At 38.0% G+C, this 493,542-nt stretch overlaps 1 protein-coding gene across 1 annotated transcript; it reads right to left on the bottom strand.

The window, feature by feature from the left end:
• Positions 1–192,180: 192,180 nt before the first annotated feature.
• Positions 192,181–485,279, bottom strand: CNTNAP5 (contactin associated protein family member 5). Its single transcript, XM_084523263.1, has 25 exons — positions 485,151–485,279; positions 484,527–485,021; positions 411,106–411,216; positions 404,384–404,577; positions 354,915–355,062; positions 345,636–345,839; positions 342,694–342,878; positions 338,842–338,985; positions 325,680–325,944; positions 322,843–322,992; positions 321,629–321,800; positions 304,826–304,932; positions 293,058–293,177; positions 279,826–280,026; positions 253,005–253,161; positions 243,703–243,830; positions 243,337–243,507; positions 241,068–241,286; positions 232,868–233,107; positions 231,024–231,248; positions 217,466–217,596; positions 216,027–216,111; positions 205,628–205,846; positions 200,598–200,669; positions 192,181–199,686 (listed from the first exon to the last, which is right to left on the bottom strand). The coding sequence occupies exons 2-25, from the start codon at positions 484,600–484,602 to the stop codon at positions 199,490–199,492; spliced, it is 3,921 nt and encodes a 1,306-aa protein (XP_084379389.1). The 5' UTR covers positions 484,603–485,021; positions 485,151–485,279; the 3' UTR covers positions 192,181–199,489.
• Positions 485,280–493,542: the final 8,263 nt, after the last annotated feature.

Below are 493,542 nucleotides of genomic sequence, written 5' to 3'. Positions count from 1 at the left end.
CTTCTATACAATTCATTTTTAAAACATATAATTATATAGTCTATGAAGTACTTAAAAATAGCATTACTAAAGTAATTCAAGGCTTGTCATGATTCATAATTTATCTGATTTTGAAGACTTAGAGCTCTTTTTAGCTTTCCCAGAAGAATAGGAAAAAAAGGTGCATGGGGTGGGATGACAAGAAAACAACCACTGTTCTAAGATTGATTTATAAAATAAGTCCTAGTTCTTGCACGTTACTGTTTGTTATCACTTTTATTAGTGGATTGAATGCTGTTGTTTGATGTGTTATTTTAGAAACAGGTATTAAATACAGGAAAAAGTCATTTCCCTAATCAAATTGAATCCAGCAAGGTGATGGGATACCCAACTGGAACCAGCTGTTCTGATCATCAGTTCTCTGTCCTTTGGGCAAGCTGTTTCCTATCTGTGATGTTTGCATATTGCCTTATATTAAGCTCTGTGGAAAGATTTTTCAGTCACTTTATTTATTTATTCATTTATTCATTTATTTATTTATTTATTTATTTATTTATTTTTACTCTGGTGTGTTAAACAAAAAGGTCTTCTTGCCAATTTGCCTACTTTTCCAATGATTTTTGAAGCTATTGGTCAACTGCCACTAGATCTTGATTGGTGGAAGTCAGAAGTACATGAAGCTTTGTAGTATGGCAGGATCTACATTTCACAGTTGCATGGCATTCCTCTTACTAAGTGACCATTTTCTACTTTGCAATGAGTGAGTACATGAATAGGGATTATGGTTACTTAAATCTGAACATATAAATCAAGATTAAGCTGGAGAGTATAAGTAAAAGGTGAATCACAAACAGCTCTATGGATGACTATTAATTGATTGGAAGACCTGCAGAATACCTACTCAGATCTGAAGCAGCTGAACCCCTCTCTGGAGGTACTTGTCATTTACTATATAGAGATGAGGAAAACTGTGTTGCTAACTAAATTTGGGTGGAATTGATCAGTCGTGGGCCTTAGCATAAGTTTGTCTCAAACCTCTTCAGACATGAGATACTCTCCAAGGTGTTCTCCAAGTCATCTGCATGATGACTTTGTCATTATGCAGAGTGTAGGAAAGGGGTGTGGGAAGACTCCTGTATCCAAGTAGAAAAGCTAAAAAATAAAATAAATAATTAGACAAAAGCACACACTCTTCTGTGGTCACCAATGAAATAATGAAATGGTCTTTTTTTTTTTTTTTTCTGATGAAATGTAACTGCTAGTGGACGTCAAAGTGCTTTCAATTGCATTCGATTTTAGCATTTGTTGAGCTTTCCCTGACTGTTCATTAATATAATTGTGAGGCAAATGCCAACTTCAAACTAAAGGTGACCTAAATGTCGCACCACCCTGTAAGAATTAAAACAAAGTGTGTTCAGGAATTAATGAATGTAGTGGCCACATTTCTTATGCATAGCAACTGGTATATCTCATCCCTTGCCACCTAGACACAATATCCTCCCCAGTCAGCTATGCATTGCCTCATCAAGTCACTGTTCTTGCAATTGTCAGCTGCTTTTTATCAGTTTCTAACAAACCACAAAGGATGTGGATCACGAAAGTTAGGGAGTTTTGTGTTAGGACTCTTTACAACTTCAGAAGTCGTCTTTCCTTCAACAAGATCTATTCATTGTCCCTTCTAACGCTTTCTCCAAAATCATAAGATACACTTGACTTTCCTCTGATATACTTAAGAACAGCTATCTGGCTTCTTTTACTTTACAGGTATAGTATTTCTACTTTCTTTCCTCTTTCATACTGCTTTTTATCCTTGGTGAAGTGGCAAAAGACAGTGCTGTGACTGACAGGATAGCAAGAAAAGAGGAGGAAAAGACTTCGAATAGTAATCAGAAGTATGCAATTTACAGGTCACAAATTTAGCAAGATTTATTTTAAAATAAAATATCTTAACCATTTTAATGTGTTCATGGTATACCTGAGAACAACAAATTTGGACTGTGACTTTATTTGGAGGACATTGACTTTGAATGTAGTAATTCACAGGAGGATGCATTGTTTATCTTTGATTATGTGATAGCAGAAAAAGGCTAATGGAGTCCTTTACAGTTAAAAGGTATACTTGATCTCAGCCCATGGAGGAGCCCCTGGTGGAGCAGGTGAATGTGGCCTGGAGGAGGCTGCAGCCCATGGAGAGCCCCTGCAGGAGCAGGCCCCACACCAGAGCTGCAGCCCATGGAGAGGAGCCTACACAGGACCAGGGGAACTGGGGGGACCTGCCACCTGTGGGGGTCCCATGTAAGAGCAGTTTGGTTCTGATGGATGGATCCTATAATATGGAACCATACCGGAGTAGTTCCTGAAGAACTGCCCATAGGAAGCCCGCACAGGATCTGTTCAGGAAGGATGGCATGTTGGAGTAGGGGCAGAGAGTGACTGTGAAGGAGTGGTGGAGACAGCACTAGGGACTGACTGCAGCCCACGTTCCTCATTCCCCTGTGCCACCTGGAGGGAGGAGGTAGAAGAAGGTAGATGTAGGGGGGAGGTTTTTTCTGTTTGCTTTTAGTTTCTCCTTACTCTAGTTTGTTAGTAACAGGCAAAAAAATTACATTAATCTCCCTATGCTGAGTCTGTTTTACCTGTGGTGACAGTGATCTCTGACTTTATCTCAACCCCTGAGCCCTTTTCATCGTATTTTCTCTCACTTTCCCTTTGAGGAGGGGGAGTGAAAATGATTGTGGTGGAGTTCAGCTGCCCAGATGGGTAAAACTGCCACATGTTCTAATAGACACTGAATTTCATCTGCAACTTTATGGTGTAATCATAAGGCCCTTCAGCTCTTCACTTCACAGCCTTGAAGAAAGAACAGTTGAACTCTTGGGGCTTATTAAGGGCATTTTCCGACTGAAATTCTGTATGCAGTGTAGCTGGCTGTTCCTGCTTTAGAGGAAACTGATGGGCAGACATATTTGATAGATGCATGGCTTAATGTGGATAATGTTCTTAACAACCGACTTTAAAAAAAAAAAAAAAAAAAAAAGCTTAAGACTGCCAAACGATGTCAAATAAGAAAACAATTTTTAACTTGTGATGCTGAATAATTTTTGACATTGTGCTACTATTTCTTACACCCAGCCTTGCAGTGAAGAACTGTGGAGAATTCTAGATATCTCATTTTAATGTTACTATAAATAATTATTTTCTATCAAAGGCATTTTACATTATTTTTCAGTTGTTAAAGTAGTCATATCATTGCAATACTAAGATTGGGATTTAAATTTTTTGTTCATGTGATCTCTTTTGAAGGAGAAGGTTGATGGTTAATCATAACAATCCAGTGAAGAGTTGGTCTAAGAAACATTCTTCTTCAATCTAAGTCTTTTCCAAATTTGAGGTTTTTCTAATATTGAACACATAAAATAAATGTTAAAACATTTAATAGACATCTAGGAGTGCTATCTCTCAATTGCACAGAACCCATATAAAGTGAAAAATTTCTATAAATATATCAAGAAATACAGTCTCATCAGTCTCCAGTCATTTGAAGTGACACACTTTAACATTGAAATTTAGGGGAATCTGACAAGGTCTCATGCTTTCATAAAATTTGGATACTACTTCCTTCCTGCAAGTGCTTATCTTAATAATTACCATATCATTACTGAAATGTCTGCCCTTTCAAGGACTTTTTTTAATTAAGGTGCTTTTCTAGTAGCTGGCCATTTAAATTCAGCAGGGATGAGCTGTCATGCAGTGTGGTGAGTGGTTACCACAGATTTCTCCCTCCCATCTATGAGATACTTTCCACTTAAAGTTCACATGAGATAGAAAGGGATGCCTCAGCAATGACAAATGAAATAATAGTGACAGAAGGGTTTTCAATTTATCAGAAAAAGACATGATGAAATCCAGTAGCTGGAAGAGAAGGCAGAGACAGTCTTATTAGAAATAGGGTGTGCAGTTTTCACAATGAGGGATAGCTGTCTATTGGAAAAGCATATCTAAAAATGTAGTGAGATCTATGTTATCTGGAATCTTTGTATATAAAATGAATAGCTTTCTGAAATATATGTTCTAACTTCAGGAGAAAATATGAGCTGCTTGTAGATTTTTTTTCAATGACATTCCCTGTTCTGTTCAGTAGATCAAAAAAAAAAAAAGTCATTGCAATAGTCATTTTCTCATTTCGCAGTTGATGACTATATGTTCTACTGGTCCTCAAAATATTGAGTTTGGACTAAAATGAAGAAGGGGAGAGAAAGAAAACATAGCTGCAAAGTGATTCACCTTTAAATCTTCCTCACTTTTTAAAATCCTATCTCTCTTTGACTCTTATCTTTCTTGCTAAGATGATGATAGAGAACCCCTATAGGTACCTTTCACTCAGAAGCATTTTTTCAAAATATTTTTTATTTTTCAAAATATATACTTTCATAATATATATATTATATATACATATTTATATATGTAATTTATATATATAAACATTCATAAAGTACATGTAAACTACTTTTTAAAATTTAAAATTAAAACATGTAAAAAGAATGAAAAACAGTAACCCAATCTAGAATTTTAACCATTCTTTTTATGGTAAGATAATGAATAAACCAACACAATCTAATCTTCATGTGTGGTGTGTGGTTGACTGTGACCTCTTAAGTATTTAGTCCAGAAGTTTCAAAGACTGAAACTTTCAACTGTATCTACAGTAGGTCAGAAGAAAGGTGATCAGTATATATTCTATCACCTTTTAAAGAAGAATGTAGATAGGCTTCATCTTCCTCCACAGATAGCTGTTTTGTTGTTATAGAAGTAGTTTTGGAAGGAAGGGGTAATAAGGAGAGAGGATTGTTTCTATGGGTGGAAATTGACTGATTTATTTTTTTTTAATAGCATTGTTCTTATGGCCCTTTGAAGAATTGCTTTATGTATAAAATTAATAACATAGTTTGTGCTACTATCTACTTTAGTGCCTAGGGATCTAATCATGTGTACCATGTTTAAAGTGTCTTCCCACTGTGATCCACAACCCTTGGAGGGATGGAGGGTTGTAGTTCTCTTGAAGACTTTTCAATACAATAACTTTCATAATAAATGTGGAATTTGCTTCCTACAACATATGTGTCCTATCACTATAGCTGAATGGGCACAATCTTAACCCTAGAAACCTTTGATATGTAAGGTCATCCATTAGATGGATTAGAGAGTCTAGCATTGCAAATATACAGATATATCTTCTACGCATGACTTACTACTTAATGGTTTTGTGTCTTGGGCAGATGAGGATTTTTTTGTTGTTCTCTGTCCTGGTTATGTATAGTATCCTCTAATATGTGTGTATGCTCCCATAAAACATCATTTCTGTGTGAAAATTATATTTATTGATATAAATGTTAAAGACTGATAGAAGATTCACATGCACACACACACCTCTTGACGTGCTAATATAAAATTTACAAAGTGGTTTAGTGTTTTGAAATTTGGAGTGGTGCTTCATGCCCTTCTCTCGCATAAAGAGACTGCAGTTAAAGGACATCTTTTTAACTGCAGTTTGGGATAACTCTCCAAGTGCTAGGTACAGGGCAGCCAGGCTAACACAGAGCTATTAGCAGGTGGCTGGACCAGCTGGAGTAGAACTGCCACCTGCTACAACATTCACCATTAATTAACTAACTCATCATTAATTTCATGGCCTTCCAATGAAGATTATCTGTATACTATAATAAAATCTTTGCCTCAGAATGATAAATCTGAACTCTCAGGGAGACTGTTTGTGGCCTAATGCTAGACACCAGAGACATATCTGGGCATCTCATGAGGACATCTCCTTCTCCAGAGAAGGAAGCAAACACCCAGGAAATGCTGAGAGGGTAGAGCTAGATCACAACTAGTGCTGTGTGTGGTCACAGCACTAAGTCAACTGTCCTTTGGGGTCAATGGGGTCAGTTTTCTCTTGCTGAGAATCCTGTTCTGCACAGCTATCTTGAGTGCAGTAGCAATACAAGAGCTTCTGCTCTTTTGCCTTCTGTCAGACGGTCATGTTTCTTTTGTTGTTGTTTTTTGTTTTTCCCCACCAGCGACCTGCAGGTTAGATACTTAGCATTCACCTCCTTTTGTAAGGAGTGCCAGTCATTTTGCAGAACGTGACTTGAAGCAGGATTTGAAGTATGAACAACAATTTCAACATGTAATGATTACGTTGCCAAAAAGGAATGCTTTTTTGAACTTCAGCTTTAATGAGAAAGCCATCCATAAGGTAGCAGTGTCTGTGCAGTGCCCCTGAAAGAGAAACCTGAGGAAAGGTGATTCTCTCATTTGTACCTATACGGCTATTGATATTTTTATTTTTTACAGGCACTGTTAAAGTTGGATATCTATATTTAAACAAAACATCAGGGTAATCCAGTATGGTGTTTTTTTTTTTTTTTTTTGGCATTGTGTCTATGGGATATAAACTCAACATTTTCAGGTCCAGTTCTATTGGACCTGCATGTATAAATCAAGCTCAGTTGCAACTTTTTAATTGGGGTACTTCATGCATGTTTTCAGCCTGGTTTCTCCTGGATATTTTTAGCTTGGTACTTTCTAAGACTTTGTCTAACTATCAGAAGATGACATGCCGTTTAGCTAGAATAAGTAATATAACAAGCCTGAAAATCTCAGAGAAATAGCAGATTTTTGCATTTCAGATGAATATATGTAATCAAAATATATTCATTTTAATTCTTAACTGCTTCTCTTGCTATAATGACCAATAACAATTCTTAGACTGTAGATATATAGTGTGTATATTTAGTATGTACTCAAATAGTAGTGTGTCCTCCTGAAAACTGATTTCTTTTTTCTTTAGCTTTAATAACGATAACATGTTAAAATTTATATGGGAAATTTCACATCTTATTTTTGGATTGAAGAATAACTAATAGATTTTTAATATGATATAAAAATACTGCGTACTTTGAAATCTAAAAATCACGGTTGCTCTGAGATGGAATGATGTGTTCTTCAGTTTTGGAATGGGAACTACTGTGAATATGAAAATAATTTGAGAATGCAATGAATTTAGTTTCAGTTTTGTGTCAACAAAAGAAAGAAAAAAGTTAAGCACAAAAATTAAAATGATTTAAAGTAACAGACACTTATAAAAAGCACAAATTGAGTAACCCTCACAAACTAGGAAAGAATCCCTACATTAGTGAACTAGTTTAAAGAGACTAGGAAAACAATTGTTTTGACTAGAACTTCAATGTACATTTCTATAATTTTGCTTTTGATGTTGGTTTGTCTTGCAATCTCTTGAGGTGATTCCAAGTCTCTGAGTACAGAAACAAAGTAACATGATAGTTATTCTGATTAGAAAATGGAATAGCTCAGATGGAAAGTTTTGTTTTATAAAATATTGGCTTTTTTGATGAAAAATGAGGGCTTTTTTTCCTTTCTTTAGAATGCACAGTTTTCATTGGAACAGCAGCAATAGCAATACAAATAACATGTTTAACAGTTAGGAAGCCTGACAGCTGGCATATGGGTGTAGGTTTGTTGTTTTGCTGGATGTTTGTTGGTATTAAAACAAAACAAAACAAAACAAAACAAAAAAACAAAAAACAAAAAACCTGAATGTGTGGAATTGCATTAGATTTTTATTTTCTGTTATTTTGTTGTAAACTTTCCATATATTATTCTTTTTTTGCTATAGCTGGCATTCACGATCCAGTCATGAATTTATCCTATGTTGTGACATCACACTTTTCATAGGGAAATAATTTATTTCAATGAAAATTAAGTGTTTTCAGCTATCCTAGTGAGAAAATCTTGACCCTGATAATTTCTAAAATGGAGGAGTAAATATTTTGGACATGATTTGAACATCTTCTTGTGGCCGAGGTTTTCCCAATTGCAAAGAACCTTCTCTCCTCCAAGATTTACGTAGCACCTGGGAAGTAGTACATTGTACATACGTCCATTTGTTGTAAACAGGCATGTTATGTGTGTGAAAAGGGCACAATATATTTCCTTGTAAAAATAAAACAGTGCACTGAACCAATAAAGAAGGCGTCCTCGTATCATCATTCAGACTTGAAGATTCCTATTCTGTTAACACTATTTCAGTTTTTTACTTCTCCTCAGCAATATGATTAAGCTTATGAATTACAAAACAAAATGCTAATAGAAAAATAAAGGTTGTATAGACAACATAGGACTAATTTATTCCAGTAATTAGAGCGATATTTTATGCAGTTATTCAAAATAAGTAGACATGCAAGTTATTCTATCACTTAGTAAATTACCATAAAGTCTACTCTAAATCTAATACCTTTCAATTCCTCTTAGATGATGAATATTCTGTTATCAGTGACTTAATCTTCTAATAATTTCCACACAGCAAACTCTATTTTGGCATAAACACAAACAGTAATAGAGTTAATAGGAAATGTTTTTCTATACCAATTAAATTTAACCTTGAGGACCAGACAGTCAACTGATATAAGGTGAGGTATACTTTTTTAGGCTCTTGTATAGGATTCAATTCTATGACTGTGTAAGCGGAGTCCAAGGAGAAATAACACTATCTTTTTAAAACGAGGCTGATATAGGATTATTTCCATGAACACTTCATAAAATTAATTGTGAAATTTCTGTTCAAGACCTTTGTTTTGGCAGAAAGAGGTACTGCAGGTTATTTTGATTAGATAATATTTATCAAATTATTTTCTATTTATTATGAAAACTTCATTTTCAATCTTCAATAAATCTCTGCAATCGTGACTTTTTTTTCAGGAAAATAATTTGTTTCATTGCTACAGAAATGTTTTACATTGATCTGTAAATTAGAAAAAAAGTTTAATTTTGCTATATGCAGAAGCCTGTTTAATAGTTTTATGTACAGTACAAGAAGGCTTTGACTATTGTAATCTTAAAATATCTATTACTGTATCATGTCTTGAAATGGTATGTCAATAGTATATAACAAGTTATAAAATAAAGGGGAAATTAATTCTGCATAGCAGGCATTTTAAAATAAATTCCTTTTTGAGATGTCATTTTAGTAGAAAGGTTTTATCAAACATTTATTATTTATTTTTTTTTTCCCCAGTTTTCTGGTATACTATTTGCTTTCTTACTAATTTGGCACAAAAATATAACTTTGGAACATTAGGATTTTCAGAAGGCAGACTTTTTTTTTTTTTTTTTTTTTTTAGGTGTGTTTTGTTGGTTTTTTTTTGTGCTTGGATGACAACTGTTTACCTAAAGTTTTCCGTCAATTCTGAAAGCAGTGGATTTAGGTACTACTTCCAATTTACTTTATAAGTCAATGCAACAAGCTTTCTGAGACACAAGCTACCTACTCTAAAAAGAGGTTGAACACCTGAAGAGTAGTTAAGAGAAGATGCTCTGTATGAAAGGGAAGATGAGAACAAAATGTATGTGATGGGGGAAGGTGGCCAGTTGGGAAAGGGTGATAGATAAGGAATGGAAACAGATAAGAAGCAGAAGAGCTCTGCATGTTCTTACTGGCTAGGATGAGTATCTTGAGAGCTGTATGTTGAGGGTGGTCAGAGGAGATTCAGAGATAAAAATACTGAGTGATAACCAGTACTGCACCACCAACAGCCCTGAAACAGCAGGAGAAATTTCAAAGGGTCTTAGAGCTAAAGCCAAAAGATTGTTAACTTTTTTTTTTTTCCATGTTTGTATAATTTATTTACGTAAACATTTTCTTCTGGCAGTTCTAAGTTGATCTCAAACAGGCATATCATATCTTCACTATGGTTGTTTTCTCTCAGCCTTCCTTCCCCACTATTTTTTCTCAGGGGGGAAAAAATAAGGAGGAGCAAGGTACTGGAACTATGTGGCATGAAGAAGAAAAGGGAATCCTTCTTGTCCCAATATAATTTTTAAAAGCTAAAGAAAAAAAAATGCAAATAGTGGTGGAGTTTGATGTTTATTCTAGAAAATAAACCAATAGGAACAGCAGGGCATTAATTCCGGTCCAATTCAAATAACAATACAGAAGCACATAAGTCACAATGACAGAGATCTAGCTATTGGAAGAAACTACCAGAAAAAAATACAGATTTTGCTGATTTGGTGTCCATAGATGGGGTTTATTAATGTGATTTTTGATCATCTGTTCAATAAACTTTGTTTTAAAATAATTGAGTGTTGCATTTATCTGAAAATGGAAAAGAACCAGTTAGCTGCAACCAAAAGCATTCTGGAGAAAGAAGGCAGCAAATAGCAATGTTGCAGTCCACGTAGTGTCTGACACCAGTCTCCTCCCACAGATTTCTTGGGCAGAAAAGTAAAAATAGATGGACATGAATAAGGGTAAATGCAGGGCAAGGATGAGAGAGTAGTAGCAGGCTGGAGTTTCTGCAGAGAACAGCTACAAGGGGAAAAAGTTGGTGTGAGCATATGCATAGAAATTAAGCAGGGAAGCAAGCAGCATGGAAATGATGCAGGAGGTCTGGAGTATTATGTATGGCATGTTCTGAAAATTCCTTTTCAAACGTCTTGTTTTGTTTCTTAGTAAAGCCAGCAACCCTCATTCAACTGAAGACTAGACTTCTCTTGGTAAAAATGTGTTTTAGTTGAACAATAGTCTTTTTTTTTTTTTTTTTGGCTGAGTATAGAGTGAAAGGTGACATTCTCTGACTTGTTCTATGGGAAGGCAAACTTGAACTAATGATCCCTCCTACCATCAAATCTATGGATCTATTACTGGCTCAGTTTACCCAGATTAAATGTTTGTCTTCCTCTTTTCTGGCACAGCAAGAATAACAAGTGGAATACTCATGTTCAGGCTGCTGAAAGAAACATATAGAACTGCAGGGTTAATTATCTTTTGATTGCTTTCATCCCAGCTTTTCTGGAGCAGTGTCTTTAATGTTATTACAGTTAATGCTGTCCTGCATAAAAGATGCAGAGCTGTAACTAGAATTCAGGAAACTATAACAGCAAAAGCCTGGCAAGTGATTAATGCATGCATGGCATTTAGACTAACACATTTTTATAACCTAAATGGCATTGACACTAGTGGATAGCAAGCTCTCAAAGAGTCATAGAAGATGATTATAGATAGTCGCTACTGGTTACAGTGATGGAAGTAACTGATTAATGACTTGTAACAGTAGAGAAAGACCAGAGGTTAAAGCTGGCAAGGTAGTCAGCCTGTGCTGATAGAAGACAGATTTCCTGGTTCAGAAGAGGAGATATTTTCATAACCTCAAGAAATATTTAAGTGGATATGTGTAATAGCAAAACTAGACAGAATTAGGTTTTCAGTGTTATTGAATGGTCTGTATCACCTCTATGGATCTAATGAAAGATCAATGAAGATACTATAAAAATATGTGGTTTTTTTTTGTGTGTGTTTGTTTGGTTGGTTTTTTGTTGTTGTTTTTTTTTTTTTTTTTTTTTGCTTGTTTGTTTTTAAGAAATTGCACTTTTTGAAAGTTCAGCTGGTACCCTGTATGAATCAAATGCTCAGTTGGTGGAAATCAGTATAGTTCAATGGAATAACGTTAATTCATAGCATTGAAAAATTTGGTTTTAAAACTTTATGACTTCTTGTACATTTGCAACCTGTTTTGTTACCTTCCAATCGAAATCATCGATCTGTGAGCAATGGAGGCTGCTCTCTGAGGGAACTGTAAAGCATGAATAACATAATAGCAAACCGTCGGTTGCCTAGTGTATGATTTTATCATCAGCAAGTGCGATATTCACAATATTAACTTGGCATCCACTGTATGTGAGCAAACTTCTGTCTGCTTGTTCCTCTCAGGAAGACTCAAGTTATGAGTTGCATGCTAGCAAATTCTTATGTGCTTCCCTTCCCTGAGGTTTCTAATTGCTTATGAATAATAAGTTTCTTAAACTAATTGTATTTATAATTGTCATGATATCTAGCTGGAAATATGTCATTAGAAAGCAATTGTGCAAATGCTGCTCTGCTTCAAGTTTTCTAACAGTATTCTTGCTAATCTGATCCCTACAAATTTGGGGGAAGTGATAGTTAAGTCATATTCATCTTTGAAAAGGTAGCTTTTGTGCATTTTAATAAAATGATTGCTTTGTTAGGAAAGTAGAGTGTCAGTGGCAATCTTGTCAATTATCATATAGTCTTTAGTATCTCAATATTAAAAGAAATTATTGAGAAAGTGATTAAACTCGAGCACCCCAGGAGTTCTTCAGCTCTACTAGATCTGACTTTAGCCAAGGTGAATTACTGACCATGTGCTAGATTTGCCTTCTGGTAATGGCAAAAGATGAAAGTCAAGCCTGTGTTTGGCCCCTTGTGCCTCCATTCCTTTGCAGTGGTACCAAAGCTATTTATGTCATTGGGATATGTAAAGCAATTCAATTTTGTCTATGAATCCTGAAATCCCTAGAAGCCCATTTAGTTAGGAAACAAAGATCAGCATGATAAAGAAGTCATCTAAATTCAGAATGAGCATGAGTTTTGATATATGCTTTTTCTTTTATAAAATATTACTACTTGCTCTGTGGGATCACAGTTATTTTGCTATGCCTAAGGAGTTTGATATATCAGACATTAACTGATATTAACTCTGGTCATCTCCCACTGAATGTGTACATGTTTAATATCTGTTTATAACCTGTGGTATTTGAATAAGGGTTATTTGGTATTCTGTAAGACCTAAGAATTTATTGCTTTTCCAAATGCCTTTTGCTTATATAGACAGAAATAGTTAACCAATAAAGTTTATATTGGCATTTCAATAAAGGAAGGTCCTTGGAGGAGGAAAAAAAAAAAAAAACAAAACATAGGCTGTAAAAGTAGTGACAATTCTAAGACTGAACCCTGGAGTTTACACCTGAAGGATGATATCACACCATCTGTTTTCTGTGCTTCAGATACTGCATTGCTCATCAGTCCATGAACTTTTCTATTTACTAGAGTCCACACACCACCTTGACAGCAAAACTGTGGCTGAATGGATAAAGGGTTGGAGAATAGCTAGAAGTGCAAAGAGTTTTACCTGTCTCCAAGTGATAGACATAAAATTACAGTAAGTGCTCATGTAAGACTGATTTTCTTTTGGGGATTGAAAATGGGATGCAGTGCAGGAGAGAGTGGTGACAGTAGAATAATTTTCAATGTTAAATTGTGTGGATTTGATTTACCTAGAGAACAAGTTAAAGAAGAAATACATTTGACACATTTTAAAAGAAGTGGTCACATTCTAATTCTGAAAACTGTTATGCTTAGAGCAAAACTAAGGCTGTACTGTTAGCATTCTCTATGATATTGGTTCACATGCTCCATAACAGGTTTTTAGTAGATAAACCTCACAAAGACTCAACATTGAAGCCCAAGCAGTGTAAGTGTTGCATCCCTCAGGGACAGTGCAGACCATCATGGATATAGGCTTGGGCACACTAAATTAAGTGCACAGTCTTTCTGGTACTGTGTGGTGCATTTTAGCAGGAAGGGAGACAGGCAGGAGGATTCAAGTGCAGAAGAACTGAGAAAATTATGAGATCAGGATTTAAGGTTTAAAGCATAGGGTTCTCTTCTTCAGGATATTGCATGTCTAAGATTTGTTTCCCTTGTTTTCCTCTCTGGAGTCTTAGCTAAGATACAGTTTTCCATTTGAAAAATATATGCCTGGATACCTGTCAGTGCATTGTCTGCATCTAGTATGTCTGTTGTATGCTGACACTTCTCCAAGCACAGCAAATTAGTTGCAAGTCTGACAATTCATGAAAGCATGAGAGAGTGCCTTCACATGAGTTCTTCTGCTGATTTTCATAGGCATTTTACATCTGCTGTGTCCTAAAGGCACTAACATTACTGTGTATGCGTGTAAATTGTATTCCTATCTGGGAAATTCAGAGAATTTATCACTTCTGAGGAAGACAGCGTTTCACTGTTCATCTGATCCTAACCTTTTTAAGAGTGTTCAGGCTCTAACAAACATCTTGCTCAAAAAACAATCCATAGATGACAGGTCTACTACACCATAAATCACGAAAGCAATGAAGCCACTACTTTCTGACTGAAAGGACCTTACATGATCTGCCAGCAGAATTTCCTTTCATTGAGCTGTGCTTCAGATGGGAATGATTTCTTTGATCCAATTCTGCGATCCTCCTAGCAATGATTTTGCAGGGCTCCTCCAACCAATGAAACCGATGAGACATCAAAACCAGTGATTTCTGAAAGAATTGCAAATGCACCAGTTGCATGTAGTACAGAATTTAATGTTTGTAATACCTTGTAGTTTTTGACTTTTAGAGGTTCTTTCTTCATCTGAACGTCTGACGTGAGGTGTACATACTGCTCCAGTTCAGGTCATTTTGTGGTGGTTGCAATTTTGTCAGCAGTTTGTGTTAAAGCTTTTAGGGAAATGCTTGTTCAGATTCCTTTCTTGTCTCTAAGATTGATTAACAAGGTTGGGTGTTTTGGTTTTGTTTCTAAGACCACTGCATATCAGGCAGAATTATCTAAATAAAACAATGTTAAAAGTTAGTGGATAAGAACTTGCAGAGGAATTATTTGAAAACTGTCTGCATATATGTCTGTCTTTTAAGTCTGCTTCCTCACTTGATGGATTTTCAAGATGGTACTGTGCAATATGTAGCAAAAAACAATTTTGCTCTGATTAGAATATTGGGCTGAGTTAAGGTGAAAGGTAGACCTCTGTCCTGCTAAGTCTTGAAACAATTGAAAGAATGTGTCCAGTTCAACCTGTCTTTTTTTCTTTTCTAATGGCATTACTTCATCTTTTCAAAATCATTGTACTCATTGACTCTAGCACCTACCTCTGAAAACTCCAGCTAGCAGAATTTACAGTCTACCAGACAGAGATAAGCACAGCTATCATTGCAATCTTTAGATGTATGCTTTTAGCTGTTACAAATTCAAGGTTGTTGATCCTTTGCCAGCCAACAGATTAGCAACAACTGTATGCATTAGGTGCTGGTAGAAAAACAATTCAAACTTGAAATGTATAGATCTTACAAGAGGGAGTTTATTTGTTATTTATGTAACTAACCTTTGCAGTTTTGCTTTGTTGTTTGGGATAATGTAGTATCCATAAATAGAACAGAAGTTCTAGGTTTGTGATCAGTCAGCTGTTATTTAAAGAATATGAAAAGTGCTTGTTTCAAATTCAGAACTGAAATAAGTTTCAATGTCTGACAGAGCTTCTAGGTGTCTCTGGAAGTGAGATTTATTGCCTTCCTTTAAGGTAGGAAGTTCTGGAAAACTCTAAATGCAACTGAACTTAAGGCTAAGTCAATGAGTTGTAGGAAGTTCTGGAAAACTCTAAATGCAACTGAACTTAAGGCTAAGTCAATGAGTTGCAATATTCTGAACTTGCCTGGTTCTCTTCTGACCAATAGAACGCATGTCTATTGGGTCATATCTACAGCAACTTTAATAGAGTATCTTTGACTCGGTATAAGTGCTGATTTGATCTTTTATTTTATTAAAAAGTATTAATGAGTTATAATACAAGGAAAAAACAAATAAGCTCTTATAGTTTGATACAGACTTGTACAGCTGGAATGACAGCTGAGGCCAATATGAAGCATTTCGGAGAGCTTATCACAGAAAACCTTACTGTTAGAATGCAGAAATACATCATTTCTGGTTACTCAAATCAGACCTGACCAACTTCACTCCCCCCTTTTTTGAAGCAGCTAGAGACAGAAGCATTCCTAATCAGACAGTGATGACCCCGACACTCTCCTTTCTTTAGGTCCTTTCCTGCTTCTTTCTCTGCCTCTGGCTCACACTGCTCTGCCAGAGCTCTTGCTCATATCCTTGAGTGCTAGCAGTAGTGATAGCAACAGCAAAGCTGGCTGGGCTTGAGTATATTTATCAGGAAAAAGTTTGCCCCTCAGCAAGCTGCCTGAAGTAGGTTCTTCTTTTTCCACATCTTTGCCATGGCACAGGCCAGTAATGCTTTGTCTCTGAATGGTACTTTTGATTTTGGGTGAATCTAGTTAATGTGTTTCTACAGGGAGATGGGGACATGTGGCATGCATCTAATACAAGAGAAAAAGAAAAAAAAAAAAAAGCTATGCTGTTTCATCCATAATATTTCTTGATACAACTGTTAAGTAAAAGCAAATTGCTAGAAATTCAGACTTTTTGACTCCACTGTAATAACAACCGGGAAAATATGCAGATGCTGAATTCATAAGGAGTTTTATTATGGAATAATTTAAGTGGGAGGGTACCTGTGTAAGTCACTTCGTTCATCCTACTTCAGCTCAAATTATGTCCGCTCAGGGCTTTGTCTATTTGAGTTTTGAACATCTCAGAGAATAAGAACTCCTCAAACTGTGTTTAACTACAGACAAATACTTTGTTCATGGTTCCTTTTTTTTTTTTTTTTTTTTTTTTTTTTTTTTTTAAATGACATTTCACGCTATATCTGAAGATATGCTGCTGCAGCATCACAGTTTCTTCTGTCTTAGATGTTTGCATGAATCTTTTCCCTGGTTCTTATTATTGGTCCATATATAAGATGTGGTCTAAAGTTGTGGATTAGAGGGACTGAGCATGGGCTACTGCCTGCTCTGTGTAGGGTACTGTCTGCTCCTCTACATACCTCCTCCAAACTGGTTTATGGTAGACCTGATGTCAGTTCTTTATAGGTTTATTGTTTTGCTATAAATTAGTATTTCACAGTTTCACCTGCATTACTGATCCTGAAAGGAATGTCAGGGAGGTGAAATATGTATTTTAAAGCAACAGGAACCAGAGGGGGTTTTCCAAGTTTTCAGAGAAAGAGAGGGACAACACTTACTGGATAGGTTTCATTTATTTCCTTTAATTACATATATCTAAGTGGGAGGGAAACTTGACCACAAAATGAATGTGTCCTGCTGAGAGAATCCTGGAGCTTTTAAGATCCAAGTTTACTCTTTTATCTGTAACTGGAAGTCCAACCCCATCTGACAGCACTGCTGCTCTAAGAGATTGGCTCAGTGTAGCCCTGGAGGGGAGAGGGCTACAGACAGCTCCCACTGTCAGCAAAACCTTATGTTCCTAGGTTGTTTCTCCTCCATGTACTCAGACATGGCCGCCCTTACTTAGTAAACATAATATTGCAAGTCATGGGGATAATGTTGCAGACTGAAAAGTAAACATGCACAGTATGTCATCCTGTCATTTTGTATAATCTCAGATGTCAGGTTAGTCTCCATTACATATAAGACCAACTGTATACTTCCTTCCCTCCCTTTGTGGCAAATTCTAATCTTAGTTCCTCTATGTTCTACATTTCTCGTTTTTCCCACCTCATCAGCAGCTCTCAACCTGATTCATGTGGTGGTATGTCCCCCCATTTTATGTGGTTTTGCCAGACAAATGTCTGATCCACAACTCCCAGATGTAGTAAAACACAGGTGTGCCCCAAGGCTGAGCTTTCTGCTGTAGACACTGAAGTTTATATCTGAATCTGAACTTTGCAGAAGTTGAGGAGTAGAAATACACACCCCATAAAAATTAATAGAAGTCCTTGTTTTTGTGGGAGTCAGGATTTCACCTCAGGAGCAGAAAAAGTTTGGAATTTAGATTCTGAGATTCTGTGAGATAGACCATAGTTTGCTAAAGCTTGAGGTACGAGGGGTGGGTGTGCTGGTATCCTTCCCTATAAACTGTTCCCAAATTTTAAGACTTAAACTGTGAAGGAGAAGATTTGAAGATCAAATTTTTCAACAAAATGCAAGTGACCAGTATTGTTTTAATGTAGTGTTAACTCTTAGTGAAGTACTGTTAAAAGTTAGCAATAAAAATATTTCTGTACCAAAGGAGTGAACAAAAATGTCCTAGGATCTTTGTGGGTGGAGTGGACCCTCTTAGTTTTGCCAGCTTGTGTGCTTTCTCTTATGTATTCATTAGATTAATTGGGTTTTATTGTGCTTTAAACTTTTCCTGCATTGCAGCACAGAGTCTAGAATTTCTAAGGTTATCTCTAGTAAGATGAATCAAACAGAAATTTTCTTCACTTCTTCCAGATTTTCCCTCCTCTGATGACTCGCTCTAAATAGGTACAAGGGATGCATATCCCTTCAGCAGTTTCCTTATATTGATTTTTCAAGATATTGGATCCTATATTTCAGTAATTATTTCTCCCAGTTTATTCTCCTGTATTTTATTGGTATCTCCGGTCTTTTGAGCACTTTGAGATGCATAAAACAATTTACAAATGCAATTAGACAGAGATAAAACATGCACAATGAAATAAAGACATCATAAAATGTTAAAGAAAATCTTAATGGTCTAGTGACTGGGGCCATGGGACAGCACTAGGAGCTTGTTTCTTCTTCAAAAACTAGCCTGGACAGATTGATACAGAACCAGTTCAGTTAATGTAAGTGCTTCTCTTCTAAAATGCTAAACTGGGGACAGTGGGGTTCACTTCCCAGCTTTACTAAGTATTAAGGACATAAAATTCCACATATCCGCTGATTTCCCCACTTAGGCTCCCAGCTGAACAAGGGGAAGAACACTCCCTCTCCCACCCCAAAAGCCTTTTCATTCAAGCCACAAAGATTCATTTGGAAGAAGGTTTTATTCTCACTAATAGAAAGGAGAAGATGTGAGTAGCTAGGGTCACCATGTGAGTAAAACAGCTCAAGGAGATGTTTTTTGGTAATAAGGTCTCCTACACAGCCCTATGACAATGATGTCTCTTGCTGTCTCCTTGGGCATGCCATAGGTTTTGTCTTGAAGTTATGCTGTTTCATAACAAATTGAGGAGAGAGGAATTTGTATTTGCTATGATTACATATGGGTGTCTTATTTTGCCAGTTCCTAATGTGGGATTTATATTTCTAGGACATGTTTAGACACCTCCCTGCCCAGGCTGAGAGGACAATTTATTCACTTGTGCCTCTTAGTACATGCCTCCTACAAGCCTCTCAGTCCCTCTTCTGCCACTTCACTGGAAGCCCATCCAATTAAATACAGGAGGTGACTATGGTCTTGTCAAATGTTGATTAAACTTCAGCTTCCAAGATAAGGACTATTGTTCTTCCAGGTCTTAGTGTGAAGGAATCTTGCCCTAATATATGGTTTTATTATTCAGGACTTTCATTGAAACAAATCTAGTCTGAAAATATAATTAATTCCCTTTAATTGCTTGGTGTTTCAAATTCATGCTTAAAGGATGGAGAATCCAAAGCAATCAATTCTCAGCGTCAGTGGACATTGCCATTTATTGTTTGGATAGAGGAAATTCTTATGATTTCCTAGTCAGGAATATGGACGTGATTCCATTCACAAAGCTGTGTAGTTATGTCCTTTAGTTAATGTGCCGAATTCATGTTTCTCATGCTATGTTATACAAGAAAGCCAAGGAGTGGGAAGAAAAACAAAAACAAACAAACAAAAAACGTATCAGTAAAAGATATTTTTTAAAGTTTAAACATTTATGAGGAGCAGGGAGGCTAGTTATTTTCCTATCCCTGATCATTTTTTCTGTAGTCCAGTCCAGCTAGATACCATCTGAAAATGGATTACATCAACAATTATAAATGGAAGTTTTTAAGTTTGTATTGATTTACTGAAATCATGCTATCATGACAGTCTACTTACAGATTGTATCTACTGTGAAGTTTTGTTGTTTTGTGTTTTTTTTTTTTTTTTTTTTAAAGTAGAAAAAAAGTTTACTCACTGGATACTTAAGTAAAAGCAAAATTTAAGAGACACTTAACTAATAGCAGCACTATGACTAAATCTTAAATTCTGTTAGTTTTCAAGTTCTGCATGGTTACTGATTCAAGTTTTCATTGTGTATCATCATTCCACATATAGAGTTCTCATCCAAGAAAGCACTTATATCTACTGAGCATTCATTGGTTGTTACTTTTTTGACACCCAGTTTCCATATTCTGTTTAAGTTCTGATACCACCTCCTTATCATAACATGGTGCTCATGCATATATTGACATGTTCTGGTTGACTGGAACAAAACATTAATCTGTGTTAGCAACCAGATTTATAATAAGTTTTATCAATTACTATGGGGCCTAACATCATGACACATCCCAAAGAAATGAGAACCAGGTGCAGACATTGACACCGAAAGTCTGGGAGCAGTGCCACTGTTCACTGTCTTCCCTCTTGCTCACCATCTCTAATTAAGTTGCAAGCTGTATCTTAGTAATGTGAATCCCCAATTCATCAGCTAATAATAGGTGATGGAAAAGTGAATAGGAAAGCTGAAAAAGGAAAAAACAAACCAAAAAAAAATCAGGGGGGATGGACAAAAGACTGATCAGCTGGGAAAAAGTAGCAAAATGAAATAACGAGGTAAGCTTTTATTCTAAAATTTTGAAAATGATTCTTCAGAGAATTTTACCTTTTACCTTTTTCATTTATTAAATATATTAAATATATATTAATATTTTATATTTTATATATAATATATAATCATATGTAATCAAATATTAATATATAATGTATATTTATATACGATTATAAATATTTAAATATTATATTTTATATTTATATCAATGTATGTAATTATATATTTATATATATTAATATATATATGTATTTATTTACCTGTGAAAAAAATAGGTCATCCTGAAGTTTTTGGAATGAAAAACTGAAGTTTAAGGATCCTTTAGGATATGCCTTATTAAAGTTTATTATTGAAGCTTATGTACTTATCACTGCCTTTGGCTCAGAATATTTTAACCTTCGTAATCATAGCCTTATAATAGAATTTTTTAGGTAAATTACTGAATGGAAAGCATTGAAGAAAGATAAAATCAATCTCCGTATGTAGGTTCTGTCAAATGTATATGTGTATTACCAATAAAAGTGCAATAGGTCTGAGAATGTAGCTTTTCTGTTTGTTGCACTGATTGCCATTAGCTGATTTAGGTGGTTAATCTGGGCTCTAGGAACACCAGAACATTTTCCTAGTGCATAATTCAGTTATGGTGAGATACTGAAATATTAGTGGTCAATAGCTGGAATTGAGATACTTGCAACTAGAGATCACTCAGTTGTTATCAAATTTTGCTAGTAAAGATAATCTCACTGTACTCCAGAATTAGTCTTTGAAATCTCATTGTCTTCACAGGGCTGAGTTAAGGAGGAAAAACTGTAGCAAGAAAGCTAAAAGCAATCTAGATATGGACAAGCCTGTGAGGAAAAGCATATTTTAAATATGAGAATCTTTGGAGAATTCATTCTTCTCCTTTTGCACAAAAATCCTTCAAACTGGTACACTTTCAGATAGCCACAATATTGCCAATTGTTTCATAAAGATAATGAGTGTTGTGTGCTACATATCCTAGCACATCCTTACAGCATGGGTTTCAGCACCATTAAACAGCTGAAGCTTGTATTTAGTGTTTGTAAATCATGGGGCTTTTACCTAAGGATGCCAGTAATTAATCGCTGCTTGCTAAAGAACTGTATCAGGAGGTCAACTGTTCTGAAATAGAATAAAGGGGTGGCCTCTGCTCAACCAGCTGCTGGAGCATTTTGGAGGTGCTACTCAATTTAACTGACCATTGTGATCCAGGATGTAGAGGAAGTCTATTGAACTATTTTTGACCCCTCTCTAGGCTCTCTCCTTGCAGTTCAATATTGCAAAAGAAAAGACAGCTCTAAACTTTGAGTCTCTTCTCTTGAGCACACTATGTATCATGATTAAATTCCTGATTTTGGTATGCCTATAGTCTTCTGGGGGTGAAAAATCTGCCCCACTGTCATCCTATTTTAGAAGTACTTCATCATGGCCTCATCCTGGGTAAGAGGGCACACCCAGTGTGAGCTGTATCTGGGGATATGCAGTGTGACTGTAGGGGCACTTACAGTGCACAATATGGCTTTTCTTTGAAATTTTAATGCAAATGTAATAATTGAGAATGGAGAATTGTTTGGTAAATCTTTGTTGTTCACCTGTGTACAATGGATGCTTTCTGCCACTAGTATAATAAGAGCTGAGGGCACAATGATTATTTTTGTTATGCTGCTCTTTATTTTCATAGTGAAACAAGGCTGACCCTAACAAAATAAATGTCATTTTCCTGAGTTTCAGGAATAAAATTCTCTGTTTAAAGCAACTAATTGCCACCCTGTCATTTAGAGTTGAAGACTGAAGACCAATACTGGAAGTTGAGGTTGGAGGCTCAGGGTGGTCAGGGAGTGGGGACTGGTGGGAGAGCTGCAAGGGGTGTAAAGTGTGGAAGGGGCATGGGGAGAGTAGTGCCAAGGATTACAGGAAGATAGTGTGCTGCAGGGGACAGTAATGGAAAAGAAAGCAGCCAGTGAGTAGTACATGGCAGTAGAGCTTTTAGGTTTTGATTTTGTTCCTTTATAAGGGTGGGAGATACAGGACAATTTTAGGCAGTTGCTCTCTACTGCTTCAAATACCAAACAGTAAATATCATTCCCTTTTTGCCTCTGTGCAGAGGTGTAATGCTTAAGCCCCTACTAAATGTGAAAATGGAGCTTGAAGAGAGAGATTCTGACTCCTATATTTTATGTATATATGGTTGGCAATGTTTTTTCCAAAGACCTCAGGTGGAAGTGATGCTCCTGAGGTGCCATTCAGCTGAGGTGGTGGCTTCTGGAATTTTGTACTGATCTCATAAATTTTCTGAGAATTTGATGTGTCTCTATTATGAATCTCCAAACCTTCTGTGATTTGTCCATAGCTAGAGTAATTTCTTTGCTGTTGTGCACAATTGTTAGGCAGCATACTGAGAAGTGCTTTAATAAAGACATCACTTTAAAGTAAGCTACTACCATCTGTTCTACCCTCTAATTACAAATAGGTGAAAAAGGGGGGGAGAGAAAGTAATTCACGAATGCATCATAATGGCAGATATGAAAAGAAGTGGCATAAAACTATGCATGTTTCAGAACATGGTCTGCATCACTTATGTTGCTTTTGTGATTCATACACAAATCGAAGATGAAACTGCTCCCTTGAGAGAGGAAATACCCCAAGGTAGTGATTTGTTTTCAGGATATTGGAAATTTAATCTGGAATGGCATGTTTGTAAATAGGTATGCCAGAGCCTTCTCTTTTGGTGTCAGTTACTTAGCAGACAGTCTGGAGAAAACCATGGATGTCCTCAGTAGTTTGTGTTTGATATAAAAGACATGTTCAGAAAAATGATCTGGTAGGCAGTGGGTTGGAACTCAGAAGACTAGTTCATTTCCAGTTTCCATTCAATTCAACCAAAATAAACAACAATTGGGTATCGAATTCCCAGCGTAACTCTGGATTTGATGCTCTGTGTGACTCACATAGTACTTGCTTATACTTGTAAAATAGGAATAGCAACGCCATATTTCATAGGAGTGTTGTGAGGATTCAGTCAATTTAGTGTTTGTGAGATGCAGGCTCCTGTCTGACAGGAAGCGTATACGATGCACTGAGATATGAGGGCTTTGATTTGATTCCCTGCAGCCTTTTCTGACATGCTTATTTCACCAGTATATGCTGCTTTCTCTGTTGTACTTAAATCTTTGTAACAAATACAGAGTAGGTTGATACTGAAGGATGCTCTGTAATCCCTCTGTTGCTGTGAAACTACATATCCTCATTCCCAAAGGTGTTGCCCACTGTGGTTCATGCTGCTGCAGTGGAACCTGAAAAGAACTCCTGTGGTTGTAATGCTAATTATAATCCTCAGCCATGGGACAAGTGGCCAAGCAATGAAACAACAGCTGCTTGAAGAGACTTTCTTCAGCCTGGTTATCTGGGAGGCATATGCAAGCTCTGAGCCTCTCTCATAGCAGCTGTGTTGCTGCTTTTGGTTGGCAATTATGCACTACTTTAAGCTGGGGAAACCCTGACCTCCTGAAGCAAATCCCTGCACATCTTGCAATATGTTTATGCATTTACTTAAATTATTAGAGGAATTATCTGAAAACATCTGAGTGCACTGCACAAACTGAGCAAGAAACAAACTCTAAGCATATGACAAAAAAGAAACTTGGATAACAGTTACTGAATCCTTTGTCAGGCAGAATCAGCTGGTATCTGATCAGCATGGATTAACAAATTATTGTGTATTCACAGAGCTTGTCCTAAAAACTTTTCAGTACTTTAGTATCAAATATGGTATTCAAAAGGAGAAGCAGCAGCTATATAGATTTCCTCCCCCCCCTCCCCCCCCCCCCCCCCCAGTTTCTCCAGTTGGGATTCTGAAGACTTTGGAATATAAGTCTGTTTTCTTGTCTGTGAGTAGGTCTATTATCTCCTGTTCTGTTTATATTCTTGTGAAATAAGAAACGGAGCAGAAGTCTCCTTCTTCCCTTCCCCCTCAAATACTGGGGGTCTAAGATGTAAGTTTTTCCAAGACAACGCTATCCAACAGCTGCAATCAAGGTATTTTCTGTGCTGAGGACTGCCAAAATCCCGCCTATGCTTTTGAATGAAAGGAATAATACACAATCCTGCCCCATCTTGCAATAATTTTCTGCAGTCACATGATATAAGGGGATTTTAGCCATGGTGAATGCTCTCACATGCTTGTTTCAGTTAATGTCTTAAGCTCAAAAGGGATTGCAGGCATAGATTTAATCTTGTCCCTAAAACTGCTTGAATCCTTAGGCACTACAGGAATATAAATTGCTATTAAGTTTGAATCCCTAACATAAAGCTAAGAAGGCTTTGTGTCTGTCTTTCGATGCATTTTGTTATATGTAATTGTTGCAGACAAAAGATGGTCCGTAAAACCCTCTCAAGCAAGACATGAATGTGTAACTTTTAGTCTTTCCTTTAAACAAAGCAAAATAATCTCAATCAGGAACTGATTGCAGCTGGCAATTCTTTAAGGATGCCTTTCTTATAGTGCAAGAGCTCTCCATCCCCATGTGTAATAAAACAATCAGCGAAGGCAGGAAAGTAGCATGGCTGAGCTGCTGGTCAAACTGAGGTGCAATAAGGAAATGCACAGGTAGTGGAAGCAGAGGCATGTGGCCTGGGAAGAGTACAGAGATGCCATCTGGGTGTGTAGAATAGGATCAGGAAAGTCAAGGCTCAGATGGAACTGAGCTTGCAAGACATGCAAAGAATAACAAGAAGGGATACTATAGGTACATTTCTCAGAAAAGAAGGACAAGGAGAGTGTACCTCCTCTGATAAATGAGAAGGGAGAACTGGTAACAATAGACATGAAGAAGGCTAAGGTACTCAGGTTCTTTGCCTCAGTCTGCAATGGCAGTCAGACTTTCCACCTGTCTCGAGTCCCTGAACCTTTTGGCAGGGGCTGGGGAAGCACAGTCCCTTCCACTGTAAGCAAAGAGCCGTTTTGAGCCCACCAGATGAAACTGCACAAGTACAAATCTATAGTGCCCAGTTACATATATCCTAGGGTCCTGAGGGAACTTTTGCTAATATACTTTTAGAATCATGAGAATTATTTCCAATAAATTATTTCAAAACTCTTTGTGTACTCGAGTTTGCTCAGAAAAATGCCTGCAATTTTGAGATGGCCTATGGCAATAAAATTATTTCTATTCCTTTATAAGGAACGTAACCTAACTTTTTTATTTTGATGTATTTACATGTGTATTGCTTGCTGAATATTTCTTAGCATGGGAGAAATATTATTTCAAGGACAAAGGCTAAGGAAACTTTATTTTTGTTGAATAAGCATAAATGCTAATACAAGCAACATGCTTGCTTGTGGATTGGTTATTCAAACTGATATTATTAGCATGAAAGTCATTGCAGGGAAAAGATGCCGCCTTATTACTTAGCAGATCTATGTGTGTATTCAAAGTCATAACATTTTCTCTAGGGAGACAAATAACATTTCATTTATTTATTTTTCTATTAGCTCTGCAGTACTAGATTATTTTATATAAACTAAGTTGTCTTATATTTCTCTGTGCAACAGCAAAATAATCCCTCAAATATTATATTAAAGCAAGGAAAGAACCATAACTGATTGGTATTGCCCAGTCTGAGCAGATGCATAGCAGAGGTTTGATGTTTCATCAAGGTGTTGGAGGGAACTGAAAGTGGAGATCTTGGCCTCAGGTGCTCTGGCACCTGAATTTTTGTCCTAAAAAGTGGTGGTCCCACTACCATTCTTTCTATTCTTCTGCTTGATCTGGTAGAGAAGAATGATTTTTTTTTTTTTTTCTCAGATATTGTTTCCTTTTTAATTAAGGACTCTGCATTCTTGATAAAGATCCATGATTATTAATCACACATGGAAGGAGGCATGTAGGCTTTGAACAGGGGGTAAAGATCAATATTTAGAGAGCTTTCTCCCAGCTCCCCTTCCCAGACTCCTAACTCCTCCTATGTATCTATGTATCTGTGGGCATCACTGCAACCTGGGTTCTGAGGTATTGTCATTTTTTTTTTTTTTTTTTTTTTTTAAATACAGCCCGAGAGTATTTTTTTCAGAGCTGACAGACATCTCACCATGGTAATGAGAACCTCTTCTGTTTCATTTGAGAATGTCCAAGGAACTGAGGCATCAAACAAATAAGAGAATCTTGCATGTTTGCAAAGTCAACTGTTCTAACACTTTCACTCTTTTTCTTGGGGAGGAAGTAGTAGTTGTCTTTACAAGAGGGTTAATTATATAAATGAAGCGCTTTCTAATCTGAGATAAAGGCTTAATGAAGTGGAATCTTGGGACCTTTTAAAGTTTGATGCATGGGGAAATAAATCCAAACACTACTTGGGCCAATTGGTTAAGCATGTTAGGTAACAGAAGAAAAGAGAGAGACCATATACACAAGTTTGAAGGGAGAATTAAAAATAATTTAAAAAATAATTTAAATAAAAATAATTTAAAAAAATAAATAAAAGAAGGGAACAAAAAAAAAAAACTACCTACAAGGCAGACTGAATTTGCTAGGGTGATCCCAAAGCAGAATGCAGCCATTATTTGGAGAGGAAGGAGTTTGTAAAGAGGTGACAGGCTGAATTGATTTAAGGAGCTGAAAAAGAAACAATTATTTAGGAAAAGAAAAGCATAAAGATGGGTAAAGGTTTTCTTAAGTCTGGAACAAAAACCAACACAATCTCTTTTCTGAGGTGACGTAAATGTGTTTTTTTGTCAGTGTTGCAGGGAAGTGTTATACAGAGTTCATTACTGGGCATCCTGTGCTCAGACATTTCCCATACATCCATCATTCTTGTTCAAAGGCTGCATAGTGGCAATTGCTCTGAGTGTTTGTTTGGATCTTTCCTCCTAGGTGAGGATGGGGTGAGCAGGGAACAGACATTTTTCTATTAGAGAAATCTATGGCCATAACAAAGGCATTCTGGGGCAGAAGAAAAGTCCTGCAGATTCATCCTGAGTCCCACTGGACCCATCTTAAATACCCTTAAAGAAATCATTCAAATTCATGGGTGTTTTACATAGCTTCAGTTACGAAGTTATATGTGTACCCGGAATATCTGCTGTCAATTTAGAATAGATATCTTGTGAATATTGTGTTTGCAGATGCGTTAGAAAAGGCGAATACTAAAGGTAAGTAAACCAGGGGAGAGGGGTATAAGGAGAATGTTATGTACATTTCGTATCTTTCAAGGTCTAACTGATGCTTTTGAAACCTTTGTGTTGTATTTCATGAGGGCCTGATCCTGCTAGTGTGCGTTAAGCATGTGTGATCAAGATCAGAGCAGAGCATTACCCTACCTACACTACTGAGATCTTGGGGGATGTAGGCCAAGAAATCTCTGGGTATCTTCAGTGGTTTGGAGCTGCTCTGCCGCAGTCTGTGAAAGCTGTCCGTGTCTGTGCCTGTGCTGAGGAAGAAGGTTCGCCCAAGGGGATAGCTCCTGAGCTGCAGCCACCCAGAATCAGGAATATTCTGAAATTTAAATTTCAATTGGAGGACCTCATGTCCTTGTTATTACCCCTTTGTATCCATCTCAAGTTCTCTAGTATGAACTTGGACAAAATTTCCCTTTTGGGAGTCTGACTCCTGCCATTTTTGAACTCTCACTGTGCTTTCCCTCCATTGAAGAATAGTTTAGGTAAACTGGGCTTTTTTTTTTTTTTTTTTCTTCCACTTCTTTCTCTTTGTTGTTGTCATTGTTTCTTTCTTCAGAAAAAAACAATGATGAAAACAGGAGAATTCTTTAGTGTTCTTAATTGCATAGTCAACATCTTACCTAAATAAAGAATGCTTTTCAGGATGTGATTTTTATTTGGTTATTCTTTTGGCTAAGTTTGGCTATTACTACTACACTCACCAGTTCTTCACTTAAAAAAAAAAAAAACTTTTTTTTTTTTTCTTTTCTTTCTGAAGTCTCTTGAAAGCACTGGCACAAAATGAGGAGTCAGCATCCTCTCCCTGCCCACAGAGAAACATCCAGTGCCTCTCTTTCCTCTGAGAGCAGGTCAGGATAAGTGTCTCCAGCTGGCTGAATGCTGCAGAGGAGTTTTCACCCTCTGCTATGATTGGCAGCACATTTCAGCCTGTTTTATGTGAACAAAGCCAGAGAGCGAGAAGCAATAGGGCAAGGATCCGCTGAGGCTTCAAAGCCAAGCTTTTCCCACTTAAATGTCAGTCGACTACTGCTTGTCAGCAGCACGGAAAGCCCTGACAGGAGGAAATTGAGTCTTTCCTGCTCATTTAATACCCACATAGCAGCGGGCCATGTGCAGTGCTGTGTGGGGAAACAAAGCATGTCCAGAATGAGCAGGAGGAGACAAGGCTCCCGCCTGCAGGCCATCCCGCCTGCAGACACTACAGCAGGCCCTGGCCCCACCAACTTCCTGTTTTAAGAACCTACCTTGGAGCAGGGCATTTCCTGATCTGCCTGCTGTTGGACTAGAAAACTTTTAGGCAGCCCAAAAACAACCTGTTCTGGCTATTTTTATGTTTCCCAGAACGTGCAATCATGCATATGGAGCCAGGATGCATTGTGTCTTCCAGGACAGACCCTGGCCCCATTTATGAGATTGGCCTCTGGGACAACATTGAGTTTGGCAATCTTGAAACACCAGCAAGACTCTGCATGGGACCTGGGGGATGAAATGTGGGGTCTTCCCTTGCAATGGGGCTGCATGGCCAGGATTTTAAGAAAGAAAACTTATATTCCTTGCAGGTGTTGCAGACTTTGGAGGGGATTCTTTGGAAATCAAGGATACACCTCTTTTTGAAGTGTTTGGGAGGAAAAGGGCCCTGACTCTGCTTGCTTACAACTGTTCTGAAATCAGGTTGAGCGCTTCTTATCATAAAAATAAAGATTGTAGTCAGGGTTACTCTGATGGGAGCTAATATTTCATCTAGTTGCTCTTATGCCAAGTGCTGCAGATGATTCACCATGGGCTGAAGTTCACAGTGCAGGTATTACTGCCTGAGCAAATAATGCTATTAATTGTTTAGTTTAGTTTTGTTTGTTAATCTCTCTTTGATATGTTATTTGCTGTTGTCATCAAGATTAATTTACACCCTACCAAACTGCAAACAAGGACTGCTACCCCCACCATTTTAATCACACCAGTGCTTTCAATTAGCTTAACTCTGATTTACATGCATCTTAGGAAGAAGAGTGCCATACCTAACAAGCCATTTTTACTCTGTGTCAAAATAGCAATATCACAATGAAGATCTGATCACAGTGACTGGAATAGAACTATGAATAATAGTATCTAATCAAGATATTAATTAAAATTTTTAACATCATCTTAATGGAAACATGTTGCAAAGTTAAACTGGATTTTTTTTTTCCTTTTAAATTAGCACAGTCAATTAACAGGTGTTTTCCGTATGCAATTACTTTCAGTGGAAAGAAAAGCTGAGCAAAACAATAAACCTGTATAGGGTTAGATTACAGTTAGGTGCTTTAAGAGGATGAAGAGAGAGAGCAGAATGGAAATGCAGACCAGGATGCTCTGGATTAAGTTCCAGTTTACACCCCATTTAGTCAAAGCTGTCTGGTAGTTTCAATTAGTTGCTGTGCTCCTCTCATATTTCCTTGGAGGGCTGGGTGCTTTGCTATATGAAATTGGAAAACTGCTTCCCCCTACGTGTGCCTGGCTTTAACTCTCAAGTGACACTAATCTAAAGTAAAAGATCTATTTCAACTTCATTTTTTCTGTGCTAGCAAGGCTTTTCATTTTTCTCTCTCTCTAAGAATGTAGATAAATATGTATGTTTTCTTTAAAGGATACCTACATACTGAGTCTTCCTTTGGGTAAAACAGTGCCTTTTGCTTTCATTATGGAACATTCCTGAATAAAAAATCGTCATATATTTTTTGCTGAAAAATCTGTTTGTATATTTTCCAGCTCTGATTGCATAACTGATGTCCTCAGTAGGTTTATTCAGCTCATTACTCAGACTGATTTTGAATGTTTTGATAATGATGTTCTAGTATTGAGTTTCCTCAGCAAGAAGACTTTATAATCAGCCCCTTTTGATGGGCTGGTGATGACAAGGGTTAAAAGAGAGAGATTTCTGTCTAAAGGTATGGGATAAAAGAGAAAGCTGTGTTTGTCCAGACCAAAACATATTTTTTGTTATCTTAGCATTTGCCATGTAGGCCATAGCAGTTTTAGTTACTCATACAGTGTGGCTTGATTGTGAGATTTAGATCCTGTAATGCTAAAGGGATGGATCAACTCTTCAAAAGGGGACTTCAGAAATTAACTATCTTCACCCAATTTCAAAATGGATATTCATCACTAAAGTGAATTAATACTGTTTCATTTAAAATCCAAAGACTGCCAAAAACAGTGGAAGACTTTCTGTGGACTTCAGTGAATTCTAGTTATAAGTGGAAAGAATTTTGCAGGAATGAGAATGACAGAGCAGTCTTCACAATTGGATAGGAAATCATAGGAACAGTTTGCATTTACATAGAACTCTTACCCTAAGGATTTTGTTCTACTTTGCAAATAGAGTCCTTGAACAAGCTTTAACTCCATTTAAACACACATGCATATAGAAAGAGATTGTTTGTTTTATTTAAGATGTGGTTTGTTGTTTTCCTCATTGATCATAACTTCTTAATTGTGCACTTTTTTCCTTCCTTGTGTTTTTTCAGTATTTTTCAGTGCCTCTAGCCAGGCATTAGATTTCCTAAGGCAGCCAGATCCCTGTCTTGACAGGTTATTAATTATCACAGCTGGAGGTGGGGTGTTGTGGCTGTTCCTTGCTGTTTGTCATTTGACAGTAAAACTGGATGAAAACTAAGGCTTTGGAAGAAAATAGGAATAAACTCCAACATTTGTATACAGTGCACATTGGCTGAACAGCTGCTGGGTTGTTTTTCAGACCATCTCTGATGTCTCTTATCCTTCTTTCTTGAACTTCTCTTTTCTGAGCTCAGATACTTTAAAATAGTGAATAATGTGATAGCAGCCCAATACAGAAGGTAATGAATTGTTGTTGAGTATCTCCTGCCATACTTAGAGATATTTCCTAGAATTCTGCTGAGTGAGGCTAAGGTGGGGCAGTGATGACAAGATACATTCAAAACAATCAGAAGACCTCTTCCGACAAGAAGTCTGGTTACCAGGAATTGCTGGGGAATCTTATATTTCCGATGTTAAGCTGTTGACTAAAGTCATTCTTTTGGTCAGTGATTCGTTTTGTTTAGAGTGTTGACTCAGTGATTGATTTCATGAATGTTTGCAGTGCTGAGTGTGAGTGACTGGGATAAGGTGGGTGTTTGCAGAAGGATGTTCTTTGGGTTGACTGGAAGCTTTATGCCAACATCTACACCATTTGCACAGTAAGACAAAGCAAGGCTCTCTCAGGTGTGCTCCATTGTATGAAATGCGCTCCATGTCAGAAAACTCAGCACAGAGCCTTTAGAAATTGTCATCTCATTAAGTTCTTCAGGTGCCAGTTCTGATCTTTGAGCAGGGACATAGAGAAGTATTTGGGGCAGTTTGTGCAACCCACACCATCACAAATGATACCTTGCTGTTTCATTTCTCTTCTTAGTTAGAATGGGATCTTAGAGGAGGGAAAGGGAAGGCTGGTGATGCTAAGTGGAAGTTTAGAATATTGCTAAAATGGAAAGACTTTATCACCCAAGGAACACTGAAATGCTTGCTGAAGGTGAGCAAGCTCTTTTTCTTTTCCCCTTTCTCTAGTAGTTTTGCAGTGCCTAGATCCTTCAGCCACGGTATCCATCACCCTTAATTGACTCACAGACTGTGCCAGGCTTCCTCATTGATTTCATCCCAAAGGGCCCCAGCAGTCTCAACTACACCCAAATGTAGTCTCTAAATCTGTTTTGTTCTGATCTTCTCAGTGCTTTGTGGCATGATACCAAAACCTTACATTGGTACTGAAAGGAGGTGGAGATTGGGATGATAACAAAGCAGTGGCCTGAAATATGGAAGAGATAGACTGTGGGTTTGAACTAGCTGGAGCCATAAGTGACAAATGCCCTGCTCATCCTGGCCTCCATACGGAAAGAAAGGGAGAATGACAAATGTGCTTTGGCTCCCTGGGAAAGACATACGAGTCTATATGAATTGAAGTGTCCCTGGAGCCACAGGAAGGGTCTGGCACTCCATGCTGCCAAGGGAGGTGTTTGATGCCCAGCAAGATGATAGAGTGGGATATCAGACTGTGTCTGGGTAAAGGCTTTTTGCAGCACCTGCTATTTATCTCTTCTGTACTTGTTTTCAAAAATAGCTACCTTTCTATCTGAGTTTCTTTTGTGGAAATGGAGTCCCTCATGGTTGGCTCCTGCCTCCCACCTCACCGCTGCTCACTCAGTATCCCAGGGCTGTCCACCACACAACAGCCTCCCTCCTGCTCCTGAGACAGTTACAGCTGTGAGCATCACCCCCATTGTTTTGGGCATGTGTATATGCTTATGACCATCACTCAACCTACTATGTGAAGATTAAATTTAATGGTTCAAGTAACTTGAAAGGGCTGGAGAAGCCAAATTTTCCATGGGCAGTATTTTAATATCTCTTCTTGTAGTACCAACCCCCAGAATTCATCTTGCTCTTGCATAGCTTTGTCACATAACCAAAGATAGATTTCCATGAGGAACAGACACAAGGGAGAAAGGGAGCAAGGAGTGGTAAATGAAAAGAGTGAAGGCCACATTCAGAACAAACAGGGTATGATTTCTCATGCAAGGGGTAGTTAAGTTTTGAAAATACTTGAAGGATGTTGTGGAAATCATTGATTTGTCTGGCTTTGAGGGAAAACTGAAAAAAAATATTGAAAAAGAAACCTGTATCTTCTTCACTTCTTACTGCAAATACTGTATTTAGAAACAAAACACAGCTTGGGAAGTGATGCTATGAGCAATCTCCATTTACCAGCCTTTGAAAGTATCCTATTATCTGAGGAAAAAAAAAAAAAATGGAAAAAGTTGCCAACTAGATGAATTTTTGTCTTTACATTACCCAAACCTGTAGTGGTAATCTGTCATGTTACATATTAACATCAACATTCAGAGGAAAGTTCTTTGCAAATTTGTTTTTAGGACAGCCTAGAGAACATGCTCAGTGAATGACTTTTTTTTTCAATTCACCTCCTCCCTGCAGACATTTTAGAGTCACAATAAGCCTGAAGCCATGCTACTTGAATAATGATCTTAGATTTTGCAAACTAGGCAGGGTCAGGACCAAGGTTTATATGACTGGAGAAACCTTCAAGCCTAATCCAGCAGCCCTCAGGAGGTGACATGAGAATTTCACGGCTGAATCAGTGCCACTGGATGATGGGTGTTACTGATCTACCGCTTTTTTTACAGAACTTCTCCCTTAGGTAATACACTTACCTACATATGAGGATATTCAGTGATGTATTTGTAATTGGGGCGGGCTCCACCTAATGAGAAGGCTTTCAGACTTTTCTTTGGTCATTAGTCAGAAAGATCCCATCAAACCCAGCAAGGGGACCAGATAATTTAAATGTTAATGTGGGGAGAGGTGAACATAAAAGAGCTATTCACAGCCAATACATTCTATTTGCTCGACGTCTGCTGCAGGGTCTGAAGTGAAATTATCCCCAAACATATCTGAGTGCAAATAGCTGGGACAGAAAATGGCAAAGTATTTCTTAAGCCAGTGACAGACCCTTTCAAAAAAATGACTTACTGGGGGCTTTGTCATCATACTGTTTCATACTTTGAGAGAGAGACAGTCATTTGGGGATTACTGAATTGTTGTTATTTTGAAAACTTCGGAAGAGTGAAAGCTGATATCTGAGCAGTCATCATCTGATTATACCAGTTCCTCCTGAAATCTTAAGTGTTTGTAATAATGCCTTTTCCTTATGGAGCCTAAACTGATGATAGTCATGCTGTTAAAGTGCTGCCATATTGTGCAAGGGAAGAAGCAGATGCTTTCTGCTGGGTGGTGTAATTTTTGTCAGTTAAATTTCTGTAAAGGTGATGGGCTTTTTGAAATGTTATATCCAGGAAACTATCTCGAGTTTGAATATTTGCTATTGGGATCCAAGTACGCAACAGTTGTATGGTAGGGAATAACTACCCACCAGCACCACCTCCTTGTTATCTTACTGATCCAGTTATCTCTGATGGATACATGTCACTGCCAGCCTCCAATTTACCATAAGTAAGTCATCAGTACCCTACCAGTTTCCATTCTTCCCCGATAATTGCTTGTCACGTTGAAAGAATTGTTTTTGTTTGTGTTTTTGTTGTTGTTTTCTGTTGTTGTTGTTTTTGTTTGTTGTTGTTGTTTGTTTGTTTTTAATTACTCTCTGCCATTGTGTGTTTACTACATAGCTCATGTAATGGATTTATTTTCTCTGCTAGCTTGCTGGCATGTCCACTTCTTAGTTCATCATCTGTTTCTTTCTACAAGGAAAGGCTTCCTAAGTGTGTGTGTGTGTGTATAGAAGGGATGCAGACTTCCATTTGACAGTCATTCCTTGCTACTGTCCCCTCCAGTTCAGCTACTTAAGTCTCAAAACTGTGCTGCAGTTGGGTTCATGTGAAAGACATAAGGCATATAGTTTATTTAGCCGCAACATACATTTATTTCAGTTGTTTGTATTTGCTCCTTTATAGTCTTGCATGAATAAAATAAGCTTGCAAAAATTCCCTCAGAAAGGAATAATCTGGGAAAAGTGATTGAAATTTTGTTACTCTTCATTTTTCCAAATTGAAAGCAGTTCTTCAGTCAGAAATCAATATACTACTAATACTACTAATAATAAAGTTCTTTAAAAAATCAGCTAGATTTTCTGGAAAAATGTTAATGAAAATATTGTTTGTGTATAATAGGAAGGTCCAGTAGTGTATTAAATGAGAAAGAACATTTTTACATGGTTAAAATCTGTGGACTGTAATCTCAGTGCAGCATTTTAACTCTAACAAAGGTAGTACTTTTAAAGATTGAGCTATACAATGAGTCTGCATGGGGCAGAGTTAAGGCTTCTCAGGCAACCTTTACTGCTGCACTCTGCTTTTTATTTTATCATGCACACTGCACAAAGTATGACCTAATATACAGCAACTATTCATGTGGAGCTTGCACACCACGTCAAGGTAGCTTCCTGTGCTGTTAGAATAGGTACAGAGTCAAAAGAGGCTTAAAAATGTACTTTTGTCTTTACATCAAGCTGGACCATCTTGATCTGCAAAAAATCTGTCTCTTATATCTCTGGTTTCTGTGCACTGAAACAAAGTGATGCAGTGCTGACCTTGTGCTCAGTGCCCTCCCACTCTCAGCTGGCAAAAGCACCCCAAAAATTTGAAAGCTTCTTATTGACTTATTGGCTTCGCCATCCTGGTTCTCAGCACTGAAACTCAGTAGAAAAATCTGAATTCATTATTTTTTCCTAGTTATCCTTCTATAACTATTGTAACAGATATACATTTAGTTAATGCATCAGTAATTTATTCCACCATTCCCAGCATTGAAATCCCTTGCTGACATGTTGATGAAACTCAGCTCAGTTGGAGAGTCTAATTAAGTGCACAGCAGTTTATAAAGCTGGCTAAGTTCAGATAAGATCCACTGTGAAACAGAAAAGACTGACCAACATAGAAAGCCAGGCTTTCTGTAAGTCAGACACAAAAAAAAAAAAAAAAAAAAAATTTGATCAAAAAAAAGGACCAGTTAAGTGTGTGTCTGTGTATACACACACACACACACACACATATATATATATATAAATGAACAAAACTGGAGTGGAGTGATTATCAAATGGGGTAATAGCAAAACCCTCGATGTTTTGTTAAGTAACAAAAATAAAGTAGCGCAGTGGTTTTCCAGAAAGTCAAGTCTTGTTTGGCACATTAAACTACAATAGAATACTTTTGAGCCTTGGCCAAATCCTTTCTCTGCTGAGTTCACTGAGATCTCTTAATCTGAATCACTGCATAACATTACCATGTGTGTTTATGGTAACAGCTCTACAGCCCCTCTTGGCTGAAAAATTAGTGAAACCGTCCATGTATTTGATTAATTGATGAGTAATCAAATATTATCTAATACCCAGTTGCTTCAGCCAGACTGCTCATTAGGACTGAATTACAGAGCTGAGAGATATTTAGTTTTCATAGCTATCACTGAGCTGATATTTTACTGTTGGCCATATTTGTTTTCCTGCTGCCTTTGTATTGTTTGTTTTGTTAATTGGGGGGCAGACACAATAGCTGCAGTTTTGCATTGGATTTAATGCAGTTTAAATGCAGCTGCTCTAGAAAAGGGTGCTGCTGCTTTTCATTTCATCAAAGGCTATTTGTTCCCCCATCTTCCTTTTGCCAGACCCAATGCTGGTGTAGGTGTCTGATGAGTCACATCAGAAAAGACAGCAACAACAAAAACACCTGTGTTCTCCTGAGTGCCCTGATCCCTCTCATGGCACAGCAAGGGCTGGACCAAAGAATGGGCAGGAATTCACTACCAGGTGCAGTGAAATTATTTCTTTCAGCAGCTCTGATGATTTAGATTAGGCTTCAAAGTTATTTTAAGCCATCCTATCACTTACTAGAAATGTATGCTGAAACCTGACACAGGTCTATGGCGGTCTTGAAAACACTGTCATAACATAAACAGGAAAGATGAAGTATTCTCTGCTACACAGAGCATAGTTTTAAAGAGTCCTCTGTATCCGAAACCCATACTGATAAAGGGATGACTCACTTCTGTAGCCTCAATATAAAAATGTTGTGTTAGATGTAACTTTAATGGGAATCAGTGCTCAGAAATACTTTATGAACAGAGTAAGTTGCATGAGCTGGAGATGACACTGGTACTTCCCCTGAAAATCGTGATTCTGTATAATTAAATCTCACCTGTCAGTTTTGCAAATGCTCCAGAGATGAGTAAAATTATTTGCTATTAAATCTTAATAAATTAATTAGGCTATTTTGTTGGACTAAATTTGGTTCATTTCAGAAGTAGTGCTTCAGTCTCTGTAAAGTCATGTTATCATTCTGGGGGTATAATACTGTCTTTGATAACATATGTTCCTTTCATGCAGATTTCTAGCCTAAATCTAGACCTAAGAGAAAAAGAGAGTTTTTACCTTTTTTTTTTTTTTTTTGAGATTTTTTTTTTTTTCAAGTTTCAAGGGGATTTTTTAATTATTTTTTTTTTTAGCATAAACTACATCTAATTTTTGCATTATGCTTTGTGTAAGCAAGCTGGAATGAATGATTGACAGTATAATCATTTGGTAATACTTATTACAGAACAATAAAGATTTTGCCTTCTTTTTAGTTTTCCATCTGCAAAGTGAGGATACAGTTTCTCAGAGGAGCATTATGAAGATTTGTTCATCAATGCTTGCACTGAAGTTTGTCTGTACTAAGTACTATATAATTATTTAATGTCCCAGTTATGGACAGTTGACACAGTGCCACATCCTCAGAATACTACTCATTTTTATTTTTATTTTTATTTTTATTTTTATTTTTATTTTTATTTTTATTTTTATTTTTATTTTTATTTTTATTTTTATTTTTATTTTTATTTTTATTTTTATTTTATTTTTATTTTTATTTTTAGATTCTGAAAAAATGAATGACACACTCAGTGTAATGCATTAAATATCAAAGCACAAATGTTATATTCTGCTAATACTAAGAATAATACTCTAGTGCATGCCATGTTTTATTTGTTTACTCCTAATGCACAATAGAAACACTATCATTTTGTACAAACAAAACTGAAAAAAATACCTAGCCAACTGAAAATATCCTGCTATAGTTGTCTGGAATCTCAAGGAGACCCTTGGATGTTCACTATTCTTCCAGTGGTCTTCGTGTTGTAAAGACTGTGAATTGTGATCATGGTATGGATAAATTCACCTTTAGAGGATGGAGTTATATATATGATTAAATTTCAGGTGTGCTTAAAAACATGTCTGTAGTATCGAAAAGTCTAACGAAAGATCATCGTTTATTAATTGGAAAGTAGTTTCAGCATGTTCACTCAAGCACAGAAAATAGGAAAACTGAGTCATTAAATGTTCTAGCAGGAGAAACACTGCTTTTTGTAACAATTCAGTGGCTTCAGGACCCAGCACTCCATGCTCTCTGGTTTTAGCAACTACTTGTAATGAGCACTGTCATTTTGAATGGGTTACATTTATTTGAATCACTTGCCTGGGTCTCTGAGCAAAATAGGCACCAACCCAGCACCAAACAGCCCTATAGCCCAGTGAACAGAGAGAAAAGCAAGGAAGAGCATAACTCAGTGGTCTAGAAATCATGAATGCACTTTACATTAAATTTTGTTGGATATATATATAAATGAGATATAAATAAACAGAAAATGTCCATATGACTCAGTTGCCTCCAATACCTCCTCCTATATACTGATGCACTGCAGAGTCATGTTCTTCCTTGAGTACACTGATGCTTTGACCTTCTTTGTCCTGTTGAATTTGCCCCAGGAAGGTGTCTTTCTGTGCATCCCTCAAAGCACAATGGTGGGAAAAAAAGCGTCACGGACTGACCGTAGCCCCCATTCCGCTGTGCTGCTCGGGGGAGGAGGTAGAAGAGGGTGGATGGGGTAAGGAGGTATTTTTAGTTTGTTTTTAGTTTCTCACTGCTCTAGTCTATTATTAGCAATAAGCAATACGTTACATTAATCTCCCTATGTGGAGTCTATTTTGATTGTGATTATAATTGGTGAGAGATCTCCCTGTCCTTATCTCAATCCATGAGACTTTTTTCATCATATTTTCTCCTCCGGTTCTTTTGAGGAAGGGAAATGAGGGAGCAGCATGGTGAAGCTTAGCTGGCCATCAGTGGTGGCAAAACCACCACATGGGCTTTGCTTGGAGATCTTTGAAGGGTGTCTTTGCACATGTCCTTTGTTTTCCTTGCACAAAGAGTGGGCAGCACACAAACATTCTGAGTGGTCATAGCTTGTTAAAAACCCACCCTGGGAATTTTTAGATCAAAAATACAAGTGCCTAACGAGATCAGATGCTGCCAAACTAGATTGCTTAATTAGTGTTATTTCACAGCTTAACATTGAAATGAAGAAAGCTTTCAAGTCCTATTTTAGGTGTGCAGGTTTTTCTTTAGACCTATATGATTGGAAGAGATCTGTCTCCTTCAGCAGTTCAGTTCTGATTGTATCTGCATTATCATGGCTTTCTGTAGTCACTCCTTGGACTTTCTATCTCTAAACCATGGTTGACTGTCAGAAATACAGCCTAAAAACATTGATCCAATAGTTCACTAAAAGAAAAGATTAATGAAAGATCATTAAGATGTAAGATTTACTTGCCATGGCTTACCAAGAGTCTCAGTTTCATGAATTGTATGACTTCCACCTCTCCAAAACATACCCCTACCTACTTTTGCCTCTACATTTTTTTTTTTTTATTATTATTATTTTTTTTTCCTCTTAGAAAATGTGATTGTTTCTGGATGTCTGCAATCTCACCTAGCTTCTTGATTTTCTGCTACCCACCTTGGAGGGCTGCCCATCATTCTAGTATGTTGGCCACTGGCTTGGCAGTTTATTTTGTGAGACACTGCATGCTGTACAGCAGGAGAGCTGCAAGTGAAAAGCTTTTCCCTCCTCTGGAAGTGAGTTACCTGAGAACAGCTGCCTCACAGTGTCTTGCTCCTGCTTGAGGCAGTGACTCTTAGCTCCTGAACTTTTCATTTCATTTCCATACATATTGCTGTCCAAAATTAATGCCTTTCACATTTCAGTATATGAAAATATGCAGTCAGAAAATCAGCACATTTGATAAGCAAGCAGATCATGAACTACCCGTGAGCTGCATCTTGGCCATGACTATTATAGTCAATAAAGAGAAGCTACAGAAAAATTACCCATAACATCTAAATATGAAAGTTTTGAAAAAGGTATTAATGTTTTATTTATCTCTTGAAAAAACAAAGAGATGTCTTTGTCTCTCCTGAAATCCTACCAGAGGTACAGCAAGGACGAATCTGCTCCATAAAAACAAAATTACACAAAAGAAAATTAAACTAATAAAAAGAGAGAAAGAGATTACAATATCAATAAAAAACAATAGGCAAAAGAGAAAATAACTCCCCCTCCTTATTGTTATGCATCCAGAATCAGTGTCTTACTCATTTGTTAAACTTTTATGGCACTAGGAATCTCAAATACTAATTTTGTTCAGCATGAAAGTGGCCTTTTTAGCAGGATGAATATGATGCTCCCAGTTCAGCCAAGAGCAGGCATCTGGGGAGATGCTAATGTTACATTCTAGTCTCCTGGAGGTTGGTGGGCAACGTACAATGCCTTAATGTTTCTCCTACCCTTTCTCTGCCATAACCTGCTGACGCTGCAAGAACATCTGGTCAAAAATCATCTGTTGAAAACAGCTGTAACAGAATTTTAATGTTGACATTTTCTGACTTTCATTGGCAGTGAAGCTAACAATTCACTTTCCCCAAAGGTAAAATATTTTGCCTCAAAAATGAGTTGGTGTGCAAGTGGAAATGAGGTGTACATACTTTGTGAGAAGGGCTGTTGTGTGGTAAGTTGTCATGGCTTTCCATGTGCCACCAGACTGCACTTCCAAGGGGACACTTTGATGGGGCACCCCTCTCATCCTACTAAAAGAGGATTAGATGAATCACAGGGTTATCCTAGGGACAAGGAGAGAAGCAGGCAATGCAACAGCATTATTTATTTGCAATGGTGGGAATTCCTGTTGGAAAAAGAATATCCATCATCATTCCATGAAAAATAGGGAATTAAAGTTATACAAGTGACAAATTGAAAAACCTGTTGTGGTGTATGGGCTGCTGCAGGGAAAGTTAACATTCCAGCCAGACCCAGTACACCTGTGTACAGTGATGAAAGACTTTGCTTCAAGGTCTTCATATGGGTAAGTATACAGCTGAGCCCAATATCACTGGAATTGCAGCACCCATAATAGAAATAATTAGCTATACTGGTTTGTTTGCAGAGGTTTTTGTTACTTGCTGAGCTCTATTTAGTGCCGCTGTGTGTATACTAACAATGCACACCGTTCTCCAGACCTTTTGAAAAAGTATGTCATTTAAACAGGCAAACATTACAGGGTAACCTTAACTATTGGTAAGAAGATGGACTAGAAATTATGTTCATGGCCATACTTGCAAGACTCTCTGATGATAATAATAATAATAATAAAAGAAGATATCATGCCGTTGATAAATAGAAACAATTTTATATCTAATAGGATTTAAGTAATAAAGGCTGAAGGGCTGCAACAGCTGCAAAGAGATTAGATACATTATGTTTTCTCAGTGTAATAAAACTTGTCAAATAAAGCTGAATAAAATCTTCTTATCTGTGTCTCTGCCTTATTTTTCCTGCAGCCTCTTTCCTTTCAGCTGATTGTGGGAATCACCATTTCTCTGGAATGGTTACATGTACGACAGTTCAATTAGAGTCAAGTTAGTGAAAGTTATTGCTGGATTTGCTTTTGGTTGGGGCTTTCTTAAGCAAAGGACATCTGCAGCATTTGGAAAGAATGAAGCAGATCAAAAAACACACTCTGCCAATCTGTTATCAATCTCTGCTGATACTTACTGGACAACTGGGCTGGACTGTGTATAGCACTTAGTACAATTTAGTTTAGCCATGATTTACACCAGATCCGGATGTGATTTAAAGATATCAAAATAAGAAGACAGCCTTCTCCAGTAGCACTTCACTCTGCCTTGGCTACTCCAATGTTTTCCTCTGTGAGGTCTACCTTTTCTCCACTCTCTGCTCTCATCTCTGATACATCTCCAGGCACCGTCTGGAGTTCTCCTTTCTTTCTTCTCCTTCTGCCCTGGTTCTCCCTAGGTAAAAAGTAAAGCATTGTCTTTCCAGGGCTGGTATGCTAATGTTTGCTGAGATCTTTAAGATCCACAGATGGCATTTGCGTTTGAAAATGTAAGTTGTTATTATTACTGTTAATAAGATGTGACAGGCTGACATTTTGGTAACCTTTCTATGAAATCTAAAGCCAAAACTTATCTAGGTTACACACACACTTGGATTTTCCATGTGGTCCATCCTTCCTTCCAGGCCTTTTTTTTTTTTTCTTTTTTTTTTTTTTTTTTCCTGAACTTGCATTTGTGTCTGATTTAAATTATATGAGCACCTAAACCTGAGGTATTATTGTCTTAAATGCTGACTAGGAAAAATGAATGATGATGCATGTTTGAACAGTGTTTCTGTTGCCTTCAACACATCTGAACAAAGCATACTATCATCTATGGCAAACTAGTGACTCTAATAAGAAAAGCCAAGGGATCAGTCCAAGCTGCTGTAATACATAAAGACACAAACATCATCCATAAATCAATACGTATTGATTTAGGTAAATGAGAGATTTGCCTTCAGGTAAGAAATATCATTCTTATTTATATGTATCTATTTAAAATGTTTCATGCACGATTTCTGGGGGAACATAATCCAATATTAATTAAAATGTGTGTTGTGTTAGTGATCACAATCCCCTCCCCCCCCCCCCCATTAAATCTTTTCTCCTACATTTTTTCCCTCCAGATAGAAAGCTCAGGAAACCTATGCATGGTGCCAATATGATAGCCAGTTATGAAAAAAAAAAAAAAAATCTGAACCCAGTTGCTGGTGCTGAAACTGCTGTCAAAATCTACAGTGTATTTGTATCTGAAACAATTTATAGATGTTGTTTCAAATACTTCTTTTCCATGGAGTAGAGGGGAAGAGCAATTTCTGTATGCATTTAATCTAATAAATTAACTTTGTCTCGGTCCTAACTGAAAAGAGCTGTGAAAGCCCTGGGAAAATAAGAGGGGGTGTACATCCTATGTCACCCTGCTGAGAAGTGCTGCAGCCAGCTCTGAGTGAGCCAACATGACTCCTTAGGGAGGTGACCGTATTAACCAGATTGCTCCCAGCCTCTGAGCTGGTACTGCAGCAGGCTGTACATGCAGGTTTATGGCAAGGGGTAGGGGTGTTAAGATGCCTCCATTCCTTTACTACTGCTACTATTCTTTTTGCTCTCTCTCTCTTTTTTTTTTTTTTTTTTTTTTTTTTTTTTTTTTTTTTTTTTTTTTTTTTTTTCCTGGAGATTACCTAAATTACATTGCCAAGACATCTTTCTTTTGGCTTGTTTGTGATTCTGGCCATGAGAATGCCCTCCTGTTTGACTGATACCGTGGTGTCTTGTCGTGATCAGCGTGCCTCAGTTGTAGTGGGGGAAATCTGACAGCTAGAAGGGAGCATTAGTCTGGATCTGTGGAGTCTAAAGCAGCAAGGACACCCAGTAGGTGGTATACTCACATCAAACTTGACATCTTGCTCATCTGATCACAGCTGCAGCCCTGGTCTCCAGCATGGCCAGACTTCCTACTGATCAGGCTAAGAGGGAGTGCACTCTGTCTCATTCCAGTGGTCAGCATCTTCAGGGCTCTTAGGCTCTCTTCCCCAACCCCCATCTCTCCATCTGTATATTACTATTATTACTACTACTATGTTATTCTTCCTTAGAAATGTAGGGAGGAAATATAATGGCAAATACTCTTCACTGGTTTAAATCACAAATAACTCCACTGATTGTAGTGCAGTTTGTTTGATTTGTTTCCAGCTATAGTTGTGATCCATTTCTTGAGATAGCCTTAGATATATGTGCTGATAAAATGTATTATATAAGTAGTCAGACAAGGAAAAAGAAATTAGAACATGAGCATCTTTCCATCTGTCTCCCTCCTCTGTAAAGTGAGATAGTTCCCAGTGGCTCAGCTATAAATAAAGGCAGGAAAGAGCCTAAATAAAGTTGTTATTTTCCAAGGTTGTTTTTTTTTTTTTTTTTTTTTTTTTTTTTTTTTTTGGGGGGGGGCGGGGGAAGGGAAGTTTGAAGGGGAGTTGTTGTGTTGTTTGTTTCTTTGTTTTTAAATCCCTTCTCACTGGGTTCCAATTGTCCCATTGTGAGGTACCTGCATGGCTCAGCCCACTGGATGCAAAACTATTCGTGTTTTGCAACAGAGTAAGCTTGGCTTTTATTTAATTATTTATTTATTTATTTTCCAGGAATACAGATAGGAGTCAAGAGTACATAGAAAATAGAGAATTATATCTTCTGCTTAAATTTCTCCACCTTCCTCTCTCCCTGCAAGATTATGAAAAAAATCCTGTGTGCAAGTAGATGCTCGCTTCATCTCTTGTCAGAAGTTCACATTTCAATATTAGTTTCTTTCTATTTTGTTCAGGTTCTCTTCTTTTCTTTGACTGGTAAAGGCTTAATGAAAGTTAGCCTGAGAGGAAACGGTGGGATTCAGGCTGTGCATAGTTTGCTGCCACCAAAGTCCTTTGAGCCTTATAGTTCATCCTTATCACTGCTATTGAGTATAACTGCGGCATTAGATTACTTTCTGGCATGGGTTTTCACACATGATTGACAGATGTAACAAGCAGCTAGGCAAGAAAGTTAACTTGTTGCAGGACAATGGATGTGCACATTAGAAGATTTCTGAAATGCAGAATGTTACGAAAGGCCATAACCTGATATTAGCAGTGAAGCTGGCTGAAAACCACTTGGTGCACAGAACTCTTCTGAAAATGTTTTGTTTTGGGTTTTTAGTTTTGGCTAAATTTGCTCACTTTCTGTAATAGATCAGGAGCCAGTTCCTCAAGGTATTTCTTATGTACCAGAAGCTCCCAGGACACAGGAACCAATTAAAGGCGTTGGTATTCTTTCTTCAACATTAAACCAGGGAAAGAATTGACAGAAATTTCAAGCATGTGCAGGAAGTGGTTACCATTTCCATACAGCTTTCAGACTAGCTTCACTCCAAGTGGAAACACATGCCTGAGGAAGACCCAGCATGGCCTGAGGTGTGATCCTCTCTAAACTCTGCTTTTGATTCCCAACAGCATATTTTATTTGAAACAGTGCTTTTACTGGAGATACTCACACCCAGTCAGGGAGCTACTGAAATATGTGACTAGCATGTAGAACAGATTTTGAATGACAAAGCTCAGTGTAGCCATGGCTACTGGTTGCAGAAAGTCCCTTGTGACTGTCTTTGCACCAGGTCCCAGATCATGTGAACATTCCTGCTAGTCACTCATCTTTTTTTATATTGGACATTTAGAAGTCCTACTGCCAGACCAAACTGGAGTAACGATGTCCCTGCCTTACACAAGCAATGTTGTACTCTTGGATTTTACCAAACTGAACTGATGCTGTTCATATTCCCCAACAGGTTCTGTATGAAATGTGGCACATTGGTGGCTGGGGAGGAGCAGGGGAAGGAAGCAGAAGGCTGTGCAAACCCTCTGGTTTGCTCGTAGCTCATACTCAATATGCCTGGCAGCCTGGCCATTTTCATGGGCCCTGCTCAGGAGCATGGCACTAGTTACAGCATAGTGTTGTGAATAGATCTTTCCTATTTGAAAGAAGAAAAAGGTATTGTGCTATAAACCTGAGGGATTTCTGGGCCTTAGCTTGGCATTTCTGATTTTGACCTGCCCCTTTTGTCTTTTTCAGTAACTCATCAGTTTTTAAGCAAACCATGCTTGCAATTTTAAGCATAAACATAAGCTTTGTATTTCTCAGGAGTATCCCTATGAATTCATGGAGCAAAAATGATTTATAAAAATCTAAGCCTTCATTTACAATGTGCGGAAGGTCCAATAACCATATTATAGATGGCAACAATGTATAATTACAATGCTGTCTTACCTGTGCTCATCTGAGTGATGAATCTCACTCCCATCCAGTTTTGACTGAGCAGAGGGGGCTGCTTAGATGACTTTCAACATGTGTTTTTAGTTTGAGCAACCCTCTTTTTTTTTCGTGTGTTTCTATCTCTATCTCTTTCCATTGCATCTTTAGGCAAGTGAAAACTTCTGTCTCCTTCCTGCTTCACCAGTGTTTAAATGGCTGCAGTGTTTCTCTGCCAAAGTCATTGAGTTTCAGAGAGATGAAATGGTGTTGGTTATAGTGTAGTTTGTATTACACAGTTGCAGAGAGGTATGTCCAGAAAAAGGGACTAGGGACATTTCTGATTAATATTACTGAAGTTTGCTGTCTGTGCAGCAATAGAGACAGAACTCTGCTACTCTAAATGCAACAAGTGCATCTAATGAGAGTACACCTTGATAAAGAATGGGTAAGCAAGCATTCATCTCCCTGACCTTAGCTATCTACAGGGTACATGTTCAATCTGACCTCCTTGTACAAGCTCCTAGTTAGCAGAGAGTGTGATAAATTCATTCTGTTTCAGACACCTCTCTCAGGCTCAGATTAATCATCTCAGAAGATAATCTTTCTCTATTGACTCTAGTGCAAGCTGATGTGACTAACACAGATTAGGTACCTAGATTTTAGATTGCTGATTTCCTTATTCCTTTGTTTGGTAGATTGAGGCCTTCTATTCTGCACAGGTGGGAAAGAAATGGACAAAGCAATCATTCCACACTGCATGATGCCAGGTAGTGTGACTGTCAAATACCCACACTTACCTTAATTTCTTGTATCCCCACCTTGGGAGCAAGGATAAGAAATTGGATTATGATTCTTGCTCTCCTGTCATTTCCTCAAGTAGTGGACTGATAAATCAGCACAAAATAAATACCTGTAATAAATGTGTATAATAAATCCATTAGATAACAAACTATAATGAGTAGATTATTTTGACTGGGATTTTCTTATGTTTATACAGCAAATAGATCTATTATAGCTCGTTCTAATTGTCAAGGTTGAAAGAAATACATTGCAGCTGACTCACCTTTTAATTGGAATGAAAAACCTCTAACAGCACTGTAGTATTATGACTTCTTTCTGACCCTGTGGAAGAATAATCAGAAAAGCAACAATATGCAGAGGCTCAAGGTGAGATTATCTGTCTTTCTCACTGGCAGACGGAGCTGCTCAGAATGTTAATCAATGTTGTTTCCAAGCCTGAAACCATCTACTTCCAGCAGCAAACAAACTATTTTATCCTTAAGGAAGTTGTCCCAATGACACATCTTTCTTTTACACTCCACTTCTTGTACCCCTGTGCTTCCTGGACATAACTGTCATGGACTTTATAGCCCCTCTTCTTCCCTGTACTTCTCATGAGCTGTCTTCCTGCTTAAGGTTGACAAAATTAAAAGGAGAAATAGGGAAGGGTCTTTGCTTTGTTCTTGGGAGGTGCTGCTGGATGTAGATATTGGGCTGGATGCCTCCATGCTGCAGGGGCCATGTAATTGGTACTAAAAATTCTGCCACTCTATAGATAATGTTCTATATTCCTATAAATAACCACTAGAAAGATTAGGCTGAGGTCTTCAAGCAAACAAGCAAACAACCAACAACATCAATAAATCAAAAACAAACAAAAAAATCATCAAATTTGGCATCATGTTGTGGAATTTCATTTTGGCCAGCATCTGAATTGGCTCTTTCCTGCATGGTGTATTCAGAGTCACCAGCAGCTATAAAGTTAGCCATACTATTGTTTAGAGTTTTTTTTTTTGTTCCTCTCATGTGGTCTGCTGTGCTGCTATGTTGGAAAAGCACAGGATGGTTCACACTTCCCCAGAAGCTCACCCCGAATAGGAAAGAGCTCAGCAGGAGAGCAGGAGCTCTCAGTCTGTTCCGTGCAAGGAGCAAGCACTTGGAACCAGGAGCTGTCATTTGCTGCCAGACCAGTTTCTTTTCATAACAGAGCATTTACAGGCACAATTTAACTATGAAACACTTCACTTGCAGGAAATGACCAAAATACAACACATTTCCTAGCTTTTAGATTTAAAGCCTGATTTAAAGCACATTAAGTAGGATAAAACTGGTGTGAAATGGTGCAGACTCTTAGTGAAGGGGAAAAAAATCTACCTCCATCACCTAAGGATGAAGCCAAACAGTGGGACAACAGAAAACCAGCATGAAAGAAAAAACACCAAATAGAGCATTTTCCAATATAATTATACATTTTATGAAAAGATAACTCCTCTTCTTCAGACTACAATAAAAATTTAAATTTCTGCTTGTAAACAGTCCTCTGGGCACCTTATCTCTGTTTACAAATAATAGTTTCCTTCCAAGTATTTGCTGTGTTTGTTGAAGACATGATAAACACAGGTTAGGGGACATCAAGATTAACATAGCATGTGTTATATTCCCTTTTTTCCCCTCCTTTTTTTGTTTGTTTTGTTAGGGTGTTGTTGTTGTTGTTGTTGTTTTGGGGGGAGGGGTGTTTGGTTGGTTTGTTTGGTTGGAAAAAAAAATCTCTGCAGGAGAAAGGTACTCATTTTAAAACTTACTTTGGTTTTCAGTGCAGTAGCAGCACAGAGTTGCAGCATTTTTGACGCAAATAACCCCAGTCTTTAACGTGCAGCATTTCTTTACATAACAACCAATAGTCTTGCTAACACATCAAAGAAAAATATATAGTCTTAGATTTTTTTTCTTTGGGTTAAATAAGAAAGCACTTGCCAGAAAAAAAAAAAAAAAAAGTATTTTAATGTCAAAGTTATGAGTTTCCTCTTTCTTTTTAATCTCTTCTAGTTTAGTTACTTTAGGAAGTTGTTTGCATTTAAATTTTGGAGCTTGAATACAGACTATTCTTATGTTATTTTATTAAACAAACAAAAAATCAATATCAATAGCTGGAAGAGATGACCTGGGGGATATATGCAATGCATATGAGTCCTATTGATCCCCCTGTTGAAGATGTATTCATGAGCAGCACCTTTTGGCATCAGTTGTAATAACTCTTTCCATTAAGGCAGACAGAAGCTGCTCTTGGAGCAATCCAGAGCAGTTCCAGTAGGGCCCAGGCAGTACCAGTGCTAGGCTGTGCTGGAGATGGGGGATGTTGCCTGTCCATCACACACCCCCTACGTGGTCTTGGGCAAGCCATTTGTGAGTGGTCCAAAACTAGGGAATTTCACAGGTTTTTAAATCTGCAGAGAGACTGTACTGGGTCTGTTACTGCTTCCTGCTCCTGTCGGATTTCCCTCATTGGATTTCTGTTTAAACTTAGCTATGTCTTTACATAAAAAATGTGTAAATCTGTCTTAACTTTAATGTGCCCAGTAACACTACAGCTCATGGTAATCATTCCCCAGGCTAATTATTATTCACGTCAAAGAAAACACATTGTTCTTGAGGAAGCATAGTCTGGAGTTTATGTATTTTTCCCCCTTTATTGCATAGAGAATACAACAGAGGAAACGGGATTTGATTTCTGACTCATGATTGCATCTACCTCAGCAATACAGAAGTACTTGAGCTACTAAGATGTGAGAGAGTCCAGATCCCAGTGCAGTTTAATTGGATTTGCTGATCATTAGCTCTGGCACAGATCTAGGTTGAGGCAGTTTAGCTTTATCCAGCCTGAGAGATAAGTCAGAGCAAGCCATGCTGAACCAGAAGCACTGACCATCTTGCAGCTTCTCTGTCCCAGGAACCAAGGCACCACTTCACAATTCCTGCTAGTTCATGCCATGCTAACAAGGCAGGACTCATGGGGCAGAAAAAAAAAAAAAAAAAAAAAAAAAAAAGTTTTAGATAGGCCTCAAGGTTTCCTTACAGTAGTCTGGTAGCTCTGTGGAATAATAATGCTGTACTGACTCTCAGACCTGTCTTCCCATGTCTGGCCGGCCCAGCATGAGGCCGGTTTTTAGGTGCTGAGCTCTCAAGTAGCCTGTGGGAGAAAGGCTCTTGCAATGCCTCATACACATCAGAGCTACTGCAACAAGATCAGATAAACAGTCTTTCTCCATATTGATTCTCAAAACAGTCTGGATGGGATTAACAGACACATAAGCATCTAGGGGACCCCACCATGCCTTGAATGTCTGTTTTAAAAATATTTCTGTTTGGGAGCACAGCCAGCAGCCCTGCTTAGAAGTGTCAGACACTTCAGCATTGGAAATGGCACTAGACTCTTGTGTATGGATGTTTTACTCACACCACCAATGAAAGAAGAAAAGCACCTAAATCTACTTGTAATCAATCGAGAAGGGTAGTTCACAAACCTCAGTGATCCATTATAGCATCTGTTTTTACAAATCTAGGCTCTTTAGCCCCAAACTAATCCACTCTAAGTATTTAAAATGAGGTTGAATAAGAACCTGTCAGTAGAAAGAGATTTTTCCAGGGTTTGCCAGCTGGTTGATTGTTGGCCAGGGATTTTCTTACTACATGTTTATTTGACTACATTGGATATATTCTGCCTCTGTGACAGCTGTTTCCCAAAAGGTGAAGGTCTGGATAGGTCCAAACTTAGAACTTGCAGCCCATGGAGCTACATCTGCCATTGAAAATGTGTGAGAGTAGAAGCAGGATGTCCACAATATGTTTAGAGAAATAATCTGGGTATCAGATAGCACTGATAGCACTCAGCATCTGCCTACCTTTTCAGGTCTATGCTGCATCTGATGAAATGTGCAGTCTAGTTAAGTCTTGTTACCCTTTTGTCATGTAGATCAGGACTATTTAGACTCAAAACAGCTCTGCTAGTGACAGGGAGAGGGAGGGGAAGAAGAGGAAATTTAGCTGTGCGTGAAATGACATTTCAATGAGAAGTTTGCCATTCAGCTGACAGCTGAAATCTAAATTTCAGGAAGATCAAGATCGTGGGCAGACATTATATACTGCAAGGGCCTGAATTTTTGAGGGATGAACTGATGCAAACATTTAAAAATGACAACTTGTGGGATGTCGGAGCCATGTGGTGGGAGGAATGGCCTGGCTAAGGGAAATATCCACATGATGTTGCCATGCTGTGTTGTATGATAAGAGGGCTCTTGGATGCATTCATGTAAAATAGTTAAATAAATAAATGCATAAATAAATAAATAAAGTACATCGCTGTCACCAAGGACCTTTTCTGATATTTGTCAGAGAGACATGCTATGTTTTCCTTTTGAATAGCAATGCTTTTCACTGTTGACAGATTCGTATAAGAGAATCTCAACGTCTTAAAGGAGAATTGGATAGATTTTTCAGCAGAATTAGAACATTGAATGAAATATTGCAATGTTTTTGCTGACTTAGCAGCTTCAATAAACTGCGAAAGCTGGATGTGGAAAAGTCCAATGTCTCTCTGAAAGCCTTGGAGTAAGTCTTATTTTAATGATGTAAGAATCAAGATACATTACACTGTCACTTCTATTTCAGTTAGAAAAGTGTCTTTCATACCATTGAAGAATTACTTAGACTGATCTTCTACACTACTTTTTACATCATTCTATTGGTTCTTATTACCGATCAATTTAAATTGCATAGTATGGTTAGAGGTTATTATGGTTTTCATCAGAAGCTTGGTCTGATCTCCAGTTTCAGATGATACTAAGAACAAGAGCCCAAATAAGTGCAAATTTATTCTGTGTTATGACCCCCCTCTCCTCCCCCCCCCATGGCATGGGATTAGAATTTGATGATCTTTGTGGGGTCCAGTCCAACCCAAGCTGTTCTATGGTTCTAAATTGACAATACCCTGCTCTGCCTATTAATATTTAAATACAGAGGCAGTGGAAGGCAGTCAGGCCTATGTATCATTGTTTGAGAACTTAGCAGGCACAATAATTTAGTTCCCGTTAGTTACTTCACACAGTTCTTCAGCACAACTCTACTCCAGCTTTCCACCAACATTTAGTTTGTATTCCTGAGCTTTGTCCATAGACATTCGTGCCCCCTGTTAGTGCCAAAACATTGTTGGTTTTGTTCTGTACAGTCTTGCTTTCTGCCATAAAATATAGCACTACCATCTCAAGTAAGTATTTCTCAGCCATTCAAGTCTTAGGGTTTGTGGTTTGGAGTGTGTTCTTTCTTTTCCCCCACTATTTCCATTCTTGGCTTTCCACTGTGGTCTTAACCTCTGAGAGGATATTAGAATAGTTCTAACAGCACAGGAAAATCATGCTGTGTATTTCATAATTGAAACTGAAGTGTAACATAGGGAAAAGTAAAAGAAGAAGAGGTGAGAGAGTCGAGCTATTCAAGCATAAGTGAAAGGAAAAAAGATGGGACTTGTATTGAACACTTTCAGATCTGTCAGTTTCATTTTCCTTAAAGAAGTCAGAATGAAAGCAGATGTGAATATTCAACATCAAAGAAATTAGAGAAGGGATCCTTAACCTGCTATATCACTATTTGGGGAACTGATGAACAACTTTGGGCAAGCTGTTCTTTCTGTTCTTTGTCTCTTTCTTTACTTGCTCTGTCTTGCTTTCTTATTTGCTCTGTTTTGTCTCTGTTCTGGAAGTCCTTACAGGACATTTTAAAAAGTAGGGTAGGGTTTTCCATAGCAAGGTTATAACAACTGTTAAATATATTTTCTAATCTGAAAGGAGCCAAGCAATTATGATTTGAAAGTCTCAGAAATGCAGATCTAGCCTTATGTCTCTGAGTGCCCTCCATTAAAAGATGATAGAACGAGGTGTAATGCTTTGTCAGCTGTTTGCAGCATCCATTCAGGGTAGGAGATGAAGTTAAGTGTGTGTTTCTGAATTAAGTTTAAGATTAGGCTTTAATTCTCATTTTAATCATGGACTTTTTGCTGTACTGGGAAAGCAATTAAATACAACAGAGCCTCAGATGACCAGTGTTAATCTAGGTGATGATGCTGTCCTATGTTTGAGGGATGTTACTGTATTCAGGATTTACTGTTTATAGGTACTTAAAATCATATGAGTCATATTTATTTTATAGATGTGGTAAGTCTAACAATGTGGTAAAGTCCTTTCTTCAGCAAAAAATTTACTGGTCAAATTGAAACCTGAAAAGTTGTTTTAAATTGAAATCCAAATAGAATCATTTTGAAAAGTTAAAAAATATTTAATCTTCTTGTTTCCTACTCATATTTTCCATAGAGAAAGTGGCTTCAAAAATTTCTTAATTCAAAAAATGGCCTATATATTAGAAAAAGTCACTGTCCATCATTAAGTAAACTGTAGTTTTTTTTGTAGTTTGTAGTCTTTTGTAGTTACTGAGTTCCTGCCTTCCCTCCTCTGTCCCAGTTCAATATGTGGTCATTTGCACTGAGGGTGTATGATGCAGAGAGCTCATGTTAATTGTTTTAGGTTTTCATTTAGGTCATTGTCTTCCACTTCAACATTATGATTGTTATCAAAATGAGCAGTATTAACTGGAAGTGTTTTTCCCCCCCTTTTTAGGGAAACAAAGTATAACTTGATCCTGCTATTCATTCCTGATTCCTTATTTTTATTTTTTACATTTAGAAAAGTTTAACCTCAGTAATCAATGTTTCCAGATAGACTGAGAGGGGATACGTGCAGAAAACAGGAATGTGTTGCAAGAGCTGATTTCCATCATTAGCTGGGGTGGTATTGGACTTACTTGTATCTCTTCTATCTCAATTATCCCAAATATAAAATCCAGTCAGAAGCTGTGATCAGATATTCTCTTCTCCATTCAATAAAAAGCTCTCCTTCTTTCTTTTAAATGACCTGGATTAAAATATGTCAGATAGAACTTTGCTGCTTTCCACTGCCTTAGAACAGGAGAAGGCTTTAGGCAGTGTCCCTGAGACCTATTTGTCATGGGCTGATGTGTCCAAATCTACCAGTCTCTTGCTGTGATAAACACATGGGTCATTTACATGCAAAAACCAATCTGGTTCTCATTTTAAATCCTTTGAAGAAGTGTCTAAGTTTAATTTTCTGTAAGACAGAAACTCTTCTCTCACTTCCCCTTCTGCCTCCAGCTTGTTGGTAGGCTACAGATTACTTGTCTTTAACCATGATGTGAACCATGACAGCAAAAATACAAATGCATATTACCTAAATCCCATTTGCATTAAGCCAACAACAGTGTTGACAACATTAAAGAAGGAGAAAAACAGAGAGGCGGAACTTAAAAAATAAAAATTCCCATTAGAATCCAATTAGAATGACATTCACCTTTTTCTTTATGGACTCTCAGAAGGAAACATTTATGTATTTATGTCATGACAGCATCACTTTTTTTCCTTCTTTGTCATAAATCAAGATCCAAAGAGATTTCTCATGAAACTTAGCTGTTGAGCTAATTCTTGCATTAAAAATGAACTATCTGCAGATCATTGGCAATTTTGAGTGTATTCCAAGGAAATATCATGATAAATTAATGCTAATTCTGTATTTATCCCTTGGTGTTTGATGTTGGTGGCAATACTGTGGTAGGTACAATGTTAGGTTGACATGACTCAGCTGTTATGTTCCTGTGGCTTAGGGGACCTTTCACTGGAAGGACGGGAGCATGCTGATTCTGCTTTATGTGAACGTCTGCATCTCCTGGCAGTGGTTCGCATCAGGGCTGAGACCAACTGAGGTTTGATTTTAAATAGTGGTGGCACATTATGGTTAGAAGCCTAGTAAATGGTTCTGCAGGATCAAAATCCCATCTTTTCTACCCAGTGGTGTGGGAGGACTGCCAAATATGGACATATGTTCCCTTTTTACTTCAAACACTGAGAATGGGGAAGGGAACTGAAGTGACAAAATCAGATCAAGGCTGGTCTTTATACGGAAGATTCACCGGGACACATGAATTCATTTTTCTTATTAAAAAAAAAAAAAAAAAAAAAAAAAAAGAAAAGAAAAGAAAAGTAAACTAAAGTTTCTTTGGGGTCTTCCAATGTAAATGCAAGAAAAGAGGTTATAGACAATGCAATTATAGGAAAATCCAAATAAAAAGCATGACCGAATTGAGCAGTGGGCTCAGGAACTCAGGGCTGTAACATCTTCACACCTCCATAAATTTTATTTATTTATTTATGTATTTGGCAAAGGAATTTTCTTTAAAAAATGTTCATGGAGAGAAAAAGTAATTTTTAAGATCCCCTTTTTTATAATAACCCTGCCACATATTAGCTAAAAATACTTAGCTCAGCTGGCTTCACTATTGACCATGATCCCATGAAGCTGAGCAAATCACTTAGCTTCATTTGCCTCTGTTTCAGCATGTGCCAGCAGTCTGTTCTGGATAATTCTAAGATTTGCCCCTCTATGAAAGTGTATCTTTCACTACACTACATATCTGTGCAGCATATAGGATGACTTCCTCCAAGTCCTTTGCTGTCACTGTAATGCTAATAATAAAAATAATAAATCATATTAAAAACAACGGGTAGCAAAAGTAAGTAAGATGAAATTTTTAGAAACTACAGTGCCTCATTCTGGACTGCTGATACTAAACTGGATTTTGAGAGACAGAAATCAAGATAGTGGTATTGGTTCCAGCAAAGCTGCACCAGCTTACATTACATAATATGTAAGCTTACTCACTTAAAAAATCTTGAACATATGGCTTTTGCAGCTATGATTTTTTTTTCCTCGTTTTTACCCTGAAGAACTAGAAGAAAACTGACTGTCTACCAGGAGATCTAACATATTAAATTAGATCACCGACCAAATATATTAGATCAACATCTGTGCTCCCAGAAGAGGCTTGCTTACTGGCAGTAATACAACCTGACAGCTTTAGGATCAATCATCTTATTAAAACTTTATTCTTCTCTCTCACTCTCTCTTCCTTGAAGGAACTTGGCAAAGTTTATTTGTTTATTTGTCTGTTTTTCTATTTCAGAATTTCTCTCACTAATACTTTCATAATAAACAGATTTGCCTCAAGTAGCTTACATTAAGCTGGGACACAATAATGAATAAGTATTTGGAATAAATAATACATAATGTCTAACTCCGATAATTATACTAATGATGATTGACATCCTCCTAACACCTTCCAACCCCAAGTCCCAATGCACTTCATTGAATGACTACATATTTTGGGGGCTGGAGTGGAGATGGAGAAAGAGCCTGAGCAGCACTAAGCTGTCAAGGCTTCTCTGATGTTGCTTCTTCCTGTTTACCTTGAATTAAGTCTGCTTTTGCTCACAAGGACTTTCATTCTCGGATATGAAATAGGATGATTTTCAGTATAAAGTAGGAAAATTTGGCTCCCTAAGAATATTTTATATGTTGGTGGCTCACTGGGTAAAGAGATGTAAAAGACCAATACTTGGGAGAGTTAGTAGGGTGGTAGGAGTATGCACTACCTCTTGGAATAGTCTATGCCATGGTGATCCTCATTTGCTGCAAAGATGGAGGCAAGCAGGAAACTAACAGATAGCAGGACAGGGAAAACATCAGGCTATGGGGTAGTGACCCTTTGTGTAGATCCCCTTTTTTTTTTTTTTTTTCTGTGTGGAAGAACATGGAGTTGCCAACAAAAAGTCAAAATAAAATAAAATAGTTCTTAAAGGATGTTTACACACCAGGAATGAGTATGAGCTCTGGCATGATAATGAAGAAGTGTTGCACTGTTCAGCCTCATGATCTTTCACAAACAGCAGTTCTTCCCATTAATGTTAGTGGTCATGGGAGACAGGATTCAAAACTTGGTCTTTCTAAATCAGCTTTTCCTGGATGTTCTCCAAATCCAAAGTGAAGATGAGGGATAAAAGGATGAAGGAGTTGCAAACTCATCTAGGCAAAAGATGCAATTTCATACAGAACAGTGTTGGAATCAAGCTGGTAGCTTTTGGTGAGTGAGAGTGGGGTGCTTTGGAGGACATTTCCAAAAGCAGTGGTCCGTCTTTCTGCAAGAGTATCATTTTGAGCTCTAGCAGAGAGTAAAAAGCTGCTTCATTTTCCCTTTTAGTAGTGCCTGCCTCCAGGCACTCCAACACTCACCCACCATGGAGAATTCAGTGTGTCACTCAGTGTGCCACCTTTTGACATAAAGCTCCTTCACTGTACTTTTGTTCTGTTTTGTTGGTGGTAGTTGGCTGTTTTTTATTTCTGCTGGAAGCTGGTATAAGTTAACACATTCCGTATTAAGCTGGTATGTGCTATAGTGGCTAATAGTCAAAGTAGCACCTGGACATCCCTTTCACAGTGGCCTGTTCAGTGCTGCAGTTTGTGGAGCTTCTACAAGTGCCATGGAAAGGACCATGCCTTAGGTGGAAGGGACATTACAACTATTTTAAAAGTCAGCTTTGTCCTAGATCGAATACCAATGAAAGCTAAAAAGCCCCCAGCTATTATACAGAGCTGACACTGAACTAGTATGCTCTGGAGCAGATCTATAGAAGAGGAGTACAGCAGGGACTTATTCAGGGAGGTACATAGATTTATCCACAGGGTCATAGCCTTTGATGAGCCATATATGTCCTCCATTTCATAAATGTTTCAGTGGGACTATTCACAAGAGGAAAGATAATACAATGATTTGCCTATATAAGCATGGCAGACAGAAATGCAATGTGCAGCCGGAGAGTGATAAGGGAGATTGATTTCTTTTTCATATTCCTTTTCACTTTATTTCTCCAGGATGGCAGCTGCAGTTTTGTTCATCAGTATCTTGCCTTCTTCCCCTATACAGGGGCAAATTTTCCAACAAGCTCAAGGCTGCTGAAAGTAGGTATACTGAATAATCTGCATCTGTAAAAGAGAACTGACCTTTAATGAAAATTGCTTTGTTGTTGAAGTTGTTTGAGTATTTTCCATTTTTTTTTCCTATACTCTTCACCAAGCTGTAAGACCAAGAGCACTGCTCTGTCATAAAACTGTCCTGATTAGCTGGTAAATTGGAGAGAGACTGTCACCCAAAGCAGGTTGTTTTTCTGGCTGGCTCTCATTGTTGTTCTACATAAGGCATTAAACACTTAACCACCCACAAGATTTCTGTGGAATCTCTGCTTGTGTTTAGGCTGCAGATGAAGCAATGTCAACACAAGCATGACAAATTGGAGGCTTCTTCCGCAAAGCACTAGCACACACACAAACAAACACTTCATTAGCAAGATGATAAGCAAAACAAAACCCACAGCAGTCACCGCGAACGTGTCGGTAAATTGCTTCAGGGTGAGAAAACACCCTGCACATCATCTTCAGGCTATTAGGGAGGCTCTGGTGGACTGGAAGCAGGGAGCCTCTGCGCCTGCGAGGAGGCTGCAGGGTGGTCCTGCTGGCCTATTTGTAGCTGCTGCTGGCGTCCTGCAGCTCTCCAGGATCTAGTGGTTTGCCTGAAAACTGGTCCTATGGAATTGTTCAAGAGGAAGCTGCTTGTGTTAAGACGTTCTGCCACACGTGACCCCTCCAGCTGAACTGCAGGCTTTGAAAATCCACCGCAGGGACTGGTGGCCCTAGGGAAGAAAGGAAATTTTGGGATCTCTAGGGTGTGAGAAACAATTGAAAACAAATTTAATGTTGTTTATCTTTCTGCAATCAATTTGAAGAGAAGGGCTTACAAACTATTCACAAATTCCATTAGGAAATATGTTGTTTTCCTATGATTCTTTTTTCGTCTAACTTTTGACTATAATGTTACCTGATTCAGTATTTTGCACCAGCCCAATTTGTGTTGTTGAGTACAACAGAAAGAGAAGAAACTACAGGGTCCAGCTGTTTTCATTTTCTCCACTTTTGTATTTATTCAGCTGCCTTACCTTTGTAACAAAGCAATTGCCTTAAAAAAAAAAAAAGCCCGAGGTGGACTACAATGCATCTTGATTTTTTGAATATGCATTTTTACATCAGCTTTGTTTGAGAGTATAAATCACATGATTTCAATGGTTGTGAATCTAAAGAAAATAAAATACAGGAAAAGAGAGCAAAAACAGCTATGAGGCTCATTCAAAAAGTAGAATTTGGAAACTGAATGTGATAGAGGGAAAGCCATCAAGGAGCACATATTTGAAAAAGGAAATCAAAAGAGGAAAAAACAAATGATATGTTAAACCTCATGAGATAAAAATAACAGTAGTGCTATTTAAGTAAGTAAGTAGTAAGTAGATGTTTTTTTGGGGGAAGTTGGACGGATTGAGGCTGGACTGTGTGATAAATAATTTTGTCTGTTTTATCAGATAACTATTTAACATTCTATCTTTGGACAGACTCATGTTCATGTTTTCTAAAATCAAAGTGTGGGCTGCCCTCAGTCATCATTTGCAGATTCAAAGAATTTTATTAGGATAATTCAGTGAAACTAAAAACATACAATTCTTTCCATTTTTTTTCCCCAAAGTTTTTCTTCATAAGAAAAAATTATGTTAATAATAATAACAATAATAATAATAATATCTTCATAATTTTTCCAAAATTTTTCTTCATAAGAACTTGAATAAATTTGTCATTAACAAGTTTAAACGCTTTATGTGACACATTATTTCAGAGCCAATGTAGCAACATAGGTGATATTGTATAACCTCACTTTAGGATAGAATAAAACTTGTGGTTAAAAGTTAGCAAGGCACAAGTGGTACAATGTTTAAGCATCTTGTTATTTGAAAACATCCCGGTATCTGTTAACCGTTAGTCAGGCTGTGACTTGAGATAACTTGAGTCAACTGTCTGTTATGTCTTGTTAACTGAGACTTCCTGTTATCTGCCGACCCTCAGTTAAACCGAAAGCCAACTCAGCATTTTTACAGCTTGGAAAACAACTGATTAGCAAAGGTGAAAAGTGCATTACGAGGAAGACCTACGGCCTTCCTCCCAAAGACCACTGCCCACATCCCGAAGACCCCGGCCCACAATTCTTGGAAGGCTTTGCGCAAGCGTAAGTACTGATAAGCTAATTAGCATACGAAGCGAGAGTAGGCGGGGTTAGGTAATGAATATGTATAGGCGCTAATAGAATATTAATTGTTTCGCTGTATAAATACGAGATAGTTTGTCACTTCGAACATGCACGATAGGCTGAAAGATCCCCCGTGCATCCAGCGCTGCAATAAAGAATATACCACTTGAAGAAATTTCGTTTTTGATCTTTAAATCATAGGAATATTGCCTTTTCTGGAAGGATCTTCCACATGCAATTGTATTCATGCAGAAACTCTCCTTCACAGATGTGGTGGGGCTGGCTATTTAATTTGGATAAAGAGTTACAGTTGTATGTTGTTATATATGGAGTGGTAATTCGTGTCGAGAAAATGGTTGATGTTAATAAAGAAGGGGGAGATTTGGGAGTGTGGCCATGGGGGTTGGAAAGCCCTGTGGTTAATGATAACAGTAGACTCTTAACGATGAGGCCATCAGGAGTTTAGAGGGAACAAAGAAGGGTGATTCAGGAGATTCCATGCAGTCTCGAGTTTCTTGTTCTCCAGCCATTAAGGCATGCGAGTTTCTGGGTGTTTGTTGTTGTTGTTATTTGCAAAGTCGTTTGACCAATGAAAAGTTGTTCTGAAAAGAACTGCTGTGGGGAGAAGGGTATAAGAGGGGAGCCTGTCCTCGAGATTAAAAAGCAAACAAAAAAAAAGGCAACACGATATAACGAAGTTATGTCATCAATAAAGAAACAGAAAGAATGAATGAAAAGGAACAGGCTAACAGAATGGAGACCAGGACGGGAACAGGCACATTGATTGCTTCATGAAGATAGGGTCGGCCAGACTCAGCAAACCGCTCAAAGCTCGTACTGAAAGTCTCTGGAAACAGGCGCACCGGAGCTGGAGAGAAGCTCAAGCAAAGAGAAGCGGACCCACGCACACAACTGCCCCTCGCTGGTAAGCAGTTGCGCATTATGGGGAATCATACATCCTTAGAAACAAAGACTGTCCTGGTGACCTTACAGCTTATTCTCCTTATTAACAATTGGACAGTTTATGAGCCTGAAACATGGGACCAAATTGAGGTCAAGATGTGGGACTCTGCAACTAAAAACGACAAGGTTGCAGTGGAATTGCTCGGCACCTGGCGAGCAATCTCTGAGGGCTTAAAGAGCCATGTGGGACCACAGTCAGAAACGTGTGGTTTGCCAGACAGTGAGGGAGCTGCGGGCTCCTTTACTGATCCGACTGCTATGCTATCCCCCCGCCCCCCCCCCCCCACTGCCTTCGAAGGCTTTTGCTGTTACGCCCCCTGTTGACCTGGACGTGTCTTTTCACCCAGGCCTATTGGCCTTGAAAAGGGGATGGATATGCTTTTCTTTGATCCGGGAAGAACGGGATACGTAAGGCCCGAAGGCCGAGTTGTTTGACAACTTAAAGCAAGACATATTGTTCAAAAGGAATGGAAAATTGAGACTTGTTTGTAATCAAGAAAAGGAATGGAAAAATGGAGACTGTTAAGTCATGGAACTTAAAGGATTGTTTGTTACCTTTTCTGATTGTACAAATGTTTAGGCATACTCAAGTTTAGTATGTAAAAGCAATGTTTATATATTTAGAATGTTTGATGTTCGTGTGTGCGTGTTGGTGGAGCGTAGACTTCCTGCACACCCAGCGCTGTTTACTTGCCTTTTATACATTTTATAAATATTTCTTTTATAAATATTATTAAATTCAGATTGAGTTGAGACTTCATTTATAACAGTGTTGTTATTTTCTTTCTTTTTTCCTCCTTCCATAGCTGTATCATGAGGACCTGTTGCTTTCTGTCTGCTTCTACCTAGTAAGTATTCTGCTTTATTGTATGTTTGGTTTCATTTATCTTCATGGTGGAAATAAATGGAATACTTTCAAGTATTTCAATACTTGAAATACTTTCTTTGTATTTTTAAGATTTGGATATTTTGAAGATGTTTTTTATGCCAGGGGATCCTGCATTCTGCCCCTTTACTCTTTCCTGAACTAGATATTATTTATTCTTCCCAATTCTTTTTGTCTCTTTCTTTAATTCAGGTTCACAAAAATTTGTGCATCACATTGCTCACATCTCTTTCTATCTCTTTATACTTCTTTCTTTTGTCTGTTTATATATATATATATATATATATATATAAACATACAGACATATATATATATAATCCTGTGCCATGGATAGGACTCAACTTCTGAGCAGCTGAAAATCTCAGTTCTTAGTTGTGAATATTCTCAGTTCTTAGTTGCAAATATGCTCAGGTAGTTTTCTTTCATTATGCTTTCCTGAATAGTATCAGGTATGACTGAGAAGCAATCTAACTTTTGTTTCCTATGGAAGTATTTGGAAGAGTAACGAGGGTTTCTCAGAGGTTAATAAATTACATAACTGCAATGCATTGTAGAAAGCAAAGAAATGATCAAATCAAATAACTATTTTTTGTGCCACTTTGTTTCTTGTTTGCTATGTCATTTATGTTAAATCTTATGATTTTCAGGTGTAGTCTTAATCTCTGTGCATGAGATAATAATTGTTTTCTCAATTATTTATTTCAAAGTAAATACTACTGAGACTTCTTTAGTTGTCTCGGAATTAACTCTGTTTGATGTTTTGGGACTCTGCAAGTGTATTTACATCACAAATAAAGAATCATAAAATGAGGGTTTAAACATAACTACTTATGCTGGAGGAATCAATTCTGCAATGTTTTATGTTCCCTGTGTGGGTAATATTTTAGTTCCATTCATTCTGAATTTTTGTTAAGCATTGCATTTTGTGTTTGCATTTGGCATGATGTTAGATGTGTGCAACATCGCCCTCTTCTTCTTGCTCCTCTCCCAAAAATATGCTAGGATTTTTACTGTGATTCTTCTTGTTGGTTCTCTGGGAATCTGGCTCCTCAATTTTATCATGTTTTTCTTAGGTAGACTTAGCACTGCCTCAATACAGAGAAAGCTTTTGGCATTTAACATGCAGCAATCTGTGCTTAAAATAACATTATCATTGTAACAAGCCAATAAACCTTGAAGAACTCATTTGAAAGGCTGAAATTATGTCTTTAATTTACACACTTTTCCTTCTTTTTGTGAAGAACAGTGGTGATAAAATGTCATCCTTAACTTTGAATTGCCCAGCATCTGTTGGTTTGTGGCACAGCCCAACCCTAACATTATTTAAATGTAATTTTGTGCATCAGAGTATTATCATACCCTGAGGATTCAATCCAGCAGTCAGGGCTGTTGTAGTTGTGAGGTTATAATTTCTCTTGTGCTCATTTTGTGTTTAATCATCTATTTCTATCCAGTTTAGTTTTTCATAAATAAAGAAGGAAGGGAATCCAGATCCTATTTTTAGAAATAATAGGCATGGGCTTAGAAATAAGTGATAAGGTTACCAATTTGTTTGTTTCCTTTAAACTTTCCAATTAATTTGCCAGAGCAAGGATACTTTGAATTTCTTGCAGTGCTTCATGGCAGGTTTGCGAGTGGTAGGGAGTTCATCTATTCCTAGATTTATTTTGTTTTTCCTTACAACACGAACAGCAAAAACAGATGCATATACATATAGATGCATATAGATAACATATGTCAGTTGAGGAATACTGAAAGCTAAAACCAACTTACATCAGAAGAAAAAACTGGAAATAATCAGAGAAGAAACCAAAAGTCATCTAAGCCTGCAACTGGTCTCCATGTGAAGATCTCTGTTGTCTAGTACTGACATAACATATTGTATTTACGCAGATATAATTAGTCAGAAAATCACTAACTCTGTTGTAAATGGATAGATTGCATTGCTAAAATTTGGATTAAATATGGTATTAAAAATAGGGCTTTTTAGAACATGTTTTTAATTAGTTTACAGAGGTCATTTTTTATTCTTTTTTTCAAAACAGTCCAGAAAGCTTTTTTAGGTGTTATTTTTTGAGAAAGGGTTTTTACTCAAATCTCTTTTGTTTTCAGCTATATGGGTTGCTCTAATAAAATGTGAGCAAACTCTGTGTAAAGCTTAACTTTCTAGTTTTACCCTTAGATTTCACAACTAAGACTTTTTTTTTTTTTTTAAAAAAAAAAAAGAGATTCAGCACCAAAAACACTTTGAAAGTAATGTTTTATTTTCCAGTCTTGAGAGAGATTATTTTTCTTCTTTTTAAATAATTTCTCATAACTTCCTAGGCATTTGGGCTTGGAGGAGAAGAGACTGACAGATACACACAGAATGGGGGGGTTGGGGAGGAGGAGGAGGAGGGAGGGAAATGCTGATACAATGTTGAAGGCAGTAAAAAAAAATCATCTTATTGTCAGGATTGTTTCTTCTTTTGAATGATTTTTCCATCTTGTTCACCAAAACATGTAACAGCTGCTGGCTTCCTCTGATAGTAACCTTTGACTTTCTTAAGGGGAAGAATATACCTTGCTGAGGCAAAGAAATATGAATTACACTCTCTTCACATACCTTTCCACTTACTCGTGTCTCTTTCTCCTAATTTTTCATCTTTTGTATGTGGCCTGGAGCAGAATCTCATTTATTTACACTAATGGAGAAAATATTGAAAAATAGTAGAGCTTTCCAAGCTCCATTAGCTAAGCAATGTGATGCATGTTGATGAAAGGTGCTGACAGCATTTTGTACCTCAAGTCTGGCAAATGGTTCCACAACCAGCACCAGATCCAATGCTCAAATCTTACCCTTAATGTCACTGCTTAGGAAAGATGCATGATGGGCATCATTCTTTGACTAGGCTAACTTCAGCGGGAAACATGCGAAGAGCTTGATTACACACTTGCTTCTCAAGTGCAGATCTTCTCTGAATAATGCTTGTGGCTTTGCAGGCAGAGAGTGCCTCTGGACCCCCAAATGCCGTAGTATCTTCAGGCTTCTTGGATGTTTCTGAACAGCAAGAACACTTGTGAAAATTGTAGTAGCTGGTGGAACTGCTTCAGAATGACACCTGAAGTCTTTTGAATCATCACTGGTGTACTCTTGTTTTCAGATACTGTGCCCCCCACCCCCGAAGCAGATGTGAAAATAAGCCCTGATTTCCAGTATATCTTTATCCAGAAGAAATAAAGAATCAGAATTGAAAAACAGTGGGTTTCATTCTCCTTATCTTGTTGCTTTCCAAGGTGTTCTATTATGTGGGCATGATGTACACAGCATAGCTGTCAAAACATCAAGGACCCATATCCTGGCAGTTGCTGAACATCTAAAAATTCCTCTGAAGTTTGTGGGAGATGCAGTTGCCAAGCTGTAGCTTAGCTCCTTGAAGGGGTTGACTATAGTGAGTAATAACAAAAGCTGTTACAAATCACAACTACCTTGCAATATCTTTTTTAGGGAGGTAGGCTGAGAGTCTTAAAAAGTCAGGCTCCATTTCTTTACTTCTATTTAAATGGAAGTAGTTAATTTTTGCACGCCAGTGACTATACAATTCCAGTTCATATCCAAAGCCCTTACAAGTGGTCTGCACTGGTTGACTCATGGAGTTTTTGGTATCGCTTCCTCAATTAAAGTTATGCAAAATTTTAAAAGTTTCACTGTGGGCTGTAAGTAGTGTTGACTCTGAGAACTTGGGCACTAAATATAGACCACTGTATTTGCAGGAAGTTAGAGAGTAGGCACCACATCAAGATCAGAAGACTTTTTTAAAACAAACAAACAAACAAACGAAAAAATCACCAGCTTTGCTCAAAAAGAAGTTGCAGATAGGACTCAAGGAACCCAGGGAAAGACAAATTTTGTGCTGCCTCATAAGGTCTCAATGATGATCACTGTTTACCTCAGTGTCTTATCGGTGGGTACATCTTTGCATTATTTTTCTGTCAGTCTGAACCTACTCTTTTCTCCAAGGCTAAATGGACAAAATAATTGTGCAGGCTTCCAGTTCTGGTTCATTTAAAATATTTTACTTGCAGTGGAAGAGGCTACTTCATTCTTCCATACTTGCTTTATGTACAGCTATGTTGATCAGCCAGTAAATTATGTTCAGTTTCGATTTCATTCATTTCCTCTTAGCTAAGCAAGCCTCATGTTGTTTTAGCTATTTTCCAGTCATTTTGAATGGTGGTTTGGGGGGAGGGGGAGGAACAAAAACATAGGGTTTTGTGCCCCTGGTCGCTTTGCAAGCCTTTCAGTGGGACTTCTCATTCATGTAAAGTCTTGGTTGTGAAATACATGGATAGGATTCCCTGCTGGACTTCTCCTGTGGGGCAAAGGAGGACTGAATGAGTCATATTTTAGATTCATTCATGATCTCCAAATAAATTAAATTTTACAACAGCTTTTCAAGACTCCTCATGTAGTTTCTTATAGTGTTTTATTCTAGCAGTTTTAAGACCATGCTGCATAGAACAAAAAGTACAGCATTAGTTATTTCACTGATGGATGCTGTAGAGCTTCTGGGAATTTGGAGAACAAAATTGATCTCTTGACTAACTTTCCTTTTGTATTTGTCTTTGAGATCGACATCATAAAGTAGGCAACTTCTATACCAGCAGAAAAGCTTCAAACAACAGGAGTCATCTTTGTGTTACATTTAGTTTTTAAATTGCCACCATGTCCTTGTCTCCTGTGTGATTTATTTATTTTCCCCTACTCCTTGATTTTTTTTTTTTTTTTCCTGGCCTCTCATTTTCTTCTACTTGAAGTAAAAATAATCTGTGTGTAGTTTGCAATGTGCACACAATTTCATACCTGGCACTTAATCAGCAAGGAGCTAAACCCAATGTAAAATTAGCACTACCTTGTTGTAGAACAGCACAGGAAAATATGAACTTTATTTTCTTTGCGTCTGTGTGTGATTATTTTGCCTGGATGTGCCTGATAGTGTGTGTGTGTGTGTTTGGTGGGAAAGTTAACTTTCTCTGTTAGAAATATTAGGTGCTTGGTTTGGCTTTTGAAGGACCATTAAGACAAGGAAATCACCATCAGAACAAATACATCAGGGGTCTTGTGGTTTGTTTAACATTCTCTTTCCATTATGGCCCAAGCCTACCATATGCAAGACACCTGGTTTAGGTGTTGCCTTGTATTCAGGATACATATAACAGTAGTAGAGATGCTGTGGTTGGACTTTTTGGGTCTTTTGTCTGCAACTGGCTTTGGACCCAGGACTTAAGACTGGAAACATATGCCACATCCTTGTGTTCAAAATGCAGCGTACGTGCACACAAACACAGTGTGAGTTTGTGTGGCAATTATGCTGTTCTGATCGTTACCATGGGGATACAGCCATTTCCCATGGCTTCTCTATATGGAGCATTTGGATGTGATAGCCTGGCAGCTCAGAAGCTTTGTAAAAGGTGTTGTTTTGTTTTGTTTTCTTTCTCTGTGTCAGGCATTTTGTAGCATTTCTCTAGAGAAGAGTTTTGGGTGTGGAGTTGTAAAATGCATTGCTGTTGACATCTCTGTAGTAACCTACATCTATGGGGTGACTTCCATGGAATTGTCAGATCCATGAGTGAGGTTTGAACATACGAAGAAAACAGCTTTATTATCTTTGTACAATACTGTAGTTATTTGTTTTGAAAAAGAGTTTTCAGCAACAGATATATAAAATAACATCGTAACCAATCTGAAAACAAAGTTGAAATTTAATATATATTTTCAATATGAAAGTTGAACACTTAAGGTTTTCTTTTCTGTGAGTGAATATTGACTACTTAATCTCTTAACTATGTCATTGGACTGGGGTTTGAAAAAAAGAAAAAGGAAGAAAAGCATATTCTTTGTGCATTTGCTGGTTCATTGCTTTCTCAAAAATATTGTTCCTTTGGAAAAATATCATTAAGATTTTAATTTGGATTTGCATTTTTGACTGAGAAGGGAAAGCAAAAATATATATATATTTGAAAGCACAAATATGGTCTTATACCTAGAAAATGGACATTTTATTGCAAGCCTGCATGCTTGCCATAGTGGAAGGCTAAGGGAAGCTTGCTTTATATCTTAGAATCTCAAACTAAGAAAACAAAACACTAAAGGCAGTAGCAGACAATGGAGAGTATTCAGTTATTAAAAATCAATAGATATCACAGGTGATGGTTTTGTCTTTTGAAAGAAGTGGAGTTATTCAAATGAATTTCATACAAGCTTTGGAAAAATATGAATGTTGATAATCTCATAAGAGATTAAGTGCTGTTTGGTGGGAAAGATTTGGTTGTTCTTTTTCCAATTCCTTTCCTAGAGCTCTAGTGTAGCACAAAGTTAAAGCACTAATTAAACAAGATATTAACCACTTAAAGTATATAAAGCATTCTTCTGAAGCAACAGTATTCAGAGACAGTTAAATACTCACAATAACTTGTTTAGCATTAATAAGTTCAAGAAAATAATGCTGTTTTCACTGACTCTCAAAGTTGGAAGGGAATCCTTATTTGATCTGTAGCTTAATGCTTTCTATGTATTTTTATCCTGTAACTTCTATTTGAGTTATGCCATATATTTTAGAAAGCTTTTAGTCTTGATCTCCTAATGGTATTTTCTCCTAGTGGCTAATTGGGTTGCTATTAACAGTATGTTCTGTAACTTTCCTGTGATTTTTTTTTTTTTTTTTTTTTTTTTTGTAGGGAAGGTATCTGAGGTTTCCAGCCATTTGCTCTCATTATCTTAAAACCTTGACATATCAGCTGTGGGCAAGCTGTTTGAAGGCATAGTATTGGTTAATTGATATTGAGAGGTTTTCTTTGCTTCTTCTGCTTTATAGCATGTGTTGGCTTGTCCTCTAATAGCTCTCACAGCTCTTCTCTGATTCTTTCCAGCCTTGAGACCCAGTCACAGTTCCGCCATAACCCTAGAAAGGTCCAAAACCCTTTCCTCTCAGCCCAGTGTAGTTGTCAAGATATCATGCCAATCCATTTATCTACATCATGCTGTTCCTGTTGTTTTATTCCACCAGTTCTTACTCAGGTACCTGGTTACCTCTGGGTTTCTGAGAAAGAAAAAAAAAGTGCTATCTGCTGTTAAAGCGAAATGGTTTAAGAGGTCATGTGAAAATAAATGTGTTCGAAGAAGAAGAAAAAAAAAACCAAAACAAACCTTTGAAGAGTATCCACTTTCCCCCAAACATAAAATGAGGATTAGTCAAGTAGGTGAAACACTTGGATTTCTGCATAAGTACTATGTTGTCCCAAGGGTCTGTAACTCTTTCTCTTTTGAGCTTCTCACCACAAACAACTTTTTTCAGATATGATTCTTTAGCAATATAATTACCCGCTCGGGGTACACTGTTCTAGTGTTGTTTTTTTTTTTTTTTTTTTGTGTGTGTGTGTGTGTTTTTTTTTTTTTTAACTACTAAATCTCTGCTAACATATGCATTAGAAATGAATGAAGTAATGACGTGGATGAAGCTAAACCAAAGCACACAATTAATTAGATCTCATTTTCTATTGTGATGGATTCCTGGAGCTCTGTGGGCACTGACCAAAGATACATTTGCTTTTCTCATGTAGGGTAATTGGATTACTAGGTAGTATGAGTCTTTAATCTTTGCTGATAGAGTGAGATAAATGTCTGCTAAATACACTGAGCAAACAAGAGTAGCTTAAGAAAAGAAGTGACAAGAAAAGGTGATGTGAAAATAGAGGCTTAAGCAATATTTCTTCTGGTGATGGAGAGGAAAAAGCTGTTCTGTTGTCACTTGGCTGGTTAAACATACTGTGATGACAGGGTAGCTGCTTCTCTGCACTCTTTAATAACATCTTTCTATACACACTGAATTTTGAAATAAGATGCCTCCTTTACATGGCTGCAAAAGTGTCTGTTTTTCAGGGAATGGGTGTCTGAAAAATTAGGGAATCCTTCTCTGCGAAGAACCTTGAAATAAGGATTGGAAAAAATTGAGGTATTGGTAGTCATTTCTAAGGTTGAAAATGGACATAATTTTTTCATCCAGTGCTCAGGAGTAAAAATGCAGCATGGATTCACTTATTTATTTTTCTATTAGAATGTAAAAAATATGGCAAAAATAAAATTACTTTACAATTCAGGTAACATCCTACCAATCATGCTTTAAAAAAAAAAAAAAAAAAAGTCTGTCATTTCTGACTAGTCATAGACCTGCGTTCAGGCAGAAACAAAGTGAAAAAATAGGCAAAAGATGATGGACTTTTCTGTTTTGTGGGGGAAGATAGATAAGTTCGGGTTGTGCTGGGTTGAGATTGGAAGCAATTTCTTGTTGAAGACCTTTCCTCCTAGCTTGCTATTTATGACCTGCTTGAATATAGGGGCAGAACCTGGTCTCTTTTGAATGTTCAAGAAGTGAAGGAAGAAGCACAAAAATCATTTCCAGCTGGGAGAAAGATGCTGAGATCTGGGTGCCTCTGCAGAACTCCAGGGCATTTCCTATATAACCACAGAGGGAGATCTTTGAAGAGGCAACGTGTCCACCTACTCTTGAGAGACATCTGAGTTGACTGTCTAAAATATCCATGGCTCTTGAAAAACCTCTTCCTCTTCAAGGAGGAAGTCTGGAGGACAAATAGAAACAGCTTGAGCTCCAGTAAGAACAGGGCATACAGCCTCCAGAACTATCAGTGTCCTGTCTGCTGGTGAAGGCAACTCTGGTAATAGCTCAAAGGATGGTTCCTATGCTGGGGGGAGTCAGATCACCGCCCATAATTAATTTAGCAGGGGTAGTCAAATTCATACATTTAAACTTGTTTGAATACATACCCTGTACTTACTGCATTATAGGAAAGCCAGCAATAAAAAAGCTAAAACCTGGACCAGACTCCAGAGACCAACTTCCCGTCTTCCTAGGTCACTTTGTGGCTACGGAATTCTGGGAAACATGCAAATGTATCTGAACACTTTCATAAATTCCTGTGAGGTAAACTTTCCTTCCTTCCTATTTCATTAAGAAGTGATTGATGCTTGGCACTTCTGTATAATAATAAAACATTTCCAAAGTTTACGGTCAATAAATTTGTGTAATAAAAAATGCATCCCAGTGCTATTATAGTTCATACTTCCACTTCAACAACTTCTTAAGGCCAAGATAATTTAAATATTGGTTGTGCTTTTTGCTTTCAAAGAACAAAGACTTCTGATTTATTTTTTAAGCTATGGTATGTTAAGGTTATTGTATTCATCAACTTGCAATTTCTTCTGGAGTCAAAACTGACTTTTAGTTGAATTTTTGATGCACCTTTGTAAAAATAATGTGGTCTGGGACTTTGTGACAAATAGCTATGTCTTTCTGTACAGATCTAAAAACACCTGTGTTTTTCAGTGAAGTACACCAAAAAGCTGTTTTTTTTTTTTTTTTAATGTTGTTGTTCAGGTTTCTTTTCATGAAGTGTTTTAATATCTATAATCTAACCCCAAAGACAATGCAGTCACTGCATAACTCTTCACTGCCTCTATAAGGATGTGGATAAAAGTTTCAGGTAAAGAAACACTATGAAAGCATTTATTTTTCTCCAAACCATAGAGCTTTATAAGGTTTTATTTATATTTTGTTTTCTGTTTAGTTTTGGTTTGGTTTTGTTGGCAGCACCTATTTTTTCCAACCTTGGATTCACACAGCAACTGTATATGGGTCTGACAGAGGAGAGGACTGCAACCCTGCTTCCACTGAAATAATGACATAGGTTTGTGTTAGGAATCTGCAGGCTCCTAACAGTTCATGTGAAGGATGGAAATAGAAGTTGGAGACCAGGTTAATGTTATTTCCAGTGCTAATAATCCTTAAATGTTCCAGAACCACACTCCAGTTAGCTTTAGAAATTAGCTTTAGAAGTTTTAAAGTGCCTTTGTTTTCCTTTTAAAACCTCCTGTTAAGACTGTTTTTTGAGACTTGTGTATGTGGTAAGGCAAAATTTTGTTTTGCTGCTCATCTGGATGCCTGAGAAAATTCTGAAATGGCATTATATCTGCCTGTGTGCAGACAAGAGAATTAACATCCTAATGTTTGCTTTTCTTTTCCTTTTTGAAAGTATAAGGAAAGAAATAAAAATAGTCTGGACTGGAAAAAAAAAATCCTGAATTCCCCTTCAATACTGATTTAAAAATAATAATAATAAAAAAAATGTGCATTCTTTTTTTTTTTTTTTTTTTGTATTTAGCACTCTTTTCTCCTGAAACTGAAAATTTTGGTTAAGAAAAGCTTTAAAAGAAGGCAAACTAGTAGAGAAGTGGAGCTACTCACTTTTCATAAGCTCCTTGCTTTTTTCAAGTCTATCTTGTGAGAAACTATTATCTAAAAAATAATTCTGAAGGTAATTTTAAGGACTCTTTTCACTATAGCAGATATCAGGGCTTTTTACTACTCTAGAATATTTACTTTTCTGATATATTTTGCAGGGTTGGTGAAGTGATGGTGAGATGAGGGCGGGGGGAACCAGAAAAATTACAACCAAGATGGGAGGAATGTGGCAGTGCTCAGGATCTCAGACTTCCCCTGACATTTGTTTTATTTTGCCAGGCTGAGTCTACCATAAGGCAGTGTTTTCCTTAGAAAGAACAATTTCCACAAGGCAATTCTCCCATCATCCTCAAAAAGGTGTCTGCAAAATTGGTGAGCATGTGAAATGGATTCTAACCTACTTCTTTGCTTTCCTCTTGAGTTGGCTTTGTGAGATGAAAACTATGATTAACACCTTTTGCTTTCTATTTTTGATAAAGCTTTCGATGCTTTTTTTCCAAACAGTCTTGTTAAGAGACCTCTGCTGGGTCTCGTGCCTTCTACCTCATTTCTGTCATCCCCATGCATACTCATGGCATACACTGAGGCTTTTTCTACCATAAAAATGTAGAATCACATCCCTAGACATGTCCAGTCCCATGCAATAGCTCAAATCTCACACTTCTGTCATTTTCTTCTCACTCCAGAAAGGCCAGAGACATATTTTGTGCACTGAGGCACTCCTTCAGCCTCACTGCAGCTCTGGCACCCCAATGTATCATCTATTACCAGCTTCTGTGCTTCTTCTGAACTAACACATAACAATGTCCCGCAGGGAAAATTGATGCCTTCAAATACATCCATGAATGCCAGAGATTCATTTAGGCCTAGAAAGTTCATTCATATGACGTGTTTGGTGTTACTCTATAGAAATACTCCAGTAGATTTGTAGCTTTTGAGAAGCGAGTTTAAAGGAGGAAAACATGGCAATTGATGGCCAAAAGGAGAGTGAATAGGGGAGAAAATATGCGGCCACTTGTAAACTGTAATCTGCTGAAACCCAGAGGGTTTTTTTAAGTTTGTCTTTTCTCTGATCTGTGTTTGTTTATTCTAACAGAACATGTTTTTGTCCGGAAGATATTTGAGGCCTTGAATAAAACATACAGCATTCACAAAGAGCTCTATTTTAAACTGGTATCAACCATTTATGAAGACATTGTGGAAACTGCCCAAAGAGAATAAGAGAATGTGAAGATTCAAGCTTTTAAGGATAGGCTTTTCTTTTTGACTGGGGAAGTTATACAGTGTATTAAAAAAAAATAAAATAAAATAAAAAATCCTCCTTGTAAAACCTTCATCTTGCTGCTAAAAGAATTAGGGGTCTCTGACAGATGGCAAAGATAGGATAGTTTTACAGCCCCGGACTTAAAAGCTGCTTGTGACCTTGCTGCATGAAATGTTGCTTTTAGGTAAAGGACTTGAGCTTAAATTAGAAGAATGCTTCTTTGTATGGGTCCTCTTTGCTTTATTTATTCTATTATAGTCAAGTCAAATATCACTACAGAAACAGAACCACACTGTGTGAGACACAATAAACACACAATAAGCTACACTTTCTATGCTGAAGAAGCCAAGTAGGCCAAAGAGACAAGAGGACAAAGAGGTGAAGTAAAGAAGAGCCAGCCCTTCCGTAAGAGCTGAGAACCTGATATTCAGTCCATGTTCAAGGTTGCTCAGGAGCTGTGCTTTAACCAGGCTTTCTGAATCTCAGGCTAACATCACAATTGTGAAAATATTGCTTCATTCTTAAGTTTGCAGTTACTTGGCATTTGTGCTAATGTCTGATGCTTGACTTTAGTGTTTCAGTTCTGCTAATGCCATACTGGCTTGCCTTTATATGAAAAAAAGGTTTAAAAATGCGGGACAGGGACTGTTTGTTGCAAAGACTTCATGGTGGTATGTGAAAAGAACTCTGCTGACTTGTTTTTAGTAATTCTGTGCCCAAACCTTACTACAGGAGTAGAGCCCTAGCTGATTAATGTGATCAGGGGTCACTTGTACTGCTAGTGAAGATAATGGAGATATCTTGTCTTTTCAGTGTAAATAGCTTAGGGAAGTGTTTGCTAACACAAATCTGGAGTGTTACTATGCTTTTCCTAAATTGACTTGTTTACAGTGGCAATCAACTGCCCCCATGCCAGTAACCGGCATGAGATAAGGCTAGAGAACTAGGCTAGGGAGTTTGGGACTTGGCAGGTGTTAAGAGAACACAGCAGACCATGGTGGGCACACCCAAGCTGTAGGTCCAATCTGTTATAATTACTAGTACCAATAGGATCTGAGTATTTTCAAAGAATATGGGGATTGTTTTATTTAGGTTTGATCTATGGGATAAACTATCAGAATTTTTAGAGGGACACTTTGTTTTCATGACCCTAATGTCTTTCTTACATGCTTCTCCATTTGGGGGAAGGAAAGGGAGTGAAGCAGAAACAAGGTTATGCCTACAAGATCTACAACTCTGCACAGAGGTACCTGTGCTGGGTAAAGTTACTGGAAGAGGCCACCTTGTGGAAACCAAAAACACAACCACACATTTCTGCAAATCGCCAGCTCATGAGCAGGCAGACTTGGTTTGGGAGGCTGATTGTTAGGTATTACTCACTAGGTAAAAAAAGAACAGCCCCTTTTTTGACTTGTTTGGAGACTTCTGTCACTGCAGCCTCATGGGCTGATATACAAAGAGCTTAAGTTGCAGCATTTAACCTAACAGAGGCAAATGGCTTTGCAATTTCAATATTTTTAAAAATATCTCCCTCTGTCTGTCTTTATCTCCCTTCCCTCTGGTAGCCAACTCCAATTCCCTAATAACTACTGAGAATCTATTTAGAATAGGTTTCAGAGTAGCAGCTTGTCACAATATCAGTAATAATTCTCCAGGTTTCTGACTTGTTACTTTTTTTTATTATTATTATTATTTTTTTTTTTTCCTGATAGTGCTTGTCTTTGCTTCTGTTCTTTTCAAATAATCTCATTGCTGTTAACTATTTGGTTTTTATTTAGGAAAATTAGTCATGTTTTTAAGTGTGCACTTCATGTAACCCCCATAATCTTACAGAAGGGGAGGAAAAAGATTGTGACAAGCATAAATAAGCAAAGAATAGCTGTTGTGTGGTAGCAGCAGGCATTAGAAAGGAAGCCAACAGCAGGTCCTGTGAATGCTGAGATCACATCTGTCGGTGTGACTACTGGTCAGGGTTTGGCTTGAATAATCCAAAGAAAGAGAGGGCAATATTTTAACAGGTGGGCTAAAGAATAAATGAATTGGAATGTTTACTTCTCTTTTCTTTGTTAAAATAGAAACATAAAACACCCATAGCCTTACAATGGAATGAGCTCCAGATTGTGTTCAGAGCCTAAAAAATAGAAACATGGGGTACAAAAGGCTTTCTTGATGTTCATGTATGTTCTGCCTGAAAGGAAAGATTAAAAAGAGCAGTCTTTTTAAAAACACATAATCCTGTGCAAAATAGTTTATTTAAATATATATATATATATATATATATATATGTTTGAAGTCATCAAATACAATAGAAGAGGGACCTGGTTTTAACTAGAGAGGGAATGTGTCAAATTGGCTGTGAATAAGTGTGGTGAGTTTTCTATTTGGGGAGGCAGCAACAAGTTGTTTTTAAAGTACCTGAATGAGGGTTGAGTCGGTATATGACATCTACTAAATTAAAGGACTATGAGTCCATCTCCTGAGTGATCCCTAGCAGTCACCCCTCTCGGGATCTTAGAGAGAAAAATATTTGAGTCTTTGTGCTTCCTGGCATAATGGCAAGGTGTTATAGCAGAGCCCAGGAAACCAGTCCAATCATGTAACAGAGCCTCCAAAGAAAAGGGAAATCAAAAAAGTTGTGCTCAGTAAAGGCAACTGACTGGTAATAGCAAAAGGTTCCTCATCACTGCATTGAGAGGACCAAGAGCCGTTAGTCTGGAAACAGCATACGTTAACACAGTTTATAAATCAGTGTTTTCTCAACGAAAAGAGTGGTGGGTAAGCTAGTGTTAATGTCAGATTTATGTTAACATGCACCAAGGAAATCAATACAAGGTAACACTGTTTGCATAGGGTAAACAGATTTCTGGCATGCTTGCTGCTTTTGATTATCCAAAATCATGTACACAGAACTGTGAGTTTGTAGTGCATTGTACAAACCAGAGGGTAGTTCTCCCGTGTGGAAAAACCAACACATTTCAATAAAGCATCAGAAGGAGCTCAGAGCCAATTTTCCCTGTTGCTTGGCACAAGGGTAGGGGCTGCCCTTTGCTACAGCTTTTTTCTTTGGTTTGAATTTTACTCACTTGCACGTCAGCTTATTCCTGGGGCACTCTTTAACTCTGCCAGGAAAGTGTAAACTGAATTCTTTATGTGGAGGTGGAGGGAGTGGGGGAATTCTTAGACACAATCAAAATAAAAGCTTGTACAGAACCTGTTCTCAAGGGAAAAATGTGTATGTGAGGATGCTCAAATATCATCTTTTTTTTTTTTTTTTTTTTTTTTCTTTGTGCAGTTACATCTGAAAGGCCATATGCAAATCTAGTCAGAAATAGTATTTGATCCCAATTGGATTGATTTCAAATGTTTTTTTGAAATCTGTTTTCTCATCAGTGGATGAAATTTTCATCAGTAGCGAATTCCAATGTATTTAATAAAAATTGGGAGAATTTGCATCTCTGCAGCTCTGAGTATTCCCTTTCAAACAGTGGCACTACCTGTTTTATACCTTTAATATCCAGTTGTTCTTTTAGTGCAACTTTTTCCTAGGAGAGCTGTTAGTGTGCTTGCTCTCTCACCCCTTAATGAAACATGGATTGTTTACAGCTAATGAAGCTCACTAATGAAGCCCATTTTAATTTGAAGCCTAATTTTCCTGGGCCCAACCAAAACCTATAAACCATCAAGAGCATAAGTGGGGCCTGACTAAAGGCCTGAGGATTTTCTGTCCTCAGTTCCCTCCCCTGCACTGCCAGAACTTATTTCTTTTCATGAAGAACCAAGAATGTGGTGTTTCCAGCAGGACTTGGCAGTGGGGAAGCAGAGGGGCTTTGCCGACCTTTGTCTGCTGAACTAGCTGTCATGGACCAGGGATTTGGTCTCTCAGCAATGTCTTTGTGTCCTGAGGGCAGGGAACATCAAGATTCATATACCCGTTCTCATTTTGCAAGAGTGCAAGCTTATTTTCTTGCATCCCCAGGTGTGGAGATGTCTCCTGTTTAGAAACTGCTCTGTTGCATTCAATCCTTTTCACTTGTTTGGGAACTGTCATTAAAGCAAAAGCTTTCTCAGTAAGAAATATACAGAATCATGTCACCAATGAACATATTTCTTTCTATTCCTCTCCTACTCTGAAAAAGCATAGTAGTTTTGTACACTGAACTGCTAGGTTGTATTTCCCCTTAGCAGGATCCATATTCCAGATCCTGAGGGTGCACAGTGTCATTTTGTGGCAGGAAACTTTTTTACAGAGATTCCTTCTTACTTAGAAAAGTAAAAAGAAAAAAATATAACTTGTTGCTCTTTGCTTCAAGTTCATTCAAGACATTTATTTCCAGACTGCATAATATTTGTTTTCTGCACCACCGGATGGAAGACTGTTTTTTTTTTTTTTTTTTTCCTCACTACTTCTCCCAAACCCATCAGTATTAATAATACAAATAATAAATCTAAAAAGGATTCCTCACCCCCCTTCCCTTACATGAATAGCCTGTGTGTTGTGTTTTGGCTGATATAATATTTCTGCTTTGTTAAATTCAGAAGCATTTATTTTTCCTTCCATCATTCATTTTACTACATTAAGTTAGTGGTACTGTGGGGATTCAGTTGATTAATGACTAATTTCCATTCTGTGCATGCTCAAGAGGAACTTGCTCTCACAGTACTTGCCTCCAAAATAATTTAATCTAAAAAGAGAGAAGAGTTTTGAGGAAGTAAAACCTTCATGGGAAAACAAAAGCCCAGTAGAACTACAATGGAAAACTGGGAAGTTCTAACTGCACTTGCATTGCGGTACTTTCAGGGTCAGGAGAGCGCTGCCCCTACACTGGATGCCTGTGTTTATGTATCCCCTTTTGACTGTCACAGCTTATGAAGACATTACTCAAACAATCAGTTGCTGTTCTGACCCACTTGGAGAGTAAACTTCTGCTGGTTTAGCTGGTCATCTGAATTCCTGGCCGCTTGTTTTGGTTTTCTCCATAGAGATGGAGAAAAGGATGGGTAAGCACACAATGATAATCTTCCCTGCCCTGAGAGGAAACAGAAGCAGGGATGGCAAGTGCATTACTCTATGTTGTGCTGCAGGTTGGTTTGAGTTAAAAATAGATCCCAAATCCAACTGTCTGCTTAGTTCTTAATTTCTTCATATTCACACTTACAGTAAGTATATGCATCCTGCTCCTGGTCTGAGCTTCTCCAAAATAGCCCAGAAATACCCCCTGAACTGCTAAATGTGTGCTTTGAGACATTGGGAAACACAACAACAACAAAAGGCAGACAGCTCCCAATGATGACTCCAAAACTCCAGCAGATGCTTGGAAATGTGTAACACTTCTGAGTGCTTCTGTCATTGCAGGGACAGAACCTGGTCTTAGTTCAATGAATTGCACTTGAAAGTTTGTGGTAAAATTCAGATAGTTTCTGGTAATAACTGATCCATGAAAGCACTTTTTTCTTTTTTTTCATCTTTTATTTTTTTGGGGTGAAGTCATGCGTTCCTCTGCAGGATCACCCCATGTCTTTTACATATATTTTCAGCATTTGTGTAATGTTAACATAGTCTTAATAATAATACAAAATTCAACAAAAATAATGCAGGCATTTTGGCAACTTTGGCAACTGTCTCTCTCTCTCTCTCTTTTTTTTTTTTTTTTTCCCTGTAGGAATTTAACCATTTAAATTAGTATGTCAGTAATTTAATTGAAAATGCAGGCACCAGATCTGAATTCTCTTGTTTCTCACATCACAAGAGCCATAGGCATCTGGCAAAGGATGCTGACAAACTGACCTTGTGTTACTTCCTTATGCTTCCTCTGAGAATGCACTGAAATATCTATTAAAGGAATGTGGCAATCATAGATCCTTTTTTTTTCTTTTTGGAGATGAACCAGAGGCAAAGTTCCATTGCTAAATCAATTAAAAAGAAAACTACAGGTGCTCTTGTAAGGCTGTTCACAGGAAGACAGATTTCCTGATAAATCAGTTCTTCTGACACACTGTTAATGAGAAATTAAGAACCGCATTGTGTTCTGGGTCTGGGTGACTTAAATTTCTTTTCTTTCTTTGAGTATGAAATTATATTGAAGGGAAAGTAGTCCCTAGCAGAAAGTAACTGTAGATTTTTCTAACATGTGCATTTACATTATCAGTCTAGACACAGGTTGTAAATATGCTGATAGGACTTTCCTTTGCCAACTTTAAGGACAGACAAAAATATTTCCTCTAATTATTAGCAACTAAACCATCTTGTCAAAATACTGTGAAGTAAAGTTTTGAAGGAGGAGATAGAAATAAACATGCAGCACCTTACTAACAAGTTGGGAGAAGACAGAAGAGCTACAACATGAGGTCAACTCCTAAATACAGCATATCTATTTTGATCTGTTTTCTTCTCCTATCTTAGGTTTCGACCCTGTGCCTGTGAGTTGCTATGTAAATGAAACTTTAGTCAGCTGTGCTGGATGTCTTGATGTATGAGTGTGGAGGTTCTGATCCAGCAAAGTCCAAAATCACTTGTAAAAGCTGTGGAGGGATTACTGTCAGCTGTGATGGAAAGTGAAAATGTTCAAATGCCCTCTCTCTCTGCTTGTGACTAAAATATCTGACTAGGCATCGTTTTGTTGTGCTATTTTAGATCACATAAGTGGAAAGCAGTCTCAACCAAGAGTCATGTTCTTGCCTGGCCTGTTTCACTGGGGAGTTACCCTTCACAGTAGGACTGGGAAAGGAGAAGCAGGATCCCTCAGCTGTCACAGTTCATGGTCACTGCAAAACTCCAGCCCTTACTTCATGCTGGCATTTCATGTCTGTAACTGCTGAGAAGTCAGCACCTGTTCCTTTTTGTTGCAAGGAGGGTAACCTCATGCAGAAGGTGAGGTTTGCAGCTGAAACTGATAAGGTGTTAAATTACCACAGCAAAAATTTCTAGTCTGCATGTCTGTCTATCAATATTTCAGGGAACTTTACTGTGACCCCCCACCTAGGGCAGTGAAAGTGTTGTGCTAGTCCTAGCTAGCTAGAGTCTCTTGCAGCAGAAGTTAGACTCCACTGTGGACTATCAGATGATATCTGTTTGTCATAACTTTATGATAGCAGATGAAATTGATTAACTGTTCATAGTCAGACTGGTCGCAGAAGATTATTTTTCTTCTATAGATAATTACATTTCCCCATGAAATTTCACAAAGGCAGTGCTTATGCAAACACATGCATGCACTTACTCTATTAAAAAAAAAAATATCTTTATTTTCTGTTTCATAATGTTTTGGATAGATAATCTGCATGTCTCTAGGGATACATTCTGACTATGTTTTCAAAGCCTATTGGACTCGTGTTTTACTAGATGGACTGCTTGCTGTCAGTCCTTCTTTTTGTTGCTATATCTCTTTATTAAACACAAAGAATACTTTTTTACAAAATGGAATTGGATTTTTTCCTTTTTTCAGATGTACTAGGTATTCAAAGGCGTGATCCCTAACAGAGCAGAGGAGGTCAGTAGCTAAATGTCTTCGTGTTACCTTAAAGGAGGCTGTAGCGAGGTGGGGGTTGGTCTATTCTCCCACGTGCCTGGTGACAGGACGAGGGGGAATGGGCTTAAGTTGCACCAGGGGAGTTTTAGGTTGGATCTTAGGAAGAACTTCTTTACCAAAAGGGTTGTTAGACATTGGAACAGGCTGCCCAGGGAAGTGGCGGAGTCACCATCCCTGGAAGTCTTTAAAAGATGTTTAAATGTAGAGCTTAGGGATATGGTTTAGTGGGGACTGTTAGTGTTAGGTCAGAGGTTGGACTTGATGATCTTGATGTCTCTTCCAACCTAGAAATTCTGTGATTCTGTGTTTTGCAAATGTAAACCAGAAGAGCTGTGCTGAAGCCAGTAGAACTGAATGAGTTTGTATCAAATGAGGAAGCACTTGATATATTTGATGCAGTGAATGCTTTTAAAATGCAAGTTAGTTGGATTTTTTTGTTTTATTTTTTTTTTCTTTTTTTCTGGTGACTATTTCACTCAGTTGCATCTCATGTACAGTTCATATTATGTTCATGAGGGACTAAACCATACTCTGCTACCATTCAAATCTACATGGACCTGACTTTATGGGAATGACAAGCTTATGAATATTAAGCGGTCTTTTGTTTCTATTTCTGAGGTCAAAGGTAAGAGCTAAGTTGCTAGATCAATAGTCTAATCTTTAAATATGTGCCAAACTGTGGCCTGCCAGCACAAAGTAATTGACCGATCAACGTAAGCTGGACCTCACCAGAAATTGTGTGCTTTACCTCATGATTAATTGATGTAAGCTCAAGATACTTTGTCTGACCTTTACTAATTAGTTACAAGGCAAAATCTCAAACAAGTGGGACTCTACATCCAGGCAAATTGCTGCAAGTCTCTGCTGCAGTGGTTTGTGCAGTGCTAATGGGGTTCTGGCTGCATCCTCCCTCCAGAAAAATGGTATGAAAATTAGAGGGGAAAAAAAAAATACATTGTAGGATGACTTTTTGACCTGAGTAGAAGCACTAATGGAAACACTGTGAATGAGCGTCTGGGGGAGGAACCCCTGGATGTACAAGTTGCCAAACAAGACTCTCCTCTTTTGTTCAGAAAACTGGGGTGGTGTTGTACAATTGTTGCTTCCTTGATAATGGCCATTTTTCTTTGCTGCTCCCTCTGCACATGTACAATTTGCAGTATTTAAAGGCCTGCCCATCTTCTCACCAAGTTCACTTGTGAAATCTCTACTAATCTCAATAGTATCAGAAGCATCCCCAGTAGTTCCACATTGCAAAATAAACCGTAGAAGTCCTGTTGCCGGGGGCTGCTTGAAGAGGACATTCCATAGCAGCAAAGCAACAAGGTACTACTAGTCCTCACATCTCCAGCTAGAAGCTCTTCGGCTCTTGGCCCTTATAAGCTCTCTGCTCACCACACATACATGTGCCCAATAGTGGTGAACCTTTAATGTTTCACAGGAAAACCCACATCCTTTAGATGATGGTGATCTCTTGCCTCTTTTCTCATTTTAATCTCCTGGTGTACATCCTCCCTCACCAATGAGCAGCTTTGCATAACAGAAAAGTGCTGCTTACAATAGAGTAATTTAGTTACAAGCTAGCAGTAATGGTGTATGGCAACAAAAAGCATAATGCTATACAAAGTAAAACACCGGGGGAGGGAATCAAATAAAAGGCAAAGCAAAGAAAATCATAATGTGTGTTAAGGATAAATCTTATGTCATGACCTTAAAAAACTCCAGCTGGGATTCTGCTATTCAGAATAGCCCTTGGAAATGATTTTCAAAGGTTAGCTGCATGTGAAAAAGGAACAAAACAAAGTTTGATCATCTAGGGATTTGCAAACATGTTCATGGGAGCCACCAGAAGGTGTCCTGTACAAATGACCTGAAAGGAGGGAGAAACAGTTCAGCTTTCCAACCAAGCAAGCAGGAGCGAATGTTCGGCAAACATTTGAATATCAAAGGAGGTATTTTAAAATGAAGCCCTACTTCACAGGAAGCCAATTTAATGAACACACACCAGAAAGAAAATAAATTACCAGGCTGGAATACATTACTAATTGATATCACTCCATTTTGAGGCCTGCCATCTTCCAGAGATTTTTCTGCACAGGTCAAGGAACAAACTCTGATCTGAACCTCACAGTACAACTAGTAGGATGAGGGAAAGAAGCACAGGTTCAGAAAGGACCTGGATTAATGTATAACATTTGAGAATGCACCTGGAGCCATCTGCTGCTAGAAAAACAGTAGGCACTTGGCATGCAATAATCCTTTCAGCAGGTTTAATGAAGCTTTGTCTCAGATGGTCCCTTCTGGCTTATAACTTCTTATTACTCTGCATCCTTGCTGATTTGTCTATTGCTGATGAAAAGCTACTACTACAATCCCTAAAAGCTGGGCTGGAGCTTGGGCTTGTTTTCTGATGTATCTTTTCACGCAGATGACGGTAGAAAGAAACCTTAAGAAGCAATCTTAGAGATAGGCACTTTGAGTGCAAGTTCCATGTTGGTGAAGGGGAAATTATGTTCCTATCAGTTTAGCACCATGTAGTCCTATGCACCAGCGACATTCCAACAGACACTATTTGTTTCACAATTTTTCATTTATATTTTCTGGAACTCCAAGTAGTAGGGCTATTTATGCTCATTTGGAGTCCCATTTTGTAAAAAGGAACCCCAGATACACTGAGTTTTGAGCAGTGGAAGGCCCTGTGCAAGATTTCTGCACGTCTTACTGCCAGAGCATTCTGTTCAAGTCTAAAGTACAAATGGGTTCTCTGAAGAGTTAGACACATTCATGTCTCTTAATAGTAGCCTGGTTGTTACTTCCAACTCCAGATGTCTCTGCACCACTGATTACAATAAATCAGGAAATTCAATATGTCCTCATTATTCTATTCCTCAATTAGCTCTAGACCCCCACTGGAGCTGGGAGGCTGAATTAGTTGGACTCAGCTCCATGCCTGTTCAATGCTTGTGTCCACCATACACGTAAAAATTTTTCATAAAATAATCTGGTTTTGATATAGAAAGCCTGACACAGGCAGGAACAATGTAACTAAGCAAGAAATATAGGCAAAGAATCACAAGTATGATGGGAGATAAAGATGAAAAAGAATTATGTCAGTATAGATCCACTGAAGGCAATGAAAACGTGCTGATTTACACAACTGTAGTCTTTACTAAGGTAACAGTATAAAAGTATCACTGGGAGTATAACAAATGTTTCTTTCTAGACACAACGGATTGCAGCCAGCTACAGCTGTGAGTTGCATGTGCTTACACCAGGGCTTAATTTGGCACAATAGCTATAAACATGAGATGGCTTAGTGAATGATTTATGCTGTCTCTGTAGGTAGCTGACGGCAGAGATCTCCCAGTAAAACCATAGTGGTGAAGTACAAAAAGAGAAGTGAATGGAAGCTCAGATGGTACAACTGCAGTAATCTGTATGACAATATTTGTATTGTCTAACTCTGCCTGTGTGAGCAAAGGACATAGAGGAAATACATAACAAGAGCCCTAAAAATCCCTGAATCCAGGATGGGCATGCTATTTTGTCTTGTGATGATTTGTTGGAAAGGATAATTCTCCAGGGGCTATCAGATGAGTTGTTCTCCATGTATAAGCTATCAGAATTGGCAGATTTGGTCAGTGGGTTTCCAGTCTGGTTCCTCTTTTCCTGCAGGTGTAGTAGGAGTGGGTTTGTCCTTTTGTTTGCAGCTTGAGAACAGAAAATGGGGAAAATCCTCTCTTCTAGGAAAAACTGGTGCAAACTGGCATAGCTATGATTTTCCTTGAGACATTTGGATGGCCCCCGTGTCCTGAAAATGAACCACCAGAGCTGAGCAATTTGTTCATACCATGTACCCTGGTGTCATGTTGGGGTATAACAAGTTGACAAATCCAGAGAAGCAGCTCTGGATCAGCAGGAAGCAATGACAATGGAGTGTACCATAGATTCTGTGAAGGAGTGAAAAACCTGTGAATCTCTGAAAACCAGCAAGTATGTGCAAAATAATAGTAGTTCAGATTCATCGCTTATCTAAATGAAAATGTGGTAAAGATGGCCAGGGTGGCTGCTGCATATCTTGTGACCTGGTTCTTCTATGCAGAATTGATTCAGTTTGCAAGCAACAGCACTAACCTGGAAACAAAACTGCTTTTCATATTTTAGATTACCCGGTTATGAAAATATTTTTAAAAGAAAAAAAGATCCAGAGGGAGTTGTATTTCAACTTTACTAATTCTTTTAAATAATACTGGGGGAGGGAGAATCTGGTATGTAGCCATGGATGGGGACAGGACTGTGGTTTAGATGAACTGTATGTTCCCAGACTAGTAACTCTCACTGTGTTGCTTTGCCTTGGAGAGTAACAACCAAGATGAGACTGATGACTAAATTGGTGCTCAGAAACGCAGAGAAGACGTGATCTGGAGAACTCAAGTTGGAGCGTATGCTTTGCACACAGGGAAATGAAGGCAGCTTTTTTGCAGTCAAAGCAGATCTATAATTATAGATATATACTTATAACTATTATTAATACAAGAAGGTGGAGGGAGATTGTATGTGGAGAATATTTCCAGTCATTAAAGTATGTACTGGAATAGCTAGCAGTACTGTGGTTGGTACACTGTGAACTTCCTGTGTTTTATCTCTGAAACGATGTGAGATCACCCATCTGCTTCTGTTCTGCAAGCTGGTTTCTCCTTGTGAAAGAAATTGCTTTGTATATCCCATCAGGACATAGCTTGAAATATTAGCTTGCACTGTTGACTTTCTCTCTAGCATCAGCCTTATGAGTAGATACCACCAAAGGATTCATGCATGGTCTGATGTGCTGTGGCATAGGAACCTGCTACAACCTTCTATGCTGTCATTGTAAGGAAACATTCAACAACAGAAGCTAGAGTTAGATTTTTTGTTCCTTTTTTGAGTTTTCATTTTTCCTTGTTACAATTGGTATTTCTAGTCCAAGAGAACAAGGAAGCAGGAAGGGAAAATGGGCAGAGAAAGGGAGACAATGTTTAGCATGCAATCCTCACTTTTGACATCCTTGTCTCATTTGCGTCTCTCTTTTGTGTGTAAAGTCTGTCTAAATGTCTCTATAGTGACGTTTGCTAAAGACTTTCCCATATGTGAATCTGTTCTCCCCTGTCTACTCTATTTGACCTGACATTTTCTATGCCAAATGGTGTCTGCGTTAGGCTGCATTATTAAAATTTTCAGGGGGGAATGAGGAGGGGAAGTACAACTGTTATACATAAAGGTAAAAAATTGCCTTTGTTTGTTTGTTTGTTTGTTTTCCTAGTAATTAAACATGAAAATTCTCCTGCCAAGTTGAGGAAGGTAGCAAGGCCAGCATATTCTGCATGACTTCACCCCCTTTGAATTCTACAGGATGACAGCACTGTCTTTCCAGTCTCTGCTTTTAGGGAGAAAACTACTAAAACTTTAGCTAAAGTAATCTCAAAATAATTTTTTTTTTTTTTTTTTTTTCTTAATTTGGTTACAAATTCTCAGAAATTTGTGTTGCAGGGTACTCAGGTACTGAGCAGGGCTTCTGTCATGCTATGACACTGCAGAATTTTGCTCTTCTGGGTATTCAAGCTGATGCCAATTAGTATTAAAGCAGCATGCCAAAAAAAGCAGAAGACATTTAAAGGGCCAATAAGAGGTGTTAAGTCCCCAGGGTGGGTTTCTGTATGGCAGGGCTGCATGCACAGCTGGTAAAGGATGAGGCTGAAGCAATGAGCCCAGGGGCCTGGCCTTTCTCCTAAGGTCTCTTGCTCTTCTGGTTGTTCAGAGATGGGTCAAAGCCAAAATACAAATGAGTTGTCACAAATTCAAGGGTATTTACAAAGCATCTAAGGAACTAGTGTGCTAACCATGTTTTGGTGGCTATAGTTTTTAGTCACTTTTCTCTTTCTATAGACTCTTCGTAGTCTCAGAGAAGACTATAAAAATTCATCAGAAGAAACCCAACCAGCCCACAACATATATACTAGCAAGAGAACAGCATTAGGTAAGAACAAAGGCAATAAATGTATGTCCTAAGTCTTGGTTTTATGTATTTGTAATTTTGCACAACACAAAATACCAAGTCATTTCTACCCACCCCCCCCCCAGCTTTAATTTGCTTCTTGATTTTAAGAAAAAGATTAAGAAAAGCTCCTTCTAATTCTTCAGAGAGTTCTGCATTCAATTAAATATGCAGCAGGTCAGTTTTTCCACTGTGAGGCACTGGAGAACATGTTAAAGGATTATTTTGTCATTGTGGGTGTGAGATAAATTGTGAATAAAAGATGAGGCAAGGGCAGGGGGCAAGAATCATGCTGTAAGAGGAGAAAGGATTTACTCCCTTAAAAGAAGCTTCCAAATCTCTGTCTAATCTTAGCCTCTCTTCTGTGTCCCCTGCTACTGCAACACCTCCCTTCCTCTGCCCCCTTTTCCTTCTCACTGACCTCCTGTGCTTAGAAGGTTAACGTTAGAAGTTAAGCCAGCCCAAGCTAAACACTTTGACAGTATGCAAATTATTTGCCTTAACGCTCCCAGTATGATCACAGTGGAAGTTCCCATTACAGTTGGTTCAGATGGTCTTGGATCCAGTACATAAATACAGTTTCATTGAACATAAATAGGACCAAATGGCCTTGCCACAGGATTAATCCCCCAAGGTCACTTGGGACCCTGGTGTGGGGTTCCCTCTGTGCTGCTGTAGTGCAGGTGTTGAAGCAAATTTGAAGGTAAGCAAGATGAGCAAGTCCATCTAAGAACAAGTAATCAGGAGCAAGCGAAAAGCTTGAAAAAAGCATGTGTAATCTTGAGTTCTTGTTTACTTTTAAAGAATAGTGTTGAGTTTTTAAATTATTATTTTTTTTTAAGCAACAAGCAAAATACATACAGTTGATTTTATGCTTGTGCTTGCATATTCTGATGTGGTTGTTCCGTCTTTTTGCCTCAGCAATTTTAATTTAATTTCATTTTTTTTCTGAGTTTCAAGTCAATATGAAATCAATGATATTAGGAAATTTGAGGTACTGTTGAAGATGAGCCCAACTGATATTTTCAGAGCAAGAAGAAGGATTTGGGTTACTCCAGGCAACCCAGCGCAGGTCTTCCCTGTCTTAAAAAATATCCTAATGTCTCTGTCCTACAGAGAAACTAATATAGCAACCAGGCTGGACAGAGAGACTCTCTCCATGATGCTTGGTCTAATTTTTCATCTCTCTTTTGCTTATCTTGTCTTCTAGTACCAGCAATAACTAGTTTCTGCTTACCTCAGTGATGTTCTACAGATATCTTCCCACCTAAGGTCATCACTAGTCTTATTAGAACAGAGGTTTTAATTTCTGTTTGCTAGTAGGCATTGCCCAGTGCTTGCTTTTCACTTGTCTTTCTCATCTTATCAACTTTCTATTCATTCTCTTTCTCACTTAATCAGATTGGTGTCCTCGTCTGCTAAAGGTGTACCCATTATTTGTAAAGAATTTTAAAATAAATAAATACTAGGGAGTATGAAAAAGAGGTACAGCATAGATAATATTCCTCAGTTACCTCAGACTCAATTTCACCACCAAATATAACACAAAGTGCAAATACCCTTCACTTTGATTTGTGATATGGCAGCTCTTGGAAGGGTCTGGTGGGAGAGGTGCTGTGCATGCATTTCATTAGGGCCCTAAACTGCAAACACTCTCAACAACCAAGGCAGAGTCAAGAGGCAAATGAAGGTCTAGAGTTGTGAGTAAAACTAGATGGTACCATGCACTAGGTCAGTAATCATGAAAAACTAAAATGAAGCTTGCTGACTACCAAACCTGACTTTGGACTGGTCTTGCCCAAGCTGCACAATGGGATCCACCCTCAGCTTCATTTGAAAAACACAATGTGGAACAAACTGGAATTAAATAACTACCACAGCTTCTATCCCATAACTCCTAAATTTGAAAAGTATGCTTATATGAGAGCACAGTTTTTACTGTTCTTACAGTTCCCCACTCTCAGCTAAAGATATTAATGTTATTCTCACAGTATTTATTTATAAAGAAAATTTATTCTGGTTGGGTGGGGTGGGGGAGGAGAGGGTGACATTTATGCTGATTTTACCACAGCCTTTTCACTGCCTGTGTCCTTTATTATAGCTGTATTTCTTTCATTGCCTGCTGTTCTGCTGTTCATCCCCTCTTAGAAGTAAAATATTTTAGCAAGCTGACCATCTGATGAAACATTTTTTCTGCTAGGTTCAGAATATATTTATGAAGTAGCATTGGAGGAGTGAAGGCATATAACATTTTCAGACAGTGTGTCACAGTATAAGGGTGATGTAGGTTTATGGGAGATATAAGAGAAAGGAGGGAATCACTTCCTTAGGGTGATTAAGCAGATTTTATTTACAGCACAAACTGGACACATGCAAATTGAGTATCCATTAAACACAACATTGCTTTAGATTTCAGGCAGCTGGAGATGAATGCTTTGGTGTTAATTTTCACCTAACATAGAAATGTTAGATCAAGTTAAGGTTTAGTATATATCAAGTGTTCTTAAGTTAAAAAAAAAAAAAAAAAAAAAAAAAAGGCAAGAAAAGCAGAGATGTTGCAATTATTCTTAGAGAAACTACTACAAGTACAATAAAATGAAAATGCAAAGTCAAATTTCAAGAAAAGTAAACCATTTAAGGGAAGGAAAAGTGCAAAGCAGTTTAAGCTCTGCCCTCTAGTTTTTCTCCAGATACGTATATATGAAGTGTGTGTGTGTATATATATTTTTTTTCACATTATTGTGGTAACTGGTGAGAACTGGGAGAAGGCAGGTCTTTGCCTGTATCTTGCCTCTCCCTTCATCTTCAGGGTTGCTTCCCAACAAAGTCATCTGTGATTTGTGCTCCCTACTGATGCCAAAGTGCATTGGAAGGGAAGCAGCTGAGAGTCACCCTCCTCGTGCAGAAGGCATCAGGTGATGGCCAACTGAGAAATGAGGTATATTCACCCAAGGATCTGACCTGAGGTCCCAGGGGAGACAAAGAGGATGAGACCTCTGCTGGGTCTGGCACTGAAGCTGCTAATTAGAGTGAGGGAGAAATTAATAAAAGTGAAAGAATGTATAAGTGGCAGCCAGGACCACACCTAGTGATGACTGAGCAGTCATGGTACCCACTGCTCTTCCATACATATTATGAAACTGTTTTTTGCCCACATCAAACCAAATACAGAAAACCCATAATGGGTTTGTGGCTTAAAATGAATTTACTTGCCCGATGGCAGAACAGGGACCAAAAAACCCTCTCCTCTGGTGAGTCTCAGACCTGTTCCAGCTCATGGTATTTCCTATGCAAAATCCCATTGTCATCAATCTGAGCCACTGTTCTCCGTAAGGAACAGATTCTGGGAGCAAGGGGGGAAGGATACTGTCCTCGCTTGCAGATGTGCAGATTAGGTGCATTTCTTCAGAGTTAGACCCATGTTTCTGTGGGGACAAATAGGTAAGCATGGAGCAGGATGGCATTTACACCTTTTACTCAGCACCACATGCTTTGCACATATTCACTTTCACCATCTCCCCGGTCTTTTTTTGCAGGAACAAAATATGCTGAAGTGTAGGAGATAAAAATCTCACTGGCTTTACAGGTTTCAATTAAATATATCTATTAATGTTATCCTCATGTGCTTATTTATAAAACAGAATTTATTCTTTTCTGCAAGTCGTTCACACAGCTGCTGCTACTGCTATCAAAGTGCTTTCCTTGACTTCATATTTTAGTATCAGCATATTTCTTTAGCTACTTTCTATTCATCCCACCTTAGAAATAAAATATTTCATTGAAATGTCCATCTGATAAAATATTCCTCCTTAGACATATATTTACTCAAACAGTATTTGAAAAGTAAATTTGTATAATGTTTAAGGCAGAAAGTGGTGCCAACATCAATAAATTAGTGGCTGGTTAACCTGCAGTTTTGTAGGCATTCTCTTCCTGCAGTAATACACAGTATATTGTGGTTAGTAACGATATACATGCTCCTATAGATCCCAATTCCAGCAAGACTTATGTACATGATTTGAACAGAGTCACGTGCTCCAGTTATCCAAACTGGAATAGGCTTTAAGTACATACCTACTTGCAGATTGAAGCTTCCTTGGACCATTTGGTGTCTCACAAAATCATGTATTTTATGAATTCCCAAACTGTGTAAAGAGCAGAAAAGCTTCAGTAAAATACAGAAGAGTATTTATGACATATTAAGATGGGGTTCTTTGCAAACTTAAGTATAGCTTTTAATCTGGAAAATATTGCATTTTGGATTCAGAGTTCAACTGCATCCCAAGGCCCTGAGCAGAATTTCCCATTGACCCACAAGGTTTCACCAAGGGTCCAGGGCAGTCAGCTACCAGTGCCTACATCTCAGCACTGCAGGTGAGTTCTCCTCCCCTTTGACTGCATTACCAACTCTGAAGCCTGGCTTGTTTCTTGTTCATTACTCAAGTGAGAGACAGTCAAGGCAAAGCCGTAGCTGAGACTGGAAGAGTTGCTTGCATTTCATTGTACACAGATCTGTGGTGCACAGATCCCTGCTCCATTCACCTGCTCTAGAGCTTCTTTCTGTAGCCTTAGCTGTATGTCCACTTGGTCCAAATTGATGAAGCCATGTGGCTTGAGTGGTGCAAGATATGCTCCCTGATATGCTGTAATGAGACTTCAGTGTGACTGAATACTTGAATGTTGTGAATGTGACACATATTATGAATTATACAGGCCAGAATAAAATGGAAGAATTTACCTCACTGTACAGGAGCCCATTTCCACAATCTCTTGTTTAATGCATTACATGTCCTGTCCAAGGAAGCCTGAAAACACACGGGGATTGAGTGCAGCGGTAAGTTGCCATAGCTGTGCTGCTGGCTCTCAGGGTTGCTTTTGTGTGGGCATTTTGGCAACTGGGGACTGTTTGTGTATTACAGCAAACAAGGGACTCTTCTATGTCTGACCAGTGTTTATGAAAGGCTTTGCAAAAGACATAAGCCGTATGTGTTATTTTAGCCCCTTAGCTGGCTCATTACACAGTAAATAAAAGCTCTAGGAACTGGAGGAGAAAAATACAAATGGATTCAAAGGTAAATATCTCACATCCACAGCTCTTTGCTAAAATCCTTGTTATGCTGGCAGAGCATGGAAAGAGGCTTTTCTCTTTATACAGAAATCATTTTTCTGCTGTGATTTTTTTTTCCCTGATGTGATCTGATTTAGTCTTTACCTAAGAAGGAGCAGGGAGATTTTGCCTCTCAAAGAAGCAAAGTGCCATATGTTCTCTCTCCATCCCTGCCTTGTCCTTCCCAGAAGCAGCAGCTGCTGGTCCCTCTCCATTTAGCAACTGCTGCCTTTCACAGCATTTGATTTGGGGTCCTGTGGATCTCACATCCCAGGCCTTTTCCTTGTAAGCATGAAAGCATGACTTGCACAGGAATAATGTGTTTTTACCCCAAAGTGCTGTGCAGGTCACTCAGAGTCATTTGCAAAGCAGAATGTAAAACCGGGGTGAAGACCGAGAGCACTTCTCTTCTTAACTGTTGTCTGTGTAGGCAGGAGACAGCCCATGTCTTGCAAATGCCATAAACATTTGTTGTATATTACTTTAATTATAATAACACTTGAGTGTGAGACTCATCTTACTTCTCTAGCTCTTCAGTTTTCCATGCAGTCTTTCCTCAGAAGGGCTAAATCTACAGCAGTATATATTAATATTTACCAGCTGGCAATGCTTGGTCTAGAGGGCAGTTTTCTGCTACTGAAGATACCAACTGGAGCACCCTGGCTCAGGATTTGGGGCTTTCTCCATCCCCACATCATGTGTGACAGCAGCAGTTAGCACAGCTCTCCTTCATGTCCTGCTCTCTCTGCCTCTGGTGCTGAGTAGAGCAGGATCAGTGTGTGGTGTCCCTAGGCATGCTGCTGTCACTGCTGCCTTCCTGCTTCCCCTCTTGTGTCTGACTGGAGGGATTTCTCTTGCTGTAAAACTAAAGAATGGTGCAATGTCACAGGAAAGTTAAATATCATCTTTGTGTGGTACTTCTGAGCATGGGTTTCGTAGCTTAAGTCTGCATTAACTCAGAGATCTTGCTTTCACAAATTGCTTCTGTTTTTTTCCATTGTAACCTCAGTGTATCTTTTTAAAGATCAACAATACTGGAATGTTTATGTTCTCTCTTTTTCGCTTTTTCTCTGCACTGGTTATCCCAACCCTGCTCTCACTCTCAGCGAGTGAGGAGCTGGCAGACAAGATCTGTGTGCCAGCAGAGCTCCCTTCCCAGGGGTACACCACATTCACCTGTCTGCGCCCCTGTTTAATGTGTAATCCTCTGTTTCTGACAAATTAATCTTCTCTGTGCGCAAGCACCAACTGTGACATTACAAGCAGAGGATTACGCTTGCAGGCAGGGAAGAGGAAGCAGAGGAACGTGCACTTTAAACACCCCTTAAAGTTCCTGTTTCTCGTGTATCTTAGTAACAAAGAATTACAAAAAGATGAAAAATAAGAATTTCTAAGATTAATGTAAGATAGCACTTACCAGGTGCTGTTTGAAGGCCCCTGTAAAGTTTTGTTGCTGTCATGCAAATCCATCAAGTAAGTGAATATTGCTTCTTTGAAAATCGGTTTGGGAACATCTCTTTGAAACAGGTTTTGGGCTTTGAAGGAAACTTTAAATAAAAAGCACATTTTGAGCCTGTCTCCAATGTGGGTCAGTGTTGCTGGGCTTAGGTGTCATAAAACCTGATATGGATGGGGGACATCAGCCAGATTCAGAGTACTTCCTCATATTTGTACTGTTTTTCCTTGCATTTACTGCCTCCCAGTCATGCCTGTCAAGACATCAACCATTAAACTTAATTCAACCATGGGTCCCCATGGGGTTAAGGCTGTGGTTTGTGACACAGGTGTGGTGAGAACCTCAAATGTCCACTCTAGTTTGCTCTGTTGAAGGGAGATAAGGCATGCTTCTGGCTACTCACTGCTCCTCCCCTTCCCAGGCCTTTTTGAACAGAAGAGGTTTAGCAGGATTTGCTGAGAGGTGCCTGCTCTTCTAAAATTTCTGTAGTCCTCATTAATTTCATGAAAGCCCTTTGCCTTGCAGCAACTGACAGTAGTTCATTGAGGGTGGAAGTGAAACTGAGCGTCTTAGAAGTCTTATAGCACTTGAGTAGTCAGGCAATAAGTATCTTTAGCTATGTCCTTTACACGTGTTAGTGCAATACTTATGCACTCAATATATACCCAGAGTAATGCTGTAATGTGGAGCAGCATGATGCAGATATTACTACCTTTTAGAATCACAGAATATCCTGAATTGGAAGGAACCCACAAAGATTGTCAAGTCCAACTACTGGCTTCCCTTGGGTCCTGTTTCTGTCCCCAGAGAGCAGAGCTCAGTGCCTGCCCCTCCGTGCCCCTCATAAGGGAGCTGCAGGCCGCTATGAGGCCTCCCCTCAGCCTGCCCTGCTCTGGGCTGAACACACCAAGGAGCTATTCCTCATACAACTTCCCTCTAGATCCGTCACCACCCTTGTTGCGCTCCTTTGGACTGTCTCTAATAGTTTTATATCTTATATTGTGGTGTCCAAAACTGCACGCAGTACTTAAGGTGAGGCCATGCCATACTGGAGGTAATTTCTCATTTTTGGTCTTTTGCTTTTAGCTCTTTTGTTAAAAAGCCCAGATGAATTATCTCAGAAATAATCATTGATTTAGTATTTGTCTGATAGTTTATATGGAAGGGAAAAAAGTGACTTTATTCCATTTTATAGTGCAATATCCATATCCTATTGGTCCTCTATTCCCACTCTAATCAGCTTGTATCTTTTCAGTGGTGGGATATGAAAGATGAAATATTAAATAGGCATAGAAAGCATATAATTGATAAACAATATTTGTCATTGTAGAGAGCTGGACATACCAGAGGGTAAATTTGGGTATATTTAAACTAAGGGACACAATTCCTACTGCTGATCAGACTTTGCAGAACACCATCCAGGATCTATAATGATTGAAATAGGCAGCAAGTATAGTGCAAAACCATTTCTAGTTCAGCTGTTTGTTTATACTCTAAACTATTGAAACATCCATTATTTGGGATGACATTTTTAATTTCACCATTGGTATATTTCTGCAAAACTTTGGAAAAATTCCTTGTACTATATTTTAAGATGCATTTTAATTAATAACTGCTTTTGAAATGAAACCCTTTGTCTCCAAGCAGGAAAAGAGAGAAAAAGAAAAGCCACATATCATAAATATTTTTTAAAATGCTGTGATGCGTTAATATATTCAGTTTTTTCTTAATAAAGATTTTGATTATTAAAAATACAAATTGTCTGATTAATTATAAATTATAATTTGATTTATAAGATGGTGTTACATATTAAATAATGCCAGATGGTGCCATGAGGGCATTAGCTCCCTGTAATAGATTCTGGATGACAAGGGAATTAAAAGAGGACAGAATCCGTGAACCAAATTAAACAAGCAATGAAAACTCTGCCAGAATAAAAACTGTTCCCAAAGCATTTTTCTCTCTCTTTTTAAAAGTTTTGTTTTGTTTTGTTTTGTTATGCTTTCAGCCCTTATGATTACAACAGGATTCCAAAGGCAATACAACATGGATTAAATTTTCAATAATTTCACATGCATTATAAACTTCACCCAATATGTTTACATTCTTTACTAAAACACAAAAATCTATTATTTACCAACAGTTTACCAACACTTCTTTTGCTGAATGTTAGAGCAACCAGTCTCTTTACTCATACTACTCCTTGCTATGAAAGTTCCCTTTTTCTACCTTAGCTCTAGAGGCTGTGGTACATCATTAACCTAATGCACAGTTTATCTTCCTATGCAGAATTAAATTAATTAACTGGCTTTACTTATAGACATGCTTATTTATAAACAAAAATATGTGCTTATACATGGAATGGTCTAATACTACTAAAGTGAATGAAAAACTTCTCCTAAAGAGGTAGGAGGGGGTGGAGAATAGAGTATACACAGATTGAAATTCCAGTGAGAGACATTTTTTTAGCACTGAAGTTGAGGGGACATTAGTACTTTCATTGCTGACTTTTAATAGAAGTTGCCTGTGTTAAACTCATGTGAGAAACGGTATTCTGCTTCTTCACCGACCTGAATATCTCTTCTCTTGGCCCTAAGTTTTAATTTCATGTTGGTTCAGTGTATCTAAATATCTGCATTCTCCTATGCTTTCCTTTGCCATGGTATACAATGTCTTCCATCTTAAAGGAATATCCTAGAGGGAGCTAAGCTATGCATCTTTTAATTGCATGCTTTATTTTGAGAGCCATTCATTAAGAGGTTGCTTGTTTCTTTGCCCAGTGAACTATTGCCATTATGTGAGCACTGCGTATTGACTTAGTAATATCCCCTAGAGCATCCTACGGGTAGCAGACCTACAGCGATATTTTCATTTTTCATTTTTCTCATTCTCAAAACAAGTTTGGTGTCCTTATTTGATGTCATTAATTGAATATCTATGGAGACTTTCCTTTTCCATCTTCTTGGAATTTCCATGGATTCTGCTGTAGCAGGAATACAGACAAAGGTGTATGAGAGACTGACAGTCTTGTAAAATAATCCTTGTTAGAATGTGCAGTAAATGTCTGAGAAGCCTAAGGAATTCTTTAGGCTTAGCAAGTATGTCTTTCCCCTGGGGACATTGCCTTTTTTTTTTTTTTTTTTTTTTTTTTTTTTTAAATTAAGAGAACTTTGAAATAGCCTCATGTATTTTATATTGAAATGTCTGATTCAAAAGCACCAATTTCTTTTTTCTTGTGTTCTTGATGCTCTTGTTTTGATATATCATCTTTCTATTGAACAATGACTGATGACTTCTGTTTCTGCCTAATGTGCAATGTTTATAAATGAATCAGAAAAGCAACATTGCACGTATTTGCATGAGAATATAATGTAATGAAGTTGAACCAATTTTATCTCTGAAATTCCCTATTTAAAGTGCACTGGTCTTCAGTATAAGATGATTTAAAACATGCTGAGCCTGGTTATTTTTTAAACTTGGATTTTCCACTGTAGCTAATTCAAATTTTCCAAATTTCTTTTAGTACTGAACAAGACAAAGCTATTGTATCACTCAATGTATGAAGAAATGTATGAAGAAATATATGAAGAAACAGAGGTGTTTTTTTTGTTGTTTTGTTTGTTTGTTTCTCCTCTCTCCTCTTTCCTCTTCCTGGTAAAGTTAATTTTTTTGTTGTTGTTGTCTTATGATATAGTTTTGACTATTAAAAATATAAATTGTCTGATTAATTATAAATCAATAGTCCATTTAAATTTGAAATGAAGCATTTCAGTCACTAAAAAAGAAAATCTAGTAATTCTGGTACAAACATGGAAAAAAAAAAAAAAAAAACGATTAAATATTTCAAAAGTATAGGTGAAAATCACATTTTTTCAATTCCTTTTTAAGAAGTGTATGCTTTCTAATTCTTAAGTAGTAATTTTCATTTAGTCTCCAAATAGCATAGAACTTAAATAATATTTCTACTCAGGCTCTCTGTACCAAAGGTAGTAGAGTGATCTGCCTGAATCTCTTCAACATTACACCATACAATTTTTAGCGACTTTTATGATATTTTTAGAAATTGCTTCTGATACTGTTAAGCTTCAGGTGAAGACAACTAATCTTTACCACACCTAGAGGATGTTTCCTGAAACTGTCCAGCTTCAAATTGTAATCTTGTGTTTGAAGAAAATAATGTTTGAATCACAAGATCTTGCTTGATCTAGTCTGCAGACACAAGTTGCTGTAATGAGACCTCAGCTTTGACTCAGCAGTGTGTGCGTGTGTACATAGTTGAATATATGTTTTAATACATACAACTCAAGAAATTAGTACTTAAAAAGAGTCATCTCACAAAGCAAATGAAGAAAAATATCACCCTTTATTTCATCAGCAAAGAATGATGGTAAGTGTCTGTCATGCAATAAAAGTTCTAACTTAGTTTCCTTCCATTTTGGAGCTTAATCTCTGTGATTTCTTCATGAGCTACCCTCTTTTCTCCCACCTCTAATTTCATGAGGTGTAGAATCTCTGTGTCTTATTTTCAAATACCTACATACCTAAAGGTCTCTGAGTCATCTAAGGAAAGGAATATAAGCAGGCAAACATAACATTGTGACCCGTCATTTGACATTCTGATCCTGGTCTGTATTACCAAACAAATGCTCCCACACTAGTGAAGCTGGACTGCTTGAGACAGCCATGATGCAGTTCAAAGGGAATTGAGTCTTTGATTTTCTTCGTCCTGCATATGTGGTCCATCTGTGGAGAAGAGACACCCCATGTACTAGAGGCTACCATAGGTCAGCAACATAAAATGGACTGGAAAAGACCTCTGCCTGAGCATATTGCCCTAGCATTTCCAGTTGCTCTCTGAAAACTATTGCAGTGGAAGGGGGGTGAGAATAGGGAAGCAAAAAGGATAGGAAATATTGGAAAGATCCAGTAAAAAAGGAGACTGAAATCACTGGAGAAGTGAAGATGAAAGGAAAAATTGAGAGGATGACAGATATCTAAGGAAAGGTTGCCCAGTTGCTCCTGTTTCCATTTTCTTGTATTATATAATCAAGCTATAATTAAGCTCTCCAGAAGCATATTAAAGCTGACTAAAGGAAATGTGTGTCTTCTGTTTTGTTTTATTGCATTAAGTATTGCATAACGAACTTATGGAACGCCATCCTGAAGGGAAGCTTTTATCTGAATCACATGAACCAGTTTCATTGTAGACACATCTCTTAAAATGATCGCATCTTTAGTTTTCAGGACTAATCTTTTACTCAGCGCAGGTTAGGAAAAATGTTTTGTTAAGGTACCTTTATGAAGTACTTAAGTTTAGCTACCAGATGAGGAAGACTGTTTTCACCTGCTGTTCATATATAGCAAGTAATTAAGTCCACAAGGATTTCTGCCTCTCCACCATAATTAGGTTCAAGATCTGTTCCTGAAAAATGTTCTCTAGGAAAAGACAATTTGAACTAATTTCTGCCATAATAAAAAAAAAAAAAAAAAAGAGAGAGAGAGAGAAAACTATGGAAATTAAAAAATTAAAGTTTCATCTATTTACATTTCTATTTAAATTTAATGTCTCATATTTAGGATAAATTAATTGTGAGTTAAGATATAAATTATTTGAACTGAAAATAGCCCAGCATTGTTATACTCTGGTCTTTTTTGTTCATGAGTATTTTTGATACTATCAGTCTTAAGATGTGTAAAATCAGGAATAAGTTTCAAATTGCCAGCTCTTTAAACAACATGATAATCTATTAGTGCTAATGCTTCCAAAGGCATGCAGGTAAAGTGCAAGCTATTAAGAAGTGGGGCAAATAGAGAAATTACTCCCAAGTAAAGTTTAATTTTATTATTATTATTATTATTTTTCCCTACATGTATATGATCTGTAGATGGGAAATATTTCTGAGTAGTTTTGCTCAGGTATGTAACTCTATTAAAAGAATTGTTCTTACACAAAGATTGACCTAGACTGGAGTTTTAAAAACTGAAATTTGACAAAACATGAAAGATTGTTGAACTAAATGTGCAATTAATTTAACTTGTATTTCTAACACACACAATACCAGCCATAATTTTTCTAACCTCCTCTGCTTTCTCTTTCTATTCATTGCACATTTAAATTCATTATGGAAAAAAATTGGGGAAAAAAATCCCTCATAGTTATTTTTATGATCAAACACCTTTTCCAATTAGTCTTGGCACCTCACTATAATCACGATGAATGTTATTAATTCAGCAGTCTACATCCTATTAAGGGTTTCATCAGAGTACTGTGTTCAGGAACTTAATGGCTTTTGCATATTAATGCTGTAGCCTGTGGTCTTGTATCTGTACTGCTGCATAATATCATGCATTTGCTCTCATACATGTGCATATAAACATATAAACTTATAATTACATACAAATACTAATCAGATGAATGAAAGACTATGAAAGAGCATTTTGAATTTAAACAAGTATTTTAAGTAAGTTTATTCTACACTGAAAATGTTCTCCTCATAACAAAAGATACAGTGCCATTAGAAATCAGTAGGATATCAGGGCAACACAGGAAAAGAAAACAGGAGTAGTAGTTGCTAGGCATGGTGCTCAGGCCTTAGGGATATTTGAGCGCATGGTAAATGCACACTTTAGGTATATAACTATGAGGGTAATTTAAATAAGAGTGATTAAAGCAGGGATATGGTGCTTTGCGAGAAATCTTGAAGGTTAGCAGTGATTTGTAGGGCAAAAATTTTGGGAACCACTGGGCTATAGTAACCAGTCTGACAGTCAACTTTTCTTTCTTTTGGCAACAAAATAAGAAAATGTTTGAGCTATCCAGCCTTCAGAGGATTTTGTCTCACCCTGTGTGTATCGTGCTTCTTATTTATCTTTTCTTTAGTAAACCTATGGTTCTTCCCTAATCCTCGAAGATAAAGATTTTTGAAAATTTAAGTGATGGACTGTCAGTTCATGATTTAAATTGTCCCACTAATAATGACCAATATTTAAATATCTATATCTTAGACATATTTATCATGTCTATCTAAACTATCTCTATTTCTTCTTCCATACTGTCTTTTTTTTTTTTTTCTTTTTTCTTAATTTATTCAAACTTTCTTCTGTTTTTGGATTTTAAATATCTGGAGCATCTCCTGCAAATTGCTGCAAAATGTTGTATGTTCCTGAATTGCTCTTTAATGTTGCTGTCAGTTCGGCATTCCTCCGGAACACTCCTTTTTGTATGTCTGTTTAAGGATTCAGCAGCACATACCAAAATTTTGACCTGGACCTGAGCTGCAGTTTCTGTTTCTTCTAAGTTGTTGAGGGTGTCCTACTTGTTTGACCCTTCCCAGAGGTAAATTCAACCACATCACTCCCTTCTGTAGTGTTTTTTTAAAAACAAAACAAAACTACAAACCTGTATGCCCTGATAATGTTACTGCTGCAGCTCTTGAGCAGGCTTTGATTTGGAGGGAACAGTCCTTGCACTTCAAACTTGAACTCTTTCCCTGTCTTCCAGAAGGAGCATTATGCAAGATCTATTTAGATATTATGCCCTCATCAGGAAGCACATTTAGAGCTGAGCAATGAAATAGTCCTTGTATCACTAATTAAAATTCAGTGGTGAGGTTGTTTAATTACTCCCTCCACTGAAAATTCTTACTTTACTTTTCACATTTATTCTGGTAATAACGTGTTGAAGAGCTCATCAGGCTCTGAAGGAAGGCAACAATTTTTCTCATGTACATAATCATTAAACTGACAAATAGGCACAGCACTATATAGTTATCAATATTAGTACTGCAGCCCCATCACTATTAAAACTCTTTGTGGCAGGGGATTAAAGTGCATAATGGGGGAAAAATGGTGGGAAACAACTAAGTTTGAGATCCTTCCCTCCTAGCAGCCACCTCAAATCAATTCGTACTGAACACTGCTACTTCCCGTATAAAAGCAAGATGAATGCATTTGATTCTGAAGGGAGGAAAAAAAAAAAAAAAGCAATGGCCTTATTTGGTTTTTCTTTGTGGTTTAGGCTAAAATGATTTCCTTTCTTTTTCTTCCATTTTTTTTTTTCATTCAAGACTTTAAAACTGGTAGATGAATATAACTGGCTGCTGCAGATGGCTTTGAAATTCAGTCACTGGCTCTCACTCCCAGTGAAATAAGTGGTGTGGAAGGGAGAATTCCCAAATTATCTTGTTGAATCTTGACTTGGGTTAAATAACTGGTTTTCAGCTGCTCAGGCATCTTCTCTGACTTTGGAGAATCAGAGTGCAAAGGAAAGACCACCCAATTTCACAAGAATAAGCTAGATATCCACAGACTGCCTCTGTGATCTGTATAAATAGGGCCTTATACTCAGGTGAAGTTTTTAGGAGTGTCTGGTCTTGCTATACAAGGAAGAAGCAGAACTGCAGCAAATGGAAATAAAAAAATACCTGCAGCTGTGTTGATCATTGCAGTTAGGGTTATACGGCTGTAAGCATAGCAAGAGGTGAGGAGGGGGGTTCTCATAAGTGCTCTGGAAGGGTGGGATAGTGGTTGAGAGAGGGATCTTCAATGCACTGTGAATGCAATGTCTCATGGCAGGTCTAGGGATCAGGGGTAGGATAATGTATGTTTTGAAAACCCAGCTTGGTATTTTTGAGGCAAATGAGAGAAAGACGATGATAAGGGAAGAATTGTGATTTGGAGCACGTTTATAATGTGAAAGAAAAGGGAAAAAATACGGTATTTCTTCAGTAACTGTGCTGATGATCTGGAAAAGTTGCTAAGCTATTATCACAAAAAAATAATTGAAGTTGAAGATCAATTATCATGATTAACGCTAAAGAAAATACAGGTTCAGTTTGTCATTTTGGTCATGGGAGCTTCTAGCACAGCAATCTGGAGCTGCAGATCATTGCTTGCAGCGCTACAAGTAGGCATGGCAGCACTGCCAAGCCGGGTGGTTTACTAGCACTAAAAATCACTTTGAATAAAGAAAGAAATGATGGCAAATTTAGCTGCTTAAGAAAATAGCAGCATGATAAATAATGTATGGAAATGGGATGTTTCTTTAAGAGATAAAAAAGGAAGGAATGCTGAAGCTTTTATTGAGCAGTTAATGCCCTCTTTACTTATTATCTTTGGAGTTTTTAAACCTTTTGGCAGTTAGACATGTTTAAATGAAAGAATTTATTCTCTTTTACTCTGGAAGAGAGGGACCATAGATTAGATTTGACCTGAAGTTCCAGGTTGTTAGTTTCATTTTGCAGAATTTTTCCTGCAGAGTTTGATGCTTTTGTTGTTTTGGTATTGTTTTATTAGAGATAAACAAACAGGAATGCAAAATTCAAGACATGGACCTGGAATGTGATGCATGCTTTCCATGGGCATTTTTGCCTTGGAAAGGCCAGCATTCCCTGCAGTATAAAAATTACCCCATTTCCAAGTTTGCCAGTGACAGGGCAAGTGAAATTTTTTTTTTTTTCACTTCTAGCAGTCACATCTCAGGCTGATATTTTGAATTTGAGACATGTTTTCTTACCATGATGACTTTGGGCTGATGTTTACTCAACATTATTTTTCGATTTTGGGGGGCATGTAAAAAATGTTTAAAAGGTAGTAAATCCAAATGGTTTATGTATTTTTGGCAGCATTTCCAAATCTTTTGATGTAGTCTTACAGATAATGCATGATTTGTGTCCAGAATCTGTTATTTGCCCATTGTACCATACAGTTTGGAGGCAAACTGTTCAAGGGACTGTGCTAAACTTGTTAATTTGGATCATACCTCTGAAAAGCTTAGAGGAATTGATTTACACTGGATGTGAGCTTTATTTTTCAACCAGAAAACAAACAAACAAACAAACAAACAAAAAAATTCATGTAATAGAAGATAGGCTTTGTTTTGGTACCTCCAATTACTGTTCATTGCTTTGAAGCTTGCTGGATGGACTTTCTGAGATGAGGTGGTGGGAGCCTCACCATCTTGAATTGTTAAAAAAAATCCCATGCTGCAAGCAAAGTTATTGTGTCCAACAAGATAATGAAGTGATATCTAGTGAGTGCAGAAGACCCAAATTAGCTGATCACTCATCCTTTTTGTCTCTTACTGAGTTACAAAGATAATATTACAAGGAATTGAGGAAAGTAGCATACTGGAAGGCAGATTGCTTGAATCACTTGTGGACAGCAGAACATTCAATTCAGATTTACATTTTCATCAAGGGAGATGATTTATCCTAAAAATCAATATTGTGCTGGATATGTCATACAGCACTTCATGTTTTCAAATCAAGAGATGACTGCTTGCTGTTACTAACCTTTGTGATATCTTTTGGGGGTAGATCAAGTGAAAGCTTTTTTTTTCCCGAAATTATAGGCTGGCACAGCAAACCAAGCAAGTATAAGAATCATTCAATGATTATTGCAATGATTATTGCATTCAATTGAATATTGCAGTCTAGTTGGCAATATCTGAAATGCTTCTATTCAAAAATTATATAGCTGGTCCCCTCCCCAAAGCTGACTGGGGTTAAAGACCTTTCATAGGTTCCAAACTCCAATTTGTTGGAGGATCCAGGTAACCAAGGATCTTGAGCACCATTGTACTCTGTGGGATTTGCTGCAGTGTAATCTTCTTGCTAAGAGATTTCTCTTTATGTCTCTCAGTAAGTACTGCTCAGAATGCAATAAGGTTTTGTATTTGCTCATCTATTTCCTTAAAAAAATAAAAAAATCCACACACACTCAAAAAATAAAAATAACCCTAAGCTGAAAGCTTGTCTATTTACATTGAGAAAGTACAGCTGATTTGTAAGGAATTGGTTAGCTTTCATATTTTCCACCTACATGTGTCAATAATTTCATGCAAAGCTGCTTCTGAGAGGGCCCACCCTCTGAAACTATATTGAGATATTTCTTTTGGAAGGATGATGCTGTAATCAGTGACCTCTCAAAATGGGATAAATTAACTGTCATTGTCCCTGTACTCTGATATGTCCAACTATATATATATGTATATGTATTGTTGTCTGTGTTTTCAGAATTGCACCATTTGTAAAAGCCTAATTTGGAAAATCATTTGTTGAAAGGATGCTGAAAATTCAAGGTGTAAAGGGACAAGATAATCACAGCTTATATGTGAAAAATAATGTGACTCATTGTCTTGTGTGTGTATGTGTGTAACAGTGGAATATTACTACCTTTTCTGTGTCATTTTTGGACCAAAACGTATGTCATTACAAAATACTTAGCTATTGACTTAACAGTGAGAAAAGCCCTGTGATTGAAGGGTGGGGAGGAATTATCAGCTCAGCTGGTGAAATCATAAGTGTCCTAATCAGCAGTCCCTGCAGCTGGAGACATGATGCATCCTTTCTCATGTCAACTTTTTTCTTTCAATATTGAACGTATCATGAACACTCTTAAATAGAAGGTGAGAGAATTTTCCTCAGTAGATCATAGCTTGCATCATGTCTAAGAGTGAAAGATATATAGCTCAGAGAAGTCCACGTGCTGATTAGGAAAATATTCTGCTTGATGGGGTACTGAAAAATTAATGCCTACAGAAGATCTAAGGTCTTCAGTGTAATAAACAGCTGTAGCAGTAGTATGTAAAGACATCTCCTGAGTTAGTTAAATGCATGCTGTTGCAAGCAAAATCTCTAAGACCTGAGCTATATACTTGCCCATGTTTTAGAGCATGCCTGAAATATTCGTAAAAACAGCTGCTTGAGATTTATTTTTTTTTCCTGTGAACATGTGAGGTGAAATGCTGTGTATCTGTTTTTAATGGGAAATAATGAGCTTTTCAGCTGATGCAACTTGAATACCGGCTTTTGTGCTTCAGCAGAGCTGATGACCATAAACAATCTCTATCTGAATGTAGATGTTAAATCCCCAAACCTTCAAGTGTGCCAAGCAAGGGTCAACACTAATAAAGACAAGTTTCCATGGGTTTGGTAATGGCATCCAGCTTCTCCAGTCCCTAATAAGCCTTGAGCTCTGATTAAACATTTCTAGCACATGGGCTATTTGCAACATCTTTTTCTGTCTCTCCTGTGGATTTGCTGCCATTTAATAATGTCTGAATTCATAGTGCAGTTTTCTGGTTTTGTTGTTTGTTTGTTTGTTTTCTTGTGAGATGATTAGAGCCATTCCTATAGCTGGTTACTGTTTATTTTCGTGTGAAAACTTAATATCATTCAGCGTAGTCTTCTGCTGTCAAATCTGATTGATACTTGCCAAAGAGCTAAAATTTATTTTATCTCTCTATATATATTTAGGGAAGCACAGTCACATGCACACAGGTTTCTTCAGGAAATGTACCAGTAACAAGGCTGAATAATTGATTCTGGTTCTTGGATCACTTGTCCATCAGGTGCCTCAGACTGTTTTAGATGTTAGGGTAGCATGTCAGAGCAGAGACCAGGGGATGGGGTTGGGGTCAAATCACCAGACTGTGTAATTAATTTTATCCTTTTATTTCCTTCTTTCCTTCAGAAAATTAAATTAGTAGGGTCAGGATGATGGATGGGGGTGGGATGGGGGGGTGGGGTGCGGAGGGGTGTTACAATATTCATAATAGTAGCTTTGGAGTTTAAAATAGGGAAAATATGAGGAAAACTACTTAATATGCTATCATATCTCTTCCTAGACCTTCCATAACACATTCCTCACCCTTTTTTCACCACCCTCCAAAAAAATCTGTATCTGTTACTGAGCTCTCTAGGAAGAAATGCAGTATTCTCTACCCCATTTTATATTTTGTCCCTTTTTTAAAATGAGAAAAATTTGTTGTGAAATCTGTTTTGTGATGTTCTGGATCATCAAACTGTATTTGTTTGTTATGTGTCTGTGTTTTAACTTGCTTTTTTTGTAGTTATAGTTTAATGACTAAGTTGATACAGATTCCCAGGCACCCTATGTTTTGCTAGGTCACCAGCTGGGTCTGCAGTTTTATAAGCTGTTTTGTTGCCAGACTGTTCTCAATGGATATAACATTATCAGGTGTGAGGTTGTAAGGATGAAATAGAGAAAGGAAATAAACAATAGAGAAGTAAAGAAAGGGAGAGGGCAAGGTGGCTAAGTGAAAAGGGAGACTGGTCTTCATGAAGAACATGAGTCCAGTGCCCTGCACAGTAAGGGTTCCCAGCATCCCCACAAAGTACCAGTGTATGGCTATGGGTTGAACTGGGTGGCATCACTAATGAAATCCGTTAGTATTTTTATCCTTTGCTTCTGTGCCAAAAGTACAACTGGCATTTCTTTTCTCACCCTCCTATAATGTTGAAAACTTCTACTACAGTTCCTTCCTTCTATCTTTATCTGATATATAATTTCCCAGCTATTATCAGCCTGTGACATAATTTCTCTAGCAAAATCTCTTTTTATTTTCTTTTGCCCTTCTTCACAATCCTTTTACAGTCCTTTGTTATGTCTGTCTTGAGTCATGTTTGCGGCTTCTCCTCAATTTAAATCATCTGTGAATTTAACATGAAGTTTGTTCCTTCTTGTGGAATATCAGTAATTAAATTAAACAATCCAGATAGACCCTTTCCATTTTCTTCATTACATTATATTAAAGCCCAATGGTAATTAGTTAATGAACCCTTTGATTTTTTTTTTTCTTCTTAGACCAGATCTGAAAATTATCATCAGCACAGAGCATATTAGCTTGGCTGGGCCTCTGCTAGGTTAGAGAGGGCAAAATGCAAGCACTGAAAGCATTGTAGTCTGCTGAATCTAAGTGCAGAGAGAACATCACCTGGACTCCTTAAAGAAAATAGCCCTCCTGATACAGCCCCAGACCACACTCTGGCTCACTAGAGATAAAAGAAAGCATCACTTCATATTTTCTTTAGTGGGGATTTTACTAAGGTTAGTCACAAATTAGACTCCTACAAAGCAAGGAAGATGATTGGCAAGACTTTCTTCTACTTGTTTTCTCCTTTTTCCTTTGAAACTCCTTTTGATTTCACCAATGTAAAGAACAGGCAGCCACATCAAATTAGAGGGCTTGGAATGGGAGGATCAAACAAATGTTAACAAGCTGCAGGACAGAAGAGAAATTATTTGAAAAGTGGAGATGTTTATGTCTTTTCTTCTCTTCGTCTTTCCCAAAACAATAGTAAAGGTTTTGGTAATGTTGCTGGGAGAACATAAAGGTCTGCTCTAGCAAGCACATAGGAGTTCGGGTTTACAGAACTTTGGATTTGCAGCAGCGTTATGCCACACAGATTCTGGGGCACAGAGAGATTAAATGATCTGCCTATGACCATGCCACGTGGAAGAGTTCTTGCTGCCAGTTCTCTGTGTACCCTTTTCTATGAACTAATCCCATGTAAGCCTGTGGAAGTGAAATAGGCCCTATTTTTTCATAGAAAGGTAAATACACTACGTTTTTGCTGACCCAGGTGGCTCTGTTTATAGGTTAGTGCCAATTTTGTTTCTCTTAGCTTGAGCTAGGAGGAAGTCTTTTCCAAGCTTTCATATTTAATTTTTGAAAAAAATGCTAGGGGTTACACTGTTCATCTCTTTAGAAGCATCTGATATTACCCATTTTTAAAGAAAGAACTTAGGTTGCCTGTTCACTTCCAGCTACAAAGAGAATAAATTTGCACTTATTATGTTTTTTTATGTTTGTATTTTAATGTAAATATTACAAAAATGCAATGTGTAGAATGGCACATGCTAAAGTGTTTCTATGATGCATTTAGATGTTCTGTCTGTGACTTCAAAGCATTAACTTCTTGAATTATTTGTGAAGAAAGAAATGTATGGTAATAACCTGTAATCTGTTTGCATAACTCCCTTGTGGCCTGTTGTACTGCTGCACATGATGTGTTGGTTATGAAATAGTGCTTTGTCACACTGGCAAGGAGATCTGAAATGGAATGGAGAATGAGAAGAGCATTCCCTTCTGTGGCTTGTGCAAAAATACTCTCTTTTACTTTGTCTAAAATGATTTTTAAAAAGTCCTGTGGGAACATTGACAGTGACTTTTAAAGATGATGCCACTTATGAAGCTTCTTTTTCTGGTTACATGTTACGAAACAAAATAGAACAATCTGGGAAAACTACCCAGACACTTCAGTGCCTCTTTCCAGATGAAATGTGGATGCTGTAGATTTTATTGAAAATCCCACAAGATCATGCCAAATTTCTCCTTAAAAATCAACAAGAGGCAATAAATGGCATTACTGGTTATAGAGAATTACAGTGGAATTACTCAGGTTTCTGTACTCAGAAGTCACAGGCAAATCTTGTCTCTGCTTTGTAGCTTGGTGGTTTCTCCACTGGCTTCTAGTGAACACTAAGTTGATTGCACTCTCAGACCCTCATGGCAACAAGCAACCAAACACGGACATACTGAAAGCATTTTCTATCACAACTTTGACAATCCAAAGGTGAATCTGTTCGTTGCCAAAAGATGTCCGAATAGAATGCTTCACCTGAAATCTGAACAATTATGTTAAAAAGTCTGTTGCTCACTGGTGGGTCTCAGAGTTCCAAGGCGCACTAAACTTTGTTGTCTGAACTTCACAAGCGTTTCCACTTAATGTAGATTTTTTTTTTCCTTGCTTAATTGCTTCCTGTGTATCTGTGTATTTCTGCTCTGTGGGAGAGTCAGAAAGTGATTCTGAAACAGGAGGATGTGATATGTATTCTGTAGACATTAGGAGTTCTAATTACTCCCTGACGATTCTCATTCACAAAGCATTTTATTTTTGATGCTTTTTCTTAAATGATTAAACATTTATTGGTTAAATGTTTGCTAAGTGTAAGGGCATCACATCCTTGATGCTGGCTCCCAGTAGAAAAATAAAAGTAAGAAAATAGTATGTAGCTGTTACAGGAAAGTCTTTCCCAATAGACAATAGCTATTTATCAGAAAGATACTGGCTTCCCTATTAAAAAAAAAAAAAAAAAAAAAAAAAAAAAAAAAGTAATTACACCACATATTTTTTTAATATGTGGTTCTATCTAAATAGCTTTGGTTTTGTTGTTGTTTATCATTGTTCTTGTTTCACAGCTATTTTGTCTGCTCTTCATCACATAAATAAATCCTTTTGAGGTTTGACTTTGTAAAAAATATATATATATATCTGAGGTAGCTCGTTAGTCACTGTTTTGTTTCCAAATTGGCAACAGTGTCTTTTTCAAGCTCTCACCTTCAGCCTGCTTGAGTTCAAATGAAGTATATGCAAAGAAAACCAAACTGAAGGACACAGTGGAAGTCAACCAGGGAAATGCCCTCAGTGGCTCCCATAGAGACATGGGTCTCATGAATGTAACATGTGCCTTTCCAGTTTGCTTTGGAACCATTCTTTGTCTGCTGCTTTTTCTCCCTTCATCCCCCATTTCATTTTGACTCCTGGGATTCCCTTTTTCTGGTTTGTTCTTCTCTTAATTGAGGCAGAGGCAGCAAAGTTAATCACCCTTGGTAGTGCATACACTACCTGATTTGAAATAACCACAATCATCTTGTATATTTTATTATTCCAACAGAACATGCCAAAACAGGAGGGAGAAAACACTTAAGTAGTATCTATGTAATAAAGATGCCATGAAGCATTTGGCCCCACATGGGCGTAGGACTTGAGGCTGTGTAGGTGCCGTGTTGAGGCCAAGCAAAAAAGTCTCTGAAGTGTGTTATCCTTCTTGGCATAGTGTAGATAGGTACTCAGAGTAGCTCCAGCAGTGATGATGTATGTCAGTGGAGGAATAACATGTAGTACTGTGGACAGGCAATTGAACTCCACCATGCCATTGAAGACTGAAAAGGGTACTGGTCTGGCTTTACTCCTTGCAGCAAGGACTTGGTAAACCATGTAATTCTAAGGTGTAACATCTCAATCCTCCACTCACTGACTGGCTCTTGAGAGTTGAACATCACCAAGAAATACAGTTTTCACTTCTGAGTGCACTACCAAGAGTGCAACTGTTCCTTTTGCATGTCGGGAGAAGGCAGCATGTGGGGCTGCAGATAAAAAGATACAATGGAATTGATTTCTTCAGAGCACTCCTATTTCCTGTGTATAGTCTGCTGCATAATGCGTGAATTCAGAACAGCTCCACCAAATCCAGAGGAGACGGATGGCATTTACTCTACTGCAGGCGAGATCAGAGTGAGGCTGGAAAATGTATGCATTTTAGTGCCTGTAACATTATGCATTATGCACACAACCCGACAATTCCTGAGCTCAGTTCCTGCTGTTAAGTACCTTCCTCACAACTTGCAAAGGCAGATTCTTTAATTAACCTTTAAATGATAATTATTTCACTGGCAGTGCACCAAGCCAGAATCAAAGTAACTCAGTTCATAGTGTATTACACTTGTCTCCTGAAGATATGTTAGATTACCTGGAGTAAGGCTGCTTCCCCTGCTTTTGTGCTGTTCACTAGCAGATCTGTGGCAAATAGGATAAGGATGGGGAAGATATATGGGGCAAGGCAGATGATGTGCTTTCCTGTGAAACATGCCAAGTGGAACAGGCAGACAATGCAGTCAGGAGTCACTGGGGAAGCAACACAAAAATGCACCAAAAAGGGAAAGTGCAAAGTAAAACTCACCAATTGTAGTGACGTTGGAAATTACCTAAACTAACCACCTTGTGACAAGCACTGAAGTGCAGGTAGAGAAATGCTTGCTATGATACTTGAAAGATACATCCCACTAGCATTAAATCAGTGATATCACTTGCTGCCATTTTAATAAGCTGAACATGGAGTAGCTTACAAGAGGCTGGTTTACATGGATGGCCTCTTGGAACTGCAGAGAGCAATGTGGCAAGTCCTCTCAAAACGAGGGAAGTAAACTGATTTCCTAGGCTTTTTAGTGTGTTTCATTTCTATACCATTCACTCACTCCTCACTGAATTTTTTGCAGTGAGCCCACGTTGTATGACTTGAGGAAGTCCTAAGTATGCAAGGAGATACAGGCAGACTTTTGCCTCTTTCAGGCTCCTCATGATGTTTTGTCTGTAAAAGCTAAGGTAGAAGTGATTCTCCTAGCTTGGGTAAGAGATACCAGTGAGGTGAAACTGTGTGTCTAAATGAATTGATTATTTTCTGCAGACCCATCATTTCAGGGAAGGCAATGATGCCAAAGCAAGCAGCTCCCCTTTTTCCTACAACCATACAAATTTCCTCTAACTCTGCAGAAAGCAACTCCCATGAGATAAAGAAAGGAAGACAATTTAAAATGAATAAGTAAGTAAATGAAGCCTCTGCTTCCAGGGCATTTTCCAGATCAGATTGGAAATGTTCTTGGAAGTGATGGTACTGCCTACTGATATTGAAGTCCCAGCTGTCCCAGGAAGCTGGATGCCACTGCCTTCTCATTTTTTTTTGATTCCCTCAGCAGCATGTCTCAGATGTATGCCTTCCCCTCCGCTATAGCTATGCTGTGGTTTTACACACAATTCACTAGTTCCCATTTATTCCTATGTGCTCATCAGCAAGTCTCTCATCTGAATGACTGGAATATATTGCTGTCTCCAGGCTAGTAAAGTAAGAATAAATGGATGCGACCACATTCCTTATCTCCACATTGCAGAAACTTTTGTCAATCCCTGAGATAGACTGGGCAGAAGCTGAATGAATAACAAGATCATTTGGGGTCATGGTACAATGATTAGATTCCTACAGCCTGTGTTACTGTAGATTAGTACTCTGACTCCCTGGAGGAAAAACAAATTTGAAATTCAACACTACAGCCAGATGCCAGGCAGGCCATCATAAGCAGCTTGTGAACGTGAGGAAAACACACGTCCTTTTAATGTACAGAGATCTTTTCCCAGCAAACCCTAATCTCAATCCTAAAGGGAATGCTCAGTTAAGCTTGAAATGCCCTGTTGCAAATGGGACATCTCTGGCCTCTTGTGGAGATCACAGTGGTGGTTTGGCGAACTTTGGAAGCGGTGCTTTTTCTTGAAAGAGGGAGAAAGGCTAGGAAATGCACAGCAGCTCTAATTCAGTGACAGAGATTTCAGAAGCTTTGTGGTAAGACACATAGCAAGGGACAATTTTGACAGGCAAGATCAGCAAGGGACTGCCTTTCTGTCCTGGAATCACATATGTTATCCCCCTGGTGTATGTGTGAAGGACCATAAGGTGCTGCCTAGAAATGAATCGGTGCAGGACATGAAATTGTCCAGGGAGATGGTTTTTATTCAGCACTGACAAGGGAAGTTTTCCAGCTTTTTTGATGTTGCTCTAGTTTCATAGCTTTCTGATTACACAGCTAAATACATTCTGCAGGTCAAAGCTGATGCTTACTTCTAATCTGTATATTTTCTCCTGACACAGGGGTTTATCAATATTCTTCTACCACACAGCTTTTTCCAACATAGTAGCTGCTTTGTGTATGGTTTGCTTACTGAAAAAAAGAAAAACAAAACAAAACAAAAAAAGTCTTATGCCTGATTTACAGACAGCCCCTTAGAGTGCTTGATGGCAAGTGGTTTTGTCCAAAGTCTTGGCATCATGTGATGAGAAAACCTCAGTTTTCTCTAGACATGCTGAATACCTTCCATGGAGAAATACAGTCATGGAAAGCTGAATTTCTAATAGAAGCATCAAACAGGGAAGCGTAATTAAGTCCCATATCATAAGATGAACAAAATCATTCTTCTAACAGGGTAAAAACCCAAACAACTTCCTTCTTTTTTTTTTTTTTTTATGTGGCAAAAGAAAGAAACATTTCATCCTGCCAAAAAAACAAAAACAGCAACAAAAAGGTGTTAGCAAATGTGATCTTATTCCAGCAATGCCCAACCTAAGAGAACAATTTGTGCTTCTGCCAGTAGATACTGCAATTGGATACTATTTTGTAGCAGCAGAATTGTTGTAACTGCTGTCGAGGCACAGCATGCTGCTAAAAACCTGGCAACTTTTATGAAAGCCGTTTATATTACTGTAGGCTTCCTATAAACAGTGGCAATAAAAAGCTAAACTGTTTTAGGAATAAGATGCAGATATTAGAGATGAGTTTTTCTGCAGTGGTAATGCCTTTTGGCAAGCATGCTAGCATTTAAAGAAAAAATAAAGATAAAAATAATATATATATATAAAGTATCTCTTAGGCTGTCTCACTGCAGCCTCTATGGCGAGCAGACAGGCAGTGAGCAGAACTGCTGTCCCCAGTACAGAGCCCTGTTTGCAGGGATTTGCCCTGGATTTGGGTTTAATCATTCATGAGATTCTGGGGCAGAACACTCCTCCCAGGTAGCAAAGACATTTCCGTAGAAATGAATATTCAGAAGGGAAGGTCCAAGTTTCTCAGCTGCCCTCCGATGCCTTGTATCGCTCCACTAGCATAGTGTGAGTGTAAGGGTATCTTCAGTGCTGTTGCAGTCAGACACTGAATGACAGCACCAAAGCATGGCTATGGAGACATCTAAGGATAAATTTGCCTTTTCATCTTGAATCCTCTTGGGTACCTACTGGCAGAGCATAGCTTTCCAGATATTTCTGACAACCCATGTGGGCTTATATATTAGGAGTTTAAGACTGGTCCATTTTATTTTATTTTATTTTATTTTATTTTATTTTATTTTATTTTATTTTATTTTATTTTATTTATTTTATTTTATTTTATTTTATTTTATTTTATTTTATTTTATTTTATTTTATTTTATTTTATTTTATTTTATTTTATTTTATTTTATTTTATTTTTTATTTATTTTGATTTCTAGTGCTGTTGCCTGGTAGGGTTCTTTAGATTCTACTGTACTTTCCAAGGGAGACCTTGGAAACCAGACCACACTAATTTATGGGCCTAGCTGTAGCAGAGCATATCTGATCTCCAGGTTATATATTTGAAAGCTTTGAACTACATTAATTTTCATACCAGGTATAATTTCTACTGGTTTCTAGGCTTAGAGAGGTTTTCTTTCAGAGCCTGGTTCAAAACAAACAGTCTCCAGAAAATCCCTGAGCTGAAAGTGGCTGGAAGCTGAGAAATGTGCTTACTCTAGTTGTATGTTCTTCACTAGGCATCTCCTTTTAGTCACCACTGGAGACCAGTTATTAGGCTTTGGTTTGAACTACTGAAGCTGTTCCTTACTCGTTTTCTTGTGTGCTGGTGATGCTTTCCAGTCAAACAGCTGTTGGGCAAAATGAAAGGATACATGCTGGGAACTATCCTGTTATTTTTAGGCTCCAAAAACCTTTCATACAAGAACAGATGTATACTAGAAAATCAGTCATGTAAAGTGCTACACCTGGCAAGATTGTTTTCTCTATCCCCAAAGTCCTTTTACATTTTGAATAAGGTAAACAAGAGTCTGTGTCATGCTTCTCTCTGTGTTTAAAAATATTAATACAGTCCCACACATACTCATAAAACACAGAATTTAGAAAATCTGAGGTATTGTAAATTTATGGGAGATTTATAGCCACGTACACTTAATCATGGGCTAATGGAGAAGTGTGGGAGCTGGGCATGAAATGTGTGGAAATTAAATTTCTGTTTTCCCAACAGAAAGCTGTTGCAAATACATTGGCTGCCCAGTGGAGCAGTACAGCTGGGGTTGGCAGTAGTCTGTCTAAGATTAGGTTTGAATTCATTGTCTACAGCGCTAAAATTATGCCTACTTAAGCTGTGCTCAGTGCCTATTATTTATACTACCTGGAGCAAGATAACAAGGGGCTATGATATCTGTGCTGACTCTCTTGATCTTAAATGGGTTTTTCTTACACTTTGTAGGAGGCTGTGAGTATAAATAGAGTTAAATATAGTTTTCCCCATATTTCCTTATTGTTCCACAGAAGCTCAAATTCTATCTGCTGCATTTAGTATTAGCTACCTAACAGGGCTGGGTACAATGTATAACACATTTTTTTGAAAATTAGATATTTTTTCTCCTTCTATTTGTGGAATGTGGGTGAGCAGATCACCTTCTTTTCTCAGTTACTCACTACAAGAATAATTAGGGACACAGAAGCATGAAGTCTGAGGTGAAAAAGGAAGAGGGAAGGATAATTCTTTGGCTGTATACAGCTTTAGGGACAGCATTTACTGAGATTCAGTGTTGGAGCTCTTTCCACTGGATTCTCTAACTTCAAGGTTTTGTGTCTTCTGTTTGAATAGCAAGCAAGCAGGAGCAGCATTGCAGAGCTTTTTAAAAAATAATTGCTCTTTGCATTAAATCTGAAATATTCTCTTACAACTGAATTTTTTAGTAAAAATTTAAACCCATGTGCGAACTTGTGAGAATTGGGTGATGAGACTTATAGAGGTTTATGAATATATATAAAGGAAACTTATTTAAATGTTTGCTGAAAAATGTGCAGAACATAACTTTTTTCCAAGCTAATCCCCAGTTTATTCATTAAATAAATGTTTCTGCATTTTTCAGTTGCTGAGAAAACAAATCCAAAAACTAATCAGGAGACACAATATCAGTAAATAGATTGGCCAAATCTATTTGGAAATAGTGTGGTGGTAAGAGGGCCAGGTTCTGCTGCCTTCATAACCTCCATCCTCTTTTCCAAGTGAGAACTTGAACCCCTGGGCTTCTTCTGAAAGCTGCTTTCAAAACTAACTAGGAGAGACTGGGAAAAAGTGTCAAGACAAAGCCTCCAGCACATAGATGTGTGCTGCCATTTGGTCTGTCTGAGGATACCTGAGTGCCTGTGTTCAGCAAACCAAGGGGAAGCAGAACCTGGAGGGTACCAGAGCCTCTCTACGGGAGCAGCTGGATGTCAGTCAACATACCCTACAGGTCTGGGATGACATTAAACATGTTTTTATAGAATCATAACATCACTAAGGTTGGGAGGCACCCCTGGAGATCACTTAGTACAAACCTAGTCAAAGCAGGGACAACTACAGTGGGTTGCCTATGGCTGTGTCCAGTTGGTTTTAGAGCATCTCCAAGGGTGGAGGGTCTACAAGTCTCCCTGGCCAACTTGTGCCAGTGTTCAACTACCCTTACAGTATTTTTGTTATTGTTGTTGTTGTTATATTTTGAGGTATTTAAATTCCAGGGCATCCTGAGCTATCAGTCCTGTTATGGCTAACGATTAGGGACACCGGTCTTGGTGACATGGAACGGTCATGGGAGTGGGAAGTGCAGACAGCTGTGTGCAGAGCTGGGAGCAAGCTGCCAGTGACAACAGAGGTCTCAAATCAGTGTTCCAGTAGTTATTAAAAGCAGAGCACATTTCATTAAATTCCTGGTGGTCAGATTCATATGAAGTATAAGATAATGTGACTTCCAGTTACCTGATGCTCAGATTTCCTTGCATCCCACCAGGGGACTTTATGGTCTCCAGCGTATGCTGTAACATTTAGAAGTAGATTCCACTTGTCCCATGGGGCACACAGTTTCAGAGGACTGGGAAATGCACCCGTCACTTCCCTACCTCCACCACAAGGGCAAGATCTGGGAAATCTCAGCCAACCTCTATCCAGTGGACAGAACGTCAGCGTCTTACACACAATTTCTAAAATTTGCTAGTGGCATAAACGTGCATGAGCAATCCACAAGGCAGACAGGAGTCAGTTATGCTATAGATAGACACCCTAGGCAAGAACACATTGATGGGGCTTTCTGCAAAGAAATAGAACAGCAAATAGCTTCCATATTCAGTGCAGCAGCCCAAGGATGTGGCTGCATGAACTGGTTAATGCGAGGTACATGGGGTGTGAATATAGAGCAAGCAATCCTGCGGTCCCGTGTGCTCACTGTTCCCGGCAGTAAATGCAAAGCAGCTAGTCCTGTTCCTCTCTGTGTGCGGCATGGGCCCACGGCCAGCCGATGTGCTATACATCCTCATCCAGCCTCACCTCCGGTACTCACAGCCTGTATAGTGCATAAATAAATCAGCATATCCCTCTGACAAGGTTTTTTTTGGGGACGGTAAATTTATTTCTGATAGGAAGATGCGCATTTTGCCTAGGAAGTGAGGAAGGTGCCTGGCTGTGTAAGAGCATGAGCAGCCGGACCAGAGGCAGGGTCCGTCCTGCCGGGACTGTCACTGCAGGAGGGTTCTGGGGCTGCTGCTGGGGACCAGGAGAGCCTGACTCCTGCCCTGGGCAGCCCTGCAGGCGCTGGGTTGTCGACCTGTTGGGGTGCATGCTTGCGTGCTCCCTTCAGCGTCTGTCAGGATCTGTTGACAAGGATTTACTTCAGCCTTTTTGAAGCTCCTGTTGCTGTCTGTCTCCAGTGGCAGCAATTATTATTATTATTATTATTATTTTTTTTTTTTTGGTGGGGGGGGGGCTGCAGGGGGTTGTTTGTTGTTTTGTTTTTTATTCACGCATAATGGCAGAGCTTTGTCCTCCTCCAAAGATCCAGCCAATATTCACCTGATGTGATAGACCTCAGTTTCCAGCACAGGAAGCCAGCTACCATCTCCCTTCCAGCCATTCTCTGGCTTGCTTTCATCTTTCCACAACAAAAACAGCAACAACAAAACCACAGTTCACCCAAGGGCAGGTTAAACAGTGTTGCAGCATTGCCTTTTGCTGGAAGGCGAGCTGCATGCCTGCTTGACAAAAGTAATTAAAGGCAGCACTGTCACTGTGCTTTGAGAGTTTTTTTTTTTTTAAATCTTGTGACCACTGCATATTCAGGAACTTAATGAATGTAATAGCTGGATCAAAGTTGTGAGGGAAAAATAAAACTGTACACGATTTTTGAGTAAAAATCTTGCTACCGCCATGCTAATCCCTATATACATAATTTTATATACATAGGGTATGTCTATGCGTAATGTAAGCTCAGAACAGGACAAAATATGATTTGATGATTCTAAACCCTTTAGAAAAAGGGACCGTGTCTCTGTTTTTTTCTTCTACAAAGAAAATATGGCTTAAGTACTTAAGGACTTCAATGATGCAGCAGCCTGGTACAATCAATGGGAATTTCACCTTCTATTAACATCTCATCAGTCAAGTTTGATTAGCATGAAAGGGAAGTTTGATTCACAGAAAGGGAATTTTGAAGCCATGCGTGTACTGGTGAAAACAGGATTTCCAGCTAGCACTCCATCAAAGAAGCTGTGGAAATAGTCATGTGATACCACTGACCCTTTGAACAAAATGCCAGCTCAAATAGCTCATAATCATCCATAGGCTTAATATTTGAAGCAAAGAAATCAATATAGAATTCTAAATAGTGAATATATTTGAGGATCTCTATTCTCCCCACAGATTAGCAAAAATGAAAGATTAATTTAATCATATATACTATTGGGAATTCACTGAATTCTGTTCTCTGAGAAGTGATGTGGGCAGGAATTTTCCCACTGTAGATCCACATAGCACCTTTCAGAGGAATAATTTAACCTGCTCCTTCCATTGTGAAGAGAAGAGCTTTGCCATTTTTTACCAGCTGGAGTTGGTGAAATTTTGTTGCTTCTTAGAGCAAGCACTTGATCAGTTCCTTTGACTGTATTTTTTACAATAGCTACAAGCATCTTGGGTTCTTCAGAACAGAAAAGAAAAAGGTTCTGATTTCCAGGTAAAACTATGATTATTTTCTTTTCCCTTGTGAGAAGCAGACAAAAATGATTTTTTTTTTTTTTTTTTAATGCTATTTCACTGGTTTTTTCATCATTTTTCTTTACAGAAAGCTTAGAAAAATAAATGTGTTCATTTAAAGATGATCTGTTTTTATTTTTAAAAAATCCATAAAAGCAAGAAGATACAAAAACATATTTGTCCTCACACAACCTGATTCTCAGATGTAGTCCCTTCTCTGAGAAAATTGATTTGGATACTAGGGAAAGCAGGCTATGGAACTCCCCTGGTGGCTCTTTTCAACTGGGATATCACTAATAAGGTTCTCATGAGATTTGCTGGCTGGTTCTGTAGAAATCAGACAGGTTGTTCTGAAAAATAAATACATAAATAAATCCCACACATCTAAAGAATAAATAACACTATTCTAGTGTACCATTTATTCTGTCTTTGCTTGGAGAAAGCTCACTTTGAGAGGGCTGAAAACACTGGGTGTTTTGTGGTGGCTGGCACTGAATGTGGCATGATTCATGACTGAGGTTGTCAGGATGCTTCACTTGGTCTGGGAGCCAGCTCAAAAACAGAGCTGGCAATCACGGAAGATCTTTGTCCTATTTTTGCTCTCCATGTGCCTTTTAGTCTTCCTTCCAGCCCTTGAGAAATTTCACTGTCCATGTTTAAAACACGTAATTCATTTACGTGGCTTCACTTATTTACATTCTGACAAATCCTTTCTAATCAGACTATTTACTAAATTTGTTTTCTCCAGAAATAGCACAGCATTAACGTGTGACAAATGACATTTCAGCTTGTGACATCTCTCACTTAAATTAGTTTGAAGTGATTCTAAGTACATTTGTGGTTTCATTAAACATGGGCTTTAAAATAATATTTTCCCATTCAGTGTTTCACACTGTAAGGAGGATGAATTCCTTTTCATCTTACCTATCCCCAGCAGTGTGCAAAGAGCTCAGTGACTTCAAGGCTTAAGCCATTAAGATTTTGTAAAGAGATCTATGAGAGTTGATTCTTGAAGCATAAAGAAGAAAAAAATGATAGAACCATGTCACAATAAGTCCAGACTCTTAAGGACCAGATAAGGGGAGAGGGTGGGAAGATCCTTTGTAATCTTTACATATCTCACAGGTATCGAAGAGTAGTATATATCTGTGTATCACTCAAGTGCACTCTAATCCTGCTTTGAAGTCATAATAATCCATAATGTTTATGCATTAAGTCATTTCATCTGTTTGCTAGTAAATAATGTTTAAAAAGCATAAAAATTCAGCAGTTTGAGAAGTAAACATTAAAGAGACAGTAATAGACTAAAATTGTCAGGGAGTTCCAAATAAAAATATTAGTTTTCAAAAGATTGAAAAGAATAAGACATTAACATCTCTCCACTTCTCATTGGGGTGCAGAAAGATGAGCTTGACCCAAGAGAAGGCCACTTCCATCTTGGGCATTGCTTATATTCCTTGTGTGGCCTCTTCCCAAGCCAGGACTGATCCTCACCTTCAGGTCCAGAGAGGAGACCTTCTGCCCTGCTTTGGGCAGTGGATGTTGGTCTCTTCTTACAATGAAGTCCTGCAGCTTCTTTCCAAGAAGAGTGTGGACAAATATATATATATATATTTAGAGAAAAAAAAATAAAGCAAAACCACTTGTGATAAAAGCTTGAGGCCAGTTAGTGGTGTAAGGTTTATGCTGAATGACTCCCAGGTACGAAGAAGGCCAAAGTGTGTTGTGACAATGTTGGGTTGGCAACTTCCTTTGGCAATGGGCTTGGTGTGCAATTCGAACATGCAACTTGCATACCTCCGTACAAGCAGAAGAAAGCTCTCAGACAGTCAGCAGTGTGAACAGGGAGTTTTATGTACCCGCAGCAGGCAGTTCTTCTAGTGGCTGAAAACTCAGTTAAGCTAAATATTATTCAAGATGGTTATATTATATGATGCTGGGTTTCAGCTGTGTACTGTTACATATATTGAGGCTTCTTTAAAATATATATATATTAAGGAGCAACTGTGATGTCTACTGCAAAACATTTTTAAGTTCTCAATCCTAAGAAATGATGAGAAACCAGAGAAGTGTGATGGTTCTTTTAATAGCAATAAAAGTCTAGTTTCATTTTTATGGATTTTTTATCATTTCAAAGTACTCATTTTGCACTTAAGTCACATTTTCTGTCTTTTTCTCCAAAAGCACAAGCAATAAAATCTGCTTAAAAACATAGAAAAAGCTAAAGAAGGAAAATGAAGGCAGAAGTCTCATTTGATTCAATGTTGTTGAGCTTAAAACATCAAATATTGTGATAGATGGTTTATGAAAGCCAGAAATGCTGGTCTTCTTGTTTCTAGTAAAAGAAATCTCATTGAATGATATCTCATATTTTATTTAGAAGAGAAGAGAAGAGAAGAGAAGAGAAGAGAAGAGAAGAGAAGAGAAGAGAAGAGAAGAGAAGAGAAGAGAAGAGAAGAGAAGAGAAGAGAAGAGAAGAGAAGAGAAGAGAAGAGAAGAGAAGAGAAGAGAAGAGAAGAGAAGAGAAGAGAAGAGAAGAGAAGAGAAGAGAAGAGAAGAGAGAGAAGAGAAGAGAAGAGAAGAGAAGAGAAGAGAAGAGAAGAGAAGAGAAGAGAAGAGAAGAGAAGAGAAGAGAAGAGAAGAGAAGAGAAGAGAAGAGAAAAGAGAAGAGAAGAGAAAGGAAAATAAGAAAAGGAAGGAAAAGAAGAAAAGGAAGGAAAAGAAAAGAAAAGGAAGGAAAAGAAAAGAAAAGGAAGGAAAAGAAAAGAAAAGAAAAGAAAAGAAAAGAAAAGAAAAGAAAAGAAAAGAAAAGAAAAGAAAAGAAAAGAAAAGAAAAGAAAAGGAGTAGCACTCATTCAAGAAAGAAAAATATCAGTTAACCATTGTTATTCCAATTACAAGTTATTAATACTTTGCTTTCATTGGAGAAACCTTTTTTTTTTTTTTTTTCATATATTGTTCTTATTAAAAGATTGACTTTAACTTGAAAGAACTTTATAAGTTTTGATTAAGCAAATGACTCATTTTCAGGTTCCAGGGGAAAATGAGCCTGTGGCAAAAAATACATAGTTACACTGTGACTTCTGATTTCAGTTATTAAAAATCCTTGATGGACCCTTTATCTTTTGAGCCCATTCCTATTTTTCTTTTAGCAGTATAACAAAAAGGCACACAAGTTTAGAGTTCAAAAAATCTTTCTATATATTTAATTTTGTTTTGTTTTGTTTTGTTTCTATCTTTGTTTCTAAATCACCACCCTTGACAAGTAATCAATCTTCAATACAAGCTTTATGATTTATGGCTCATGCAACCGGATCAAAAAAGCTTGTGAGAATCAGGTTGTTATATCTGTCTTTTGCAGGACCATAGGATATAAATAAACATAGAAAATTTAGGTTGAATGTGGTAATAAAAAGCCACATATCTTGACTTCTGTATTTAGCTACTAAAAGGCAGGAATGAACACTTAATATGTATGGAAATTTCAGTTCTAAACTGGAAACTTTATTTATTGATTCCTGATAGGTTTCTTATGATTATTACAAGTTTGAACAAATAGAAATAATACTAAATTCAAACACTATTCTGAAATACATTTCATGGATGAGGTGTCACTGATAGAAATGGAAATACTCTGAATGGATAGAGGATTTTACATGTTGGAAGAAGCCATAGCTGCCATTATCTTTTAAGGCTTGGTCCACTCTCCTCTCTATTTTTCCCATGAAACTGTTTTATGTGAAATAGTGGTTCTGCTGCTTTCTTGGCACTTATTTGTCACTGAAAGACTGGATTATTCCTTGCTCCCAGTGTTGAGTAGCCATGTAACTACTGCATGGTGACCATGATAGTAAAAAGATGGTACTGTTAAGTGAGGAGGGATAGTTTTATGGCTGGAATGGTATATATTTACATGTGCTTGTTTTAAGCACAATAAATAAGTAGATAATAAGAAAAAGTCATTATTAAAGGGTAGTACCTGAGATACAACTACTATTTTTTTTTTTTTTCGTAAATATGCAGTATGGCCATAAGTACCATCTTTTTGACAAATCTTCCAAAAATAACAAGCCCAAGAGAGTGATAACAATACAACTGTTCCTATTGCATAATCAGAGTTCTTTTTTTTTTATTATTATGATTTTTTTTTTTTTCTGTAGAGGCAGTTATGGAAGAGCTGTGAAATACAACTATATCTAAAATGTTAAAATTTTCTGGCAGTGAAAACAAAGAAATCATCTGAAATTTGAGCCACATCAAAATACGCTTTTCATGAAGGAGTCTCCACTCTCAAAGACAAAACTGAGATGTTTCCAGCTTGCTCCCTTATAGTATGTCGGTCATTTCTTTTGACCTCTGTAACTGTAGGACTTCCCAAGTCTATGAAATGTTGACTGAGTCCAGCAAACTTTGAGGAGTCAATGAAGTTTGTGCATAGGAAGACTGTTGGCATAAGAAGTCATCTGAACAAACAGCAGGAAAGTAGCTAAGCAGTCAATCAGCATTCTGTAATTCTCATGTAAATTTCTGAAAAAATTGATAGGTCTTGGATGGCCAATCCCAGTCAGTGGAAACTATTACACATTCATGAAAGTTTGCAATCACTTCAAATGACTTTCAGATGACTCATTGTTATAGAAGTCTTCAAGGAGGAGAGTGGTAGAAAGAGAAAGGAAGAGAGGAGGAGGCTGTATTAATATGCATTATTAATATATGCATTAACTTAATTTTCTCTTCCATTTTCCTCCCAGATTTCTCTTTTTCTTTGCTGTTAAATTTCTCATTGCAAAGTGCTTGGAGGGTGTCTATGCAGAATTATGCATTACGGTGTTATGGCTCTTCATTAACGAGTGAGATTTGAGTTTGTTGATTGGATTCTGCCTTTTTCAATGTGTCCAAATTGGAGATGAGCAGAGTTGTTTCCACTAAAATTCTTTTAATTTTATGAGCAGAAACTCAAAATAAATGCTAGAAATAACAGATAAAGAAATAAAGGAGGCAGTGAGTGAAATACTAAGGAACAAAAATACTGTTCAAAAAGCTATGATTAAACATTTTCCGATAAGCTGTGTAGAGAGTTGCTTTTTCACAGAATTGTCTATATTTGTCCTACATGTTTAGATGATAGTGTTTTCAGTTTTTTTATTATAATAAAAATATTTTTAAGAACTGACAAAAGCAGTTAAAAATATTTTTATCCAGAAGAAAATAAAATTAACCCTCAACCAAACAATATCACACTATTTGTGAGTACAGAGTAAATTTCAGTCTTTCTTAAAATATAGCAAACAAATAAAATCATGTTTGTATGAATTGCATATTTTAAACAAACTACTATTTTCCATTAGTAAAACTGTTTTCAGCTTTGTGACTTTTAAAACTGAAGCTATCAAGAAGAAACACCTTTAGCTAATCCATTGTATTTATATCTTTCTAAAAGAGGTTGAACTTGGAGTATTGATTTACTTCAAAATAAATAAATAAAAAGCCCTCACCGTTTACCTAAACCTTTTACTTTTCAGACTTTCTAACTTCAAGGCTTTACTGTATGGTAGATTTAAATCTGACATTTAGAGTAAGTTTCAAGAGAGCTTGAAAGAACCTGAGCTGTACAAGTCTGTGTTACCCCTTAAAGTCTAACACTCTAGTCCAGATCTGCATTAAAGAGAGCAAAACTGGGTAGCCTGGTGTTTTCCGACTTTGGATTTGTGGGCAGTTATATCCAATCTGTTTAGTCATTACAGTGACATGCAAAAAAAAGAAATACTGATGCTTTTTCTACAACATTATCTCTGCCACACTAGCCTAATAATAAATATGGGACTCCTGCAATATGGTGCAATTTCAATTACTTGGTATGGTATGAATTTTCATAAACTAATATACTATTTTTTTCCTACTTCAGAAGGACTACATTAAAATAGCACTGTGCCAACCCATGCAAGCTGTAAAGCTGCCAGGAAAGGCACCAGCACGTTTTTTAAGTCCTGCCCCTTCCTGTGTGCCATGCAATGTCTGGTGCTCCTCCACAGCCTTCACCTTCTATCTACTGAGATCTCCATGCTTGACCACATACCTTTTCATCCAGAGTCTGTTTTCACATCTGACTATAGTCAGCATTAGCACAGAAACCAAAGAGACAACTCCATATTATCTAATCTATCCAATTAGTGTTTTTAATTAAAGCTCTCCCTTATCTATTCACTGCTTAAATGTATTTAGTGTTGGATTTATCCCAGTGCATCTGATTCTTTTTCTCTGGTATAACAACAGTCATATGGTTTTCCACAGTTATCAAGATAGTATGTTTGGGAATGTGGGTAATAATGTTTATAGGTATGCAGTTGTTCTTTAGTTCTTTTTCATTCTGCTGATTTGTTAGTCTGGAAAACAAAAAGAATCGTGCCTTATTTATTAACCTGTTTGTGCTTTAGATAGCAAAAACAATATGAGAAGTAGGTTTATTTGTGACTATGAGTCTGGCTTCCTGTTTGTTTTGATTGCGTTATGCTTTGGAGAAATATTTTTTACTTGTTTATCTTCATAATTTTAGATCCATCTGAAAAACTAACATTTGAGCAAATGAGGTATTAACCAAAACTCCTTTTTGGTTTTGGTTTGGTTTTTGTTTGTGAGAGTTTTTAGCTGGTTTGGTTTTGTTTTTAATCAGCATCTCACTACCTTTCCATCAAAAAGATTACAGATTTCTGAGTCTACTCTGCTTGTGAGCAAAGGTGATAATTGTCCACAACACAGTAATTCATCTGGAAAGAATACGCATCTCAACAAGAACTAGAATGTGTGTATAATTTAGTGGACGTTGGAGTGAAAGAGCAAACTAGAAGAACATTCCAATGACCTCATGCCAAACTCTCTGGTACTGTATACCTCACTTTCCCTATATGTGCAATGGTAATGTGTTGTTTTTCCCTCTTTGTGAATGTTAATATCAACAGTTTAAAAAATGTTTTGGAAAACACTGACAGAGTTGTGCATTTCATTGACCTTACTTGAATCTTTCAAAAGCTGAAAAATTGGTCCTTCATGGCCACAAATTACAGAAATAAAAGGAATTTTGTTTTTATTATTTTAAATCATTTATTCCAGCTGGGAAAAAAAAAAAAAAAAAAAAAAAACAACAACAAACAGCTCTTCTGTTCACACATGTGCATCATATTATCTACCCTACCCCTGCATATTTTTCTTTTTGTAGCCATGGTAATTGCAATAGCCAGGGTACATGTGAATCTTTGGTCATTGTTCAGCAAATATCTCAGCGAGTAGCAGAGACAGAAGAGGTTTCCCTATACAGAAGATTGAGCTTTTATTTTTATTTATTTATTTTTTATTTTCAGTTATTATATTGTCATGGTTTACAAAAGCAGCAAAAGTTTTCAAAGATACCCAAAATCAATTGTTCTTTTTTCGAACAGTGCCATGGGAATGACTACCTGTGAGTTTAAAAAAAACAAACAAACAAACAAACAAAAAAAAAACAATAGAGGTGAGTAGTAAGAGAAGATCAAGACATGCTTTTAGCTTATCATGATGATCTGTGACTGGAAGCCTTCATGTCTGATGACAGAATATATGAGCGACAAGATGCTCATTCTAGCTGCTATTTGAGGTTGCATTTTCTTCCATCAAGCCAGGTCAAACACAGATTACCAGCTGTCTGACACTCCCTTTGCAAATAAGGAATTTTATCTCTTGGATAATTACTTTTACAGTGACTTCTATGAGCCCCTTGTCAGGCCCAAAATTTGGATTAAAGTCACATTTATAGTAGCTAAAGAGCTTACCTGATGTGTAGGACTTATGCTGGATGTTTTCATGGGGATTTATGGTGAAATTAAAATCCAGGTACCACAGAAGCAAGCACAAAGACCACCACTAATGTCATTAGAAACTGCATTAGACTGTTTATTTTTTTTTCCAAGCAAAATATAAGACATTTTTAATGAGAACTACAAGGAAAAAATGTATGTAGAATTTAGAAGCACTCTATGTTTCCTCCTTTCCTTCCTCCCTCCCTTCCTTGCTTCCTCTCCCTGAAAAATGGTGATCATTTGGTGCTTTTAATTTAATCATTTCAGCTTCTGTATCTGTTCTCTAGTTATCATCTATAGCCAAATATGAACCAATTTTGGTTGTGTGTGCTCCATATCACTCTGTTATTTGCAAAGATACAATGCTCTATTTATATTTAGGCCAAAGAGTTTTCTTACACTTTTGCAGTGAACATTATACATAAAAAGACAATGTAGATGTGATAAATAGTGCAGTTTGAGGTGATTACAATGGGAAGAAGGGTTTGTATAAATGACCGATATATTTCAAAAAGTCTTCATCTTTTGAAAGTACAAAGATGACTAATTCTTATACTTGAAATGAAAGAATTCCAGAAATAGAGAAGTTTTATTAGTTCTTCTTCCCTAATCACTCACAACAACCATCATCTGCCTACTGAGAGAGTGGGTGGAGGAAGTGTTCTGAAAGCCCATCAAAATCAATTAAAAGATTTTAATGAATTCAGTGGATATTGCATCATCTGGAGTCAGCAATGAAAGGGGAATGGCAAATATTCTGCAAAACTTAAACTTGCTTTGGAATAACCTGAAACCATTACTACATTACAGAAGCATTCTAATCTTTATCCCATTCACTTCTACTTTAATCCAATCTTGAACCTCATAGAAGCAAAGTGTCATTACAGTGGATCTCAGTAATAGGTAATAGGGATAATAATATAATACTTTTTTTCCTTATCCTAGCCATATATTTTCAACTAGGTGTGCAGTGAGAAGAGTCCAGAAGAGGACAAGAATGCCCAAAGTTCATTAAAACATGATAAAAAGAGAGAGAAAAAAATAAATCAATTATCTTATTTCAGAGAAAGAAATTCAATGAAATTGTTGTGGTGGTCCTAAAATATGAAAAAGGTCACTGAAATTACAAGGAATAAACTGTGCATTTGTGGATGTGTTGGGAAGCCATGGACTTTTGAATTAAAGTATATCCAGGTCAGACTTCTGGAAAAGATCAGGAATCAGTGGACACGTAGGGTATAATGTGTTAGACAAGCGTTTGTCAGGGGAAGGTTACATAAAGCTAGTCCTTCTTTTATGTTATTTTCTTATCCTCAAAATGAAATTGGTTATATCTGATGACTTGGATGATATTGTCCTTTTGAACATGAATTATTTACCACCTACCAAACCCCTTCAATTTTAAGCACTTCTCATTTATGATTCTCATGTTCATCTACTATATTCAGTTCCACAAGTGCCTGTATATTGCAAGTGATCTGAATCCTTATTAACTCAAAGTGATATTTACCTATGTGTACATATCTTCTTTTATTAAATATTCCTCCTGCAAACTTTCATGACCATTGTGTTGCTGGCTGCTGACCTTATTTTATAACTTTATGCCCCAAATATTCTTTTAAAATCGTAAAGTAATTCCAATTTAATTTCATACACATTATTGTCTTTGGCTACTAAGTACCAGACAAAGTAAGATTAATCCTCTTTAAGGAAGAAAAAAAAAAAGAAAAAAGAAAAAAAAAAAAAAAAAAGAGCTCTTGAAGCTATTATCTTGAAGCTACCATGCCTATTTTTCCCCAAACTCTTGCATTATGCAGGCTCAAAAATATTACAGTAACTAATGTTTCCTAACAAGAATGTACTGTATTTAATGCATAGAATTATCACAGTAAAGAGATAGCAAAATTAATTTTATTTTCGTATCTTACATATTACTAGATATTTTAGAACTACCATGCATATGATTTATTCTGAATTCATGTTTTTAATGTTTTACACAGACCTTTGGCTCAGATCCTCCAAAGCACAAATTTGAAACCAATAGTAAGTTAGGTAAAGTTAGGATCTTCATTGATCTGAAATTACACCCTAATTGACAAGTCAGTTAAGCAGGTGTTTAAATCCATTCTTTTTAAGCAAAGCATTTCATCTTGGCTTTTGGCAAAAATTCAAAGTTAAGCATAAGTGTAGTTAATGAGTCTTCAAGCATATTATACAGTGTTTCTCTAAGTAGGTTAATTAAGGCCTGGTAATGAATAAGACCTTCCTGATGGTAAATATTGTATTTAAACTTAAGCATTTCTGTTTTTGTCATTTCTTTTTCTTTCTTTCCTTTTGCATGTGTACACATCTGCTGACAGTATTAAAACACAGGGATGAGGAAAAAAACATACATTTCACTATTTCACTTCCTTCTTTTTTTTTATTAATAAAAAATAAAAATTAAAAAAAAAAAAAAAAAAGGAATTCCCTGAGGATTCACAGGCTCTCAGCTGAGATTCCCATTTGATACTGCCTTGAAAATGAGGGTTCTGGTCTCACAGTAGAGTCCCCAGCACTGTCTCACTGCTGAGGAAAGTCTCCAAAACCATAATTGGAAATAGGATTGTTTTTTACAGATCTGCTACTAGGTCTTAATTCAGCACAGAGGTCAAAGAATGTACTAAACGTAATGTTGAACAGGAGCAAGTATCTGTCATAAAAAAAAAAAAATGAAAAAGGAATACCAAAGGGACAAAGATGAAGAAGCAGCCATTTTTCCATTTCAATTTATTAATGTTACAACTCTTCAGAGGGCAGTATATATATCACCAAGCACTGCTTCAGAAATGTAATACTGACTGCTTGGAAGCAAACTCTCCATGTGGGTGTGATCTGATACCTATCCAATGTGTTTATAGCGTCAAAGTTTGTCAGGGTCCACTGGGCTAAAAAGGTTTTGGTGCATGTTTCAATTTTGTTGAGGGGAAGTAGGGTGATTTTTTTTGTGAGTCATTTATCTGTAATACTGGAGCAGAAGGGTTCAGAAATAGCCTACAAAAATGTTCCATGTAAAGCAAACCTGAGGTGAGCAGGAGACTCAGGACAGCTATTCTTGGATTTTTAGACATGGAAAGAATTAGAATATGATTCAAATAATGTCAACAAATACTTACAAGACAAAAAGATTTCTGAAAGTAGATAGATTTTTTTTTTTTTTAATCAGAAAACAGTATGCGATAGAAGGAAGTTAAAGACAATTGAATCCTGAGGACAGGACACCCATTTTAGACACAATGTATTTTAATTTTTGAAGTAATTCATCTAGGGATATGATGAATTCTCCATCCTTGAAAGTCAAAGACTGGGAACCTTTTGAAAACTAGGTTAAATCAGAATCATAGCTTTGATGTAGAAATTGCTAGACAGAGTTATTTAGCGTGTACTATGGAGGAAATGATCAGTTTACAACTCAGTCTAAAAAAATGGTTAATATGCGTAGCTAATTTTCATAATGGTTTAGTTTTATTAACATATAAACTATCAGACTGTTATCTAGAATACTTTTACATTAGTTTTTTTAATGGTACAGCTCTCTCTCTGTGGCATAGCCTCATGTTCTCGTCAGGTTCAAGTTTTACTTTATATTCAAAAAGAAATAAGAAATGCATTTTTAATTCATTTGCTTATCCAAGTAAAAGCACCTGCTTATGGGAGTTAGGTCTCTGAGAAAGAAAGTTCTGTTTCTTGATATGACATTTCAGAGGTTGAAATCTGATTTACACCTACCAGGAATTCAGCCTAGCAGTGACATGCTCTCACTTCAGATTTCCTAAACCTGGCAACTCAACAGCTAAGAATCACCATAGACAAATGAGCCAAAATTTGGTCAGGCAGGCCATTTCCCTTGGGAATCATTACACTGAAATTTCCTACTTCCTTCACTCTGCATATTTTTTCATAACAAGGTATCACTTGTACTCCTGTGACAGATGCTGCCAAAATTGCTGTTTGTGCTAAGGATAATAAATTCTATCCAACTCATAGTGCTCTGGGACCTGTCACTAAGGCACTAAAAAATTCCTTAGGAGGGTATTTTGTATGTGAGAGAAGGTGAGATCTATCACAGACCAAGCAACCAAATGAAAATAAAATGTGTGACTTAAGCAAAGTAATAACATGAGAATTTCAAAATACCATAGTTATCTCCTTTATTGACTGCAGACATGGGAAACAGAAATACTGACCTTGCAGGATGATCCTTTCAGCTCTACTGGATGCCAAATTCCAGTGTAAAATATATCCGAATTTTAGAAGTAAATTTTAAAATTCATTTTATTATGAACAGCACCGTTGTGACTGACCTTGAAATCTTTGCCTTTGTGTAAACTTTATCTGAAACATGCTGAAACACATCTTTTTTTTTATTTATTTTTTTTTTTTCTTTCCTCCCCGGTCTCTGGAGGTGGGATGTATGATTGTTAGTTTTCATTATTATTATTTGTTCTACGGTATATCTATTGTATGATTACCAGTACCGGTAACTATTGCCATCTACAACCCAAACAGGATTACTGGGTGAGACAGGCCTTTGGAGAAACCTCCTTCAGTTACTCTTGTCTTAAATCACACCGGGTCAGTTCCAAAAATAACCCACAACCATTTGTGTGCTGCATCCTAAGAGAAAGGGCAGTCAAAAACACAACAGTTTCTAGATGAAACAGAAATGATGGCACTATCATCTTTACTTCAAACTCTTTTCAGGCTCCTGTGATCCTTGCAGAGATGTGACACATTGGTATGGTCTCTAGTAGGTGTTGATAACACCTTGCTTTTGGTACAAGGATGCCACTGGGAAATCTCAGAGATAAGCAGCAGTTAAACTCAGGCTGCTTATTTAAGGGTCACGTGCGTTAGGGGTATTATCTACAGCCACTTGGGCATATAAGCCTTGCCTGTGATTGCTACCTGCGTCAGTAGTACATAAAAGATAGAATTCCCAGCTTTGAGTATGTTACTAACCAGTGCAGCGGGGGAGGAAAAAAAAGAAAAAAAAGAAAAAAAAAAGATTGATCTGCTGCAATTCATTACAGTTCTTGAATCACTTGCCAGCATCGCATGTGTGCCAACAAAGAGGCTCATGCAGGCTGCTGATCTTGAGTGCTCCACCAGGCTCTGCCCAGCAGGTGATGGTGCATCCACCCCAGCCGGGGGTATGGCTTTGGCTGGCACAGCACAGTGCCCTACAGACAGTACCCTGTGACCTTTAGGTTAAATGTAAGGTTAATTCACACCTGGAAAGGGCTGTTTGAGCCTGTTAAAAGGCTAAAGCATATACTCTAGCATACTCTAGCTGTCAGCTTTGCTTATTCAGTCTCATACCAGCCCTAGGTTTCAGTGAAATAAAGCATTCAGCAAATAAAATGCTAATGTGGAAAGAAGAGTTCTCTATGAATCTATGTATAGCTTCTTTAGCATTGCTGAGTTGAAAGCTCAGTGCATTCAACATCTGAGTGTCATATAAGGCATTAGAGTTAGTGAGCAAAACAATTACTATCCACAGTCACACACCACATGTACTGAGAGCATACATTCCCTGTGGCAAGGACCTTGTGTACTTTTATGTTTTCTACCACACCAGATGCACACACGGTTCTTGATAAATATTTAAATAACAACACAAGCAGTAGCTCTGCTTTGATTTCATACGAGGCACGCTTGTTCCACTAGATATTTTCAGGGACGAGAAGCTTATAAGGATGCTTGTTGTTCTGTGTGATAGCAGCAGGGTTTTGTTTGGTTATGTGTGCATGAATAGCCTAAGGAGTTCGCAAATGTATTTGATTTGCATTGAGTGAAGAACCTTAGAAACAGCTGTGATGAACAATGAGAAGAAGTACAAATTAGTGTAGCAAGTAATCGGTTGGTGTGTAGCTCTCTTAAAGCAACAACAAACTGGTCTTCAAAACTAGATGGCCTTATTTAGTTTCTGTATGATGGTGAATGCATGACCTGAGATCAGAAATTGGAGATAACATTTTGTTGGTTGCAAACTGCAGCTTCCAGTTCCACAGCATCCATTTTTCATCCCAGAAAGGATTTTAACCACATTTTTTTTGGCAGCCAGGTCTACCTCCTGGTACTATGAAGACACCTGCATACAGTCTGCATTTGCTTGATTTATTCACAAACATCTGGATGGCTGACACACTTCTATCTCTCATTGCAGAATAAGGTGTAGACAATCCATTTTCCCAGTGGGAAATTAAAGATAACTCTAGCCCAGCCTCCAGAGTATTTATTTACAAGTATTTATTGACTGTTCTCTTTGGCCTTTCTGAAGCTGACTAATGATTAAATAGGGACCTCTAACACATCCTGGGAAATGCTGATTGAAAATGGTGGATCAGTGATTATATTGAACATGGATAAAAAAAATAGTCATATATCACTGGGGTTTAATCTCCTTTATAGCAAGCAGAGCATATTGATCAGAATCAAAATGCTTAAAGCTAGGTACACCTTAAATGACAGTATTGGCACCTAGACATGCATCAATAAGGCTATTTTAATGTGTCTTATATTATTCTGTCTAAATTATTTCATGGGCTCTTCTATCATCCTTCTAAAAACCCATTGATTTCTTATTTTCTGTTATTGTTGTTTTATGCCAGGATGCTCTTTGTTGTATTTGCAATGATGTTGCAGTTTTCTGATGCTGTTGGAACCTCACTGAAATTGTTATTTGTTAAGTTACAATTCCTGGGAATAAATGCATAGTTTTTTTAATTTACTAATTATCTAATATCTTTTTGTTTTCAGTCATTGTGTCTTTAGATCTGTGGTGCAGTTGACAAAGTCTTAACTGGATGTTCCAAATTATTCTTACATTGCAAAAACAAAGCAAAACAAAATAATAATAATAATAATAATAATAATAATAATAATAATAATAATAATAATAATAATAATAAAGTCAAGGATGCTTCTTCCTGTTTTTAGAGCAATGAGAGAGAGAAAAATAGTCCTTTCATGCTATTTTCTCTATTCTTCATTTTTTTTTTTTCTTGGTGAATAACTTGGTTTAAAAGGTAAAGACTTTAATTTTTCTTTCTTATCATTCTTTGCTCTAACTAACATCAAGAAAATGGTAGGAGAACATTATTTTGGATAATTTCAAGCAGCCATGAATGTTAACTAAGTATAAATGCAAAGGGGCTATTTCAGTAGATCGTTACCTGCAATACAAGACAATCCAACTATTGGAAAGGACAACAACCAATTTTGTGCTGTGTGTCTTCCTTTTCTTCAGAGTAAATGGGCTTACAAATGTTATCAAAATTTCAGTCTCTGGAAAATGTCTCCAAGGCATCACACAGTAGCTGGAAAAGTACTGAAATTTTCTGTTGTGATTGTATGAGCAACAACTTCTTGCTCTTCAGGGTCATTCATAGTAGAAATGGGCTGGCTGGATAGACAGTTCATCTATTTGTTGGCATATTTATACATAATTTAATAGATCTATTTAATAGATCTGTTTAATAGATGCATTTAATAGATCCATTTCATAACAAAAGCTAGCCCATTGTATTTTTTTTTTTTAAATGTTGGTTTCTTGTTGTTGTTTGATTGGTTTTGGGTGTTGGTCAGATGGTGAAAAACAGAATTGTTCTCTCATCTGGTTTGTTTCATTTGACAGTCCCTTTGTAGATCAGTCTTCAAAGTAATCATGTCCAGATCTTAAGGAACGTACCCTGCAAATACAGTTCTTAATAGCTAATTTATGATAGTCTGCTTGATGACATAGAAAAACATCTTTTGCACATAGGCTACATTGCTAAGTTTCTATACAATTATGTGAAGGGACTATGCATTACTAATATTGTAATAAGGCTTGAAAAAGAAAAAACTTCCCAACTCTCATTTTTATGATGAGAAGTGTGGTTCACAGTTCCCCATTTAATACTCAAATAACTGGAATCTTCTGTTTTTTCTTTTCCTCTCTGGGACGCTTACAGCTGGTTGTAGATATAAACTACTGTTTATTAGGCTGATATTACAATTGACTTGCTAATTCTTCATCAGATCAGATGGTAATTTGTTTGCGTTGTGACAGGATGGCAATGAGCTGATGTGACATGTATGATGTTATATCTTACAGAAAACTAGAACTGTTTGGATGTGAATTAAGTTCCAGTGTCACTTACAATCTGTTCCAGAGCTGCTTTCTTTGAAGAGAAAAAAGAGTATTCACACTTCTACCGTCTGTGCCATGTAACTGAATTTACGTAGAATACTTCAGGTCATATGAAACAAGAATTTTGGCAGTCAGGAACATATGTTCCTTAAATAGTCCATCAAAGTCAGAATGCTAACATGACTTGCTGTTTGCTGCCGCTGTTTTTTCCTGAAAATTACCCTTTCATACATACTCTGACAATTCTGACAAAATTGGAGGGAAGCACAGATCCTGTATCAAGCTTGATTTTAATCCATGTTTCTTTAAATCTGTGAGACAAATCATGCTATATTCTTAAGTACTGTCTTCTAAATTAAACATTTGCCAAGATGTTCTACTAAGGTACTCCATGATGGTAAATGGATGACATGAAAATCTCTGGGATTGCCATTGTAATAGGATAAACTGTTTTACATGTCATCCATAAAGACATTAATGCATTACATTTTGTATTGGATTCACCCATGAACACTCAATTATTTGAATTATTTGCACTGTAGGTTATCTTTTTTTTTTTTTTTTTTTTTTTTGGTCATGTGTTGTCTATTAATATAACCTCTTGCCTCTTGTTATGGCTGCAAAGCCGACAAGGCCATAAACTATTAAGAGGCACTCACTTTGCATACTCGTGACTCTCCATTAATACAAATCACTGCAGGCTGTATGAACATGCCTCTACAATCAGACCTGATCTCAGTCTATCCTCATTATTTGCTTTCTCTGGGTCACTCTGGACATGTCAGCAGGGGTTTTCTGAACTAGACAGCCTCAACTATCACCTGTTAGTGCGTTCCCATGCTAACATAGCTCTGTCACTGCTGGTCAAACAGAGAAGGACCGTTATATTCTGCAGTTTGATCTCCTTTAAGCAGTTTCATTCAATGTACTATACTCCTCAGCTGTGGTCTTACTTGTGTCACCAGCAGCCCTTCTCCTCAAAATACTGTCATCAACGTGGGAATACTACACAAGTATTGTTATCACTGCTCTATACAAGTACATCAAGGTTTTCAATCTGTATATGCTCTTGCTTAGGCAGATTTTGAAAGCTTAAAGTCTTACCAGAAGATGTGGACCATGGGCACCAGACTGTTTTCTACATATGTGAAGAAATACCCTCAAATTCTGCCAGGAGAGGTTTAGACTGGATATCAAGAAGAATTTCTTAATGGAAAAGGTAGTTAGGCTTTGGTACAGGCTGCCCAGGGAAGTGGTATAGTTGTGATCCCTGGAGGTATTTAAGGGACTTGCAGATGTGGCATTTAGGGACATGGCTTTGTGGTGGACTTGGTAGTGTTAGGTTAATGGTTGGACTTGATGATCTTAAGGATCTTTTCCAACCTAAATATTTCCTGTGATACTCTGTCCACTGTCTGGCAAAGAAGTCGAGAGTACTTAAGGATAATTCCTATGAACTGGAGACAATTGAACTCCGGGGAAAGACTCCTAGTGCATTAACCTTTGGATTGTATCCCTACTTAAGCCTAGTTGAAGAAATGATCACCAAAGCTATTCTGCTGTCAAAATGCATCGAGGATCATTTGTCATGTTGCCATCCTCTGTAGGTTTTGTTCAAAAGGAGAAAAAAAATCAGTCTGTCTAAATTGTCCTTGGGGAGGAGCTTGAAGACAGACTTCAGCCATTTAGTTAGGAAGTGGAGGAAAGATTCGTATTTATCAAGACAGCTCAGAGTATTTGTTATTCTCTACTACTTGAAGATGTAGACTAAGTAATCAAAGATTTTAAGGCCCAAAGAAGTTATTTTGACCCCACCTTTCTTATAATACAGGTAATATAGTCATCTACATGTTTATCATGACAACTATTTCTTGAGCTTCACAGATGTGGATTTGTCAGAATGGGAGATAAAAGGAAAATAAACTCTTTCTAACCTTCTTAGCCATATTATCAGAACGTCAGATGTGAGTGTCTTCCTCTGTTACGAGTACTTCATTTACTGATGAAGGGTTTCTCTGCCTTTGGCTATCCAGTCCTCTGTATTTCACTTTACACTCTTGTGTATCTTTTCCATTTCTGCAAATGGGAAGAAATCAAAATGCATGGTGACTCTATAAAATTTGCATACTATACATACTGTAATTTCTCCAAATGTGACATATTGTCAGCATGTGTAAGTTATTTATTTGCAAAAGATGTGAGATGAGTTCTAGAGCAATCTACATTGCTAGGAAATAACTCCCTCTTCAAACACACCAGCTGCCTCCCTTTTTCACTGGGGTGTTTGCATCATGTTACCAGCTGATATCATTTGCCCTGGAGGCTCCAGGAAGGAATAGAAAGGTTGCCATGTTAATTAGAGAAGAGCGATAAAAACTGATGTTTTATTTATTTTCTTGAAGAGGGATTTGTGTGTCTTATCCTGTTTTATGGTAATATTTTTATGATGATTTTTTTGAAGTTTAGTTTAGAATCAGTTCCCCTGAGGAACAAGTAACACGGCAAGTTGCAGAGACCTTCAGTGCTTGAGATTTCTCATTAAAATTAACCCACCCCTGACTGCAGTTAACAAAGAGTCATCATATCCTTAAAAACTTAACTTTTTTCCTGATGAAGAAATAGGTATATTCAAACATATAAACTATTTAAGCATTTATCTTTAAAGGATTACACTGTGATTAAACCTGCTAGTTTAGAAACACTGCAAATACCTGAAGGTTGCAGCAATTTATGACAAGAAAGGAACAAGAAGGCAAAAAGCATGGAGTTATCCAGGTCTATTGTATATTGATTCATGATCTGAACACTTTCATGGATCTGGGCATATGTGGCTCCTTTGCCTGGTAGGAATAGAAAGCAAGCATCACCATTCATGCAAAGTGGACCTTGGAGTAACTACTGAGTGTTGACAAGACTCATGGAGTCTGGTGTCACACTGCTACAATTACAAGGACTTATGTTTGAATGGGGTCAGGATAGATCTGGGCATAAGAGTGCCCTGAAGCAATGAAACAAACAGGTCTCCTCTTGGAACAGAGCTAGACTTGGCCTAGAGGAGCCTAGTAAGCCAGTGATAAAGACAAAGAAGAACAGTTATGTTTTCCTTGGCCTCAGATTTGCCATAGTTCACTCTTAGGATTCAGAGGTAACACTAAGTTGTCAGATATAATGAAACTGTTGTTGGAAATTGAAATTGTCCCAGAGGAATCAATGGATTAAAAATCAAAAGGTAAAGACCTAACTTTTATAAACATTTTGGTTTAAATATCCATTTGGTCTAAATAACTTGAATAAACCAATCACAGCTGCAGCCTTGCTATTTGTATTCTAGAAGACCCTAAAATATCCAACTATGAATGAGGTCCCATTTTTCTAGATACTTTGTATAATTCACTAAGAAGAGATGCCTTCCATAAGCATTTATAATCCAAAAGAGAGCTTAGGTGAGAAAATAAATAAATAAATAAATAAATAATAATTAATAATAATAATAAATAAACAATAATAATAATAATAATAATAATAATAATAATAATAATAATAATAATAATAATAATAATAAAAAAAGAAAGACCGTTTAGTGCAGACTAACTTTAGGCATATGTTACAATCAATTGCCATTCAACAAGCCACTTAAGTATTTATCTCACTGGATTTAATGATTAGCTCATCATCTATTTGGGGCAAACACAGTGTTTTACACTTGTATAAACTGTTTACCTCAGCAGGATTCTGGTTCTTGATTGTGGCTACTTGAAGCAATTGCAGTATGAATGACAACAATGATCATAACGGTTCTCATTAACAAAGGGTCACATGCTACAGAAAATACCTCTGAAAAACATCATTCATTTTCCAATTGTTTTGTACAATTTCTTGTGGTTTCTCGTGAAAAACTCCTGTGTTTACCTTTGAGCTTTTTGCTCTGGCTGTGATTTTAAGTGTCTGTTTTTATGCAAATTGAAGATTATTGACAATTTTTCAGTGTTTGTCTTATGCTGATTGCATTAGCAGCATGCCTTCTGTATTTGCAGTCTTGATGCTAATAATGTTACAGATCATATAATGACGCTAATAAGGAAAGCAACTGTGTCACTTTCATTGTCTATAACACCTATGTGCATGGATGAATAGAAGCTGCTGTGATAATTTTGGAAGGGCTCAACAGCCCATCGTGTGTGGGAGGTTTAACCCATTACGTGTGGCAGTTTTTTTGCAATAGTCTAGCACTCTTCCATTGTCTAGCACTAAGTCCATTGCTTAATGAGAAAAAAAAAAAATAATGAGTTTTCTCAGGGTCTATCTTTAGATTCTATTAAACCCTTTATTTAGATAGAAGAAAATTAGTCAATCCAAAGAAAATGGTATAAAGATACAGTTTTTGCTCTAATTGTCACAGATTTGAACAGTGTGTTCTTGCCAAAAAAATTAAATGCATCACTTTACAAAGCTATTTGTGCAGCATGTGAATTATTTAGAATAAGTTTCATTATGGTGATTAATATGCATGACACTGCATCACAATATGAAACCTATCAAGCCTAGATTGTTTATTTTATTGTTGTTGTTCTTTTGATGGCATGCAATTTAAGAGCAAAACCACCCCCTCTCAATAAGATTTCAGTGTCTTTTCATAGGCTCAATCTCAGTTCATATTTCCAAGATGTGATCATGTTTTTGAAATGTTAATTTATATGCATAACACCTTTGTTACATACACTTCATGAAGAGCTGTTGGGTTTATAGTACACATGGAAACTAATTTTCTCATAGTTAGACTTCCGAGCTTTTACAAGTTCAACACTACAGTTTCCTTTAAAGACCTTCAATTAACACTGGCTCAGGACATGTACTCAGAGCTGTGACTTGCGTTCCCTTCTGAACAACCCTTACTCCAAATGAAAGGCAGATTGAATTGGAACTGCCTGGTTTTACTTTTTTTTTTTTTTCCTACAAACTTTGCAATGCTGTGAATTTTATGAAAACCTTGGCACTGATGCATATATGCAGCCTTTTGAGAAACTAGGCAAGAATCCAAAGTATGCTGTAAAGCATAAAAAACAGGGAGTTTCTGGTTGCTTTAAGTTTCATTTTAAATATTTCTGTGCATTTTTGATGAAAAATATCTCAATAGAACTATACCATGAAAAACTCCCTGTCAGTCTTAACTTCCCTAGATCTAATCTAGCTAGTCTTCATTGAAGCTTTATCATATCTTACTGTAACTGAAATCATTAATTAAGATGAAAAAAAAATAAATTAAAAGGACTGTAAGGTGCATAAGAAACTGGAATGCAAGGAAGGAATAATATTAGGCTGAGGTGAGCTGATATCCTCAAACTCCCATCTCGTTTAATACTTTCTATTGCACTAGTTGTTATGACTAACAGGGTAAATAACGTTTTTGAAACATGTTAACATTTCAAAGGTAGATAGGATGCCAATAAAGACGGAGGATTCAAGTACTAAAGAGAATTTGCTGAGTGACCTTGAGGTCCTGGAGTAATGGAAACAGAAGGTCATGCATGCCGGAACTAATACAGAATATTGAGCACTGTCAATATTTAGCACTATGAGGGAAGGAAAATGACCTGAATGTTTTGATCAAGCTTGGTGTGACTATATAACACCTATAGAAAGAAGCAAATATGGCACTAACATATCTTAGGCAAAGTATTTGAAATAGAAAGAACAAAGCATTAACAATCCTGTGTAAAGCCTGTACAGTTTTTATTCCCTGTATATTTCTGTTTATATGTACTAAAGAAGAATTAATTTGAATGGAAACATATACAGAGAACAGATGAGGAACTGGAAACCTTCTCATATAGAAGAATGAAAGATTTTGGCTTTTTTCACCTAATAAGCTCAAGACTATGACTTCTTTCTGTAAATTCCTCAGGAGATGGAACCTGCAGGAAGGATATGAAATAAAGGGCAAGGTGGACAAAGAAGTATGTATAAATGAATTCAGGATGGAAATCAGAATAAAAACACTCATTTTTAGAGTTATGATAGTGTGTCCTGTACTGAATGATGAGAAACCTGCCCATGTAAACATAGATAAATACAGAGCTACATTAATGGAGGGAATTACTCAAGATAGCAACTGATAATGGGACTTTGACAGCCTGTGATAGACCTGATGACTCAGCTGAATCCTGTCTAGCCTTACGCGTGTCTCTCTCCTTAGCTGTGTCATGCTGTGAATATGACTTGCTCTTGTAGACTTTCACATCAACAATCAAAGTGAGATGTGAAAAGGGATGCTTGTATTATAGACTCATATCTTCTAAAATTTTGTACTTCAAAAGTAAATCAGAAGAATCAGAAGAAATGGAGAAAACTCCAAGTTTCTATATACATTATAAGTCTAGTTGACATGGAAAACTATAAGTTACAGATAAATTATAAAGTTATATATATGTGTATATATTGGTCAAGTGAGTAGATTTTTGCTAAAAAAAAAAACAAAACAACAACAAAAAACACAAACAAACAAACAAACAAAAACAAACAAAAAAACACAAATAAACATCTAATTCTGCTATAGGCCAAAAGACATTGAAGTTACTCAATACACACATAGAAATGAGAGAACTGGCACTGCCTAATATATTCTTGTCTATAAATGACGTCCCATCTTTCAGGGTTGTAGTGTCCTTTAGGTCACTGTGTGTTCAAATGGGGAAGATCACACTGCACGGTAGTACAGGTGTAATACAGCTGTATTTCTTTTCCTCTACAGCACAGTTAAGCTCTGGCACATGTCCACCAACATACAAGAAAGGTGAACTGCCAGAGTGTTGTGACTCAGTAGAAATATCTAGTGTCAAATCTTGTAAGTCTAAATAATACAGAACATATTAGAGGCTAATAAACAGCCATTAACCACCCAGCTTTCAGATTTACCAATTACCACACTGTTCTAGGCCACGGACCTGCTTGCTGTTGCTGACAACATTGCATTAATGAATCTCAAGTCGTAACCTCCTTGAATTCATGAATAACAATTTGGCTCCAAGTAACTTGATTACTATGAAATGGAAACTTTAGTTGAGTCTAAACATTGGTTATGAGGTTGAGATGGGAGAAAGACAACCCTATTCCATCACTGGTAATTTAAACTCATATAAAACCAAGCACCTGTCACGGTGATAAATGGGTTTTCTTGTTATCTTGCTGTCGGTATCATTTCCCAGTCAGATTCTGATCAAACACCCAGACAATGCTGTGGAAACTAAGGTACAATTGTCTTAATTTTATTTTTCTTCCAGGGAAATAGGTAAAGGTCACAAGATGCTTATAAATATGATTGATTTCATTTTCTTTAAGTCATTCCCAGAACACAGATTAATTTCCTTGTATATGCAAGTGTAAGATTTTATAATCATCATAGAAGAGAGCACCTTTCATTGCTTACAGTCTCCAAGCTTAAGGCACAGCCATCTCAAATCAGGAGGTGTCACAATAGGTTACATCTTTCAAGTTCCTTTTCATAGGATAGGGTGAAAATAAATCAATTTTTTATTTTGTTTTACTTTAGATCAGTGCATCAAAATGTTGAGGGTGTCTTCAGCAACTATACTATGAACAAGTTCCTTTCTTACTATGCCAATGTGTCTTGTGTCCAGTTGTGCTGTATTTTTTTCTATATTTGAATATTCTTAAAAGTTACTCTTTGGTTTAAACCTTTCGGTTCTAGGCCTAAGTAGAAAGTTTTCTACTTTCTAAGTAGAAAAGACTGAGAAAGGAAGACATATAAAATAAAAATAAAACATTACACTTGGAAGAATTATCTGTCTTGTAATAAACAAGATGTCTGAATAGACAATCACTGTGACCATTTCTGAATGTAGAAGCTATGTACAAGCTGTCACTTGGTATCAGTATGAATGAAGAGAACTGTTTCTCATCCTGACCTATCTGACAGGTTTAACATTAGCTCCATAACACTACAATGTATTTTCATTCTTTTACAGCTTTGGTGCCGTGCATTCAACATGATTATAGTGAACTTTCATTCTCTTTTCTGAGTGAACTTTCATTCTCAAAGTCTCTGGACTTTGGACATAAAATAGAAATTTGAATGTTATGGATTTTATTATCAGTGTAACAGAATAACTTGTGAACATAGATTGAACTCTCTAGAGATTACAGTAGTACTGCTGTTTTCTTTTAAGTTGTAGCTGATGAAGGAGATGTTAATGATGATTTCCTCTTCTTTACAAAAAATCTGAAGTAAGCAGAACACTCAGATTCTTTCACTCTGCCTCTACTGGATGCTGTTCCACACCTCTTCTCTGAAACATGTAGCAGACTATGGTCTGATCTTCCCTTTCTGAAGCTGTCTCCTTGTAAAGAAAAATACTTATATTAATGGATCATACAACAGGAGGTGAGAGAGAGAGGGATGCTGTATGTGAATTAACAGGTCTCTCTCTTTCTGGGAGAAAGGAAAGATGGTTTTAGAAGATACTTTACAATTGGTTTTGTATTTTAACTGGTGGGGTAAAAGAAATAACTGTCCTGAGAGAAGAGAATAGAGATGCTCTTTTAAAAGGGGCAAGAGGGCAATTTGTGTACTGCCAATAAAGTAATTTAACAGTCTATTCCTTTCCTCAGGACACTTTCCTCTGGAGGGGAAGAGCCCAAACTTGATGGAGTGCAGCCAGCCCTCGCCACTTTCTGTCCTTGCCTTCCAACAACACCACAGTTCTGCAGTAGTCTGTGAGAGCAGGAGGCAGCTGGAGAGAAGTCAGAAGAGGAGATGGGGATGTGCAGAGATAACACAATAACTGTCAAAATATTTCACTGTAGAACTTCTCCAAGAGATGGGAATTTGAGTCGTGTCAAAGACATTGAAGCCATTTCTTGAGTGAACCCTCATCTGCTAAGTTGCTGTATATACAGGGCAAGTATGAGATACCTCCCCATCCGCATAGGCTTGGAAAGAAAGGAATGAGAAGTGCTAAGCTCTTTGAAAAAAAGAGCCTCTAAGCCAGCCTTTCAGGAGCATGTTTCAGGTTTCAGTCCAACAGCAAATGGATGGAAGATGTCTTTTTCTTCTGTCGTATTGCCTACCTATTAGGTCTAAGCTGTTCCTTCTCAATTTTCTTTGCCTGCTTTGCCTGCATTCAAACGTCTGAATTTTCCTCTAGTCCTGGACAGGGTTTCAAGAGCAGATTTCTCTTACATAGATATTATAGCACTACTCATTAGGTCGTTAATGAGATCTTTTACTTATGTAGGACCTATGTGATTTATGAGGTTGTGTAAGTCAACACAAAGAATAAAAATTATTGTGCTGTTATCTGTTTCCTCAGGTTACCCTTTCTTTTGTGTCAATGCCCAGGCAAGACAGTCCATAATAACTGTGGCTCTTTGGGATGCAGAAATGGAACTTGGCTGGAAATGTGTGAAGGTTTGCTTTTAGTTAAGTTGAATGTCATCCTCCCTTTGAAGAAGACAAAGAAGACAAGGAAGGAAAGTACAATTTATCCACTGTATTGACATTTGGGTTTGGAAAGTACAAAAATATGTGAGCTGCAGATGCTATTAATATTAATAATGTTAAAAAAAAAAAATCCCTCACAAGGGCTTTGTGTTAATCTTACATGATTCAAATCTTGGTTGCATAATGAAGATCTTACATATTTAATAAGCAAATTGAAGTAGGCCCAAATGAGCGAACAACATAGCACTGTAAAAAGAAACAGGGAGGAGGGAATTCTTGTCAGATGAGGTTGCTGAAAAAAAAAAAAAAAAAAACCTACACCAAAAAAAAACCACTGATCTACTGACATTTTTATGTCTCCCATCAAATGTCATTGTGAATTGAAAGTGGAATGTCTGAAAATAAAAGCAGCAGTAAGTTTCTATATAACCTGATGAATGTACCTCCATTGTTTCCATGAAATTATATTAAAAAGGTCATTGCTCTATGTATGAAAATACCATGGCAGTTGCTCTATTGCTCTTTCAATTTGGAATAAGCACTTGAATGTCATCAAAGAGAAATAACTGATATTCTGTAATTAAAAGTAGATTTTGATTTACAGTTGGGAAGAGGATAAGAATGAATGCTTCCATACAGCTGATGTAGACATGCAGCTTATTCAGGAATAAAAGAAACTCTCTGAAGGATGAAGGGAAAATATGATTAAATTAAAATGTCTGGGGTATGAAAATGTGTATGCGAAAGGAACTGAAAAATTCCCCCTTCTTGTGGTATTCTACAAGCAAGTCCTTTGGGTAAAGCCTTTTCCATAGCAACAGATAAAACCTTTATGAGGTGCAAAGTTTTGCTGAGAAAATGAAGGTTTTCTATTCCAGTTCAGTTGATGCTTAAAATGAAATTAAGTCTGGTGTGAGTATTTAGTAAATTATCATCATTTTAAAGATGCATTTTTTAAGACTATAACAGTGAAGAGTCTGGGATAGTTGTAGGGTATATATGTATATAAGGTATATATGAAAGCTGTATTTTACTGCTGGAGATGAAAAGCAGAAATCAGAACACAAATGAGCAGTGACTTCATTTACCCTTCACTCTGCCCACAGTTCTGTCACTGGTTATGTCTCTTCCATGTCTCATTAGGTTTGATATCTGCTTTACCATCTTCCCCTTTAGCCTTTCCGTGATGTCTTTTATGTCCCTCTATATTTTTCACATTTTTAAGAATAGTTAGATGAAAGTATAGTGATAGTTCTTGGCCTAGGGTGTAACATTTCTTCCTACTTTTGCTGGCTCTGTTCCTCATTTTGTGTTAAATCTCTTCCTACCTAACATTGTATTCTCTATTTCTCCAATGTAAAATCAGAGATCCAGACATCCCCTCTTCTCTTGTACTTGATTTTATTTTTCAGACACCAGTAGTGCTCTATGGTACTTGCTCCTTCAATGAGCTCTTGCTTCCATTCAAGGTGAGGGTCCCGATGATTTTTTGTAGGATTCAAGCATTTTCTCAATAGTGCCTCTGTAGATAGATTGAAATTTTCTTGTTCTGGGCATAGGAGCATATAAAGGCTCCTAAGAGCAGAGACAGAGGTATTTGTTATGTCATCATCCTTTTTACTGAAGGGCTCTGGCTCTTCACAAGATACAGGCAACTATCTCAGAGGATTAGGGTGAATCGTAAGAGGATCCTCTGATTGTCTGACAGTCCTGTGAGTTTCCTGGCATTTATACTCTTGGAATTTAGTCTGTGTCAATTATACCTGCAGATGAAACATTTCATCCAACTATGCCAAAATACTTTCTGGTTTTATCTTGCCTTTTTTGTCTTCACCTTCAGGAACATCAGAGTTAAGTTTGTGAATAGAAAATGCCTGTGCTGTAAATTGCTGAACACTTAAACAAATGCCCCCTCCCCTTTCTGTGTTTCCTACCCTAGGCTGTGTAGTTATTTCTCCTCTTTCGCTCCTTTTTTATTCCTCTTTTTATGAGGGATCTGTCCTGACATTGTGGAACTGGGACTGCAAGATTAGAATGACAATGTGTGAAATGGAAACCTCTGTCCATCACTTTGCAATCAGCACTCTGCAACACTCTTTCTTGGCGCTATCAAGTCCCCGAGTTATGCTTTTATCAGCTGGTTTGCTCTCTCTTTCTTTCTTTCTTTCTTTCTTTCTTTCTTTCTTTCTTTCTTTCTTTCTTTCTTTCTTTCTTTCTTTCTTTCTTTCTTTTTTTTTTTTTTTTTTCCTTCATCAACTCAGTCCTAGAATGCTTTTTGAGAGCTGGCAGCTCAGATGAGCTGCCTCTCCCTTGTCTCTGTTTTGAACACAAGCATTCAAGGTCTCAGAAGCACGGAATTAAAGAATGCATTGAAATGGGGCTCAGAAGTCGTGCTCATGTTCTTGCTCTGTGTCTGCAGACGGTTGTGTTTTGTTCAATTTTCATAGGACCAAGGAACCTTGCCATTCACTATCTGTGGTTACAAATGAACTCTGGTGAGAACAGGGTAAAGTAACAGTGCTTGTAGATCACATAATCACCCTGCTCCTCAGCATCACCTCATGACTGTGGCTGAGGCTGCAGTGCTATTCTGTCACTGGACTGGTTCATGGGATACTTAGACTGACATATAGACAGAATCATAACACAGGAAGGAGAGTACACCTAAAAAGTACCCAAAGCTTGAAATTTGTGTAAAATAAAACGAAAAAAAAAAAAAAAAAAAAAAAAAAAAAAAAAAAAAAAGATTCTAAAGAAAATCTTTCAACCACTCTAATTCAAGACATTTCTTCCTTGTAAGTGCCAAAATATGCTATACTTTACACTCTTCTTTCTGAAAACCTTGGGGTGTGTGATTAAACTTACTTTCTAGGATAATTTTGGTATTAAAGTACCTATTCTACTTCCTGTGGCACTTTATTCAAGAAGAGGAAGCAGAAAGGAAAGTGAAAGCAAAATCAATTAAGTGGGGTAAAATCAGTTCTTTCTTTAGAAAGCCATTTTTAAAATTAATTCTCACATGAATTATTTGCATCTAGTTGGCTTGTAGCAGCAGGGAAGGTAATGATGGTGTTTCCTGGCTCTTACTGTGCTGCTGGTTCAGTTCAGACAAATGCAGTATGTTGCTTACTCTGCTTATACACACATGACCACCACACTTCCAGAAGTGTGAATTGCTTTTGTCTGACATGTTTGCATATTAATTTATATTGTTAAATATATATTTTTTGTGTATTAATAATTTATTCTTTTCCCAAGCAGTTACTGTGGTTCCCAGGCACTCTGCATGTATTACAGCACCATTGAACTTTTAGTAATGGAACAGACTCACATGTTCCAGATACTTTCCCATGTGATATGCTACGAAGCTGCATTTTGTGTTCAGTGCAGGTTTGAATGACTTGAAATTCACTCATGTCCCAGTGAAAATTTGTGTCACATGAATGAAAAGTCATGTCCCAGGAAATTTTACATTTTAGTCTTCTCAGACAGTGTCCAACTGACCATTTGTCTATACTCACAGCCAGGGCAGTCTCTTTTATCCTTTGAAGCTTAGTCTTGTTGACTAGAAAGTCTGGGGATGATGCTGGAGGATGTTGCACCATCTGCTCTGCTGTGTGACACACCAGACAAGGTAAATGGTTAGGAAGGTGAGATTCCATCGCACTGACATTTCCTCACACCTCTCCTTAGGAAACCACAGCTAGATCAGGGCTATATTCAAAATGTTGCTGACTTTCATACAGCTTCAACTAGTAATTGAATGTTTCGTTCAGTAGGGTCTTGTTCTACTGAACAAAATAAATCAAATCAGTTGTAAGTTTGCTCCCTACTTCAGGTGGGTAAATGCTCTGGTTCTTTCTCTTTCTCTTCCATTCAAAACTGAATAGGGGAGGGAAAAAAAAAAAGTTTACTGTAGATACAATCACAGATACTTTAGATTTCCTGAACGTGTCATTTGTTAGGCTGCCTGGTAAAAGGTATACGTACCATAGTGATTTTCTCTCAACCTCGGCTTCCTTGCATACTGAGGACCCCCTGTGTGTGTTACCTCTGCAGCAGAGGATTTGATTTATCTCCTTTATGTAGATGATTGGGGTCTAACCTTGCTCTTTCCGTTTCTCTCTGAAGGTCAGAGCCCTGAAAAATGGTCTTTTTTCCTCCTTTCTGCAGGCAATTCGTGGAACTGAGGGAAGCAAAATACAGCATCGGCAGGTGTGCATTCATTGAAAATGTCAAGACTACTCAAAAGCTTGCTCTCTTTAGCAATTAGTGGCCCTGCATGTCAAACAAAGAATCAACCACTTAATCTTCTGCCTTTCTTCACATTATGTTCAGTCTTTGAAGGTTTAGGAAACAAGACACCCATCACAAAAACATGGCCCAAAACGTGTTCAAGTGAGGCATCTCATAAAATCCAAGGCCTGCGAGAAAATTGAGCTCACAGGTGAACAACAGAAATGATAAACTCTGAAAGTTCAGGCTCCAAACTACTGCTGTTGCTGTTTTCAAATTCCTTGAAGTGATTTGCAAGCCACTTGGGCAAGTGGAACTACTGTTACGTCCTTTTCAAAGATGGAAAACTGAGTCATGGAGAGATGAATTGAGTGAAGATTGGCTGTGCCTGGGCTCACTACACTGACCTGGGTCTCTTCTGGATGCCAGGCTTGCACCCTCTGGCCCTATAGAGAGCCAAACAGCTGCAAGGTCTCCTGTCTAAGGCCAAGCAAATGTTCTGTGGAAGTATCAGGATGTGAACTCAGGTCTTTCCATTCTCAGGATACTGCTTTTATTTTTGTTTTCCCCCTCCGTGCATCCTCCAAGGCTCTATCACGCAAACAAGTAATAATCCATTACAGACTACTGTTATAACTAATAGCCAAAGTGCTCCCCTTACTTTCGGTCTTTATTCATTCATACCACACAGGTAGTGTATACACAATGGTTACCAGAACATCTCTTTTAGCAGTGTTTGGTGCTTAGCAAGCTCTGAGCAAAGCACAGCACTGACCAAGATGTCCAGAAACGTGCAGACAAACACAGGATTTCCTATGGTGCTTGCCCTTCTGTGAGGCATGGCTGACATCGCTTGTGAAATATCTTCAGTTTACTCAGTTATCCAAAATACAGTCTATCTCTTTGTGTAATACCTGCTAGTTCATTAATTTTATGCTGTTAAGTATAGCTAACTGTAGAGCTTTGGATTTTGGCATTTGTGTCTCAACAGGAGAAGAACTGTATGCTACTGTCTTTATATATTTATTCAAAATTCTCTAAGCAATGGTTTATTTTGAGTCATGTTTTAATGTTTTGTGTTCCAGATGAATTCTTTGCGAGAATCAGAGAATGAAGAGATCATCCAAGAAAAAAAAAAAAAAAAAAAAAAAGCCAACCAAAAAAACTTAACCCAAGGTGTCAGTCCTTCATTTCAGGTATCCTGAACCCCAAGGTTTGCTAAAACACATGGGCAGGCTAAAATGAGGGAAGTAATTGCTCTTCTTCCTCTGTTGGTCAGACATTTGGGTCTTTTGGTTTTTGGTTTGTTTGCTTTTACTCCGTATTTTTCAATATTGTTCAGGAAAGTGCAGAAGAAAAGACAGAGTTTATTTAGTATCTTGGAAGAAAAAAACCTCAGCACTGACAAAACCTGGTATGCTCATGCCAGCTCTCTAACAGCTTGAAAATCAAATTAGGTACAGAATTGTTGGAGACAATGTTTGCTGTCAACAACCTGGGTGAAAAAAAAAAAAAAAAAAAAAAAAAAAAAAAAAAAAAAAGAGAGAGAGAGAAAAGGATAAAAAAAAAAAGTCAACCCCACAACAAAACCAGAAATGACCTTCCCCAGAAATCTCTGTAAGAGCTGTGCTTTCAAATCCATTTGCAACTCCTTACTCCTGGCAAAAGGGAACTGGTGTTCCCTTTTGCCAGGTGGCTGGATCTGAAACAAAGGCTGCAAAACAATGTTTTAAAAAGTCATTTGAAAGGGAGCTGAGAGATTATATGCCAGATGGGAAGCATGACAGCAAGAAATATCTGAACCTGCTTTGCCAGTGATGAGGAAACCTCCAGAGCCACTTTAGATTGAGCTCACTGGGGTGGAGGAAGGGGATTTAATCTTAGACTTTCCCAGTGCAATGGCATGCACTGGTCAGTACAGCCCTGCATTGAAGCTACCCCGCTTGTGGACATATTCCTTGAAGGTATGAAAAGATGAGGTGGGTCAGATTTACAAAACAAACAAACAAAAAAACAACAACAAAAAATCTGCTAACCCAGTCTCTAACTGCGGCCATAACTAAATGCCTAAGGCAGATGAAGAACAGTGCAAGGATATACAGCACTTTCCCCAAGTGATCTCCATGATGGCAGCTCTTTTAAGCCTGGAGATTCTGTTATCCACATGTGATTTCTACTTCTTTATATTCGTCAGTGTATTTTGTGAATGGATCCAATCTATTGCTGAACACATATAAACTATTAACATCTGTTAAAGATTTTAGCAACAAGTTCTAGAAGACTTCTACACCCCATGGGGCCCCAAATCCCTTTATTCTCTTTGTTTTGAACTTGATATGCTTCATGTAGCTTCATATGGCATACCTTAATTTTGGTACTGGTGAAGAAATGGACAGTCAGTTCCCAGTGTGTCCATGTTCCTCCTGTTTCCATGGTGTTTCTTCATCTGAAGGATTTTCTACTCATCTGCTAAGCATTATGGCTTCTCTCTTAACATTTTCCAGTTTGATATATCTTTGAAAATACAAGGCAGGAAGGGCTATTATACTGCATGATGCACGCTCCTAGGTCTGTAGCATCATTTCTACTTTTCCCAGGGCCTTTTCAGCCTAGTTGTCTTCCCTCTTCTGCAGTCTATGTTCTCTTTAACAGCATAGCAGCTCACACCATATGTGCTGTAGAGCTTGTGCTGACTTTGCTGTGAGACGAAAGGGACCACTAGCCAGCCTGGTAAATTCTCTGGTGTCCCCTGAATAGGTTTGGAGTTAATTTCTGTTGTCACTGTCAAGTCACGACAAAGTGAAGGTACATTGGGCTAGAAATCTGAACCAATGTGACACCTCCTTTACCTGTAGTTTGAGGTACTTGTTTTGTTGGTCTGTCCATGTCCAGCCCCAACTTGAAGAGACATCACCACAAATGGAAACTACCTGTGGGGGAGAAAGCTCATATGCATTACAGTTTGCTTTATCATTTCACTTGTGCCTGAGCCCTGTGTGCCAGCTTGTGGCATATTACTGCTACAGTTGTGTGGTTGTCAACATTAAAGCTTGAGTCTGGCCCACAGCAGCAGGTAAATTTTCAAGTACAATTTTTCAACTTTTTTTTGTCAACTTACAACTTGTCCTTTTTTTTCCCTCCCCAATATAACTAAGCTGACTTGTCACGTTAGGCTGCTTTTGTTTCATTTCTAAGCTGAAAAAGTAATTTTGCCAATGTATGGTTACTAATTCCCAGCTGGCATGTAATGCAGATATTTTGAATCAACTCAGATCTTGGATTTTTGTCTTGCTTCAGTAGAAAGGTAAGGAACACCAATAAATAAATAAATAAATAAATAAATAATCTAGGGAATTATTTAAAATCAAGCAATGGCTTAGGAAAAAATATTTGTAAAACTTAATCTTGCCATCTTAAAATTTACTGGGCATGATTTCCATAAGCTACTTCTTACTAACCGGAGAAGATGTAAAGACATGAAACTTTAAAATATAGACAAATTTTATGTTGTCAGACACTCTCAACATTCTCTCTCTTTTCATTGTATCATATTAAATGGAAAGCAATTGTTTTGATCTCTGATTGAAAAAAAAATCATCACAGTGTGCATCTTGTTTTTGTGATAGTACTTAATGCCTAGCAGGGAATCATGTTGAGGGTTTTCAAATGTCTCTTTCAGCCAGACACTAAACAAAAAAAGTCAGGCAAGAATGGTCTCAATGAGCTGAAGGTGAGGAAAAGTTTCTAGGGAGAAGGTTGATAAGACTATAGAAGAATATTGAATTTTATGTTGTGGGTCATTTAAAATTTGACAGTACAATATATACATTGGAACACAAACTTGTGTTGGACTTGAGGGGTAGATTAAATACTCTGGTTGGCCTTGGAGATGAGATTTTTTCAAAAGCAGTTAATCTACTCTTCCTGTTTAAATGGTAATAGTGTATGGTCAGTATTCAGTGCACTTTGAATATCCCAGATTATGTCTATGGTTTTAAAAGCTGGATCTTCAGTTCTTTACTAAAAGGAAACACCCTCTGTCTCAAAGACAATTTTTTCTGAAGTTAAATGTGTTGATATGTACCAGGTTGCAAATATACATATTTTTTTGTTTGTTTTGGTTTTGGTTTTGTTTGGTTTTGGCTTTAGTATCTGGAAACACTTCACAGAATCTGATGTTTTCATAGAATCATAGAATCATCTAGATTTGAAAAGACTCACCAGGATCACCAAAGGATCACCAGGTCACCAGGTCTAACCATCAGCCTGACCTATCAAGTCGCATCACTAAACCATGTCACTTAGTGTTACATCCTCATATCTCTTAAATACCTCTAGGGATGTGGACTCCACCACTTCCACCAGAAGCCCTTTCCAGTGCTTGACTACCCTCTCTGTGAATAAATTCTTCTTAATACACAATATAAACTATCACTGATGAAACTTCAGTTAGTTTCCTTGCGTCATATCACTTGTCACCAGAGAAAAGAGACTGACAACTTCCTTGCTGCAACCTTCTTTCTTGTATTTGTAGAGAACAATGAGGTCTCCCCTCAGTCTTATCTTCAGCCTCAGTCTAAACAACCCCAAGTCCCTCAGTCACTCTTTGTATGTCTTGTTTTCTAGTCCCTTCACCAGCTTTGTTACTCTTTGCACAGCAGCAACATCTTGAATCACTGCTGAACCTCTTCTAAGGTTCCTGAAGGTGACTCTTGGTGGATTAACTCTCTAAAAAAGATTCTCATAACAAATCTATCACTCCTTTGCTGCATCCCTGCCCTTGTAAAGTGTTGTGGTTTTTGACAGTGGGAAAAAAATTCTTACTTTAGAAACATCCCAATTTGATCAGCATTGGCAAAGGGAAACAGAGGCTTACAAAAACTAATTTAATTTATTTTTGAAAAACAGATGGGAACCATCAGCACCAGTCCATGCTGGATCCAGGCATTGCCACATACAATGCAGGTACAAAGTCAAATGCACATTGTGGATTACCAGGATAACCCTGGCAAGGTCTCTGGCATGCAATTGTCCTGCTTGATCTAAACATGCAGTATGAGCTACTTGTAACCACTGTAACTATAAGACAACTTTGGTGGGAGTAAGAGGTTGGACTATATCCTTCCAGAGGTCCCTTCTTGCCCAGGTTTCCCTATAACTATGATTCTGGAAGTGAGAGTCTCTTCAATCATACCCTCAGCTTGTGTAATATATTACTGAAATTGTTGTCGATCTATAAATCTGAAACCACCAAAGGTTGGCTCTGGTGATTGACTCCTGAAACTGCTAAAAGTAGGGCACAGTCAAGGCCCTGTTAAGGTTTGAGGCACGACTTGGCTTTGTCTGAAAATACCTTCCAGATTTATTCCAGTCCTGGGAGGCTTTACCACCTTAAAGCTGGATCCCAATATTTCCACACTTCTCCATGTTTTTCTCTTGAATGGAAGTACTGAAAGATTTCCTGTATTTTTTCCCTCAGTTCCACTCCTTGTTGTCACTGCTCTAACTCAAAAAATATCACAGAACAGTCTGATGGAGCTGAAATAAGATATATATTGTTCTTTAGACAGTTGGCAGGTCATAGAGAAATAGCAAAAAACAATAATCAACTGGGAATAGGTGAAGTTCATGATTATGGCAGTCCCATAGATGACACCTTCCACCTTTTAAACTACCTATTAGCAAGGGTTGAGTGAAGACTGCAAACATTCTGTGTTTTACTTTTATAGTTTTAGTGTTATAGTTTTCTCTACCATACTACCACACTCCCTAAACTGATTATTTTTTCTTTCTAGGTTGCCTCTGGAGAGGGGAAGAAGTCTGAAGACTCAAAAGACTAGTGAGAGAGTAATCATTGGTTCACACTGTTTCCCTTCCAGCAACTTGCTGTAAGCAAGAACAACAGAAAAACAAAAACAAAAACAAAACAAAACAACAACAACAACAAAAAAAAACAAAAAACACAAAACAAAAACAAAAACATACAAGACAGAGAAAAAAACAGAGCCTGAGGAGAGAACATTCCTATTGTCATTTAGATGAACTATGCAGCTATCTCTCTTGACATACCTATTCCACAAACATGTTTCTTCTCAGCCTGGTATTCATTTTCTGTCTTTCTTGATTACATTAGTGATTCTTTTTTTTCCCCTCCTACTCTGGCTAGAGTCTCAACTACTTGCTTATTTTTTGGCTAAATTAGCCAGGTTGTTTGTATTGCTGTCCTGCAGGTGACCCAGCAGCTCAAACTAATAACATATATTTTTTTGTCAACATGTTACTCTCCAAGCTTGTTGAAGACATTTTATACGTCCAAATTGCAGTGATGTATTTCAGGGATAATAACACAGAAGTGGAATTAATGCCTTTTGGAGCTTTCCTTTCTTGCAAGATTGGACTGGCCTAGATAAATGGTTTTCTCAGAGCTTATTTTGGTTTTTCTTTTGTTTCAAAACCATTGAATTTAATAATGTTGTTTTTCTCCAGACTCTTTATAGAATTTTTATGTTTGTTTCACTCAGTTTGTTCTTATACAGCAGGATTTGCAAGTTCTGTTTCTAACTAAAAATAGAATAAATTGAGACATTCAGATATCATGAAGGTGTGATTGGTTTCATTTACAATGCAAAGTGCCTGGGGCTGCGATTTATGTATTTGTAGAGTTCCTGACATAATGAGGTTTCTTGACTAAGATGAGGAATCTGGTCTGTTTGAGATCCTGACAGATGATTGAGATGATGTTCATGGTAAAGCTAAAATAATTCCAGAAAGAAGGTGTAATTATTTTTGGGTCTCCCTCATTTACCTGATCATGAAACTTGTAGGAACATTTTACATTAAAGTCTGACAAATTCGATTGAAAATAGACAATAGAGTCACATGCTACCAAGGAGGACAGGCACATAAATGGCAGATAATCACAGGAGCTTTCTGCATCTTAAGAAACTAGGATAGAGAAGGAACAGTGAAGACCAGTAATTTCTTAATTATCCATTAATGCAGAGAAAGATGCAAGATGTTGTACATCACAGGGTGCTGTCAGAGTCCATTGCAGGTAAGGCATGGCAACTCTGTCCCACTTTTCTCAGCAAAACATTAATGGAAACTAAGATCAGATTTTTCTCTCACGTGAGATTCCATGTGCATACAGAAGGAGACTCCATGTGAATATAGGAGGAGAAAGTCCTGGTCCTACAGATGTTAGGATATGACAAGATATGAAAGTAATGGAAAATGGTAAGAGCAAATAAATTCATCCTATTCTTAACACATGGAGAATTTAGACATGTTTTAATTACTCCTCACAGAGTAATCCAAGAGTAGTCCAGAGCAGTCCAAGGCCTTGCATTTTATGTACTTGCATTTTATGCACTTCATATTATTATTATTATTATTATTCATATTATTGCTTGCATTTTATGTACTTCAGTCCTTGTGAAGTTTTGGGTGTGGGTCATTTACCCAAAATCATGCACTTACCTGCTGTAAGACTTGAGGTCTGAATGGGACTGAAATAATTATCACTCTACTGTGTTACAAAGAACTGCCTAATCTCTGGGTTCACATGAAGTAAGATTTTTTTGACTGTGTTATATCTCATCTTATTTTGATTATTTTGTTTCTATAATGTTGCTGCTGGACAAAACATGAGGTTTTATTTGCTTTTAACACAGAGACAACCACTAGTTCATGCAAAACAAAAAGTTCCATCATGAACCATTACCATATCTAGTCTAGTTTCAGGGTTATAAAGCATAACAATTAATCTGTATAGTTAGAGCTCAGTGTTGTAGAAAGGATGCTGGCTTGTTTTGCCACAGCTTTCCAGTAGTATAGCTGTAGATGATTAGCTCAAGATGATTATTCAAGTCCTCTTCTAGATAAGGTCTGTATGGACATGTTAGCTCATATGTTATGCATCACTCACATCCCTCTCTTCGCCACATTGCATAAATGGTGGCTCCAGTGCAATGTGGGAGCATCCCGACAGTGAGATGACCAGTCTTATTGCTGGCTCCATCCTTCCCAGTAGTGTAGGTACAGCTGGCTCCCTGCATTGGCTCTGCAAGCTCAAACATATCTACCAAAGACAGAACAGATAAAGGTGTTTGGTTCCCTGACAGTAGGGACATCAGCAAGAGGCAATGAATATTCCCCCACATAAATGGATCATGCTTCATCTAATCCGTTTGGGGGAAAAAATAAATAATTATTAATAATAATAATAAAGCAATGAAGACCTAGAAGGCACAAAGGCAATGGAAAGCCAATCAATATTAATATTTCTAAAATGGGTATAAACTACCTACAGATACATCTATTACATCTATAATAGAAATTGGTTGATGATTTCTGATCTTCAGAGGGACAAAGGTCTAGAAGGTCTCCCTCCAAGCAGTTCAACAGAGTTTAAAAAATGTAATTTGTTTTAAGAGAATACAAGTCCCTTTTCAAAAATAATATTTTTGAATCGCTTAGTAATTTCCTTTTTCAGCTGAGGAACATGACTTACCTCACAGGGAACATTGTGAGGAAAAATGAACAAATGACTGTGTGATGCTAAAAGAGTTGTAAAATACGAGGTAGCCAGAGGGGTTCGGCTGTGAACACATCCAGTAACTCAGCATGTAGGATGTATCATGTCTGCTCTTCAGGCCATTCTGGAGTTTATTCTGCTCTATCCTTTCAAATTAGCCAGATTCCAGCAATACATTTTAAAATATATGTGAGTCAGAACAGAGTGAAAGAGAAAAGAAATACTCTTTTTTGTTAACACTCAAATGGTAGAGTCCTGTAGGTAAAATGAGCCACAGCATTTGAAATCTCAAAATCCTTAATAGAGCTTTGAATGTGGTTAGGTGCTAATTTGTAGTTATCATTGAAGCAAAAAGTGTGCCAAAAAAGTAGGTGACAGGCTTTTTTGGTGAAAAAAAAAAAAAAAAAAAAAAAAAAAAAAAAAAAAAAAAGCAATGAAGACCTACAAGGCACAAAGGCAATGGAAAGCCATTCAATGTTAATATTAAGAGTAGACACCACAGTATCTGCTCCAATCACTTTTTAATGCTAAAAGCATTTAGAATATGTCTAAGAGTTGAAAGATTTTCTGATCAGCTGAAACAAATGTGAAGGTAAACCATCTTCCCATGTTTACTTCTAGGATAAGTATATGAAAGCCCCAAACAAGTTAGCTTTAATATAATCTTAACTTTTTCCAGAGGCAGGTGTTAATAGCTTGTGGGTATTCTGGGAGGCAAAACTCTTGAAATGTTTCAAGCTATGTTTCAGTTCCTTCCAAACATACAGCATTAATGCTTGCTTTCAGGGATCTCTGCCAGAAGTCAGGTGTCTTGATTCAAAGATCGAAGCCGAAATTCCTTTAAGTGGTATATTCTTTATTGCAGCGCTGGATGCACGGGGGATCTCTCCACCTATCGTGCATACCCAAAGCAGAAAGCAGTCTTGAATTTATACAATCAATCTATCAATATTCTACAAGTGCCTATACATATTCATTACCTATCCCCGCCTTCCCTCGCTTCTCATGCTAATTAGCCTTTTGGCACCTTGCGCCTGCGTAGAGCCTCCCAAGAATTGTGGGCAGGGGTCTTTGGGACGTGGGCAGGGGTCTTTGGGAGGAAGACCCCGAGTCTTCCTCACAGTGTACTTTTCACCTTTGGTCAGGAATCTGCTGAATTGGCAGGTTTCTTAATTGCAAGAGCTGGTTGTTGCTAATTCTCCCGTTTGTTGTATCTTTATAATGAATTCCAATGTCCAGTTTCGAGATTTATAGTCCTTACATTCGTTTCTCTGTCCGTCTGCCGCTTCCTTATCATGAGTTCCAGTGTCTTGTTTCGAGATATACAGTCCATGTCTGGGGATTGCCCTTGCCTCCCCAATACCTCCCCAATACCTCCTTAATCAATCTCCCCTTTTCTTTCCCCATGCAAATTCTTTTGCATCAGATACTTTCATTATTTACAGTAACACAACAAAGCAGGCATCTAAACAACATGCACACAAATATTCCTAACACTACTAATGCGATTAGAGCAATGAACACTTGTTTCAACCATTGAAAATTGGGCAACCAGGAGGTCAACTTATTCCATATTTCACTAAAACTCCACGAAAGATCATCTTTACTGATCTCATGTAGTACCCTTGTCTGCTTCCATATTTCTTCCAGGTCGGTAGAGATCCTTCCACTCTGATCTACATACACACAACAACTTGTGTTTATTACTGTACAGACTCCCCCTTGAGCGGCCAGTAACAAGTCTAGGGCCATCCGATTTTGTAATACTACCTGTGATAAACTAGATATCTCTTCTTGTTGAGCCTTTATAGCATCCAGAGTTTTGTTTTCTAACTTCTCTATAATTGCAGAAATATTAACTATCGCCTTTTCCAATTCACTCCCTCCTAACCATGGGATAAACCATCGAACGAAACTATGAAAAGCGGTGTGTCTCTCTATCAATGGATTGTTAATTTTTCATCTGATTCTCCGCATATGAGTTCTCAAGTAACCTCGAGGCACTACATCATGTACTGTCATATTGGGGACTACCGCTCCAAGAGTGCAAGTTCCCTTCCAATTCTCAGGCAAGACCTTACGGGCTGTATCGTTGCATAGCCAATACCACCCTTTTCCTTCTGGAACCGTCCAGCTGGTTGAATTTGCCCAGCCGCTAGTCGTACTAATATCAATTGTTCAATTACAAGATGTCTGATTTCCCACATAAGTAGTATCCGTATTTATACAATGCTGTTTTCCTATACCCTTAGGCGGGTTACACCTTTGTACACATACATAATAGGATTCTAACGGCATGAAGCTACTCACTTCTAGTTCCAAAACTTCTTAATATTTTCAACCCCAAGATGTGTTTTCCCACAAATTAGTCCAAGATAAGTTTGCAGGCAAGGGAATCCCGATTAACGATACACCCTTATTCCCATGCTGTGGCAGATGGGTGCATACCCAACAGTTCGTCTTATTAGTTACTTGAGAAATTGTTTGTATTAAGGTCAGGTGTAAGTTCTCATCCCAAGTTGCCCACCCCGAATCCGAGAACCGCACCCCTGCAATCATTAGGATCTGGAAAACTGTAATTTTGTTGGTCCAATTGGAGTGGTGGTCCATATCCTCGCCAGGGCCTTCTTCACCCTTGAATTGTGGATCCAGGCTGCTTGCTCCTTAGTTTTAATGGCGGTATGTGTTGTCAGTAATATTTGGTATGGTTCCGTCCACTTTCCTTCCATTTTTCCTGTAGGGGTTGTCCTGAAAAAGTCTTTATATATATATATAATCCCCGAGCTTAAAGGGGTAGATTGATTGATCCAACCCTCTAGCCCTGGTCCCTAAAACAAATTTATGTACTTTATTTAATTGTTTCTGAAGTTCAGTTATATAAGCATATAAATATTCTGATCCTAACTGCATTAGGTCCTCTCCACTAAATAGAAATTGCTACGGCCTTCCATATAAGATTTTGAAGGGACTCAAATTCCCTTTTATTCTAGGTATGACTCTAATTCCAAGTAATGCTAAAGGGAGGGATTGAGTCCATGACAAATTAGCTTCTTATCCAATTTTAGCTATTTATTGTTTAATTAAATGGTTCATTTTTCTACCTGTCCACTTGCCTGTGGTCTATAAGGAGTATGCAGTTGCCAATCTATCTTTAGAATCTTACTTATCTGTTCTACCACTTGTGCACAAAATGTGAAAACTCTATCAGAAGACATTGCTACTAGAATCCCAAAGCATGGTATTATTTCATTTAACAAGACTTTAACCACTTCTCTTGCTTTGTTTGTTCGACAGGGAAAGGCTTCAGGCCTTCCTGAAAACGTGTCAGTCAGAACCAGTAAATAATGATACCCCCCTTTTCTAGGGAGTTCTTAAAAATCAATTTGCCACTGTTGCCCCGAATAATTTCCTTTACCGATTATTCCAAATTTTATTCTATTCTTGGTATTGGGGTTATTGTGTAAGCAAATGCTACATTGTTGAGTTACTTGTTTTATCATATCGTCCCACTAATGTCTGACTCAGGCTCTTATGCAGTGTGCCAGCTCCTCAATGCATTTTATTGTGTTCTGTAAGAACTATGGGCCATGTCAAACTAGAGGGTATTACTATGTGGTTATCTTTTAAATATACTCATCCATCTGGCTTCATTTTACCTTTCAAATCTTCAATTAATTTTAAGTCTTCTTTTGTATAATTTGGATATAGTTTGGATTTTACCGTCTGGTATCAAAGACAATGCCTTCACCTCAGTTATTTCAGCTGCCTGCTTAGCCTCTGCCAATCGATTTCCAATTTCAAAATCGGTGTTCCTCTTTTGGTGTCCCTGACAATGCATGATAGCTACCTTTTCTGGTTGTTTTACAGCCTCTAACAATTTTAAAATTTCTTCAGCATACTTTGTGTTTTCACTGAGCGGTCAGCAATCCATGTTTTTTCCAAATTGCTCCATGAGCATGTACCACGCCGAATGTATATTTAGAATCTGACCAAATATTTACCCTTTTTCCCGCTGCCAGTTCCAATGCTCTCGTGAGAGCAACTATCTCCGCCTTTTGAGCTGATGTTCCAGGGGGTAAAGGCTTAGACTCGATTACCTGCTGAGTAGTTGTTATAGCATATCCAGCTTTACGTTGTCTTCGCATAACAAAACTGCTCCCATCCGTGAACCAAGTTTCTTCCGCATCTTCCATGGGCTCCTCCTTAAGGTCTGGTCGGCTGGAATACACAGTCTCTATAGTTTCTAAACAATCGTGAATCACAGGTTGTGCCAGAGCATCACTAAGAAAAGAGGCTAGATTCACAGTATTAGTTATCACAATTTCCATGTTGTCCTGTTCTACCAATATTGCTTGGTATTTCAAAATCATCAATTCTTGTTTAAGTTGTTTAAAGACTTTTTGTGCTTCTCCAGTCCAGACTAACTTTGACTGGTTAATCTTTATCAATTCACATAGAGGCTTTACCAATAGTCCATAATTATAAATCCAAAGGCGACACCAACCTGTCATTCCTAAAAAGGTTTGTAGCTCCTTTACCATTTGAGGTTCTGGAGTCTGGCAAATGACTTCCTTATGTTCAGTTCCTAGTTCTCGTTGTCCTTCCGAAATTTCAAATCCCAGATAGGTCACACTTTGTTGAGCCAGATGGACTTTCTGTCAAGAGACTTGATATCCATTTAAACCCAGAAAATTAAGACGACTTATAGTCCATTGAATACAACTCCTTTTAGTCTCAGTAGCTATTAAGAGATCATGTACATATTGTAACAAAGCACCTTCAGTGTCTGGAGGCATCCATGTTTCGAGTTTCCTTGCTAATTGGTTTCCAAAAATAGTGGGGCTATTCTTGAATCCTTGAGGTAGTAATGTCTACGTAAGCTGCGTCTTTCTGCCTGAATCGGGATTTTCCCATTCAAAGGCAAATAGGTTTTGGCTTTCTGTGGCTAAGCCTAGGCAGAAGAAGGCGTCTTTTAAATCCAGTACGGTAAACCAGACTTGACTATTCTTTAATTTAGTCAGCAAAGTATAAGGGTTTGCCACTACTGGATGTATATCCTCAGTGATTTTATTTATGGCTCTCAAATCCTGAACTAGCCTATAGCTTTTTCATCTGCCTTTTTAATTGGCAATATGGGTGTATTGTATTCTGATTCGCATTCAATCAATAATCCATACTGTAAAAATTTATTAATTATCTCTTTAATTCCTTTCCTATCTTCTATCCTCAAAGGATATTACTTAACCTTAACGGGTTTCTGTCCTGGCTTTAATTTAATAATTATTAAGGTCACATTTTTAGCTCTTTCAGGGGTTTCAGTAGCCCAAACTCCTGGACATACTTGATCTGTGATCTCTAAAGGTATTTCACTTTTAGGGTCAGTTTGTATTAGTGCCAAGCTTAACACATTTGTTAGTTGTTCTTCTCCTATTCTTAATTCCATTTTCCCTTTTTCAAAGACAATTTCTGCTCCTACTTGCTCTAATAAATCTCTACCTAAGAGTGCCCATGAGGAGTTAGGCATATATAAAAATCTGTGTATGCCCCATTGTTTCCCTAACTTGTACTTCAAAGGTTCACAAAAATAAGCCTTTTCGGTTACACCTTGTCCTAGTTTCAGTTAGAACAGAGTTAATTTTCTTCCTAGTAGCTGGTAGAATGCTATGTTTTGGCTTAGGATGAGAAGAGTGCTGATAACACCCTGATGTTTTAATTGTTGCAGAGCAGTGCTTCCACCAAGCCAAGGACATCTCAGCTTCTTGCTCTGTCCTGCCAACAGGCAGGCTGGGGGTGCAGTAAGAGCTGGGAGGGGACAGACCCAGGACAGGTGACCCAAACTAGCCAAAGGGGTATTCCATACCATCTGATGTCAGGCTAATACCATCTGATGTCAGGCTAAACAATACATAGGGGTGGCTAGCCAGGGGGAGGGGGCCGGACTGCTCGGGGTTAGGCTGGGCATCGGTCAGCGGGTGGTGAGCAATTGCATTGTGCATCACTTGTTTGTACACATTATTAGTAGTGGTACTATTATCATCATTGTATTATTATTATTATTATTATTATTATTATTATTATTATTATTATTATTATTATTTTGTCTTATTAAACTGTCTTTATCTCAACTCACGGGCTTCAGTTTCCATTTCTCTCCCCCGTCCCAGAGAGGGAGGGGGAGGGTGAGCGAACAGCTGCGTGGTGTTTAGCTGCCGGCCGGGTTAAACCACGACACACCTTTTACCCTAACATAATAATTCTGTGAAGGCATTAATGCTTGATTTAGAACTGAATACGTTGCCCCATATCAATAAGAAATTTCACTTCCATTCCTCCCCTAGCTTCATTATAACCAGTGGAGGATCCGCTAGGGTAGATTCCCCAGGTCCCCGTTATTCCTGTTGAAATCAGGGGTCGATTACCCTAGGAAAAGGCTAGTCAATTTGTCCTCCGAAGCCAGGTCCAAACCGTTTTGTTTTATTTATTTATTTATTTATTTATTTATTTTCATTACATTTCAGAGTTGGTCCAAAAATTCCATAGGGGTTTCTTTTAGACCTTGTTGGAAGCATATTCTCAATTCCCAATTCATCCAGGTTTTAGTATTTATTTAACCGTTCATAATTTTCAGGATGATTCGGGTCTTAGTGGGGGTCGGTCAGGGGAATGCAATTGCCCACAGTTCCCTGAGCGGTCCCATCGGCAATCTGAGCTCGCACATGAACTCAGGTTGTTTTAAGAGTTAACTGCTTTTCTGTTTCTGTGACAACTCTCTCGGACCCATCGTGGTCCCTTTGCCCTAAAGGGCTAACACCCATGATTTTAAGATCTCTGCCTCTGGCAGAGGCAGAACTATTATCATTCCTACATCCTCTTTCCCTGATCATTCAACTTCAAACACCTTTAACACTTTCAACAACCCTTTTAACACTTCCTTTATCTTTCTCCAGCCTGTACTTCTCTAATGCCATCATCAAAGGCTCAGTCAGGGGCCAACTTAATTCCGTACCTTTTCCCACCAAGATGCTGAAACTTCAGTATACAACATTTCATCCTGTTCTGCTTCTCCAAAAACAACACTAACTGTAGCAAAATATTATAGTTTAAAGTTCCATTTAGGGGCCACTTTTCTCCACATTCCAGCTTATAAAGCGGCCACCACTGATTACGATATTTTATCAATGTTTTCCTGTTCACACTTCCACCGGCAGATCCTCCAATATCCTTCCAGTGACTTAAAACACATCCTAACACACTTTTCTTTAAAATTTCACTGCTTGTTTGCCCCCCCATTTTCCAGTTTACACTTTCAGAATACACATGTTACTTGCAAAAGCATATCACAAAACGTATCACTCACAAAAATACGGGCACGCATTATCTTTCAGTAGCGATGTCACAAAACTACTATTACCAGCAATATTGCCAAAATCACAATAACAATAGTCAGAGTCAAATTCCACATGCGATAAGTCAGAAAACTGAACTGTGTAACACCGTAACGATATCTTTCTTATAACAATGCCACGAACCTACTATTACCACCAGGAAAATAGCCAAAATCGCAGTAACAATAACCAGAGTTAAATACCATAATCCATGAGTCAGAAAACTGAAATAGACAACACAATTCCAGATGGACCTTAAAGCGAGCTCTTTCCTTAAGGTCCCCAAATATACTTATGGTGCTTACCACAAAGTATATACCAAACACTGCCTCGCAGAAGATCACCTTCTGACTTACAGACAGTTCCGGATACAGATGGACCCCAAGGTCCCCAGATATACTTGTGGTACTAACCACAAAGTATATACCAAATACTGTCCTGCAGAAGTCACCTTCCGACTTACTGGACAGTCCCAGATGACCGGTCTACCAGAAAACCAAACCAGAATAAAGAATATACTCACTTACAATGATGGGGTCCTTGTCTGCCTCCGCAGTGATCCGGTGAGTCGAGGAGTCCCTCCGGGAAATCGCGGGGGTACCCTAGGGAGTCCTGTTCCCAGCGGGTCCTGCGGTCCGGCAGAGAGGTCGTCCCATCTGGGTCGCCAGATTGATTCAAAGATCGAAGCCGAATACAGTCTTCTCTTCTCAGCCAGTAAAGCCACATCTTCAGGTGTGTATCAAATGGCCAAAGGAGAATGAGGGGAAAAAAAATAAAGGAAATTGTTTCTATATCAAGAAAACAGGGATTCTTAGCAGGTGTAAAGTTATATAATTCCAACATGCATTGCAATTACAACCTGACTGACCCATCATCTCCACAGTGTCTACCTAGTATAGGAAACATAACAGGATTTCCTATTCTAATCCAAGGAAATACTCGAGTGCCAAGGTAAGTTCTCCTAATGTGCTGATTTTTGGTGGCAGTTTACACTGGGGGCACCAGCCATCTCTTACTGCATGCTCTGGAAAGTAGAAATAAAGCCAAGTTGTCTCACTTGAGCACTTATCTGACATGAAATTTTCATCTCATCAGGCACAGCATCAGTGCCTTGAATTGTAAGCCTTCTGCTGCTGTAAACTGTTATGTGAGCTCTAATGCAAACCAATGCACATTTTTCTTGTGTTGGTGGTTTTTTTTTATTCCCATACCACCATAATTCTTGGCGAGGTCACACAATGGGCTCTTTTGCCTGCAAGCAACTGCTTCAGAGCTGATTGTAGAGAGCTGCAAAATCTCAGCTGTGGCACCGGTTCTCGTTTATCTCACCAACAGGAAAGGGAGAGTTAAAGAAGTTAGTTATTTTTCTCTGTTTTTCTTCCTAGCATTTTGAACAATAATCAGTTTTGTCTCATGCTGAAATGTTTCCTAGCAGTGACATTTGATGCTTGCTGCCTTTATGCCTCAATCATCAAACTTCAAGTATTTTCCCAATGATAAAATCAAGATGTATGGCAAGACTCATCTGGGTCTATATAAATTGCCTCTTCCATTCTCTTTGCTTTGTAGTTTTGAAAAGAGTAGATATGTATGAAGAAGCCAAATGCTTCTTGAAATTCAATGAGATTTGAGACCATGTCTCTTTGAATAAGTACTCAGAAACTGACAGTGACCCAAAACAGTCCCCACAGTCTTAAAATTAGCCTTCATATTTTCCTAAAAACCTTCCAACAGTGTAACTGAAAATTATATTAAAAATATATAAATTTCCCTTATTCTGAAAGTACATTGAAGCATCTTTTGCCATCTTTCATTTGCAACCATAGGCTGAAAGCCTGGATGCATGGAAAAGCCAACGAAAGCTCTTGTTGTGATCAGTAGGAAAAGGAATTTCAAATGTTCTCAGAAGTGTATTTAGGGCCCACAGCTGAACTATGCATATTTTTTCAGCCTTTTTTTTCAGAGCTCAGCTGCACTTCATGTTGTTGCACTCTCCAAAGAAAGTTTTTGAGCTGATCCTTAAGTAGTGAGAAAGACCCTTACAAACACCTGCTCCGTGCTTCTGCAGTGAGAGATGCCAGGAATTCTCTATAGAATTTGCAACTAGAAAGCTGTTATTTGGGGCTTGTGGATTGGTTGTTGTTCATGGTGGTGATGTTTTTGTTTTTACAAAATATAGCTGCAGTGGCATTCACATACCCTGTAATTCTGTGGTCCTTCAAAGTTTACGTTAGCTGAAGGAATGGCTAAATGATGAGCCAGCCTCCCTGTTGTCAAACCACAGAACAGACTTCCAAAGTGAGCCTGGTGCCACTTTCTTTCCTGTCTACATTGATTTGTGAATCCATACTTGTCAGAAAATGTGATTTTGTTCTTGTTTCTCACACTTCCCCCAAGCTAACTGTGACTGTTATTGTGTTTTGGACATGGTCTTAGGTTCCAGCTGCGCCTTATACTGTTTATATAGAGTGTGAAGAAGAGAGAAGAGGAGAGGAGAGGAGAGGAGAGGAGAGGAGAGGAGAGGAGAGGAGAGGAGAGGAGAGGAGAGGAGAGGAGAGGAGAGGAGAGGAGAGGAGAGGAGAGGAGAGGAGAGGAGAGGAGAGGAGAGGAGAGGAGAGGAGAGGAGAGGAGAGGAGAGGAGAGGAGAGGAGAGGAGAGGAGAGGAGAGGAGAGGAGAGGAGAGGAGAGGAGAGGAGAGGAGAGGAGAGGAGAGGAGAGGAGAGGAGAGGAGAGGAGAGGAGAGGAGAGGAGAGGAGAGGAGAGGAGAGGAGAGGAGAGGAGAGGAGAGGAGAGGAGAGGGAGAGGAGAGGAGAGGAGAGGAGAGGAGAGGAGAGGAGAGGAGAGGAGAGGAGAGGAGAGGAGAGGAGAGGAGAGGAGAGGAGAGGAGAGGAGAGGAGAGGAGAGGAGAGGAGAGGAGAGGAGAGGAGAGGAGAGGAGAGGAGAGGAGAGGAGAGGAGAGGAGAGGAGAGGAGAGGAGAGGAGAGGAGAGGAGAGGAGAGGAGAGGAGAGGAGAGGAGAGGAGAGGAGAGGAGAGGAGAGGAGAGGAGAGGAGAGGAGAGGAGAGGAGAGAGAAAAGAAAAAAATAAGAGAAAAGAAAAAAAATAAGAGAAAAGAAAAAATAAAAAAAATAAGAAAAAATAAAAAAGAACAAAGAAAAAAGAAAAAAAGAAAAAAAAAAAAAGGAGGAGGTGAAGCTGGGTTACAATGGCTATGAACCTTTCATGTTTGATTTGAGGTGGTTTACCAGCCTGGTCTTTTCTCCTTAAATTATGCCTTTTAACCCCACAACAACCATTGCAATTGTTCACCTTGTTTCATGAGCAGGGATTAAAAGGCGAAGGTATACGAGAGTCCAACTGTTCTGTAACAGCCCATCAAACAGATTCTATCTCACTGGATTACATGCTAGGCTGTATTCTTGGTTCACCACACCCTAGTATCTGTTGTTACTGACAGTAAATAGATGAAGGATAGGAACGTAGGTGAAACCTGGAATTCAGGAATTTTGGGACAGTTAAAGAAGACTTCCTCTGTTTGATGTCTTAATTCCTTGATAAATGTGAAGAACATTACAGAAAAATAAGCTTGGGCAAGTACAGGGGTGAACTATCATGCAGACATAGAATTGGAAGGAGAGCAGAATCTCTACATTTGGCCTGGTGAGAAAGTTTTACCATTATGGGTGAAATTACTGGTTAACCAAAATGGGGAAAAATCAGACACAGGACTTTAGGAAGATCTTAGAGCTGATCTTTATTATGTTTACATACATGTATAAATGGTGTTTATACAGTGTATTATATCTGGAAGTTCTGAGCTTAATTCAGTTATCAAAGTATGGTTGTGGAATATAAGGAGGACAGAAATTCTGGTCTGGTTTCTTAAACTGATACTGACACTGATATGCTCACTGTCCTAGCTTCCCTCAGTCTAAAATTGAAATAATCTATCTTCTTAGAGACAGCATGATGATGATTTGTTTCATATCACACTCTAAAGATGAAGTATCATTTTGAATCCATCCTTTCTTACAGCTAATGTGTGATGATAAAGAATCACTGTACCTTTAAAGTAAAGGCAAAACACGAAACAAGTGTTGCGTCTTTGGCATTGATGAGTTAACCTGGATTTTTGTATCTCAAGCTATTCAGATGCTGGGGACCACAATAAATTGCTAACATTACATTTCTCTGAGGCTTCCTATGCAGCTCCTCTGAAAGGTTAATTGTCAAACTTTAGTTTGGGACTATATAATATACTTCCCAACTCCATAACTTGACTTAAGTATTAGCGTAAATGTGGTGGATGATAAAAAGAGACATTTTTCATATTTCAAAAGGTTAAGTTCATATAATTATTCATGATTGAGTAAATAGTTTAGTGAGGTTATTTATTTATTTATTTATTTTTATTTTATTTTATTCCAGAGTACTAACAGCACTATAAATACTCACTTTAAAGCTTCTGTATCTCATTTGACAGCCATTAGAACTGATGGAAAGGTGTACCTTGAGAGCCGTGTTCTTTGGATCATATTCTTTACCTAGGATGACTGTAATTCACATTCCTTCCATCATTTACGATAGTATTTTCAAAACAGCCTCAAAAGAATGAAGTATAAAACCAGATAGTGTTTACACAAACGTTTTCATCCCCTTTTCTCTCCCCTTCAGTGAATTGATGGAGGAATGGTGCAAATTACTTTGATTGTTCCCCTATTTGTCCCCATCTGTTAAAGAATTATAAGACAGATCTTCTTTATGAAGTCCTTAGAAATCTACTGAGGAAAACTAATGGGGAAGAATGAGGTAAAAGGGGCTACTACTTGTTTTCTTTTCTCTTTAACATTGTGTTCATACTTGTCAGCTGGACACCTTCTGAATTTCACCTCATATTGACTACAACAAAGCTTGTTTTAAAAGTAAGAATAATAAGATAAAGAGTGCTGACACTGGCAATGCTCTGCAACAGGTTGTTTAGAAAGGTTGTGAGTTTTCTATCATTGAGCATTTTGAAGAAGAGTTGAGAGAAATATCCATCAGAAAGGAAGCCACTTTTATTGGGAACACAAAGAGTAATGAGCAAGCTTAGATTCCTTTCTAATGGGGATTGTTTCTGGAACTGATTCCAAAAGTAGGCTGAGGCAAAATAACAACAGTTCTGTAACCCAAGACCATTCTGATGTTCAAGCTGATGTTAGTATAGCTGGTATCAGTACCAATACTAGTGAATAATTTGCTGACAGCCATTCCCTTGGAATAACCAACTTGCAAGGAGTGCCTCCACAGACCATAATGGCATTGAACATCAGTCACTATACAAAGCGTCTGCTCTACTGCTGCTCACCAGGTGCATGGCAGTTACAAAGGATGTGGAGAGGAACCCAGCAGGGAAAATCCCTCCTCTCAGTTGGAAAGTTCTTTTATTAGGCTTTGCATGAAACTAGTTGTACATCTCTGAACATACAGTTAACAGCAATATATGGGCACTTTGAGAGCTGCCAATTCCCTAAGCCATGCAACTGGGTAGAGGCAGGGTTTGGATGGAACCTCTGTTCTTCCTTCTCCTCATGTGTCCAGCACAGCTAAGTCACCACTGACACACGACTTACCTATGGCAGGGAAAGACTTGCTGCAGGTGGATTCCCTAAAGGAAAAATGAACTTTAACTTGGTCAGTTCTTTGTGCTGGGGGTTGCACAGCCTTGTCCACTCCCTTACTTGGGCCAGACCAGGGAGCCTTAGGTAATTTCTAAAATCAGTCATGTATATGCATATATATATATATATATATATGCCTGTGTGTATGCATGCACATGTATATGTAATATGTATGTATACCTATCTATAAAAATATGTGTACATATTTGTGTGTGTGTACCTATATACACTCTATGTGTAGGAAGTCAAGCCACAGTAAAGAGATGTCTAAGCTAAGCAAACAGCAAATGAAGATGATGTTAGTTTTGGGCAGTGCTTTCCTGGCAGGAAAAATCCTATAGATCATTCTGTCACTGGACTGTGGTCTGGAATTGGCACCATCTCTGAACAAGCCCACTGCAGAATATTGTCTTCTGGAGATAAAAGTTGAGTGTCTATTTCTGTAACAGAATTTTGTCTCTCTGAGCACAGATTCAGGACACAGCTGCATTTAAGTGAACCTTGTTATAGCATTTCTTAGATCATACCAGAGAGACTTATGACCTTCATAAAGCTGAGAAGGACAAACATTGCTGCTTTAAAAGCTTTTAGGAACTGATCATTTTTCATGCCCACTTGTCTGTGGCAGTTGTAGTAAATTTGTTGTTCTCTGCATGGCTCCAAGATAAACTTTCCATTATTACAGAACCACAACAAAAAATTGTGTAGTAATATATGTTTCTGGCTTCAAATGCAGCTGTACTACTTTGGTTAATTTCCTATTAATTTAGTAATATTAACTGCATGCAGGTGGTTCCTCTCCCTTTAAAAAGTGACATCAGGAAGTCCATGGCATGGGGGTTGTTTATAATCTGCAGCTTTTTTAGATCCAGATGTCCCTAGAACTATTTTTTTTTCTTCAATCGGGAGTCCTCTTGCAGTAATCCAGAATAAGTTTTGCTATATATATTCAGTAAGGGACTGTCTTTGCCCAAAGACCTTGTAATACCAAACAGCATATGATTGCTATTGTTTTCATTAGCATTATTATTAAAATATTGTTAATAATATAATATTTTTAATAATAATAACGATGTTCTAAGAAGTAAAATTTTCCCAACCTTAGGATTTATTAGGCTGGAAGTGAATAAACAAACAGAAAACCCCATTGCCATAGCAGTAAGCAGTTCTAAAGATGGACCTGGACCTGGTGGATCTGCCTGCTATACAAACAAAACCAGCACTTTCTGACACCAAATATCTTACTACTTAATGTAGTAGTAAGAACAGGAACAGACTACGTGGAAACAAGGGTAGATTCATGGTATATTCTCTTGGAAGTTTGTCCATCAAGGGCAGTGGAGTTCAGCTTGATCTCATTTAACAGTGCTGCAATATAAATAATTAATATTTTGCTAGAAGTGACCAGTAGAAATAAATAGTCCCTTAAGCTGTCTAAAGTTTACTATTCTCTTCCTTTCTAGTAGTTTCATAAAACAGCATTTTCCTTTTTTTATGAATGGCTAAGGAGAATTTGCCATGGGAAAGAATAAGCTTAACCCAATGATAATTCCAGGATGCTTGCTTTGAGATGATCTGACATGTTTCTGTTTGTGTAACAGTGTGACAGGATTTTTTTTTCCCCAGGTGGCAGTTCCAAGGAGTTCCAGCATCAAGTCTATGAGGCACAGGTTTACAAAAATGGCTCTATTTAAATTGTGATTAATATCTCAGATAGATTAGAGAGAGAAAACAGGCAGAATATCCTGTTGTGGGACTTTTCATAGATCTTGGTCAAAAGCCATAATATGCACATTTATTGATGTTAACCAATAACACAATTGAAAAAAAATATTATCCCTCTGGAATATAATTCTGCATAACACACATGCACACAAAAAGGAACAGAGCTACAGAAAGCAAGTCATTTTCCATTAATTATGACAGCAATTATTTCTAAGATCTATATAACCAAGTTATATTAATATTATGAGATAGTAATACAATGTTATGAAAATAAATGGTAGAAATGAAGAGTTTGGTACATTATTAAAAAAAAAAAAAAAAAAAAAGGAAAGAAAAGAAAAAAAAAAAGAAGCTCCAACTCACATGAGGAATAGAAAAAAAAAATAATCACTTTCAAAACCTGATTTATCGTAACAGGAGGGGTTGAGATGTAGTCAAGAGTCAAATCAGGATACAGTTTCTATATGGTGCTGGGTGTGCCCAAGTCATGTCTTCCAGTCACGTAATGGTCAAAGCCTTTTTGAGTAAGACTGTGGACTGTGGTGAGGTTCAATGCAAGTGTGGTTAATCAAAGCATAATATATTCAAATACACCCAAAGCAGAGATATAACCAACGACATCCTGCCAGACAAACACTTAGAAGAAAAGACTCAAGCAGTGGAATTCAAGAAATTCAAGATCTAGGGAATCTGTGAAACTCAGAAACTTAAAAACAAACAAACAACAACATAAACATGGTTATCTTTATTTCTGATCTTCTCTGTTTATAGTAATAATGCTAAACAAAACAGCCTCAATGTACAGGTACTTATTTTCTTTCAGAAAGAAAAAAAAAAAAAGCATTTCTGTGAACTGAGATATTGCAAATATTGAAAGAATCAAAACATTTTTTTTCTGAGATCTGGTAATACTGCAAGGTTTTTGAATTAGAGAAGGTGAGACCTGTGCCATGTGAAGCCTTCCTTCAAGATCGGGGTCACCGACTCTGTATCTACTGTATTTACTTCATTTATAACTTCCTCAGTGTGGAGAAAAGCTCCATTTATTTATTTACTTATTTTTAATACAAACCATGGATAAGATGTGTTTTCTGTACTTCAGTAATGATGATTCACAATGTGGTATCAAATATTAATGTTCTTTAGGACATCTGGAAAATACTGACTGGAAAATTAAGATGAGATTAATGTTCCTTCTGATGTTTTTATCTTTTTCATGCCTCATCATCATGCCCACTGTACCATGAGATCAACAAGATTAGATATCTTTGAAACCTGCACACCAACAGAATGTGATATTCAAGCTGAGGCAAGAAGCTAAAAAAAAACTGACCTGCAAGATTAAGGTACCAAATCAGATGTCCAACAGGGCATCTTTGTTCTAAATAAATGAGGTATGAATCCATGATGCATAGATGTGTTGAATTCTCCTTAGCTGAATTATAATTCGCAAAAACACTAACACATTTTGTTGCTTTTATTTTTTGTGATTCAAGTGATAATGAATAATATTGGTCAACAAAAGAGGCAAAGGGAGAAAGAAAGAAGAGCTTGGAGTAAATAAAATGTTATATATAATATACATATGCATACATTATATAGATGTAAAATAGAATATTTCCAAAATGCACATATATATATATATGCATGTGTGTAAAAAAGAAATAACACATCATGCCTGTTCCTAGACAAGTAGCTCAAGAAGTGTCAGGCTTAAAGTGCAGCTTCATAGGTTAGAAGTTAGGAATAATGCTAACAATTATACTTGTGGATCATGTGGAACTTACATTGCTGAAAATTATTATGAATAGGCTGGACAAACATCTACTAGTCATGATATAGCTGTATTTTATCCTTAAGTTTAGATCACTTTTTAGCATCCTGTCAGCTCTATGATACTATTTCTTTCTAAGATTTTAAACTGTGAACATCAGCAATGCATTTAATCAAACATTTAATGGACAACTGGCACAACATTTAACAGACAACTTCCTTCTTTGGATATATTTGTTATTAATAAAAAAAAAAAAAAAAAGAAAAAAGTTACCCAATGGAAAACATGCTCTTCTATCCAGCAGAGAGTAAGAGTCATTGCAGGATGTAGCCAGATAACCTAAAACATAAGTTAAACATAACCCAACACATAAGTTTGAGAGACAGTGCATAAGGGAAGTGAAATAATATTTTTAAGTGGTCACTTTGATTTTTCTAAGCCCGGAGGTAAAAGAATAGAGAGATGCCAAACAAATGGGTGTGTTACTGTTAGCAGTTAAATGTTTTAATGTTTTACAAAAAGGATGCTTTATCATGACAATAGTAATCAAGTTTTTTTTTTTTTTTTAAATTTCTGACAATTACTGGATGCTTATTGCTATTTTTTTATTTTTATTTTTTAAGTTATGCAAACACCTAAAAGTCACTAATGTACCTTCTTTACAGCAGTAAAGAGTTTCATGCAAGAATATCGAAGGGCTTTCAGGATTCAGGATCAGGTAAAAAGGAAGTTGTTTGGAAAGGACACTAATAAATACATTCATTCTAAAATAAATGTTGAGTAATTCAATCATCAAAATGTATGAACAGAGTGAGCTCCAATGTGAAATGCAGTGACCAAAGAAATTAGTGGAACCAAGTTGCTAAGCAGAGATAAATAGGGGTCTAATTAGTTTTATACATCTCAATTGAGGTACTTATTCATGTGCAAAAAACTCACAACATTAAAAATAATTTGATTTAGAAATTGTTTTCATGGAAAGCGTTTGGTATGAAGTTTTTGTATCAGTGTAATATAGTGACAGCAGAAGATATTTCCAATTAAACACTTGAAAGCTTCATATCCATAAATTAGTTGGTAGGCAATAGAGTTCATATGAGCTGTGGTTCAGAATGGGAAAATATCTTCTCCTCAGGAAATTCAGGCAACTGAATAATATAAACATACTCTGCAAATTCTGATAGGTCAGTAGTTATCTTTGTAGTTAAAATTAAATTATTTGATATGTTCATCTGCTCTCTTTTACTGGTAGAAATCAAAGTAAACCCAAATATTTGGGTGCCCACATGACTCAGGGAAGCAATAGAAGTATGTACATCCTTTTTTAAACTACAACTACAATCAGAATTAGGCTGGGGTGTTATTACCTTGGACCTAAATTGCCCCACACTCTATTCAAAACTCACTGGTTGTATTACCACCACACTCTGTCCAGAAACTCTTATCAGCTGAGGCTGAACTTTTAAAGCCATGAAAGTCAAAGGTTTTGACCTACCATTTGGGAACCTGGGATCTTTTCCACAGCTCACAAATGGATCCAAGTTGGCCACATTTCTAATGGAGGGACTTGCCCAAATGAAGAACTTCATAGTTTAACACAGGTTTACCAGTGAGTTTAGGCTCCAGCTTGGGGTAATATACTTCCAACATCTCCGGTTTTATTTCACATAAAGAATTCTGTCTGCACAGAAGCTATGTATTTTTTCTACTTTTTGGCAACAAATGTACTTAATAAATAAGTACAAGTTTAGACAAAGTACTAAAAAAATCAGCAGTTATTAAAGGAATTGTCAAGGAATGCATTTGCTGAACTGGTCTCAGATGAAGGCAAACAATGACCTTCTGGGTTATTTCTTAGAAGAAAGCAAGGAACAGAGTGGTTTTTTGCTTGAACTTAATGAAACATCATTATTCAATAAAAATAAAATAGTTTTCTAGTTGAAAAGCATGCTTTTGAAAAAATGAGATATGTCTTATAAATACTAACATAACTAAATGAATGGTGAATTTTGAAATACAAAACGTCAATCAAAATTACATTTCAGTAAGTGGAAGATTGCATTAGTTCAGATTTAAAAAAAATCATTAAAAATATAGAGAGATTTTTCTAAAAGGGAAAGAAGTCTGTTTTATAGCCTTCTAACAAAATTTTGAACTACGTTTTTTTATTTTATTTTTTTATTTTTATTTTTCCTCAAAACAAAGTTCTGTGCTCTAGCCAGCATAATGATCTTTGGGTGCTGTGCATGTACATCTGATTTTTTTTTTTATATTCTATATCATTTGCATCCAATTTAATGCCCAAAAGTTCTCTCAGCAAAGAAAAAATATGGCAAAACTTCTCCGTTTTTAAAGGAATGAATTCCTTATCAAAGGAATAAATTTTGAAATGAATGGGGTGGAGACATGGTTCTTCTTTCTTTTTTTTTATTGGAAGCAGACAGAACACTCACTTTACAGAAAAAAAAAAATTGAAAATTTTCTGAACAAAAAATGAAGGGGAAAAAAAATCATTGGCTTATTTCTTGTCCTTATTTGATGCTCATAGGGATATATATTTTTGTTTGTTTGTTTGTTTTTCTATAGTCATGTTGAATAGAGATGTTTTGGTCTCCTGTTTCAAATCAACAGAATTAGTTTTGTGTATATTTAGTATGATCTGAGTTACTCTGACCTGAAAGAATTTTATATCAGATCTGGAGTTAAACAAAATGTTCCATCTAAAGAAGTATTCAGCTAAATAAGAGTGTTGGAGATCTGATCTATTGAATTGGACACATTCTTTTTTTCTCTTAAAATACAAAATAATGTTAACAACACATTTATATATGTATATATATATATATATATAAAAGTAGGTAGATAATATATATCTTTAAATATCTGTGACTGTGTGTGTATGTATGTACATAACACTACCTGAAGATGTCCAAGTATAATTAGATAATGTCTTCAGAAAATGTGTCTTGCTTTAAAAGTTTTCAAGGTATTGAAACAAATCATCCACTTATAAAACATAATGCATCTCAAAGCCATTGACTTTGTAATATCTCATATCAAATAATTTATAATCTTTCTTGAGGGTATATGTTAATTTTCTTACAAGAACTAGAGCCCAGCTTCTTAAAGATATTTTACTCTCTAATTCCCAGTGAAATCAGTGAGGATTAAGGATCTAAATTGGCATTGGACTTTTAAATAATTTTGAGAATTTGAATATAGTCTGTTAACTACAATGACATTTATAGTAATTAAGAAAAATAATATTCAGATTATAAGTATAAAGTAATTTTCATCATCAACTGAAACTTATCTCTGGAAATACAGCTAAGGCAGTACCTGAAATATGAGAACATTCAGCTGTGGAATGAAATTTTTGTATACAAGCAGCAATAGAACTGAGCTATGGTCAGCCCTGATAAAGGCTGCTTATTAAAAATAAAGAAATATTTCAGTATCTGTCTACTGGTTCCTGGGGAACTCAGTGAATGTCACCAAATTCTACCTAGCTACAGATTTTAGCGCCATGTCTCATCCAGGTGACTAGATGAGGCTACTAGACCCAAACCCATTATAGGGCGTGTACTAGTCCTGTCTTCCCATATTTTCATTTAGATGCTGCTCTCTCTCTCTCTCTTTTTTTTTTTTTTTTTTTTTTTTTTTTCTTTTTCATTTCAGCAGTGGATAATAACTCTTGTCCAACATTGGTGTTCATTGGTGCTTGTGGGCACTTGGGATGAAGGTGATGGATACATTGTACAGCGATGAGAGCATTCTTCCCCTTTCCAGTTGAGGGGTGGATTAATTATGCTAGCTGGTATAAGTATATGTATACACATATTTAAATGACTTTTTAAAGTGCTTCCTTTTAAAAGGCCATTGTAAGTTTTTCCATTTCTACTAATTTGGTATAGCACAGCAGTCCCATGCATTTACTTCCCAGATCACTCTTCTGTTGTTTTTCTGCTGTTGTTGTTTGTTTGTTTTAATCCAGCAACTATCCTTTTAATTAGCTGCTGCTAATTAAAAAACAAATAAAAAAATAATATCCAGACTATTGTCAAAACTGGTGATAGTGTATAGATTAAGTGAATAAGGACAAATAGAGGTTTAGCTCATTAACTTTAGTTGAGCATTGCTCGTAGTTGTGAAGGGGTCCCCATTGTCATGGGACCTAGCGCAGAGGCTGGATCTGACCAGGTGTATGGGGACACAAACAAAATATCACAAGTCAGGACAAGAATTGACAGACATCAGCTACTCAACAGGTGCTTTTAGGGAGTGGCCAACATGTCATGTAAATCTGCGTTAGGTTTTCCTGTGATAAAAGAGAGGTGAATGATGTTAACTGTGTGGTACAGTGGCTGAGAGCTGTGAAACTTGGAGAGAAAGCCTTTGCATGGAGGCCAAGCACACCCCAGCCAGCAGTGTAGCTAATCATAACCATTTGCACTGCTGGAAAAGTCATGGGACTGATGCCAAGCGGCCCAGTAAACCAAGGCTTTTGGGATAGCACAATGCTGTATGCAGGTAGGAATTGCTGCAACACACCAAGCAGTTACTGCTTTAAGGTTGTTACAGATGTGTCATACAAGAGACATGGCTGCACTTGGGCTATCTCTGTGCTTGCAGCATATATAAAGAGGCCAAAAAGCATGCAGTGCTTTTAGCTAACCTTTGTGCTTGTGCTACATACTACACTGTGGTATGACACAGCAAGTCCAAACAGCTCTCTGAATGACTCAATGGTCCAAGTGTCAACTGCAATATTTCCAGGCCAGATTTAAAGTTAAATAAATAAATAAATAAATAAAAGGCAAGCAAAACACCTAAAAAATAAAAAATTCAAAGCCCCCAAAAAGCTTTCATTATTTTTTCAGAAAGGCTTTGCTAACTGCCTACAAGTTAGAAACAGTTGCATAAATTGTGTTCAGCTATAAAGGTAACTGGCCCTGAGGTATCCAAGATTATTTACATTGTGCAGTGAAGTAGCCAGCATTTTAGTAGGGTAGCATAGGATGATCGTATTGGTAGGAAGTAAGCAATAAATATCATTAAAATTCTAAAAAATTTGGATGATAAATTATAATATTGGAATTGTAAAATTGTAATATTGCAGCTGGTTATAAGACAAATTTAGGTAGAAGTATAGATGAAAATGGCAACTGGGGATAAAGAAAATATTAATAAATAAAATAAATATTTATCTAATACTCTAAATATTTATCTTAATAATAATACTAATAACAATAAAACCAAAGAAGACCTAGTAGTAGCAAAAATGTATTAAGCAGAGGATATAATTAGAAGTGACAACAGCTACCACATACAAAGTGTTCAATGTTGTGTTAGGCCTTTGCTGATGTTGTTTGACAGTGGACTCTTCTGTGAGGAGAATTCAGTGTTTTTAAGAACCTCCACAAAAAGGAGTATGGCTAGTTTTAGGCAAAGGGGACAGTCTTGCTTTACATAAAATTACTACATTACCAGTATTAGAGCCGGGCTCTCTCAGATCTCAGAGGAACCCAGAGACATTTACCTCAGGTGTTGACTATTCTTTAAGCATATTTGACAACATCCTGGTACAATTTCTGCTAGGAATATAGTGTATTGATTATTTTAGGGGAAGCTTGCCCTAGTAATCATCTGAGAAAGAACACGAGTCCCTGATGACTTGCAAAGGTCCTGGCTTATCCCTGGTATTTTTAGGCAAGCTGAGAAATGAAGTCTCTAAGGCTCAGCAGTTTCATCCTGGTTTTCTTCAGATCCAGAAAGAGTTATTTACTGTTTTCTGTTGATTTTTTTTTTTTTTTTAAAAAAAACAACAACAGCAACAGCAAAACTTTACAAAAGCACTAGCTTTTTTAATCTTATCTGACCTTTGGTGTACAGATGTGTATTTGCGATTCTACATTGGCCATAATAACTTTTATGCTCTACATATCCATGGGGGGAAAGCATTAACAATAACAATAATAATAAAGAAAGTATCCACAGAGTTCTGAGCAAAATGATTGCATCTGAAATTGCTCTTTACTTCCTCTTATGTCCTGGATTAGGGGATTAGCCAGTAAACAGGAAAAGCAAATTAACCTTCATCCAACTCTATTATGAACATCTCAATAACCTCCAATATGAAAGAGGAATGCAACTGAACAAAGATGTAGATTTTCAATATTAAAAGTTTGTTTTTGTTATAATTAATATATAAGGAGAGAACCTGAAAACTGAGGGCTGCGCTGACAGTTTTGTCTGGGGTCTAGAGAACAGAGAGCAAGCAATTTGAATCTGAACAGTACAACCATATTATGAAAACATCCTTTGAGATAGTAATTTATTATATTGTATTGTAATATAAAATTAGGGCTTCTACAATTGTCGCTGTCTCTGCATAATGTAAAACCAATCTGCTACCCCTAAAAGCCATATCAAGACAGGACAGCTTTACATCTTGGGCAGGGGAAGATTCCTACACACACACAGACACACACACAAATCACAAAAGTTTGGATGTTTGTAACAAATAATCTAGTGACAGTCACTACCAAAGCTTATTTTAAGTCTCAGTTTCTTTAATATGATTTGAAAACCATTCCCATCCTTTTGATAAGGATTTAGCTGGCTGTGTGAGAATATACAAAGGTACTCTTCAAACCATATAGTACAGACAATGCCTGCAGATATTTTGACTACTGGGTGGGGGGTTATGCCTTTCTGTATTAAACTATTTTCCAAGCCTGCTATTACTGAGGGGAGATGAAAGTGTGCAGTATCTGTGGTCGTCTGAGGAAGCTCATCTCCTTATCAGTGTGGGAACTGTGGGTGTATGAAATATATTGAATGTTGCCCACCTACTAAGGGCCATTACGAATTGGTAATGGTGGTCAACACTACTAACATGCTCTGCATACCATGTAAAATGATTTCTGTCAGGAAACAGTCTCTGGAATTTAAGAATGTACATAATGTCTTCTGAGAGACTGAGGGTCTGAACACTTTAGTAGATGCCCTTAGCTACTTCAGGGTATGCAAGTCCCTGGGTGAGAGAGCTGTAATGATAGTTTTGAGAAACTTTTTCAGAATTGAGAAAAGACAAAGGTATCTTGAACATGTCTTTCACACTATGCCTTCACTAGTAAGTAATCATCCCTGTTTTAGGGAAAAAAAAAAAAAAAGCAAATGTTCTTGAAACTCAACAAAGTTTTAACAGGAAAAAAAAAGACAGGTGTTTTTCGGAAACATGGAGAGAAAAGCAGAGAATCAGGAAAAGAAATAAAAAGAAAATGAAATTGTTTTTAGTAAAGCTAAATAATATACCCCCTTCTAATTAGTTTTGCTGATGTAAATGGTAGACAATATCAAAGTGAACCAACAAAGGTATTTTGCTCCACTGTGTTCAGAGAAATCCAATGTTTAGAGTGCTTTGGTAGGAAACAGTCTTGCAGACTCTGGGGCTTTAGTTACACGACCAAGGAGGTCTTGATTTACTGAATACATGTGTAGCATTTCAAGACTTTTCCTTCCATGAGCAAAGAAATTGAAGCCAGCAGTTCCAGAAGCAGAAAAACGAATGAAATCTTGTTCTGTGTGGGTTTGGATGTTCTGATTGAATTCTCTGCTCTCATCTAATGAAAATCTGACTGAAGCTTTTCCTAGAGACAGTTCAAGCAGCAGCCTTGCTTCAGTAAAAACAGGAGGCAGGGGGGAAGAGTCTATCTTCCTGCTTTGTACTTGTCTGTGTATTTTATTGAAACTTGTAGCAACAAAAAATGATTTAAAATTCATCTTAATTGCAGAATGCCACAGGTATTATCCATTGACTTCAGTAGCTGCAGGAGGAAGTGGGAATGACAGTGACAAACACAGTCTGAACCTTCCCATATGTCTGATGTCTTTAGGTGACCAGGTTAAAAGCAGTGCAAGTCAAACGCCTTACCCTACATGCACTATCACAACACTGCTAAAACGATGCATCACTTCCCTTCTGTTCCCATTCTCATCCTTCAGAGAGGCTTCTACATAACTAGAGAACACTTGCCAGGTTACCCACATCCAGGCCTTTTAGCTTTTTAGGTCTTAGTACAAAATGAGGGATATTTGTACAGATTCGTACAATTCCCAGGTAAAATACCAGTAGATGGCGCTTGAGAACGTGCAGTGCTGTTCCTGGGTATTGTAGCACGATGAATCCCATTCTTGTGCACCGTGACGGTATTTTGTGGGTAGATCTTTTCTTACAGCTCCTAACAGGAGCCCCTTCACAGGAATCTCCTTCCTGCCAGGTGGAGACAGCTATGCTTGCAAGTTCAGCAGGGGTGAGAGAAAACATAGAGGTCCTGTTAGGGGACACTGGTTTCGCTTGCAGATACTCTGTTTCTTTCTGAATGCTAAAAGGTCAGACTCCTGAGACTGAAGGAGCAGGGCTGTGCTTTTTGAAATGAGCAGGCTCATACCTGGTAAGTGAAAAGCAAGCTGGGTGGCATATGCCTTGCATGACACACTGCAAGCAGTCTGGGCCAGAGGCATACCAAGACTTGGAGCTACCACAACACCGTAGGTCTGGCCTCCCCCCATGTTGAGCCTTCTTGTCATGCACAGGAACCAACACCATTCATAAGTTGAATGAAAGGTATTTTATTTCTATTGCCAGTGAGACACGGATAACCATTGGGATATTGCTATCTAAAGTACAACCACAGCAGTGTGATGATCTTAATCTTAAAACTGAGAAATAAATCCTTTTTCAATATATCCTTGTAAAATTTGAATTTTCATATTTCTCTTTCAATACAGAGATGCTCTTATGTCTCTTGAATGACAGGCAACATTTGCCTCTGGGACTCTGAAACCTTAGTGGAAAGTTCACCTGGAAAATGGGACCTCACCTGAAGCTCCCCTTTGTTGCAGTGCTGTTCCCTCCCCTTCTACTCAAATCACCCCATCTTTGCAGCAAAATGCTACACGGAGAAGGCAACATGAATAGTGGAGGGTCTTTAGAGAGTGGTGACAGTAAAAGAGCTTTAAATTAGGACTACTGATGTTGGTGGGAATCAATGATGAAGCTGCTGCACCTGCCCTCTGTTTGTCATGCTGCCATTTGAAGAGATCACAGCTATCATACAGTGAAACGTGGGGTGGTATTTAAGTGGCTATGGGGGGGAGATGCTCCAGTTTGCCAGGGCAGGGCAGAAAAAGACTGCTGCTCCTGCTGACCAAGTCCCCACACTTCCCTCAAAGCTCTGCCATCAGTACTGTTATACTGAAAGGCTTTTAAACCACTGTATGTAGATTATGTAGATATTTTTCTTACTGCTTCTACACTACGGAAGTGTGGTAAGTTAAATGTTCCACAGCCTGTTACTCCTTTACATGACAAAGCCTGGGCTGGAGATATTTATTGTGACAGAAGAACAAGAGATAAATATCAGGTGTGTGTGTTTATAAGTATGGAACTTATGCATTTTTTCATGGACATGACTTACTATTTTCCTAGCAACTCTACCACAAGGGACCTCAGGGCTGTAGATGGAGGCAAACAGCATGCCTTAATGTGAGAGAGAAATCCTGCTAGCACTTTGCCAGAGTAATTGACAAAATTATGCATTTGTGCCCCCTTGGAAAGCACAGCATTGCAAAGTGCCTTTTCTTCCCAAATGAGCACCTGAATAATGTTTTTGATCATTTATCCTGAAGCAAATGCATGGTGTTTTTGAGAAGGTCAAACCTTTTTTTGTTTTCTTTCACATGCTTGTAAACAATTTCACCTTTACTCTTTTGCCACATAATAAAATACATCTGAGCATCCGTTTCTAGGCTTATAAATATGACACACTTCTTACTGCATAGAAGATTTTGAATAATTTACTCATGAAAATGTTGACAAAATCTTCACATTGCTTCACATTCCTACAAATTGTTTATGTGTAAATAAATCAACATTTTTCCACTAAAGCCCCTCTCCATTATTGCCTAAATTTGCATTTGTTTCCTATAAACCTGTTCCTGTAAGGCCATTTGAGAAACACTAATTCATGAAATCTTGCAGCCAATCTTGGTGACACAAATCTGGATTTCCATTTTATAATGCCCTAGAATATTGGTTCAAGCACAATAAAATCAGTGAGAATATTTCCATGAATCAAGCACACTCACAGACCCATAGAAGTGAAGGACCCAGTTTTCTATTCCTTGAAACTGGAACAATAGTCTTATCTGCATCAGCTTGTGTTGGAGCAAGTGCATATCTTGCCTAAAAGTCACACAGTGAGTGAGCTAGTGGAGCAGATTTGAGTAGTTAAATTACAGATTCACCTCTTCCTAAATCCTGAAGAGAGATCAAATAATCTAACTTAATTTCCTGTAATAAGCCCTAAAATACCTTATAAGACTTAGAATCATTTCTTCTTGCAAAGAATAGGTAGATGGAGAGAGAGATGGAAAGTGAGATCTTTTTTAGGTCTAGGTGACCCTTGAACACAGAATGAATAATAGAGAAAAAAAAAAAAATAACTGCAGAAATCAGCAGAGAACTGGATGGATGTATCTCTGGAGCATGTGTGTGGGAACACATTGGTGTTACAATGCAAGGCAATTCTCAGACTTCGGGGACACCTGTCTACCATTCATCAAAAACAGAAAACTACATAAAAACCAAAAAGCGATAATCCTCAAAATAAATAAATAAATAAATGATTTTTGGGTAAGCTAAAAAATTGCCTGGGGGAAATTCCTGCTGAGACAAAGTAGTAATGGTTTGGAAGGTAATACAGTAACTGTAATCCCAATGAAGCTGTGTATTAATAACAAGGGATGCTAGTTCTGAGATAAATGCCCTAGCTGGGTTACCAAAGTGCGTCACTATCTATTATTTGGTGGAGAAAAATATAAACAGTTAATTAATGCTTTGGGGACTTAGGGGGATGAGAAGAAGAAAAAAAAAAAAAAAAAAAAAAGAATAACAAAACCAAAAACAAACCAATGTTCTCCTAGGTCCCCAGGGATGAATAAATGTAAGAGGTAGAAAATCATTTATTATTTTATGTTCTTTTATTTCAGCTAGAACTTTGACAGAAGGCTGTAAAGCACAACTCAGCTTTAATCAGTGGAAATTTTGGGCTTGATTTGTTTCTGAGTTGCATTGAATTTTATCAGGTGTATAATGACATAAATGCAGAGCTCTCAAGATGATCTAGTCCTTAATAGTTATCAGTGAATTTGGCCCAAACCTTGTATTAGATAACTGTCCTATGAAGATGCTAGTGAGGTGAAGGATAGGTAGGTAATTCTTTGCTATCATAATTCCACTGAACTATAAATGAATTTATTATGGTGTATTTTGTTCTAAATTTGTTAGTTTCTTTATGAGGGAGGTGAGGTACCGGAACAGGCTGGCAAGAGAAGCTGTGGATGCCCCTTCCCTGGAGGTGTTCAAGGCCAGGCTGGATGGGGCTTGGAGCAACCTGGTCTGGTGGGAGGTGTCCCTGCCCATGGCAGGGGCTGGAACTAGATGGGCTTTAAGGTCTCTTCCAACCCAAATCATTCTATGATTCTATGAATAGCTTGGTCTTAGTGGAAAGGCCTTTCCATTAGGTGAAGAAAGTTAAGACACCTATTTAGCAGAAGGTATATTTATATATTTATGTATTTATGTGTATGGATATATATATATTATAATGAATACATGTATTATATTTTATATTACATATATTTATATATAAAAACAAAAATGAATGTAAATACAAATAATCAGAATATAAATATGGAAAAACTCAAGCACCCAGTTTCCAGAAAAGCAGTTTTCAGGTACTTTAGATGGGGGTAAGCTGAAAAACATGAAGGTACTAGAAGAGAATAGTTTGTATACTCTGGCTAAAAAATAGGAAAACCAGCAGAGTGATACAGCTGGAGAAAGGAGAGCTGTGCCCTGACTGACAAGAAAGTTCTGACCTGTTGAAGCCATTGGAAGAATTCCTGTTGATTTCCTAGGGACTTTGGCTCAGGTGCTGATGAATTGCTTAAAGGCTCTTGAAGCACACGAGTGGCAATGGAGAGGCAGGGGACAGCTTGGAGCTGAAATGTCAGTATGTCCTGAAAGCCCAAGTGTAAGTTTTTTGAAAAGCATTCAGCTTAACTGTTTCACCTGAATGTCAATATCTCCAGCCTGTATAAGGTGAACATTAGCTGTAAAAAACAGCTGTTCAATATTTTTAACTATGTTGATTATTTTTAGTTCAATGCCTCTTTAAACCTTATCAGTATGTCTCTGAGAAATTTGCCTTCTGGCAGTACCCCCTTGAATTTTTTTTTCCCCATAAGGCGCAGATGCTTAACACCAATCCTATTTTCCTCACCTCTTTTCCAGAGAAGAGTGTATTGTATTCTTGAGAATATAATATGAAACTTTATCCAAACTTCATGCTTGAGACCTTAATGTTTCAAAAAATTCAGATTTTTCCTTATTTGGATTTTACTCCTTACCCTTCATGCAAAACTTGATATTTTGTTGGATTTCACCTTGCAAATTATGGCACTTACATCTACGTATTAAAGATTGACCTAAGGGTGAAATCCAGCTGCCTAAATATTGGCTTCTAGTGCTATTGTTAATGTTTTTGGACAAACTACTTCATCTCCAGCTACTATTCCAGAAGGGGACTAGTCTCTCAAAAGTCCTCCATCATCTCTGTCAATTGTGTCTTTGTGTCAGGTATCACAGATGGCACTAGAACCTTATTTTAAGGACAGGAATTGAACCCCTAAATTATGTACCTCAGTCTGAAGTTGAATCCTATCCTTACTGAATAGTCAGGATAGATTTCAACCTCATGTTCATGTCTTAAGCTTGCCAAGTGTCTACACTCAGAAAGGCACCGAACTCTATTTAAGTATTAGATGTGCTCTGTTGCTGGCCTTTCTATCCATGTTTGACAGGCATAGATACCTTCTCCATTACCTTCTCAGTAGACATAAGACCTTTCTAGTCCTGGACATGCTTCTATAGTTATGGGCCTACAAATGCTGTAAGTTTATGTCTGGTTTCTCAGTCTGGTATACTTCTCACAAGAAAGCTGCAGTGAAAGTGCATGGATATGAGATCTACACTTTCAAAATATGTGTGTAGGATGGGCTTCCAGCTGGGAAAGATGATTGTTATCTAATTATGCATAACATTGTTAAACCTGCAAAGTAACACTGATACCAACACAGATGTTTTTGCATATTCAGCATTAGGCTCTTTTACAGTGCTGAGCACCCAAAAATCTTGGGAAAAAAATAATATATTTGCATGATTCATGCCCACCTATCATGCCCAAACTGCTTAAATTAGTATGATATTGGAACTTCAAATTTAAACTCTTCTGCAAGTTGCTGGAAGGTGTTCTGGTCAAATTTCTTGAGCATGAGCATTTCTTTTTCATCCTGTTTCTGTATCCCTTAGCATAACATGTGCAACTTAGTTTTCATTTATGTTTGGAGACAAGGGCAAGCCTGTTATATCTTTGCATTTTGACAGCCCACAAGTTAGCGCTTCACAGAATTTCTCTAGAGATGTTTTCTTGCACTAGACTCTATGAAAGGACCAAATGGACATTCAGTAACAGAAATTCTAGTCTGAGATAAGCAAACATTGACAGGTTTTTGACATAAAATGGAGAATGTCAATAGATGAGACACCATCATGGAGGTTTGGATACCAAAGGCATAAAGCCTCAAAAATATGCAGTCAATCACAAGTCTTTTAAATAGATTTCATCATTTTATGAGATTCCTATCAGATCCAATGCAAATTTAAATCTAATTAATTCCCTACCAGAGTAGCAAACCCCTTTGCTTGTTAGTTTACATTAATAAATTGATAGACTTGACCTGAAACATAAAAAAGTCCAAAAAAGTTCAAAAAGTCCATTGAGAGACAAAGTTCTAGCTGAAATAAAACAACATAATCTAGACAATGAGACTGCAGCTCAAGGTCTAGAAACCACCATCATGGTAAAGATACACAGTGCTGTTGTGAATATTTCCCAGTGCTGCCTCTCCTCCAGCTGGGCTCCTTCGAGTGCATCCCCCATGTCTAGAAAGAGCTGTCTCTTGAGGGGCATAGACATATAAATATGTATGTAAATACATATTTATGTATTATATTTATGTATATAAATATATAAAAATATGTTTGTGTGTGTTTTTATAAAAAGATATGTATACATATATAAAAATTCAGATGTGTATATAAATATATAACTCTGTTTTTCACAGCGGTGCCTCAAAGTGGTAAAATGGATTTCAGATCCCAGGCAGGACTGACTTCTGCCCTCACAGTTAGATGGAGTCCCTCACCTTTCTGGCTACTGAGCTTCTTTAATTTGATGATGTGGATCACATTGTAAGGGCCCTGCACAGCAGTTTGCTCTGGAAAATAAAATAAAAATCTCTCTATTTTCACATCAGCTTGCAGGCTCTTAGGAGGGCAGGGTGAACTAGTGAAGGGAGATTTCTGCTCAGCCCTATGGGCTTGAGGAGCTTCTCGCTCCTGGGCACCAGCAGTGGTGGTAGGAAACAGCTGAGTAGAGACAGTTCCTCTCTGCTCCATAAGCAGAGGAATGGCCTGAAAGTCACAGCCTCATCCTTGATTATACCTGGTGTGTATGGGGATTTTTTATAGATCTATGTAAAGCCTTACCTGTGGGACTTAATCAGTCTTTTGCATAAAGCTCAGGTAAATCCTATCTATGGAAGGCAGCACACAGGTGCGGGTTCAGGTGTACCCTGGGGCAGAACAGTCCCACGTGCCTGCCTCTCAGTTTGACTGCTTCCCATGGCTTTCTGTAACTGAGGGAAATAAGTACTGCTATTTATTAAACTGTTATTTATAAAACTGTTCCTGGTTTTCTCACTCCTGTACAAAATTCAGATGAGAGATGGCCCTAAAGAATAGTAGGTCCTAATCAAGACAGAAAGTGGTTCCAAAATTAAAAATTTATATATAAAATAGTAAATTCCCTAAATATCAGTAAGAAAAAAAACATCTTTTTGTCAGTCCATACCCAGCAGTTGGCTGGTCAGAGGTGTTATGATATTTTAGGCATCAGCACCAAAGATCACCACCTAAAACTGATGTCCATAGGGAAGTAAGGAGTCCGTATATATGTTTCACTTGTTTGTTACCACTCCTATTCCTACTCAAAGTCCAATATTCTGTTCAAATGCTCAATCTTTCAGAAAAAATGCCTCACTTTAACTGAATAAACTTGCTAGCAGACTGCTAGCTTAGGTTATTGAAGCTGAACTGCTTCATGCTGAATCCTTCATTTGTTATATAGCAGCTTGTTGCCTTTCCTACATGGATCATCCTTTTTAATGCATGCTTTCCCCATCAGAACTTGTTCATTTCCTGATCTGTCCTGTTTATTACACTTCATTTTACAGCAAAGCATGATACAAAAAAAAAAAAAAAATCAGCTTCCCTTCCACATTATTTTTTTTTTTCTCTAAAGCTGTAGTTTAGCCACGGGGCAGAGATGCAGCAGATGCATTTGAATACCTTCTCCTTATTAAAGCAGAGATCTGCCACACCTGTCAGTTCCTAATTTCCTACTGCCCAACATTTTGGAAAGTGAAATTGGACTGGAAACTGGTCTTTTGGACAACTAGCCACCCCTTTGTGCCTCCTAATGAGGCAGAGGCACTGTGGTCCATCACATGATGTGGTATTTTGTGTCACAGCAATACTTGCCATGTGTGAGCTCTTTGCAGTAAACTCTAAATCATGTTGTTGGTGCCGTACTGCTGGGGCATATCTTGTGGCAAGACACAGCCATCATCACTACAGGGCTCTGGTGATGTTTTGTTAGGGAATACTGCAGGGGGCGGGGCTGAGTAAACAAAATATTGGGAGAGGGAAAAAAAAATCTACAGATCGGTCCTGACACCCCAGCAGGTAAAATAAAGCACGGAGTTCTTGAGATTGTATAGGGTTAAAATACGGTGTGCAAGAAAAGGTGTAAGGGAAGTGGGGTTGGAGTGTCTGAAAAAGAGGAAAACTGAAGAGTATGGGGAAGCTGGAGGAATGCCATAGCTGTTAAACAGAGAAAAAAAGAAAAGGCTGCTGCATGACAGGAAGGGAGCAAGATGTTCTTGCCCTTTCCTTGGGCATTGGAAGTAATGGGCTTAAATTGAGGCAAAGGCTATTTAATTTAGGCATTGAGAAAGAAAGAGCAATGAGCTTAAGCCAGTAAGAGTTAAATATGGACATCACCAGCATGGGAGGTTGGAGGAACAACGTAACCTTGTATAGTTGCTTTTTGTGACTTCTTGCTAGGCTAACTGGTATAGAAAAATAAGCACTGACTGCAGCAGCCTAATACTCATGCTGCAGGGAAAAAGCAGACAAATACCACAGCTTACTATAGAAGGGCTCTCCTATATTTCTTTCACAGCAGAGTTTACTTAATGGTATTTGCCTATATATATTTGCCAATGGGCATTTGGATGAAGCAACAAAACTTTATTATAAACCACTTGCTACTCATGTGGCTGCTGCAGGAGAGGTGAATTTTTCATTCTGCCTGATAGAAAAGGACAGCAGGTGTTGAGGGTGAGGCAGATGAAAACTGTATTTGCCACCCACCATGATATCTTGTATCTTCTTCCAGACATGGCTAACTATCCATAAACTGCAATTAATGATGTTTTATCAGCCCATCAACTATATACATGCATTTCCATTACACTAGTGCAATTATTTAATGCAACCTTTTGAATAAAGTCTCCAACTTACCATATGACTATTCAGGAAGAAGAGAAGCAAAATAAAGAGAGGAAAAAAAAGAAAAAAAAAAAAAAAGTAAAAAAAAAAAGTATAGGCGGATGGGAGGGCTAAAGAAGCCACCTAGGGAGTTAAAAACAAACAAAAAACCTTCTCCCTCTCTCCTCAGGAAAAGAGAAAACAAGCCAGTGATGTTTCCAGACTGTAAACTACACAAAGTTAATTTCCAAGTGTTCTTACATCTTCTATTTCTTACAAATAAAATTGTAAGACTTGGCATGGCCTTGCAGGTTTTCAAAGGTTACTTCTGTAACTCCTACTGTATTAGCCATGAAGAAAGAAGGCTGGGAGATTTGTATTGGTATTGCTCTTACTTGCTCATCTTTTTCTCTGAGAAGGAAACTGGTGTGGGGTTCATTGCAACTTGAAGTTTCTGCTAAGTCAAGTGGTCTCTAACGCCTTTCTTCCCCACCCACGAGGAACAAGAGGATGCCAGGAGAGGGTTGCTGGGTAGGATGGCAGTTGTGTCTGCATGTTGTGTGGCTGGCTGTGGATTGGGACACCTGTAGTAGGTTGGAGCATCCTGTGAGACGAGCACTCAGGCACCGTTAACTGCAACAGAACCCCAATGTACATACCACCAAGCTACCCAGCCAAACAGCGCACCTGTGTGCAGGACCATGAACAGTTGTTAACCCCATCTTCTGGAAGGTGTTTTATCCAGAATTGAAGGGGAAAAAAAAAACACAAACAAACAAAAAAAAAATCACAAAGAAGTTCCTAAGATAACAACACCCACAGCTCATCTGCTAATATATAAATGTTTAATGGTAAAATCACTAATATTGAGCCAGCCCTGGTTTATCATGCTGGGGATGCATGTGATGGCAGCAGTGTGTGAGTGAGAATTGCTGCGACAGGCAGAAGTGTGATCTTTTCACAAGTGGACATGTGGATGCAGCAGGACACACATGGCAGGCTGGGAAGCGTGTACGTGCATGTGCATGTACCTGGAAGGCTGTAGAGCCAATGCCCACACATGCTTTCTAACCCAAATTAAAGCACATCTCCAGACATGTCTTTTAACCCCTTAGACATCTGTGTGCTTGTGCACTCGGGGTAGGTGTTGCAAACCAGCATTAATGAGTTATGTCAGGGATGTGGGTGATGATCAGATGTCCTTGGACAACAACTTTTAGCAATAGCTGAAATCAATAAATCCAGGTTGTGGACTCTTCAGCTTTTATTAATATCCAGTGAGATCTGTTGGCTTAAAGTTAACGCGTAAAAGCCTGAAAAGTAATTTTCCCATATTCACCTCTTTTTTAATGTCCATCCCATGCTAAAATAAAAACACAGCAGGAGACATTTGTCTTCCACACAAAATCATACAAAAAGTCTCTTTTTATTAAATATACATTATTTACAGTTTAAGTCTTTCTTCTGTACAACAGTAACCATAGAAAACAAAAGAAGCTAAGGCTAAATTTTTTCAATCCCCGAACAGTGTATTAAGACGTTACATTGTCTACAAAACTGACGCGGACTGAGGCAACGTCCTGTGGAATTCTCTTTAGAAAACCAGATAGTGAAAGGGGAATCATCTAAATCTCCATTTTACTTTTTACTGTAACTGAGAGACTCTTGCATTACCCTTGGACAGAACATTAAAAGAAAAAAAAAATCTTTGCTACTGAAATGAGCAGTGTTCTGAGAGATTTATTTAATGTAATTTAAGTAGAACAAAGTAAAACGAATGATGCAGGGCTCCTCCCTAGAAGGGCCAATTTTTAATTATTATAAATATTTAATCTCAGCTAGATTTCAGCCTGTGAAGCCTTTTTTTTTTTTTTTTTTTTTTCCCCTTTATAGGGTGCATTCATTTTTCAAGTAGGATACAGCAACCCACAGTCCACCAAGAGGTGTATTCCATTAAAAATGCATAAAATCCTCTTAAAATCAATGTGTTGGCTCCCAAGTTGGTTGATAACAGCCCTACTCACATTTCCAGAAACTTGTGAAGGTGACTTAAAACATGACATGGGCTTAAGTGTAGCCGAAGTTCATTGCCTTATACTGAGTTTTATCCACAGTTCTGCTAGAAGACACACATAATTGCAGTGAATGCAACTCTTGTTGACAGCAGTAGGGGATGACGAATATAAGGTCCTGACTTGAATTCATATATGTCAGGCTCAGTTTGCAGGAGATCATCACTGCCCTTGCCTTGGGTGATCTAAGGCTAAATTCATCTGTGAAGTATCTAGATTGACCTCAACAGGATTACCACCAGATTTGAAGCTGGCTCTGTTTCTTTCACAAAGTGGGTTTCAAAGCAGGTCATGTGTAATGATGTTTAGCTTCTTCCTATCATTTACATATAATGGTCTACGTCAAATATTTCATTTGCAAAACTCACAGAGATTTATATGGTTAGATATCTGAAATATATATATATATATATATATATATATATATATATATATATACCTCCTTGCTCTTCTAACCTCTGTCTGAAAGTTCATGGAGTGGGCTCAGGTATCCGAATACTCCTCTGTGTTGTAAGGGGCTGCAGCCAACTGTGTCTAAGCTTTAACTCAGAAGTGATCAGCTTTCCTTCTTAATAGGTGTGCTCAGCATTGGCAGCAATGACAAAAATGTCAGAAAATGGTTTGCCTAAACAATGCAAGAAGAAATTCTAATGGTCTGTGGCATGCAAAATAATAAATAATTTCCCATGCAGAAATTGTATCAGATGGACTTTCGTTAGAGTTGTGGGACTGAAATCCACAAAAAGAGGAATGACTGGCATATCAAGAAGCAAATGGTGTTGGGATATAAACAGCAATCAGTAATTTTACAAGAAAGCTGCCACAAGCATCCAAAGTGAGAGAGAGACAAGGAAGAGGATAGCCTCTAAGCAAATACCATTCTTTGGATCATCTGTTGTACCCATTAAATGATCGTTTGAGGGCAATAATCCCAAATTCTTCTCTGAAGCAGCTGGGAGAGCACCAGTGATTTAACTGGGGAGATTCAGATTAATACGATTTAGAGGTGGTTTGAAATTCTCTCCCATGATTGAAGCACATCTCTGATACTTTGCAGATCATCAGGACAATTCAGGTTATGTTTTGGCCAGATAATTGGTAACCCAATTTATGGCACAAATATATTGTGGAAACGGATCTGAAACCCTCATATCCACCCAAGGATTACCATACATGGGTTCAAACAGCTTTACCTTTCTGAGAGCATTCCTCTCATGCACTGCCTCGCTGTGTAATCTGGCGAGGTAATGTCCCCATTCCCCCTTACAGGTCACCATCCCGAGATGACTACATCTCCATGGTGGAGAGCAGTCTCACAGCTGAACACCCAGATGACATTTTGATATTCATGCCATTTCTTCATATTTCTGGTTTCTGTGACTGCCAGGAGAAAAATCATAACCTTAGCATAATAACACAAGTTCTTCTATCTCCTACCACCAATTTGATAGACCCACATGTTAAAGAAAAAAAGGAGAGAAACAGGAAAGAAACCAGAGGTGAACTAGATATGGAGTGAGTGTCAATATAAATTGTTGCCTTAATCCTTCCTTAGCTCGGCTTGTAGACTCAGTACATTACAAACAACAAACAACGAGCTTACAAATTGCAATAGTTCACCAGAAAGTGTGTTTTTTCCAGTTTTTGTTTTTGTCAGAGTAACTTAGTGCAAAAGATCACAAAAATAAGGACCAATAGATAGAAATATCCAAAAATCCAAAATCCTATAGGCATGGCTCAAAGTAAACAATCAAAGAGAAAAACAAAACAAAACAAAACAAAATAAAACAAAAAAAAACTTTCAGTCCTAAAAGAAGTGTGTTTAGAAGTTTCATATACAGAAGGAGCACAGAGAGGGGGGCAACCCAAATCAAAAGGGGATGTGGAGAGCTTTTCACTGCAAAAGGGAGCACAGCAAAGTTCAGATCCAAAAGAAACAAAATATGTTTTGAAGCTGTGTGGCTGCAACAGTAACTTTTCAAGAAAACCCCAAAGGACTTGGTGCAACTCTAACTGTAGTCAACAAAGAGGCCTCCCACCAACCTCAAAAGACTGGATAAAGCCATATTTTGGCAGGGATGTAACTATACTGCTTGGCTTGTTTGATAAGTAAGCATTGCAAAACTGCATGAAAGCTTTGAAATAGCACTTATCTCAGAGAGCCTCACAAGGTCTCAGCTTCTGTACAACTCTTTTACAAAGTGTTGCTTTTGGAAAAATAAATAATAATAATAATATAATGACCCTTTGTGTCTGTGCAGTGCAAAACAATACTTGAAACTCATCTTCTTCAGTGTAGGCTTAGTGTAGGTGAAAACAAGAAACAACAATGTCATGAGACGGTGGAGTACAAAGGAGTCAAATCCTGCCTCCTCGTAGACTCTGCTAACCCAGGGTAAAGGACGCACTTCAAAAAGTTGGCTTACACTGATGGAAAGGAAGGTTGATTTTGTTCTGAAGATGGGATTTTTCAAGGATTCACCTCATTTAGAAGTTAGGGCTTCTGGATGGGCACTCGATGTAATTTGAAAAACCAACAGGTATCAGTAAATATCTGCTTGGGTCTAGTAGATACAAGACATGAGAGGCAGGAGACTTGCATCCTTACTGGAGCTGCAAAGGAAATCCAGTTTATCTCAAACGGCACCAGACCCATGGGTAGAAAGGCAACTAAGGGGGTCTAGGTTAGCTTTAGATTACAAAATCTGTGTAGATCCGTCTACATGTATACTTTTTGTCAAAGCTCCCCCACTCCCACAGGTCAATGAATGGATCCTGTATTTTGAATAGATCAGAGATCTATTCTCTCTAAACTCCACAGATTACTGACTGGTTGGTCACTGACTCAAAAGGGTGCTTTGATGTGATTTTCAGCTATAAGTAGACATGCATTTCTTAAGCAGAGATGACTAGTGTAATTCTAGTTGCTAGGATGTTCCTTCCTCAATTCCAACTGGCACCTCTGAAAGTAACGTATCTTGTAAGCCCTGTGCAGATATGTCTACTGGAGTTGCAAACACAGTGTGAGATTCCTCTATGTAGATAAACATTGCTATAAGCAGCTAGCATATTGCCTGGAGCTCTATAATCAATAGAGAGAAAGATGCACCTCTTGAGAGTGATTCATTTCATCTTAAAGGATGTCTGAGCTGTTTGCCCTGTCCTCACAGACCAAAGGACAGGACTGAATGACAAGTGTGAAACAGGTAGCTTGTAAAACCAAATGCAAAACAAAACAAAATGAAAGGACTCAAAAAATAAATAAAATAATCTTCAAGTGCTTTGTGGTCTAGGGCTCAATCTTACGTGCAGCAAAATCAATAGTGGACTTCATTATGAGAAGATTCATATCCCCTCACCCTAGCGAAACCATATGATGTATTGATTGTTCCTCACCCAATATGTGAAATGTGATCAGCTAAATGCTAATATAGACAAGCACCTCATTAAAATACAGGTTTGGCCTACACTGTAAAAACTTAATGACTACTAAATAGGATTGGTTCAGTCTGGCTAGATCAGATTAAAATAAAGCAGAGAAAATGCACCTCATGCTTGAATCTTGGCCATCAGTTTTAACTGAAACATCAAGGAAAAGTTGTGATTGAAAATGATCTTAGCACGGCTCTAAGTTGCTTTTTTTCACAGCTACTTTCACCCAGATGAGAATCCTGGTTTAGCCAATGCAGGTTAAAAGCCTGTCCTTTGTTTGCCTTTGTTTTTCATTGTAAACATACTTTAAGGGCCATACCGTGACAAAAAAAAAAAAAAAAAAAAAAATCTCAGAGCAAAAAAGACACATAACTCCAAGTGAAATTAATTTCAAACAAGTGCTCATCCTGTTTAGTCACTTTAGCATTGATATACATCCTCAGGAGACTAAATTCCTTCGAAAGGCAATGCTTCACTTAGGTGGCAGCCTATATGTCTCAAAAGCTAGTATTAGGGTTTACTTTATATAGTAGGTTTTAGATACTTCTTAATTAGAAAAATATTAATGTCCTGATTTAGAAGACAGTATTTTAAATCATGAGCTCCTACAAATGTGTTCTTTTGCTCAGACCTGTATCATATAAATATTCACATTCATTGCATCCATAGGCATAGATGCATGTGCTTCTTTATACCTATGCATGCACTTATGTACGTGCAGTTCTTTCTTTTTATAGAAACATACCAACACAGCTAAATTTAAGTTTTGATTATTATTTTTTTTCCATCCTGGACTATAATTAATGAAGGTAAGGAAAAATAAAGAAACCACTTACATTGTTTTGCCAGGTCTGTGATTGCACATGACTTGCCACCTGGTCCAGGACTGAGCCACCATGCTGTATCTGAAATGATTGCAGCAAGGCTGCATTTGGTGATGGGAACTTGATCCTCCATAAGAAAGTTCAGCATTTTGCAGAATCAGATTCTGAGGTGGCTGAAAGTGATTTAGTCACTTGACAAATGAGAGGACTATGCTTCCTTGCTTAGTCTCTTTTCTCCAGCTACTGCAATGTTTGAGTAGCTTTGCACTTTATATCTGCACTTTGTAGTACTGTTATTCCTACAAGCTAGCACGCAGCAAAGCAGATGAATGATTTGTGTCTATTAGTTTGGCCAGACAAAAACACACCTGTTGGCTTTCCCCTTCTTCCTATTCCATTTTTAATAAAGCTAACTAGATGCATTAGGTCTTCAGAGATTTCTTATGCAGAGGTCATTTCAAATAAGATGACCCAAACAATGGCACAGGGGCTCATGGGCTTGCTCATTCCTCCCCTCTCTCAATGAAAGACAAAGCAGCTTTATCTAGGAAAAGAAAGGACGGAAAAAGAAGAAAGAATTGCTTTGCCAGGATTTTGCAGTGAAGAATAAAGCAACATAAAGGGAACACAGCCAATGAGTCCATGATTAGACATCTCATCATACAGAAACACACTCAAATAATCATATATTATAAAAACATCCAGAATGAGACAAAAAGGTTGCTGTCAATTATGCTCGAGGAAGAATGACATCAATACTAATTTCAACATAGCTGGCTTTGTGAAATTGCTTTGTTAGACTTCTGGTTATGGGGCAGGTCTCATATATTCCTCTTCATATAAGAACAATACCAACCCAAGATTACTTTCTCTTCACTGTAGTCTACTTCTCATAAGTCTTCAAAAAGAAGCAACACATAATCACCACTTTCAACCTGTCATTTACTAATTTCTTTTTATTTGACCCCTCCATCCATTAAAAATAACCTGCTACATAACTCTGTGATCAGTGTATTGATTGGAGGGAAAAAAAAAAAAGACATTGCACGTGTAATCTCATCAATAAGTTGCTGTTGGTCATTACAGCAATACAGTGTTGCTTTGATTTTGATCTATGTGAAAAGGATCAGTACGTGGACAACCTGGGATGACTGTAGAATGATGTAGGGGACAAGAAAAAAAGAGATTCAGGTGCACAATAATTCTCCTGAATGTATTAGCATCCAAAGAATACTGCAATAAGTAGGAAAAAGCAGTCCTGTGAAGGAAGTATGTTACACAGACACAAGCAGGGTATAAAAACCCCACTTAGGTGGGACTTCTCCATTTCTTAGCCTTACAGTTACTGTGACTGAAAAGATTTTTCAGGCTTGTATTGAAATCCATGCAGTGCAAGTAAAATGAGCAGGATTTGAGTCTTCAGTATTGTTTTCAATCAGGAAAGGACAGAAGACTTGAATTAATCTTCACCACCATTTCTCTTAAGTGCAGTATTTTGGATTTTTTTTTTCTTTTCTTTTTTTCTTTCTTTTTTCTTTTTTTTTTTTTTCACAGCATTCCATGATGTTCTTCCTTGTACACAGGGTTCATTAAATATTAACCTTTTTTAACATGACATTAGACCTCTCTCTATTTAGCTTTGGAGAAGATATTCCAATTCCTACAAACAAGAAATACCAGTCAATCTTTCATGCAGTTTTGGTTGTGTGTTTTTCTAAGAAGTTGGAATTTTATTATTAATATTATTATATTTTTATAACTGGCAGAAGGTGCATCTCATGTTTAAGACTGAACTTTTTATTTCTTATGTATTTTTTTCTTTTCCAAAGCGGCAACAGTGTTTAACCTCAGCGCATGATAATCCTCCATATGGCATGAACATATGCTGCATTTCTAACATTTCAGACAAATATAGTGCACCTAAGTCCTAGCAGCTTCCTAAAACCCTTGGAGATTCAAGCTACTAATTTCCATGCTTCATCTAGAGTTATGCTAGAGTATGTTGGGTCTATAAAGCCAGCCTTATGAGATGGAGATGAAAGAGGCATATGGGAATGACATTTATTGTTGATATATATTGTTGGAAAAGTATTGGTAAGCCTAAAAGTTACAGTAAAAGGACAGGAGGCTGGGGGAAGGAGCCTAACAAGAAAGACACGTTTTATTTTTCATTACCTCACACCAGCTTCTCAACTGGTATAAATTAATGTAACACCACTGAAATCAATAGATATATATATATCAATTCATATCATTTGAGAATTTGGCTGGTTCTTTATGATTGTTGTAAATGAGCCTGTAAAATAAGTCTGGTGTTTTGGTCTCATTCTTTCCCTCTATCCTGTCCCAGTATCTGCAGAGCTACGTATTCAGCTACTTTACCTCTACTTTACAAAGTCCAGCTCTAGTGTAAAAGTGATTAATTAAATGGTCCAAGAGAAAAAATAGAAGTAAAAGTAGGGCCTTTGAAACATCCAGGAACTCAAAGAAGAAACCAGGTGCGCATGTGGATCTTATTCTGTGTAGTGTGGGATAACACGTCTCTTGAGCTGCAGAAGTAAACTGTGACTGCCAGGTTCTTGTGCAGAGAATGAGGCACTGTGATTGTTGTCAGTGTTTCCTGTGCAGGGTGGTCTTTCCCAAATGAAAAAAAAAAAAAAAGGTACGCAAAAAAATAATGTTAAAAAGAAAAGAAAAAAAAGAGAGGGAAAAGGAAGGAAAGGAAAGGGAAGGAGGTTGGTTAGGGGAATAAGAGTAAGAAGAAATTGCATTGTCCATCAAATGAAATATTCCCGTTTGCACTCGCTCACTGTGTTCTGCAAGTCAATGTCAGCTTTAAAAGAGCTCTCAAGATTTTCTGGGTGTTCCTTCTCCTTTGTCTGGCTATTTCGATGTGCCTGTTTGTGTTGATAGAGGAATCTGCTCATGATGGCGATGATGCAAAAGATGATGAATATCACAACTGCTATTACACCTGAAGAGGGGTAAAAAAGGAAGGATAGAAAGGGTAAAATATAAAACCAAAAGACTTAATTATGTCAAAAATACATCACCATTGCAAATCACCTAATGGATATGATATAGCAGCTCTTCTCAGTCTGTACCACCAGTCTGTCTCTATCACGCCCTCCCTGATAGTCTTTATTGCTATTTTGTCACTTCAGGTGAGACTTAAAGCAGCAAGCATCAATGTAATTGACCTTTCAATTTGAGTCAAATTCTGCCTTCACTGGTAGTAAAGTTGGTTCAGTGTGTTTGTTTATTAAAAAAATAAAAGACAGAAAAAAATCTGTATGCTCAAACAAATTCCTGCCCCGTCATATTTTCTTCTGTGTTATCTCTGAAACCTTGCATGAGCCTTGTACACTTAGCTTTATAGCTTCTAGATATTATCAAAGACAGCTCCCTACAGGGTGTCCTATAAAATAAACAGAGATAAATTGCCTTCCAGGTTGTTAAAGGAAAATGAAAACCCTACATGAAGCTATAAAGACAACTTTCCCCAGTATATAAATGCTTCCATATGACCTAGCAAGTTCCACAACATCAACTTGCAAATCAAGAGCTCAAGAAGTAGAGAATGTGTGAATACTCTGTTGAGGCTCTCATCAGAGTAGTGTGTAAAGCAATTACCAGTTACCTTGGTTGGTACCCAATACCATGTATACCAATACCAAGCCCAGCACTATGGCCTTAGTTCATAATACAGGTACCTATCCAGGTAAATTGATATAGATGTGTGCTAATAAATTGAGAAAATACTAGACCTGCATCAGATCACAAAAACTAGCTGAATTGGATTTTATGGGGCCCAAATTTAAAGTTACCTAGATACTTGCCATGACAGAATTACATTTCAATTTTAATTTTTAAAAATGAAGTTACCTCCAATAACAGCAGAATCACTTCTGACAGCATTGGTGAGAGGCTCCCTTTCATCTGTCTTCCCAAAAGGATCTGCAGTTGGTTAAACATAACAAGACTTATTTTCTATATCAACTACATTAATTTTCACTGTAGTTTAGACAGAAGTGTCCTTTTACCCTCATGAATTGTAATGTGTTTTCAAAAGATGTGATTTGGGGGACTGAAGAATCAAGAAGCTCTCTGAAAAATAAAGTGAGTTTGCAGGAAAATTTTCTTCTATGTGTCCAAGAGCAAAGTCTGTTAAGGATGTATTTAAAAGGAAACAGAAAGACTCACAACTACTCTAACATCTGAAAGTGTTTTCTCAGTTTATCTGTAGAGGAATCACAGAGAGACATTCAAACTAGACTTTTTTTTTTTTTTTTTTCTTTCTTAGTACCTAAGAAACAATATCAGAAAGAAGCAAAAGGAAAGCTAGACAGATATAGACCTGACCTACATTTGTAGGTGAAGATATACAAGTCAAATTCAATCCCATAAAGAGAAGCAGTCTCTGCTTGGAACAATATCTTGTAAGGGATGTTTTCCTCTCCATTGCAGAAATGCAGTGGTCAAATGGAATTCAAAACAGAGAGGGGTCATAAATGAATTCCTATATTTAAAAACTCCTAGATGTTGAAGCTCTCTTCTAACTTTTCTATAAATGACTGCTGTCAAAAACAGTGGGCCAAAATGTCTATATGCATTGGAGTTTCAAATTCAGATTCAAAACTGAGAGGTTAAGCAGTCTCTGAAGTCAGTGGAGTTACGGCACCGTATCTACTTTTGCCCTTTTTGTACTTTTGTACATTTTCTTCCACCTCTTTTTTTTTTTTTTTTTTTCCCTTTTATTTATTTGTTTGTTTGTTTGTTTGTTTTCTTTCAGCTCACCGTCTCCTTTAAAGAGACAATTTGTGTTTCTCTCCTTTGCATACCTCCAGGTTACCACTCAGTGCATGTACTTTGGAGTTAGGGATGACTCTCTCTGCTATGTATTGTATTTCTTTGTCAAACTGATCTTTCCAATACAAATGTAAGCCTGATTGAGAAACTCAGAGTATTGCAAGGTTTATTGCAACTGAACATTGCCTTAGAACCTGACAAAGTCACATTTAGGTACTTCATCATCCAATAAGATATTTTTTAAATAAACACACAGCTATTTTGTATTTGTGTATCACGAGGTGCTGAGTTTGTAAAGATGGTGGCTTTGGGTTGTTTAAGACCATAATGAGGGTACTTTTTTCCCTTATTCTCCTCCAACATTCATATGAGCCCCAAAGACATGCAGAAGGCATCAGTTTCAAAGAGGCTACTGTGGGATTTAGAGGTGGAAGGATTTCTCATCAAACAAATTCATTCTAAACAGTCAGGGTTCATTCTATCTGCAGTTCATTGTCTGAGCTACAGGCACAAAAAGGACTTTGGGTGTCAACTGAATATCTACAGTACAACTCTAGCATACCCACAATCACCATCAATGTAATTGCTAATTTTGACATATTTGGACACTCAAGTTGAGACCTATTTACAATGTGTCCCTTGTTTGGATATTAGGTGCTTATAGTGATGTTGCCAAGCAAGAAATAGTCATGGTAATGCTTATGAAGCATTACCATGACTACTATTATTATGACTTATTTACTATATTCGTGGGATTGGAACAGGGATAAAAATTGTTCTTTTACACATAAGTACAGATAAAGTATATTTTCTGTTCAAGTCCTCAAATGTCTCCAGTGAAATTAATGACAATAAATATACACATCTGCTGAATTGTCAGTCCTACTGTAACTGAAGAAATATCTCTAACTGATATTTGGTGTGTGATATTAGTCAAGTAGAGCCATGAAAGACTATTAACCATGAATGGAAAAGTGAAATTAAATATCTACCTTAAAAACATATCAGATGTAATTCATGCCAAAAAGGTACATAAGTTCTGATTCTACATGTTATCAAAGCTCCATTGTTTTTTGGTGACTGTTACCAGAATTTAAGCACTGAGAAGAAACCAAAGCAAATGTTGCAAATTATTTTCAGAATGGGAGTCAACAGGCATAGGTCTTAAGAATTATGTTTTGACTGACAAATAAAATCAAGATACAAGGAGATAAGTGTTTTTTACAGGGGAGCAGATGGCATGTGACAGCTGAACCATTCCCAGTGGGAACACAATAAACTGTGAAGCCGAGGAAAAGCAACACTTTGTCTCATAAGAGAATTTTTCAGGACATCCTCCTACTTTTAGATATAACTGATGACATTACTGTGAGTCATAAAGTCACAGTATTGATGAAGTTGGAAGACCCCTCTGGAATTCATCTAGTTCAAACCCCTACTCAGAACTGGGTCTGTTACAACAGTTTCCCATGGCTGTATCCATTTGGGTTTTGAAAATACCACCCAAGGACAGAGACTCCACAACCTCTCTGGACCTACTGTCTTCGCTAAATTTTCCTGCCCATCAGGATGAACCATTCTTGATCTTGGAGAAGGTGATCCTTGTAAATCAAACAGCTGTCCTGGATCCCTCTTCTCAGCATCCCAGTATCTCATGAGATTCTTCCAAGCAGGTCCCTCTCCTGAATTTTGGGATTGAAGTCATAACTACTTTTTTCTTTTTTTTTCTTTCCTTACTTTAATCTCATAGCTGCTACAGCCAAGGCTGCCTATGGCTCATCTACTGTTCTTCTTCATGAGGAAATATCAGGTTCAGCAGAACAAGCACAATGAGACAGGGACTTGTACCATCTAGGTCGCCTTTCAGAAGCAAAAATATTTCTATCTTTGGTATTTTTACTTTAACTGTATGAAGACCTGGGCTGACAAACAGTTCAGAATTCCACCATTCTCACAGATGCATCTGCTGTGGCATTTCCAGTATTTTAATACACTAAAACAAATAGTACAGTCAGAGTCCAACATCTTTATGCCATCAGTGTAGAGCTTAGAATGCCAATATCTCTACATGTATCTCAGCAAGGAATAAGGCGATTTCCACATCTTTGTTAAATATCAAAATCACAATGTCAGCTTTCATTTTGTGTTTCATAATCAAAAACCATGTTCATGGATAACTGAGCCACAAGTGACTACATTTTATTCAGCATCTGTTACCTATGGGACTTTCTTGAAGTCAATAAATATTCTTGTCTGAAGGAGAGAGCTTCAATTGTTTTCAGCTTATAAATATAGAAAGTTTTAGTTTGTTTTTTGTTTGTTTCCCACACATTTACATTGAGATTTCCTAAAGGTCATTTTTGTTGCATCTGTACACTAGAAAACTGACACAGACTTGTAGAGTCAACTTTGAGTTCTATTTTTCTTCTCAGACATACAATAATGATAAATCGGGAAGTGATGAATTGAGATATAAGTGGCTGAAAGTTAATCCTTAACTATCTTCTTTTTATTAAAATGTATCCTTCCCACGCATAAATGTAATTCTCAAGTACATCTATACAAAGAATAATTTGCTATAGATGGAGGTTTTTTTTGTTTGTTTAAAGAATCTACCACCCAGTGTTCTTACTATAGCATATAAAGTCTTCAGAACTAACTTGTTCTAAAGATCTTATTCAGGCTTTAATCAAGACCAATGTGAATAGTGAGGCAGTACTGTCATTTAATGTATCATATTGAGAAGAAAATGTATTTTAAAGCACAGAGAGGGTAAAATATGTTTGGGCTTTTATAATAATTCTACATTTCTGATGTAACAGTACTTAACCTTGACATTAAAGTGCAGCTGATTATAAGATTTAAATATATAAGTGCAAAGATGCCAAATTTTGCTCTGTGTTCTGTCCTGCAGTTCTGAGTCTCAGGTTTTACCAACTTCTAAAGTTCAGAAATACTAAATCATCAAGAGGACAGATTACAGGGCAAGGAGTTAATATTCTCAGTATTATCACACATACAGTATTTACATTTTTTGTGTGCTTCAACGCAGGTACTTTAGACAATTCTGGGTGGAGAAAATAAAGTTGGGGGCAGGAGGGAGAGAAGTGCACGCACACACACTGCCAGCCGCTCTCCACAGAGTAATCAGCAGCTTTTATCCTTATGCAGAATGCTAATAGCAACCTTTTTTTTTTTTTTTTTTTTTTTTTTTTTTTTTTTTCTCCCCATTGACTATCTTAGGCAGAGGCTGCAGGAAATGGAGATTTGATGCAAGTACAAATGTAAAAAGAATCATATTATGATATATAACAGAGGTTTATTAGTTAGTAAAAGAGAAAGTGGCTTCAGAGGTCAAGGGGCAAAAAACAGCTCTTAATTTATACCACTTTCTGGTCATTAGGAATTCTGCTACATGCAGTGGTGACTAAAGCAGCAACTTGATTGCCCCTGTTTAGTGGTGACAATGCTCCCAGCTGCTCTGAGACTCCTTCTCTGCATACAAATTCACATATGCAAAATTCTTAAGATTCCCAGAGGGCAGTTTCAGGATTGAAAGACATAAACGAACTGTTGGAATCATCTTACTGGCACTGATCAAGTACTGCTCCTTCCCTTTAGCCTGAGAGAATAAATTACAAGCATTCAATGGAGGTGATGTGTATGTGTCAAGGGGCTCATACAAAGAGGCTTTGCTCCTTTCTGCTAGGGTGGGAACAGATCTGACTAGTTTGTCATATGATTCTTACTGCTGATCACAACCGGGATATGAAATCTGTGTAACATTTATGTTTTCCTTTGAGATCTGTGACACTGGAGCTATCTAGAGTGGACGGGAATGTCAAATCAGACAATAATTCAGATGCTGTTTCCACTATGGTGGTGAGAATTTTTTATTTGTTATAGGTATGTTTTAGTACAATGCCCTTTAAAGTGGCATTGGCTAATCCTAAGGCCCATCCTTAACACTCCTGATTCTGAGAGAAAAGTCAGCTTCACAGTTCCAATGTTTATAACACTCTCGCAATTGCATTACAGCAAAAATGAAAGAAACCTCACAACCTGGTATTCTTTAATTTTCCCATTCCCCTCTTGGCAGGTCATACCTGACGAGGAATATATTGTGGTTGCTGTGTTCACATCAGTTTCCATCAGGGATGCACAGCTGGATTCAGTCAAGGAGCCCTTGACAGTCACAGGAGCAATGCTGGGATGGCGTAAGGCAGCTTTCAGGGGAGCAATGTGGTTATACCGAACAGAGGACAGGCAGCCAGTGAATCCATAGGCATTTGCCTTTGAGACTTCAGGGTCCAGTGACAAACTATCTGCAGCACAACAGAAAATCAGTCTGGGGATTGTCTGTTTTAGGAAGACACATTAAAAAATTAATTCTCTTATTGTTTTACCTACTGTTTTACTTCTCTGTATTCAATTTCAATTGTTCAGGTTCTCTTTAAGCAGTCCACAAGTCCTCCCTGGCATGACCCACAAGGTTACCATCACCAGTGTTTTCTCTACAATGCTACTTACTTACTTACTATCAAGTCGGCTTGGACAAAAAAAAATAAAATTAAAAAATACAGCATTGTGTTATCCATATCCTTATCCATTTTTCCTGCTGTCTTAACAATACCTAACATATTATAGGTGCTAATCAGCACAACAATAATTATAAACAGCAAAAATAACAACACTGACTATCACAGGATCCTGGGGGTGATCTTCAACATTTTTGCATCTGTTAATAACACCATGTTCACAGATGTGTCTTTCTACTTCCTCCACTCTTTTCACAAAGGATCCTGCTCTCCATTGTCTATTATATAATGCTTCATGTGGTCCAGTATTGATAGGTTCCTAGTAAAGACTTCCACTCTTCTTCAGACATCTATTTTTTATTTTTTCCAATCCATGTAATTATGTTGTTAGCATTAACACTTCTTATTTTTATAATAGAGTTGCTAGGAATCCTCCTGATTATGAGCTAGGCTGTCACTCTGCCAGGCCTATTCTACTCATAAAATTCAAAACTATACTTCATTTAAGTCAAAACCAGTATCCCCATGCTCTTTTCCAGCCAGAAGATGAGATGGTGCAATTAATGTATGTGTCTGCCTGTGTTCATTTCACAAAGAGAAAGCAAATTCAACGACGTGTTTTTTATTTAGTTCTAAATGTTTTAATATCAATGTTTTGAAAAGTCAGTGAAGGACGGTGAAGCCATCTTCTCTTTCCTCCAAGCTCTCATTTATTTACTTTCCAGAAATTGAAATTCATACTGCTCAGAGGTCTGTAGCATGATGTGCTTTGGTATCAAGGTCAATCAAACAAAATAAGACAAAAACCACAAATGCACATAAAAATAGTATCAATAGTTATTCAAAGTCTTCAAATTTACTTGTTAATGAAAAACAAACAAACAAACAAACAAACAAAACAAAACAAAAAAACAACTAGCATTCAAAACTTTGGAAATAGTTCCAATGATATTAGAAAATAAGGATTCTCAGCTTTTCAAGTTTATTTTCATAGCTTCAAAGAGTAAGATAGTAAAATTTAAAGTAGGTTCCAGTTTTCCTACCATCATTCCAATACAATGATTTAAAAGCTCTCAGCCAAAGGAATTTAGGAAAAAAAGTACAACTTCTCTTATATCTTTGTAACTGACTTTTCTACCAGAAAGACATATACATATTTTATGTATAAGAAAATACCAAGACTTCTCAAAACAAGCACAAATCACAGGTTAATTTTGGCACTAAGGATCTGAGTCCATAATATCATGCAGTCAGAGGGAATAAACCAAGAAAGATTTAGTAATTATGTTTGAAGGTTTTCATAGAAATATAATTTGGAAGAGTTTGGCCATTTTTTCCCAGGGGTCTTATAGGAGACCCCTCAGTCTGCTGACCTATCTATCACTGCCAGAGCTGTCATGGGGAAAAACTTCTGGGCTGTGGGCAACTGCCAGAAGGAGACACAGGAAGGGAAACAGTGAGACTTCGCCAGTGGAAAAATTGCTGCCTTACAGAGGTTCACATTTGCTCTTCTCAAAGTATATAGGAAGTATTGCATTCAGGTTTTTAATGAGATTTTGGCAGAGGTATTATAAAACAGACAAAGAATCATTCCCAAGTTTCTGCAAGAAGGCTTATATAAAACTAAAAAGGCTGATTTACAGTATTTGTCTTCTTTGTTGAATTTACAGAAACCTTTGTAAACATTTGTACTCTCAGCTTTTCCTGTTTTCTTAGCTCTGACACAAAAGGTGGTTTTGTTGTTACCTTTTAGGCATCAAGCAATCTAAATTCTTCTGTTCTGCTCCAATGTGCAAAAGGTAAAACCTAAGAAATAATGAATTCTTTTTTCATGGAACAGTAACTTGAAAAGTCTAAGATAGAGTGCTGTTGAAGGCTTTCTTTAAAAGTCAAATTAAGGGCAAATTCCCATAGTCTTTTCACAAAGTCAGCTTTGCATGAATGAGAACTAAATTTGTTAAAAAGCTTTGAAATTTGAAAAAATAAAAAAAGTAATAACTAAAAAAAAATGAAACAAAAATCAAAGAACAAACTGAAAACAACCACAGAGTCCTCTGATAAAAATTCCACCTGCACAGGTACAGGCTTCTTTATTATAAGGCTTTCAGTGCATGATTAAGTCTTTCAGAAAGTTGGACTTTCACTGAACTCAACAAGAGTCCTATGCAACTTGGATGTGAATGACTTGTGATGCCCTATGAATCTCTGTGTGGATCATGTAAATCTGTGTTTATAATACGATTACCTGTGGGAAAGGCTTTTTAAAGTTTGAAAGCCATTCTGTCACTTGAAGTCTTTAAATCACAATAAAATGTTTTTCCAAAAGATATATTCACTACATGACACAGTGCTCAGTAAAAGAAATAGCTCCATGAAGCTCCAAGGTCTGTGTTGAACTAAGGTCATGTGAAATGTCATTGGCCTTCCTGTGACCTCATAGTGCTGTAAATCTTTCCATGCATTAGACTGGTTTTGAAAATTATACTGAACTGCTGATGATGGTTCGATTTGATCTTATGACATTTTAGCATAGTGTTTCTGTTTGCGGTACAGGAGACTAATTAGAGACTGAGTTACTTTGAATTATCTTTTTGGGGGTGGAAGGGGATGATCGGTGTGAGAAGGCATTTTTGGGGGCTTTTAAGTAATTTAATTCTTCATTACCTGGAATTTAGGTTTATTTTTCCATAAATTTATTTTTAGGAAAAAAATAACTTTCTCTGTTGAGTTGTGCATAAGTTGGTCTAACTTTTTGTGGGGTCCTCTAGCTGCTTCCTGAAAGCTGTCTGCAATGTCACAGATCAATAAAATTTGCATCAGTTTTACTCTTCTGTTTTCTAGTTTAATGTGTTTGCAGTAGCTTTCCTTGACAAAGAGAATTAGGTAAAACATGCAGTTGTATTTGCAACACTCTACTTATTATATCCACATAATTTCTCTGCTGATTCATTTCTGTTCTCCAAAACAGACATTGTGTTGTACAGCTGTTTTTTTGTGCACCTCTGCTATTTGTAACACACTTGTTTTAAAATGTTAAATAAAGCATTTTCAAATCTTAATATCTCAGTAATGTGGAATTAATTTTCATCATAAATAGAATAATAGAATTCTTCTGCAAAACTCTAGGACCAAGCACATGAGGTTGCTCAGCAATGTATCAGCAAATTAAGACAAAATAAAGGACAGCTAACATGACAGCTAACTGGAATCAAAGAAAGTGTTATCTGAGTGCAGAGAGAGTGGCTCAAAAGACTTTTCTGAAAATAACACTGTAGAAAATGGGACCATAAGCATTACCTAGTATACTTATCCCGTCCTTTCTTTCTAAACATTAATTTCATGTCATTCAAAATTAAATCAGAGATGAACGTTTACTTGTGTGCTCACTAACATCCAGAAAGGCCCATCACAGATTTCCTTATTAGAAACTTCCTTAATGTCAGTGAGGATATAAAACGTTTTAAATAGCTGCACCCTAACTAGCTCATTAATCTAAACATATTACTTAGATACTTTTCACTTAGGTGGACATGCAAAGGATAATTTACTCTATATACTGAAGCACCGGTAGTCCTTTTTTTTCCAGTCTGAGAAATAGAAAGATGCTTTTTGTAGAAGTTATACTATATACTTCACCTCAGTTTACCAAGGTGCTGAACATCGTTGGCAAGGTTACTACTTGGACCTTGTCACTAGATTAGTTTCTGTGAGCCAGAAGTAAAAGACTCTTGTAATCTCCATATTGCTCCCATCTCATAAACATTTAGTCAACAACCAGGTACCATGTAGTTACCTAGAAATATACTCTACCCTGTCCTTCAACAACCTCCATAAACATTGTTGATGCTAATTATTAATTTAGAAAGGGAAGAAAGCATATCTTGGTTTAGGCTGGAACCTGCAAAAAGGCATCCATGGAAAAATTTCATTTCTTGGTGTGAGTCTTCCACAAAGGTGGCAGTGTGAACAACACAGAAACTTTTTGTAGTCAGAAATATTGAGTTCTGCCACTTTGGCTCTTCCTTAGGAAAAGGATGAGATTAAACAGGAGACAGGGCTCCAAGCATTCAGCATACCTCCAAAACACTTCTGAAACAGAAAACAACAGCAAGAGCAAAAAAAGGGACTTTTTCTTTCGTTTTCCCAGGAATGAGCAGAACACTCCAGGCTTTACTTACTGGCAACTGAACATTTCATGCAAAGTGAAAGATTTGAGAATTTTTGTTTCATTAGGCTTAGCAGAGATAATTTCAGACATGCATTTAGTATGTTTTCTAAACGACAGGTTGTCATTGAAAATGAAGGGCTGCTTTGAATGGCAATGTGAAATTTATTACATCAAAATTTTTGACATTTGAATCTTAAGCTGTCATAACACAGTCAGCCCTATGTGATTTCGCATAGGCTCAAAACATAATCCATAAAAAGAAGAAAATGTGCAAGAAAATAGAGAGACTGTGCAAAAGACACGTTTTTCTCATGAGTAGACAGTTAAAATCAATTCAAGTAGCAAAAATTCAAACTAAAAATAAAATTTCTAGATAGGAGTAAATAATCTTGGACACATTTAGGCAATATTATAATTGGGAAAAAAAAAGAGATTTAACTGTGGTGTGAGGATTTTAAAGTAAATGATACCACTGGAGAAAAAGTCTGAATGTATTTCATCTCTTTTTAATAGAAATATGATGGCATTGTTGGCTCAGACCTTGGATTGCTTCAAGCGCTTATGATAGCCAAGCTTTTTTATTGTAACTAGTGCCATCTTGGTCCCAAATGTCTCTCCTAAGTAGCTATTCTAATTTACCCAAATACTTTACTAGGCTACTATGGGGAAAAACAATTTTAGACTTAAAATGCACCCAAGACATCTTTTTCCAGGATAAGTTCCTACTAAGAAATAGGCATTTAGGGTGGGAAGAATCTGCAGTAAAGGAGAAAGCTTTGCAATGACAAGACAAATCCAGACTATAACTCTTGCAGCCATTACTGTATTGTAAAAATTGTAAACTACAGTATTCTCAAACTTTAAATTTCTCAAGAAATTTGTGAGCTTGAGAGCTTAAAAAATGGAATGACTTTCCACAAAGGGGTTAAAAAAAAGACTACAACTTATGTTCTTTCCATCAAAACTCCCCAGAAGGAGATGCTTCTTCAGGGTTAAGTTTTGTATCTCAGGCTTGATGCCAACTTACCCACTGTGATTTAATTATCCCATTATCATCTCCTGTACTATGACACCACTCCAGGATTAATTGTACTGTGATCTCTTCTGTGTATGGGTTCCATTTTCTTCTTGTGAACTTTTAGTAAGAAAATCTATTATACAAATAATAAAAAATGTACTGCTCCTACACAATGATTTTAATAAAATTACTTTTCAGATAAGCTGAATGATTCAGTGTAAAGACTCCTACAACTTAAGTGTGTTTCAGTTCAAGCTTTTAGAGATAAAAGTTATCATGTAGCTAGGCTACACAGTTCTTTATATCGCTAGTGTAGGAAGTTCTGCTAATTCATTATTTTGAGGACACAAATAAATTAGACAGGTCAACATGAATAGGTGCTAAGGAAATCTTTGCAACCCTATTCTGCAGAATACTCCTAAATTCCTTTAAAATCTCCTTTCAAATTCCTTTCAAATTTCCTTTACTCTTGTAATCACTACACTACTAGTGTATTAACTTGCTCAGAAGCAAATATGCAAAGAATTAGATTCATTACCCTGCAATTAGATTCATTTCTCATCATCACTGATTGTTTTTCCAGGTATTGTAATGGCAAAAGATTTAGATATGGTGAAGCACGATGAGAAATTTTCAAAGTGGGGAAAAAAAAAAAAAAACACTAAAAACTAAAAGCTGCTGCAGATATGGTCACATCTTAGGTACTTCTGAGCTGATATAACTAGTTCAGAATAGAAATAAAGAACTCCAACACTGAACTAGAGCCACTTTCAGATCCTTTCATTCACTCTTCTTTCTTTCAACACCATTCACATTATGGGGTAGAAAGGAACTGTTATTCAGATACTTATGAATCATACAGTAAACCCCAAAACAAATAGATGATATTTTCCATTGGGATAACAGCTTTTTTATTTTAGACAAGACCTAAGCATATGCAAATGTATATCTGAGATCAGAGAATTACAGAATAATCTAAATTGAAAGACACCTCTAAAGGTCACGCAGTTCACTCCCTTGTTTAAAGCAGAACTGGCCTGACAGTAAGGTCAGATTGTCAATAGAATAGAGCTCACGTGGTTAAGTTCAGCAGTATGATCTCTATAAGGAGCACTTAAAGTAAATGAACTGGGACTCTGGCTAAAATTTCACTAAGGCTTTGCCATAAACTGTACAACCCACTTGGGGTCTGAATCCAGTACTCACTAAAGTCCAGGAAAAGAGTCCCCATTGATAGTGATGAGCTTTGGATAGGTCCTTTTGCATCTTGCCTTCGTATGTGTGAAGAAAAATGACAACGAACTATGGGATAATAATATTTCTCTATCACTGTTGGATACTGTGAGGATGAATTCAACAAACGCCTGTTGGCTACTTGAATGCTGCTTCTTTTTACTCCCTTGTCTTCAAAGCCACACTTATATTTAGATTGATCTTTCTAAGGCAGCTATATGGCCCCATTACTGTGGATCTGAAGAGCTCACAGCCTTTAACGCTTTTATCCTCCTAGTGCCCCTCTGATGTAGGGATGTTCTATTATCCGTGCTTTACTGATAGAGAACAGAGATACTAAAGCTTAGATTGGTTCCAGTGGGAATAAAATGCCTACTTACCTTTATATCTGCACATAAACGGCTTGCCCAAGGTCATTCAAGCAGTCTGTGGCAGAGTGAGTGCCCCTATATTTGAATTCCAGGTGAACCCCCTCTGCCTTAAATGGAAGGCTTTTTCCTGGAATTCAGAGATGGGTGTAGGGCAACCATTCAAAAATACAGCAGATTTCAAAAGCAGAAAAAAGTATCAGAGTGTAAGTAGCTTTTGACTAAAGAAAGTCAAAAGGGGCGGGGGGCAGTGAGAGACTTAAAAATTGAATAAAACTGTACTTTTCAAGAGTTCCAGCTATGCTAGCATAAGAAAAATGTTATCATAAGAAAATCTAGTAAGGAAGAGGTTTTAATCTTGTGAGATGTCTTTCTGGAAGACCTCTTAGAGATTTCTCACCCAGAGAAAAATGAATGGTAGAGTCAAGAAAGAAGATGATATAATCATGTGGTTAAGCAACCATAATCAGACTATTAGAGCAGGCAAATGAGCAGTGCTATTCAGGTTAGAAGAGACAGAATTTCAGGAGAGTATAGTACAGATGTACCCTATACAGGGTACAGTTTTTCTATATGGTTCTATATGGTTCTATTTTGTTGGTAACTTACATGGTACCTAAGTTTCAGTGACATTCAAAACAAACACTGCCGAAAGTCTAGATCTACTGCTAAGCATCACATGCCTCCAGAAGTTTATGCTTTTACTGAGGGGAAGGGGATGATGAAAAAGGAAGAAGTTGGAGCGTATTGGTTTAGGTTAACAGTATTCACCTTTTGGTAAGCCAACATTATAACAAGATATGGTTAACATTTTACCCATAAAATATTATAAATTATGAATGGACACATTAATGTAAGTTCTACCTTCCTAAAATGATAAAAGTCTAGTTCCTCATTTGATACTACAAGGCAAGCAGTCTTGATTTTGTAGCAGTTGGGCATTTTTCATTTTTTTATTGTCATTATTGGACAGTTTACAACTTCAGTAAATTTGGAGAAGATACAAAACAGGGTTGATAGACCGGACAATCTCTCCAGCATTCAGAGGGACCTTGACAAACTAGAGAAATAGGCAAAAAGTAACCTCATGAGCTTCAACAAAGAAAATTCAAGGGTCTACACTTGGATTAAGAATAACCCCATTCGCTAGCATTGACTGGCGGCCCAATCAGTTGGAAAGCAGCTTTGCAGAGAAAAGACCTGAGGGTCCTGGCGGACAACAAGATGACCATGAGCCAGCAGTATGCCATTCAGCAAAGGTGGCCAATGTTATCCTGGCATCCAGGTCTGCCTTGGGAAGAGCAATGTCAGCAGACAGAAGAAGATGATCCTTCCCCTGTACTCTCTATGAGTGTTGCATAACTGGAGTTCTGGGTTTGATTCTGGGCTCCCCAGTAGAAAGCAGACAAGGACTTACTGTAGTAAGTCCACAGAGGGCAAAGATGATTAAGGGACTGGAGTATCTTTTGTATGAAAAAAGCCTGAGAGAGCTGGGTCTGCTCAGCCTGAAGAAGAGAAGAGTCAGGGGAATCTGTGACCCGCAATGTGAGGTCATAAGGACTCTCCTCAAAAGAACTACAGCTGTGGGATAAAACTTGGCAAATGAATCCCTAACACAGAAGAATAGTCTGAGGAAATTCATTTAATATATGAAGAAGAAACCAGAATTAGGATTAGGCTGGAATTAAAGTGACCTGCTGGGATGAATTGTGAGATTCCTGGTACAGTAATAAGATTTCCTATCAGCTGGATGAACAAGTTCATGGCTCTTGTGTTACTATATAAGATTAACTACTGCTATCATTAATGTTATTAGTAGTACAAAATACCAAGAAACTTTGGAGCAAGAGAGAAGAAAACAGAGGAGGATGTATCCATTAGAATTTGTCTAGAGACAGATCTGTGGTGTTCAGTGGAACTGAATGCCAATCCGCTGGAGATACACATCTGGGCTTTTTGACATTCTAAGAATCTTGTACTTGTAAAATTACTATTTTTGTGGCTACATCTAGCTTCTCTCCGTGATGCTCAGTTGCAACTTGCAACTTCAGTTTGCTGGTTATATGTTTGAAGGTCTTTGTACTATGTTCCATTTGCTGTTCAGAAAAGCCTTGGTTTACTGATTTGTTATTTATAACTGGAGCTTTAAGGTAGAGATCATGACAAGCAATGCTCTTTCAATTTTTCAGCACTACAGATGACCCTTGACAAAATGAGATTTTTGCTTATCCCTTACTTGGGTTGAAAAGTGTCAGGTCCCCAAACCTGTCCAAAAAGGCTTGGAAGATTGCTGCATTCTGACCAAACATCAGTTATAATTAAGAGGAAAATCAGTTCCTGTCCTTAATCTACTCAGTAAAGCATGATGCAGAATGCACTGATGTCATTATATACAATTATATTGTACAACTAGACACTAGAGGATGTCTATTGTTTCTGTCTAGCTACCAGTCCCAGAGGCTTTGGGTGCTATTAATAAAGCAGATAAATTGAAATAATGAAACAGATGGTAGGCTTGATAGGGAGGCCCAACTCTAACAAAGGACTACAACGTTTATATCCAAGGAAGCATTTAGAATCTTACTAGGAAAGAATGACTCTCTTATGTAAAGTACTGTGACATACTTGAAATGAAATAGAGGAATTCTACTTTCCAAATTTATGGCCAAGTTTTCCGGTCTTGTAATGGCTTTGTAGTGTGAAAGGGTAAATACAAAGACTGTCCATGCACAGAGCATGCAGAATTGTGGCCACAGTGCTACATGTAACACAAACATTCCTTGCACAATTCAAACAGAAAAGGACAGGGAGTGCAATATGGATAGAGAGGATGAAGGCTTACAGCACTGTTCTTATCATTAGGAAAAAGAAATGGCTTCAGAGGAGCAAGCTACAGTCAGCAAAATGATGCCACCCTGTGCAGCCACACAGGCTGTATGAATCACTTTACTGGAGTGAGCAATGGGAAAAGATAATATTGCTATCAGTGCAAACAAGTAAAGCTGCCAGATTTTTGCATAGACAAGCTTTTACAAGTAGGAGTACTAGAATGCTCAGGCTAACCTTACAGCTAAATCAGCCAAATAAAAAACCAACTCTGTTAACAAGCCAGCACACAGAACAGGTTAACTCAAGCACTATAATAACTGATGAATCCAAAATATTTTTAGTAAAACCTACCTGTGACCTTGCCCAAGGTAAGTGATTTGGTGGCCTTAAAATCAATCTCAGAAAAGTTGTGTTTGAGTTTGAGAACTTGATCAACCTGGAAGAAGACAAAAAATTAGTTCATTAAAACAGCACACAGATACCCCTAGATCTTTCTCTGTACCACAAACTTGTGGGAAAGCTCTCAGCTGCAAATAACTTAATTCTGCCCCCAAGCGTGATTCAGTTTCTAAAGATAGCAAAGTGAATGTGCTTTAATTTTTGAATGAGAAGCTGAAGGTGCACAAGTATAGTCATATAAAGGGATTTAAAGAAACTTCCCCTGCAGAAAAGCTTAAAATGTTTAACACTGAAATTCCCCTGCTTCCCAAATTTCATGTCTAGTCACTTCAGAGTGCACTCGAAGGAGACCTCTCTAGGAATGCATTGTGGAGAATTAGTTCTCAATAGAAGAAAGCCACAGTGTGGCAGACAATAGAAGACTGGCAATAGAAAAAAACCCTGACTGTTAGCATAAACCTCCTTCCTAGATAATCAGGCCTACCTATTTTAGTTGCTGTGTTAACTGCATATTATTTTAACAACAAGAAACGGAAATTGCAGAGGAAAGAAAAAAGTATGGTGCTCCCTGTGTTTCTTTTGCTTTCTCATTCTATTCTTTCATTAACACATGGTTTCTCCTTAGACCTACCCTGCCACTCCTCTGTTAAATGATCATGGACCAGACATACCAAATTTAATTTGGAATTTGAAATGATGTAATTAGCCTCAGAAGGAAAGCAGAAGGAGCAGTAAGATGGCACTCTTCATCCTGCCTTTGAAAAACAGGCAATGCAAGAGAACAGGGACAGATGAGGGGTCTCACCTCCCATGAAACCACCACAGTAACAGGGCACACCGAAGGGTGGGCCTACATCTAGCAAAGGAACAGGACATCAGCAGGCACACAGTGGCTGCACCCTGCCTTCCTACAGCCCTTCCTCTTTGAGAAGATGAAGCTGCTGTAGTCATATCTTCCTTTGGGGCACATACACCTAATGAAATAACTTTCCCTGGTGCTCCCTCCTTGGTTGTTTTTCTCCATATGGCAGCTTTTAAATGATATATGTTGTGTACTCCCTTTGGGCCTACAGGTCACACAGATAACCCTAGGCCCCAGCACCGCTCTAGTGGTCCAGATGAATTTCTAGTCAAATGTGTTTCCCAGTTCACAGATTGTAAGAGACAAGGGAGAAATCACTCTATAGAAAATACCACTGCTGGGCACTCTTTGAGGCATGGTCTGGGCCAGGCCGTGGTCTGGATGGAGCTTTTGTTTAACTCACAGGGCTTTTCTGCTGCTGGACCTCCTACTGGCAATCAGGCACTGAAATCAGTGTGTCTGTTTGTGGCATGAAGTATTCCTTTACACCAAACTGGGAATTTAGCCCTGAAAATAAGCCATGACATACCTGAATGATAAGCTCTCTGCCATCTCTGTTAATCTTCACATGGTGCAGCTCTCGGTTGGCAAAATTTCCAGAGTCAATTGTGAAAATAAGAAGCCCATCCTTACTCAGCTTATATCGGACCTGTAAACTTCCTTAAAAGCAGAGCAAAATTATATAAAACTTGTGTCCATAATGAGATACTGTTCAATACCTTTACATAACATATAACTTATTTTCATTATAGTGGAGAAACAAGGTTAAAAAGTCAAGAAACAGGTTGAAGAGAAATGACAGAGTTCACACTTTAATGAAAGGTATGGAAAAAAAAAATGCACTGGAGGAGTTTTTCTTCTTACTAGCTAACAAACTCTGCTGTGGAGAAACATAACTTAATAGAGTAACTGAGTGTAACAAAGAAGACAGTGTCTGTCCCCAGGTCAGACATTGAGCATGGCCCCAACAGCTGATCTACGGTAGTCTGTGAAGGATTGCTTCCACCAGAGGGCATGCAGGCCTTGCACTATTCTGTTAAACTAATATTGGTGCATTTTACTATTCCAAGTCAGGACTTCATCAAGATATAACAGCCAATGCAGAAGACAGTGACGACTGTGAGAATTATAACTTAATTTCAGGCATTTAAAGGCCCAGATTCATTATGATTTATATGCTATGCGAGAAAAGATATATTGCAAATGATTAGCAAAAACCACTTTGGTTTTCTAAACTATTTGAAAAAATAAATAAAATTCGTTTAAAACAAATCCCAAACATCTCTTTTAGTTTTTGCAGAAAATAAATACAGCATTGTGACTTCAGAGACACACCACTGACCCTTGATGTAGTCTGGCATTTTAGAGAGGTGAAGGAGCAGCCCTGCTTGGCTCCTCTGTTTGGCCATATTATTGCTGTAATACTGACTTCTTGTCTAGATTTAGAGGCAGAGGGCAAGAAGTGGTTCTCCTTCACTGCATAGCATAGACATAACTGCTCTCCTTACCCTTGGCCTTAATGCAGGAATAAGTGCAGCTGCACTGCAACAGCACTTGCAACTGCTGTCCTTAAGGCTCTTGCAAAACTACTTTATGAGTATAAAACAATGGATAAACTTCCTGCAGAGAAGGAATTTTGCAACCCCTATGCAACTCACAGTTATGTCAACAGTTCTTCCAAATTGGACCCAAAGTCCTATTAAATCATCTCTCTTCCTTTGCCCCACCAGGATGTTTGCTGCTCAGGCTCCTAAGAGCTGCTCTTCTTGTAACATTCTGTGTAATCCCACATGAGAACTACCTCTCTTTGAGCTTTGAGGGATAGAAACAAAGCTTTTGTAGATGAGAGGGAAAATGAGAATGAACCACTACGATGAAGGCTTTTTAGCTGACTGAGAGGTCTACTGGATCAGGTGATGGTTTAAATGAAAAAATAAAAAAAGTATTTAAAAGGCATTTACTTTCTCACATGTAGTCATGGAAGTAAGAGGGAAATTTCTGAAGAGATCAAGGTCTCTCCTTTAGGAGAGACAGCTCCTAAATTATCCAGTGTGATAATATAGGTCCTGATTCAGCTGCTCTGATTCATACTGCAAAGCTCCTGTCCCCTCATTGCATGTCCAGGACAACTGTTTATCACCTTTAAAGTTAAAGGCCCAAACTTATATCATAGTGCCGTTTTCTTGTACATTTTCTGAGTGATGCATCAACAGGGAATAAAAGTGGGAACATCTGATAATAACATTAGAAAGACATGAGAAAAAAAAAAGCCCAAGTGTAAAAAAAGTTAACAGAACTTCTTCAGACTTGCTCATTCAGTAAAAAGTGGAATGGTTGTCTCAACCTGCATGTCACAGCTGAGATGACCACACAGAATAAAGTGAAATGCATTGTGACAGAGTTACAGAGTGGTCCTAATTGAAAATCACATCCCAGAAGAAGTGTTTTATCAGCCACTCACACCTCTTACCTGCAGTCTTTGAAAAAGGCCTAGTGCAAAAAATGGAACACGGCCAAGATTTGGTCTGTGACCTTGTACTAGTTGATTAGTTTGAAAATCTAAAAACATGCTTGTCTGCTCTTTTCAAATGCTATGATCACACCAGTATATAAAATAAAAATGGTACTACTACATCCAGGCAATCAACATAGTAACCAGCACATTTGTGTTCAAACAATCAGCAAGATATGCAATCTATCCAGGCTCTTAGCTGCTTCAAATAGGGATTTACTCATTGTCTTCATCAGAGAAACACCAATTTCTGCTTTAAAGTAGAAATCATTTGTTCCACAGAGACAACGGAGGACGTTCTTGGCATTCATTAAGAAATAATTTTAATTTCTGTAGTGATATTATTTTATCTTAAATCATCAAAAGAAATAAATGAATAGCATCTTATCAAATTGCTTTGAACACCGATAGAAAGTTTTTTATTATTATTATTTTTTATTGGATGGCTGTTCTTCAAAACCATTTTATTCAAGTTGGCATTTTGCCTGTGGTCAAATTTGCATTAATATAAATCATAAGTATATGGGCTCATGTCTCCAGAGATGTTTTGGCATTTACACCAATGGAGCTGAGAGCTGATTTTGATATGCATTCAGTATCAACATTTTTAGTGTTGGCAGAATACAGAATTGTTACTTTGGTAGATTACATTGCCTTTTTACTATTTGACAGGCAAAATAAATGGGTTATTAATTAAAATTATTATTAAGATTTTTTTTTTGGCCTCTGAATTTTGATTATCTGGTCTGCTGGCTTTTTCTATCATATCATCCTAGTGTCACTAACCACAAATAAAAACCTGTGCATAAACCAGTTCCTATTCTCATTTTTGCATCATTTCTGCTTCACAATAGGGATTCACACTAATCATAAGCAGCATAATTTCTGACAGTCTTGTTGCAGTCATGCTTGTCATCTTCTTTTCAGCTCCCTGTGTCTGAGCATGCACACCTGGAGTGCCGTAATGCTCAAGCAATGCACTGCCTGTTGTGTTTTCTTCCTTCTCTAATATATTTAGAATTGTTGGAGGTAAATTCTATCAAGTCCATAAAAGAGGGAGGGAAGGAAAGAGAGAGGTATCATGTTTTTGGCCTTGGGCAGTGAAATTTTACTGGACATATTACCTCAGTAGTATTAGATAAGAGTATATTCACACTTAATGATTATAGCCATCCCTTTTAGCTTCAAATTCTGGAGGTAACTGCCACTGCAGACTATGGATCAACATGCAGATACACTGCGCTACCTCCAGAACAGCCTGACAGAGGAGCAGGCATAGTTTAGCTGCTGTGTGACCTCTTTTCTCCACTTCTGCAGGAAATGAGTCCACATGGGCTGCAACACTACTATGACAAGGCGACTACTAGTGTCAAAGCTAGTTTGCTACACACCGCTGTGGCTTTCAAACTGTAATTTGCAGTAGTATAATCCATGACTGTAGGGCTGAATGACATCCCCCCGCTCACATCAAGTGGCTTCACAGCCATTTTAACAGGATTCCATGGGGATCCCCTTGTACAGAGGAATGTTCTGGGAAATAGACACCAAACGGAAGTATTTATGCCATCCCATATTGGTGAATAGGTAGGGGTTGATTCTTCTGAAACAAAACACTCCCAGGGTACACTTTCAGTGGTGATGGAGGTCAGGGTTAGTACTTGCTAGCAGTACACTAATGATCAGTATCAGCATAACTAAACCCCAGGCAGCTACAGAAATAGCATGGTGCCTTCAAACCGTTTCTACCCATTTCCTGGGGACAAGAAAGATGAAGTAGCAGCTCTTGAGTCTAGTAATAATACATGGATATTATGCTGGTTCGAGACTTCAAAGTGCTCAGCCTGAAGAAGAAAGTTCTTCATATGCAAGGTTCTTGTCATGCATACCACCAGGACTACTGGTCTTGTGTCATTTTGTCTTGAAGAACCAAACAGCAAGAAAGGGAATGACAAGCCCTTGGGGTCTGAGACTTCTCTGCAGGACTTTTGTTTATAGAAACGGGTTTTAAATGAGCCCAGATTGAACCCAACATCTAAAACAAGTTCAGTAGCAGTTTTTAATGACTTAAACTGGCTGGAGCAGCTGGCAAGACATCTTGCACCCCTCTGAGAAGCTGAGGTTAGTGCAGGGAGCATGTGTGGCTGGCACACATAACATGTGCAGCTTTATCACCATCATGTAACATCAGGAAAAATCATTTAAATCAGGGCAGGTGACAAGTTCAGTTTGGGAGAAGTGTGTATGTATAAAATATGAAATACTGCATTAGGATAAGGATCTTATAATACACCTGCATGTCCCGTTGCCACAGAGGTACTCAGAAACACAAAAGTACCAACAGAACCACTTCAAGCTCTATCACACTGGCAGTCAGCCTTGTCAGACAGTAAGGTGTTACTGATGCTAACCCTACCCACCCTCAGCACTTACTGAGCTATTGCTAACAGACAAAATAATAAAGGACTGCACCAATTAAACAACAGGTGGGAAATACTAGTAAGCCTATTGATATTGCTGCTATTATGAAAAGAATTAAAATATTTAGCCCCGAAAGTAATTTGCAACTCGTAAAGTAGAAATGTCGCTTTTTCATTCCTGATTGCAGAATAGCAAATGACAGCTTTCGGTCATCTCCACCACAAAATACCTCTCTGGAAACTTGTACAGCTTCAGTGTCTCTCTTTATAGCCTAGATATTTAAAAATGAACAAATGCTTTCTTGGTTAGGAGCAGCTGGCTAAGAAACCTGCTCCTTAATTAGCAGCTTCTCCCCAGGGATATTTACTCAGTAAATTTACTCTTCAGTGGAAGTTCCACTGGTGATTCAAAGTACAGGGCCCATTCTCCTCTGCATCCACTGGCTTTTAACTAAGAAAATACTTGTACATTTTTAGGAGATGACTCTTGCTATTTGCTTTGCTCAGAGAAAACAAAGAGGAGAAACTGCTGAACATGTTTGCTGATACAATTTCTCAGCTGCAGTGTTGGTTCAGATGACACTGTTCTATAGGGTTAAAAAATAAATCATGCCTCCCAAATTCTGCTAATCTCTTATGACAATGAAAAAGATGTTTATTTGAATACTTCACACTCAAGACTTGAAGCATTCAGGACTTACAGACCATATTCAAGACATCGTATATTAATAACACACTTTCACATTGCATTTCTTCAATTTAGAAGAAAAACAAAAATGAAACAAACAAACAAAAAAAAACCAACTAACTAACTAACCAGCCCCCCTCCCTATAAACAAACAAGCAGGCAGAATAGGAGTCTGTCTGGAGGCCCATGACCTCAGCTTACTTTGCAATCCTGCTAGGCAGCTGGAGCAGAATTAAGAATTTCACTTAAACGTCAACAAATGCAGCTAGTGCCCTTATACGACTGACAAATTTGTTTAACCTTGGTAGACATCTCATTTCCACCAGCCACCAGTTGGCTTAACACAGGCTGACCAGCAATTAAAAAGGAACTGGCAGATGCATCTTACTCCAAAGATAGAAAATATTGCAAGTCTAAAAGATGACCCAGAGGTCCACAGTTGTATAGCTCATCATGCAGTGGCTTATACACCAAGGTTATTCCAATGATTTTAAGGGGAATGTTCTACACAAAACAACCCATAGTCATGCCCATGTGGCTGGGCCTAAAATGGGAAAAGGGCTAACCCATAGATATGGAATATACTAATCAATGTCTACATGAGATCAGCTCATGGGTATCCTGCCATCATACACAGCAGTATATTTGTGTACCCTGGAGGCAACGGAGAGAGCACTGCCACCATTCAGGATTTACCAACTTTTTACTATTGACAAATCATTTTAATTCTCTGTGCTACAGATTATCTGTTGGTGAAGCAGATGAATGCTAACATCCTTTGGAAAATTATAGAAAATCTCTGGATGAGCAGCAGTTTCAAATAATACTATTACCCACTATCATCTGTTAGTCATTATCACTACCTCTCCATGTCATGTCTAGCTACTTCTTTCTGATGAAGTACTGGTTGCCTTTTCTTTTACACTGTGATGCTACATTAATTACTTTTTCCCCAAAGGTAATTTAATGCAAAGATGAAGAGAAGAGTTCAGGGCATCAGACAAAATTAAATCTCCCTGAAATTATCTGCTTTCTGTTTCTGAGATTTATTCTGGTAATTTTTAACCTATACTTTTTCCATACATGCTATGGAATTTCAGAAGTCAATTTAAGACCCTTCATTTAACAAAAGCTATCCGTATAATACTATTGGATCTGATGCTCAGATCTCTCCTCTTGTCTTTGAACACACACTGTATGCCATTAATCTTCTCATGGTCAGACACTCAGTAGGGTCCTACAGTTCACTCATCTTTGTATACAGAAAAATCTTGCCAGGCTTTGATCTTACAGTGTACTTTAAATTTAAGATTAGTGTAGCAGCCAGGCTGGCAGGAAGAGCCTTTACTTTTTACCCAGTGAACAAAACAAAGTATCATTTTATGATTTATATTTCACAAATTCAACCTGGCTTTGCAAATTACACATCAGCACTAACTCTGTGCAAACAGCTTGCAGGCAAAAAAGACCAAGAACCTCTGCTGTGATACCCCAAGGAATCCACGCCAACCTGCCTGCACCAAGATCCTGGCTCATACCATTAGGCCTCTTTGCAGTAAGGGCACTCTTCTGGCTCATGTACAACTTGGTGTTCATAAGGACTCCAGGCCCTTTTCTGGGAAGCTGCTTTCCAGCTGGGCAGTGCCCAGCATGAACTTACATGCCAGTTCTCTCAGTACTCATGTGAGCTCATGGATATATGTATGTCCAGTTTCCTCTCTCACCAAGGGTACATCTTCCTTGTTCCATATTTTCCCCCGATCTCTGAGACATAGGATTCCTGAAGGCTAGTCTTGCTAGTAAAAACTGAGACATAAACACCCATTTTCCTCAGGCAAAGAGGGACAAAGTCCCTCTTCATTATGCAGTGTAACAGTCAGTATAACTCATTTTTAATGGTAAAAATTAACATGCTAATAGGGATGCTATAATCAAGACAGAAGAAGGTTTGCCTGTTTCAAGTTGTGTGGAAACAGCTACACTGCTCCAAGGCAGCACTTGAGTTTCTGCCAGGCTACATATCTCTACATCCATAACACAGATACTTCATAATTTAGGAATAACTGAGAAATGACTAAGATCAATCCTCATGGCTAAAGTTTTTGGCAAGTCAGGTTGTAAATAGACCCTTACTTCAGAATTACTGAAGAACACAAACACTCACACGTATATATAATCTGCAGCATCCACTTAAACAGGAGCTTCTGACTCTGTCCTTCCTCTCCACTCCTTTTGGGACAGCTCCTTAGAAATCCAAAAACAAAAAATGACTTTTTAACAGCACAATGTGAGCTTGACATTTCGATCTTCCAGGAGATAAACACCTCCTTCAGTCAAATGTAAATGTATGTTTTCTTCCTAGCTGATTATCTGCAGCTAGTGGTCTGGGGTTTTATGCGAGAAAGCAGTAAGTTCAAAATCAGTCTGTATATATGCAGAGCAAAGATCAATTATTAACTGCATGCTCAGCCATTCCTGCTCAATGTAATCCAATTATAGTTCCCTTGTTTTTCCCTTGTGGGTCTCCAAAACATCTCTTGACCCTTCGGCACAGTAAAATGATCTTTGTGAGTACAAACATGTCCATGAATTGAGCTAATGAGACAGATCTTTCAGTTCTGTCCTCTTGGAAAGCAGATAAAGAAAACTGCCAGACTCTTTGGCTGAATACTGCGACTGCTTCTCCTTTCAAAGAAGTCTTGTACACTTAGAGATTTAGAACGGCATATGTTAAAACAAAACAAAACAAACAACCAAAAAAGGCTTTGGGTGCCAAGCCCACTCAGATGACTCAATGACTAGTGCAGGATTTGAACTGAAAACTCTAATCAGCATGTCCACTTTCTGCAAGGTGTGCATACAACAAGGGATCATCCAAGGGACCAGAGATGTTTCCAACAAGAGAAGTTTCTCTGTTTACATAAAGAAAGTGTTTGGAAGATCTCCTGCCATTCAATCCTTCCCACTTAATGGTGTCACAGACAGTGTCCCATTCACAATCAATCAGGGGCATTTTTTATTTTTTTATTTTTTTATTTTTTTTACATTCAGCATTCCTGATCAAACTCTCACTGCCCACACCCCCAGTAAACAACATAAGATTTCAGGACCAACTACAGCAATTTTTTGAAATGATTTTTAGAAAATATATTCTCCTATTTGCCGTATAAAAGCATTTAATGATTTAAACCAGGACTAGGCAAGTTCTTAGTCTACATTTCTTAGTCTACTCAGAGTTGCTTGAGAACTAGTCTCCTCAACAAAGCTGTCTTCCTCACTTCCCAACATGACTTACTTTCCTGCTCGTGATCTGTTAAAAATAACTATACCTGAACCTTGGCACAATTTCCCACTTCAGAGTCACGTAAATTATGCAGGTTGTTCAATGGGTGTTGAAACTCTTTAAACCAGAAAATGTTCTCAAACAGAGAAAGCCCCAGTGTAGACTTGAAAGTCACCCCTCAAACCCACCCCAATGTTGCAGTAGATCCTATTTTCTCTAATTTAGCTTTGTTCCATTGAACCCTGGAGTGCACAGATTCAACAGTCCTTACCTCAAAGAATGAATTAGTTTATTTTGGCCTGCCTTTAACACTGAATGACAAAAGTTTTGTTTTTGTTGGAGAAAAATTGTTGGAGATGCAGCTCAACAGATTTGCAAGGCAAAAACAACAAAGATAATTTACAAGTCTTCAATAGAAAGGCTGCTGCTGAGTTTGAGACAGAAGGAGATGACAGTAGATTACTAGTTTATTAAAAGGCAAAATGTCAGTAGCTTCTCAATGATGACATTTTCTTCTTTTTTTGAGTGTTAATTTAGCCCACCTCTATTACAGCTTTTGGTTTCCTTTCCTATTAAGCAGCAGCTGATTTCAAGAACTTTTAGGACAGGGCTGTAAGGCTGATCTATGTCCTGCTACTATATTTTGAATATCACAATATCACAGAGCTGATAGAAGAACTTTGCAAGCTGTTTTCAGTTGCACTTTTGCTTGTAATGTGCTTTTTTCTTGTCTTTAATCCTTCCTATGCAGTTTCAGAGACTTGATTTCCCGAAGAAACTGAGAACAGAGCTCACTCTAATGACAATAGGTCCTGAATAGAGGCAATAAAAACGGGACTCAAATTACTTAGTTTCTTAGGAGATCAGATACTAACTTCAGATTCATTTCAGTCATTCTAGAATAGTTTGAGATCCTATCTTTTTTCTTTGATGTTGGCTATCTGCTCTTTTTCTAGATTTGGAATTGAAGAAACCCAACCACTGTAACAGACAAAGTCAAGAAAGAAAGAAATATTTTCTAGACATCATCATCATATTCATATCACATTTGATCACTTGCAGAGGGAAGGAAGAATATAGAAACAAGAGGCTCTAATGGTTTCTATCCTGACATTTCCCACTCCCATCAATTTCTATCTTTAGGTATCAAGCTGAGTGTATTATAATACTAAGTTACTGATAATTTGGTGAAATAATGCAAATTTGCAAAAATATGCATTGAAAAGGAGAGTGTAGCCTAGTTCCCCAGAGCCTCATCCTCAGACTGATGCAGTGCATTTGCAGCCCTGGGAAGAAAAAGTAGTATGTGTGTGTGTGTGTGCAGAGGAAAGATAAGAGTGCAAAGGCAGGCCACATATGGAGCAGCTCTGAACAGAAGACAAGACCAGCTGTATTTGCATAACACTGTGAGAGCAGTGCCCTTCTACAGTGTTGGTATTGCCAGGAGACATTTATAAATTGACCAGATTTTTACCCACCATTACTGTGACAAGCTTGAGAGCGCACCCACAGTGACTCTGCTGTACCACAGCTCTGTCCATAGACACAAAATAATCAGGTTACTCAGCTACCCCTCAAGGATGAAAGATCACAAAGCACATGACCTTGCAGCACTATTCATAAGAAAGCACAGCTCTGTGGTGTGCAAATGTCTTCCATCATGCAATTAATGACACCAAACCAGACTCCTCACCATTCAATTAATTAGTGTTACAAGATGCAGATGTTCAAAGGCATATACCCCCTGAAAAAAAAAATTTAGAGAAAGGCTTGTGAATACCCCATCCTTGTAAGTGTCTAAGACCAGGTTGGATGAGGCTCTAAGCAGGTCTAGTGGCAGGTATCCCTGCCCATGGCATGGGGGATGGAATTAGGTGATCTTTAAGGTCTCTTCCAATCCAAACCATTCCATGATTCTAAGAAGACTGGGGAGGAGAGAAATGCTAAATTATTGCATCCATTTTCAAAGGCACATGTATGATATAGAAGACTAAGTATTCATTAATAGCAGAAAGAATCCCTACTGAGTCATCTTTAAAAACATAAACTTTTGAAAACTTACCCATGCCATGACTTGAAACCCATTGACCAGATGTAAGAAAAACACTGTGATACAGATAAATCACTAGAGTGGGAACTGTTTCTAGACATACTAGTTGCAAGGCACCACTGAGCATCTAATTTAAGAGAAGGAGGTCATCTGCAAAGATCCAGAATGGTAGCTCCGACACTGACACATGGTGGTACCCAAGATCTGTTATATTTTTATTTCCTACATGAAGCACCTGACCTCTAAGGCTCCAAGCACTGGAAGGGCTTTCTGTGTGAGTGGCAGTGTGCAGCGTGCATAAAAAAATGACTGACTATGAGGAGATTTTATTTCCATTCCCAGATCTGAAACTGACCCGTTGAGTAACTCTAAGTGAATCATTTTACTACCAAAATTCTGGTGTCTCAGTCAGTATGTACTGTATGTTTTAATGATATGACCTCCTTTACAGTCTGCCAGTGGAAAGTGCTTGGGGTTAAATGTGATTATTTATTAATTTTACTGAAACCAATTGATTTTACAGGGAGTATTTTACACCTGACTGGATTAGACCACAGTTGCCCATACAAGTTCATTTTCACATAAGCTCCTTTCAATATAGTCTAAATATGAACAAGCCTTGCAGACACTTTCACTTCTTTTATGTTATTTAACATGAGAAGTCTGAACTACCAGGAAGATTCTTCTCATTGCCATTTTTATTAACTAAAAATTTGCATAGTTGGTTTGTGGTTAATAGAAAAAAGGAGTGACAGGATACACCACTAGAAGCTTCAAAAATACTTACAAAAGTTTGGTTGTGTTGCGAAGCATTAAAGTATACATAGACTGTTCCAATATAATTTCTTAACAAGTTGAAAGGGCCTTAGGATTATGGCAAAGAATATTACTGCTAACCTCTTGAATGAGAATGCCCATCCCCATTTCACCAGAAGCTAACCTTTATTTAACTATCAGTTACACAGCAGGGACCTACCTAAGTCCTACTATACATTGTCAGTCTCAGCAAATATCCTTGAAAACAAGCCAATAAAAGAGTAGGAATTGTGCTCACTTTTAATTGTACAAAGAATATTATTATTCATAGTCCAGTAACTTTATGGCAAGCATAAACCTCTTGGAGGAAGAAAGAGTAACACAATCTGAATAATCTGAACATTATTTTCATTGGAACAATTTCAATTCCAACAAGACTAAAAAATAAGAGGACATGAGATTTAAAAAAACTACTGATTTGGAACAGAAGACAGAGAATATACATGACTAAAATGACTATCCTGACAGAATAACACAGGAGCAAGCACAGAACAAATCTGAAAGAGACTTTCAGGACTTAACAAACAAGGTCAGCTAGTTATCTTAATTCTTTGTGTACAGTGCTGCATTTAAATAGTCCAGGGATTTTGAGCCTGACATCTCACCAGCCCTTTAAACTAATGTTCTCTTCATTTTACAGATGAGCAAAGATAAATACAGAGATGAGAAAGACACTACTGTCCAAACTGCCTCCTGATTCTGAGTATGCTGAGAGCTGCTCCACCTACTTTCTGTAAGTGGAAGAATCTCTATCTCTTTCTGAGTCAAAGAGGAGATCTGCAGATGATGCAGCTGCCAAAATGCAATATTTATTTTAAAATCTGTGGTTCTGCTGAACTACTACAAGAGATCCCAGTGTCCTGTTCCCAACTCCTTCCCCAATCACCATTAGAGAGTTCCTGCGTCTTAGAGACCTCCCAGCTGCACCTTGCTGATGGCTGCATTTCATCAATAAAAGGCAATTGACTCATGTTTCTAAGGTCATTTTATACTACTCTGGCAGCAGTAAAGGTGATATAAATGGATATTACATTTTCATTTACTTTAGGGCTATTTGTGATTGCTTGATTGGCATAAAGAGACCTCAGTGTAACTGAGAAGCAAGTTCCAAGCTTTCACCTCAGCAGGGACTAACCTCTCCAACTCTGGAGCTTTGCACTGGAATATTCATATATCTGAATATCATATACACTGAACACCTGCATCTGAGAGCAAAGTGAAGATGGAAATGTGGAACTGGATGGCAGAGGAGAAAGAAGAATGTTTCCTCAAGAGTCCCACCATCCTCCTGCTACTTCATTTAGGGGAGATGGGCCCAAGCTGATACTGCCCTGGCAGCAGGAGGGGCAGCCAGGGATTAGGCTATTCATCCCATGCCAGCCTGAATGCTGGCCACATGACATAACCAGGATATAAACTACTTCAAAATCCATACAGAGAATAAAACCTTTTTTTTTTTTTTTTTTTTTTTTTTTCCTCCTTTATACTTTAATTTGATAGTACTTCAGAGGTTAGCTATTTTGGAATTTGCAAGGCTTCAGAGTGGTCTGGGTCATTCGGTCAAATGCGCATATTCAAGCACATAACATTAACTTTCTATTGTTCTGCCACAGGCTAGTGACTCACCAGTATGCTTAGTCATCATTTCCAGTGCTCCAGTGCCTGATAAGTCTTGAATAATTCAAACATCCCAGTTTGTCTAGGATGATGCATGTCTGGAGTAAGTTTTTTGAAAGCACTACAAGGACTCAGAAGCTAGAGACTTACTGAGAAGACAGACGGTCTATACCCCTAAAATCTTCACATGTTTTCAGAATGTGCCCACACCATTTACCTTTTAATAGCAAATGGATGTTCTGGTCAGTGGATCTAGAAGATCTGGACATTTTCTGGCTTTAATATTCAGACGTACTGGCTATATTCTATTGAAACAATGCAGTGAAGACCAATATGCATTCCAATAGAGAATGCAAAAGATAAAATAATATATTTCTGCACCAAGTGTTCTTGTACAGTCATGGAATTTCTCATTCCTTTATCCTGGAGGCCTAATGGATCTCACTGTGGAATAAATAGCAAGGAATTGCTATTGTGCAGTCTTGCCAAATGGAAGTCAAAGCACATTTTAAGCCCCAACAATATAATTATTCAAAGACTGAATAGGCAAGTGTAGCACTGAATGCCAAATAAAGGGACATAAACAAGAGTGATGGCTATTTGCATGAACTGAATACCACAAAGCTGATAAAGTTGCAGGCACTATTCTCACAAAAATCACAGCCACATTGGTCTCCCTTTGGTAGCAAATCAAGAGTACTTACCATTTTTGGAGAGAATCACAGCCAAATATTCATGAAAGTAGGTGTTGATGTATAGCAGAAGGCTTGGAGTATGTGCCGTGAGAAAGCTAAATGCAATATTTTCCTTGGGCATGACAGCATCCACATAAATGGAAGAGCTCAAACTGCTTGCATTTTTTGTGACAGGATAAGGTTCTTGGAAAATATAGGTAACGGAAGTGCCGGCTTCAAATAATGCAGAAACCTCTGAAAGCACATATAAACCAAGAGAATTGTTTCAGCCACTGCATTTTCAGGTGTCCCAGACAGGCATACTGCCTGCCTCAGAAGCAGAACATGGCAAAATGCCTCTGATCCAACTGACATCACCATTCCTTTGGATGAGCAGAGTGCCCTTCCTTACAGTCTATTTGTCTGATTCATAGAAGGGCAGTGTACAGAGACAGGCCTCTATATTCAACAATTTTAGAGCTTGAATCATAGCTCCACAAGATGGAACAGGTCAAAATGTTATTCAGTCAAATAAATGCTTGGTTTACTATCTTCTGACAGTTGACATGCAAGGCAATATTCTCTGTCTTCCCCCACAGTAATGACAACAATATATTTGTCCTTTCTAGTATTCTTTTTAAGCAAAGTCATTATTAAAACAACACATTAATCCAAAGACACTCACTGAGGGAGAGCAGTAGCTTCAAAAGAAGACAAACATCTACCTATGTGTACTCAAACTATAAGATCTCACAATTATGTTTTCAACACACAACTCAGTCTGGCCACGAAATACACGGAAAAACAAAACAAAACAAAACAAAACAAAAAAACTGCAACAGCAGTTTTCCTAGTGTCAGACACAGCAAAATCAGGATGATAATATCTTCAACTACAGGCTGATTACAAGAACTCTCTCCAATAAAGCAGATCCACCTCTATAGCAGTATCTACCAGGGCACTATGTGGGTATTCTATATGCCTCCCATGACATCGGTGCCAAATCCTCAGCTCATGTAAGTGGGCATAGTTCTATGGACTTGAATACAACTAAGCCGATTTACACCAGCAGATGATGTGGCCCACTTAGCCTGTTGCGTTTGTAAGGTGAGGGGCAGTCATGGAAATTAAAACACTCACATTGCACCTTGCTGTTATTGAGCAGTGATTTTGGTTGCTATCAGGTTGCTATCTCTGTGATAACCCATCTAAACCTGGCCGTAAGAAGAGATGTCAAAAATGAACGTGCAACATTCAGGAGAAAACGGATTTGCATGGTTTAGTTTCTGATAAGCGTGTCCTCACTGAACCTGTTTGCTGGCTTTTAGGGGATGGTGCCAACACCAGAAAAAGGAGCAGGGCAAATAAAGAGCATCCAGTTTAGGTAACATGCTCTTTGGGAGAGGAAGAAACTACCAAAATAAAAAATAAAAAGATTAACTCTTTTTGTCACACCCTTGTTCCAAAACTCTGTAATGAAAAGCCCTTAAGATTTTATTAAGGTGGACAAAGCTGGATGAGGTTTAAAACCAAGCAAATGAAGCATTCATATGTGGGAAGAACCATCACAGAAGTTTTCAGCCCTATTGGTTAATGTCTGGACAAGTTATATACAACTGAATACAGGAATCATGCAATAAAGTTGGTAAAGTAACAGTACAGCTTGAACCATTTTAATTTCTGAGGCCATCCATCACTGAAGTCAACAATAGGAGGAGTTATAGCCCTCTTAACATAAACACTTAGTTATGTTCAGGGGAAAGCTGCTATTAGAACATACTCTTGCAATATGGTGGACACCAAACTGACATGGGTGAAATTGTGTTAGAGATATTCAGAGACCACTAAGGACTTAGGATCAAAACTCTGCCTACCTTTCTTGCAGAACGGTCCTTCATACGCTGAGTTGGTACAATCACAGTAATACCCATTATACTTCTCCACACATTTCCCTCCATTATGGCACAGGTTACCATAACTACTGCAATGTCCTGGACATCCAGGTTTAACACCAGAAGTCATTTTAGCTCTTTCTTCAAGGTCAAGTTTCTGTCCATTTAAATGTAGAGATCGAATACATCCCATAAAGCCCTTTTGTCTGGAAGCTGTTCCCCCTGAAAGAGAGAAAAAATAGGACACACATTTACTGATGAGTCCACAAAGTAATCAAAGCCCTGAAGTTCAATCCATAGGTATAAATATTAATCCATTACATTTAAAAAATATTATCTATTGTGTATCAATGCACACTGTCGCAAAAGATGACAGATGGAAAGCCCTGGAAACTAAAGGTCTCTCTCTATCTGTAAGAAAGGACTAAAGCTGTGTCTAACTTTCCAGTTGCTCTTCTTTTCTTTTCTGCCTTATCTACTGCCCTGTTTGGTATTTAAATTGCAAATTCATTTGGGAAAAAATTAGCTTCTTTCTCATAAGTACACATATCACCTAACAAATGAGAAACTCTTTTTTTTTTTTTTTTTTTTTTTTTCTTTTTTTCTTCTATTTGTTGCTATAGTATGGAGTATAAATAACACCTTAATCCCAACATCAGATGAGTTACACATACTGATGAGTCCAGTTATCAAGGATAAATCATGTTCAGTGCCAGGTTTGATGGCTGAAAGGAAATGACTTTGGAGTCAGAATTTATGCATGACTGACCAACCTGATGTTGCATGTGAATGTTTGTTGTAGGCAAGAAACGTGAGTTTGGGTTACAGTTGTGAAATTTATTACAGTTGTTAAACATAATTGCATTACTTTGTGAAGTACAAAGCTGTATGGATTTAGCAAGAGAGCAGTCCAGTCTCTACAGCCTAACGAGCATCTTAGCTGCCCACTGAAATTTCTAACAGTGAAATGAAGATAGTTTTCCCCTGGGAGGTGGTCTCTCACAATAATAGTAATTATTGATGACAGTCAGAGTACTTTGTGAAAATATCAACATTTTTATTATTGTAGGCTTTGTTTGGCAGTTGCCAATGTTTTGCTCTCAAATTTACTACAATTTTGATTGCTGCTACGAAATCTAACTCTGGCCGAAGAATTAATAGCACTTGTAGCCCTTGAAATGCTAGCTTTATTGCTAATGCATCAATAAAAAAGAAAGAAGTATGAAAGAAAATGTTATCTTTCCAAATTCGTATTCTATAGAAGTTTGTTCAATTACAAAATGCATAACTGATCTTTTGATGAGTCCTTGTAGAAGAGCATCTTTTCTGTCACAAATTATTTAATTAAATCAAGAGTTCTGCAAACTATGAGAATGAAACAACAGTCTGAAAAACACTCTCACCAAAACAGTATTGTTCTGTTATTCTGACTTATTTTTCTTTCTGGTACACTAACAGCAGAAGTACTGGATTTGAATTAGAATAACTAAATTCAAGATAGTATGTGTGAGAGAGGTTTACTTTATACCAATATTATGGTGTCTTTCTCAGTGAAACTTTTTCAAAATATTATTTAGCCAACTGCTCCTTCCAGATGAATGAATGTTAACTTACTTATTTTAAAGGCCCTCTGAGCACAACATTTGGGCCTTTTGCATTTGCACTGTGTACACGTGACCCTTTTCTTTGGAGATTTTGCTCCAAAACCAAACACACCATACACAATTTTCAGTAATGTCCAAATAAGAAGGAATGTGATTTCTCCCTTTAAAATTACTGGTTACTCTGTTTTCTCTTGCATGATTACTAAACACAAATTTTTCAAGGATAAATGACAATTTCCTTGACTCCTTTTGGCACACAATCAAATTCCAGCTAGTACATTTAAATGTAACACTTTAAAGAAACTACTGTTAAGTATTCTACAAATATCATGTTTACTGCACTGCCCATATTTTTACTCATCGCTGTAGTGTTTTGGAAAGCTGCATAATATGTTTCTTACTCTTCTCCTCTTCTAATGTCTGGAGATTATAGAGCTTAACAGAGACCATCTATCCAGTCCTAGATCCACACAGCATCGATTAAGCAAATCTGTTTATTATTTGGGCATTATGGAAGTTTTCCCCTATTGACCAAAACTAATCTTCAAATACATTCTTTGGAAGTTGAGAAAAATGGAAAACAAAACAAAACAAAAAAATCTTTTCCAAATTAGAGTAGGAAGAATCAACAAAGCCTAATAGGCCTGTTGGACTAGACAATTTCATGTATGCAATCTAAATGTTTTATTCAGGAAAACAGATTTTAAGGTAACCCTCAGGACCAAAAAAAAAAAAAAAAAAAAAAAAGGTTAAACAGGGTTAAAGTGTTCTTTGCTGAGGAGTGGTGGTGGCAGTCAAATGTGCAACGCCACTTTCAGAAAGGTATTTATGCAGCTGAATTTTACTGAAAAGCCTTGGGGCAGAAAAGAGAGAGTCTGAGAGGAGGGGGGAAGGAAACAAAACTGAGAACCAATAGTATAGCTTAGTGACACAACTGGATAATATATTAAGGTTCTATCAGTGAATTGAGGATTTGCTTTTAAAAGCAAAAAACTTTGCTTTTAAAAGCAAATCCGTTGCACTGGAACAGGCTGGAACAGGCTGCCCAGGGAAGTGGTGGAGTCACCATCCCTGGAAGTCTTCAAAAGACGTTTAGATGTAGAGCTTAGGGATATGGTTTAGTGGAGGGCTGTTAGCGTTAGGTTGGAGGTTGGACTCGATGACCTTGAGGTCTCTTCCAACCTAGGAAATTCTGTGATTTTGTTAGCAAGAACTGGATTAGGGAGGCTGAAGTGAAGAACATTAGGAGTGTTCTTGCTTTATGTAATGGATGCAAAGAAAAGGATAGGGTATGAGAGTGTAAGAACAACTATCATTACTCGGGAGTAGGAGAACTTGCTATAATAGTACTTAGAAGACATCCAAGTCACACTTAATAGTCTCAGACTAAAAGTAGTAAGCAGTCAGGATACACAAGAATTTAAGCCTACTCCTGGCCTTTGATACATCCAAAGGTATCCGCAGATTCTTTTAACGAGAGCAACGTCCAACAGGCAAAATATGTCCCTTCTTATCCTCTCCATCCTTTTCTCTGTCCCCCAAGAAAGTTTCTCAGATGTTGACTCTGCCTGTGTTATATTGTCTTTGGACCACTTACAAGATACAGAGGAGATTTCCCCAAGGATTCCTCACATCATTGCTCTCAGGATAAAAGCAGGAACCCAAGCACTTAACTTTGCCAGTCTCTTTAACATACCAAATAAGTAGAACAAAAATTTCTGATCAAGGCTGTAGGCATGAAAGTAACCTCTCAGGATTTTTATTTTGCTTCTCTGATGTTACAAGTCTGAGTGCAAATCCTGTTGTAAAGGAGGTCTGTGAAGATGTATTTCCACTCTCCTCCCCATCCTGGGGTGTTATGAACATGCCTTCACTGGATAAGACAGCACATTTCATCTCAGACTACAGCATCAGAGAAGGTGGTTACAGAACTCCTCTTGGACAACAAAGATATGCCAGAAGATGCAGTATCCAAAGTCACTCATTTTAAATAGTGAGAGTGAGTCCATTGAAGGGAAGGATTTTTGTCTGTTCCTTCAGACCAAATTGGCCTGCTGCTGCACAGAGTTTGGTCAAGTTAATATTATTCAGCTTGTAAACTTCTTCAGGATTTGATCCTTTTACTGTATTTTTTTTTTTCAAATTAACAGAGGAACATAAGGATATCTATCCTATTGCTGAGGATTATAAAGTGACCAGAAGTAGTTAGATACCCAATGCCCTCTAAAAGAGGTTGAGAAATAGGTTTTAAATTCCTTTAGGCTGTTCTAAAATCTGAGCTTGTTTGATTTTGGGTAATCCTCGATGTACTGAGGCAGTGAAAATTCATTTTTCCCTTTTGCTTTGCACATACAGAGAAAGCTATCCCAGAAGCCTGTCACATACTCCATGTGTGCCAATGTTGGCCTTAAGCAGACTGTCTTTATTCTAAATTATTTTAACAAGTGCAGCCATAGAAAAACTCTTTCTGGTACTACTTAGATAAATACCTAAGTGCCTTATGATTCAATTACACAATAAACACACCAGCTTATCATACAAACATTACGTAATCTACCCTTCTGTCTTTTACTGACTATTCATAACTATTTTGCTTTAACAGAGAGAAACCATAATTGAATACAGTCAGACATTTATAGAAAGTGATGGAATAAAACAAGAATTGTAAAGCTGAATCCTGTCACATTGTATCACTATTGATAACAGGGAGAAAGGAGAGAGATGCTCTATTTTGACTCCTCTCCTTTTGCTTTTACCTCTAGGTAAATCCAGCAAGGAGGTATGGAAAGTACACTATGGCATGTGTAAGAAATCATCACTGCAGTGGAATCCTAGGAGCATCATGCACTGAAGATTTCTTGCACATGGTATGTGGCTGCTGACTTGCTCAGACAGAACAAATACTTAGGTTCTGCTCCCCCAAGGGCGAACATCCCCAAATACAGACATGTAGAGAAAATGCCACATTGGCAAAATGCAATAACAGGCAAAAAAACCCACTGTGTTAAGTACAAAGCAGAGTAATAAAAGGTGTCTTAAACTTCCAAGAAAAGCTAGGCCTCCTCAACTCCGATCTTCACAAATTATTTAAAGGCTGATTAACTCACTCAGAACATCAGTATCATTGGACCAGAAGTAAATGAAGCACACCTCAAAGACCACTTTGCCACTGACTGCTTTGTTAAGTTTTCTTGAGAAGGCTTCTGTTCAAATTTCTTTGTAATAAGTTGCAGAAAGCTAAAAGTTTGTTTGTCAGACCAACTTGAAAATAAAGCAAAACCACCATGAAGACAAACTTAGGAGCAAAATCCTTCTATTCCAAACAGTCTTAAATGTATCTAATTCTCAGGTTAAGGAGGAAAACTCTGGGCAAAACTTAAGCAAAAAATTGGTCAGAAAACAGAAACAGTTGACAGGGAATTAGTTGATCCAAATTAGCAGAACTCCTTTGAAATTATGTTATGTGCCAATGGCCCCTGTAGTCAAATTTTATAAAAGCCCAGGTTTATATGTGTGATATACAGTGTCTAACCCTCCAAAAGGAAGACAGATAAAACTGCCTCACATATGCTGTACATATATGCTGATAGCTCTGAAGCATCATGAAAATGATCAGAGTTTGAAAGCTAAACTGGATATCCATTCAATCATCATTTTAGTGGTACATGCTGCTAATACAGTTTCTTTACCCCAAAGGATCAATAAATCTTTCCAAAAGATAAATAAAGTAAATTTTGATATTGAGTTTTATTTATGAGATTTATAAAATATTTTAATTGATTCTGGAAAAGAACCAAGAACAAAAAAAAAAAAGGTTTTATCTTAACATCCTTCACAATGAAAACAAAGTTCTATGCTTAAATGAAAAAAAAAATTATGAAGATTAAATTTAAATATACTTGGAAAAGTTTTAAAACAGCAAATCACGTCAGTTACATAGATCATTAATTAAGAATGTGAATACTAACTGTGGAAAACCCTTAATCACTGTCAGTATGCATACTGCTGCAGAAACAAATATGTTGTGGATTATGGAAGAGGAAAATAATATGTGCTGCTGTTTCTTTCCTTTTTTTTTTTTTTTTTTTTTTTACAATCAATGTTGTTTATGTATTTATTTTTCAGATGGGATAAAATTCACTCTGCATGGTTCAGGTATTAAATCTGTTGGTTCCTATTAGAAACTGGAATGAGACCTTCAGCAGAGACAAATTATGCTACATCTGTGTATTGTTGGACTTCTGCCACCTTTCCCTGAAGTACTTGAGTACTTCATGGAAACCTGAAGTACTTGAGTACTTCAGGGAAAGGGTTAGAATTAGAGACCATTCAGGTTTCCATCTCTTCCAGCTGCTCTTAGAAAAACTCAGAACATCACAGACAGTTTTGATCGTCAACATGGTTTTCTGTGGTAGAGTTAAGGGCCAAAACCCACTCTTATAAACATTAGTTTTTACTCAACCTTGTGTTCAGGGTTCAGTAAAAGTGTGTATGAAAAACTGAAGGTAGTCAAATTACTGAAAGTGAGAACTTTCTATCCCTCTACTGAAATAAAATAACTATGTCCTAGAGTATACTGTAAATACTAAGTACAATCAGAGAAAAAAAAATACTTTAGGTTGAAAGTCACTACTGGAGATCAACTGGTCTAACCTCTTCCTCAAAGTATGCCTACATTCATAGTTAGATCATGTTGTTCAGGGTTGTTTCTAAGAAAGTTTTGATTATCTCTGAGCATGGAGATCACACAGTCTCTTTGGGCACCTGCTTCAGTGCTGCACTACTCTAATTGTGAAGATGATTGTTTCTCTTCCCTTGCTGCAGCCTGCAGGCTACAATCCTGCTAATACAGCCTTGTGTGCAGCCTTCAAAGGCACACTGGAGATTCACTTCTCCACCAAGGCCAACAAGACTTTTTCTGATCAGTGACTACCCACCCATCCAATCAATCCCCGGTTTGCATGGATGCATTGCTGTTTTGCCCCAGGTATGTGGCTTTGCATTTGTCTTTGCTGATAACCTTCTACTGGCACATTTCACCAATTTGTTGGGGGTCCTTATCTACCTTGAATTTCCATGATGCAACTCATTGATTATCACTTTAAAATCACCATGAAGTTGGTTCCAGGAACCTGTTTATTATGCAGAGAAACAAGATTATATGCAGATACTGCTTTTCAGATGCAAGACAGTTAAGACATATCTGATAGATGACATGATAATACCTTAATTTTTACTCCTTTACAAAGAAACAGACCAAAAATTTGTAAACAAACAAAGAAAAACAAACAAACAAACAAAAACCCTATCCATTCATTAAGTTCTCTAAGTCTTCTGTTTGCAAACTGTGGCTTGGTTAGAATTCTCTGATGTTTCTAAGGTGCCTAGCAGCCCAACCCTACTGTCCTCAGGCCCTGTCTCTCATGGAACCTCTTTCTAGGATCATCATTTGAGTAACAAGCGATAAGCAGCATGCGTCATACCAGAAAGCAGAAACCTTGTACTGTGACAATTTTAACAGAAAATAAGTTCTTCAGTAGACTTTTCTCAGGCTGAGAGAACGTTTTAGGTATGAATCTATTGCTATGAGGGAAGGACTCCTGGTCAATGATACAACTCTATTTATTAACCAATTCACTCCTTCTGTTCAGACCCCAGTAATTATTGCACAAATCACTCTAACAAGCTCAAATAAATACCTCAAAATCTTCTTAATTCAAGGGGTGTGGATACACAGGTAAACTTTACTAAAATTAGTTTACAGATTGAGGTTTGCCATACCATTTCAGCTAAATAAGATAATTAATTTTAAGGAAAAAATTGGTAATTATTTGCATGGCCCTGAATAAGAAGCAGGTTACAACCTACTCCACCACAGTGTGGAGTACTCAGAGAAGCAGTGTTTGAATATTGAAAAGGGAGAAGACCCTTTTTTATCCCAGATTATATTATCAAATACAAGCTAGTTCTATGTTATCAAATACAAGCTAGTCCACCTCTAGTTTTCATTTACATGGAAGACAAAGAAACAAACTATATGCAAACAGAGGTTTTTGTTTGTTTGTTTGTTTTGTTGAAGAACACCTTCAGTTGAAATAGCTGCATTTGCTTTGACTGTGTTTATCATTCTCTCACACACACATTTTATAGCCAAATGGCAGGCATATTTGAAGGAACAGATTTTAAGCACATATTGTCATCAAGCTTTACCACTGTAACTTACAAGAATGTATGCCATTTACATTGCATCACAAAAAAAAGATCACATTTCCTTCAGCAAATTACATAGTCAGTGCTGTACAAGAGGAAATAACTAATTCTTTTGCAACAAATATGTTTCATGCAATCTTAGACCCTAAAAATGCCATTTAGTATTGTAAGGCTAACGTTTCTGTACTAAGTGCTTTGAGTGTAAAGGTAGTAGTTTGGGTTGGATTTATGTTGTTTATGAGGGAGTGGAAGAGGAAGAGGCAGAATTTGGTTACCACACCCTAGCTCAGCAGTGAAGCAACAGCATTACCAAGGTATAGACACAGAAATACTGTGCACATCTGCAGAAACCCTTAAATGGTCCCTACCTACAAATAATTGGCTGTTGAGCTGCAAGCGGAAGTGCCCCTCTGCAGGTGCCTCCAGGACCTTCTTGGGGAGGTTATCCACTTGTAGAGATGTTTGCTTGAGGTTCCGCTCTGCTCGGACATAGTGCCACTGGTTGTCATTCAGGGGTGTGGGAGACTGCACGATTGCTTCTGTGGGGCCATTCCCAACATCTACAGAGAAGACTATCTCTTTGGGGGCTGGAACACACAAATAGACATAAAGAGAAAGTGAAGGTCTGAATTAAATAGTGGTTTTAACATCAAGAAATCTTACATAAATATAGGGTCCATTAACTTTTGTGTCAGCAAATAGTACAGCATCATTTACATCCCATCTTCTACCCAGCAGCCTCACTGTTTGATCTCTGCTGTGATTATGCTTGGCTGTGGGTATCCGTCTTTTTTTGCTATAACAATTATGGTGCCCTAGAAATTGTGATTTATTCTCTTTTGGAAGTAAAAGTGCCAAACACTGTAGTAAAGTCACACAAAAGCACTTGGACAAATAATGCTGAGATGGTGGAAAGGATGAAGGAACTGTTTCTGACTAAATCTTTCAAAATGCATATTCTTAACAGAATTTGGTTATATATGGTTGGAGGGAAACCTTCAAGCATTTGTTTGCGTGAATAAGCCTGACTCAGGAAGCAAGGGAGAAACAGAAGGGAAAAAAAAAAGTTCATTGGTGATCCTAAACTAAAGGGTCATATACATGTATAACATGTCCAGAGATAGCAAGGCTCCTAGAAACAGAACAGTAACTGAAAAACAACAGTCATATGAAGGAGTCCATCTTCCTCTGCTAGAAGCCTGAAAGGGGCCAGAACTCTTTAACATTTTTGTTACTGATTATTTTTCTTCTTCCTAAAATGCTAAATACACCAAAAAGGGCAAGAACCAGGTCCACAGACTGCACAACAACCAGTAGGTTTTGGATTGAAAATTCATAAAAACCTGTTATTTTCAAGCCCAACAAATTGGATTGCTCTGGTTTTGGAAGCTGCTTCTTAGATAGTTAGGATAGGAAACACTCCATAGGGAGAGACAAAGATCTATTCTGAGCTCCTGCATCTGCTAAAAGGCCATTTCCTTTTGAAGCAGCTGGTCTGTGGAACTTCCTTGATACAAGGCCTTTAGGCTGAAATTCCATCTGGCAGCAAGAAACACACCACATAACTACTAATGAGAAGCCCAAATTTAAAGGAAAAAAGCTTTCCTCAAATTTTTAAATAACACATTTCTCTGGGAGCCCAGGTATAATATACTTTCACAAACTTTCACTAAACAATCCTCTTAGTGGCTTGCAATATTTGTCAGATATTTGACATCAAAATGCCATTTTTACTTCTATATCCATGAGAATGAAATGCAGTACAACCAAATTGGACTTTGATGTGCAATTAACAGTAAATCATACCTCATTACCTTGTGATAATGCACCAAGACATTTACCATTGGTTTAATGAATTGAAGGGCCTCGGGGTCCATTTTTATTAAATTTTATGTTGGGGTTATCTTAAGCATATTATAAAATGCATAGCACTCAGTTTGTTTTTCCTAAGCTTGACAGAATTTGGAATACAGAAGTCATATTTCATGTCAAAGCCACAGTACTCTTCTGTCACTAATAAAAATTTGAAGTCATCAGAACAAGAGTGAGGTAAAAACCTACTCACTAATTAAGTTCTCTACTCCTCTCTTTTATACATTAAGTTGCAGTTGTACTGCAGTCATTTATTACATTTTGAAGTATTCAATGCCCATTACAGCTTACCCTGTATTAGCACTGTGGTCTTCATAGGCTCTCACCTCATAGTACAGTATGCACGTAGTACACACTGAATTCCTCTGAAACACTAGGATTGCATTGTAGTGGACATATCATTTAAAAATAAATAAAGGTAACCATGAGAGTTGTTGGTATTAAATTTTGCATCTCTTGACTAAAATTGCAGTCTACAGTCATGTCTGCTGAGTAGCTCTTTCTCTAATGAGGTAAAATGGGTAAAAAATACTGTAAATTTAGTCACTTCTTGGTTTAGGAAAGAAGAACCGAATAACAATAAGATGAAACAAAATGATCAACATTATACAGAGACACTCTGACAGGAGAGAGAGATCTATGTCTCCATCTTATCCTCTCCAAGCTCTTCCAAAAGTCCCAAGACAGAAGTAAAAAGTCCTTCTCACTTTCCTGCTCCTGTCAAATTCGGCAAATACATTGTGATTTCTCCATGGTGAAACTTACAGCTTATTTCAACTCGTATGAAGTCCTTAATCCCCAGGTTTTCCAAGAATACCCCAGAGGGAGCCGTGGTTTTGAAGAAGAAGGAGATGTCTGCGCTGACCTCAGCATGGAAGGTGGGGAAGTGCAGGTAGGAAGCCTCAGTGTTGAAGGAAGCTGCATTCCAGAACTGCCCTGCAAACACAACCCCCTTCTCTATAGTTAAATTGGCACAGGACAGCAGCTGTGAGCTGCACGTGGAAAGATAGCTTTCATCAGATAAACACGTTTAAAAAACAAACAATGAAACAAAACAAAGTAACACCAAAAAAAAAAAAAAAAAGGTACATCCTGTTCCTCTAGAAATTGAGAAGAAGAGCTAGTACTTACTGTCTCCATAGCAACGCAAAGGGCCGATTTTCCAGGCAGCCTCAGAATTTGATCTGTTTGTGTCAGTGATCACTATCTGAGTTACAGGCAAATGGTCTTTGAAAGCAAGGAGGCCAGTATCATTTGTCCTGGATTATAATAAACAAACAAAAAGAGACATTAACAACAGACAAATCCCCAGCATTCCTTGCGTAAGGCAATAGTTGAAAGATGCTTACTTAAATATATTTGCATACTTACTATAAGACTTGTGACCAGTACACATTGTTTAAGATACATATATGCGCACATACGCTCTATGCTCAGACGTAATACTGACCCCCCGAAGACACTGCATTTTGATACACGATACTGTCTGGTATGAATTCTAGCTGTGCTGAATGCTTATGAAGCAGAGGCAGAATGCTGCCCTTTTACCTGACGGACATTGATGTAAAATAGGCTCTATTGGGTTTCCTCAGCAGGATGAATTTGATGTGGATCAGATATAAGCCCAAATCTGAATTTCTGTTAAGTTAGCCAGAGACAGACAATGGAATTTGTGCTGGCTTTATGCTTTATCTGAGCAGAAGGAGGACATGTGATACCTGATGCAGCGTGGTGTTAGCATGGGGTCGCTAGACAATACCTGATCCAGCTTGAAGACAGCTAGTATATAATTGACTCAGCACACTGCAAAGACAGTTGAATTGGCAGTGAGTTTGCAGTGGATCAGCCCTTTGCGTTACATGTCTGAAATTTTTAGGTCAGCAACTGAAATAATAAAGGCTGATTTACTGTATTGCCCAACTGCAGTCTCTTGTTTGTATCAGCTGCATTTGTTGTTGAGCTATTAACTTACACATGGCTGCTAAAAAGGAAGAGGATGGGAAGATTATTTTCTTTTTAATCTGAGTGCCTTGGGGAAAGCAGTGTCCTCAAAGTGAAGCATGACATTTCATGGCAGCCCTCTGGTCCCTAAAATGATTCAGTAGCTTTGACTCTAGCAGGGTATACAAATGCACATTCATTCCACCTTTCTTCATGAACTTAACCAAGTCCCTCAGGCATCCAGCCCTGATCTTACCAGAGCTGAAATCCCCTCTGGAGGTATTTCTCTATCTATCGATTACAGAGAGGCAAGTGCTACTGCATCTCATCTCCAAAGTGATGTGTTCATCTTCCCCCAACTCAGGTTTGAAGTCTGTTGGAAATCCAGGCACATAAGCCTGGTACAGCATTCTTCATGGAGCCAAACCTCAGTAGTTTTACTGAAAAGGAACCCTAGGTCTGCATGGCCAAGGAATCTGCACGCAAGGTCTGGACTGATCTCACCCATATGCTCAGAGGGGTAAACTTCATGCTGCACACAGGGATGGCAACAATGACCAGACACAAGGTAACAATAATCCCAAATTTATAGCCACTCTCTTTTATGCATACATGAAACAAAGCCTCAGGAAACAGATTGCAGTTTTTGAGTGAAATCATTGCCAAGGAGTCTGACATCCTAGGCAGGATCCCAGACTATACACTGCTCATAATGCCACCTTCCACAAATGTACCCCTCATTATACATGTAGTTCCAGCTGTGGGAATAGACATGATATTTCAGCAAAGAAGTAATCAAGATGAACAACACAGCTGTGCTCTGACACAGCCTCGGATGTTTACTTGTCTAACTGCTCTATTCTGATTAATGTTACAAGACATAGAAGGGGCACTTTCATCTTTTTGATAAAGGCTGCAAACATTTCATTTATTTTTCATTGTTTCTAACTGCATGCAGCACAGTTAATTGTCTTGTAATTCCAAGAAGAAAAGGAAAAGTACCTTCTTTGACCCTTACATTTTTCTTGCTTCAGTGGGTGTATGACATGTAGATAATTACAAAATGCAGAAAGATGACATTCTCACACATAAGACAGAGTGAGGCCTTCAACAGAGACTGACACCTTCAATAGAGACTGACATGGAAATGTATCATGTATGAAAATCAAAAGTACATGGTCTCCGAATCTCTTCATTGAGGCCTCTCAGAAGCATTGTCATGTAGCTTATTGTATCAATCCTTGAAAGTCAGTGCAAATGCTCTCAACAGATTATGAAACAGTTGTAACAGAAGCTGATCTATTTGAGTATTTCTTAGGAAGATAATTAAATAAAGCATTTCAGGGCACAGTAGGAAGAAAAGTAGGTAGAATGAATGAAAGAAAGGCAGATTTACAGAAATAGGACATAAAATATGCAATATACACATGAATAACTAAATGACAGTTACATTCAAAAATATAAAAGATTTTTCACCAAATATCCAGGGGTTTTTCCTGCAAATTTATTTTTATTCAAAAAATAGTGCAGACTTTTGACTAGCTATGATCAATAATACAATAAAAATCAGTACCTTCCTGCAGCTACTACTGAAGATACTCACAAAAAAAAAAAAAAATAAATGAAATTGTGACATTTTAAAGATATCTATTCCACATCTCTGAGAACTGCATCACTTATTAGATAGTCTGTTATATTGCATGAAGTTCTTTTATATCAAACTTTATGACTCTGAGTTTTTACTAGTTATATGCCAGCGTTACTGAGAACTTTAGTAGCACAGCTCAACTGTGAGAAAGAAAAATATTCAAAAACAATAAAAATTATCACTTTTATGTTAATGTATTGAAAACTCAATTAAGTTTCTCTGGAAGCTCAAAAAGCACATTTTATGTATTTTAATCTCTCTCATAGAAGAAAAAAAAAAAAAAAAAAAAAAAAAAGACTTGTACAAGAATACATGTCTCATACAAGCAGACACTGAAATAAAGTCTATCCGAAACATTCTACCCTTTAGAGAATGTGTTTAGAATGGAAACAACATACCTATTGTCACAGCTAATTACTATTATTCCATGATGAGTAATCAAATTTTCAGTGAAGAATCAACACTTAGGCTGTTTCAGCTAAGAAAAGCAAAAAAGATATTTGAAGGCACTATAAAGTGACTTGCGGAAGCTAAAGCTTGAGTATCTTGAATGCACGGTCTTTTAAGTTAAGCTTATTTCAAACTCAATTTCTTATAAAGCACCACGATTCCTCTTCTCTTTATGTGGTGCATCATGGTAGCCTCTCAAACACAACATATTATGTCTCTGAGAGGAACAAGAGAGTTTCACGTACCTGTACAATCATTTCCTGCAGGCACTATTGTAGCACTACAAAATACAAATATTCCAGGATTTGGACAAAATATTTGGAATTTTACCTGAAGAGGGCTTGAGGGTTCACTTTTAAACTACCACAGTTGTCAAGGAAAAGGTGTTATTACCTGATTAGAAAGCACCTGCATTACAATGTGCACACATAGAATTTAGTCTTTTAAACAAAAATAAAGCCTTGTTAGATTCACTGCTTTTGCATTTGTTCCCTGAGCTAGATTTTACATATATGTATTTTAATTTAACACTTCACATAACTTAAAAACAGATTATACTTGGTTTTCCACAGCTGCTTCTCAGCTTTGCCAAAAACACTACTTTTTTTCTCTCAGCAGGCTTCACATAGCACTCCGTACCACTTCTACTTCATTCCACTTCTACCGAGTGCACTTTTTGCACCAGGTGACATCCCACTTCTCAGCACCAGTGGGTCCTGCCTGTGGGATACTCTTTGGCTGGGAATGTGAGCTAAAACCTGATTTCACACAAACCAAAACAGTCTTTATCCCATTCTTGAAAAGAGTTCTGTATGCACAGAATATGGTGCAAATAAATTTGGGAAGAACTTCTGCCTACCTGACTAAGCATTTGGTTCTGCACAAATTCAGGTGAAATTTTTAATGTTTTTCAGAGTGTGGAAAGCACCTTCAGTTAATGTCTCTTTCTCTAAGCTCTTTGCAAGAAGAGCATTGTCAATCTGTACTTCCCAAAACAAAACCAAAACCAATAAAGCTTTTTAAATTTAATTACCAAAATACTTTTTAGCTATGGGTATTAAATACAGTTGGACGTCAACTGTGGATCCATGTCTGAGTATTAACGGCATTGACCCTAAGGACTTCCTCAATAAGTTATGAGGCAGGTTATGCGTCAAGCAAATTCTCTACATATGAGAAAAAACAAATAAACAAACAACATAAAAAAAAAAAAAAAAAAAAAAAAAAAAACACAATCAAAATCACATTTCATTGCAAATGCAGCAACACTAAAAGCGATAGTACATCTGGATACTTTACAGAACAGTACAGGTAGTCCTACCTGTAAATGATGAATAACTATTTTGATGGTAACATTAGGAGACTATTTTTCTTTTTCCTGCATACTAATAAATACTCCAAAAGTTCTCACTCTGTGGTATCCCAACAGCATAAACCATCATATATTGGTAACCTCAAAGTAGCTGTTTCCATATTTCCGTCTACCATATGTTAGACCAGTAGTGTCATCAGACATCATTTCTTCTCATATGATCCCCTATTGGTATGTATTCTTTTTATACATTAATGAAAACTTTGTTGAGGTCTTTGACTCTGTAGGTCAGATATTCAGGATAGATTTTCATGAATATGGTACATTTGGGAAAAAGAACACTATCAGCGGCAGATGTCAATGAACAGCATTAGGAATGGGCCAGCAAAATAGGTTTCCATCACAGAAAGTTTTGAGCCTTGTGCAGGACAGATCATTAATAATCCAAAGGAATACATTTTAATTACTATCTTGCAAGTCACATTAATGAAAAAAACAGCAGCAGAAGGGGACATATGTAACCAGTGAGGGCAAAATGCAGTTGCTGCTGGAATTAGAAAAGAGAAACAGAGAGAGTTTGGTAATGATAGTAATGAACTGATTCCTGACATCTCAGGGGCCTGCTACAGTCAGCTCTCTGCAGGCAGCTTTTCTACTTTGTTGACAAATGCAGCCATGAAGGCAGATATGCAAGACAGCTCTATACAAGCCAGGTCACCTCCGGCAGGGTTTCTTTATGAGCTTGCATCAAGTGCTCTACAGAGTTGCCTACCCTGCTTCTGAGGCAGTGGATTCAGCGTGGGATAGTGGCTGAGCAAACAAAACCTGTCAAATCCAGGCTCATCAGAAGCAGGGTTTCTTTGCCCTGCTCTCCTCAACCCTTCCAGTTTTAACACCCCAGCTCTGGCAGAACTCTACACATATACATCTTGTCCAGATAGGGCCTCATTCAGCTTAATGGGGCTTTCCTCCTCCCTGAACTATGAACAAAGCCAGATATACTCAATACATCTCAGGGACACAAAGTGGGTTTGACAATAGTAATATCTCACCTCACCTTTTTTTTCCCTTCCTTCATGCCCTGCGGTTCCCTCATTGACTGCAGTACCTCAAAGGCATGGTAAAGATGTAAATGTGCATTACTATGGAAATAGGAAGACTCAAAGGCTTAGTTTTCCAGTAATAAAGGCTGTTCTGGAAGATAAAAGAATACTCCTATACCAGTATCTTGTATATACATCTATAGAGGGGACTCCTATAATTTGAATAATAAGATTAGATGATCGGTATAAAAGAAGGCCCTTCAGTTATTGGTCACAATCAGCAAATGCCCACCAAAGTCTGTTGAGACACCTGAGATTTCTGTACAAAATGAATTTCAGAGATGCCATTCTTTCTGTACAAAATAAAAAGATGTAAAATTCCCCAAGTTCACAAGGTATTCCAGTGAATGTAGTCAGCAAGAAAGAGGTTTGGTTTGATGATAGGCTTCAATCAAGCAGTTGCATTTGAAGTGAAAAATGGATTCTAGACAGAGAGACCAAAGTAGCAAATGGACTCCAGGACAGTCATGCAACACCATGGCATGAAAGAGGTTCCTCCCATTTCAGTGAAATGTTTGGTGAGCAGTGATACTTTTGCTGCCAAGGCAAGAGAATTTTGCTTGAGATGAAAGACAACCTGGTAGAGTTGTTTAAGGATCTGAAGGATCTCTAGAATGGACTGATGATAGTGCAACCCTCCATGCATTTCAGAAATGCTTTATTCTTCAGATCTGTTTAAAACCTTTCCCCAGTAATGCCTACATCAAGAACACACCTTCTTTTTGAAATAGGGCATATCTTTTAGGAAGACAATCTCTTTCAAGGTAACTGCTTGAAGAGATGGCAAATCCATCTCATCTACACATAATGTTCCAATAGTTAACTATTCCTAGCTGGGGAAAGGGGAGAGAGAGGAAGAAAAGATTTTTTGGTCTAAATTTAACTTCTGCTTGCAGCTACTGGATCTCAGTGAATTTTCCCATCCACTAGCAAGAGCTTTCAATGACTCCTTTTTTGGAGGCATGCATAAACTACAGTCGAGTCATATTTAACACCTTTCGTGTTAGATATGGGGTCAGACTCTGCCTCTATGCCTTACTTGGGATCAGGGTGCCAGCCTGTGCCTCTCCTCCCTCAGCAGAGGTGATCTCCCATGCTCTAGTAAATACCAACAAGTTACTTCACTGTTCTGCAATGACAGAACTGGCTGGCATCATACTGCAAAGTTTGGAAGTATGGCGAGGAAAGAAGTGAAGAGCTAGATGGAAAAAAGTATTTTTCACTAAACTGATTTAAATAAAAAGAAAAGGGAAAAAATTCAAAAGACTTCCCCATACAGAATGAAACTAATTATATTCCTGTTCATCTGGCCAGCATAACTCCAGGGGGACTAACTTAGCATCACGTCAAGTAGGAGACTGGAGTTAGCAGCTGGCTCAGGTGTCTGCTTAGATATCATTTAAAAGTCAGCATGCCTAGAAGTGCATATTGTGTTCTGCCAAACACCTGGCTTAGGACTTATTTTTTTTTTTAGATCTGTTTTCTCTTGTTTCCTGTTTCTTTTGTTACTCTGAGAAATTAGTAGGTTCTTCTGCACCCAACACAGAGTCTGGGGAAACAAAATCAAAGCAAAATCCTCAGCCTGTCTCCTCTTCCAAAGGATGCTCCAGCCATTCTGGTGAATTTCTACCTTGGAGCTGCACTGAGCAGCCTGACTTATCTAAAAAGAATAAAAATGATTTTCTGCTTTTCCACTCTGTAGCACCCATTTTATTTCATGCTAAGGCAAATAAATGCATCTACTAATGTCTTACTCCTTCCAAGATAATGTATAGCAGGTTAAAGTCACAGTTCAGATCTCAGCAGGTTTCAGATTCAAATGCTCATTATATATCAGGGGGTCAGTGTTCAAGCAGAGAAGCACAAAAGTAATCTTCAAGAGGCATTAAATTTTCTTATGTTTAGAAATTCTTTGTAAAGGTAACTTTTAAAAAAAGCTTTTAAACAGGCAACCTGCAACTTAGAATACCACTCAAAAGATGACCAGATTTCTAATGGATTTTAAAAAAAGGAAAAAAAGAGGAAGAAAAAAAATAAACAAAAAAAGCACCTGCACCCCCAAACCAACAAACAGTAGATAGTTTAACTGAGGAAACTTCTGTGTGTGTCCTGCTATCATCAAGAAATTAGGAGACACAAGCAACTCTGTGAGTTACCGTGCTAATGAAGCATGATATGTAACATCTCTCTCCCATGAGGGTTTTCCAAAATCTAACAGAAGTGTAAGCTTTTTCTTCCTTAACTTCCTTCTTGTGGATTTTAATTGGCTTTTTCCTCTCAACCTGGCATAAATTTTCACAGAATATGTAATTTCTAATACTTTGGAGAGTTCTACTTCTCTGTCAAATATGTTTGAAGTTTATCTTCCTGTTCAAAATCACTGCGCGCGCGTGTGTGTGTGTGTGTGGGGGGGGGGGGGGTGATAAACACACCCAGCATAACTTGCTTAGTTTTCACCTTGCATTGGTTAATTGGTTAATATGACCTTGCGGTGCACTGTCCTGCGATCTCAGGTTACCAGCACAGCATATTGTAGAGCAGCAGCTCACCAAGCAAAGAAAAATGTGGGTGATGAACACAACCAGGCACCAGTACGAGCATACTTCTGATGCTCATGTACAAACCTTACCAAAGTGCTTCTGGTAACCAAATATTAAAGAAAAGATAGATCAACATGCACAGTGAGGTGTTTCTGTACAAATCGATACAAATTATATTCATAAACTAACATTTACATAAAGAGCTTCTCAAAGAAATCCCTCTAGAACTATGATCTTTGAAAGTGAATAGTGATTCCAGGGATATAAAGGGTCCAAGTGAACATGCACGTTATCTGGAAATGAGGCCATATTGCAAGTATTGCACACAAGCAAGCAAAAAACCATAAAACCATAACACTTAAAATGACAAATCATTTCTGACTCTTTTTTGAGGTGGGGGAAGGGGGATGTTGTTTGTTTCAAGAACCCTTATGGTTCCTTTGTACTGACTCTCTTTTAAGTGAAGGTTTCACAGGGATAATTTGGACACCATTTCAAACAGAGTACTGTATTATAGCAAGACACCCTTGCCCATTTCCATTATTCCTAAATTCTGAACTATTCTATGTTAAAATATACACACTTTTTTTCCCCTTCAGAGAAAGGGCAGCTGCTCCTATCAGTGAATAGTCTAGTAGAGACAGCAGGTGAAGCTGAGTTTTCAAATGCATTTTCACGGTATTTCAAATTGTCCTTTCAACACTTGTCTGGCATTTCTGTCCCCTCTAACACAAGTACAGAATTAAGTGGAAAGTTCACCAACTAGCTCCCAGCTACTCAAGAGACTATGAAGATGCGAAGAATGGGAGAAAGTTGTGAGGTGTCCTTAGGAAATTCATGCAACATCCAGGCAAAGCTAAGCTCTGAAGCCAAGGAAAGCTTTGAATGTCCATGCCATAAATCTAAAACTTCTTATGGAGACAGAACCAAAACCTACAGGAGCCAAAGGAAGTCCTTTCATTCGCATTAACAAACTTGAGAAACAATGTAAAAGAACATTAAAGTACTTAAAGTACAATGTTTCATATGAAAAATACAAATCCTTTTGATAGTACAGATTTCTCATCCTTTAACTAGCTGTACCTGAATTTTACAGTGTACTCCTGAAATTTCTCTCATGTATATCCATGCACCAACTTCCTATAGCTTTTACTCATCCATCTCAATCAATGGAAACTTTCACACAAATAAAAACAAAGATTTTTGTCAACCTATCCCAGCAACTTGCTTTAGCCAGATATCTTGTCTTTGGTTCAAACAAAAAAATTAATCTGAAATCAGAAGTGTAAATTCTATTTTGACTTTCTTTCTCATTTGATTATACTCAAACCTTTCAGATTTCCCCCAACATACATTAACAGAAGATTTAAGCCTTCTTGCCCTACTTTCTACCCCCAGCTGTCACACAGACACTACCATACACATGTGAAAATTATTACCATTCTTCTCTATCTGCGTCACAGTTGCAAAAATATCTCATATCCAGACAACTTTCTTCCAGTCCACATGCACACTGTTGAATGCCCGGAAGAGATCCTCCCCAGTAAAGATGCTTTTCATTGGCACGGCCAACCCACCAAGCAAATGGCATTCCATCTGGATGAAAGGGGGGGGAGGGGGAGAGGGGGGGAGAAGACAAAGAAAGAGAACTTGATAAGCAAATTGGAATCTCCTGAGAATGAAAAAGAGAATGGAGGTGGACATGTTAAATAATGCTGAAAGAAAAGATGCAAACTGGAGAAATTACAAACCATAAGCTTTGCCCAAATTCCATTTTAATGAATACATGTTGAGAAAGCAATAGCTATATGGTAATACCATTTGGTTTGAGGAGCAGATGTTTCCCCATTGGTCTCATATGCCAAACACCATGAGAATCTTGGTGCATTTTATCTGCAAAGACTTTTGACATGCAATCCCAATGCTACTGTGCACCAGCTGTGTCCAGAGTGTTTGCATGATGCTAGAGGGGAGATCTGATCACTGAAGGAGTCTGAACGCAATTCTTCTGCCATGACTCACTGCATAGCTGTCTTGAACCAAAGACCAAAGACCTCCTGCAGAATCTAACCATCGTGAAGTAAATACCAGCTCTTAGATCAGTATTTTCATATTAGAATTCATACAAAGAGTAAAAATCTTCTGAAATAACACAAAAACTCACCTATTACTATGGGCCTAATCCAAGAACAAAATTTGTATCATTTTCTAAGGGAGCAGGACTAGGGATTTTAATATGCTCTCCAAGGGTGAAATCTGCAAATGCTAAGCTTCATAAGATATTAGAACATCCTGGATTACATAGTCAGGTAGGAGATAAGTGGGGAAAAAGATTTCCATACTTATGAATTAAATTATCTCTGTGAAGTATTTTTCTATCTACAGGAGCTCTAAGATCTATGTATTTATATAAGGCAAGGTAGTTTTTGTTTAAATTTCATAATCTGTTTTACATGAAACATTAAATATTAGTAGCCAGTTATAGTAAGCAGATTCAAATATAATGAAATCCATGGATTAACATTTTGCTAAAATTGACTTTGTCTTCTATCTCAGCTAACTTTTCCATTGACTTCTTAATCCTTAAATCAAGAAATGTAATCAGTTACACGTACAGGTAGATAGCAAATTTAGCAAAACTGACATATCAAATCCTTCTGATCAAAGAAGCTTGGAAAAATAAACTGCAACACTAATGTAGAAAAATGCATCAATTTATTCTTCTGTTTTAGTAACATTATTAGTAGGAAGCATTCCTCATTACACAAAGCAAGAAAGTGTAAAATATGAAATGCAATCAAGGTTAACTGTAGAGTGTAAGGGACTAATTAAAATGAGTTTTAGAATCACTTGGCAAAATTAATTCATATTTGTTTTCCTTCTAAGCTTAGGCTGCTGAACTGTAAACTCATGAAAAAAGGAAAATAAAAATAGGAAGAATAACTCCATTCTCATGATACCAACAATTAAGACATGAAGATTTTGACCAATACCCAGTGATACTCATTAGAAAATTCATAATTCAAGAACATCTAAGGATTCATCTTACAAAAATGTGCACCACCATTTTAGTTCTCGGATTTTTGTCAACATAAAAAATGTTTTCATTTTTTTCTTTTCAGCTGATGTTGTGAGAGCTGATGCTGTGGCCAGTGAAATAAGTCTGTACTATATTATTAGGAACTTACTTGATAAAGCTTGGAATAATAATGCTAATTGAATAAAAGGGTGATTTGTCTAGCAGCTGGAATAGGCATTTATACAGAATTGCTTAATTTAATTTTAAAAGTGCCCTTTCTGGAAAAAAATACTTAGATAAAAGATAAATCCTTCAGGCTATCAGCAAATAATGGTATTCATTAATCAAATTCAACCTGTGTCTTAGATTCTTTTGGCAGAAATCATTACATACTTTAGCATAACAGTGAAATAAACAATAAACAATCATTCACAGGAATTAAGAACGAGCAGTTTTCTAACATCTTTCAATTTCTGTTACGTATTATCAAGCAATACTGAGCAAACATACAAATAAGATTTATGATATAGACTGAGGAAGTGGAAGAAGCACCACAGTTTGAGACACTTAAAACTGAATTAAATACAGAGCTAAAAACAACAGAACTAAACAGTATAAGGAACAATCTTATTTTGTCAAGGGATAGACTACAAGACAAACAAACAAATAAAAACACTTTTTTTTTTTTTTTTTTTTCCCAAATTCTATTTATTAGGTGCAATTCTGTCACCCTTTACTCAAGGTGAAAAAATTATTTCTCCCTAAGTAGTCTCTTTGAGATCAATTGTAGTATTATGGAAAATTATGCCCTGATTATTCAAAACTCTTTTCCATGTGCTTATTTTTAACATATGAGAAATAGCAGACCTATTCAGCAAAGCTCTTAAATCTATGGGACTTAAGCAATGTCTGAAGTGTTTAGGAATTACTGAAATGTATATTGTCTGTCATATACCTGTAATGCTGAAGTAACGTAATATTGTACTAGCAACATCAATCTATTCCCAAGCTCTTTTAAGGAAGTTTACATCATTGTACAATCACAAATCTTGAGGATGCCTTACATTATGATTGAGTTTGGCCAACAAGTGTTGACTAATGTTCTTTCTTCTATATCTGTAGATTTGTTACAGTACCTCCCATTCTGTAATCATTACTATCAGTATTATTATTAATTTTTTTTCAGAGCATTATCAGTTCTCTTCCACCTCCAAATGAATCAATTTCCTTTCCATGATAAAGCCTCAGACTTAGATCAGTTATGTTAATCAAGGTGTTAACATGGACACAGAAACTAATGGCTACATAGGTCAACAGAATTCCGCTTTAAAATTTCTAAGCCAAGAAGTCCACTTAATAAAAGTCCTCCTCTTTCTTTATTCTGTGCTTATGTTGTACCTAGCAATACACTACTTAACCAAAAAAAGGAAGTCAAAAGCCTGCTGCACAAACTGAAGTACAATTTTCTATGCATTTTCACCTATTTAGAATTGAAAAAATAAAATCAGCTATAATAAATTTATTAAGGTTGTCTTTGAACTTCATTCTATGGTTCTTAAGGAGAAAATCTGTGAAACAATCCCAAACCAGAGAAAGCAAACAAGCCTCAGATGACTGAACCCATAAGTAAAAGAACTAGAGACTAGGTTATTTCAAGTATTTATCCACATATAGCTCAATCAGCCTTTAGAAAGTTGTAATTTTGATAATAAAATTCTCAAAACAGGCAAAGATTTTACATTTCCTACAGAAGATGATAATCATTTCTGTCATGATGCTGTCTGGGAGCCTCTACAAACAACTGTGATAGTAACATCACTGTTTTTACCTGAATTTATTATGACATTAAATAAAGGGAGACAGTATTTTGTATCAAACCAAGTACTGCTGTGTGTTCACAATACCAGGCACAAGCTGCAGAAAGCAAGGTTGGTATTGGTGTTCTGAAAAAGAAGAAGAGGTTTCATCTTCGGTTGACCATTTTTATGTTTGTTTTTTTTTTTTTCTAACTGCCTCTACAGCCTGGTCCTGTGTGGTCTGTTGAGCTATTCAACAGCTGAATGCCCAAAACCTGAATGCCCAAATAAGACTTTGGAAACCCTGGCATATACAATACTGAAACACACAGCCAAAAATTCAGTTTCATTCCATCCTGAAAGGCAGAGTGTGAGCTCCTTTCAGACTTCAGTTCTTCAGCAGATCTCCAGCATCTGCTCTTCCAATGAGCTTAACTAAACTGTTCATTATTAGTTCCACAAAATCTACTTTAGCAGAAGCAAAGCTGGAACAGACCATACAGTTCATGAGCACAGAGGCTAAGGACTATGAAGACAGTACCAGTGAGACACATAAAAGTTGTTCCCAGTGAGCCTTAAAAAGAGATAGGGCTTGAGATCAAATTCACCTGCAGTACATATCTGGCTCATGTGGAGACAAGAGTGGCTGGACACATATTTGGTGTCCCTCTACCACCTTACTAGAAAATGTCCGTCTGCCTAAATCTCCCTTGTATTGTCAGTTCCCTAATTTTCTGTATTAGAAGGCATTGAAATTGCTAGTGATATGAGTTATTTTATGTTTGTTCATGTTTTAAATGGAAGACAATGATTTCAAAAATTATTTGTGTAGGCACATAGAAGCTGAAAGAGGGGGAGAATCAGCATATTCCAACAGCATTTAGGTTGAAAGTACAATGTCTATAGATCCCAAACAACTTCCATAGAGTCAGTTTACTTTCCTATAGGCAGAAACTCCTGCCATTGGTTTTTATGTTTATAAAACTTGAGTTAAAATAAGCCACGCATTTTTAACACTATTATACTTGGAATGTCTTTCAAGATTTGTCTGTATCATTTGCCAGGTGGCTTTTGTTATTGCTACAAACAAAAATCTAATGATAGAAATAAAAGATAAACTTGATCCTGTGTTAAACTCCTGTGCTGTACAAACTTAAATTCTGTCTCCAGTAATTGCGTACACAGGGAAGGCTTCTGCACTTAGATACTGAAAATACTGAAACAAGTCAGTTTAAGGCCTTTCCCACCATCATAGCATGTCAATTTATTTGTATTTGTCTGTTGAAATACTGAAACCATATTGTATTTAAACAACATTCTCTTGGCAGTCTTATGTTCAGTTTCCTCTCCAAAGTCAAACTGAGTTAAGCAGAGAATGGAATTAAATCTTATGCCTATGTCTTACTGATAAAAGAGAAGACTAATTTACATATATGCTGTTTTCTCTTAAGTGGAAAGATACACATTATCAAGAGACGATGAAAACTGGGAAAATACTGATTCTAGAAGTGAATAAAACAATCAAAGACAATTCTTTGCTACAATACTCAAAAAACTTAAAATACCAGTTTGCATGAATGACTTCAACAAAATCAGATCCTGCAAACAGCTCACATGGTATCCTGAATGTCAGATAAAACAATCAGTTGGCAAGTCTATGTAAACTCATGCACGGCAATGTCAACCTGAATAACTGAATGCAGAGGCCAATCCAGAGGATAAATTATGCTCTCAGATTATCCATTTTTAAAAGGCTTTTGAAGAAAAAAAAAAAAAGTGGAGAAAGGAGTAAGAGAATGAGAACAAGGGAAATAGTGATTCAAAGTTTTTTTTTTTTTTTTTTTTTTTTTTTTTTTTTTTGTAAGAGTTTACCAGGATCCTGTTTTCTTGTGGTTTTGATTCGTTTCCGTCACATCATTTCTCTAGCTTTTTTAAAGAACTTTTAGAAATTCAACTGCAGCCTAACCTTCTCTAATTAAACTGCAGCCTAACTCTCCCCTTTGGCCTTTTCAGGAGGAAAAAATAAATAAATAACAAGAAATGTTTATATAGTAATTTTGCTTAAAATTATGGATAAAGTGGAGAAATATTCCATATTGAATGGATAATACAAAATAATTATTGAATGGATAATACAAAATAAAAAATTCTTAGAGTCTGTTTATTCAACAAAGAGGTCTGTGGTGCTAATGACTCTGATTCTGTATTGGTTTAAATGGCAGTTTACAATTTTGGAAGAATAAACTAATCACAGTATGATACAAACTCAGGCTGTGTTGCATTAACCAGTACATCCTACCCCTTCTTTGAAGCAAGCGCTGACAATTAATGGAAAAACCAAGTTGCTCACAGATTTATACACATTTGTGAGGGACTCATGGCTCTGCCCCAGCAGGTAAGAAGCAGCACTTTTCTTCTGAGGTGGCAGCAGGTGGTATATCACAATGGAAGGCAAACTCCAGATCAGTTTGTCTTGGAAAAATGTAATGTATTTAATATGGAGCCAAAAAATAAAATTATTATTATTATTACTAATAATAAAACAACACACTATGACATGTTTCTTTTTAACTACTGACTGAGCCATCAAATTGTTCAATTGTTTTCGTACCACACTACAGTGCTTTTATATGGACACTTACTTGTTCTCTGCTTGTTTCTTCTCCTTTCAGTATAGCAATAATGACCATTTAACACTTGTTTCCTTTTACCCACAACTTCCCCCATGCCAACTGTGAAATTAGGTTTTACTGTCCTTTTTCTTTCTTTAAACTGACACCCGCATACCACTGCCCTAATTTTCAGAGATGACAAATGCAACTTCACTGGAAACCACAGGAGGTCAAACAGTAGCAAGACAGATGCCATTCTGTACTGAATAGCAATGCTGCTAGACAATGTTATTAAGATTTCCACTGAATTTGACTTCAATTTGTGGTCAGATCCTGTAATCTTTATTCAGAGCAGCTATCAAAAACTGAAGTAGTTCTGCTAACACCAATAGACCCACTCCTGGGCAAATGTTACCTAGTCACAAAGTCTGACCCTTAAATTTAAACTTTTTTTTTTTGTGTGTGTTTTTTTTAAGTGTGGTTAGAATGAGGGGGAAAAAGGCACTGCTTCACTGACTTTTTCTTTCTTATTATTCAGCTTTGCTGCCAAGATGCACTACTGCCATACAGTCTCAGGCTGAAGTAATTGCATTAAAAAGAATAGAAAAAACAACAACAACAACAAACTGCAGCAGATATAGTTGTCTTCTCCCTCTGGAATGGCTGTTATCACACTGCTCTTCCTGGAGTTGTTAAGACATTCTTGCAGATGAGAATGGGCAGAAAGAAGGTAAATAAACATGGAGTTTTACTTCTTCTCAATTTGACAAAAGGCTAATGAGCAAAACTGCTGAGTTGTAATGACAGAGTTGTTATCATCCTACACTTACTGTACTTCAGCAAGGCGAAATCATCATCAACCTTTGGAGAGAGAGAGATCTGAAGGTGGGAATAGACATTTGATACCCAAATACTTTTATATGATGGGGAAGGTTGAATTTACATCAAGATTAAAATTTTATGCCTAGTGTCTCTGCAGAAGGCCAAAGATGACTGAAAATATTATGAACGCTCTGCCAGCTCAGGCTGGGCTGCTTTCTCAATAAATTTCTGGCCAAGTGACAAGTTTCTTGAAAGATCCAAGCGGGCCTTGAACCAACAAGAGAGACTATGGGAACAGCTTATGCGTACAGGTGAGGAAGAAAACCGAGCAGCAAGAAAAACAACCGGAAACCAAAAATGCATAGAAGATTGAAGCTTTTAGGACATACAAAAAAAGAAGGAAGGAAGGGAGGAAGGGAGGAAGAAGGAGGAAGGAGGAAGAAGGGAGAAGGAAGAAGGGAGGAGTGGGGAAGGTAGGGAGGGAGGGAAGAAAAAGAGAGAGAGTGAGAAAGAGAGAAAACATTAGTTTTGAATCCTCAGGAGTTTTGCTTTTGCTGAAGATGGACTGGGTATCCTATGCTGCTGAAACAAAGTATTTTACCTGATCTACTTTATCTCCCACATTTCATCTCAGCTTCACTCCAAATCCTGTCTCTCTTGCTTTTAATTCTTTTCTTCTCCCTCATTCCACTTTTCTATCTCATTTTCTTTATTAGCCTAACACATGCAAGTAAATTCAGATGAAAAAATCTGTACTGCCTTAACAGATAGGCTGATGACATCATTTCACATCCTTCCTCTGTGCTGTGACCAAATCCCTGTCAGTGACCTGGATTCAATTGCAAGTGAATAATGGCAATGGGTAAGCAATGCAACCAGCATGACCCTGCCTAGGCCAGAAGAGCAAAAAAAAAAAAAAAAAAAAAAAAAAAGAGCTGCTCTTTCAGCTCCTGTGTGCTCATTCTCATCTTCTTTCACCAGTACCATCTTACCCATTCCAAATAGAAGTCCATATCCAGCAGTGGGAGAAACGCTATTTAAGTTTTCATAGAGGAAGCAATTTCAGAGCCTAGAAATACATCACAGTGGATAGGGGGCAATAGTTGAAACATCAAAGGCTATGGATGGTGCAACAAACTGTAAGCCAATCATTTCACCACGAGAAAACTTAGTTTTCATCTGTTATTCATGGGAATGTTGACATGACACAACTTTCATAGCACTGTAAAAATTATATTACGAGCAACTGCCCCAGAAAAGACTGCCAGGAGGAAACATTTTACAGCTCATTCATTCACTATGATTTTCTAGGGATGAAACCAGCCAGATGCAACAACTATTATAAATGGATCTGGCTCCAGTGAAAAGAGCGTAGCTGTGCTGACCTGCACTCACTGAGGATGAGAGCATTCATAGAAGCAGAGTGTTTGAAGCTGGATGGGACCTCTTTTAAACATCTATTCCAGCCCACTACTTCAGGCTGTTCTGAAACAGAGTCAACTTGTAAGAACTCCTTAGACAAATTCTGTGGTTGTCATTGATACAGATAAAAGCACCATCTGCAGGTATGCAGAGACTGAAATAAAGCCCTGAAGGATATATTTTTGAAGGTGGTAGAAAGGGGAAATTAATTATATATTTGATCCATTTGTTCTTGAAAGAGACACAGCAACAGCTCAAGCTTTTGGGATAGGGCATGGATGGAGAGTAACAGAGGAACCCTACCTGCAGCACTTTTGCACTTAATGTGGTGCAACGGCAGAGCTGTACAGCAAAGCTCACAGATTTGCACAGCTCCCAGTCTCATGGACTCTTAGCTGCCTATCTGCCTGAGGCAGCTGAGAAATTCCAGAGAAATTTCATCAAGAAATTCCAGAGAAAAACAGGTCTACAATCTGGTCTAACAGTAGTCTGAAAGCCAGAGCAGGTTGCCAATGTTTATGGACACAAGTCGATTGAAATAGAGTGGAAATAATACGAGGTTTAATCCAACACTTGCAGGTATCCATGGATGGTTTGCTGGATCATGGCCACAGCAAAAATGTGATTTGATAGACAATAAGATGAAAATAGATAAAATTGGGACATTTCTTATTAGAAACACGGAAAACAGGCTGTGGAGAGCAATCTTTGCTTAGTCCTTTGGGAGAGACTATATATACTAGTAATAGTTCTCTCTCCCTTTAGTTTGAAGAGTATCTAAGTAAAAATGAAATTACCTTACTCAACAGAACTGCTTCCTGGATATGCAGTTCTAACTCCCAACATTAATGAGAAAAGTATCCTTATTATTATTTTTCCCCTCCTGCTAACATTACAGCAGAACAGTCACTAGTGACTGAAATGTACTGTCTTCTTATTTGAAAACCCTCCACAAAAGACAGGTTAATTTTATTGCCATCATACTTATGTTGACAGCCTATAGGAATAATAAAAACTAGATTTGGGTATAGAGAATAATTATTAGTAATATTGATTCACAAAACAGCAAGAACACATCTTGTCTTTCAGTTCTCAGCATGGTAGACAGTTAGAAAATAACATTTATTTACACACGGTGAATCTAATCAGAAAGTCATTGAGACAATGTCATTTTCAGAGTATCTTTTTGTAGGGCAACCACAAACTGGTTCCTGTAAGTGGCTGATAATAACTACTGACTTTCATGGCTTAGATTGGTCTTAAAGAAAACACAAAATATCATCTGTAAATATGCTGAATTCCTGAACTAGAATAAAAATAGAAAAAATGTTAAGAGAACATAAATTAGAAAAGGTAATAACATATTGTTAATCACTTTGAAGCTGCAATCCCTAATTACATAAATGAGAGGATTTTCTTAAACCTGATAATAGCTATCGGAGATATTACTGGTATGATGCTTCTGTTTTGGAAAGAATCCTTTGAAAATGATATGTGAACATCTAAAGTTACCTGTAATATTAATTAGATAAACAAACACCTTTGTTAGGAAGAAATCTGGTACTGTTCCCCATACATCTTTCTGTAACAGCCAGAGACAACAATAAAAATAAAATAGCTGAGTGTTTAGATTTACACTAAACAGCTGAAAGAGTACCTGTGCAGAGTACATAATATAGTTGCTGTAGTTTAAAAGGCAAAAATTGTAAACAATGACAAAGGAGAGGGGAGGAGAAGAGAGGGGAGGGAAGGGCTAACATCCAGAAAGAGTTTAGAGAGGTACATTTCCAAGTTTTATACTAATTATGAGCAACAAGGCAGCTTGGACAAGTAGAGTGCTCCTACTCTTCTGTTACATCCCCACCGAACTCTCACACAGCCAGTTGAACTGGGTTTATTTTGTGCTCCCAAAACATATTAATCAGAAAAAGACAACATTCAGTTGTTATTCCTGTGATCCTAACAGCACCCATCTGGATACCCAACACAGCAGTGGAGAAAAACCAGCTACAAGTGCTTTATCAAAAAAAAATAAAAATAAAAATAAAAAAAAAATATATCGAACTGCATCCCATTATCTGAGAGTGGGCACAAGCATTACTGCAACTCATTAAATTTGCTTATAGTCTGATGTGTTACAACACATTATAGAGAAAAGGAAAATAAATAACTGCTGATTTGACACTGCTTTCAACTGCTGAGCAATTCTGTTTTCCTCAACATTACAATTAATGTCAGCAATTAATGCTTTAAGAGGAAGAATCAGAAACTTCACTACAATAAACAAATACAGTCAGTTTCATCTTAAAGATGTACTCAAACTATAGCACTTTGTTGGTTCAGCCATCCCCTTCTCGGGCTGCAATTACACTTCTGTTGGTCAGAACAGCAGGGGCATCATTTGTCATCCTAAGTAAGGCTAGAGTGCAGTGAAATTGGGCACTTTGGAAAAATGCAGCTGTAGCAGAACATATGTATAGGCAAGACCATGAAATGAACTGGCTCCAAGCCAGTATGTGAGGAGAAAAGCAAGAGAATATAAATGAAAAAATTCATAGAATACTATACTCAGAAGAAGGTCCTGTTGATAGATCCTGAACAGCTTTAAAGGTCAAAATGACAATCTGTCTTCTCTGTGGAGGAGCTTAATCAATTCTCAACTCGTTTTCCTTCACACTCCTAACAATAAGTTTACGTTTTTAGAATAGATTCTCTATTTAGTTTTTGCTATTTAATTGATGCCAAGTCCCTGTGTATCCAACTGCAGCAAACTGAAGGGTATAGACAAAAGTGTGTATATACATTCATGCGCAGACTACATTGGATGGCGTACGAATTTCTCTGTAGCTCTACTGTAACTAACAGGGATTATTTTTCAGCTCAAAAGGCAGTTTTCTGCTTCTGGAGCAGAAGAAAGAACTCAGCTGTAGCTTCACCACTGAAGCAAATACTGGAATGGCAGAGATTGCAGAATTAAAATAACCATGTAGCTAGCCACAAGATGCCACCAATATTGTGTTAGGTAACACATATACAAGGAGATTAACTCAGCCCACTCATTCCAGCACAGGAGCATTTACATGTAGGAAAAGGCAGAAAATTGCATTACGCACCTCCATCTTTCCCATTCCGTCCTCCTCTACCCCTTTTCCCAAGTGCTGAAAATGAACATAATGGAGTGGAGACAGATTTCTTCCCGCACCACATGCATGCACATGCACACACTGCAGTAGCTCTGGGAAATGTAGCAGCGTGTGCCCAATTTCAGAGTCAACAACAAACCTTAACAGTTTTCAGACACAGCACTCCCTACCATCTGCAGGTCAGATGTCTTTTCCCAACCCAGCAGAAGATGACCTGGCCTCATTTATTGATTTCTTGGCGCTACTGGAGCAGAGCCCTTGACTTGAGAGAACTCCAGCTGCCACATCACTTGAGGATCACACAGGCAGCAATAAGCATATCAAATACTTTTTTTTTTTTTTTTTTCCATTTTCTTCCAATGGAATATATATTCAACAAGGTTACAGTCCCTATTTTCAATTGTAATTAATCTTGTGTTCATTTTATCTTATTTTCAGCACAACTGAGATGGCTATGTCTATATGCCTTCTGTATCTAACAGCAGGAGAACCATCATCAGAACCATTCAGTCAACCTGTGAGCTTAATGAAATCTCAATTCATTAATTCATGAAATTTCATGAATTTATGAGATTTCATTAGCTTAATGAAAAAAAGAAAAAACCTCTTAAAGAGATTTCATGAGCTTAATGAAATCAAGATCTTTACGCACAAGATAACTTTCTACCATGGATCCTTAATCACAGGTAAAAGGTGAAAGAAGAAGGGAAAAATCTTTCTCGAGTGCTGGATCACGACAGTGAAAAAAAAATCCCACAAGATCACCACATACATCATCATCTTTCCTTCCAACAGGAAGGAAGGCTCCTTAACTGAGTGTACTGTCCTCAAGACAAATACAAATTGACACAGAAGTCATGGATGAGATTCATATTTTAGAGTTAGTCCAACATTGAACATAATGGGAATCCTCAAGGGCCAAACTACTTTTAAAATTGTACACAAGCTCCTCCCTCCAAACATGTCTTATATCTATGTACATTAAGGAATTAAGAAATATAAGTTACACATTTACGGCTATAACACACTCCTAAAGATTATGCTTTCTCTGAAGAGCAGAACAAATGAAAAGACAAACATTACCCTAATGTGTGCCTAGTTATTGAACAGGCTGCAGAATCAATCAGCAATATGCAACCTCTTTTAAAGAAGTGTCAACTTCCCCTCCTCCCTCCAAATCAGTATTTGGCAATGTTGACTTTGTGCCGTTTATTTTCTTCCACTCACATGCAACTGATCAAGATAAAGTGCAGATGTCCCAAGATTCAGGTTAAGATACAGATCTATTATGCTGTAAATTCAGATATATATAGAAAACTAATGTGTGTGAAAGAAGCAACCCCCAAACGCAGGAACAAATGTATTTTTCTGAATTTGGGTTTCTTTTCTCTCTACATTGTGACTAAAGTACTTGAGCATATAGCTTTACTTTTAAATAAAATACATAAATGGCTCCCTAACAGCTGGCCTACTTAACAGTACCATGTAAACATCTGTTCGCATTCATGCATGCAAATAAGTACATCAACTAGCAAGTCTCCCAGGCTCAGACTAGTATTTATCAAGTCTTCCCAAAAACCACCAGGGTGGAGGCCAATGATTGCATGAAGAAAGAGGAAAAAAAATTCTTAAACTTTTTTGGAGAATCGGTCCTTGAGAAAGATTGAGTGAGAATACCACAATCATGTTTTCTGTTTTCCACTATGCTTGCTTTAATGGAAATTTTCTTTCCTGTTTATTTGTGGCTATTTCCTACTTGATCACCTATTTTAGCAGCTTGTTACATATATGGACACTGCATCAAAATTTTATTCCCCTTTGTTCAAACTGCCTTTTGAAAGTGCCAGGGATCCCATGTCTGCTCCTAACTAAATGGGATTCTTGACATTGACTTGAATGGAAACAGGATTAGGCCGGCTGTATGCCTCATTAGATAGGCAATTCTATAGCACCCTCTAAAATTCTGCTGAACTTTCCCTTTCAAGCAAATAAAGCAGGTAAACTCAAAGGCCATGAAATGTCACTATTACATTTAGACACTTAAACCGAGTACCTGATGAATTAGCCATGTTCTTGCCAGGCGTCTTAGAAAACTGCAGCCCCCTAGGGACTTCCCCTGGCTGTTACCACTTATTGCAAAGTCAAAGAGAGAAAGCTAAGGTTATTGTTTTGCCTGTGGAATCAAAATATGCTGAGAGATCATGTTATTCCCCAGACTTTCAGGTTTATTGCATTTCTAATTCACACCTAAGGTCACCATATGTCAAGTGAGTAGGTATTCTGTTACCATAGCTAGTGTCATCATTTCAACTCTAATGCTAAATAGCCCTAGACTGGAACAATACTGTCTTTGAAACAGCATGATTTAAATCTTATAACAGAAGATTGGCCTTCTGATTAAAGATGGAAAATTAAATGTTCTGGTTCCACTGTCAGGTTTATCAGACTCTCCAAAATTGTACAAGTTAGTCAAGCTGTCTGGACCTTCATTTTTACACCAGAAAGCCAAAGAAATAAAGGCCCTTAATAAACAAAGCTAGTACAGCAGCAACTGATTCTTCTCTATTGAGACAGATTAATAAATAAATCGATCTTTGCATTTAAAACTACCAAGATGATGTTTGAAACCAGCTTCTTGTGGCCTGATAAGAATATGCCACAATGACAAGGCTTCCCTCTGCATAATGCATGAACGTGAATTTGACCATACAATTGTCATTTCTTGTCACTTAAGTAGTCTTACAGTTAAGCAGCCATAATTGTCCTTTGGGTGTTATCTTAAATACATTAAGAAAGAAATTGAATGCTTTCACCACATTATAGCTGGGACACTTTTTCAAAGCTAATTTCTATGTCTGTGAATTATTCATAATACACTTCAAACAGGCTCTTCTGGATAAGGTAATTGACCTTGTCTGCATGAAGCACCTACTATCTTGCCTTGGGATAATTAAATCTATGATGTGGTCCATTATTTAAAGGTAATGTCTTCTCATTAGGTTAGGCGATATATTATCACTCAACTAGTCACCTAATTCTGCATTTAGAGCATTCAAGTTTTCATTGTTTTGTCATGGGTTACACTCATAGCAATGTCTCACATTAAGTAATGTGGTGTAACAGTATTTGCTTGATAAATGGAAGCAGGACTTTGAGGACTAACATTTCAAGATCTACACCAGTATTTGAAAACTCAGTTGGCCATACTTTATTTCTGTGGGTGAAAGCAACAAAAGTGTGTCTATATAGTAAAATCTATTGTCATGTCAAAGTTTGAATCCAAGTAATAGACTCATCCTTAAGGTTGGGAGAGACCTCCAAGATCATCTGGTCCAACCATCTCTCTGCCACCGATAATCACCCACTAAACCACATCCTTAATACACCATGTGGTATTAGCAACACAAATCCACGTACTGCTCAGTGAAAACAGGTATGTACTGTTGACAGGTATACTAAAACACATGCATTGATAAATTAGCACAGATATTTCTAGAGAGTTTTATTTTGCTGTGTAGAGACACCCTTGGCTGGCCTGCCATTGAAGATGCAATTAGCAATGCAGGCTAGTAATGTGCTATTTTGGTTTTCTCTTTGAACCTGTAAGAGACCACTGTGACTCCATTCCTCAGTATGTATTCCTTCAAAAGATGTTGCTCAGTGAAGACCAAAGTAACTGATTATTTTCACATATGTAGAGTGGAAACCTGCAAGAGAACGTTAAACAGCTGAGCACACAACTCTCTCCTCTGTTCAAACTACTTTGAACCACTTTAGCAGAATGAAGTAGCTCTGAATCAGCCACTGAGAAAGTCCTCTTGCTTGGGTAGATTCTTGAGTGGCACAGTGATTTGAAGAAGCTCCTGCATCAATCTCTTTCCTGCCTCTGAGAGATGGCCAGAGATGGTGTTCTAAATTATATTGCACCACTCCAGTAAACAGCTTTAAAGGTGCTATTCCATCCCCTCTACTTAAATTGTGCGGGGTATACCTGTCTGTTTTAGTACAGGAACACAGCATTGGCTTTTTCAATCCATCAATGCTGAAGTGCTTAGTCTCTGATTGTAAATACTGCATTAACAAGCTCTGGATTGACTTGTTCATTTTTCTACTTTACTTATCTGAATTTTTACAGTGTTTCTACAGTTTGTCGTTTCCTTTATACTGAAGTACAATTTCATGAAAGATGCAATAACTAATGAGTTAATCCACCATTTTATTGGCCTAAATCAATATAAACATACTAAATCCAGGGGAACCGATCCTGCATATCTTTGTAGTTTTCAGTTGCATCATTTGATATTGTAGCTTCTCTTCAGCTGCCCATTAACAGAATGCCATAATTATGTTAGCTATCCACAGCTTTTTAATCATATTATACAAACATCATTCAGCCTATGAATTGTTTATTTTGATTAGATTTTGAGCATTTACTTAAAATTATGAAGTATTACTTTAGAACAGAAATAAATACAAGGGCATCAAAAAGATTTCAAGGTGGTAGAGTGAACATATACACTGAAGACCTTTGGCTGAATTCCTATTTGCATGAATATTCAAGAACAATCTGTTCATACCTCAGGAACATTTTTGCAAACAAAAAGTCTCAGTACAGTGGTCCAAGATAATATAAAAGAAGGATTATGAAAACTATAAAAGTGAAATTGAAATGAAATTCTGGTAGGAGAGGAAAGAAATAGCTGCCATTTATCATTTCCCATCAGCTAAAACAAACTAGCCAAGGAACGTATTGTTCTAAGCAGGATTACCTGCAATTGGCCTGTCTGCTAAATCATATTTCATAATGGTTGACTGCCTTTGATTGTGTAACCACAGTTGTGTACTATATACTGATAGCTCCTGTCACTATAATATGATTATGTTTACCCATTAGTTTCTGCTTTTTGTGCCACAACCCAGCAACTACAATATTACAATGGGTCTAATGGCTTGTTGCACTTTGTTCATTTACCTATTAATTTTGGCAATGGCATATTTCATGGCACATAAATTTCATCCTTTGAAAACATGGCAACCTGTAGTACAATATGGTCAGACAGAATCTAGAGCTTTGTACAGAAGTAAAATGAATTGTCCAGGGTGGCATTTTGGAAAGAACATACCTCCCTCTGGAGGCATTGGTTGTAGATAAGGTGATTACTTCAGCAATAATAGGATGTAATTATTCACTCAATAAAATTCTGCCTCTATTAAGTAGGTACTTCTAATGTTCTGCAGATTGAGTGGTGGCCCTAGCCTGTCTCACAGAGGCAGTAAACAAAATGCAACACTGAATCTCTTTGTCTGAATCCTGAACATAAATGTGCACTGTGCAGGAAGTGACCTACTAAGCAGACACTGCTTTGAAGCTGGAAGTTTCAGGAAACAAGACCCACAAAAAGCCCCTGAAAAACAGTCATTGACAGGAGAACCCTCCCCACTTTGGCAATAGATGTTAAAATGGCAAACAGGCAGACCAAACTGGCTTTTCATTACCAGAGAAAAAGCCAAAGGGAGCTGAAACAGAGCCTACTTCAAGAGAAGACAATTTGTCTCAGAATCCACTCTCTGCTGTAATGTTAATATTCATTCATGCTGATCTCCCTGTGGGAACCAGCTCCTAAACTTTTGACACATACCAAAATAGTTTCATCTGGATAAAATCAGAGTTTGAAATCACAATCACAATGGAAAGTGAGCAAATGCTAATGTACAAAAAGCCTTCAGTTCAATGTGTGGAATAGTAACCAAAACTAACTTGTCTTGTACTATTTCTGACAATGAGCCATCTACCAGAAGAAGTCAATTCCAGTTAACCATCATTCTTCTTTCCCTCCTAAACTACCTGCACAAATATGCAAACACTTACTTTCTCAAAAAGAGAACACTATATGTATATATTACATATATATGTATATATCAGTAGACAATTTTACGGATTGTTCTGACCATTTGAAACATCAGCTAAAAGAAAAGTCCATATTTAAAACACACCTACAATGTAATCGATGTTACTTTTTCTTCAGAGCTACTTTTCAAATCTCTCTTCATTTTTGAAAACTTTCCACCATGGGCTTGTATTCATCAGTAAAACAAACCTGTCAGACCTGAATTAGGTTCAGTTACAGAAGTTTGAGGAGGACAGTCAGGAACCATTATAATCTTTTCTTTCATATCAACGAGTGCTACTACAAACATTTTGACTGCATTGAATGGCACAGCCTGAACAAAAAGAAGAATAGAAAATGGCTACTGACTGCAGAATAATCTACTGGGAGTACATTTCATGCACTATTAATGATAATATATTGGAATCATTAGAAGTTTTAAATTAGACATGTCATTTAAAACTCTTTAGCCAAAACAAATATGTAGGAAAGGGATACGTGGATTTAAACATTCCAGATAAAGAAACAGGCAGGACTTGAAGCAGCCTGAAAACAGTCTGAAAAAAATCTAGTACAGTTACTACTAGCAGCATGTCCAAAGATCTATGAAAGACTAATGGTTCAGTTGATTTTAGGAGGTACATTTTTTTAAAGTTCCTATTCCTATGTCATGGAGGAGACATATATATATATGTATGTGTCACAACACGGAAATGAGTGCATCTGCACCTCATTTTTGCCCAAATTAATATTTCCTCCTACCTTAATATTTCCTCCTACCACTAGAACACTTGGAGCCAGCAGGATGATTATATTACTCTCTAACCCCATTGATTCTAGTGAGCTTTATATAGGAATCTTACCCTATAAATTTTCTAGAGAAATGAGACATACTGTCCAAGAGATGAAGGAAGAAATCTGGATTCTTGAGAGATACTTGAGACTATTGCTGGGGCTACAATATAGATTCACAGCTTTCTCTCCCTACCTGGAAAGGAACACCAAACACCTCATTATCACCTGCCCAAATATAACATTACATCCCATGTAATTTGATGGGTCCATAACATGCCACAGATCAAGCCTTCCTCTCTGAATCACCATGTCTGCTTAATCAGTTTGCTAGAAAAAAACAAATGTACCACTAAAGGACGGTGCGCTCATTCTGCTACTAGCAGAACAAGGAAAAGGCATAAGAGGCATCTATGTGAGTCTTACACTTGGACTGCAAGACTTCAGAGGTGTAGATCTGGGAAAGAAACATTCATTTTACAGTTCTTTTTCCCTGTGTGGACAAACTTGGCTATTTGTTTTAAAGTGGTAATTTCAAATAGAACTAATTGCCCAAACAATTTCAGGAGATTTCATCATTAGTAGACTCATGCCTTTTTCTCCTCCCTGTTAAAGGACATAAGAAATCTTCCTTTAGAAGAGGACTGCATATAGATTAATTGGTTAACCTTTCTAAATGCTAATGTTAAAAAAAAAAAAAAAAAAAAAATTTCTTCTGGGACTTTTGAATTTTCTTGTTGATAGCAAAGTAAGAAGGCCCTTGATGTTGCTTTGAGTCCTGGACAACTCAGGCAGGAACACACCCCTTGGCTAAACCAGTTCCCATTAACATCTGAGTCTTCCTCCTATCAAAGGGACAGCCTCACATTCAGCCTCAAAACACATTCAGCCTCAAAAGCATTTCTGTTTTTCTTCCCAATTTTCCTGGCCCAGCAGATATTATAAAAGCTTCTCTAAGGAAAATTTTAAAAGGGTTGTTTCTTTTCAGGTCACCATATCTTTTAGCTACTTGTCAAGACTTAGTCAGATCTTCTCCTCCCCCAAATCAATCTCGGCTGGGGAGAGAAAAATAATTCTCAGTTGCTTTTAAATGTTTCTTGGGAGGGGAAAAAATACACAGCTTTTTTCCTCAATGGTCTGGAGATGTCTTCTCCTTGCACGCTTGCTTTCCCTCAAATATGTGTGTGGGGGGGGGGGAGTCATTTTTTTTGCATAAGAGAGAAACAGTTTGAAGGGCTATTTTATGCTCTTAATGTCAGATGGTTCACAAAAGCAAAACACTGAACTAAATACTCTTAGGGAAAGCTCTTTGTTTTTTGTTGTTTGAACACCAAACACAAAGTAATCAGAAAATATAGCCTTCAGCTGATCTTCATTGTTTCCTTTCCTCTGTCTCTTCCTTCATACTTTCAAAAAGAGAAAATACGTTTCCTATAGGCTGTCTTCATGCTGTAAATGGAGTAAAATTCCTGGACTTAAGATTTACTAGCAATGAATCTGAGTCTAACCCAACCTAGAAAGACTGAAAACTTGACTCCTTTTTCTGTATGCTTTCATTTTCCTTTCTCCTAATGACACCATATAATTAAATTATGCCATTGTTCATATACCCTCATATCATGTCCGTTTTCCAGGATAGGTCAGAGCAATTGTGGACTCTGTCCTATTCACTTGTTCCATCTGATCTGATTTTCAGTATGTGCCTTGCTTTGCACACACTTTTTTCCCCCAGATCTAGAACAGGAGTCAAATGAACCCCAAACACCCACGAAACTGAGAGATTACAACACAAAATGTCTTTCTATCCTCAGAGATAACATGAATACAAATGCAAATTATTTCTTTACTCATGTGGCATCATGGCAACTGAGAACACTTCCACTGCTATGATTTACATCTTCCATGCTCCAGAATTGGAAAATGTCACCATCATCCCACCTACACTGGGCCAAATTTGAAGGGGAAATTAGTTAAATGTCAGTAAGGCATTTTGAGTCTAATGGAGCCCAAGATACTCAAAGTAGGACAGCTGAATGAAGGAGACAAATGCAAGTGTGATGAGAACACACTCCCTGCTGTGGCTCTAATGAGGAAGAAGACACACTTTTCTGCTCAGGCAGCAGTACTGCTTTCTTTCTTGAATGGTGGACAGGTTGCTGTCATAGCTAATGACCCATTATCATAACAAGCAATGGATTAGCTGTTTTTTTTTTTTTTTTTTTTTTTTTCTCTAATTGCCATTATTTATTTATTGTTAACAATGTGCTGAGTCCTGCAAATTAAAAAAGACTATCACTGGTTCTAATTAGGGAATGCAGACTGGGACAGTCTGAAAAAAATGGTATATTTCTTTCCTTCTTCAAATCTTGTTTATAGAAGAGCTTACATGACTGTGTCTCTCAAGTCTGAGGTATCATCAGAATTTGTTTGGTTCTGGTATACTTGTGTAGCTCATAAAACAATCAATTTTCAAAATCTTATTTTGACTACAGAATTCTCTGAACTCAAGGTTTCTTCATTACTAAGCTATAAGGAATTGTATCAACCCATAGGTTTCACAGGTTGAGCAAAAGACACCATCAACTTTACTCCAAACTGGAGGTTCTTCAGGAACAAAAGTCCCATCCTAATGGATTACAAAGGTTAAGCAAATATGTCTTAACAACATCAGTTTGCAACACTGACTTCCTTACAGCACTGCCAGTAACAGCTCACACAATAATTTCCAGATTTCAAGCTCAAAATCTGTTGTCTAGGTTTACACTTCATTTACTTGATCTGTGTGACTTCATTAATATCCCTGGTAGAAGCTTCATTGGCACTGGAAGGGGTACTTCCATGTCAGTAGAACACAGTAGATCTATTCAATTTGGATTGATGAATTTGTTTCCCATGTCTTTCTCATTGCTTGGCCTGTTAACTGCATTGCAATCTCAGAGAAGCACAATGGGAATAGAGGAGAAGTATTCCAAGTAGGTGCTATTTCTTCCTTGGCAACTATAGCACAATTTACCTACTGTCAGGAGGGCTTGTTTTTAGGGAGGGAGGTAGAGGTTCAGAAATCGGGATAAAATTTCCATTACTTACAGGTGTATGAATGTTAGATGCCAAGTTACCCTCTCCATGCAGCAGATTTTTTTATTCTTATTAGGCCATCTGCATTTTAATCAGCTTCACATTCCTAACAATATAGCATCTTTCAAAATGGCCTCTAAATCCATCCATACAGGTAAGAGGGCTGACAAGAACCCATGTTACATCACTATGGTGAACTTTATTCAAAATCTCTAAACATAGCACAGTTTATCTAAAGTGTGTTGTGAGAAGCTGTCAGTCAGCACTGCCACTTTGGAGGGGAGAGACAAGGTGTGGTGGTGGAAATACAGATGGCAAGTCAATCATTCTCGAGAAGAGGATCCTAATTACCCAGGAATAATTACACCATACAATCTACACCTGCCACCTATCCACCACTCTCTTTAATATGAACCACTTCTTGAGGGCGGACTGCCCTGTTCTACACTGTTATGTACAGTGACAAATCGTCTCCTGGTAATGCAATAACAATTTAAAGTGCCTGGAATGATAGAATGGAAGTTATATTTGAAAGGCAAAAAATAACAGTGAGCAAAAACCCGACAGTAAATTACTGCTTGTTATGGGTCATTTTATATCACCTCATGGTACTTCTATGTAAAAAAATGTCATCAGAACCCAGGTTTCACACTCCTTTCTTCACAAAGATGCTGTTCTAGGAAGTAGTGTGCTCACTACATAAAATCTTGTTGCAAGCATAGCTCAAACACTGTGGGTCAATTCTGGTGGAAAAAAAAATATTGGACCTAATGAAGGTCCAGAGAAGGGCAACTAAAAGGACTATAAAAGCAGTGGATGAGTGCCGGACTGATTCACTGCATCATGCAATAGCAGAATTCAAGTGCAGCAAACAAGACCTTGGTTTAAAACATGGTCTCTTGCATGACTTGTACTACATGGTAGTTTTGTGCAGTTGGGGAACTTCCAGAACTTGCTTTCCTAGTAGGCTTCATTGGCAGGAAATACAATCAGGTTCATAAAGGGATTAGACAAAGTTACAGACACCCAAACCATAGCGAATGCTAAAAGAAGTAGGGAATGGTATAAGCTCTAATACACTTAATGGTGCAATTATGGTGCAATTCTGGGTGATGGGAACATGTTGAGCAACATACTGAAAACCTCCAGACTTGTGTACTCAACCTAAGCTGCATCTGTCCAGCTGCTGCTGTCGGAGGCAAGACACTGGTTTAAAAGCACCAGCAGTCTGACCCTGCAGGACATTTCTTAGTATCTTAGGCTCTGACATCAGATCTCACCTGTAACTAAAGACTAGGGAGTCTGTATAGACAAAAAGCTCTAACAACAGTACAGGGCAAAAAGGAAGCACCACTGAACTATCCTAACAACAAGAATGATGTCTAAACTGAAATCTAAACTCAGAGAACTTAGGACAATCTTCTTGCTGCCATGTTTTCCAGGCAGTAAGAGAGGAACAAAATGCAAATGCAGTGGGACAGAGGCAAGGGAGAACAGCTATGCCTGGCATGAGGGGGTCACGGCATGGAACACCTCAGTGCTGAGGTAACAGGTCTAAACTGGAAGGCAGAAGGCAGAAAAGGAAGCAGAAATCCAGTGAGCAAGTCCTATGTTATTGAGATTTCACAGGTCTTAACAGGGACAAGGAAGAAGTTCGAGGAAAAGACGTGTAGTTTAGGATGGACATTTGAAATCAAAGCTTGAAGCTACATGGTGTGATAATTCTACTGGAGAGAGGAAAAAAAAAAGGAGAAGAAAAAAAGACATTCCTATTTCTTTGACTTTGCTCTAACACTGATCTTTTCTCAGTCTCTGCCTACATAAATGTGCTATGAACTTGACTGACTGTCAGCCAAGTATTGTAAAGCAAGCTATCCTGACACTGATACATCCATCACTGTATTGTCCTTGATATGGTGTATGTGAGGTGGCTTTCCAAACATTAAGCCTTTGAGTGCACTTGCTGTGAACCCAGTGCTTCTCGCAACCTGGGTAAATTCAGTCAGAAGCAAGAGGGTTTGTTTGGTTGTTTTCACTCCTTGAAACGTCTTATCTATTAACAGTGTAATAAAATGTGCGTGTACACACATGCACCTCTCCTTGTACACTTGCCTTAGGTTATTTGCCAAGATGCTCCCCAAGGAAAGGAAATCAGAGCCTTAGGGACCTAAATACCTCTTCTAATTACAAGCCCAATCTTCCTGCCCTCACCACTCAGCTCTTACTAGCTTGTCTTGGTCCTCATCAGATGGTCTGTACTTCTAAGGAGGAGGCAGTGATAAAGTCTGCAGTCTCTTGCTAAGAGTGCAGACGACTTTCCTAATTAATGCCAACTGTCATACTTGCTCTTGTTATGTAGGTGTCTTTCCAACAGGCACGAAAAATCACAAGAGATTTGCAATTACTGGTCATAGATTAAAAGTTTCATTTGCCAGCATCGTGAAAGCCAGCTATTACTTTGATGAACAGACATCTATTCCAACATTCACAAAACTCCTGAAAATCCAGCTGATAGCAGAGATGTACAAAAATGCAGTTCAGGGCAATTTAATTTTAGTTTTCAAAGACATGTTTGCAGCTAAGCCATAGTATGACAGTGAGAACTGATAAGGCTGTTCCAGACAGCAGGAGGTGGAGATGAGTAAACTTCTTTGCCAACTGCCAGATTGCATGTCTGACACATTGCAGATGTAAATTCAAGTAACTCAATGGGGAGACTACACTGAATTACACCCACTGAGGAGGTGCCTATGCCTTCAGGGCAAGAGGTAGTAAGGCGAAAGACAAATTCCATTATATAAATTGGAACAATTTTTATGCAAGCCTGGGAGCCTCCCTTGGTTTTTCTCTCTGAGGCAGCCCAGAAAGCAATGTTTGCTCCTTTGCCTAGGCACATTATTCTTTCCCCACATCAAAGCTGTGAAAGCTGAAGTTACTATGTAACAGCATGTACCTCTGTTGGAGAGTGAAGTCAAGGATGAGAAAGGAAAGAGAAATCTCTTTATTCCTTCTCTGTGAAACATGATAGTGTTTAGATCCTGAAGACAAGGATTTAGGGTTTTGGTGTTACTAGCTGAGATATCCTAATCAGAGGTTCCTCCTCCATGAAGGAAAGAAAAAAAAAAAAGAAAGACCCAACAACCCCCCACACTAGATGAAGCTCAGAAATGAATTAGATCCTTTGCAGGAAGGGGAACTTTTATAGTTCTGTCAATATACCCCTGGAAGATGTCTTTCCATCAAACACTCACTGCTGGGCTAAGTCCAGAGGTAAGTGGTGATATTCAGCAGAAGGGATTACATGACATGATGCTTCCTATTAGCCTATGAATGTGGCATTGTTGTCAACACATGCATTTACATACCAACTTCTGAAGGAATATCTAAAATGTGCTTCATTAACCACAATTAAACATGATACCCTTCATTCAGGTATCCAGAAGCCTGGGCCGAATCAAGAAACCAACCCAAAGAGTTTGATTTCCATTCTGTTGCTCTGACCCCCGTATCAAACTCACTACAATTACTCCTGGGCATAGATAATAAAGTTGAGAATATTCTGCAGTGAACCCAGGAAAATGCCCTGAAGTTAATCACACACACATCTCACCTTCAAGTTTAGAAATGGAAATTCTTTAAATCTTAGGACTATTCAAAATATTCATGGTGCTCAGCACCACTGAGTCTCTAGTATATTTCTACGATATAGCAGCAGTTCACTTCAAGATGAGTATCAATTAACAAAATGATATTTAATGCTTTTGGGGAGAATATTCCTTTCTACTATTTAAAAACATTGAATACTCAGCTAAGAACAAGTATATTCCCCAAACCTTGTAATTTCAGGAGCTCAGACAATTTATTTTTGAGTATGTTCCAAGTCTAGCCAAACTTACAGCCTCAGGCTACTGAGAAAGTTCAGGATGAAAAATTGAAAGTGTAATTAAAAAGCATACAAAAGGAGGAAGATAGAGAGCTAGAAATGAGAGTCTGCCACATGCAGAGCACTAGATTGTAATTTTTTCTGATTTATCAGCTGGAGATGTATTAAAGAGCTATGAGTCTCGTATGGTCAATTGTCAGGACCACAGCAGCACTGCAGCAACTGCAAGAGAGCAAATCAGGCTGCTGGGCATCATCCCCACACCCCTTCCCTCAAGGAATCAGTGTCATATCTTTTTTCCTATACAAGTGGTGAAGGCGCTACCTATCAGGAACTGTCTTATTATATCTGCCAGTTGGTAAACAGCTTTATCCCTGGAGAAGGATAGTTACATGCAACAGTCAATCTAGCAAATATTGTTATTTTATTTTTCTGAAGAAGTGGGTCTGGATCTCTAAGAAGCATCCCTAACTTTACAGAGGTACCATTAAGATGTACCTGCAGCATATACTCGTAGTGTTTCTTTCTTTGTGTGCATGAGCAAACAAATACCTCACAGAAATGCATAGAAGTAAATATGTGCAGACCTGCTCTAATACTGTGCCCTTCACCCTTAAAAAATTATTTCAGAATTAATCACTGTGGTGATTAAAATTTTCATAACATGTGTCAAGAGTGGTGTGGGATACAGCAGACAATGACACTGAAAGTATTGATAAGATACTTCTCTCTTTTGATGAGCAGCTCCTGTTCTTTGTTTCCTCTTCCTGCTCTACCCTGGGTGCTAATAGTAATATCTCATTCTTTAAAAAATCATTAGCAGTACAAGCAGTTCTATTCTGCTAGTAAATTATGCTGATGACAAAAGGCGTAACTCACAGCTTATAAAAATAAACTGTCTGTAAGGAATCTGATCACTAGATCCATAAACATTCAGTGCTATAGTAACTTTGCTGGAACCAGTCATTAGGTATTTTTTTAACACAACAGAAACGCCTACTGCAAGCTCCCCTTAAGGATTTTCATGGAATTTCTTCTAACCTACAAATAAATTTAAGAGTTCCTAATAATCAGAGAATCACCAGGACCATACAGACATTACAAGTAACCAGATGAAACTGCGGAGACATCCAGAAATGTGCCCTTAATGGCATTCCTCTTCTCTGGATAACCAAATGTAAAATCCTGACCCCAGGAAAGGGCTGAGTGGAAGTGCTTTGAGTAGCCACTGTAGTTTTGCTATCACAAAAAGATACAAACTAATCAGACCCTCTCTGCTTTGTTGTTGCTGCTACATTAAGTCAAAGCAAAAAACTTGATCCTTCTAGCAATAGGTGAAAATTACTTTTGCCCCAGAAACTGTTCTACCAAGCACTTTAAACATTATATTCAAGACTGTCAGATTTGGAAGAGGATACACCCTTCCTACTCAGAAACATTCTGAGTCTGGACTGTTATGCTGTCTCTTTCTAATACAGAGTTAAAACTGTAAATGAATGAAAAGAGCCATTTACCTTCAGCTAAACACATCTTTACTGCTTTCCAACTAGTACTTTCCATTGCTGAAGCTTTCAGACCCTTTGTACTCATGAACTTACACAGTGGAAACTCCCCTGCAGAGCTCTGTCCATCTCATGTCAGAGGGTAGCCACTGCACAGTGGGATCCAAGACAGTCAAAGGCTTTTCACTCTATCCTGTATTGCTAGTACACGTGCAGTTTTCTTTCTCCTTAGTTACAAGTGCAGCCTGCACCTGCTATATAATCAATAGCAGTTAACAAGGAAAGATTTGGGATCATGGTACTTACTTGGGGTGTTCAGGAGACGTGACTTTTTGCAGTGGTAGGCTGCCTCCTGTTCGCAGTACTCCGCACTGTTTATCACAGCTTCAAGCTGCTCCATGCTACTGTTGTAGTTAAAGGACATGGTGTACTTCTTCTCCGGACCAGCTCCTTGGACTCTAGTTAGCTCTGTGTTGTTGTGTTGCACTGCAGTCCAGATCTTATCTTCTGTTAAACAAACAAACAAAAAAGAGGATTGAGTGGGAAGTTAACAGAAAAAAAAAACTCGCAACAAAGCAGGGGACAAAAATCAACCTAAGTCTAAAGCTTTACTGCATTAGAGACAGGATCAGACAGACCCTGGGCTATGAAATGACGATGCTGTGATGAGGACCTGCGGGTCAACACATCCCACAGAACTTTCTCCCTAAACCAGCTTGAGCAAATTCTACAGCCTGCTGTGCCAGAGAGAAATTAAAAGCTTCCCAGGAACCTTGGGAGATCTTCCACATATTCCGTTGCCAGCATCTGGAGAAAATTAGATGCACTTCAGCTGTCTTCAGTCTTGAGAGAAAAGACTTAATAATATGGATCAGGATGGTAACTTTCATCTTCTGCAAACATAGCCTGACCTGAGAGTACAGCCCACTGTTACAACAACACCACATATGAACTGCAGCTGATAAGCTCACAAACTCACCACAAACAAAACTCTTGGCAGAAAGCTACAACTGCAAACATGTTCTTATTGCCCAGTTACAAGTCAGAGTGCTCATTCTACTCAACTCCCAGATTTTTCTGCACATAAACTGAGCAATGCCCCACTTGGCTGATAGTATAGAACATATGACTCAGCATCTGTAGCTAACTGTACATTTTGATGCTTTTCCATGCTCTGGACCCCGTTCTCATTTCTTTCATTGCATTTGCTGGCAAAGCAAAGAATTGCTCAGGTCACAAACAGCAGAATCTAGGCTTATGCACAATCTGCACTGCAACAACCCAACTCACAACCAGCATTGAGGTTGGCATGATAAGGAGAACACCAAAATTAGGAACAATTAACTTAGCAGGGAGGCTATTTCCCAAGAGGTTCTGGTGAGATAGCAAGGGACAAGATAACAAGGACAGCCTGAATGACCAATCTGCTGAGCTGACCCAGAGTAAAAGGCAAACTCTCTAATGAGGATTCACAGGACTGAGCCCAGCACATGCTCCATGATGTTATTAAGAGACACATCCAGTAAATTCCTCTGTAATCAAAGACCATGCTCCCTCAGGGATGATACAAGGTACTGATGAGGCAAAAATAAAGGGAAGGAAATTTGATCTTTAAAATTGTGCATTGAAATATTCAGATGTTTTTACTGCCAGATAACTTTGGCTGAATTCTTGCACAGCACTAGCTTTACAGTTACTCCCCAGTACACTGGCACAGATCCCAGCAGCTCTGTGGCCACTGTAATGAGTTGCAGTTGACCTATTTTTCCCTTGAGCTACAAATATCCCACAGATGACTTCGATAGAACTCTAATAGGCGTGTATAAACCCTAAATGGACCATCTTTGCAAAGACACATAAGTTAATGGCTTGTCATTATGGAGTCATTCAGATGACAGGCAAGTAACAACAAACATCTGGAAACCATATAAACATGTCTGGTCCAAGTTAGGGAGAAACCACTCTCTGAGCTATTTACAGCATAATCTTGAACTTCAGAAACTGTAAAGACAGTTTACACCCTGCAACCCGTAGATTTACTCACAACTCTCATCATTTCTGGGACCGTGAACAGAAGCAGTTTTCTCATAGATCTATAATTCTGTGATTCTTACTGAGTTCAGGATGTTGCTTATAGATCCTTTGAATTGAATCTCAATGAAACACGGGTGCAATGTGCGACACATAAAAGTTAGATTAAAATCACAAGAAATATTGCAAATTTATTGCTTCTAAAACTTTCTTCAGTGCTTGTAACCAGTCAATGCTGTAGCACAATATAAAATCCTACACAGTCCTGCACAGTATATTGCTTCCAACACAATATAATTCAATGACTTCATAACACACCTCATACATCCAGCAATAGCGATTCCTATTACCTAATCAACCAATCTTTTTTTTTTTTTTTTTTTTTTTTTTCCCCTGCAAATATTGATGTGAACAGAAAGGATTTTTCAAAAACAGCTGAGGGTGAACTCACTTCCTCTCACTGAAGTTGATGGAAATTTAAGCCCTGCCTTCACTAAAAAACCTATATTACCATTGAAAGACAACAAACACTAAATTGATGATATTATAAAAAAAGATGTAAAAACAAGAGAATGGAATGAACTGCTTTGCTGGAAGTTCCAGGTGGGCAGTCTTAAACTCTTCCACTGAACATCAGTAACATGCTTTTGAGAAACTATAATAAAATCAATGCTCATACTAGTGGCTATACTGCTGCTCAGGAAGTACAACAGCCTATAATGCTAGAGTTACAACATGGTTAACACTGACATGTTTTCCAGACTTTGTACTTGTACACCAGAAAAAAGTGCTGTGTGGTTACCTGAAAAGCCAAAAGCATCATGATCTGATAATTTACAAGCAATAAAGGACTATTTAGGAAAAAAAAAGGGGAGGGGAGACGACTAAAAAATATCATAGCATGAAAAAGTCTTCCCAAGCAGTGTTGGAAATATAATCCATTAGTGTGTTTGAAATGAGGCTGGACAAAGCACTGTAACGGACAACCACTCATTGACGAGCATATCAAACAGACAACACGACCAGTCTCTCTCTTTTCTTCCTCTTTGATTGTTCATTTATTTCCAATGGTCTTGTTATTATTACAACTGCACTCAGCTGTTCCGCTGCAGTCTGAACTTTGACTTTCAAAGACTGCTTTTCTCCACAGGATCTTGTGGAAATGAGAAGTAAACTGCAGATTCTCCACCTAGTTTGTGAGGGGAAAGGGAAAACAAATCAAACTTCTGTCTGTAGTGAATGTAATTGTGATTTAGCATGTAAATCAGAACAGAGAGGAAGAAAAAGTAGTAGCAGAAAGGAAAAATTTCACAGTTATATTTCAGATGTTTTGTAACCTACATATGCCTGATTTATTATGTTTATTAGTTTTGTAGGTTAGATCTGTGTTTTGCTGGTCAATTCAAAGACTGCCTGTATGCTCTGTCTTTGAGCTATAGGTAACTAACAGCACAGCTTCCCAAAAAATATATACATTTGGCTCACTGGTCTAGTTAAAAGAAAGTTAAGCACACATTTTGGACAGTAAAAGCTACCATCATTCAAAAATTAATTTATTTTGCCTGCATACGCTTGGTGTAGAAAGAACACACAGAATTACATCTTCCACTTTTCCTTTTTTTTTTTTTTCCTCCTGTTTTTAACCCCCCAAAAGGCACTGAAAGAGGCTTAAAAAACTTGAGAGTCTGAACGGAAGCCTTCATACTGGAAGGGAGATCCAACACATCACAGATGCTTGACAAAAGATCTGTTGACAAAAATGTTAGAAGGGAAAGGAAGAGAGATGCATTCAGCTTCCTCAGACATGCTTCCTCCCACTTCCTAGGGAAAGAAAAAGTACTTCCATCTTACAAAGGGGAACGTGAGATGTAGAGGGACTAGTTAATATACACAGGGTCACACACAACCTGCTAGAAGAATAAGGATTTGTATTCACATCACAGTAAAAACAGAGAATTTCTTCTTTCAAAAAGCCAATTATTGATTTACATGCAGCAAATGAGCCTGAAAATTATTTAAACTTTAGTGTGTTTTGGGATGGAGTGGGAGAGTCAGCACTGTTCCCTACTGCATCTCAGCCGACTGAGGAAGGAACAACAAACCACTGGAGGGCAGTAAATTCTTGAACCATTTCAAGACAATAGCAAGACCACATCCACCTGCTTCCAAAGATCAGAAGGCAACCTTTCTTCTAAAGACCCTCGCCACTTAGGTCAATTCTTGGGCTTTAATCCTGTACCATTTTCTCCGTGTCACACCTGGCAGCATATGGGAAAAGACCATTCTATTTTCTCAAACTCATATATCCAAATACCTACGAGGCTGATATTCATATCTCATATCTGCAAGGCTGCTGCCAAGACAGAGTTGTCTGCCTCATAAGGAGGATAAGGAATTCTCCTCCTACAGCTTGGTCAGTGTGTACTCTGAAGCCTACAGACAATTATGTGAGAGCTTGCATTTCAGGCATGCTTCAGGACCCACACAAGTCAGGTAGCTGCAATCTGTATATGCACACAGATCACTTCAGTTAGAAAGAGGTCTAAAAGCTGTCTAAAACTTACCTCCAAGATTTGCAGACTTCTGCAAAGATTATGCCTATGCCATTTGAAAATTGGTCTCCAAACACTGTTCCTATTTCACTCTATAAGGGTTGTTTTTTGGTTTTGTTAAAAAAAAAATAATAAAAATTCTTTACTTTTTTTTTTTTTGCTTTTGTTTTCATTGTATTTTTAGGAAGTGACACAGATGCAAACCAAATTGAGTGTCACTAGCTCCTTCTAGCCATTTCAATGTCTGGAAGCTGCTAATCCAAGTAGATAAGGCCATCTTTTCTTTATTTCAACAAAGAGGCTATCATTATCTTTTCCTGTTTGTCCATATTACATGTGTTTTTTCTCCATTTACTCAACTTAATGAGCTCTCCCTGCACATGTGAATTTACAATGAGAATGAAAAAGCTGTTCTCCAGGCAAAGGTCACTGTTTATTTTTACTTTCTATTATTCCACTCTATTATTTTATTATTTTCTCAGTTTGGTAAAATTCGAAACCACATACAAACTGAAAGTCATTCAAAGCCCAGTAGGAGAGTGCAGCCACACCTTCTACTGTGTAACCTGGAATAGTTAAATTCAGCCTTGAAAAGCATATTTCCTAAATGCTTGTTAAATTGTTCCATAATTCAAAGGTGACAATGCTTTAATTTCAGGGTAATGCTACAGCTTTATGACTTTGCAGTTTTATTTAATGGACCAATTTACTAGGATATTACGCTGCCTGTATTTGGTCCTAGGAGATGTTTTTACAGCGTGGGACTGCAATGCATTCAGCACATTTCAGACCCTCTGCTTAGTCTCACCCATAGTTCTGTCATCTTGCTGGAAGCCTCCAAGTTGCTTTTGACAGCACACAAATTAAATTGTGGGAAATTAGAGCAGCTGGAAAGCTGGCTTTCAATGAGCTCTGTATTGTCTAATTCTCATTTTTATTCTTCAACTTGAAATATCTCTGTGGAGCACATTTCACCCATACAAACTGCATCACTCCTTTGTGATTTAGGAGGTTTGTCACCAAACAAGATTATTCAGACTGATTAAATTGCCAACAAGCCAAACATACGGTAAATGCTACATGAGAGAGAGAGAAATTGCTCTGAGAGCTCATATGATGCATTTGTTTCATGGTGCTCTACATTGAATACCAAATATTGTCCTGAAAGCTGTACCTATAATTACTGGAATAACTACACAAAAGACAGACTCTCCTCCTTTGACACTGCATTGTTTTAAGCTGCAGTGGCAGTTTAGCCCAACCACTCTACTATACCCCTTGAAGAATATGAAAAGACAATTTCTTAAAGCAAAAAGCTGTAATTCACTAACTTCAAGGAGCTTTCTGCTAGGAAATCCACCCATCATTTTTATTTTTTTCCTATTTCCATTTTTTTTTTCTGTTGGCTGACCCTGAAATATGTGCTTTTGCAGCTTGTTTCATGCTCATAAGCTTCCTCCTAGTTTCCAAGTCAGCTGCTTTCAGGCAGCACACAAGCACCGTGATGCATTTCCATGGAAACTATTCTGGGGCAGTTCCCATTTCCCAGACCTGCATGCAGCCCACTCTCCGACAGTGCTGGCAGACTGTACCTGCAGGTGCATGTTCCCCAGGGATGTCTACACCCAGAAGAACTGCCAGCCCTTAAATCCCTCCCAGAAGTCAGTAGGCAGCACCTGGAAGGTACATGGGTTGCAGTGACACCCCTGGCTCTGCAGATGTGCAGCCCCACCAAAAAGGGAAAAGCTGGGCTCCAAACTCCCTTCTGTCCCCAGGCATAATGTTTGCTCGCTCTGAGACCAAGGTTCAAGGGGTGTCTGTCAGCAAAATGATCGTGGTAGGTGACTCTGATGGATGAGAGTGAGACACCTCTTTTGCGACCCCTTGCATCCTCATCTCCCCTGTTATGCTGAAGCTCAGAAATGACAAACCATTACCCTGCCAGCCCACTGCTTGCTAACCCTCCATTTCTGTCTTTCCTGTAATACAGGATATCTGCAAGCAGTAAGAAACATTTTTGTTTATAGAATCATAGAATATTCAAAAAACTGAAGAGGCAGTCAATGAACTACCTCTTAGAGCAAAATGGACACTTCTGTCCTGCACTTACACTTACAAAGCTCCTTCATCCCAGGTGAGTTTTGAGAGCCTCAACATATGACCTTCTGCTCTCATACGTTGCAACATATGCCTTATGATGGCTCAGGTACCTGCATGAGTCTAGCAGACAAGAAGGGGAGCCCACAGGGGATCTGCTGTGCTTCTGGAGCAGCATCAGGAGGCTGGGCAGGACATCTGAAGTCTTCCAACAGGGCACTAAGCACCTGTACCTGGGGCAAATGGATCCCACACTTGTGAGACTGCTGGAGTAACTTTTAGGGAGCCATAGCCTACCTCTAGCTTCTGAGCACTGTGAATGTGGGAGAAGATTGATTAAGCTGCAGTAGTCCTTGGTTAAAGGTTAGAGGAAAATGTCTGTTACATGCTTCTGTAATAAAATTTCCTTGGGGGGCCTTCTACATGTGTGAGGGTGAAGAAGGCCTGTGGGACATCTGCTGTAAAGCTCATCAGAAACACAGTGCTTGCTGAAAACAGCAAGGCAGCTGTTGACAGCACAATGCATTTGACATAATAAAAACATTAAATGCTTATTTCATTTTATGAAGTTCTGGAATACTTAATGAAAATTCAAAGCAAATGTATAAATTGTCACAGCTACGTTGTGCCAAAAGACCTGCAGTGTTTGAGGGGATAAGTTGTAAATCTTTAAGGACTGTCTTTAATCTAAGGAGTAGTAAATAATTTGTAAAGGATTCCCATTCATCATCTTCCCCCAGTAATGAAGTCAATCATAATTATAGACAATAAGCTGCAAGGTACATTCATAAACAAACAAACAAGAAAGCAAAGAAAGCAACCAATAAACCAAAACAAATAAACAAAGAAAACACTCTAAAAACTTCCTGCATAACTTCAAATCTGTATCTGACTCATTTTTGACAATCTAAGGGAGTTTCACTATTGAAGTTCTCAGCCCACACTTTCACAGTTGCAGTTAATAAAACCAGAATTAAGAGTGTGACCTTCTCCTCTTCTCTGTTATTGCTTGAGCCTAACTGGTGTTAGCCCTCCTTTTAACTGGAGAGAGAGTTAGAGTGATTTCTGTATCAGTGTAATTGCTATAAAAAGTAAAAAGAGATAATGATTTCTTATGGAAAAATAGATTAATAATTTATATGCAGATGATCTGAGATTTCTGTGTGGAAAGGGGGGATGCCAGGAATGGTAATGCCACCAGTCCCGTAATTAGACTGGGAACATCAACAGGGATCCCTACAACAAAGATTGATGTCTGGCCAGCTCACCTTTGCGTTCTACCTCATTCTTACTCCAGTCTGTTGCTTGTTCACAGTAAAGCTGAACTGCTACAATATTTTCCTCAAATAGCTGATCAAATATCCTACTATAAGTGGGACTATTGGGACACCTAAAGTATTTAGACACTTCAGCTACAAACATAACTTTTATCTTCCTGAATTCAGCCCTATTTGTTTACATACCATGGAATATGTACTACACAGAAGAACAAAATCTTGATCATTGTTAGCTGAACAAAAGAAAAAAAATGGCTAGAGGCAATTTTATAAAAAATTACAAGTATAACTCTGGTAAACTCTCTCATGTATTTTTAGAATCCTTTACTGGATATCCAAGATTTAAGCACAGTTTGCCAGTAATATTCTTAGACAGAAAAAATAATGTTTTACTTTTTTTTTTGAATGAGAAAAATAGGCAATAATTGCATTTTTAGAGGAGTATGTAAAACAAGAAAAGATTTTTTGTTCATTAATTTTGTTTGTTTTTTTTTTCATTATGTCAGCTTCAAAAACAGATCTTGGACTAGCAGCAAGAGCTGGAATAAGAACTAATCTCTCCCAGATCTGCACCTCTGGAGGGAAAAAAAAAACAACACTTGAAGACTGGACAAATATCTGGCCACGATAAAATTAAGCATTGATCTTATCGCAGTAATTTCTAAGCATTATTGATTTGATAGCCCAGGGTCTATCAAATCGGTAAAACAGCATCAGTAAAGAAATACAGCAAGAAAATGGCTCTGTATTATAAGCAAATCTGTCAAACATCAGGGGTAAAATTTATACCAGAGGCGACGAGGAGACTCCACAGAGATGAGGACATCAATAGATTTCTAAGCAACAAGAGAAAAATAATACAATAGAGAGACTTGCAGAAAAGCTGTTGAGATGGTCCATTAGCCATTTTCTGCTATCAACTGTTATCAGCCACTGCAGTGGAAAGTGAGAATTTGTTTGGGCTAATTATCAAACAGCCTACAGGAAAAAAATTATTTCCCAGCCTTGGTGGTTGCTTATTTTCCTAAAACATGACAGGATACATCCTCTATGTACCTTATTCAAAAAAATGTCTAAAGGACCATGGATGACTGGAGAACCCAGGTAATGCCAGCAGAGCTAGTTCACATTCCCATGCAGATGGCCCTGGAACCACGCTAGCTATGTAATGAACAGTAATGAACGTAATTAATAATCCCTGTGTGAACCCACACAAACATGTTGCTTTTCATATCATCCACCTACATATGCTCATGGCTTGGGTGTATAAACCCAAACAGGAGTTTCTGATGTGGATTCCTTGTTGTTTATTATAATTGATTAATTTTCCTGTGAAAGTGACTTTGCTTTGGGTGTAATGAGCATATAGGGTGAAGAAAACATGTTAATAAGGTGTTGTTTGGTTTTTTGTTTTTTGTTTTTTAAATCCAGTTTTGAGTTTCTTGTCTTTCATTATCATTGAACCGTCCCTTTATTCTTATTGTAAGAAAATGCTAATGAACATCACTTCTGTCAATGACGTCCATTCACTTTGGGTTTTCCTAATCTAAATAGCCATGGATTATTTACTTTTAGCCTTTCTTTGTACAGATATCTTTCTATGCCTTTAATTAGTTACATTAATACTCCTGACTATCTCTTATTTCAACAAGATATTTTACTTTTACTTGAAATAAACAGCCTTCAAGACAAGATCCTTCTGAAGTGCTTCCCATACTCTTTCCTATTCTTGACCAACCAATTTAAATAAGAGCATGTCATCTACAATGTTTGTCACTTTCCTTTTTCAGCTACTTCTCCAGACAATGAATAAATATATTTCTCCACTCTGGTATCAGCAGATATCCTGTGACACTCTACTGTTAAATTTCTTGCCAGGCTGCTTTTTCTTCCTGCAAAAATGTCCTTTCCCTTATTTCCCTCTCCTTCTTTGTCTGTGTCTTATTGTCCAGTTCCCTCTCAACATACAAGCCTATAATTCTGTGCTTTCTTCAGAATTTTTATTCAACAGTAGGCTGTTGAAGTTGACAGACTACACAGAAATCACTGGGACCATAGACATAATAAATTAACTCTTAATGTTGATACTTCCCATATCTGTATCACATATGCCTATGACCAGACACCAATATGTGAGAAAGAAGGTGTTAATCTGACATGGTTAATAACTGGCAAGGCAATTAAACCTTAATCTGTTCAATTAATCAGATGAAAATTAGAAACAACTTTAACCAAATGTAACTGAACATTAAGGAACAACACTTCTCTAGATGCAAAGATGCTGCTCATTTCTGATGATCTGACTCCTTTGAATACATCTTTCACAAATGCAAGGCACTGCAATTCCCACAAGTCATTAGCTCTTGCACCTCTACTTTTAAAAGCACTAAATGAGTCATTTCCCCAGATTTTCCCTTCCACTTCTAAATTCTTCAGCCTAAACACATTTTGGGCACAAAGAGACCACCTCTTCAACTGCATATGAAAAGAAGATCTGCCAGCCTGAGTAAAACCAAAGCTCCATTTAACCCAGGAGCCAGCCTCTACCTCAAAGGAGAACAGATACTCAGGGAAGCGAGGAAAGGCAAAAGGTTTTTCTGAAACTCATTCCCAGTGAGCTTTTCCTCACAGCTGCCTGAGATGGGAATGCAATTAAACTTCCACATTTAATAGCACCTTCTGAATCTATCAGATAAGAATCTTTTTATTTTCCAGCCTGTTTTTTCCCATCTGTTGATACATTGGACTCCATGGCGTCCTGTGATAATAAGTTTCAAATTGAATTATTCATTGCATCAAGAAAAACAAAACCAAAAATAACTGCTGGAATCCTGCTACCTGATAATTTAACAGTCCCTCAGCTCCCATATTAAGAGAAAAAATTATTCCTTTTTTGCTTTCTCTCTGCCACGTATGATCTCCATTCTTTCCTGCAACAGTTCCTTCATCACCTCATCAATCCATTTAGTATGTCCACATATGGAAGCCATCCATACTTCTTGACCATCTACATGTTTCTATTTACAGTAGGTGTGGTATGCATTTATTTCACTGGACAATGTTGTTTGTTTTTCCTCTATTCCTTCCATAATATAGCAACATAGAGGTGTTTGTTTGTTTTGAAACTTTCCTTGAATATTGATCCTTTCTGAAAAACCGTGCAGAAACATAAGCTGAGAGTAATAGCAAAATTCAGAATCTATCACTGTGCACATAAATTAAAAGTTATTTTTCTCAAACACTTTGCACTTAATCTATTACTGTAAACATCCAATTATTATCAGCATAATAATACATTCCCAGAGAACATTAAGAAAAAGCTCTTGTGATTAAGGCACCCAAATCATATTGAGATGATACAGAAACATAGAATGGCTTGGGTTGGAGGGACCTGATATCCCTCTAGTTCCAATCCCCTGCCATGGGAAGGGATGCCACCCACTGGATCAGGTTGCCCAGGGCCCCATTCAACCTGGAATTGAATACCTCCAGTGATTGGGAATCCACAGCTTCTCTGGGCAACATAACCCAATTGTACATCAAACTCTCTTAATAATTACAAAATAATAATTTATCTCTGTGCCTCAGTCCTCCTTCACACAATAGGAATAACAGAGATGCCTTTGACAAATGACCTTCCCCTGCCTCGAATGAGACATCTGGGGGAAAGAAGAAATGCGAAAAAGAAAAGTTTTCCAGGCTAGCAGGTTTTGTCAGTTTTCCCCACCTCCACTTTTTTGTAACCAAAATAAAATAAGAATGTCAGCAAGTTCATTATAGACAGAGAGAAAATCTGCTTTCTGGATTTCTGCCAAATAAAATGTATTTGAGGAAAGCAGACACTTTCTGCAAGGAGTTTGTCAAAAATTGTACTTCTTGAGCAGAGATAAAAAGCACTGACAGTGTTTTGATCACACATATTTATACAATAAATAATAAAAATGAGCACATTTCCCATACCGAAGATCAAGGAAGGATATTCAGACAGAAAGGTGAAACTGTTTCAGTTCTTACAAAATTCAGCAACAGTGAAGGAGACATTTTATTAAATATTTGTTACACTTGAATAAAAAACATGTTTAATAATGAACTGGTGTGCATTTAATTAACATAATGATTGCCCAATTAAATCAAAATGAAAATTTAATTTGAGGCACTTTAAGTACAAGAAGATTAAGGAGAAAATATGAATATCCTGAGTCCTTTGTTTTCTGGACTAAGCTTGGAGGTGATATGTCGCAAAGTAGCTCTACCAGAGTTAGCACTTTAAAAAGGGTAATAACATTTTCTTTCACCCATACAAAACAAAAACAAAAAAAAAACAAACATGAGACAATGTAGGAAATTTCCTCTACATTTCAAAAACAAAAAGCAGAACGGAGGTTCTACCATATTTCCATCTCCAAATATGGACTGTATTGTAATCTTTCCTCATATTTTTGCATGACAACCATATAAACAAAATAGAGCTAGCTTATTAAGGAGGAGATTTGCTAGATGGGGATTTTCATTTTTAAAACTTTTAGAACTATAGTACCGTAAGTTTGAGGGGTCTCAACCAATAGGTCACTCTTCCAGGCTCTTGCTCTTCTACCTGTCTCTGTGGTAAGAGACAGGAGAAACTCTGCTCTCTCCTCCTAAGAGCATCTCATCTACATGTGTACTCAGGTAGATGAAGGCATTATCTGGAACATTAAAGGCCACACACTTGTAAGAAGGAAAGTATTATTACTTAGAATGGGAGGGTTAACAGCCAGCTCAATATAAGGAACATAATAGTCATTCCCAGTTTATTAGGCAATGATCTTCTTGGCCTAATTGTGAATAAGGTTCTGCTTTTTGTGGCCGTGAACATCCTGTTTTGAGACATGTAGAGCCAGCTGAATGTCAGGAGAGGTCATGGGCAGCTCTTTCCCTGCAGTATCCTGACAATAATCTCATGTTACAATGAGAAATAACATCTTTCCTTTGTGTAAAGACAGCCTGTTTATTTGTGTACTGATTAAAGGTCTTGTCTCTATCATCTCTTTTACAGATGCGCAGTTTTATTTTAAGATCTGGCCCTCTGCTTTCAGCTGAAGCTGTACCCTAGTCTGGAAAGCAAATGTGTAATCCTGTGTAATGGATCTATTTCTGCAGCATTTGATTTGAATCCCACCTCGCGTGTTCTAGTAAAGCAGAAAAGTTATTCATCAATGAAAGAAAGATTGAATTCTAAGTTTCCAAATCTTTAGTAAAAAAGTCATCTCATTAAGTAATATTATGAAAAAAAATATATCTGCAATGCCGTTTACAAGTGCAAATAACATTGTTAATTAATTACAATTAAATAACATTTAGCAACATGACAAAGTGATCTCTACAAAGTAATTTCTTTAAGCTTAAGGTGTAGAAATCACTTTTACTTGGATCCTATTTAAGGTAATGCTTCAGAGTTGAACCTCAGTTACTAACAATGCTCTGCTTTTCCCCATTACTGAGAGAACCACTGGTTTCTGGTGTCTTCTTAGTAAATACAACAATAGACATGTTAATAGACATGTTATAGGCAACATCAAGCACCAATGAGTTAGGTCATTACCTGTTATATTGCAAAAAACTTGAAGTGGTCCAAGTGGTCCACTTCCATCAGAATCGATGTAGAAGAAACCTGATGACTTCCCTTGATGTCGGTAAGCCTCACATGATTGTTCGTAGATAGCTTAAAAGGAGATACAGAGAAATTGTATCACATAAACAAGCAGAAAATGTATGACATGTAAGAGCACCGCTTTATGCACTGTCATAACATAAACTTTTGGTTCACTCCTAACTAACATGGTAGAGTTTCCTGCATGTGGTCCTCAGCCTGTGCTCAAAATTAGGCACATTTAACTGTATTTAACTAGTTTATTGAATTTAAGTATATGCTGGCTTTAAAAAACATGGGTATAGGTCTTATTTTGCATTAAACTATGTAAATACTTAAGGAAACAGATATGAACTTTCAAACATGACCCCATACAGTTAGAGGAGTGATACATGTGAACATCCATGTGATGATATTTCAAAGATATACAAGCAAACATACATGATTTACTGCCCGGGCAAATGTTTAAGTCTCATCAACATAGAAGACATATTTCTGTCAGTCCCTAGCTTCCCTTTACCACTGTCTACTATCCCAAATGAAAATAAGCCATTATTCCCTAGCAGAAAAGCTCAAGCTCAGATATGGTCTCCATCCAGGGTGACGTCTTTATGCTTTAGAGTTATTTTTATACAACCAACTCTTCCTCTCTGCTTGTCAATATTCTTCTTTTGGAGGATTAGTGCCTAAGAAAATCCATGTGATTAATAAACAAGCACAGCAGGTTGGTAACAGCAATAACTGAAGGAAATTTTTCCACAGGTCAGTGCAATTCCTTGTATTTGAGTCATATTTTCAGGTAAGACACTGTAACCCCACTTCACATGGGGCAGAGAACGAAACCCCTTCAGAGAGGGGAGTTACAAGGTATAACAAAGTCATTGGTATGATCCTGGATCTTGAACAGGAGTGACCTTAAATCCCACTGCAGGAGGACTGATTATTTCCCCAATTTAAAGCGCTACCTGATTATACTGATGAGATTATCCATAATACATTATGATTGTTCAACTAATTGTTAACAAATACAATAAAAATCACAAACTGACTTAGCAGATAGATCAGGACTTCCTTTTTACTTCCTGTAAGACAGAGTTATTTAGATGAGTGGAAATGCAAGCAAACAGAATAACCCATGCTCTTTCACTAAGCTTTTGAGTGCTACCAACAGAAAAGCACACAACATATCTGGGCATTATCTTTGGCTGTTGCAAGGTCAAATCTATCACTTTTCTTAGCCCTTAATTTTATGAGTACATTTTAACCACTATTTGCACATTCATACACCATTATACAGCAAATACAGGACTTATAGAGAGTGGGAGATACCCAGGGGAATTTGTGAATATCCCATTTGTTAGCCATTGCATATCTTTTCACAAGCCCCCTCAATTTTTTAAGCTTCAGAACAGTACAGTTAAATTTGATATAGCATAGTATTTGCTGAGTCAAGGTCATAAATTAAACTGCAAAGTTCCCAGTGCCTTTCATCCAGAAGAATCACAAAGAGATTTGCATACTGAGCGTAGGCAGAGTATTTTCTCACCACTTTTTAATTGCAGTCCAACCCTCTCCTGCAGGAGGCAGCTATTGTTCTGCACCAGCAGGAGTAATTCCCCTTTCCCATCATTGTGCATGCACAAACTAGCATACCTCCATTCCCCAGTTTCCCTAAAAGAAGTTTACCTGATGAAACAAGTTTCAGAAAGACTTAAACGGCCAGTTTGAAGTAGACTTGTTTGACTATTGTCTTGTCTTTCTCATTCTGAAAAAAGTTCTGCAAGAGATCATCACTAACATTTTAATGATATTTGGAGTTCACTCCTGCCAACAAAACAGAACCATCATTCTAGGGTGTTTCTATCGCCACCCTATAAGATTCTTACCAAATCAATCAAATGCTTGTACCACCAGCTGAAATATGTTTTTGCCTTGTACACCTCTATCCTGACCAGAGATCTTTTGCAGGCAGAACACCTCTAAGTGCTAAATATGCACAGCATTACCCTTCCCAAAGTTAAGAAGATGCTTAAGGTACTCAGCACCTGGTAAGATAGTGCTTTAATTAACACCTATGCTATCATAAACAGAATAAAGAAAGCTTCTTCCTCAGAGTCATTAACAAGTAAAGAGAACTATAAGAGCCTATGAGACCTGTAAATTCCCCTTCTGAATGATGGTCAAGAATACAAACCAAATACAAATAAAATTAAATCTCCAAGCCAGAAACTTTTATTCCAGTATTCACAACTGGAGGAGCAAACAGGGAATCCCTCGGTTGCCAAAGCTCTGACAAAAATAACTGGACTATGGAGGGTCAGGAGAGAAACTGTAACAGGTGATTAAGTGAGCAACCAAGGAATCATAGTTTGATCAATTTGCAAAATTCTAAAACTCCAGTTCATTTAGTGAATTTGCTTTCATCATCATTACAGGTCACTTGATCTTTTCTTGTTACGGATTATGTCAATTGGTTTCCCTGAATTGTTTGCTAAGTATTTTTGAAAGCAAACGATGGTGCAACATAAAATTAATATATTGGCATTGAACCGGCACATCCAGAAACTCATTCTTCATCACAAATTTTTTTCTCCTAAGTGTTTTTGCTACTTCTTGACTGTCATTTTGGCTGGAATCTGGATACACTTTTATCCAAATTGATAAGGAAAGATGTGAAGATTGAAACATTAATAACATGGACAGATACAAACAGAGATGAGGTAGAGGGCATCTTTATCACTGCATCTTTGGAAACAAGAAAATTCTGAATAGAGCTAGAATTCAGGCTAAAGGTGCTCAAGTGGCATAAATCTGAAAGGATACACAAATTTTGTATGCCTTGGTAAAGCTACAGTTATGTCTGCCTGGTGTTCTCCTTTCGGTTATGACAATTACAGCAGTAGGTATCAGGGAGTAGCAGAAGAAGTAGGAAAAAGCCATAAGCCCCAAGCTCTAGTACATAATGCATATTCTAACTATCACAACTTAGAGAATAGACGTTTTGCTGGACAGTTTATTTTGTAGTTGCACACTGAAAGTTTCATACACCTGTACTTTAAGCAATTGGTACTACACACTTCTAGACTGGATGGGTCATTGCTTTCAGTTCTCTCTCTCTTTTCTTTCTTTCTTTCTTTCTTTCTTTCTTTCTTTCTTTCTTTCTTTCTTTCATTTTTTGCTATACAGTGCATCAAGGAGAAAATGATATTTGTTTTTTAGTCACCAGCAGATCCCCCCCAGACATTTCATGTGCACCATCCATTCCAAGTTCTGCTCATTGCTTTTGCAGGCCGAGCTGATTGCAGGTTTCAGAGTGAAGTCACGCAGTTCCATTTGTTGAAAAAGGCCTTATTACCCCAGTGACAACAACTTGAAGCTTTCTTACGGTTCAATGGAAGACCACATCTCTTTGTGGTTTTTGCACTTTACACAATCAGGAATGCCACACAAAAGTAAAAAACAAAACAAAACAAAACAGTCAGCTATGACTGTTAAGACCCCAGAGCCTTAACTTTTAAAATTGCCTTTAGATTTACGTTCCACCTTGTGCCAAACTTCTCTGAAGTAGATGGAGATACAGTTGTTTTGGGAACAACAGGAAATCATTAGTCGCCAACTATTTATGAATGTAATAGGGCCTAGCTTTCAAAAAGCAAACAACAATTGTAATTATGAAACTGCTGACAAAGGCACACATTTTTGTCAAACAACATTTGCAGTAATTACACTTTTTTTTTCTTTTAAAATAAAGGAGATCTCAGAGTTCATTCTGAGTAGAACTTGTCAACAATTTTCAGGCATTATGTTTTTAAAAAGTTATTCATTTTGTGAAGAATTTTTAATAATATTTACTTTCACACCTTCAAGTTTATTTTCACATTTTAAAATGTTTTCTAAAATGGGACTAAAATAACTTAAAATAACATTATTTCTAGACTGCTCACTGAAAGCTCATTTTCGCATTAAAATGTTTAACCAAGCAGTTTTTGAAATTTTTTTTTTTTTTTTTTTTTTTCCCCCAAAACGAAACCTGTAAGTTATCATTTTTCCCCAAAGGATCAAGATCACTTTTACTTGTCTAATCCTATTTTTTTTTTTTTTTTCTTTTTTTGACCACTTTTGACTTATATCAACCACTGAAGAGAAAATGATAGCTTTCCAAAGATATTTGCTTCACTGAGCCCCAACACAACTTGTGACTTTCAGTTCCTGCTGCATTTCCTCAGGCCCTTTTGGGAATGAGATGCACTGCCATGCAGCAACAGCACTGCAATTGAGTTTGTGCAGGCAGCAAAGGCGAATTTGTTTGCTCATGAAGTTGCATTACACACAGCTGTAAGAGCTGCTAACAACACATGCAAACCCCCTGCAAGTATGATTCAATATGCTGCAAGAGCCTGCCTGGTTTTAAATATAAACAATTTCATTGCTGTTCAGATCTCTGAAGTATCTGGAACCTGTTAATCCAGCTGTTTTAATTACAGTCCTTAAACCAGAAGAGATTGTATCACCACTGTGATGAAATAACAGCATGTGATGAAATAACAGCACAAACGTTTGCAAGGTCAAACTTCAATTGTTTCCAATAGCACGTTTTTATTCAGTTTTTCACTGACAACTCATCATCGTATTGACACTTCCTACCAGTCTTTCTTTTGCCCTTATCAGTTCATCTGCAGTCAGATTAGGTTTCACTAAACACACATAGATGACTGCTTCTTGTGCAAAGACTTGAACTTCTGCAGATAATCCCCAGGGAACAAAATATTTAAATCCTCCTCTCTTCAATGAAAGAGTGAACTTGTTACTCACCAATTACAACTCACCCCCTGGGTGTTGGACTTGATGCAAAAGTTAAAGTGATACCTGGTCTTCGCTTTTACTCCTGGGAGATCAGGCAAGGTAAACCTCTCTCCAGCAGTACACCCAGCAATATATTATTTGTATAGATAAAACTGAGATTGTGAACTCCAAATCACGAGAAATTTGTTTTTATCACTTTCAAATGCAATGGACATCAACATGATCTTCCTGCAAAAAATAAATTAACTAAAACCAAACCTTAAAATTCTCAGCATTTATTTCTTACTATATTTCTAATTACTTTGGAAAATGATGATACACAGTTCACTGCAAATATTTTGTGGTGGAGATTCAGAATTTTGGCTGTACTAGATATGATTACCAAAGTGAGTCCAGTTGTATTGCTCTTTCTAGACTGGATTCTCTTAATTTACTGAAAGTAGATTTTTTTACTCAATTTACATCAATTACTCAGATGAAAGCATTTTATGGTGATATAATAAATTAAATATACTAAAGATGCCTGCCAAAAGAACTTTAATTCTTGATATCATTGGGATGTACTGACACTGTCCAACCCCCAGACAGAACACTGCAGAGATGTATGTTGCTTTTACCACATCAAACAATTGCACCATCACGAAATATTGTAGGCAGAATAGCTGGATCATCTGTGACTTCATTCCTTCACAATTCTTTGTACCTTAGATGCAAAAAATAAAAATAATCCTTATAATAATATTATTATTATTATTGTATTCTGAGGTAAAATATTATTTAATGGTTAGAACAGAAAGGCCAGTAAGATCTGGGGATCCTGTTTGGATCAGCAACCTGCCATGCACCTTGGACAAGTTGATATGCATAAATGCTTACCACAGAGCATTCTCATCAAAACTCTCAGAGCTCCTGGGGCACATATTGGAGATGCTTATTTCATCCTCTGCTTATATACCTCTGGCCTGACAGATTTGCTCTTACAGACTCAGTGTAATGAGTACTCAATCCAGGATTTTTCTAAATTAAGCAATATGCAACGAGAGGTTTCTTCTTTTCTCTTTTCAACAGTAGAGGGATTAGTACAAGCAATGAACTATGGGAATGGTTGTCATTCTCACCCTTATAATACAATTGGCTTGTTAAATGCCAGAAAATGAAATCTGTACTCTCAGAAACTGGATTTTGACAGCTCTGCTGTTTACAGACTAATGCACTCTCCACTCTGATGTGCCTGCATGACAGATGGCTTATTTTCCCTTTTTAAAATATTTATTTACTCATCTGATAAATAATGTGTTATTTTCACAGATAGCTTTAAAATGACTTTTACCACAATGTCACTTAAACGCATGTTGGGAATGGATCCTCCCATTATACATGGGATTACACCATTTCCTACAATTCAAGCTAAGGCTGTCCCTAGCCCTGGGTAGGAAAGGTCATATCAGCCCATCCTGTCATTTTCCCACTGAGGTTTGAAGACTGCTGTGTCAGTCTTTCATGCCCAGCAGCCCATGGGTGATTCAGGATGACCTCCACATCCTTCTGGAGTAAGAGTGCCAGGGAACCCTATACTGTTAAGAGCAAGGTTGGGGGGAAAGGAGAAATTATAGACTTAAAGAACATCAAGCATAGCATTTCAGCCTTACTCTTGAAGTACTGGCATTCCTGTGGTCATGTCAGGTTACACCTGACAAAGGCAGGTTTCAAAAAGTACTGAGTACCTGAGAACCCCCTACGTACTCTGGGCTGCAGTCACATCCCAAAGTGGATTAGTCTCTGCATTATTTACAAGAAAATGTCAAGCAAAGGGAAAACTTTTGTTTAAACAAACACCACTGAGAAATGCAAATGTACAATTTACAGATACACAAACTGAAGAGAAAGCAATAATAAGACAGGAACTTATTACAAAATAAACAATGAAAATTCATATGCCAGAAGCATGGTGTGAACAGAAATATGCAGGAACACCAAGTACAGTACTGAAGGCTTGATATGAATATTAAGCATGTTTTGTTTAGTCAAAGAACACAAAAGTTTTTAAATACACATGGAAAATCTATTTCAAAGGAAAATTGGCTACTCAGGACATATAAATTACATGACTAGATTTACTACTAGACATCTGGCATACTGAAACTCTGAAATATATTTGCCCAGCCAGAGAACTGTGTAAACGCATCCCTACTTTGGAACACAAGAGAATTACCACCCATGGCTTGCTCCTTAAGGTGCAACTCCAGTACTCCTAGCAATCTCACTGAAGCTATATTAAGCTCTTCAGATCAAAAATTGTATATGCTGTAAATGTATTAGTATGAAAAAATACATTTTCAAAGCCTCAAGTTATGTTAAGTTTATGTCATATCAATGAATGTATGACATTTCCATTATTGGATGGCTCTTTCCTCCAGCAATTACCTTGGCCAGTAAGACACATGCCTGTATGCACAAGATAGATCACACACCAAAGCAAATATCCAGAATTAAATTACATTCTGTTAATTATCACCTTGCAAAGCTTTGGGACATGTTGATATCCCCAGCACATGAAGAATAAAATCATTATTTTATATTTCTCATCATCCTTTATTTCAATGTTCAGCATCCTTTGGAATAAAAAAATACACCCAAGACTAAAGGCCATCTGAAACCTGTCATACATAAAAATAACAGAAATGCAGAGAGGGAAGATGAGGCTTTCTAAGGGAGTAACATAGCTCACACAAAGAGGAGATTACCAATCATTACCTTGCAATAAAGTTATAACAGTCTGTATCTCAGGGCTATTTTACACTTGTTACTGCTTTCCCTGTCACAGGATAATTACAAGCAGAATTAATACCATGAGAGCGATGACTGTTCAGGTTTTCAGCTATGACCTCTCAATTAAAAAATATATCTATATACCTACAATTCCTCTCTGTTTCTTTGTCTTTGTACATATACATCTATAATCCTGATCTAGGTTGAACTGCCTATTGCACATCTAACTTGAGACAGTCCCCCTCTGTGTAAACAGACAAACTGGCATATTTCAGAAGTGGTCCATTCCACAGACACCTTATTTTACAGTCTCATTAGTCAAATTCTGAAGGTAGCTCACTCCCTCTGTTAAATAAAGGCCATTCTGTTAAACAGAGACCATTATCTTAGAATATATGTTACATTACCCCCAAAAATGGAGCTGAACCCTACCTAGGCCTTTTTCCCAAGCTGTTTACTGACATTGGTGTTGCTATCTAAAATAGAAAAATAGAAGCAAACATTATATTATATCTATTTTGCTACAGTTACTGAAACACAGAAACCACTAGTGAATTTTATCACTACTTTATTTGTATTTACAGCTAAGTTCAGAAAAGAAAAGCAGGACAAAAGGAAACTTCAGAGTAAAACTTCTCTGCTGCACTATATTTATTTAAAGATATGTGACCTTATACCCTTTTGCTGGTGGTCCCTCACCTGGATAATGTAGATTGCCATAACTCTTGTAACTGTTCAGAAGCTTTCAGAATCAGAAGGGATTCTGAATGAGCAGGAAGATACCTGATGTTTGCAGTACACCAATTACCTCTGGGAAGATTACATCCAGACCATTTCTAGATCAGCTAATTCTTTATACATATATACACGTATTGAGATATGCACTTCTGCTCTTTATCCACACATCTTGAATTTCAACTATACCCATTTTAAGTCATGAAAGACACAATCTTGTCTCACTTATCTGACATGGTCATGTAAACATTGTTCCAGGTGTGTCTTTTATCAACATATTGTTCTGTCCTGCCACTGTCTACTTCCCCCTAGTTTGCTTTTCACAGAATATTTCCAACCAGTCTACCTGTCATTTTCCCTGTCAAAAACGTCAAACTTCTCTGGTCATAGCCTTATATTTTTCAAACAAGCACATTATTGTTTTCTCCCATGTCACTCCTTCACACCTGTGAGCATTCAATTTCTTCCTCTTTTTAATCCACCTTATTACATTTTGCCTCTAAGGAATTCTAGTAATAATTATGTAACTGGTAGACTGAAACCACTGCCTATGATGATGATGAAGACTTTTTGACACTCCATTATATACACCAGAATGTTTTCTTATCTCAGAATCCAAAGGGCAAACTCTTTGGAACAGGAATAATCTGTATTATAAACTGTTTCTCACAGTAGGATCCAGTGTAAGTCCACGAATGTTTAGAAGAACCCAGTAAGACAGCTTGTGCATCAGCCACAAAATGCTGATGCACAAGCTCAACTATTTTAGAGATGATGACAGTCAGTTAAGGAGGATATATCTTCAGATATCAGTTCTTAAAATGGTAAGGTCTCACAGTCTGAGCTGATAAAACATAAATCTATTAATTCTGGTTTGCAGATACACATGATGCAGTACTTCTTGAAAACAAAACAAACCTCTTACAAACACCACACCAAAGAGAGAAAAAAATCACAATGATTCAACTCAGAAAGAAACAAAATCCACCTGACGATGAAACTAGTCACACTATGTTTGACTTGCAGCAGATTGCCAGCTAAATCTTTCCAGTGTTGCTGCACAGACTTAAGTCTGAAGGGCATTTTTGTAAAAGAAATAGCCTCTCCAAGTGGTAGTAGTTCAATTTCAGGACTGTCAGCCTCAGTGTTCTAGTAAAAATCAAAATCTGTTGAGATAATGTTTCAAAATTTAAGAAATTAGATGTTTTACTTTAATAGAACTATACTGAATTACCTGATTGGAAGAGCTGCCCTTACATTGAAGATATTCTGGAGTTATACCATGATCAGATCTGAGGTTTTCATTCACCTGCTACAAGGTACTCTTGTATGTCAACCACTATCAGCTGAAAATGATAACGTCTCTTGTTCTGCAGGTTTCTTATCAACAACCTACATTTGCCCATCGGCTTTGAAACAGTTTCATCACACATCTCAAGCAGATGACTGGATTCCTCCAGACTAATGTTACTGCTTATCAGCATTGCTTGGTTTACAGGGCAGCTGGCTGCACAATCTAGCTGGAATCAAATTAGCTGTTGATAATATGGTTGTAAATAAGCTCAGCAGCTGAATAGCTGTACATCACATGTGTGCACAGCTTGATCTGATTCAAGTCTTAACATAGATCTACTTGAGAAACTTATCAGGGTAGTTTTTACAGGGTAGTGAACCTTAAATAACTGCAGACGTCTGTGTGCCTTTGGGATCTGAGGGAGAGCAGACATCAGTTCACAGATGCAGGAGGTTTCAATAACTCCATGCAAATATCTGTGGGGAAAACTAGTCATAAACCAGTCCTCTGCAATAATTAATGAGATGGTCTCCTTCAGACACCAGCCATGCCAAGCTGACAGAGACATAGTGAGCCTCAGGCCCTGAACTAATGTGATTGTTCAGGTGTAGCCTAGAGGTTAGCATCCCTAACCACCTTTGATGGTCAACAGATCTCTTCCTGCCACAAGGACCCCTTCTCTTCTCGTTAACTGATTTGGCCATCTAGCTTTGCACCAAGCATCAGCTGGTGTAAATATTCTGCTATGACCTTAATTGCTGCGTACTTTGGCTCAGGTCTGGATGATTTGAAGAGGAGTGATGTCTTTTGGAATGACAAAAATGCCGGGCAAACAGCAATCCCTCTCTTCTGAATTATAAACTTGTTATTTTTCTTCACATCCTTCTTCTAGTTTGGTACAGTAGAACATGATTTCTGCACCAAACACTTAGCTTGCTTTGAATTTACAATGTAGTTCAGGTGCCTTCAGCTTGGAAGACAAATCTATGAATAGATCTCTCAACTGCCTCTCCCATATACCGGAGACTTCACACCACAAATGGTTTCATCGTTAAGTGGCAAACCATTAGGGTCTCTAGAATTAGAGTACCATTGCCAATATTCTCAGCTTCAGGCCGCTAAGTACCTTCTCTTCTGCTTTTTAGTTTACCAGGGAAAAATGCATCTCTCACCAGCTTCATCCTATCTGCAGTCCAACTGCTCATCAAATACCTGAAGAGGTTACAGCTGTATTCCTGGAACTGTTACTCTATCTCCAGTGATAGAACAAAGTTTTACCTGCATTTTCTAACTATTTTTCCTTTTAGTTAGCTTTATGAACAGGCTTTATTTTAGACTCCCCTTTCTATTTTATTCATTTATTTATTTTTAATCAGAATTCCCAGAGTGGTGTGCCTACTGTGATACTTTTTTTTTTTTTTTTTTTTTTTTTTTAAATACCTTAATAATCCTTGCTGTGGATTTCAGTATGTGTGTTCATCATGTACTGCTACTGTTTCAGATAATGTATCCTCGCTAAAAGGCAGCAGCCCAATGAATTCAGCAAAATTCCAAAACCATAAACTCACGAAAACATTGGTTTTGCAACATGAGTTTCCAGATAACGAGCAACAAAGACAACCCATCCACTTCCTATTGGCCTACACATTTGGTTCAAGATATGAACAGAAGACATAGTACTGAAGAGCAAGTATTTCTTATTTCATACATTCATTACTGGTGCTTGACATGCAATCCCAACCAGAGATTCAACTCACCCAGCTCATTCTAGCTAAATTTGACTAAATGTAAATGTCCGGTGACTAACTAATCTGTGATGTGTATGCAACATGAATGAATGAAAGGTTCTCCAAATCACTGCACAATATGAGAAAAAATGTGGAAAGCAGTTAAAATAATATGGCTTTGTTTTCACCAAAATATTTGTCAAAAAAAAAGCAAATTTATAAATGGGTTCCCATAGTTTTCCCAGACCAGTTCTTGAACTCTTCCATAAGCCATGTCAGGGCATGTCATATCCTACAATATGAGATGACATCTCACTAAGTTTCTCTCTGTTTTATGTGCACATTGACATATCTGTTGTAGTAGAAAACAATGAATGTGTGAGTTTACTTACAGTTATGACAGGTAGCTCCCATGTAACCTGTATCATTACAGTCGCAGTAAAATGTGGTCCAGGACTGAGAGCATTTTCCTCCATGTTCACAGTAGTTAGGCAAACATCTGGTCAGAGACAGATTTAAAAAATGTAATTCATTATAAATATTTCAATAAAAATAATGTTCTGGGAAAAAAAAAAAAAAAAAAGTCTATTTTCCTTTCAGGCAAGTGTTTCCTAAGGCTGAATCGCTGCATATTACCTGAGGTAATTAGTTATTCCTCTGATCTTTGACTTCCATCATAAGCACTGAAGACAACAACATTTAATAAATCCAGCAATCCAGTAAAGATCACTCTCAAAATAAATAAATGAATAAATAAAAATCCAGTTGTCCGTCACTTGTTAGCAATTAAAGTGCCACAAACTATCTGAGCACAGAGGAGTAGGAGGATGAATAACAGGTGAAAATACTACTGAAATCTAGTTTCAAAGAAGAATTCCCAGTCCTCTGATTAAAAAGGAATCATTATCACCAAAATTAGGCTTCATTACATTTTGTGGTAGTTCAAATGACATTAAAATCTCAGAAGTGAAAGGGGAAATATGCGTCAGTTATGAGTTCTGTACTCTCTCTTCTTTCCCTTGTTTTAGTTGGTATGCTTCCAAAGTATTATTGAGAAGCAAATTATTAAAAGAAGAAAGAGGCATAACAGCATGCAGCTTGGGAAGTGAACAGAAACAAAAGCTGTGGGAGATAAATTCAATCTCCAGGACAAGAGGTGAACACTGATCTGAACTACAGTGGTGTAAATACAGGCAGTGTAATGGAGTTACACTGGTCTACATGGAAACAGAGCTTGTTCCATTGTCTTTTCTTTCCTTTCCTTTTTTTTTTTTTCTTTCCTTACTGTATATTAGATAATCTCTTTTACACTGTGTGTTCAAATTCTGAAAAATGAGTAACTTGTTTTTAATACCACTGATGCAATTGTGATGAGTGGGTGGATAGAAAACAGACAATCTATCCATCTCACCCTCACCAGCATTTCATTAGGGTCTGCTTGGTTGCAAATTGAACCTTTTTAAGGCCCAGATTTTTCAGTGCTGCCCGCAACCAATGACGTCACTGAAGCTACCTAGATTTGTACTAGTTGAAGACCTGATTTTCTTGTAGTTCGTCTCAGTCTTAGTAAACGTTTGCATTTAACTGTGCACATTGCCTTTAACTTTATCTTTCTGTCTGTTTCTTCAAGAATCCTGGCAATTAAAGCACATTTAATTTGTAGAAATTGAAAATTTATGTGTCACTAATGGCCACTGTGCTCCACAGGCTTCTGAGCCCCACCAGCCATGCATTCATCAGCTTACTTGAGTCCAAGGTTATTTGGAGCTGCCAACACTAACTACTCCAGGAAACTTGCATATGTGAATAAAGGCCTATCAGACTAACTTCGTGTCCTCAACATGCTGTGTGCAAGTACTTGCACACATATCCTTGTCTCCATATGTCTGGGGATGAGATTTGATCTGGAACTCAGATTTACTTGGCCACAATTTATACCACCATAATAAAATTACACAGACAACATATTAAACATCAAAAGATTAAAGATTAACTCATTTTTATTAATACTTAATCAATTGTTCTTATAGTCATTATTTATTATTCAAATATTACAGACATAAGGGATTCAAGAAGAAAATGTGATATTTATAACTATCAGTAACATCAGTTGAGGCAATTATAAAGTATATTACTCTTACAAAAAATAATTTTTATGGCTTCCACTAATCATCGGTCTCAAATATAGAATGGGGAAAGAAAACGGCATATATGCTCCTGGATTTCCTGCTCACCAGGGAGGTTTTTGCACTGCTGTAGAGAACAGTTGAGACATACAGCAAGGGAAATAAAGACGGTGAGTCTCAAAGTCCATCTCGTCAGTTTATCTGTAGTAGACACCATTTCTTAGGCTTTTTACTTAAACATCTAAAACAGGAAAGACAAAGGGAATGGGCAAAGCTGTTGATTTTGCCTTGTACTGACAGGCAGTCTGAGAAAGGGCGAGCCTTCAGCTTTTAATGGTATGCTGAGAAATCATTCAGCAGAGAGAAAAGCCCCAGAGACAGCTTAGCCAGCCCCTCTGCCATCACATCTACTCATGGCAATGGAGAAGAGATTAAGCTGTGGGTCAATGCTAAAGAAGGCAAGAACAGCCTACGGGATGGCACAAGTAAAACTGGCTGATGCATGACCTGTGCCCAGCTATGCTCTGCAGGACTCACCATCAGTTTCATCCCAGAGACTTCATGAGAAGCACAGTGGTTCAACAGCTCTGCAGTGATAAATATAAATTTTGACTGGAAGAGCAATTTGCTCAAGTTTACACTTCGGTCATGCCTGGTCTTGCCCTCAGCTCATTGCCTTCACTTCTACCTGCTTTTTGATGATAAACATTCACTTATATCACCTTTACAAGAGAAGTAGCTATACTCATATTGCAGAGAGTGATGGAGACAAGAAATATCTGATGTTTATAAAGCTCTTAGGAGAGGTAAAAATAGCACTGCACTGTATCATTATCATAATTTACATCATCAGTGTAATGGACAAATGTTTTTTGCCTATTTTTAAACTAACTCTTATTAATTAACCCCATACAGTACAGCTAATTGCTAGTCATTTGTGGTTTGCCAAAGGCCTGTATCAGAGGCTTAGACACATTTATTCCATTAAAACAGCTTCCTTAATAAAGGCTTTACAAAGTTGAAGGTCACTTTTCATTTCTGTTTGTCTTACAAATGCAGACACTTTTTCTTCCCCCAACAATGCACAACAGACAAGTTGAACTAGCTATGTAAGCTTTTAATGATATTCATAAATTCAGAATTAAACATTCTTTTATTCCTTAGTCTATTTGCTTTAATTAGCACCAACCACATTGATCTTGTTTTGGTCAGATAACTAACCCTTCTAAGAGCTTATGAAACAAATTTCTTTGCAACTCTAATAATTACCATAATCCCATTCTAACTGAGCAGTTCTGTCTTCATTAGAAGCAAAATTTATCCTAATTGTCAGAGAAGTCCAAATTAAGAAATAACTATGATTAAAATTAATCAAGACATGGATAAATCACAGGTTGTTTCATTTGTCGACTGTCCCAGAACCTTATGCTGAAGGGTTCAATACATATATTTTAAAATACAGATATTTGCATTCTAGTGGATTCAAGCAATTCTAGCAAAGATCACAGTGGTATCATAGAATTTTTCAACGACAAACAACTGCAGTAGGCAGCCCCTGACCTATTTGCAATTGAAACAAACAAACAGATTCAGTCAATTTTAGTGAGTATGACAAATGGGACACTTTGAAACTTAATGATTTGCCTAAGACAACTTGTGATAGACCAGGAACTCTGATCTTTCTGATTCCAGACTAATTCACAAAATATCTCATGGTGAATTAATTTTATAAAAATAAATAAATAAATGAAACAAATCATTTTTCCCTTCTTCAGCCAAGCTGGAAAACAAACACTTAAGAGAGCAATTAGCAAAGCCTTCACAAAAGCACTCACTGTACTTAGATGAAACATCTCCAAAAATGCATGTGCTTCCTTTGAATTCAAAGGACAAACTGCATAGACATTAAAAGGCAAAATTTGGTCGTTTATTGGAATGACGAAGAAATAACAATGACAAAATTACTTGAGTGGGAAGGCTGAAGGAGTTCTACGCATTTGATGTTACACTTGACTGGAAATAAACCTGGTACTTTCAATAAGCACCTCTCAGATTTTGTTACAGTCAGCACAACACATCCTGCCTGTACCACTATGTATTCTTCCTAAATAAACAGAAAAAAAAGAAAGCTGAGAGAAAAAGAAAAAAAAAAAAAAAGTTGTATCATTCTGAAGCAACTCAACAGTGTTGTAATAAGAACACATACAAAAGTGAAAGGCATCTTTTTCAAGACAGCATTTGCTTTATATTATCACCAATTAATGTTCCTTCAGCATGTTTTCATATTTTAGGAGGTGCAGCTATTTCATGTATAATCAATGAAATAGACTGTTAACACTGATTATTTTGTATAGTAAGCATGCATGTACAATTAAGCTCATGGTGTTACCATAACAGTGTGTAACCTTTGCTCTGGTAAAATGTCGTGTGTCCCCTCCCTCCCCCCCAAAAAAAAATCAGTACACTTAGGCCAATGGCAATAGCATGCCTTTTTGTCTTACTCTACTGAGCAGTGAATCTGAAACTCCTTGCCAAATTATATCTCAAATATATGAAATGGACTCAAAGGGAGACCAAACAAGCACTGGAAGGGAAAGGTAAGATAAATCCACCAACACCACTACATGGACAAAGTTTATCAACTTCAGGGATTTACCAATGGGAAAACAAATGAAGAGATAGCATTAGAAAACAAAGTACTACAGGAACACATCCCATCTTGTTTATCTCTGAATGTCCGTTTGTGGCAAAATAGTGAGCTATATATCCTATGGAGAAGAGAGAACTACTAGAACCAGAGGACAGAAGGGAAAAGAATGAATAGAAGTATCATTAAGACTCCCAGCTTGCATCATGACTTTCTTTTCTCTTAGCATCAAGCAGCACATTCCCTCCTCCTTACGCCACTTCCCAACTTCTTTCTCTTGCTTCAGCTTTAACAAACTGAAGAACTTTAATAAAAAATGCTATGGCATGTTTTCTTTTTTTTTGTTGTTTTCTTTTTTTCTTTTTTTTAAGCCATCTACATTTTCTTCCCTAAATTTATTACCGTATGAAAAGTAATGGAATACAAAAAGAACAGGAGTAACATGAACAAAGGATTTTCCTCTTCCACACCACAAGTCATTTCCTCTGTCACTTCTAACAGATATAAACGTATCTAAAGAAAAATATTTTTCTTCTTCCTGAGATTGGCAAAACTTTGATGACAGAACATTTAAAATATATTATTACAATTTCAGGCTCTGTGCTTGAATACCACTGTGAGAGCAACATTTAGAAGATCTGAAGTTGATGCTAAATGCCCACGGGCACATGGCTGGGACAGAACTGTGTGAGGAGGCTGTTCTGGGATTGGTACAAGTAAAAGGAAAAAAAAACTATTTATCTGTGCTTAGATAAAAGGCTTTTTTTTTTTTTTTCCTTTTTTTTTTTTTCTCCCTTTTTTAAGCATTTGATTGCTTTGTTGTTAGAACACCTACATTTTTAATAGAGGTAAATGTGCTGACAGTTTGGCTTGGCATCAGCAGAAAGGATTTTATATAAATAAATTTGAAAATTAAAAAAGGACAAATAAACCATCCTGTACAGACAGCTGTTCCATTTAGAATTCATCATTTTACAAAGCAAAAGCAGAAAAGCCATCTGTGAAAACCAAACACACAAATAAACAGGGACAGGATATTATATCCTCCATGCATACCCACAGTTAGCCTTTAATATACCATGGGGTTGCACATTGCATGAATTTTGACTACATGATTAGCAATGGGGATAAACAATATTTAGGTCTCCCTAGAAATTCAGTTCCACACTTAAGTCAGATTCCAAAAAAACACTTCAGAAGCTCCCTATCAACCTTCTAACGGTCTGCTTTCTCCACAGAGGCCTCATTCAGTGGCAACCCCCTTCTCCAGCGTTACTCGGCCCTCCACTCCATAAAAAAAATAAAAGGTAACTATCTCAATCTCTGCCATCTTCCCGCACATACAGGTACATGACAGATAGAACAAAATGTTCACCCTGCTCAAACTAGTTGTGTAATCACCTGTTACAGAATTTGTTAAACACATTTTAAGGACCAGATCAGCACTGATCTTAGTTACTCTGCAGCACCACCAGTTAAGTGAGATTTTAATTCAGCACCATTTTCTTACTCCACTTGAAAATAAATAAGTAGGCAAGCTCATCTGAAAAAGAACAAGACTAAATTAACACAGTCTGTCTGCAGTTCAGATGAAGGATATGAATGCAGCAGGTAAGTCTGAAGAACCTGTCTGTTTGCTCTGAAAACACAGTATTGCTACATACCAGTGCACCATTCATGGTCCTCAATCAGTGTTTTCTGCAGCTGGTGTTGCATATACAAAGCAAAGTTAATAAAAACAAAAACTTAAAATTAAGTGAGAGCAAAATCATCTCATGACATTATCCAAATAATCTGAACATTAACTTTCATTCACATTAGAGGCAAAGGACAGAAAACTGCCCCTTTCTTCAGAGGTAGCGTCATCCAGTGTGATTGCCTATTTTACAGAGAATTTGCTTTGTACAAATATATTCTTGTCTTATAATTACCACAGAAGGAAATCATCTGACAGTGCAAAGCTCATATACCAGACCAACAGCAGGGAATTCTTTTACATAGTTTTATTACACTTAATTGCCAGTCAGCTCTTAAGCAGCCAGAGAGAGATGTTCTGTCACCAGCTGCATTATCCAGTTAGTTTAACATTAGAATAGATATGAGAAGAGGTGGGGGTGTTCTCCAGAACTGCAGGGGTTTTAATTCTGATACCCAGATTTTGGGTTGGCTCAGTGTGGTTTCCTTTATTGCTGAGTTTTTCTTCATCCTGCCCTTCCATCCTAAAACTTGTGTGGTATTGAGTGGGTTTCCCAGACTTTCACTCCAAAATGAGCTACCTGCAATGGTTTTATGTTAGCATGTTTAATTGATGGTACATTCTTTGGGGAAAGATCTCCCAAGGGATTTTTCACTCTCACAGAACACCATGTATACTTCTGTTTCTAACACTTTTTTTTTTCTTTTCTTTTTTTTTTTTTTTTCTTTTTTTTTTTTTTTTTTTTCCCCCAGTGCATATCAATCTTTACAAGGGAAAAAGTAATTAAGATACCTTTTTCATTTTTAATCTCCCCACCATATAACATAGTTTGGATTAAGGATTTTTCCTTTTTCCTTTCCATAACATTATTTCCAGTGTTTTGCTTTGTTTTTAGTGAAAAGAAAGCAGGAAAAGTTAAATTTTATAAAGACAATTTGATGAAAAAGAAAGCAATTTCTTACAATACTGTATTTTTTGCTGCACAAAAAGCAATTTGTCAGTGTTTTAGAAAGTATCAAAACAAACATGAGAAAGGGAAAGTTTTTGAAAACCTGTCTTCAATTTCTTTCATTAAAATAGAAACTGAAGGGATCTTCAGTGTGCTTATGTGCTATTTGTAAATATGTGCTCTGGAGCCTACATTTGAAAGAGGCAAGAGACACAAAAGGGACACAGAAAATAATCCGTCACAGGACTGAAGTCATATTTTTAAGGTTATATGAGATCAGAGGATCTGTAACCTGGATTATCAGACCTTCTTAACCAACCCATGAGGACAGCCTCCCTGTAGCATTTCAATGGAATAATTCAAAAAAGAAAAAAAAAATAAAAAAATCCAGGCATTCCACCATCTGAGGATGTGCAGTTCAAACACTCTGCTGACAGAAGTACAAACTCACAAGATTCACATCTACCATATCTACCTGTGATTTACCCAGAATCAGATTTTTTTTCTTATTCAGCGAGCATGATCTGAAAAGGTCTGACTCATTGCTAGAAAACCAAAAAGAAATGTTAAGACGACCTTTTGGAAAGAGAAAAAAAATCCAGACTGTCAAATCAGTGTCATTTCTGCAGAAAAGACACTAAATACTGAAAACAGGAACAGTAGAGAGAACGAGAAGAATGAATGCCAAATTATTAATGTTTTGATTCCTTCTCCAATGCACTGCAGGTATTTATATGGGAGTGAACGCAGTATGAAGTGTTTGCTTTTCCAATCCCAGCCTGGGATTGTAATAAATAAAACTAAAACTCACTGGGCATAATTAGCCAGGATATTTCTCATTTGCATGGCCAACTTAGAAAAAAAAATCATATAAAGTTTGGCTTCAGCTGCAGGGCATACATTAATTCTTAGAAGAGATTAGGGAAATGCAAAAGGAGACTGTACTTTCATCAGATTTATCCTAACCTGCTTCACCTGCAATAGTAATTAATTTCCCAAAGGTCCGTTTTGACAGTACAACACATGAAATAACATTAAGTTCATTACTAAAAGAAGGAAAAAGTTGGAAATTATTATTTCTTACAAGTAAAAACTGATAGTAAAATCTAACGGAATCTACAAAGGAAGTACGTAAAAAGTAGGATTTAAAAGGTCAGATCTGTGTGGCAAGGAAAAAGAATACTTTAAACTAATTTATTTAGAAAATATTACGAGGAATTTCCACAGATAAAACATGTCTAGGGATAAAAGGGTAAGGACTAAGGACACTTTTCTTTCACTTCTTTGTGCTCCATGACTCAGGAGCACAGGGACACAAACCTGTGAATCAACTCAGCGTGTTTCTCCCTAATGAAGTAAACTGTTAATGTCAATCCCATCACAGTGATTATTATGTATACCACATGCTGCTCTCTCTACTTGTATTTCCTAGGAGAATTGGAATATGCAGATGAATCTTGGTTTAATAAGGATGGCAATAACAGTGTGTGTGCCTGCCCACTGATGCTAGCATGATAAAACAATGCCAGAATTTGTAAGGAGATATCTGAGGTCAAGTTTGCATTCCTAACTGCAAATCCTTGGAATCCCCAGAATGTCCTGCAAGACAAGCCATCATCAGCCCATCTGTTAAGGTGGTTTCAACATGAATCCTTTTGTTTTGTTTTGTTTTGTTTCTTCCTAGGTCACTTAAGGGAACTGAAGCTCCCAGTGTTGTCCTTGACAAGTACTGTCAGTATTTGCTATAGTGAGGGCATGGTGCCAGCCAAGTAAAAATAGGACAACCCAGTCAAAGCTTCATCAGCACAAAATCAACACTAACTGCAGCAATCAGATTAAAGTACCCTCTCAGTTACAGGCAGGGAGAGCAACGCATGTATTTATGTATTCATGTGGATGTGTGCCTAAAGTAAAGGAGGCTCTGACTACTAGTTTATTTATGAATGACAGGTTCAGCACAGAAATGTGCTGTGGCTTCAGTCCCAAAACTATCACGTCTCAGATACATAAGCACGAATTGTGTATACAACTTATGATGATATAATAATGGGTGTACTGTGCTTCTGCACCTGCCTTAGCCCTACCTTTGTCCAGGTAAACTTTATCACCAAAAAGTCAACAGCTTCAAGCTTTTTCAGCCCTGGCAGGGAGGGCAGAATCATATTGAAGTTCAGGCTCCTTAGCAAAGCTTCTCTGTCAACAAACAACCTAAAGGCCACATCCATTGTGATACAGGTTGAGAAGTTCAAAAGCATGAAGGTAACCAACATGATTGTTAAAGATGCAACTATTCCTCTCTTGAAACCCTGATGGAAGCAACCATTTGTCTAGAACCATTTGGAGGAACAGAGACTAGTTCCATGATGTGAGGTCAGGGGAAAATGATGCCAGTTTTCTCCTTACTACAGCTGTTTGGTGCAAGATATCTCAACTGCAATATCTCCAAAGCACTTTTCTTTACAGAGTTTGAAGGAGCTGGTATGAGAAATCATGCCAGATCTTACCTCTTTGTGAACTGGAAACAGAATTTTCTCCTCTGTGACTAACACTGTTAAACAAAGTTTGTCCCATTACACACAAGAAGTGGATGAGATTAATGAACCCATGTCCACAAGCTTTAAGGCAGCCCTTGCTGATGTATTCCAAGGGGTCCATCTGCTGTAAGAGCAGACAGCCTTGCACAGCCCAAAGGGAGCATTTGTGCCATATGATGTAGGGCTGGAAATCCACAGTGTTTCTGGACTGAGGTTTAATGATTTTCTGGCATGTTTTCCTAATATCCATGGCAACTCTTGAGCTGCAGTATCTCTTGAGCCCACATTCCTCCATCTATTAATCGAATAGGATGCCAACTATAGCAAACAACCAACTCAGTGTCAGGACTGAAGCTAGTACTTCTAGTCCCAAAATCCAGCATTCCAGCCAATTGCTGAATGGGAAATCCCAGAGCTTCTCAACAGTGTGGCCAAGTTCTCAGCATCTGCATATTTATTTTCCTACCCATTTCATTTATTTTTAAATGAGAGGCTGCTTGAAATTCTCCCAAGCTATATATCATATATATATATATATATATATATTTATATATATATATATATCTTCCATTGTTTGCCCACATACACACAGACTAACACCCCCACTAATCCATTGCTATGCAGAAAGAGAAAACAGTGCAAATTATTACTTAGCAAAATGCAAAGTCAGATTCCCACATATTTTGAAATGAGCACAGATACAACAAAACATATTTCTGCTCTGAAAAACTGAGTACAAAGAGTTGCCCATGATGAAGAGGATGTTTTAAAAAGTAAGAAACTCAGAATTCTCAGTACTAAGACCTATCTCCAGACTTCAGTTCAGATCACCAGTGCCTCTACTCCAGTTTCCTTACTCTGATAGTGTCACAGCAAAGATGCTGATGAGATGACTTTAAGAACATCTCACCAAACTCTCTATCAGCTCCCAGCAATCTGTGGCTTAAGGATTCATGTATGCCTTACTGGCTTTTTCCTTTACATTTGACCTCTACAGCATCTAATGGCATCCAGTTTGATGCTGTGTAAGATGTGAATTTTGAGAAACAGCAAATACTTCATGATTCACCTCCTTCATGCTGCTCCTCAATGCACAATCCTGCTTAGCTCTTGTATCCAGGCTGAAAAGTCCTAGCCTATTTAATTTTTCCTTGTAGACAACAGTTTGTGGCACACAAGAACAGAGGGTCAGTTTTAGAAACAGCCAAAAGGCCTGAATGACAGACTTATAGTCAGAGCTGCACACATCACCTCTGAGTGACCCAGAGAGGACATACTTCTTGGAAAGGGTTGGTCAGGCCAAGGCTGAGATCAGTGAATATATCCAACTGGATTTGCACTTCTTTTAGCAACTGAAAGAGGATGCGAAGTGATCAACACACAGTTATTAGCTTGATATATGAAAGTGTAAATGCTTCCATAAATGTCCAGTGCCTCAGTCCCTGCCTCCTCCCAACACCATATGAATATCTTGCCATCATTTTGACCACATCCGAAAGATGGTCAGACACCTCAAAGCCAAGAAGTGAGACAATGTCATGAAAATAGAAAGACAAGTAGAAAGGAATCAAGCTAGTAGTCATCATAAGAAACATACGGCCTCAGATGAATCCTCATTCTAGACATTATGGAGTCCACAAAGAAGAACCCACCCCCCGAGAAAAAAAAAAAAAAAAAAAAGAGTAGAAAATTCTGTCACTCACAGAACATCACCCTGTAGTTGCAAAAATGAATCATGCATTGTTAGAAGCAAAGAGCGAAACAGGAAAAGGACAAATGGACAGAATTTGTTGCTCTTCTTCCTCCATTTCTTTACACTCTAAACTTAAAATATATACAAGTTAAAAAATATATATATATATTAAAAAACATCATACCTGAGGGCTATCTGCCTGCCTCCCCACCCTGCCACAGAACTTCCTTAGAGCACCAGAGAGATGCATCTACCAAACAAGTTCTCACAGGTGTATGATACAATTCTGAGCTGAATTCCTGACAGGCTCTTCCCACATTTATATGCTTTTTTTTTTTTCTGAAGCAATGTTATTGTTGTTGACATTTCATACCCCCCTAAAGCAAGAACAAGCCACAACTGTTCTAGCTGGAGGAGAAGCCTGAGCAAATGCAGAGAATCACAAAGAGCTGCAAGGGAACTCAGGAGATCACTTAGTCCATGCCTATGCCCCAAGGCAGGATTGTGCATACCCATGTTTCCTGTTTCTCAGAGACTCATGTAACCTGTTCTTAAAGTCTTCCAGTGACTTGACAGTTTCCTCAGGCAGCCTATGTCACAGGTGTTCTCCTGTACATCTTGGCCAGAGATTATTCTTTTCTGAACTGCAGCAGCCTTTTACCACCTGAGGCCCGTTATGCTGCCTTCCCTCAGCAATCTCTTTTCTGGTTGAAGAACCAGCACTTAATCAGTCTTTCTTTGCAGAGAATGTTTTCTAGACCCATTTTATTTGAGTTCTGAATATGTTCATAGAGAACAGAAATTTAAAAGCAAGAGTGCTAATGAACCTGTGATGGCTAAACATCAGGATTAATGGCCAAAGACAGAAAGAATCATTCTGTTCTCACCAGACTTTCTTACCAGTCAGGCTTTTCCCTGGAAGCTTTTAGATTTATTATATCACCTCAGAAGACGCCTTCTTTCCCAAAAAACACTTACAATGCAAAATCCCAGGAGTGAGGGTTGTATGATCCCTCTAGCCACAAACCTAATTTACATCAATCTGAACTGAAAATAAATCCACAAAGAGAGCCTGCATTTATTTGCCAGATGGCTTGTGGTCACAATTGTCAGTGTAGGACTTGTACTTCTGCAAAGTATGCATACATACCCAAAGACACCTCCTTCCCTCCCCAGAAGTCTCTGAATTCAGGGACTTCATGGCACCTTCACTTCCATGTTTCATCTCTGCCTTGTTACTCTCTGCTCTGTACTCGGCTGCTATATTTTTCTGACTCATTAATTCAGCGTAAAGCAAACACACCCTGCTGAGTACCTGGCACTCCTAACCAAGCAGAAATCCTGAAGAGGCAACAACAAAGACAGAGAAAATTAAACAAATCCACTTTCTTTTACATATGGAGCAGACCTCTATGGCTTAGCAGCATATTATCTCATTTTTTCTTTACATGGGGATAAATGCATTGGAAAATGGCTATGACATCTAACACTTCGTAACAAGAGCAATGTAAGCACCACACTTTACAACACCCTCAGAAAACACAGAGCAATCTATGCATTTGGACAACCACAGTAAATATACATACTATGAACAAAAGAAAAACAGTTTACTAGATTAACAGCATAAAGGCAGCAGAGGTAATGCCAAGTCCTACAAGAAAGATTGCTTCCTCCTACAAATTGTATTTTTCCATTCCACAAGGTGTTGGGAACAGTATCGAGGAAGAGCTTTGCCCTGAAGGAGGCAAAGGGAATATGGTATTACTTTCCAGAACTTGTGGAACAGACACAGCTCTGAACAGACTGGGGGTGCCTCTCCTTGCACAGGTTATGTCACCTGAGGATGACATGGAGGTACCATCCAAGGGCATGGCAAATCAGAGATGACTTCAGATGCCACAGTAGGAATAAAAACAATTCTGGCACTGCAACTGAGGGCTGCAAACAGGCAGTTTCTTATTAAGAGATAGCACTTACTAGCCTTCTTCCATCATGACAGTCTGTGTTGACTACTTCAGACTGCACAATGTCTTAATGTCCTCATGAAAGCATGTAAGACTTGAGTTTCCTTTGCATTACCTGCTAATCCCAGCTGTCTCAGATACCTCCTGGACTACCCTTTCAGGCAGGACCAGAGCAGCTACTGGGTGGTCTCATTCACAGAAATGCTGAGGCTGGAAGGCAACTCTGGAGGTCCCTGGCAAGAGTCACCTGCTCAAAGCAGGGTCAGTGATGATAGATTCACTCAGGTCTGCAAAAGCATTTTCACTTGGCACTGTCTCCTCAGACACCAATGAAAAGAAGGCAAAATTCTGTATATACCTATGGACATCCCCATTTTTTTCTGAGTACTGTTTAATACCTCAGCTAGTGTCAAGGCATTTATCTCCCAGAAATAGGTACTGAAGAATAGAAAAAACAAATACAGTGATACAGAAGGCATTCATGCAAAGTTCACCTGAGCACACATATAGTTCAAATGCTAGAGATGAAATGATGAGATATTAAGGCTCAGTCCCTCAGGTAGCTCCATTTAAATTAATGGAGGCTCATCGCTTTATACTGAGAATCCTGGCATGAGCATAATAAGCTTACACAATTCATTGCTCTCTCTCTCAAAAACAAAAACCAAAAAACAAACAAACAAACAAAACACACAAAAAAACCAACAACAACAACAACAACAAAAAAACCATACTGCCAGCATCAACAGTAGTCCCAACTTGTCATCTTTCAAAATAAACCCTTTCATCCTCTTTCTAAGAGCCAAAATAAGTTGCAGAGAGCTGTCTAGCTACTGTTTTCAGAGCCCAGGTCTGAACAAGCTTGGCCTACAATCCTGTAACAAATGAATTGCTTTCTAAATAGAGGCATATTCCTCAAAGAGCTTTCTGTGCTTAGGTAACTAAGACAAATGCCCCATTTACATGTTAATTAAGAAACACAATTCCCACATGTGTTAAAATTACAAAAACGTGCTTTTACAGTGCACATCGCAATAAATCTTACAATTAAGAAAGGGGAGATCATATTTCTTGTGGATGATGCTCTTACAGAATTTTAACACTCCTTACATATATAGAATGAGCAGCTGCATATTGCATGCCTGGAGCCAGACCCCAACTTTCCTACAAGCCCAGAGCTGCTGCAATATAGAGCACTACAGTGACTGTAAATGATGTGTCAGACACTTTGTGCAATGAACCAATCTGAATAAGGCTTGAAAACATACTCAAGCATAGACCATGCAGACTAGACAGCAAGGCTGACCTTCAATTTGCCAGAATTCTGAATTCAAATCTCCTGTTCTCCCCAACCTTCCTTCTATAGTTTAACTAATTAGGCCATAATATGGACCTGCAGAACATAAAATGTTCAAAAAATGTTAGGAAGAATGCACTCCAAGAATACTTTCATGGTCAGGCTTTCCTCAGGTTAACCACTGGATTAGGAACAACCCTGTTGGAAAATAACACAAAGGATTTGCCTCTTATCTGTATTTTCTTAATTCATTTTCATTTAATTTCATCCCTCTTTCCAATGGCCTGTTTCTGCTATGATCACTCGACTTCAGTTCTACACCAGCAGTACTTCACCCTGAGAATCTTTCAACAATTTTTGTAACTTCCTGAAATCTATTTTGTAAATTTAACTTCTCTCAGGATGTGAGAAATATGTAGTATGATTTGGACAAAAAAAAAAAAAAATCCTTCTTTCTTCCCTGCAAAATAATTTCAGCAGAATTATTGGAGTTGCCAGACAGGGAGAGCGCACTGAGTGTTTCACTAAATGAGAAAGCTGCAATCCCCACGACTCCAGCAATGCTCATTCCTTTTGGTTACCAGGGGAATTTCAGAATTTCTGTACAATACTTTACTACTCTGAAGGTTTCTATCTTTCCCTTCAGGGCAGGTCCACTGTTACACTGAATCCAGCCATAAGAGAAACACTTTTGACAATTATCAATTGTCTTTTCCCCCCTTTTTAATCTACTTTGTCTTTTTCACGTAGATCATATAGTAGAGACATAAATTTAAGGCTGTCCAGAGAATCATAGTGGAACAGACCACATTCATCTTCACTAGATCATGTATAGCTTTTATTTATGCATGACATATTCAAGCCAATGATTATGTAAAATAAAGTTCCACCTTTCTTATTATGTTTGGATCCTTGCCTTAAATAGTTTATGGTATCATCACAGACATATGCTTGTCATCTTTGGGATGCCAAAGACGAGCATGACACTTGGAGTAGTACCATAGATTTACTTTGCAGCCTGGACTTTGTGACAGTGAAGGCATTGGAGATGTCTCATAGCACCTCTGCCACATACCAGAAGAATTTTCTTCTGTTTCAATATACGAATTGGCATTGAATGGTCCACTTAATCTTAAAGAATCTGTTCTTTCAAGAAAGAAAACACAATGCTTTTTTTAGCTCTTAATTCACTGGAAAGTTTATATTTTTATCCCTTTTGTTAAATATGCTGCTTCTTATCAATTCCATCCACCATTCCAGACACACCAAGTGTGAAATTCATATCTACCTGAATTTGGTCATCATTAAACTTAACAGATTTGATCAACAGAGTCAATATTTTCTCCATACAAGTTAAAAAACACAAGCACAAAAATCTCATATAAGAGAGATTTTTCCCACCTTACTAGCTCTTGCTACCTGATCCTTCCTATAGAAAGCAATGAGATCAGCTTTCAGCTCCACCTAAGCAGTATGTCTGAAAAATTACTTTCAGTCCTTAAGCTCCTAACGTATTTCCAAAATATCCTTACTATTCACTTAACTATCTGAAGCATGTGAAATTTTCAGCAGTTCCATTTTCATTTTTCAGAACTTAGCCAGATTTAAAAACAAACAAAACCAGAATCTATCCATAAGAAGCAAAGGAGAAATTATGAACTATATAAAAAATGTTGGTTGCTTATTGCTTCTCTACCCTTAAATAGAAAATCTGGGCTTACTCTCAGATTTTAACTTCATAGTGATTCAGATCAGTATGTAAACTAAAATGTGTCATTGGTAGATACAGGCATTTCATCATAATATTGACTTACACCAAATGGTCAATATGCTGCATGAGGTGTACCATATCTTCATTATGGAAGTGCTGTGCTGTAATGGCTAAGAAGAAAAATTGTAAACGATCTACCTAAACAAAAACAGCTAGTATATTAAGGGGATGACATGTTCTGATGAATCAAATAATTTTTCCTTCTCTTTCATTTCCCTCTAAAACTTCAAAGCAATCAAATGTTGTTTATGCATAAAATTTAATCCGTTCACCAATCTGTAGTTTGATTGGATTTGCATACTCTATTTCATACAAGTCAATGTGAAGAGAGCCTCATGTAATTGAAACTATTTCCCCTCCAGCTCTTCTATCTTTGCTGTAATATTTCCTATTAGTAGCTTTATTATGCCTAATATCTTTAATGTTGGCAGATGAGAATTTTCACTTAATGTAACCTGTATTTATAAACCACTAGGATGAAAAAAGAACAAACACAAGAAAGAGGAAACAATAATTACCTGTCTTTGATGCCACACAGATCAATGTGTAAATCACTGAAATTCCCCAGGGAGCCTTGCTGAACTAAAATGAGGTCCTTGGGCTGGTTATCAATAAAGATGAGCCTCATACAGCCTTGAAAAGCAGTAATGGGATTTAAACATTGGGAATCAGTGAAATTGTCAGGGCACCCTGTGAGAAAAAAGAAAAGAGGCAGAGAAGAATATTGGAATGTTCATCTGTTTCTGTTGGGATTTCCTAATGTAAGGGCTTGGACACTCATTATTCCAAGTGTTTTTTGAGCTATGCAACTTTCTGTGCTATAAATCTTTCAGTAAAAAAATAAAATAAAAAAGGGAAGAAATAAAGGATATCTCACCACTAGAGATATCAGAGTATGAGATTTTTGCATGTGCTAAGCAAAATCAAAGTTCATTTTTTGCATGTTCTTTAAACCTCACAGTCAATAGCAATTGACTCCCATAAGAAAAGCTGTGCAAACTATGAAATTATTACGGGTTAAATTCTGCTGCTGAGGCAAGGCACAGAGTATAACGGTGAAATCATAGGGACAGCAAGCAAGAAAATTGTTTGTGTCTGAACCTCTATGGTATTTGGCCAATTCTGAGATCCAAAGCCTTCTTCATATCCTCACTTAGCGCTGTATCCAGAGAGTTCATCAGATCAGAGCCTCACTGCAGTAAGCACAACGCAGAAGTATGTCAGAGCTAAAATAGACAGTTGATGACACTCCCTTTATCTACATTAATGCTTACACTCCAAAAAGCAGGAGGTAGTATTTTTCAAGATTCTTTCCATTTTCAGAATTGAGCTAAACCTACATTCATTTCAATGAAAGCACAGTACCTAAATACCTTTGTAGATCTGAGCCATGTGTCAATTATGTTCTGAAGTCTAAAATCACTGCGCCTGATCAGGACAGTGATATCTACAGGAATTTTAATGCAACTGGCAGTGCTCTGTCCTTTTAACCAGAAAAAAACACTCATGCCTAGTACAGATACGCGGCTTTTGCATGTTTTACTAGCTAGATATAGCTACTCCTCAGCTAGTCCCCTTTAACAGCTGTGTTAGTTTGCAATGCAACTCAATAGGTGGTAAAAAAACAGTTACTACAGCATTTGCTATTAGGTGCAAAGTACATTTGGGAGACCTCAGAATCTGAGAATTTCTATCATGAAAACCTGTCCTATGTCTATCTGAAACAACTTACCTCCAAAATAGTAGCTGTTTCCCGAGTAGATCCTTGAGACAGTGGTTGCATGGCTGGCAGTGGCAGCGTTGTTATCCAGTGTCAGGGTAATGCGATGCCTTCTGGCATTGATGTTAACTGAATGCCAAAGACCATCATGGAGATTGGTGCCTGGGAAGGAAAAAAAAAAAAAAAAAGGCACAAAGGGTGAAAAAATGTGAAAAAAGAAGTGCAGGAGACAACGTTTTTCAAATCTTTGCTTCCAACCTGTGATCACAAACAGGCAGCAGAACCCAACATGGGCAAAAACAGCAGCTGAAAAGAACTCATTGCCTCTGAAAGTAAACTGGCATAGAAGGTCCAAGAAAGGGAAAGTTTTTAGGAGTATTTAAGTAGATCATCTGCACATTTTGATCCAACCTGCTTGCTATACTGCAGGCACTCATGCATGTTTGCTGTGCCCTTTACCTTTTTGGTAGTACACTATTAACATTGGGGGGGGGGGGGGGGGGGGGAGGGAAGAGAGAGGGTGGTTATGATTACTTTGAGTCTATTGGGAAATGCTTGTAGCTCACAGGATTGTGCAGAGATCTCTACTAAACTTCTAGGACTAAATGCATACCTGAGATTTCAGAGGATTAGATTCAGTGAAATGGTCATAACTTCTCTCAGTCTCCTTATGAAAGCTGACAACCCCCAATATGTTTCAGTAGGACTTCTGTCCTTAAAACCCTTCAGCACTAAGTTAGCACACACTCTTATTGATGGATGTGCCCATATATATTCGATTTTGACATGGGTTTTCTGAGATCTGGGATTGTTGCTGTGTCCAGGAACCTTTAAAGGGATGTGGGAGATTATAGTACTGGGTAGCCTCTTTCTGTTATACTTTTATGCAAAGTAACAGGGAAATAACACCTCCGTTTTCATATTCTGACAATCAACGTTGCATCTTGGGGCTCTTGAAATAGCACCACAAGGATACAAAGAAACTCCACATCCTCTACGTTGACAACCATGAAAAGCAGCGGGCAAATCTCTGAGCTCTCACACAGTGGTGCAGACCAAAAGTAAACCAATCACACCTTGACGTACACTACCATCAAGCTGCAGTCTCTGAGACCAGGCTCAGACAACTAGCATTTATTCCCCTCCCTAATGGGATATTTTTTGTTAATGTAGCTTTCAGAAGAAACAAACTAGCACTTAGTGACACAAAGAGGTGTGAGAACAGTTCAAAACAAAATAAAAAAAATTATGGGTGTTATGTGTATTAAAAGCCATTTCGTTACAAATTTGAAAATGAGACTATTTCCGGAGTAATGGCTGCTAACGCACACACAATTTCCATAGAATAAGACGCCAGTTTCCCAGGGGGAAAAAAAAAAAAAAAAAGGAAAAAAAAAAAAGGATGAGTTTACAGCTAGAACAAGTCCATTATGAAATACCGTGTTTAAGTTTGAAAAGATGTCAAGAAAAAATAGGCCACATTTGGGTCAAAACCAGGTCCATTCTTGACTAAGCATGAGTTTATTGTGCGTATCAACATCTGCAAGACGTGGCACTTGCAATTTTTGCACATTTTCCATGTGTAAGTAGGCAGTTTAGCAATGTTTTGGATAGCACCAAAGGCTGGGCTCAGGATCATGATTTCAGACCTACATAAAAACAAGTACACCCAAACAAATATTGGCATCATCTCAGATTTGTCAATCTAATTAGGACTGCAATAAAGGCTGGAAATTCAGTTTTCAACATTTGGTTGCAGCAAACTGAAGCTGTAACAATCCACATGAATAAGGACAGACGCAAGGCTGCCTCATTTTCTATCACAAAAGGGAATGAAATATACATACGGAGCAGCTCTGCTTTGACAACTCTGTCAGATTTTCTCTGTATTTCATTTAATAGACACAACTGCACTCTTTTAGTCTGCACCAAGAATATTTTATATTACATATTTTTAAACAGATGTTCTTTTTAGAAAATACTATTATTATTCAGACCTCTGAGTTCCATCAAGTCTATTATACATCCATGTTTGGAAACTGTGTATTCAGCCTGCGTGGAAATGAATTTCCTGGACTCCCACCCAGCATGGTTGCATAGTAGTATGAGACGTGCACAGCCCTGGGCTAGAATACTTCTGCTCAGGAAACCAGCATGGCATATATAGGTCACACTGAGATGACAGCTGGGCCGCCCTGGTCCTTGCTCTGCTGTACAGTTTGAAACTGTTGCCTTGTCTCTTGGAGACGAAACACAGCTGGCCTGTTTAATGTTTACAAACAATTTCCCCAGAATTTTAGGTCAGAGAGGCAGCCACATTTCACCCATTTGCATCCCTACAGCTGCACAAAGCAGCTTGCAAATTGGCTTAGGATGCCAGTGAGGGAGTTTGAGGAGAGGAAGCCCATGGTCAGTTTCTCTTCTGTGTGTAGTGTAAAAGGAGAGTGTAAAGCAACAGCCAGATGAAGAAAATCAGCTCTGAGGCTGTGTTAACTTGTACTAGCGAAAAGCATAGCTGCCAAGCTGGCTCCCAGCTTACTTCAGCACAATGTGAGGACAAGAATCATGAAGGTCTGCATGTGACCTGACTGAAGAAAATTTAGCAGGACTTTGAAAACACAGAGATAACTGTAGAGTAGAATTAGTCTGAAGATCGTAGGATACCAACTCTACGCGTTCAGATCTTCCTCAAACTGCACAGAGTGGTGGTACTACTGGAAAGTGCGAAAAAAAAATTGTAAACAGAAAACAAGATTTGGTGCTTCCGTACTTTGCTATCCTTTCTTCCAGTGGCATCGAGCCTTTGTATTTTAAAGAGAGATGGGTGAAAGAAAACAAAAATAAAGTACCTTCACTAATTTCCACAGGGTTTTCTGTCACTTTCTGAATAAGTAGTGTCAATCTCCCACCGTGGAGGTAAACCAAGAGAGATCCTGACTTTTCAGACAATTCAGTGGACAGGAGTAAGCCATCTTTATTCCATGTTCGAAACTGGAAACTGACTGACAAACCATCAATTTGAGGAGTGCCAGGCAGTAGCAAGTAGCTTCTACTGGAGCTGACAAAGGTGATGGGAACAATTTGTGGTTCTGAGCAGGAAAAGGTCACGTTCCCCTGCAAATAATAAAAAGCAAACATTGTTAACATATTTTTTTCAGACATAAAAAAAAAAAAAAAAAAGTATTTAAATAAGCTCATTGGATTTCTACTGGTGCTAGGTACTAGGAAATAGGTATTTTTATTCAGACACAAACCTTTGGAACTCACTAGGAAATGTATTTGTTCATTCAGGGAAAACATACATGACTTCAAATTTGTATGTTCACCCCAAGCAGAAAACAAACAAACAAACAAAAAAAACACACTTCCAAATCTCAGTTCTTAGAAGGATCTAGATATGCTCCAAATGTTCTGTATCAAGTCTGTATTTGCTGCAGGTCAGTGTTAGCCCAGACAGACCACCTCCACATGGCTGCCTGTGCTCTGTGTTTCCCAATATTTCCCATTTCAAGCTCAAGTTTGGCTTTATGTCATTTGGATCTAGGCTGACTTCAGGAACTGACACCAAAGCACTACTAGCAAGTTCTCTTGAGCCTTCATGTGCTGCAAGATGTGACACAAAGGTCCCACACAATGACTGTGTACTGATGGGATTACATAACTGTGAATGAGAAAAGCTGCAAATTAGAAAAAAAAAAAAAAAAGGAACTAGACTAAATTTATTTTAAATATAAACCAAAATGTAGCTGTTAACAACAATATTTTTTGCCCACTTACACTGAAGCTATATGACCTTAAAAGTAATGCCTCCCACATTTACTTCAATGTATCGTATGGGACCAAACATGAGGCACGTTTCCAGTTTTCCAGAAACATGTTCCATGTTTCAAATATTCAATATACAACTTCCAGTAGTAGTACTACTGGCCACATTTTCTTTTACACAGGGTGACACACCCCTATGCTATTCCAAATAACAATGGTCAACTTAAATAATAACATATTTTTATTTTTTTTTTTAATAAATGATTATTCTGAAAAGATTCATAAGAAAAAAAATCATAAGAAAATTCAAGCTAAAAGTCTCTCAGATCCAGTACTTATAAGTGGGATAATACAATACTTGTGTGATTTACTGGCTGATGGTAGGTCTCATGATTTCCATGGGGAATTTTGAGGAATTATTAAAACATTTGACACACAGCAAGAGCAGTGAAATCCAACATTATCTCAACACCAAACTTAAATGGTCTTTAACTTAATCAGTCATCCAACCCCGAAACCAATGATGCTATTTGCTGAGAAGAGCACCACATTTTCTCACAGCAGTCAGCAAAATCTGCACCAGCATGTATCCCTGTAGTTTATAAATGAACCAACTCCAGTGTTTTGTTCAGCCATTGTAGATTACCCAACTAGGTCATTCAAGCCATATAGTAAAATCTTAACAATATATAAAGCCAGAATACATTCAAGGAGCTGTGTCTTTCAAGGCCACTCCAGGAAAGTGTTGCAGCCAGCTTGCTTTGAACTAGTCTGCTTTATAAAATACCAAAAAAAAAAGAGTAAAAGGCTTTCTCCATAGTACCACTTGTTATCAGAGCTGGTATCTCTCTCTAACAGGATAATTATAATGAACAGCACTTGATGGATGTGTAGGAAGTTGCGCAGTGCTTGGGGAATTCCTTTCTGAAATCTAAAACAGCTGATGGAACTGGTTCCCTATTGCTTTCAAATGTCTTTCTACCTTTTATTTTAAAATGGAAAATAAATAAAGTGCCAGAAAGAGACTGAATTTATCACTGCATGAAACAGCCCTTGACAGATATATATCTATATCAATCTATGTATTCCCTGCCTTGTTATGTGAAGAATGCTACATAGCAGATTTAGCAATGGCAAAAGGTATCCATGGGTATATCATGTTACAATGAGTTTTGAGATATAATCCAAAGCTTATCCAAACTTATCTGAACATTAGTCAGGTGGGAAGTAAAATGGAAATTTGCTCTCAACCTTTTAAAAGTTTCTGCTACCTGCTGGGTATTGTCTGCAGAATAGATGCCACAGTTTTTTTTTTTTTTCTTCTTTTTTTTTTTGTTATTGTTGCTGTATTTGTACCTCCATTTTCAATCAAATTCAAAACAGATAGACAAATTACACAAAGCAGTCAACTGCAATGATATAAGCAAATACATGTAACTTTCTCTAGAGCTTTTTAAAGGTTTACAAAATCAAAATGAGATGACAAATCTTGGGAATCTTAGGCATTTATAGTGATTTAAGTATCTCCACACAAAGCAGTAAAGACATTTATAGATCTTATAAATACATAACAGTGGAGCTTGGAGGAAATTTCAAACTGAGTCTGCACTCAAGTATCTAATTTGCTTCAGTAGCAGTGGGAGGCTGTAACAAAATGCAAGACTGTAGAGGGAAGGATTTGCAAAATTCAGACAAGATTTTTGTCTCAAAGTTCTTTGCAGATTTTACATACTAACAGAACAAACTATAACTAGACTGACTTAATGGTGCCAAAGAAGGTGAATGCTGAGATAAAAAAAAAAAAAGTGTTTGCAATGCATAATAAACTTTCAGACAACCTTAAAATAAGGTAGTAGAGACATTGTGTTGTCAATATCACTTCAGCTGTTTGCAGTAACATCATCAGTTTTAAACCAAGTTATCCCTGATGCACGTGCATGGGCTCAAACATAAGGCTAAGTTTCCACCTCTTTTTGATATAAGGTTCTTAACATATGCAACTAGTCCTAAACCCTTTCAAAAACTCAGCAACACTCTTCAGTCATCTGCAGTAGCATGCCACCTGGGATCCATACAGAAAGAGTGTACTAGGACTTGAGCTGCAAGCAAGAGCATGGAGTGAACCCATTGTCTCTGTTGGGACATACAGGCAGGACCTATGCTCTCCGCCCCATGTTCAGACAGCAGAGACTTTATGCACTGTAGCCTCTCTGTTGAGTACAAAGAGACAGTGCAGGTGTGATCCCACCTGCCACAAGAACAAGCAGGTGGGAAAGCTTAAAGGGTTTGTTGCAATATTCTGTGTACAGTTGCAGCCTGCTAAGAAGAGTGCCAGGCCTGCAAGGTCTCTGGGGTTGCTTGACGGGAGCTTCCAGGCCCAGACACCCTCAAGCTCTGTGCATGTAGGCAGCAGCTGCAGGTGACCAATCTCATGAGAGCTGGGCAGTGCCAGCTGGGCGTACAGCTGGTTCAGGCTACAGGAAGCCATGTAGAACAGGCCCCTGGGGAGCATTAGCAGCCAGGAGTGGCACAGCAGTTTCCACACAAGAAGGGCAGAGCACTCTGCCAGTAGGCCAGCAGCCATCATCTCCATTCACCTGCAGCTTAGGATGCCATCATGAGGGTCCCCTCAGCCAGCTCACTGGGGAAACAAGGAAGAATCATAGAATATCCTTATGTGGAAGGGACTCACAAGGATCATGAAGTCCAGCTCCTGTCTCCACACAAGACCACCCCAAAATCAAACCATATGTCTGAGAGCATTGCCCAAACACTTCTTGAACTCTGGCAGGCTTAGTGCTGTGACCACTTCCCTGGGGAGCCTGATCCAGTGCCCTACCATGAACTAGGTTGTCTTAAAAGGTCCCTTCCAACAGAACCCATTCTATAATTCTAACTTCCTGGAAGATTATTTTGAAAATCCTAGCAGATTATTTTGAAAATTTTTCATTCACCAAAGTGGGATAGGTTCCTATAAGAAAAACTATTCAATTTGCCTTGAATGGTATTCTCAAATTATTGCAGCAAGCCTTGTCAGAAAAGTAAGCAGTTCCCTCTCTGATCAGGAGCATTTCCTTTAATTGGAAGCAGTTCTGGAATTCTCCAGGGTACGTGCAAGATTTCTGGCAGACACTTGATTTTATAATTGAACCTCATTTAACTGAAAAGTAAATGTTCATTGGCTAGGAAATGGGATAAGAAGATTCTAACCCCTAGAGAAAATAAAGAAGATGATCAGCTCTACTCAGCTGCTGGGAACTCCAGCTATCATGTGGCATTTGAGAATTCCATTGAGTCCAACATCTCCAGACTGATTAATGACTCCTCTAATAAGCAGTGAAATCTTTCCAAAAGAGTTACTATTCTTACACAAGAAACCTTCTGAACCTATAAATTAAATGGAGATATTCACAATTTGTTCAATGACTGCCATGACATTCAAGAATGGACTTTTAAGACAAGAGTGCAATCAACCCCAGATTTCTGCAGGACCTGTACGGTTGCAGAGGTTGTTCTTTTCTAAGCAAGCTGTGGAATGAACAGGAAACAGTATGTTACAGCTGTTTAAGGAAGAATCAGAACCTCTCCTATTAAAAAAAGGACAAAAGAACACAGTTGCTAAGTGATGAAGATAAAAGTGGATTACAAAGACGACCCTCTGAGCCATAAGCCTGATCTGAAACTGACTGGAGCCTATCTAGTGACTTCTGTAGGACTTCAATAAAACTTGTATAATCTTAATGAACCATTTCAGCCTTTTCTATCCTTTCTTCATTTAGTATTATGTACTGTTGAATGAAGACAAAAGACTGCTACAACACAACCAGGGCAATTGGACACAAGTTTCTTACACATCCACCTTTCTCTGATGGAGTACTAATCAAAAGTAATATGTGCTTGGAAAATTTTTCAAATTGACAGCTGAACTGAAATCCTCAACATTTAGCCTACCAAAGGATACAGGCCAAGATCACAGCTTGAACAGGAAGAACAATAAATGAGTATTTCTGAGCTCTCATTCTACCCGCAGGTTAGAGCATCAAATGGGCACTTACCTTCCTCATTAATCATTCTGTGGATACTATCCAATAAAAAGGTTATCTTGTTTTCTGCAGAGGGTTAGAAAGGAATATTTCATATGACAGGTAAGGGAACTAAAATCCCAGCCCTGGCTGAGATACAAATGAGGATAAACTGGCAAGAATACCTCCAGGTTGGAAACTGAAGGTCTACTGGCTGCAAAGAGTATGAGGTTGCAGATGGATTTGTAAAGAGAGTAATAGAAGAAAAAGGTGATCACTGATGCAAATTTAAAAGGGTAAGATGAAAGACTCATTCAACTATGGGTAACTGGATTTCAAGAATGGGGCATGTGCTTTCAAAGCTTGTCTTTAAATTAACTACCTCAGGCAGAGGCTTACATTGAGACTTACATTGGTTTTAAAAGCTTTTCAAGTCAAAACACTGCTAAGCACTGAACAAAAAGCAAATCAAACTGAGATACCAGCTCTAGCCTATTCGCATGCCACTGCAAACTGTTTTCAAATGTGATATGGTAGCACCAAGATGCATGTTGTTACTTAAATTAGGATCTGTTCTCTGAATGACCGAGTAGTTCATCCCAACAGAGAAGCTCAGACTTTCAGAGAAGTTCCTATAGTGGTGTGGGTTTCTCTTTCTGTGCTCTAAATTTCATTATGGAAACATGAAAGCTTTCATGGACCAAGTTTCACTGAAATTAACACCTCCATGTATCAATCACCCTTATGATAGAGAATTCCCACCTTCATTCACCCTAGGTATCATGTGTGTCAATAAAAGGCTATATCCTACTAACTTTTCATTATATAATGTTCCTATGTAGAGAAAACAAAAACAAAAAACATTTAACAAAAAAATGAAACATTGTGACTGTGGCAGAACCAAGGATGAGATGCATGACTAGACATTTCTGGATATTCTTTATCTTATATTCTTAAGCTGACTAGGTCACTGAACAGCAGTGGAACAAAGGATCTGACCATCTTTATGCCAGTAGTAACTGTACATTAATGTTTCATTATATGATAGAATAGCTAAGTGTTGCTGGCAAAAGATTAGAGCAAATATAGAGTTACTTTGGAAAAATTATACATCATTTTAGCTAGAAAGAGACAGGAAAAGGAGGAAAAGTGTATAGAAGGAAAAGCAAACAAAATATAGATCACTTAATATTCTCTCTCCTTTGAACAACAAGCAGGAATGAAGCCAGCCTTTCAAATTCACCTTGCCAGAAGTGACTAAGATAGATTTCTTAAATTAAACTGGCAAAATTAGCACAATTCAAGCACATTTTTTTGTTCCAGTTCAGGGTAAGCTGATCTACATCTTATTAGGTTTTATTACCTGGTACAAAACACAGAAGCAAGGAGATTTTTATTTTTTTTAGTAGCAGTATTATTAAAACAGAGCCACATCTACATCAAAATAGAAAAATGCATAGAAAGCAATTCTGATCAGCTTTCATTATTATTATTGTTGGTAGTTTTCTTTATTAGATTTTCCCATTTTAAACTCCAGTCATTTGTGTGTCATAGCAGAACACAAGTCGCAATGGTTGGTATGAATTGCCTGTACTCCAGGGCCCTGACCAATGGGCATCAGCTTGCCCATTTCCTTTTTTCCAGGCAGCCAAATACCAGGCAGTTCCCTGGGCCTTACCAATTGGAATAAGAGCTCAAAAAAAACGACATTTAAAACTTTGGAATAAATTACATTACCACCACCACTTTCTTTACCACTTGCTAACTCCTATGACAATAATTAGCCATCTCTCTTGCTTTCCTACAGGGACTAACTGCCTTATCCCTTCTTGAAACATCCTCCTCTGCTCAGCAGGAACTAACCACCCTATTCACTCAATTTGACTATCTACATAATGTGATAAATTAAACTCTGAAGAATTGTTTCTAACCTGTAATTTGCTGAAGGCTGATACCTTCAAAAGGCCTTGATTGTTCAAAACTTTGTCATTTTTTCTGCATATGTCAACTAGTGTTATAAAAATATAGTATCTCTCCCTGAAAGACTCGTTTCTCTTGTGGTCATCACAACTATCAAAATCCTAAAACAAAGAAACCTTTTTATCAAGAAGGAGAGTTTATTATTACAGCCAGATGATGGATTAAATATTTACAGAATAAAAAGTCTTTAGAATTGTAGACAAAGCCAAGTGAAATCAATGGGAAAATTGTCATATAAATAGAATTTATTTCAAGGCCTTGATTGAGGTGACACACTTAATTTCTTTCAAAGCAATCTTGTTACACCATTCAGCAACAATAAAATGGGACCTTAAAATGAATGCTATTTACACAGACTTTCTTGCTGTTCTATACTGCTGATATGATGTGAAAGAGACTCATCTGAAGACTGGGAGAGCAGGTAAAAAGACAAAAGAAAGCATAAAAAGATATTTTTTACAGGAACCAAATATTCCGGGAATCTGAGTTCATCCACCTTGTCAAAAGAACAGCAAATTCAGTTGTTCTTTTTTTTTAACGTGCATGTGACATATGCACTTTCATCAAATAATTGGATTTATTTAAAATAAATAAATAAATTCAACTTAGACTTACAGGAAGTTGTAAAAAAGGTCTGCAAACAGTGGGTTTTTTTGTTGTTTTTTTTTTTGTTGTTGTTGTTGTTTGTTTGTTTTTTTTTTTTTAATATATATTTCCTATAGTCTAGTTACAGATGAAAAACTAAACAAGAAAAAAAAATGTCTTATATATCTAATTCCTGGTTCTCCAAACCCTAGTAGAAGCCTTCCTGAATTACCAGCCTGATATTCATAGATATATCAACACTTACAAGAGCACTTTGGTTGAAGAAGACGTGCGTAGACAAGCAAACTCTTCTCAAGATGAAGGTATCTCAAATCAGCTTAATAAAATAGCATGTTTGGATTCTTTATAAAGGGAATGAATTATTAGTTTACATTCTTCTGTCACTAGGTATCTTTATTTGCTCTTTGATGCTGGCAATTGGTTATTTCCCTGAGGCACCACAGTGATGCATTTACATGTCATCACATCCCTTGCCATGCTGAATTGTCAGTCCCAGATTCAACATGGAAGGCTGATGTAGAAATTCAAGCATATCTGAGAGCTGAAAACTTCTGCTTGTCAAATATCTTGCACTCCTCTCAAGTCAGTGTAGGGTTTAGTCTGCTAAATAAAAATACAGCTCCAATTCATATTAAGCGAAGGTAATGGAAGAAAAAATGGGATAGCATTTTCCACAATTTTAGCGAATATGTAGGGTGGAGCATTGAGAAGATCAAAACTGCAGTTTTTAATGACCTCTTTATTTCTTTCCTTCAGCTAGACAACTTCCTATTTTGACATCAAAAATAATTGAGACAGGAAAAGTCTTAAACCCTGGTCACAGATCTTCACATTAGAGCAGTTTCTAAAGGTACAATCCGAATAGAGCTATAGGTAGACACTAGTGGCCAGAGGGCTCTGACAGAGTATCCTGGATTTAGTACAGAGTTACAGCTACTTAACTTCACCCACTCTCAGCTGTAAGATCTGTATGAACCCGGGGTTTCCCTCCAGCCCTCCGCCAAGTGGTACCAGACACTTGTGCGAGCATCATCTTAAAACTAATTCTGTACCCTCACATACCCAGCTGTACTGGGACCTAAGGTCCATCTTGCCTTTACTAATGCCTATAGAAAGTTGTTTGCAGAAGAGTACTAGAACAACAAACACATACCCTATATTTCCTGCTAGTAGTCTCTGAGCCTTTAATTAGTTTCCACTGAACTAATCCCTCAGCCAGAAATAATTTCCACATACTTAGTATTGGAATTCTTTAATGGATTGCTCTTGCTAGACCTTGTCCAGTCTCCTCCTAAATCTGCATCTACCCTTAACATGCACAAAATCCTTCAACAGGGACTTCAACATCTCAGATATTAAAAGCTCAAATATCCTTCTGTGAAGAACTACCTTTTATTTCTTGTAAATGTGCACCTTTTATCATATTTTCCTGCCCCTAACTACTGGCTCAGGAAGAATGAATGAAAGCTGTACAATTCGTCATAATGGGAATTTTTTGTTTGTTTGTTTGTTTGTTTGTTTTGTGGTGAGAACCTACATGCAGCTAGTAATAGGAAAGGTACTGAAATTTTATTTTAAAGCTTTTGCAAAGGCTCCCCAAGGGTGTAACCCTAGGACCACAACATCGGTAATTACAGAAATTTAACTTCTAAAAACCTCTTGCAATTAAAACCAGTAACCACTTAGAGAGTAAATAAAAGGTCTTCTGCTATTTCGCCACAAAAGGACCTAGGGAAGGGGAAAAAACAAACAAGTAAAACAAAACAAAACCCTACAACATGCCATTAGGGACAGAAGAAACCCAGGGGGAATACAGACAGCCTAGCCAAATAGGGCCATAGAGGGGTTAAACTTCAGACAATACAAAAAGGAAATTCTGAAGGCAAATTCCAGTTCAAAAGAGACAGTCTGCCTCATTATCTTGAGATGTTTTCTCAAGGGGATTTATTGCAAGTCTGACAACTGCAAATGAGTTATAGAAAAGAACAGGCAGAATGATAATCACATCCACCACCCATGAGTATGACACAGAGCAGTACTCTGTCACTGACAACCTGTAGTTTCTTCCTCTGACTTTAAATGCAGCTGATGTGAGACCATTATTTATATGGGTGAAGAACTTCTTCATAAGAGAAAATGTATACCTCTAAAACTGATTTATCATTCTCCTAATTCTGCGAAAGATGTCAACAGTAAAACAAACAAACAAAAATTGGTGGGTATGATAACCCATAAGTTTGGCTCACTGACTGTGTCAATGTTCCCAAATGGACAAAGAATGAAATAGAGACTGAATGTTGAAGGCTGCTTCCATTTTGAAGGCAAAAAATGTCTCTGAGCATTAATCTGAAATTGGTCAGTTGTCCTCAAATACCTTTTCTTAGAGACAAAGATATTATGGGGACTAACCATGCAGAACCTTCTTTGGTGATCTCCAGCTTGAGGGGACAAAACATAAGTACAAAACAGGTTGTTAGAAGAAGCGATTCAAAGCACCTGATGTATTTAATTCAACTTCTATGCTGTTCCTTTCATTGCATTTCCACTCCAGAAAACCTTAGCAACTACAGAGACACAAGGCGGAGAAGCTTGTAGCTCCCTGGGGATATGGATTGTTGCTTGAAAACCTCAATGAACTTGGAGTAAAAGCATTTAGTGCAAAGGAAATCTGGCAGACAAAAGACTACATTTAGCAAGAACAAATTATTTTAATTGAGTAAGGAAATTGCTAAGGGGTCGAGAAGAGCAGGAGGACGGGAGAGGGAGATCAATCTGTGATGGCTGGAAGTACCTGAAAAGTGCCAGAAGAGATAAATTGTTGTGATGGAAAGAATATTGGAAGACACCAGACTTGCAGGAGCTGTTTGCTATAGAAGGATGTTCAGACAAGAACATGAGACATTCGTGGCAACGTTTTTATGTATTGTGTGTAAACAAACTGTCACAGACACAGAACATAACAGCTCACAGACCTTGCAAAATGCAGTGGAGCAGCCAGCATATTAAAACATTTTCTTTAAAATCATCACTTCTGTGAGGGAGATCGAAGGATGGGGGCACTTCCCCTTTACTTTAAATTGACCAGAGAAGCAAGATTCCTAGACCTTCAATCTAGAATTGGCTGAACTAATCACAGAATCACAGAATTTCTAGGTTGGAAGAGACCTCAAGATCATCGAGTCCAACCTCTGACCTAACACTAACAGTCCCCACTAAACCATTTCCATAAGCTCTACATCTAAACGTCTTTTGAAGACTTCCAGGGATGGTGACTCCACCACTTCCCTGGGAAGCCTGTTCCAATGCCTCACAGCCCTTTCAGTAAAAAAGTTCTTCCTAACATCCAACCTAAAACTCCCCTGGCGCAACTTAAGCCCATTTCCCCTTGTCCTGTCACCAGGCATGTGGGAGAACAGACCAACCCCCACCTCACTACAGCCTCCTTTGAGGTACCTGTAGAGAGCAATAAGGTCGCCCCTGAGCCTCCTTTTCTCCAGGCTGAACAAGCCCAGCTCCCTCAGCTGCTCCTCGTAGGACTTGTTCTCCAGGCCCCTCACCAGCTTCGTCGCCCTTCTCTGCACCCGCTCAAGCACCTCGATGTCCTTCTTGTAGCGAGAGGCCCAAAACTGAACACAGTACTCGAGGTGCGGCCTCACCAGAGCCGAGTACAGGGGGATGATCACCTCCCTAGCCCTGCTGGTCACACTGCTTCTGATACAAGCCAGGACGCCGTTGGCCTTCTTGGCCACCTGAGCACACTGCTGGCTCATATTCAGCTGACTATCAACCATCACTCCCAGGTCCTTCTCTGCCTGGCAGCTCTCCAACCACTCATCTCCCAGCCTATAGCTCTGCTTGGGGAAATATTTTATTAGCAAAAATTTGAAGATCAAGGGCTACAGCATACATAATAGGCAAGGCCCAGTTTTCTTCTTTATGTGCCTGAAATGCTCGCAGGAAAGATTGAATGATAACTGTTTGGCACTTGTATGCTTCTATAAAGTCATGGTTTCCAATGGCGTAAGTACATCTTAAGTGGGCTGCAAACATTTCGTCATACGGTGGTTCCAACACTTGTTGACAATTCTCTGGAGATGGAAGCCGAAGCCTTGGGTTTGCGACATGAGGGTGTTTAAACGATACCAATTCTGCACAAAATTGTCCATCTCTGCTGTCAATGGCTTCTTGTACCTGCTGCAGGTACTGGTTGATGGTGATGTGCGCCATGCCGCAGCAGCCCTCCTCACCGCCCGCCGGCAATCATGGCGCCGCCCAGCGCGGCACTTCCAGCAAAGTATTGTGATAAAAGAGTTTCTAAGTATTGTGATAAAAGAGTTTCATTGCTCAGGGATATGTTACCCCCAGACAATACCCAACAGAGAAAAAGCACATTACAAAATTTTCCTTTTCCCCTTTATGACGGTCTTCACATCACCAAACTGTCAAAACAAACAGCTAACAACCTAAGAAAAAGGCCCGGACTTTTTCCTCCCCTTAAAAACTAAGCTGAGGAGAAGAGCAATTTAACACAGTACCTAAGATCTGTACCTTAGAGTCCTGAGTCAGAACAATCAAACTTGAGGTTATTAAAGCAGTCTCTTAGTCCCAAGCCAGGGGAGCATCCTGGAGCAGAGTCTTAACAGCCAACAACACTGTACAGGACCTCTCACCTATCAGCTTTCTGTTTTCCATTTCCTTGTGCATTCAGTTTAGTCCCAGGCAGGGACAGTAGGAAAGATATGGACTTCTCTTGGACTTTGGGCTTTCTTTGTTGCAGCTTCAGTCTGTTCTATGAAAATGCCAAGAAAGCCAGAAGCAGTTTTGCCTCCTTGTTCTCCAAAGACACAGTATTAGCCAAAAGGCTTAATATTAAAATATGGTGTGGGAGTGAGGCACAAGCTAAACAAACAGTTGAATTATGCAAAATTTGTGAACACTGAATGAGAGTATACTGTTCTCCTTTCCTATGAAATAAAATGTAGTTTATTTTGCCCATGATATATTTAAACATATTTGTAATTTAAGACACTGTTAGATATGAAGTTACTTGTACACTCTATGTTAGCAGGCTGGATAAGACTGTAATTCACACACACATACATATTCCTTTTGCTTCAACTCCACTCTCCCCCATTTAAAGACACTAGAACCAGGTCAATTTTTTCCAGAGCTGCCAATAACACACTGAACATAAGGGGCGGTAAAAAGGAAAATACTTTTGTTAGTAAGAAAAACATTTATTTGTCTCTATAATACCAAATCACACAGAAGAATAAAATGTTTTACTACTCAGCAATAGTAATGGGGAATGGCTCAAAACGTAGGATTTTATCTGAGAATCATAAAAAAAAATTCTCTATGACTTCTATCATGCCATCAGAAAGACACATCTTCATCATGGAAAAGGAAATTAAAAGTTGATCCAAATTCTCATATACTTGGAAAGTCAGAGAAATATATTAATTTATACATGTATCTTTCAACAAGTCTCACCATAGTAGTCAGTGCTGGGTGGTGCTAGCCTCAGCAATACAATTTTAACAAGCTAATTATACCCATAGCTACCTAAGTCTGAACTCTTCATTCAGCAGCACCAACAGGGAAGTAAAGAAGGAAAGCAGACATCATTGTCTCTTACCACAGTATAGATCTGAGGTTTGCGCCTTTTTGCCAGGTCAATGATATTGACTCCATTGTAATAAAGGTTCTCAATGCACCCATGGAAATTTTTCCTCTGAAACGTTCCCGGTTTCCCTGGGACAGGAATGCCTCCGAAGCTGAGCTTTTGGAAAGAACAAGAACTGCATTTAGTTACCACCCCAAAAGGAAGACAGCAGAGCCCCACTCCATACAGCCAGCTGGGATGTTATCTCAGGGACACAGCACACCAACAGCATCATCTCTGAGCACAGAGCAGGGCCCAGTTACAGACAGTGTAGTATTGCAGCTGTTGGAGAAATGCTGCTGCAGACAGCTTTGCGATTTGGAAATAGCTTTTACGTGCCATGAAACACCACTTCATCAACCTGCTATAAGCAGTCCCCCACCAGGAACACACAAATTTTCAAGCGGTCTCCAACCTGTGGTTCCTCTGACCTGGAGGCTGTCACCAAGCAGGAAACACAGCAATGTGGGGAATAAATTCCTTCTGCTCACAGAGCACCGGGTGTACAGCCAGAGTTACCCCTTTCCACTCACCATGTATCTGAACAGTTTTGCTTTCAGCCAGCGGAGGGTAGTAGCACACACACACACTACTCCATTTACATCTTGCAAATGTTTTGCCTTAAATTTGCCTTAAATTTCATGGGCTTTATAAGACTTACACACAGTATTTGGGAATGAACAGTGTAATGGAAAAGTACAGCAGTTTACACAACTGAACAAAACTTATGCTATGCTGTTATCTAAGTACTGAAATAAGTTAGTATTGTGCAGATTACAACTCATCACTTAAGTAGAGGGCTAAAATTTCCAGAGAACAAAGAGACTGAGGAAGTACAGTTCCCCAAATCCTTGGAACACAATTGCTTTAGAATCCTAAAGACAATAAAAAAGACTGAACACCACAAAAACAAAGCTTATGATAAGCCAATTTTCCTTTTCCAGATTAGACAGCTCATATCTAATCAGCTTCACTGTTTGTTTGCTTGTTTTTTTTTTGCAATGTCTTGGCAGTGGCACCTCTGCTTTTTTGTTTACTTCCATTTTTTCCATTACAGCCAGCAGCATCACAAATGTTTTGCCCACAATGTGGGCAAAGATCCTGCAGCCACCGCACTTCTCAGTGCTTCCAGTGTGCTGGGAGCTGTGCTGCAATCCTGCTGCATCCATCGCAGCACGGGCACACAGCACTGTGCGGCACCGCAGGCACACTGACGGCTGCTGGAACGCAGTCAGCTGTATTCCTCTGTCACTACTTCTAATGGCTCAGCTCATCATTACAAAAGTAAAGGGAAATTTGGGGGTTATTTTTCCTCCCACTCCACCTAGCAAGCCAGGATAAATAAGCAAATTAAACCTCCCTGGATAACCTTGACAGCACTTCTTTGAAAACAAGTCCTTAATGAACTTGCGCCTCAGTTGTATTAATTGATCATTTCATAGAAATAAAGAGTGAACAGACTGATATCGTATATCACTTGCAGGTTTGTTATTGGCATGAGGGCTTGTGGGTAGTGATGTTTTTTGTTTGTTTGTTTGTTTGTTTGTTTTTTCCCAGTAAGAATCATTAGTTTTTCCTTAAAGCACCAGACTTTCCTTCTTTCATGTTCTATTCTTTAAGTCTCCTACTCAGGGACTCTGCACTGGGTTTCAAAACCAGAAGAAAAATCAATATTCATTATACCACTGCATTATTAAGAAAACAGTTTGTTTGGTGATTGGTAATAATTTTAATCACAAAACTAATGGTTGTATTACCCTCAGTGAGGCCTTTAATCCCCAAAGTGTACTGAGATAAACTTTCAGTTGAATGTATTGCTGTAATGTTCAATTGAAAGATCATTTCAGTGCAAATGCAAAGAAAACATGCCACAGAGGTCAGTGCTGACATGCTGATTTACACCAGTTGAAGATCTTCACCATGCTCCCTATTTTGGAACATCTGGAAAAATGTTCTGCAAATTACACTGGAGCCTGAGTTATCCCTAGCTGGCATCAACCCTGCAGAAGGAAGCAAGGAATTTTATGACTCTGGAATTAGGAAAGCTGATGACTCAAGTGTTTGGTTTTCCCCAACTCCATCTTAAAAGCAGATATAGCTTTGATCCTGGCTAGTTTAGTCTGTAGCTGTTCCAGAATGGTTAGGAACTTTCTCCTACTTCCTCTATTATTTTACTATTTTTATTATTTTAACAGGTGGACAGACTCTGTTTTCAGCACTTTGAGAAATGTAAGGAAGGGAAATTCAGCTGGAACATGAGAGGAGCAGAGAGCAGGCACCTGCCACTGCCAAGCCATCAATGTTTGTCACTAAGGTACACTGGGAATTGGTCTTTCAAGAGAAATGAATCCAAAGTGCAGAGAGGAAACTTTTGATCTCAGAGCAATGAACCATGCCAGTTCAACGCATCCGAACAAGGTGATGGCTCTGACTGTGCAAGCATAACCCTGTGCCCTATGGGCTAGCAAGACTTGGTAGACAAGTGTGTGTGGATAAAAATTAACATGAATAATTTGCAAGCAGGTGTGCATATGCAGGAGGAACAGATAAGATGAAGAACTGTTTTGCATATAGATATGATGATAATGGTGGGGATTTATGTTTGGTTTAGAGTATTTTGGGTTTTGTTTGTTTGTTTGTTTTTGGGTATTTTTCACTACAAGCCAGAAGAACCGAATTGCTGGAGTGATACAAACAGCACTTTTTTTTTTTTTTTTTCCACACTTTGGCCTCATCGTGGGGGAGCACACCAGCATTGGGTTTGCTGGGCAGGAAAGATGTTTCTTCTGCTCGATCCTTCCTTGGCTGTGCAACTCTGGCTCCCTAAAGCCAGATACTCAGCATCACATCCCCAGATATGAATGGATCTGAGTCACAGAAAGATATTTTGACTGCTTTGCTCAGGGTCTTCTACTCCTACAGGGAATCACAGAATCACAGAATTTCTAGGTTGGAAGAGACCTCAAGATCATCGAATCCAACCTCTGACCTAACACTAACAGTCCCCACTAAACTATATCCCTAAGCTCTACATCTAAACGGCTTTTGAAGACTTCCAGGGATGGTGACTCCACCACTTCCCTGGGCAGCCTGTTCCAATGCCTCACAACCCTTTCGGTAAAGAAGTTCTTCCTAACATCCAACCTAAAACTCCCCTGGCGCAACTTAAGCCCATTTCCCCTTGTCCTGTCACCAGGCATGTGGGAGAACAGACCAACCCCCACCTCACTACAGCCTCCTTTGAGGTACCTGTAGAGAGCAATAAGGTCGCCCCTGAGCCTCCTCTTCTCCAGGCTGAACAAGCCCAGCTCCCTCAGCTGCTCCTCATAGGACTTGTTCTCCAGGCCCCTCACCAGCTTCGTCGCCCTTCTCTGCACCCGCTCAAGCACCTCGATGTCCTTCTTGTAGCGAGGGGCCCAAAACTGAACACAGTACTCGAGGTGCAGCCTCACCAGAGCTGAGTACAGGGGGATGATCACCTCCCTAGCCCTGCTGGTCACACTGCTTCTGATACAAGCCAGGACGCCGTTGGCCTTCTTGGCCACCTGAGCACACTGCTGGCTCATATTCAGCCGACTATCCACCATCACTCCTAGGTCCTTCTCTGCCTGGCAGCTCTCCAACCATTCGTCTCCCAGCCTGTAGCTCTGCTTGGGGTTATTGCGCCCCAGGTGCAGGACCCGGCACTTGGCCTTGTTGAACTTCATGCAGTTGACCTCAGCCCATCGGTGCAGCCTATAGAAGGGGATCGTCTCTACCCGCTCTTCTCCATTTTACACCAGTTCAGTCTCATCTCCCAGGTTATAACCAAAAGGCTTCACACACCTCATAATCAATATCCAAGTGATCTGAATCCCCCTTTGTTCGGAAATGCTGAGTGTGCTTGTCCACCGTGAAGTTCACTTGCTTGTTGAAGCGCTCTATGAGAACTGAGTGCCAATGCTGGTCATCTAGGAGGCTGCCCAGGGTGACGGACGTGTGGCTGTTAGTGGAGTGCAGGTTGGAGTCCCCTGGAGGAACAGAGACAAGGCATAAGATGTTAGAATTAATTCCAGGCCCTTAAATCAAGGGTTAGGGCTCAAGAGGAGAGAGGAGCAATGCAAACTGGAGCCTTGCCCAGAAACAGACCCATCATAAAGCTTCCCTTAGACTCTCTGGACCTCTCTTTTATATCTGCATGTATACACACTTTTCTTTCCCTGCTGTTTTAAGAGCTCCCTTTGAGTTGCACCAAAGTCTGCTGTCTATTCACACTAACAAAATACTCCAGACATTTCAGTTGCAACTACGTGTTTTTTATATTTTAGCAAGAAAATTACACCTGACCATTTTCAGAGGAAAAAAAAAAAAAAAAAGAACCACAGTCAGTGAAACAACACAATTGCAAGTGTTTCATTCAGTTCTAAGAGATCCTTAAACCTGTTCTAGATCTCTGCAAGTTTAGATTAAGAATCATACAAATATTTAGGGCCTAGCCCTGGTGATTTCAAGCACCCTTCTGTTTTACAGCTGGCTGCATGTCTGAACATTTCAGAGAGACTCATTTAAAGGGAATGTGTCTTTTATTTTATTATTTTTATATCGTATTAATATCCCAGCAAAATGGAAAGAAAACATGCTCCAAAACTGTCAAGCAAGATGCAAGCACATTTTGACACACGTCAAAATACTTGCCTCTGACATATGAATGGACACGGAGGATATGAAATAGCCAAAATCTGTAAATTTGAGGCTACTGTTGAAAGAAAATAACTCTTATCTGAGAGTATGCATTCACACAGCCTCTTCCCTGGAAGAAGTTAACATAATATTTTTAACTATACCATATTCTCATTCTAGCATTAAGCATTTGGAAGAGGAGAACAAATCAATGGAGTCAAAGGATCCCATATTCAGGGGTTCAAGATGTAGTTATTTGGTCCAAGTAACATTCAAATGACTAATTAGAAAAATGTTACTTTATCATTTCTACCATTTGATGAACAAACTAAATTAAAAGAAAGAAAATAGGAGTTGGAGACTAAACAATTACTGAGCTTACGTAAGAATGAAATCCCAGAGAGCTGTGGAAAATTGTTACTAACATTTAAAACAAAGAAAATTAAGCACAAGGAGAAAAAAAATGCAGAAGAAATTATCTTGAATTCTATTTTAGTGTCTCCAGTTTGTTACCACGAGTTTATGACTTCTTTACTAGACAAACTTACTGAAGTGTTCTGGAAGTGGAAAAGAGGGCTTCAGGTGGAACTTAACAATATGTCTAAATAACTGAAGGGAAAATGCAAAGAAGACAGAACCAGGCTCCTTTCAGTGGTGCCCAGTGACAGGACAAGAGGCAATGGGCACAAACTGGAACACAGGAGATTCTGTCTATACACCAGGCAACATTTCTATACTGTGTGGGTGACAGAGCACTGGCACAGGTTGCCCAGAGAGACAGTAGAGTGTCCTCCTTGGAGATCTTCAGAAGTTGCCTGGATGTGGTGTTGGGCACCCTGCTCTGTGTGGCCCTGCTGAAGCAGGGGTTTGGACCAGATGGTTTCTGGATGTCCCCTCTGATCTCAACCATTCTATGATTCTAAGAAATGCTAGTCTAAGATCTGTCCCTACAAATACCATATATATCTTAATGTTACACCTCCCATTTTTATTAAAACCAGCCTTTAGCAGTATAACCAATGTGTACATGAACCACAAATGGCTCAGACTATTTATTCAAAGTTATTAAGACTGAGAGCACTGGTGAGAAAATCTCCTCCTTGCCCTCACCCCATGGTTAACAAAAGGAAAGTTTTTTTTTTGTTTTAGCTTTCTATTTAGATGGGCTACAAGGGCTTTCACACCAAGTTAAACACCCAAATACAGTAAATGCAAGTCCTGCCCTGACTTAAGTGCTAGCAATACTGACATGGAAACTGCTGCCCAACCTCTCACATATGAGAAATGTGAGTCAGCATGAACTGCTGAGGTAATATCATGGCTCTCCCACAGCTGAAGCTAATGAAGATTCTGCAATAAGGCTTGGAGACAGGGAATAATCACTCCTACTACAGTAACTCCTGACATCAAAGTGCTTTAGGGTATTCGCCAAGGAAAAGCAAGCACCCTTCTACAGAGAGAAACTAAGCCAGCCTTTCTTCTCCTGCAGTCCAATGTGATCACTTGCTCAAGGCCTTCCACAGATTCACAGTTCTCAATTACAGCCATCTCCAGGAACAAAGCGATATCAATGTGCACAATGTTTTGATCGGAGTGTTTTCATTTAATTTCTGCATTCTCTGCCAAGTTCTAATCATAGAATGGAAAAAATGAGACACAGCAAAAATAAACCTTTAGAGCCTCAAGCCATATTTCCTGGGAATTATGTTTTTAAAAATAACAACAATAAAATATCAATAAAAAAGTGAAGGAAGCAGAACTTTTTAAAATAAATAATATTGCTGCTTCAATGCATCATCAAACAAAAGACCAAAAGTAATAATTAAGCAAGCTCTACTGTGGCCATCTCTAGTTAGGAGAGCCAAGGCCTCTTCTTGGCTCATCTACCATGTGTCCTGCATGACATCAGTCACGTCTATTCTCTTTTCTTTCCCCTCTCACCTTCTCTGACCAGTATTTAAACTCTGAGTTCCCTGAAGCACACAGCAGGTGTTGCTGGTCTGAGTTAAATTGCTAGATACTGCTTAATATAAATAACATTGATAAAAGCAACTTGAAACAATCCTTGTTAGAGCAATATGTGCACCAATAATCCTAACTGTTCTTACCCAGGTTGATGTGCAATGAGAGCTTTCCTTTCTGCATTTCTAAGGTAATGTAGTCTCCACGCTGTCCTTCTCCATGGAATAAGACTCCATCCCCCTGCATGCTCTTGAACTTCAAGGAAACCACATCTTTGAATGTGCTCATAAGCTTCTGATTGAACCTGTAGAGGAGGGAACTTCTGCCATCGAAGTCTGCAATATCTGACTCTGGGAGAAAGAAAATGGCAAAATGAAGAGGGACAGCATCAGGAGAGGGAATATTTAAATAATTGAGTAGAAAAGTGTACATCTACAGGTTGTAATGGCACCTGTGTGACCCTGATATTACATTTCATCCATTTCCAATCCTCTCTGTTCAGGTTATAAGGAATGCTAGAACAGAATTCCTCTGCACTTTTCCTCCTCGTTCTCATGCAAGATTTGTTTTCTTACTTTACTTTTTAAAGCAGGCCAGGCACTTTCCATTGTATTCAGATCTCCAGAGCATCCCTTGTCATGTTTGTTGTTTGTCTCTTAAACACACACAGCATATTATTCATTACTTCGAACACTTCAGTTCTTACTCCACTCACTTTTTCTAGCTTCAGAAGTGTCTGTTGAGCTGTTTCTGCATGTTGGCCATGCCCGCATCCACCTTTGCATCCAAATAGGCATCATATTAGCCTCTAGGGTTGGCTGCTTGATTGTGATGGGCATTTATCAACCATGTTTCTGCATGCAAATTGACTAGGCTGGCAACAATTTCCAAATACCAATTCAAAAAACTTTTGAAGGGATTTCATGGAAACTGTGCATCTAACCTGATTATACACCTTCAAAAATCCTATTAGAAGCATATTTTCCTCTTCAGCCAGCCTCCAAAACCTGATCATTGTGATGGGAAACAAGCTGTCAGTTCTTCAATTGAAATTTCCTGTGGCAGCAGCAAAATACAGTACTCTCTTTACATAACAAAGTGGCATTTTAAGCAAAACAGATTTTTAGTAAACTTGTGGGGTTTTTTTGTTTGTTTGTTTTGTTTTTCTTTTTATTTTCTTCCCTCTTCCCCACTTTTTTTTTTTTTTATTATCCCTTCACCTTCTTTACATTACCAGAGCATTTCACATAGTTTTAAATATTTTTAACTAATGCATCATATTCAAATGTGACTGACATATATTAACTCAATTCTAAGTTATCCAAATGCAATTTGGATATCTAAATTTATCCAAATGCAATTTGTTAAAAATCATGGATAAAATAAGTACTTGTAAATAATAAATCAATTGGTATTTCCTTTTCTTAACAGAAATAATAAAAAATAAGAACACCAGAAGAAAATCAAAACAAAACAAAACAAAAACTCGGAACAAACATTTAACATTCTACATAACTACTGGGATACATATTTAAACACAAAGCATATCTTTTCAGTGAAGAAGAAGAAAGAGCATAGGCTATCTTTGTTTGCAAACCACATACTTTAATGATAATTTAAAGCAGTTTTGTTTGTTTGTTTGTTTGTTTCATTTTCTTTTGAAAAGTATCTGAAAGGTCCATAAGTAAGAGAATCAAGACCTCCTGGTCAGCAACTGTATTATGATTAAAGCTAGTGTTTTAAGTCACTTAAGCTACCTTGAGAGTTCTTCCACCCTTTTGAGCTTTAATGGTAGTTTCACTTTTTCTTCTTTAAAAAACAAAAATAATAGTTGTGGATCTCCCCCTCTTTTTTATTTTTATTTTTTTTTTTTTTTTTAACTGCACCAAATTTAAAGATTTTTTTCTACATACTCAGAAAATAAACACCTGTTAATGATTTGTTACTACAGAAAGCATCATTCATAACTTCTGCATGTCAGAATAACAATTTCTACAAAAGTTTGACAGCACACTACGAACTTGCAGGTAGTTCAAAATTTAAATTTCATGGAACATTCTATCACTCCAAAACTGATTCCGTTAAAAATAAATAAATAAATAAATAAATAAATATTTATTCAGAGAATGAAACTACAAATTATCCTGGGAAAAAAAAATCCAGTACAGAATAAACTAGACTAACTTCTTATCTTATGTTGTTAGAATTATAAAATGCTGTTTAGAATCACAAGTGTAACAGTTGTTGCTGTAGGAAGCATTGTTACAGAAGTATTTATGCCATCTGCTTGCCCTGTTTTTACTTTTGATTTATGTGTTCAAGTTCACCCTCCCCCTCCCTAGAATTGCTGCTTTCTCTCTATTGACACTTTGACTGCCAGTTTCTATAAAGAAAATTCAATTCATGGTTTAGTTCTTATGAATTTTCTCTAGCTAGATTAAATACTTCAAGTTGTTTAAAAAGTGAATTGTAAGTGCATAATAAAAACAGTTTCATTTTAACACAGGCAGAAATTGGGAAATAGCTTAGAAAATATATATAGTATTTGATTTTCAGTGCATTTCGTGGTTAAAGTAGATTTTCCTGCTAAGTGTCCAAAACAAAGATGCTGCAAGAGAAAGAGAGAAATGATTCAGTGGTTTCGTATAGCAGTCTTTTTTTTCTTTCAAGATCCTCACCCCAAATAATCCAGGCTCTCAGTCTGAATTCACACTTCACTCCTTGTTCTTATGTCTCCACTAAGCCACAACGTAACATGCAATTTCTAGAACAGTTCTGATATCACCACTTACAGGGTGTAATACAAAGGAAAACCTGCTTCAGAAAAATTCTGCTTCACTAATTATCATTTGTGAGGACACTGACCAATAAATAGCCTTGAATGAAACGGGAATATGCCAAATAAATGCTAACACTGGCTTCCAAAAGTCATTAGTGGCAGTTTGCATGACAACAAATCATTGGCTTCCTGTTAAAAACTGAAAGATCTAGCACAATTCTAATGCAATCACTGCAGAAAATTTGCTTGATTGCTCGATGTTTATTTAGAGCCCACACATGCCTGTAATCCACTTGTGCAAGAGAACAAGGATTTGAAATTTTGTAAGTCTCAGAAAATCTGTAGAAATAACAAAATAAAAACACGTGGTTTTATTCTGCACTACCCACTGGTTTACTTGTACTTACTGAAGAGAGACTTTATTCAGTCTTCATACTTTCCTATGCCGTCCTCCACCAACAAAGCTATAAAATTCATCAAAAGTGAGACCAGGTAAAAGCTTCTTCCGTGTTATTCTTTTCTGACCCACAATTCAAACAGATTCCTCTGCTGTAAATACATACATCTTTCTGCTCACAGCTGAAGAAGTCTCCATACAATAGAAATTCATCGAGCCTTTCTTAAATTCATTAGAGGCTCAAGGGGAGCTGGTTACTTTATTCCACTTCAATTTGGTTTCCCAACACAGGTCCTAACATTAAAGTCACTTGGGGGTGGTTGGAAACAGCCAGTTGAAGGTGGATTATCAGGCTAATTCAGCCTGTAAATAATAATAATAACAAGCAAATAAATAAAAATGGCAACATGTGACAGGAGGACTCGACCTATGAGACTAGTTAGGCTAACAGAAGACAGGCTGGGAGCAAGGTGAGAGTATAGAGTTTACCTGTGCAGCAAGGAGACAGGAGGCAGCAGAGAGGATGCTCATTTATTCTTAAAAAGACGGTCCTCCCTAGTGATTTTGGAAAAAGTAGCCACACAGGCAAAATTATTCCAAAATATCCTCAAGGAACAGTTTCAATTTGAGACAAAAACTCTTATTCTGGCACCTGCATCAATGAACAGAAGCCTTAGCTCCCTGTAGGATGTAGGAGCTCTGTTCCCTGTCTGAGTAGACATCCCTCCTGGCTGATCATGACTTGCTGGTTTCAGGTAGTCTGAAGCAACCTGACCTCCCTCTCTACAGCCCTCTCACACAGGCATCCCAAGGGATGAATGTAAACGAGTACCTCAGAGGTGACTGTTCTGCTAGGCAGCTCTGACCCTATCACAAATCTATGTCTGACTCCTGGTAAGCGATCCTTTGGGTATTTGTCTTACACAGGTGGTTACAAACACTACTGGTCAGTGCCTTCAGACAGACAGTGGTTCTCTGTAACGTGTTCTTTTCCATCTTATCAAAAGACAAAGGAGGGAAAGGTGGGGGGTAGGGAAGAGAAAGAGAAAAAAGAGATCAAGAATCATTTCATCTAAAAACACAATATCAGATCATATTCCCTGGAGCAACGAGAGCAAAAGATGAGAAATTTAAGTCCTGAACTGCAAATGAAAAACTCATCTCTCAAAGGCAGAAGATACCCTATCTCACACCCTATCATTGTTTCTCCTGTGCTTTCCCAGCCTGTTAAATAAACATACCCCTGATCCTGCTGATGCATTTTGGGCCGTTAACCAGTTACAGAATATGATCAGCATCTTCAATGCAGCTATAAATCTTATCCTATAAAAGCAATTGTGTCAGCAGATTTTTTTTCCCCTCTGCTAAACTAACAAGACTATTCCCAAGTATAAAGATAGTCCCATGCTCCCCAACATCCAAAGCAATTGGTTTGCCATTGTCTGAACACCAGCTCTGTTGCAGCTCCAGTTATCTGTCATAATCACACTATTTCTGGAGTCTCTGCTACAAATGGCCAGTGAGAGCTAATGCACACCTCTTAATGGAAGTTTCTATTTAACGCATCATACATCCCTTTATCTGAACAGGATGCTCTTTCAAATCAAGACCATTTCATTCCTATTTTAGTACCTATTTTGAGGATGTGAGATGGAATCTTGCAGGAATTTCCAATAAATGTAATTAAATTTAATTTAAATACCTACTTGCAGTGTGAGGAGGAAAACAGCAACTAGCATGTGTCCTCTGACAGCCCTGAGTGCTTTGTTTCACATGAACTTTGATCTATATAGGATAGGGTCAAGCAAACTCATAGGCCTGAAAAAGCTTTGCTGGTAAAAATATGTATTTGTGTTCCAATGAACCAATCTCAGCTGGCAGCCAGCTCTTTTGACAGACTACTGTTTGAGATAAATTCATAATAGTATATTAATCATCCCAGGAGTAATGAACTACAACGAGTGCCATTCAGCAGCACAGTTCAGTCACATGGTAAGTCAGCCACTTTGGCATCTAGTGTATATTGCAGTTAATCTCTAATATGATTGTTTGATATTTTGTTGTTACTGTGTTCTGGCAGAAACTCTGTGACCTACAAGACCTGATGCCTTCCATCTCCCTCCTACTACACAGTCATCGTTGAAAGCTACCTTTGCCAGAAGTTAGCACAAGGTTGTGCTCCTGGGACCTGTTCAGCAGTGTGCTGCACAGCACAGGCATGCTCCACAACTGGAGGTCAGAGCCTTGCACAGGCACGAGTGTCACACCCAGCTCTGCCATCACAAAAATGCTTAAGCAGCAAAGCCACAAACCTCTCCTACAGCTGCCATCTTCTGCTCAAATACTCAATGTCAACAAGGAGCTGATGAGATCGGAGACAACCTACGGAACCACAGGCCATTTTGCATGCCTTGGTGTAGCAGTGAGGTGCTCGTATTCATGTTTGGCAGTAGTCCCGCATTTTAACAGACGTACAGCAGCACATTAAATTCAAATGGCCTAAGCTGTCAGTATCCCCAAACTTTTATTTAAGCCATCCAATGAATGCTGCCACTTGCACAAAAAGAATCTCCAGCTTGCCTCTAAATCATTGCTTCTGCGACTTTCTGCCCAGAATACATCACTATAAAGCAACTCTCTTTCCAGATCAGGTACCACACTTTGGGGGCAGCAGTTGCTTGAAAGGTGGAATATACAGACAGAAGTCAAGCATCACCTGAATTTTAACTTGCTGTCACAAGTAGTTTAAGAGGTAGAAATCATCCAGTGGTTGCAGATGTATATTTGTGCAGGATCTGGTTCACCTGTATCCCCCATAAATGTGTTCTCTTTTTATGATATGCTTCACAACTGGAATCAAAGCAAAAATGCTGGCAGAAAAACTTTCTTCAACTTTAGTGGACTTAAGAGCAAATACTCTGGTTTTGTTTACTTAAAGCCTTTAAATCATTACAACAGCATAGAGAGGATTGGGCATAAAAGGATTGGGTAGGAAAGCTCTGCAGGAGGATCTGGATAGGTTGGACCGATGGGCTGAGGTCAACTGCATGAAGTTTAACAAGGCCAAGTGCCGGGTCCTGCACCTGGGGCGCAATAACCCCAAGCAGAGCTACAAGCTGGGAGAGGAATGGTTGGAAAGCTGCCAGGCAGAGAAGGACCTGGGAGTGATGGTGGACAGTCGGCTGAATATGAGCCAGCAGTGTGCTCAGGTGGCCAAGAAGGCCAACGGCATCCTGGCTTGTATTAGGAACAGCGTGACCAGCAGGGCTAGGGAGGTGATCGTCCCCCTGTACTCAGCTCTGGTGAGGCCGCACCTCGAGTACTGTGTTCAGTTTTGGGCCCCTCGCTACAAGAAGGACATCGAGGTGCTTGAGCGGGTGCAGAGAAGGGCGACGAAGCTGGTGAGGGGCCTGGAGAACAAGTCCTACGAGGAGCGGCTGAGGGAGCTGGGCTTGTTCAGCCTGGAGAAGAGGAGGCTCAGGGGTGACCTTATCGCTCTTTACAGATACCTTAAAGGAGGCTGTAGAGAGGTGGGGGTTGGCCTGTTCTCCCACGTGCCTGGTGACAGGACGAGGGGGAATGGGCTTAAGTTGAGCCAGGGGAGTTTTAGGTTAGATGTTAGGAAGAACTTCTTTACAGAAAGGGTTGTGAGGCATTGGAACAGGCTGCCCAGGGAAGTGGTGGAGTCACCATCCCTGGAAGTCTTCAAAAGACGCTTAGATGTACAGCTTAGGGATATGGTTTAGTGGAGGGCTGTTAGCGTTAGGTTGGAGGTTGGACTCGATGACCTTGAGGTCTCTTCCAACCTAGAAAATTCTGTGTGTGATTCTGTGTGTGATAACTGGGAATCAGGTTCTTACAGATTAATTTGTATCATCTTAACCCTTTGGTACCAGTAGGTGATTAGAATGCTGTTCCTACTTCTAGCCTCACATCCCTTCTTTTATACACACAGATGTTTGCATGAAGGCTCGTCTCTTAGAGATGCTGTACATTTGGGCCATTTGTTCTTCCTTAAGCTTAATTTTCTCCCTTACTTGTCCCCTACTGCCTCTAGTGATTTTATGTCATTTCTTTTAACTTTTTTCAAATTATTTATATGTTTCCTGTGCCAGGATTGAACATGGTGGATGAGTCTGCATGCTGTCGAGCATTACAAAATGCATTATGAAGGTGTACACCAGCTCAGGATCTGCTGCAGACATTCCGTCAGTTTAACAGTAAAGATGACATTTTATAAATGATCATACATCTTCGTACACTGCTAGAATGCCTGGGTTAGGAGTAGCCAAGACTGTGAAGCTATATAAGCAAAACTTGTAGACAGGTATTGCTTGGCATACACAATTTGCCAGACAGAAATCTGAATGGCACATTTATATAAATGGAATGAATATTTCAACACCCTGTAAAACTTTTATGAATCCCTTTATTTCTTTTCTGCCTTGCTTCAATCTCACACCTTAATTCTCTACAACCATTTTTATTTCCAGTAACTGCAGGGTACGGGAAAAAGAGGAAGACTTAGATGATATCAGCACAAGGAAACTCAGCCAGCAAGTCACTCTGAAGTCTTCTTTATATCACAGAAGATACAACCACAATCTGACATGGAGGTAGTGCCCATACAGTATTTCACATGGAGAGCACCAAATCACATTCAGCTGAAAAAATTTCCATCTTCAGTTCCAGTTTTTATTTGCAGCAAGTCTATTTGGACTACATTTTTTATAGCAGAGGTTTGGTCACTGTAATGAAAGGAAGTTCCTTGGGAATAGATGATATAGCTGCTCTGGAATGGTGACATCAAGGGCAGTTGGTTTTGATTTGCAGGTTTCAGTTTACACATCCACTGGTGGGAATGAAAAAGATCTCTTGGCATAAGTAGCTACCTGTCCAGATCAGGACACTGCAGGTCTGTACTTAAATGAATAGTCCATAGTGCCTGAGCATCCAAGTAGATGGAGAAGCAGCATCTTAAAAAAAAAAAAAAAAAAGCTGAACGGAACTTCTGGATCAACGCAGACTATAGTCCTGGCCTTCACCTGGCTTCTATGATTCTATAACAAGATTCTACAGGCAAAACCACGTGAATTGTCTGTGAAGCCTGAGAGTGCTGATGAAGCCACTGAGAGTCCAGGAGTGTGCTCTCAATGCAGTGGAATCATGTGAATCAAAAGTTTTAAGACAATTGGCACTTTGATACAGCTCAGATGAATCCAATAACTGTCCCAATTAGGAGTTTTACCACTTTTTTATTTACAACCTCTTTTCTACACATCCGAGGAGGAGATAAGGACCTGATCTAAATAGGGAGATGTACAATTACAGTTGCATCACATGATGGTGATCTATGCCACACCACATTGAATTTCCTGGCCAAAGCTTGCAAATCCCCTCAACTCCCCAGTAAAATTTTACCTGTCTCCAGCAGTGTCTCTGAACACTGTAAAGTCACATTTCAGAAATAAAACCACAGCCACCAGTGAAACAAATACTAGATTTGTGTTTCCTCATTTGTGCACTTGTCTTCATTTTATGCCTGGGAGCAACACTGGTTCTTTTTCTTTACTTTCATACTCTTCCATGGTCGTAGGTCATATATCTGCAGTACACAGAGATAACTACACAGATGAAACACCCGCAGGTAACAGTGTTCATAAGCTGCTCCAAAGCCCACATGACAAAGTGTTACAGATAGTGTCTCAGAAGATATTCACCATATCTTGAAGAAAAGCATGGAAGAAAACTCCCATGCAAAAATGATAAAGCAGCAAAATTCTCTCTGAAGCTATGAAATCATCAGCCTCAAATAGAAATACTAGCTGCACAAGCTGCACCACTCTCCTCAACTAGATAACATGCCTTAAAAACAAAAATAAACTACTACATACTAAAAATACACTTAAGCAGATGGTAGTATCATTCCTAAATTAAACCCTATACAAAGATCCCAAGTAGCTTTGTGTCCTTCACTGGGGCAGGAGGTTCCACAGCATTAGACCACCTTGTGATCACAAGCAGCAGCAGATCACTGTGGTGGGCTTAGCTCTGGGAAAGCTTCAGCAGCTGAGCTAGATGGGCTAGCACATCCCCATGCAGAAAGACAAGACAAGAAAGACTGAAAAAATAAATGACTATGTATTCCATGTTGCATTTTAATTCATACTCTGATGCATCCCTCCTGCAGCACTGACAGCACCAACAAAAGCTCTTTGAGAAAATGTGAGTTAGGATTTTGCCACTTACTATAGGAGCAGCCGAAGACCTCTACTCTCAGTCCTATCTGCCCACCGACATTCCACTTCAGAGGGATGAAGCGCAAGAATCGGGCTTTCATGGAGTGCAGGAGCTTGTGGTGAACCACACTGTCAGCATTGCTGTTCCCTGTGAAAACCTGGAACAACAGAAATCTTTGGTGAGCATTGAGTTCAGAATTAAGGATGTAAACTGCCATTCCCTTCCCTGAATCTTGTTCTTACAAATTACTTAAAATTATTTTGATTGTTTTCTTCCAAGCGCTGTGTGTCTTCTGCAGTGAGAAAGGAGGGAGACAGGAGCACACAAAGCATCTCAGCAGAGTGGAGGAACACATTGGTGCATTCAGGTCAGCAGAAAGAGGTGAACACAAGGCACTGAGATTGGAGAGAGCTTGGTAAGGCAAACAGGACATGTACACATGCAACAGAAAACTCAGCAAGACACAGGAAGAGATGAAAGCCTGAGTCAGGACACATGACAGTCAGGAGTTTGACAGCTTGCACTCATGAGAATTAAAGCCTGCACAAACAGTAATAATTAAACTTTATTTTCTTGACTATTCGATTAATTGCCTACAACTGCAAGCCAAAATTAATGGTCCTACTCAGAATTAACACTCAATAAAAGGAAATTCTCTCTTTGAATTTTTACTCAAATGTTCATTTTTTCCCAAGACATGTTGTTAAAAATTATAAAAAAAATAAAAAATGAAGATCATGGTGTTCATGCATTACTAAACCCAGTGTGTCACTGTTTTATACAACTACATTCAATAAAAGTACTCTTGAACCTTTATAAGGCACAATACTTTGAAACCTTAACACGCTTTTTTTCATTTCACCTTAAAAACACTGAACTGGAAAAAATCTCCTATATGCGCTAAGCCTTATTTTCTGCTCAATCATTATTGCAAAAAATAGCATACGCCTCAATCCCTAAGACATGGTGAGCAAGTGCATTTCATTGCTATTTTGCTCAGCTCTGAAGATGAATAATCTTACTGAAACAATCTCTACAACCCCAGCTACCTCAATAAAGTGAAGAACCCTTCAAAACATGGGACTTGTTAGAAGCTTATCAGGCTGAAAAGGGTATATAATTCTGCTACAGTATCCCAATTGTCCCCAAAGCTTTGTTTATCCTGTATCTCTTATAATAAACTTTCTCTGCACAAGATCTTGTTTTCTACAAGGATTTTGTGATGGTTAACTAACCTCTTTCATTTTCAGCTATATTATATAATTAAAACCTTCTGGATGGGGATTCTTGCTGGTCTTAATTCAAAGTTAACCACATACAGAAGTTCAGCAGCCATCGGATATGTTTTGAGAAGTGCCACAAGTAGCACTTCAGGATGTCCTGGGCTTACTCATACTGCTTTCTAGATGGCAGACAAATTCAAATTCCAGCAGAGATAATTTCAGAGGTTTTTTTTCCCTTGTATTTCAAGTGAAATGATCTTATTCTTCTCAGTAATGAAACTGTCAGCAGAGAATAAATCTCACAGTCAGAGTTGTGGCAGCATTCACATTTTGATTTTTTGATTATGACACTCACAGATATAATAAGGTGGATGGACGAACGGGAGTGTTGTTTGTATGTTTAGAAAGCTCATTTCCTGAAATCCTGTGACTATGTAAAAACCTCACCTTTCATAAAGAAAAAAAAAAAAAGGAAGAAGACAGAAGAAAAGAGTGGGAGCAAAAAGTTTCAAGTCATCCCATTTGTGAAAGAAAAAAAAAAAAAACAAAAAAACAACAACAACAACAAAAAAAACATAAAATGTAATGACTAGAATGCAAGCAAAAGGTGAAAATTAAGAGACAAAAGAAAAAGAACACCTTAATATAGCAGTACTGTGAAAAAATTTCAGGGTCTATGTTGCTTTTTTTCTCATAATCCTCTAATACACAGGGCTGTCAGTACTGCACATTGTATCACAGTCCACAAGCTAATAATTTTCTTGTTTATATGAAAAAGAAAACATTCTGGGAGACCATATTGAAAAGCATCACACCTCTAGAAATACCTCTGCAATGAGGAAGTAATGGGAACTAGGTGATCTGTACCTATGGAGGGCAAACTGAGCAGTCCGCACATTTCTGCTGGTGAAGCGGGTAGGAACGTAGCCTGTGCTGACACAGCACCACTCAGTGACCAGTGGGCCCTTGTGGAAATCATCCACATTTTCCATCTCTGGAAAATTGCAGAGATGTCTCACAACCACCCATAGTTGCTGCTAAGGGCCGTTTTGACACCCTTCTCACAGGGCAAACCTGTAAGGAATGTTTTATTATTATCATCATTATCATTATTAACATTATTATTTTGTTTTATTATTATAATTATTTTATTCTATTTTATTATTATAATTATTTTATTCTATTTTATTTGATGTTGTTTGTTTGTTTGTTTTGCAAAGCTCATGCAAACCACACCCCCATGCACACCGCTCAGGAGCATCACCACAGCTCACAGAGGCAGTCCCCTGCTCCAGGCAGATGGTGTATGCAGCACGCTCCAGTGGCCTCTTGCGCAGTCAAAGGAGTCTTGTGCTTGTGCCAAGCAAAACTGAGGCAGCTGTACCCTGCTGTCTGTAAGCAGACCCAGGTGCTCACCCACAGGCACCTGTGCCAGCACATTTCTTTCACGACACCTCAAGGACAAGCCAGAATTGCCAACACCCATACTTCAACACAGTCACGATACAACCTGACACAGATCTTTCTAAACATTCTTCCCATGCTAAACTAATTAAGTCAGTAAAAATAAACTCTACATAAAACAAATGCATCCTTTAGAGCAGTGTTTATCAAGCTTCTCTAATAACCAAAGAGCCACTGAAACTTTTGGCAAAAAAAAAAAAATCCACAGGCAACACATCGACCTGCACCTTTGAGCTGGTTTTGCATGCAGCCAGCACATCGCTGCTTGTTGCTAACTGCAGGGCATCACTGCATATGCCTTTAGGATTGCTTTGATTTTTGCTTTCAACTCCCACTGCTCTACAGATCACCTTCCGATGTTTTATGGAGCACCTGTGGGCTGTAGACCATTGATTGAATAACACCAATTGCACAGATGGTCACTTGAAAACTCAGATCCACAGCTGACACAGAAATAATCTATCCATTATAGAAGATGAAACAAGGATGCAGTACCAGATTTCTTAGCCCTGGTGGTTCAAATATTGATTAACAGTAAAGTTATTGGTGAGAACGGCAGAAATACTTCCTCTTGAGAAACAGCCTCTATTACAACTTGTTGCTGACAGGGATTAATTCACAGGAACAAAACGACAAACCAGCACAGAAAACAAAGCACCCACATGACATTTCCCATGCAACACAGTTGCTCCAGGAGGGAGCATAACACTGAAATCTCACAAGCCCTCTAAACACAGCAGACTGATGATTTACCTGGGAAATTTTGCTTCTGGCATTATATGGGGCTTATAAATCAAAAAGCTCCATTAGCACCAGATATTGCCACCAGCTTCTTGAAGGCAAAACACAGCCTGTTCCCCAGCACTAGTGGCTGTGAGGTTAACAGCTTGCTACGGGCTGGGCTGCCTCTCGGACCAAGCTTGTTTCATGATGCCTGGCTGTGTGGTGCCCCGCTGTGACACAGACTCTGGCACCGCAGTAATATTTTATGTGGCTATTTAATGAGCCAGCCAAGGCAGGTCCCACTCACATGAAGAGGTGACATAAGAACAGCTGCAGTGGTTTAGAGCAGGGTCTGGCCAGCCCAGTGCTCGGGTTATGCTGAAGGCGAATAAATATAATTCCAATTTAGTTCTGCATTAGCAATAACATATACGAAGAAGAAAACTTTCAAAAGATGTTCAAATCTCAAAGCTGCTGATGATATCTGGAATTTGGAAGTGTAACTCCCTCAGGGAAAAAAAGAAACAAACAAAAAACTACAAAGCAAATGATTTTTATTTTTTTTTTTTTATATATACAACTTTTTCATTCATAAGGATCTCAAAAGCTGTTTAAGGGGAAGCTCAGGAAAATGTCATGCAACTATGCTGAAATACAACAGTTGGTCAATAACCCTGCATACACACATTTGTTTCTCTACTTGATGTATTAACTCAGATCCACGCCGGATCATAACAGTGAAAGATCTAATATGCTCAACTTTAGGCTACCCTTTGACCAAACTCTCTCCAGGTTTAGCCAGACAAGTAGAAATTTGGAGCAAGAAAATTGTCTGCTCATGAAAGCCTAATCAATTCAGAAGATAGCATCAGTCTTGGGACTTTATCTCAATCTCCCTGCATGCACGCTGCACAGCAAACAGCATCTTATTTACAGATCTCCAGAAGGTGGCTCCCATAATGACTCTGCTGAATATATATTGCTCTCCCACTTTGTTAGGCAGGTAATGGGATGGGTTCAAATTGTGTATGCAAGCAGCAACATAGGCCCAATCAGCCCTGAACAGCGAGCAGGCAGACCTGAGGTTAACTACCTTCTAGGGGAGATATTTTAGGATGTATTGAGTACTCTCATTTGTGCCAAAGTCACTCTGATGAACTGAGCTGAGAACAAAAAAAATCAGATTATGAATGTGCACAGGGCACATAACACAGATGTTAGCAATTTACAGCATTTCAAACTCCACTGAAAGAAAATACAAGTACAGAAAAGAGCACTCCACCTTCAAATCTCATCCATGATATCACAGTATGCTTCCTCCCCTGCCTGAAGAAATAAGGACAGGAGCACACTTCATTCAAGATATCCAGCAGCTTAGCAAAGGAGCCAAAGTGAGATAAAAAGTAGTCAAGCCTGTCATAAATCCCAAAACTGCAATACTTTGAGTAAAACAATGCCATTCTCCCTTTTAAACTTCCTTACTAGAATTAGAAAGATCACAAACTGGAAGGATTCTGCACTGTGATGCAGAACATGCTTCCTGTTCCATTCCTCCCAGGACCTCCTCTAATATTTGAGTGTACGTGCACTTTAAACAAAGCATGAATTTCTAACTAAGAAACAAGAAAATCTGAAATAGGAAGGAGAAAACATTGCCTAGTTTTTCACATTTTCTAGGCTGAAATAAGCTCTGAGTCACAGATGGCTTTTATCTTCTCAAGAGATAACAGAATTTCAGTCCTACTCAAATCAATGTTACCTGAGATATAACTCTGCAGGACCATTGAGTATTACATCCTGGTTTTGGAGGGAAGTTGCAGTCATCTCTACCTGTATGTGTGGAATGAGACTAAATGGTACCATGAGAAGGACACAATAAAGCCACAAACGCACCATATGGAAACTCAGCAGCCTTTGATTTTAATGGAATGCTACAGTATTTTCACAGAACAATTATACTGCATCACTGCCTGCTAGCAACACCTAGGGTCTAGACAGGTTATTGGTAGATAATGAGACTTTTTATAGCAATAAAAATTAAAGAATCCATTTAGTTTTTGCTGCAAAATGAAAGCAACTATCAGTTTTGGCAAGTCTGGAAACTTTCTTCACCTCAGCCTAGCCCCAAAACTTAAAAGCATACATGCAGATGTAAAAAAAAAAAAAAAAAAAAAAAAAAAAAGGCCTTGTACATTTCACTTTTTTTTTTTTTTTTTTTTTTTTTTTTTTTTTTTTACATACCATGCACATCAATAGTGAAAAATGTTTCTTCACAAATGTTTCTTCACTTATGTAATGGAAAACCCCTGCCCCACTTATCAAGCTATATCTTTTAACATCATGGAGAAAAGCAATTAAATTGCTTTGCTGTTGTCTCAAGCACCCTGCATCCAGACTGTGAGCCACTAAAAGTTTCAACCCACTTGGAAAGTGAGTTAAAAACGGGGGGTTCATGGCAGGTGGCAGGACCTGTCCCCTGGGAGTTGCTCTCCTTCAGCATGTGGCCTTAAAACAAACATCCTTTTGCTATAAGTGGGGGCCAGACCATGGGGAGAAGGAAAGGATGACAAGGAGGACTGCATTTTAGGTCTTTGTTTTCACCTAGGATGCAACCATGTTTGGCACATAGAATATAAGCTTCTGCATTGTGCTTTCTCACTTCTTTTTGTAAGGATTTTTTTTTTCTTCCAGAAAATTCAACTCAAATAATTTCTAAAACTGAAGTACACATTTTCTGCTTTATGGAATCAGTGTGAGCCTCTTCCACTGATTTCACAAGGTTACAGTCTGAGCCCAGAAGGACCCAGCTGCCAGCCTGGCCCAGGGGCTGGAGGCCTGAGTGGGAGTCAGGAGGTTTGGATGTGTCCTTTGAGCATGTGTCCTCCAAGCATCTCTTCTTACTTCACATCCATCTTCCATGTCAATGTACCACATTCTTCATGACAAAAGGTGGCCAGTCATTTCCGGTTAACAATCCAATCTACTGTGCTGAGCTTCCTGTTTCCAGGCTCATGTTTTCCTTTCTAGGTTGAACACCATGACGCCAGCTAGTCTAAAGCCTGTCCTATCTTCAGAAAGAGCAGCCAATATTTTGCTTACATTTTGCTTTCTTCTTTCTTAATAGCTGCTTCATTTTCCTCCATGAAACACTCATCCTTCACAAGAATGTCAGAAGCAAGCTTTCCTGGCACAGTGTCTGAGCTGCTATTAGGGAGGAAGGGGGATAAGAGACACCTGTCAAAATTATCCTCCTGTAACAGAACAGCTGAGGAAATGAGTTACTCTGCCCATTCATTCACCCTCAGTAAAAAGAAAGTAAGGAAAAAAAAAAAGTCTGGTTTACAAAAAGGTAGTTTAATTTGGAGTTTTCTGTACATAGCACAGTGGTCCAAGGGAGAGAAAATACAATTACATAGCATGATTCATCCCACTTCATCACTTCTTTAAGTAATCTGCACAAGTGGGAAGGCTATTTGCCTCTGTCCTGCCCTGTTATGCTGAATGCACACCCTTGTCTCTAGTTAGTTACTTTCCAAATACAGGAACACATACTTTTAACAGTATCATTAGTGGACAATAGTAGTAGTAGGGCAATGGTTGGACCAGATGAAGGTCTCTTCCAACCTTAATGATTCTATGATTATCCTCAGATAGATGACTGCAAAACACCAATCACATTCATATAAGGACACGGTTTATTGTCCTTGTGGGAAAAGTTAGTAGAACTGCTCACAGAATTTCCAGTTAAAAAAAAAAAAAAAAAAAAAAAGAACATAGATACATTTCATATATAAATATATGGCAAATATTTTGCAAGAGAAAATTTTAAAAAATCTGTAAAGAGTATCAGTTGAGACAATCTATGCAAATTTTGTTTTAGATAAGACGGTATCAATACAGAAAACATCAGTTTAATGACAGTGACATTAAAAAAAAGAAACTTCTAAGGCTAGGCCCCTCCAGGATAAAAAGAAAATATCTCCACAGACCAAAGAAAATGAAACAAAGTATTGCAAAACTTTTGTACTTTGTATTTTTATTTTTGTTTTTCTGTTTTGATTTAACCCTAGCAAATTTTAGTTTTTCTTCTTTGGGTCAGCAAGACATCTCAAAATGTTGGATTTCTATGGTGGAATACACAGTCTGATTTTAAAACCAGGATGAATTAGTCAAATTATTTAGGTAAATAAATAATTATTTAATTCACCAAATCCTCTTTTTTTTTTTTTTTTTTTTGTAAATTACATCTTACAGAATAAATTTAATTCAAAGACTTTTTTTTTTTTTTTTTTTTTTTTTAATAATTTAATAAATAAAATAGAGATAGGAAAACTTCTGGGCATTTGTTCATCAATACACCCATATTGTTTAACCATTTGCACACAACATGGCACAGTTTTGGTTGGCGTCCATCTGCTTTCAGAGTCTGCCAGACTATACCTTGGAATCAGCCAGAGCCCATTCCCAATAGGCAGCTGGGTATGTTGATCTCTTTTGAAGAAAACATCTTTTGAAGAAAACAGAATTTACCAAATGGTAAATTATTTGAGGTACACCAGTGAGCCTCAGGAATAGAAAATTGTTCCTTTCCTTTTCTATTTACTCATGTAGATGTAGCCCAAGTATCTTATCCAACTTGAAGCCAGGCAGACAGCCCCTCCCAGCAATGGACCAAGTACAATTTTCTCACCCTTCTAAGGGGCTTTCTGAAAAGAAATGTGATGCTGCATCTCACATAAAGATGCATTTCATTGATGGAGAATTGATCCCCATCTCGAGTTTTTAGAATCATATCTGTCTTTAGAGCACTTGGAGATGAAGCTGTTATTGCTGTTATTATCACCGATACATAAATTAATAATAATGGAAGCGAGAAGCAGCAAAATTAAACCCGTAAATTATAAGTCTAAGCTAAAAGTCGGCAGCTAATTCCTGCTTCTGTTCAGCCCCCTGTACTTTATCTTAAGGGCAATCCTACATACAGATAGTATTTTAAGCTATATCATAGCAAAGGATAAATATTTCCCCAGTACCTTGACTAGATTAACCTTAGCCAACAGACTGAAACTGCTCTTTCCACTGCCAATATTAATCACAGGTTTCAGCTGTTCTTTTGCATAAATCTCATGGAGACCTGCATGATTTGTATTAAATTAGTAGGATTAACAATGCAGTGAATGTGTTTGTATCTAGCAATGTCGGGGAACTCTGAGAACCTTCCCTGTACTTAGTTTCATCAAAGTGTGTTTAAATAGATGGCGCTGTACATGGTATTTCTCTGGTTATAATTTGCCATACTAATCCAGCAACATGACACCAGAGGGGTGTTAGTTATTCCACACAACAGCGATCTCAGATGAATATTGTGATTCATTATCTTACGCTATTCTCTGTTATGGAGTTTTATGGCATTTTCAATTGGATCAGTAAAGTAATATCCTGTGGAAGAGGACAAATAGGGAGCCTTGATTTTCTCCAGTGTGATATAATGCACTGAAATGCACATGCATGCACATATTTTTAGACATACATCAACTTCTACATTTCTTTTTTCTCCTTTAAACAGGAGTAAGTTCACATCCCAGCCAAGATAACAATAGTCAACATCTCAAAAGGGCACTGCAGACTGATCTCACTATGCTGTTTACCTTAATCAAAATCTTCTCTCAAGAATGCCATCATCATAAGGTACACAAACATAAGGTTACTAATAATACTAACAATAGCAATTGTTTCTAAGGTTTGTTATGCTTTGGTTACAAAAATACCATGTTGTTGAAAAATGGAAAAAAAAAATTGCACCTGTTATTTCTCTCAACTTTTTAACCAAGCCTTGATAAACTGCAAATTCTGCTGTCAACAGACCATGAGTTACATCCTATGTTGGCATAAATCATTATAGCACCCTTTGCAGCAGTGAAACCATACTTGTGTACATTGACTGTAGTTTTGGCCAGTTGAATTATAGAGACTTCTTGCTTACAACAGGAGGGTTAAGTCTAATTGACATAACTTCCTCCTATGAAGCCATTACTGTAATGTTTGTAACATCCTACAGCTGACTCTTGTCATTCCACTTTCACATTAGGGTCTGTCACTAAACCACATTAATTAATCCCCAGGATGCTAAAGGAATTTAAAAAAACACCTTACATCTTCCTGAAACAGAATAAGATGAGCTTTTGCAACATCTCTGTGGGCATATGTATAATAGCTTCCAAATGCATGTTTGCTCATTGACTTTCAACCACACATTTTATTAAGCCAACCACACCAAAAATCCTGAGCAGTAGAATCTGAAGATCATGACATTCTCTCAACTACAGCATGTAAAAAGGAACTTTATGATAGTGATCTAAGGAGGAGGTAGCCTGGCATTCTGACTCTGAAGCGTAAATTTTGCCTGCATACGCAAAAGGCCTGTAACTGTTGTTATGGTAGTGCATTAAATCAAGTCATGATACATTAAGCAGGTCCAAGATCAGAATAGGCCATAAATAAAAAGTACTTCATAACTTTTATTTTTGAAAATGGAAAGAGGAGAAGTATTGCTCAATGAGTTGGAAATTTCAGGACTTGTAAAAAAACATATTTCAAAGTGAGCACAATCACTGTGTTCCTGAATGTACAGGAAGGAATTTGGAAATTGTTTCATGGAACTAGAGGAGTTTCTATGCAACAGAGGTATTTGTAAATAACTAAACTGGACTGAATTCTGATGAACTGTTTATTAGACCTTCAAAATGAACAGCATTCTTGTCCTTTTACCAAGGAAGATCATCCTAGAGAAACCATGTCTTTACATCCTTAACAGCAAGACATGCAATGCAGATTTACAGACACACAGAAAAAAATCACCAGTTTTTAAGCAATTGTAGGTAGCGACCTATAGAAATGCAATGATTGCTGGTTGTTATCCTCTGCCAAACCCCTCCGCTTAAATAAAAGGCAGCAAAGATTCTGCTGTGGAAATATTCCTAAACCTTGCACTCCATGACACCAGGTTCAGGAGCCTCACACACAGTTTTAGAAAATATAAGAATATTAAGAAAATAAGTTAATTTCTGTATGGACCAACCATCCAACATTTATCTTAATGGATACATTTAAAGAAATCAAATTTGAGCTATGGTTTAAGTGAATGAAAAAGCAGAATTATATTTTAAAACACAAATATAATGTCAATAATAATGTCTCTCAACACTAATTGAATAGTTCTTTTTTTTTTTTTCCTTCCCTTCCCCTCCTCCCCAATATTTTCTCTTACCAAACTTTTTGTAAACTGTCCTTTCTCCCTTCACTTCCATTCAATTTTTCTGTAAGTAATACCCAGATAAACACTTAAAAATAGAACCTTTAGGAGGAGTATCTCCTCAGGTACCAGTATTTCCCATTTAAATACAGAAAATGATGGGGGAGGAGGCAGGCAGGGCGGGAAGGTATGTGAAATCAATAGCTCCTTAACAAGTCCTTCTCCTGAAATCTAACACACACAGCTTTTATATTCCTCACTAATCTCCTCATCATAGATGAAAAAAAGACCTATGAGCTGGATCCATGAAAGAGCTTACATTTTAGAACAAGAAATAGGAACACCTAACATTTTCTGAAAATACTAAGAGGAAGACACTGCATTTAACATTTTTACTGAAAGCAGTGTGAATAACTACACCTTGAAAAGTACCAAAGAAGGGGAGATAGAAATAAGTTTTAGATAATGCAACCCACAGAGAAGGAAATTATCCTATTACAGGATTTAGTCTCATAATTTCTGCATACTGTGACATGTTTACAATAAATGGTGGTAGGCTGTGTGTTCATTGTTTAGTCTTCAGTGAAGATGACCCCAACTTCTGCCAAACAGAAGAGTAGTCTGAAAATATAGAAATTTAATGACTAATAAGGACACTGATATGTCCTCATGTGCACCTGCATCAAAACTATGGTCTTATTCACATTTGAACTCCTCAAAGGTGTTTTTGTTGTTGTTGTTGTTTGTTTGTTTTTGTTTTTTGGTAACTCCTCAGAGTTAATTTCAACAGAACAGGATCAATGAATACTTGAAAGCAACTGCTGAGAAAACAACAGTTATTTAGAAGACCACCAAATCAAAAGAACATGCAGCGATTATGCAGACTTCCACATCTTTACTATGTGATATCTTCATATGGTCTCAGATCAGCATTCTGAGTCTTATTCCCCCTTTATCTTGGTCTTTATGTGACTTATTGAGGAATTAATTCATAAAAAATCCTTATGAATTCCTCCACCAGAAGAAAACAAACAAACAAACAAAAAAATGCACACAGAACACAGTAAACCACAGTCTCAGGATGTTAAGTCCCAATTAATCATAATGTTAGGATAACTAGGGTTATGTCAAAAATACATATGCTAATTGCAGAAGTCTAAAATAAGCTAGGTGAAAACCTTATTTGAATGAACAAATATAATGAGCTTTGCGGAAAGTAGAACCTGGAGGAGGCAGAATACAAATGACACAAGGATGGAGTGGGAAGCTCTGGTAAAAGAGAGGAGGTGACTCCTCTCTTTTACAGGAATGGTTTTAAAAGGCTTAAAGAACGGTTAGAACCAAGCAGGGACAATGAGGTACTACTGACCATCCTAAAATCTCTCTGAAGTTTCAAAGCACTGAAGCATTATATCTGGGTTATTAAGAACATGACCAGGTGATGTTACCGTTTCATACAATAGTAGATATGGTGATAAAGATCCATGAGGGGAGAAAACCGAGACCTCTGTTACCTTTGAACAGACAGGTTGCGACTTCAGCCCTGAATTTTAGAAAATAGAAACACACAACTGCTCAAGTTAGCAGCAAAGGTATCTAAAATGCAGACACATTGCTTAAGCAGTGCACAGGAGAAAACACTGCTATTGAGGAGATAACGCTGCAGCAGTGGCCACACCTCACCGAAGTTCAACAACATATTTAAAGTGCAGAGATACACACATAAAAAAAAAAAAAAATAGAAATTAAGCTGCTCTTTAAAAGGAAGAGTTAGTACATAAAAATTATGATGTTATATAGACATTAAAATCAACAAACAACATGATAAGTTATTTTAGGCAGCAAGGAGATAATTTAAAATCCTCATATTAGAGACTGAAAATAAATACATGTCACTTACTTTGAAAAATTAAAAGTGAAAGAAATAAAAACAATCTGGTTAAACAAGAGTGAAAAGAGGCTACTGGAAGTAGAAGAGTTCCTTCTAGAGAAGGAGTCACAATTAAATGATAAAAATAGAGATCACGATCTTTTCTGTGCAGTTAATACCAAATACCAACATAAATGTAGGAATTCAAAAAATGATCAATAATTTGATATAAGACAAAAAAAAAGTAATTAATAACTTGTAAAACAATGACAGAAGAAAAAAAGCCTGAAAAAGAGTCTGCAAGGCAGGCTTGAAAAAGACTGGTACAGCTGAGAAATTAAATAAATTCTTGACAGCACATATCTGTAGGGCAAAACTTAAGGCAATTTCAACTCTAAACTCTTTCTTTTAGCGAAATGGGTGAGAAAAATCAAACTGCTGAGTTTGTAAACATGTAAAATGAACAGCAGCAATTCACCACGTTCTACTAATATTCTTCCACAAGGAAATTCAGTATAAAGTTGACATACGCATATATATATATATGTGTATGTCAACTTTTATATATATATTTATATATATAATATATATATATTTATATATATATAATATAACTGTTAGCTGTGGTGTCTATTCTATAATGCAAATTGAGTTCATTACCAGAGAAACCAAATATGGTTCACCTTTTTTTTTTTTTTAAAGGGCATGTCTCAGTATCCACATACAAGTAAATCCATAAATCATTAAAAATAATTAAAAAAATAGAATAAACAGACATGCAAATCATTACAGAATGACTAAAAGTCTTCCTGTGTGTGTTTTTTTTTCCTGAGTGAAGCCAAATCTCATAAATTTATTAGAAGTCTTCATCTGAATTAATTTATTGATAAGAGTAGCATAACTGATATTAAGCGCTCACACTTTCAAAAAGTTTTTATCAAAAATCACTGAAAAGCAAAAAGCAAGCAAACCAAGCTGGCATATGACCAAAGAAAGTCATATAACCCTTACTGTTAGCAATTTGTTAAAGAAAAGAAAGAAAAGTTGGGAAGAAAATATTCAGTGGATGCTAGGGTGTATCTAGTCTGATCTATATAGTATTTCTTAAATTTGTAAATGAACTTTTTTTTTCAAAAAAAAAAAAAAAAAAGCAAAACATAGGAATAAGAAAACTTTATGATAGCATGAAAATTTTTGGATTGTAAAAACAAAGACCAACTGTGAAAACCTATCTGCACAAGGATGTGATGATACTGAGTGATTCGAGCAGTAAAATAGAAAAATGAATATAGTATCAGCAAATGTAAAGTACCACAGCACACAGACAAAATCATCCTCATCAAACACACACTAAAGTAGATTGTAAATCAGCTACTACCATTCAGAAATCTTGAAGCCTTCTGAACTGCTGGGTGCCAGCATCACTTCTAGATCCAAATATGGCCAAAAAAACAATGACGGGCTAGAAATTGTTAGAAAAACTAGAAAAACAACCAACTAACCAGAAAATGTCAATATCATTATACATTTAACAGCTATGTGACTGCAACTTCAGAACTGTGAAGTCTCTCCATCTAAAACAAAACAAAACAAAAAGATAGACGAAACAGCAACAGAGCCAATGGTATAAAATATTTTTTAAATTTTTTTAAATATTTTTGAAATGTGGTAAAAATAAACAGACTAAGATTTTTCAGTCTGAAGAAATGATATGGAAATGCCAGGAAAGCTCATGGAGCAGATCCTCCTGAGAGCCATCATGCAGCACTTGCAGGGGAAGCAGGCGATCAGGCCCAGTCAGCATGGCTTTATGAAAGGCAGGTCATGCCTGACGAACCTGATCTCCTTCTATGACAGAGTGACGCGCTGGGTGGATGAGGGAAAGGCTGTGGATGTGGTCTACCTTGACTTCAGCAAGGCTTTTGACACTGTTTCCCACAGCATTCTCCTCAAGAAACTGGCTGCTCTTGGCTTGGACTGGCACACGCTTCGTTGGGTTAGAAACTGGCTGGATAGCCGGGCCCAAAGAGTCGTGGTGAATGGAGCCAAGTCCAGTTGGAGGCCAGTCACTAGTGGCGTCCCCCAGGGCTCGGTGCTGGGGCCGGTCCTCTTTAATATCTTCATCGATGATCTGGACGAGGGCATCGAGTGCACCCTCAGTAAGTTCGCAGATGACACCAAGTTAGGTGCGTGTGTCGATCTGCTTGAGGGTAGGAAAGCTCTGCAGGAGGATCTGGATAGGCTGCACCGATGGGCTGAGGTCAACTGCATGAAGTTTAACAAGGCCAAGTGCCGGGTCCTGCACCTGGGGCGCAATAACCCCAAGCAGAGCTACAGGCTGGGAGATGAGTGGTTGGAAAGCTGCCAGGCAGAGAAGGACCTGGGAGTGATGGTGGATAGTCGGCTGAATATGAGCCAGCAGTGTGCTCAGGTGGCCAAGAAGGCCAACGGCATCCTGGCTTGTATCAGGAACAGCGTGACCAGCAGGGCTAGGGAGGTGATCGTCCCCCTGTACTCAGCTCTGGTGAGGCCGCACCTCGAGTACTGTGTTCAGTTTTGGGCCCCTTGCTACAAGAAGGACATCGAGGTGCTTGAGCGGGTGCAGAGAAGGGCGACGAAGCTGGTGAGGGGCCTGGAGAACAAGTCCTACAAGGAGCGGCTGAGGGAGCTGGGCTTGTTCAGCCTGGAGAAGAGGAGGCTCAGGGGTGACCTTATTGCTCTTTTTAGGTACCTCAAGGGAGGCTGTAGTGAGGTGGGGGTTGGCCTGTTCTCCCACGTGCCTGGTGACAGGACGAGGGGGAATGGGCTTAAGTTGAGCCAGGGGAATTTTAGGTTAGATGTTAGGAAGAACTTCTTCACTGAAAGGGTTGTGAGGCACTGGAACAGGCTGCCCAGGGAAGTGGTGGAGTCACCATCCCTGGAAGTCTTCAAAAGCCGTTTAGATGTAGAGCTTAGGGATATGGTTTAGTGGAGGGCTGTTAGCGTTAGGTTGGAGGTTGGACTCGATGACCTTGAGGTCTCTTCCAACCTAGAAATTCTGTGATTCTGTGATTCTGTGATATCCAAAGTGGAATATGACACTAGGCTATAAAAAAATGAAAAACAGATATCACAGACATCAGAGGAGATTGAGGAAGTATTATCCATATTTACCAGTCAAACAACTAACATCACTTTCAGACAAATTGTGGACCCTAAGTTTTCTTAGGATTTCTGGACATGGTCTTTTCTAGTCAGATTTTATGTCCATCTATATTAAATGTCAAACCTACTGCTAAATTTCGCTGATCTCTTCACCAATCCTCTAAAGAAAAAGACAACAGAAACTACAAAAACTAATAAAATACATAAGCTCTTACATACAGATGGGTATATAGAGATTCATAACTATTCAGTGTCTCAAGGGCATTTACTGACAAGCATAAGAGCTGAAATACCTCAACTCCACACCTTTTCCCTCACTGAAGGAGATTAAGAAAATTTCTTATTTGGAGTTGGTGACATCTCATAGGAAATTTTGAGTTCCAATAAAAAAGCTAATTTTATTTCTGGAATATTTATTCATTGGCTTACTTTCCAACAACTATACTGAAAAGAACAATTCTGAAAAACAATAAAAAATTAATTTGATTTCAAACTTTCTCTTTGAAAAATGTCATTGAAAATGTTCCTTTCCCTTGAAAAATAAATGGTACTGACATGGGTAGTTTTTCAAGAGGAAAATTTATCTATAAATTGACTAGTCAGAACCTGGAATTATAACTGCAAAGTTATTTGAAAATCAAATACAGAGTTTGTACCGTAAGTCCATCAGTTTCCTTCCATTCCTGCAGAGCTGACCATCTTTACAAATTATATTATGTTTATGAAGCATTAGCAGTTACATGGGTGTATATCAAATAACAGAGAAAAAAAAAATTACTTGAAAAATTTTATATGGCTCTTACAAAGAACACATCAAAATATTTTGACTAGTTCTTAAGTTTTTATTGTGCTTCTCCAAGGAGCAGATGAATGGTAGATACAAGACCAATAATCTCCACTTTTTGGTTTTCCAGGCAGGAACCTGTGGGTACCCTATATATTGCCCAATTTACAAGTGAATAAATCTTGTTTGCCTGCAGTTGCCCTTGACTAGATTGATGCAGCCAAGCCCTACTAAGCTACAAAAGCATCCCCTTTAATACATCTAATTTATGTCTTTGTTCTGCCATGGCTTAGACAGGGCAAAATAAGCTCAGCTGCAACCCAGCAATGATGAACACTTATTTATCTCCCCCTGTGTTGAAGCCAAAGGATTTTACAGCAGAAACAGACAAGTGCCACACTCAGCAGCTCTGGGGGATTTGCTGTTCGCCTGCTGACTTTCTCCAAGGTTTGCAGTCCAAATGGTATTTCCAGTTTCAAATACAAACAGATGGAGAAGGGCACGGTGGGGAATACCCTGGTCTCCAGGCCTGAGAGCTCCCAGCCTTCCACAAGCCTGTGGTGATCAGAAACCAGACTGGCCAGGATACAGATGCAAGGGCTGCAGCTCCCACACCCTTCCTGATCCTGGCCAGCCAAAAGGGGATGCAGCAAGGCCCAATGGATGCGCTCTCTCAGGACACAGCTATCCCTACAGAGCTGCAACAGTCAGGTGAGCTTCTGCAAGTTTCTCTTCCTCACACATCAGGATGCTCTGATGATAGTCATTCTTCGTTTTTCTTTTCCTCAGTTTCATCATAAAGCCACATTTTGTCTGTCTTCACTCTGCTGTTCTGCAGATGAGGCACTCTTAAATGTTATTGATTGCTACTGATAGCTACTAGGGAAAAACAAAACTAAACATTTTAAATAGATGAACTCTTTTTTCATTTTGATGTGCCCTTATGGTTTATTTTTAAGGTCACTCCTGGTGTTAGTTTTAACCACAGTTGGGTCAAATATCACAAAGTATACACTTTCATACCAGAAAACACGTAGATCAGATCATGCTGAATAAAAACTTCAAGTATCTTAAGATGTTGTATATTTGTTCATTCTTGTTTATTCTACCTTTCCTTCCCTTTCACAAAATAACCCTGTGCATCATTTTTGAAGACTTCCTCCCCTCCCTTCTCCTAACCTTTTGTAAACAATTTGTAGAGTCAGCTTTCCTTGTTCATCCAGACTTCCTGCTGACATCCACGGCACTCTAGATTATACTGCAAAGGAGACAAAAGGTCTAAGGAAAATAAATGAAATACATGCCTGTATAAGCCAAAGAATTGCAGAGGTGAAAGAGTTTTTTTTGTTTGTTTGTTTTGTTCTGGTTTTTTTTGTTTGTTTTGTTTTTTTTAAAAAAAGGCAAAACTGAGAATGTTGAAAACCTGGACTTTATATGATTCCATATCCAAACAGACTGCCCAGGGAAGGGTGTAGTCATAATCTCTGGAGACACTCAATAGACAAGTGGATGTGGAGCTTATGTATTTTGGTCATGGTGGGTTTGGTACGTGATGGCTGGACTTGACAATCTTATGGGTCTTTTCCAACCTAAATGATGATTCTATATGTAATCCTGTATTTTCTTTTTTGACATTTTCATCTTCATTTCTACAACGTTGACCAATTACAGCACAAACTCATCCAGCACCTGGGTAAGCACATAGCTCTCTATGATGGCCCAAGAAACTGGAAGGGGCTGTAAGCATGACCTACTGTTTGCTATACTGGTCTTCAAATAGCCGCTTGAACTCCTGGCAAGGCGCTAACAGCAACACAAAAAAATCCAGACGTTGTTTTTAGAAATAAGTAAAATTTTGAAACATCAGAGTGATGTGAGATATCTCCAGCTTTCCAACATGCAATTAAATACAAACAGTTTATTTCTAATACTCAGGTAGGCACAGGCAAGGCTATCATAGGGGAGATCTATGGGACACTCTAAATGTTCTCCAAAGGTCTAGAAATCTTGAAGGTTAGGACTTTTGAAAGTCTCAGTTAAGTCTCTGGGAAAAAATAAAGAGGACATGAAGGTTTCTGAATAAAAGAATATGTGTTAAATAATTGGCTTCCCACCACTGATTTCTCCAAATGTAATGTACCATTTCTTTTCTCAAAGAAGACATTGTTAGATGCTCCTAGCAGCCAGTTGTAGTGCTGTATCCAAACCCACAACTTCCTCCTGCCTGAGCGCGATGGATCAAGACTGCTTTGGATCACCTAATTCTGTTCCCCACCATTTTTATTTTTTTTTCCTACTGTGATTATTTTACAAGGCAGTTTAATGAAATCTACAGATATTTGAATCTGCAAAGCAGAATAACTTTCAAGTAATTCCTGCACCATTTTCTCTATCCTACCAATGTCATCTTAATAAAATACATATCTACCACTGAACAATGCTTGCACCTCTTATTCACATGGGAGAGCTTTAGGACCTTACACTGCTAAGACCACCCGTGTGTTTCCTGCAGGTACCCTTTGTCTCTTTGGTACATTTTCCATCCTCAAATTCCAACCTGTTTGGACACCCACCCGAGTGTGACCTATAGTAGTACATGCAAACACATACATCTTCGCATCCCCTTTCTGGGGATTTATGCATTCCCTAATGTTGAAAGACCCGTAAGAATTAGGATAATTGACATTACATTGTATGTATTCGTCTTTCTAATCTGGCAGAAAAATCATCTGGTCCCAGAAGCAGTTAATAATGCAACACTACAAAGTGATTTGTGTCTGTAATAATATATTTCCTCAATGCATCATGGGAAGAACGTATTTAATTGAATTACATAAACTGGATTTTTTTTTTTTTTTTGAGTTCTAGTCTTTTAATTATTTTTTTTCTCTGTTTACTTGTGCTTGTTAGTTTTAAATATTAGATGAAGGAAACAAACAAGAAAAAAATGAAATAAGGAAATGTTGAAATTGGAAAAAGAATACCAAGTTCCTAGCTATTCAACCATCTATCCCAGATGATATGACAGCATGCTGATGAGCATTTTATTCAAATACAGAAGCTAGAAGTCAGACTGCATTCTGCCAGGAATTTCAAGGAAAGATCCTTCCCCACAAAATGCTCCCATGTCCACGCGCAAGACAAAAGCTTGACTGCAGACATCTGTAGTAGGATGTAAAAATCAATCCCCTAACTCAAATTACAATCTACTTTTTTTTTTTTTTTTTTTTTAAATAAACATCCACACCAGAGAATATTTTTTTAAATGTCTCCTTACTTGGAAGTTACAAATTTCAGAACTAACCATTTTGGATGCTGTTTTGGAGTATAGATAACCTTTCTGATCCATTCCCTCAGCTCCAACAAGAGTAACTATCAGGCAGTGGAGTAAGGAGCTGTGGTTTGCCTCCAGTCCCAGTTTGCCTGCCACTTACTGCATCATTAGCAGGAATTGCTTCTAGAACAACAGTATACAGCCTATGCCAGCTGAAGGTACTTGCTAATAAGTGCAGGAGTTTTGCAACACTCAGGACACTGAAACTCATCTTAACATATAGACAGTAGAAACATCCTCTATTTGTATGTAGCCTCAGGAGTCACCAACACCTTGGGATTTGAAGTAAAACAATATCAGGATTTGAAATTGACATTTCTTGATTTTAAGGAAAGAAAATATACATTTTGTGAATGTTAATATACAGCCTCAGTTAGTGGGTCTCATAACTGCTTCCAGCCAAAAACATCCTAGTGACAATATCTTGTTTCTTAAATTTGCTACTGTCAGAAACTGCCCCACTACGAACTTGTCAAAATATAATTAATGTCAACTTTGAATGGAGCCTCTTTAGGCTAAAACTATTGTAACAACCTATTAATAGTAACTACTTTTCTGTGGTTTTCTGCATTGCCTAAATATGTAAGGAGAATAGTAGTCTCTTACCTATATCAAGAGCTCCTAGAGGGACAGCCATTTGCCATACAAACTGCACTGTATTCTCCTCAGCTGGAATGACAGCCAAATATTGCAAAGGATCTGCAGCTTGCCCCAGTCTCAGTTTCACAAATAACCTCCTGAGTGCTTATATGGATCTAACATATCCTTGGCATGGAATATGACCGAAACTAAACAAATCAAGGCACTGATAATGATTTGCAGAATAGTACAAGGAGGTTCCAAAAGCTTCTGGTTTATTTGTTTGGTTTAATTTACTTGTTGTTTTTTGGTTTTGTTGTTTATTTTGCATTGGGGTTGGCATTAAATCCCCCCAATTCCTAGCTGTTAGAAACATATCTAACTGATATTGAAGAGTCAAAACCCAATATTGAGAAATAAGAATTTGCCCTACTTACCACTTGCAATGTTATTTTAGGTCACTGAAAATTCTGCCAATCAGATTCTCTGCTGATACCTAGCTCTATCATAATCAAATTCTTAGGAAAAAGGAATTAAACACTTTGACTCCAGTTGGACCCTTCACATAGGATTCTGGAAGCATAAAAAGCATTTCATAGGTGCTTGCAACAACCACTGACTAGTAACGTATTTACTGTACCACTGAATGGTCTCAGTCATGCTTACTCCCTGTTTTCCACCAGCCACCTCTGAAAGTCCTGCCAGTCTTTGGCCTTCAGCCTGTTCGCTGCAGTCTCCTGCTCCTGCAGCAAACAACTCAGATTTGCTTGGCAATGTGGGATGGGAAGGAGCAGGCGATTCAGCAACAAGCAGTGTGCTTTGGACATACATAAAGGCAACAAAATGAAAATTAGTTTCTCTTACATCTAAACTCCCGTGCCTTCCACTTTCTGATTCAGAACTACATTTCTTCAGTCACAATCTGTATCTTTCAGGTGGATGGGACTGTTAAAGCAGCATGCAATTTAAAAAACAGTACTGCGGCAAAATAGTAATAAAGATGCTCTTGGAACCTACTTTTAGAAAAGCAGAGGAGACTGACAGCAAACATTTTAAAAGAAATGGCAAAGCTTAAATTTCATAATGTGCAAAAAGACAGACAGTATGATTTTGCACAATTGTTTTATACTCCATTGTCCTTTGAAATATTGTAAAAGAAAATGTAGCTAATTTATTGCAGTAACATGACACTTCCAGAAATTTATACTGAAGTTGAAAGATTTGCCCAGGCTACAATTTGGCACCAAAAATTCCAAGACAGCAATGTGCTCTTTTCACCTAATCTACAAACTTCCTGCTTATGACTCTGCTGCCTACATTTTAAAACCTGGAGTCTCAATTTCTTGTGCTTCAGTGCTCAGCATATCTTAAAATAACACTTTTTTTTTTTTGTCTGTAATGACTTGCCAAGTCCACAAAACTGCCCAGCAATGAAGGTGAACACATTAATTAGTTTTAACATTATTACAGATAGTTGGGAAGTCATATTTCCTCCCACAAGCAATGTCCACAAACAGTCCAACCTGTGCTGTTCTGAGTCATGAGGTACCCACAGAAATTAGATCCCCTTTATGTCATCAAACTACTACTTATTCTGACACCACAATCACTCAACTCCAGCTCATCTCGGGTTGCACAGGAGGAGGGCTAATTCAGCATTCTTGTGTAATGTCCTTCCAAATGAATGTGACAAAATGCCATGCCTGGCCATTGCATCTGCAGCCAAGTTCAAGCCATTATGTTCCTCTCACTGTTGGCATCATGTTGAAAATATTTGGCTGCATGGATATGTCCTCCCCCCTCCAAATAAACAAAAATAAAAATTCTATCAAATAACATTTTTATTTTCTTCCTAAAATTAAAATAAAAAATATTTCTACTAATGGTGAGAAAAAGTGTTATATAAGAGGTTCTATACATGAGTGACTTTGGCACTTGATAATTCAGAACTAGCCATTACAGGCATTTAGCAGGTTAAATGCTAGGAGGAAAGTTCACCAGTGTGTAATTTAAGAGACACGAACTGCTTGCAGGAAGGGCATAGTCTCCCTGCTGATACCTGAAGGGCCCTTACCAACCTTCTCTCTGTCCACATGAATGTCTTGACCTTTTCCCAAAAAGAGCACTTAACCAGTCTTTGCTTCTGCATTCTACTTTCCACAACAAAGTAACTTTATGACATAAAGCATAAGAAATTTTTATGCTCCAAAACTCAAGTCCTTGGTCTTAACAACATAACACACCAGGACCCATGGAGCCCCATATTATTTTCCTGCCTCTTAAACTTGAGAGTCCCTGGGTGTTGCATGTCAGATAGGGGTAATAATACCATACTAGTCTTGGTTACCTACATACAACTTCTCTTAAGCAAAAGTCATCTCTCTTCGGTGGATATTTATGATGCATGGCAAAGCACAGCTCTGATCTTAGCTGAGAACTCTTTATGTATTTCAGTAAAAATGCTAGAAATGATAATGTAAAAAATACTCTTTCCCTCTCACGCTAGAAAACCTTTATCCACAGTCCACCATGCAGTTGCCACCAATGGTAGATGTAAAGAAATGTGAAATCTTTGAAAAGTGCTAAAATTATATAAATATTCTATAAATATGTGCACCATTGTTTCCCAGAAACACAGAAACCATAATGACTAAACAGTGGATTTAAAAATGGATAGAGTTGTAAGGAGGCTAAACTTGAAGCATATTAACAGCTTGTAAATAGAAGTTAATGGACCAGTCGAATTTTTACCCCCCCACATACACACAGATTAATAAAGAAAATCTTTACTTTTAGAACTGGTTTGGATGTTGCATAATCTTTTTATGGAGGATATTTTAGGAAGTGTCTCTCAGCTATAAATGAAGTGAATCAGAATCAATGATCCCGTGATGCTGCGGTAAGGCTATATTGTTTACTGTCTCATTAAGGGTTAGAGAAATTAAATGAACAGGCTCAGAATCCAGACTATCACCTAAAAGATACAGAGTGTTTACCTATTTTAAAGAAAGACTTGAACCATACTTTGGTAAAGCTAAATAAAATAAAAATGGTGGGTTAAAAATGGCATATGCCTGTTTAAACCTGGAGCAACTTTTATTTCTTTGTCAAGATAATCTGTTGATTATCTGAGTGGAAGTTGAAAGTGCTGACACAATTTAGAGTGCCACATTTCAGTGGATTTAAGTGTAATCCAGAGACCATTATTATTCTTCCCCATTGTCTCTCTGTGCACTTTTGACTGAAGGCAGAATTGCTAGCAATTAGCGTGCTAAATTCTTCATCACAGATTAATCCCTTACATCCACAAAGGACCAAGTTTACTTTTGTAAGTAGGCATCCTAGGGAAGATGAGAGAGATTGTCTCTGAGGAGGAATACATCCCCCTTTCAGGTCTGTTGTCCTAGACCTTGACTACAGAAATAGAACAGATTATTCTAATGCTCGATCCAACCTGACACATTGCAGAGTTCACAGAGCTGACCATAAGAAGCAATGTCATTTTATTGTGGCCATTCTCACTTCAAAACTATCACCTTGCTTCTGATGTCTCTCTGAAAAACATCTGATCAAGCTTTTAGGCTCTTCTACCAACAGCTGCAAAGGGGAAATTCTGCTTGTGGCAGACATCTGAGTAGCAAGTACAGGACTAAATGCAGTTTTGAGCCATGCAAGAAACAATGGTACTACACAATAGGATTCGTTTTTTCCACTTCATTTAAAAACAAACAAAAAACCACATGGGTATACAGATAATTACATGCTTGCACATCAACATATACACATCCATCCTTTTCAAAAACTTTACAGCTGCCAAGCAAGTACTAAAAAACTAGGAAATATCAGCATTCAGTACCACAGAGACTACTGTGGACTACTCCCCTCTCCTCTAGTACATGGCCATTTTTATTCCTGAAGAACCCCAGTTTCAATCAGCAGTAGAGAATGTTCCTAGAAAGCTCTAGTGCTAGTTGCAGTTCCTTGGTAAACCAGGTGTCATCCTGACACTGTCATCCTTGCAGAACATGTGGTCAGCAGCAAATGAGCAAGAGGAGGGGAAGCCAGAACAGTAACTTTCATTTGTAGGGCTCCAAAGAATCTAGGAGAATACACTTTAATCCCACCCATACTACAGAGACAGCAGAAACTACTAGTTATGAGGTATCAGATTTACAGAGATACTATAGATAAAAGAATGAAGAATTTTGTTCTAAAATATTATACACTAATTCCACTTCATCAGAAAATGCTTATTATTGGAAAGACTCCAGTATGGGAGCACATCAAAGTAAGTGATATTTCATAGAATCATAGAATCATAGAATATCCTGAGTTGGAAGGGACCCTTAAGGATCATCAAGTCCAACTCTCGACACCGCACAGGTCTACCCAAAAGTTCAGACCATGTGCCTAAGTTCACAGTCCAATCTCTTCTTAAATTCAGACAGGCTCGGTGCAGTGACCACTTCCCTGGGGAGCCTGTTCCAGTGTGCAACCACCCTCTCTGTGAAGAACCCCCTCCTGACGTCCAGCCTAAATTTCCCCTGCCTCAGCTTAACCCCGTTCCCGCGGGTCCTGTCACTAGTGTTAATGGAGAAAAGGTCTCCTGCCTCTTGACACCCCCTTACGAGGAAGTTGTAGACTGCGATGAGGTCTCCCCTCAGCCTCCTCTTCTCCAGGCTGAACAGGCCCAGTGACCTCAGCCGTTCCTCGTACGTCTTCCCCTCCAGGCCTTTCACCATCTTCGTAGCCCTCCTCTGGACACTTTCCAACAGTTTCATGTCCTTTTTATACTGTGGTGCCCAGAACTGCACACAGTACTCGAGGTGAGGCCGCACCAGTGCAGAGTAGAGCGGGACAATCACCTCCCTTGACCTACTAGCGATGCCGTTCTTGATGCACCCCAGGATACGATTGGCCCTCCTGGCTGCCAGGGCACACTGCTGGCTCATATTCAACTTGCTGTCTACCACGACCCCCAGATCCCTCTCTTCTAGGCTGCTCTCCAGTGTCTCATCGCCCAGTCTGTACATGCAGCCAGGGTTTCCCCGTCCCAGGTGCAGGACCCGGCACTTGCTCTTATTGAACTTCATGCGGTTGGTGATCGCCCAGCTCTCCAACCTGTCCAGATCCCTCTGCAAGGCCTTTACGCCCTCATTTGAGTCCACAACTCCTCCAAGTTTGGTGTCATCAGCAAACTTGCTCAAAATACCCTCTATTCCTACATCCAGATCATTTATAAAAATATTGAAAAGTACCGGCCCTAAAATGGAGCCTTGAGGGACCCCACTGGTGACCGCCCGCCAGCCTGACGCAGCTCCATTTACCATAACCCTTTGGGCCCTGCCCGTTAGCCAATTGCTCACCCATCGTATGATGTTTTTATTTAGCTGTATGGTGGACATTTTGTCCAGTAGGATCCTATGGGAAACCGTGTCAAAAGCCTTGCTGAAGTCCAAAAAAATCACATCAGCTGGTTTCCCTTGGTCCACCATACGGGTGATCTTATCATAAAAGGAAATCAGGTTAGTTAGGCAGGACCTACCCTTCACATATTTTAGGCCATTCAGCCACATTTGGGGAATTTTAGGCTCAAAGTCTTCATTGATTCTAATTCAAAACTAGAACATGGACATTCAGATGGAAACAGCAGGGCCATCCAGAACTCTGATTCAAATTGTCCATTAGGGACCAGGTAACTGGCTCACTTCATTTAATTCTGATGCCTCCTTCCACTTTGGTTTAAACACTAAACCTGTGATTAAGAGACATGTGGAAGAGAGAGATACTGGCTCGATGTTCCTAGTGACAAGTCACTTTTGCCTCTCAGGCAACTACTTATACTACTGTGCTGCAAGTTATTTGGGTAGTTCCACTTTGTAGAAATACTATAATCACAGGAAAATGATGCAGATCAAAATGGCAAACAGAAGGAATAAGTGTGACTCACCTCATAAACTAAGGGTTCAGGCTCCAGATGCAAGAAGTATGGTTCCTTATCACCCAGTAATTTTTAAATACAGAAAAAGCATCCATTCCTTGGAACAATGAAGATGTGTTTATTTTTATAGCTACCTCCCACCATCACCAGAGCTGCTTTTTCTGATTCACAGCAACAATCTACATGTGGCTCAAATATAGTGGCTTAGTGTGTTAATCATATGTCTAGAGATATGACAGCTCTCCAGCACAAGGCATGATCTTGCTCTCCCTTACTATTTCTTTGAACAGGTCAAAGTCACATGTTTACTCCATTCTAGAATGGAGAAAAAAACACCAAGTGTTTACAGTTGTGTGATCTGATTTGTTTCACCTGTTAGGATATAAACTGAAGTTATAAGATTTTTTTCTTAAATGCATTCAGAATGCTAAAAAACAATTTTACTTGCCTTAAAATAAGTTTCCAAATTAATATATGCTTTCTCTTTGTAACAATTCACTGTCTGAAAAATATCATAACAACCTATCATCCCTTGTGGATGGTTTGAAAATAAACAAATATTTGTGAAATAATCTTCTTGTGAAGTGTACTTCAGAATTTTCCATCAAGAAATGAATAATTATGTTTTTGGAGCTAGGCTTGAAGAGTATACAGTAAACAAAAACTTATAGCTGCATACTGAGGAGAACAGAAAACACCAAAAAGTTGCTCATTAATTAAAGCTCATCCAGCTTCTATGCTGAAAGGAATGGGGGATGCTGTGCAAAAATAGTTTGTGATCAGGTAATTAAAGCCATTCCTACTGAATACACATTAGGGGGCCTAATTAAATTTGCAATGACATTTTCTATCCTTCAGGTTTCTAACTTCACAGCTTAATAATGTTCTTTTAACATTTCTTCCTTTATAATAGCTCCTTACAATGTCCCCATAAAACATTTGCACATTAAGATTTTACGCATAAATTCACCTGTTTAAACAAAACAAGAAAACCCACCTTTCATATCACAGATGTAAAATGAAACATAGCAATTTCATGACCAGCAAGAAATTCAATATTTCTTTTTTTTTTTTTTTTTTTTTTGCCCAGATACTTTGAGCCCTTAGAATATGCATGTACAGTTTCACTCTGCTTTTGGAGTTAACAGCTGAACAGCTCCCTGTTACACAAGAAACAATGCTGACAACATCTGTACCACAGATCTACAGATAGGTGGGATTAGCATACAAAACATACAGCTATTTCTCAGAGTTTTATAAAACTCTCTCTCTCCAGAGCCTCCTGCTTTTCCTATAATCCTGTGCAAAACAGGTAAGAAGAGAGAAATCTTCAAACCCACTTAACTTTTCTCCCTTGTCTTTTACAGAATGAAGCAGTTTAATGAAATAAAAAGCATAAACTTAAAGAATAATTTTAAAGTGTACCAATGTGTAAAATTCGTACATTGTGTTCGAAACTCTCTTGCCCCAGCTCTGCTTCTTTATCCTAATAAAGAGCTAGGATTTTCTTACTAAGACTTGAAAAGCATTTAGTCATGCCCAGTTATATGCGAGGATATGCAAAGATACAGACCTCAAAAGAGAGGTATTGTTTAGTCCTGTGTTTACAAAAGCCATTTTTTCACTACAAAACTTGAGATTTTCCCCCTTGCCTTGAATTCTGTTTTCCTCCAGACGCTGGGAATGGGTCCCAGCAGCTAAGGGGCCTGGAAGCTCTGCTTTTTCCTCTGCCGTATTGCTGAGGCTGCCCAGTGGCTCAGGCACCCCAGTGCCAAACTGCTCTCCTATGTACCCAGTGCTGCTGTAGAAACACAGGCTATAACAACTGAAATCCACACCACACCTCTTCTCCATAACTTCCATCCCTCCCCTAGGATTAATAGAATCAGCCTCCACAGCAAAAAGCACAGGTTACACATACGTTAAAAAAGCAATGCTTATAAATTACCTCTTCTCTGCAGTGGACAGTTTAAGCCACCACATCTTCTTATCACTAAGATTTTTCACCATCTAATTCTATTTGCTGTTCCTCAGTGAATGTCAACAATAACTCATTTAGTTTTAATGACATTAAAAGTAGAGTCTGTCCTTGAGATAGCATCTAATTTTTCTTTATGAAAGCCAACATAAATTCTATGTATGAGGTCTCTGACAGCCTGGTAATAGAGGTGTTGTTAGAGTGAGCTAAAAATACAAACCAAGAAAAAAAAAAAGTATCTTTCAGAGGAATCATTAGAGAAATTGATGAGGTCTGTTTGCTTTCCTTGCAATCTCTGAGGACCCATTATGTATATAAAACATGGAGTGAACACTAAGTCTGTTACATGAAGATACTATTTGAACAGATCTTGACCTTTCATTCCATCTATGCAATAAAGATAAAGGTTATTACAGGAGTTCTGTGAGAGCCCCTTATTATAATTATCTCACACTTAATGTGAGAGTTAGTAAACTTCTAGCTACTTTTTCCCCTCTAGGTATCTCCCATGAAGAAAAATAAATAAATAAATAAATCTGGCCTTTAAGTTTAGATCAAAATACACATAATTAAATGAACCAAACTGTTTCCCAGGCAACTAGTTCTGCTATTTCCTAACTTTCTACTTGACTTTGTAGCCTTGCTATTTATATTTGTACATAGCTGTGTATCTGAATGCACTAATAGATTTGTCAGAGTTCCTGATGTGTACAGATAAGTGGTCCCTATTGAGGTGAATAAATCTATTAGACATTAAGATCAAAATTATCAATACAGTCCTAAACTATACATAGGATTCAAATAGAAACAACAGTGAGATCTACAAGGAGCTTTTTTTTTTTCAAAAAAAAAAAAAAATACAGGATAAGACACTGTTTCACAGATGTAATGATATCAAACTACTGCTTTCATACTCTTAGGAGATTTTCTTAGAGGGATTTGAGACCTCTCTGCTATGTGGCATAGAATTGGATGAAGGAACAAATTTACCATGATAAACTGAGATACAGAAAACAGAAGCTGAAAACAGAGAAGATGCACCATAATAATCCAACTGCAGAACTGCTTAATGTAGTTTAGTGCCAACTTCAGAAATTTGCATGTTGTAGTTTTAATACAAAAATACCAGTCTATGCTTTCTCTGAACATGTTCACATCTTAGCTAAGGACATACCTCAAACTGATCAGGCACATACAGTTTCCATACATATGTCCAACCGTGAGAACCTCCAAAGGCTTCACAATGAAATTAAATAATTCTGCTGAGAGGAGAGTTTTGTAGGAGAGAGAAAACACCAAATAAAGTTGCACATATCTTGGGAGCAGTTACCACAAGAAAATATTTAAAAGATGCTTAGGCGGGCCACCTGATAATATTTTTTGTTTCTTCTAATACTACATGCATCACTAACAGTGATTTTGCTCATCATTTTTGTGTGTTTTTTATCTCAGAAATACAAGATTACCTTTACAGAATCACAGTATGGTTGAGGTTGGAAGGCATCTATGGAGGTGATCTGGTCCAAACTCCCTGCTCAAGCAGGTAAGCAGGTTGCCTTAGGAGGGAGAATCCACTGCCTCTCTGGACAACTTGTTCTATTGCTCAGTCACCTGCACAGCACAGAAGTGCTTCCTGATGTTTAGCCCTCCACTTTTTAGTTTATTTCCACTTTGTGCCCCTTGCCTCTTATCCTGTCACTGAAAAGAGCCTGGCTCCATCTTCATCGCACCCATGCTCTCAGGTATTTATACACATTGACTAGATCTCCTGAGACCCCATCAGGCTAAAGAGTTTCAGCTCTTTCAACCATTCCTCACAGTAGAGGTGCTCTAGTCTCTTCACCAACTTTGTGGCCCTTTGTTGGAGTCCCTCCATTAGGTCCTATCTGTCTGGTACTTGGGGCCCAGAACTGTATCCAGTGCTCCAGGTGTGGCCTCACCAATGTTGAGTAGAGGGCAAGGACTTACAGTCAGTAAATTGGTCCTGTGTGAATTTTAACTTTCAATAGTAACAGGAAGAGTCCAGCATTCATTGGACCATTTTCTTGCATATCCTTCTTGTTCTGTCATTTTTAAGTACTTTCCTCAGGGGGAAAAAAAAAAGGATCTTTTTTTTTTTTTTATATGAATATTTTATCATCAACTACATCTTATTTTTACTGTCCGTGGGAGAAAACAAATCATCCTATTTACATAAAATGCTGATGAGCCACAAAGCCGGGTCCTGAAGCAAATCAAGCTCTTGTACTATGTCAGTGATGTATTTCACTATCATAAATGTTACGCGTGACTTTATAGTTTGCCATGCACACGTTAGCATGCAATAAGGAAAGAGCATTTTTGAAGTTACCCATCATGACTGCTAATATATATATTTTTTAAACAAAAATCCTTACTGGAGTCTGATAATGCAAATACAAAAGGTCCATCTGAAAAGCAGAACAAAAGACCTCACAGGCAGTCTCACTGCCCCTGATTTTGCCCACTGCAGAGACTTTCTAGAAGTTACTGTGTACCCTTCCAGGCTAATTCATATTGATTTCCAGTGGAAATTAGGATGTCTGGAGACACGGAGATGGGGAGAATGGCATGGCTTATGCTCATATCCAGGCTAAACAAAATCAAGGTGCATGGGCGGTTGTGCTTTCTAATTTCTTTCAAGTCCTCCTCACTTGGAGCAGCTGAAGAACCTTGGGAAAACAGTTCACCTTGCTCTTGAAAAAGAATCAAACCAATCCATTTCTTTCATCATAAATGTCTAATCTACTTAAGAACTGTACTGATAGGGTCTCCCTAAATATCTTTAACAAAAAAAAAAAAAAAAAAAAAAAAAAAAAAAAAAAGCAGAATAAGCCTTCAGATATCTGTCCAGGTGAACTGGGACTTGGCATGGAGCATTGGTGACAAGTAAAACACTTCATTAAGATACGTTTGAGTTGTGCTCTTCTATTTAACTTTAGTTAAGTCTTTCTTCTGATTATGCTCATGCTTCTCCAACTCTGGTTTTCCCCCCATCTATTACTGAGAAGTAATAGTATCAGAGTAATGACCTTTACAGTAACAACTCTTACACAAACATGGTGTTTTAAAAAGATGTGTTACTGCAAATAATTGCTTATAGTGTAGCTGGAAAGTCAGTATGCCTGGAAGCAGAACAAGATACTTCTTGAAAGGATAGTGGAACACTGACAAAAATAAAGCAAAAGATAATAAAAGATAAAAAACATAATAAAAATAAAGCAAAATAATATCAAAGATAGAGTAGCTAATTAGCTACAATAAAGATTCAATGCTCCACCCAGTTATCATTTTAAAACATGACTGTTCTTTTCTAGAGAAAGGAGGAGGTAAAGACCTTAGCAGAAACAAATTCCTAATGATGGGTGGAAGAATTGTTCTGCCAAGAGCCATTTTTGTATGTTTCTTTGTTTTTCTTGCTTGGTACGTTTTTGTTTTGTTTGAGTCTGGGAACACTAGCATTTTAATTGCCCAGATGAGTAGTGACCTCTGGCAGGTTTAGGGAGATGGGAGTAAATTAACATTAATTTCCATCTGAAGATATTTGTTTACCCTCTGTTTTGTCCTGTGTAATATAAGGTCAGATTCAGCCCTGATCTTGAGTATCATTACATGTTTTTTAATGCTTCCAGTCCACTCAGATCATAAAAACTAGGTGTAACATTATAGCTACTGTGCATGTTACTTTTGAGAGTGTCTGATAGCCTCAGGAAAAGGAAATATCCATCTTGGACACACACAGTAAGAATGCATTACAAACCCAGACCTACCAGAATACCAGAATCTGGGCTAAAATTCAAGCTAACTTTTTAAGGTCATGCTGTAATAATCACTTACAGAGAAGAATATTAATTTGAAAGTTAGTTATTAGCCAGTGGTGATGAAGGAAAGTTGAAGGTCATGATTTTGCCCAGAAAGCAAAAATAAATAAATAAATAAATAAAATTATTTCTCCAGAGTACACTTCAGGACATGTGAAAACTTTAAAATAAACAAACAAAAACAAGAAAAAATGTATATATATGGAAAAGATAACAAAAAGTCTAATGGTAAAGCTTAGAATGCTTATTGTCTAAAGTGAATACTAAGGAATTATTTTGAATTTCTCATCCATTGTTTACTAATAGGATCACAGGACAACATGTTAAAGGACTATATGTTACAGATAATCTAAGTTATTAAATATAGTAATGAAATTAAGATGTAGCAGGTAACTTCAGATCCCCTCTGTGAGATAGTCCTAACATTATGTCAGGTCAACAAATGTTCTTCTCCTTTAAATTTTAAATAGAAAAGAGGAAAAAAAAACACAACCTTATCAACAAAATTTGCAACCTAAGAACATAAATCACATTAACTAACCATGTTATCAATTTTAAAAATTATATAAAGCTTTTGTCTCTGATCAAATGATGATATAAAGTAAAAGTGAACAGCAATATATAACAAAGAGTTTGTTAGCATCCACATACACAACAGGATCTTTGGTGTTCTGTAGTCTCACCAGCCCACACTGCAGCTGTCCTCAGTACAATTCCCTTCTTCTCCTGAATCCTATTTCCTTGGCTCTACTTTTGATACATTGTCCAGGGCACTTGTCAGGACCTCCCTGAAGACAAATCAGAATATGTCACTCCCGTGTGACTTTTTCATGATGACAGCACCTTAAAAACCAGACGACACTGACTCTAGGTCACAGTAGTGACAAAGACACATGGGGTCAAAATTGCTATTAGAGCAACCAAAAAACAAACCTACTATATCCTCTGGAAAAAGTATGATAAAGTACATTTCAAAGAACTAAGCTTGATGCAGTTGAGATTTTATTTTTTTCTTATCTGATTCCTGAAAATTTGAGTTCATAATATTTCTTACAGGACTGGAACATGAATATTCCCTTTGCTACAGGTAACATTCAATATATATATACACACACATTTTTGTCTGCAGTGCATTAGTGTTTAGTAGCTCAGTATCAGCAAAAACAGTGCTATAAAAGTTTTTTAAAAAAACAACACCCTATAAGAAACAGAAAGTATGGAAATTACATCCAACAAAGCTTTGCAAGAAGGACTAAATAATAGAAGAAACAAAACTCCACTGAAAAGCGTATAAACAAGAAAAAAATCAAAATGAAAGGAGAGAGAAACAAGAAGGGGCCCTACAAAAGGACCTCTGCCAAACAGTGTTTATAAACAGGTAATACCACCCATTGGTCTGAATGAACACTGGAATGCGCTGACCTCCATGTAAAGCAAAGACCTTTATTGGCATCACCTCCAATGTGCCCATTTTAGCATTGATTTTGTTTAAATCTTATGATTTTTATAGCTTTCATTTTCATATGTAATTCAGCTTGCTACCTCAGGATTATTGTGTTCTGCCTCACAGTATTTTGCCCATCCCTCTAAGATAATATTGAGAGATTAGAAATACAGTTTTATCAGATTCATTATGTTCCCATTCCATCTACTATCTCACCTGTATGCAAGTTGAGGGGATTTTACACTAGCTCAGGTATTTTTCTCAGTTTCACTTACTATCCCACAGTATGCCATTGAGACCCAAGGAAGCAGTGTTTGCAGTACATTTTTAAAGGAAAGGTCACATGTACAACACTAAATTAGCATCAGTCTGCACATTGGTTAAGCACCTTTTGCTCCTCACCTAATCCTAAATGTCAACCCTACTAATCAGTAAACAAGTGTCCAAGCTCCCACACCTAATGTACTTCTCTCTGCCTCTTCCTGAGAAATGCAAGGGAAGAAGTAGTTGTGAGTGAGTACTAATACATTTATATACTAATACATAATTTTGTAGTAAAAGAACAAAGAACAACAACAAAAAGCTTTTGTTTCCTTGCACTTACCTTAAAAATGTTCTGAGTCACCCAGGAACAGAGGTGCCCCAGGAAGCCAACAGAGAAAGAGGCCAAATGAGTGCTCAGGATGGTCTGAATAGAAAAATAACTTCCATAAAGTAACTCCAAAGTTTTGCAGCAAGCCCTGGAAACCAAGATGCTGAAGGACACAGCTGCAGTTCTAACAGCAAGGGGACTGATGGAAGAAACCATTTATGCCGCTTAGTAAAACATAGATGCATTTGCTCAGACAACAAGTGACTGAGTGGGTTTAACAAGCAGGATAATAGCTCAGGATGTCATTTTGATCTGAATACATAATTAAAGGGGATCAAGAAGAGGTTCAGGTTTAGAAGTGGCCTTGAATATCTGCAGCCTAATTAAGATTGATTTTTGCCAGTCACTGTTCAGAACATGAGGCTTCTGTTTGCACTCAGCTTCCAGTAACACATTGCAGCTGCATCGGCACAGCTTCTGTATCCATTGCCCATATAGAAAACATGGTGGGTTCAAGCCTGGTCTACAACAGCTATGTACAAATCCTATGAATTGTTATCTTTTAGCTTTAGATTACTCATGACAAGCGCAATCAATAAGGCTTGTTAGCCTGAGGCTCAGAAGGGCTGTAGCTTTGCTTTTCTCTCTCTCCTTTTTTTTTTTTTTTTTTTTTTTTTTTTGAGTCTTGGCCTGTACGCGTAATATGATATGGCGATGAGGAGGCACAGATGAAGCGTTTTGTTATTTATGATAATATCAATCAATGCACTCTATTACTAAGTGAATTAAGTAGCACTGCAATAACTGGCTTTTCTGCTGTAACTTTGTTTTTTAAAAATTGCACAGAAGAGTGATATTGATCTGCTTAAGTCTACTGCCATTTCATTACAATTTATCCATGATGGAACAGAGAGTCCCTTCTACCACTATCCCAAAATTTATATAACCATAAAACTAGACTCATGTAAAGACTTTCAAAAAGACTTCAGAAGATTTAAGTTTTTGAAGTTACAAACCCTAATTCTAAACCTCTCAGCTAGGCATCTAGTTAACGCAGGAGATTTCTCAACTCTTCAACCACTTGACCTGGAGGTTCTCCAATTTCCTTCAGTTCTGTTTCTCTGCTTGCCCAAACTTGTGAGTCTAAGCAGTGAGATACTTTGCTGCTGCCTAACCTTGAACCAACTGAAATTGTGACGCTGTTTTCTAATGCTATTATCACCCTTGGTGCCATCACAAACTGAAGCAGCCAGTACATAAAACAGATACCCTGGAAATTAAAAACCCATGCTAACTTGGAAGTGAAGGACTTGGCTTCTTCTTGGCTTCAGAGAAGTTGGCTTCTCTGAGCCAGGTTCAGGCTCTTCATTTCATCTGAAAACCCTCACCACAAACCCATCATTTCCCACTGTCTGCCACTGCTCCTGAGAGCCATTTCATTCCGTCTCAATGATCTTCTCTTCTGAAGATCAGAAACTAAGAGGGAAAAGAATGCAGCTCTGGGCCATAGCCCCTCAACTTGTCATGGGAAAGTCTCAGGAGATGAGGCATTCACTGTCAATCAGAGCTACTTTAAAAGTAACATGGCAATGCAAGGGTATTACTTTGATTGTTGAAGGAAGCCTGCCAAGACCTAGAAGAATGGCCCAAGGTAGCAGGAAGTATATGGCTGCATACAGATGAACAATCTGCATGATTCAAGCAATAGAAACACTGGGTTTTCAGCTTTCAACCAACTACAAAGAACAATTGAAAACTTTAGCCTATCTATCAAATCTGAATTACAATGAGTCCATTCATATAACCATGTGCTTGAAAACTTGTAGGTATAATTGGGCCGGGAAGATAGCAACTGACATATGATAAAGAAATATGCCTAATCAGGGAATTTAAGACAAACTGATAAAAAGCAGGCTATGGCTCATTGTCTTGGACCAGGACTGCAAGATATCTAGGCCTGACTGCTCTGCTATGTCACCAGGGGCACTGTGGTGTTTTGTTTGTAATCAGTGTGCTTGCTGCTGCCCAGACAAAGAAACCCTCTGGGACCATTTGATGCCGCATTAAGTTTTGTGCTTGAACATATAAGGGCCCCTAGAAGGCAGCAAGAGGGTCATGCAACAGGCAGCATTAGATAAGTAGTTGGCCTTCTACATTATCAGTGTAGAAATATATAGAAAAAACATTGCTATTGTACATAAAGTGCTGTTAGACTGCAGGAAGGCACCATCAGTATATTGAGCTTTTAATTTTGCTCCAAAATTCCGAGCATAAATTTATTTTATAAAATAAAGTACCTTTTCACTAATTTGCCTCTCTGTCTCAAAATAACTAAGACGAATATTGTCTAAGTCCAAGGTGTCAAGATGGCTGAAGTTTTAATCACATCCTACTGTGGAATAAGAATAAAAAAATAAATAAATAAATCAGAAAAATCTGAAGCCTTTAAAGTGCTTTTGAGACTTCCACTGAAATTGTTATGACTAAATTTCAGCATAACATTTTCCTTCTACTTAATATTCCAGCCAGTTTATAACATTATAGAATCAGCCAAAAATACAATGTACAACTGAGCGTGCAACTGTGTAGTAGTATCTTGGAAATTGGTATATACCTGAACATCCACCAGTAGCTTTTTTGTATGCCTCTTTCTTTTTAATGCCAAAACCAAGGGTCTTTGGGAGAAAGTAGAGCAGGTAAGACAAAATTTTCTGGCAGCCACAAAGGTATCAAAACCGGTTTATGACGAAACAGTTTTATAAATAACAATAGTTTTGTAGGTCCTGAAATTAGCACAAGTTTGTGCATGAATGAAAATACTGGGATGGGGATCAGCACGGAAAGGCCTTAGTAGACATGGAATCAAAAATGAAAGCTGGACCCCTAAATTCCATCTGACTTAATCACTGAACATCCAACTTTTATGCAGCTAAAATGCAGCAAATAGGTAATTTTTAGGTAACCACTGAAAGAGTCTCCAAAGAGGAAATGTAAGTGTGTTCTGTAACACTTCTGTGTGAGGATTTTTATTATTATTATTTTTATTATTTGTTTTGTGTTATTTGTATTTCTGTTCTCGGTGTTTTGTACTGTGTGCGCACATTTTTTAAACCTGGAATAAACAAGCATGCAATTGATAATATAGATTCTATTAATAGAACCAACTTTGATTGGGTACATGCAATAAAAGGAAATGTTTCCTTCCACTTGCCCTTTTTACAATTAAGTGTATGAAATAAGAGTCTGGACTACATCCAAGTGACTAAACAAATTATGATAAATAGCTACATTTGTGAATATGTAGAATCAACTGATCGCATAATTACTTATACTCCTGAGGCTATCGTAAAAACATGACAGCAAAATCATCGTTATTTTAATCATAGTAATTAAAAATCATCATTGTCACATTCTCACAGATATGGCAGGATGAATGCCACATGAAATTCTGCTTTTCCTCTCTCTGATTTGCTTCTCCACTGTCTTGCACATTTAATTTATTTTTATATAATACACACACACCTGCTCTTCATGTTTGCCAATAACTCTTCAAACCTTTCTTAAGGTATCTGTGAATATAATTTCATAAGATTATTCCTTGCAAATCACTTCGTTAACCTTTATAATAATGCATGCTTTACCACATACACACACACATGAAATAGGGCACATATTTTAACAAAGGAGTAACCAGATGTCTGATATGAACCAAATATAGATTATAATCACAGGTTCTACTATAAGCCTTCAAATACTAAAGCTAAGCACTAAAAACTGACCTCCAGCTTTGTAGAGGGGAAAAAGAAGAAACAGAGTTAGGTGGAAGGCAGTGAAAAGTCCAGGGAATGTGCCGTCACAGCTCATTTTTTTAAACTCAGACATCAGATATTCAGTTGCTTTTATTAAGTCTAGCCAGACGCAAAATGTGGGCAAGAAAAAAACACTCAAGAGACAAATAGGCAATGAAACAGTTTATCTGAAAAAGAGGAGAAGCTTCACAGCAAAGGAGAAAACTGCACAACTTTCAAGTTCAGCAAGTACATAATTGCGTGGTCCTTACTCTATAATATGTTATGTTCAGTACCTAATTACAGGTGTGGGATGAAATCCTAGCACTTCTGGAAATTCTATTATAGGCTTATTTGGAATCAACATTTCAGATTTTCTCATTTCTAAATTGTTGTGCTTCATGGCTTATTCTGCAAATGGAAATGCATGAGTTCAGCACACGTGCCAGATCACAGGCTAAAATTGCTATTCAGATGAGTAGTTACTTTTACCTGAATAACCTCACTGATTTCAGAAAGCATTGTTTAAAGTCAGTAACTACTTGAAGTGGTAGTAACAGGAAGTTGCCCAACTAGAAAGGAGATGATGAGATCTTCCAAAACCTCAAGAACCATCTTCAGACCCTTTTCTACTTGATAAGTTCCACAGAAAAATTAGATAACCCTCCGAACTCTATAGGAAACTAAAGGCTACTTGATTTTTCATCTTTGATATCCTCATCATTGTAATATATGTGCCCAGTCTAACAAGGCACATAAAAGACATAAAAGAGATGTTAAAGGATAATAATAATAATAATAATGGTGGTGGTGAATAGCACAAGTAGGGGAGTTGTGAAGATATCTTGTGCATCGCTGCAGAACATGACATTTCCTCCTCTAATGAGGGAATTCAGAATATCTTCTGCAACACACCCAGAAGCTACTAGACATGACCTCCACAGCCATCAGATTTGAAAGAACCAGTTTCCCTAAGGATAATCATTTTTTTTTTTTTTTTTTTTACATATATATCTTTTTAATGTATATTTATACATATATAATGTTCTGTAGATAGACGGACAGGAGAGCACCTCTAAATGGGTCACAAAATTTTCTAAATAATTCTACTAGGATAGCTTTTGCTTTGGCTGATAGAATTTTGTTTTGTTTTGTTTGTTTGTTTGTTTTTGGGGGAGGAGTTAATTTGTTAACATGATATGCTCTTTGCAGAAGTCATATGCACACTTCAGCTGTCCTCACTGACTGAAAGGACTAAGGAACTTGGGAAAGAATCTAACTCTAGTTAGACATTACAGGCTGCTCTCAACACCAAAACCAAGTTTTTATTTTCCTTCTACAGAAAACAAAACCAAGAACGAACTACATTTATCACTGCACTAGCTCCAAATCTTCTTCAGCATAAATCATTTGTTTTTGTGATCTTGTAACAAGAAACAAACTGAAATTAGAAAGTTTAAAGAGAGTAGAAAGTGCTTGCAGAGGACCACATATTAGATGCAGATAAAAGCCTGAATTTATGCATTCTGAAACACAAATCAAAAAGCAAGGAAAATTACCTATTCTAAAGACACATAATGAATATAATGACAGATGCTTGAACAATGATTCCATTGCAAAATAGCTTGAAAGCCATGAGGTGGAATTTTTTCTTAAATTTCTAAAGAATGTTTTTTCCCCCTAGAGACTGCTTTACTGAAGAAACAAACAAACAAACCCAACCCACTGAAGTGTGTCTTCTTACTTGGAGAGCAGATCTCTTCCCTGAAGAACCAGTTGATGCAAGAAAAAAACATCCAAAAGATATATCCTTCAATATCAAGAGGACAGATCTTGATATTGGTTTTCCTGACTAAAATTGATCTGTATTTATTTACTGAGTAACAAACCAAAGAAAGATTTCCAGTGAGCACTTTTTTTCTCTCTCTATATATATATTTTTTAACTGAGGTCCAAACAGAAAAGCTCCAAGAAGCATTTTCCAAGCATAGTGACATACATACAACTTGTATGTATTATTATTAATGGACACCGATAATGAAAATATTCTGTTCACTGTGTACATTATATGACTGATATAATATCCAATATATAATATCCAAATGCTCTTGAGTCTGAACGACTTGACAAGGAGAGATGAATAACTATGGACAAGCAGTACAGTACAGAATGAACATCTGTGCCCTAAGACTATCAGGAAAACACAGGCTGGGGTCTGACATGGAGAATATAGGACACTCACTTTAGACATTTAGCAGTCTCCTGGTGACAACATGAGAGTAGAGTTAGAAAACCTTGATCCAGAGTTAGATTGAAGTTTTCTTTTGATGCTGCTACAGAAATCCCACCCTGCAATCTCAATACATTGATATTATCCCCCAACATCACCCAAAGAAAAGATCTGAAAGCATCAGCCAAAACCAGCTTTTGCCCCAGTGCCATCCCACAGGACCTGAACCTCAGATTTGTGGGGATTTATTGGATTATATAGAATTACAATGCTTTGCCAGAATTGCTTTTGTCTGCAAAATAGTTCTCAAGCTGAAGGTATATAGTTCTTTTGGATCAACTTTCTTAAATGAACTGGTGCAAGTTTGGATGCTTGTTTGACTTCCAATCAGGACAGTGACCCTCCTGAGACAACTATGAAGCATATTATAAACTGATACATCTAGTTTCCGAATGTAAGTTGTTGTAAGTGAAATCATTATTTTGGTGTATATTTCACATTTAGGCTCAGTTCTCAAAGGAAGCTGGTCTTTCCACACAAATTCTCCAGAGCTTATCAAACCTTGTCTCAGGAAAGGAAGAATTGTCTGCAGAGAAGGCTTGTCCATTCTGATCACCAATGTGGGAGTCTGCATATTTAGATTAAAAACAAGTGACTTACATTAAGTGTTCCCTGAACAAAACTGCTTTGCTATGTTTTATTTCTGAGCCAAATCTCATTTCTCCTTGAAGCTGTAAAGGGATGGATATATATATATATATATATATATATACACACACACACACACACGTAACTTTTATAGTATTTCAAGGACTGTATTTGCTCCCCAAACTCATGAATATTATTCCCTGAAGGTTCAAAGTTCAAGTAATGCTACTTAAAGATTACTCTGTCTTGGTTTGCTCACACTTTGTTTAATCTCTGATTACAAACTCCAGAAACATAAGCCGACAGCTGCTGAACAGATAAATGTGACTCCCCAAAAGTGTGAGATGCCTATTGAAAAGTTTAATGGTTACATTACAAAGAAATACAGACAGGTTTACTAATGTATGTACAGATGTAATGAAACAGGTCTTTATTTATACCCACTGCAGGTATTGAAGCTTTGGCCATAACTACAGATTCTTACATCATCTCCCATCTTACTCTTCTTGTCTCAACTCTATTTCAGATATCATGGTAATTCTCTTTCTCCTCCTTCCAAGGTGCTCACCGCTTTATTAGCGCATCTTATCAGTAAATTTGATACCTATATGATACTACATTGCTTTGCTTAGCCAATAGTCTGTCACAAGGCTTAGTATCTTAAAAAAATCATAGTCCTAGAGTGGTTTGCAATGGCTCATTTATAGCTTGCTTCTTATTATTACACATTATTTCCATCAACCACAAGCAAAACTTCTGTTTCTGAGCTTCTTGCTACAGGAATAAACCAAAGTTTAGAAAGGCTTCAGAGCAAAATAGATAAATTGCTATAACAATTACTAAAGACCTGAACAATCCAAGTCCAACAAGAGGAGCTGATGAACTAGTTAATTATTACAATTAATGTAATAGAGAGAATCAGTAGAAGTGACACAATTTTCAGCAGCAGGACAATTCATTTTATGTACAGTAATGTACAGTAAGACTACTCATTAGCTAAGAGTTTGCAAGTTAAGTGAATGTTAGGACACCTAGACCCATTCTAAATTTTCCTGAAAGGTACCAAACAACTGCAAAGGAATCATCAAGAGACACGCCCTGGAAGCACAACCAGTACTGACTAGTCATGCTATTTTCAGGAGCTTTCCTTTCAAACAAAGGTACTCCATGAACAAAACCCCTCAAAGCTCCCACTATCTTCCCACCAGGACTATGCACGAACTCTGAAGGATGTCAAGTTCTTCTCGTGCATTTCACCATCATCTGGCTGCTACCAGAACACTCAGCAGTACAAAATATAAGTGAGCTTTTTGCCTTAGAATCATTCCATTTGGATTAAACAGGCTTTTTATAATGATAAAACCTCCAGATCTCATTACCAACCCCAGAAGCCACTCAATCCTGATTAATATGACCCAGAAGGACCATGGAAATTAGCATAGGCTTCATTGGGAACATTGTTGGAGAAAAATATTTGCATATTGCATTCTGTAAAGGCTTTTTCTTGGTTCAAAATATACACATGCAGACTGGCTCTGGAAGCAATTTGAGGAGTCAGGTAACTTCTCTGCACAGCACCACAGTCAATCCAACTATTATTGTTTCAGAATGGCTTTCAGCTGTGGGTGGATCAGCTTTAGTGCTTATCCCTGGGACGTTTTTATTTGGCTAATCTTTGTAAATTGTTTGCTACGAACAAATTAATGATGCATTTTCCTTTAGCAAAACAGTTTTACTGTTTGTTCTTTGCTTTATGCTGCTTTCTCATTTTAGTCCATTTGCAAATGGTCATTTGCTCACCAGAGGTGAAACTATAAATGGATTGAAGCACTCTTTGTTCCATATTTATTTATAATTTGTAAAGGCACCTTTTTATAGCTTCACATACCATAGAATATGATTTGCAAACAACAATGAAACTTGATCTACTGATGTGGCCAAAAGCCTTCATCTGAGCGGAAACGTCCACTGTTTACCACATGTCTACCTTAGCACGCTGCCGCTAACTTTAATTCTTTTAGTGGAACCCTGGAGGGGAAAACAATAGCTTTGTGGCTATGGCAGACAAATCTGCAGGTGATCTTTGGAAGATGTGAATGTTTTAGGACCAGCCTTCAACAACTGGAGCCACGCACACCCCTCTCTCCACACTCTAATCTCTTAGAGCCAGCACTAGAGTCACACCTCATAATCCCTGAGATAATGAAGCATCGGAGAGACCAGGTCATGCAGAAAATATGGGATGTAGAAATTGGAAATCTAGGGACATTTCACAGCATCCCCAAGCTAAATAATTACAGAAAATGTAAATTTTAGGCAATGTGCGAAGGAACATGATTAGGAAGTCAGTGACAACAGCAGTGACTTCACATAGTCACATTTCTTGCAGTTTCTTGGGTAAGGATAAAATGATTCCAGATACCAAGCACAGAAATACTGAAGACATTATTGATGGACATCATGATATAAGCATTGAATTCTCTAGACTCCATCTTGATATCACTTTACAGTTACGAAATTATAAAAGCATATTGCAATGTCTCAGAATTCATGCAAAATTCAGTCAGTTCAAGGATAATTTGAGTATCTCAACACTAAAGTGTACTTTGTAATCTGTGTATACGTATTTTATTCAGGCATAAATCCATACTGAGCGCACTTAACAAAAGCAGATATATTAACACGGTGAATTATTTTCCCAACAGGAGGACTGCCCTGGCAGTATCAAGACAGACAGATTTCCTGAGAACATACTCAGGAGGCCAGGTTTGCAGCCAGCTCAGTAAACCAAACCAGAATTAGAAGCAAATTAGTAACATCCAAACAGCATCTCAGAATCAGATAGTCTTAAATCAGAGCAGTTCTAAATACAACAAATGGCTAACGGTTGCCTCTTCAAAAGCTGTAATAACATGGCTCCTACAGGAAAAGCGATGAAAGCTCTAAAGAGCCTTGCCTCCCTGCAATTGGTTCCTTCGTTCCTACTTGAAAGTAGCAATTGTTTTTTTGTTTTTTTTGTTTTTTTTTTTTTTCCCTTCATTCCTGAGAGCAAAAGGTGATGGAAAAGAAAATAATCCACAGATACTCTTTTAATACCTATTTGCCTGGCAATAATTACTGTGCATAGAGGAGATTAAATATATCTGAATACTAGGACAGGTGGAAGCATTATAACAAGGCAAATAAACTCATTCTCTCATCTAAGCAAACAATACAGGACCTGTCTTTACTACAGGTAGAATTTTGGTCTTGCTTGGAGGGCATTAGGACTTGGAGCTAAAAGATGCTTTAGAATAAATTAGCACAACTATAAATCTGACAAGAAGATTAATATTCTAACTATGTTCACGATAATTAACTCACCAAAACAGTTCCACAATCATTATCCAGCTAGAGTGGAAATGGGAAAGTTTACAGCACTCCAGTAAATTTATAAGCCAATTAAGAATGACCCTCCTCTAGATTTCATTAGAAAAGCCTCTGGTTCAGCAAAAGCTCACACATGCAAGCAAGGTTTTTCCTGAGGAAAAAGGATGCAAGGGATCTTTACCACCTCTACTGAAGACATTCCCTGCTTCTCTGAGAGCTGCATACATTCCTAAACCATCCGCAGCTTCCTGCCAACTCTCCAGTCCTCACATTGCACCTGCAGGAGGTGGGACTGATTTTGTGACACTTCTCCCTGGGGGAAGCTCTACTCTGTACCATTTGTGACCCAAGTGTCATTGTCCAACACTTCCTATCTTGTCATCCAGATTTGGGTTTAGGACTTGCTGTTGCCCTTCTACCTGAAGTCATCTTCACCCTTCCATATGCATTAAACAGTGGAAGAGCTTTACCAATAAACAGTGAGCTCCAAACTTGTGCTTCATGTGTGCAAGCATTTGCACAGAGTATGAACTATCTCCTTGTTATCTATACCATTTTCCACTTTTTTGCCTTTTCACACGTTTTTGTGGTTCTAATACAAGAATGTGCTCTACCACTGTCAGTGCAGTCTCCCTTCATCTCCAATTCCTTAACTTTTCAAAAACTTTGAAGAACTTCCCTTTTCTCCTTTTGCTACATAATTCTATGCATCCTTCCTCCCCTTTCTTTTGTGTCTTCCTGCATAATTGTGTTTTTCAGCTTTGTAAAGTATTTCTCCCTATAGATGGCATAAAAATTGCTATCTAAAATGAAATAGCATTGTATCACAGCCCACACTTTTGTCCCACTAATATACACAATTTTGACTGACTCAAGCTGTGCTGCGTATGCAGGTAATGTAAATTCTGAATTATTCAACACTTAAAAACACTAGAAAATCATTTTCTTGTTACAAGCCATAAGATTTATGTTTTATGTCTTCCAATCAATAGCTAGTGTGTCCACACACAGCTGATTTATCCATATTGAAAATATAATTATAAGCCTAGTTTGCTCTGAACCACACAGTCCTTTTGTAACAAGATTATTTAAATACAAATGGGGTTGGAAAATTGGTTTTAAATGGCTAATCTGTCTTGTCTTCAACTCCAGCTGCAGAATTTACTAACATCATAAACACAGCCTGAGTGAAAATGTAAGAGGTTTTCTCATTCTCCTTGCGATCTGTCTATGCAGTGCTCTCATTAACAGTGAAGTTGATGGAAACTGTATGCATGCCCTGAGAGAAGGATAATAAGCCTTGTAATCTCTATAAAGAGAAAGTGATTTTTACTAGTGATGTGGTCATAGAAAGTCGTGTGCAAACATCCATCTTATCAGCCACCCAATAAAGAACTTATGTATCCAGGTCTCAGATGCATTGAAGGACACATATGCCACTTGGTGGACATATGTGTCCACCTGTACCCAGATGGCTGAAAACAACTTGGAAGCACTGTTTACAATATAGAATGTCTGACATTTGTGAAGACATGATAATGAAAAGTTTAATCCAGGGACAGATTTACTCGGGGATTTTGAAAGGTACTACTGCCTTCCTGATATCTCCACCAAATTTGGATGATGGCCCACAAGATGTGAAACAGGTGAAAAGGCCAGTAAATCCTCCTCCCAGAGCTCTATGGCATAGCCAGCTGGGAATACCCCCCCAACTTTGTCTCTGGGTCACACAGATGGGCTGGTAGAAATTGGAGTTCCAAGCCAACCTAGGCTGAATATAGGTTAAGGGTTCCTGCCATTTTTAACATACATAGTGGAGACAACATCACAAGATAGTTTCCCTTCACTGAAATGCAGGTGAATTGAAAAAAAATGTGAAAGTTTAGATTTCTACTTGAAATCAAATACTTGCCTGGAAACCCATGGAAGCGTGTACTTTTTACACCTTCTTTTTACCAGTTTACCAGGCTACCTAGGTCCCTTCCACATAATCCTCCCTTCCAACAGCCATAAATGACAGATTAGTTGTCACCAATGAGCAGCTGGTGAGGCAGCCAGTAACAGTCACACATCAAAACACAAACTTCCAGCTATGAAAAGTGGAAGCTCTATCAAGGACCTTAACAGGTCCAATGTATATCAATATTTTATATTGATATAGCAGACTCCATCTGAGGAGCTCCAGGCAATAATGATTTAGGTTTCACAGCCCCTTCTGAGCCATGAGTCACAGTGTTTACCACCTCTTAAGCTTGGAACAGCACAGCTTTTTGAAACAAAACAAAAAACAACACACCCAGGTAGATTTCTAGCCCTTTTCGCTACACACAAAGGTTTCGAAAGGAAATGTTAAAAAGCTTGAAGCCCTGAGAGACACAGACAAATTGTTGTCCTATGGACATGAAAAAAAAAGTTCCAGAGTTAAAGCTGGCAGAGGCCAGCAGGGAGGGAATGCCTTTCCCACCCAACAGCCAGAGATTTCTGAAGGGCCTTATTTTCAAAATAACCTAGATTTTAACCCCCATCCTCTCCCTGTGAATGACAGGTAACCTTGATCAGCACTGACATAGGAGACTCCCACCTTGAATCCTGCTGTGACCGATCACCCCGGCCTCCACAAGCAATGGGATATAGATTGCTATTGCTGAAACGGCCTATCTTGTGACACTGCTGGAGACTACCTGAGGGCGCCAATTTTCTATACTTGTAAAACGATCCTCTCTACTGACCTCCCTTAAGTCAAGGGCTATGCTTCTGTCTGGGGTGTGAGCAATGCAGAACTTCCCTTAAAGCTATTTAACAGCCCAGATGTTTAGGACAAGTACACAATGGCGCTTGTCCTCATTTCATCCAGGGGTCTTTTATAGAAAAATCTTCAAGTAAGTCTGGACAGTGTATTTTATCTTCCTTGTCACTAAAAAGCCTATGGAAAGGATTATTGCCAATAAAACAGAAATGCTATATAAGTTGAAATCATAACTCTTTACATACTTCTGAAAGCATCTTTGCCTTTCCTCAGTGGCTCTCAAGATCTATTTTCATTTAATGAAACAAATCCAGAAGTGCCAGGAAAAAAAGAGAGAAGAACCAACTTTCCCTTAAGATAGAATAAAAAGTGTACAAAAGTAACTTGATCTTCATTAATTCCATGGGCAGGCATACAAGTTCTTAGGTGTTAATGAGACTTGCCAGTTTAGGTGGACTGCACAGACTAATGAAATGTCAAGTCAGCCCACTTTGGATTTTTATCATCAGATCCTTCCAACAAAGTCTGGCCATGCATCCCAACAATCCCTTCAAGCCCTTTGTCTGGGGACTTCAAGCAAATTCTTCTTCTTGATTTGAATTATATTTTTGGCAACCATGGTCAGTGTGACTTATAGAAACTGACATGCAGGGAAGAATATCCAAATCCTTCCCCCCTGTTACTTTTCCTCATCCAAACTCCATTTCATTTTTCTTTAACTATGTACAAAAATAAATATCCTCTATAGCTTATAGTGGTTTCCATTAGAAAAATATATTAAAATTATCCCACCAGAAAAAAACAAACTTTAGAACTTGTGTCAGGGTCTGTCCTGAATCACCTTCATACCTGATCATTTAATAAAACAAGAGAGTTCAGGTTCTTCATAAATCCTGATTCACTGTTAAATGTCTGCTGGGCTTATTCTTATTCTTGTGTGCAATATTTGGTGCCAGATCAGAAACTCACAAAATTGGATCTGTAGGGCATGAAGATTTGCTAGGGTAAGTTTTATGTGTTGTCTTTTCAAGTTTCCTTTTAAGAGGAAAAATTTCAAAAATAAAATAAAAGTTCAAGGGTTTCGAAAAAGGAGACAGACTGAAAAGTTGGACATGTAGTCAACAATTAAATTTAAGATTAATAAAAAATGTTAAGATGTCACATAATATTATCAAAGAAGGAAGCATTTGATGACACTGAGTCTACAAAAAATATCTATGTTCTAGAATTCAGAGTCCCAAGGGTAGAAGTCCAACATCAGATTAAATGATAACTATATTCAGTTCTGAATGAAATTCCACCATTTTAAAATATATTTTTTTTTTAAAAAAAAAGTATACACATCTGGAGTGAAGCTAGCATAATATAACTTTAAAGTGACAGATGAAGCAGAGCCACACTTGACAACTTTATGACCATCTTTGGGCCAAAGTTGCCTTTCTAAAGGAAGAAGGATTTCACTTGCCTTCCCTAAATCAAACTACGATAAAACAAAGACGGTGGCAACACAATGGATTTTTAAACCACAGAAATTAACCATCCTGTACATGTGTTCCCAGTGCATAGAACATGCACAAAAAAAAAAAAAAAAAAAAAAAACACAACAAAAAACCAACCAAACAAAAAAACACCACATCCCTTCTGTTTTCTTCCTGCTGCAGCCACAACACTTCTAACTCATAATTATATTCTGGAAATAAAGTCTCCTTTTGTGACACAGTACTTAAGCAAGTTCTTCACCAAAGAAAAATTTAAGACAAAAACAGAAGTCTACTCTTACAATGTTCTCTTTTATGTTCATGAAGAATATACTTGATTTACCATGACATACTGCCACACTACCAAGGCTCTTGATCCTCAAAACCAGAGGATGCTACCATTCATTAACAATGTACTAACAATTCACACTTTCCATATGATATTTAGAACTTCTCTGTCCACACCTGAGGTGGCATTGTTACTTCATACAGTCCTACCAAGTGCACCTGGCATGGCCACACACTGAACCTGCAACACATTCATTAAGCATCAGGCCTACATTAAAATTTTAGGAAAAGTCTTGAGCTTGTCTGCTAAATCAGTCCACTAGTCACACTGCAGCCCCAGCCTTCTCCAGCTGAGGAGCAATTTACCACCCACCTCCCCCAGCGTGTGCTCCCTTGTTCTGACCAGCAAGTGTGCATAAAATAGAGTTAATTTCCATACTTGCAAGAGAAAGTATGTATGAGATTAGCCCCATTTACCCTGGCGTGCCTGAATCAAAGGCATAGAAGTGTGCAGGTCATTTCAAGTGCTCTTCATATCCTCATAGTTTGAGGAAACAATGTAGTTCTGAGGGCCTAAACACGTGTTGCAGTCAGCAATGCAATCAGTTCAGATCAAAACACCCTGTAGCTCAGTTACACTCAGCTCTGCTTCTCTCATCACTACACTACTCCTCCAACATAAAGCTGAAGCTGCTTCTCCAAATCCCATGCCGAGCCTGAGCCAGAAAGATCTGGAGCCAAAGGCATCCGCAGTTCAAACCTACCCAGACAGTGTCGTCTTGTCGGTACTGTTTCCAGTTGCGGCCAGTGTCACTGAACATCAGCGTATAGCTGGTTACCCAGTCGGAGCTCCCATACCTGCCCTGGGTAGCCACTGCAACAATCTCCACTCTGTCTCCTAAATCAACCTGGAGCCACTGCTGCTCATTGGAGTACAGTGGGGACCAGCCACCAGCTCCTGTAAGAGATAGGATAAAAATGATGTAGATAATGATGACAACACAAGGAATTATACATGAGAAAGAAACATGTTATCAATTCAGGTTACCACAGAGGAGTCTAATTCCTAAACGTAAAGCTGTTTGTTTAAATTTTTGTGTTAGGAAATATGTTACCTAGTGTGCTTCCTTACAATTTTCTTAATTGACCTAATGCTCATAAGGAATTCTGACTTTAAGAGTTTTTAGAAAACCTATTCATCATCAACTGGACAAGTGTTAGTGAGGATGCTGGCACATTTCACTGACAGAAATATTGTACCTGTTCCCTCCTCACATGCTCCAGCAAATCTGGGAATACTGATTTCTAAGTTCTAATTTGCTTTGACATTTTCTTTTTGGCTAATTTTTGAAAGATGAGAGAAAATTTTAGTTATCTTGATTTTTGCTGTATTAAGTGTTCGAAAAAAATGGTTTAATTAAAGGTTGTAAATGCACTTCGATAATACATTGTAAAGCTACAGACCTATAGACTGAACAACTAAAATGAATTAACTTCACACTGAAAAGCGATCTCTTCTTCACAAAAGATGCTTGTTAAGTGAACATGTGAAGATGTGGATTGTTCTTTTAAGATAAAATACAAGGACAATGAGTTGCAAGTTATCAAATTCCATCACCCACTTCTCCATTCAGGAATGGAGATTTTATGATTAGATGTAAGCCAGTAAGTTTGTAACTCATGTTAATTCTTTACAAGTACATGAGCAGATCTACTGTCCCTCACACTCTTCTACTGGTTAAACGGGAACATGATAATGTCAAGCCAATGAAACATGGAACTGCAACCACTGCTTGAATTACAGCACTTCACTCCCAACAGTAAATGTGTGCGCTTATGGTTAAAAAGGGGAACCCTTTCAGATTGCAATACATTATCTCATGTTCTCTAGCATACTCTTATATCATTATAGTCTGCATTTATTTTCTTTTACCATGTTTTTGCTTTCACACATTTATTCTCTGTATATGTTGAGCATTCACTCCAGCCTCACAAATAAGTGAACAATGCAGCTATGAAGAACAGAGAAGTCATTTATTCCAAAGTAACCAAAGCAGTAAATTTTCAGGCTGTTGTTGCCTCTGAAACCTATCATCTTGTTTGTTTTACCATTATTAGCAAAGCTTACAAAAGCTTTTTTTTTTTTTTTTTTTTGTCCAATTGTACTGAACAGAATTCCATTGGGAAAGGGGAAATATTGAGTTGAGAATAAAGCATTAACAATTCTGCACGTAAACTAGAAGAATGATTCCAAATATACATTTCTAAAGAAAAAGCATCAATAAACTTCAGTTAGAAATAGCTGGGCTTACCTTAATATTTTAATCTTATTAACTGATCTGTTTCAAAGCTGCTCCTTGAATAGCATATTAATGGTTGATATCAAAAACCTCTATTTCAATAACTTTGCCCTTTTAAAATTTTCTTGATTTTCCTGGACCACATTGGATTTGCCACCTCACAACTGAAATTATTTTATCTAAGAAAAGATGTTACAATTTTCATTATTACAGCTCATTAAAGTAGGATTTAGTCCCAATTCCTGAAAAAGAAGTATGTTTATTCCACAGGTGGAACTGAGTATCATCCCCAGTCCCTATGTACTGGATGACTCAATCTTCACTTCTCTACCAAAATGTTCCAGGGAAAATAGTTTGCAACCAAACTGCTTGCTAGCACCATGCTTTATTTTACTTCTTTCAGATATAACAGAAGTCTTCATTGCCATCGTGATTGTTTTACCTGCCTTAAATACTGCATCCTTGACTATGAGCATACCATGAAAAAGACCTAACTAGAATATTAGGAAGTTCATTGCTCACCTCGCATCTGACTGCTCTCTTAACTCTGTACAGACACACAACTTAAAGAAGCCCGCACACCAGAATTCTTAATACAGTTCCCTCAAACCTCCCCCCCCACCCCCCTTTTTTGAAAGGTTCAAACTATACATTGATGTTCAAAAAGAAGTTGCATATCCATTCTGTAAGGAATTCCGACTAATGTACATGGGAAGGAAACCTTTTGTACTATAACATCTCATATCTGAAATAGACTCTGAAACAAAGCTGCTGCTCTGTTGCTTCTTCCAGGAACCATCAGAGCATTGATATTTAGTGGAGAAGTTCTGGCAGGTTTGTGGCACAAAGCTGTTACCTTCACCACTCTCAAGAGCTTATTCAAAAAGCATTTGCAGCGACTCTTAAGAGAAATGTAGGCATGTTCCTCTTTCCTGCATTGTCTCTTTAATCAGTCTTTCTACAACAAACAGCAACAACTAGATGGTGGAACATAGCTCATAAGTCATTAGGTGAGTTTTCCATTAAAAAAAAAAAAAAAAAGGAAAAAAAAAGAAAAGAAGAAAGAAGAAAGAAGAAAGAAGAAAGAAGAAAGAAGAAAGAAGAAAGAAGAAAGAAGAAAGAAGAAAGAAGAAAGAAGACAGAAGACAGAAGACAGAAGACAGAAGACAGAAGACAGAAGACAGAAGACAGAAGACAGAAGACAGAAGACAGAAGACAGAAGACAGAAGACAGAAGACAGAAGACAGAAGACAGAAGACAGAAGACAGAAGAAAAAGAAGAAAGAAGACAGAAGACAGAAGACAGAAAAAAAGAAAAAACGAGAAAAAAGAGAAAAAAAAGAAGAAGAGAAAAAGAGAAAGAAATTTTATCTTTGCTTTCTCTATTTTAGTTTCTATGTAAGTTCTTAAATTAAGCTCATTACCACAGGTAATTTCCAGTACTAAGTTAAACATCATATCCACCGTCTACTCTATGTTGTTTGTACTTTCTCCCTCCTACTGCTATGAGAGGCAGTAAGGTAATATGCTTTCCACAGAGGTATTTTGCTTTATTATACATTGCTGTTTTCTAGTCTGAGCATGGTACAACAGGTTTATATTTTGGAAGCAAGTCAAAAGAATGATACACGATGAATGGAAATTTGGGAGATCTGCAGTGAGCTCAAGCTCTCAAATTACAGACTATAACAGCATCTCTGAACTGCATTTCACTTCAGATGAGCATATCTGTCTGTAGGAAATGTCATTCTTTAGATGAGAGCGTTGCAAAATGCAGCAATGACACCTGTTCTTAGCATCATCTCTGCAGGTTTCATTGGTCCAGCAGTCCGGAAGTCAGACTTGCAAGAGACATTTCAGGCTATGGACCCTGATTTTACAGAAGAGCAGCAATACGTACATTCCCTTGGGAGAGGAGCAGTAGGGAACACCCCAAAACTCACACTTTCCCTTTCTCCATAGATTTTTTGGAAAGTAACAAAAAAGCATGTCCACAGTGTAGCAAACATTTTATGGCTCTTGACCCCTCTACCTACTGGTGATGTTCACCCTGGTGAACATTCATCAGGGCAGGCCTAAAACAAGAACGTATAACATTAAGGCAACAACAGCAATGGCTGCCAAAGACAATGCTACTGAGCATCCAAACAGATACTAGTATAACTGATTTTCTGCAGTTGGGTATAAGGAAATTGAAGAGTATCATAATTCCATCATTAATAGTGCGGTATAATCACAGAATAGACAAAACATGGCACAGATTACAGCCACTGGATCAGGACTTTTGTTTTTTAGGTAACCTGGAAAGTGCTGATGTATGAAGATGCCACATTCCCTCTCTCAAAGGAGCAAGAGACAAAATGTAATCAAAGTCAATAAGTTTTGTACCTCACAACATCATGTCTGAGGGGCAATAGCATTTCCCCATTCTGCCAGCCAGATTCCTATTCCTTCTGCTCATTGCAAAAAGGCTACATGATCATTCCTCAAAGGTACCATGTTTCACATTGCCTATGGGTCATTGCAAGGGAGAGCTTCAACATGGTGAGAAGAGAATGTCCTAGTGGAGAAACAGTGCCACAGGAACATATATTGCTCATATTCTCCATGGCAACAAATCATAATGCTAGAAATACGAGAAAGAAGATCATACGGTTTCTCAGTTGGAGACCCAAATGACTCCAAGAAATATGATCAAATACTTTTTTCAAATCATTTGTACATTTTGCCATAATTGTTCCAAAAACTGCACTTAAGCCCAGTGCTATGCAATCAATGCTCCTTGATGTTCCACAGGACTGCTCAAGATGCCCATACTTATTTATAGCTTATTAATATGAAGCAAAAGGAAACGTTCATTTCCATCCTACAGTGCCTTACAAACAGCTTAACTGGCTTTATATTGTGCTACAAACTCCTGGACTTCCTGCTGATGCTAAGCGCATCCCTGCTGCACAGCTTTACTTTAATGCCCAGATCAAACAGTTCCCAGCCATACGACAAATTCCTTTTGACATTATGTATGTTTTATATTCCCATACATAATTACCTATACTGACTATTCAGGCTGAGAACTAATAGGGAGTCGAAAAAGCCCTGTTGATACAGTCGCATTGTAGCAATTTTCTTATTCTTTTTCATTATTTATTTACTGTAAACAAAAAAGTTGATTAATCCCTCTCATGGATAATATATTTCACACCCCAGAATCATATTCATCTGAATTATACTAACTGCTTTACTGTTACCAGGTCAGATATATTAGCACTTTAATTGAGCACTTTCAGCTGTTCATGTAAAGCTTTGCTTAGGTCTTTGCTGATGTTTGTTTGCTAAATGGCACACTTCTCTCCTGCAAGTCTTTCTTTAAATAGCCTATTAGTTACCTGCTACTAAATCAACTTGATGAATTAAAACTTTCTATTGATGTAGGTCTGGACTGTATTTTATAAATTCATCTTCACCTGTTGCTTTCATATTTATATTAACAAATATATCTGGCTTTTTGCCTTGAAGCACTGTTACTTGCAATGTTTTATCAATTACAAATGAAACTAAACAAGCTCATCAAAACATTCCAACACTATTAGAAATTCATGGCATAGTCTTCGTTAGCAGATATTATTTCCTCCAAAGATGTCTGTTGTATGTATTCAAGTACAAGCCAAAGAAAGTTATTTCAGCCACTATCTACCACCACTTCCTTCTCCAAATCAAGATGAAGTATCCATGTGAATACTGCTGGTACTACATCTATCTGCATGTTTCTACAAGAGTCTGTGCAACAAGAGAATTAAGCAACGTAGAATTCAGAGTTTAGCTCCTTTTGTTATGTTTAGCTCCTCAGTTATCACCTAAAACTTCAAAACATGAAATAGAAGTTGCTTGAACACCTGAAACTAATTCCCTGCTTAGGGCTCAGTTTCAACATTCTCTGTCTTTCCCTTCCCATGATTTGTGCCAAAGAACAGATAGGACCTTACTGATGTGATAATGCATACCTAAAGGACTAGAATAAATTACAGCCCCACTACATGGTAGAGCAACCTTAGCACACCTGAATAAGACCTATTTCATTTTCTACCCTTATTATCACTGTAAATTTACTTTAGATATCATTAATATAACTTTAAAATTCAGTACACCCAGAGCTTGCAATAGTATTGACTTTGAATCTTCTTTTCTGTAGATAAAATTAGTCATTTAAGCCATTTTCAAAATCATGTAGGTATGTTTACCCAGTATCTCAGCTAGTGGCTAAAGACAAAGGCAAAGCAAACTCATATCATGCTCAATGTTTCCAACTTTCTATATGTCAAGAAGCTATCACATCACCTTTTACTTGCTGAGGAACTCTAGTTCAGTGGTTTGAGATAGTAACTCCCATCTAACACTTCTCTAATGACATCACAACTCCTTATCATTAGTGCCTTATTAGGTTTCTCAAACAGTAATGTTAGACAGACAATTCATAGAATATGTTCAAGTAGGAAAATTCTCATTTAAATTTCAATTAAAGTCTCTTAACTAGTAGTATACTTTTTAGTGTTTCTAAGAATGAAAATCATATGTAATGCCATAAGACACAGCTTTCCTCTTTTTGAGGCTCTAACTTTGGAATAAGATGAGAGCCGCAACCCAGATTTATAACAAAATACCTAAAGATATCCTAAATATTGCCTTTTTTTCCCCCCAATATAAAATTTGATTCTAATAGTTTCACTTCATGTGTCAACACATTATCAGGGCAATCCTTGTTGCAAACGTCTGCAATTTTTTTTTTCATTTATTTTTATTATTTCTGTTAAGTTGTGTAATCATTGGATTCTACTAGAACATGTACGTGTATATCTAGTTGCTACTACCTTTAATAAACAACTACATTTTAGAATGGAGTCTCAAGTCTAATGACCTTCAAGCTCTAAAAATTATGGGGAAAATTATTCAAAAGAAAAATAACTACCTGAACTTCCTATAGGATGTTTCTACAAGAGGAGAGCTTCAAATTCAATAGAAGTTTTCAACAATAACAGGAATGAATTGCTCCTAAATAAAGCTCTCAAAAAAAGCATAAATTAACAGCTCTACTCAACTTGGCTCTGAACGCACTGCATACAAACAGCATAAAAAGTTATTCTTTATAACTGTGATTAAAAATATTTTAGTCATTTTCCACTGAAACCTTACCATCTCGCCTGTTGAGCTTTGCAAAGCTGGGACTGTGAGTACTGAAGAACTCAGAGGAACTGGTAAAGGCTGATGAAGGTAAAGTAGATACCAACGCATCATCACAATTATCTAAAAAGAGCAAAAAACAATACATAGAGAGGTCATCACATGAGCAAAAAATATGTAAACTTCTACTAGCTCAAGGTGGTGTTTGCATCTACTTAGTAGACAGAGACTGGAGAAGAAGAAATTTGCATGAAATCCCTCAGAACAAAGTATGTAATCGTCATCATCAATACGTCATCAACTCTGAAATTTACCTCCCAGAACAACAGTCTGATGGGACTGCAACCAGACAGAAGCTGTTGTTAACAGCTAAAATCTTGAAAATGTCTTTCTTCCAGACAAAGCAATTTTATGATATACCCTACCCTTAAAGAAGATAAAACCTCCTGTTGCAAAAGCCACTAGAAGAACATAGTAATGCTATATCAGACTTTATGTAACACCTCAGGTGTTGTGTTCAATAAAATGTTTCTCAGTGGAACAGGTACCTAAAGTAGGAGTTACAACTTCTTACTTCTGTGTGTAAGCAACACATAAGGGATATGCCACCTGGCCTTGTGCAACATGTAAAAGTATGTTCCAAATTAGCTTGTTAGGTCAAATAAGTAGTCTGCAATGTTTTTTCCCCCATTTTGAAATCCTCATCTGAGGAGAACTTCAAGTAGCCTAGACTAACACTCCGAATGATTTTTTGGGCTCATAACATTTGAAGAAGAATGCAATTAGGCAAAGTGAGTTTTCACATTACAATGCTGTCACATACACATTAAAGACTATGGTGCAGGATTTCAATAGGGAATAACAATTAAAACAATAAACCCACGGCTCATTTTTAATTAAATCTCCCATGGAGGGAGATCTAATTACTGGAAAAGTCCTGCAGGTTAGCCAGATCTTAGACACCAGTGTGCTCTCACACTCATAGTAAATATGCAATTTGCAAGTGGTGGGGGAAGAGATGCATTAATACTTCAGGGTTACAAAAAGCAAGGAATAAAAGCAGCAACGACTTTCCAGTTCTGGCAGTAAATGTAGACTCATCCAAAATTGGATGATACCTTTCCCATAAAGATCCAGATTACAACTAAGCTATTACTTGTCTTTCTGCAAAACAGCCAGAGAGTTTTGTAACCAAAATCCTCCACATTGTAAGAAGTTATCTGCTTGTCTGATCAACAGGAAAGCAACACTGTTGGCTACCTTCAGCATCCCTGTGCACTCTGGGCTGAGAGGTGAAAAACTTCCACTACATCAACAGACTTCCACCCAACTGAAAGAACAAGTGGCCTCCAACACCCCTCCAGCAGGGACCACTCCTTCATCACCCCACTCATGGAAGTAAAATCAAGGTCTACCTTAGTAACTGCAAAAAGACTCAGATGTGGGCTAACCTGCTATTGGAAATTCCTTAAGCAGACAAATTTCTCTTTACATGCAAATATGTTTGGTTTGTAATTTAAATATGTAACTGAATTTTTAAAGTGGAGAATTTCCCCTGAATAAAAAGAATTATAGAGTAAAAGTAGGTGGAAATTTTATGTAAACAATAGTGGGAAACTTAGCTCAGTTCTGCATTTACATACAGTTATGAGAGGTTTATGAGAGGTTTAAAAGAAAAAAAAAAAGAATAGGCTGTTCAGGAAAAAAAAAAAAAAAAGTAGAAATAAAGCAAGTATTACATGACTGGGAAAAAAAGAAGAAGCTGATCTTTGCAACTCCAAAGAAATGGTTGGGAAGTACAAATTATTGGTGAAGAATGCTAAAAGAACATACAGCACATGGCCCAAAGAGTTCAAGACATAGAGAAGGAACCCCTTCAATGCAGTAGATTTCCCACTATGGATTTTTATACTGATAATTACATTGCAGAAATGATCATCATGATGGAATGTAAACAATATTAAACATAAATCCATTTGATATTCTGAAAGAGCAGAATGATATATTAGTCTTCTAAATGCGTACAAAAGTAATATTCTGATGGATTAACAAATAAGAGGAGATGACACAAGTGGAAAACTATAAATACAGACTTAATTATTGGCCCAGAAACTGGATTAAAACATTTGAATCACCAGTTTAGAATTTAAATAAGCCCTGTAATACTGGAAAGCCTCCAAACAGAGGAACGTGAACAATGGACTACATATAAATTGGCAGAGAAAGTAGCCTAAGGAAACATAAGCCAGGTTGTCTGATAAGGATTTAATGCAAATCAGTGAAAGGGATGATGAGAAATTCAGCCCATGAGGAGTTAAAGAATGGCAGAGAGAGATTTTATCTAGCACATTTATCCAGAAAGCATCAAATTAAACATACCTGATACATTTTATTAAAACACTGTAATTGAGAAGGGTGAAAATATACATTTAGTTCTAAAAGTATTTATTTAGTACTCATATCTGAATTCAAAACAGCTCTACATCAAAAGCAGTGTAAGAAATATAATTCATAACAGGGTATTGACTGATGGACCTCAAAAAGGAATCTCAAATATGAAATCCTTTCAATCTGTTAGGTTACCATCAGCAAAAATGCCTAACGAGATCCATGAATTAGACAAATTAAGGACAAGCATGCCACTGGTGTTTTGACCATGAGGATAATTAACCAACAAAACAGAAAACTGAGTTCCTGAGCAGATTCCTTATCACTTACAGCCTTTAAGTCTCAAAGAGAACTGACTGCAACGCGGAAATGTGTGTGGAGTGCAGTGCCCCTTGGTACACAAGAGGTCAGACCATAATTATTCCGTCTGGACTTGAAAATCTGCAAATTAAAATAAGCCTGTTAAATTCAGTGTCACTTGTGACCTAAACAGTGATTTAAAAAAAGATGTCAAATGGCAAATATATCAGGGCACCGTACTCGCCCAGTCTTCTGCATTCTATAAAATCCGGCGAAGGGGTTGGGAACCTCTTCAAAGGAAGTTCAAGGTCCCAGTGACAGGTCTACATTAAGGTAGTAATGACATCAGTTCAGTGCTTTCAAGAGGGATAGAAGGAATAGTTTCTACGCTGCATAACTGTCCAGAAAAAATTGTGTGAGACCAACAGTAGGAGAGTCTCCTCCAGGTGATAACAGTGTTGGTCTCCTCTTGGTCACCCTCTGAGAAAGTTTCTTTGCCAGATTTTTCTGTGCTTGGGTATCCGAGGCAGAACTGAGTGTCATGAATATATTTCTTAGAACTTTTAAGCGGAGATATGACCAATTATTATGCATTAAAAAATATCAAGCATCCTTTAAGCTAAACTATGCTCTAGGAAGATACCACGCATAGAGTTCACAGGCTAAATCAGCAAGAATTTGCTGGTATACTTCATGTAAGTTCAGAGACTGAAATGTCTCTGAGAAGTACTTCAGCTGAAGAGGATAATCTGATTTGAAACAACACCAATGAAACTACAGCTAGCACCAAATAAACCATATTTACATTTCAAAATGCCACCACATAAATATTAAAATTGCATTACCTATCACATATGAGCTAATTTTCTCTAGTTGTAGATATTCAGTCATTGTCATAAGAAGTATTCAGTACCACTTGAAAATAGAGGTTGAACGTAAAGGAGAAATTTCAATTTAAATAATGTCTAGACTGCTGGCTCACTTCAGTTCGCTGCAGTTGCCTAAGGACTACAACAACTCAGCATATCAGCCTGTGATCCACCAGTTGTCCATGACCAGAGTCACAGCAATAGTCTCTGTGGGTTCTCACTATTACCTAAAGGTATCGTTGGATACCTATGGGGCACCAGCTGTCTCAGTGCTACAGCAAGTGTAACCCATTTCAGAGAAATGTATTCAGGGTGTTCCCCAGGATCTCTGTGGGACCCAGCACAGGAAGTGACAATTAGCTCATCTAACTACCAGGTGCTTTACCTTCATTTATTTTATCTGTCGCTCCAGTTTGCAGACATACTCACATGGATCTCTGCTACAATGACATTTTCATACTAAATTCTGGAATCCTCAAAAGGATGTCTCTAGAAAAAGACACTACGGGGAAGATTTTTTCTCCAAGTCCATAACTAACTATAAAACATGTAATTTTAAGGCTTTAGGATATAGGAAAAGCATTAACAATTTGAAGATTGTTCAAAGAGAACTAGAACAAATACAGACTGACTCCCTACAGATAAGAGAATAACAATTGATTGACTTCAGATTGCAAGCAAGAACAGCCTCCAAGTGAAGCTGATTCTTGAGTGGATACTCTGACAAGATGCAAGGTCACTCTTCTGCTCTTCCCTCAAAGATAATCACGCAACATCAGAGGTTGCACATAACAGCTCTACACATAAGACATACAATTCAGGATGTAGCGCAGATTTTACACACCAAATGAAATTTCAAAGAACAGTAAAGTGCTTAGAATGCATCAGTCAACAATTCAGGTCGTATGCAGGGCAGCTCTGGTGTATCCCTTATCAGACATTAAATAACAGATGGAAATAACAGATGTGAGATCTCTTTATAAAACTTGGATGAAATAGGCTATGGGTTTCAAAAGGTGGGATGTGCACACAGAGTGAGGGTCATACCTTCAGCCCTATTTCCATGAAAAGCCAAAATAACGCATACCCCAAGATGACAAACATATTACAATGTTTTGTTTTTCTGATGATGCAGAAAAGACAGGTCAAGTATTCTGTGCGTATACAAGGTCAGAGATGACCTATATCAAAACCAATAGCAAAGCCAATATATGCTGATTCCCACCACACACATTTTAAGAGATATTGTCTCCCTCATTTGGTATGAGGGAAACAGGCCTTCATTCCAGTTTCTCCCAGGATTCTACTTTCTGGCTCCACTTTACAAAGCAGAAGCTTTGGCAATTCGTCAGAAAAATAACAACTTTTTTCTCTGAGTCAATCACATTACATTTTTATGGAAAACATTGGCTTTAACAAAAATCATTCCACACTACATAATCACTTAAAACATCTGGAGAAAGAAATTCATTTACTGTCCAGTTGTTTTTTTCTACAATTCCTTGCCAACCAGATAATTACCAAAAAAAAAAAAAAAAAAGCAGCTAATTGTACCTATAAACCATGTTCTTCATGCAAATCACATAGTGATACAGATGTTGACTTGCATTTGAGAAATGTATGTTGACCTCGACTATGCTGAGTTCTGAGAAACAGGCAATTATGCATAGCATTTACAATGTCATGCATATCATTAGAGCTGTCCTCGGCAATCTTACTTCTGAAAGGAATAAAAATATTTATATTCATTGACTTTGTTTTTCTCACTTTTGAATTTTAAAAATGATGATAAATTAACAACAGCAACAAAAAGAGAAACTCAACAACCTATTACAAAGTTGTTTGGTTTATTGTTCTTGATTCCTGTCTTACAGCTTTAATTTCCCTCCAAGTAAAAACACAGAAGTCTTCTCTCCCCCTTTTCCCCATATATTATAATTTTGCCAAAAACATTTACTTTAAGACAACAACATAAACATTAGTTCAGTTTTTAAACACATCCAATTAGAATTTAGACACTAAAACTTTTGGGCTTCTGCGAGACATGCCAGATAATATCAACTTTACCCAACAATCCATAAAATAGTGAACTTCAGAAAAGGCCTTCTGCCCAAATATTTGAGATTCTATATTTTGTGAAGGCCTTTGACACCTGTGACAATTATGAAAAAAATAATTTAGAGAAATGTATCCAAATCCTGGAGAGACAGGACTTCATACGCTTCTGAAAGGCACCTAGTATTTTGTCAAAATTGGTTTTGCACAGAAACTAGAAAGCACAACTTCACTAATTCTTCCAGTACATTTTATGTAAGCGTTAGTGAGTATGACATGATCTAGTTTATAACTTGCTGCAGCTAAATGCTATCTCAAGCTTTAAGAAACTACTTGGAATTTAGATTTCTGATTAGAGGGCATCACACTAACGTTTCTATCACCCTCTTTTGAGGGGGATCAGTCTCTGAGCACACACAGGGTTGTCACCAGCCATGACTTCGATGGGTTAACAATCTTGGTGTGCTGCTTGAAGAGTCAGTGGGACAAAACACATTGATTTCCACTCGTGAAGGACATCCAGAAAGGTCACTAACATTTCCTTAATGAAAGCTTTGATGAAGAGGACACAATCAGGGAAAGATCACCAGTCCTTGGGCTCCATGGATTTCCCATAGTTCAGATTTGAACTGGTTTTAGTAATGCTGTATCCTGAGACAAATGTGCAGAAAATCTTCGACTGTGAAGCTTGTGTTACTTCTACATCTTATACTGCTAGTCTCTTATTGGTATGATAAGTACCATACTTACACCAATGATACCTACACCAATAAATGGAAAGTCCTTGAGAAGCCAAAGAAAGACTCCGGTCTATATTGCAGTAACCACAAGTATTATGAAATAGTAGGAAATAGTGCAAGACAGTAGCAGCCAGAGCTAGCATTGTGCTAGTGCAGCTGAAGAAAGGGTACACAAGCACACAAGCTATTACAGAGAAAAGAATGCTGCTCTTTGCAAAATATATGAATTGCAGAAGAAGGAAGAGAATTTTATCCCACAAACTGGTGTGGGTAGGCCTCATAATAGAGTCTGAAGGAATTCAGAAGCAGATAAGTGGCATGCCTCCTGCATCATCCCAAGGTAATAAAAGGCTTTTCAAGAAAAGATAACTGCCTACAGTAGGTGCTTCTCCCCAAGTACACAGGGACTGCCACAACAGCAGAGAGCTCCTGGATTAGACCTGGCTTAGAGGTCTCTGTCAAACCAGGCCCAAGTCCTGCAGCAAGGGCAGGAGTGCTTGTCACCAGCTGTGCAAACCCTTGTTTGCAACAAACCAGAATCCCCAAGGTTCAGAGGTAGTTTAACAAGTGCTTCACAAAATCATGCAGGCCTTTTGTCCACAGCTTGCTATTTAAATATGTTTATATTTATTTTACGTTACATGAAGGAGATTTCAGGGTAAATAAGAGGCCTTGTAGCTTCCTCTTGGAGGTCTTACTTAGAATTTAAAGGTATTTTATTTAAGTGTGACTTTTGTTGCCAAGATATAATTTTATTCATTATTAAAATACCAGCAGAGATACAGATGGTGCTGAAGTTAAATTGTGTGCATCATTTTGATTGCAACTGTAAATTGTCTCTGTACTGGGATTTGACGCTGAAAAGATTCACTGGTATTTATAGGCTCAATAAAACTCTTCTTAGCATTACCCATTTAGTGGCATGCTTTGTTTTAAAGACATAAAACATGCATTTTGTACAATGCCTACAACAGTGCTCAGAAGTGACAACTGATGTCTTACACTTCATCTATTTTTCTTCCTCCTTCTGTAGCTACAGCTCTTTGTAAAGATCAGAAATAAGTATTTGGATATTACTGTAAAAATTAAACTTCCATCTTTACAATCCAAGCAGGTCTCTGTGTATAGGAGTAGAAGCTTCTGTAAACTGCTGGGGGAGAGACAGGGAGAATAACACACAGACACACAAAAGAAATACTAGATGCACAAACAGCATACCTACAGATTTGGAGAGAATGAGAGATGATATCCATGTCATGAGTCCCCACACAAAGCATCTCACTGGGCCTACCTCATGTTACTAGGCTTTACTACCATAGATATCTTAGTAAGTGATTGTGGGGAAGATGAAGACATAAAAATATTTTTCTGTAAAGGAAAATTCCCTTCCCCCCCCGCCTTTTCCCACCCCCCCCCCCTTCCTAGAGACTGGCTATGCTCACATGCACAGCTGTGAACTCCATCTGTTAGCTGATAGGCATGGCATATTTTTCAAGATATAAGGCACTAGAGAAAGTACTTAACAACACAACAGTGTTCCTTTTTCTTGCCTTGCTATAGTGCAAGTAAACAACAATAGTTTAGATAATCATGAACTCTTCCCAAATGACTGTAAATTACATAAGTGTTCTTTAATATGTCTGTAAAGCTTGACATAAAAGTATTAGTCAGAGTATTTATAGAGCATCCTTTTATGATCCATTTTTCAGTCTTACAAAAAGTGGTCAAGTTTGTTTTTGAATAATGCAAGGTTCTCTCAAAAAACTCTGATTAAATAGTTGCTCTTATGTATTTATTTACACTGAAACGAGCATGTCTGCAGTCCAACTCCCATGCACATAATGAAGTAGGAATTGAGGAACAACGCAATCATGACACTTGGGCTTACAAAGCCAAACTGAATATTTCAAAGAATCATCAATGCAACTCCAGTGAACAGAAGAAATGCAGAAGCAATGCTTTCTTTGGAGAGAGTCAGAAACATCTGACAAAACAATTACCATCAAAAATTACAAAAAAAAAAAAAAAAAAAAATCTTATGTTTCAGCAACAGATGTTCTAAGATTCCAACATATCATAGCCCATGCAGTTTAGGTGATACACAAAGTCTGCATCTGCAGAATGAAGGTACTATTCATTTCATCGTATACTATACACTCTTCACTAGATCAGATTTTTTTTTCCTTTAAAACAGAAAAGAATCGCCTAGTGCCAATAAACATCAAATCCATCAGAGAAATCTGCTGAATATGAGGATAGCCGGATCCTCAATTAACAAAATCATTGTTATTTCTATATGGAAGGAAAGAAAAAAACACATAAAAAGGATGCTGTGATTCACTTGTGAACACTCATATTCCAATAAGCAAACCTGCAAAAACATATCATTGCCCAAAGCTGTGATTTACTCTCAGCAGGTGTAACAGCAGTTGCCAGGGGTTCTTACTACTTTCTACTCACAGAAAGTAATTCTTCTTCAGCCTACTTGCCTTTTTCATTAGCATTTGTGAAACGCTGTTAATTAAGAGTGCTCTGACTTTGATCTGGGATGAGAAAGCTACAAAGCTGATCCAGCAGATGGAACAGGCTTTGTATCTGAAGTCTGTCCTTTTAACATGTGATACACTTTAGTGGACAGACACCGTAAGTGGCCCAGCCAGTGACTGAAGGGATATATCCAGAGGTTGCAATCCTCTACACAAAAACATATGAGATTTTGTCAGCACAGGGCAGTATTTCCTACATTACAAAAAACAGAATCCAAGGACACAGAAACCCTTTGTCATAGCCACACAGCACCACAAACATCTTTTTTAGCCTCGCCTACATAAGACTCATTAGTTGTGCATTTTAATGAAATAGCCACTGCATTTCAGCAATCAACACTGTCTTTTATTCTCAGAAGTTTTGACAGAGCTCACAGAAATACAAAAGTTTACAGTTATAAAGCATCTATACAACCTTCAAAAGCATCAGGTCACAACTGAAAACAGAGTTCAGGACTCCACCAATTAAAATATGGATACAAAAAAAAAAAATGTTTTAAAATACCATAATACATACAATTAAAACACTGTATTTGTTGAACAGAAATGTTAATGCACCTGCACTCAACAGCAAGCTGCCAGCCTCATTACTAGAGGAAAAATACACGAAAGATCAGAGGCAGCTGAACTGAGTTCAGTATAGACACACACACAACCTAAAATTAAAATGCAGAGGGGGTAATGCAGATTTTCTGCTGATGTAACTCAGCATTAAGATTGTTCAGGAATTCATTGGTGAGCAGTTTTATCCAAGTTATCTAAATACAATTATTTAAATAGGAGTGTAAATACCTGTTTCAATGAGAATAAAGTTTGGTGGTGGGGGGCAGGAGAGCAAAAAAAGGCTTTCTGTAGAGCTACAGCAGCAAATAAGTTTGCATGCTGAGAGGAACATGAAAACCAATTCAGGAAATGCAAGTGCTTTATTTGCAGGGGGTGACAGGAGTGGACTGGGGGGAGATTAAGAACCATTTCCTAGCCCAATTTGGAAAGACTTTCAGTGATTTAAGAAGAAAAATCTTGAATTCACCACCTGATATCCAACCCAGGGACAGAAATATAGTTCTATTTCTCCAGACTGCCTGAATCTTTCATGCAGATTAGCATTTATACTATTCCTCACACACTTAGTGACCTTCACATTGACCATTCATACAACAGCACTGCTGCAAACTTCAATGGAGCATCTCAACACCAACTGCTTATCCAGCATCACACCTGTCATCAGAGACATATAAGCACGGACCCTTAAGTGAGGCTCCCCTTACCTCATAGTGCCTTTGCAGTACACTACGAGGGGTACATTAGAGAACAAAAATCAGGATCCAATTATCATGGCGAGTTTCCTTTTGCAGATTCACTCTTGGCCCTGATGAATGGAATAAATGTAAAGGGAACTTAAGGCAGAGTTTGCCATTCATTAATCTTGTTTCCTTGCACTTCCCAAGCAAAGTACACTGGTTCCCAAGGGTTCCCATACTCCCAGTTTCCATGCAGTGCTACAGTTCCCCCCACACCTTGGAGCAAGATCCATAAGTATCTGCATCAGCATGATATCCCATTCACATTCTCCCTCTTTCTAACCCAAACACCAGTTCAGAATGGCAATGAATTTGGGTACACTCCATCACATGAGAAACTTTATCAGATCTCAGCTTGCTTAAGTGAGATTTTTCTGTTCTGGTTTTCCTACAGACCTCTACGGAAAAGGGTTCATTCACTCAGGAAAAGACTTTCAAACAATTCCATACCTTTGTCTGATAAGGTTATTTTGCATAGATCTAAATTTACAGCCTCTATCTCTAAGCAAACAACAGAAGCAACAACAAAAGCCACGGAATGCTGATGAGTTTCAGAGGCATACCCAGGTAACGATGCATAGCAATTTAAAAGCCATCAATAACCTAGAGGTTGTCCCTTGAATTTTCAAATCAATCATGGTCAAGTGAGTTCAATTTTTACTTTTTCTTTGTATCTTTGATGAACTCATGGATAAAATTGATTAAGGGGGGGGGGGGGGGGGGGGGGGAATACAGAGCATGGGGTTCACTAAACATTTTCTGTTCTGAAGAAAACCTCTTCAAATTGTGTAACATGCAAGATGGCATACTGAAAACCAATTATAACTCTGAGAATTTCCGTACATCCCATAAGGCTGAGAGAATGTTCAATTTGCAGTCTGTGAGCAAGGATTAACAGAGATGAAGGTAGTAGTAAGTGCCCGTGTACCACTGCATTTAAATGTAATGTCATTTCAAGGGATGATAAGTAATCATTTCATGTCTCAATAACCTCCAACAAAAGCACCTTATTTAGCCCCAAAATACCCATTTTTAAGACTTCTGTGCAAGTTAATGGTTTAGATAAGGAACTGGATTGAAAAAAAAAAGGTAAAAATTCGCATTCTTAGTCAAGGTGAATGCAGCTTTGATGTCAGTTTAAAGATGAAAATTTTCTGCCAGACATTTCTTAGGGCAGCATATTCTCTCCATCAGTGGCATTTTTAGTGCCATTGAAGGGGGAAAAAAGCAACAGAGATCTATTAAATTGAACATGTTGTCAAGTAAACAAAAGAGTTTTTATGCAGGTTTGGATTTTTGTCTCTAGCAATTCATGATTACTTTGGGGATCAGTATTGAGACCCATGTGCTATGGTCTTTGCTTACAACCTTAAGCTCCACTGGGCTCCAATACCTTGCCCTGAACAAGATCCATGACACTAAGTGGTCGCAGCACTCAGCCTTATGCTTACTGCAGGTCTGGTTCATGATTTTAGACTCACCTCAGCAGTTCTGTCATTGAGTTTTCTGTTATGTATAACTTATTAATCAACCTTTGAGTTTCTTTCAACACCCTTGGATGATAAACAAGTATGCCAGAAAACAGTAGCAAACACAAGGACAGAGAAGTCCCTAACAAGCAGTCCTCATGGACTGAGGCACACCAAGAGGGTGATAGCAGCATCATCTTTCCACCACTATCAAATACTAGAGCTGCTAGGGAGTGTGGAGGATGTGATATTTCTCACTCATATAAGGAAACAAGGACAAAAAGCTTCAGAAGACAAGCTCCAGGAGAAAACTCAGAGCCACTCATGAGTCACTAAGACTACTGAAAACTGAACTTCATTTGCACACACAAATAATATCCTCCTTGATCAATACTGAAGGTGCTTTAAAATCACAGAATCATTTAGGTTGGAAAAGACCTCTGAGACCATCAAGTCCAACTGCTAGCCTAGCACTGCCAAGTCTATCACTATACCATGCCCCTAAGCACATCTACATTTCTTTTGAATACCTTCGGGGATGGTGACTCAACTACTTCTCTAGGCAGCCTATGTCACGTTTCCATATTCAGCATACACTTCCCCCATTGATGATGGCATTGAATGCAGCATCCAGACAAATCTGCGTGAACCCAGGAATGCATTTGACAGTCACAAAGTATGAGATTATTTTTTAGTGGAAATCTTAGAAGCCAGTTAGAGTGGTACTGTCAAGGCCACACTTGTCACACCTGATTAGTGGCTCCCTTCCAAGTCCTGTCCCAAATCAACTAGAAGTTTTGCATGCAAGCAAAGATACAGACTTGATATAAATTATGCTGATAATTTGATCCTATCCAGTGTTTCCTGTGTCAAATATATTTTCATAGAGATAGATCACCAATAGCTCTCCTGGATTTAACATAGAATACAGGAGGACTGAAGGATGAGAGAAAACTTGTAACCTCTACAAGCATAGTATCGTAGACAAGGAAAGATAAAGTGTATAACATGAACATAAGAGGATTATTTACATTCGGGTTTTGCAAAATTTCTTTGTTCTGTAACAAGTTCACAAACACAAATAATAGAGTTAAGAGGTAAAATATGCAAAGCATTGCAATGCAGTATTTCTTTCATGTAGAATTAAATAAAACCTGTTATTCTTTATTTTAAAAAGCACAATGAATATAGAAGCAAGTCAAAAACCAGAAATAGGAAATTAGGAAATTCAACAAGATAGCAATTTCAACTTGAATTCTTATTATATCAGTTCAAAACCAGCAGAACTTTTTTTTTTTTTTTTTTTTTTTTTTGGTCTAAAGAGACCATTTTGCATCCAGCAAGAAAAAAGGTTCACCTTCTATCAGTAGTCCCCCCTTGTGATGAACTTTGTACTTGGAAACTGAAAAAAAATATCCTGATTAAAAATCAAACAAACAAACAAACAAATAAACAAAAAACAATCAGAGAAACTGACAGAACTCTTTTCCACTGCCCCCTGTCAAAAACAGTATATAAAATAGAACCATTTTTGCAAAGTTACTGTAAGGAGCCTTCGTAGATACAGCTGTCAGACTTGGAACAATTTGAGTAATAATTTGATAAGTTTATTTTCAGATATGACAAATAGACAACTCCCCCAGGCTCCCTAATTGCTTGTCATTTTGTTTAGACAGATTCTACTCCTTCGATACTGAATGACTAGCTCAAATGCTTTTACATATAATTATGGCTCAATCCAAGCACACTTCCTTAAAAACAAAGAAACTGTATATATTAAGGTAATAATCATTTAAACACAGAGGAACGCTAAGCTGTGTATTTCTTACTCTCTTTAAACCAAATTCAAATTTTGCTTAGATTTCTACTGGTTCTCACCCCATTTTAATACACAAACTCCCACAGGTTTTTATCTCTTCAGCAAAGCAATTAATAAAGCAGGGCTCAAGCCATTAAAGGTTTATTTTAAATATCTAAATCCCTTGAGATAAAAAGGAATTCATGTTTATTTTTAACCTTTTGAAATTTGAATCATTTCTGCAAAGTCCTACAGCCCTGAAACTAAAATCTAATTACCTGCAAGTGTTCACACATATAAGTATACATTCAAGCTTACTCCCCTATGTGGAAAGCTTTTTAAAGATCAAAGAATTACCTCTAGCCTTCAGGCATCTTGTTTGAAAAACGCACATGAACATTTAATGGTGTCATTGGCACCAAGCCCCTGCACATTGCTTTGTAAACAAAACCTTCTACAGTGGAAGTAGCTAATCACTAGCACTAATCAAATGGACCAGGAACATATTATCAAAAGATCCAGGCCAGAGCCTCTAGACCAAAAAACGGGATGCCCAGTAGTCTCACAAGCATCTCTGGAGTCATTTTAACTCAGTACTGCAGCCCAATGAAAAAGCACAAGAGATCAGTTTCCTCTTGATTTTGCCCTGGAGGACTTCGCATTCAGCTCTTCTTTTGTCGTTGCCATTGAACAAATTCACACTTGAAACTCAGAATCACAGAGCAGTTAAGGTGGGAAAGCACTTCTGGAAGTCATCCAGTCCAGTACCTTTGCCCCCTACTGCAGGTTCCCACCTTTGACCTTAACCCTAACCCAGACTCCTGTTGGTACCTGTAAATTTCCCCTAATCTCTGGGGCCAGAAAAATAAGATCCACTTTGTAGGTTCATTACGTTTGTCCTACCTGACAATAAAAAACTGCATTCAGGAATAAAGCAGCTCTCTTCCAGTGTTCTGGTGGGATATAACCTGGAGAAACACCATGAAAAGCTACCTTCTGTGTAGTACAAAGTTGAACTTAAAGAAATAATGAATGGAGCAGGAGGTCTTGAGAAAAAATAATTCTCCAGGAAGAAATTTCTAATATGCTGTCTCAGATATTTTTGTTATATATATTATAATGCATTAAGCTACAGAGATGATGATACATATTATGTCACCTATCTTTCGAGAAGGGTTAAGGAGGGCAGATCAGTTTCTCTGTATCTGTGTTCATCCTATTTCTCTTCTCGTTTTCTTGTAAGACAAAAAAAAAAATAAAAAATGTGTGAACCAATAATGAGGGGAATTAGGGGAGGAACAGAATGTCTCAAATAGGCAAAGATTCAGGAATACTTCTGAATAACTACAGGGAAGATGTTTGTTTTCTCACCTTGGGGACTTTCAAAACTGTGAAAAGAAAAGAAGCGTGTCAGAAGGTTAATTCTAAGGAATGTTTTTCTGTTAGGATTCATATGGTTAAAAATGAGTCTATGTTGCCCAAAAGACACTGAAATCAGATCACATATTATTAAAGGCAGTACAAAATATCACACAAGATTTTGTTACTTTTATAATTACTCCTTTCACCTAGGTTGGTAAGCAAGAGAATAACTGTGCAAAGTGATCGACCTCTTTCAGCAAGCCCATGAAGCTCCAGAATGACCTGAGCAATCCCTGTCACACACTCATCCCTAGAAGGTTAAGTGGATTTTGATGAAGCCATCAACTTCAGACACAAATGGCTTGAGCCAATGCCAAATGAGGTCAAAGGGATTTTTTTCCCCCTCCATTAGCTTCAATGGGCTCTGAATAAAAGCTGGTGGGCTCAAACTTTCCTACTAATTGTAAAGGGAATTAAAATCCCAGTAAATCATTCTAACTATGGACACTTCCAATCAGAATGACAAAGGGAAAACTATCTGATATACTGTGAAAACATATCACTGTGTGAGCCACTGAATTCATGCCAGAACTGTGATAACGTTGTCCCAAAACTTAAGGATACTACCTCAAGCAATGTGAACCATCACCTAGTCAATGAGACTAACTCCCGTCCCCTTGAATTGCAGAGCAATAATTCCTCATAAATCCAAATGACTTTTTATGTACTCACATCAAACAGCCTAAATAGCCTCTCCCTGTTTCTCAACAGTAATTTACTTTTCACAAAAGCATTTCAAAAGTTCGTGTCTACTGGTGTGAAGCAGAGACTTATTCAAAGGCCATGACACTATATTTTCTACACATGAAAAAAAAAAATAAAATGAGAAAAGTTTACATACCATATACATTATTTTTTTTTTTAAATAAAGCTAGAGCAGTTTCCAAACCTTATTCACAGCACAGTGACTGATAAGCTGTCATAGTATGAAACTTCACGTTGCGTCACTCTTTAAAGGTTAGTTGCCAACATGATGCTTCTTACCACTTAGTTATTAACTGGAAGACACCCATAGCACTTTGTTGTTGCCCTGGCTAATGCTTAAATACGATCAGTCTCATTACTTCATTTTTTGGTGTTTATTGTCTGTACAAGCATTTTCAGAACAAGCCTGCGTCCCTGTGGCATTCAGAGATACTCCCTGTAGACAGTTGTACTAGCAGGACTACACATGGTAATGTTTGTGGGCGGCACACACGAAAACACGCCAAGCCTAGTTAAATGAACTGAGACAAGTCCAAGCTTGCTTATTATTCAAGTAGCATACAGCAGTCCTAACTGAAGTAGGGAACTTGCAGCATAGGAAATGCATATAAGAAGAGATCAGTTTGGAGTGGTACTTTATATAAGCTAGAGCATGCCTCCCCCTTCTGGAAGGGCACATTACTTTATCCCCACATTGCAAATGTGTACCCAAGACAGTAGACCTGACTGAATAAGGTCACACAAAACCCTTGGGAGAACTGTGCACTGCCCACTAGAGTCCCCAGACCAAACAGCTCTGCTCCCATTACTTCTCTTTCTTGTTCTCACAGAAGCAGTCATTTGAAACTCACCAAATGCATAGAAAGTGCAAGAACTGAATCTCAGAAAATAATGGGGGGAACTAAAGAAGAAAATTAAGAATACAGGTATTAGCAGAATTGAATAGGGCAATTTCAATGAGAAGAGGAAAAGCCAGAACCTTTACAACCTTTCACTTTTAGAAGAGCTCAGATCTGTTAGTATAGTGTTTGAATGAAGCAAAATTGAGTGTTATGAGGATGGTAGAGTAGAAGTTAATTTAGGTACATGTCTGGAGCTTAGGTTGATTAGGTCATTCACAGCCTGAAGCTTTCTGGCCATAATAAAGCCTATTCCAAACCATCCCTGCTGCGTCTCACTTCTGTTTATTTGACTAGCTCTGTTCAAGGTCCAGATTTGGCAGGGCCTCTGGTCCCCCCAATGTGCATTTCATTTCCAACCATCTGCTGAAGACTCAGAGTCTCCTCTCTGAAATTTGAAAGATTTAATGACAATTAGCTTGAAAATACCCTTTTTAATTTTATTAACAGATTGTAGAATCATGAAAATTCACAGGGGGAAAATGTATTAAATAGCACTGCCTTTCCCCATCACTAAACTTGCCTACCAAGCAGTACGTATGAGACACGTATGGGTAGTTGCAAACTCCTTTGAATTCAGAGCTATGACATTAACCCTGTTAGAATAATCACAATGCCCAACTTCCACTATTCTGCAGCTTTATTGACTCAAACAAGAACTTGTGGAGATATGTTAAACTGTGTACAAGTGATTCAAAAGAATTTATCTGCTAGCTTCCTACTCCTTCCACAAATATCAAAAGCATCAGACATTAGAGAAAAGCACATTGTCCTGTAGCTGGTCCAAGAAGCTCAATATAGGACAACTTTCATACTTAGCTTCCTTTTTCTTTAAAGCAACAACAAAAAAAACACTGATTAAGTTTCCTTGTTTCAAGATACACGTAAGTTCATGACATTTCAACAGGAGTCAAAGGTGCTTTGCTTTTACTTCTTGGAAACTACAGACTTCATTTGCTTGTTTGTTTTTAATATGTTGTATCCTCACTGCATACATACATACTCTCTCACTTTCATAGCAATTCATGTCATTGGCAGGATTTGGAAACTTGACTCATACTGTCAATGCAGTAAAACATGGCAGACATAACTATGTCCCAAACATAAAATCTTTACGCTTCAACAGCATCTCAGACTTCAATTAGATTGGTTCCACTTATCAAAACTACAGGTGGTCAGATATGTCTGAAGAATGCATGTCTGCTTGTGTAATACTGTTTACATTCTTCCAAAAGGGAAACTACCTCTTTTGGTGAATTATGAAACTCAGTTGTTTTATTTTTTTTCCCAATTGGAAATAGCTTCCCCCCCTCCTGGAAAAGGCATCAGTTTTTTCCTCTGCAAGCCTGCACCAAACTGCCTCATAGCCTTGGTGCAGAGGTATAGCTCCAGTCTATGGTCAAATTTACCTGTGACTTAGATTCTGCTGTGTACTCCAGGCCACTGGTTCCATACAGGACCATCTAGAGCAGTGCACCTGAAGTCTCCTTTCAAAACAATTTCCCAGTAAGATCTATAAAAGCTAGTTATTTCTGAGCTAGAATTGGAGAAGAGGCTTTAAAAGCCTCAAGGGCTTCAGAAAACTTGGTGTATGGAACCAACCTAGAGCTCTTAGGAGATCTGTTTACTTCACAGTCCTCTGAATTATGGTATCCAGAAACCTTCAGTCTCAGTGGCAGGTCAGAGCAACCTCTGTTCATGCAAAAGTAAATTTTTCAGAAACAAGGCATGAAGTCTTGCATGGACCTCCACATCTCACAAGAAAGCACTTGTGCAGTGTCCTAAGTATACTAAAAGGGCAACTTTATTATTTTTGTAAGTGTGTGGGGAGGGAGGTTGGATATTTGTGCTTGGAGAAGGTAATAGCTAATAAGCCAACCAACTGAAGTGTGAAAATATGACAGGTGCAAAATTAGCTTTTGTATTTCCACACTGACCAGAGTGAGAAAACTCATTCATAATTAAGCTTTTCACACCTTACTTAGTCCAGACAGATTTCTGGCTATACTTACTATTGTAACACTTCTCTGAACAGCAAAGACCTCAGCAAGGAAAAATGCCTCTTGATCACACAAGTAGGAACTAGGTCTGTTTGTGTCCTGCTTTTCTTTTTTAACCACTAGTAAGCCTTGTCTTTTTTTTTTTTTTTTTTTTTTTTTTTAAACACACTTCTTTTAACTGAATAGTATTATATATCTCAGCAAACATCCCCATAAAATATAGGTAATATATGAGACTCACAGATGTCCAATTTCCTGAACTAGATGCATCAAGTACTGCCACCAACTTTTTGCACCAAGGCATTTCAAAGCAGGCTTCATTATATTACCAGAGAGAGGAGCACAAATCTCAGAGGATTCATTTATACTTGTGATTAGTCCCAAGAGTCTATTAGTTGTGGGTGATGTGGAAATAAGCCTCTAGTAATGCATCACACTGTCTCACTCCATATCTAGATCTACATATTTCTGAGGGGTGAGGAGGGGACTGTTGCATCACTTTGTTTAACCTCCAGCATAACTTGGGATCTGCAATTCTGTACCACAATTACTACACCAAATGCAGCAGACTGTTGTCAGATAAAATACTGGAAAACTTATTTGACTTATTTCAAATAGAAAAACACTTCTATGTTCATTTCTTAAGAGAAAAGCAAATTACAAAACCAGAAAGATACAGAAAAGAATTTATAGTGTTTTTTTAAAATCACAAGGAACCTTTTTTTTTTTTTTTTTTTTTTTTTGCATGTGCAATCTTGTGCTTCCTTCCTGCTCTGTGAATTGCTGTAATCCAACCATTATTTACATTTCTGAACATTTGCAGGGTCAGCACTGACTATATCCAGCTACCCAAAGGCAATTCTGAAAATGTTCTTTCCTGTGCTTTTCCTGCATAAGAGCCCTAACAAAGGTGTTATTTAAAGATTCCTCCAAGTCACTGAATGGTATTGCTATGTAAATGAGCAAAGTAAAGCTGTGCTGATAAGATGACAAGAAAAAAAAAATGTCACACTGGCTCCCACATGCGATTCAGCCCTTTATATTTTTCATGCACATCCCCATGAACCTTGTTACACCTCTTTGGTAGAATCTGTGTTGGTCAAGATCTACAAACAGTTGCACTCCTATGTCGCATTGCAGACTTTGTACTACTGCTGATAAACAACCAGAAAAAAAGGGACATGAGGAGGAGGATTTACTTAAAGATTTTAAACATTCAAGTCAAGCTGATGTTGTATTTGGGTGCTATTTCGGGGAGGGAAAAAACAAAACAAAACCACTATCGGTAGCAGTCAGTTCTTCCCTACCAAAATCAGCAAGGTTTGCATCTGAACATTGTGCAACTCTGGGAGGAGAAGGTCTAGAACTGCTAACCCTCAGCATCAAGAGAAAGGCAGATAGAGGGAAACACAATACAAAACACACACTGGTCGAAGGATTTCTTCAAAAGATGAATTACCTCTGACTTGAGTCCTGCCTGCAGAGCTCTGAGACTACTCAGAACACAACACACCAGGGCAATGCTTCTTCAAAGTGTTATCACATTATTAACCCACAAAGCATTGATTCTCTCCATGTCTCACAGACCAGATAATGAGCAGTAAAGAGTTAGTCACAGAGAGAAGAGTTTACAAAGCAACCTGCTCCCTTCAGAAGTGTTTCCACAGGGCGTGCAACAGGTCAGGTCAACTGTAGATATGGAGACCAATGATAAGGGCAGTTAAGCAGTCCCTCAGCACCCCATGCAATAAAAAGAATTGTATGGCCAACAAAACGGTGTCACATCCCAGCTCAGATCACCACTGGAATTACAATAGTGTCCACATTACTTTCCCCACTTCCAAAAAAAAAAAAAAAAAAAGGATTAAAAAGCACCACAAGAAGAACAACTTTCACATAAAAAAGTCACATCCTCTCCTAGAGTGAAGCATAGTGAAGCATAAAGGCCACCTTCTGCTTTTCCCAAGTCGTTTTTTTTTTTTTTTTCCCCCCCTGCCAACTTGTACCTTGTTGTTCTGGGAGGAACTAAACATGACTTAGAAAGGGAATTAAGGAGAAAAGACTGAAATCTGACTCCTTCAAAACCTAAAGACTTTAAGCAATTTAGAAGAAAAAAAAAAAAAAAAAAGACATGCCAGCAGGGACAAGAAGGAAAATCACATTTTTAAATACTTCAAACTGAAAAGTCTGTTTTGTCCTTTGTTTGCAACTTGATGATGGTGAGCCACTCACCTGACAAAACCTGGGACTCTAAACATAACCAATACATACTGTATTGGTAATTCATCTTTCCTATTTCTTTCCTACTGGCTATTTCAAATAGGGATACATTGGTTCTCCACACAGAACTAGCAAGATGTAGGAGAAGGCAATAAAATTTTGTATCAACTATCTTTCACAGAGTAGTGAATTTAAAAAAAGCAAAAAAGCACAGTCCAGGAACTAATTACTAATTAGACATGGGCCCCAGTGTGCTTTATATTCTCCAAAATGCAAATCTTCATCACCAGATATTCTTTCCATATACCCGAATTTTAGATTTTTGAACTCACACACAAGTGTAACCATACTATTGAAATCCACTGTCTCTTAGCTCAAAATCAATCACACAATATTTTTAGCAAATCACATTATGAGCCCTGTATACATGCATGTAGAAGTCACACAAGATTCCACATGTGATTTTAATGTGAACAATTTAAAGAGGTTTAACAACATCATAGCATCTATTACTCTACCATTTGTTTCCCCCAGAAATCCTTGTGTTATTCTCGATTGCTCTGCTATTGCAGTATTGTGTCTTGAAGACAAGTTCCATGCAAAGGTTAAATGAGAAATACTGCAGAAATTATTTCTAGAGAAAACAAAAAAATAAAAACTAATGCAGTGGTCAAAATAGAAAATGGGGTAAGTTAAAATAGAAGACGTGTGCCTGTCATAGAAGACTTTTACCTGTATAGCTACAGATAGTATTCTGCATGTTATTGTATTACTTGGACAAATCCACAAGGATAACTTTATACCAATGCCTTCCCTTCCGCCAATATAACTTAACACAGCTTAGCACAGGGAAGAAAGTAAATGTTTTAGCTTTATCAGTTTGTATTTTAATGTTGCACATTAAATTTAAGATTTTTTTATGTTACCAGTAGAAAGCTGTAATAGTCTCGAAATAATTTTCAGAATCAATAATTTACTGCATGCTCAGCGAAAATACATATGGGTTTCTTTTTGCTTGGTTAGGTTTCTTCTGAGTTTTCAGATATTAATACGCATTCTAGATGCTTGAAAGAGAAGTCATGTTCTTTCATAGTAGGAGGTTACCCCAATGCAGCTTAAAGGGTACACCTCTGCCAGGAATTTTACCTAGTGACCATGTAGTTTAATAATATAAATATCTACTTGTTGGTGTGAATCAAGTATGAAAGGAAACGCGTGTGAAGCCTCACAAAGCAGCACAAAGAGAAAGAAAAAAAAGAGCCCTCTCTTTTAAAAGATAAAGGATCCCATTCCTAGGACACTGCTTCTAGCAGGGAAACAGAGGAACCTCTTGCTTATGGCACAGCCACAAAGCCCCTACATCCTCCCTGCAGGAGAACAGTTAAGATAGGAGTTGCGGTATATCACACATACCCTTTTTCTTGTCAGTCAGGAGGCCAGACCTCCACTGTATCGAATATGAGGGGAGGGAGAAGGGCAGGGGGGGAAGACACAAAAAAACAACAGCAACAACCACAAACAGAATAGGCAGAAACCCAAATGAAAATTTATGGGAGCTACAGTCATCAGCAAGGTCATGAACCAAAGGGCATAGTCCTCCAAAATCTAGTTTGTCACTCCCATCCAGAGGCACCTCTGAGACTTAATGAGTTGTCAGATGGTGTCTCGTTCTCTGAAGCCTGCTTGTTCTGATGCACTTGCCCTATCCTGATGCTTACAAGTACACAGTTATGAGAATGAAATCAAAGTGTAATAGCACAAACACAAAATCAACCCGCCTAAACATTTTGTACATAAATACCACTTTCCCCTTCCATAAGATCTCACTGGTTTTTATTACACTACTTTCTCTCCACAATTAGGGCTGAAAAAGACCTAATGTGAAAAAGACCTAATGGAAACCCTCTAAGTGCTAGGAAGAGCATTTTTCTCATGGGAAGAGGTAGGAGAGTTGCAAGGTCCTGGGTCTTTCTGGAGCGCAGGCATATAGTTTGCCTATACATTATGAGTAGGTACCAGCTGAATAAAGAAGATGTTTTCCCCATGCAGAAACTAGTGCTGTTCCTAAAAGAAGCCTTAACTAGAAGCAAATAAGGCCCATTTTTGTGTGCTTCACGGTCATTTCTCCAAACAAGACATCCCTAATTGCTACTTCATTGTTTTTATCCATTCATGCAAGGACGATGCATAGCATATAGTAAAACACAGTGCAGCCCTACCTACAAAGGGCGCATCATACTTGCAGCATGAAGGGAGAAAACGGTAATTATTGTGGGAGATCTCAGGCAAATAAATTATTGATATTTACCTTTGGATCAGCCCAAGTAGAGCAATGCTATGGGGAACGTGAACAAAACACAGAGCATTTAGGTTCATCTCAAGAGTGTTTCAAGCAACGCTAGAAATAAAAACTACAGCTGCTACTATTAGGAAACTGTGAAGGTGCTAAAGTCCCAGTGAATGCAGCTCTTGAGAGGAAAATACACCTCTTTATCCCACCTCCCAATTTCTTTCAGTCCCTTTAGGCTGAGCAAGCATGACTTGGTGATGGATGTGATTTACATGAAAGGACAAGCACATCAAAAATAGCTCTAACTAGTATGTATGTGCCAAAGTACTTGGTCTCTCAGCAGGATATGTCTTATTATCCTGGATCTTACTACTCAGCATGCTCTAACAAACTTACCTATCTGATCCACAAATCCTGAGATGCTTTGCTAACTTGCCCTCATAAGAAAGGGTTCAAGAAGTAGGCATTTACCCCTTCACTGCCCTACAATTAAGCCTTTCATTCAATCTTCATTTTTAGGTTTTGTTTCATTAGTAATGCCTCCCAAATAGTTAAACTCAAATGTGACAGGAAAAAAATAAATTGATTCCAATGAGTGAAAACATCCTCCTAAGAGCACACAATACATTGTTTTTCTTTATTATTGCTATTTCCTTCCATTACTATTTTTACTCTCTTTTAGAAGCAGAGATGCTTCAAAGGACGGTTACTCTGGTTAACATTTTACTAAAACTTTTTCTTCCTCAAATCACATGACTGAATGAGAACTTCAGCTGAAACAGCACTTTTACTATGGTCACACATTAAAGAGACTGAACCTGTATTAGGAAATTCTTCTACAGATCTCTGTACAGCGTCTTTTTCAGAATTTCTCCTCTCTCTGTGAAGAATAACACCTGTTGGTCTGAACAGACCTATGGGATGAACTCTGTTTTAGCTTTTGGTTGTATACTTCCTTAATTTATTCAGGTGTTATAAAGCAGGGCAACAGAAAACCTACTGTCCTCATACAAAGTAACTAATTCACCCTGAAGTAGCAGAGATAACTCTTCAGTAAATTCACCTGCATAACTTGACAATTAGCTTGTCATGACAAAGGCTGCCTTTCACTGCTGATTTACCTCTGCCCACCAAGTATTACCTATGCCTATAAAAAGCTAACTTTCAGTACTACCAAGAGACATCACAGACATCACACATGCAGGAAATTGTGTCCTCCCCATAACTCCAGCTAGTTTAAATGTATTTGCCTTCATGGGTATTTCTACTACTAAAAAAAAAAAAAAAAAAAGAAAAAGTAAAAGGGATTTCAATTGTTTTAAAGCTTCTTGTAGCTAAACACAAACCTGACCAAAGAGGTGGTTTTTTGTTGGTGTGTGTGTGTGTGTGTGTGTGTGTGTTTTTAAAGCAACATAGCTACCCTGGTGTGCAAATTGAACTGAAATCAATTGCTATTTTATTTCATAAGTTCTAAAGAGTTTCATTGTTCAAAACAAACATGCCCTTTGGCCAGAGCTGGAATTAAATGCACTTAATCACAGTCAACACAGCAGTGAATATTTCCACTGTGAACACTGAGTGGCGAAGTGGAGCTTCACACAGATAATGATACCAATCACAACACACATGGACTGCAGGCAGTGAGCTATTTCACTGGAGAGCACTTTTTCAGTGATTCATTGTTACAAAGAAGTAAATAAATTCAGGAACACACTTAGAGCTATTTAAAGGTGTTTTAATGAATAGCTAACACATTTTTTAATAAGCAAAAGGTCACTAAGTCCCAGAAGTGCCAGAACGATCGATGCTTATGAAATCCTGATCAGACCCCCCTGAAGTTGAAGTCTTCATGACACAGCCCCACCATCACTGGTTATACTGGAGTTCCTGGGGCACTCTGCACACAAGACAAAAATTAAAGCCTGTTTAATGGAGTCCATAGGAAGAAAGACACAGAGGGTCATTCTCCTCAGCAGTTTTCCAGCAGACCACTCCTCCTTGATCATGTTGGAAATCAAGTATTACATGCAGCAGAAAATATCAGAGAGACAGTTTCAACACTTTGCCTTTGGCCAAAAGATCTTGCAGGGAACTGAAAAAGGAGCAGGCCAGTTTCTAACTGTAAAGGCTAAAAGACAAACTTGGGACTTAGCACCAAGCTAAGCAGAGCCTTGTGAGGGTGGATCTCCTGCACCTGCTAGTCTGCGAGGGGTGCCCTCAGAAAAGGGATTTGGAGCAGGTACAGGTGGTTTCCCCTCTCTCCACTGACCAACCTCCCTCACTCTCACCACTGTTTCACTGAACAAATCTGAACACAGCATTGTATTAACTTTTGCTTACCAGTATCAATGTTCCTAAGAGCAAGCTCAAGGCTTTAAGGACTCAGCCATGAAAACACTCTAAACCATCATCACCACCCTGGACTCATCTCAGCTAGTTTTTGAGCAAAGTAATAGCAGAATTGGCTTAATTTAACCACTTGGGGACTGGACAAAAATAGGATACAGGCCAGTGCCAGCTCTGATTTATTCCTATTTTCTGTCTTCTGTGTTGAAGGCATGAAGTTTTAAATGGGTTTAAAGGCATAGATTTGTTACATCAAAAGAATGAGAATAGTATTAATTACTGTTATTGACTGCTTTAAAGATAATTTTAGAATAGAAGAAAAATAAATCTTTGTATTCATCACCTTCCTTTCCAACATAATTGCTGTGGAAGACATTCATCAAAAAAACTCAAAGGAGGTGTTCTCAAAAAAATCACAGCAAGAACAAAAAAGGTTACATTTCCATTTCTCTATCGAGATCTACCTGACCTGGATGAAGATCTCAAAAAGACTTTTTAATAATATGCATGCCTGCAGGGAGGAAAGATGAACAGTCAGTCTCCGGTAAAATAACAGATATTGAGACCTAAAAAAATCAAAAGTATCAAAGATGCACTAAAGTTCTATTAATCCTTCAAAAGCCATGGAGGGTTTGAGTGAAAGGAAATTGGAGCACTCCTGCTTTCAGACAAATTAGGTTAGAAAACTTTTTCCTCTGCTTGGTTAGTCTTTGATAATCAGGTTCAAAATGCTATATTAATTTCTATTGTCATATACTCACAAGGCCTGCAGGAAGCAGTGGTTTCCAAAAACATGTTTCAATATTTAAGCAGTTATTGTACCTTTTTGTATTTTCTACCTATTGTACCTTTGTATTTTCATACCAGTAACATTCTATACTTATGTTACAAACTCGATACTGCTTTAGTCACCTTTTAAGTGAGGACTAGTAAATATGCATGGCATTCATCATCGGAAACACAGTTCCACTTTGTTCCAGATTACAATTCACCTCTGCAGTGAGATACATAACTTGAGGCTTACTTCAGATTTAATTGTAACTTCTTTGGTTAAATAATAAATTATGCAGAGATAATCAAATTAAACTTCTGCAGCTTCTTGTCTCAGCCCACACTATAAAAGGAAGATATTCTGTCATACTACTGTACAAGATTTTTTCCAGTTTCAACTAAGAGCTTCAATCATTCAAGCTTGATGGAACTAGAATTATGCAAGAGTAGTAATGTACAGTTATTTCTTCTGAATATGTCTTCACTGTCTAAATAATGTTGCCACTGTTCCTAATAGAAGTGTGGATCACATAAAAAAATAATCAATAAAGTTCCACATCTCTTTCAAGGATGTGTGATAATGCTGGGAACACAGCTTGACTTGTTTCCATCCTCATTCCAATTACTTCATCGAAGAGTCTGACATTACATATGTAGGATGGATTTATTTTTATTTAATACTCAGCAAGAAAACAAGGACAAATCTTCAACTGTGCATGAGATGTATGTAGTATCCTCCACCAAGTCTTGAGCGCAATGCTTCAAGTTAATATTATTAAGTTTATGTATCTAATACCCTTATAGTACTACTATACGCAAGTTAAGATTACCTCTCTACATTCCTAGAGCTCACTGGAAATTTTCTGCCATGATTTCCTGATATCAAAAGGAATTTCTACATGAAATCTCCCGTGAAGATTGTTTTCTACAACTGAAAGCCAAAGTGAAATTTGTATGATTCAAATGTATTATTCAAGTGCACATAAATAAATAAAGGCACTACCACCACAACGTAGTTTCTTAAGAGCCACTGCAGCATCACACTGTAGCTTATTACTACAACGTATCAGTGTAGGACAAAACACCACACTCCCAACAAAGCACAATCACAAATCCTGTTCACAAGTCCATTCATAACCTTGACTTCTTCACTTGAAAAAGTGAAAACCACAGGCTCTCCATCTCCTTTTCTACACAGGAAAAGGAGAGAGTTTTTGAATCAGAATTTACTATGACAAGAGATGAAGGGACAATGTTTCCTAATGAAATTTGCATAAGGCATTGAATCAATGTGTTTTGTTTTCCTTTTTTATATGAAGCCAGTGGAGTTTTCTCACTGAACTGCTAATACCATTTTGAACAGCTTTACAGCCAGCTGGGCTGCCAAAAACTTTATTTGAGCAATTTCTTTTCCAACCAAGGGAGCGTAGTCTCTACACACACAGGTCTCATCATCAGAAGACATTGTTTACATTCAAATCTTTGCACTTTTTCAGTGGAAATATATAAAAATATGTACACCAAACACAGCATAAAGAGACATCAGAAAGGTATCTGTGAACATGCTTAAGCCTTCCATTGTGATGAGAATTCTCTATGGTCTAAGACAAATAGAAAGAAAGGAACCAATTTTTCTACTAGTTTTGTCAAAGGAAAAAATGAGAAGATAATAGAAAACACCAATATACCTTACACATTTAACTTCCCAGTCAAAATAAATAAATAAATTATACAAGCAAGCAAACAAAAAACAGATAAAGACACCTCCCCCCCCCAAAAAAAAGTCCAAAGGAAGTCAACAGTAGAAAAACTGAAAATCTCAGAAACAAAGAATTCCCAGAGACTTTATACTTTATAATGCATGTCTGATATTACATTAATATAACAAATTATGAATTTCCTTAAACTCCTGTACTGTTTGTTTTTATTTGCTTGAAAAGAAAGATACTTATTTCTTCCACTTCTCAATGTTCAGATGTCAAGTTACCATTCTGGGCTCTCCCTTGTCATGCAGCAACAGCCTACCATTCCCAGAAAGACTCAATATCCTTGGAGCAGCAACTGAGAAGAGAAAACTCAGCCTGCATCCAGGCTTGTGTTTCATGCGTTTAGGGGGTAGGGTTATAAATATCAAGGTGAATTCAAGCTTTTGTCCACCATGGGTCTTCTCTTATTTGCCTAATTTTCTTTACACAGCAGACTACATTCAAAACTTAGAAAACCAGACTGGCCTGTACTTTCTATTCAGTTTGTATTTTGCCCTTTCAGTATGAGTTGAATGAGTAAGGACTAAAAGATATGACCTCCAGTTCTGAATTATACTTTTGGAGATTGTACCAAGAGCCCTCTTATTTCCAGATGAGCTTGTTAATTTTTTCCCATGAGCACACTTCTTACCATACACATCCGAAGCACAGGGCCCCCATGTACTTTTTACAGTCTTTAGCTGGTGTTTCTCAAAATTGCCCATAGGCTTTTGCGTAACTGAGCACAAGTACACCTTTCTATATTGAAATGGTGACATTGTTCATTACAGCATTATGGCCCTGTGAGAGTTTTAGATCACCCGAAAGAACATAATATCCCCAACACATTAGGAGTAGAAAATGTGCAGTGAAATAATTAGGTCTGCTATCTAGTTGTGAAAAGGAATGAAGGCACAAAAGTAGTTTTCCTTCAGCTATTCTACAATAGCCAACACCAGGCAAAGGGAGGACTTGGCCTCACCTTAAAACAGTTCTTGGGAATGAACACAGTCATTATTGATTCTATGATTATGCACGCACAGTTGCACAAAGTATGTGAATGGGGGTGAAGTAGATAGCTATGCTTTTTCATTCTTGTCTTTATCTTTGAACACTACTTATTGTAAAAGAGTTGTGAGTACAACTCACAGCACTAGACACCTATCTCATGGGTAATTTGAATGCTAGCTAGACTGCCAACCTATCCAAAGCAAGAATATGTACTTACAAGCTCCTACCGTTCACTTGCATCTCAGCTGTAATGCTAACACATACACATTTTACACTGAATTAAATTCAGCTTTTATTATGCTATTCTGTAGAACAAAGACACTTCCATAAGAGGAGGGAAAAAAACACAAAAGTACCTGAACCCATAAGCATGTATGTGCATTCTGTTTTATGCAGCCTTTATTGTTCATGTATAACATATTGATATACAAACTCCAAAGACAATTCACATACACAGTTGTGTCAGATTCACATTGAAATGCACAACAGTGCCAGGCTGAAGATGAGCACTGAAAACAGCAGCAAGACCAGAAATGAACCTGACATTTTACATCAGCAACATTTGATGACACTAACACTGTGGAAAATTGTTCTTAATCAAACCCCAGGTGATTCCTGGGAGGGGGGATGATGACAGCTACATTATCAGTCCACTTTCTCAGCAAAAAGAAGCCCAAGGCTCCTCTAAGATAAGAATATGACCCACTACATTTAAATTTCTAGAGCTATGGTAAATTTAAAGCTAGTAGGAGCAGAGATTGGCTGCAGTGAAAATGAGTTTCCCTGTATACTTAGAAAAATAGATAAAAGGTAGCCAGAGCAGGACTAATTTTTTCCCTCACAGAGCTTGTGCTGCTGACGTTATTTCCACCTTCACCCAGACTTTCAGCATCAAAGCAAAATCTTTTTGCATAGACTACCGATTAGGTAGCAAAGATGCCTGAACAAGAAAAAGACATGCAGCAAATCCACAAATATAAAACCAAAAATATACATGCCTCACCCCTATGAAATTTTACTTTAAGTTCTTATAGAGTGAAACAAAATGCTAATGTCCTACAGGCATAATCTTATTCCAAATTGAAATACATGCAAATATAACAGTGCATTGCATTATTAAATGTAACTCAGTAATAAAATTTGCCTTAACCTGAAGGATATAATAACCACGATGAAATATCACATATGATGTTTTAATGAAGATTATGGTATGTTAATCTTAAACTGAACAATAATACATGTAATGCAATCCATTCCCTGCTCACAGCTGCTAACACATAGGACTGGCCTGGTTTTGTGCCCCACAGATAAATACAGAGGTAGCTACAGCACTGCTTCATACACATTTATGGTGACAGCTACTTTTTTGAACACTGAGACAAAGTCATAAGGGCTTTGTTGTACCCATTTCTGGATCTTTTGTGCTCCTACAATGGGGACATTTACTGTCCTAGTGTTTTATTTCCCCTCCATCTAGTTTAACTTGTGAGCACATAAATCAACCACCCAATATGGACTATATTGACAGGTCTTTACAAAGAACTACAGCTATTTCTAAATAAAGTTTACTTTTCATCCCAAATGAAAAGTTTCAGGAAAGTTGTTATTATTCTACACTACTGCACAAGCCTGAATCCAATTCCTCACAATCATTTAATAGGTGATGGTTCAAAATGATAAAGAAAGGCAATCATTTCTCATGGAAGATAAATCCAGGTACAGTTTCAGCTTCCACAACTAATACCATCCCCCAGCAAATGGTGTCTGCAAAGTACAAAGATTTACAGTGTGAAGTCTACACATGAAACACAATGAAATACCGCTTTAGGGAGTGGTCATTGAAGGTACTTGTCTCACAAAAGCACAGCATCACTGAACAGATGAAGGTAGAATGATCAATTTAGTAATTCCTACAGATTCAGGGGACTTTGAACGAGGAAAGACCAAGCAGCTCTCCTGAGGTACACCAAAGCTGCCATGCTTCTAGATAAAAACAACTGGATGCTAGAGGAGGAGCAGATAAGGTAAAAGCTGTATTCAAAGAAGGTCTTTGGGTCCAGGAAAATAAAGAAAAAAAAAATCAAAACCTTGCCAAGAGCTCCTAGAAGAGTTCTGCAGAACACAATCCTTCCCCCACAGCAGGGCCACACCAGTGACTTCAGGCAATGCTAAAGCTTGCTCTGCAAGACCCTGGCCACTATGAAAAGATACACGGGGATACAAGCCTCAACACTGTTGATGATTTCCTTCTCCATAAACTGTATGTTTAGCCTTTTCTACAGTGTTCAGTCAGGCTTAATAATACGTTAGGCAATGAGGCCCAGTTTGTTGAAGACAAAAAGTTAAAACAAACAAACGAAAACCTACAGCATCCACTATGGAAACTTTCATAAGTTTCACCCTTAAATTGTACGACTTAAAAGATGAACCACCAGATGAACCACACATACTTGTTTAATCATTGCATAAGCAAATACTTTCACGTTTGGCTAGAAACAACTTGATTTCTTGAACCTAGTGTCCCTTCCACCAAGTCTCTTGCTTGAAATAGCATCAACAGGACTTATTTATTTTTTTTTTAAACACAAAAAGCATACACACGCACCCCTTACTGGCATCTAAAAGTTAATTAAGGTCTGTTTCAGCACCGGAAGGATAAATAACTAAGTTCTCAAAATCCTTCCTTCCCCACTGCATTTCAGATCATTACATGACAAGAAGCAGACTAATGTAAAACAAAACCTCTTTTCATGCTAGGAACTTTTAGTAAAGCTTATGACATATCCTGTTTCATCTTAAAAAGATAAAAATATAACTAAAGGAGGTTCAGAAAAGAAAAGTTTGCCCCCACAAATTCATAGAAGGAATGACCTGTATTTCCTTCCTGACTTATCAGATGAGATATGGTATTTTTTACTTTTTTTTTTTTTTTAATAAATATTTTCACATGGATAAATGCTTCCTTAGATCCTCTTAATTCCAGAGCTCTAACATGTCTAAAACTAGAGGAAAAAAAAATTCCTTGCAGTCTGGCACTGGTGAAATTCAACAGAGGTTTTCAGTAATTCTGCCCTTCCTTCCCCAGTCCCTCAAGAGTACGCAGCTTTCCAAGACAGAATCCACAGATATGCCACTCAAACCCAGTAGGTTCATTATGGACTTTCCCATATGGCAGTCCAAAGCTTTGTCTTTAGAAAGAAAATATGAGGCTGTAAAGGATTTTTCTTCACCTTAAAGAAGCAGCTTTCAAACTATTATCAGCAAAACATATACTACATATTCTTCTTTCACCTCCACAAAATGGCTTCCCTTTTGCTCTTCTTAAACTGACATAGGTCTTAAACTGACATAGGGGCGTGCAACTTCCTACCCCCCTCTTTCTCTCATGCTGCAGACTGAAAACAAGACGGAGAGGTTTATACAGCACCTGCACTGGAGACTAAAAGCTACCTCAGAGCTGCAAAGCTGCTGAGGTAGTAGCCTCAACGCAGCTGGATGTCCACCCAACAACTGCTCCAAAGAACTCTTCAATAACATCTTGGTGGTAAATGGACACAGTGCAATATGGCTTTCTGCCACTTACTGAATCCTGCTCCTGCTCCATGTTCTTCCTGGTATTTAGAGACATCAGGATGGACATTCTTGAGTTGACACACCATGTAGAAGACCCTCAAGCAGACTGTATTGCACTCAGGCACAACTCTGCATGAATTTAATGCCAGTTTTGAATGAATTAAGATTAAATGAAGAGTCTATAATGTAGTTAACCATACCAGGAATTAAAAACGTGCAGTGTGGTCACCTACAGCTGTCAGAGATTAAAAGATGAGGCTGCTTGAATGTTTATTATTTGCATTAGCAGCAGCTGGTTACTACAGAAGAAAAAAAAAGCTGAGCTCCTTGGAAATGTACTTGACTTCTTGGGCAGATCTTGAGCAACTGCATTACAGAAGAACAACCACTACTGATAAAGTCAATGGGAGTAAAAAAACATGAGCATCCAACACAGCAGATTATCTACTGCATATTCCAGGGAGTATGTGTGAACAGTAAGCTCAAAGTTTATTAAAAACAAACAAACACAGAATTCAAGGGAACATCTCCTTTCGGTTTACCCCACGTGCACTTTTTACCCTTGCTACTTGCATACACTGTACTCTACCACAGGTAACCCACAATACTAGTAACCTTCACCCACTTGGCTTCCAGCTTCTAGAGCACCTGAACCTACTTTGACAATGACAGGGTAATAATGAGTAAAATAGTACCCATCTTGGTTTTATCTTCCCAGCCCTAAAGCTCCAAACAGAGAGAACATCATGTAATGCCCTCTCCATGAGTACTGAGAGTTTGGGAAAGAAACTGCAGAGACAGAATCCAAGAGTGAAGGCGAAGAAGATGCACAGGCAGCTCCCCAGTAAAACTTAATTTTTAAGAGACACTTACTTGTAGTTGAAGCATGTGCACAAAACCACAAAAGATTTAATCAGAAACAGAATAAGGTATTATTTTAAGCTTAGCAGAAGTTAGTTTCTCAGTACTGCTATAGAATCCAGAGGGAAGTGCTTACAAAATTAAATTATTTTTTATTTTAAAAAATATACAATATGCTTGTTTAATGCTAGCAGAAGTTATAGACATATTAAGAAACCAAACTTTTTTGCCTCATTGTCAGGTCCCAAACAACAATAATTCAGTTAAAGAAAAAGTAAACTTGTTTTCTTCCTCTTTATTTTCAGAGGAAAATAGCTTAACTGGGGAGACTGTAAGCCAAGTTTGCAACCAAAATTTGGTGAGGGGCCTGGAGAACAAGTCCTACAAGGAGCGGCTGAGGGAGCTGGGCTTGTTCAGCCTGGAGAAGAGGAGGCTCAGGGGTGACCTTATTGCTCTCTACAGATACCTTAAAGAAGGCTGTAGTGAGGTGGGGGTTGGCCTGTTCTCCCACGTGCCTGGTGACAGGACGAGGGGAAATGGGCTTAAGTTGCACCAGGGGAGTTTTAGGTTAGATGTTAGGAAGAACTTCTTTACTGAAAGGGTTGTTAGACATTGGAACAGGCTGCTCAGGGAAGTGGTGGAGTCACCATCCCTGGAAGTCTTCAAAAGACGCTTAGATGTAGAGCTTAGGGATATGGTTTAGTGGGGACTGTTAGTGTTAGGTCAGAGGTTGGACTCGATGATCTTGAGGTCTCTTCCAACCTAGAAATTCTGTGATTCTGTGATTCAAAATAAATAAATAAATCAAACTGGCTTTAAAAAAAAGCTCTTTAAAAATAAGTTTAAAATGCTTAAACACACAATGAGAAAACAGTTGTAATACCTTCTGAGATGTCCCAGGGACAGTTAAACACACTATAAAGGAGCAATCTCTCCTTCTCAGTAGAGGCAGATAGCAGCTATTTTTAAAGTATATTAAATTTTTGCATTTGCTCTTGAGGTATTGTCCTGCTAAAAGACAACAGCGTAATACAAAGGTACCATGATAACTCAACCATGCTTCATCAAAGAAGATCAGCATCACAAAAAAAAAAAAAATGATACATGTTCCCTCACTTTAGAATAAAGACCCACTGAGTATAATTTAAGGCACATAAATATCTATTGAAAGTCAGCTAGTATGATTTCTGCTTAAACATGAACAACAATAAAATTCACTTGATATTTTTTGCTAGTTCTATGTTGCACCCTCATTATTTCCAGAGTGCCTTACACTACAGCATCAAGACACTAAATATAGCCATTTAGAATTATAGAGTATTGTGCTTTAAGAATTTCACAAGTGAGTTTCATCTTTGCATATCCTTTCATTTTACAAGTTGATAATTCTGTATCAGCAAGACAGGTTTTGATCCTACCTTACTTTTTCTCAGACAAAGAAGTGCCTGATTATTTTCTCTGTACATATTTTGATGATCCTCCTTAAGCCTTCTCAGAACAGGATGTCCTCAGTAAGCTATGAACAGAGAAAGGCTTTACTATAGAACATAGAATCATAGAATCATAGAATATCCTGAGTTGGAAGGGACCCTTAAGGATCATCAAGTCCAACTCTCGACACCGCACAGGTCTACCCAAAAGTTCAGACCATGTGCCTAAGTTCACAGTCCAATCTCTTCTTAAATTCAGACAGGCTCGGTGCAGTGACCACTTCCCTGGGGAGCCTGTTCCAGTGTGCAACCACCCTCTCTGTGAAGAACCCCCTCCTGACGTCCAGCCTAACATCTTTGGACTTATCTGTGTAAGTCCTTTCTAACTGAAGTATTTTATTGTATCTTGGCCTATCAACAGGCTTTGAGATCAAAGAACATGAAATATGTGAAATACCAACAGGATGCACTCAACAATTCACTCTGCTAAGGATCTAGCTTGCTGTAATAATGCAGTCTGGAGGCAATAAATGCAAGTTATACAATGACTATGCCTAAAGAGAAAAAAAGCACATACCCACAACTGTAGCATGGAGACAGGGAGTCCTCACATGCTGCCTGTCTTTTACTGTGGAAGAGTAGCTCCTGGTTTCTTTGCCAATGCAGTCCAGGCATCGACTTACTGTTTGAGTAAACAAACAGACTTTTTGACTAGAGCAAGCACTCTGTTCTTTCAAGGGACGACAGGTAAACACAGCAAGGTGGTCTTTTGATGTGCTGGCTTTAAAAGAGCTGCAAATTGTTTATAGCAACAGGTTCATGAAACAGTAAGTAATGATGTGAGCAGTTGTGACAGACTGAAGATACAACATATGTCTACTCCATTCAAAACATTTCTTGGTAGTTCCTTGCCCTCCTGCTAGAGAAACTGAATGAGTTCTTGGCATTCCCCCACATTATACAACTATCCATCAATCAGCTTGTCTGCATGCTTTAGGAACAAACATGCAGACACGTATAGGAACTTATGAGATTTGGTGGTGGTACATCTATGACCCAAGCACAGATCTGTATTGATAGAAGCTCGACAAATACCGCCTCTTCCCAACAACACACACAGTCTGGTCCTTCAAAGAACATCTCCTTCCCCTGTGGCACCAATAAAAAACACTAAGAAATGAATAATCCTACTGAAGCCAAAGGAGCTACAGCTAGCATAACAATGACTTCAGTGAAAAATAAAGGGAGTAAAAGATTATTAGTAGCTAGCTCATTTTCCAGTTACCTAATTAAATGGCTTTAGAAGCCAGGGATATGTTTTTCTACATTTCTACCACAACATTACTATCTTCAACTGGCAAATTAGCTAGCAAAGGATCACTCTAACAAGCACTCAGTTTAGATTCCAAGAACAGCAAGAACTACATAAATCAGTCATTATCCTGACATCTCTGGGAAGAAAAAAAAAAAAAAAAAAAAAAAAAAAAAACAATCCCCCCCTCAACTAATTACAGTGTGAAAGAATAAGAGGGGAAAAAAGCTTTTCAATGAGTTTCTACTGCAACAAAAAAAAATTAGATAGTCTTTCTTCCCTAAACTGCAGCCATTTATCTTTTAATCTTTAAGACTTATCTTTTACTGATAAATACTGCAAAAATTGCGTTACTTCTCTCTCTACTGATGCAGCTCACTTATTGCCTTACTAACTTTTATTACAGCTGAGGCTTCCATAATTCAGTTCTTTTTCACTCCCAGTCCCTTTTGCTAATAATAGGCATAATTTCCCCTTTTTCTTGGGGGAGCACACAGAGTATCTTTTTACTTTGCCTCATTATTTTTGACACCAGTCCTATTCAATGGCATAAACTCTGCAAGTCCATGCTCCTGCTGTTTCTGTTTGCAGCACTATACATTTGAAGCTTCTTTGGGCTATGGTACTTGCACTACAATCTCTGAAATATTCATAAAAAAAATCAAAAGGAGAAGTAGACATGTGGGCAAAGAAATACCTGCTGTTTGTCCAACTTGTTGAAAATATTCAAAATGCTCCCAAGCCCCCAAGTAATTAAGGAAGACAGCTTGAGCAATTTAAATATTAAAAACGCATTTTATTATTTAAACATCTCGTAAGAGGAACATAGAACCTCTGCAGCAGACAAAATTGTGGTGCAGTTAGGATGTCGAGCTCATAGTATGCTGTCAGAAAGACATAGGATTTTCCTGTATTTGGTAGAAAATAAATTTACAAACTTTGTAGCAGAAAGAGAGAAATTGTTAATCTTAAACACAGGGCTCCAGAACAATGCTTTGGTCACAGTTTGTGAAATCCCTGCTTTGCAGCCGTCACAAATTAATTGCCAGTGTCTACAGAAATACATTCAGTTCAAATACAGAGATCACCCAGCAATTTTGCCTTAATCTATAAAATATGCAAGTGCCTACTACTCACCTCCACATCCTGAGGTTCTCGGATAGGCAAGGAGTGTGCTGATGAGTGGACAGGGTATCAATATAGCTCTGGAGGAAAAGCTTCTTTTTTTTTGGTCTATTTTGGGTGGATTTTTTTTTTTTTTCCTGGGGGGAGAGAGTGAGGGGCAAAGCTACAACAATAGGCGAGATTCATTTGTGCATTGAAACATGCACAATACCGAGGTAGTGCCTCATTCCTTAACACAGAGCACTAACATTTTGGTTGTCCCCACTCACAGCTATTCCTGTATTGTGTTCAGGATCCTACCTGCAGCTCTCAGCTGTGCCTGAAGAGTGCAGAGCACATTTTGGTCAGCCCTGCTTTTGCTGCCCATACCAGAGTGGGATGGTCTCTATTAGCAGACTGCTTTGCAGATTGAGCCCAGTGTCACATTGTTCCTACTGTTTAATAAGGGGTCCTAGTTTCCAAATTAGTTAGTTTCAAAGATATTTTGCCATATACTGTACAAAAGAAGTGTCAGCTTTCCTTTCTCCTGGAAAAAAAAAAAAAAGTATTTTAAAAACGTAGAGCTCTTTTGACCTTTTATTCTCTCTCAAATTAAGGCTGGTAACCTATATGAGGCTGCAGACAAGAACATGGGAAGTTAACAGCTTTCCCCATTGCTTTCTGAACACCAGAAAATCTTTATCTTGTTTGGTTTTCACATAGATCCCGTTAAAAGTTACAGTTCTAAGCATTCCTACAGGATGTGCTTAATAAGATACCCATAGTTAAAGGAGCTTTATTTCCCTGATAGATCACTTCCAGGCTCACATTATTACTGTATATTATTATTCAGAGACCAACACATAGCAGCAGCTGCACAAGCTCAACACAATTAATAACATGCCTCCACAATGAAGTCAGAATTAAACAGTTCCAAGCTAATTCTCCAGGAACATTAAAGAAACTTGACTAAATAACCAACTTGTGAAGGTTGTTCACTGGCACCCCAAACACCACCCCACAGCAGGCTTTGACCAAAATGTCTGTTATTCATGTTACCTTTGGGTTATTAGACATACGGGCTATATTATTGCAAGACAACTGGGCATTTCTAAGATACCACAGAGTATCTCAGGACTACACCAAGAGCCATGAAGTACTTCCCAACCTGTCGATGTTATCATCTGGGGTACTCAAGACCACCACCAATTAGCCACACTCTGAAGGAAAGAAACAACACGAAACCCCAACAGGTTCCCTCCTCTTCTGAAAACTACATTCCCATTTCTCAGTCCACACCTCAGTGTTGCAACTCAACAGTTTCATCTGCAAGACATCTTTCTCCAAAATCCAGCTGAAAGCAGTCCCACCCCACTAGGTGAAAGACCTTTGCTGGTCTGGTCTCCACAGGCCTCACCCAGCCGTAAATGGCCACCTGGTCACAGCTGAGCAGGGCTAACCCTTCACTCTTGTAGTCCTTTCATTGCAGGCCAGATCACAAAGGCCTACAGCATTTCTATTATTATAAAACAAGATTTCTAGTTTTGTTGTTGTTGTTTTGTTTTGTTTTTCCATGGTGTTTTGTGAACCATTGTATTTCTCCGTTTCCTTCAGAAAAAAAAGTGCTGCAGGCTTTCTGAGGGCAACAACAAATAGTGTAGCTCTACTCCAGTTTATTTTTGAAGTATACTTGGATGTGCTTTCTTATGCAAAGTTATATCTAGCCTTGTAGTTGTGAGCCAAACATTACATTACAAAGTACACCATTATCACGGGAATGGGTAGGATGGAAGTACAAGCTCATGGCAATGGCTTGGGGAGTCCTTGACGGTTTGATACCTGAGGAATTGAATGAAGCAGCACAAGACTACAAAGAAGACTTGTTTGCAGTGTATTCTCTGAAAATACCAAGCAAAAACAGTATTAAACCTCGGTTCTCTAGTCTCCCATGTAATTCCAGCATGCACTACCTGAAAATAAACTTGTGTGCTTTGGACTGCAGTGCAGTACTACAGAACAGCAATCTGTGTCTATTTTTCAACATCCTATCCACATGTCAACATCTCAAAAGCAAAATTAAAACTTGAAGGTACAATACCAAACATCTCAAGAAGCTGCTATGCCACAGGAATAGAACAGAAACATGGGCCTCACAGTAAGATGAAACCTTCCAGGTGGATATTTCTCCTTGGTCTCTTCATCTCCCAGCAAGATTTTACAACAATTGTCTTGCCATTATTTTTCTCTGTCCATCCATAATTCATTTTACTAGACTATACCTATTTCTGTATTGCTAGATTTGATAGAGGACGCTTACCCCTGGATTCAATCCAAAAACACACTTAAGCATACATAAAATGTAAAGGACACAAGCGGTCCAATTGTAGTCAATGAATCAGAGCTTACATAAAATTTTTCAGAATGCCAGGTATACAGCAAAGTTTTGTCTCTTTTCCTACTTACTTCATGAAATTTTAAAGCAAAAGAAAAATTTTATTTCTTCCTGAAGTTCTAAAATTTCACATAATAAGCAAGTGGAAGGAGAGAAAACTATTATATGCTTCAGGAAAATGCTGCAGAAATGTAGCATGACATAAGGAATAAAGTTCCTTTTTTTTTTTTTTTTTTTTTTTTCTTTTCAAAGTGGTTTAACACACAGAGGCTCTTTTAAATTAAAAAAAAAAAAAAAAAAAAAAAACCAGCAACAAATGTAACCATGCTGAATTAATTTTCAGTTTTTGATATCAGCTAAGAGAAAAGCAAATAAGTTGGAACGTGCAGGAGGAGAGAATACCCTATTGACACACTGCAAGAGAAGAGCTGGAAACACAAATGTACCTCTGCTGGATCACTCTTGGTTTTGTTAGTTTCATGAATCAGGCTAGTTGCAACTTGAAAAAGGAATTCCTATATTTTTAATCCAGAAAGCTAGTAGTTAGGTAGTGTCAAAATTTTTATAAGAAAATGTGGCAATTTGAGATAGTTGTGTGAACACTTTTGAACCAAGCTCTTCTTGATTTTTGATATTATTTCTTACTAATAAGCTCTGGATGAATGTTTTACATGAATATTTTTCATTGAGTATAGTCATTCCAATAGACTCTGTGCAATTATTTTCCTGGTGTGCATTTTGTGCTTTTCCTCCCATTGAGGATTTTAAGAAAGAAGAATACTGATTAATAACTCCCTATTAAACTTTGAAGCTTTTTAGTTTTTCTTTTTTATTTATTTATTTATTTATTTTTAAATCTCTGCATATTGCTAATTAATCTGAGTTTACTAGTAAATCTGTATTGTAACCTGTGTTTTCATTTGATCACTACTCTTTAATTACAACATTCTTCACTGCTAAAAAATGCAATGAAAATTTAAGCTAAGAAATATACTGTGGGGTCTGTTGTTGTTGCTTTTTATTTTTGTTTTCATTTTTCCCCTTCAAGACAGCAGGGAATATAAATATATATATATGTATATATACACACACACATATACACACACACAAAACAATTTGACAGACAGTAATTGCTCTAAAGGAACATGAAAATAAGAGTCAGTTTAAATGAATGGTATTTACATGGACAAGATGTTTATTTTTACATTGAATTATTTGCCATATGCAGTTATGTGAAATGGATCCAATTTAAATTCCCTGAATGAAGTCTACCCACACATAACATACTGTTCAAGATCATGGTGGATTTTCCACTGAACAAACCATGAACATAGCAATACCATCTTAATTATGTTGCTGTAGGACATGAAAATATCAAAAGGATAAATTTAATCCCTTCCATGCAGCTTGAATAACTGCATTCAGGGAAGAGGAAATGAGATTAGGGAAGAAAGGAATCTCCCACACTAGAGGTACTTATTGCCAGTCTTTTGTCTGTCTCAACATTACTCATACAATGGCCCATCACAATAACATAAAAATTCCTAAGGAAAACAAGAAGTATTGCATTTTCTTATGCCACAAAAAGCTGGAGAAAGAATCGTGGATTTAAAGATTGGAAATTTCATCAAAATATTTCTTGTCTTCAAAACCTGAAATGCTGCATAGGATGTATTCATTGTGAAATTCCAAAATAAGAGAAACACAGGTCAAAACTGAGAATGACTTTGAAAGAGAATCTTCCCTGGGATTGCTCAAGATATCAGTGTCTAGTGTTCTGAATCTAAACGAGGCACCAGGAAGCTGTGCTAAACCAAGAGTTTAGGGCACTTAAAACACACAAATTCCTATTAAATAATTATATATTACATATATATAGATATATGAGAAATAGATATGTATTTATGAAGATAACTTTTCCCATTTGCTGTTTTATTCCCTTATTGATAGTATTGGTAGTATCCACTTTGTCTTTTCCTAAATTTATGTTAAAAAATTATATGAGCTGTGGAATACAAAAAAACAGCTATGAAAACAAAAGAGGAAGAAAGGCAGCAGAAAACAAATACTTATAGGCTCTGTTGAAGTGGGTTTGCAGTTCCAGGTCTATAGCAGAAATCCAAAAGCAAATACAGAAGCCCTAGAATGAACTTGTCTATTTACAGTCAGAGCAGCATGAAAGAAGGGATTTGGGACATCTTGCATGGATTTTCTTCAATGAAAAAAGTTATTTCAGTTCCAGACATAGCACAGCTGCTTCAGACACACAATTCACAACATCAAAATGACTGAAGAGAGGTAATTAGACATATAAAGACCTAAATAACAGAGAAGAAATATTTGGCATAGTTTGATCTCTCTCCTTGCCTTTGATGGTACTTTAAAAGTAAAACCCATGAGATTATTAGTAACAGATGGTAAGACCCCCTCAAAGTCTCTCCATATCAGTAAATGTATAACCAATTTAAAGCGAGACTTCTTTAGAGGCTAGTAGAATAGATCCTTTTTCAGTGTTGTCTGAACAAGTAGTTCCCACTAGTATTTATGTTTTTTCTCAAATTGCTATATACACAGCCTTTCTTGAAAGCCACTCAGAATTTTTTAATGTAATTTTTTAGTGTCAGATGTGGCTGCCTTTTACTATCCTCACACTGAATGTCTCATTTACAAAATGTACAGGCTAAACTTAGTAAATGTGATTGCAACTTCTCAAATTAAACAACTAGCTCTGAACTTAAAGACGGACACGTGGAGCAGAAACATCTTTATCTTCCCAAAATTCACTTCTACCATCATGAATCTTTCTTAAACACACACTATCTGTTCTTTCTAGGAACTCTAACTCGAATTAATACAGTTGAAAGCACACAAGGTCCTAGTGAAGCAAACAGGAGGGTTATGTCAGTACAAACCTAGGAAGAGAAATGAAAACAAATGCTCAGTGCATTGCCACTCTTCATACTTAATAGGCTGAGTGTTCCAACAACAGTATCTGTTAATAGGTTTGTTAATTACAGGTGATGTGAAGTTTTTAAGAACTCATTAGAAGAGAATTACATTTATCACCCAACATTTTGAATTTGCAAGTTCCTCAAAAATGAGCTGAAGTCAAACATTTACCAAAGCAAGGTCATGGTTTTTTGCTTGGCTACAGCAAAACAGGCAAAAAGCAGGTGTTTGTTGGATAGGAACCCCAGGTGAGGGAGAAGAAGAATTGTGCTTCAGAGAAGGTCTCAGAACTATCTGAGGACACCTTTTACTCCTCAGAGATAAACAATCCCAAGGCATTTAGCCAGTATGATAATTAGGGTCAACTTTATTCTTGCATATAATCTTTATGTATTTTTAATGCATAGGACTAGGAGGCAATCATGCATATTAAAAATAAATAAATAAAAATACAACAATCCACTTCCACTAGTTTCATGGAAAATACAAAGCTCTCCAGAATTACACATCTTACCTACTGAGTTAGTTTCATATCGTATGCGCAAAAAACTTCTTCTAAGCCTCATTGGCTGAAGATGACATTTGTTCTGACAACTTGTCGCTACTTGCTAACATGATATTGCCTCTTCTTTACTGGGCAAAAAAAGGCTCTTCCTCCTTCCCTATGTTTCCAGCTCAATTGGTCCTGCTCAGGGAAGATCAGTGAGACCAGACAGGTTGAACCTGATGAGGTGAAACTCTCACAAATCCCTCCAGCTGCACAGTTGTGAGAAGGGCAGTGTCCAGGGGAATATATAAAAAAAAATTAAAGGTGCTGGTGTCTCCAGAAGGCACAGCTGTTTATATTATAAAAGTCTGTTCACTGCATTAGGTGGTAATGATAAACTGGAGAAAAAAAAAAAAAAAAAAAAAAAAAAGGTACGAGGTTGTGTGTGAATAATTAACTGATATTCTGTCCATGGCTCTGTCCCTCCTTTTTTGCAAGGGTCAAGGCAATTAATCTATTTCCTTCTGTATAAAAAGGAGATTAACAACATTTGTTAATTTACCTTAGAGCTACAGAAATGGTTAGTTAATATCTGTGTTGTAATATAAGTATGTCAAATGGGCAATAAAGACTAAGTATGCTTCCTACCTCCATCAAGAGGCAGCTCACACCCACCTGTAATGTATGAAATATGTATTTAACATTTTAAAGTTTCCTTTATAAATCATTCCCATTTGTCCAGAAGAACCCAGATGGGATCTTGAAAAGCCCTTACTCGCAGACATACAAAGCCCATGAATGTAGATACTGAAGCAAAACTTATCTGAGCAGAAATTAAATTTTTCATGAAATCTGCTGCTGTCAAGTTTTAGAGGAAGGAATAAACCACCAGTTTTTGAGCTATAACCATTAACTTTATCATGCTGAAGACAGTTTTTTACTCCTGTTTGTCTCATTGTTTCATTTGGGAATTCTCACCTTCTCACCCTCACCCCCTCAAAAAACGAGAAAGAAAAAGGGAAACTTTGAGCTCAGATTCTCCACTGTGTAAAATACAAGTGGACTTGCCTAAAGTCAACCTTTGTTGCCATCATTATAGGATTCTTTTTATGGCCAACCAGCTAATAAATACATACATAGAATGTAGTAGCCTTTCATCTAATGGAAACTTCCTGTATATTGTTCCAAAACTACTTTTGCATTAATGAAACTGTTATTACTAGCCACAGCCTAAGTGCAATTAATGTAAATGCCATGAAGATTCTACCCATATTTTTTCCACAACTTAATTAGGATGGTGAGAGCTTTAATAGCTCTGCACCTCTTTTCCCTAAATGAAGAAAATCTCATTGTCCTTGTAATTCTTACTTTCATTACAACAGCAGCATGAGAGATGGATTAGGTCCCTAATGAGCCTTTCGAATGAACAGCCCCATGAACTTGCTAAGGCATTGTAGTGAGAAATGTACATTAGTTAGGCTTTGGCCTTTACAAATTAGCAAAAATTCAACATGAAATTCTCCCCCCTGCCCCCATCCACCCCCCCCCCCCCCCCCCCCCCCATTATGTTTTGAAACACATGATGTTGAGGAAGTGGGGAGAAAAGAGTCTCAAGAGCAACTGCCTCAAAGTATAGCATCTGTTAACATCTATGTCCTTTAACGTCTTTTTTTTTTTTTTTTTTTTTTTTTTTTAAGACTACCGGATCAAAGATTTTACATCTCATTAAGCTAAAACTACACATTAAGTATCTTCTTGCCATTTCATTTATCTATTTTTAAGGATACAGATCCTCATATAGCCACAAAAGCAAACGCTAGGAGCGGGGCCAAGAACATGCTGTTTTTTGTATTATTAAGAACTTTTGCTTATGTTAGAAGTTCAAGTTGGATAAGAACCTTTAAGTCTTACTGAAAATCTGCAGTATTTTACATATGTGACTTAATGTCTATCAAGCTATGCAACAGGGGGACATCAGGAGCAGATCAAAAAAATTCTGCTTTCTTAACCTTTAAAGCAAGCCACTGGAAAGATCAGGCATATGAAATAGGAATTTGTATTACAGTGTGACCTCTGAAATCTTATTAACCCAGTTTCCTCCCCCCCACATGCAATGCTTCAACCTCCTATCTAAATCCCACATCTTTCTGACCTAAAACTTCTTTAGCATTGTAACAGTGCTTTACTTTTCTCTAATATTTTCTTTGTATTTTCATCTGCAAAACTGAATCTAACAGCTGTACTTTAAAAAGCAATTTGCAGAGCTGTCAAGTCCATAGTAAATCTTGCATGCAACTGTAGGGAGAACATCTCTAATTAGAAAAGAAGATGTTACAAAATTGTACTGTAATGGAAGTCCATAAGTGTTTTTCTTTTCTTCTTTCTTTCCTTTGTAATTTTTTTTTTTTTTAATTTTTGTGCAGGTTTATCTTAATCCTTCAGAAGTGCATATTATATATTTATTTCTCCTGCATGTTTTATCACCATCCTGTGATAAGTTGCCAGATCCACAGAACTCTATTGAACAATGAAGTCATGTTAAGTGTCTGCAAATAACAATTGCAAAAGGTTCCACTTATGACTCACATAAAACTTGCCAATTGCAAAATATGAAAAAGCATAAACTACATTTTGTCACTATTGTGAGGAATAACAACTGTATTCTGACATTAAAGGAAATGATAATATCCATCAGTTCTGATGATGCACAGCTTGGACCATGGCTGGGGAATTTCTCAGCATGCCTTCCATCAACATCTATTCCAGTAGTCTCCAGACTTCTTAAAACTAAAAGATTATCAACCCTTGTATATTATAAACTGTTCATTCATAATCATTTGAGCAAGCAATAGCAGCAGGGTACAAAATAGCATAAAAGAACTGATCATAACCAATGGGTAAGTACAAGTAACAAGACTCTGTGGACAAAGAGCAGAACACACCTGCTGGTCTACCAGATCGGTATACGAACAACTGCTCCTGCTCGTCTATCAGAGCTTTTTTTATTTCCTCACCTTTTTCTTTTGCCATATTTGTAAGCTAAATATATTTTTGTCCATCTGTTTATACAGCAATGTAACTTCTTTTGTAGTGCAGTATGTCTAAATACACCTGTTCATGTTATTATGAATATTCATAATGTATTGTTCATATTCATACTATAGAAGATGTGTGAATGAAAAATAGGTGTAAGCAGAGGTAAAGATTCAGGAACGTACATGAAAATAAAAGCCAGAATATATTCTGGAAGGAGAAATCCCTTTGTACTACTCTGAGCATTCCTCAGCGTATGCATGGTCAGCATCTATTGATGGAAAAACTGCTTAAAAGAAAGTTTTTCTCTTGAAATAATTTCTGCAGCTACAAAGAGGAAAGCTTCACCTTGGCAGAGAAGACGAGATGACAAGGGTGTCCCCAGGGGAACGGCTGATGCTGATTTTTGTGATGCACTCTTTCCCACAAGGAAATTACCAGTGAGCAGCATGACAGCCATCACCAGGGCCAGAGCCCTGTGCCCCTAACCCTTCGTTTGCATTTCTATCCCTCTGCGCTGGTCTCTACAGACAAGGGCAGGGCCCGTCTTCAGAAGTTCAATCCTGACTACTGAAAAGATGTAACAGCAGGATGAAACATGCAGGAACTCAAAGGAGGATTACAGCAAACTTGTGCAAACACCCTGGCCCATGAGGCTTTGAGATGCATGCAATGTCAAAGTCTCCATGCACAGCATTGGTGAAGCTGCTCACCATGGTGAGCCTGGAGGTGGATCTGCCAGCGTGCCCACCTCTTCTCCCTGAAACACCTATGGAATCCCAAAAAGGTTCCCAGCCTGACAAACTTCTGTTTGTTTGCAGATAAATTACATCAAATAAATTTTTAAAGTAGAGAAAAAAGAGTGGCTAATAAATCTCCCCATGTTTCCACAGCATCCTTAACAGACAGGTTATTTCCTCAGGCCTCTTTGTCAGTCCAGCATGTAACTAAAATTTCAGCAACCTCCACATTACAAAGAATTTTTCACTGTCTTCTCTGGGTCCCTCGAAAAAGTCTGTCATCCCATCAGAGCATGCCTGTGTGCCTGGTAACTGCTCTTCTTATGGGTGGCTCATGATATTTCCAGATAAATGATTGTACTTTGCCAGCAGGTTCTCCACCTGCTCGTCCCTTACCTTCCCTCCAGCCGGCTCAGCACAGAGTCAGGACAAGGGAATTACAAGGAGGTAGTGTTCAACAGTGCAGTCAAGCCACATTTTACAGATCATGAGAAAATCATCCATACAACTAATGGATGAAATCCATCCAAGATTTAGAAGTCCATTGTTTTTACACAACACAGTAGGAATTGAAAACGTCTTAACAAATGAATGTGGTTTAAAGTGGCCTGAAAATAAAAGATGAACTGATACAACTGCTGGCAGCTGTTTCAAAATTAGTTCCAAGCACCAAGCATGTATCAGGAGAACCAGCTTTTAATCAGGAAAAAATAATTTTCTGTTGGGGAAAGGTTTCGGAAATGTAATTACAACACTATCCATTTACCCTGATAAAGGCTTCCCAAGCGATAAGATGCAACCTGGCAAGAAGACCTCATTTTATCCCAAGCTTGAGATTATATCCTAATATAGAATTTAATGTCTAAAGAAGATGCTTTACTGGGCTTTCTGAATAGGTGATTGGTTTCCTGTTACCCTCTGAAAAGGCGACAATGTGTTTTAGAGCAACAGCACTTATTCCTCACTAGGGAATGAAGAGTAATGTGAGGGACAAAACACTGCTGAATGCAGGCAGTATTTAAAGAGCACTTTCTTAGTTCAACAAAATGAAAGGTTTTATCTCACATACATTGTTATCAAGTCTGTGGGAACCTTGCCTTTAATTCAAAAATAATTACGATAATTAAAAGAAAAAAGAGTTGTGCTTACATGATCTTAGCCACCTAGAAAGGTTCCTTAGGGAAAGTATCTAAGTATTGGCAAAGAGATAAATGTCAGTTCTCAACCACATTTCCTCAGTGTTGTAACAGGCTAGAGTGAATACCATTACCCAAACATCTAACTAGTCAGACAAACACAGAAAATCTTTCCTTGAAGACCCTTTTCAAACAAAGCAGAAAAGTAAGCAATTCACATTCTTCACACCTAGTAGGACACTGATTCTAAAATGCAGACCCAAGTATTAATTTTCATAATAAATTTTATTTGTGTATGCACACCAAGAGCACCATTAGGCTCCTCTGTTCACATATACAGGGACAGCTACAAGGTTCAGTGCCCTCTAAGGCAGAGCCAGGCAGGGCACCCAACTGCAGCCCTACCAGACAGCTTGATTCCAACATTGCATTGACTACTGGCCCCGATCTGGCAGGTAAGTGTCAAATAGCCACATGAGGCACAGAGAAAACCTCTCCCCAGACTCACCTCCAGGCAAACACATGTAGTCAGACCCTGTTCTGCCATATAAAAGCAAAGTCAATGCAGGAATCTCAGCTATAATCAGTCACCACAGGAACTTTTGACTGGGATACTTAATGGTGTGAAATAAAACTGTTGTAGAGTAATGCATCCTAATGCATCCCAGTTTAATTAGTAATATCATCTCTTTCGACAAGCTTTTATCAATCATGCTTCAATTAATTCAGTTTATACCTGTCTAAGCATGGATGCTTCAAGAGTTCATTTATTACTCCTGAAAGAAATGTGCATTGATATGGGGAGAGGAAATATCTCCTGGAGATATTAAACTCTTTCTGCTAGAAGACTGGATCAGCATTTGAGATGTATTCAGAGAAGTGGTTGTAAAGGCTACTCTTTTCTGGATTTGTTTTCCCTCAGTGGATTGAATGAGACCTTGCAAGTTAAGATTTTTTCTAATTGGTTGCTCACATACTGATTTTGAAGCAGAAACCAGAAAGAGCTAGGCGTCTTAGGCTTTGCATAACTCATTGCCAATAATTTGCTGGAGTGTATATTCTCAAATGCATGAAAGCTGAGAAAAATCCACTGTGCATCCACAGAGGTCTTCGCAGTGCTGACAACAGTAAAACCAAATAGTTTCCTTTGGCAGAAAACCTAAGCAGATATAACCTGGAAGATGTCCAAGAAAGCAGTATTAGTAGCACCAAAGTACACGGTGGAAGTCTGATGGAATCATTCTTTTGATCCAAGAAGTGCTTTTGAACCTGCTGTTCACTGCAATTCTCCTCCACTCTGCCAACATAGGAGCAAATAAAAAAAATCTACTTGTTTGATCAAATATGAGTTCATTCCTTCTAAGTATCTGCCATTTTTTAATATATTTTTTTTTCAAACACAAAAGTTATAAGGAAGACCTGAATATGCAGAAAAATATCTATATAAAATTACAAAGAAATGTAATTCCCTTGACTTGAAATACTGTTGAGAGGTGCTTAAGGCCAGTTCATGGAGGCAGTGGCCAGTGGACCAAATGTGGGCTTCAGCTCCAGTCCTTGATAGTATTCTTTTTTTCATATTATTGCTAGTGATTGCCAACATATCTGTTAACATGCCTCTCTGTGAAAGGTATTTGGGAAACTTTCTTTTCACCCCAGATCACATGTAACACAGACCTCAATACACAGCCAAAGCCAGACAATGTCTGAAATGGTCCCTCCTCCATCAAATATATGAATGAGAGTTAAATGTCTAAAGAGATATGAATTTATGGCTGAAGTGAAATGTCCCGCAATGTTTTAGAGGCAACACCCAGCATACATAAAAAACAAGTATGAGAAAAAAATAAATCTTTCTGCAGCCATATGAGAGAATTTCTGCTGAAGCCACCTTGGAACCCTGTGCCAGCCTTATCATTTAGGGCTTTCCTTTGGCACACTTCCAGCCTTATCCCTGCTGCTCATCGTACCCTAAGTCCTTCTGCAGTTGGTGCACCCCTTCTAAATACATTTCCCCAAACCAGTTGGATTTGTTTGTTCTAAGGGACTTTGTGATTCACATGACAGCAGGGAAGACTTAACCAAGCTGCTAAAGGATAATGTCATCTTTAGATCATGCTCATTATAATTCATAAGTATCTCTCCACTTGACAGGTCTTCAGTTGCAGTTTCAATCTCACGCTAGTTTTTTCTTGAGAGCCCTTTTCAATTTTCCACATTGCTAATAGAGCCTGAGGCTAAGGTAAAAATCATTTGGGCTTCTTGAAAGGATCAATAATTTTTATGCGCCATGCATTTTAGAATACACAGCATCGCTGACACAAATGCTGTCCCTGCACTGATAAATATAACACATCAAATAATGTCAGAAGTTTCCACACTTTTTTTTTTTTTAATTTGTTCAATAACTACCTGCAATTCCACATGCAGAGAGCAGTGTTATATTTAACAGAGACAAAAAAAAAAAGGCTTGAAATGAAGTTACTGGAAGATTGATTGAATTTTTTGCCAAGTATTGTCATTTTGTCTGCATCCTGGCTCACATGAGAGACTACACAGAGATAGAAGGTCTAACAGTTTCACTACTTTTAGCTTTTTCTATCAGCTTTTCTGATGGTATAAAGTTCATTCGGCTTTCCCTGCCACCCGTGCAAGCAGTCAAGGATATCTGATCAAGTGCTTAGATATGCTGTACTCAAACAGTTAGCTCAATAAATTATTCATTCAGCACCACGCAGAGCAAATTATATTTTAGGTGGACAGTTTTCTTGCTCACAGTTCATTCACTTACAAGACAAGCAAGAGACTGCAGTGAAAGAAAGGGAAGGAAAGGATCGCTAATACAGGGCTGGTTTTCTCTCAATTTAAGGCTTCTAAGGAAAGTACTTATGAAGCCCATCGGGGTTAACAAACTGAGTGCTACTCTGCTGGTGTTTGTTTAACCCTTACCAAGAGCATGTTACTTCACTTAAGGTATTTTGAAGCCTCTAAAAGACTGAAAGGAAATGCACAGATTTCTCAGAGAAAGAAAGGCTGAAGAAACATTAATCACATGTTATAGCAAATGGGTTTTTACATGAAGAATTCTCCCAGAGACATATCACAGAAACAGAGGTAGGAAAAAAGAGAAACACAGAAAACATTGAATCTCACGGTATGTTTTTTGTTGTTGTTGTTGTTGTTGTTTTTGTTTTTTAATTTTCTCCCCAAATATGCTCCTTTCTTTGCCTATGCCCTCCCTGCTACCATTTCCAATACAATTCAGACTGCCTCATCGACTCCCAGTGTTTATAATTTCCAATCTTCATTCTCCTTCACTGTATTCTCGAGATTGAATCTCTGAGAATCAGCATACTTGGTCTGATCCTGTGAGCAGGTATTCTGTGCAGACACAGGAAAAAAACATCAACGAATGTCAAGTGTTGATGTGTTTGTATTTTGCATCTGCTGAGTTGCTCTCGACTATGCAGCGTTCAGCAGAGCAGACCACATTCAGTTGTGGTGTCTGACTTCTACTACAACTGAAAAGACTTTGTCTAAAAATGAAAATGCTTCAGTGAAGAAAGCTGTAATGAAAACATCTAAAGCTAGTCAAAAATTTCTTTACCTATGGAAAATGTTTCTACTGGCAAATGCTGTTTAGTAATCAAAGCCTTTCACAGAAATACTAGTTTTAATTAAATTTTGTTTAGAAAGAACCTAAGGAAAAAAGCTCCTATTTGAACAATGAAATATTTTTTTAAAAATGACAACAGCTCATCCCAAATGGAAACATCAAAATGTTCCACTGACTCATAAGTTTTTTATTTTTCCCCAGTGTGGGGAGAAAGGAAGAGAAAGGAGAAAATAAGAAATGGGGAGATAAATGGAATCCATATTCAGAGCACAGAATATGATATGGTATGTTGGGAGCCAGACCATTTCAATGAAACTGAATCAAGTGCATTAATTAAACCATCATAATATGAATATTGCCCAAAACAATTTTTTAACTTGTCATCAGGCAGGGAAGCTAATTACCCTTTCCCCGCAGCTTTTCTAGCCTGCTGTACGACAAGTGATAGACCAGTTTCTAACCTGTTGGAGGCTTCTCATATGCTGGAAGGGAGAGCTGTCCTTCAGCGTTTGGATCCAGAAGCACTTCCCTACCTGGATGCATGCCTCTGTTTGTCAGTGCTGGGAGGAGATTAACAGGCTCTGGGTGGCAGGAAAGGAAAATCCCTGTTGGGAGAGAGTCAGGCTCCAAAGATAGGAAACACAGGTGTTGCCCACACCACTTAATTGGAAAAAGGGGGTAACTGGAATAGTACCCAAATTGAACTGGGAGCAACAGCAGGAGGACTGAGCAACAACCCACACTGTTCCATATCAAGCAGCGCACATAAGTGGTACTAATTGGAGGGTTATGAGCTACCTGGAGACCCACTTAGCCCCCAGTTTATGATGATTCTACTCTCCCTCCCAAGGGAAGTGTTATAACTGTTCATTATGCTGATTGACAGCTCCCCTTCTCCCTAATGATTTAGATAAAATCAATGAGGTAAAACGTGAGCTAACCTGTGCTGCGCACTTAGGTTATTTTTTTCAGTTTACAAATGGAATTTGTCTCAGTTCACCATGACAGAAGTACAAGTAAGCATCTTCTATCCTGTGGTTTGTGTTCCTCTGGCTGCATATTTCTTTCACCTAAGCTATTACTTTGCAGCAAGCCTCAATTGTTGCTCCGAAGTTTTAGGAGACATGCCTTTAATAACTCCCACATTTATTCCTCACTTACTGTGCTACCACCCCTTCATCAGATCAGCTTTCTTTCATCATTGTTTCTGGGCTCATTATTCAACATTTAGCTGAACTGAACTGCATTTACCATTCATTAGGTATTTCTAAGCTGGAGGTGATCACATGATCCAATAGTTCTTGGATTTCATTGTAGCTTGTTATATTCTCTGTTCTCATAGTTTAGTGGTATGTTTAAATTTGGCTTTGAATACCATTGTTGGGAACAATTTGTATGAATAGCACAAATTGCAAGACATGAGAGAGAATGCAGAGAAACAAAAGGAAACTCTATAGCATCACCTGATCAAGCCAGCATGCTAAAATGATGCTGACAAATTTCCAGTCACTTTGCTGATACAAGACTGAATCCACTGTCTGATAAAAGGGGCTCAAGTCCATGGCTATTAGCAGGCTAAGTGGCAGAGACTCCTAGCATGATATGCATTACAGAGAATGTAAAATAAATGTTAAAGAATAAAGGAGGAAAAGAAAAAAAAAAAATGCTTCTTTCCCCAAGTTTTTGAATGGTACATTTCCATTTGAATTGAAATTTTCATCTTTATTTAAAAAATTGAAACAGGTTTTGAAGTGAAAAACAATAATCAAGTCTTTCCTTCCTGCTTCTCTATTTCTCTCCCTCCAAGTGGAGGGACTTTTTTTTTTTTTTTTTTTTTTTTTTGAAACTACTCCAGCTTTAAGAAAATTACAGATATAAGAAATGAAAAAGTGAAGGGAGGGAAAGCAAGGAAATAAAGGGAGGGGGAAGAGGAAGCCTAACTGTTTGGCTCTTTGAACTAAAAATAAAACTAAATGAAAAACCTTCTTTTTATTAACAATCAAACTCATTTCTCAGTAACAAAACTTTTCATTCCATTCTATCAAACCTTTGCATATAAAAATACGTCAAGACATGCTTAACCCATTTCTCCAGTGGGATTCTGTGCATTGCAGAAATAATTATTTCTCTGCAGCTTTTTCTCTGCATATATTTCCTCTGTTAATAGCTTTTGGAGTCTATGTCCATATGAAAGGGAAAAAGTGGGTTTTAAACCACCTCTTTCCCCTCTTTCACATCTCCATTTACCTCTGCCTGAAATAGTTATCGTCAGAGTCATCACAAATTCACATTTTGTTTTCACAAATGTTGTCAAGCAACATTTACATGCAACCTTCATCCTCCTCAGTTCTTTAATGGGGTGAATATTGTTCTGGGAGTCCTCATGCTGTGGGTAATGAGCTCCAGCCACAGAGTATGAAGTGAGTATGAAGTTAGGACCTATCTCCACAGTAACATCTCCTGGACCTACAGCTCTGCACACTTTATGCTAACATCAATTAGCTGTTAATCTCTCTCTCTCTCTTTTTTTTTTTTTTTTCCTCAGACCTCAAGAGATATTGAAGTTTTAGTTCGAGTTTCATGCTAAAATACTAAAGACAGAGCTTAAATAGCATATGGGGAAAAATATACCAGTTCACTTCTCTAATTCAAATGGCAAACAGTTTAAATATTCTATGATTCCTGTTTGGCCAGCTCACTTAACAGAAGAAAAGTTTTGGAAATCCTACCACCATGCTGTTTTCTCCTTGCCAGAAATGCAAAGGAAAGAAGCCATCACTGGCTAAGTATCACACTTTGAGTCACCCCTTGCATGGTCGATCTGCCAAGACACGATACAGAACTGGAAACAACCAGGGGGAGAGATTATGGCAGTAACATTACAGATACCAATTGAGAAGTATTCCCCAATTCATACTGTGGTAGTATTTTTCATGATGACACACATGCACACAAACCACTGGAGAAGACACTACACTCAATCAAAATAATGCAAGATTATTTATTTCTCTTATTGGCAGAGAGGAGTCTTGTGCAGCTCCCTGTAGAGAATGCAAGGCAATGAGATTAGGGATGGAAAAATAAGATACTATATAAAGGCAGAAAAGCAAGCATGAGAGAGACATGAGGGTAGTTGTGGATAATTTCACTTAAGCCCTGTGTTTGCCAACAAGAACAAGCAAAGTAAGCCATAGGATATTTACAATACTGGTATAGCACAAGGAAGGGCTCTGGCACAGTGTCTCTGAAGCGTTGGTTCAAGGCTCTTGCTTGTTCTTTGAGGCACAGTGTGTCAATGTGTTGATGTAGGCATGTGTGTGCTTATGAATATTCATGCAAGTCTGCTGGTTTTATATTGTATTTTCACTGTTCCAGTGTAGCAACTACTTTCTCATCATGCAGACAGGAAAAAATTTGAATTTTTCTGTCCATTTTCCTTAATAATAATCCTTAATTGTATTATACAATTACATATTTATAATCATGCTCCATTAGCAGAAATCTGATTCATATATTCATGTTTACACTACTAAATATTTTACATTAAAAAGAAAAAAAAGTTTCCTTAAAAAAAAAAAAAAAAAAGTTGCACATTGTATAAAGGAATCAAGTTACTTTTAAGGGAAGCCAAAAAGCCACGTGAAAATTCTATCTCGTGAAAAATTTAATATTGAACATGTGCTTGTTGGCTTGTTGTCAGTCTGTCCTCCTCCCACTCCACTCTAAAACAATACAAGTTGAAATAATAAAAACAGTTTGCAAAATAAGATTTTCCTTCAGGTCATTGGAATAGGAAACATGAAAATACTAGTTCAATAGCATGAATTGCTTCTATATTATGTTAAAACATCCCCTGACAAATCTTGTGTGGCTTGACTGAGTCAGCATTTTAAGGGGTGTGCATGCAGAAATTTGATTAAAGCACTACCTTAACTCTCCTTACTTCTGAAAAGCATGTAGGAAGTTCCAGAAGGAATTGGGGCATAAAGCAAGTTGGTAATTTGTTCAAGGTCACACCAGCAATCTTTTTTCCCTAATTGTGTTGTTGTCCAGCTGGCATGCTAAATGCAGTAATTTAAAATCTTTGTTACCAAGAAAACCATATATTTTTTGCGGACAGAAAAAAAAAATGTAGATAGCTAATTCATGCCTTAGATTTAACTGCAAAATCTTTTACAACATTCTAATCCCATGAATTTAAAACCTAGCATCTGAATTTATTTTCATATGAGGTACTACATGTAGCAAGTCCCACAGAAAGGCCCAGGCTCTGCTTCATAAAGAAGCAGTAGAAGAGACATAAAGAAACTCTCCCGTCTCCACAGAAGCACACTGTACTCTATTAGCTTTGTACGTGTTTGTTTTTTTTTTTTTTTGAACACAAACACCTGAAAGCTGCCACATAAGTAATTACCTACACTTCATAAATATGTACATGTATCATTATATATTATTTATGTGTATATATACACACACTCACACAGTCGTATATGTATATATCAATGAGCGAATATAAAGGCACCTGAAGGCAAATTAACTTTTAATATCAGGTTTTACAGGATTTTGGACCTCATGGCTAAGAAGAAAGGACTTTCCAGAGCCAGATAAGTGATGGATATAGTAGATGGGTGCTAGATTGAACCAGATAAAGCAGACTCAGCTTCCTCACTCAGAGCTGCTCATTTAGCCTGAAGATAAGCAAACCTGATTTGCAGTTTCAGATAAAACTATGTATTTTGCTTCTTCTAAATAGAGGTTGTGACTTTTTGTTTGGAAGGGGATTTTCCTGAAGTCAGTAGTATTGCTGATGGTTTTCATTATTATTGTTATATCAAAAGATGCTCAGATCACTTCTTTCTCCTTTATGTAGACTTCACCATAAATCACACTTCCCATCTTATCAACTACCTCTGATACTAGGGGGGCAGGACCGTATCTCTCAGCACAACACGGAGGGGCTGAAAACATTATTTACTCTTGAAGTAACAAGATTCAGCCTCAGGCTGAATTTCAGGGAGCCCATTGTGGTAAGCCTGAAAGATACAGAGCATGATGTTCTGTACCTAAAAAGTGATGAGAATTAAAGAGATTATGAGAGGAAAAGCAGTTCAGAAAAGCAGTTCACCATTTGATTTAAGGATTAGCCATTGAATCAGAGGGCTGAACATCAGCAAGAGAAGTAGTGGGCCTGAAGACAACTTGAAAGCTGATAGAGAATGGACTAGGCAGCAGGGAAGGCAGAGATGAATCAGAGCCCATGTCCTGCACGAAGGTCCTTCTGGATCTGATCTTTCCTCTGAGACCTCTTAGGAGCACCCTGCTTTTGCTGGTCAGAAGGTGTAAGGTTAACTGAAGCTATGACACAAGATGAAATAAACACTGAGCCTGTACTTTCCTACACAATTTCTTTGGTATTCTTAAAATAGGGCATAATATGTACAAAGAATCTTCCCCTTACAACACAGAAAACTTCCTACACATGAATTGTGTGGTGGAACAGGGAGAGTTTAATCAAAGCAGATTCCCTTAGCTAACCACAACGTCTTTTCCCTGCTATTGCAAAGCATCAGGGCCTTACTAGCCATCACTGACTCGTTGAGGCAATCGGCTGTGGGGCAGTGGAGCAGGGAATCGCGACATGCGAGGGGTTTCCCCCGTCGAGGCCGCTCAAGGCAGCCGGCAGCCCCCGCGGGAGCGGCTGACGGGGCTGGGGCAGAGCCGGGAGCAGCGGCCGCTCCCCCCTCTCGTACAAAGGTGGCGACAAGGCCGTGGCGCGGCAGCTGGAGCGGGCAGGGCGCCTAGGAGGGCAGGAGGCGGCCCCTCTGTCCCTGTAGTGACGAGGAGCAGGCTGGTACTGAAGCAAAAGTGGCATCTGCCGCCGCACCTGCCGGGCTGAGGCCAAAACGCAGACGGAGAGGCCAGGAACACCCATGGCAGATGCCTACAAGCAGACAGAGCCCCTGAGGACCGAAATAGCTTCCCAGACCCCCAGTTGTGGGGAACTCCAGAATCTTGAAGGTGCCCTAGGACCCAAAGGCAGAATTGGGTGTTGTGGCTACAAGTGGATGAGCTTTTTGAGCAAGTTGCTGTCTTGCAAGAGGAGCTCAACAGGCTGTGAAGCATCCAGGAATCTGAGCGAGAGATTCATGCATTGTATGAAGTGCTGGTACAGGCTGAGCAACAGCCCTGCTCTGAGTCCTCACATGGGAGTGGTAAGGGAGCCTCCTACCCTGAATTGGCACAGTTGATGGACTTGCAAGACAAGGGAAGCTGAACCCTCGTCTCTGCTCAGAGTAGAACAATGAATCTCCCCCTTGCCCCCAAAATGTCCCTGTGCAATAGATGCGATGTTCTGAGACTCAAAAAAGGAGAGGATAGCAACAACAACAGTAATGGTCAAGCCCCAAGGAAAGGGCACCAGTATAAAAGAGGACCAGCAAACCATGCATATAAAAGTTGGTGCCACAAAAAAAAAAAAAAAAAAAAAAAAAAAAGTGTTGGTAACTGGAGCTTCCTCTCTGAGGTGCGCTGAAGCACCCATTTGCCACCCAGACCATATCTCTCCAGAAGTTTGCTCCCTGACTGGGGCCTGCAACATCACAAAGAGGTTACTAAACTTGGTTAAACAACATGACTGCCCCCTGTTACTACTCTTTCATGTAAGGACAAGTGAGGTTGCAACAAGGAAACTACAAAACATCAAAAGAGACTTTATGCCCCTTGGAAAGACGTTGCAATTGGGAGCACAAGTAGAGTTCACCTCAATCCTCCCAGCTGGAGACTGGGGCCTAAGGAGGAGGCAACATCCAGATCAGGTGAATGATTGGCTGCGTAGGTGGTGCCATGATCAGAGTTTTGGTTCTACAATCTTGGGCATTTTTCTGAGAGACCAGGAATGCTGACACCAGATGGGGCACACCTGACAAAGTGGGGCAAAAGTGTTTGGGCAGCAAGCTGGTTGGACTCATTAGTAGGGCTTTAAACTAGGCTCAGTGGAGGAAGGGGATGTACCAGTAAGAGATGCAAAAGAACCAGTGGATATCAGTACTCAAGAAAACAACGGGAAGACACCTCTGAATCATCCCATAGGAATTAGGAATGACTCCTCTAAAAAGATAATGCAGCCCATAGCCCAGCTGAAGACATGGAAGGGGATTGGAAGGGACACCAATGCATGCATCATGGAGATGAAGCAGGAGGATTTGGAAGCCATGATGCAGTTACAAAAAACTATGATATAATTGCTATCACAGAGACGTGGTGGGATGAATCACACAACTGGAACACCAGGCTGGATAGGGCACTAGCAAACCTGATCGAGTGGGTGGCATCCCTGCCTATGGCAGGGGATTTGGAACTAGATGATCTTTAAGGTCCCTTCCAACCCAAGCCATTCTGTGATTGTGATTAGGAGAGAAATATTAGAAAGTCACAACTAGAGAAATATTCCAAATGGATTGCATGCAAGAGTCAAATTCCTAATGACTAATCCTCAAAAAAAATTTATAAATGACTTATTAAACAGAATATTGAAGCTACTCAAGATTAGAAAAAGACTCCCCAAAAGAAAAGAATATAATGAAAGCAATAATAAAATACCAAAATGGAAATGAATTTAATCAGGGAACTGTTTGATTCCACCACTTCATTTTTTGTTTTATTTTAATAATTGTAAAGAAACAGGATTGTAAAAGAACTGTCTAAAATATTATCCTGCTCTGAACAAAGGACCGAAGTAAAACATGTGCAACCTTACTTTTAAAATATGTCATGCATAGATAAATTCTCACACACAAGTTTGTAGAAAAATCTGGATATACCTATTCAAAAAAACAGATTTCAAACATGACATTAACCATAGGAAATTGTGAACTGAGCAGTCAGCAGAATTCAGGAGCAGGGCATTTTGAGGATTTGGTATCTCATTGTCAGGCCTGAGCATTATTTATTTGATTTCAACGTAGAGGAACAAGTACGTAGATAATGGAAAAAAATAAATTCCTCTAAAAGAAGGGGAAGAAGTAAATTTTATTTTCATCAGCTCTATATGCATTTTAATATTCAGAGTCTATTAGAAGTTATTAATAAATATGCTCTTCCAGTTAAATCATTTTGTGTTCTGATACTATTTAGTGGCATTTTTTATTTCAGTGATCATACAAAGCACTCGTTTCAGTTCATCCTGTTTACCATTGCTGGAGTGCACTATCACATTTCTAAATGATACACTAAGAATTATATTCACTGGACTCAACTGAAACATGTTTATACTGTAAAACCTAACTTCAATAGTCCTAATGAGATTCTGCAGCCATTTGCTATTTGAAGCTACAAAGGCAGATCTTTAAATGTTAAATAAACAGAGTGCCAGGAATAGAAACATAATGTGACCTGAAAAATGAAGATAATTTCCCTAAAGATCCTTAGAAACAACACTAGAAGTGCTCTCTGGCTTTCTTGCTTCTTTCATCAAACCCGATCAACAACCTCATAGAAAACTGTTCTGCCATTTTTAGACAACGTCAACTGAAACAAATACCCTACTGATCTGTAAAATGCCAGCACTATTCTGCATTCAGAAAAGTCTTTTCTATTACCTTAGATATGTGACAGACACTTGATTCTACTAGTGTTTCAATATTTGAGGGACTCAGCTTTTAATCTGGCTGAAATGATACCTGAATGCTTAAGTAGCTTGATGTTGCAGACTGGCAAATCTGAGGTCTTCAACAAGTTGGTGTTACTGAAATTGCTCTAGCCATGAAAATAAATGAAGTACAAAGTCGGGGAAGAGTATCAGGAAAGAACAGCTTTTGTCAACTGTTGCTATCAGGAGGTGAAGACTGAAAGCTGTAGGTAGTGAAAATGGGAGGGTCCAAACTCATGAAGGAGGTGGTCCTATTTGCCCTTTCTTCTTTGCACCTCAACCTGTTCCATCAGCAGCCACCAACTTTCCAAGGCGCTGGCAGAGATAAAATAGACATGACTTATTATTCTGAATTCCCCTTGAATCTCTTTTTAATTAAATCTTTCCCTGCCCCCAGGGAAGCTTAATCAAAAAAACAACCCATCAAATTACTGACTTAACAGGCAGATTTGCTCTAAGCCTTGTTCATTTGCATAGCTGATGACTGTTTCTCTTTGCTTTGATCTTCTTGGTCATTTCAGAGAACGAAGTGAGGCTGTGTGTTATGTGCTGTTTATTCATAATACTTACACTAAGTAAAAGGATAAGACTTATTTACCAGTCTATGTAAGAATATTACAGGAAACAATTTTTAATCTTTCTAACAAAACTATCACTGAGTAAGATAATGATATTGTTGCATTTGTCTTTAAAAATACTAGTCTTTTAAAAATACTAGGGTTTGCAGGTTAGTGCACTTGTCTCTGGCTGTTCTCACCAAACTAGCTATGTCAAAGACAACACCAGACAGCAACATACTTAGAAATACTCAGAAGAAACAGATGTCATCATCTTCTGCAGTCTTTAGAAAGGAGACTCCACTTTTATTAACACAGACATCAAGAAATCCTCCCACGAAGATGAAGACCTCGTGCTTCACATTTCCAAAAACACAGAAAATTTATTTCTATCCTGAAGGAGTCTAAATCAATTAGTCTTCTCATTACACCTTGTGGACAAGAAGAACAGGCATTTCCAGCTGCGAACTGTTTTTCTCCCTGCCTGAACACCAAATTAAGTGCCTGTCTTGGAATTTACAAAGCTTAGCTTGAACATGACTTTATAGATTTGTTCTAAATTCTGTCTAAGCTAAGATTATAGTTTCTCTTAATGTAAGAAATAAAAGGGAATAGCCTTTTTTCTTGTGCATTTCTTTTGGCTACCTCTGGACGGCACTTTATAGTCATATTTATCTAGTTATTATTCTTTAACTTCACATGAACGCACCATTTCCACCAAATAATCATAGTTTAGGACTATGCAGCGAGGTAGCATATGCCACATAGAAGTGACTGGAAGGGCACAGTGCTCAAAGAAAAAAAAAAATTATTTCCCTGGCTCACAGCCAACCACACAGCTCTCACACTGTGCAACTGTAGGTTTACATGGAGATCCTAAAAGTTGCTGCATAGAGACCTCTAGGGAGGTCACCAGGGAGAGCAAGTACAGATTACAATGGTTTAGAGATGTGATTATTTGTAGGCACTGTAAGTAATTTTAAAAGAAATGCACTAAGAGTGTTATTGTTTATATTATGTCATTGCCTAGCAGAAGGGTCTCTTTCTCTAACAGCTGGTAGGTGCAGTCTATTATACACTAAGAGATACACATTTAGCTCTAATGAGATAAACCAGGTAAACTCAAGCTCAAAGCAATTAAACACATCACGTAATGATATCCAGGGAAACTTTCAAAAAAAAAAAAAAAGCATCAAATCCTGGCTTTTCAAATTCAAAGATGGTACCTCTCTAACACCCACCCTTTCATCCTAACATTTAGGATTTTTGTGCTAATTTTCATATGCTACATTTTTTAGTGCAGTAGAAAAAGCGATAATTGCACTTGTAATTGTGGCATTGCCTTGTAAAGTCTGTCAGGTGTTAGAACACTGACCTCAGTGCCTGTGCTAATTAGATGAAGTTGCAAAAAAACAGGCACTGTAAATCACACACTACTAAGGCTTTGGGTGTGGGGCAAGGGAGATTAGAGAGGGTAGGAGAAAAATCTGTTCTGATATAGCTCTGACTCACTGTCCGCTTGTAATCAGAGGGAGACCATCAAATCAGGACTTCCTTATTTGATTCTCAGAAGTCATTGAAGTCCAGACCCAATGACAGAATTGGTGGGGTTTGGATCAAGCCTGTCAGAGCAAGTGAAATAGCATGTGTTTGTCATGAAATGGGATGAGTCACAGAGGTTGATACCTCCTTCTATAAGCTAAAGTGGAAAATGATTTATGATGTAGCAAGCAGATTTTTTTTTCCCCTGTGTGTTCTGCTGAGGTCTCAGGAAAGTAGGGAACCTCTTTCATATTTGTTGACGTTGCCCAAAAAAGCCAACTGCAGCTCCTGAGCAAAAGTACAGATGAAAAACACATCTCCATCAGTTGTCTGAAAAACAGTTTGGGCTTTTGCAAACAGCCACTGATGAATGTGGGTGTGTAAAGGAGATTGTAATCCAAACTCATAATGGTGCAGTAAATAAGATTACTTTGAGTGATGCACAGCCTCTGTGAAGGAGGCCCCAGGGAACAGTACCAGCTACCAGATGCAGGCTTCAAGAAGACAAGAGTTTATAATTTGCAAACAAATATAATATTATAGGTAAAATGTCTTATGTAACAGTCATTTCAGGGACATTTGGAACTTGGGAATGTAGCTGACAGTACTAGTTTTCAGCTTGATTCAGCTCATCTGTTCCTCCCTGGTTCCAGCCTATGTGCTTCTGCTGAATGACAAAGCCAAACAAATTCCTTGATGACTTTCTTAGAACAGAGACCATACAGTAGCTCTCTACCAAGAAACTGAGCCAAGAAAGCAAGAGAAATGCCTCAAAAGCTCCCTGTACTGTAAAGGCTTTGCCCATGCTCAGGATCTGAGGCCAGTAGAGCCTCAATTGAAGTGACCAACGTGATGCATTTCTTCAGAGCAAGAAGATAAAGATAGGAAAAAAAATGTGGGATTTTTAAAAAATAGTATCTATGCAGACATTTGTGCACTGTCATGAGCAACATCGTGTACCTAATGTTCCTAACAAAAAGCTGGCTATATGGTTTCCAGGTTGGAATAAACTGTCATGGAATAAACAGCAGCACCGGCAACATGAGCCTGGAAGCTCATAACTATAACTGCCTGGAAGAAAGAGAACCAAGAATACCCTTAGACTATCAGCGTTTCAGACATTGAAAGTGCTTTCTGCAATGCTTTTACAGAAATGATTATACAATGTAACCCCATGTACTATGGCAACTAGTGTTCAACTCAGCAAAACAAAAGGACCCAAGAAACAGAAAAAGTTTTCAAAATATATAGATTTTTTTAAAAATATATATTTTATATTTAAATTATGCAATGAAATATACATTATATTTATTACAGAATGGCCAAGGTTGGAAGGGACCTCTGACAGATCATCTAGTCCAAACCCCCTGCCAAACAGGATTACCTAGAGCACATTGCGAAGGGTGGCATCCAGGCGGGTTTTGAATATCACCAGAGAAGGAACTTGTTCCAGTGCTCTGCCACCATCACAGTACAGAAGTGCCCTTTCATATTCAGCTGGAACTTCCTGTGATTCAGTTTGTGCCAGTTGCCTCTCATCCTACCTCTGGGCACAATGCATTTTATATATATATTATTTTAGTAAATGTTGTTCTGTTTCCTGGGTCCTCCTGTTGAGTATTTCATCATCTATTATTTTACTAAATATATAGAGAGAAGAATACAAAATTGCATGCAACTAACTTATTATATTGTCAGTAAGTTGAATACAAGGCTGGCATGGAATCTGACAAAAGAGCAGGCCAATACACTTTCAGAAGAATACACTTTCAAGAAGAGCAGCAGTCACCAGGAAAATTAATAGTTCTTTCAACTGACAGGTGCAAACACATCTAGTATTGCATACATTGCCAGACAGGTTTTAAGAAAAATAAACTTCACAGGAGAACAATAACAAGGATTTACACACTGGAGGAACTGGCTTCTAAAGAAAAGTAGATCTGAAATTCAAGAGTCATTCCTTTTCATTTACACCAGGTCCTAGATGAACTAAGTCTGTGAAAGAAACCAGTGAATAACTGTCCACGAATAATGAGAATTAATATTACATATAAGATGAGCTCTGCACTTAAGAAACAGAGATGAGAAAAGGGAATTTGATAATCTATAAATATTTGAATGCTGCAAGCTACTTCTGATTGAAATTCATCAAATTTTCATTTTCTTTTCCAAACAAACAGTCTGTGAAAAATGCCATAGCTGTTTAATTTTGCTAGGAGTTGCTGAAGGAGGTTTTCGTCTAAAATTAAAAAGCAAACTATTTTGATACAAAATTTACAGTAAACAAAACCACACAAACTGACCCTCCTGAATTTTTCAGGGCAGACAGGAAGAAATCCAAGGGCACTGTGTAGTGTCTCTTCTACCCTCTCTATGATCCTCTGTTTAGTGTTGATACAAACACTCATCCCAAGGAATTGTTGAAGATACAGCATCCTACACGCCCCAGAGCAGGTGCTCTGGCTAGGATAGGTTCACTGTGAACATCTGCAGACATACAGAGACCGTAGGAAGACTATGACATTTACAGGCACTAAAAGAACACTATCATTACTTGGAGAGAGAGTTTTTCTGGGATTATGTAGAACAGCAAAGGCACTACAGGTGCCCTTAAGGCCAGTTTCAGAGGACCACGTCCTGTGAAGAAAAGCTACCTCTCCATTTTGCTTGCTATTTCTTTTGGTTTTAGCATACCCTTTGCCTTTAGGAGTGTGGAGAATGAGTGCTCCTTAGCTTGTTATCCTCTGGGGCAGACATTTCTCATCACCTATTAAATATTTATATCTTCATATAGCAAGTCATACTGCTAACTTGTTTGACTTAAATTATGCCCCACTGGCAAATCAAATTAGAGAAGATTTGAGTAAATCTACCTTTTAAAACAAAAGCTGTTTTTGTCTGTGTTCAGCCATTTGAGGGATTAACTTTTCTAATGGGTTCTTATGTGCACAATTTTTGTTTTCATGGATACTAGAAGAGGATAAATTATTCATTGGTGTGGGGAATCTTCAACACTCATTTTCATAGCATATTTAGTCCCTTTTGTCCTATTTATAAATCAATCCTGATTGCTGAATGCATGTGTTACTCTTAACCATTCACTGATGGCTCACTTGGACCATTAATTCAGACCTCCTCCTTGAGTGCATTAGGAAGCTGCCAGTAGTAATGGGCAAACTGGGAGAAGATCCCTTGGACCTCCCCTCTCTCCCTACAAACAGTCTCCATCTCCTGCTACTTTCTGTATGCATAATTTTATGGACACACCAGATAATTTCCAGTAACAAAATGCCATTTTGCCCTGCCACTCTAATGACAAGTTTGCATGGAGAGGAGGAAGAAAATAGCTTTATTAACTTTCAGGTTTTTTTGTTTTGTTTTGTTTTGTTTGTTTGTTTTAACCTAGAAAGAGGACAGATAGCAATGGCTTGCAGCATCCATATCAGAAGTGGGGGCAATTTATGTCCAAACATATAGAGCCATCATTGAACTAACATGGGAATGACTACAGCTATGTCACTGGTGACAGAGATCACAAGGCATTTGTCTCTGTTCCTGGACTGCTGATGAGCTGTCAGTGAAGAACCACTGTCATCGAGGAACAATGCCTCACCATTTACAGAATAAAATAGAACTTGCCAGTTCTTATCCAAGCAGTACGTCTATCTACTCCTTATCGCCCAGCTGGGAGCAAAGGAAGGATTTTGCCCATTTGAAAATTATTATTTACTACTATATTGGCAACACAGTGCACTGAATACTTCTAGAAAAAAAAAATTATGCCCCAGAATTCCCAAGCCCAACACTCAGTCCTTCTCAATACACACAATAAAACAGAATGAAGTACATTTACTTCCTTCCCAGTCCAATTCCTACTGCGCCACGATGGTTAGCATTGTGTACAATTCTGCTTCATGCTATGGGACTTTGTGCTAGACTCAACAATGTCAAAAGGGAAGTGTTCCCCAGAATGATACCATAGTTACTCTATTCAATGTCCACTGCTGTGGGTGTTACTGAGCATCTTCTAGACACTAGACTGAAAGGAGTCCAGTCTGTCCCACTGCAGTTTGATGCTCTCTGTTCCCATAAGGATCACATGGATCCCAGGCAGTTAATGGTCTGGAAAAGAGTGCATTAACACAAGCCACCAAAACCCTTTTTAGTGTTGGGAATGACACTAAATGAACAATTACAAAGTTAGCTTTTCCTTATAATTAAGAATCCATGTATTAGTGATGCTCATAAGAATACCCCTTAACCTCAGCTTTGGAGTTGCATTGTCCAGCGCAGAAATACTGCTGGCACATTATAAACTAACCACTGGTATGATGCATCTGATGTTAACTATGACAAGAGGAAACCATGGGAACTCTTCCCAGAAAACCTCCAGCACCTACATCCAACTCATTGGGAAGCCAGTCTGTGTGGTCAGGAGCCTGGGCTTCCCTGGCTCAATACAAGCACACCAACACAACCCCCGAGCTGAAACCCAGATCCTGAATTACAGTGATGCTGATGAATGATCCTGTAAGCGTATTTACTTAGGTAATCATCATTCATGACGAAACAGAAGTCATAGAGCTTCTGTTACTCAGAGCCAGTTTCAAATAAATGGGAACAAAAGGCAAACCCATTTACACTCTGGTTCCCTAGATGCTTCCACCAACCCCCAATGCTACTGCACTGTGCTCTCAATCCAAGCCTGACTCCTCTCTGATTTAGCACCTGCCTAGGACAAAGGCTAACACAGGCTAAGGTGCTGGCATCACTTTTGCCATGCAAATCACTTACTGACATCTCTTCCTAAAACTAAAGCCCTCTCCATCCAGGTAACAGTTTCCAAATGGATAGTCCCCAAAAAAGGGTGGAACAAGCATCTCTATTCCAAAATTATTTCCACAGATAACTTCTGTTATGGAAAAAAATATATTTTCCTTACAGATGTCCATGAACTCATAGTATTCCCTTGCACTGTCTGAAGCACAATTCTGAGATCTTTGATTATTCAGTGCCCATGCAGGTTCGTGCCCCTGGTGCTGCAACGGAGACTGAAAGACTGAACACTAACATTATGTTAGAGAAACACTGCATAAAATAAAAGGTACCATTACCTACAAGAATGCTGTCTCTTCAAGCTCTGTATCTTATTCTCAGGTGAAATACTACAGCCATACATTCAAGAAATCAGTTCTGTGGCGTTTGAATTCACAGGTTACAACATGCAACAATAATTGAACGAACCAGTACTCTAATACCTGGTTAGTACTTTCAATAGCAAGGTAGCTTCACACAAAATTCCACTGTTTTATTCAGTTCCTGTTCCAATAAACTCTAAGCACAAAATTCTGTAGGAAATGGATCGAGTTATCCGAGTTTCAGCATATGTTTGTAGTAACATAGAGGACGAGCTAGTATTATGCAGATGTAAAACCTCTGCCAGAACAACATTTTTTCCTCTCCTGGTATACAGATCAGGCATGATCCTTCTGACATTTACAAATGGATTCATGCTTTCTCTTTTACTAAGTTATTTTCCTTTCTTTTGGAGCATATCTATACAGAAGGGGATTTATATCACTACACGATGAACAACCTTTTATTTATTTATTTTTTTTTTTAACTGCTTAGAGTGGGTAATTAAAAAAAATAAACCAATGTTTTGGCAGTCCCTCCCCCCCCCAATTCTATACTGCATTGTTTTCATCATTTAAAACATCATCAGTTGTGCTGATCTAGAGAACACATGGCATTATCAGCCCACAAGAATCTGCACTGCACAGGACAGTTAGAAAATTCATAGACAAAATTAATACAAGGAAATTAGTTATCAATTATATCAGCCCAGGAACACATACAAAAAAAAATATTTTTTTTTTCCCCTGATGCTATAAAGACTTTCTAATAGGTCTACTAATAGGCCTATTAATGCTTTCTGCTTTACCAAGTGATGCATTCAAAGCCTTCAAGAACTGCCTGTAATTTTAAAGCTTTATTACATCAGGATTACACAATTCTCTTCCCTTGGTTTGAGTTAGGAGTTTAGTTAACAGAGAACAAAGCACTCCATATCTCTTAAAGACATTTTACTGACAGCAGAAAGAAAGTGCCCATGCAAATCTACCTCTTCCTTTCTCTTTTACACCTTTCCTTTCTGTGTATACCCAGAAGAGATGCGTCCAGTGAGGACCCCAACCCACAGGCATGATGCACGTGGCCCTCATATCAGTAAGACACCAGTAGTCTTAAAAAAAAAAGTGTGAACGCCACAGGGCCAGAATAACTTGCCCGAGTTCTAGCAGTGGCAAAGTCTGGCAGAAATCCTTTGTTTTACAAAAGCATGCCAGGTTACCCGGTGTGCAGCACAGACAGCTCACTCCCTCAGATGCTTGGTAGGTAGGACACAAGAGGCTGGTAAGCTAAGGAAAAGCCAACACATTTAGAGAGCAGAGCCTCTGTTGCGTGTGACCCTGGGGGGTGCAGATGCAGGTCTGTGTTTCACCCATTCTCATCTTTTCCTGAGCAGGGTGCTGGGGGACAAGAATGTAATTTGCCAAGCAAGCTGAAATCTGTCACATCTACCCAAAAATGCATTTTGGGGGCTAAAAATAAATAAAACCCATCCCACACTCCTACTGCATTCATAAACTTATTCACTTCAGTATTCAGCCATCCAGACTCCATTTGCTTCAAATAGCAGCAGAGATAGGGGAGAGAGGGGAAGAGGAAGTCAGGAATAATCTGTGGATTTAGAAATGATTATATATAGCTAGGCAGATATGAATATGATCCAACAGCAGATAACGGGACATGATCACACCATAAAGGACCAATCCAATTGACCCCAAAGGACTTATTTTAGTTACATTGATTCTCACATTGATCATATGTTTATCTCCATGCTTACTTATGATACACTGACTCAGTTTACCATTGGCAAAAGAATAATTACAGTGATTAAAAAAAAACATTCATTGGCCCTACATTCAGTGGGTAGCTGGCAGAAGCTTGTATGTATGCTGAGAGAGTTTCACGCATGTGAAGCATCACCATATTTTCCACTTGAAGTCTATACTTTGTACAAATGTACTAAGCACATTTGAAAACAATTTGTTCTTGCTGTTAATTTATACAAAAAAAAAAAAAAAAACAACTGCTTCATTTACATGACATTAAGAGTAAAAAAAAAAAAAAAAAAAAAGGAAAAAACATCCAAGCAGACAATGTATTTGGTACTGAGATGATAATAACCCCAGATAGATTCCTGTGGGCTGGCAATGCCATCTGCCTAGTGAATGCAGAATCCAAAGACCATTGCAGTCCATGGAAAGACCATCTTTAAGACTGATTCAAAGCCAAGGAGTGCTAGTTAAGTCAAACTGATTATATGATAGATGATGACAGATGTGCAAGAGAGGCACTCATCAGCAGTGTGTCCCCTGGACTTTGCTGTGGCAGGAATCTCATTCACAGCCTCTCTCTCAGGAAATCTCATTATCTCCTATCATTTATTTCAATGTTGCATCAGAAGGCATGACAAAGCTAATGTTTGGATATGCTATTCTCCCTAAATAACATAACTAAAAGGAAGAAGTATGTCCACATACTAGTCTCTTGTAGGGAATATTTAAGTACTGAAGCCAGAGGAGTAAGAACTAGAGATGTGTATCTGATCCTGTTTGCTCAGCCTGCAAGTGAATAAGCCTCAGACTGCAATCTGAAGATCAATAGCCTACTTATTTCACCAGATCTCTTCAAAACTTAGCATTTCTGACCACATGGATATAAAGGTTATTGTTTAACAGACCTCTTGCCTTTATCAATGCTGACCTACTAGGTCTCTTACATGTCCCAAATGCACCTACTGATCTTGATGGCCTCAAGTACTTAGAATCAGAGTTTCCCCTGAAAGTTTTCACGTACACTTGTCTGACTCCTGCACAATTACTGTCAATTAAGACCACCATAAGGGAAGACTAAAAACAGTTAAAACTCTGTCACCAAGAAAAAAAATCTTTAAAACATTTTTTCCCTGTTTTGCAATTAATAGATATACTCACACATGCACAACCTACATTTATCTGAATAGAGTTATTGCAGACAGTCTCCTGGAAAGCCAAATCTAAATCTACTGCAGAGTAGTGGACCATATGTTGGACCTTATATCTCAATAAGAAATTAAATAGATCTAATTCTACCACACTGAATTTCTGCAGGTTTGACTGACAGTCATGACTGGGTTTAATTGAAAGGTTTGAAAGCCTCAAGATCAGATAACAAATGCTAGTGATTCTGTGGGAGGAAGAGGAGGCTGTGGTCAAGAATGGAAATATGGCATTGTTACCGAGAATAACTTTTGCAATGGGAGCTAGGTGTCACTTCTCCAGAAGGTGACTTAATCTGCCTTGTCTTTCTTGCCATGTAGAAAGGTCAGTCAATAAAAATATAAATAAAAGGAAGCAGAACATGTAAAATAATAACAGAAGAAAATTCAAAGACACATAACACCAAACTGAGGACCACTAGCCAGGAGTCCTTTCTTTATTGCAGGTGTAGACTAGTCCTGCATTGCTATTTCAGGGTCGTTGGGGTAAATGTAGTTTTATTTCTCATTTCATATTTTCACTATTTACACCTCACTCGAACTTGAAAGAAAAAGAAATCAAACCAAACAAAAACATGTTCATCTAGACTTACCAAAGCTACTAATGCTTCCAGATCACAGAGTATGCTGCTAAAGGGCACATAATTTGTTTTACAGCAGGCAAGGCTTTGTGTCTCCTTGTCTACCTGATGAATGCAGAAGTTTCAGTTCCGCCAGATATCATATGCAACCCATTCCAATATGATGTATGTGTCTATTTAGTCATTTTCTAGTAATTAGTATCCTGGGGAGAAATCCTATTGCCACTCTAGTATCCTAATGTAATAAATTATTGCAAAAAGCCAAGTAGGAGGAATTCCTCAGGTTTTATTAGCATTTGGAAATTCTGATCTTTCTAATGATGTCTACTGACCCCTAGCCTGTAGCTGTGTTTCAAATCAATTTCTTTAGTAATTCTTTGTTTAATTAAAAACTACACCAAAGAGGAAATTGGAATCAGATATCTCAGTGGCAAGAAAGGTTTTGACTTGTTCAGGGTTTTCTCTTATTATTTTTAAGAATTTCCTAATTTAGGAGCAAGAAAAAAAAAAAAAGTTACCTACACTAATGCCAAGTCAGATTTTTGGAAGAAAACTGAAGAGCTTGCTTTCTTCCTCCCAGAAGCATACTCCTTTTCCAGTATATAAAAAAAATATATAAAAAAATCCCCCATTCTGTTCTTGTTTGCAGAACTAGTCAGAAATGAGGCAGTTACAGCCATTGCAGATACACCAATGTAAGCATCTGAATGCAAGTCTTTTGGCCGAACCACCCAAATCAAGAAAAGCACAGAAGGAACACTTTTCCATTTGCACTTTGATTTCCAAATAAAAGGACCTCAGCTCCTGAGGAATGGCCTATGCTGAAGGTTCCCATTTACAGGATTTGGGAACATCTCTTTCTGGAAAGTTTACCAGGTGTCCAGGAGTTTAGCAATCGTTAAAATCAAGGATTTTTAAGTTCAACTAAACTTTTATGATATTTCTACTTCTAGGCAGACATAATTCAACATTTTAACCAGTTTATAAGATTTCTTAGCCCCATCTGCGGTAGGACCAAGCATCCGTGAGCTCAGTTTCAGCTTTCCTGAGCTGCAGCACATAGAGAAGAGTTACTTAAGAAGGTGACAAATTCTCATACTGGATGCAATTACTGAGGTCCATGCACACAGATATCCTCACATCCGAACCTAACGAGGTTTCCAGGGAACTTGTAGGTATTACAGATTCACAGGCTCCTTCACTCAGCTCCTGGGAAAGCACTTACAGCTGATTCTATGCTAATTCATTGAGCAATGAATAAGTAAAATCTGTACAGTATAATAAAACCATTGATCATTACACTTTAAAAAGATTGACTCCTAAATATTTAGGAAGCAGTGTGTATTCAATGGAAATGTTTATTGGCACTGGGAAATTAAACTGTCACCCGTGAAATAGTAAAACTCATTAACGCAGAGTTTCTTTTTAAGTGTTAGGAATTAACTTTATTACTGCATCAGTAACAGCAAGCCTCTGCCTTAAATCTCCTGCCATTTAGCATCCGCGAACGTTATTAAAACATATTAACCATAATTTAATTGAGTGAAAATAAAAAAAAAAAAAAAAAAAGAAAAGAGAGAACTGAAGCAAGGCTCCCCCGCGGGTTTGACAGCAGCATCCAGCCAGGGGCACAGAGCGCTGTCCGCTGGCACCGGGCTGCGCCGTGCCGGGCCGGGCCGGGCCGTCGGTGGGGCTACGGCGCCCTCTGGCGGCCTCCTCACCCCCCCGCTGCCATCCCCGCCCGCCCCGCGGCCCCCGACGGGCCCGGCCGCCCCGGCCCCCGCCGCAGCATCCCCCCCGGCCCGGCGGTCTCACGGAGGGGGCAGGTGGCGGAACGCCCCCGGGGATGCCGTCGACAGCGCTGCAAAGCCCCGAACCGGGGGGAGGAAAATGGGGGAGGAAGGGAAGGGGTCCTGCTGCGGGCCAGAGCCGCCGGCACCGCCCTTGGGGCGTGGGAAACTTAGGAAGGGGCCGAAAGGGAGAGGGAGCGAGGAGGGGGGTCGCAGCCCCCCGGGATGGTGAAGGGAGAGGGGACACTGCGGGGACCGACGGCAACCGGGGAGGGGGCAACGCCGGGGATGCTCCGCGAGGTGCTGGCAGCCCCGACCCATGCGGAGCTCGGCGAGCGGCTCCGCCGCGATAGCAGCGAAGGCGCGCAGCCCCGGCCGCGAAAGCAATAAAATAAAAATAAAAAATAAACGCGGCCGGCGAAAAGATGGAAAGCGAGCGAGAGGCTCGCTGCAGGTTCTAGCGGCTCGCGTTCGCATCCACGTCCACAGCGGCAGGACGGTGGCGAGCAACCCCTCCATCTGGCCGCAACTTTGCGTTTCCCAGCTCGATTAGCAAAGCGGAGCTGGGCTAACTTTCTTAGAGGTCGCGTTGCAATACCCTCGGTTTGCAGGGAGTTTTTCCCCCCTTTCATCCTTTCCCGCCTCCCCCCCCTCCTCCCCCATTTACCCCGACACCAGGCAACTCCTGCGCTCCCGCTACTCACAGTTGGTTGCGGTTAATCCCAGGTGCCAAAAACTGACGAGCAGCAGCGTGAAACCCCCGAGGGCTGGGGAATCCATGGTCAGCCCCGCAGGGGAAAGTCAGCCACCCGCTCGTCTACACCGGACCCGGTTTCCGAGCGCCCCTCAGCCTCTGTGCGCTCCCTCTTCTTCCTCTCATCTACTCCATCGGGCATCCAGGCACTCCGGGTAAAGGGGCAGCCGGAGCGGGGGGAGCCGAGGGACCTTCCTCCGCGGTCCCCGAAGGAGGAGATGCTCCAAATGCCAGCGGCAGAGCCCGCACCGCGGAAATTCACCTTGCGAGCTGCGGCTGGAAGCAGCAGCCGGGCGCTGGGCACCTCCTTATAGGCGAGAGCCGCGCTGCACTCCACCTCCTCCCAGCCCCCTGAAGTCACTCCTCCTCGCCTTCCAGGGAGGATCCTTATTGCAATCTTCACGCTTTGTTGATAAGCATCAGAATCACGGAGTAAATCAGATGCCTAGAAGGGAGGAAAAAAAATAGTAATAAAAAAAATCTCTCTCTCCCCGGGTACCGCGGTGGCTGGAACATTTTAAAGCGCCCTCATCTCAGTTGTTCCTTTGCTTATAAATATGTAATATATCCATACATATAGCGCCTACGAGCATCTCGCGGTACGCAGTGCCGGCACAGCCTCACCCCAGGCCACGGGGTGGACACGCGATGCACTCCCCTGGCAGGGGGGGCTCCCTTTGGGTACCCCCAGGGCTGGGGCCGGGGCCGGGGCCGGGGCCGGGGCCGGGGCCGGGGCCAGACCCACATCCCAAAGGCGCAGCTGCCCTCCCAGCTGGGGAGGGTGACACCTGGCAAAACCGGCTTTAATGTTGATTGATAGACTGATTGATTGATTGACTGTCTGACTACTGAATACGCAGCAGCTGAGAAGACTGTGATTATGTTCCAGAGGGACAACGGGTTAGAGGGTAAAGGCACGAAGAGTTAGAAAACATCTCGTTTTCCCTTGCGGTCTGTGTAGAGGCAGCTGGAGCACACCCAGAGCAGGCATCCTATGCTGTTTCCAGTTGCCTCCCTGCACGCTTGCAAACACAGGATGTAAACATCCTCTCAGGAACTCCGCTTTAATCACTGCAGAGATCTAACCTTGTTGCCTTGCTGTGGTGTCACCCCACATCAATACGCTGCTGCATCAAAGTCAGGTCAAAATTGCATTAGTGATTCCACTTTAATCTGCACTGAGAGTGTATTTGGACCATTAAAGTCTTCACGGGGTAAAGTTGCTAGTCCTCAGCCATAGTCCCTTACCATGGTGAGAAATAATCAGAAGAAATGGACAGTTCACCAAAGCCATCCTGACTCACCCATGGAGAGTGGAGGTTTAAATTGCCAGAATGCTACAAGCCTTATATGAAAGTAAGGGGTATGGAGGAAATACATCGTGCTTAGTGATTAGATGCTATATCAAAGAGAGCAGGTGTCAGAGGGACACCCGAAGCAAGACTTTTAGCACTAAAGGAGTAGTTGGCTTGGAAAGCAAAAGCCTGCACTTAAAAAATGACCTAATTATTTCACCGTCTGTTGCTACAAGTGGCACAAGGTTAAATAGGAAGGATAGCTGCCTTGTCCTAAAGCTTTCAGTCAGAGTCAATAAAGATTTAGTCACATAAAACCAAGACTTAGGAGGAACCTCAAAGCCTAATGAGGTCTAAGTCTTTCATTTTTGGCTTTAAATACATCCACACACACCTAAGTTTTATCTTTGACCGTGCAAAGACCTGCCACAGATACTCTGTTCTTTGCTAACTTCAGATTTCAGAAACTTGGGGTGGGAGTCAGACCAAGGATAACACATTTACATAAGGTTCTTTCCCATCCAAAGGCCCCAAAGGAGTTGTTCAGCTCACCACCCAGGAGATGTTTGTGCAAGGACGCAGCCACCATCTTCTCTGAGAAGGCCCATATTAGAAGGAACTAGGGAGCTCTGCTCATTTCCCGTGGTGTATGGGGAGAGAGAGTCTCGCCTTCCTGTCCTAGTTAACAAACGCCTCATCTCCATAAGTTGCACAGATCATAAACAAGAATCTGGCCCAGAAACCAAGATTGCTTTATTGTATTAGGTCAGGAGGCCTGGGTATTGAGAAAATTATGTTATTAACTTGAGTTTTTCAGGTGAGTAGTCAGGCTTTAGAAGTACTAGCAGCACTTTCAGAGCTACCACTTGAGTAAACCAAAGCAGTAGAATATATCAGAAAGCTTAAAGCCAGAGTGGATTTTCTCTGGAGACATACAAGTCTTTGACACAGTCACAACTTCACAACTACTTATCCTGAAATCAGCAGAGGAATTCAGAGGAAGGAGATTTTTTATTTGTTTTTTTCATGCCTTCCTTTTAAAAAAAATAATTAAAATTAAACGGACTGTGTTTCAAATATTTTCTGGGTCCCTTTAAACTATCTGGCACAACACTACACTTTTAACTGACTCACTGAACTAATTAGTGGTTTGTTTATAGGAAAGCAGATGTGGAAATGAGCTATGCAGACTAATTAAAAGCTATCAGTAAATATGAGCCCAATCCTATAATGCATCCCAGTGGTTACCAGTATGGATCTGACTGAAGGATCTGGACCCAGGTCGCACCATCAACTTTCACGTTGCACATATGAGGTGCTCATTTCCTTGAGGCACACCTCTTCCATAAGCTTCGTATCATAAATGCCAGGCAGGTGCATTAAGATTTGTGAATGTTTGGGTGCAGGAGCACTACAACAGAGAAGTTATGACCAGAGTGGAGGGCTACGCAGCTGTTCTTTGCAGGAAATTATGTAAATAATGTCATGTTTAAGGGCTCTTTGCCAGCAAGATTTTTATTAGAGTAAATTTATTAATCACTATTAAAACTGCACAGACAAAAAGTGTGTCTCATCCTCAGCTGCATATCTGTGTACCCTGTGTTTGGGGAAAACTCAGTTGTTGATTTAGTCTTACTGTATCTGGACTTTGTTCAAAATAATTGTGATCGCTGCCATTGAAGGCAATGCAAGCCCATCCCTGGCAATGAACGAAGGCCTTGTTAAGCATATAGTGCTGACTCCTTTCTAACTTTCACCTCTACTGTGGCACTCAGTTCCTCCTCCTTGAGGAAAGCAAAGCTGACCTTGACAGCAAAGACCCTGAGATTTTCCCTTTCAATTCCTGCCACTTTGACACATTTCATTTATAGCCTTTTGCCAGTCACTCCATGTTCAGTCCCTGTCTGTAAAACAAAGGGAACACTACTTCATTTTGTACAGATGGAAGGGGGAGAAATACCCTAATGTCTGGCACATGTTCTGTCTGCAGTCATGGTGATCGTATGAGCACCTTTATAATTTCAAAGGAAATGTAGATGATGATAGGTCAGCTGGGACTGTACAGAAAGGACTGCATTAGTTCTGGGTGAGAAAACCTAATGTGGGCATCAAGTTCTCCTCCTCACCAATGGCAGCTGGGTGCCCATATTAATACAGCTCAGGCCACAAGCAGTATATGACTGGCATGATGTGGAGAGGAACATTAGACCACTGGCTGATCTGTCACAATCTTATTGGCTTTACAGTGCAAGCAACAAATTGGTGAAACTTAGCACTTGAGTTTTCAGCCCCAGTGCCCTGTTTGTTCTGTGAGTCTGGAGCTTTGTTTTTTGAGCAGAAGGAACCATTTGTGGGAATTAGATGAGAGAATATGAATAGGAGAGCAACAGAAGGACATGAAAACATAAGAAGGTTTGGGAAAAGCTGTCTGCCACAAGGGAAATAAGGGTATACATTTTTGAAGGAGAAAGCTTTTTTATTTAAATGTTTATCTGAGGAGGTAAGTTTATCTGTGATCAGATAAACTTGTTTTCTTTCCTAGAGTCAGTAAACAGCGTTTGTACTGCTATAGTCCATGTTGAGATTGCCACTAGAAGCAGTAACGGTTTAACCCTTGTATTTTATCAGTCCAGCTGTTTGGGTAATTACAGATGAACCTTTATTTCTGACCCAACACATACAACATCCAGGGAAGAAAGGAGAATAACATTGTGTATATGAATTTTGGAGAGCACATACTCCCACAAACTATCATACAAGGCTTTTGGATCACCTGTTGCTGTTTTCTGTTGACAACAAGGAATTTGTCTGAAGAATATCATGTTTCTCATTAAAAATAAAATAAAATAAAGCTTTTTTTTTTTTTTTTTTTTTTTCCTTTCTATTTTTTCCCCCTTAGAGTCTTCTATAAAAAGAAAGGGCTCATTCATTAAAGAGAATATGTGGGGAGCTTTCACAAAACACATTGACCCTAACCAGGTGAGTGCAGCAGCAGGCTGCTCATTATCCTTGGATAGTTCCACAGCATACATAAGTCCGGAGGATAAGAAAATTTAATGATCTGCTGGGATAATCTGATGGCCAGTAGCATTTTTGAGATGCATGCTGAGATTAGGGTAAAAGAAATCAGATGTCAAGCTGTGCAGTGATTATTGGAAGACAAAGAACTAAAATCACCTCTTCCTCCCCCTTGCCTTTCCCTACATTATTTTACCACTCTCTTCTAGCATTACGGTTTTCATTACATTATCTTGTCTACCTATATAAATGCATGTGTCCATCACAGCTAGATATAGCTATCAGACTTAATAGATCAATAGCCCAGCTAAATAATAGTACAAGTGGCTAAAAATTGGCTAGAGACTTCAATAGTCCTTATATAGGACATATTCCTCCCTCGTGTAATTCCAGTGACACTGTATGTTACAGCTCAGGGCAGAGTTAAAGAAGTCACAGAGGACACTGTCCATGTTCTGCTCTCTGTGGTGGTTCCCCACCAGACATTGTCAGCTCCAGGTGGGCCATCCACAGTTCTCCCCAAACTGTACTGTTTTGTTTTTTTTTACTAATCTACATTGTCATCTTGGTACATGTACCGTCCCAGAACCAGCTGTCCACCACTAAGGGGGAACTTGTGAGTCCAAGGGCCAGGAACACTAACAAGGCCTCCAATGGATGATGGACTTCCAGAGGTGTTGGCATAAATGTAAAACTCATTCCTGTGATCAAATCAACCACAATCATTCCTGAAGGGAGAACTCATACACAAACTAAATAATGCGCTTTTTTTTTTTTTTTTTCCCTGTTTTGAAGTCACACAAGTTAGAATGAAGAAAGTCCTAAAAGGTCCCTGGACAGTTAAGTGTCACACGATGAATTTAATCCCTGAAGAACAGCAGCCTAACTAATGGGAACATAACATAATAAGAACTATGAGTCCCAGCTGAGGTCAAAGCCCAGCATCTACTGTACAGTACTTAGAAACTTCAAGACAAAGTAGAGGGGGGAAAAAAAGGACAGAAGATGACAGGCATTTTAGGAAAAATCTCTATTTGGTAGGCATTTCAGTTCAGACCACAGTGTCAGAAGGGAGACAGTTGTCTATATGAATATCTATTGCCATCTGCAAAGAAGTCAGCTTTCTTTTTCACTCGTTAGTGGGCATCAGGTCTCCATTTTGCAGAAATTCAGTCGGTCAGTCACGGAATAATATCTGCAATGTCACTGACATAAGTAATGACATATAATGAATAGACTCTGAGCTAAATTTTCAGAAGCAATTAGTGATTTTGCATGAACAACCAAGGTATCCCTTAAGGGCCAATTTTTCAGAATGATTTGAGCCTTTACCTGCTGAATATCAGTACCATGATCTGTCTTCCCCAATGGGACAGCTAAAAGGAGAGGCATTCAAAACCATTAGTCTCCATTGAACACTCACACCTTAGCATACCACTAATCCACAGACTCATGCTTGAGGAGAGAAACAATCACCCAGGCCCACATACATAACGAACAGCTTTGAATGTATCCATCATTTGGTAGAAGAAGTTTCCAAGGAGTGAAAAGAGAGCTAATTTCATCAAATAAATCATTCATGACAAATGGCTCATCCAGTGCTCACATTCAGAAAATTATTATTAGCAACAGCTGGGCTGGGTATGACAACCTATATTCAGGCCTTCTTTTTACTTTTCTGCATGTCCTTCACTAATTTCTGTTGTGGATAGAGGACGGAGAGGAATGAGAAGAGGGAAGTTGTGTGAAAACTAATGTGATCGTTAGGTCATTTCTAACCTTGCTGCTATTATCATACATAAGGAGCTAACTGAGAATAATGGAAGGCAAGACTTTAATTTAGACTCCCCTGGATATATACCATCACTTACAAGCCATCAGGATTTCTAGGTTTAATCCTGCAGGAGTGAGCAGTTCTTGAGCACTCCTACATTGCTCATATCTCAGCATACACACACGTGGTTTGGCATCCCAAACCCATCTTTTTAATCCAGCCTGCCTTACTAGGGATGATGCTGTCGTGTTTTTTGATGCAGGAAAAGGGAATAGAAAATGGGGTTAACAGGGTGACCTGAATCACGGTGTCTCTGAGCTTCTTCTGGACAAGGTTCTTGCTGAAGACTGGGCTGAAAATTAGTCTGGACTAAACTACATATATATAAAAATATAAATACATATATACATATATACATATATACATATCTATTATATTGTGTACTTATGTATATGCATATATATACACACATATATGTACATATATATATGTATACAGACGTTCACACACACATATATGCATAAAACAGGAAATAAAACAATGTAAACTCACTCCTCGCTAGGAGATCTATTTATCGCACACTTACTGACTTGAAATGTTTATTTCCTCTAGGAAGTAGATGCATTTGCATCAGAATGAAACAATTCCATGTAGACCTACCACTGTCTTTTCAAAGCAAAGTGATTTTAACTCCATGAGGGACAGCTGATTATACCATAATGTGTAGGCCTGAGTCAAATACACTCACATTACTTCTGACTTGAGCCAGCTTGAGGTATAGGAAGCCTCCTTCTGCCAGCCTGGATTGCCGATTACACTGGAGTTAATGAATCCCTCCTACTTGGTAAAGATCTGCTGACAACATGAGAATATTAACATAATGTAGCTATGCAGAGCAGTGGATATTCAGGGGTTCTTTTGCAATCAATGTATTTTGCATTAGTTAAAAAAAAAAAAAAAAAAAAAAAATCCTTAGTAATTTTCAGCAACCACTATCAAAACTAAGCCAAAATAAAAAATCCTACTTGATGCAGGATTTTTTTTTTCTTTTTTTTTTTTTTTTTCCCTGACTCTCAGGGGCTGTTTTCTGCTTGTTCTAAGGATAATTATCTATACTTGGATGATGTTATGAATTCCAGAGCAAGGAAAGGAAAATCGAACTTGCTGTTGAGAGTTTTTATGGCCAGGATTTAAACTAGAGTGAACAAGTCCCTCTAGGTTCCCATGAAGGAGAGAGGGGGGTGGAAATCCCAGTCAGTCAAACTTTCTGTTCACTACTTAGATGTGTGTCAAGTCAGCTGAGGTTCAGCCAGAAAGTGTGAAACAGTGCCACTGAGATTTTATTGAGCTGCTGTGAAGGAAGGCCCTCCTGGCTGTGTACAGGGCTGAAAGCAAAGGGTAATGAGCAGCAAATCATGCTCTGGAGCCCACCAAAATCCCCGTCCTCCTTTAAGCTGTCATCCACACAGTTTGAACATGAGATGAATTTGAACTTGAGACCAGATTTAGGCTTACTTTCAAAGTTTGCAGAGACATATCCAGGGTCATAAGACAGGATTAAGCCACAGAGGAAGAGTGTGGCAGAGCCAGGATGTTAGCCCAAGCTGTCTTTCCTTTCTCAGTTGGAATCTATGCCATTATCTTTCCTTCAGTCTGCAAATCGGTTTTGTAAGTGTAACAACTCAAGAGGGTTATATTCATCTGGGACAACAGCATATGACTCAAATCTTATCCAAATAGACAGTGAACTAGGGCATACACCTTCTATTTGAATTTGTTTCTCTATAGTAGGGGTTACGATGCTCACCATAGGCAGATCCAGGCAGCAGAGAATATCAGCAGTGATGGGAAGGATGAAAACACTCAGAAACCTTCCACACAGAAACCTTCAGTGTTGTTTAATATGAAGAAGCAAAAGTGGAAATTAACAGTATGTATTGACACGTACCCTCTACATGTGTTAGTACCACTTATGCCATTGCAATTGTTAAAAGCAACTCAATTCCCATAGTGCAATAGCAGATGGATAAACAAGGTACAATATACTGTTCACTTTATGACAACGATCACACAGTTCCAGCTTCACTGCTTTTAACTGTTTGCACGAAACACTGGTTAATAAAGCTTTGAAAGTCTGGCAGACAAGGATTTATGAGTGTGTAAATGATACAAGTGAAGCTATTCTCCAATATAAATATACCTAATTGTAAAACTATTGAAGCTGTATCAGGGGTTACCAGGAGCCATTCACTCTATCAGGGTCTCCTTAACACAGGTTGAGTGGTGACAATGACCAGCTATAATCATTGCCCTCCAGTTTACTTCTTTCTGTATCTACATTTTTGTCCCATATAGACCATAAGCCTTTGAGAAACATCCTTTTTGTTCCCGCTCTGTGTGCATTCTTACTGTACTCCTAATCAGAATAAGAAGGTGCTTGGATGATATTGCAATAGGTCAATCATTACAGAGAAAATTATAGCAGTCTGTGAGCACATCAGTGTGTAAAAGTTTGGTGGCTGAAGGGGAAATAGGAGTCACAAAGAGTTTAGAAGGATGGAGGGTTAATTCCTTTATCACAAAAGAATGTTAGTCGTGTTGTATTCTGTGGTTTAATGCTACTGATACATCCATTTCATTAAGTGGATACAGTCCTCTTTGCTGACACGTATTCACTTGAGATGATTGCATTATTGAGGTATCTCACAAAGACTGATACCACTTCATGTTGGTGATTTTAGCAAAACTGCAACTTGAAGGTTTCAGATTTGTAGATTTTAAATCCAGAACAGACCATTTAACAGTCTTTTTGGCCCTGAATTGGAAAATGTGTTTCATAAGAACTGAAATCTTGGTCAGCATGAGGACATGAAAGGATG

The sequence above is a fragment of the Aythya ferina genome (genome assembly GCF_964211825.1).
Source record: "Aythya ferina genome assembly, chromosome: 6".
Classification (NCBI taxonomy): domain Eukaryota; kingdom Metazoa; phylum Chordata; class Aves; order Anseriformes; family Anatidae; genus Aythya; species Aythya ferina.
This window is presented reverse-complemented; position numbering and strand designations above follow the sequence as displayed.

What these genes read in the sequence shown, in the direction of transcription:
- CNTNAP5 (XM_084523263.1), bottom strand. Translation starts at nt 484,602, where the DNA reads ATGGATTCCCCAGCCCTCGGGGGTTTCACGCTGCTGCTCGTCAGTTTT. An exon ending in AGTTTTTTGCAATATAACAG is followed by an intron (nt 280,027 to 293,057) that starts GTAATGACCTAA and finishes TTTGTTTAACAG; the next exon opens with AAGATAAGATCTGGACTGCA. An exon ending in CACAATATATTCCTCGTCAG is followed by an intron (nt 200,670 to 205,627) that starts GTATGACCTGCC and finishes AACCAACTGCAG; the next exon opens with ATCCTTTTGGGAAGACAGAT.